We start from the raw sequence: 524,959 nt of genomic DNA, 5'->3' as shown, positions 1-524,959 counted from the left end.
GTGCGACAAATTCGTTTGGCACTCAGAGTGGGTGTATCTCTATGTTTAAGATGGCCGAAAATGCCATTCACTACAGAACTACACTACAGAAGGAGGCTATACAGTATCTGTAATCAAGCTTTTATAAAAATATACCATTTCCATAGTGTACAAAGCCTTTTACCCAGTGGCGTAACTATAGCACCGCAGCCACCGTGGGGGGGCGCTGTGCATATGGGGGCGCCGGGGGCTGCGGTGCTATAGTTACACCTCCCCCAATCCCCCGCAGGCTTACCTATTTCGCTGGTCCCGGCGGCTCTGTTCTTCTGCTGAGGACCACCACAAAATGGCCGCCCCCATATAGCAGACAGAAACTGTCTGCTGTATGGGGGCGGCCATTTTGTGGTGGTCCTCAGCAGAAGAACAGAGCCGCCGGGACCAGCGCAAAAGGTAAGGCTGCGGGGGATAGGGGGGGGGGTTTGCATGGGCGGCGGGGGGCGCCCAAAATGTAGCTACGCCGCTGCTTTTATCTATATTTCTAGATGGTGTTGCTTTTGCCAGCTTTTACAAGAGCTTTCTGGTTTATGACAGCCAACAGAAAGATTGATTTTCTAGTGACCTACTTACTAACTTTCTATGGCAGAAGTCTACACATAAACCTGCATCTCCAATGTTATGGTTATAGGACACTTATTTAAAGTACACTTTATCAAAACTTTTATTTTTATGATGTACAAATGTGCGATTTGATTTGTTGGTGCACCATCATTCAAAAAAAAAAAAAATACTGTATGCATTCAGGTGTTAAGCAAAAAATAAACACACTGTTTTTGGAAAATACAATCTTGTACATAAAAAAGCAAGGTAAAATTTGTGTGAGTACTGTACACAATAATTACTAACATAGATGTTGGAATATGAGAAGTCTATGGCCTGTATTTAATGCGGCCGACGAGGGGGTTAAACGGTGGGGATTGCAGAAAACCAGTGATCCTCGCAGTGTGTTACATTTCCCAACAATGCTGCCTAAGGCTGGGTACATACTAGGCTATATTGTCTCTTGGACCAAAAGATCATGCACCTCAAGCAGTATATATGCCCTACCGCATCCTCCTACCTACCTCCAATAGGGTCGTCCATCTGTTGTGCTGCATAGCTAATGGGACAACCTGACATGAGACACCTTGATGCGGAATGCGGCTAATGAGCAATGTGGTTTATCCTTCAGTGTGTACATCTGACCCACATCTTATCCCATTGCGCATGATGTCAACCAACACACACATCTGTGTACCCAGCCAAAAGTTTAAAAAAAGGGTGGTCAAAAAGGCAGAAAATGAAAGTTTTGACAGTTATGTTGACAAGATTAAAGGGTCGACTGTGTCAACATTCTCAGAACAACAACTGGAAATAGGTCAACATGGTCATAATATCAACTTTTGAATTAGGATGTGGTTGGAAGTGTTAGGTTTAGGTACTAGAGAGAAAGATAGGGGCAGAGGCGTACCTAGATATTTGTGGGCCCCATAGCAAAAGTTTGTAAATGTATGTAAAACATATTACTTAGACCGTAAAAATGGGCCCCCTTAAGCTCTGGGCCCCATAGCAGCTGCACCCCTTGCACCTATGGTAGTTACACCTTTCGATAGGGGTAGGGTTTGGGGCTAGAGAGAGAATTACTTGTAGGAACATTGGAAATAGGCGGTCTTAACTGGAAGTCACACGACCACCAGAGCTCAGAAGATGCTACTGGAGCCCTAGCAGCTGTTGGGAGAATGTAAACCACCACTTGGCCGACAGGGATAATGTATCATTCTAACATGTCAACATTTCATCACTCTCTTCATGGATGTCAACATATTATACCCAACCACTTATACAAGCATGGTCAGAACATAAAATGCAACTTTAATGGCTTCATTCAAAGAATTCAATCTAATTCTTGTTTTAGCTTGCTTAAGGCTACATTTGTTATGTAAGCACAGACCAGTTACCTTTGCAGAGGTTTCAAACCACGAAACAAAACCATTTTCTTTACAGAAGTGGTCCATCTGTGAAGGACTTTGCAGGCTATTCTCCTTTTTTTGATCACATTTGTTGGCAAGAAGAATGGCCGGTATGGGACCACCACTGGGAAGGTAGACTTTGCTATCCAGATCAGATTTCCACTTGGTGATAGCTTCAAAGGTTGACCCTCTTGTCACGTCAAACACCACCATGGCCCCAACAGCTTCTTTGTAATATACTCTTGTCATGTTCCCAAACCGCTCTTGTCCTGTAAAATACATAAAATAAGGTCATATAAGCAGGGTCAGTACAGACTGAGATATTGACATTTTATTTCTAGAAAAACTAAGTATATGTCTGTTCTGAGGGTGGAGGTCAGAGTGGTTCGTACATACATAGGACAGATAAAACTGCTTTCACACAGAACTGGTTTCTGCGATTCTCTCTCCTGGGATATTCTCCGTAAATCATTTTATAAGCTCTAATTAGGCTTGTATTTCTACACTAATTAGGCTGCAGACCAAAAGAGTTTCACTACAATGTCAGGAGATTGCTTGTATGTGTCTCGTTATGAAACTTCGGGGGAAAACCAACCTTGAAAACAAGAAATTTTCTAAAAAATTTTTAAAACAATATTACACTTTGTAACTAGGGAAACAATACTGCGTAACAAGTTTCTGCAAAACACAATTGCAAAAAAAAAAAAAAATTCCTTATATTTGTGTATTGCCTCATAGATATAAAGCATAAACTGGTGCCTTGTGAACATGTCTGATCTGCAAGCTATGAACATTACCAATTTCTATTCTGTCTGGCCAACCAATGACCATTGCACATATGGTGACATTAGGTCAAATTACTGGACCACCAGATAACTACTCACTTACTAGCACATACAGCAGTAACACTGACCGTATTCTATACAGTAGTGGATCACTGTGTGACAGACGACTGATTGTGACTGGTACAACCTCTATACTTCATGTCAGGATGTCTACCAATGGCTGGAATTGTTCAAATGGTGGAAAACACAAGAAAAACCTTGGCACATGGATGTCATCAGGGTCATGCTCATCCAACCACTGAGCAAACCACATGCTCTGTTTATGGGGACATTGCCACCCTAGAGTGGGGGTAATCAACAAGCAGCCCTACAGCTTATGTGTAACTACACATTCCAGCATGCATGCTATGCCAAGGTTTTCCTATTCTAAGATACTGACAGTGCATTCTGTTTTTTTGTAGAATTACAGAAGTGTGGGGTGATGCACAATGACTACCCCTTCCGCGAGGATACCATCCCAACAGGAATGACATGCTGCAATATGAAAATGATGAGAACACCCAATAAGTACTCCTTGTCTTAAAGCAAAGTACAACAATCATCACAAAAAAACATAACCCCTCATTACAGAACCAGCCAGATCTCCCCCCCCCCCCCCCCCCCCCAAAAAAAAATATATATTTTATTGAATCTCCATCAGAACCGTTAATGGTTGAAAACAAGTCATCTAAAAGAGAAATGTAGGCACTCATTTGTCAAAAACCAACCTCCTTCTCTGTTTGTGCACTTTGCATTGCTGGGCTTGAAAGCATCCGGTGCCAATAGATAAATTGTTTATGCTCTGCAACCCAACTGATTTACTGCGCTGTGCAGTTCCATTTCAGAGTACAGTAAACTGACTCCTTGCGCCACAGCTTGCAATTTGTAGTCTTTTGATTACTTGGTTGCCATGCCAAACTGCATGAATCAAACTATTCAATGTAAGGGCACCGTGTTCTTCAAGTATGCACTTTGATGGTTTTTACCCTCATAAATCCAGCTCATATCACCATAGATGTTGCTGCTCGGAACACAATAAAAAAAAAAGTTGAGCTGTCTGGTCACTATCTCAGTACAATTGCAAATTGTTTGTGTACCGGTAGGTCCAGACAGACACTGGTGTATGCGACATCATAGAAGCAGCACTGGGATATACTGGGAACAGCAAGATGGGTGCCGGACACGTCCTAATGCAAGACTGTCAGGGTGGCATAAGTTTTGCAACTATGCAGCAACTCGGACTTGCATATTAGGCAGTGTAACTGGTCACAGAACCCGCAATCTCGAGTAAAGTGTACTCCCACAATCACCTTTAGCAACTGAGGTGTAAAGACATGCTCTTTAAGACCTGTGGACCAAATGCAGTCCTCCCCCTGCTAAGATGTGGCCCTCTTACCAGACCAGTTTGCAGTGTTCGATCTGCTGCTACATCACTGCACCTCCACTTCAGGGAGTGCGGAGAATGCGCATGGTCTGCTTGAGGAACAGGAAGAGAGGACACCGCATCCTTCGAGTGACAGCAGCCTGCACAAATTTCCCACCCCTAGGCTGCACTCCGTGAATCCTACATAGCAGCAGAATCAGAAATGGTAGTGACAAGGACCAGAGAGTACAACATGGAATATGCCATGATGAGGATAAAGCCCTCAACATTGATCAGTGCTATTTTCCATGTATGTAGATTCATAGTCGTTTTGCCAATTACTCAAAATCATTATTCACGGGGAATTTGCATTGCCGAGGGCTATGCTTTTAGCTCTATGGCTTATTGGGGATTTGGTTTCACCTGCCTCATGCAACTGAATCAAAATCCCCAATAAGCCCCGGCTTTTCGGGCCTGTGGCAGTGAATATACACAGGTTTTGCATGAAAAAAAAAATTTAAAGTTTTTTTTTTTTTTTTTAATGGGAGATATAATTATATACTGCAGAAAAAAATATTGGTGAAACATTGGTGTTTCATCACATGTAACCGAGTACCCCAATAATTTACACAACATTTAAGAAAAAAAATTGAATTTATATAACAAAACTGAGTGACGCTGGAATTTTTAGCTGCGAGAGTTACCACTCATATTTTGTGCATCTCTCAGAGATGTTGGCATTTTAGCGGATATTTTTGCGCATCTTTCACAAAGATTTTGGCATTCAAAGGGTTCCCTGTTTTGTTTAAAAAGACCCCCCCCCCCAAAAAAAAATAAAGATAATCATGAAAAAAAAAAAAAAAAACCCATCTAGGAAACATTATGTGTACAAGACCAATGAAGAAAACCTTTAAAAATTCTTTGCTGCAATAAATCAGTAAAAAATTAAAATGTTTTAAAAAAAGGATTGTAATTTCTTCAAATCATTTCTATTTAAGATAAAAAAAATATATGGTTTAATCCAACTGGCGCATGGATTGGGATGGCCGATAGCAGTAGAGGTTAAGGTGGGTCAATTCAACACAATTCTAATCCTTTATTTCAAAATGCTTTATTAAATTTGGTTCACTGATTAACTATGGCTAAGTACAAAACTATAAACACAACTCCAAACTAAATTTAATGGAAAGATGTAACATAAAAGAGCATATATTTAAATTGTAATCATTTACTGTGTAGTTTTAGAGTCCTTAAATTCTTGAGTCCCAGACTAAAGAAAAACTCAATTTGTTACAATTTTCACCTCAATTGCCCGTGAATACATATTTGATGGCCACTTCTAATTAGTGCGTTTGGCTATTTCACACACATTACTAACAATGGGCCTGATGTTGATATGCTGGGTACTGCACAGGCGCAGGCAAATGGCTGTGCAATACTGTAAGAGCAAAATGAAAATGCAGCAAGATGTGCATCTGTGATCAGAGTGCTACATCCGAAGATGCAGCATCAGATCACCATTGCCACCGTCAGTTGTAGCCCTTGTCCGAAGCTTACTCATACCCCTTTCAGACATACGCGAAAATCCCGGGTTTTTTCACATGAACGCGCCCAAACCCGGGACTAGTATATGTCTGAAAGGGTGTACCCGGGATTTCACTCCCGGATACTGAGCACCTGCAATTGACCAGGGTTTTTCCCGGTATTTAACTCCCAGGTATAATACCCGGCTTATGTCTGAATAGGTTTACCCGGGTTTTTCAGTTTTAAACATGTGATGTTGCTTTTTTTTTTGCTGCCGGGGTGTGTCCCATTTTAATGATGAAACACTGAAATGCTTGAAAAGCCTGGTTTATGTGTGAAAGGGGTATACCTGGGTTTTTCCGAGATTTGAGGTGTAGTGTGAAGGGGGTCTGTTACTAAAATCCTGGGAGTGACCTGGGTTGAAAATCCCGGGTAAACCTGGCCAAAATCCCGGGTAGTATGTCTAAAAGGGGTATCATTTACTGTGGGGTCCAGGAAGTTTACATCCAATGGCAGACCTGGGGCTCAACCCTATCCAGGATTGTCCAGATAACCCCCAAACACTGCAGCCTGTCATGGTACTGATAAGGGGAGGGGGCACATATGCAGAACCAGTCTTGTCTATGCACATGCTACCGCTATTGGATTGGTATTTAAACCAACGGGTTTACACACCAACGGGTTTACATCAGCTTGGGTTGCAGTTTTGCAAATCCTGGCAGAACCACAACCCATGGCTGCTTGTAGCAATGCAAATTCAGGCTGGGTACCGATGTAATGTGCCTGCACGAGCATTCAGGAGAATGCCTGCGTTCGCTGGGGCCCACCCAGCGTTTCTATAAGAGCGCCCACTGGTTTTGCAGTGAGTCGACTCCAGAATGCCCCCTGCCTGTCAAATCGGGCTGCGAGCGCCTCGGCAAAGGAAAAATAGCTGAAGGTGCCCGCAGCCAGGGCCTACACATGCGCATTACAGACTATGGGTATTATTCTAGTACACTCTGACAAATTCCTTCTTAGATCGACAAAACCATGTGCACTGCAGGGGGGCAGATGTAACATGTGCCGAGAGAATTAGATTTGGGCGAGTTATTTTGTTTCTGTGCAGGGTAAATACTGACTGCTTTATTTTTACACTTCAATATAGATCTCACTTTAAAGTAAAACCGCACCCAAATCTAATTCTCTCTGCACATGTTACATCTGCCCCACCTGTAGTGCAAATGGTTTTGTCCATCTAAGAAGGATTTTGTCAGAAAGAGCTAAAATAAGGCCCTATGTGAGTGCACGGACCCACAGCATCTGAGGAGGGACCGAATTCAGCCCCACAGCGAGAGGTGTGCTAGGTGCGATCGATTTGAGCCATACAATTTGAACTACACGAGATTTTAACTTCACTACAAGTGTGATCTGAACTAGACACGATGTTAAAGTTAAAACTAAAATGTTCAAATCGCATGCGATAATCGCACCGTGTGTAGAAGTCACCTTTAGAATATGAGCAGGAACAGAAATCCCATTTAAAAGTAGGCCCTCTATCCTTGTTTAATGTGGTCTTTATGTAGTCTGTGGCCCAGCCACTTTCTTGATATTATTTACATTATAAAAAGTAGTGTTTAAAATATTATAAAACAAATATAAATATTATAAAAAAAAAAAAAAACACATTATCACCATGATATAAAACACACAACCATTCACAATGTAACCATAGACCAAAGCTGGACTTTCAACACTTTGTTCACAAGCATGTCACAAGATGCATAGCAAAATGTTAATCCATGTGCAGTGACTTGTATGTCATTAGCTTTAAACAAATCCTTTCACATTACTTCAAATCTCCTTTCATTCCTAAATCAAAGTGTTGTTCCACAATGTAATAAGGCAAGCATATCATTAGGTCACTAGCTTTCAGATGCACAGAATTTTTGCAGCAGTCACTCCCATGGGTGATGAGGTGAGCAGTGCTGTAAAGGTCCATAAACACTAGGAGATTTTGCAGAGTATGAATGAATAACTATGAGGGGGAAAATAGCTGGGATGAAAATCGCTCATGCATAAACAATGGATTCGGTATGAAATCCCGACAGGGTCAAAATCCCGACATATAGAATGTACAGGTGAAACAATCTACATGACTTTTGGTCGACAGGTGCGAGGTCGACATGGGTTTTTTCACTGTTTTTTTTACCCGAATGTCGACATGGACACAGTTGGAAGTGAACCGCAGTCCCTCGCTGCGCTCGGCACACTATTTTATTCTCCCACCACGCCCTAGTGGATGGTAGGGCATGAAATACCACCCACACTATACAGTGAAAAAACCCATGTCGACCTCGCAACTGTCAACTGAAAGTCATGTAGACTGTTTCACCTGTACATTCTATAGGTCGGGATTTTGACCCCGTCTGGATTTTTGACTGCATCCCTACACAATGGGGTGGACGACTTTCCATAGCAGGAAACTATTAAAAGCCAGCAACCCCATCGCTCATCTGCTGGTAATACCAGCAGACAAGCAGCCGGGCCATCGATGATGCAAGAGCGTGTATCCGCAATTACCGCTCATCGCCGAAAACAAGCTATCCTCCGTTTAACTCCGGCACCGGCCCTATTCTACGTTCCGGGGGAATCCTCACTGTCAGAGGACAGAAAGGATTCCCCCAAACAGAGAGGCTCGTGTTTCACCCTCGCTAGGATTTTGTAGCGAGGGGGAAACGGCATGTGCAGGGGGTCAGTTGAATACTGACCCTGTGCGCTGTGACAGCAAGCAGTCAGTCATCACTACTTCCTGTGGAGTCTCCCATCAATTATACCCGGCTCAGATACCATACAGTAGTGTGGCCGGGCAATTCCCCCATTGAGCGTGGTCCTGCACTCCGGACAACCCAGCATGTGCACATCTCCCTGCTACCGCTTATTACGCCAGTCGCCGAGCTGTGGCATTGCTACAAACAAGCGGTGGATCCTGCCATCATATAGGTGCCGCTGTTATAAACTCTGCAAATTAATGCAAAGTGCATGTTTGCCTACATGCTAAAGACCGGCTTTTTATGCCCTCACTCTGCGGACTTTCATGCTATATATTACCTTCTTGCTGCTACCAAATATAACTATACTCAAATGCTTACCCACGACTTATAATTTAGATCTGGAGACCCCATACATAAGTGCTACTTCATATGGAATGAGGAATATTTTAGATACTTTATAGTTGTATTTATTCAGTGCTTGTGTATTTGTTACATTTGTGCAATTGATTTTTAATGTCATAAAATTGAACAGTGTGTTCAGATTCATTTTTGTTCAGCAGATCTACTCAGAATTTATTAACCCAGCGCAAAGCGTCTGTTTTTCTTTTGTTTACAGCAAGCAGTCCGCACTGCTGGCTGCCACAGCTTGCAAAAAATGCACACTCCTATAGGTTATGCAGCACTGCCAATATCATTAAAAATATCAGGGCTGCTCCAAATGATCCGAGATTTAAAAATTGAATGATATTGTCAAGGATATTACGTGACAAATTTATAAAGGGACATAGAAATCTTTGTGATAAATAAAGATTCATCCAATTGTGATTTTTAATTGACATAGATAATATTTTACTTCTGTAATGCTTTTAGATCATGTAGTGTACTTTGAGTCTAATGACATCATCTCCAAGCGCCGGGCTGCCAATCGCCCCACCGGGGGCAAGCCCAGCACCAAGTTAAGCTGCCCCCAGCCACCGTGCACCGCTAGCCCCCCCTGTCTGCGAGGTGAATGGATGCCGCATACAGGCATTCACTCACTTCCTCCCCGGCTCCGCTGCTGTCTGCACAGTACAGCAGCGAAGGCTGTGTGCCACCCCGCCCAACCTCCATACTGACCGCAGGCGGGTTTTTGCCTCTGTGTAAAAGGGGTATGACTAAGGAATATTTCCTAAAGGTTGATTTGTAAATGGTGGGGTGGAGTATTGCTTAAAGTCAATGACATTGTGAAAAACAATCTAAAAATCGAGGTTACACAGTCTAATCACGTTTCCTTTAATGCCACAGTGAACACTTAACACAATTTAACCCAGTGAACTCCCTACTGCAGAAGCTTCACATTTCCTCCATTTCACCCACTATTCATCACATTCCTTTACAGGTCACCCTCTCCCAGTCTTCCACTGCCTCTTCCTGTGACCCTTATCCTGGTGTCACCCACTGGCTCTGTGTCCCATTATCTCTTCTCATCACACACTGCCTTTCCAAGGTTTTGGGCCATGCCCACTCTTTCATGATCCCCTCCTTTCCAGTCATTGTGCACCTCCCCCCCCCCCCCCCCCCCCTCCCCACTTCCTCTCCCCTCCCCCCCCACTCCCTGTTATTTTGTTCTCGATCCTCCCCATGGTATCTGGAGCCATGCTAACTGAAGACCATCACACAGCTGCTGGAGGGGGCATAGCAGGGGTTCCACAGAGCAAATGCGATGATCAAAGTGGCCTCAGAGTGTCTCAATTGGGTTCAAGTCTGGGGATTTAAGGGTCCAGTGAAGGTATAGGAAGTCTTGGATGTGCTCGTACAACTGGCAGACATTTACCCGTGTGACATGTCCTTTTTTTTTCGCTGGAAGTTCCCATCCACCCCAGGGAAGACAGAAAATATGCAAATGTATGGTTTTACACGATCTGCAAGAATGGAATCAGAACCAAGTTAGCTGAAAAAGTGCCGTGATGAGTTGGCCCAGTAAAGCGACCCACCCCCCCACTGCAGCGTGACCACAACCTAACCAACCCCCCACTTTTTTTTTTTTTTTTTTTTTTTTTACACACGCCCGCATGGCTTCCCGCTACTGCACTGGGGGTCAGAAAGGTTAGTGGCACCAGTGCTCATACCAGTTTACTTAATGAACATACCTTGACGACAACTAGCAATGTGAGTTTGCTGAATCAAGGCAGAACTGCACGATCATTATCCCCTGCAGTGCTCTGAGGGTTGAGGCAAATACACAGATGACTGTTGCAGCACAAAACAGTCTGATTGCAGATTGAACTCTAAAGCAGAGAGAATTTAATATAGTGCTACTTTCATTCGAGAAAGATAATAAGTTTCGCTGAATGCGGTGGGGACACCCTCCCACAGCACCACTAAACTGATGCTCTGTGGCTATGGCTATGAGATCTTGAGAGGGTGATCTTACCCCTCCCCCACTCCAGCGGCCAAGCTGATTGGTTGGTACTTTATATCTGTCAAAAGTTTTGATGCATTTCTATGCATCAGACCTGCAATACAAAGTCAACGCAACAATGAACAATGTATTGTTTTGTTTTTTTAAATCTACTTTGTTCACAATGTCAAATTAGGGGGTTATTGGTCATTAATCTACAATAAGGCGCACATTATTATTATTATTGATTAAATGTTTTTCATATTTGACATGCTAGAAGCCCTGTAACATCCATTAAAATAACTAAGGAAATAGTAATACCTGACTAGGTTCCAGCTTCCATTTATTCAAACAAATTCCATGAGAAATGCTGTACAGCATCTTTGTCTATTACTGTGGCGTAACTTAGCAACAATATATATCTTTGTGCAATTTTTCAGAAATGTATTTTCAAATTACACTTTATATAAACCAAGTATTCCTAAACTTCAGATAGAATCACATGTACGTCAAATGTGTATTCAATTTGACAGTTTTCAGCATTAAAGCCCCATACACACCAGCTGACTCGTCCGATGCCAAGTCAGCATCGTTAACTGTATCGGCCGCCCGATATTGTGCGTACACACTGAACAATATCAGCCGCCCATATTTGTCAGCGATGTCATACGGACAACTAAACATGCAGGTAATTTTGCTACTGTATATAGTCAAATTGACCTGCATAGACATCAATCATCGTTAATGATGTATGGGAGTGAAAATAGTTACCATGTTGAGTGCACACACTGGGGGTCCAGAATAATCAAGCTTCAAAAAGTGAAAAAGAACCAGCCAATCAGCTCATAAGTGACATGTTACAGGCTGGGTTTGAAAAATGACAGGTAGGAGCTGGTTGTTTATTATGCTCCATGTTATCACTTTTAAAGTTTTGTACATCTGGCCCTAGATGATATAGCAAGCGATATAGCTCAGAAAACACTTTGAGCAATATCTTTCATTATATCCTCTGGTGTGTATAGGGGGATTAGTATCTGTTTGGTAAAAAAAGCTCATTTCAATAATAAAAGCTTAAGACCAGCAACTTCATCATATGTACTGATAATTTTGTCTCTCTTCTCCCCTCCTGCTGCCCGTTCCCCTACACAGACACCCGCCAGCCCTCTTCCAGCACCCAATGGCATACAACATCGGGTGCTGGAAAAAAGCACTTATGATGCGATCACACAAATGTATGGGCACCATTACTGCTGCAGAAGATTTGTTCCTAACATTGTATGCAGAGGACACTGCTTCAGAAGGTGAATAATTAGACAAATTAAGCTACTTTTGTGCTGCCACGGTACCAGAACAGGTCCCGCTGATTTTTTCCTAAATTTTCAATAAAAAAAAATAAAATAAAAAAAAGGTACTTTTTTCCTAGCACAGCGCCCACGATATTAAGTCGTACAACATACACCAGATGCGATTTAAAATTGTATAAGCCCCTATACGATTTTAAATTGTATAAGCACCCTAATGGGGGCTTACAATGTTAAATGCACTATGAACCCCAACATAACAATGTTAAATGCACTATGAACCCCAACATAAAGCGTGGCGAGCGCAGCGAGCCCGCGTGTGGCGGCAGTACGCGTCCTCCGACCTTTTCATACTATCAGTACGCGTCCTCCGACCTTTTCATACCCTCACAATGCACGTCGGCGTGGAGTTGATTTTATATAGTGTGGCGAGCACAGCATGCCACCGAGCCCAAAGCGTGGCGAGCCTAGAATGGGGACATGTATTACTTTACATGTATTCCGCTGCGCTCGCCACGCTTCGGGCTCGCCACACTATATAAAATCAACTCAACGCCAACGTGCATAGTGAGGGTATGAAAAGGTCCTAGGACGTGTACCGCCGCCCCTCGAAGGCTCGCTGCGCTTGCCACGCTTCGGGTTGGCGTTGATAGTGGGGGTGCTTTTAACATATAGGGGGCGCATTTAACATTGATAAACACCATATAGGGTGCTTATACAATTTTAAATCGCATACCATTGTATATGCAATACAATGGCATACAATGCGATGGTATACAATTTAAAATTGTATACCATCGGCTGCCATCACGTAATATCGCATACCATCGTATGCCTTATGGTCTGCGATGCGATGGGCGCCGTGCTAGGAAACAAGTACCAAAAAAATAATAATCATACTTTCTATGGTGGTGTGAGAAAAAGCCGTGGTGTTATCTATAGAAATCTCTGCGTCCCATAATTGAATTTGGAAAACTGGATGTAGGAAAAAATAAATAAATAAATTATGGTTTTCAAATTTTCCGCCATCAATTGAATTCCCTCTGCTGGTTACACACTATGGGTGGATTTATTAATATACATCGCCGCCCTTCGCCTGCCAGCCGCCGCGATGCTAGCGCATATGTACTAACATATGCGGCTAGCATCGGGATGCGGTGACGGTGACCCCCGCGATACCTGTAATGTGGTCTGCGTGGGTCTCCGTCACATCCCGGCAGCTGTCAGTGTCCCTCTGCGTCTCCTCCTCCCCCCTGCAGCCGGATGTCCTCCCGGCTGTGACACCTGCTTGGGGGGGGGAGAGGTGGAGGCGGAGATCGATGGAGGACGAGAGGGGGTCGGGGTCGCGTGGGCGGCGATAGAAGCCCATAGGCTTCTATAGGGTATTGCCACCCAGAGGGTGGCGACACCCTGCCAGGCGGAGACAGGGCGGACGGCTAATGGTACATAGGAAAATGCGGTAAAACATCCCGCCCTATGTGATGTGTGTGCCAAGCATGACATTGCGGCTTCCCAGCACTGACAAGGGCATACTAACTTGCTGATGCTGGCAGTGACAGAGCGGGGACCATGCTACATTCCGCTGATCTATACCAAAACCCTCAGAAGAGTGGAGGCTGTTACCGTAGCAATGACACCCACTCTATATTAATGCCCATGTTTTTAATAAGATACTCAAGAACATAATGGTGTGATATTGGGAGTCCAAATACTTTGAGCCACAGTGTGTGTATATGCTGATGTATTTTATGGTCTCAAGTTTAAAGGATATCCATCTATAATATTTGCAGACAGTCATACATTTTTGACAGATATTGTAAACTAAGCAAATCATCCATCTAGTTTATGAGTGCCAATATATCAAGGGACCCTTTCATTAAATAGTTATTGTGCTAAATTAAACACTTGTCTTCTATTTAGATTCATTACTTACAATAATGCAAATTTATATTAAATGTCAACTGTTTTCTATGGGTGCTCAGAATGGTGACATTATACAAATATGAAGGTAGTGTCTTTGAAAACCCGTGCAGTTACTCTTCCCTGCCTGGGGGTTTGCGGTCTCCTCTGGTGTTTTTAGCACAGGTCTGGTTTGCATATCAGTGCTGATATACAGGCAACACTGTGCTAGAAGCACTACAGCAGACAGCGACACCCCAGGGAGGGAAGAGGAACAGCATGGGATTTCAAATATAAGTGCTAGAATGAACACTTTGAAGGTTTAAATAAGGAATGTAGAATAAGATTGTACCCAACATACAAATGACCAATAGAATACATGAACTTTCTACCTCTATGCCTGTAGGTTACTACCCAGTTTGCTTTACCAAGGTTTTCAATTGTAAAGCGCAAAGGCATATGCTGCCCTATATAAGAAACTGTAAATAAATAAGAAAACTGGGTGCACAAGAATTTTTCCATTTTAGCTACTTTCATCCTTGGAAAAGGTTTGACTGAGAAACACTATTTCAAAAGGAAATTGTACAGTAGGTTAGGGCTCTAATAAAACCATCTGTCTCAAATTCTACAGAAATAGCTCACAAGTTACTATGCGCTTTCAGTGTGCGGCACCTACCAACAATAGAACTACACTACTATTTCTTTCTCAAAATAAGTACTTATTAAAGTTTCAATGCAAAGGCCTGTTAAGACACACTGTATCCATACAAGGAATACAATGCATCTCAGCATGCCCATGAAAGCCATTTCCTTCGCTGTACTCTACTACTATACTGAAAATGACTGAAACATTCTTGCTTTCTATCCCTAACTACATGGTTCAGTGATGCATAGAAGACATGTTTCTGGCCCTTATCCAGTCAGCAAGCAGCATGTAATTATGCAGAGTATTCTCTCACTGATTAGATAGCAGCTGAAACTATTACATCAAATGACTCATCATTTTGGAGATTCCCCCCTCATCTTCTCCCACTCCAAGTATAGTTAATAACAGAGGTTATTTTAATGAAGTGATAATCTTCTGAAGTTAAAAGTACAAAAAGGTACTATTTCCAGCCTCATTGCCAAGCTTCTATAAAGCGTAGAGGTTATTTATTAGGTCACCATTTTGTGTTCTATTCAGACATCGGCCCTTATTCAGATCTGACTGTAGTACAAATTTGTTCTCAAAATGGACAAAACCATGTGCACTGCAGGTGGGGCAGATGTAACATGTACAGAGCGAGTTAGATTTGTTTGAGTTATTTTGTTTCTGTGCAGGGTGAATACTGGCTGCATTATTTTTACACTGTAATTTAGATTTCAGTTTAAACACACCCCACCCAAATTTAACTCTGCACAGGTTACATCTGCCCCACCTGCAGTGCACATGGTTTTGCCCATTTTGAGAACAAATTTGTACTAGAGTCAGATCTGAATAAGGGCCATTGTCCACCGTCTGTACAACAAAGAACAAATTTGCAAGCTTAAGGTCCATACACACTGGGCGATGATCGCTGCGTTGAAAGCCGCTCAGTGCATACACACTGAGCGGCAGTGGCGTAACTATAGCACCGCAGCCCCCACGGGGGGGGGGCGCTGTGCATATGGGGGTGCCGGGGGCTGCGGTGCTATAGTTACACCTCCCCCCAATCCCCCGCAGGCTTACCTATTTCGCTGGTCCCGGCGGCTCCGTTCTTCTGCTGAGGACCACCACAAAATGGCCGCCCCCATATAGCACACAGTTCTCTGAAACTGTCTGCTGTATGGGGGCGGCCATTTTGTGGTGGTCCTCAGCAGAAGAACGGAGCCGCCGGGACCAGCGTGAAAGGTAAGGCTGCGGGGGATTGGGGGGGTTTGAATGGGCGGCGGGGGGCGCCCAAAACGTAGCTACGCCGCTGCTGAGAGGCTTTCCCCCTGCCCGGCACCGATGGGAGGGGGGGGGTGTTGCTTAGCAGAGCACTATGCAAAGCCGTCCTGAAAGCTGCTCATCTGCTGGTATAACCAGCAGATGAACGGCTTTCCCGGCGATGTTGCAGGAGCACGCATCAGCGCTCACCACCGGGTGGCTTGGAGCTGAAAGCCGCTCAAACCTGCTGTTTTGAGTGACTTTCGGATCAAAGTCGCCCAGTGTGTATGGGCCTTTAGAATATATATTTTAAAATCTTTACAGTACTTGTTTAGTTTCACAGCGGCAGCTCTAAGCTACGTTGTCAGCGTAGCCGGCGCCGTGAAACTAAACAATGTGCAGTGACATGGGGGGAGCCCTGAGAGTTGTCACCTGTCATGACTGCGGTCAGGCTTCAGCTCCCCGCTGACGACCGCCATGCTGTGACTCCCGTGTGATCGGCTCTCCCCGCCGCCGTCAGCTTATCCGGGTCCTCGCTCCGCACTCTGCGCAGCTGCTTGCGTTTCCAGTCTGGTCGGGACTCTCCCTCGCCTCATGGCACTGCGTATCAGGTGGATTTAGAGCAGCTGTGCTGTCAGCGTGACGCAGGCGGCGGAGGGGAGTGACGGGGAAAGCGTTGAGGGTAAGTATAAAGCACTGCAGTACACACACTATCAACACACATTTCACACACTAACACAATCATATTCCCACTATCCATGTCATACCCTCAGTGTCCCCGTGGGCGTGGAGATTATCTTATAAAGTGTGGCGAGCGCACACTTTATAATATCAACTCCACGCCCATGTGGACACTGGGGGTATGACGTGGATAGTGGGGATATTAACCATTGTCTAGTTTCAGGGCTCCAAAGCAGTTACGTAGGCAGAATAGTGCTGTATTGGTATTCTCAATACAGCACTAAGTAAACTACGTAACTGCCGCCCTGAAACGAAACAAGTACCTTCTTTACAATGGTTTTACATATTAAAGGCACAAAAATGCAGAATTTTGTATCTTCCATGTATATTGCAACTGGAAGAATACATTCTTTACATGATTATTGCTACAATGTACTAACAATTTCTCCAGAAAAATAATTTCTGGAACATTGGAAGAATATTTCACAAGGCACATGTGCACAGTGTTAGTTTATGAGACTCCTCATTGGCACGCAGAGGCTGCCAGAGTGCAATCACAAGATATCCATATGGATAAAGTCCTCTGGACCAATCTCCATAAAATTATTCTTTATGGGTTGTAATGGCCATTGATTATAACGGGGACTGTGTTCTGTAGTTAGCCTATTAACCTTGATTACAGAAGGTAGCTGTGATAAATAAAATAATGCAAAAACAAGTTTCTACATAAAGTTATGAAAAAAAAAAAATTTCAGGCTTGATAAATATATCACAATGGGTCTTAATTAAATGTTACCGCCCGCAGCCACTAGAGGGCGCACAGTTCCAATTTAGCTCTGGTTGGGCACCTCCGGCTGCTGGTGTGGGCATTTCAGCTATTGTGGGTGACAAGTGGAAATGAAAAAAAAAAAAAAAATCAATGGTTTAAGTGCTCAAACAGGACTTTTTGATGTGCGCCCATTAGTTTGATTGGGTTTAGCAGTTGTGTGCACCTAAACCCATCCTTAATGTGTGCAAACAAATTAATATTTACCAGCAATCCCCTGTTGCTTTAGATGGGAGATCGGGCTGTATATGATCATTAGGTCGGCACAGTAAAGGTCAACATACATTGTCTAGGTCAGGGCTGGGCAACACCGGCCCTCCAGATGTTGATGAACTACACATCCCAGCATGCCTTGCATCAGTTTCAGCATGGCCACATAGCAAAACTAATGCAAAGCATCCTGGGGTTTGTAGTTCACTAACATCTGGAGGGCCGGTGTTGCCCAGCCCTGGTCTAGGTCGACAGTCAAAAGGTCAACATGGGTTTTTCACTTTTTTTTGAGCCAACATGTGCTGACAGGTGGTATTTCATGCTCTACTATAACCGCTCCTTTAGTGTTCGTTTCTCTGATTCTACCTCCTCTTCGCTACCTCTTTCAGTTGTAGTACCTCAGGGTTCAGTTTTAGGTCCCATGCTTTTCTAAATCTATACCTCATCTCTTGGCAAACTAATCAGCTCCTTTGGATTTCAGTATCATCTGTATGCGGATGATACTCAGCTCTACCTATCCTCCCCGGACCTGTCCCCATCTGTATTGAGCCGTGTCTCTGAATGCCTTTCTGCTGTTTCATCCTGGATGTCATTTCGCCACCTCAAACTTAATATCTCAAAAACAGAATTAATTATATTTCCGCCAATAAATAGTAGTTACCAACCTGATATCTCTATCGCTGTTGAGAAGATGACAATCACTCCTACCTCTCAAGCTCGCTGCCTAGGTGTTATCCTTGACTCAGAACTTTCCTTTGTACCCCACATTCAATCTGTCTCAAAATCATGCCACATGCACCTAAAAAACATATTTAAAATTCGCCCTTACCTTACACAAGACACTGCAAAAACTCTAATCCATGCTCTCATCATCTCACGCATTGATTATTGCAATAGTCTCCTTATTGGCCTTCCCCAATACAGACTCTCACCACTACAGTCCAATATGAATGCAGCTGCAAGACTAATCTTCCTAGCCAGACGTTCATCGTCTGCAAAGCTACTCTGTCAGTCACTTCATTGGTTACCTGTATTCTACCGTATTCAATACAAAATTATTTTACTTACACACAATGCCATAAACCAAACTACACCAACATACATATCTTCTCTTATCTCAAAATATCATCCAACACGACCTCTACGCTCCTCCCAAGATCTGTGTCTCTCATCCACACTCATGACTCGCTCCCATTCCCGACTGCAGGACTTTCTTCGGGCTGCACCCACTCTGTGGAATGCCCTCCCAAGCACAATAAGACTCTCCTCCAGTCTCCAAACCTATAAGCGTTCCCTAAAAACTCATCTCTTCAGGCAAGCTTATCAAATTCCAGAACCAGTCATAGAACCTTGCATTCTGGTGGAATCGATGCAATAAAGAATACAGTATCTATCCTTATGTATCAATTTCCCTATAGATTGTAAGCTTGCGAGCAGGGCCCTCCTACATTTTGACTGTCTGTAAATACCCTGTTTTGTTGTATCACTGTCCCCTATGTAAAGCGCAACGGAATATGCTGCGCTATATAAGAAACTGTTAATAAATAATAAATAATACTATCCACTAGGGTAAGGAGGGAGAATATAATAGTGCCCGAAGCATGGCAAGCTCACAAGCCATGTAAGGGGACGCGAACCACCAATATGTGTCCATGCTGACATTCAGGACAAAAAAAGTGAAAAAACCCCTAGACACTATCAACCTTCCAACAATGTCGACCTGTTTCAGGTGTCTATCTAAACCACGTTGACCTTCAGTGGTCGAACGATGACCCATACCAGATCTTCATGATATATCAATTGAATATGGCCGGATTAGTATAAACACCAGCTTTCTGACAAATGCAGCATACAAGTTCATTATGGTTATACTGTAGTTATATATTGATGCAAATAGGTTAGCAAAAAACATACAAGCACGTATTATATGGCTAAGGGCTTTATTACATCAGGCAGTGGTTCCTACACTCAGTCCTCAAGGCAACCTGACAGTCCAGGAATTTAGGATATCCATGGCTCAACACAGATGGTTATACTAAATTGACTTAAAGACTAGGCCCATACACACTGGAAGATTATCTTTCCAATCTCACTGGTTAGAATGAAAAATCTGGAAATTTCTGGGAACAGAAGCAGTCATCGTCATAAAAGGCGCATACACACTAGGAGATATTGGCATTAATTGACATCTTCTGGACATGCAGGTCAATCTGCTCATGCACCCATCGTTCAGTGTGGATGCACAATATCTTTCATAATAAGCTCAAGGGATAAGCTTGCATGCGATTTATCCTATGCAAAACGTGGCACATCAAGTGCCTAATCGTGTGTCCCCCTCCCGGGGTGCTGCCGGAGAAATCAGGTCCGACTTGTCCATAGGACAAGTCGGACTAATGTATGGGGGCCCTTCGTCATGTGGTTCACATGACCTAGGCATAAAGAATAGCCAGTCCTGGTTTCTTCTGGCATAATGCCATGGGATTTTCAGAAACATATATAGGGACATTAGTAGTAGGATGTATAGGTCAAGAGTTACCAAGGAACAGGACTCCAAAAATACATTTTTGTCCACATCAGACATGGAGTCATGACATTTACTTTATATGAGAAAAGGATGTCCGTAAGTTGATGAATGTCACTACTAACTTACAGTACTTGGCCAGACAGGCATAATCCAGTTCCTCCCAGATTCCGGAGGAATGGGATGGATCACACAGCCCTAATACTGTTTTTGGCATAGTATTATGTGAACACAGAAACATCCAAGTTTTGAGACTGCTGTAGAATGTGCAGTATATCATAGTAAGTATTCCCCTTTTGTAAATGTACAATATCATACAAAAACAATTCAGCGTTATGACAACAGTCAAAGAATCACGGTTGGAATAATTGTTTAAAAAAAGCAATTTAATGAATTGAATAAAATTATTCTATGTTCGGCGACCAAAATGACCCCCATAGGCACTGAGAAGGAAGATTTCAAACTCCACTCTCCTAGAAATTTACTTACAGCATACTTGAAATGCAACCACCCCATATTAGAGCTCGTCACTGTGGGTCTCAATGTCCTAGAAATGTATAGCTTGGGGGCATAACAAGATATTCGTAGGCACCATAGCAAAAATTTTAAGGGCCCCCTAGTTAGCATCTTATGGTTATACATGCATGTAAAACATTAACTTAAGACAGTAAAGATGGCTCCCCTTCAGCACTGGGCCCCATAGCAGCTGCACCCCTTGCACTTATGGTAGTTACGCCCTTGGCTTGTGCAGGGATGTGGGGAAACAGTAAAGGTGCCCACACACTAGAACGATTTTTGGGCCGATTGTCCGATTTTAGATAAATCGGACGATATGTCGTACGATATTTACCGATAATCGGTCGAAAATCAGATGATATCGGTCCGATGCGCGCTCCCGTGGATCTTTAGCTGAATCTTCTGATCTTACATGCTGCACAAAAGATCAGAAGATTTAACAAAAGATTCATAGGAACGCACACGGGATCTTAAGAAAAATCTTTGGTAAAGATGTGCGCTTGCCTGAAATCTTTGGTCCAGGGCAGACCAAAGATTTGAAGGCTAATTTATGCGCACATCTTAAGATCGCAGATCTTTCTAGTGTGTGGGCACCTTTATTCTAGTCAGCAGAATAGTGTACTCATGTGACAAAGAAAACATGTCTAGGAAAAAGGACCAATGAAAAAAAAAAAGTGAAACCTCTAAACATAAACAGGAGAATGAGAGGGAAAAGGGAACTGAAACTGATAACTTCCTTTTTTACTTCTATCCTATATGCCAACAGTGTTTAGTATGCACGCACAAGGTTATACATAATGTGCTACACGCCTGTGCATATTTAACTTGTATTTTCTGTCTAAGCAGTGCTACTAGTGCCTTCAGTGTCTGTATTTTATACATATAGGAAGCAGCGTGTCTGTGTAGGCGGCCAGTTCATTCCTATCCTGTGCTAGAAACCAATGACGAGATGCACGTGACCTCTAGCTTTATAGTCTAATTCACATGACACTGGTTTCATATAAACTACTTTTGCAGTAACAAATAAATAGGATCTAGCTGCTTTACAATTTGGAACCTTCTCAGCCACCACTACAGTTGTTGAATCACATGGGTACATTTACTAAAACTTCTAAAAATGAAAAGAGGCGATGTTGCCCAAAGTAACCAGATTATATCCATCATTTGTCCACTGCATCCTAGAAAATGATATACAGAATCTTATTGGTTGCAATGGCCAACATCACATCTTAATTTTTAGATTTGTTAGTAAATTTACCCCATAGAGTACTTTTATTATATACTAGTTTAAAACCAGTCAAAATGACGGCTTCTGTAATGTACTTTAACTTTGAGCTGTGACAGTTTTTAGCCCACAAGCTCTCCACCCCACCCCCAGTCACTATCTGCTTCTACCGACAATCTCACAAAAGGAGTAATTTGGCCTGTCGAGCAGCCTCTAGTGGTCACTGGCAGTACTTCACCTCAGAGGTGAATACACACACAAAATTCAGTGAGTGCACAGCCCCTGCAATTTCTATTTAAACAGTGTGGTCACAAGCCATAGGGCACCCCAAAACTAGGAAAGGTGAGCGCCGATGTTTAGTGTAGTGTTCATTCTAGCACCCGCTATCTTTCAAAACCCATGCAGTTCCTCTTCCCTGCCTTGGGTGTCGCTGTCTGCTGTGGTGCTTCTAGCACAGTGTGGTCTATATATCAGCACTGATATGCTAACCAGACATGTGCTAGAAGTACCACAGCAGACAGCGACACCCCAGGAAGGGAAGAGGAACTGCATGGGTTTTCAGAGATAGCGGGTGCTAAAATGAACACTATAGTGTATAATATACTGTATGTTAAAATATGCACCCTGAAAGCTGTCGGGGAACTGCTGACATATCACTGCCTGCTTTCCATAGTACAGCACTTAGCACAAGACCTGTCCTTTGCAATAATAGTCACATATGCGATTATCGATGGGGCAGCCGGCAATGTGCGGTGAAGTGGGGCTGTGGATGTTAGTGAATCCCCCCTCTGACCGTGACAGAAGTATTAGACAGAGTGGTTGGTAGGCCAAACAGGTAAAGGCCTATGAGGGTTGGGGGAGTTCGGTACTAATGGAGGGTGGTTAGGGTTAGGCTGCAGGTGGTGGGGGGTATATTTACCTACAAGATGAAGGTTCTCCAACATCGGGTCTTCTGACCGCCGACATACAGAAGCCAACTTCCCACCACACACACAATCAAACTCTGGGGCTAGGCAAGAAAAAGTATCAGGTTACCACACCCAGCTATTTCACATACAGGCTTATGATTCACCTGAGCCCAAGGGGGAAGGACAGGTGTAAATAAACACATCACACCTTAACAAAATTCCTACTCAAACAGGGAAATGAAAGTGCTAAAAGATTAAATCTATCTATATATATTTTTTTTACTAAAGCAAGATTTATAAAACACAATGTGAGTGATACTGATAGCCCATACACAATGGGTGGCTTTGAGCTAAAAGCAGCTCAGTTTTGCTGCTAATTGTGTATGGCCTAGAGATGAGTGGTAAGTGCTGAGGTGTGTTCCTGTATCATCGCCGGCTGCCACTGCACCAGCAGATGAGCGAAGCGGTGGACGGCTTTCTATAGCATCTTGCAATAAAAAGTCGTCCACCCCTGGGAAAATGCTTAAACGGGCAAAAATTGCTCAGGGTGTACGCACTGAAGGATTTTCAGCTCATAAATTTTCCCCATTATCAATCTGCATAACCACTGTGCAAAAACGTCCAGTGTGTGCACGGATTCGGTATGAAATCATGACAAAGGTCAAAATCCAGACATATAGAATGTACAGGTAAAATCGTCAACATGACTTTCGGTCAACAGGTCGACATGGGTTTTTTCACTGTTTTTTTACCCGAATGTCGTTGGAAGTGAACGGCAGCCCCTCGCATCAATCGCCATGCTTTGGGCACGGTGCCTCGCTGCGCTCAGCATACTATTTTATTCTACCACCATGCCCTAGTGCAGGCATTCCCAACCACGGTCCTCAAGGCACACCAACAGTGCAGGTTTTAGTGATATCCAGGCTTCAGCACAGATGGTTTAATCAGAATCCCTCAGTGGTTGGGAATGCCTGCCCTAGCGGATCGTAGGGCATGAAATACCGCCTGTCGGCACATGTCGGGTCAAAAAACAGTGAAAAAACCCATGTCGACCCAAAGTCATGTTAACTGTTTCACCTGTACATTCTATATGTCGGTATTTTGACCTTGTCGGGATTTAAAATGTCGGGATTTTGACCTTGTCGGTATTATGACCCCGTCGGGATTTTGACTGCATCCCGTGTGCACCTTAAATAAATAGTCATCCTTGCAGAACATTTAATGTCTTGCTTAGCCTCTTACATTACCTGCCAACCCAGACATCATAAATAGAAGGCGCTACTTTATCTTATTTTCTTTTTCCAACAATCACTACCTGGGCTAAGTGAATCATCTGTATTAGGGCTCCTGCATACAGACATTAAGATTACCATACTTTCAAACATTAGTCAATGCTATACATTCTAAAAATTGCTCATTTGCCTACTTCAACATTTCCTGCAGCGTTAATGCACAATACAATATGTTTGCGTTTTATCATGAAACACCCATTAAATACACATCGCGCTTTATGGAAGCCTTGAAAACACACTTAGAAGGTTATTAACAATGAGGACAAAGCACAGCAGCCTTAAAGCCATTTGTTAAGAAGTTACTTAATTCTACCCAGGATATTCCCCTCCTCCTAGTTCAGACAGGACTGTTTTCAGGGACCGCCCACCTTGGGTATAATAGACTCCACCCAGTGGCGTAACTAGATTTTTTGCGCCCCCCCGCCGATATCGGCAGCGCCACCCCCCTCCCCCTAGCCCTCCCACCCACGTGAAGTTAAACACACCCCCTTACCCCGCCGCATTCAGAGTCCCACAGCGCAGATCTTCTCCCAGCTCCGTCTCCTCCTGAAGTTCTATAATGACCATCACAAAATGGCTGCCCCCTAACAGAAGACCGTTTTTAAGGATGCTAGAGGAGGCCCGTGCCTCCTCTAGCATCCCAAAAAACTGTCTGCTGTATGGGGGCAGCCATTTTCTGATAGTTATTTTTCATTAGGACAATATCTGCGCTGCGGCCGGGACCCTGAATGCGGCGGTGGCGGCATGCGGAGGGGTAAGCGGTGTGTGTAAGTTTACTTGGGTGGGAGGGCTAGGTAGTAAGTTGTAACTATAGCCCCGCAGATCGGCGCCCACAGTTCCTCAGTGCCTACCCGCCACCACAGGGGCTGCGGGGCTATAGTTACGCCACTGATTCCACCTCCCCCTCCCCTGTGCCTTTCGAGTGTCTCAGTCATGAAGGTCCATGAAAAACACAGATACTTAAGGGAGGGAAAATGATGGCTGCAATGGGATCTCTGGGAAGAAAAAGAATTATCAGTCAGTATAATTCGCAACTTTCTTCTACGATCCCCATGACAGCCATGACACTGGGACACACCCAAACATAGATGAAACGGAAGGGAGACCATAATACATGTAAGTAAAATTAATTCTCTGAGGGGATTACCGTATTTTTCAGACCATAACACACACTTTCTCCCACAAAATGTGGGAGAAAAAACTATGTGCGTCTTATGGACCGAATGTGGACAGCTGGAGCGAATAAGACCTAGTCCGAGCGCCCGGCCAGATATATGCAGGGACGGAGCATTGCTCTTGCACACACACACACGCCACACAAGGAAGACCCAGTCTCCTCCAGTCGGGAGTTGAGCCCACACTGCTGGCGGAGGAAGAAACACCGGGTAGAAGGATCATGTGACCCCGAACACCCGGAAGTCGCCCTCGCTGCCGGCACTGTGGAGCCGGGTTTGAGATTCGCCGTACACCAACCAAACCCTGGCTAGGAGGAGTACAAGGACCAGCATCACCGCGAAGAGGCCTGGAGGGAAGCCGCCGACTACACAGGTTAGAGGTGTACTGCAGCGGGGACGAGACACCAGCCCCCTGCACCACCAACCTGTGACTGCCCGCTAAGCCAGTGACACCGCCTGCGGTAACAAGCCAGTACCCTCCTCCCTCACCCACAAGACTGAGTTTCACCTTCACCCCCACCCCCCTACCCCACTCTCTAACCTGCAGCCCCAGCAGGGTGGACACCACCTCTACCCCACTCCGTATCCCCCAATATACCAACAATTATCCAAGCGCCCCTAATGTGCAGATGTACATATTTATAGGACAGGGCACATTGATAAATAAATGGTATTGTGACACTATTTGTTGTACTGCTGCTGTTCCTCCAGGCCTCCGCAGACACTGTGTATAGGAGGAGCTGCAGCAGCAGCAGCCACACAGTTGCTGCATGTGGTTATTGTGGGGCTTCTCATCTCATGAATCTATGTATACCACACTTGCTATAAAACCACTGATCACTTATTTTATAGTGCTATGCCAGGGTATTGGGTGGCAGCGACTGTACCTGGGCACTGTGGTTCAAAATATTTTTTCCCCCCGTTTTCCTCCCCAAACACGAGGTGCGTCTTATGGTCAGGTGCGTCTTATGGTCCGAAAAATACATGAAAGAGCTTCTTCAAGAACATGATTCCCAAAGTGGGCAGATGACACATTTAGTGCATAGTGATTAGAGAAAGTTGTGGTAAACATAAATAGCCATCCATTACCATTTGCTTTGGCAAACATTTACTGATCAGATCTCCTTCTTCCCCCTTTTTTTTTTTTACTGCAAAATGAAATTGCTTTCTATGTGTGGGTACATTCATGTGCCTCACTTGCATTCATTAAACAAGTTCCCCAGATAAAACCTCAATAAAAAAAAAAAAAAAAAAAACACAAGTTCCCCATTGGATATTACTATTGCAATATTATGGTGACATTTTTATTTTCTTCTAACTTGCTCTGTATTATTACGAATAGGCAAACTAACCTGATAATTCTTTACCCAGTAATTTATTTTTCATTGTTGTCACTTGACATTTTAGTAAGTGAGTTGTTAAAATAATATTTGTGTAGTTAAACAAATTAATCTGGAACCTTTTTATGAATCGTGTCTGAACTGAAAATGTAATTCTGTTGACAATAAATGGGCACAGAGGGTATGGTAAGCAACACAAATTGTGATTCAAGTTTTTATGGTTTATTGCTTCTGATTCCAAGACAATCAGTAATTGCTGGTTTGCTTTCATATTGTGTTCAATTTATTAATTGACCTGAATGCCTGATGTGCATACAACAGAATGTAGTTCGCTTTAATGTCTCTAATATAACATTTAAATGTACAACTTCCTGATATATGAATAGAAAAAGATCCCTTAAATCCAGTACACACACAGCAATTCAATCCCGGTTCGATCATGATCGAATCTCATGGCGCAGTGTACGCATTCGATTTTTACTATATAGTACAGATCTGTACTATATAGTCTTACCTGCACAGTCTATTTTTCTATTCAATTTTGATGCCGCTGGGCTGCACATCAGGACAGCGACATGGTCTACAATTCACACTTTCTTTTACGTCATCTTATTAAAAACGATATATATAATTTTCAATATTGTAGAGAAAAAGTTGATGACACCGAATCAGCCATATCTATACCCAATTTGTTGTATCATTGCCTCCTATTGTAAAGCGCAAAGGAATATGCTGCGCTATATAAGAAACTTAAGGCCCACACACACTGGGCGACTGTGAGCTAAAAGTCGCTCAAATCAGCAGGTTTGAGCGGCTTTCAGCCTTAAAGCCGGCAAGTGTGTATGGCCCGGCGGTGAGCACTGCTGTGCGCTCCCCCAACTTCGCCAAGAAAGCCGTTCATCTGCTGGTTATACCAGCAGATGAGCGGCTTTCAGGACAGCTTTGCATAGCGCTCCGCTATGCAACGCTGCCGCCCCCCCTCCGTCGACGACTATCCTATGGATGCTATCATCGCGGTCCATACACGCTGGGCATAGTCGCCCAGTATGTATGGACCTTTAATAAATAAATCTACCTGGCTGTTCGCTATTTATGAGTAGCCGCCACACCAATGCACTACTGTTGCGGTAATGACACATCTACTAAGCATGAAGCCTGCAATATTTTATGTGTAGTAGCACCTACTTATTTACCAAGAAATCGGTCCACAATATTTTTCTGTTTAGTGGATATTCTAAAAATACATAAGACATAAATAGCAAAAAGCATCACAAAAGTCCCATCTACTACCATCTCAGCTCATTCATTCATTTGGGGCCAGATGCATCAAGCTTCAAAAAAAATTATAAAATGGAGAGTGATAAACAACCAGCTCAAATCCGCGATGTTAAAGGCTGGGGTTGAAAAATGGCATATAGGAGCTGATTGGCTGGTTGTTCATTACTCTCCATTTTATCACTTGAAGCTTTTTATATTTGGCCCTTAAACAGCAACATTTCTTGAGAAAGCTGTAAAAGTTTTTAAGTTAATTTGCGCTATGCAATGCCGTCCACCCTCCTCCTTTGGCGCCAGGCACGAGGAAAGCCACTCCGTGTGTATGCACGGAGCGGCTTTCCTCGCAGCGGTGATTGTCATCATTGCTGTCCATACACGCTGGGAATAGTCGCCCAGTGTGTATGGACCTTTACATTGATCAGGATAGTAAACAGACATCAGGAATCTCTTTACTTTGTGTCACTTTATGTTTGATGATTTTTATTACTATAATGGTAAGAAAACACCAGGAAACACACTGCATAAGCAAAAGGGAGCAAAGTACATCTTATAGCTGCTACATAGCATCTCCCTGCTGCATGTACTGGCTGCCAGCATCTTTATAGTGGTTATGTCAACAAAAGGGATGGATGGACAGCGGGCCAGTGTACGGCAGCAGCGGCCACAGAGGGGAGGCGACAACAGACGGGCAACCAGCAGCACATGAGGTGCTGGCATGGAGGTGGAGCTCCCGAGAAAGGAGGATGGCAGCCTCGTCACAGGGGTCCAGCAGCAGCTTCCCACAGACCTCCAGCTCCTGGTCTCGGCAGCCCCAGCATCTACTTATAATCACTGCACTGCTTCAGTGCGGTGATTATTAGTAGACGCCAGCATTGCAGCTACACAGACAACGAGCCAGATGTCAGATTAACCCCATGGCAATGAGCAGGAAAACCCGATGGCAATGAGCAGGGTAACCCCATGGGAACTAGAATGTAGGTAAGCGGAACTTATGTGGCGTAATATGGTAATATATGTAATAGGTATTTACGGTGTGTGGCATAATGTGTAATGGGCATTATGGTGTGTGACAATGTGTAACAGGCATTATGGCATGTGGTATAATGTGTAATAGGTGTCGGACGTATAATAGGCATTATGGTGTACATTTTTGGTGTGCACTGTCCCTATTTTTAGTTTGTCGTACTCCTAAACTTTCATCTTGGCTCCTAGATTTAAGAAATTTGTCGAGCCCTGATTTAACCTCATACCTTCCCTACCTCCAGCACTGCCTGCCCCCAACCCTCTCCTTGTCCCCCTCCCCAGCACTGATCCTGCTACTATCTAACCTCATCACTAACTTCCCCCTCACGCCCTCCTTTGCCCCCTGCACGGACCCAACAGCTATTTACACATATTTCCCTTTTCCATTCCATCCCCGGGACCCACTATTTTTTTTTCACTAACCACAATCACGGAGGCCCTTAATTTCATACATGCCATACTGATTAGTACTGAGTAACCATGTGCCATTCATTGTTCTGTGGTAAAAAGCTACAGTTTCCAAAAATAACTGGGAACACAGGATTCAGCTGTCTGGGAGAGCAAAATCTGGCAATGTATGGGAGCCAAGGACATAAGCTGGCCACTGGTGGGTTATAGGATGCCTACAGTCAGGATTCAGACATCAGTTCGATGTCGGAATCCCAACTTCCAGGACTCAAACATTAGGGTGAGCGCAACAAAGTCCCCATTCTATTCTCCCACTATGGGGGTCATGGACCCGCACAAGGGAGAAAAGTCCCAGTCAGTCGAGATTTAACAGTCAGGATTCCAACATCAATGTAAAGACTGTTGGAATATCAAGTGTCGGGAGGTCATCCGGCACCCGCTGCCCATACATTAGAATGATTTCAGGCCTGAATGCATGATTTTTGACGGCTTGTACAATGCATTGTGTGGTTGGGAGATAGATCCTATGATGTTATGTGCTGCACACATGATCTGAAGATGCTACTAACATCCAGTATCATAGCAGTTGCAGATCTTCCGATAGATCTTATGTGAAATTACACACACAAGATCTATTGTGTGTCTTGGAAGCTGCTGTGGAGGTCAAGTGAAATAGGGACGCGATCCGGATCAGAAGCTGGTTGTTCTGTTGTATGGCCAGCTATACATTGTAAACAGCGAAAAGCAGACAATAGCCATTCATATAAATGGATTAAAGCCATTTGATTTAACAAATTTATCTAAACAATGGATTTTATCCATTTTCATGTATTTGGGAGCAAATAGTCAACAGTCACATGATCCCATCCATTACCAGATTTTTGTTCCCACCAGACAGATCGAGGGTTAGGTGTGTAACCAGCTTTAGAATAAGTCAGGTAACTATGGCGTTAATTTTAAGGCATTGGTCAATTCTAGCAAAATATCAACCAGATATGGATCTCTTCACTATGGAAATTCAAAGCTCTAAACAAAGCTGCACCTTTTAAAAAGACATATCAATTCCTGCCACCCCGATTAGGATCAAGATATATCTGCATATATTAAATGTGGAATGTTGGCAAATTTAAGAACTGGAGTTTGGAACAAAGTACATTTGCTCTTATATAGTTCTTTACATACTGTTTTCATCCAACTGAATCCCTGGAATTTGTAAACTAATCTTGAAAGTTATTGAACTGACTCCTGTGTATTTTTAAAGGGGATGCAGTTAGAATCCCGGAGGTCAAAATCCCAACACTTTCTCCCTCTATGGGTGTCCATGACACCCATAGAGGGAGAATAAAATTAGTGTGCCGAGCGTAGCGAGGTGCCGGGCCCGCTACGTGGCACGCAAGGGGGGGGGGGGTGGTTCCAAGTCAACCCCCTTGTCGGAATTTCGACTATCCCTTTTTAAACATATTGGGAACTGTGAAAAAATAACTTGAGATAACCCCAATCCCCACCGTGAGACAAAGGAAAATAAATATCTGAAAGTAACCATTTTGTATTTTTTGGTCAGTCAGTGTGTCTGATTTCCAGAAATATACAATGCTCTTTTGTATTGCCTGCTGCCAAGAACTTAGTAAGTGGTTACAGAAGCTCTCAGCACAAAACCAGTAAGGCTGAAAACAGTCAATAGCCAATATAAACATCACCCACCACTTGTGACATAAACAAAGGGGCTGATTATAAAACTTAAAATGAAAGCATTCGCCTTACACAAGTCAATTCTTGTTTCACTAAACAGGTTCTCTAGTCAGTTCCTCAAATGCACAGCCATATGAGCAATGTAATCTCAGCGATACCAATACACCACATGATATTAAGGTGCCCATACAGGTTACAATTATTGTATACAATATCGCATCTCATCGCATCTCGGTTTTGCGATGAGATCTAGCACAAAAAGTATGTGTAGTACTTTTTGTACTAGATCTTATCGCAAAACCGAGATGCGATATTGTATACAATAATTGTAACGTGTATGGGCACCTTTAAACTCGGTCCTCAGGACTCCACACAGTGCATGTTTTGCAGGTCTCCTCACAGAATTAATTAGCTCAACCTGTGTATCTTTTAAAATGTGTCAGTCAGTAATGAGAGCACCTGTCAGGTGACCTGTGTGGGGTCCTGAGGACCAAGTTTTATAACCCCTGCACTATACCATGACCCAGCAGTGGTCTACAGTACAACCGGACATATCCTCCAAACAAATGAAATCACTCTGCACAGGTATAGGAACCGATAATTGTAAGGACAACCAATCTAATACCCCTTTTACACTGCCGAAAAATCCGGGTCAGCGGCGGGTCAGACCCGGATCACCGGCGGTGTAAATAGGGTATATCCGTGTCCATTTACACGGGTCCTCTACCCAGGTCCTGACCTTGGTAGAACCCGGATAGGACCCGTGTAACTGCTGTAAATGGTCCCGCTGCGGGTCCAGGCACCTGCAGCGGGTCCACAGCGTGCAGCGCTGGGAAAGCTGTGCCCAGCTGCTGCGGGAGGGGGGGTCCCTGCGCCCACTAAGGGGAGGGGGGGGGGTACCTGTCAGCCTGAGGTCGATGTGCGGCGCTGCCGCTGTCCCCGGGTGCTGGGAGGAGGGGGGTGTCTGCAGCTGCTGAGGGGAGGTGGGGGTACCGGTCAGCCTGAGGGATAATGTGCGCCGCTGCTGCTGCAACTCCCCCCGGCAGCCGGTCCCTGCGGTGAATGGACAGTCAGTGTCGGCGGTCCCTCCAGCGCATGGGAACTAGTACTAGTTCCCATGCGCTGGAGGGACCCCCTGCACTGACTGTACATTCGCCGCAGGAACTTTGCGGCTGCGGGGGGAACGCGGCGGCGGCGCACATCGAACTCAGTCTGACAGGTACCCCCACCTCCCCTCAGCAGCTGCAGGCCCCCCCCCTCCGACCTCAGGCTGACAGGTACCCCCCCAGCCCCTCAGCAGCCGCAGGGCCCCCCTCCTCCCAGCACCCGGGGACAGCTTCCCCCATCTACCCCCTGTTATTCAAGAGATATATATAGATAGATAGATAGATAGATAGATAGATAGATAGATAGATAGATAGATAGATAGATAGATAGATAGATAGATAGATAGATAGATAGATAGATAGATAGATAGATAGATAGATAGATAGACAGACAGACAGACAGACAGACAGACAGACAGACAGACAGACAGACAGACAGACAGACAGACAGACAGACAGACAGACAGACAGACAGACAGACACACACATCCCCTTGGCAACGAGCAAGCATTTTTAAGGAAAGGCAGGGCTGACCCAGGTTAAGTGTAAATGGTGCAGACCCAGGTCTAAGTGCTGTGTAAATGGGGTATAAAGCAGGGTCAGACCCTGGAAACTACAGCGTTCAAAGACCAGGGTCCGACCAGGGTTTTTGGTATAAAAGGAGTATAATTTACAAATAACCATAAAGAACCCCATACACTAGTGCGAATGCACATGCATTTCACCTCTGATTCTGATCTGAAAGGCGTTCCTGTGCAATTGGAGCCAGAGATCACAAGGGCTGCACTCATGATTTATCAGACCACGCAGTCCTTGGTAGGATTGCAGATGATGCATTCTATGCAAAAACACCGCATACGATGTATTGTATGCAATCCTGCAGCCTAGGAAGCTGCCCGGCGGTTCAAGGTGGAACGTATGCAACTCATCCCCTTGGAGAAGTCACGCAGTCAATGGGATCCCTTTATAAGATTAAGGATATCTTATATCTGGTGGTGCCCTCCTAGAGCAGGGACCGGCAACTGGCGGACCGCAAAGTTTAGAAAAGCGCTGCTAGTTTCAGGAGTTTAGACAGTCTGCTTTTTTACCCGCCTGCAGCGGTCCCAGGGATGCATTGCGGCTGGTGCGCGGGTGATGTCACCGCGCACTCGTGTGCAGATCAGTCGTCGCCATATGCTGAGGCTGCCGAATCACTGGGAGAAGACAGCAGGAAGGCCCAGTGGGAGCAGTGGCGGCATGAGGACCCGACGGGAGCAGCGACGATGATGAAAGCCCCCAGTGAGATTAAATATAGGATGGGACTCATCATGGGAGTATTGTTTTTTTTTAATGGCTTAGCAGCAGTGGGAGGGCAATGGGGAGGGGGTTCTTCAAAGTAGTACTCAGAGATATATATTTTATATTTTTTTGGACCTTGATTAACATACTTTAAAATACTAAGTAGTAGTACTACAAAGTTAAACTACTTTGAAATATACGGACTCCATAAGAAATTACTTGCCTACCCCTGTCCTAGAGTTTGAACCGAATACAGAAGAGAGACATAAACATTTTGTAGGGGCACTTTCAGTAATATACAGCAACAAATAACTTAAATAGACTGCAGGGAAGCTTCTCTGTAGCATGTTTGTGTTTTGGATATTTTAAGAATGGAATTTAATAAAACATTTTTAACGGTTTATTACCAAGCGTTCCCCGACAAAAACAGTGTCTTTCTCTCTTCTGTGTTAATATTCACCAAAAAGATCAGATGCAAAAATCACATGCGAGTCATTCAGCTAGTCACATTCTCTAGTGACAAAGGGAATGTATACAGGCATTATTGTATATGTTATTTAGGATGGAAAAATCATTAGAACTAGTAGTTTTTGTGCAAGAACAATTTAAACCAGAAATAGTATCAGTAATTGTAAACTCCGTTAAATATCACATGACAAAAGAAAATACCTCGGCCCGCTTAAAATCTACTGCACGAAATGTGTATGCTGTTTATTTTCTTAATAAACAGCAGAATAGTTATTCACAGTGCTGTTCAAAAATATGAAAAGCGTACAGGCAGTGTCCACTTTGGCTACAGATTAGGGGTTATTCTGGTTGATTCAAAAGGCTGCAAAATAGCAGCCTTGTGAGTCCACCGAACCCCCCTGGAGAATGTCGGTCCGCCCCCCCCCCCCCCCCTGTAACTTCACCCCACTATCACTGCGGTTTCTAGAGCCCTCCATTTGTGCTAGCACCCTATTCTCTCACTCTCTAACACCTGTATCCCTAACTACTAAAAAGGGGAGATGGGCTGCAGGTGAAAGGAGAATAAAATATTTTTCATGTACCTAAATTCAAAGAAAACTGAAGTATGCCTTTCTTCAGAATTAAATAGACCTGTAAATCTTTAACAATCAACCCAGTCAAACAACAGTTGTCTGGGCCCTCTCCCATGTCATAGATCAACAACACATTTATCAGTGTTGTCTGAGCCATGACTCCAATACCCCTTTCACACTGCACTTGTTAAACGGTATATTGCTGTTTTTTTCCCCATTTCTAAAGGGCCCTACATACGCAGAGATGTGTGCCAGAGATACATAACGGGAGATTCAGCACAAGAGATTTCACTCTTGTGGCTCATTTCAGACAATGAGCCACATACAGAGAGATTTGTGTCAGAGATTCAAATTGGGAGATTCAGCACGGGAGATCTCAAATCTGTCACTACCGTCAATGCCATCAGACTGCACTGTGTATATATACACACATTATATATATATATACATATACACACACACACACACACACACACACACACACACACACACACACACACACACACACACACATATATATACACATACATATATACACATACATACATAGTAGGTCCAGGCACTCGCATCAGACAATCAATTTCAGCAGAAAAAAAACAGAATACAACAGGTATACGGTGGTCAACGTTTCGGGTCCTTGACCCTTTATCAAGTCATACAGAAAATAGTGAAAACATACTTACATTTATAGCATAATCAAAGACAAAATCACCCAGTGCTGAAGAAGCAAACTCCCAGTTTGTGCGCCAATTTCAGGGAGCCCTGTGACGTCATCAGAGGACAGGGCTCCCTGAAATTGGAAACCGTTTCAACATGCTGTTCATCTGGTCCTCAGCCTTGATCGGGTCCGATACGATTCTCCTCACCCTTAAAAATTGAGAGTGAGGAAGACTCCGCACGGTCGACCTAGGATGGCAGCTGTGGTACTCTAATAAATTGTTTTTATCAGATGGTTTAGTGTATAAGCATGTTAAAATGGCTCCATCATTGATCTGAATCAGTACATCTAAGTAGTGTACTTCCTGATTACTGTAATTATATGTAAATTTGATCAGATGATCACTTTTGTTCTGAGTCTCCAACACATCAATCAGGTCCTCAGGGGGACCTCGCCATATAATCAGTAAATAGTCTATATAGCGATTATAGTGTATGATTCTTTCTGCAACTGAGGGCGTGTTAAAAAATAAAGATTGTTCAAATTCAAACATGAAAATGTTAGCGTATGAGGGAGCTACCGCCGCTCCCATCGCCACGCCCCTCAGTTGCAGAAAGAATCTATCACCATATACAAAGAAATTCTTGGTAAGAATAAATGACATTAGCTCAAGTATAAAGTCAATACCCGGTCCCTGGAAATTGGGGTTATTAATTAGAAAGCTGCGCAATGCTGCCAGTCCCATCGGGTGCGGTATAGACGTATATAGTGCACATACATCGATGGAAAAAAGGTAAGTATCGGTACCCAAAGTGGGGACCCATTGTAATTGTATAAGTAATTGAGTAGTATCCATGAGGTACCGGGGATTGGCTCTTATGTATGTCTGCAAAATGCTGTCGACATATATAGATGCAGGTTGTGCCAATGACCCTCTAGCAGCCACAATTGGGCGCCCCGGCGGGTCCACCATGGTCTTATGCACCTTGGGGACACAATAAAATTGTGGCACCAAGGGGAATGCTGGCAATAAGGCACTTTTCAATTTTTCTGAAATATCTCCCATATTTACAGCTCTTTGTAATATAGCATTTAATTCACAAGTATACATCTTGGTAGGGTCAGCATGTAAAATACGATAAACCTCAGCATCATTCAAGTGGGACATAACCTGTATATGGTATTTACTGAGGTCCATGATCACTAGTGCTCCGCCCTTGTCTGCTGGGCGAAACACTAGCGATCTGTCCCCAGTCAAAGATTTCAAGGCCTGGCGTTCCAGGTTGCTGATGTTACTGTATGTCGAAGCATTATTTTTGATGGTGGATTGCGTCTCAAAGTCAGTAATTGTGGAAAACGTCTTAATAGTGTCATTATATGAAGGGGGGTCAAAAGTAGATTTAGGCAAAATCTTACGGAGTTGGGGGGGGGGGGGATGTCCTCTGTATTTACAGAGGGAGTACTCACAGTCTCGGATGGGCTCAGGTGGGGCTTGTTGAAGAACTCTTTAAGACGCAGGGACCTCGATAGTCGTTGATGTTCGATAGTCCATTTTAAATCGTTGTGGCGAGTGGATGGAATAAACGATAGTCCTTTAGATAGGATAGATATTTCAGTATCCGTAAGTTGATACGAGGACAGATTTAGGATGAGGTTTTCTTTCCTCGTGTTCCGGCGGCAATCGGGGTTTACAGCTGCTTCAATGTGAAGCCCGTTGGATAGCGAAATTAGACACCATAGCCCCTAAGGGCCTGAACGAATATTCAGGGATTAATGTCCTATTATAGGACACATATTACTTACAGCGGGGAGCGGCATCCCCCAGGTTCTGGACATGTTGGAAATATCCTGTACACTAGGGGATATTACTTATTACTTTTTATTAGACTATATGATATTCCATCTCACTAGGAGAACACATGGCATACCATTTTAGGTACTTTTCATTATTTATTACTTATTTTTTATTTTTTATTTTTTCTTTATTAATTTTTATTTTTTATATATTGTGGTGATCACTGTTTAGATTATGGGGATTCTCACCCTCATGAGCTTGATAATCCATTGGAGATAGCATTCTCCGCAGGATATATTAATTAGACCACAGAGGCACAAACACTTTGTTGCACAGGAGTAATTAACACGTGACACATTTTGTCTTTGAAAAAATCTCCCGACTTTCTATATGTCCAACTGGGTCTATTTTTATAATATGTATATTTAATGTATAAATGTATTGCATGGTGTTTATTGCAATGCATTTTTTTAAGATAACAAATGTATTGTAATTTATGTATGTTTTGTTAGAGGGGCACACAGGTGGGGGACTGGCCTGCCGCCGACGTCCTCTAATTAATTGGAGAACGGGGGCGACAGGTGAGGTCCACACACGTTGTTGCGGAGGGAGTGGCACGGGTTGCTCCTCCCCACCGCTAGGTACACAGGGTTATTTAAGAGGATTGTTTTAGATGTGAATTTGAGCCTGATGATAATGCAATAGCATTGAAACGTTGCTGTGATTCAAATAAACTCGTTTTTGGACACTAAACAAGGTCTGGAGTGCTTCGTCCACCCCCCTACAAAGTCTACATGATTCATGGGACCAAGGCACCCGACAAGTACCAGCACTAGGAGGAAGTGCCCGGCACATCGACAAAGTATATATATATATATATGGAGATATGAAATGGATGTTATATATAATGAAAAGATAGTACGCTGGTGGCATAGTGTTGCTGCACAGGGCTAAATAATTAAGCTCTGAGACAGATATTCACCCCCCAAACATTGGTGGCACAGTGGAAAAAAAATATATACTTACCTACTCCGGAGTCCAGCATCACGGCCTCTCTGTCCCGCGGCGTCATCAGGAGGGGCGGCGGTCTCCGGCGGTGCCTGATGTCATCGGCGGCGGCGCGTCCTCTCAGGTGCAGCAGCGGTGTCATGCGGGCGGCGTTCAGCGGGGCTTCAGTCGCTCAGAACAGCCCTGCTCATCTGCCCGCGGCCACACATGCGGGAGATGAGCAGGAGCTTTCTCAGCGACTGCTCTGTATTGTACAACCCGTCCGTTCTGAATCTTGGGTAGATTCAGAACGGCGGGTGCGCGCATGTAAATCGCTGTGTGGGCTATATACACAGCGATTTACATGCAATTTCAGGCATTTTCTGAGTGATTTAGTAAAATCGCTCAGAAAATGCCTGAAAATTGTGCTGTGTGTGGGGGGGGAGAGTCCTACACGTTTCAGAGACGTTTTTTATGCAGTGAGAATGGCTCTGAAACAGGGCTGTCCCCTGCATTCTGCCTTGAAACGTGTTCAGGGGATTAAATGGGTTGACTGAAGTGAATGGTACTTAAAACGGTATTTAAAACAGTAATCTACTGCAATGTGAAGGCTCAGACCCGTTTTAAGTACCGTTTTAAAAAATACTGGTTCTTTAAACATTACTAAAAAGGTTACGAAACATAAAACACATAGGTTATATAGATTTATCAAACCGTTCAAAGAGAACAAATTGAAGTATTTCCCATAGCATCCAGATTCTAGTAAAATTTACTGAATCAGTAATAACTAGAATCTGATTGGCTGGCAAGGACAACACCTCCACTTGTCCTCTTTAAAATGTCTTCAAAATCTCCATTAACATTTGTAAAAGTTCATATTGACAGAGTCTGTGACAATGCTGCGTATTTGAGCGCAAGCTACAAACCTTTGCTACAGGGCATTGTTAGCTAGGGAAATCTAGATGCAGAGGCTTAGTAGGATTACGGAGAAGTCTGCTGTGTACATGAAAAAAATCTAATCACATGATCTCAACTTTGAATTTCAGATTCCTTCAAAGATCATAGGGGAAATGCAGAAGGTTGGCGTTGATAGTGGGGTGGCGTTAACAATGGGGGGGGGCGGCATTTAACAGTCATTACCCATCAGGGTGGATATACAATTAAAAATTGGGTCGGGGGGGGGGGGCATTTAACATAGGAATCAGGCATCCAATCGCGTTGCATCGCATGCAACCTGATTTTTTGGTGTACAATGCCCTACGATAGAAAATGTGGGCGCCGTGATAATACACAAGTACCAGGGGTATCATGCAGGTCCTATTTCCTGCCTGGGATGGTGCTCACTTTGGTGAATCTAGCATCTGGTCTGTATTTCAGCACAAAGATACAGACCAGATTTGTTAGAAGCACAAAGAAGCACGCCAGAAAGAGGAATTGCACTGGTTTTGAAAGATGCAGGATGCTAGAATAAACAGAAGGTTGCTCGATATATATAAGTCATTGTGCACCCATCTATAGATTCTAGCACAAACACGTGCACTTATATCTCCGATAACGGGGTTTTTACCACACTTTATTTTTTAGGAGTGGACAAGTTGCCCATAGTAACCAGTTTCCACTTGTTTTATAGAAGGTACCTGATAAATTATACCTCAAAGCTGATTGGTTGCAGTTTGCTTACATAAGAACACTGTCCCATATCCATGCTGATAGTATGTATGAATAAACATAACACACTGCAAATTCATGCAAGATACGATACATAAATGGATGCAAATTTTATTCTACATCAGACCCTTTGTGCACAAAAACAAAAAACATACAGGCATGCTAAACATCAAATCACTATAAGAAAATTTACACACTAGAAGATAGAGTTTGCAAACGATATATGCCCAATACACACTAGATCAGTGTTTTTCAACCACTGTGCCGTGGCACACTAGTGTGCCTTGAGCTGTTCTTAAGTGTGCCCCCAGATCTAGATGCCCAAACCAGTTTACAGCCACCACCAGTTCATCTGTTATTTACTGGTTGCCTGTTTTCATGTAAAGGGCCAATGTATTTTATTTTTGTTACCTGTGGGGACCAGTGTGATTGTTTTTTATATGGGGGCCAATAGGTTTGGTGTTTTGCCCTGTGGGAATCTCATGGTGTGCCTTGGCAATTTTAAAATCTTATTTAGTGTGCCGCAAGGTAAAAAGGTTGAAAATCACTGCACTAGATGATAAAGTAAAATATCTTCCAGAAAGCCCATTCTGATCATTTACTTTCTCTTCTAGTGTGTACGCTTGATTTCCTTAACAAGGCGCATGCCCTTGCGCCATTAACTACCCCCTCTCTCATCCAGGATGTCCGGACATGGGAGGTCCTCGTTAACGACAGCCAAGCCAAGTGTGTATGCTAACGCCGGTACTCTCCACTGGGCCCCTGCCTAGAATGGTGTGGGCGGGGTCGCCTAGTGTGCATGGGGGTATAGTCAAAGATTTCCCATGAACTCCAAGGTGCATACACACTGAACGATATCTTTTAGTGATTTAACACTCCAGTTGTTGTTGAGCTACACATCCCAGCTTGCTCTGCTCCAGTTTTGCTATTTGGCCATGCTAAATCTGATGCAGAGCATGCTGGGATGTGTAGTTCAACAACAGCTAAAGTGTCAAGATTAGTCATCAAGGCTATAGATCAGGGGTGAGCAATAAGCAGCCCTACAGCTGTTGATGAACTATGCATCTGCTGGGATGTGTAGTTCATCAACAGCTGGAGGGCCGCTTATTGCTCACCCCTGCTATAGATTTTAAGCTTGCGAGCAGGGCCCTCCTACCTCTGTCAGTTTGTTACCACCCAGTTTGTTATATCACGGTTTATAAAGCGCAATGGAATATGCTGCACTATATAAGAAACTGTAAATAAAATTGTGTCTTCTTCATACATGCAGTCGTTGACGATAATCAAAATTTAGCTGCAAGTAGATCGGAGGGCATTGTTATAGCATAGTACACACACACAAACTAGTCAACAAAGCAATATCGTTACCATCCATGATATATCGTTAATAAGATTGTAAGCTTGCAGCAGGGCCCTCCTACCTCCATGTCTGTCTGTTGTTACCCAGTTTGTTTTATCACTGTTTACTATTGTAAAGCGCAACGGAATCTGCTGCGCTATATAAGAAACTGCAAATAAATAAATAAATATTCACTAAATTTAGGTTCAGCTGCCAAATCGGTGCTTTCATTAGACTCAGAAGGAATAAGGAAGCTAGAATGTTTTATGTAAGCTTTAACAACCCACCTAGGGGTTGGTTTCATGATAGCAACACAAGCTTTAAATCGCCAATTGCAACCACTAAACAATGTACAACAATAATAGTACTGCGCTGACTTATGGGGAAGTCTAATAACAAGCATTGTACTTGCCTGCAATGTCCCACAGCTGCAGCCTGACTAGAGTCTTGCTGTCCCAGTTAATAACTTTGAGAGCGAAATCCACGCCAATGGTGGCCCTGTAGTGCTGGGAGAACAGCTGATGGACGTAGCGCTTGATGATGCTGGTTTTGCCGACCCCCAGTTCCCCGATGACCAGCACCTTGAAGAGGTATTCCCTGCGCTCCGGGGCTGCTGCGGGGACGCCCGCCTCTATACTCTCCGACTCCCCGGCCATGGAGAAGCTCTGTGCGGCACACGGGGGAGACGGGTCCCCAACCAGCCAGCACCAGACTGCAGTGATCACCTTTTGCACGCAGGCTTATGTATGTGGGCTGGTCACTCCGTTCCCATTACTTCCCCAGTAAATAGAGCAGCATGTCTGTGTGCCTGCCGGCCCTGGGAGAAAGTACAGGACTGTCTTCCAAACTTTTCCTGCTTTCTCCCCTCCCAGCGACTCTGAGAGCCAACCACCTGACTGCCAGTCACAGGACAGGAAACGGCTCCGATGGCTGCCTGCGGCCGGGGAGGAGGGCAGTGGGCGCGGTGCCGACTCCGAGCACAAACGCACGCTATATGGTACAGACAGGGTCATTAGATCTCTATATACATGCATCATCTATGTATGTGTGATATAAAATATGTATAGCTAATTGTGTGTGTGTGTGTGTATTTACATCGCTTCCATTTAAATATTCCGGTTGAAAATAAAATCTGTGGCTACTTGTAAAATACTTTACTTAACAAATCTTCCTACAGATACCTCAGATGAAGTATATTGGAGATTTGGAAACATTGTCACACCATGTGGCTAAAAGTGGTTAACGCTGTGCATTCCCTCAACTCAGGCAGCAGAATCGAATGCGCTCCCAGCCAAGCCCGCCCATCTAGTAAAGGGCCCTACATAAGCAGAGATTCATAATGGGAGATTGTGCACAAGAGATTTCACTCTCTCAGATAATGAGCCACATACAGAGAGATTTGTGTCAGAGATTCATAATAGGAGATTCAGCATGGGAGATTTCAAATCTGTCACATAAAGTGACGTAAAAAACTGCACTTCATCACAAAAATAATGTTATATGGTATAGACAGTAATTTCCTAAATAAACTTATAAATAGATAAAATACATTTCCTTAATAAATAAATGTTGGTGGCATAGTGCCCCCCCCCCCCCCCCTCATCCCACACAAATAAACATTGGTGGCATAGTGTGTCCTCCCTCCCCCAACCAAATAAACATTGGTGGCTAGTGTCATAGAAAAATATATATTTTTTAAAAAATGGTGTGGGGTCCCCCCCCCACAAGCATGACCAGCCCCGGGCTCTTTGAGTGGTCCTGGCCCCCAAAATACGGAGGACAAGGCAAGTGGGGGTCCCCCGCATTTTCCGGACCAGCGCCAAGCTCTTGAGCTGGCCCTGGTCTCCAAAATATGGAGGACAAATATGAATAGGGGTCCCACATATTTTGGGGACCAGCACCAGGCTCCACTAGCAGGGGGTGTAATGCCATAGCCAGGGGACACGCTTGATGGGGTCCCGTGGCCAAAGCATTACCCACCCTAACTAGTCAGCCCAGGCCGGGAGTTTTTGGGGAGGTGGGGACCCCCCAAATAAAGGGGTCCCTCCTCTCTAGGGCACCCCAGGCCTGGGCTGAAGCCCCGGGGCTATCCCCTGCACCCCTGTCCTTTACAGTGGGACTACAGGTCCCAGCAAGCCTGCCCCACATGCTGTTACTTGGGAGAACCACAGGTACCAGCATGTGGAGAATTAAAGGCCCGCCGGTACCTATAGCCCTCCTGTAAAGGAAATATTAAAATAAAATACACAAACACTAGTTTTAAAATATTTTATTAAACTGGTTCTTCTTTCTTCACCCAGGGGAGCTCAGCCCCCCCAGGGCTTCTGTGGCGTCTTCACCTAAGCTCTTTTGCATGGCCGCCGCCTCCCAGGGCTTCAGCCTCTTCATCTGTGTTCTTCACCTGGGGGCATCAGCCTTTTACGCTCTTTTGCATTGGCCGCGCCTCCCAGGACTTCAGGAGCTCTTCTCCTCTGCCGTCAGACTGACTGCCCCTACCCTGTCTTGAGCTGGCTAATATAGCCAGCTCTAGGGGGCGGGGAAATGACGTGGTCATTTTGAAATTAGAATTTGTTTTACATCTCCCGTGGCGATCGGTGCTCCTGCTGGGGGGTCAGGGGTGGCGACGGGCAGGGCCGCCAAGAGAAATCCTGGGCCCCGGTACAACAACTTCCTGGGGCCCCCACGGACGTAGCTTCCCGCACACTCTGCATACCCGTTGTTACGCCACTGCACCCATTAGTTAGAACTGGAGTTTGGACTGGATTTGGACATAAACCGAAACACTGCCATGTTTTATTTTTGCTTTTCCCAAGATACCATCTATCTCAGCCTCTGAGAAAAGCTATGTATTACTCTTTGTTACTGTTTCTTTACCATGATCTTTATCATATACCTCTGCCCCCACTGTATGGAAAGCCTGTATACTGTACATTCACTGGTTGCACACCCTGCCAGCAACAAGCTGGCAGGGTGTGCCAGCTTTGGAAGAAAAGTGCTACATAAATACAAATATTATTACTGCTGCCTCTGAGTAGCATGATCAAGATGGTGCCACTGATGGCTGCCTAGATGCTGTGCAGCTCAGCAAAATATGTTCCCTGTGTGATAACTGTACTGTCTCTGCTTGTTGTTTCGGCGACCAGTGGCGCCGCTGATGGCTGCCTAGGCGCTGTTCAGCTCGGTGGGTATGTGTTCCCTGTGTGATAACTGTACTGTATCTGCTTAATGTTACCTACCTGGCTGTAGCAGTGACCAGTGGCGCCACTGATGGCTGCCTAGGCACTGTGCAACTCGGTGGGCATGTGTTCCCCACATGTTATGTCTTAATGTAATGTATGTAATGCCTCCCCCCCCCCCTTCATCCCTGCTTGATGCTGCACTGTAAATCCACAAAAAATTCCTAGTGTGCGCAAGCATACATGGCCAATAAAGTTGATTCTATTCTATTCTATTCTATTACATATTATACCACATGCCATAATGCTCATTACATATTATGCCACACATCGTAGTGGGAAGTACACATTATGCCATACACCGTAATACCTATTACATATTTTACCACATGCCATAATGCCCATTACACGCTATTCCACACACCGTAATGCTCATTGCAAACTAGTGGATTAACATGCTCATTGCCATGGGATTAACCTGCTCTGCCAAGAGTTACATGCTCTGCCAGGGGTTAACATGCTCTTTGCCATGGATTTACATGCTCTGACATGGGTTACATGCTTTGCCAGGGGTTAACTTGCTCGTTGTCATGGAGTTACAGTACATGCTATGCCAGGGGTTAGATGCTGACTTCCAGAATCGGATGTCAGCCCCAGCAGCATGCAGAGAGGCAGCAGACACAGAGCAACCAGCCACCCACCTTCCACCTTGGAACACAGTGACCTGGACATAGGTGGGGAACCAGGTCTAGGACTGCAGAGCTGGAGATATGGCACTGGCACCTGCTGCTTGTTTCAGTTGGGGTGGGAATGTGGGGAGCGCGGCGGGCTGGATTCTGCAGAGTGGGTGGTACTCCAGCGGGAGGTGGCCTCTCTCTGACCCAGTTCCTCCCGGCACCCAGGGACTACCTACCCTAAGTATCCTCATGTCACTGAGCCACGGTAAACTCCCAAGTTACGCCCTGGAGTCGGAGAGTGGAACGACACTCAGAAGGACCTCTGTGATGCTGCTGCCCCCACGCCTGTCCACGTTCGCCCACATCCACACTCCCAATGCCGCTGCTGAACAGCTGACTCCGGCGCACTCAGATCCGGCGCACTCGCCACCAAAAAAAAAAAAAAAACTGTGTGTCCAGACCAGGGCCCCCCTGACAGGCCCGGGCCCGGGTACCTGCTCCCCCCCCTCTCGGCACCCCTGGTGACGGGTTCCGCGGTGCGGTCTGCGGTGGGTCTGTGGCATCCTCAGTCGCTCGGCCCTGCTGATCTGCCCGCAGCCACACATGCGGGAGATGAGGAGGAGCTTTCTGAGCGACTGCTCTCAATTGTCCGGCGGGTCCTTTCTGAACCTTGGGCAGATTCAGAACGCCGGCGGCGCACATGTAAATTGACGTGTGGGCTATACACACAGCAATTTACAAGCGTTTTTAGGCATTTTCTGAATGATTTGTCAATCTCGCTCAGAAAATACCTGAATATCGCGCTGTATGTGGGGCCCTTAATACAACAGATTGCTTCTGCAGCTGGCAGGCTCCAGTCAGGGGTGTAACTAGAACTATGTGGGCCTCATACAAAAATCTGGAAAGGCACCCCATTGTCATTACATTGCAAAAACAGGGAGGTCTGGGTCTATGAGTAGGAGTGAGCGAGATGTGGCCTCACACCTGTGAGGATGTGCAGTGTGCAGCCCACCATAGGCATGCGCAGGCCATTTCCTTAGGGGGTGCACCATTAGAGGGGCGTGTCCATCATCATCTACTGGGCGTGTCCATCATCATCTACTGGGCGTGTCCATCACAGCCTACTGGGCTGTGCAAACTAAACTAAATAGAAGGTGACTTATTTATGTACATGCATTTTAAATGAATCACTCCCCCCCCCCCCCCCCCACGCGTACTAGAAACAGGGAATGTGCCCGCCAAAGGTGCGGTGCATTTACACTGTCTTGCCCATTACACATAATGCCATGCACAGTAATGGCCATTACACGTAATGCCACACACCATAATGCCCAGATCACACATAATGCTACACATATTAATGGCCATTCTACATAATGCCACGCCCTGTATTTTTGTAAAATAGGGACAATATAGACAGTGCGCGCCAAAAATTTACACCGTAATGCCTATTGCACGTCACACACCCATTGCATAGTATAACACATGCCATAATGCCCATTACACGTTGTGCCGCACACCGTAATGCCCAGTACACATTATACCAAGCACTGTAATGCCCATTACACATTATACCACACAGTGATAGTGAGTGATAGTGACAGTGGCATGTGATTATCAGTGACATGCGCGTGTGGGACAGGGTGTTGGAGACAAATATTACCTACCTTAACTGCGCAAAGCAACAGCATCAGCCATCTGGGAGCTCTAGATAGAGCAATCTCCTTCACCCCGTGTCCTGCTCTTTATCACAATGACACATTCCCTCACCCTGCGGCCTGCACTAAATTACACTGACACACTCCCTTACCCTGCGGCCTGCGCTAAATCACACTGACGTGCTCCATCACCCTGCAGCCTGCGCTCTATCACACTGGTGCACTCCCACACACTGACGCGCTCCCTCACTCAGTGGCCTGCGATCTGTCACACTGCCGTGCTCCCTCACTCTGCGGCATGCGCTCTATTACACTTACGCGCTCCCTCACCCTGTGGCCTGCGCTCTGTCACACTGACACATTCTCTTACCTGCGCTCTATCACACTAGCGCTCTCCCTCACTCTGACGCACTACCTCACCATGTGGCCTGCAGTCTATCACATTGATGCACTAACTTGCCCTGCGGCCTAACTTTCACTTTTTACCACCTAATTCTAAGCCCCCCCCCCCCGCAACCTAACTCTATGTCCCCTCTAGTGTCTAAATCTAAACCTCCCTCCTCCAACCTAATGCTAACCCACCTTACATATTTAATTTCACAAGAAAAACACAAACACACACAGTAGTACTCCCTCTACTCACTCTTGCCTTAGGTACAGAGGGTAATCTTCCTGATGGGCATGACCTGGTCTGGAAGGATGTGGAGCTGCCCCTCCATGACAGCAGCACTGTGAGCAGGCCAGTAGGGACTCCTGTGTAGCCCCGCCCCTGACTCCCATGTAGCCCCGCCCACTGACTCCTGTGTAACACTGCCCTCCTCCGCTCCGACTTCGAGTCCTCCTGCATGGCTAACAATGCCAAAAGTGCAGTAAGCACATCATTATCTCTGCGCTCCCCGCAGCGCAGACTCCGCCGCCACTGCTCCCTCTCCAGACAGTGACAGGCTCTGTAAGAGCCATGTCAGCTGCCATGCAACAGCGGGCACAAGCCATGCAGTTGCACGGCTTGAGCCCCTGTAAAATCGTGTGGGGGATGCCAATCATTAGGAGGTCAAAACAAGCAATAGGTGAAATAATAATTGCGCACATACAATAAAGAGATGGGAAATATAGTTACGTATTCTTGTGTGGTAACTCGAGATGAAAACTAAGATGTAGTACAATCCCAACTCCTCCAATATTTCTCATACAAAAAAAGGAGAAAAAATATACATAGTGTAATACTATTTCAAATGTTCTAAAGTCTTATGTTAAGATCTCCAAATGGAATGAAATCCGTCCAGTATGGGTCTTTGTGGTGATAAATTCTTATAGGGTCACCCTTTGTGCTGAATCAACTATAAGGTGCTTACAATAAGCTTACATTCACAGTATTTCATAAAGCCTATAAAGGTATCTTTTTAAAATTGATGCTCACGTAATCTTACTTCATCTAAACGATATATCCGCCCATAATGGTTTCTTTTCTCCACGTCAAGGAAACAGCACCCAAGCAGATCAAATAATTCAAATAGGGGTTTTATTGATGTAACAATAAAAATGGAAGGCTCTTCTTATAGCATTGGAAAATTTTGCTGCGTGATGATACTCTCAAAAAGGTATTAGAAGACAGACCAAAATTTGTGTATAGAAAAGCCAAAAACATCAAAAATAATGTAGTTAAGAGTGTAATAGATATCCCCAAAAACATAGGGGCAGTAAAATCAAAAGAGTTCTATAGGTGTGGCTCATGCTGTATGTGCAGAACCTGCAAAAGTCCCAGTAGCAAAATAACAGAAGTTATCTCAACAAAATGGGGAAAAGAATACAAAATTGAACAATTCATTACCTGTCACAGTAAAAATATAGTGTATCTGTTACAATGTTCATGTAAGAAACAATATATAGGAAGAAAATCAAGAAAGCTAAAAGATAGAATGGCGGAGCATGTCCGTAATATTAAGAAGGGTGTCGACACACATAGGAGGTTATTCTGATCGGAGCGGCCAAACGTGCGTACGTTCGCTATTAACGTACGCTCTCCGTACGCGGCCGTTGGGGTTAAGTCCACCCACAAATCAGCCGCATACGTACGGCCAGAAACAACGTCGAAGGGTAGTGGCGTACAATTGAGCGTACGCCAACGTACACGGACGGACCAGCCCTTACACTCCGACAACTAGCGTACAACAGAGCGTACGCCACCGTTTACGGACGTCTCTCGTCCGTCTTCCCGCCGACTTCTTGCGGCTATCTGAGCGTACGCCAGCTTGCACGGACGGCTCCCTATTGTTTTCAATAGAAAACTCAGCTTATGTCACCGCTCGTGAGAGTGAGCGTACGTCCGTGCACGCTAGCATACCCTTCACATATATGGACCTGCAAATCTTGCCTTTCAACTACAATTCTGACAATTAATTAATTATTCTAATTGTTATTCAATTATTGTTTTCTATTAACTCAATTGAAGATTGTGTGCAAAATAGTGGGCATGGGCTTAAAACATTGCTGAAACATCCTTTGTAGGTGTTAGATGTGGTTTATGTTATTGTATCATAAATACAAAACCTATGTTTGTATAAGAGTGAACACGTTGACACATGTCGACTTGTGTAGATTGAGTGTGCTACTGTGTAAAGTCTATGAAAGCACGTAGTGAATGTGTATAACTGTTTAACAAATACCTACCTTAGCATATATAAGCAGGTCTTAAAAAGATTCTTACCTTAAATTAAACAAACCTTTAAATGTAGAGAAGTATAGAAAGATAAGCTTCCAATGTGTTTGAGTGCTGTGTGTGGCTTGCAGGTAGTGAAATCATGGTTTGGACTTAATAGACTGCAGCATTGCTTATTACATTCAGGTGTATGTGTTTGAGTAGTAATCTGCGTTAATTAGCAAACTCAGGCGCACGCTGGCATGCGGTATCTGTAGGGGTGGTCTGAGCTGGCGGTTGGCGGCCGCCTGTTTTGTGTCCGAAATGAACGGTGCTTTAGGCGATCGTGCGGTAGTAGCACCGTTCATTTTTGGTGCACACCCCCTGTGTACACCCATATTTACGCCCATTTTTCCTCATTATTTCGGCCGCTCCCCTCAACACGCCCCTATGCCGCCCCCAATGCCCGTACTCTCGCGTACAGGTTTTTTCGCACGGAGAGACCCGTCCGTAAGCGTTGTGGAGTGTTCGCGCCTGCGCATTGGCGATTGTACGCATGCGCAGATCATGAAAAACCCCGGAACGTACGCGTACGGCCCGGCCGCACCAACCAGAATAAGGCCCCTAGTGTGTCGGCACATTTCAAGGAGGTTCATCAAAGTGATCCTAAATATCTCATGTTATTCTGTGGTTTAAAAATGATAAATACTAATTTTAGAAAAAATAATCTTGATGAATTATTAGCAAGAAGTGAAATGAGAACTATTTTTAATTTTGGTACATTGCATCCTGGAGGGCTGAACCTCGATTTTGAGGTAAAATGGTTCTTATAAAAGATATGACATGTTTTTATAAATGTTTTTATAAATATTATATCATAATGGTGTGTAAGTTTCATATTTGTGGAACACATAGAATTCCTGGAATACACACACATAATTTATTTTTAATGTGTTTCTTCCCCTGTGGAACGCACCAGTGTTTACATCTCATTTCTTTTATCCTATGGAATGCACATAGGACCATAATCCCCTTTTAATATGGATGTCCCATTTCCACTACCCCATGGAACGCACATAGGATTACTATCCCCTTTTATTATGGAACGCACGTCCATTTTCTTCATCACTTACGTCTAATAATAACCATGCCCCTTTTGTTTTCGTCACTATGTATGACGTAATTACGCATGAATGGAACGCATAGGTATCCGGCATCCATTTACATGTCCCAGGGGTAGCGTCATCAGAGGCGCCCCGTCCCTTTAATATGACCTTGTGCGTATCAGGGTTACTTCCTATAAACGAAAGATCGCACATAGCCGGCATAACGCTGGCATTTTCTCTGTAAATTACTGGACCCGTGTGCGGACACTAGTCCTATACAAAATGCTATTTTATCTATTAGCGGTTGCATTTTATTTGATTTTTTAAGTTTTAAGATTTAGTACCTCACTTCCGGCGGAAGTCTATACGTTCCACATAGCTGGAACGCATATTACGATCTCTCATCAATTAAGGATTTTAGACATTCAATTTATGTTTGGACTGTATGATATTTAATGCATATATTTATATATTATATCTTTTAATTTATAAGTATGTAATCCATCGAGAAATGTTTATTTTATTAATGCTTTGTTCAATACCTGTTACCACACCCAGGAAGGGGAGGATATCTCCCACTCTGGGTATATAAGTAGCACCTAGCAGACCTAGAATTTAAACCTTGAGGAAGACTTCAGTGTTGAAACGCGTTGGTGTTTTTTTATTTGGATTTCTGTGGAAGGTACTCTTCACTTGTGTAGTGACTGTGTCTGTGGTGAGTCACCAGTGGCGCCCTCGTTGCTCCCCGTGCCCTTTTTTGTCACTCACTTACTGTTTCCATCTGTAAGAAGAGCCTTCCATTTTTATTGTTACATCAATAAAACCCCTATTTGAATTATTTGATCTGCTTGGGTGCTGTTTCCTTGACGTGGAGAAAGAAACCATTATGGGCGGATATATCGTTTAGATGAAGTAAGATTACGTGAGCATCAATTTTAAAAAGATACCTTTATAGGCTTTATGAAATACTGTGAATGTAAGCTTATTGTAAGCACCTTATAGTTGATTCAGCACAAAGGGTGACCCTATAAGAATTTATCACCACAAAGACCCATACTGGACGGATTTCATTCCATTTGGAGATCTTAACATAAGACTTTAGAACATTTGAAATAGTATTACACTATGTATATTTTTTCTCCTTTTTTTGTATGAGAAATATTGGAGGAGTTGGGATTGTACTACATCTTAGTTTTTATCTCGAGTTACCACACAAGAATACGTAACTATATTTCCCATCTCTTTATTGTATGTGCGCAAATATTATTTCACCTATTGCTTGTTTTGAATTGTTATTTTCTGGGGGTTGGAACTTCCTCCTTTTTTTGGTGTTATTACTATTGCTGCACTAGGGCACAGTAGGTACTGTAAAAATCGTCTTTTTGGTTAATCATTAGGAGGTGCCTGTGCACCCCCGGCACCCTCGTGCGCACGCCTATGCAGCCCACAAATCAACTTGGTAAACTTTTAATGTAAAGAGGATTTATATTTTTATTAACAGTGTCCCTTATAGTTTTAGTAGTAAGCAGTGGATGATGGGTGACAAGTAGAGGGTGATTGAGAAGCAGTGGGTGAGAGAGAGGGCTGCAGGGAGAGGGTGACAGGGAGAAGTGGGTAATAGGGAGAGGCCTAGGATAATGTGGAATGTGTGAAAGAGAGAGGTAGAGGATGACTGTTAAATGGTTACAGGCATATGTGTAATACCCATAGTGCCATGTATATAGTAGTTATTGGCATAGGAAGTCATATGGTAGATGCCTCATACGGGCTACTGAAGGATTCGTGTGTAACTCATCCCCATAGGGGACAGTAAAAGGATATGCATCATATAGATACAGTGAATAACGAGCATGTAATGCCATACTGATTAATATAGTGTACTCAAAGTTGTTTTAGATCTGTGTTATCCCCATGGGGGAACAGTGGACATTTGGAGATATATATGTATACCCAGTGCCTTCACAGAAGGCAATAGAAACTTTCGTGGAAAATAAGCTAGGACCCCTCTCAGAGGGCAGCATGGACTTTACTGTAAAGCCACATATGTATCGGTCGCCCAGACTTTCATAGAAAGCATAGGTGCATTTGTTATGGATATGCACTGCTGAATACCCCTTCAGAAAGGAGAGATGGGCTGATACAGCCAGCAGACTCAGTGCAACTGTGGTGTAGGGCTGGCACATTATCCCTGCAGTCAGGGTAGCTCAAACGGATACACTGGTGGGCATGAAGTTAATAAAGTTTTCAAGCTCGCGCTGAGAGCGGGGAGAACGGAGGGAGCACGAGCAGGGAGATATAAAAGGTGACAGCCGTTGTTGGTGTGTCGCAGTTTCCCTCAGGCATACCGTTGAAGCAGAGCTACGCAGCGTGACCGGAGGCGGAGAGCAGTGCTGGGGAAGAAAAAGTGTCTCACCTGGTACAGCACAGGATCCGGTGAGGTCGTCCGTGGCTCCGGTACGTGGAAGGAGAGAATCCGCAGCAGCCGGGGAGAGCCGGACCGTGGGGGTTATTTTAGTCCATTCTTTCTGACAAAATCCTTCTTAGATGGACAAAACCATGTGCACTGCGGGTGGGGCAGATGTAACTTGTGCAGAGAGAATTAGATTTGGGTGGGGTTTTTCTTCAAAGTGAGATCTATATTGCAGTGTAAAATCATGCAGTCAGTATTTTCCCTGCACAGAAACAAAATAACTCACCCAAATCTAATTCTCTCTGCACATGTTACATCTGCCCCCCTGCAGTGCACATGGTTTTGTCCATCTAAGAAGGATTTTGTCAGAAAGAATGAACTAGAATAAACCCCCGTGTGAGACAGTGCTGGGGTGACGCGGCCGAGGAGTGACGGATCCGGGCGTGCCTGAGGTGAAGTGTCACTAGGAGGCCGGGCCGGAGGAGGCGGCATCGTCACGGAGGGGATCGGAGTCAGCATAGACGGAGGGGCGGAGACCTGTCAGCCTTGGGAGAATATGGAAGCGGTGAGTGAAGGAATTGCTGCACCCTACACTCCCACATAGGGAGGAGATATTGTCAAGGAGTTGATTCATTCTAACTCACTCCGCAGTCTCTGCTTAGCACATTTACCAGTCCAGTATAGACACCCTCCAATACCCTGCAGGTCAGCTCATTACCCTCCTGGTATTTCGCATAGTTAATACAAGAATTAGGGGTGTTAAACCCAGCTCAGCAGCCAGGGGACACATTCCTGAGTCAGACTCATACAGAGAGCCTCTGTACTGCAGAACTATAGTTCAAGTCGTTTTAACTTGGAGAAAGGGATAGCCAAACCCGGCTATTTTGGCCTGGGGAAGCTAGACAGAAAAAAGTTAGAATACTTACGACATTGGTGCAGGAGATGGCCCAACAGAGAGAATCCTACAGAGATGGTATGCAAGGAGCCAGCAACTAGAAGCCGTAGCCACGGTAACTAAAAAGCCATAGCATCTCAAGGAAAACAGCTGCTCCTGTCACCGGGCTTGCCCGCTATAGACAGATTGTATTAATAGTAGCCTGTGACTAGTGGAAACCTATAGTCAGGTGGACAGCTGTACAGTGAGGAACTAAGTTACTCTGTATACCAATCTGGAAGAGTGCTAATGGGCTAAACCCGGCTCCAGCCAGGGGACGCCCCGCAGGACCTGCTGTGAATACCGTATCGGTATACCTACAGTACTCTAATCTCTACACCCTACAGTTAAACGTAGCTGGTTTATAACAGAACTACCTATATACTTACCAGTGACAGAAGATAACGGGATTCCTTTCCATCGCATGTAGACTTGTGGGACTCAGGTTATTGGGTGATCACCTAAAGAAAAGGAAAAGCGCTTGTTAATCTTATAGTATATACCTTGGTAGAGATAGAGAGAGTTAAGATATTATTGCGCAATAATAGAGTGGCAATAGACTTGGGTACTTGTGGAGTATCACGGTTCCCACGACCTTCATCGTATGTTGATTGTATGCTAAAAATCGCATTGCATCGCATCGCATACGATCAAATCGCATGCGATGCGATGGCACCCGATTTTGCACTGAAATGCATCAGAATGCATTGAAATGTGTATTAAACTTGTGAAATGCCCCCAAATGCCATTTTTCATAGTGCACCACCCCCACTATCAACGTCAACCTGAAGCGTGGCGAGCGGCTGCGGTACGCGTCCTACGACCTTTTCATACTCCCACTATCCACGTCGGCGTGGAGTTGAGAATAGAAAGTGTGGCGAGCGCAGCGAGCCACCGAGCCCGAAGCGTGGCGAGCGCAGCGAGGGGACGCGGATACCTTCACAGCTATACGCGTCCCCTCGCGGGCTTCACAGGTATCCGTGTCCCCTTGCGGGGCTCGCTGCGCATTACCACTAGGTTTTACATATGGTGACAAGCAGTGGGTGATAGGGAAACAATATGCATAGCAGGGAGTGGCCTAAGGTAACGGAGAGTGTGACAAGCTGAGGTAGAGGCATACAGTGAGAGGCAGAGGGAGATGGGCAGAGGCAGAGAGTATCTGAGGGCACTGTTAAAGGGAGTATAGGGAGTAAATTGAGTTAGAAGGGCTCACTGACACATGAAGGGATGTATAAGTGGGAGATACACCCAGAAATAAAGGCTTTTTACACCAGAGGAGATGAAATTCTAGGTACTTGTGTATTATCACGGCTCCCACGATTTCCATCTTATGGGATCTTATACAATTTAAAATTGTATACTATTGTATATGGCATACAATGGCATACGATTAGATGAGATTTTAAATTGTATAAGCACACTAATGGGTGCTTTCAAGGTCAATTGGCCCCCCTATAAGATTTTTAATTGTATAAGCACCCTAATGGGTGTTTACAATGTTAAATGCACCCCACGCCACCCCCACTATCAACGCCAACCCGAAGCGTGGCGAGCGCAGCGAGCCCGCGAGGGGTGGCGGTACGCGTCCTCCGGCCTTTTCATGCCCCCACTATCCATGTCGGCGTGGAGTTGATTTTATATAGTGTGGCGAGCGCAGCGAGCCCGAAGCATGGCGAGCCGACGCGTAATACTTTACATTGAATGAATTGAATGAATGGAAGACTGTCTTTAACACATGGGATGGTCACTATGAATATCTTGTTATGGCCTTCATCCTATGAAATGCTACAGAGGTATTCCATTTCATTAGTAACATTTTATAAGATCTTCTCTACAAATAGGTTGTAGTATTCTAAGATTCTCATTTTCTCCCAAGGCATGGAGTCCCATTGTTTACAAGTAAGAGAAGTGCAATTATTATGTGTTAATCAACTTTATGGCAAGGTAGAGAAGTGCATCATTTTGGTTCCTTAAATTCCATGTTTAGATACATCTCTGGGTTTTTCCTACGAATTTACCCAGAAAAGTTCCAAGCCATTCTTGATATGTCATCATCAACATCCTTCAGAGCAGTCCAAAAAATGTATTGGATTTGCAATTTATTATCATAAATTCATAAAAGGATGGTAGCATCCATAATATCTCTTACCTGCCAGGCTCTGATCCAACCCAATGGTCCAAGGAAGCCCGCAAGCTTTTTTTATGCACCTGTGTTAAGTCAGCCAGATGTGTCTCAGTGATTCATTCAGTGGGGATAGGGGGTAGCAGTTTTGTCCCAGTGCTCAGAAGATGCGAATCTTCATCCATGCGGGCTCTCCTCATGGACATTTTTAACAGCTTAAAAAACTATAGTACAATGGGGATGATTCTGGTTGACTCTGTAAATTGCATGGATCACAGCTTACCAAGTGCCAGAAAGCCCGCCCTGACAAATACCTGCCCACCCACCACTGAGTCCCACCGCTACCACACGAGGGGATGTGTAACGAAGCGATTTGCATGTGATGCAATGCGAGGGCAGTGCAAAAAGTATGCACAGCTCCTACTTTTTGTACTGTGCGATGAGATGCCGTGGGAGCGTGCATCGCATCACTGGGTGCATACGCACCTTAAGTCCAGCTGTTTGCAACAGTTTGTCAATCACTTAATGGCAATTCATGCATCATTGTTGAATGCTCCTTCTCGATCGAAGACCTTGATAATTGTAAGTATTAGGCAGTACCCAGTATTAACCCTGAAGGTTGGGTATAGCTGTCTACCTGCAATTTGAGACTGAAATTATTTCAATGAAATTTGACCCTCGCTTAATTTGGCTTTTTTCTTTATATAGAAGGATTATTAAGCCAGTGGTTTATAAATTGAAGTTCCCATAATTTCTAAAGATTCACAACTTTTTCCACATTTCCCTGCTGAGACCTTTAGTCTTGAGTAGATTCCAACCACTCCTTCCCAAGGCTCCCAAAGTTCACACGCAACATGTAGGGGAATGGGACTGTCAGGAAATCGTGGACTCTTGTCTACAACCAACATCAGTGTTTAATTGACTGGAGAGGTTATGAGCCACAAGAAAGAGCTTGAACCAATTTCACTGATGTCCATGTTCTTTGCTTAAATTCAGGAGGGGGTTTGATAAGGTCCTGGCTGCTTGCTCCCGGCACTTACCGCTGTGAGGAACCCTGGGTCTCTGCAGCTCTCCAGTAGTTTAAGTGTTGCTACCACTGTCACCATGCTTTTCTTGGCACTGTCGTCTTCTGGGTGCCAGACATCACCATATTGCTCTCAAGCATCTGACTGCCTGTTGATTAAAGGCATGTCAGCTCATGGCCCCATGAGTGCAAGTACCAATCAAGGACCTGTATGCCCTGGAAGGATAGCTTCCTGTAGCACTTCGCAGCCATGTGCACAGAACGGGAACAGCATTAAGCTCTCCTGCAGTAGCACTGCCAGTTTCAGCCAGCAAACAGAATTAATAGTCCCAGCCTAGTTGATCTTGCTGCAGTTGCTCTATTGGTCCCAGACAGATAACCATTCTACCAGTCTCAGCGTAGTTGACCTTCCTGCGGTAGCACTTCCCTGCCAGTATATTAAGTTACCAGTCCAAGCCTGGTTAATATGCCACTGTTGGTTTCAGGTAGTGATATATTTATTTCCAGTACCACCCTTGTTAAATCTCTGCTGCTTCACTGGATCCATCTAGCTTAGTACCCAGCATAACCAGTTCTACCCTGTATGAAGCTTAGCTAGTCCTAGCTTGGCACCCAGCATAATTAGTCCCAGCCCGGTATCCTGATTAGCCGGTCCTAGTCCAGCATCTAGCCTAGACACTGTAAATAGGAAATACTGTCATCAAATCTCCAATTTCTACTTTCTTGTCTGTTATCATTGTGATATCTGCAATGTTTCCAATTCTCACATTATGGATTGAGGTGAATTGATCACATTCCATCTGCATCCAAGATATGCCTCCCCACATTCCAAATTACTGAGTTGGGATTCTTGCTCTCAAAAATGAAACTCCCGCAACCATGAGCCATGCCTCCCATTTGTAAATCATTGTGGGGGCGTTCCTAGTGCTTTGTGAGCTGCTGGCATGGCCCCAGTACCTCGGTCTCCTGTGAATAAATAGATGATGTGAACATGCACACATCTATTCACCACTGCTCTGTTAAGCAGGGTGGATTGGTTTGATTAAGGTGTGTGGTGTAGGAGTTATGGTTAGGCACTAGAGGGGATTGTTAGGCTGTGGAAGGGAGGAGGGTTAGGCTGCTAGAAGGGTGGGCTGGGGGGCATAGGGACGGTAAGTATAATTACCTGATCCCTGTCGAGATTCTCTGCTTTGGGATACCGGCGTCTGTATTCTGACCACCAGTCATCTGTATGTATCCCTGCTACAGTACACCACCTGAATGTCTTCATGTCCCTAGTTTTGTTAGCCTTGATCTAGATCTGGGGTAGCCAACTCCAGTCCTCGAGAGCAACCAACAGTTAATGTTTTCCAGATCTCCTCACAGAATCAGAAGTGAAGTAATTATCTCCACCTGTGGATCTTTTAAAATGTGTCAGTGAGTTATGAGTGCACCTTTGCAGCATCTAGGTTGTCTGGAAAATGTGAACTGTTGGTAGCTCTCGAGGATTGGATCAAATGAGGCTCACACTCTCTTCGGCAAGGTACACCAGGCTGTTTTGGAGTCCCCATGCCAACTGCTTTACATATTGACATGTGAGCCAAAGTTTCTACCTAACTTTATATGAAATAAGATAGCAGCAACACTCAAGGTGACCACACATGGTGCGATTTGTAGTGAAAATAGCATGATGTCTGGTATAAATCTCACGTGTTTATTTTGCCTTGAGATGTGTGCTCCCTTGTAGTCCATAGTACAGAGGTTCCCAAACGCGGTCCTTAAGGCCCCCCAACTGTCCAGGTATTAAGTATATCCATGCTTGGCCACATGTGACTTAATTAGTAACTCAGTCAGTCTGATTTAACCATCTGTGCTGAGCCACGGATATATCTAAAACCTGCACCGTTGGGGTGCCTTGAGGACCGCGTTTTGGAACCTCTGCCATAGTGCATTACAAAATAGTATGTGCAGGCAGGTATTCTTCTACTATATTGCATGGTATCTGTCTATTTCAAATAGCACCCGGTTTAGGGAATCGCATGTGATATGTAATTTATATATATATATATAAATATCACGTTGTAGTATAGTCCAAATCTTATGTAGTCCAAATACTGTAGCACAGTGTAAAAAGTTCAAATTGCTTGGCACGCATTGTCTTGCTCAATTCGGGTATGGGTCATAGGGTTAACTGTATGAAGGTCGACCACAGGGCTTAAGTAAAGGTAGACATGGTCAGAAAGTTGACACAAGGATTAGGTCGACAATAGGAAGGTCGACAGTCAAAAGGTTAACAAGATTTCTTCACATTTTCTTGTCCCGAATGTTGACATGGACACCGTCTGAGTTTACAGCGTCCCCTCGTATGGCTCGCTGCTTTAGACATGCTTCGGTAAAGGTGGTTCGCTGCGCTCGGCTATTATATTCTCCCGCCACACTGTAGTGGATAGTAGGTTATGAAATACCGTCTTTTGGCACAAGTCGGCTTAAAATTTTTTGTAAAAAAACTTGTGTCGATTATTTGACTGTCAACCTTCCCATTGTTGACCTTCCGACCCTGTCGACCTTAGCCATGTCAACCTTCAGTGGTCAACCTAATGTATGTCGATCTAGTGACCATATCCCCCCAAATTGCACCTAGCACACAATCCCCGTGTATGGGCACCTTTAACACGTACTTGCCTACCTGACCCTCTCCATGAGGGAGAAAATGTTCTTTTCCTGGACCTCCCTGGTAGTGTAAGATGCCATCACCTGTGGTGAAACACCTTTCTTATCAATTAACCTGTCCCGTGGTGGGGGGGGGGGGGCAGTTGGGAGTCCCCCCAGCCTGGCAAGAATAGACGCTGTGTCTATTCAGCGCTGCAGAGAGGCGGAAAACAGGGGTGCGGCCGGGGGACGCGTCCCCCTGCGAGGCCACACCCCTTTTTCAGGAGCACGCACGGCTTCACCGCGCGGGAGTCCCGATCTCCCCCTTCAAAAAGTTGGCATTTAGGTGGAGAGGGTCAGGGAGGCAAATATGCTTTAACACAAGTCTTACCGGTACTTGTTTCCTAGCATGGTGCCCGTCAGGTCCCATCGCATACCTTATCTTAAGGTATGCGATGGGACCCGACCGACCCGATTTTCGGGCTTTAAAGACGTTTTTAATACACTTTAAAAATCGGTCGCATCGCATGCCATTATAATGGCATGCGATGCGATGCAACGCAACCGACCCGATTTTTACATTGGACCCAATGTAAAAATGGTCCCTGAGACCCGATTTTACATTGGACCCAATGTTAAATGCCCTACAGACCCGATTTTTAATTGTAAACCCACGCTCATGGTTAATTATGTGAAATGCCCCCCCATTGTTAACGCAACATCACGATCAACGTCAACCCGAAGCGTGGCAAGCGCAGCGAGCCCGCGCGGGGCAGCGGTACGCATCCTCCGACCTTTTCATACCAACACTATCCACGTCGGCGTGGAGTTGATTCTATACAGTGTGGCGTATAGTGTGGCGAGCGCAGCGAGCCACCGAGCCCGAAGCGTGGCGAGCGGACGCGTAATACGTCTGAAGTAATGCGTGTCCGCTCGCCATGCTTTGGGCTCGGTGGCTCGCTGCGCTCGCCACACTATGTAAAGTCAACTCCACGCCGATGTGGATAGTGGGGGTATGAAAAGGTCGGAGGACGTGTACCGCCGCCGCTCGCCACGCTTCAGATTGACGTGAATCGTGGCGTGGCGTTAACAATGGGGTGACATTTCACATAATAATTACCCATCAGGGTGGGTATACAATAAAAAATCTGGTCTGGGGAGCATTTAACATTGGGGCCAATGTAAAATCAGGTCTCAGGGACCATTTAACATTGGTTCCAATGCAAAAATCGGGTCGATCACATCGCATGCGATTTGGTCGCATGTGATGCGATAGACCCGATTTTTGCGACCCGATTTCATACAATTAAAATCGTGGCGCCCTGCTAGGAAACAAGTACTGTCTTACCTGCAATGCCCTACAGCTGCAGTCTGATCAGTGTACCACAGTTCCAGTTGATAATTTTGAGAGCAAAGTCCATGCCTATTGTAGCTCTGCAGTGCTCAGTGAACAGCTGTTGCACATACCAATTGATGATACATGTTTTGCCAACCCGTCTCTCCAATCATAAGTTCCTTGTCCATGATGACAGTATGATATCTCTCTTTCAGAACACAAGAAAGGCCACCTAAAGGCACAGTATTAAATATAAAGTACAGCAATTAGTGACTCTTCCTTTTGATCTCAGTATGTACATACAGTACAGTGCAGTTGTTTGCCACATTCACAATGACATAAACACAAGTCATACTATAAAAACAAAAAACTGTTATAGAGTGAGCAACCACAATCACATGGAAGGAAATTGCACATTGCCTCTTGCTGAAGCATGAGAAACAAAATGAGCAAACCACAGTTATTTTGAGAACATTAAAAAGACAGAGAACTTCAAAGTCCTAACTAGTTGGTAACTCATATCATCTTTTACACCAGTATTGAAGTAGCTGCTTGCATACTGCTATATTCTATATCTAGGTAACTTATATCATCTGTTACACCAGTATTGAAGTAGCTGCTTGCATACTGCTATATTCTATATCTAGGTAACTCATATCATCTGTTACACCAGTATTGAAGTAGCTGCTTGCATACTGCTATATTCTATATCTAGGTAACTCATATCATCTGTTACACCAGTTTTGAAGTAGCTGCTTGCATACCGCTATATTCTATATCTAGGTAATTGTGCAAATATTTTTATAAGATTTGAAAGTGAGTTAGAATTTATTAGTACCTGGGATGGTATGTTACCTCTTACCATTTGTTATCTTAGTTTTATTGCTAGTGGAAGAGGGGCTCTGGCTGGGTGGGGTCTCAATCAATTAACTTAGAAACAGCTTTTAGTATATATTGTGAACACAAGGCTGACCTCAGCCTGGCTGACTATTGTTAGTTTGTCATATTTTAAAGTAGGAAGATTTTTAAGTAGGGCGAAAACAGTTACATAGATTAAAGCTTGGACAGAAACTGCCAAGCAACTTAACATCTTCGTATCAAAGTGACACCAGCAACCCAGAAAACCAAGAGACTGCTTTGAGTGAGCTCACTTCATTCTCACATCATACTACTCCTGGCTGCTTAATCTGCCTATTCAGCTGTGATATCACCATTTCTCCATCTGCTAAAACTTTTTGAATATCACTCTTTATGCTTGTACTTGCACTGTCAGTTTTGAAAATGCCCAGCTGTACCTCTAATGACTTTACCTCTCTTGCTGTTCCATTGAGAGTAGGTGTCCCTAATTATTTTATTCTTGGCCCTCTTCTCTATCTCTACATGTCCTCTCTGGGTGAACTTATTTGTTCACTCGACTTCCACTATGCCGAAAATACTAAAATCTACCCCTCATTTCCTGATCGCTCTCCTTCCATCCTAACTCATATCTCCAACTGTCTCTCTGCTGTCTACTCTTGGATGACCCAGCGCTATTTTAGACTTAAAATATCAAACACTAAGCTGACCTCTTCCGAGCCTCCTGCATAAAACCTGACCATCTCTCATCCTAACCGGTTTATGCTCACCTCTCCCCCTTCTGTGTTACCCCTGTCTGTCTAACCCTCCCCTTTAGAATGTAAGCTCTCACGGGCAGGGCCCTCTCTCCTCATGTGCCTTTCTTAGAATATATAAACCTCTGCCACCCTGATAATTGCTTCAGTGTCCTGTCCCCTGATGCAACTATCCGTATTAACCATGTACTTGTCCTAACCTGTCTTGTAATGTAATTTGTTATGTGTTTGCTCATAACTATGCTCTGTAAAGCGCTGCGGAATTTGTATGCGCTATATAAGAAACTGTTAATAAAGGGATGCAGTTAAAATCCCGGCGGTCGGGATCCCGGCGTTCAGAATCCCGACGCCGGAATCCCGACCGCCGAAATGCCGACACATTCTACCTCCTGGGGTGTCCACGACACCCCTGGAGGGAGAATAAATTAGTGTGCCGAGCGTAGCGAGGCACCGGGCCCGCTGCGTGGCGAGCGCAGCGAGCCCGCAAGGGGGGGGCGATCCACCTCCCCCCCTTGTCGGCATTTCGGCTGTCAGGATTCCGGCGTCGGGATTCTGAACGCAGGGATCCCGACCGCCGGGATTCAATACTGAATCCTTAATAAATAAATAAATAAAGTCCTGTATCAGCAAATATAATAATACTAATAATAATATTGTTTGAAGGAAGCCCTTTACAGTGCAACTCTAAATTGTAATGTAAAATATACATTTACACCATATTTGATTGCTGCATGCAAAACCAGGCATTTTTTCCCACAAAGCAAAAAAAAAAAAAAATTGTATTTGTTCCCCTTGCATTGCAGTAAGGTTAGACCAACGTATTCACCCATTAGCCAGATTTGCTCTAGCTGTAAATGTGTACCTAACTGCGCACCACAATACGACCTGGGTTTGCATGGGAGTGCATGGATAGTCCTGCAAGGTGAATGCCTCTTTGCACTAAAGCAGGGTTGTCGACATTTGAAGTCGCCTCTCCGGGAGAAGCCCGGAGAGGAGACTTTCAGCATGACTCCGGGGGGCGGGGCTTGAGTGTGACATCATTAAGCCCCACCCCCAGGATGGGAAATAACCCGTTTTGCCGATCTCCGTGGAGGAGGCGGGGCTATAATGACACGTTTGCGACATGATAGCCCCGCCCCCTCAGCGGAGATCGGCAGATAGGGTTATTTAAACGATAGGTTTATTTAAACGCTTTAAAAGGGTAGGATGGAGGTAGCGGCAATCCGGGGGCTAAGTGGGGGTGCCCTGGATTCCGGGAGGATTGCCCACCTTTCCAGGGGGCCGGGAGGGGGACCCGATTTTCGGGACCCTCTCGGCCATTTCGGGAGGGTAGGCAATCCTGCACTAAAGCCGTGTACACACAGCAGCGATATGGGCTATAATCGCTGGAAATATGGTTGCTGGCGACCATATTGCCAGTGATGGGAGTATGCGCCGGGTGCGCGCTCCCGTTCTCAGCCCCATTATAATTGCTGGTCGCAGGAGCTTCCTCCTGCGACCAGCTGATTACCTCTGCGGCTGCCCCCAGCAGAGGTTTCTTTTCATCAGCGGTTTCTTTTCATTAGCGACCATCTCTGGTCACTAATGAAATCTGAGATATATCAATCTGAGATATATTGCTGAGCAATATATCTCCCCCGTGTGTACGCACCGTTAAGCCCCATACACACGGGGGAGATATATTGCTGAGCAATATATTGCTAGCAATATATTGCTCAGCAATATATTGCTCAGTTTTTCCTTTCCATCAGCGACCAGAGATGGTCGCTGATGAAAGGGAACCTCTGCTGGCGGTGCCTCAGAGGTAATCAGCTGGTCGCAGGAGCAGCGATTAAGCTGTGTACACACGGGGGCGATAGGGGCTGAAATCGCTGGGAATATGGTCGCTGGCGACCATATTGCCAGTGATCAGAGTGTGCCCCGGCGATAAATCGCCAGGTGCGCGCTCCCGTTTTCAGCCCCATTCTAATCGCTGGTCGCAGGAGCTTGCTCCTGTGACCAGCTGATTACCTCTGCGGCTCCCCCGGCAGAGGTTCCTTCTCATCAGCGACCATTTCTGGTCGCTGATGAAAAGGAGAGACTGAGCAATATATTGCTCAGCAATATATCTCCCTCGTGTGTACGGGGCTATAATGACAAGTGACCATATACCATAGTTTCCTCCTTGAGGGAGAAAATGCTCTGTTCCCGGACTTCCCTGGTAATGTATGATTGCTATCACCTATGCTGAAACACCTTTCTTATCAATTACCTAGCTCTCCACAGGTGATGGCAATCATACATTACCAGGGTGTGGATCATTTGGTCTACAACATGTTGGTCGACATGATGGTTTCAGTGTTTTTTTCAGCAAAACATGGACACTGAAATGTAGAACCTCTACGCTCGCCATGCTTCGGGCACACTATTTTATTCTCCCTCCATGCCTAGTGGATGGTAGGGCATGAAATTCCTCCTGTCGGCACATGTCATGTCGACATGGACACTGAAACGTAGCACTGCGTCCCCTCGCGTGGCTCGCTACGCTCGCCATGCTTCGGGTACGGTGCCTCACTATGCTCGGCACACTATTTTATTCTCCCACCATGCCCTAGTGGATGGTAGGGCATGAAATTCCGCTTGTTGACAGGACACTGACCATAACAACATGTATATAATCCAAGTTTCATTCTAAATTCTCATAGCCTTATAACTTTCTGTACGTTTATTGATATTTTGATTGTTCTCATGCTTTATGCTTTCATTTATAGAATAGCACAAAAACAGCCCCCCTCCCACTCTCCACCCCTTGTGATATACTGTAACACAGATGTGTGCCATATATTTGTATTTCCTGAACCTATAGTGGCTTCTTTCATTACAGTCTTCTCCTATTACCCTTCCTTTCAGTGAGAGCATGTCATCACTTGTTATCTGTATCAATCTGAAAAGTGCCTACATTAATAAGTAAGGTGAAAATAATAATTTGTGACAAAATAGTGATAGAGGAAAAATTCTGAATCATCAATGGCAACATGTCATAATGATTCTTGTGCTGTCAAAGCCTTCTTTAAGGATTACAACATATAAAGTTACAAAGACAAAGAGCTTAAGACAAGAGAGGATGAACTTGAATAAAATAATAGTTACAAGCAGTAAAGTGACATTAATATATAAACAATCAGAACATTATAGCGCAGCACTTGCACACAGAAATCTGGGCAGGTGGGCCGGCTGGGTAATTTGCCTATGGGAACGCCCAGCATTTCATGGGTATTCCCATAAGAACACTGGGCTTTCCCATGATAATTCCCCAATGAAGAAGGGGGGGGGGGGGCAGCTGACGTCAGCGGATGCCAGCTGCCCGCCTGCTTCTCGCATAGGGCTCTCACAAGTCAGAGACACCGGAAAGGTATCGCAGCCCTGTGAGCGCTGAAGAAATCATTCGATGGTCTCTCCCTGCACCCAAGGCTGCGAATGGATGATTATGCAAATCATCCATTCGCATGCCTGCGGGGGTTCGGGGGGGGGAGGACTGCCATGCTGGCGGCATCTGGGCGACTCGCAAGGCTGCAAAATTTGCAGCCTTGCGATTCAATCAGAATGAGGACTTATGTTGTGCCCAGATATACATATGTAGCCACGCTTATTGTTGTTGCATTATCACCATGTGCGATTCCTGTGCTTATTAGTGCAATACCGTCATCATACGCGTGCATCTAATTTGCTCCCGCGGCTCATACAAATGCATTAAGTGGCGATATCACAGTGTGACGATTCGGCGCTGCTGTGAATTTGGTGCACGAAACAAGCACAATCGGTTGGATTGCTGCAACGATGAGTCTGGCTATATTTGTTATAACAGACACATCCATGGCAGAGGCCTCCGTAGAAAGCTATTGTAAGCACAAATGGGGGGATGGAGATGTCTGCTCCAGAACAGTCCCAGAGAGGTGGTTTAACTCCGTGTCATCCTTTCTGCATTTCTCCATAGAACTGCGAAGTTCACATAGCTGCGTGTCTTTTTAAGCCCGCCCACCACTCGCATTGCCGCCCGCCTCCCAACACGGCTGCAAATGGATGTTTTGTACAAACATCCATTTGCAGCTTATAGGGCAACACCTTCATCACTCTCAGGTGTCTTAGGTTTGCGTGTGTCCTGTACGAGGACAGGACGGGCAGCTAACATCCGGTGATGTGTTCCGCGTGGCCGCTCGTACACAGTGCATGCACACGCGCAGAAATGCACATGTGCAAAACAAAAACTTTGCACTCCTGTGCGATTTTGCATGAGAGCTAATGGACCAGAATAAAGTCCTAAGTCCATGAATCAGCAAGGCTCGCTAAACAGCAGTCGTTCCACTCCCCTGTCTCCCATGGGAACGCCCAACATTTTCATAGGGATGCCCCGTTTCTGCCCCCGGCCCTCCCTCCCCGCAATGAACAGGCCATGGAGTGTGTAACTCGCAGAAGCTGTTCGGTGCAGGAGTCTGCGAATGAGCAAATACATGTCCCGCCCCATCCGATCGTTAAAGGATCACCCCCTAAATGTGTTAATCCATACAACACTATATTATTTAATGAATTCGTTAGTTTATCTTCTAATTCTCATAAAATTGCCTGAAAATTAATATGTAGGAATCTTGCATCCTTCACAGTTAATAATAGGCTACATGCAAACATTGGTGCCAGGTGTCATGTGATGCTTTCATATATTCAAATAGGAAGGTTGAAATGATTGAATCCATGGTTGTCACATTATAATAATTTAGCATTTTGAATTTCACAGTTCATGTATTATTTTTCATGGAATGACCCTACAATTTACATTTGTAAACAAGTGTTCTTATCTTGGTGGAGTCAGTCGATACTCCAAACCTCTGAGTGGTGTTTGGCAGCACCGACTGCATCTAATAGGACTGTCAGATCACCATCTGTTGATGTTGTCAAATTATTAAGTATCTCTTTTTTGGTTTAAATTAAGAAAAATAAAACGAGAAAAGAACTTTACCCCCCCCCCCCCCCACAGTACATCAGGACGGGTGATAGCGAACAAGCATTGAATACATTATTCCTCAGCTGTCATCTGCAAGGCCTCCCCCCTCCCCCTAGTCCTGGTGCCCTAGGCTGCAGCCTATTCAACCTGTTGGTTGATCAGGCATGGCAAAGAGCAGATTTTCTATGGCATGGTAATGGACCCCAGGTCTAACATCAGTACTTTTCAAGCTCAATGGTGGATATAAAACACAATAATAATATGCATGTTAGAATACTTATAAGAACAAACTGTACTCACCCCAGCTCCATTGAGTTATAAATGTAAAATGCACATTCAGTTTTGAATTCTCAAAATAAATAGATGATTGTAATTAAATGTTCACAGCAGTGTCTTGTAATTACAAACAAGTTCCAAATATATGCAAATAAATAATTTCCATATATTGTTTTGTAATACAATATTCCCATTATAAATGATAAAAAAAGGATTAATGAAAATAAATGTTTAAATAACATGGAGCCAGATGCTTCAAAAAGTAATAAGTGGAGAGTGCTAAACAACCAGCCAATCCGCACCGAACTGCTATGCGACAGGTTGGGTTTGAAAAAAATGGCTGTTGGATGCTGGCTGACTGTTTTTTTTATCACCATGTACTGTAGCAGTTTAACTGGGATAACTTTATATGCTTTATTATATTCAAATCTCGAATTTCTGCTTTATTTTTATTCAAATGTTGGTTAGTACAAGCTCTGCATCTGGGAACAGAAATCACAAGCCACTTAGGACAATGGGTAATGGACTAAAGTCTCAGCTGTTAAGAAAGGGGTTTTAATTATAGTAACAGCTGCAGACTGAGTGCTACTAGGGACAGTATGGAGAGCTTAAGCTGCCCATATACGTCCCAATCCCGGCGTACGTTCTGGGCTAAAATAGCATCACATTGCATTGCATGCCTTGTGCATGCGTTGTGCATGCAATGCAATAAAAAGCAAGCACAAAAAGTATGTGCAGCACATACTTTTTGTACTGTGCGATGAGATGCCGTGGGAGCGCGCACCTCAAAGCCCACATCGCGGCGCCGGAATGGGGACGTGTATGGACAGCTTAAGTCTTAAGTTATCTCTGTGTGGTAGTCCCTATTGTGCAAATGGACTCTATTATATGATATCCCCTCCTCTGTTTATCCTGGATACATATTATGATATGATGATGATGAATTTGCATGTTCTGGACTTCATAAAGGGTTTCTCATATGTATCAACATATTTATATGTATCAACTAGCGTTAAGTGCATATGTGGGGATTACGTTTTTTTAAATGTATTAATACCGCACCTAATGTGTGCTAGGGACAGCCCGCAAAGTAATGCTCAGTGGGGCTGTCTCCTGCAATATCCCCCAGCAATTAGCTTCACCAGTCCAGGGCTAACGTTGTCCTATCCCCACTGCAGGGAGAACACTAGCCCTACTGCTGGCTCCGGGCTGTGCTAAAGATCTCGCAATAAAAGTGAGATCTTGCGCATGTCCAGGGAGCTGGCCTGGGGGAAGAGGGTGCTGTTTGTTAAAGGCGCATGCGCAGGGCTGCCGGGGGCGCCGATAAGGAGAGTCGTGAATGGCTTTCCTTATCAGCTGGCCTTTGCATAGTACATTAAGGTGATACAGGTGCCCACTTCTCCACTTTATGCAGGAGAAGCGGGACCCGTTATTTTGTAAAACGTAAATGGCTTTTTAATACATCTGCCCCAATCTTCATTGGACATTATGCTTGAACAAAGATGCATATTCTGCAACAAAAAGAACAGATGTTCTAAAGGACTAAAATAAATAGTTTGCCATTTTTTAGACGTGTTTAGAAAATGAAAACATTCGTCTTTCTGGCTGCAAAGGGTTCCTGATCATTTGGGAGCATTATGTAAGGCTGCATAAAAAACGTGATTGCTGACTTCTGACTTTGCTATCGGTTTTGGAATATCAATGACAAAACTCAAATTCCGTTTACATAAGAAAATACTTCACTTAATTCTACTTAACTATACAGATTTATATTCTTTATTTTGCTGAGATCTAAATGCACGTCGAGATATCCACAAGAGATATAGAAAAGAGTGTATAAAAATAACCACCATTGTTGTTTAAATATTGGCAATGGGGCTATGTCTGGCTCAAAGAATTGCTGAAACAAAGCTTTGTTGGCACGAAGGAAACATTACCTTTAATTATGATTCTAATCATTTTACTAATAAAACAATAAACTGTGGAGTGATAGGACTTTAGAGAATATAAAATAATGAAGTCAGCTTTACTCATGATTAATACAAGGATACAGAATCATCATTTTATTGGTTATGTCTGTATGCAAAGGGGGGTAATAAGGTTCTGATTTTACTTATGCTGGCCATTTTTACTGGCATAAATAGATTTTTTTAAATAGCGTGCTAGATTTTTTGTTAAAAATATACACTTATGAGAATTTTATTACAGTACTTTTTTTTCCATAAATTTAAACAACTGATCCAAGTAAAAGGACAAGTAAAACAAATACATGCAATACACTATTCTTATTCAGCCTATTGTGTGTCACCTTAAAAGTAAAATGTATATTATTGTTAGTATTATATAAACTCCAGTAGTTACAATATAATTAGCTATAGAATTCTGACTAGAAAACAAACAGTGTATGTTACACTGTAAAGCCAGCTAATGCTGTGTGTATATCATTTCGGTACTTATATGTTAGTTGGGCGCCCACTAAGCTATTTGTTTCGTTTTCCACGACCCCTCGTTGGGCTCGCTACGCTCGCCACGCTTTGGCTTGGTGGCTCACTGCGCTCGCCACACTATATAAAATCAACTCCATGCCAACATGGATAGTGGGGGTATGAGCGTACTAACTATAGTGGGTGCCCAACTAACATAGAAGTACCATCATTTCTTTTAACCATGCTGTAATTAAAATAATATTTCATTTGATATAAACAATGACCAAATGAAAAGGTTCAGTAATAAAGTTGTAGTCATTTCTATTTTTCAGTGGTTGTTCTTTCATTGAATAGGTGGCAAAAGACTTTCAGCCCATTTTCCCTGTCTTCATAATATTTAGTTTTTACGGTTTTAAATGAAAAAAATAAGGGGTTTATTCAATTATTTGCAAATGACTTTGTGTTCGCCTGTATGCCTCACTTACAGTATCTCCATATGACTGTTTACAAAAGATTCAGCTAAAGGGAGTGAGTTACAGTGCCATGGTGCTTCCACACCTTTACAATTACAAATCACCCTCCCCTTGCCGCCCCTGACTCGCACAGCTGCCATGCCTGGCACACTGCATCACTGGCAAACTACCATTGGAATGCCCAGCATCTTTATGAGAATGCCCATGAAATGCTGGGCATTCTTATGGGTGCGACCCGTGCCCATCGACCCCCCCCCCACCCGCATTGCACTGTGTGAATGGGCCAGCGACTATGCAAGTAGCCGCATCTGCATAAATGCTTAGGCGCATGTGCAGAAGCTACACATCACTCCCCCTGTGTGAACACACAGGGGAGCGATCAAATTAGAATGACCTCCAAAATGTATAGGAATATTATGGATGTTCAACATGACTTAATATTTTAAAAAGTAGAACAATTATAAATATGAAATACTGTAAGTTGACCTTTGTTTTTATTAAGATCTGGATAGGAGCTGTTAGGACACACAGGATGGGGTACCCCCAGAGTGTACAAAAATGCAGGTGCAGCAATGCACTAAGGTGGTAAATAACAAATACAATAACAGAATTCTGCACAAGGAAGGAATGGCATTAGAGGGCAACCAGACCCACATTGTGAGCTGCTGCAACAATACAGAGATGGTACTGTACAAAATAATAATAAAAGAAGCAGATGCAGGGAGAATCCCCTGACTTATCTGGAATGATGGTATTACAGCAGGCAGATCTCAGGAGGCTGCAGCTCAGGACCAGGAACACAGACACTGTAGAACAAGCATGGGACACGGGATACAAGGACTGGAACCACTCTGGAGCAGGAGCCTAGACAAACCAAACTGTACTGAGGAACTCTCTGCAAGCTGACAGGCAGCTAGGGCAGAACTACTGTATAACTGGCAGCGTAGTGCTGGCCAGAATGCCTTATGGAGGGGATTAGGTGATCAACACACCTGTGACAGATCCAGCCCAACTCCCAGCAGGGATAACAAAGTCATTACCTCTCTGGCTTGTGAATAATTAAGTTCACAGAGGATGAGCTGCAATGGCACAGACCCACCACCAGAGGCCACCAGAGAGTAAAATACAAAACACAGACTGAACACAAGACAAAACAGACAAGACTGAAATGAGCCATTTATAATGGCTCCTAACAGTACCACCCTTGAGGAGGGGTCAACAGACCCCAATACCAGGTTCTCCACAACATGGAAACATCTAAAACCCTGGCATGCGGGTACTAAGACCAAAACACACACACACACAAAAAACAAGCTGCGGCTGCAGCTTGTAACAGGAGCGATCTGGACAATACCCCCCACCCCCCTCCTCGATCTGGACTTGATGCTTTCTATATAATAAGGTTTAATTGGCAATTTGGTTCTTAATAGCCACTGAGGAACCACATAAAACATACCTCTTTTTCAAATGAGTGTGCCCCTAAAGAAAAAGAAACATTCGGAATAATGAATTCTGCAGTGCAGGGGTATGATCTGATTATCACATGGTTAGCGAGAATAATTTCCAAGGTTATACATCATTTTAATCTATCGCTGCCCCTAGTCTTTCTCCTCTTTCTTCCCATTCTCTCTACCTGGTAGTGTTTCTCTCCCTGACATGCGTAGTGTATCTCTCTCTCTAATACTCTCTCTCTCTCACTGAAGCCCGAGTTTGTATCCAAAATCAAGCAAGCCAAAATAGGCCAAGCAGTTAAAGGTACATGGACCTTACACTGTATGTGGTGATAGATGGGGAGGAAAGTGTGTGTGTGTGTGTGTGTGGGGGGGGCATTACTGTTTGGGCATTATGTGTACTGGGCATTGCGGTGTGTGGCATAGTGTGTAATAGACATTATGTTATATATGGTATAATGTGTAATGGGCATTACTTTGTGTGGCATTTATTTATTTATTTATTTATTAACAGTTTCTTATATAGCGCATACAGATTCCGCAGCGCTTTACAGAGCATAGTTATTAGCAAAAACACATAACAAATTACAGTACAAGACAGTTTAGGACAAGTACATGGTTAATATGGATAGTTGCGCCAGGGGACAGGACACTGAAGCAAGCATCAGGGTGGCAGAGGTTTATATATTGTAAGAAAGGCACATGAGTAAGAGAGGGCCCTGCCCGTGAGAGCTTACATTCTAAAAAGGGAGGGTTAGACAGACAGGGGTGACACAGAAGGGAAAGAAGTGAGCATAAACAGGTTAGGATGAGAGATGGTCGGGTTTTATGTAGGAGGGTGGGAAGAGGTCAGCTTAGTCCTTGATATTTTAAGTCTAAAAAAGAGCTGGGTCATCCAGGAGTAGACAGCAGAGAGACAGTTGGAGATATGAGTTGGAGATATGGCATTATGTTTAATGGGCATTACGGTGTGTGGCATTATGTGCAATGGGCAATAGAGTGTACATTTTTGCAATGCGCCTTTTGTGTGCACTGGCCCCGAGATACTAGTGTAAAACATGGGGGACCCCTACCTGTGTTGTTGTTTTTTTCCCTTATAGTTTTAAAGCATCGCCCATTATTTAAATTATGACAAGAAGTGACAGGTGAAAAGGCAATTGATTGAGGTGATGTATGGGCACTTTCCAGATGTGAAGATGCAATCTTATGACAGGAAAAATCTGCCGATCACTGAAACAAATCTGTTGGTCCTGGAGGCCCCCAACGCCATACACCGCTGTTGGGGGAAACAAGGAGCACAGGAGACCTGCTGCCAACAGTGACACCCCTGGAGCCCCGCCGCCACCCCCACCCCCATGGACGCCAGTGCATGGTTTAAAATAGGGGCCCCCAGGGGTCCCGCCGCCATGGGGGAAAATGGAGGTCCAAATTGAGGAGGGCCCCTAGCACACAACCCTGCCATGGAGGCAGCATATATAGGGGAACTTCCTCTACTGCCCCACTCCACGCTGCACACCTACTATAAATTAATTAAATGACATTCCTTCACCTCCGGAGGATGCAGAGCCAGGATGAGCAGTGTCCGAGCTGCAAAAAATGGCTTTCCTCCTTCTTGTGAGGCCCCACCCAAATAAAAGTATCATCATATATGGAACAGACAGGAACACCCACACATACAAAAATGAACAGCCGGGCTCGCCAGAAGGGGGAGCCCACACATTAATGATTAATTGTGACATTCATCTCCAGAACGGAGGATTGTCACAATTTATCGCAGATGTATGGGCCCCATAACGCATTTGTTCCAAGCAAGAAAAAAAGTTATCATGTATACATTTGTTTCCCTGTAGAAGGTAATGGCCCCCATACATTAGCAATCACAATTAATTGCTTCTCGGATCCAATGATTTTTTCCCCAGATAAATTGTTTCCCCAATCTATCTGACTTGCCCACACACTACAGATATGTTTCAGTGATCTGCAGATTTTTCCTGTCATAAGATTGCATCTTCAAATCTGGAAAGTGCCCAGACATCACCTCAATTATTTGTCTTTTGATCTGTCACTTCCAGTCATTAAATTTAAATAGTGAGCAATGCTATAAAACTAAAATGGAAAAAAAAGAAACAACTAGGAATCTCCCATATTTTATGAACAATCACTAGGCTCCTGAGCTGGTGCAGGTTCCCAAAATACGGGGGACAAAATGACTAGGGGTCTCCCGTATTTTAGTAACCAGCACCGGGCTCTTGGAGCAGGCGCTGGTTCCCAAAATACAAGGGACAAAATTACTAGGGGTCCCCCATATTTCAGGAACCATCACCAGGCTCCACTAGCCAGGGAGGTAATGTCACAGTCAGGGGACACATTGTTGGTCCCGTGACCGTAGCATTCAACCACCCTAGCTAGTCAGGCCATGCCGGGGATTCCTGGGAAGGTGGGGGCCTCCTCAAATAGAGGGGTCCCCCTCTCCAGTGTACCCTAGTCATGTGCTGAAGCAGTTTAGACCCAGCATGGTGGCATTTGGAGAACCACAAGTGCCACCATGCCAGAACTTCAAAGTCCTGCAGGAACCTGGAAGCCCCCTGTAATGAAAATATTAAAATAATACACACAAAATGTTTTATAAAACAGCAGTCTTCACCTAGCGCTGCCGCATCAATAAGCCCAGCCACCGTAAGGGGTTTACTGCAACTAGGCTTAGTGATGAGGCAGCTCCATTGTTTTATTTAAAGGAAGCTGCGTACGTATGAAACAGATGACCCCAGTACCCCACCGCTGCAAACCCGCACCATGGACTCTGATGATGGGGAAAACAAGGAGCCTGGGAGCCCCGCTTTCACGGACACCGCCGATAGGAGGATCTTGAGGACCCCGGAGCCCCGCCACCGCACGGATGCCGCCATAAGGTGAAATGATGGTCCCCATGAGCTGCGCTGCTGCACACCCCGCCCCCCCTCCCCCCCATGGATGCCGGATGGGGGAAATTGAGAGCTCCGGAGCCGAGGATGCCGCCATTGGTGGGAAATGAAGGACCCCGGAGCTCCACCATAGACACTGCCTATATAGGGAAATGGAGGGCCCCCGGAGCCCTGCCACCACACGCACTCCGCCCTTCCACCCTTCATATCCCCTTCCCATGTGTATCGCAGGTGTATGGGCCCCTTAATAATGCAACAACTCCTTCCCTTTGGTTTCTTTAATCATATGCAATTTGTTCCTTCCAAATCTACCAGCCTAAACTTTACCAGTGGTATAGTTTGTGGTGGGATTAGGTGCCCATGTAGCTCTTTTCTTCTTGTTTTCAAACATAAGGTCAAGATGATGATGATGATGATTGTTGTATCTTTACTGCGGCTAAGGGCCTTATCCTAGTTCACTCTTTCTGACAAAATCCTTCTTAGATGGAACCATGTGCACTGCAGGTGGGGCAGATGTTACTTGTGCAGAGAGAATTCGATTTGGGTGGGGTATTTAATTAATATATATAGATTTGATCTATACTGCAGTGTAAAAATAAAGCAGCCAGTATTTACCCTGCACAGAAACAAAATAACTCACCCAAATCTAATTCTCTCTGCACATTTTACATCTGCCCCCTGCAGTGCACATGGTTTTGTCCATCTAAGAAGGAATTTGTCAGAAAGAGTGAACTAGAATAACCCCAATTGTACACTATTATGCAGCCCTATCCTTTAAAATTGCTGTTAGTTGAAGTGAAAAATAAATAAAAGGTAAAATAATTTGAATCTGTTACCATAACAGCAAAAATGTCTTGTTTCATTCCATTCTACCATAGCAAACACAGTGCAAAAGCTACATGTCACGCTGAGATGAAGGACAAATAGCATCAAACTGAGACACATAATGTTGTATCTGTATATGTAATTATGTACTGAAAGCATGGCTTATTGTAGGTGTAAAATGAAATGACAGTTATTTGGAAAACACTACAGATACTGGTAGATCTTAACTCTGAACCTTATTCAGACCAGGACAGTGTTTCTATTCGGCCACAAGTGGCCAATGGTTTTTGATATGCACAGGAGCCACACTGAGTAAGTGCATACTTGCCAACTCTTCCTGATTATCAAGGAAACTCTGAAATCGCTGCATTCTCCATGATTCCCTGAAGAGTCTAACAATTTTGTTGAAAAACAGAACACTGGGAAAATGTTTTAAATATACATTAATAAAGATATTATTTTCAGAATGTATGCAATATCTGCAAAAAGTACAGTATTATTCAAGAATTTTAACAGTACAAAAATACAAGATCTATATCACTTTTCATCTTTGTTGTATTTATGGTTGAACGTAAATGATAAAGTAGAAAACACTATTCAAAAAATGGCAAAACAGATCTTAGAATTTCATCAGATACTAGATGTAAAAACGAACATTCAAATATAGGGGATTATTCTGATTTACTGGGAAAGGCACAATCACTCTCTAATGGACAAATCCATATGCACTGCAGGTGGGGCTGATGTAACAACAAACATTCAAATATAGGGGGTTATTCTGATTCACTCGGAAAGGCACATTCCTTCTCTAATGGACAAAACCATATGCACTGCAGGTGGGGCTGATGTAAATGTTCAGACGGAATTACATTTGGTGGGGTTTGTACTTCAAACTGATATCTATATTGCAGTGTAAAAAAAAAAGCACTACAATATAGATACTCTGCACAGAAACAATAAAACACCCATATCTACGTAACTCTGCACATGTTACATCAGCCCCACCTGCAGTGCACATGATTTTGTCCATTAGAGAGTGATTGTGCCTTTTCCGAGTGAATCAGAATAAACCCCATATAGTGATAAATTATTAGTTGTGAGTATCTAAATTATTATGTCAACAGTATCTAATACTGAAAATCACCTAAAACACTGGCTGATTGATATTTTGTATTATTTGTATATTTCAAAATTTTCCCCATCTTCTCTATTTTTCATACATATTGACCTTTGCTTATACAGATTGACGTGAGATTGGTTTGGTTCAATTGCACAAGACCATGGGTGAGATTTAATAGGATGAGAGATTCAAAAAGTGAGAGATTTGGTAAGAAATCTCCAGTTTTTTTAAAGCGGCAATCATTTACACTGCAAAATCAGTTTGATTTTGCAGTGTAAATGATTGTCAGTTTAAAAAACTGGAGATTTCTTACCAAATCTCTTACTTTCTGAATCTCTCATCCTTTTAAATCTCACCCTATGTGTTTTTCATAAGGAATTTTAAACAAGGAGGCCCCCTGCATATGGTAATATGGACCATAGAGGTACGGAAATTCAGGGGTGTGCTACCACTGACAAAGTACAAATACAATCAAGGAAGGAGGGAATGAGAAGATTTGTCATGGTGTGGTGCACCTATTAGAAAGAGTTGATATTTTAAAACATACCCTTTATTTATTCAATGGATATGGCAAGCGAAAAAAATAAAAGAAAACACATATAGACAGACAAGTGACTGGCGAAGTGTGTTTAAAATTACACGTGCGGGCGTTCTGTGTGTGTTCGGTATTTATTTAGATAAATATAGAGTAGATAGGCAAAGAGAGTCGAGCAGTAGCCCTTAAAAGGGCTTAAGATATCACAGCGCTGTCACTGACATTCAAAAATGACATAAGGTATAGCACACACATTTAGGAACGCCCGCACGGCTGAGGGTGCCGAATACGCGATTTCTCAATTATTTGAGATCAATTATATTTGTGATAAAGTCAGTTCCTTGCCATATTTATATCAAGGGGTTAACAAGAATCACTTTTTCAACAGGACCCAAAGGGTCAATTTGAGTTAACATAAATTCCTCCAGTAGGAGAAACCCATATACTGCTGTGTACACAGGGGCGGATCCAGGATAAAATGACAGGGGGGGCACCATGATAATAGAGGGTTTAGGTGGGGGAGGGGCGGTGTTAGTAATGCCAGTGTACATGCTAAGAGAGCGGCAGAGAGAGGGTGGGAATGGGATTAAAAATAGGCCCTGGCATTTAAAGTATGCAGGCTCACTATGGCGACAAAAGTGAAGGATGCAGTTGTGCGCGCGCCGAAGGCGCACTCCGGAAAAGGGGGTGTGGCCACTCAACAAGGGGCATGTCCTTGAGTGTAGTGTACAAAACCATATACAACTTCTACACAGTAAAGCAAAATGTAATCAGCTGTGCAACATAACAAACTGTACCTAAATAAGTAAGTAATGAGGCATTACGTCTACGTACCACTGCCTGCCAGCTCCACACCCATTTCAGCCTCCACGTTGCTGGGTGGTGGGTAGTTGGGTAGGGGTAGGGGTGGGTCATCATGACCAGGGTAGATGGGTGGGGAAGGAAGGGAGAATGAAGAGGTTGGTGAGTGGCTAGGGGGAGGGGTGTGTGTAGGGGGAGTGGAGTGGAAGTGTTCCCTCCACCTCCACCTGGCCCGCCTCCTCCTCCTCCACCTCCACCTGGCCCGCCTCCTCCACCTCCTCCTGGGCCTCCTCCTGGACCTCCTCACGGGCCTCCTCCTGGGCCTCCTCACGGGCCTGTCTGGCTCTCTCCAGCGCTGTGGGAAAAATTGACAAAATGGATGAGTGTCATTTTACAGTCAAATTTCTATTACAATTACATATTATGGGCCAGATTCTCTAAGCTTCAAAAGTGATAAAATGGAGAGTAATAAACAGCCAACCAATCAGCTCCTGTCTGACATTTTTCAAACACAGTCTGACATGGCAGGTAGGAGCTGATAGGCTGGCTGTTTATCACTCTCCATTTTATCACTTTTGAAGCTTACAGAATCTGGCCCTAGATCCCCATTACTGCATGTGAAAGAGGAAGTATCACACATATAGTATATGCCATTTCTCAATCATCAACACCCACTTTACCTCATGTTAATACATTTGTTACTATTGCGAAAATGAAAGGATTCACTGTTAATCATGTATGAATAGCGAAAAAACTTACACCGTTCAATACGGCGCCTCAAACGCTGGAGGAGCTCTGGCTGGCGCCTCCGCAGGTCGGACCATCGCCTCTCCAGCTGGGCGACGGTCCTCCGCACGTGTGTGCGGGCGAGTATCCTGCGCCGGGCAGCAACGTACGCCCGGCGCTTGTCTCGATTAGAGATATATGGGCCCGCATGCCCCAGCCTCTGCTCCATTACGGCAACTAGGGCAAGCAGCTCCGCGGTGGAGAAAGGTGCTGCCCGTCCATACGAAGCCATTTTAGCTATGGCGCATGATAAATACTCATGTCCTGTGATTGGTTGTGAAGTGTACTATTTGGTATAAACTTTATTATTCAAATTGACATGAACATTATGCATGCGCCCAACAATCAGCGAAAACATTGCCTCGCCAAGCAACCCTTGCCATAGGTTTGCATCGCTGACCTTGCCTTCGCCACACATACAAAGCAGACAGGGTGAAAGAAGTTGGAGATCCAAAATACTCACCAACCATGGGTGAAAACAACAGGTTAAATAGTGTGCCACAATATACAGTTGCACATATATCAGTACAAGGTACTAAATTAGACAGCCTTATTGGTCTGAAAGCAATACACCACTAACATACAAAATAGTGCTATAACTTTTCCCATTAATAGGCCATGGTGCCATTTATACACTTACCTTATACCGGCCCACACTATAGATGTGGTTTTAAATGTACCTAGCAGCAAGCCAGTATTTATAGGCCTATCACATGTGATTGGGATGCACTCAGTGATTACTAATGCATGAGTTGTGGACTGGATTAACATATGGAATGGGTTAGTGTAATTTGTTGTACATACCAAACAAGTGCACAGTACAAAAGAACATTCACAGATCTAATTTATGTCTGGCTAAAGGTGCAGTTGTTCATTGAGATTAAAATCTGGCATTGAGTTCAAAATCAGACTTAGAATGTACGCCTGGTTTTGTACATTTGATTTTCCGCTGGTATGGGCGTGGCCTATGCGCCGCACAAACACCACGGTGTACGTCGCCGTACAGTACGCTGCAGCACAGAACGCAGGGTGGGGCTGATGTACACCTATTACATCAATGTGTATATAAAGGTGTGCACGAAATACAACTTTGTGCTGCAAACATGTCTGGTTCACAATCAGAGGGAGGACAGGAGCATCAGCACCTCCTAGCTCGCCTGGACTCTATCACCTCCAATGTGGCCCTCACCAGAGACCAGCCATTGGGAGGTGAGCAGGCAACTGGCCCATCTACAGCTGGCCCATCTACAGCTGGCCAATCTACAGCTGCCCAACCTACAGCTGGGCCATCTTCTGCCTCAGCAGAATCATTGGGAACACAGCAGGTGGCTTCACAAGAGAGTAGCCTGGCCAGCACTTCAAGTACAGCGACTGGTAGCCGTGGCCGTGGGCATGGCCGAAAGAGGCCAACAGAGGAACCAAGCACCAGGAACATGGCATTTGAAGCGCAGGAGCTTGCCATACTGGTACCCCATGCACGGGATTGGATAGAGTTGACACAGGACAGGTTGACACACACAAGGAGATGGAAGATTTGGAAGGACAAAACTGTGGAGATTAATACGGTAGCTCCACAAGTTCGTGAGACGGAGCATGTGAAAAAGAGGCAAGTTCAAGTGTGTTACATTTGAGCAGAACAACACCATTAATGTTTTTATTAGATGTTAGATGGATTTGGTAAATGGTTGGTCACGTTGCTAGGAGCAACAGACATGATTGCCATGTCACTTATTCTATATTTATTGTCGGGTGAGTGTGAATGTTTCTTCAAAGTGTTGGTTTTATAGTTTAACATAATGTAAGTTATGTTGAATGAAGCACACGTTGAAATCTGTAGCAGATTTCAATGCATGCTACATCAAACGTCAGGGGTGACATGTAATAATATTTAAACTTTGGTTGCAGGTGGCATGACTTCAAAACCAACCTCAAGAAGAAAATGACTGCACGTTGGACCCACAGCCACACCTCTGGGGCTGGCCCCATGCCAGGCCGCCTGAAGCTCACCCCCCTGGAGGAGTTGGCTCTGCCATGCATTGCTATTGAGGAGGTCCGGGGGGGTGAGCAACATGGATAGTGAGGCCCCAGTGGAAGTGTTTGTGGCTGATTTAGAAGGTAATTTGTTTGCATGGCATAAGTAGTTTGTACTAATTTTATAGGAATGTGTTGTAATTGTAAGTTTCTCTTTCAGCATCATCTCCAACGTGTGGTAGTGAGACTCTTGAGGAGGCGGAGGAGTCAGTGCCACCTGCCACACGTGCCAGCCATGTGCAGCAGCAGCAGCCAACGGCCACACAGGATTTGGACAGGTGGGTGCAGATGCTTGGGCATATTCGCCAGCAGGGAGACTTAGCATCAGAGCGGCTGCGTAGGACTGAGGAGGTCATGCAGGGTATTGCCAGCACCCAGCAGACCATCGCTGCCACCCAGAAGGCCATGGCTGCCACCCAGCAGTCCATAGCTGGCAGCCTGCAGGTTTTGGCAGAGCAAGCCCTGCGCCAAAATGACCTCCTCCTCCGCCATAACGAGCTTGTGGTGGAGCTACTTACCACCAATAGGGCCCTATTGTCAGCCGTTTCTGGTGCATTCCCTACACCAGCACTCCCTGCTGGCAGAAGGGGAATACCATCCCCCCCCTTCCACATCATCTGCTCCACCTGCCCCACCATCCCAACGTGGCCGTGGCCGAGGAGCTGCTGCACGTGACAAGGACCCTAACATTCCCAAAAATGAACTTGGCTCCGCATTAATCTCCACCCTTATGTCTTCCCAAATCTTTCATTTTTCTGTGTGTGTCAGCTTCATGTGTGCAACCCAATCCCGTGCACAGGGTACCCACATTTGCCCTCGTTTCAAATGTTTTGTTTGGTTCCCCGGGTGCCCTCTTTCTGCTACCATTACTGTCTGCTGTACTTGAAGTGTTGGTGGTATACTTATTTTTGTGAAGCCACCTGATGTGTTCCTAATGATTCTGCTGAGGCTATGTATGAAAAGAATACATTTTTGTAAATTTTTTTTTGTTTTGTACATTCCTGTAATGGTCCCTTTATTTTTTGGTATGGGCCACATAACATGCTATTAAAATGTTATGCTTTCCCTAACTGTAATAAATTTTTCATTTGATCCCCAAATGTGTGGTGTTATTGCTGAATGTAAAAGTGACATGTATATTTATATTAGTGATACCAAGTTCTGTCCATTGCTTGCAGTGTAAATGTGTGTAAAAAATGCAGCCGCGCTTTCAGCATATATTTGTGTGTTTAGTAATGGTCCATTTAGGCTGCAATGGTTCCAATTGAAGCAATGAAAAGAGTGTAATTAGTGAGTAATGAGTAGAGGAGTGGATTGTATTGTGTTCAGCTGACTGTGGTTCAGGTGCGGCCGTACTAATTGGGCGATCCGAATGCCTAGCGCATGACCGAGTGGTGTCCGCAAAGTGAACCTTGCTTATGAAGACCGCATATTTCCTGGCTGTTGGTTCGTTTGCAGTCGGTGTTCTGTCCGAATGCACGCCTACCAGAATTAGTGCACTCCCTCGTGTACGCCCATTTTTACGCCCAGTTTAGCCCACTTTGAAACTACGCCCCAGTGTAGTTCCGAATGACGCCCATATTACGCCCATATTTCACGAGTGAATGCGGTGCACATTTCTGTACGGTATTAGTGAGAACGAGTACGGAGACCATGCGTGGCACATGCGCATAGCGTTGCCCATGCATGCGCAGACGGCTAAAAAACGCCATCTGAAAGAATTCGGAAATTTACGCATCGACCAGAATAAGGCCCTTAGTTCTTTACAACAAGCTTAGAGGGCTCTGCTGTGTTGCTTTCCTAATGGATCCTAAAGTATTAAATGTGTTTATGCACAATCATCTTTAAATGAGGGCTTTTCATGTAGAAAGAAGTCTATTGTTGAACCCCTGTGGGCCCACTCACATTTGTACTCCACTTGTAAAAAACAAATATGAAATCAAAGACAGTGCACTCACCGAGTATTGTATTATTTAATTTAATAAAACACCCCTACACAGCCTTCAATCACCCATTTATTGTGCAAAAATGTCGGGACTCACATGCTCTGCGATCCATGTAGCATCCCCCATTTTTGTCAAAACGAAAAAAAAAAAAGATGTTGTTGTTCCTCCAAGCCAAGAGTCCATTCATGAATGAGAGTTCACTTGGTCCCCTGGGGATACTCTGGGGATACAATACATGGGAATGAACTGACTGAACAGTTCATGGTAGTTTCCCCACTCTGACCAATCAGCATGTGGGGACACTCATTCCCCATAGTGATCTGTACAGCCGGTCTTCTTCTAAGGTTTCTACTGCTACCTATATATAATTATCGATAGTCAGTCCAATGTTCTATTGCACCAAGTCTGATTTTTTTTTCTGGGATTTTCAGTCATATTTGTCTTAAGTAAATCACTGCAAATATAGCAGAATCCAATGGAAGAGCACATACAAACCCCAAATGAATGTAAAGTTTAAAAAGTAATTATAGTATAAATATTTCAGAAACAATTGTAATAAATAGATACCATTCAATACCAGCAATCTCCAATGTAATGTAAATAACCTTACTTCATAGGATATTTACGAAGGAAAATATACAGAGTACAGTAGTTTCTTTCCTACAGAGAATACTGAAAAGGTTATAGTGAAAAAGGGAAAACATGTAGTTTATGTAATTATTAAAGTAAGTAAAATGTTGGTCCTAACACATGGTTCAAATGTACTTAAATATATTTTCTTCTACAGCAATAGCAATGGCATTGGACCACAGTTAATAAAGATTAAGAAATCATGTGCTGGTGCCCTCTTTGACATCCCACCCTCGGATCCTCCATATGTCAATATGGGGTAGAAGTATGAAGCAGTGATAAGGGAGGAGAAGTGATAAAGTGCCTGGTACTTTATCCGGCCAATCCGCTCCTCATTGTTAAGTTACAAGCTGGGTTTAAAACGGGACAGGTAGGAGCTGATTGGCTGGTGAAAAAGTACCAGGCACGTTATCACTTCTCCTCCCTTATCTCTGCTTCATACATCTACCTCTATGTTCTTTTGTTTTAATGGTTGCATGTCTCCTCCCATGGTGTTTTCAGTTCTATTACTCGAATAATATACTAAGCTGCTATAAGCTTTCTAGTATTATCGCAACCATTGTATACTTTCTGTTTTCTATTATTCTTATACATGTCCTGACCCTACCCTTCCGCCCCACTCCCCTTTCTTCTTTACCCTTTTTGACCTTACTATTAATATTTCTAAATGTTTGAGCTATTGGCATAAAGCTATTCTTTCTCTAATTTCCAAAATGTTAACCTGGCTCTATATGTCTAAATAAAGAGTTTTAAAAAAATAATCATGTGCTAAAATGTCTTATTATTAAAAATATAAATAATACAGTATAGAATATAAGTACCTTTGTTTGACTTTCATGTACCAGCTCTTCGCAGGAGTGAAATACATACTAGAAACTCCGTGGCCTAGATTTCACATGTACTGTACGACTTAAACAAAGATAGGTTATTAAGGTCACATTATTAATAACAATCAGGTCACCTTCTAAGGGAAGCACAATTGTATCAAAGACAAATTCCCTGTTGGGTGTGCTGTGGGTTTCACTGAATATGAAAAGCAAGCAATCTATTATCTATCTTGTCACACAGAGGAACAGCATAAAGTTCATATATTTCCCAAAGTTCATATATTTTCCAATGTAAGGGGTGATAAAGATATACACAAGAGGTTCTATCCACACAAAGGAAGAACTTAAACCATGGAGAGGAAGAGATTCTAGTCACACAGAGGATGAACATACATCCAATGAATTAAGAGTATGTAGTCACACGCTTGTGGAGGATAGGTCCCACAGTGGAAGTGGGTGTGGTCACACAGAGGAAGAGAAATGTTCCACATACATACAGGATGTATCAGATAGAGGAAGTGACTAAATATGACAGAGGAAGAAGGCATGGTCACACAGATTATAAGAATATGTCCCACAGAGGAGGAGGATGAAGATGAATAGAGGAAGAGAATAAATCCCACAGAGGGTGGAGTCACATATCGAAAAAGATTAAGTTCCACAGAGATATAGGTTTTAGTCAAACAGAGAAAGAAAATACTATAAATCCCACAGAAGAAGATATATTGATACAGAAGGTTTACTAAAATGAGGCTGGGTTGAAAAGTAATGCCTCCATGGTATAAGTTTTTTTATTCTTGAACTCACTTGAACACTTTTTTTGTACATGATAACTCAGTTTATTCTCTATGTAAAGCACTATTAACTTTTCAAGGTAGTCCCCATCCCTTTCTATGCATGTGCGCCAACACTTGACAAGTCAGGCAAACCCATCGGAGAAAAAGCTGGTGGTTGTTGTCAACACCAGGACTGAATGGCAGCTTTCACCTCATCTTCAGAGTTGAAGTGTTGAGATGAAGCTTTTATTACACAGAGGAACTGCTGGTCACAGGCTCATGTCACACAAAGAGGAGGAAGATGATTAAGAGAAGAACCTAAATCACATAGACAGATGGGGCCCAAAGAAGAAAAAGATCAAGACAAACCCAGGAAAAAGCTCCAGTCATGTAAAGAAGCTCTAGACCAGTAGAGTAAGAGGTTGTTATAACACAAACTAAAGGCCCCCATACATTAGTCGGATTTGTCCTAAGGACAAGTCGGACCTGATTCCCCCCTGCAGCTCCCCGGGAGGGGGACAGACGATTTGGCACTTGATGTGCCAAGTTTTGCAAATGATACATCGCATGCGATGTATCATTTGCAACTCCCGGGGAGCTGCAATGTGGAGCGAGCAGGGAGGCCGGGGACATCGAGGTGGCGGGCGGGGGATGCTGCAAGGCGGCTGGGGGAACGGACGCACTCTGCTAGTAGTGCGGACGCTGCGGGGGACACAGGTGGCAGTGACATAGAGCCGGGCGGGGGGAGCCGGGAGCTGTCAGTACTGAAAAAAAAAAAAGCCCATACAATGAATGGGCAGCCTGTGATTGGCTGAGCGCTCTCTCAGCCAATTGCTGACAGGCTGAGAGAGCGCTCAGCCAATCACAGGCTGCCCATTCATTGTATGGGCTTTTTTTTTCAGTGGTGACAGCTCCCGGCTCCCCCCGCCCGGCTCTATGTCACTGCCGCCTGTGTCCCCTGCAGCGTCCGCACTACTAGCAGCGTGTCCCCCCCCCCTACCCGGACGGAGCATGACAGCTCCCTGCTCCGGCTCCCCCTGCAGCCCCCCTCGCCGGCGTCCTCAGAGTCCCAACGGCTGCACATAAGATTTATCTTATGTGCAGCCGGTCCGACGTCCCGACTCTGACCCGATGCACACGGGACCGCGCATCGGGTCGGACCGGGTGTCAAAACCTGCGATTTGGTCCGATTTCACTGCCCGATCCATCTGGATCGGGTGAAATCGGGGCCAAATCGCATAGTGTATGGCGGCCTTAAGAGCTAACATCACAAAGAACTGAAATCTTTTTAAACACAAAAAATAACCGTAGTTACACAGATGAAGAGCATAAGTCACACAGACAAAAACTATTACTCTCTTTGTGGTTCATGTTTACAGTTTATTGTGCTTACATTTCAAACTTTATGAAATATTTGTATTTGTACATACTAAAGCATCGGTGACCACGTCATTCTTCATGTTTCTAGAGACAGCTGCATACCTACCAACATCATAAGGTCTCCAAAGTGGGATGAATGAATGGCTGCATACACTCAGTGCATGGCCACACAAAGGATAGATGTGGCCATGCTCCCTGTGAGTGTTATGTTTTTACCACACACTGTGGAGGCGCCTGCGTCCACAGCATGCATCAGCACAGCACTCCCCACATACCAGGATGATTGTCATGATCATATGTTGTTGGGGTAACCCACAGTCTTGCCAACCTGGAATGTTTGGGAACTATGTAGCCTATATATTTGAAGATATCTCAATGGCAATGTTGATCATGGTAATATCCATATTTTTTTATGTTTTTTTTATTTATTTATTTAACCTTTTTTTTTTACACATTGCAGCCTGCACGGATCTGACTGATCCGTGCAGACTGCCTGTACGAATTCGTATTAGCGGCCGTATGGAATCATTACGCCATCGGAGGGTTACAGAGCAGTCATATTTGACTGCTTTGTAAATTCCCCTCCGGAACACGACTTTGCATACGGTTGAAAGAGCCGCCGTATGCAGTCGTGTTCATTCGTATTAAGAATACGAATATTATTTTTTGTATTCGTATTCTTAGTAAATTTCCCCCCAATGTCTTTTCAGATTTGATGCATTTCTTTCCTTAAACTACTTTCAATGATTTAGAACGTATTATTTATTGAATGTATTACAACTGCAAAAAATGTGCAATTTCACATTTAGTAAACTTAATATAACATAATAATTGTAATTCTGGTACTGCAAATCCCTAATAGACAGTATGTACCAAAGCCTATCTTCAGGTTTATTATACATTATTATATTGACTATTATGCATAATTTCTAAGTGAAACAAATAGGTGAAAAGCAAATAATGACCAAACCCAAACAGCAAAAGAACAAAATAACCAGACACAAGATACTAAAACCAGTTCTGCAAATTGTGTTGCCTTAGGCAAGTTCCTTTTTGACCTACTGTATTTTATAACTATTATAATGACTTTCCTCATGGTTTTGCAACAAACAGCAGTGAATATCTATCCATAACAGCACAGCAGGACATTTAAAGCATCAGTATGTACAATGGGCCTAATTCATACCTGATCGTAGCTGTGCACAGCGTCGATTATCGTTAGATTGTGGCATTTATTTATTAACAGTTTCTTATATCGCGCATACATATTCCGCAGTGCTTTACAGAGCGAATTACAGCACAAGACAGTTTAGGACAAGTACATGGTTAATATGGATAGTTGCATCAGGGGACAGGACACTGAAAGAATCATCAGGGTGACAGAGGTTTATATATTCTAAGAACATAAGGAGAGGGCCCTGCTCGTGAGAGCTTACATTCTAAAGGGGAGGGTTAGACAGACAGGGGTGACACAGAAGGGGAAGAAGTGGGCATAAACAGGTTAGGATGAGAGATGGTCAGGTTTTATGCAAGAGGGTGGGAAGGGGTCAGCTTAGTCTTTGATATTTTAAGTCTAAAAAAGCGCTGGGTCATCCAGGAATAGATAGAAGAGAAACAGTTGGAGATAAGAGTAAGGATAGAGGGAGAGAGTTCAGGAAAGGAGCGGTAGATTTCAGTATTATCAGCATAGATGTGATAGTGCTTCAAAAAAGAGAGAAAGGAATGTCCTATTTCATGGGTGCACCTAAAGATATATAAAATATAACATTTAATAAATACTTTAATGAAAGGCTGTGAAAATTAATAAACATAGATACAAGACAAACAACAATGAAAGTGGGAAATTACATGTAATTAAAATGAAGGTGGCAAGCAGAGCGCACTCTCAAGTACACTTATGTAATCAAAGTTTATTGGTGTGTCCTCCAATCTTTAGGTAGGAAAAGTGTGTGTTTCACATAGGGGATGGACAATCTTATCCTTTTGGAACAGATGTGACTCAGGTACTGGATGTCACCAATCTGCTCTTCACTATCTGCCAGATTAGTGCCGAACCAAGGTTCCCAAATATCTCCACCAAGATCCATCTGTGGGGTATATATTGGGAGCGAGTTCTGGGCACCTTATATTATGGCCAGTAATCACCCACTGCGGGCCCGCCTGTGGGGATTCACTGCAGCCTAAGGTGTCTCTGGCACTATTACTGTCGCTATCAGTGTTTAACGTTACACTGAGCGGTACAGGAAAATGAATGGTCTAATATATCAGAGTAATGCCCCATAAGCAGTCATGCTATCTAGCTTCTCTATACCCTCTGCTATCTTAGTATATCAGCAGTGCTGGCTGGACAGTAGCAGACTGTATACAGCGGGAACAAGTTAAACCATTGCACACGAGTCTAAGAGTACATAGCCACCGTCAGCCTGTAATGGCTGTAAGTTAAAGCTCAGTGGCTGGGCAGTTCAATCTTAGGTATTGCCGGAGACTGTACCCGATATCATGCTTTACTATAACAAGGGCAATAGGATGAGTTGGGGACACAAACAATCAGTAAATACAATTCTGGTATAGAAAATAATAAAAGTGTGAGAGTGCTGAATCTGCTTGCGCGAAGATCAGCTTCTTCAGGGCCGCGGGGAGCGCAGAGCAGCGGGAGAATAGAAACCATCCTATTCAAAAGACTGGGCGGCCGCTGATTGGCTGAGTTCCCAGCCAATCAGCGGCCGCCCAGTCTTTTGAATAGAACTTCTTTCTATTCCCACGCCGCGCCCCAGTCTCTCTGCTCTGCACTGCACCGCGGTCCCTGCTCCCTGCCTGCCACTACATCTCGCGCTGCTCCCCCAGACCGGTCCCCACTCCCAGCCTGCTCCTGCCACTCCCCCAGATGTCTGCACATTATTTATCTTATGTGCAGACCGTCCGACATCCGGATCTGATCCGATGCGCACGGGACCACGCATCGGATCAGATCAGATGTCATACCGTACGCAATTTGGCCAATTTCACCCGATTTCTCGGCCCAATCCTCCAGAATCGGGGCCAAATCGCGTAGTGTATGGGGGCCTTTAAAGTGGCTTACATAAACACCCATGCATTCCAAGATAGCATGTGTCGTTAAGAGTTATAAGATATTCCTCCCTTCACATAGGCAATAGAGATTTGCTTTTTAACTTGCAAAATTAAGTTTGTCAATAACACATTTCTGATATCTAAAGCAGTGTGCAGAATGATCAATTACCAAAGCATTTAAATACATCCAGCACCTGAGGTGGAATAATCTGCAGCCCAGCCCAGACCAAGTATGTAGAATGTTGGTTACCTATGACAATATCAAATCAATCTAGGACAGAGGGTGGAATAATCTGTAGCCCAGACCAAGTATGTAGAATGTTGATTACTAATAGCATGCATCTGGGCTGTAATGCAAGTGTGTGACACTATCCGTCAAAGAAATCCTGCTACTTTTTTGATTGCTAGCCATTCGCAGGGTGTTTTATAAAAGGCAGGCATGCCCAAGTGTTTTAAGAGAGGGTGTGTAATATCAGCTCTGACCTCGGACAGGCTGATTTTATTGCAGCCACCACATATGTCAAGGGCTACTCAGTGCCTGCGAACAGTTGTGACCAGCCGGGAAATCATTCCATGGTGAGTGGCTTATGAATGGTTTTGGAAATATTTGCATGGCTTCTAGACTTCACATCTGTTTGCACAGCATACGCATTGGGGGGGTATTCAAATTTGGGTGTTTGTTCTTGTTTCATTTTATTAAATATTCCTGTGCGCTATTCAAATGAGGGAAGGTTGCTGCGTGCATTCAGCAGGAATCAATGCGGAAGGAGGAGAGCTCCTGCACAGCGCAGCAGCCCTGGACGTTCAGCAGGAGGTGTCTGCAGGGTGGAGGGTGTAGTGCAGGGGTAGGGAACCTCAGGCCCGGGGCCTGTATGTGGCCAAGCAAGCCCGCCCACCCACCAGGCGACTTTGCCGAGACTCAAGTACAGGGGAATTCTAGCGAGAGGTCTGTAGTTCTCGTGAGATTCCTCTTAATAAACAGCAGCCAAAAACTGTCAGAGTGTGGGACGGCTGCAGCAGGACAGTTTGTAAAAGAAATTTTTACATTTGGCCCCCGAAGGATTTTTACCCATACAAACGGCCCTTTGCACAAAAAAGGTTCCCCACCCCTGGTGTAGTGTGATGCAGCATGACTACTGTACCTGAGCAGGGTTGGAACGGGGCGGGGTGGAATCTCCCCTGCTTACGACTTACATCTTCAGCCACACACACCACATTTCTAGCCTGGCAGCCGGGAGGCAGAAGAAGCTGCTCTACACCAGGGTTTTCAGTACCAACCCTCCCAAGCAGCAGTGCATCCCGGCTCCCTGTATTTTGATCAAGTACTGCTGTACTGGGGGCATGGCTTGTGAGTGCTGGAGACGGGCCCATCTTTTCCCATTGGGCTTATAGGGCAGTTGCCCAGGGGCCAAAGGAATGTAGGGGCCCACCCCAATGGGGAAGACGGCACTGGGGAACGGTGATGGGTGGAGGGGATCCGGGCAGTGGCTGTCAGCGGCGACACAACGGTGGCGGCGGTGATCCGGGCAGCAGCTGTCAGCAGTGATGATCCAGGCAGCTGGGGGCTTGATGTAGCAATCCGGATGGCTAGTGTTGGGGATCCGGGCAGCAGCTGTCAGCGGCGACTCAGCAGTGATCCAGGCAGCGGGGGGCTTGATGTAGCAATCCGGGCGGCATGTGTCGGGGATCCAGGCAGCAGCTGTCAGCGGCTGTCTAGGCAGCAGCGACTCAGACCTTGAATTGCTGTAGCACTATTTGCTGAGCGAGAAGTGCTGCTGATTTTGAAAAGTCTGGCCGGACGCTGATTGGCCAGACGCTCAGCCAATCAGTGTCCGGACAGTCTTTTCAAAATCTGCAGCGCTTCCCGCCTGGCAACAAATAGCCTTACATCAAGGTCTGAGCGAGCTGCCTGGATGACCGCTGACAGTGGCTGCACGGATCCCCGCTACACGCCGCTTGGATAGCTAAATCAAGCTCCCAACCCCGACTCAGCTGCCTGGATCACAGCTGAGTCGCCGCTGCCTCTGCCTGGACAGATGCCGCTGACAGTTGTACCCGGATCCCCGCCACAAGCTGCCCAGGTAGCTGCTTCAAGCTCCCATCCCCCCCCCTTGCTACTGCACATAGGTGGGTGGAGGGGGGTTGTGAGGAGGAGAGGGGGGGGGCTAAAATTTATTTTGCCCATGGGCCCACTAGATTGTTAAGACGGCCCTGGCTGGAGGTGTAAACTGAGTTATAAAGCCATCCTGCTCCTGCAACACCCCCTCTGCTCTAGTCTCTGCTGCCCAACTCCGCAGATTCTAGCTCTATATCTCCTGTCCCCGGGTATGGATCATTAGGTCTACAAGATGATGGTCGACTAGCATTGGGTTGACACCATTAGGTCAACATGCAGAAAGGTCGACATTGGTCTAGGTCAACATGGGTCTAGGTCAACAGGTCATTAGGTCGACATGGGCAAGGTCGACAGTCAAAAGGTCGACATGGTGTTTTTCACTGTGTTTTGACCCGAATGTCAACACAGTCAACATGGACAATGAAACGTAGCACCGCGTCCCCTCATATGGCTCGCTCCGCTCGCTATGCTACGGGCACGGTGAATCGCTACTCTTGGCACACTATTTTATTGTCCCAACACGCCATAGTGGATGGTAGGGTACGAAATACCGCCTGTCGGCACATGTCGGCTCAAAAAACAGTCAAAAACTACATGTCGACCTTTTGACTGTCGGCCTTGCCCAGGCCGACCTAATACTTGTGTCGACCAAATGACCTGTCAACCTAAACCCATGTTGACCTAAACCCATGTTGACCTAGACCCATGTCAACCTTTCTGCATGTCGACCTAATGGTGTCAACCCAATGCTTGTCGACCCAATGACCCCCTAATGAATATCCCCTCCCCCCAGTGCCTAGACTACAGCTGTCCTGGGTGTCAGGGGCACCTCCGTGGGACTCTGTATCACTAGTGATTCTCTGCATTGTTGCTGCCACTGTGAAAGGTTATTCCATGTGATATATATGTATAGACACAGTCATGCAGCAGCTGCTGGGAGTGATGCTCACAGCTGGGATAATCTCTTCAACACCCTGCTGCAGCCCCTGCACCATACACAGCTGGGAGACGCTCTCTCACAGCTGCCTTCCTGCTCCGTCTTCCAATCTGCTGTGTCATAATGTCTCCCAACCAGATGTGACCTTCCTTTCATCCATTGGACAGAAAGTCATGGTAAGTTCATGGGGAGGGAGGAGCTGAAGTGATTTAATTTTGTGAGGAATGTTATTTAGTCTAGTAATTTAGTACAGTGTGTAGGGGATGTAGCATAGTAGCATAGTGATGTAGTGCAGCGTGTAGGGGATGTAGCATAGTGATGTAGTGCAGCGTGTAGGGGATGTAGCATAGTGATGTAGTGCAGCATGTAGGAGATGTAGCATAGTGATGTATTGCAGCATGTAGGGGATGTAGCATAGTGATGTAGTGCAGCGTGTAGGGGATGTAGCATAGTGATATAGTGCCGCGTGTAGGGGGATGTAGTGTAGTGCTGTAGTGCTGTAGCGTAGCATGCAGGGAATGTAGCATAGTGATGTACTGTAGTGCAGTGTGTAGGGGGATATAGCGTAGTGATGTAGTGTGACGCGTAGGGGATGTAGCATAGTTATGTAGTGTAGAGGGATGTAGCATAGTTATGCATTACTTACAACCATCAATTTAGATAAGGAAGGTTTATTGTGTGTCCACAGTCTATCATAGAAATACAATATTTGCCTTATAACTAAACAGAAATTCAAATATAGAGATAGGAGAAGGCAGTTTCTTTTCACTTCGTCATGGATGGGACATTCCCGTGTCCCGCCCGGCACCGGCATTGTACCGCGGGGGGGGGGGGGGCAGTTGGGAGTACCCACCGTCACCTGGTGAATAGACGCTGTGCATTCCCATACTAGAGAGGCTGGAGGCTGGCTGACCAGCAGCTTACAGAGCCACTGGTCAAGCCCCCTCAGTTGCAAAAACTGGGGTGTGGCCTCATGGAAATTATGCAATTTACAGGCCACGTCCATCACAGATAAGCCACGCCCATCATAGCTAAGCCAAGCCCCCTAATTTTGGGCACACTCAGGGGTCCTTCTTTACCTGTCTACAAAGTTGGGAGGTATGCTTTGTGAATTACACTTCTGCTTTTTATACATTTTACCTTTTGTTTTTACATTGATAAAACTTATCTTAGAAAATATTATTGCTTGTTTGGCTTTAGTAAAATAAGGTGTTGTATTTGTTTTTATCATGTGCTGACAAAGAAATGAACAGTGAACATTGATTCTGTGACCATGGGAATAGTAAACTCATTCCTCAGCAATCAGTTGCTTCAAATTGCTCTTTACAGTTTCATCAAGGGTCAGGAGCACCCTCAGTGGGGTTTTGTGTTGCTCATAAAACTTGCAGGTTGTTGAAAATGTTTTTATACTGTCATCATGCAGGAACTTCCAAAACTGCAGGAGGCTGTCAACAGAGGGAGGAGGAGAAAAGCCTGTAAATTCCTGACCTGCAGGATGAATAGGGTGAGCGCTGTCAGTGTGTTTGTCTGACCTGTCAGACTGTCTAACTCAACTGTGAGTCTGTCTTCTAATGCTATCATTGTGGCTGTGCCTCAGTCCTGCTTTTGTGTCTGACTGTCCTGGCAGTAAATCTGGGTCCCAGACCGGTATGGTATGTGTGTTCTCCAATGTTTGATTGAGCAGCTCTCACCACTGTTTTTATATGCAAGAGGCATTTGTTGGGACCTGCATTTGGAGGGCATGCTGGTTCCTGTAGTGCCACAAGGAGGATTTAGAGGTAACTCCTGATAGGCTGGCTCTCAACTTAGATATATTCTTAAGTGCTGTTATCATGTAGCCTTAAGTAGACAATTGTCATTCACAGAGGCTGCTGCGTCCATGTTCCTGGCAACAGCCCCAAAACATGACAGATCTTGGGAAGATCTGCATGGAAGAGTGGGACAAAATACCTGCTACAATGTGTGCAAACCTGGCCAAGAACTACAGGAAACATTTCACCACTGTAATTTCCAAACAAGGTTATATTAAGTATTGAGTTAAACTTTTTGATTGTCCAAATATTTATTTTCCATAAGAATATATAAATAAATTGTTTAAAAATCATACAATGTGATTTCCTGGATTTTTTTCCACATGCTGTCTCTCACGGTTCAAGGGTACCTATGATGGAATTTACAGACCTTCTTATTCTGCCCCACTAACAGGGGACAGTTTACATTATTATATTGTGACAAGGATCACAAACATAGGAACTCAGATGAAGACTTAGATGTTTATTTTCAACAGCAGGTCACAGCATTCCAGGTTAATTCCATATGCAATCATAATTACAGGCAGTAGCATACAGGAAACCTCAGCATAGCAGACTCTTGAAGGCCCCAGTGGTCCTTACCATAGTCCAAACACCATGGCCTATTGCTTGGGCGGCTAATTAACCATCAAAAGCATGCTGACTCTGCCCTGGAAATCCTTATATCAGGAAGTCCCAGGTGCTGCTGATTACACATCTGGGTTCTGCTACTGCTGCAAAACCTGGTGGGGAGATATCTCTATTGTCTGTTTGTGTGTCTCTGAAACATTGGCAGTGAGTGAACTACATCTCTTTCTCTCACACAAGCACAAGCACAGAGGCAATCACAAGGTAGCAGACTAGAGATGGAGCACCTCTCAGCCAGCGCTGGGAAGGCGCTCCAGCTGACGGGGACGTGCGAGCATCTCACACGCTTGTGCTTCCCAGTCACTCGGCGGCGGGGAGGGGAATCCCTGCCTGTCTCCGCTTCAGGGAGATGGGCAGGGCTAGAAGGGAGTGCAGGGGGGCTAACGGTGAAGTGGCAGGGAGATGGCGGAGGGCTCCGTCAGAATGGGGTGCGTGAGTGTCTTGTGCACACACGCCCCCTTCCGGCGGATTGCGGATGTTGGCTGGCGATTGGATCTGGAACTTTTAAAGCGTTTGCTTCAGGTGGGCTTACTAGTAACACAGTATATATATATATATATATATATATATATATATATATATATATAATATACACACACACACGCACAAACACACAGTATGTACATATAGAACCCAGTGCTTTTACTTAATTCACATTTATTTGATACTTGTTAGAGATTGCTTTAATGGTTGTTGCTGAACAGGCTCCATAATCTTCACTGCTGCAGCTGTGTTCTCACGTTCTCCTCTACTTTCTTGCAGCCTGTGCGTCGTTCCAGGTAATGAGCTGCAGCAGGCTTTAAAGATTCGATTGAACAACTGACAACTGCCCAGCGCTGCTATGCCGCAGCAGCCTCTGTGAATGACGACTGTCTGTCAGGGGCTGGCTGCAGTGCTTTGGATTGGAACAGTAATGAAGATCTGAAGGCTGGTGTCAGGGGACCCTTTAAGAAAATACATCTGGGGCACTGGCGTAACTACAGCACCGCAGCCCCCGCGGTCGCGGGGAGGCGCTGGGTAAGTGCGGGCGCCGGGGGGCTGCGGTGCTATCGTAATGCCCCATCCCCGCAGCGTTACCTATATTCGCTGCGGCGGTCCCGGCTCCCCTGGCTATTGCGACGGGCTACCATAAAATGTCCGCCCCCATATAGCAGCCAGTTCTTTAAAACTGTCTGCTGTATGGGGGCGGCCATTTTGTGATGGTCCGTGTTTCATATCAGAATGAAGCCAGGATGGGAGCCGGGACCAGCGCAGCGAATACAGGTAAGTATGCGGGGGATGGGGGGTTGGGGGGGCATCGGCGTCCGGAGTGGTGGTGGGGTGAGGGGGGGGGGGAGGGGGGGGGGGGCGCGTGTTTTATTATCGGCGGGGGGGCGCCAAAATTATAGTTACGCTGCTGATCTGGGGTACTTGACCCCAGAGTCCCCTTAATCCGGCTCGGAGAGTGGCTGTTCACCACAGCATGTATGTGTAAAATTGGCAGTGATTTTATTTTTTTAAGTTTACATTACTTGCTTTAATATGTGGAACACATTAGGTAAGCATGAAAACTTAAAAAAAAACTTTGGCCCTTATTCTGATCGGTGCGGCCCGATCAGAATATGCGGCCGCAACCGTGCAGGCGAATCCCCGCCTTCCATACGGATCGCCACCTGCCGTCCGTATGCGGATATGTGGCGATCCGTATGAAATTGTACGGGGATACGCCTCCTCCATGGTGGGAGCAGCCCCTGCATTCGATGGTCGCCGAACATCGAATGCAGGGCCGCACGCTCCACCAGGTCCCGCAACACAAGACCACACGGACACTTGTCCGTGTGAAATCATGTATAGGGGCGGGCAGCTGACATCCGGCGATGTCAGATGCCCGCCCCGTACCCACGCGTCACGGCCTCATTACCATGCATACGCCCCGCGTTTGCATGGGAACGCCCATGAAACGGGGGGCGTATGCATAGGGTAATGAGGCTAAGTAGCCCCTCACGCCCCTCTACGCCCCCTGTGCGGCGTATAAAGAATCCGTGCGGCGAAATCGCCTGCACATGCGCAGAGTGACCTCTGCACATGCGCAGACGATCAACATCGGCGGTCCGTCCGCATGCGGGAATTTCCGCACCGATCAGAATAAGGGCCTTTGTGTTGCAGTTTAGACATTGGAATTGACCACGTACTTATTGTAATATTTAACATACCTGAAACACACATTGTCAGAACGCTGTAACTCAACTGTAACTCAAAGAGAAGTCTTTGTAAATAAAAAACAATGGGACTCAACAAAATCGATATGAAGTAATTAGAGATGTGCAGGTTCTGATTTACTTTGATTTACTCTGATTTCAAAGCAGGATCTTATTGGCTATCCCAAATCACATGACAGTTGTTGACTGTTGATAACCAATAAGATCCTGCTTTGAAATCAGAGTAAATCAGAGCCTGCACATCTCTAGAAGTAATTTACTGTAACTGCAAAAAAGTTATATTATGTTACTTGGTTCCTGCGGTAAATCAAGCATTTGGAAAAACTGAGTTTTTGTATTACTTTCTACTATCCTGTTGCAATGCTTATATACAGTTGCTTATACAGGTTGGAACAGAAAAAATACATGATTTTGGTATCTTAGTTCCCCCTCCAAATGTATCGCGGGAATAACGTGTGATATATTTAAACACACGGCCACTGGGCACACAGAGTAGGGAGAAAAAAGAAGGCCAAAAATCGGGCGCACAGTATCTGGTATAATTATTAGATTTAGAAAAAGTGGCACCTGCTGCTCTCAATTGAGGAATTCTGCAATCCCCAGCGTTATTCAAATGTATACAAAATATGGAGACAATATTTAGAGAGCACACATGTGACACTGTTACTATTCTAATTGAAAAATGTATTGGTACTTGTTTCCTAGCACGGCGCCCGTCAGGTTGATCGCATGCCTTAAGTTTAAGGTACTTAAGGCATGCGATCGACGCGATGGACCCGATTTTCTGTCAATCACCAGTTTATTTGCAGGTAAAAGAGAAAATTGCGTTGATCGCGTCCATCGCGGGCCATTATAATGGGCCGCGATGCGACCAACGCGATCAACGCGATTTTCCCATAGAGAATAATGTGAAATGATTTTTAAAGTTAAAATCGCGTCGGTCTGGCCCGCGATGCGATCGACGCGATCAACGTGATTTTACATAGGGAACAATGGGAAATGGGCCAATATGGCCACTTTCTCATTGTATATTGTTATAAAGTATGGTTAATGCCCCCATTGATAACGCCACCCCACTATTGATGCCAACCCGAAGCGTGGCGAGCCCGCGAGGGGCGGCGTTACGCATCCTTCGACCTTTTCATACCCCCACTATCCATGTCGCCGTGGAGTTGATTATATAAAGTGTGGCGAGCTTAGCGAGCCACCGAGCCCGAAGCGTGGTGAGTGGACGCGCATACCTGTGAAGTTATGTGCGTGCGCTCGTCACGCGTCGGGTTGGCATCAATAGTGGGGTGGCGTTAACAATGGAGGGCCATTTCACCCATCAAGGGGGGGTTTGCTATTAAAATGGGGGGTTTTGGGGCTTTTTACATTGAAATCAATGTAAAATTGGGTCTCAGGAACCATTTTACATTGATTCCAATGTAAAAATCGCGTTGATCGCATCGCATGCGATTTGGTTGGCATGCGATGCGATCTACACGATTTTTCCGACCCGATCAATACAATCAAAATCGCGGGCGCCGTGCTAGGAAACAAGTACCAATGTATTCATATTCTCACACATATAATTGGGCTAATTAGCTTATTAAGTAATGAGAGATGCTGATAATTGTCCACAGCTTTTCATGTTTTTATTAACATCATTTGATGTATATGCAATCTATTTAGTTTTATATATATTTTTTATATTTTTATTGTCTATTATATGTGTGTGAATATGAATACATTTTTCAATTAGAAAAGTAACAGTGTCACATGTGCGCTCTCTAAATATTGTCTCCATATTTTGTACACATTTGCTTATACAGGTTGAGTATCCCAAATCCGAATATCCGTTAGCTAAAATATTCAGAAAACCATAGTTTCCAGAATGTACTTTTATCGGCTAAAAACTTACTGGGGTCATCTGTAATTGGCACTACTGGGGAAATGATATGTAGCTGGCACTAGTGGGGAAATGATATGCAGCTGGCACTACTGGGTAAATGATATGCAGCTGGCACTACTGAGGAAATGATATGTAGCTGGCACTACTGGGGAAATGATATGTAGCTGGCACTACTGGGGAAATGATATGCAGCTGGCACTACTGGGGACATCTGTAACTGGCACTACTGAGGACATGGTATGTAGCTGGCCCTAAATATGTCCAGTAAATGATTGCTTGGCATTCAAATTCAGTGCCTGAAACTGTACACAAACTTTGTTTCATGTTTTAAAACCTTGTTTCATGCACAAATAAAATATATTTGTTTGCACTTCATGTGTTTGATGTGTTTGTACAACATAAACGCAAGATACCTCATTCAAATATAGAAATATCCCAAAATACTGAATAATCCCTTATCCAAAATGCTTCTGGCCCAAAGCTTTTTGGATAAAGGATACTCAACCTGTGTAGAATTGAAGTAAATTACTGTACCTTAAGGTAATATATATAGCACAATCAAACATGCAGTGGTGGATCATACATGCTTTCTTTTTAGCTGCAATTATGGAGATCTCAGAAGGGAGGTCTAAGGGGAAAATGGGTGGTATATGACAACGTAATTTGCCTCATCATGGCATGCCAGTGATGCATTTCGCATCTTCAGCCACTGAGGGGCCAGCTGTATGACACACCATTGAATCCACATACAGCAGAGGCAAGGCCTTATGAAGTGAATAGCAGTATTGGGAGCAGTGATGGCTACAGGAGGGGGGGGGGGGGTTGTGCAGCACAATCCAAAATTCAAGTGGTTCCACATCCACTGTCATGGAGTCAGTTTGGAATGGCAGTTGGTGGCAGCTGTGCCTCCCCTATTTGAATTTTAAACTGTGCTGCAGCCCCCCCCCCCCCCCCCCGCCTTTCCCGTTCTGGAGCTTCCCCTGATTGGGAGGCTTCTGGATTGGATGGTAGGCAAGTGTGAGTTGGATGTGCCTCACTTACTACAAAAGCCACAATTGTGAGATTGCAGTTTCATGATCCTTTCTGCCAGGGCAGCATTAAGGCTTGGGGGGGTGGGTACAGTTTCCCTTGCACCCCACCCCCCTTAATCTGGCTATAATTTCTGCTGTATATCTAAACTAAGCTCTTGCGTAAAGAATCCATTAAAATCTGCAACACACAAAACATAGATCCTGAGAATCTCCCAAATAAAGCGATAAACCAGATAGAAAACATTTACAATTTTTATTGTGTCATCAATGCAAATATTTTACATTCATTGACATGATAAATGAATGGCAGCATTAATATGGTAAACACCATAATATTGTATATGCAGTGTCGGTTTTAGCTTCTTTCATCACTTGCTCATACATCATACAGTACGTTGTGGCCTACTAACAATTAAAATGGACCACGGCAATGCAATAAAAAGTTCTTCACATTTAATGCCACCAGAAACACTGTAATTTCCTTGGCAAAATATAGATAATTATCCTCTGAAATAGAAAAAGGCAGAGGAAACATGCAACATAGAAAACAAAACTATTATGCCAACACTGAGGTAAATATGTTCTGGTTGTTCCAAATTAGAGTTTGTCAACCTGTGGCTCTCCGGCTGTTTTGAATTGCAGCTAGCTGACAATGCATGCTGGGAAATATTGTTCAAAAACAAACTGGGGAACACTAGATGGCCTGCTCTTATTCTACATGTGGGTCACATTAAGCTATAGGGAAACATTCTAATCTGGTACAATAAATATCTATGAAAATAGTTGCAATAAATTGACATCAATGTATGCACATTTTGTTAACAATAAATACTCAATGGTGCAATTTACATTTCTATAGGTTTATTTTAAATGGTATGCACACTTATTGCAAACACTTTCATATTTCTAACATGTAAACCAAAAAATGTGTGACCTTAAAAGCTACTGTATCTCACCCATCACAAGACAAAGGGTGAGATTTAATAGGATGAGAGATTCAGAAAGTGAGAGATTTGGTAAGAAATCTCCAGTTTTTTTTAAAGTGGCAATCGTTTACACAGCAAAATCAGACTGGTTTAGCAGTGTAAATGATTGCCGCTTTAAAAAAACTGGAGATTTCTTACCAAATCTCTCACTTTCTGAATCTCTCATCCTATTAAATCTCACCCCCAGTGTACTAAATTCTGCTTACACATAAGGCGATAGTAGCTGTATCTAAAAGAATAGTGTTCAGTGTTTTTTATTCTTTGTATAATTCATAAACACAGATTGACATAAAATTATCAGTATTATATATTTGTGTAATAATTCATCAGTGGTAACTTATATAGTTCAAATATACAGATAAAACAATGACATACATTTTCATAACCACAGTGATTCAAAATATACAAACAATGATCAAGAACAGTGTAAGAAGAGTGATAAATAGGTTATACCTTCCATACTAGCTATCTGTCATTTTGTATGTCATTAGAAGGTATCCAGATATACTTGAATATTGAGGGAAACAAACATACTTTTGGAGAAATACAAACAACCACCTATTTTAGTGGTCATTGACTACAATTACAATTGGTAGAACACACTGCTCTGCTCTCAATATAACTAGAGCTGTGTTAGTAGTACCTAGTTATGTCATCATCACACCTAAAAGAGGCCATTCAACCCACACGCTCACCATGTGCACTTTAGAAAAAGCATTGTAACATTTATAGTTATATTATATACACTATAGCAAATGTTTTTCTAGCCTGGAAAATAAAATAGATTATTCACATTTTGGTATGGTAGGTACTTCTTATAATTAAGGAACAAATACCTATTATTTTCATTCAGAAAACCTTTGACCTTGTATATTGAAATACCATTTAGATTTTGGTCAGTTAAGCAATGTAGATTAAGAATGATAGTAAAATGATCAGATATCTGTAACATTTTCAAAGCAAGTTCTTCAACTGAGCTGATTATTATTATTATTATTATTAGTAGTAGTAGTAGTAGTAGTAGTAGTAGTAGTAGTATCAATTATCTTCATTTGTCTTTAGTCTTTGTTTTTATATTGACTTTGAGTATTGGTTTTCTTATACTTCAGCCAGTCTAAGACCAGATGCTCTGATTGGCCTTTATGTTTTGTCGCATGTACTTTTGTTGCAGTAAGTAAAGGTGGCCATACACACGCAGATTTATCTGCAGATCTGTCCGGTTGGAACAAAAACCTGGTTATGGATGAGAGCAAATGACAGTTGACCATTTGCTTGGAAAAGCTGGGAAACTGCCAAACTGTCACTCATCCATAACCATGTTTTTGTTCCAACCAGCCAGATCTGAAGATAAATCTTACTAGTGTATGGGCACCTTAAGTGTGACAGAGTATTCAAATGTTGTAGAACAGTGTGGCATATTAAGGTGGCTATACATTTGCCATCTTTGCCATTCATCACCGGGAATCCCCAGAATGCCCCCGCTGCCCTCGTCGGCAGAGAGTTTCTCTGACTGGGACGCGCAAGCGTCTCATGCGCACACGCGTCCCAGGCACTCAGTGGCGGGGATCGAATTCCTGCCCGTATCCGCCCAGTTCTATCGCCAACCACCGGCTGAATGAGTGGCACTCCATCTGTATCAACAACAGGATAAATATTCAATTTGACCACTCAACATGCCAACGTTTCTAATAACTTCCAGGGAAACCTAGTACTGGTGATGTGTTCTACAACACTCCTCCTTTGCCTGTATGTACCAGAATTACCAATAATGATCCTAATAATTATTCATTGGAAATATATTAACTCTGCCTATGTTTTTATTATTTATATGTGCCTATAGTACCTCAGGGCACCATAGAGTTTACATGTGCTTTGGACACCATCTTCACTGCAAATTGTGACAATTGAAATAAAACAAAACAAATATTGTGACATTTTTAGTCATGAAATAAAATAAAAAAGCCTAATTGGCTAATATGAGCAAATAGATTTTCATTTTATTCTTCAATTTCTTCAATTTCTTCATTTTGAAAAATGTGCACTGTGTAAGTTGAGTATATGTAAAAAACAATAGATAAAAAGGAGATGTGCTGTTATTATAAACAAATGGGACAGTGGCAGTTTTGTTTTGTGCCACCCTGTGCCACCCAGATTGAGTTTTTTTTAAACTCAATCTGCACATAGAAAGAAAAGAAAATCTAAATTTTAAAGCATATCCTTTTATACAAACTATCGGTAATATTAGCTTTCCTTTTACACCATTTTAATATACTATCTAGTTTCCTAGCATCAAACTGAATTAAACTGAATTAAAGAGTTTGGTAGAATAAAAAGAGTTTAAAAAAAATCAACCAGAAGATTCATTTTTGAAAAGTCTACATCATGCAATACGCAAAAATGAATTATTAAGACTGATTCACTTTACAGAAATTGTAAACATAAATGTGTGTCACAAGGTGACTTCAGTTGTCAGTTAAGTATCATGATCTGTTTCTACTAAGACCAAGGTAACAGATGTTGATGGCATATACCAACATTTTCAACTATGTATATGAACAGGGTACAGTAATATATATTTCTTTAGATGTAGGTTACAAGTTTGTGCTTAGTTAAATATACTGCATCTAGATAGTAATACAATGAACAAATAAATATGAATGATAAGACTCGGAGCCCTCATAAAGATCAGTTTTAGTGCAGCACACTTATTATTTGCTTTCCTTCTGTTATAACATACTGTATGCTATAAAATGTCTTTCCCATTGCCACTTGGCAAGCCCTGTGGTGCTTCATACATGCAAGAATGCTGTCTACAAGGTGGATGAGGTTTGCTTATAGTCCCTTAACATAACTGAAACATATGCCACACTTGGGGGTGTACAGAGTACTGATTCAGACACAGGCGAACTAGGCACAGAACTGCCCGAAGCTACTGAATCCCGGAAAGGGGATGGAGGAGTCAAAGCAGGTGAGTCCTCCAGTACTAGTTTGCTTGGAACTAGTTCTTCATCAGGAGTATCTGTACTATCATATATGTAATTCCGAATGAGGTTCAATTTTTCACTCTCTACCTCCTCCGTGGAAGAGTCTATACCTTCACTGAAAGCTACCATTTGAAGTGGAAGCACTTGCTGAGTGGGATAGATGGAATCAAGTCCATTCTCTGGACCTGGTATTGGAATAACAGAGTTAAAGTCTGGAATACCAGTAGAGAACTTGTTGATCACTCCGTGAAGCTGATCCAAAATAGACTTTTGCAATGGTAAGCTTTTGGAAACTTGCTCAGACAGGTAGACCGGGCCCTCCTCAAATTCTTGAGATGGCGGAGGAGTTGCATTTAAGCGCCTATGTATCACCATGGATGGACTGCTAGGTAGGGTGAACCTAACTGGCTCGTTCTCTTCTTCCTCTTCCACATTGTATAAGGTGTTAGTGCTAATATCTGAAAACGTGAGGCTCTTGCTTTGAACTGGGTAGCCTTTGGTTATAGGCTTTATCACAGCTGTCTGGTTTGATGATCCTGCCTCCTTGGTCTTCACGTGCACTGATAGTCTGTGCCACATGTGTTGTCCCTTCTGTACTTGTCTTCCACCTGGTTCAGACCATGACACAGACTTTCCATTAGAACTATGAATAAAATAAAGATGGATGCATTTGAATAAACAGCATGCAGATAATCACATCAAAATAAAAGTAGCAAAATATGTAAAGATGAGTGGTTTTGTTATTTCTGAAAACCTTTTCTTATGTTTACTATAATTTAATATGGTTACTTAGATTTTCAGTTATTATTGTGAGTTGTGTGAACAATATCCGTTTTTATTTTATAATTGAATTCTAGATATGTCTTTGTCTAACCTATATTATTAGTAGAGAAAAAAAGATTGCTGTCAAACACTGTAGTTTATGTTTATACTATGCTATTTATGTACTGAGACCACAGTTAATTCTAAAGCATGGGGATTTCATTTAAACTTAAGCATTATTGTTTAATTGTTTTTTTAAACAGAATATAGTGGTTAGATAGATCATTTAAAATGATGACATATTGAGTTTTATTTAATGGAAAAAAAAAAAACAATATGAAAAAATATTTTTAGTATGATGTCCCATTAATTTATTATGATGTAATGTATGGTTAGGTATAACATTTAATGGATAATTAAAAATATATATTTTTTTGTACCACCTTTCAGTTTGGCATCATACATTTTAAAAAAATAAGATAACCTAGCATTATTTTCTTTTATGGTTTTTACCAACAAGTAAAAAAAATATGAATGAAAAAATAACTGAAAATATATTTTCTTGATGTCTTAGTATTCATTTATGATAAAAAATGTTGGTACTTATATGTTAGTTGGGCGCCCAATTAGCATACGTACAGTTACTTAGGGGAAATCGCATCGCACCGAAGCGAGCCCGAAGCGCGGCGAGCGGACGCGGAATACTTTACATGTATTCCCCGTCCCCTCGCGGGGCTCGATCTGCTCGCCACACTTCGGGCTGGGTGGCTCGCTGCGCTCACCACACTATATAAAATCATATCCACGCCGACGTGGATAGTGGGATATGAAAAAGTTGGAGGACGCATTCCGCCGCCGCTTGCCACGCTTCGGGGTGGCGTGGAAAGTGGGGGGTGCCTAAAGCATCATTGTATGTCATACAATGCTATTATGGTATACCTAATGTCATGGCATTGTTCACCCTATAAAATCGCACCGCATGCGATTTTGCGGGAGGTGCGATGCGATCCCCCCAGGGCTAAGAGAGCAGTGAATAAATTACATAGGAAAATCGCATCGCCCTTAAAATGGCCCATGCAATGCGATGCAATGCGATTTCCCTACGCAGAATAGCCCACTTAGCAAATAGCCCAACTAACATATAAGTACCCATTTTTTGTTTGAAATTTTTTATCACTCTATTTGCTAATTATTTTTAATACCTTAGATGCAATATTCAGTATTATGGAAATACTGCATTTATTGTATTATTTCCCCCAACTGTTGCATTAGAAAGGATAGTATCAGTTTAAGGGTTTTTTCCATCCTGATTGGGTAGGACTGTTGAGAAGGGTGAATTTAAAATGTGTTTTAAGGAACAGACGGGGGGGGCAGACATTTTTTTAAAAGCAATGGGCATGGCCTGTGAGTCTGTGACATGTTCATGTCTCCTTTTTCATGCTTGTAATACTAATCCCCCATCAACAATTTGGGAGCTATAATTTTTTTTTATTATTTATAAATGTCTTCATGTAATCTGTAATGATTTCCATGCAAAGTTTCTTTGCAAAAACTGATGAAAGCAAAATAGATGGGCACAAATGCAACAACATAATCTCAGCCCATCAAAGCAGTACAATGGATGCATTTCTTAGCTTACAATTCATGCTCACATAATTTTGACCATAGCTGACATGAAACATGCAATAAATATTAAAAAGAATTTAAAACAGTTTTAAGAAATACACCAAATTAGACAATGGAAGCATGCCAATTGTTAAATTATGAACCAACATATATGCTTATGCATTTCATTGTCAACCTTATGCTGTGTACACACGGTGAGATTCCTTTGCTTTTCGACTAAGATGCGATTGCTATGCAATTTTTGTTAACTCATGTGCTATTTACATGCAATTCATACTATCTACATTCGATTTGCACTGTATAGTCATTGCTGCACTGTATATTTGGCTTTTTGATTTCAGCTGAACGGAAGCGCATATCGGCATCTAATTGGGACAGAAAGCTTAAAACCATGTTCTATCTCCATTCGATGTCTATGTGATCCTGATTAAATGTTGACTATTTCGTCAAAATCGAAGGCTAAATTGCACTGTGTGTACACACCATAAGAAACAGATCTATTCATCAAGAAATAAGAATAAGATAGAACAAAATCACCTTTTATTTTCATTCAGTATATATTACCAATAAAATCAGAACAAATATATAGTAATAAATGTAATTTAAGTTCAACAATGGGTACTTGTGTAGTTTCACGGCGCCAGCATGGCTACGCTGTTCCAGCATGTTCTACGCTGGCCACAAACTATGTTAAAAAAAGTAACTTAACTCCATGCCAACATGGATAGTTCATACCTCCACTATCCATGTTGGCATGGAGTTGATTTTAAATAGCGTGGCGAGCGTAGCGAGCCACCGAGCCCGCAGCGTGAAACTACACAAGTACCCAACAATGTGTAGGAGAGTGTTTATTATATTGTTAGTAGGGCACAAATGCCTAATAAAAGCATAATACAGAAAATGCCCATATTACAGTATTTGAAATATGCCCCATATAAACATCCTGCATGACAGTTTGAAGGTTTGGTTCATGGATGAAAGAGTTGAGATACTGTTATTTTAGCAGACTGATATTACCCGAAACATCACCTTGCTGAGTCAGCAACTGTAAAGAAATCAGTTACTTTTATGACGTCATTAAGACAAGATTACTTTGATGAAGCCATTGAGTCAAAATTAACCATTTTTTTCCTTGTTTACACAATTTTTCTGCTTAGATTTGTTTATTTTATTAAATACAAAAATGTTGAAAAATATATATTTTTTAATTTTAATATATTAATAATAATGTAATTGATATGGAAGTCTATTTCAATATATTAAGAATAATTTCAACTGAGTACCGGCAGTTGGGATTCTGGGGTTGGTATACTGACCACCGGAAACCTGACTGTGGTCCCGGCATACCACACCCCTCGTGTTTCATATCAAATTAATCAACACAGTCTCCTGGTGCATCCTGTTTGCATCACATTGTGAATCGAAACATTTACAGGTTAAAAGGTAAAACAAAAATAAATGTGCAGCATTAATATATGAGGGAACATCTGTATTTAGTACAAAAGCAATATTCCTGAATTTATTATAGCCCAATATACTGTACATGAGCTTAGTAATAGAATATAATCCTTAAAATGTTACAATTTACTAACAATGTTACTTAAAATCCCGTTTTTTCATAATATAAAAATACTGTCATTTTCTAAGTTGATTTTTTGAATATAGGTGAGAGCGACTATGATATAGTTTGGTGGAGACAGGAAGGAAATATTTACATGCTGTATCTGAATAACACATAAAACGGCAATCTACATCCCAAGCTGCAATTTAGTCCTTTCAGCTGATTGAGCTCTTTCCTGAATTACAGAGGCGATGCAGCTGGGGCACTATTCAAAATCTGTTTCCGACCCCAGCACCATAATTTAACATTACTGTAATAAAGGACATCTGTTCTGCTGTGCTGGATTGTTCAATAAAGTCTGACACTTGCATTTTTAAATGACCACTTGCATGGTTCGCAGTCTATTACAGCTAAAAGGAAACTATCTCAGACAGTCAGCTCATGATGTCACACTTTCTATGTCCCAAATATAAGGAAAGTGCTTGGTACAAATGCAATTAAGAATTCATCCAAACAATCCACTCACTCTCCAAATTTGTTCTATTTGTAGTGTCCCATAATTTAATCATTTAATCATTCTTTGTTATTTAGCACTAACCTCTTTTATCACCTGACTCTAGGGCAGGGTTGACTACTCTCCCGGAATGTCTGGGAGGCTCCTGAAAATTGAGTCCACCTTCTTGCCTCCCAGAAGGCGGGGCAAGTCTCTTGTATTGCTGCCAATCTCCCGTGATCCCCCTTGGGTGGGGGGGTCTGTGGGACCAAACAATGCAAATTGCATTATTGTTGCCCCACTCACCACTGTGCAATTCCTAAAATACCAGAATTGTGGGGCGGGGCATGGCCACTGTGATGTGATCATCTTGGTAATGTAAGAGGGTTGCAGTGCCTAGAGTTCAAGGAGGTTCTACCACAACCGTCGAACAGCCCCGACCTTTCATCCCAAAGATGAAAGAGCACCTTAAGGGTCAAGACTTGAATGCTGAAGATGTGGTGAAATCTGCCGTTCGGTCCTGTTGTCAACAAAAACCACAACAACAACAACAACAAAACTCTCAGTTTTGGAGTGGAGAAGGCAACATCACTGTGGTTTTTGCTAACACTGTGATGGATACCCTATTCTAAAGAGAGGGAAACCAGTCTGTGACTTTTTCAGCATTGGTCAAGGTAGTTGATCTACCTCAATAAATCAACGCGTTTCATCTAGAAACTTCATCAGGGGTACGGCAAAAATAATGGTTATCAGAACAAAATCAGAACATTCTTCGATATTCTGATTTTGTTCTGATAACCATTATTATTGCCGTACCCCTGATGAAGTCTCTAGATGAAACGCGTTGTTTTCATATTTTTATGAGTAAAAGTATTTAATGCAAAATGGATCCTGCATCTTGTCTGAATAGATGCTGAAATCGGAAATATGAAGAAATACTAAATATTGAATGTGACATTTTATTATGATATATTAGTGTAATTTTTTTGTAATAATTACTCATTGGTACTTTTAGGATTAGTTTTAGTTTTAAAATTGAGCACACTCTAATCATCTTCTTCTGTACTTCTCCCAGCCCCTCACAAGCAGGAGGGTTATTAGAGGTGCTGCTGTCCCAGTCCCTGTTATTTGGAGTAATAGAGATGCCATGTGCATAGAATAAAAGTATTTAGATGACTTTTACCCCAATTTGTATGGGCAATGTTACTATGAATATAGAAACATTACACATTGGGCTTTATTCTGGTTCACTCCCAGAAGCAAATTCCTTCTCAAATGGACCTTATTTTGGTTCATTCTTTCTGACAAAATCCTTCTTAGATGTGCAAAACCATGTGCACTGCAGGTGGGGCAGATGTAACATGTGCAGAGAGAATTAGATTTGGATGGGGATTTACTTCAAAGTGAGATCTATATTGCAGTGTAAAAATAAAACAGTCACTATTTTCCCTGCACAGAAACAAAATAAGTCACCCAAATCTAACTCTCTCCGCACGTTACATCTGCCCCACCTGCAGTGCACATGGTTTTGTCCATTTAAGAAAGAATTTGCCTCTGAGAGTGAACCAGAATAAGGACCATTGTTATCGAACCCAGTTATTTCCTATTTTAAAGCTTTTTAATACAAAATACATTAGTACATTTGATGCAAAAGCAGACTGACTGTAGGATTGATGCCATACCATACTTAAATTTATAATGACCCATATCACCATGGTAACTAGATACTGCTTCACTAAAGTACAAGAGTTTCTGTTAGAACTAGTAAACAAATGTCTTTGACATCACATAAATGGGAGCGATCTGAGGAATTTCCCATTAGTCCCCTGTGCTTCCATGGGCCTGATTTAAGATAAAAATGAGAGGAGGATATAGTAGAGAAAGGACAGTAGTAATAGGCAAGGATTTTTTATGGGTAATAGTAAAGTAATTGCTTATGATACAGTATGGCATAGTGCCTTGATATGATAAATTGTCTTTGTGTCTCATTAGTCGATGATTTAAGGCTAGGAATCAATATAAGAGCTGCTGGACATTATTTATGTATGACAGGAGCCCAATTCCCTGTACTTGTGTGTTTGGTTAGGTATAAGTTATAGCTAGTGCTATTACTGTACAGCAGGGGTCGGGAACCTTTTTTGTGTAAAGGGCCGTTTGTATGGGGAAAAATCCTTCGGGGGCCAAATGTAAAAATTTCTCTTACAAATTGTCCTGCTGCAGCCGTCCCACACTCTGGCGGCTGCCGCTGAATAGGACTGACAGTCTCCGGCTGCTGTTTATTAAGAGAAATCTCAGGAGAACTACAGACCTCTCGCTAGAATTCCCCTGTACTTGACTCCCGGCAAAGCTGCCGGGTGGGTAGGCGGGCGACTCAGACCGGCTACGGGGGCCACATACGGCCCCCGGGCCTGAGGTTCCCCACTCCTGCTGTACAGATTACAACAGCACAAGGAATGGATAGATTGCAACACAGGAATTCTGTTTGCTGGTTCTGGGTAATAGCCTATTACTAATAGGTCAACAGTAATTAAACTGACATCAACAGGATAACCACTATTGGTCGACAGGCAAAAGGTTGACATGCACTAGGTTGACATTGTGAAAAGGTCGACACAAGCAATAGGTTCACATTGCAATGGTCGACACCTGAAAAGGTCAACATGAATTTTTCATCCACATGACTTGTTCATACTTTATGATCCATGTGGACTACCATTGGGAACAGAAAAGTGGGTACTTGTTTCCTAGCACGGCGCCCACTACTCCATTTATGTAGTGGGCTATTCAGGGTAAGGAAAACGTATCGCATCGCATGCCATAATGGCATGCGATGCGATGCAATTTTTTATTGCATCCTATCTTATTAATGTATTCACTGATTAAGCCCATTAAAAAGATAGGATGCGATAAAAAATCGCATTGCATCGTACCGCATGCCATTAGTGGCATGAGATGCGATGTGATTTTTTATCGCATCCTATCTTTTTAATGGGCTAAGTCAGTGAATACATTAATAAGATAGGATGCGATAAAAAATTGAATCGCATCACATAACGCACCCCCCCCCCCCCCACTATACATGCCACCCTGAAGCTAAGCTACGTTGATTATATATAGTGTGGCGAGCGCAGCGAGCCACCAAGCCCGATGCGTGGCGAGCGGACGCGGAATCCATGTAAAGTAATCCGCGTCCCCTCGCGGGGCTTGCTGCACTCGCCACGCTTCGTGCTCGGTGGCTCGCGGCGCCAGCCACACTATATAAAATCAACTCAATGCCGACATGGATAGTGGGGTAATGAAAAAGTTGGAGGATGCGTTACGCCGCCCCTCACGGGGCTCGCTGCGCTCAGCTTCGGGGTGGCGTGGATAGTGGGGGGGGGGGGCATGCGGTTTTGTGGGACATGCAATGCCATGCCATGCGATATACTGGGGTGCAATGGCAAGAAAAAACAAATCGATCAAATCGCATGCAATGCGATTTCCTTACGGTGCCATACGTAGAATATCTGGCCGCCGTGCTAGGAAACAAGTACCAAAAAGTGTGACAAGCTAGGCACCGTGCGAGGGTACCAGTTACACTAATTGGAGGTCCATGTCCACAGAACTCGTTATAGACAGCAAAAACCATGAAAAACTCATATCGACCTTTCCATGTGCCTCCCATTTCCTTGTCAACCATTTTGTTTGTGTTGACCTTTTGTCCGTGGCGACCTACTGCTTGTCGACCTTTTTCATGTGTCGATCCTTTCACTGTCGACCAATAGTGGTTGACCTAATGACTTTCTACTTACTTACCGTCTATCTAAAAATCCACGCCCCTCTTTGCTTTCTCCAATAGCTGGTAGAAATCTCATGTAGCTTGCATTACCAAGAGCTGGCAGCCAGCAACTGGTAACAAGACCACATGCATGGTAAAGAACTATACTCTGCCAGGCAATACCTAGTGACTTGCAGTGAGGTAAGATAAGTGAGGCAGAACCTTTTCTGCCATACCAGAGGCGTAACTCTGGGAGGCAATGGAGTCAACTGCCGCCGGGCTCCTGCTCCCAAGGGGGCACCTCTTATGCCCTGAAAGTTTGAATTAGTTCATTGAAAGCTGTTGACTCCCCCTCCAAACAACATTTTTCCAAGTGTCACACCCTATTAGACCTTACATCCTATTAGATCTTACTGGTGACAGACACCGTACTGATTGAGGTATTTGGGGGGCACCAATTTTTATCCTGCCTCCAGGCAACTGGGACAAACTTACGCCACTGTGCCATACTAAGGTATACCCCAGATTTATGACTATATAAAGTATATGAAAAGTACAAGAATACATTAGAAATATCGGGTGACTTTCAAATTCGCCCGTTATCGCACTTTTTAAAATTACATATTTTGCCGCGAATTCTCATATTTAATGAGGTGCATATTCCGGTCAAAAAAGTGCAATTAAGTGCCATAATGTGGGATTTTTAGTCATGAAAATGTGCGAATCTGAGGAAATGGGTGAATTTGTGTTAAAAAAAAAATGGCATGAGGTCCCCCCTCCTGAGCATAACCAGCCCCGGGCTCATTGAGCCGGACCTGGTTCCAAAAATACGGGGGACAAAAAGCATAGGGGTCCCCCCGTATTTCTGAAACCAGCCCCGGACTCTTGTACCGGTCCTGGTTCCAAAAATACGGGGGACAAAATTTTTTGGGTCCCCCGTATTTTTAAACCAGCACCGGGCTCCAACAGCCCGTGGTGTCATGCCACAGCTAGGGGACACTTTTTACATAAGGTCCCCCGGCTGAAACATGAGCAGCGTGGCTGGTCAGCCTTGGGCGGGGTACCTGGAGGAGTGGGGACCCCCCCAATAAAGGGGTCCCCCCCTCAGGCTTCACCCGTCCAGGGCTGAAGCTCGGGGCTGTCACCGGCGTTCGTGGGCTGTGGACGCCAGCCTGATAGGGTTAAATCAGTCATTCCTAACATTGCTTCATGCAGGCAAACTACAAGTGCCAGCAGACCTCCCCCGCATGCTGGGACTTGGAGAACCACAAGTCCCAGCATGCGGGGCATGAATGGACTTGTAGTCCACCTGTAAAAAGAATGTTAAAATAAAAGACACACACACAGAAAAGTATAACTTTATTACACCCACAAACACACACCTCACTTTTACACCAACATACTTACCAACCCAGGGTCCAGCGCTGGTCCCGCACTGACAGCGGGGTGAGCCGGCTTTCTCTGGTGCAGATACCAGCTTCTGTAGCGCTGGGACAGTGCTACAGAGGCTGCTAGCGTCTTTGGCTTATGCTTCTCCATGGAGACGCATAGCTCAGCCAACCAGTGCTGAGCTATGCGTATCCATGGAGACGCATCGGCCAACCACGCTAGCAGCCTCTGTAGCGAGTTTTTTGCAGTTTTTCGCATCTCATTATATATGCGAATTTGCAAAAATTACATTTTCACATCTCATTAAATGTCACCCAATATATTTCTATTAATCGTCTTTATAGCCAAAACTCTGGAGTAAAAGGTCTATTATACTTGACAAGGAAAATACTTCAAAGATATGTATAACCCAAAATAAGATGTGATGTGTCTATCTCAAATCTGGCATGGCCATCTGTTCTCAGTCTGTGGAGTACTGCATTTCCTGGCTGGTGGAAATAAATACAGTGATCAGGTTTTTCATTTAGAGGAATTGCAGTCTATTTAAATAGGAACTTGCATTAAAGGTGAGAGATCGCTGGGATGAAAAACTCATACACAGTGAGAGTTTTTCGCCCATTTTGTCAAATTTCGTTTGGGTGGAAGACTTTCCATATCAGGACGCTATGGAAAGTCGTCCACTCCGCTGCTCATCTGCTGGTAATGCCAGTAGATGAGCGACTGGGCCAGCGATGATGCAGGATCTAGCATCAGCGCTCACCGCTCATTGCTGCCCCATACACACTGGGAGGCTTTGTAGCTGAAAGCAGCTCAGAAGAGTAAACTGAGCTGCTTTCAGCTCAGACGCCCAGTGTGTATGGGCCTTAAAGGTCATATTTATTAAATAATATCCCCTCTTTACTTACCAATATTAAGGCATACCATCATTCCACCCAGAAAAGTAGCTCCCATAGGTGTCTATGGGGGTATGCAATCATGTTTGCAAATCATCTGTAGATGGTTTTGGCCTATAGTAATGTAAAGGCTGCTAAATTGCATATTTTACTGGATGTATTCTCCAGATTGAAACAATACCCAATAACTGCATGGAACCCGTCCAGGAAGCAGAATGGTAGCATAAGCCACAGGTTCTCAAACTAGGTCCTCAGGACCCTGCACAGTGCCTGTTTTGAAGGCAGTGGTTGATTCAGGGGGGGGGGTGCACCCGGGCACGTGCCCCACCTGTCATTTCTGACATAGCTCACTTTGTAGCTGAGGACCAGGACTTTCCAACGAGTCTGGCCCTGCGTCGATAGCCCCCGGGAACTGGAGATACCGCCGGACAACGTTTTCCTCAACCCCCAGCAGGTTCCTACAGCTGACAACCCCCCCCCCCCCCCCCTCGGCATCACAGAAGCTTGTGGTTGATCTCATTTGAACCTAAATCGCTAGGTTCTGGAGACATTGCAGGTAAACCGTTTTTTTATTTATGAAATGTAATTTCATGGCTGTTCATGTTCTTTGAGGGCAGATTTCTCTGGAACCAAATAGCCCAGTTTCACAGGACCAAAATCATTTGAAGCCCACTCAACAGTTCTTCAATATGATACTGGTCTCATGTAAATGGGTCAGTTGGTTCCAAAGATATAGCTGGTTAAACAATATAGCTGGTTAAAGGGGGGGGGGGGGATATCTCCTCCGCACACCAGAAAATACAGGGACTAGGCTGGTGTAAGAGGGACCAACCCTGCATTGTCTGGTGTGAATAAGGTATTGTTTTAAATACCCAGGACCTACTGTGCTCTGAATACAGCAGGGCAGCCCCCCGCTCTCTCTGCTTGGCTGTCAATGGCTATCACTTTTGCCCAGCGGCGGCTCTCCCCCAGTTACCATGAGCATGTATTCCCCCTTGGCAATGAGCATGTAATTCCCCTTGGCAATGAATATGGAACCCCAGGCAATGTGCATATAGGTAAGCAGCACTTATATAGCATAATTGTTAATAGGCATTATGGTGTTTGGCATAATAGATAATGGACATTATGGTGTGTGGCTTAACATGTAATGGGCATTATGGTGTACATTTTCCCTGTCCCTGTTTATGAAGCATATTGTGAATTTTGGCTCAATTGTGTGGCATTATGCGAATTTTGGCTCAATCCATGATGCATTATGTGAATTTTGGCTCAATCCGTGTAGCATTTTGTGAATGTTGACTCAATCCATATGGCATTATGTGAATTTTGTCTCAATCCATTTGGCATTATGTGAATTTTGGCTCAATCCGTGTGGCATTAGGTGAGTTTTGGCTCATTCGTTTGGCATTATGTATAAGGGGCAAGTATAAAGGGGTCTAGTATTTTTGTTGCATAATGTGTAGGAGTGGTATATGCGGTGGTACCCTGCACTCATGCCCCCTTTTGAGTGGGCACACCCTGTTCCGTTTTTTATCCCATTCCCACACTCTCTCTGCTCTCCTCCTCTCTCTCGCCGCTCTTTTAGCATGTACACTTGTACCACTAACACCCGCCAACCCTCTCCTGCCATGGTGCCCCCCTGTCATTTTTCCTGGATCTGCCACTGTTTGCAGGTCTCCTCACAGAATCAAAAGTGAAATAATTAGCTCCATTTGTGGATCTTTTAAAATGTGTCAATGAGTAATGAATGCACGTGTGCACCTGCCCGGTGACCTGGAAAGTGTGAACTGCATGGGGTCCTGAGGACCAAGTTTGAGAATCTCTGGCATAAGCTATAACTGTTTCCATGGCTTTGCAAAGACAGGTTCCTATTGTATTGCAAGCACAGTCAAATCGACCACAGTGCGGCAGGGGCGGTCATTCCGGGGACCCCACACATCAGGGGCCCCCAACACTTTAGTCCAGTGGTGGTCCAGTGGTACCTACCCCAGGGGTGATACCGCGGCTAAACATATTGTGCCGCAGCCAGTAACCAGACCATACCGCCATAACAAATGATCTCCAAAGTCACCAATTTCACTCACTGCGCATGCGCGCATAGAGAAGTGGCGGGCGGTGGCCTGCAGGGAAGTCATTACAGCTGGCCACCGTGGGTTTCTGGGTAGCGGTGGCTGAGCTGCACTTCCTGCTGCTGTCACATCACAGAGCTGCAAGCAACCGGGGACGGGGCTCTGCCGCTCTGCTTTAGTGAAGCTGGCCCTGCCCACCACAAGGACACTGACACAGCCAGGCTCCGTGCATGCAGAATCTGTTCCCCAGTCCAGATCCTTCAACTCAATCTCTGCCTGCAGTGAGCAGCGCTGCCTCTATCCTCCTCTCCACCACACTGCCAGGTGAGTGTTCTGGGTGTTATGAGCCACAAAGTGGCTCATTCCTGTAATTTTGTTATGTATTTTTATGTTCTGTGTTTTGTTTGTATGTTCTCTCTGGATTTAGCTTTCCGGGTTTTGCTTTATTCACTTGTCCTTGTATCTGTGGGATTGCAGCCTGGGCAGCACAGCTGCTCCAATTAGACCTAAAGCTTGGGCTGCTCAGGTGTGGCTTGTATGCTCATTAGTGGGCTTAGTGGGTCTGTTCTCACAAACACTGGGGTGCTGGTTATATAGTCTTGTTTCAGTCTTGTTCCTGGTCCACAGTCCTGAGAGATCCTGTCTGTATTGAGTTTTATTCCTGTCCTGCAGCCTGTGTTGTCCTTTCCTGCAGAGTTCTGCTGTAGATCCTATGAGAATTCTCCACCTGAATTAGAAAGAATTTCGACATCGCAGAAAGGAAGTACAACACCATCACCTTTACTCATTTTTTCTGGTGCCCACACAAGGGAAGCGCTTAGTTTGGTTCACTACCCCCTTTTCTTAAACCATATCTGCTGTAGTCCTGTCTGTTGTGGAGCTGCAGCCTGGTGTCCCTGCCGTGCAAAGCCTTGTCACTACAGCCGTCTCATCTGTCCAAGTCTTGTCTGTCTGTCAGGGACCTGCAGTCCACATAGGCCAACTTGGCCACACTCATTTAATCCAGTATCATTTTCTGGCATTGTTGCCTTTGTACTTCTATTCCTCTGTCCTGTCTGTCAGTCCCTGTATTATAGTCTGTTTTGTATGGTTTGTTCTTTTAGTTAGTTTACCTCTTATCACCTCACGGTCTCCACTGGTGCTTTGTCTCCAACATAAGTCCATGCTGCAACAAAGTCTGGGCGGACCTAATTCGCCCTTAAAGCCGGGGTGGTTACTAGCGAAGACTAGCCCGCAGGCACCAGTGGACCACTGCGGGGGATAATAGAGTTAGGGTCCAGACTAGGGACAGCTGTGGCTAAATCACCACTAGTCACAGCTTCAGAGTTTGTTTGTATTAACCACTTCCTAACACTGTGTAAGTGGGGAACTTATTTACTACTGGGGGGAGTGGGCCCGGTGCTGCATTTACTACTGGATGGAGTTGGGACTGGGCGCTGTATTTACTATTGGGGGGAGTGGGGGCTGGCTGTATTTACTACTGGGGGGGTGGGGGAGTGGGGGCTGTATTTACTACTAGAGGGAGTGGGCGCTGTATTTACGTTTGGGGCTAGTGGGGGCAGGCTGTATTTAACATTGAGGGGATTAGGGGCTGTATTTACTACTGGGGGAGTGGGGGCCATTATATCACTTTTATTTATAGGGGCCCCCACAAATTTGTTGTCCAGGGCCCCCACAGACCTTAATCCGGCCCTGATTGGGAGCCATCTCCCAATATTTGAAACTGGCTAATTTGAGTAAAATTTGTCATTTTCATGTTGCAAATGCAGACATAAAATCTTTTTATCACATCATTGAAAATGTAGATTGCGGTAAATAGGGCCCTTAGAAATAAGTAGTGTTAATACAAACGTGCATATAAACAAAACATAGTGCAACTTTTCCCACCAAATGTGTGAACAATAGCAACATCAGCTGTTATTACCAAAGAACACCCTTTCCCTCTACCATTCCCTCCTCTCCTACATATCAGCACATCTCATGCTCTGGTCCAGTAAAAATGCATAGAATGGTGACTTTTTTTTGTGCAAATTTGTACATATACAGGGAGTGGTATATAAACCCTTCTACAGAGTGAAGTTACTCATAATCCGCTTCCACCTATCATTTAAAAGAATATACCTCAGCGCTTCATACATCTGCCCCAGTGTGAGATTATCAAAAAATAGTAATGTTTGCTATATATCCTATTGGCTCATTTTTACAATATGTGCTAAATATTACCTTACACATAGAAAGAAAACGCAAGCAATTAAAAAAAATCTGTTACACCGTGGATAGCATACAGTGCTTTTCCTTGCATAGTATTTATTCAGTTTAGTTAAAGTTACTGGGGGTATATAAATCAGCCATTCTTAAGTAGCTTCTTCTGACTAAGTTATTATTTACATCCAGTACTATTTTTCTGGAAAAATAGGTGCAGGAACTCCAGGTCTGGGGGTGGATCAATTAAATAAAAAAACATATATAATAGAGAGAGGGAGGGAGAGATAGATGTACAGTATATATTGTATTTAGAAACAAAGGCACTCACAGGTGACTTTAAAATAAAACTTATCTTATGAAAAGTACATTTTTCAGTTCCTGATGATGTCATATTTATTAGAGGTTCAGGAACTGAGTTCCTGCTGGTTCCTGCTGAAAAATAGCACTTTTTACATCCATTGTGATATATCATTGTCTTTTTCTACTGTAAATGTTCACTTATATATGACACACTATATTTCCATAATTTATGAAAAGAACGCACCCCAAATTTAAGAAATTATAAATCTATAAGGGGCAACATTGACCTCTATAATTAATGTGGATGGGTATATACCATACCTGCCTACCCTCTCGGCTCCCAATGGAAAAGTGGGCAAGACTCTCGCATCCACAAAGACCTCTCGCACATCCCCTCAATCTCCCACTTGCAGAGCACAAGTGGGCCGACCAAGGCGTGACTTAATGACTTGATTTGTGCTGAATCACGTTATCATAGTCCCGCTCTCACTATAGAATGTCTGGGGAGCAGAGTCACAATGACACGATGGTTGGCCATGCCCCCTATACACCGACCAGGAAAAGTCATAAAATATGGTATATACAGTAGGAAGAATACATTTAAAATTTAGAAGTCTATTACTGTAGCTATTTAAAACTTTTTTTATGACAAATGGTGCTTAGCCAATCAGCTGGAGCATCACGCCTAATTCACTAGGCACCACAGATTTTTAAAGTTAGACGTTGTGTCTGGGCCATTTGGGGTGAACTACAACCCAATAGATGGTGGCCCTTCACCTGGCTTCACAGCTAGGCTAAGCAGCCAGGGGGCTACCGGTATCATTATAGCTATGCAATAACAAAATGATGCGATTGCATCACAAGACAGTACCCAACATGCAGGGAGGCCTTGTCATTTGCTGAGCGGCCCCCAGCATGCTCCTGCTGGTAGTTGTCATTTGGCAAATCTTCGCAAAACTACAACTGAAGCTGAATTAGTCCTATCATCATAAGTAATGAGCTTTACATAGCTAAAACTTGTTGATAAATCAATGATAAATTGATAAATCAATTGAGCATTATCACAATTAACAATAATTTAAAATATTACAGTTCAACAATATACTGTACATCTAGAAAATATGATAAATGGCTGTGGTTTCCATTTAATGCATAATAATGCTTTCTTATATGGTTCGCAGAAGATCTGTTTTGCTAAAGTGAGAATTAGCTCTTATTACTGAAGTAAAAAGTGTGACTTCACACAGGAAAGTCAATTGATTGTGTTGGTTTTTAATTAACTGAGCTCAAGATGAGAAAACAACAAATGTGCTAAAACAACCCTCCGTACATGACAGATCCATACCTATCAATCTGAACACAAACAACCCTTTGTATAAGATTCTTCAGACCTCCCCCAATGACCCTGAATTTAGGAATCAAATCATTTATTTTTGGACTTTACTCATAACAAGATCATCTGCTGCTTATATTGATGATGCTGAAAAAAATATAAAAGTTATTTAATATTATTAATATTACAGTAAGTACACAAATAACAGCTGCTATACCATATGATGCTAGATATAAATGTTTATAATAATTAAAAAAAATCTTAACATTTTCCAGTCTTTACAGGTCCATCAAAGAAGAGTGACCATAGCAGGGTAACAGGAAAACCTCCTATCTACTTACTTTGTATTTCCGGTAGTAGGTTTCTTTCGTCTGAAGATGCTGAGGAAAGTGTTTGATCTGCAAGGCGTTTTTCCGTCCCCGACATGCATACGAACAACATCAGAGGTGGTGAAAGCACTTCGAACGTTCCTCTCAGGTTTGGCAATAATAATATACATCTTGGGAGTGAACATACAACTCAAAGCAACTGTGACACTAAGGCTGACTGCAAATGATGTGGTGATAATCTTGTAGTTACTTCCAAAATAAATTGGGACAAATGCTAACCAGATAATACATGTAGTGTACATTGTAAATGCAATGTATTTTGCTTCATTGAAATTAGCTGGAACATTGCGAGTCTTGAATGCATAGTACGTGCAGCTCATAATAAGGAGTCCATTGTAACCAAGAGGGGCCACTACACCTAAATTACTAGTATTACAGATCAAATAGACTTCTTTGATGCTTGGATAAGACAGGACTGGCTTAGGAGGCTCCATAATTACTAAAGTAACCACCAATGTAAGTTGCATGCTAATCAACATTGAGGCGATGATCACTTGGGCACAGGCACTCATAAAACGGGGTTTACGAGTGCAGATCTTCTTCTTGCTTCCTGCTAGTATCCGAGCAATGCGATTGGTTTTGGTCACCAGAGCTGAGTAGCACATTGCCGAGGAGAGACCAACCAAGAGGCGCTGCAGATAACAGGAGGTGGTGGTGGGCCTGGCGATCAGTGTGAAAGGACATATGTAACCAAGGAAAATCCCTGCCAGTATAATGAAGCAGAGCTCTCGGCTAGAAGATTTAACCACTGGGGTGTCTCTGTAGAGTATGAAAATCAAGGTGACAAACATGGTGATGAGGATGCCCACGCAGGAAAACGCCACAGCAATGATGGATTCAATATCCCTCCATTGTAGATATTTAACAACTATCGGCTCACAACCTGTTAAAAAAAATAAAAATAATAAATAAATAATTTTGCTGCTTACTGGAAAGAAAAAAGGAAATTTAGGTGCAAAAACAAATCAATAAACTAGGATTCTGCACTGGCCACCTCACATTTAAAAATTGCTGCTCCTGAAAAGCAACCTGGATAATTGCTAAACTCCCAAATGAACAGAGAATTTTTGAAAAAACAAACAGGAGTGAATATACTGGTACAAATGAATAAATCATTTTTAAACAATCACACAATTCAATTGGATCCAGATCTCAATGATAGATAAGAGCTGTATTGACCAATAGCAGTGTAAATGTTTCACATAATAACCTTTATTGAGATCTGATTGCAGTACAAATTTGTTTGCAAAATGGGTTAAACCACGTGCACTGCAGGTGGGGCAGATTTAACATGTGCAGAGAGTTAGATTTGTGTGAGTTATTTTGTTTCTGTGCAGGGTAAATACTGGCTGATTTATATTTACACTGCACTTTAGATTTCAGTTTCAGCACACCCACCCAAATGTAACTCTCTCTATACATGTTACATCTGCTCCACCTGCAGTGCACGTGGTTTTGCCCATTTTCCAAACAAATTTGTACTGCAATCAGATCTGAATAAGGGCCTATAATTCTTTATACTTAATATAATGTAATCCGATCAAACAGATTTTGGACATCCGATTCGGACAGATGTCAAAGCCCGATCTGTCGGGATCTGTGAAATCAGCCAAAATCATATTAGTGTATGGGTACCTTAATTTATGTGGTCATTAGGAACCACCAACTCAAATATTACATGAGTCCCCTGGGGCACTTAGCCATGTAATGTTATTAAAAATATTTTTTTCACTTTATAACATTTTTAATTGTACTGTAAAGTCTCACTGCTTGAATAGAAATAGGTTGATCGTTTTAGATGGATAAATTTGGTTAGCTAACCTCTATCCTTCTGTGTTATTGACATTTATTAAGTCATATAGTAATTTATGGCTACATACAGCTGCAAATGGTAATATATAAGATTTCAATTAATATACTCTTTGATGAACAAGCCTTTTTAACTTAAATTTGTGTGTATAATATATTCCACATCATAAAATGCATCTTTTTAACAGTAGGTTAATTTCAGACTGAGGTTCAGCAGGATTGTTAGCTTGGAAACCAACAATACACTTTGCAGCAGATGCCATTGATTGGTTATATCTGAAGCAAATACATTGTTGCACAACAAAATGGAAATGAAAATACCATTACTTTTCAAATTCACTACATAAGTGCACAGTTTGTTTAAGGTACTCTCCATCTGCTTGGCACTTTCTGCAATATCACCTTCTGGTGTTTTTGTGTTATCCTGATGTGAGACATAACAGCACAGCCTTTTCTGTGAATTATATAAAGTTGTTACCAGCAAAACTCTATGCAACTCAAGTGCCAATTTGCTTTATTACAAACTAGTAGTTGGGGATAATTGTCTTACCACCACCATCACAGAAAAATGTTAATTGTGCTACATAAAATATTTATAATGCAATATTGTTCTAGTTACATAAATAATGGGACTCTTTGGCCAGTATTTAATGTTAAATTACACTATGTGCAGCAAATCCTGTTTAGGATTCGCAGGGTTCCGGAGGGCTGGAACATTTAGTTGCCAGCCCTCCCTCTCACCCTATTCAATGCTGCAGGGGCTTGCTGCCCCTGACGGCGATTTTTATGGAAGATGGAAGCCTCCCTGCCTGCGCCGGAATGTGTGGACGGTAATGGGGGGCTCCCGAGGACACAGGCAGCACAATCTGGCCCCCCCCCCCCCGGAGCACTGGCACGGGACGTGGGTAGGGAGCTGCTGCACTGGTCCTGCTTGTGCATATGTAATGAGTGGGACCAGTATGAAGTGAATATCTAATGAGCGGCTCCTCGCCCCCTGCTGGCGAATGTGTGTAAAAATTAAATAAAAAATTAAATATATATTCATATGATACAAGTACATGAATAAAAATAGCATGCCCCTTCACAGAATAAAATTTCTGACTTTGGTACTTATTCCCTAGCACGGCGCCACCGATTTTAATTGTATGCAATCGGGTTGCAAAAATTGGGTCAATCGCATCGCATGCAACCAAATTGTATGCGATGCGATTGACCCGACCGACCCGATTTTTTACATTGGAACCAATGTTAAATGGTCCCTGACACCCGATTTTACATTGGCCCCAATGTTAAATGCCCCCCAGACCCCATTTTTTTCATTGTATGCCCCCATTGTTAACGCCACGCCACAATCAACGTGAACCCGAAGCGTGGCGAGCGGCGGCGGTACGCGTCCTCCGACCTTTTCATACCCCCACTATCCACGTCGGCGTGGAGTTGATTTTATATAGTGTGGCGAGCGCAGCGAGCCACCTAGCCCAAAGCGTGGCAAGCGCAGCGAGCCCCGCACATTACTTCACAGGTATTACACCTTCGCTCGCCACACTTCGGGTTCAGTGGCTCGCTGCGCACTCCACACTATATAAAATCAACTCCGCGCCATTACAATGGCATACAATGGACCAGATTTCACATAGGAATTTAACATTACATACAATGCTTACAATGTAAAATATAATGGCATGTGATGGACCCGATTTTATATTTGTCGGGAAACCTCAAAAAAAAGCCTGAAATCGGGTCGGTCGGGTCCCATCGCATACCTTAAGTTAAGGTATGCGATGGACCCGATGGGCGCTGTGCTAGGAAACAAGTACCCTGATTTTTTTTACACCAAAAAAAAAACACCCTTATTTTAAAAGATCACATAGTTCACCTTAAAAAGATGTCAAAGGCAAAACAGTGAATCATGGCGAAATTCATGCTTAAAGCAGTTCTCCATCCTAGCATTGAATACACTATTGGCGAATCCCAGCTCTCATGCACCCTCACTCCCTCCCAGTGGGAGGAGATGCTCACCCACTGCCGGGAGCTGTATACTGTCCCCCACCCTCCTCCAGTTCTAGAGATGCCCATTGACCATCAATGATTTCAAATCATTGATGGTTTATGGCTGATGTTGAATACTTTTGCCATCGATGTGGGAGGACGAGATGGTTTCCCTACATTGATGGCAAAGGAGAACCGATCAAGTTTCAAATTTTTTTTAAGGTGCCGGGACACGGAGCATACCTCCGCCCCCACACCCGGAAGTCCTGCCACCGAGTTCTGATTGACCCACGGCCTATTCAGTCAGAAATAATGGATGACCATTGATAGCTACAACAATCGATGGTTATGCAATGTAATATTTTGCTACTAGCGATGGCAGGGTGCAAAATCGCCATCAATGCCAACCATCGATGGCATCTGCACCAATGACCATCCCTACTCTGCAACAGCGAAAAACCTTTACTACCACCAAGTAGGATGAGACCCTGACTCAGGGGCACTGTCCAGTACTCCTGCGCTGGCATACTGGATGCTCACCCACTGGCTGGAGCTGCATAGTGTCCCCCACCCTCCTCTGCACCAGCGCAAAAGCTTTTGTCCCCCTCATACCCACACACCCCTATCACTACTCAGCTCCTGCTCTCCTGAACCGTAACTTCCACCACTGGGGAGTCGCTGACGCTGGGTTGCCCACATACCCCTATTATGCCTCATAGCCCAGCCACCTGCTCTCATGCACCCTAACTCCCACGCAGTAGAAGGAGACACTGACTCAGGGCAAGCATTCTGTACTCCTGTGCTGCCACGCTGGACCCTCACCCACTGACCTAAGCTGCACAGTGTCCCCCACCCTCCTCTTTAGTCCCCCTTATGCCCACACACCCCTATCACTACCCAGCCTCCTGTTTTCCTGAGTTGTGACCTCCGCCAGTAGGGAGCCGCTGACTCAAAAACACCCTACTATACTATTGCACACACACACCTAAACAACACACACCCCCCCCCCACACCCACAAATGTTACTGTACCCTCCACACTATCAATGTACATCTTACTCTGTAACCGCTTTTTAATTAAACAAAACAATACACACCCCCTTCCAAATCATATGCTCTCTATTTAACACATTTCACCTATAACTCAAGTTGCAATCCAGGCCATCTTTCATACAATTCTAACCATATTTCACACAATACAAAAGTTCACAAATTAAGGGGGCGCAGCCTCTTACGCCGGTGTGAAGAGCGCCCATAGGGCGTGACGAATCACCTAGTTACTTAAATCATGGTATAAATATTAGTGAGGGATCTATAGAAAACACTACTGCAATGATGTACATACTGTACAGGGGTAACATATTTTTATTATAATTACACGTTTCTATTTTAGATGTTTTTTGGGGGGATATGGGAACATTACAAACAGTATATCAGTGATGCATTTTTTTACTTGTTTCGTTTATATTTAAGGCTTAGCATTTGTAGAGTGGCTGATCAATTTTCAAGTGTTCAAGACAGAACTGTTGCTGGGAACATTGTGTAAGGTACTTTGTATCTTGCATTCTATTCAAATAGATACTGTGATGTATTGCTCTTTGCCATGACTTGCTGGCTCTGTTCTGGCCATAGCAAACAATCAGAAATACCCATTGCAATTCTTCTGGGATTGTGCTAATGGGTAGTGTGTCATGCTCTGAAAAGCTGGATGTGATGTGTTATGTTATTCTTATTGAGATAAGTGATACATAGGCCCCTTACTGATGCTTGTTATCTCCTTGTAATCCCACCAATCCTGCTTCACTGTGTGATTGTGTGCTCTATCCTCAGGCTGCAACTGTTAATAACAATGTCCTTTGTTGTAACGGAATAATCAGGCATTAGCAAGAGAAAATATAACTAATACATTTCTAAGCTTATAAGTACCTGTGAAGATGATTTGGGGATATCAGAGGTTAATGTTGTATCTAACAGAACATGAAGGAATGTTTACAGAGAATTATGAGTGTCTTGCTACAGATACATCCAACGTGTTAGAGAAGGCCTAATGCCAGATGCTGTGCACACAGAGGATAACTTGGGTTTGTCATGGCTTATACTATATACTTATATAGTGAATTGGGTTTCATTCAACATCCTGGCAGTCAATTACCATTGTTCACTATACCCAAATACTGCAGAGAGACCGGCGCCAGACTCCTAACAACAATTTGAATGCCGGAGCCAGAATCTCAAGTTGCCGTTATGTTGAATGGTGAGTAACTAGGGCTGGTTAGCCCTACACCAGGAATGAGGGAGGCAGGGGCTGGCTGGCAACTTTCAGCCTAGGGGGGGGGGGGAGGGGGGGGACGACACAGGGGAGATAGCAGGAGACTGCATTGTAGAGAGAGATAGAGTTACCGTAAGGGAAACAGTGAGAAACTGCAGATGAGATAGTGTGAGAGACCAAAGGGGAGAGGAAGATAGTGAGAGAGGCCGCAGGGGTGATAGCAAGAGAGGCTGCAAGGAAGATAGCGAGAGAGGCCACAAGGTAGTGAGGGAGGCCTGAGAAGATAACACAGTTAAAAATTCAAATAGGGGAGGCACACCAACTGCCATTTCAAACTGACTCACTGGCAGTTGGTTTGTCTCCCCCATTTGAATTTTGGATTGTGCTGCAGCCAGTGTTGAACTGGGGCTTGAAGGGTCCACCAGCAAAAATGCAATGGTAGGGGCTCATGTTCAGGGGTGTGGTTAGAATACTGAGGGGGTGTGGCTAACATTAAAGACTGTATGGTCTGGGCCCATATATATATATATATATATATATATATATATATATATATATATATATATATATATATGTATGTATATATATGTATATATATATATATATATATATATATATATGTATATATGTATATGTATGTGTGTATATATGTGTATATATATATATATATAGACAAAATGTAGATCCAGACTGCGCACAGCCACAAGCTTCAGAATATAGGAGTGCGTCCTTGGGTCAGGATGTAGTGCAGCTCTCTCCAAATAAAGCCAGACCTTAGCTTTAATTGTCCCAATCACATGTAGAAAGAAATTGGAGAAAAAGCGCAGATATGAGCAAAGTGTAAAACAAATTTTACTAAAAGTGCAGGCTCACATACATCATAGATAACAGCAAACAGCTTGCCACAGTGATATCCAACACGGTGCACCAACGACTTGAATAGCCGGGACCAGCCTTTTCGCCGCCGTCAGGGCCTCCGTGGTCAGGAACTCCAAAAGCACAATGTTGTCAGTTTAGGCCACGCCCAACCGGTTTCGTCATCTGGGGACTTCGTCAGGGGGTGTAGCCATCCAAAGTACTGGTGTTATACTTATAGTAGGTCGCACAGCTGATATTGATGTGCTGACGAGCTGCTTTAATCATGCTCCAAGCTCTCACTGATACCTATCAACATCGTTAAAGCTAATTGCCTAGCAGCAGTAATAAACCATTTATAAAGACACAAAGAAAGAAAAAATATATGTGCCTCTCACACACATAAGTAAAATACAATCAATACATAAAAATACAACTATAATACAATACAATTAATATACAACAATTCAAAAATACAAAAAATGCATATACATAGAAAATATAAATCTGCACAATATGCAGGTATGTAAAAATATCATAAAATGTTTAATGATTACTTTTTAAAAAAAATTTATGTAGCGAAGCATAAAGAGATACATATGCTCATTGTAGCAACTCTGCATTATAAGAAACATACCATCATTATTCATGCAAGAAAGAGAAAAATACTTTTATATATAAACAGGATTTGATATACTAACATGTAATCATGTATAAAAAAAGAGAGAAGAAAAGGAGAAAAGAGATAACTATTAGTCACATTATATAAACAGAAAGTCCGTCTATAGCTTTGATTACGGACAACAATATTCTCAACCTTACATATGTCAAAGTAATATACATATCTTTCAATACAAGATGGAAATCAGGCTGTGCAGTCAGCCCATACCAGGATCACTCTATCCAATGCACTGTATGCGATAGCTCTGGGGTCCGCAGACCCAACACAGTGCTATGCCAGCAACATAGATATAAGAGCGCTCACTCAGTATAGGAAAGAATTGACGTCACAGCCTTCATTCATACCACTGGGTGCTAATGTGCCAATATTATATATCCAGTAGGTTTCACGCCTACTTAACTTCTTTAAAATATCACCCCCGCGTTCGTCCAATGAAATTTGTTCTAGGGCTTTAAAGGAAAACTGCTTCAAATCACCATTATTACATGCAAGAAAATGCCTCGAGACACTATGAGTGTTTAATTTATTCCGAATATTCCGTGTGTGTTCGAGCATTCTGATTTTAAGCTGCCGCTTAGTTTTTCCTATATATTTCTTCCCGCAACTGCAGGATAGCATATAAATAACGTGAGTGCTCAAACAGGTCATTTTACTACGGATATTCCAGGATTTTTGAAGGTCAGTGTCCCAGTATTTAAATTTATCTTTATCGACATATTGACACATTTTGCACTTAGTGCATGGAAAAAAACCTTTGGTGGTCTGTAACCAATTTACATCATCTTTTTTCTTTAGATGACTCGGTGCTAAGCAAGTTTTTAGTGTGGCAGCACGTTTAAAAACTACCTGGGGCCTCTTGGGTATTACCATTCTTAGAATCGGGTCCAACAGAAGGACACCCCAATGTCTGTCCAGAATTTGTTTTATTTTCTGGCTGTCTTTATTATATTTGGTCACAAACGGAATAAAATCACCTTTAATTGCATTCTCTTTAGGCCTATATGATAATAGAGTACTTCTGTCCTTTTCAATTGCTCTATTTTTACACTTTTGTACAAGGTTCGGAGGATAATTCTTTTCTGCAAATCGAGTACAGTATATATTAGCCTGCTCATTGAATTTATCTATTGTGGCACAATTACGCCTCAACCTCACAAACTGGGAGTATGGTATATTAGAAACCCATTTGTTGAGGTGACAACTCATATAATTAACATAACTATTACTATCCACACTTTTAATGTGTGTGTAAGTATTAATTTTTTGCTTAATCGGCCACTCTGCAGTATCGAGTACTAGATCCAAAAATTCAATCCGTGTGTGATTGAATTTGGATGTAAATCTCAAATTACAGTCATTAACATTAATTTTTGACATGAACCCATCAAACATATTTTCATCACCCTGCCACACTATAACAATGTCATCGATAAAGCGTTTATAGCATTTTATACATTGTTTATATTCAACATTGATTTCGAGATTATTTTCTTCCCATCTCCCTAGATACATATTTGCTAAGCTTGGAGCATATGGCGTTCCCATTGCAACTCCACAGAGCTGCATAAAGAATTGCTCTTGAAAAAGGAAGTAATTATTTTCCAATACCAGCTTGATGCTATCCAGAATAAACTCACGCAAAGCCACACTCACATTAATATCTTTTTCCAGATAGTAATTGACCGCGTCCAATCCTCCCATATGAGGGATGGAGGTATATAATGCCTCAACGTCGATCGTGCACCAATTAAAATCTGACTGCCACTCAAATTTATCAAACAATTGCAAAACCTGAGTGGAGTCCTTAATGTGTGATTGTAAGGCAACAACATATTTCTGTAAATATATGTCTACGAATTCAGACAGGTGTGAGGTAGCCGAACCGATCCCCGATATAATCGGGCGACCGGGCGGCTTCTCAAGCCGCTTATGTATTTTTGGTAGGTAGTAAAACGTTGCTACCGTTGGATTATCATTTACAATATACCGGGCCTCATTTTTATTGATACATTGCCTCTCCAATCCAGTTTTTACAAGATCTTTGATTCTTTTGGTCACGATTTCAGTTGGGTTAGCATCTAATTTTAGGTACGTTTTTGCATCATTTAGAAGCCTATACGCTTCATTTACATAATCAGCGGTATCTAATACAACAAGGCCACCCCCTTTGTCCGCACATTTGAACATGATATCATTATTTTTTTCCAATTTTTTTAGAGCTGATCGCTCGCTTGGTGACAAATTATCATGTGTCATTTTAGAATCGGCACATAGTTTATCAAAGTCCTTTTGTATCAGACCTTGAAAGGTTTCTATATTACTACCGCGCGACTCAATGGGGTAAAATGTTGATGGGGGTTTTAAAGGTGTACCATCCCTTTTATCTGCTGGATCTGAATCAGATGTTCCAGATTTGTTTTTAGTAAAGTGGCGTTTTAATGTTAAGTTGCGAATGAATTTATTAGAGTCTATAAAAAGGTTGAAACCATCAGGCTTAGCATTTGGGGCATATGACATTCCTTTTGATAACAATTTTATCTCATTAGATTTTAACTCATATTTTGATAGGTTGAAGATGCCATATTCCCTTAAGGATTTTGTCTCCTCATTTTGTTTCCTCTTTCCTCCTCGGGTGCCTCTCCTAGTAGGTTTTGTTTTCTTTTTGTACCCGGGCTCTCTACAGCTGCTCGATTCTGAGTCAGTCTTTCCCTCCATTGGGGCCTGTCTAAAAAAACTTTTTTCTGTCTGGGGGAGGAAGGGTTAAAGACCTCGAACCTGTTCTTTAAAGGTATATCCTCTCTACTCGAGTAATTATTCCTATTTGAATATCTACGTTTATATGGTACTGTCTGCCAGTCCTCATTGTAGCGTCTGGGGGCAAATGTTTTTTTGGGTTTCTCAGCATGGGGCCATGATCTCACATTTCCATTTTTGTAGTCCATTAAATCCCTTTTAAATTTTTTTACTTTAGTCTCTATGACATTATCCTCCATTTTTTTTATTTTAATCTCGCTCTGTTTCTTTAAATCTTTAAATTCCTGCAATTCCTTAATGGGTTCTATTTTAATTTCAAGTGCTGTAATTTCTTTATCTAAGTTGTTAATTTCATGCTTTCTCTCATTTATAATCAATTGCATAAGTTGTAAAGAACATTCATCAACAATTTTGTACCAGGCATCTAGAAAATCTTTTCTTTCGTTACCAAAAGTTGGATTTTTAACAATCCTCAATCCACGAGGGATCCTTTTTGATTGTACATAATTTTCTAGGGTTGTAATTTCCCAGCTTAATTTCATCTCCTTAGTCAGGAGTTTTTCATGTTGTATATTAATGGCATCTAAATCATTAGTCTGTTTGGGCACATTTTCATGCACAATGCCCGTATCAAAGAGGTCATTAAATTTCTTATGGCATTCCTCATACCTTCTGATCCTCCTTTCCATATTACACCAGGTATACTTTTAGATGGTGCCAAAACCACAACAAATATACACAAATGAATACAGGTTATCAAGCAATTAAGTAATTACGACCTGCAGCAGCTGGAGAAATGGTCAGAGACACAGACAAAATGTAGATCCAGACTGCGCACAGCCACAAGCTTCAGAATATAGGAGTGCGTCCTTGGGTCAGGATGTAGTGCAGCTCTCTCCAAATAAAGCCAGACCTTAGCTTTAATTGTCCCAATCACATGTAGAAAGAAATTGGAGAAAAAGCGCAGATATGAGCAAAGTGTAAAACAAATTTTACTAAGAGTGCAGGCTCACATACATCATAGATAACAGCAAACAGCTTGCCACAGTGATATCCAACACGGTGCACCAACGACTTGAATAGCCGGGACCAGCCTTTTCGCCGCCGTCAGGGCCTCCGTGGTCAGGAACTCCAAAAGCACAATGTTGTCAGTTTAGGCCACGCCCAACCGGTTTCGTCATCTGGGGACTTCGTCAGGGGGTGTAGCCATCCAAAGTACTGGTGTTATACTTATAGTAGGTCGCACAGCTGATATTGATGTGCTGACGAGCTGCTTTAATCATGCTCCAAGCTCTCACTGATACCTATCAACATCGTTAAAGCTAATTGCCTAGCAGCAGTAATAAACCATGTATAAAGACACAAAGAAAGAAAAAATATATGTGCCTCTCACACACATAAGTAAAATACAATCAATACATAAAAATACAACTACTATAAGTATAACACCAGTACTTTGGATGGCTACACCCCCTGACGAAGTGGGCGTGGCCTAAACTGACAACATTGTGCTTTTGGAGTTCCTGACCACGGAGGCCCTGACGGCGGCGAAAAGGCTGGTCCCGGCTATTCAAGTCGTTGGTGCACCGTGTTGGATATCACTGTGGCAAGCTGTTTGCTGTTATCTATGATGTATGTGAGCCTGCACTTTTAGTAAAATTTGTTTTACACTTTGCTCATATCTGCGCTTTTTCTCCAATTTCTTTCTACATGTGATTGGGACAATTAAAGCTAAGGTCTGGCTTTATTTGGAGAGAGCTGCACTACATCCTGACCCAAGGACGCACTCCTATATTCTGAAGCTTGTGGCTGTGCGCAGTCTGGATCTACATTTTGTCTGTGTCTCTGACCATTTCTCCAGCTGCTGCAGGTCGTAATTACTTAATTGCTTGATAACCTGTATTCATTTGTGTATATTTGTTGTGGTTTTGGCACCATCTAAAAGTATACCTGGTGTAATATGGAAAGGAGGATCAGAAGGTATGAGGAATGCCATAAGAAATTTAATGACCTCTTTGATACGGGCATTGTGCATGAAAATGTGCCCAAACAGACTAATGATTTAGATGCCATTAATATACAACATGAAAAACTCCTGACTAAGGAGATGAAATTAAGCTGGGAAATTACAACCCTAGAAAATTATGTACAATCAAAAAGGATCCCTCGTGGATTGAGGATTGTTAAAAATCCAACTTTTGGTAACGAAAGAAAAGATTTTCTAGATGCCTGGTACAAAATTGTTGATGAATGTTCTTTACAACTTATGCAATTGATTATAAATGAGAGAAAGCATGAAATTAACAACTTAGATAAAGAAATTACAGCACTTGAAATTAAAATAGAACCCATTAAGGAATTGCAGGAATTTAAAGATTTAAAGAAACAGAGCGAGATTAAAATAAAAAAAATGGAGGATAATGTCATAGAGACTAAAGTAAAAAAATTTAAAAGGGATTTAATGGACTACAAAAATGGAAATGTGAGATCATGGCCCCATGCTGAGAAACCCAAAAAAACATTTGCCCCCAGACGCTACAATGAGGACTGGCAGACAGTACCATATAAACGTAGATATTCAAATAGGAATAATTACTCGAGTAGAGAGGATATACCTTTAAAGAACAGGTTCGAGGTCTTTAACCCTTCCTCCCCCAGACAGAAAAAAGTTTTTTTAGACAGGCCCCAATGGAGGGAAAGACTGACTCAGAATCGAGCAGCTGTAGAGAGCCCGGGTACAAAAAGAAAACAAAACCTACTAGGAGAGGCACCCGAGGAGGAAAGAGGAAACAAAATGAGGAGACAAAATCCTTAAGGGAATATGGCATCTTCAACCTATCAAAATATGAGTTAAAATCTAATGAGATAAAATTGTTATCAAAAGGAATGTCATATGCCCCAAATGCTAAGCCTGATGGTTTCAACCTTTTTATAGACTCTAATAAATTCATTCGCAACTTAACATTAAAACGCCACTTTACTAAAAACAAATCTGGAACATCTGATTCAGATCCAGCAGATAAAAGGGATGGTACACCTTTAAAACCCCCATCAACATTTTACCCCATTGAGTCGCGCGGTAGTAATATAGAAACCTTTCAAGGTCTGATACAAAAGGACTTTGATAAACTATGTGCCGATTCTAAAATGACACATGATAATTTGTCACCAAGCGAGCGATCAGCTCTAAAAAAATTGGAAAAAAATAATGATATCATGTTCAAATGTGCGGACAAAGGGGGTGGCCTTGTTGTATTAGATACCGCTGATTATGTAAATGAAGCGTATAGGCTTCTAAATGATGCAAAAACGTACCTAAAATTAGATGCTAACCCAACTGAAATCGTGACCAAAAGAATCAAAGATCTTGTAAAAACTGGATTGGAGAGGCAATGTATCAATAAAAATGAGGCCCGGTATATTGTAAATGATAATCCAACGGTAGCAACGTTTTACTACCTACCAAAAATACATAAGCGGCTTGAGAAGCCGCCCGGTCGCCCGATTATATCGGGGATCGGTTCGGCTACCTCACACCTGTCTGAATTCGTAGACATATATTTACAGAAATATGTTGTTGCCTTACAATCACACATTAAGGACTCCACTCAGGTTTTGCAATTGTTTGATAAATTTGAGTGGCAGTCAGATTTTAATTGGTGCACGATCGACGTTGAGGCATTATATACCTCCATCCCTCATATGGGAGGATTGGACGCGGTCAATTACTATCTGGAAAAAGATATTAATGTGAGTGTGGCTTTGCGTGAGTTTATTCTGGATAGCATCAAGCTGGTATTGGAAAATAATTACTTCCTTTTTCAAGAGCAATTCTTTATGCAGCTCTGTGGAGTTGCAATGGGAACGCCATATGCTCCAAGCTTAGCAAATATGTATCTAGGGAGATGGGAAGAAAATAATCTCGAAATCAATGTTGAATATAAACAATGTATAAAATGCTATAAACGCTTTATCGATGACATTGTTATAGTGTGGCAGGGTGATGAAAATATGTTTGATGGGTTCATGTCAAAAATTAATGTTAATGACTGTAATTTGAGATTTACATCCAAATTCAATCACACACGGATTGAATTTTTGGATCTAGTACTCGATACTGCAGAGTGGCCGATTAAGCAAAAAATTAATACTTACACACACATTAAAAGTGTGGATAGTAATAGTTATGTTAATTATATGAGTTGTCACCTCAACAAATGGGTTTCTAATATACCATACTCCCAGTTTGTGAGGTTGAGGCGTAATTGTGCCACAATAGATAAATTCAATGAGCAGGCTGATATATACTGTACTCGATTTGCAGAAAAGAATTATCCTCCGAACCTTGTACAAAAGTGTAAAAATAGAGCAATTGAAAAGGACAGAAGTACTCTATTATCATATAGGCCTAAAGAGAATGCAATTAAAGGTGATTTTATTCCGTTTGTGACCAAATATAATAAAGACAGCCAGAAAATAAAACAAATTCTGGACAGACATTGGGGTGTCCTTCTGTTGGACCCGATTCTAAGAATGGTAATACCCAAGAGGCCCCAGGTAGTTTTTAAACGTGCTGCCACACTAAAAACTTGCTTAGCACCGAGTCATCTAAAGAAAAAAGATTATGTAAATTGGTTACAGACCACCAAAGGTTTTTTTCCATGCACTAAGTGCAAAATGTGTCAATATGTCGATAAAGATAAATTTAAATACTGGGACACTGACCTTCAAAAATCCTGGAATATCCGTAGTAAAATGACCTGTTTGAGCACTCACGTTATTTATATGCTATCCTGCAGTTGCGGGAAGAAATATATAGGAAAAACTAAGCGGCAGCTTAAAATCAGAATGCTCGAACACACACGGAATATTCGGAATAAATTAAACACTCATAGTGTCTCGAGGCATTTTCTTGCATGTAATAATGGTGATTTGAAGCAGTTTTCCTTTAAAGCCCTAGAACAAATTTCATTGGACGAACGCGGGGGTGATATTTTAAAGAAGTTAAGTAGGCGTGAAACCTACTGGATATATAATATTGGCACATTAGCACCCAGTGGTATGAATGAAGGCTGTGACGTCAATTCTTTCCTATACTGAGTGAGCGCTCTTATATCTATGTTGCTGGCATAGCACTGTGTTGGGTCTGCGGACCCCAGAGCTATCGCATACAGTGCATTGGATAGAGTGATCCTGGTATGGGCTGACTGCACAGCCTGATTTCCATCTTGTATTGAAAGATATGTATATTACTTTGACATATGTAAGGTTGAGAATATTGTTGTCCGTAATCAAAGCTATAGACGGACTTTCTGTTTATATAATGTGACTAATAGTTATCTCTTTTCTCCTTTTCTTCTCTCTTTTTTTATACATGATTACATGTTAGTATATCAAATCCTGTTTATATATAAAAGTATTTTTCTCTTTCTTGCATGAATAATGATGGTATGTTTCTTATAATGCAGAGTTGCTACAATGAGCATATGTATCTCTTTATGCTTCGCTACATACATTTTTTTTAAAAAGTAATCATTAAACATTTTATGATATTTTTACATACCTGCATATTGTGCAGATTTATATTTTCTATGTATATGCATTTTTTGTATTTTTGAATTGTTGTATATTAATTGTATTGTATTATAGTTGTATTTTTATGTATTGATTGTATTTTACTTATGTGTGTGAGAGGCACATATATTTTTTCTTTCTTTGTGTCTTTATAAATGGTTTATTACTGCTGCTAGGCAATTAGCTTTAACGATGTTGATAGGTATCAGTGAGAGCTTGGAGCATGATTAAAGCAGCTCGTCAGCACATCAATATCAGCTGTGCGACCTACTATAAGTATAACACCAGTACTTTGGATGGCTACACCCCCTGACGAAGTCCCCAGATGACGAAACCGGTTGGGCGTGGCCTAAACTGACAACATTGTGCTTTTGGAGTTCCTGACCACGGAGGCCCTGACGGCGGCGAAAAGGCTGGTCCCGGCTATTCAAGTCGTTGGTGCACCGTGTTGGATATCACTGTGGCAAGCTGTTTGCTGTTATCTATGATGTATGTGAGCCTGCACTTTTAGTAAAATTTGTTTTACACTTTGCTCATATCTGCGCTTTTTCTCCAATTTCTTTCTACATATATATATATATATATATATAATATTGGGATAACGTGATAGATTAATAACAGCAGAGAATACACTATAGTCCTGTGCAATATAAGTTAACATATGAAAAATATGTAATTCAAATGCACAGTCTGGAACCTAATCCTAGGGGGTAGAGTTGGGCCCCTAGGCAGAGGGGCCCACTGGTGGTTTGCCCTGTAGGACAGTCCAACCCTGGTTGCAGCCCCACCCCTGGAGTCGCCACTGCTTAAGACCATTGACTGCACAGGTATCAGCCTGGAGTCTGGTCCCTGAATCAGCTGAATCAGCTGTTGAGCAGAAGCGATTGTGGTTTACTTATATCATATTAAGGATTAATCCTGAACCATTTCAGAACGTCATTCTACTTACTATTCCACACTTGGTATAAGAAATTGGTGTGCTTACACCACAGTAAGGAGTAATCCTGAACTCCTTCAGAACGTTTTTCACCTATTTGTCCTACGCTTGTTATAAGAAATTGATGCTGACAAGCATTATGATTGAGATCTGTTAAAGATCCACTCCTTCATGTTCTTTCAAATGAAAGCTGTATCACACTGTGACTGAAAAAACATTAAGTTACCTGTTGACGGTTACCCCTGAGGAAGTCGTTTTAACGGCGAAACGCGTTGGGTTTTGTGTATACTGACCGTTATAGAAATCCATGACTCCATACAGATGAAAAAAGAATTTTACTGTCATATTTTATCTGTTTTATATTAAATTTGTTGTATCGTGACCACATTGTCACCATTTGTTCTATTGGTGGTGGATACACTATAGGAGGGCGCACTTTGTTCATCTTTTGCCATATATATATATATATATATATATATATATATATATATATATATGTATATATGTATATATATATATATGTATATATGTATATGTATGTGTGTATATATGTGTATATATATATATATATATAATATTGGGATAACGTGATAGATTAATAACAGCAGAGAATACACTATAGTCCTGTGCAATATAAGTTAACATATGAAAAATATGTAATTCAAATGCACAGTCTGGAACCTAATCCTAGGGGGTAGAGTTGGGCCCCTAGGCAGAGGGGCCCACTGGTGGTTTGCCCTGTAGGACAGTCCAACCCTGGTTGCAGCCCCACCCCTGGAGTCGCCACTGCTTAAGACCATTGACTGCACAGGTATCAGCGCTGTCACTGATCCAATTACTTCTACCTCTTCTAAACTCTATTTGTAGTTCCTCTCTCACAGTACTGTCAATGGGCTCAGCATGGACAGCTATACAGGGTTACAAGAGACTGAAGCCACCCCTCTATACTGCTGCATTTGCATCATTGAGAAAGAGTTTGTGTTGCCTGTCTCAACCACCCCACTACTCTCGAAACTCACCACACTCCTTCACTAGTCTGTCCCATGCCTCCTTTCAGACCTTGCCCATCCTGCAGCAATTAGAAAATGCAGTGAGTATACACTGACAACTAACATCTTACCTGTTAGCCCGGCGGTGGGCCACCAGCCCAGATCACAAGCCTTGCACGTGAACTCATCCTGAACAAATTCATTCTCCTTGCATGGGGTACATATCCAACAGCAGCTCACTTCACCCTTCCTGATCACCTGTTGTAAGGAAATGAAAGTAAAAAAGAAAAGTCTAACTACAGGACAAAACACATTACCCAAGAATGAAATATCAATTACCTGGTGAAAAATCCAAGTTTTATATTTTCTATATCTTTACCTGTAAGTATGAGACTGCAAATCTTCTTCATACACACATTTACATTTTCTGCTATTTTCTGTCAACCACTAAATTCAGTAACCAGTGGAAAAGGTGGTCAGCTCATTTGTAATAGTAGTTAAGTAACTATTATTCTATAATATAAAAGTAAGGGGTATAGTTATGAAATTTATTTAGCAGAAAATCCTACTAAAACACCAGTTTTAGCGGGGATCCCCACGAAAGCTAAGTAAGTAAAATGTAGTTGGAAATAAATATTCTCCAGTAATATTTATTAACTGTTTGCTTATGTTAAATAAAGTCCCACTTCATTATTTCATAGAAATTGCAAATGGCTTTTGTAATTTAAAAAGGAAAACATATTAAGGGGGATATCCAATTACCACGGTTCTTTACAGAGTTTAATTTTCCCAGTTAGCCTTCCAACAGGCAGGGAAGCATCAACTAACCGTGTGTTAACAAGCATTAACAGGGGGTTATAATCATGGGTTAACATAGTTAAAAGTTCACGGATTCCTGCGTTAACCGTATGGTTGGTTCTGATAACTCCCGAGATATCAAGTATTTTTTTCACCTGCTGGAAGATGTTAGCTGGCAGTCATTTCCAGATGACTGCCAGCTACCTTGGCTAATTGAATATTCCTCTGTGTGGTTAATTTATTAAAGCTTCTAAAAATAAAAACTGGCGTTGTTACCCATAACCAGAGCCAGATAAAGGGGCTGGGGGTAAGTTAGCCTGGGCCCCCCTTTTCTTAGGGGCCCCAATGCCTGTCCTCATGCTTCACAATAGGAGCACTGCTGCTCCTCACAGATAACTTGAGTCAGTCAACACAGGGCAGACACCAGTAGAAGGCGCTATTGAGCACATGCAGCCCGAGCAGCTTCACTCACATGCACTTAGGCACAGGCAGTGTCTCCTCCTGTGTTCCTCTCTTGTTAAGTGCTGTATGGTGTGTATGTGTGTTTGTTTGTGTATATATATGTATGCAGGGCTATTTTTCATCAGGCTCCAGCAGGAACTGAGGCCCTTATTCTAGTTCACTCTTTCTGACAAAATCTTTCTTAGATGGACAAAACCATGTGCACTGCAGGTGTTACTTGTGCAGGTGTTACTTGTGCAGAGATAATTAGATTTGGGTGGGGTTTTACTTCAAAGTGAGATCTATATTGCAGTGTAAAATTAAGCAGCCAGTATTTACCCTGCACAGAAACAAAATGACCCACCCAAATCAAATTCTCTCTGCACATTTTAAATCTGCCCCCCTGCAGTGCACATGGTTTTGTCCATTTAAGAAAGATTTTGTCAGAGTGAACTAGAATAAGGGCCTCAGTTCCTGCTGGAGCCTGCTGAAAAATAGCCATGTATGTATGTATGTATGTATGTATGTATGTATGCTTTGTGTGTATTGTCTGTGTATCTATTTATGCTGTTTGTGTATGTATGTATGTATGTATGTATGTATGTATGTCTATATGTATTGTGTGTGTATCTATTTATGCCGTTTGTGTATGTATGTATGTATGTATGTATGTATGTCTATATGTATGTATGTATGTATGTATGTATGTATGTCTATATGTATGTATGTATGTATGTATGTATGTACGTACGCAGTGCATATGTATATATGCATTCATTCAGTGTGTGTTGTGTGTGTGTGTGTATATGTATGTATGTACAGTATGTATGTATGTGTGTATGGAGTGTGTGTGTATGTATGCAGTGTGTTGTATGTAATATGTGTGTGTATCAATTTATGCCGTGTGTATATGTATGTATAATGTGTGTATATCTATGCATTGTGGGATTGTGTGTATGTATGTATGTGTGGCACCCCGACGCGAAGGGGGGCGGGAAGGAGCAGGAGAGAAGCGCGGGTGGTGAGCCTGCGGCGATGAGCGGCAGAGAAGGCCTGCGTGGAGACGGCAGGTAGCTGTGGCAGAACAGACAGGGGAGGCCGGCATCCAGCCCACTACCCAGTGGGGACCCGACAGTGTGGAGACACTGAAGTGAGCGGCGCCACTGAGGAGAGGAGCGCTGCACGTGTGCTGGAGAGAGGTGCTCCTACAGTAAGGAGGAAGCAGATGACAGCGGTGGGGACCCATACCAGCGGGGATCTCATTCCTACAGCTAGGAGACTGGAGGCACAGGAGTCGATATCGCAACGGGCAGGAGCCTGCAACATGATCCAGCTGACAGGTACACTCTGCTCACCTGACACCCCCAGGTACATACCCTCCTTTCCAACTCCGGGTACATCCCCTATGAAGAGTGGGTCCCTCATGGCAGTTTGTGCCAGGGGCCGGTAGCCGTCGGCCAGGAGAAGCCCTCAAGTCCAGTTTTCCCCATCCAGGGATCCGTGTTACACCTCCCCAAGTATTAGGGGTTTTGTTTAAACACGTGGGAGCTCACTAGTTTTATTACCTACTGGAAAACATTACCGAGACCTCCATTCAGAGATATACAGTGCCATCTTGTGGCCAAAGAAAATTATGGTTTATCTTCTGCTAGAAAGCAGTAACTCTGTCATGGGCCCTGCCCCGCTGCCCTACTGTTAACGGTTCTATGCCCTAAAGGAGATACGGATTCTACCCAGGTTAGTTATCCGTAGGAAGGCCTGATCTAAGCAGAACCCAGGCTACTGATCCGTAGGAAAGCCTATTTAGAGTGAACCCAGGCTACTGATCCGTAGGAAGGCCTGTCAAAGGTGAGACCCAGGCTACTGATCCGTAGGAAGGCCAGGTTGTCCCTAAGAGACACCCCATTGGGGAGTAGTACATTAATGCCTGTGTCTAGGCCGAGCCTTAGGCTGGGGCTCAAGACAATCCTTGGGTACCGGTACTATTGCCACATGGTACAGGTATAGCATATATGTGTAATAACTGGGCGCCCGATTTTATGATCGGGTCAGAAAAATCGCATTGCATCGTATGCAACCAAATCGCGAGCTGTGCTCGCCACGCTTCGGGCTCCGTTGATATAAAATCAACTCCATGCCCACTTGGATAGTGGGGAAATGAGCAGGACCATTTAACATTGAATCCTTGCAGGGGTGCCACAGGTTGGTGGTCCAGGACCAATTCAAATTATTTATGATCAATTGATTATGGACACAACCAGTGCTGTTGGCTGCTAATCATAAAATATGTGTACAATCAGAAGCAAATCCTGCCCTTTACCACATAACTTTCCAGCAATTGCAGATCTTCGTTAGATGGAGGACTAGGTATAAATTGGATACTTTTCCTGTTTATTAGCAACACAATAACCGGGTCATTAATAACAAATCAGAAAAGTGCCTCAGATATTTTTTTTCCAAGAGCAATTGTCTGATTCAATCATAGTGTTTAATGTAAACATCGACCTGTGGCTGATTACTAAACACTTAATTGCTTTGAATAATTACACAATTTACCTTGAAACTGAGTAGGAGGATTTATTGGCATTACTTGCAGAAGAATGTTTGCTACTAAATTGATGCATGCTATTCCTGTGATATCTGCACCCGTAGTAGTGATAGACAAACAAGGGAAATTAGCATAATGTTTACTAAACATTCCAACTGCTTTGTGTGTAGTAATTTGCCCTGTAGTGCGCCCAGGTGTTCGGCAGCAGAAGAAGACAAGTTTTAAACAACCATAAAATGACAAGATGTGGATAGAAGAAAAGTGAATTATTGTAAATACACGGATTCGATGCAACATCAAAGTGCGATGTCCATTGAATCCGATTGCATCTTATGGTGCAAAAAGTGCCTCCTTTCTGCACCCGATGTAGCATGCCATCTTGCGATGGCACATCGGGTGCTGGAAGAGGGCAGGCAGAGGGCGGCGGAGTAGCAAAGCACTATGATGTAGTACTAGCGGGAGGAGGGGGTCAGCGTGGCAGCAGAATTTTAAAACTATTTAAAGTACTGGGCTCAGCCAATCAAAGGGCAGCCCAGTGTTTTAAACAATTCTGCCGCCACCACTGACCCCCGCCACCTGCTAGTGCTCCTTCACAGCACTAAACTACATGGACGGACACTGGCAGAGGTCCCTCCGGCCCCCTCTCCCCAAACCTGTCACCGACAAAAAGCATTCCCTCCGCCCCCCCCCCCCCTGTGGATTGCTTTTGAGTGATCAATCGTGCAAATTGATAGATCTTATGTATAGCACATACTATCTATCGACGCAACATTAGACGGCGGGCCCACGCATCGCATCAAATGGTCCCTAAAACATGCATACAATCATTCTATTTATCGAACAGATGTGGTCGAAATCGAATGATTGCATGCAATATATCATAAGTGTATGGGCAGTATTAGTTGTCTGGAAGAAATCAGATTTTTTTTTTTTTAAAGACTGAATACAATAAGCATGGAAGCGAATTAAATTCTTGTAACAGACCGTAACTTTAAGTGAGCACTTTTTTCTGGGTGCTGGTTCCTTTTTTATAGGAAAAAAAAAATACACTGGATGTATCTGTTCTGTATAACCTAGTTGGCTCGACTTATGTCTTGGCCATCTCTGCCATGCTCACTTTCTGGCTTCAGGCCTCCTTGCCTGCACCTCATGTCTGTCTCCCCCTTCCTCTAAATTGTAAGCTTCTTGGAGAATGGTTCTCTTCCCTCCTGTTCTCACCACCCTTTTCTCTCTAACTTTAATTAGTTATGTTACATAACATTGCTCATATCAGGCCATTTCTTTCCCAGAGTGCAAACTTATCATATGCTCACTGGTCATCTCACAGCTCGACTACTGCAATTTTCTCCTCACTGGCCTCACTCGCTCCTAAATGGCTCATCTCCAATCTGTCCTTAACTCCGCAGCTTATCTTCCTCTCCTGCTTATCCACTTCTGCCACTCCCCTTCATCAAAATCTGCACTGGCTCCCATTCCCCTACAGAATCCTCTTCAAACACCTCACCCTCACTTATAGGGCCATCTCTAATTCCATTGCTCAATATAACTCCAACTTCATCTCCATTCATACTCCCTTCCACCCTCTACGCTCGGCCGATGACTGACGTCTTTCCTCCACCCTGATCACTGCTTTCCACGCTGGAGTTTAAGACTTTGCATGTGCTGCACCCCTTCAGTGGAACACACTCACTCACTCCATTAGACACTCCCCAACCTTGCAAAGCTTGAAACTGGCACTAAAAATGCACCTATTCATCAAAGCGTCCCCTTCTGCTACATAACCAATTCCTGAGGCTGGTCCTCCGTCCCCTGCCACACGCCTTGACCATCTCTGCCTGCTTACACCCTGCTATCAAGCCTCCTCCCACTTGTTTGCACCTCATGTAATATGTCTGTCTCCCCTTCCTACTAGATTGTAAGCTCTTTAGAGCAGGGCCCTCTTCCCTCCTGTTGTCAAAGCCCTCTTCTCTCTTAATTTCACTTACAGCTTTCCCATACTCAAACACTCAACGACCATCTTTGTCCACATACTCATCTCCATCTTTGGCCACCAGCCCCTAGTAGTACATTGATCACATACTCACTTCTTACATCTAAGCTGTACTGTGTATTGAATTGTGGCACTCTTTTTACCTGTACTCTATTTTTGTTACTTACTGTAATGTTAAGTTTTGTCTCCCTGTACTGTTCCTTGTATGGTGCTGTAAAACACTTGTGGTGCCTTCATAAAATAGTTACTTATGTAGTAGACGGGTGCCCAATTTGCATACGTACGGTAACTTAGGAAAATCGCATCGCATGGGCCATTTTAAGGGCCATGAGATGCGATGCGATTTTCCTATGTAATTTATTCACTGCTCTCTTAGCCCCGGATCGCATTGCATCGCACCTCCCGCAAAATCGCATGCGATTTTATAAGGTGTACATTGCTATAACATTAGCTATACAATAATATCATTGTATGACATACAATGAGGTTTTAGGCACCCCCCCCCCCACTATCCACGCCACCCCGAAGCATGGCAAGCGCAGTGGAACACGTTCTCCGACCTTTTCATACCCCCACTATCCACGTGGGCATGGAGTTGATTTTATATAGTGTGGTGAGCGCAGCGAGCCACCGAGCCCGAAGCGTGGCGAGTGGACGCTGATTACTTTACATGTATTCCGTGTCCCCGCGCTCACTGCTCTTGCCACGCTTTAGGCTCGCTGCACTCGCCACACTATAAAAAATCAACTCCACGCCCACGTGGATAATGGGGGTATGAAAAGGTCGGAGGATGCGTTCCATCTCCCGGGGCCCATGCGATGCGATGCGACTTCCCTACACAGAATAGCCCACTAAGCAAATTGCTTAGTGGGTGCCCGTCTACTACATAAGTACCATAAAATATAATAATAATAATAATAATAATAATTACAACTCTCTCCTACTCAGCTAACATCTATAACTACAGTTCCTATCATGTAATCCTTCATCTCTACCAATGACAACCCACCCCTGGTAGCATGCGGACAACTCGTTTGCTTGTATTGTGTACAAAGCATTGTGGTGATAATTGTCAACTGTGTGCCAAATGTATGGCACTGCCAACCACTTGTGGATATTTATAAATCAAACATAGTACTGTAATAATAATAATAATAATAATAATAATAATAATAATAATCTGTTACCTGCATATTGAAATGTGGTACTTGGTTCAGCTTACCACATGAACCCTTTCAACTGGTAAACTGGGACACTCATGAATTACATGGGTTCTGTGGCTGGCTAAGGCTGCATATTACCTGGTCTTAATTAGCTACAGAACCTGTGTAATTATGGTCACATTGATCCATAGGGGGAAAATATAAATTCCTGGTGGGCCCCCACTGCCTGATGGTCCACCCTTCCTCTAGTTTCAGGTTCACAACTCTGCACTAAAACTATACATTGCCACTCTATTAGTGAGTCAGTTATATGGTCTGTAATAGCTGGCCAAGCCTCTAGGGGGATGGCCAGACTCCATGTGGTAACTGTCCATATCCCTTAATCATGGAACCCTAAATGCCCTCATACACCTGAAAGACATTGTACCCAATCATGCAATCTTGGATTGTATGCAGATTGTGTGCACATAGTGTGCACACAATCATGCAATGCCTGCCCTGGGGATTGGAGGATTGGTCCTCTGATCTGACGTGCTGCATGTCCAATCAGTTGGGAATGAGAGCAGATTGCATATGCTTTTAAGTACATGTAATCTGTCATTAGATGGCTCATACAACCGGGGTCATTTGACACTCCCTCCCTGACTAGCAGAGAAGAGAGGTGCAGTTTCCGGGTGGCCCGCACCAGTGAAATGCTGGGAGCAGTAGAAATTTCCAAGTGGCAGACGGGCGGGCAGCTGAAGAAAGCGGTGGATTTCCTATGCTCAATTCTGTCACTACTCTGAAACAGAGGATTGCTGCATTAGGGCTATTTAATAATGGAGTAGCGCAGCAGATGTGAGCAGAATAAAAATGTAATTTTGATTAATTTTTGGTACTCCTATCCTTTTGATCCTAGTATGCCAGTCCCCTATTTAAATGAAGCTTCAATCATACAAGCATACATGCTCACGGATTGTGAGTACATTGTGTATCCAAAAACCACCAAGGACTACTGAGGAGTTAAAGGGAAAGTTGGACACAATCATGACTTTCAGATCTTTCTGATGTATGGCCACGTTATCACTACATACCACAGTGGGGACTTCATGCCCCAGTCAGACTCTCTGTGTAATTCATAAGTGTCTCAGGTTAAAGGGATAGTATGATAAGTCTATACTGGTGGCAACATTAGCATCATGATGACAAAATTAACCTCTTCAAATAACCCCCCCCAATGCTTACAGTAACTTACAGTAGATCATGAAACCATGTTTGCCTTTTCCTTTCACACATACTGTAGGAAAAGTACTCATAGGCGTGCGCACAGGGGGTGCCGGGTGTGCCCAGGCACCCCCTAATGATCAAGTCTCCCTGCCATAGACTGCGAAGCTGGCAGTGGCAGGGAGTCGGCAGCACAGTCTCTGTACGCGGCGGCCACTCCAAAGATGGCCGCCGCTTTAGAGGAGACAGACACTAGAGGTGTGCATGACCTCTAGTGTCTATTAGAGAAGCGCAGCGCGCACAGCAGCCACGCCATGGAGTAACAGGGAAGCAGCACCTTCCCCTGCAGTCGCACCGTGGAGGAAACAGATCTGTTCCTCCAAGAACTGCTATTCCTGCGCAGGGCTCACTTGTATGCCGGGCTGTGATGTAGTACAGAGCAGAAGCCTCTCGGGGAGGGCTCTGTACAGCAGGGATTCCTCCTGCAGCTGGCCTCCCCTTCTCACTGGCCCTCCCTGGATCCTCTGGCCTCCATGACACTGTGCAGCTGCTCCCACAGATTGGTGAGTGCCCAGGGATCACTGTACCTCTATGTGTGTGTGTGACCCCCTTCCTTTTGAATGTGTGATCTTCTGTACAATACTATCCATGTGGTGTGTGTGTGTGACCCCCTCTACCCCCATCATCCCTGGTGTTTAACCCCTCTGTACCCCCTTCACCTGTGTGTGACACCTTGTACCAAGCTACCCCCTTCCTCTGTGTCAGTGATCCCATCTACCCCAATTTCCAAGGTGTCTGATCCTCTCTTACCCCTATTCCTTTGTGTGACACCTTGTACCAAAATACCCCCCTCCTATCTGTGTTTGTGTGTGTAACACCATGCCCCCATCCTCGTCCCTCTTACCCCCCTAATCCCTACCCCAATGTCTGTGGCAACCTCTGTATAAAACATGGTACATCCCCTACTTCTTTGTGTGTGTGACACTACCCCAGTATTTTTTAGGCAGATTTTATCCACACATGTCTGCATCACCCTGTACTTTATAGAAGGGGACCCTTTTAGAAATTTCGATATGGGGCATACAAACTTCTATGCCCATGAAGGGGCAAGAAGCATGTAGGTCCCCTCAGTATGCCCCCCTGGCAATAAGCATGTAACTTTCCCTAGCAATGAGCATGTTACTTCCCCCATGGCAATGAGCATGTAATCCTGACTGGGCAATGAACATATAATGCCCCTTGGCAACGAGAATGAAACCCATGGCAAGAAGCATGTATACCCTGGCATTGAGCAAGAATCTCTGGCAACAAGCATATAACCCCTGACAATAAGCATGTAGGTAAACGGCACGTATGTGGAAAATTATGTAATTTGCATTACGGTATGTCGTATAATGGGCATCACGGTGTGTGGCATTATGTCTAATGGGCATTACGGTGTTTGGTATAATGTGTAATGGGCATTACGGAGTGTAGCATATTGTGTAATAGGCATCACTGTGAATTTTTTTTCCGTTGCGCACTGAGCCTGTTTCTATTGTGTGTAATTGTGAGGGAAATTATTCCTTCTGAAGCCCATATACATAAATAAGTCCCCACCTATTTAGTTTGCATTGATGCCAGTTGGTGGTGATATACATGCCCAGGAGGCGGAGATAGTTACGCTCCTCCAATGGTGCACCCCCTATTAAAATGGTCTGCGCACGCCTATGAAAGTACTGCATGATGAATGAGATGGAACAGAAAAGAGCAAGAGTTTTTCCTTCAAACCTGGACTGTTGGGGTGCCTTGAGGACTGTGTTTGGGAACCATTGGCCTACAAGCTTACAGTAACTCACAAAGAATATTTATGTAGGGAAACAAGACAGATCCCTGTTCTGTAAAGCAGACAATAAGCCTACCTTTATTTGTCCTTTTGAGCAAGGATCACTGCATACAGATCGGACCATTCCACTTTTGTTCATTTGAATCCTGAAGTCTTCAATATTTAGGTTTCCTTCATGCCATGTTCCTATAAGTACATAGTCATAGCTACTTGGCTCAATGAATTGAAGATTCATGATGTCATATCTAAAGATGAAAAAAAAAAAACATTTAATGTAGAATTTCTTGATTTGCTTCCTCTAAATGGCCCTTTTTCTGATCGGTGCGGCCAGAGCCGAATATGCGGCCAGGACCGTGCGTGCGAAACCCCGCCTTCCATACGGATCACCAACTCCGTCCGTATGCGGTAAGAAGCTGGCCGAACGGACCGCACGTGTATTTTTCACGGAATACGCCTCCTCCATCTAAGGGAACCTCCCCCATCATTCGATGGTCGCAGACCATCGAATGCAGGACCGAGTGCTCCACCAGCACCCGCAACCTCAGACCACACGGACATTTTTCCGTGCAAAAGCAGGGATCTGGGCGGGCAGCTGACATCCGGCGATGTCATATGTCCGCCCCCTACACGTGCGTCACGGCCGCATTACCATACGTACGCCCAGCGTTTTCATGGGAACTCCCATGAAACGCGGGGCGTATGCATATGGTAATGAGCCCAAATAGCCCTTCACGCCCCTCTCCACCCCCTGTTCGGAGTGTTCACATATCATGCGGGATTTGGCCGTACGCCCCGCTCGCACATGCGCAGAGACGCCTCTGCACATGCGCAGACACAAAACATCGGTGGGGCGAACGCACGCGGATATTACCGCACCGATCAGAATAAGGGCCAATGTATTTAATCTATTTACTATGTAATATATTTAAAATTACAAAACCAAAAGATGGAACATTTAATACAATTAGACAGTAGAATCATGGACAATTTGCACGATGTTATTTCTAGTGGATGTTGCACAATAGCAGTAAGTGCTTTGTCGGTACTTGTTTCCTAGCACGGCGCCCATCGGGTCCCATCGCATACCTTAACTTAAGGCTTTTTTTGAGGTTTCCCGACAAATGTAAAATCGGGTCCATCGCATGCCATTATGATGGCATGCGATGCGACCGACGTGACCGACCCGATTTTACATTGTAAGTATTGTATGTAATGTTAAATTCCTATGTAAAATTGGGTCGATTGTATGCCATTATAATGGCATACAATGCGACCAATGCGATGGACCCGATTTTGCATAGGAACCAATGTTAAATGGCCCCCCATACCCAATTTTTGATTGTATACCCACCCTGGTGGGTAATTTCTATGTGAAATGTCCCCCCCTTGTTAACGCCACCCCACGATGAACGCCAACCCGAAGCGTGGCGAGCGGCGGCGGTACGCATCATCCGATCTTTTCATACCCCCACTATCCACGTCGGCGTGGAGTTGATTTTATATAGTGTGGCGAGCGCAATGAGCCAAAAGCGTGGCGAGCGGACGCGTAATACGTCTGAAGTAATGCGCGTCCGCTCGCCACGCTTCGGGCTCGGTGGCTCGCTGTGCTCGCCACACAATATAAAATCAACTCCGCGCCGACGTGGATACTGGGGGTATGAAAAGGTCGGAGGACGCGTACTGCCGCCGCTCACCACGCTTCGGGTTCACGTTGATCGTGGCGTGGCATTAACAATGGGGGTGCATACAATGAAAAATGGGGTCTGGGGGGCATTTAACATTGGGGCCAATGTAAAATCGGGTCTCAGGGACCATTTAACATTGGTTCCAATGTAAAAAATCGGGTCAGTCGGGTCAATCGCATCACATGCAATTTGCATGCTGAGCACAAATGGTTTAGAACACATCACTATGTGGACCTTATTCTGGTCCGTTCGCAGGCCCGATTGCGTTCGCATGGGGCAATGTTTTTTCATTAGGCATGTGCATTTCTTGGTGCGGGTGTCCATGGTGACCAGACTGCTTGCGAATAGAGGATGTGGGTGGGGGGCATTGGGCCGGTCCATTAGCATATGGGAACGCCCAGTGTTTCATGGGCGTTCCCATGAGAACACTGGGCATTCTCATACTAAGTGAGCATTGATGGACATGTGGGGGTGGGCAGATGACATTACCAGAAATTAGCTGCCCGCCCACTCCCCCTTCAGCATGACACCCAAGATGTGGGTGTTACCCCTCAGGCTGCGAATAGATGTTTATGTAAAACATTCATTCGCAGCCAGTGCAACCTTACACACCTTGCAAATGGTGGGCCGGCGTACCAACATTAGCTAGGTGGGATCAGGGTCACTCGCATGGATGCAAATTTGCATCCGAAAAAATTAACCAAACTACCCCCCCTCCCCATGTGTATGGGCCATCTAGGCACCGGGAAGTTGAAAGGAAATTGCGTACCCTAGATCGCTTAGCGCACACCGCTTAGCACACATCTCAATGTGTGTATACCCCTAAATGTCTTCATTACTGGAAATGAAGCACTGTGTATTAATATATGCTCATTTTCCAAATGGTGTCGCTGACAACCTAAACAACACCCGCACTTAGCAAGCTGAACGTGTTAGTTCATGCGGTGATACTTTTACACTGCTTAACACATTCTTATCTTATAAAATGACAAGATGTTATAAGTTCACTTAGGCAAAAATCTTACCGTCCCGGGGCATCGCCTTTATCATCAAACCAAATATCTTCCCCGGAAACTCCCACAAATGAGCTCTTTATAAGGTATTCAAGCAGCTTGCTGCCATCAATGGGCTTCATTGCGTCACACAGGCCAACATGTCCGGGGCACATGACTGTATGCATATCATGTAGACCATGAGCCATTGCATAGATGGCATTAATAACAAAGCCCATTTTACTATCCTGTACATAGTTTTCTTCTAAACTTTCATTGCCTGAAATAAAATACAGAATATACAGTATGTCACAATATATGTAGTTAAACAACGTATACAGCAGTGTAAGAGATCCAATTGCCCATATAATATTACACACCCGCCATTAATTTGGCCACCCGACAGAGGCAGAACTCTGGTCCTGCTTTTCCCGCTCTTTTTTCACATACAATAAGCTTGGCTGCATTTTATTTCCAGCATTTGGAATAAATAATTCTGGTAATTCAGCAACAGAAAATATTATCCATATTTTATGTAATAAAGTGGTTTTATATGATGATTGCGGCAAGTTTTATTGTGTCCCTATGAACAAAAACTATTTATAAGATTCACTTTAGGGAAAAACTATTTTTGTAAGGAAATTCACGAATTATTATATTTGATGCAATGCAACCCTTAAATGAGAATGGTACAAAACATTTTATCATCTCGTGTAACATTATAAGGCTGATCGTGCATTCCCGTAGGTTGTTTGCTTGGTCAGCCCGATGGGCATTCCGCATGATACTAGCAACAATGGCATGCAGGTGAATGCAGCCGCGAATGATATATTGTGCAATTGAACTAGATATCGCTCATTGTGTACAACATGGCCAATATATTGTTATATTTGTAATGCTATTTTCTACCTCCACTTTGGGTCTGCACAGAAATTATAACATTATAGTTTGCGAGGGAGGGGGTGGACCAAAAACCCTTACTACTGGCTCTGTCTAATGGGGGGATAGGAGAGAATGGAAATTAGGTGGCAGGGAAATTACTTCCCCACCTCTCCAGGACCACTTTAAGCCTTGGTTACATGCTTCATGTAACAATACCCTGTCATCTGTGAAATGTCCTATTGGATGTCTAAGACATTGGGTGACATTTTAACATCAATGGAAAAACAGTAAAAATGAGAGAATTTATTACGCATCTCATTACTTATGTTGTTTATGCCATTATAAGTTCCTCTGATCTTGCGTATATAGAAAAAAAAAAACACCAGGTGAAAATTAGATGGCCCGAACATATACGGAACAACGTAAATGGAAACCTTAATCACCATAGGCGTACACAGCACATTTTATTAGGGGGTGGACCGTCAAAGGAGTGTGCATAGCTCCACCTATTAAGCGTGTCTAACACCGCCAATCAGGCGTGTCTTCTAGCATCTATTGGCACTCGCTACAATATAAAAAGTCTCTCAGCCACACCATAATCTCCTGCCTATTTCAGTTGTAATCTTCTAATTACTCTGTGTAACAGTACATGCAAATACAGTCATACACATATATAGATGACACAGGTATTTAGTGATATGACAATGGTCTAGTTCAATTAACCCCTTCATGACAGAGCCAGTTTTTGCCTTCCTGACAGAGCCCTTTTTTTCAAATCTGGCATGTATCACTTAAGTGGGGATAACTTTTTTTTGCTTTTACTTATCCCAGTGATTTTGAGATTGTTTTCTCGTGACACATTGTACTTCAAGTTAGTGGTAAATTTTCGTCGATACAGTCTGTGTTTTTTTGTGAAAAATACCAAAATGTCGTAAAAAAATGGAAAATTTTGCGATTTGCAAAATGTTAAATTTTCTGCTTGTGAGACAAATAATCTTACCACTCAAAATAGTGAATAACTAACATAGACCATATGTCTACTTTATGTTGCCATCATTATTTCAACCTCATTTTCATTTTTTTGGACACTAGGAGGCTTAAAATATGAATAGCAAATTCTCAAATTTTCAAGAAAATTTCAAACTCTGATTTTTTTAGGGACCAGGTCAGTTATGATGTGACTTTGAGTGACTTGTATGTGAGACACCCCCATAAATGATGCCATATCAAAAACTGCACCCCTCACAGTATTCAAAACAGCATTTTGGAAGTTTGTTAACCCTTTAGGTGTTTTACAGAAATTAAAAGAAAGTGTAGGTGAAATTTCAAAATTTCATTTTTTTTGCAGATTTGCAATTTTAATACATTTTTCTAAGGAACACAGTAGATTTTACTAGAGAAATGTGACTAAAAATTGATTCCCCCAATTCTTTGGTTTTCATAAATATCCTATATGTGGCCCTAGTGTGCACGGTGACCAAACCACAGGCTTCATAATAGAAGGAGCACCTACTTGATTTTGGAGCCTCCTTTTTATGAGATTATTTTTTAGGCACAATGTAGGTTTCTAGGCACCATAAGATGCTAAAAGTTAGGTACCCCCCCACAAGTGACCCCATTTTGCAAACTACACCCTTCAGGGAATTCATCTAGGGGTATAGTGTACATTTCAAACCCCCAGGGGTTTCACCAATTGTGGTACAACTGGGCAGTGAAAATGAAAAAAAATTAATTTTTCATTTTCACAGCTCAGTTGTATCAAAATTGGTGAAACCCCGGGGGGTTTGAAATGTACACTATACCCCTTGATGAATTCCCTGAAGGGTGTAGTTTGCAAAATGGGGTCACTTGTGGGGGGGTTCCACTGTATGGGTGTTTCGGGGGTCATTCAACCAGAATCTGTGCTGCAAAATCCAAAAATCACTCCTTCCCTTCTGAGTCCTGCCATGCACCCAACTGGTATTTTTTGGTCACACATGAGGCATTGCCGTACTCGGGAGAAATTGGGGCACAGATTTTGGGGTGCTTTGTCTCCTTCATTCCTTGTGAAAATGAAAAATTTTGAGCCAGATCTGCATTTTTGTGTAAAAAAATGTAATTTTTTACAGAAAAATGCAGTTCTGGCTCAAAATTTTTTATTTTCACAAGGAATGAAGGAGACAAAGCACCCCAAAATCTGTGCCCCAATTTCTCCCGAGTACGGCAATGCCTCACGTGTGACCAAAAAATACCAGTTGGGTGCATGGCAGGACTCAGAAGGGAAGGAGTGATTTTTGGTGGCGGAATGAATGGTGGGTGCTATGTCGCATTAGCAAGACCCCCGAAGCACCAATACAGTGGAACCCCCCCACAAGTGACCCCATTTTAGTCACCAGCTTTGGGAGGGGGGCTGGCGCTGCGGCTGGCGGGGGGGTGGGAGGGGTGCTGGCGCTGCGGCAGCCGGGTGGGTGGGAGGGAGGGGGGCTGCCGGGTGGGAGGGGGGGGGGGGGCTGGCGATCGGTGGGGTATATACACACACACACACATATATATATATATATATATGTGTGTATATATGTATATATATATATATATATTTATATATATACATATATATACACACACACATATATATATATATATATATATATATATATATATGTGTGTGTGTGTATGTATATATATATATATATATATATATATATATATATACATATATTTTCAGTGCATATATTTTATTGTACACCTTTTTCAGCAGCTTGATGCTGCTGCTGCTGCTGCGGGGGGGAGGAGGGCAGCGCTGCGTGCGCTCCAGACGCTCCGGGGGAGCCGTTGGAGCCGCTGCTGCTGCCGGGTGAGTGCCCGGCGGGTGCGAGGGGTGGGCTGCACATCGGTGGTGATCGGTGCTGTACCTGACAGCACCGATCACCACCGATCCCTGTGTTACCGAGCGGCTTAGCCGCCGGTAACACAGGAAACGCTGTGAATGGCTGTTCAGATTTGAACAGCCAATCACAGTGATCGCCGACCGGGGGGGGCACCCCTGCCCCCCCTGGGCGGCGAGGGGGGATGTCTGCTGTCAGGGACAGCAGACATCACCTAACTGTCACTGCGTCTCTAGACGCAGTGACAGTTAGAAGTCATGACGTATATATACGTCATGTGTCGGGAAGTACTTCCCGACCATGACGTATATATACGTCAAATGTCGTGAAGGGGTTAACAATGCAAACACACACATAATTGATTGATGGGCTCTTCTTTAAATGGAATACAGTTCTAAAAAGCAAAAGTTTTTGGTTAAGGGTATTGCTGGTATTGTTAGCGGCAGAGGTGTTCATAAAGGTGGGGAACAGTATTAGGGGGTGCCTGTGCACCCCTAACACTCATTGTGCACACACCTATGTTAATCACCCCTTTTCTCAACATTTTAAGGAGAAACGCGATTGTAAAACAGAGGGCATTAAAATTTTATAAGAATTGGCCAAAATTAGCACATATATTTATATGGTTAGACTATACCAATATGGCGACCACAATACATGTAATCCTTAAATGCATACCCATTGGATAAATATTACCATGTGATCCTTCCTGGGAAGCACTATGGGAAGAAGGTCGCTAGATACATGAATATACGGAGTACAGGAAGCGGAAGTGACGCAATGCCGCTTCTGGAAGTAGCAGCCAAATCTATTTGCCGTGGCCGCTTGCACAATGTGGCTGCACATGCGCATAAATGTTTATGTGCATGCACAGTTGATAACATCACTCCCCTGTGATAACACGCAGGGGAGTGATCCAACTAGAATAACCTCCTAAGTGTAATGTGCTCTGCAAATCCAATGGCGAAATGTAACAGCCTCCACGTTCGGTAGCTGCGCGGGATGCCTGACGAACTCTGAGTCTCTTTCTTTAGAGGGGCAGTCAATTAAAAGGCAAAATCATGCAATGTAAGTGATTGCCCCTTTAAAAAAAAACTCCGAGTTCGGACCGCATGGCTGCCGAACTCGGAGGCTATTAAATTCCGCCACATGTTATTGCCAGATGCAAAAATAGGAAGGTGTAGAAAGTGATGCCATAACAATGGTATGATGGAGATTTAGGAATTACAGAGTCTGGAATCTCCTTTAATGAACATTCCCATCTGGACTGATACTGTAATAGTTACTTAATATTCCAGTATATCTAATTGGGCCAATCTGTGATAATATGTTTAATTGAGTCTGTTTGTTTTATTTGTATAGCTCTTGTTCAAATGTGTGTCAGCAATGTGATATTGATACATGTATTTCACATAGGCCAGATGATTACAGCAGGTCTGGGAACCAGATGTCTATACCTGCAAGCTCTTTTCACATGTTCCACTTCCCTTCTCTCAAACAGGCAGCTGGGTACAGGTGGGAATTGACTGGCATCAACAAACTATAAAAGTCACTACAATATGGGAGGATTTTTTTCATCAAGAAAAACAAACCCCTTTGTTGAAGAAGTGTCCATCTATATAGTGCCTCCACAGACATTCAGGTACAGGAGACTGGAACTGAATGTTGGAGAAGAGGGTTGATTAGGAAATTGTTGGACTCTTTGGGCCTAATTCAGACCTGAAGAAATTTGCTCTCAAAATGGGCACTGCAGGTGGGGCAAATGTCCAAATGTTATTTCAGTTTTAGCACACCCCACATAAATCTAATGCTGGGTACACACCTAAAGATTTATCTGTCCAATCTATCTGATGAGAACAAAAATCTTAAAATGTATGGGAACATATAACAATAAACCATTGGCTCCCAAACTTTTAAAAACCGACAAAGATAATAATAATAATAATAATAATAATAATGATACTTATATAGCGCTTTTCTCCCAATAGGACTCAAAGTGCTTTACCATTGACTTTACAGCTCAAAATACAAAACAAGCTTAACAGTAGATGTCAGTGAAATGCTTGAGTAAATAGGTACGTCATTAGTCTATCTTTAAAGGATTCTACAGTAGGGGCTTCTCGCACTGTGCGAGGAAGAGAGTTCCATAAAGTTGGAGCAGCAAAGTTGAAAGCTCGACCCCTAGATGAATTCAGGGAGATTCTGGGTACTGTTAGTAGTCCTTTTTCAGTGGATCGTAGTAATCGAGTAGGACAGTAAGGGATCATTCCAACAAATTGGTTAAATCCATTTGATTTAATACACTTACTCCAAACAATCGTTTTTGTCTGTTTTCTAGCATTTGAGAGCAAATGATTGATCGTCATATGTTCCCATACATTTCTAGATTATTGTTCTGGTTACACAGATGGGACAGATAGATCATTAGGTGTAAAAATCGCTTCATTCTCTCTGCACATTACATCTGCCTCACCTGCAGTGCAGCATGGTTTTGACCATTTTGAGAACAAATTTGCCCTGCAATCAAGTCTGAATTAGACCATTTTTCTGCTGTTGGATTGGGTAACCTGTGGATGCCGCTATACTGTACTTCTGCGCACTGGTCTACTTTTCTCTACAGTAGACCACTCGATCTGGTGAGAGCCCAGTTGAATTCTATACTTTATGATTTTTATATTCTTTATTTCATTAAAATACTCTTTTACACTATTGGAACTTTTCACTTGTATTTCATGAATCGGGTGGAGTTTGCTGAATGGTGATCGAGGGATTTCCAGCACTGGCCTTATCTGTAGAGGGTGTGACCCGCTCCTGTGGATGTGTAATTGTCTAGTATAATACGTAGACCTTTCACTCTGGTAGGAGATTTAGGGCCTGATTCAAAGGCCAGTGCACACCTCTGCGCAGGCGTGTGTCAGAGCGTGTATGTGGGAGCCCTGGAACTGTGCTTATACCCAGACGCAGTTTCAGAGCCAACGGGGTGGCATTGGGGGAGTGGTACTCAGTATTTTCTGGGAGCTGTCCAGATAATACAAATCTTTCTGGACAGCTCTGGGGGAGGGTCGCAGCTGCTGTGTGATGTCATTACTGGCCTTTTCCTGGCTTTGCAGCTAGGCTGGGCAGCAGTGGGCTTCTTAACATGAGCCAGCTGTGGAGTTAAGCGCTCGCATTTAAGGTGCCCACAAATAAATATATATCACAGGGGCTCTGGATTCACTAAATTACCTAACAATAATAAACAGTAGAGTTTTAGTTCATGTATTGATCATTGAATTTTAAGCCTGAAGTCCATAGCAAGGGACATGACTTTCCTGCAGTTTACTACTCTATTGCTCAAAATATTTACAATAAACATAGCTATCACATTAGTGTAATGCGGCATAATGAAGTTTAAGACTTTAGGCATGCTATCTGGTTTTGCAAACAATGTGGTCACTTACTGTGTTGTACCCCAAAACTAGGAAATTTGAGTGCATATTGCTACAATATTATCTAACTTTTGTTTTTAGATATATTAACCAAAATAGCCCACACATTGGGGTAAATGTAATAGGGTGCTGTAGTTTGTCCAAGAATGGAAATCATTTTAATGCAGCAATTATTTTATGAAATGCTAGCTTGGTTTTGGTTTGTAATTGATTGCCGCTTAAAAAATACTTCCATTCTTGGATAAACTCCTGCATCTCTGGCTACTTGCAGGGCAGCCGAGAGGTATGCCGGGCCCCGGTAAAATTTTTGGGGCGTGGCCTAATCACAGGAGGTGTGGTCACCTCCTGTGATTAGGCCACGCTTCCAAAATGTTTAGGGGTGAAAAAACACTCTAAAGTTGAGGGGGGAGTGTTATGGTCCCCCCTCAGCAGCAGCACACCAGCAGGCTCAGCATGAGCTCTCATGCTGCCAGTGAAATGCTGCTGCTGCCCAGGACAGAGACGGAACTACCATTGGTGCAGCAGGTGCAGTGCACCGGGGCCCCTGAGGACTGAGGGGCCCACTGCTGCACCTGTCACCATTTTCTTGTCTCCCTGTCACCCACTGCCATGTTCCGTATTGTGAACTTGGGTTGAGGTAGAGGGTGGGGGGCAAGTTATATTTCTGCACCTAAGCTCACCACCTACAAGTTCTGCCTCTGTCCCAGGAGGAATGGAGGGGGGATCAGACCAGGGCCCCCGCCGGGCCCCTCCAGCAAGCCCGGGCCCGGGAAATTAGTACCTGCTCCCCCCACTCTCGGCGGCCCTGGCTACTTGCACCCGATTACCTCATTAAGTCATGCATTTACCTCATTAAGTCAATTTTCATTACTTTTTTATGTTTTGCTTTTCAAGTAGTCCTAGGATGTATTTTTTGCTGCTCATTTGACACTTACTCTGGGATCTCCTGTATATAGTATGTGATCTGAAATATATATGTATGTGTGTGTTCTGAAATAAATATATACAGGGTATATGTATACATGCATATATTTATCTAAACATAAGGGTGGAGGGGGGGGGGGGCGCAACAATATTTATCTTCTGGGCAACTGGGACAAACTTATGCAACTGTTGAGTTATAATATGTAATGGTCATTACGGTGTGTGACATATTGTATTAGAGGCATTACTATAAGTAGGAAATGACTGGGGGGAGGGGGTTGCAGAAATGTTGTGTCTAGATCCACTTTTATCCTTTGTCAAGGATGTGACGTTATGTGAGGGCAGAAGTTGTAGTTGCGCTCACAGCGGTTTGTTATTTTATGTCTAATTTCCATAGGTGTAGGTTATTTCATATGATTGCAGCTGGATTGTATCCTCGCGGGCTCGCTTCACTTGCCACACTATTATATTCCCCCTTCAGGTATACGTGGACCCAGGCATGATGGGAAAAGTCAGAAGACAGAAGGGGATTTAGCCTCAACCGTTGCAGAAACATACCCTTGCTCTGGGCACCATGTCACATAGCTACACCTCTCTCTGTAGCACAAGCAGACAGACGTCTGGAAGTGAGTATAGTACAGACTCTCACACTACCCCCAATTGCATATTATTTGTTCACTGCTTTTTCCCAAGCATAGGGATAATAGAAAACTCCTTCTTTTACCTAAAGTATGTGTACAAAGTAGACCCAGCCACTCTATAAACCCCCAATATAACTTAATTGTTATTTTTAGAAATATGTTTTAGGTTTTGAACATTATCTAACCATGTTTTTTGCTGCCAACTGACTACCGCTACTTCTGGCAACCAGGTGCTATTCACCAAGGCATCTCAAACTCACAAAGTTTCCCTAAAAAAGAAACTTCCTGTCAATCATTTAAATGGTATTCTGTCAGTCAGCTGAGTATTGCTGCAAGCCCCCTGGTATTCAGTCTGACAAGTCCAGTGTGCCTCATCATAGGGTTCTTATCATGGGACAAACACATGATTTACAAAGATTTATACCATTTACAGTAATTGTACCATTTTAGAAGTAGTTGTGTGCTCGCACAGCTAAAAATACCCATATAGAAAAATGGATTTATCTGCAAGTCAAAGCCTCAAAGACAGTAAAAAAATATTGGGCGAACCTTTTCTACAAACAGGGGACAATCATTTTTTCCTTTAAATTATAATTTTCACGCAAGCAATTGTCCTTCAGTATCACTAGACAGTGACTGAAAGCATAGCTCATCTTAAGTCAGTAGTCTGTCCTTCTATTCTCTATACTTCTCTGCTGAATTATTCAGATCCTCCATCTACAGTGCCTCAGCTGGTAGAAGTGACATAATTGCCCATCTTTGCCGGCAGGGAACACTGTTCTGTAGTGCTTGATGACTGGAGAGATGGCACGCATGAGGATTGCTTGGAAGGTGTGACGTGACCATCCCTCACACCATCAGGGTGTTTGTAGGTGTCAGTGGTGTGGAATGGAAGAAAGTCCGCACAACGTAACTATACCAATTTGAATTTGATAATTAGAGTAGCCTCATCATACAGTACCTTCATATGGATTCCCCTCATTTCATCACAATGCCACAGCAGTTTGGCAGAGTTTCGGAAACTCAAGAAAACATATTCTTTGAACCCAGATGATAAGTGGTTGATAAAAGTTGTAGTAAATGTAACAAAGGCCCTGCTTCATCTACGGATGCAAGAGTGATGTTCTCGCAATTGTCTGATGATTAAAAAAATGGATCCATCACAGGACCTGTACTGCACATGTGCAGATCAGGGCCTACGTCTTCGCACTGCAGATGTCGGGTGAGTCAGTCTGTAGCTGCTTGGGGCAACATCAGGTGTGCAGGTGTGTTTCTTCTATTTTATGGGAGTGCCGAGTCTACACTGGGTGTGCATCATTATGTCGACAGTCTCGAGCTCAACAGTCAATAGGTTGAACACTATTAATCAACATAGGTTAAAAATGTTGACACAACAAATATGTCTACATGTAATAGGTCGTTATTGACATAAGGTCGGCACAAGCCAAATGTCATGGAGAAGGTCTACCCAGACAAAATGTCGACAGGAATTTTTTTTTTTTGGTGTATATATCAGCAGGATTGGACTGACCCACAGGGAAACAGGGGTAACCCCTGGTGGGCCCCATTGCCTGGGGGCCCTACTTACTTTTCGGGCTGTTGTGTATTTTCTACAGTGCATTGCCATTATTTATTTGGTATATTATCATGCATGCACTAGCAGTATTTACTATACGTACATTAACATTGTACTCTCTAGGACATGGGTCCTCAAACTGAGGCCCTCCAGATGTTGTGAAACTACAAATCCCAGCATGCCTTGCCACAATTTTAACACTCCCTTATAGCAAAACTGTGGCAAGGCATGCTGGGATTTGTAGTTTCACAACATCTGGAGGGCCGCAGTTTGAGGACCCATGCTCTAGGGGTTAGCTAAATCTCTGTGGCAGCCAGCCACACCCCTTCTGGAGATTGGCCACACCCCTAATAAATGGCGCCTATCACTGCATTTCCCGGGGGCTCTCCATGTACCATTCTGACACTGTATATCGGCATATGTCAACCTGAACCCCAATAAATGTAATGCGTCCCCTGGCATGGCTCGCTTCACTCGCCATGCTTCAACCTCAGTGCCTCGCTACGCTTGGCACACTATTATAATCTAACTCTATACCGACATGGATGAAAAATAAGAACAAGTTGGTTTAAAGATAAAAATCATTATCATGCTGACTTTGACACGCTCAACCTTTTGTCAATGTCGACCTTTTGCATGTCAATCTATTTCATGTGCTGATATATTGCCTGTCGACCAATAGTGGACAATCTAGACACTGTCGACCTCTCAACTGGAAACCAGCCTAGAAACTACTTTTTCCGACGCAGACATTCTGTCACAGCAGAGGAGTTACCATGGTCATTCTGCGTAAGCTGGTGAGCGATGGTCCTACAGAGTTATCCGATGTGAATTCCCATCAAATAATATGTTCTATGTGCATGCAGAGGTGGGTATTGGTCATTACTCTCTTTACTTTTCTTAAAGGACATTAGATGGCTTTTCTCCAATTTATTAGTTTCCCATTTAAAATGTTGCCTAATTTTTGTTACTGTCTAATGTTATTTTAAATATATGACGGTACTTGTGTAGTTTCACAGCGCCAGTATGGCGCCGTGCTACTTCCGGTTTCTACGCTCGGCAAACTATCTAAAATAAAGTAACTTAACTCCATGCCAACGTGGATAGTTCATACCCCCACTATCCACGTTGGTATTGAGTGGATTTTAGATAGCGTGACGAGCGTAGGGAGCCACAGAGCCTGCAGCGTGAGCGAGTGAAGCGAGCCCCGCAAGGGGACTCAGACGCATGGCGCCATGCTGGCTCCGTGAAACTACACAAGTACCTATATTACATATGTCATAGCCAGATAGGTTTGTAGGCAAGGTCTGGAAAGTACTGTACTAATTCCTATGAAAGGTAATAGACTTACTGTACTAAAGCTTCTAAAAATGAAGTACTGTAGTAATGTTGCCCATAGCAACCAATATGATTCTATCTATACTTTCTATACTGCATCCTACTAAATAATATATATACAATAAGAATGGTTGATTTGAGAAACATCACACGTTTCAGTTTTATCAGCTTTAGTAACTCTATCAATGTCAAATGAGGTTCAGCAACAGTAACAGTACTGAAATGGATGCAGATGAATTGACCAATCAAAAGAGAACTCAGATTCCAGGCAATATCATAAAACCAGATAAGCCATCTCTAACATTGCACCAAGGAACCTAATAGAAGATACGATTAGCATCAGAAGCGTGTTCCATTGACCTACATATGCACATGTGGCTGCCCCTTATTCATGAGCATGTCCACACATCCCAATATGAAAGGAGGTGCCACCAGTAGCATCCCTGCCAATCTCCTACCTTGACTGCCAGCAAGGCAAGCACAGAATATGCTTAACCAGAACCTAGAAGTGTCTGTTTGCCTGGTTTAATTTTACTTTCATGGGGTAGACTTCATGTGTTCAAATAAACCTCATAAAAGCTTTACGTCAAACTCTCAGGTGAATCGAGTCTATGGAATTATACACTACTGTACACTACTTCACATTGAAGATGGAAAATGGTTTCCATCATATCATTTTGTAAACGTTAACGAGAACACAGTAGCGTAAGAGCTGTTTAAAAGACACAATACCAAACAAGACGGGTGCTAAACTGCTAATTCAAAAGAGATTTGCAATTATTACCATCATACCCTTGAATCAATTGTAGAAATCGAAAACTCTTTAGAATATTTACATTTTCCGTTGCTGTAGTAACACGCCTCTTAAACTATAAGCTGAAGAAACCTTACAGAAATCATAGCTTCAGGTTGAAATAATTACCTTTTATGCCTTTAACTAGGATTTTCCAATTTCTAGCTATTAAATGTGTTAAAAAAACAGAATTGCATACAATTAAAAAAAAAAATTGATGAACAAAATAAAACTGATGCATGCAGAATATTTAGTAAAAATAGGTTGCTATGGATCACTGCAATTCAAACTAATTGGATATTGCTCAGTTCTTATTAAAATATATTTCATATACAGTGTCCGTGTTCACTGCAGCAGTTACTTTTCTATTTAATAGGCTGTTCTACATGGCTTAACAAATGAGCCAAATTTTACATAGTGTTAGTAAAGCCACATTTAAGGGACATAACATTATCTACACAAAGGCCCTTATTCAGATCTGATTGCAGTACAAATCTGTTTTTAAAATGGGCAAAAACATGTGCACTGCAGGTGGGGCAGATGTAACATGTATAGAGAGAGTTAGACTTGTGTGAGTTATTTAGTTTCTGTGCAGGGTAAATACTGGCTGCATTCTTTTTATACTGAAATTTAGATTTCAGTTTCAACACACCCCACCCAAATCTAACTATCTCTGCACATGTTACATCTGCCCCACCTGCAGTGCACATGGTTTTGCCATTGTGAGTGAGATCATAACGGCAACCTCCAGCCTGCATATTGCGTTCACGGCACAGTCTTCTAATAAAGTTTCCATTGTGTGATAATCGCAATTGTGTGCAAACATGTATTAGGCACATATGTCTTTGTAATGGTAGGACAAGTGATTCCAAGATGAAGGTAAAATTGCATTCAGTCCACCTGCTCCTTCTAGTCAATAAACTCATTTATCAATTCCCCCATTACTATTTCAATGTATGCCCCTCAATGCCTATAAATATTGTAACTTTATCTCTCGCCAATATTTGATAAATCTCAATGTCCCTATCCTTCTGTGGTTTGAATCCATTCTCTGTTGGCTTGTTTTACACACAGACCACATTTTTGTTTCTTGCTTTTGGACAATAGAGACCACTTTTGGCAAGTATACAGTAGAAAACATTCATGATAGCAATCATTTGCATGACACAGAGAAGATGTGGTAGGCCACAATTTGATAACGTGGTGCTCTGTATATAATTGATAATAACATGATTTGAATAAATGAAAAATGCCTTACCTTTACATATTTTTTTAAAGTTCTGATTCTCTTGTGGATGTCCTGGAATGCGACACTGGAATCGGTATTGCCAAAATTCACTAAACCATGGGTTGCGGGAATTAGTATCCAAACGTAGACTCAGAAAATAGTCGTCAAAGGACCTCACGTCTGGAGACTGGAGCTTTATAGTGATCCCTCCATTGGCTTCAGCTTCATAGCCATCTATAACTTCATCTCTGTCTGCCCAGCCATCACTAAAAAAGTTAAAAAGACATTGGTTAATTTACCAATATAAGGACAAAGCTTTAAACACTATAAATATATTGATGGCCCAGTTAGGACCAAATCTGCAATATTTCTGCAAAGCATTTCATGGGTGATATGGAAAAACACCACCCTTTCCATGTTTTGTGTTTCGTGTTTTGGATCTGTTTTAAAACAAACAAACATAAAAACCGCTAAAATCGCCAATTTCTTTTTTCTATCCTATGCTATTATTAGCCTCAATAACATTTTCCACTCATTTCCAGTCTATCCTGAACCACCACACCCAATATAATCCTCCACCATTTTTTCAATGGTGACAGCATTGTATGCAGCGACAGTAGAAATGTCAGCAATTGTTGGCAGGTCATTCAGTCCAGACCAGATGTCCAAACTCTCTCCTGCCTGCCCTGTATCACCACCAGAGGGTCGGTAGGAAATTTGAGCTGTTTCATCGCATTTACAGGTGTGGGAGAAAATGAAAGAGGTGCTGTTGCCATGTCATGGTACACTTCAGATGACAATCTCCTGACCGGCAGGTCTTAGCACCGCTGTTGACTTGTGTCCACTGGAAACATATGCTTTAAACCGAGGATCGAGCACGGTGGCCAAAATGTATTCTTCTGACCAGCCTTGTATCCAGGCACATCGTATGAAGGGCTTGACCTACATGCTTTGCGAAATCGCCATGCTTTAGCTCCTCCTTCACTTTCTCCAGCTGATTCTGCAACAGCCTGGTCAGGGGAATGACCTGAATCAAGCTGGCAGTGTTGGAAGTGACTTCACATGTAGCATGTTCAAACGCCTGGAGATCCTTGCACAACATGGAAATCAGTCTCCACTGCACTTGACTCAGGTGCATCCCCTTTGCCTATGTCATAGGGGATGTGTAGGCTTGAATGGACTTTTTCTACTACTCCATCCTCTGCAGCATATAGAGGGTGGAGTTCCACCATGTCACAACCTCTTGTTTGAGGTGATTGCAGGGCCGGTTCAGTAGGGTTTGATGGTGCTCCAGTCTTTGGCAGACAGTGACAGAATGTCAAAAGTACCTCGCAATTTTGCGGGCCCCTGCAAGTATCTCCTGCTTGCCCCTGTCACTTTTTAGCTAATGCTGCACCACCACATTTATTGTGTGGGCAAAACATGGCACATCTTGGAATTTTCCCATATGTAATGCCCGCACAATGTCACTGGCATTGTCTGATACCACAAAGCCCCCTGAGAGTCTAAGTGGGGTAAGCTAATTGCGCTATGATTTCCTTTAGTTTCTCTAAGAGGTTGTCAGCATTGTGCCTCTTAGTGAAAACGGTGATACACAGCATAGTCTGCCTCGGAATGAGCTGGCGTTTCGGAGATGCTGTTGCTGCAGAAGGCGATGCATCTACCCAGTGTGCTGTCACAATCATATAGTCCTTAGTTTGCCCTGTACCACTTTTGCACATGTCCATGGTTAAGTGGACAGTGGGTACAACCACACTTTTTAGGGCACCGAGGACACTTTTTCGGACGTCTCTGTACATCCTGGGAATCGCCTGCCTAGTGAAGTGGAATCTAGATGGGATTTGGTAAGGGGACACAATACCTCCATCAATCATATAAATCCCACTCCACTAATGGCGGATACCGGATGCACGCCTAACACCAACATAGCTGTGTAGGCCTGAATAATCCGCTTTGCCATAGGATGACTGCTGTCATACTTCATCGTCATCGCAAAGGACGGTCAATTGCTTAGTGAAAGAAGTAGTGGTGTTCTGACTGTAAATGGTGAAAGGAGCCACCTCTTCCCGTACAGTGATGGGAAGGTCAGACATCGCAACCACAAACACACTAGGCCTCTCCTTGGGGATTTGTGTTACCATGTTTTTAGAAGGCACAGCTGTGTGCTGTGTTTGTGATGACAGCTTAAATCTCTTAAATTTTCTAGCAGGGGTAGAGGAAGGCTTAGATTGCTGTGTGAAGCTGAACCACTAGTCATGAACATAGGCCAGTATGTGTCATTAATGACAGTTACTTTTTTTTCTTTGTGTTACTGAACTTTAGCATCTTGGATTTACATGCCCTTTATGATGAAATTGGGCATCTGCCTTGGCAGATGATATTGATGGCATGTCATCATCTATGTCATAACTAGTGGCAGCAGCTTCAGCACTAGGAGGAGTGGTTCTTGTTCTTTCATTATTTTATCCTTCAAATTTTGGTTCCCCATCATCTTTCTGGAGTATCACTGGACTGGACTTTAACCCCTTCCCGACATTTGACGTACATTTACGTCATGGCCGGGAGGTACTTCCCGACACATGGCATAAATGTACGTCATGAGTTTAAACTGTCACTGCGTCTCGAGACGCAGTGACAGAGGGACGATGTCTGCTGTCCCTGACAGCAGACATGTCCCTGCATGCCCAGGGGGGGCTGCGATGTCGCCCCCCCGTCGGCGATCGCTGTGATTGGCTGTTCAGTGTGAACAGCCATTCACAGCGTTTTCCTGTGTTACCAGCGAATCGGACGCTCGGTAACACAGGTGTCAATCACCGCCGGGCGTCAGGGGGCATGAGGGGGTCATCGGTGACGATGACACCTCACCCCACCCTCACCCCACCTGCCCCCAAGGCTGTGATTGGTCCGTGGGACCCACGGACCAATCACAGCCAAGGCGCGACATTTAAACTGACGGTGACTGCGCTGCAGACGCCATTCCGGTCTGGAATAGCGTGCAGAACGGTCACCGTGCCTGCCTGCCGTGAATACCGACCTGATCCTTGCTAATACTTACCTGATCCTTGCAAATACCTTACCTGATCACCTTATCACTGCTTGTAGCGTGCTGGACGCTTCCTGGATCTGACTTCCTGAGACTTCCTGCTGCTGCTGCAGTGTGATAGAGAGATAGAGAGATAGAGAGAGAGATAGAGAGAGATAGAGAGAGATAGAGAGATAGTGACAGAGAGAGCTATATTTTGTGTCTGCTACCCCCCCTTTTTGGGGGTGCAGGGGTTTTCTATATATATATAACTGTCAGTGCTGCTGCTGCAGTGTCATACAGTGATAGATAGTGATAGATAGTGATAGATAGTGAGAGGTAGAGAGATAGAGAGATTTGTGTCTGCTACCCCCCCTTTTTGGGGGTGCAGGGGTTTTATTTTATATATATAACTGTCAGTGCTGCTGCTGCAGTGTCATAGAGTGATAGATAGTGATAGATAGTGAGAGATAGAGAGATAGAGAGAGATAGTGACAGAGAGTGATAGAGAGTGTATATTTTGTGTCTGCTACCCCCCCTTTTTGGGGGTGCAGTTTTTTTTTATACATATAACTGTCAGTGCTGCTGCTGCAGTGTCCTAGAGTGATAGATAGTGAGAGATAGTGAGAGATAGAGAGATAGAGAGAGATAGTGACAGAGAGTGATAGAGAGTGTATATTTTGTGTCTGCTACCCCCCCTTTTGTGCTGATCAGTATATCTGTGCTGATCAGCAACTTTTTGGGGGCGCAGAGGTTTTTTTTTTATATATATACCTGTCAGTTGCTGCCAGTTGCACTGTCAGTTGCACCAAAGGTTGTGCACCTGCTGTCCCTCACTGGTAATCAGTGTCGCATCACTGATCACCTTTTTTTTTTTTTGTGAGTGCTGTGGGGTCTTTTTTTAATTTTTTTTTTACACACACTGATTTTGTGGGTGTCCTGTGGCCACTGTGCGCCGATCAGTGACGTACATCACTGATCAGCTTTTTCGGCACAGGGTTGATCAATTTTTTTTTTTTTTTGATCAGATTCCTGTTGCCTTTGAGCGCTGTTCAGTGACAGACGTTACTGACCAACATCTGTGCTCAATTTTTGGCGCAGGACCTTTTTTTTTTTTTTTTAACCCCTTCAATTTTTTATTTTTAACCCCTTCATTTTTTTTTTTTTTATTGGTATAAAGTATTTTTTTTTTCTGCACCACATACACACTACATACCCCCCGGATTGAAATAAAGTTTGTACCCCCCCCTACACTATACACGTGTTGAAACATTTCACTACCAGTAACACAAAAATAAAAATGGCATCCCAAATGTCCTCCCAAATGTCCTCCCAAATGTCCTCCCAGTCATCCAGGAGAATGTATTCAGTGGAGGAGGCATATGCCATGCTTGCCTCTGATTCTGACACAGCCAGTGAGGCAAGCGGGGAATTTGAAGGATTCGTCTTAAGCTCCTCTTCCTCCTCTGGTGATGAGGGACCCCCTCAAAGACGCCCCCGTAGATCAGCTGAGATTCCCCCCCCAATAATTGATCTAGTATGGACCCCACCACCAGACAATTTTGAGCCCCAGGTTCCTGAGTTTTTGGCCATGCCAGGAATCCAATTTGATTCCACAGGTCTCAGAGAAATTGACTTTTTCAAATTATTTTTCTCTGATGATTTTATAAATTTAATGGTGGACCAAACTAATTTATATGCCCAGCAGTTTATTGCTCAAAACCCCACGTCATCATTTGCTAGGTGGACCCCTGTAGATGCAGTAGAGATGATGACGTTTTGGGGTCTGGTGTTTCATATGGGCATAGTAAAAAAGCCAGAAATTAGGCAATATTGGAGTACAGATGTTCTGTACAGTACTCCATTTTACCGTATGGCCATGCCCCGGACTCGATTTGAGACAATTCTTAAATTTATACATTACACCGATAATGCACAGTGCCCACCCAGAGATGATCCCACCTTTGACCGGCTATTCAAAGTCAGGCCGGTCATTGATCATTTCAGTGCCAAATTTGAAGAGGTGTACATCCCTGAAAAATTTATTTGTATCGACGAGTCCCTTATACATTTTAAAGGAAGGGTTAAATTCCGCCAGTACCTTCCCAGTAAGAGGGCAAGGTATGGCATAAAAATGTATAAACTGTGTGAAAGCACCTCAGGGTACACCCACAGGTTTAGGGTTTATGAAGGGAAGGATTCAAGAATTCAACCGCCAGAATGCCCCCCCTCCCTCGTAGGTGTTAGTGGGAAAATTGTCTGGGATTTAGTGCACCCCTTCCTGGATAAAGGTTATCACCTCTATGTGGATAACTTTTACACTAGCATCCCCCTGTTTAAGGCCCTTGGTTCAAGAGGTACAGCAGCTTGCGGTACTGTGCGCAAGAACCAAAGAGGCCTCCCAAAAACGCACATTGCCCAAGTAATGAGAAGGGGTGAAAGCAGGGGAATATGCACCGAAAATATGTTGTTGGTCAAATATAAGGACAAGAGGGATGTCCTTATACTGACAACAATTCACGGAGACAGTACCACCTCCGTCCCTGTACGAGGTACCAGTACCCACACCTCCAAACCTAATTGTATCCTGGATTACAATAGGTACATGGGCGGAGTGGATCTTTCAGATCAGGTACTGAAGCCGTACAGTGCCCTGCGGAAAACAAAAATCTGGTACAAGAAGGTGGCCGTGTATATCATCCAGATGGCACTGTATAACGCTTACGTGCTATTCCGTTCTACCGGCCAGAGGGGGACATTTATGCACTTTCAAGAGGAAGTCATAAAGGGCCTAATATTTGGGAACCAGCAGGCAGAGGGCCCCAGTACTTCTAGTACTGGCCCCCGTATTGTACCAGGGCAGCATTTTCCTGATGAAATCCCCTCCACTGGAAAAAAGGGCAGGACACAAAAAAGGTGCAAAGTTTGCTATAAAAAGGGAATAAGAAAGCAAACTATTTTCCAGTGTGACACTTGCCCCGACAAACCCGGCCTATGTATAAAGGAGTGTTTTAAAATATACCACACATCTATGGAATATTAGGTTCATAATTTCACCGTGCTTCGGGGGTCTTGCTAATGCCACATAGCACCCACCATTCATTCCACCAGAATCTGAGCCGCAAAATCCAAAAATCACTCCTTCCCTTCTGAGTCCTGCCATGCACCCAACTGGTATTTTTTGGTCACATGTGAGGCATTGCCGTACTCGGGAGAAATTGGGGCACAGATTTTGGGGTGCTTTGTCTCCTTCATTCCTTGTGAAAATGAAAAATTTTGAGCCAGAACTGCATTTTTGTGTAAAAAAATGTAATTTTTCATGTTCACTGCCCAGTTTTATCAAAATTGGTGAAACCCCTGGGGGTTTGAAATGTACACTATACCCCTAGATGAATTCCCTGAGGGGTGTAGTTTGCAAAATGGGGTCACTTGTGGGGGGGTTCCACTGTATTGGTGCTTTGGGGGTCTTGCTAATGCGACATAGCACCCACCATCATTCCACCAGAATTTGTGCTGCAAAATCCAAATATCACTCCTTCCCTTCTGAGTCCTGCCACTTTTTGGTCACACATGAGGCATTGCCGTACTCGGGAGAAATTGGGGCACAGATTTTGGGGTGCTTTGTCTCCTTCATTCCTTCTGAAAATGAAAAATTTTGAGCCAGAACTGCATTTTTGTGTAAAAAAATGTAATTTTTCATTTTCACTGCCCACTTGTATCAAAATTGGTGAAACCCCTGGGGGTTTGAAATGTACACTATACCCCTAGATGAATTCCCTGAGGGGTGTAGTTTGCAAAATGGGGTGACTTGTGGGGGGGTTCCACTGTATTGGTGCAACATAGCACCCACCATTCATTCCACCAGAATCTGTGCTGCAAAATCCAAAAATCACTCCTTCCCTTCTGAGTCCTGCCATGCACCCAACTGGTATTTTTTGGTCACATGTGAGGCATTGCCGTACTCGGGAGAAATTGGGGCACAGATTTTGGGGTGCTTTTTCTCCTTCATACCTTCTGAAAATGAAAAATTTTGAGCCAGAACTGCATTTTTGTGTAAAAAATGTAATTTTTCATGTTCACTGCCCACTTGTATCAAAATTGGTGAAACCCCTGGGGGTTTGAAATGTACACTATACCCCTAGATGAATTCCCTGAGGGGTGTAGTTTGCAAAATGGGGTCACTTGTGGGGGGGTTCCACTGTATTGGTGCTTGGGGGGTCTTGCTAATGCGACATAGCACCCACCAAAATTCCACCAGAATCTGAGCTGCAAAATCCAAAAATCACTCCTTCCCTTTTGAGTCCTGCCATGCACCCAACTGGTATTTTTTGGTCACATGTGAGGCATTGCCGTACTCGGGAGAAATTGGGGCACAGATTTTGGGGTGCTTTTTCTCCTTCATACCTTCTGAAAATGAAAAATTTTGAGCCAGAACTGCATTTTTGTGTAAAAAATGTAATTTTTCATGTTCACTGCCCACTTGTATCAAAATTGGTGAAACCCCTGGGGGTTTGAAATGTACACTATACCCCTAGATGAATTCCCTGAGGGGTGTAGTTTGCAAAATGGGGTGACTTGTGGGGGGGTTCCACTGTATTGGTGCTTGGGGGGTCTTGCTAATGCGACATAGCACCCACCAAAATTCCACCAGAATCTGAGCTGCAAAATCCAAAAATCACTCCTTCCCTTCTGAGTCCTGCCATGCACCCAAATGGTATTTTTTGGTCACATGTGAGGCATTGCCGTACTCGGGAGAAATTGGGGCACAGATTTTGGGGTGCTTTGTCTCCTTCATACCTTCTGAAAATGAAAAATTTTGAGCCAGAACTGCATTTTTGTGTAAAAAAATGTAATTTTTCATTTTCACTGCCCACTTGTATCAAAATTGGTGAAACCCCTGGGGGTTTGAAATGTACACTATACCCCTAGATGAATTCCCTGAGGGGTGTACTTTGCAAAATGGGGTGACTTGTGGGGGGGTTCCACTGTATTGGTGCAACATAGCACCCACCATTCATTCCACCAAAATCTGTGCTGCAAAATCCAAAAATCACTCCTTCCGTTCTGAGTCCTGCCATGCACCCAACTGGTATTTTTTGGTCACATGTGAGGCATTTCCGTACTCGGGAGAAATTGGGGCACAGATTTTGGGGTGCTTTTTCTCCTTCATACCTTCTGAAAATGAAAAATTTTGAGCCAGAACTGCATTTTTGTGTAAAAAAATGTAATTTTTCATTTTCACTGCCCACTTGTATCAAAATTGGTGAAACCCCTGGGGGTTTGAAATGTACACTATACCCCTAGATGAATTCCCTGAGGGGTGTAGTTTTCAAAATGGGGTGACTTGTGGGGGGGTTCCACTGTATTGGTGCTTGGGGGGTCTTGCTAATGCGACATAGCACCCACCAAAATTCCACCAGAATCTGAGCTGCAAAATCCAAAAATCACTCCTTCCGTTCTGAGTCCTGCCATGCACCCAACTGGTATTTTTTGGTCACATGTGAGGCATTGCCGTACTCGGGAGAAATTGGGGCACAGATTTTGGGGTGCTTTTTCTCCTTCATACCTTCTGAAAATGAAAAATTTTGAGCCAGAACTGCATTTTTGTGTAAAAAAATGTAATTTTTCATTTTCACTGCCCACTTGTATCAAAATTGGTGAAACCCCTGGGGGTTTGAAATGTACACTATACCCCTAGATGAATTCCCTGAGGGGTGTACTTTGCAAAATGGGGTGACTTGTGGGGGGGTTCCACTGTATTGGTGCAACATAGCACCCACCATTCATTCCACCAGAATCTGTGCTGCAAAATCCAAAAATCACTCCTTCCCTTCTGAGTCCTGCCATGCACCCAACTGGTATTTTTTGGTCACATGTGAGGCATTGCCGTACTCGGGAGAAATTGGGGCACAGATTTTGGGGTGCTTTTTCTCCTTCATACCTTCTGAAAATGAAAAATTTTGAGCCAGAACTGCATTTTTGTGTAAAAAAATGTAATTTTTCATTTTCACTGCCCACTTGTATCAAAATTGGTGAAACCCCTGGGGGTTTGAAATGTACACTATACCCCTAGATGAATTCCCTGAGGGGTGTAGTTTTCAAAATGGGGTGACTTGTGGGGGGGTTCCACTGTATTGGTGCTTTGGGGGTCTTGCTAATGCGACATAGCACCCACCAAAATTCCACCAGAATCTGAGCTGCAAAATCCAAAAATCACTCCTTCCGTTCTGAGTCCTGCCATGCACCCAACTGGTATTTTTTGGTCACATGTGAGGCATTGCCGTACTCGGGAGAAATTGGGGCACAGATTTTGGGGTGCTTTGTCTCCTTCATACCTTCTGAAAATGACAAATTTGGAGCCAGAACTGTATTTTTGTGTAAAAAAAATAATTTTTCATTTTCACTGCCCAGTTGTACCACAATTGGTGAAACCCCTGGGGGTTTGAAATGTACACTATACCCCTAGATGAATTCCCTGAGGGGTGTAGTTTGCAAAATGGGGTCACTTGTGGGGGGGTTCCTAACTTTTAGCATCTTATGGTGCCTAGAAACCTACATGGTGCCTAAAAAATAATCTCATAAAAAGGAGGCTCCAAAATCAAGTAGGTGCTCCTTCTATTATGAAGCCTGTGGTTTGGTCACCGTGCACACTAGGGCCACATATAGGATATTTATGAAAACAAAAGAATTGGGGGAATCAATTTTCAGTCACATTTCTCTAGTAAAATGTACTGTGTTCCTTAGAAAAATGTATTAAAATTGCAAATCTGCAAAAAAAAAGAAATTTTGAAATTTCACCTACACTTTGTTTTAATTCCTGTGAAACACCTAAAGGGTTAACAAACTTCCAAAATGCTGTTTTGAATACTGTGAGGGGTGCAGTTTTTGAAATGGCATCATTTATGGGGGTGTCTCACATACAAGTCCCTCAAAGTCACATCAGAACTGAACTGGTCCCTAAAAAAATCAGTGTTTGAAATTTTCTTGAAAATTTGAGAATTTGCTATTCATATTGTAAGCCTCCTAGTGTCCCAAAAAATTAAAAGGAAGTTGAAATAATGATGTCAACATAAAGTAGACATATGGTCTATGTTAGTTATTCACTATTTTGAGTGGTAAGATTATTTGTCTCACAAGCAGAAAATTTAACATTTTGCAAATCGCTAAATTTTCCATTTTTTCACGATATTTTGGTATTTTTCACAAAAAAACACAGACTGTATCGACCCAAATTTACCACTAATTTGAAGTACAATGTGTCACGAAAAAACAATCTCAAAATCACTGGGATAAGTAAAAGCAAAAAAAAGTTATCCCCACTTAAGTGAGACATGTCAGATTTGAAAAAAATGGCTCTGTCAGGAACGCAAAAACTAGCTCTGTCAGGAAGGGGTTAATGGCAGTACCAATGGACTGTAATTATACAGAAGTATCACTGGACAGGAACTATGCAGCAGTATCACTGGACTGGGATTATACAGCTGTATCACTGGACTTTAACGGCAGTATTACTGGACTTTAACAGCAGTACCACTGGACTGCACATATGCAGCAGTATCAATGAACTGGAATTATACACCAGTATCACTGGACTGGCTGGATTGATAGGAAGAGTAGTCTAAATGGTCAATCACAGTTGCCTACATAGAGAGACTTTCCTGCAGTTACTCATATCTGCATTGTATTGACTTGGTGGAACTGAATACGGATCAGGCACTTAGGGGATGTTTAGGGTTAGGCTGCAGGTAAGGAGTTATGGGTGTGTGGGGGATGGGTTAATGTAGATATCTAAAAGTTTTTGGGATCCTGACCATTGGGATGTCACTGTCGGTCTTCTGACTGCCTGTATCCCAAGCAACAGGATTCTAATACCATCCGGCATGTTCATCTATTACACTACTCATTATTAGTAGTTCAATATTATTTTTGCATTTCAGTTACATTGCTATAATAAATAGCTGATTCGTCCCCTCACAGCATGTGCTGACCCTGTGTTTAAGGTAATGTTAATTACTTGTAACTGAACCTATGTTATTATCTTTAATTAAATAAATGGTACTTACTGTAGATCATTGTTGATGAAAGGAGAAATTATTTAAAACAGTAGGGAGTATATCACTGTGGAGAACTTACAGTGATTACATTGTGTACATTACAATATTTGTTTCCTGACCTTTGTGAAAACAGTAATATACATTACATATAAATTGTTGATTTGTCAATGCTGTTTACATTGAATCTGCAACCATAGCATCAGTACTATGCATGGCCTATTGATAATACTTACAATGACCTTACAATGTATTTGTCAGGGTTCAGTGGTGCTCTTGTTTATAATACTGTATAGGCAGTGGCATATTTATAAAGGGTGCTTACCCCTCCAGACTGAGTCAGCAGCATAAGCATCAGAGTCTGGGCCCTCTAGTGTGCAGACTGTACAGCACTGTACTGCTGCCGGCAGAGAAGATGGGGCCTAGGAAGACTCAGCTGCACATACTGTATGTGACCGCCTACCATGATGACTGTGCACACCCATTCTCCACACCTTCCTTTTAACATTTTAAAGTGACAGTCTTCGCTTTTCTGCTGATTAGTTCATTCCGAGTCGGAAGCAAAGAAAATAAAAGTAACTATGTTCTTGGACTAACCATCTTGCAATGCAATGGGGTGCATATACATTTATTTGTTTTGTATGCAGAATAAATACTATTTGATTTTGAACAAATGCAGCTTTACTTTTATGCAATACGTTAGACATACCTCCCAACGGTCTGCTAATTGGAGACAGTTGGGACTGTCCTGCTGTCCCTCCCACACAATGCAGTGTCTTGGGGGTAGTTGGGGGTGCTGGAGATCACCACTGCTCTACTTAGCAGAGCAGCCGGTGATCACATGCATACGGCATCTCTTCAGTGCAGGAAGGGAGACAGGGGGCTGCCCAGCTGCTTGCGGAGCAGTATGAGGTATATTACTAACCGCCAGGTATGGTCTCATTTAGAAGCAGCTGGAAACTAGCTTTAGTAAGCAGCAGTTTTGGTGATTAAACTGAATCCACAGTTGATCCCCAGCGGTTTCTTAATGACAATCTTCTGTGTCGTGTTCTATTTGGCGGCAGTTTCTATCCATAAACCACTGCAGATTAGATTAGATGCTATTATATGCATATTCATTTAATGGTGCCTATCAACAAACAGCATTCAATTGACATAATGGAAACATAGCACTGTGGAACAGAAGCCATTCTATTCTATTGATTTACTTGTGCTACTCTATTTGTTATAGAAAGCACCACTCAACTGACATCATAGAAACATACCACAGTGTATTTGAACCTTTTCACATTCATTTAATATCACTTACAACATTCAGCTGACATCACTGAAAAAGACAGCTGGTTACTTTCACTTTGTAGGTTTATGAGTTTAAGCGCAGGAGAAAATAAATTAATTACGTTTTTTGAGGGTTTATTTTATAAGTTGTCTTGTCCTGTATTTGTCTATTCAAGGTGTATTTTCAGTCTTTATTATTATTATTTTTTATGAGTCTTGTGTGTAATTATTGTGTGAGTGAAGTGTGAACAGGTCTGGCCAACTGGCACCTCTGGCAAATGACAGAAGGCCAGTCAGGGTGTGGAGAGAGCCCAGATAGCAACGAACAATGCAGCTTCCGGGATCTCTATTTGTGTAACCCCAACCCCGTCGCAGGACACGCATATCTAGGAAAGAAAGAGGCATGGTGCTAGACTTGCATCGCAGCCCAGCCTGCAGTGTCCACGACCCCTTATTGGTGGCATGTGCGTTCCAGTGTGTGCACAAATGACAAGGCCAAATTGGAGCCCCAGTCCGTTGCTGAGTGTGATAGTGTGTTTGTAGTTCCTGTTATATATCTGGTTATAAATTTAATCCTTACAGCATACTTTTTTGATATTCCTGTCAATCAGTTGTTGCCATTCCAGATCAATTATTTTACCTGCTATTTCAACAAACACATCTATCTGAATTTAGTCTTTACTTTTGTCAGATTTGCGCAATAGGGTTACATAGTGACAGTACATAGTAGTTAAAGCTGAAAAAAGAGTGTACGATCAATTTGCTAAAGTACATCCTTAATATAAATTGTGTATTCTGATTTAATTTTAGAAAGATTATGATTGTTGCTTGTACCCCTGGATGTTTTTGATGTTTGTCCAGTCTTATTTTAAACATATATGAATTGTGTCTGCAGATACCACCTCTACTGGAAGAGAGTTCCACAATTTAACTGCCCTGACCGTAAAATGTTTTTCCTTCTAAGGGTATGAAATCTTCTTTCCTCTAGTCTAAACGCATTTCCACATTCTAGAGTCCTTCCTCAAAGGAAAAAGGGTGCCTGACAGATCCTTATATTGGCCCCTGATATATTTGTACATGTTAAGCATGTCTCCCCTCAAACATCTCTTTTCCAGCATTAACAATCCCAATTTGTCCAATCTGTCCTCATAGCTAAATTTCTCCAACCCTTGTATTAGCTTTGTTGCTCTTTTTTGTACTTTTTCCAGTTCTATGATGTCCTTATTGTAGTGTGGGGCCCAGAATTGTACTCCATATTCTAGATGTGGTCTAACCAATGCTTTTTAGAGTGGCATAATTACATTTGAGTCCCAAGTCTCCTGCCCCTTCTTATACAGGCTAGTATCATGTTGGCCTGGTTTTGTTCCTACATGACCAGGACAACCTGATTGTCCTGGACTGCACCCCCAGAAAATTGAAACTATATAGCAAATTCAATTGCTAAATCAGGCCTTAATTATCAGGGACATTATACTAGTATGCAGACCCACCTTTTCTTGTTTCCATGTTGCTACATGACAGTGAGCGCTGCACCCCAATATGTTGTAAATTTGGACTCTTAGATCCTTTTCCAGTTCAGATTTACCCAATGCTACCCCACTTAGGTTATAACTAGACCACTGGTTATGTCTCCCAACATGCATACCTTGCATTTATTAACATTGAAACTCATTTTCCAATTTTTTGCCCAGTTACAGTATGGTGCTTTCCAAAACTGCCACTTCTGGATTTCTCTGGTTTAAAATATTGAAGGTACGTTGATATTCAGTTCTGGTGTTCTACTTTTCTAAAGTCTGCTTTGTGTGCAGTTGTGAGATTGTTTTATCATTAGTAAATAATCAGACTGCAGGACCGCTGCCAAACCACTACACAACAATCAAAGTGTACAATCCACCACTTAATAAATTAGGAATCAATCCCACAATTGAGGAAAATGCACATTTATAAACTTCATAACTACATTTTGACAAACCTGTTTCATAAAAAAATATTCTAGTCATTATAATTCAAAGTAATAATAATCATAATAATATTACTGTTTTCTCTACTACATACTATGCTAATCTATATTATATGTATATATATTTATATATACTCTACTATTGTAAAGCGCAACGGAATCTGCTGCGCTATATAAGAAACTGTAAATAAATAAATAAAATATTTAAATGTAGACTTTTCGACCCTAAACGGGTACACAAGTCATACTGGGAGTGATTTGTCTCTTAGGAATATGGAGAGCCATGTTCACACTGATTAGTGCAGCTGCGGCACAGAGCGAGAAGTGCTGTTCAGAGTTATCTAGTCTTGCGAGACACACTGGGTAACATTTAAAAAGATGTGATTTTTTGTAAGATTCTGAAATCGTACCATATCGAAAAACATAGGGGATCCCCAGGAGTTCTAAAACCAGCACCTGGCTCAAGGGCCGGTCCTAGTTCCCAAAATACGGGGGACAAAATTAGTAGGACATTTTACTTACATGCCCTCCGGTGCCAAACACTCTGTTCCTCCGGCTGCACATACCCCCAGCTGCAAACAAGCTGAGATTGTTTACTATCTCGGCTCCTCCCACATACTGGGGTTAGCTCTGCCCACCAGCCAATCAGGAGTGGCCATTGGCTGGTGGGCAGGCCTAACCCCCGGTATTTGGGAGAAGCCGAGAATGTTTACAATCTCAGCTTGTGTGCAGCCAGAGGAGCAAAGAGTCTGGCACCGGAGGGCATGTGAGTATAGTTTCCTTCAACAGGTACCTGTTTAGACTCTACTTGGACAAGAGGACAGGCCTTCGAGGGAATTCATAGGTAATGTACGTGTGAATGAATGTAGTCTGTAATAAAGTTATACTGTTCCTGTGTGTGTGTTTTATGTCACTATAGGTCATGTTGTGGAACTACAAGACCCAGCGGGCCCTTTCATGCCCCATATGCTGGGACTTGTGGTTCACAAAGTCCCTGCATGCGGTATAGGCTTGCTGGGACTTGTAGTTCCACAACATTACACAATAGTTTTATCTATTTGTAACCATTTATCAGCCCGGTGCCACCTGCCCCAGGGGCACTGGGGACAGCCTTGGACTTCAGCCTAAGCAGGGGTAACTCTAGAGGGTGGGGACACCTTTATTGGAGGGGTCCCCACTCCTCCAGGGTCCCTGCCCAGGCTGACCAGCCACAGGGATGAATGCTTTGGCTGGGAAAACTTGCGTAAAAAGTTTCCTCCAGCTGTGGCTATTTGGACCCTGTACTGGTTTCCAAAGTAAGGGTGACCACATCACATCAGCTGTTGGTGACTACCAGTAATGTTTTTGATTCCAGGACATGCACTGTCTGGGATTTTCTCCTATTTGGACTCTGGACAGTCTGGCAGATTTCCAGGAGAAAAGCATTTTGGGATGAGTCATGTTGGAAGGTCATGGGGTAATGGGTCATGTTGGAAGGTCTGAGTTTGTTGGTGTTGTGTACAGAACTAGCAGAGTCCTTGGGAAAGTTGCAACTTATGCCACACCCAGGGCTCTGGCTGAGGAGATGGATGCATCAGAAAGATCACTGCTTTATTACTTCATTATTTTCCTGTCTTCAATGCACAACTCAATGAAATTAAACATAATCATAATACTGCAAAAAAAGTGTAGGGTTTTCTGCATGGCGGACATTGGGCATAAGTGTCTTAGGCATAGAAGAAACGAGGTCAAGCCAGACGCCTTAAAACCCAGCCTAGGGTACCAAAATGGGCAAAGCTAGCCATGGTTTCTAGGAAATGGAGCCCAATGTTTTATATTACCAGGTATGGTGGGGGAGAAAAATAGGATTATGCTCTTAAATTGGAGGTAAAGGCTTTTTTGGGAGGTTATTTATAGAACCAGACTTTGAAAATGATCAATAAACAAAAACTTTTAAATCTAATCTCTCAGCATTCAGAGATTATGATTTGATGAATAGGTTCGTCAACCTTTGACTCTTTTTTATTATGAATATGATTACCATTATTGTCGTAGTGGCCACCTTTGCTAGAGCTTTGCCATCTCTTTCCTCTCTGAAAATTACTTTGGTACTTGTGTATTATAGCGGCGCCCCCGATGTTGGTCGTACGATGTTTTTATCGCATCGCATGCCATACAACCGATGGCATGCGATGCGACGCGATTTTACACCAGTATTCGATTAAAAATTGTACAAGCTCCCTAATGGGTGATTTTAAGCACCCTAATGGGTGCTTACAATGCAAAATGCACCCCCACTATAAACGTGAACTCGAAGCGTGGCGGTACGCGTCATATGACCTTTTCATACCCCCACTATCCACGTCGGTGTGGGGTTGATTTTATACAGTGTGGCGAGCGCAGCAAGCCACCGTGCCCGAAGCGTGGCGAGCGGACGCGTATACCTGTGAAGTTATGCGCGTCCCCTCGCGGGGCTCGCTGCGCTCGCCACACTTTATAAAATCAACTCCACGCCGAAGTGGATAGTGGGGGTATGAAAAGGTCGTAGGACACATACCGCCGCCCCTCGCGGGGTCGCTGCGCTCGCCACGCTTCGGGTTCACGTTTATAGTGGGGGGTGGCGTGGGGGTGCATTTAACATTGTAAGCACCCATTAGGGTGCATTTAACATTGTAAGCACCCATTAGGGTGCTTATACAATTTATAATCGCATCCCATCGCATTGTATGTCATTGAACAACATTGCGCGATATCGCATCGCATACCATCGTATGCCTTATGGTATACGATGCGATGGGCGCCGCTATAATACACAAGTACCATAACTTTAATTTTAACAGATGACAAACAGCTTTACTAAATATTATATTCATGCTATTTCTTTAGATATCATTTGTAATTACCAGAAGTTTTGTTAACAACTGGTCATGTCTGTAACATTAGCTTCAGCTTATCAACCACAGCTCAACAGCCAGACTGAATGTTGTAAGCAACAGATTGACCAGTATCTATGCTCTTGTGTTTACATATTTCAGGATGAATGGAGTTCATGTCTCCCTTGGGCAGAATATGTTCATAAAATACTCTTCAAAACTTGAATTAGATGCTTTGCATGTAAAGTAACTCATGGTTTGTAACCTCCAACCTTTTTTCATCAAATATGTAGATGCTTCTCTTTCTGCAGCTGAGGCCTTTCAAAATTACACGCTAAAACTTAAAATTAGAATTTTACTGATAGGAAAAGATGATTTTCTCCAAATGTCTTTATTGGATAAAGTTAAGATTTATACTCACAAAATTAATATAATACTATAATAAAACTCCAAAATATTATCAACGGCTTGGGGAATGCTGACACTAGCCTTTGTGTTGTGTTACAATGGCAGATTCTATTGCAGAAACAGCAACATCCACCTCTGAATCGGTCCCTCCGTCTTAATTGGTCATTTTTACATAATTTGCCACTCTGATTTATGGGTATATTTATATGTTCAGGTTTATAGAAGTAAAGATGTTGCGCCTAACAAGGGTGTAACTACCATAGGTGCAAGGGTTGCAGCTGCTATGGGACCCAGAGCTGAAGGGGGCCCATCTTTACAATCTAAGTTATATGTGCTATATAAATATATTACCATCAGTTGCTAAATAGGGGGCCCTTACAAACATTTGCTATTGGGCCTACAAATGTCTAGTTATGCCCCTGCCTCCAAGCAACCTATCTGATTCTACTTTATCTAGCACATTCTAGAAGATATTGACTAAAATCTGATTGGCTGCTACTGTATGTGGTGAAAACCTTGCTCCCAATAGGTACTGTGGATATGAGTTTTTAAGGATTTTCAGTAGAAAAAAAAAAAAAAACCACTGAACACGGCTAGACCCATAGATTAGTAATCTATCATATATAACCTTATGAGTCTCTCATACTTTCTCATAATATTATTTTAGTCCATTGTTATGTAAGCTTTGAAAAAAACACAGGACAGTATAACAGTTTATTTTTTTATTTTTATTTTATTAGGCTTGTCTTTATAGATTTTATGCATGACATATATAATCATAAATAACAACATGCCAGCTACCCTTAATGCTTAATAGTGACTAACAAATTAACAATAGCACATTCAGTTAAATGTCTGTCGAGCTTAATTAGTGAAAAATTGTGACTAATCAAAACTTGCAGATTGTTCTAAACTCACCAGCACCAAATATGATCAAGATGCATAAGAAATGTGATAACATTATTTTATTATTGTGATAACATTATTTTATTATTGTGATAACATTATTTGAGCTTTGAAAGCTTATAGTAATATGTTTTTTTCCAGCACTACATAGGGTATTTTAAAATACCAATTGGATTTGTTAAAAAATATATATCAGTGATACACTATGGCCCTGATTCTGGTTGACTTGGTAGCTATATAGTGCAGGTTTGAATGATCTAGCCTGGTGATAGCGACACGCGAGACGGTGCATCGCCATCCCTGTGGGGAATACACATTGGTCCTTATTCAGATCTGATTGCAGTACAAATTTGTTCTCAAAATGGGCAAAACCATGTGCACTGCAGGTGGGGTAGATGTAGCATGTATAGAGTTAGATTAGCATGAGTTAGTTTGTTTCTGTGCAGGGCAAATACTGGACATTTAGTGCATTAGTTTTACACTAAAATTTAGATTTCAGTTTCAACACACCCCACCCAAATTGAACTCTCTCTCTATACATGTTACATTTGCCCCACCTGCAGTGCACATTTTGAGAACAAATTTGTACTGCGATCAGATCTGAATAAGGGCCACTGTGAATACACATAAGTGATTTGTGCATAATTTCTAAGTGATCTAGCCAGATTGCTTAGAAATCAAGCTCAAATCTCCCAGTGTATGCCATGTTAGGCCAACCTGTCCCTTGATCATTAATGAAATCATGAGATGGCATAGATGTTTTGCAATCTCTGTGCTAACATTCACTTAATAAATCGGCCTGTCGGTAAGAATACAACAGAGATTAGCAAACATAAAACAGTTCCTCTGAAGCTCACAAATTGTGCACATATGCCACCAATGGAATGAATGGGGTTTCAGAGCATATATATTTTCAGTCTACAAACCTTACCATCTAGATTCTCTTACTTTCCTTTTTTATTAAATGTTAGAATTACAGCAATAATGTCTGGATGAGAAATGTTAGCTGTCAGTACATTTTGATAAATTTGTCAAAGACTAGTCTTCGAGAGATCACAAATGGCCTTTTTGTACTGTTATCGGGTTTGTCTGTCTATGGGAATAATATCTGCTGCTGTGTTTTGCTGTAAATTAGCACAATGCTGACACCTGTATCGAATATTCTCTTTGTCTCTTGTTCTCTTACTAAATATTTTAGAAGCTGGTGATTTAATCGAAAAATGGGAATTTATCTTATACAAAGGATGGGGTATGAATTATGTTTAGTAAAACCATTTAATATTTACAGGACAAAATAAAGAAAAAAGCCAAAGAAGAAAAGTAGCTTTCACAACAAGATGCAATAGAGTAGTCAGAATGTGTTATAAGGTTAATTAAGACTTCTCTGCGTATGTAGGGCCCTTAACCCACCCACGACAACCCTCCATTAGCTAGGTGAACCCCCCCCCCCCATGTAACAGTCCATATAATATGTTAGTAAGATGGTCATGACCTCAGTGTATATTTTATATTTTAGGCTATTGACTGCAAATGACTGGTGTAAACCCCCCCCCCCTCTTTTTACTTTTCTCTTCTGCTCCCATCCCCACCCCATCCTTACTTGTTTAAAATGTAAAATTTATTTTTGAATTGTTGTCGTAAACGTGTATATGTTGCTTTGAAATACTCAATAAAAATTGAATTTGAAAAAAAAAAAAAGACTAAACCAAGAGGTTAAAAGACAATAAAATAACCTCTAAAATCCTAAATCAAATTCATAGTAATGCTAAGAGTTAGTTTAACGGGATACATACAGATAAAAAGAGGTGGGGATGCCAGCAGTCATAATACCGATGTTGGCATCCGGAAGTGGGGATTCCTGACAGAGGTCCAGTAAGAATACTTACCTTGCCCCACCCCCCTAACCTCCCTCCCCACAGCCTAACATTAACCCCACTCTCCGCAGAATAACCCTAACCAACATCTCTATCATAAGCATACAGTGTGGGTTATTGATAGGCTTTCATAGTAAAAGAATCGCACCGCTTACAGATGGTACAAAATGCAGCTACCAGGCTATTAACTACCATGCACCAATCCTGCCACATAACTTCCATTTCTACTGTAGCTGGATATAAGATAGTGAATGTGATTCAAGATTGGCTTACTGACTTTCCAAGCCCTGAATCAGTGCCGCAACAGAGCTTTGATGCACCCTGTGCCATTACAGGCAACCTTTAGCTCTGTGTCACTGACCGTGAAACTCACCGCTTTGCACATTTACGAACTGATCTATCTACATATCTAACTAGACCTACAGTCTCTAAAGGTGGCCATACACTACTGCGAGAAGTTGCCATCCTATCCTCCATCCAAGACCTTTGTGGAATTTCATGCTGTAAAGGGGTATGGATCATAGGATAGACAGACCTTAGGTCTACAAGCATTAGGTTGACCACTGAAGGTGGACATGACTGAAGGTCAACATGCATGAAGGTCGACATGGGTTAGATCAACAGGGTCATTAGGTTGACACAAGCATTAGGTCAACAGTCAGAAGGTTGACATGGGGTTTTTTCACTTTCTTTACCCAAATGCCGACACAGTCGACATGGTCTCTATTTTATTGTCCCACTACGCCCTAGTTGATGGTTGCACATGACATACTGCCTGTTGGCACAAGTCAGCTCAAACAAAGTGAAAAACCCATGTCGACCTTTTGACTATCGACCTCCCCAAGTCAGTATAATGCTTGTGTCGACCTAATATCCCTGTCAACCTAACCTATGTCCTTCATGCATGTTGACCTAATGCTTGTTGACCTAGTGACCGTATCCTGCTATAAAGTCCTTCTGCATGTGATGTATGACATGCGACCCCATTTCCCGCTGATGGGAGGAGCTCAGAGTTGGAGGTCAGATGTGCAGGCAGGTCTGACCTCCATCTCTGATCTGATGTGCACCGGACCGCACATCAGATCAGATGGGATGTCAAGCACATGCTATTCGGGACAATTATACACAATTTCTCAGCCCAAGCTGTTGGAATCCAGTGAAATTGGCACATATCGCTTAAGTGTATGGGGGCCTTAATGATTAGCCAAGTGTTTGTATTTGGCTGGTAACACCGCCAAGCTTGGGCCAGTTACAGATAATTGACGGAGGGCCTGGTTTGGAGTTGTACGCTATTGCAATTGCAATTTTCTAGGTAACAGAGCTGCTTATGTCAGCAAATGAGGCTGCTGCCCAGAAAAAATGGAGGCGCCCAACGAAGCCATTAGCAATTGTGTACACATTTGAAGCCTTTTTGCAATAAAGAGGAACCATACCTCCCAACATGACCCTCTCCAGGAGGGACACAATGCTCTGCTCCTGCACTTCTCTCTTGATGTATTATTACCCTCACCTGTGTTAAAGCACCTAGCTCATCAATTAACCTGTCAACACAGGTAATGGTAATCATACACGAGAGGGAAGTCCAGGAGTAGAGCATTGTGTCCCTCCTGGAGAGGGCAATGTTGGGAGGTATGGAGGAACATAAATTGATCCAGTAGCATACCTCCCAACATGACCCTCTCCAGGAGGGACTCATTGCTCTGCTCCTGGACTTTCTTCTTAATGTATGATTACCTTCACCTGTGTTGAACAGGTTACTTGCTAAGAAAGGTGCTTCAACACAGGTGATGGTAATCATACAAGAGGGAAGTGCAGGAGCAGAGCAATGTGTCCCTCCTGGAGAGTATCATGTTGGGAGGTATACAGTAGGTCTATGGATATTTAGACTAGGGCCCTTATTCTGGTTCAGAGAGATTTAGATTTGGGTGAGTTATTTTGGTACTATGCAGGGAAAATACTGACTAATTTATTTTTACACTGCAATATAGATCTCACTTTAAAGTAAAACCCCACCCAAATCGAATTCTCTCTGCACCAGTTATATCTACCCCACCTGCAGTGCACATGGTGTTGCCCATTTGAGAAGGAATTTGCCTTTGCGAGTGAATCAGAATAACATACCCTCCAACTTGACCCATTCCATTAGGTACAAAATGCTCTGCTTCTGGACTTCTTCCTTAATGTAGGATTGCCTTCACCTTTGCAGAAATACCTTTATTATCACTGAACTAGTTCAACACAGGTGACTGCAATTATCAATTAAGAAAGAAGTCCAGAAACAGCGCAATTTGTACCTAGTGGAATGGGTCATGTTGGAGGGTATGGAATAAGCGCCTAGATACAGCAGTGCAATCTCAAAGGAACCATGAGACATGCGCAGTGCGATTGCAGCGTAGTCTGCCAATAATCGCTTAATTGCAAAAACAACTCTGAATTAAGTCCCTAGTCTTTTCTTAAAGCATTATCATACAGTACAATAAATAACATTTCATTTAAAAATATAGAGAAAGAAACCAAGCCCACTATACTATATTATTTTTAACACCAATTTAACAAATTTCTATGCCATCGAAAACAAAGCTTTCGGGGGCAATTGCTTCAAAATCATCTGCAACTTAGTTTCAATTAAATATAATGAAATCTATAAAGCCTGGCAGTCTGGCCATATGCTATTGAGAAAATAAAGATCTGCACTTGTGGTGCTTTGCAAATGTGGTTCGTGGTGAGTTTGTCACTGTACTGAATTTCTATTTTAATAGTTGGTTTTGTCTCCCATCTAATGACTTCGCAATGCACATGCTTTCTATAAAGTATCACCTTCCAGCTTTGCTTTCCATAAGCCTACAAGCAGGTCTGCATGCTGCAATCTTCTTACTAGCATGCCCGATGCGCTATATGGTTTAAATGGTAACATTTTTGTATGAAATGTGTTTGCCTGGGGTGAAATTGTATTATTGTTGAACAGTTAGCGGTTTGTGACAAGGACATGGACTACTAAGCATCTACTAACATTTGTTCTATGAATTTTAAGGGGACAAATTTAACAAATGACATGTAACAATGTACCACAGAAGTGAAGCACCGAGAAATAAGGACCACCCACAGACAGGGTGAAGGCCCAGTCAACTCCCCAGATGACCAACTCCCCAGGTGACCCCCCCCCCTGCCCCCCTCCGCTCTCCTCCACCCGGGGGGGGGGGTCTAGGATGCGGCCGCCACCAACATGCTTCACGGCACGGGGGGGGGGGGGTGGAGATGCGGGATGCAGCACTGGGCAGCTTCTCCTGACATCCCCCCTCCGCCCCGCAGCGCGGCAGTGGAAGCGGACAGCCCTCCTCCCCCCGGCAGCACTGGATGGAAACAGGACATGGACATTGGTACAGCGAGTGTAGAGGAGGGGGGTGGTTAGGGGCCGGTCACATCTGACCCGGTTGGGACAGGGGGTGCGGGCAACGCTCACCTGACTACATGGGGGTCCTGGCTACAAAGTGCCGCCCTTCAGTGGCTGACGCCCCAGGCAAATGCCTAGAGCTGCCTAGTGGTGGTGCCGGCCCTGCCCACAGGGGTTAGCTGTAACGTGAACAACGTAGCTCTACTGTAATACTTGGCAGTGTTCTGGGCCACGCATCACCGGGAAGTGAATTGCCCTCCTCATCAGATATATATTGAAAAACTTAATAGCTACAAATTATCATTCTAAAATATAAAAATCTAGCAATAACATGGGGTAAATTTACTTAAGCTTGTAGAAAGGAAAAGAGGTGATGTTACCCATAGCAACCAATAAGATTGTTAAATTGTCTAGGATGCCATAGAGAAATGATAGATGCGTCTAACTGGTTGCTATGGGCAACATCACGACTTTGCATTTTTACAAGCTTTCATAAATTTACACTTAAGTGTATTATTTTGTTCAGGTTTATAGAACTGAAATTAAAAAGTAGCTCATTTATTTAATATGTATCTGTTGTCCGTCCCCCCCCCCCCCCCCCAAAAAAAAAAAATAAGTCACAGTTCTCAAATTTGTTCCTAGTCAAACACACCCATCTACATATTTAAGATAGTAAAAAAAATCATTCTAAAACTATATATCTCTGGTCTGTCTTCCTACAGGGTAATCCCTAGCGATCATGTCCCAGGGAGTACCTGATACCTCTGGATTTCTGTAGCTGTACATAGCATTCAATAGGAAGACTACATACAGTGATGTAGGATCCAGATTCAGTTTCAGGGGAAATATATATACGATATTTCTTGCAGTCAACTAATCTGACCCACCCGCAGCATGACACTATCCCTCCCAGCCAGTGTTCCCTCTAAGCTGTGCGCACGTGCGCGCGCACACACCTTGACGAGGGTGCGCACAGACATTACAACTGAGCGCACAAAGCAGCAGTGGTCCCTTTTTGCAGTTGTGGACTCAATTAATGTGTGTTTCATCCATTAACTACATTGTGTGCTGTGTTTTGAATGTTTAAATGGTTAATATCATTTTGAAGTAAAGTTAACACAAATGCTGAACGTCATTTTCCAGTTATATAGAAGTGACGCACAAAAATGTAAATTTCATTCCAAAGTTGCACAGCCAAAATCTTTAGCCGCACACAGCTTTCGTGAAATTAGAGGGAACATTGCTCCCAGCTAGTGCCTAAACCTAACCCCCGTCCCCATAGTCTAACCCTAACTTCCCCCTCTAGGGCCTAAACCTTTTTGGTAATTGAAAATAGATTTAGGTGTCTCTTGATGGGATAAAATGTATACATGGTTACATAGTTAGTAAGGTTTAATAAAAAAGATTTTCCTAGCTCTTCCCCATTTAATTTTGTAGGTTTCATGACAATTGTTTTTCCCTAGGTACGTGACCCTACATTTGTCAGTGTGGAATTGCATTTTCCATTCATGAGCCCCATCTCTAGCTTATTTTTTAAATCCCTCTAAAGTAAGGAAGCATCCTCATAACTTAGTGTCATCCGCGAAGATGGACACAATGCTTTGTATTCCATCATCAATATCATGAATTAATAGAGCAAAATCCCCAGGACAGAGCCCTGTTTCACACCACTTAAAACTTGCATCCAATTTGAAAGCGAACTCTCTCTGTTCCCTGTCCTGCAGCCAGTTCCCTACCCAGGTACAAAATGTTTCCACTAGGCCCATCACCTTCAATTTATGGATTGACTTATGTGGCACTTATGTGGCACTGTGTCAAAGGCCTTGGCAAAAGGTAGACCGCAGAGACTGCCTCGCCTTTATCCAGGTTCGCGCTGACTTCCCCGTAGAAACTAATTAGGTTACTTTGGCACAACTGTCCCTTACAAACCCATATTGATGCTGGTTTCCACTAATTATCTTATTATGCACTGAATTATCCTGAATGCCATCCCCTAATATTCCCTCAAATAATTCCCATATATAGATGGAGAGCCTCTCTTCTTTAAAGAATAGAAAACAGAATATTTCTGCGCTCCGGTTAGCAGCTTGAAAAATGATGGACAATACTGTTTGTTCTGAACAAGCGCTTGAAAATGGAGGTTGTGTATTAAAATATAATGTGCATGCCAAAAAAACAAAATAAAAACAAGACAATTCTAAAATAATTAACAGTTGCAATGGCAAATTAATGTTTACAACTCCTTTTGGAGTTTTTTTGGGACGTTCCGTTTGGGGTCCGCTAGCTCTCTTCTTTGGCCAGGGATCACCATCTGACTGGGACGCACGTGCGTCTCATACGCACGCAGGCTAATGACTGTCGGGATCCCGACTGTCGGTACCCTATACCACACCCATGCAGGCAAGTTCACATGAGCATGTTTAAGGAATTGCAGGCTATGGAGAGATGGCTGGAAGTGACTATATGCCAAATTGAGAAATACCTTTTTCTACCAAGCATAGAGAGATGGTACCATGCACACATATGATGAATATGAATGTCAACCAAGGGTGCTGGCTAGACTATTTGCAAAGATATATACAACTCACCATGTGGCTGTGTATATGTCTTTAGTTTCATGCACAAAATGCTGAAGCAACACTTACATTCAACTCTGCAACAGCTCCATGATCTATTAATGCAAAATATTCAAAGGGATTATACAAATTCATATTAGAGAAGCAGAACCACAGAATCAAAACTACATACAGGCAAATTAATATAATCCCCAAAAAGTTCAAAAGATGTTTATTAGCAGTCATGAATAAATTCCTTCACAAATGTCTTCCATACGTAATACCTTGGCCTGCAGTTGGGAGAAACTTACTCCATGCAGCTCCTAGGTCCTAGAGAACTCATATATAAATGGCAAAAGACAAAGTTGTGAGATCGAAGGTGATTGGAAGAGCCAATGAAAATAGCCAGATAATATATGCCCATATACTGTACTTGGGACATTTCTACTCGTGTGCAGCCTCTGCTGCAGGCCCCCTCCTATCTGATGGTGAGTAGACTTCAACTAGGAGCTCTGCTAACACCTGTCATTGGGGAAAAGACAGCACCTGCCTGGTATTGCTCAGCCTGCACTGGACCATGCAGTGGTTTACCCACTGCTGCTGGCATGTGAGATGTGCCCCATGGATGAACGCTGATTCATGCTGCAGACTGAATTTATTGAGTCTGACACTGACCCATCTTCCATTATCGTATGTCTTTCAATAGGAGGGGTCACCAAATTTCACCTTGCCTCCGGGCGACTGGGATGGGCGACTGGGACCGGTGTAAGGCTTCTCAGCACCCTATGCAAAACTTTAACCCACTGCCGCTCCAGCCCCCCCCCCCCCATACTGCCACCAATAACCATTTTCCAACCCCTTAATGCATACTTGCCTAAAATTCTGGCAAGACCCTTACTTTCCCTGGAGGCCCCCAGCACTCTCCCATTTGCCACTCATAACAGAGTACAGGAAGTGAGGGCAGCAACGTAAAGAAGTATGCCTCAAGAGAAAGTATGGAGGTGAGGTCTTAGAAGTTCCACAGCAGCCACCTGCATTAAGTACAACAAGGATCGTCACAGACATCATTGATTTTTTGATAGGCAGACTTGGTGGCGCCCCCTAGAACCTGGCGCCCTAGGCAACTGAGTAAAGCAGCCTAGTGGTAGAGCCGGCCCTGACTGTATGTATTCCAGTGTCATCACCAAACGTGTTCCTAGAAAAGGATCTTGTGAAATGGACATGCCTGCAAAAATGCAAAAGTTGTCCATTAGCCCTGTTCTCTCTTTGTAGAAGCAAGATGCAGGGGGATCATAGATAGTGAGCAGGGCTTAAAGTGGTCCTGGAGAGGTGGTGGAACTAATTTCTCCTGCCACTGACCTCCCCCCCCCCCCCTCATCCTTCCACACCACCACCACACAGAGCCCAGACCAGTACTAGCGTTTTGTCACCACTTTGCAAACTACTTCATTTTTTCCCTAACTCTCACATGTTATAGGACAGTACTCACACAAGGAAGAGGTGTGGTCACACAATAGTACCCCGAATTCCAATTATGTATGTAGTGCCCCTGATTCATATTACACCACAAAGTAGTGCTCCCAATTCAAGTTGTGACACACAGTGGTGCCAGTTATTCAAGGTACGCTACACAGTAGTACTCATTACACATGTTTGCAACACAGTACAGTCATTTACGCATAATGCCCACAGTAGTATTGCTTATACGCATAATGCCCAAAGCAGTAGTACTCCTTACATAAAATGTCAACAGTAAGTGCCCTTTATACACATATCTGTCTCTTCTTCGCTTCAGCAGCGGTGACCGTATGACATCACATACACTGAGCCAGAAAAGGAAGCCGCTGGGACAGGCTTATCTGTTGGCATTACTGTGCAGGGTTGTGGTGGAGGTGGAACTGAGTTCCTCCTACCTTTACAGGTGGTGGAACTCTGTTCCAGCCCAACACCCCATTTTACCCCCTAATAGTGAGTCTCTCTGGAATCTCAAGGGTAGATGCCACAGGAGCTGGCACATGGGAGTAGCTCACAATCACTGTGGTCTCAGGTGAGACAGGAGGGCTGGGTTTGGCTTTTCCGACATGGCAAACCCAACCCTCTTGCTTGTATAAAATTATAAAAGAAGATGCCAAGGAGGATCCTTTCAGTGGCAATGGGGCAGATGTATTAAGCCTTAACAAGAGGTAAATTCAAGTGTGATAAGGAGAGATAAACATCCAGCCAATCAGCTCCTTACTGACTTTTTTCAAACACAGCCTGTAACATGACAGTTGGCAGGTGATTGGCTGGACGTTTATCTCTCATTATCACACTTGCATTTATCTCTTGTTAAGGCTTAATACATCTGCCTCCATGGTACTTATATGTTAGTTGGGCGCCCACTAAGCTATTTGCTTAGTTTTCCGCATCCCCTCTAACCCGCTCACCACGCTTCGGGCTCGGTGGCTTGCTGCTCTCGCCACACTATATAAAATCAACTCCATGCCAACATGGATAGTGGGGGTATGAGCGTAGTAACTATAGTGGGCGACCAAAAGTACCGTGGCCATCTTTATTTCTGCTCCTCAGTGTTTATGCTGCTCTATCCAGTGCTTCACCCTATTGGACCAGTTTCTTTCCTAGGCTTGTAAGTTATTTTACTCACTAATGGTGGGGACTGATTCAGCTGTACTCTTAGCCTGCAATTGAGTCCTGAGAATGCTTAATTTGGCATTTTGTAGTGCTTAACTGGGTTGCTAAGACTAAAATAAATATATCCAACAGTGTTATAAAATAATAAAAAGCATAAATGTGCTGCTAAGCTAAGGTGTGACAAGATGGTTTTATATAGCATAAATATGCTGCTAGGCCACAATGTATTTAAAATAGGGCGTGGCCATGTGGGTGCTACGCCACACCTATTTTTTTTTTTTTTGCAGGGTTCTAGCGCTTTGTCTTACCATAACAATTTTTTGGGCTCATTGCCTCTGATTGGCTGGCCACCCCTGACCAAGGGCTTCTGCACACTGAGATGAATAGTGTATGCAACTGTTAGTTGAAATAGCAAACTGCCCTGTCCCATCATTAAACACAGGGTTGGCAGTGAAAATCAAAATGCAGTGATGGCATGTCATGGTACTGCACAAGGGATGCAGTTAAAATCCCGGTGTCGGGATCCCAGCGTTCAGAATCCCGACACCGGAATCCCGACCGCCGAAATGCCGACACATTCTCCCTCCTGGGGTGTCCACGACACCCCTGGAGGGAGAATAAATTAGTGTGCCGAGCGTAGCGAGGCACCGGGCCCGCTGCGTGGCGAGCGCAGCGAGCCCGCAAGGGGGGGCGATCCACGTCCCCCCCTTGTCGGCATTTTGGCTGTCGGGATTCCGGCGTCGGGATTCTGAACGCCGGGATCCTGACCGCCGGGATTCAATACTGAATCCCTGCACAATATAATGCTATTCCACAATAAGGGAATAACATTGGTAATGTTAAATCATTAAAAATTCCCCATAATCATCCAGTAATCATTTTGAAAAAGAGAGAATACCATTTAGACATCCTTCAAACAGTAAACTATATATTGCTTTACAATAAGTAATTCGTTTATGTGTCTGTATTGCACAACATGTTATTGGAAGATAATTCTGCATAAGATGGGCCTTCACTGAAGGCTCCTGTCATAGGTTGACTGCTGGTGTGTCTGTGCTCCATAGATATGCTAAATGTGATGGACACAACCAGAATGACACACACAGCTCAGTGTACTGTCATGATTGACAAGAAATTCTAGTGACAGAGTAATTGTGCAGTTTATCCTGAATAAGCATACAGCACAGAGGCAGAGCTCGGATCTCCAAAGAGCAATCCTGCCTATTGGTGGTGATTTGTAGGAAAGAACAATTACAGCTCACCCTGCACATTCTCACTAAGCTTACATTTCAATGCACACTGGCCTCAGTATGAGAGAGACAGCTGACAGCAAAGGTCCGCAAGTTAAATATCACTGTTGTAGATTAAAACTGTTAACTAAAAAATAAGATCAGGGTAGACTCTGATTACAAGCACATTTCTTGCTGGGCACGTTAACATTTGGATCTGGTATTTAATGTAACATATTTTTGCTTTGCTTCTTCTTATATGTCAAATAGATTTAGGAGTACACTTTAAACACCGTCCCCAGCAGAGGAGCCTTTATATTAGAGATTTGTGATTTTCTTAGCAAAACGGAAAGATTGCTGGCACCGACATATCCACTGGCTTGTCCTAATTGTTTTATTTTGTTAAAAAATGATAAAACTACTTGTATGTATGTACTTTAAAAGTTGAAAATGTATTTTAGGGTTTTGACATTCTTTGTAAAATTGACAAATTGAAATAAGTACTAGCAAATATTGGTGGTTATCTAGGCGCCGTTGCACCTGCGCTAAGTAAGGTCCATCCTTACTTAATTCAATTTGTTTAAAAAAAATATCAATCACTAATTATTACAATGTAAATGTTATTCAGCATCAGATAAATAAAATACAATGTAACATTCTCTCATATAATACATTATGAATATATATTTCACCTTTATAGGAAGGGAATTGGAATTGTCTAAAGTCACGGACACTCTGAATGATTTCTTTAATGTTTACCCTATGCATTTAGACTCTAAGAGACTTCTTCAGGGGGAAATCTCTGGAAGATGCTTAAAATGTGATTCAGCAATAAGACCAGTAAAAATCAGCTTAGATCAGACCAATAGTTTCCTTGATATTTTACAGCTCATGAAAAGTAAAATATTTCACATTCATTTTGTGTATAATCCACACAGATATTGTACCAACATTAGCTTAGATTGGACTAATGGTTCCACTGAAAAATTCAGGGAAATATATTACTTTAGAATTCTGTCTAATTAGCACAGATAAGTTCAGGTGACAATTGGCTATAGAAGCGTGACGTCACTACTATCTTGACATGTGGTCCTGTGGAAAAAGTTGTGCGGCGACGGTGAATTCTGGACTGAGCCCCCCTTGCTTCCAGATCAAGGGACCCAGACTGAGGGAGGATCCCCAAACATCATTTGCCTGCTGCTTTGCCTGGGACCACATTGTTTATGATTTATTACAAGTCACTATATTGTAAGTGCATTTGACATATTTAAAACCTGTTTGATTTTATTGATTTGCACTATGTTGCTTTCTATTATGTCTCCCCTGTGTGTTGAATAGGGGAGCATTGGAAAAGATTGGATAATCTGGATAATTTATTATATACAATCCACCTGTGACCTCTTGACAAGCTGTAACTGGTTTTGTATATATATATATATATATATATATATATATATATATATATATATATATTTAACTTTGTTCATGCAAGGTCTAATCACTTTGACACATAGGGCCTTATTTTGGTTCATTCTTTCTGACAAAATCCTTCTTAGATGGACAAAACCATGTGCACTGCAGGGGGGGCAGATGTAACATGTGCAGAGAGAATTAGATTTGGGTGAGTAATTTTGTTTCTGTGCAGGGAAAATACTGACTGCTTTATTTGGTACTCTTTACCTAGAACGGCGCCCACGATTGAAATCGCGGGATCGCGGGTAAAATCGCGGCAATCGCGGTAATCGCGGGTAAATCGCGGGTACATCAAAATCGGGTACCCGCGATTACCGCGATTTTCCCATAGGGAACAATGTTAAAAAGGCAGATTGACCGCGATTTTAGCGTTAAATGCCTCAATGCCCGCGATTTTTACATAGGAAACAATGTTAAATGGGCCACAGAGCCCTAATAGTCCCCCTGAATTGTTAAATGGCCCCCACAATTTTTAACGCCACCCCACGATCAACGTGAACCCGAAGCGTGGCGAGCGCAGCGAGCCCGCGAGGGTCGGCGGTACGCGTCCTACGACCTTTTCATGCCCTACTATCCACGTCGGCGTGGAGTTGAGAATAGAATAGTGTGGCGAGCGCAGCGAGCCACCGAGCCCGAAGCGTGGCGAGCGCAGCGAGCCCCGCGAGGGGACGCGGATACCTTCACAGGTAAACGCGTCCCTTCGCGGGCTTCACAGGTGTCCGCGTCGCCACGGACACCTGTGAAGCCCGCGAGGGGACGCGTTTACCTGTGAAGGTATCCGCGTCCCCTCGCGGGGCTCGCTGCGCTCGCCACGCTTCGGGCTCGGTGGCTCGCTGCGCTCGCCACACTATTCTATTCTCAACTCCACGCCGACGTGGATAGTAGGGCATGAAAAGGTCGTAGGACGCGTACCGCCGCCCCTCGCGGGGCTCGCTGCGCTCGCCACGCTTCGGGTTCACGTTGATCGTGGGGTGGCGTTAAAAATTTTGGGGGCCATTTAAGACTTCAGGGGGACTATTTGGGCTCTGTGGCCCATTTAACATTGTTTCCTATGTCAAAATCGCGGTCATTGAGGCATTTAACGGTAAAATCGCGGTCAATCTGCCTTTTAACATTGTTCCCTATGGGAAATCGCGGGCATCGCGTCGCGGGCATCGCGGGTACATTTATGGCCGGCCGCGACGCGACCGACGCGATTTTTCAGGTTTAACATGGTTTTCAATGGGAAAATCGCGGGCATCGCGTCGGTCGCGTCGCGGGTAGCCATAAATGTACCCGCGATGCCCGCGACGGGCGCCGTTCTAGGTAAAGAGTACCCTTTATTTTTACACTCCAATATAGATCTCACTTTGAAGTAAAACCCCACCCAAATCTAATTCTCTCTGCACATGTTACATCTGCCCCACCTGCAGTGCACATGGTTTTGCCCATCTAAGAAGGATTTTGTCAGAAAGAATGAACCAAAATAAGGCCCATAGTTACCACTGAGCGCTATTATTTCCTATTCACCTCCTTTCCACTTGAATTGGCTATAGAAGCCACAGGAAGTATCACTGTTGGACTGATGTGCTTGAAGGGCCACCTGTGGCTAGGAGAGGGTGACAGACTGGTGGTGTATCTGTGTTAGGGGGTGGCATGTTGGTGTGGGTGTGCTTTGGGGTAGAGGGTGGCATGTGGTGTGGCTGTGTTAGGGGGTAGGGGTGGCATGTTGGTGTTAGTGTGTTTGGGGGTAGGAAGGTGCTGGTGTGGGTGTGTAAGTGGGGCCATTTTTGGGGATATTTGTCCTGGGCCACTTTTAACTCCCATGAATAAGTATGAGCTGATGATTACAAAGTAAAGGAACAAGCAACAAGTATATTCTTTGTGTGTGGAAGAAACTGCAAAGTGAATATATGTGCCAATTATACAGTTACTATTACTCTACTGTACATAAGAGTCTCATGGCTAAGTCCATAGAGTTAGTGACATTTATTTGAAATGCTGCTGCATGCAGCGCTGTGTCAGTAAGTGCTAAATATGCTCAGCACCCAGCAAGTATCCTACAGAATATAACCACATATTTTAATTAGTTTAATGAATAGATTATTAGTTTCACATAGATTTGGAAAGTAAACAATACAATGTCAAAACAAAGTCATATTAGCTGGAAGCACTAGCAGTGAATAGTTTTACTAATTGGGTAAGTGAACATAAAAGGTTCTTCATCACTCTTAAAAGTAATGTTTGAAACTACTGCAGTTGTCAACAGAAAGACAATTACAATCTGTTCCGTGCGATGGAACATTTGTACTACCTGCATCAAAGTCACATGAAAGTCAAGGACAAATCTTTTCAAACAATAATAAGCTGAAAGGAAAAATGAGATACAATTGGAGCAAATGTTCTTTATTCTGAGCGCGACAACAGAAATATTAACAATAAAAAGTAATTTTCTAATGAATACTATTTGCATAGAATATCCTGAATGATGTTTACCTGGTCCCACACAGGTGTGATTGAGTCATGGAAATGTCCATTGCATTGCAACTGAAGAGGAGGCATTGGGATGTGATAGGGTATTTTCACCTAGGTTAGGGAGAGTACTAGTAATCCAAGTACATATGCTACAGACACAGATGTTGCTGCATCTTGAGATGAACACAACTCTTTATACCAATATGCTGTGTATAAACTTTATTTTCAAGCATGCTTCTTTTGAGATGTGAGAACAAACCTTCATAAAACTAACATTTTCTCTGATTCGGGCCTGTACATATGGGGCAACATGCAGAGCTTAAAGCGGTCATGCAGAGGTGGGAGAACTCATGCCACCTAATTACCCCCCTCCCATCCCCCCATTAGGCAGAGACAGGGCCAGTGGTAGGGTTTTTGGCATCCCCTTGCAAACTAGTCCAGCTCATGGCCTCCCAGGAATTCAGTGGCAGCACATACCACCACTTGCTTTAGCTCAGAGATTGTTACTCTGAACCTATGTGTCATCACTTAATGGCCCATTACTCATGCTTAAATACAAGTTATGTGGGTACTTGTGAGTTATCCGGGCTGCCGATTTTTTCATCGCGCCCGAAATCGTGGGCATCGCGTCGGTCGTGGCCGTTATAAGGAGCCGCGACGCGATGCCCACGATTTCCCATAGACAGTAATGTTAAAAGACACGATGGACCCGATTTCTGACCCGATTTCCCATAGACAGTAATGTTAAAAGACGCGATGGACCCGATTTCCCATAGACAGCAATGTTAAAATAAAATGACCATGTGAAATTGGCCAATATGTTTTTAAAAAAAATGTTTCATGGCCCCCCACCACCGTTAACGCCACCCCGCTATTGACGCCAACCCGAAGCGTGGCGAGCGCAGCGAGCCCGCGAGGGGCGGCGGTACGCGTCCTCCGACCTTTTCATGCCCTACTATCCACTAGGGCGTGGAGTGAGAATAGAATAGTGTGGCGAGCGCAGCGAGCCACCGAGCCCGAAGCGTGGCGAGCGCAGCGCGCCCCGCGAGGGGACGCGGACACCTTCACAGGTATCCGCGTGCCCTTGCGGGCTTCACAGGTGTCCGCGTCCCCTCGCGGGGCTCGCTGCGCTCGCCACGCTTCGGGCTCGGTGGCTCGCTGCGCTCGCCACACTATTCTATTGTCACTCCACGCCCTAGTGGATAGTAGGGCATGAAAAGGTCGGAGGACGCGTACCGCCGCCCCTCGCGGGCTCGCTGCGCTCGCCACGCTTCGGGTTGGCGTCAATAGCGGGGTGGCGTTAACGGTGGTGGGGGGCCATGAAACATTTTTTTAAAAACATATTGGCCAATTTCACATGGTCATTTTATTTTAACATTGCTGTCTATGGGAAATCGGGTCCATCGCGTCTTTTAACATTACTGTCTATGGGAAATCGGGTCCATCGTGTCTTTTAACATTACTGTCTATGGGAAATCGTGGGCATCGTGTCGCGGCCCCTTATAACGGCCACGACCGACGCGATGCCCCCGATTTGGGGCTAAATCGCGGGCATCGCGTCGGTCGGGTGTCCTTAAGTTAACCAAACTTAAGGACAAAATCGGCAGCCCGGATAACTCACAAGTACCGTTATGTGAAAGGCCATTCATCAATAGGGGTCTGACAGTGCCACATAATAACCATCAACTGTAAAGTTTTTGGAGTTTGCCAGTAAGAACAACTGTCATCTTCAGCTGGTGCTGGTCCTCATAGTGCCACTTGTTCTTATACCAAGGTATTCCATGAATGAAAATAGGGATCTGAGCAGAGCCACAAGTGTTGCAAGTGGCTATTGCCACCTGCAGCCCGTCCGATCGTGCTTTCCGAGTGAACCTAAATCAGGCCAATAATGCTAAATGCCATGGTTGATTTGGTGAATGTTGAAATTCTGGGAACATTATATTAGTTTTTCACATTTGTTGACATCCTTAATATTGTCATTCAATACATGTTGCCATTATGCAGTTGGCATTCATAGTGTTGACTTTCTAAACGCAGCAATAACATACCACACCCCCTGGTACAATACAGCTCTCCAGTTTTAAGGCATACAGCAATATACTGTACATAAAATTGTTCTCACTTTGGGGCCCATTTACTATGTTGATCGCATATATACAATCCCATCTGGGTGGGATCTACTGCCCAACCCAGGATCCCATTACAAAGGCAGAATGTATGTTCCTGCTGAGGCATGGACAGGGGCTCCTAAAGGAGTTTGTCCCTGCAAACTGCTCAGCTGAGTGACAGGGGGTCTGCGTATACAAGGTTAGCGCTGTCCGCACTACCTGACGGAATGAAGGCAGGGCGATATCTGAATGTTTCAGCGGTAGAAAGTGCTGCCTTTAAGAAATGCGACAGGAAACCCTACTTGCAGCTACAGTACACAGTATTAAAACATTTCTTCCTTTTTGGTAAGAATTGTACGGAGACCAGACATACAGAAATAGTTTTTAATGTATTACCAAAGGTATTTAGAAAATCCCAGAAATTGCTTTGTAGCTTTCAGGAGTACAAACTGTCATCAATTTTAAGTGCTTTATCTTTCCTGGGACCATCTGAATGCTAGAGCGAAAGATAAGAAATTCCAGAAATGGAACCTGTCATTGTTAAAACATACACTTCTAGAGTTTTCCCAAATGCCTGTTTCTGTAATATTAATATGTAATATGTAATGTTTCTGATTCCTCTCCCTATGCAATGCTTGGTTGCATAGGGAGAGAAATCAGTAGCAGAAAAAAAGACGTAATAATGCCACTTTATATGTCATTGGTACGGCCTTATCTGGAATACTGTGTCCAGTTCTGGAGACCATATCTTCAGAAGGATATAAATACATTAGAGAGTGTACAAAGAAGGGCAACTAAAATGGTGCATGGCCTACATCACAAAACTTACCTGGATAGACTAAATAATCTTAACATGTAGTTTGGTGCAGAGAAGGGAAAGGGACATGATAGAAATCTTCAAATATATCAAGGGTTTTAACATAGTACAGGAGCAGTGGCGTAACTATGCCTTCGCAGCCCCCGCCGTGGCGGGGAGGCGCTGAGTAACTATGGGCGCCGGGGGGGGCTGCGGTGCTATAATTACCCGCTGCGCTGCTGCCCGGCCGCATCTGCGGTCACTGTCCCGTCACTCGCTCCCGGCGCCGGCTCCTGCTGATAATGAAAACTGACACTTAGAAAATGGCTGCCCCCGTATTGCAGCCATTTTTGGCAGCCATTTTCTAAGAGTCACTTTTCATTATCAGCAGGAGCCGGCGCTGGGAGACTGGATGAGACAGTGACCGCAGATGCGGCTCTGTCAGGTATGGGCATGGGAAGGGGCGCCGAGGGGAGGGAGAGAGAGAGGGGGGAGCGGAAAAAGTTTGGCGGGGGGGGCGCAAAATATATAGTTACGCCACTGTACAGGAGGGACATTTTCAAAGGAAAAGAAGTAATAGAACACGAGGACATGCACTAAAAATCAAGGGAGGTAGGTTCAGGGGAAATGTTAGAAAGAATTACTTCACAGAAAGGGTAGTGGATAAGTGGAATAGCCTCCCATCAGAGGTGGTAGAGGCTAAGACAGTAGAACAATTTAAACATAATTGGGATAGGCATATGAATATCCTTACAAAGAAATAAGGATTAAAAAGGGTTGAGTTTACCTGAAGGATAAAAAAGGGGCAGACTAGATGGGCCAAATGGTTCTTATCTGCCGTCAAATTCTATGTTTCTATGTTTCCATGTTACCTTTTACACCAAATACTGAGTTCAAGTATTTTGGATATTGAACATGGTTTAACCTGTGTTAATTTCCTTTGCCTCTAAGGAAAGGACCAACCCTGACAGGGTCATGGAGCAAGGACAAAAAAGCCAGGTAGACACATTCACACTGACAAACTACCTGGGTATTTCCTGTGCTTGCGCTTTGAGCCAAATGTAATGCGGCAATTAATTACATGGCAAAATCAACCTGATTTTTCAGTTAAATGATTACTGCTTTAAAAAAAAAAAAAAACTCTTCAAAAATCTCTCTTTCTGATGAGAAAGGAATATCTCCTATCTATCTATCTATCTATCTATCTATCTATCTATCTATCTATCTATCTATCTATCTATCTATCTATCTATAGATATATATATATATATATATATAATATATAGTTGAATGCAGTGACATACAGATCTGAAATGAAGATTAGGTCTGGATAATGTTATATAAGTATTGTCTAGGAAAGCAATAGCAAACTAAATAAATATAGATAACCCCAAAAGAGTAGTTAGCAATATATTGATTACCGGTGCACTGTGATTTTGCAAAGTGATTGTAAAGTTTGGAGTAAAAAGGAATTTTTTTAATGGTTGTTTCTATTTAAATCCTAGCATTCAGTAGATTTTATATAATGTTCTTTGTTACAGCCGTACATGGATGATCATGATGACAGTTTTCTAAAAATAAAAGAGTACCTGCTTAAACTGACACAGCCTTGCCCAGGCAATCTCATTAAGCACTTGTAGTAACTCACAGGATCTGGCAGGATTGGTATCATTAAGTCTATAGCAAAATCAAAGAAATATAGTAGTGGTAAATTATTGGTCTTCTGTTTAAAAAATATTTCAAGGAAAATTCAGAACGGAAATGGGGTCAATATCCAGAGACTGGAAAATAGATGGATGGAGTATTTTTTATGTTTTTAAGAAAGTTAAGAAAACGACAACTGGACAAAGATAGGATTGACTACCCGTTGATGATAGGGAGGTGTTGTTGCAGCCATGATTTTGGAATTGCACCAATATGCTGGACGCTGGTTTGTAAAGGGGAACAATACTAAAATAGGAACTAAGGGACTAAGGAATATTTGTATGGCTTCAATGTAACTGGTCTTCCTAGGAAGGAATTTTCCAGCAGACCCCAATTTTAAGACTGTCATGGCATTTACCATATTTCTGAATAAGAACTAAACAATGCAGTATCTTGACCTGCCAACTTGTTCTTGATGTTGTCTGAGAGCTCTTGCCACTTGCCAGGGTTGCCTGCCAATCCTACATTCATTTATTATGTATGTAAAATAAAGACATAGTGATCAGTAGACATGGTGCCATAAACATAACAGAGGATGCCTGACCAAGTTCATATAATTCTATTTCTATAATAGGGAAACAAGCTTGAGAGGAGGAATATGACAAATACTCCTTTACCATACTCTGAGGTTTGAAGGATTATCCCCACAATAGGAAGGTATTCAACTCATAGGATTTCAAAAGGATTATCCCCACTATAGAACTCACAGAATTTCATCAGTCAAAAATGTAAGTTTTCACAATTTTGGGTCGAATTTAAATTTCGACCTATTCAATTAAAGTGCAGATTTTTTGACAGTCAAAAAACATGTTGATCAGCAAATTACTGGTCAATTCACGTGCTTTTTTCAAATTGTAGCAGCTTTATAATGTTTTGTTTTAGACTTCTGAGCTACCTAGTTGTAAATAATATAATTATTTGCAGAGGTCCCTGTGGACACAGCTGCTTTCATTAGTTTCAATGCTGTCTGCTTAACTGCTGCAATTTTAAACAGAGCTAATTATCTTCTCAGTGGTGTTTAGTGGAGATAGCATACTTGTCATTAAATAAGAAAGCTCAATATGTTCATACTATATTGGATTTGCTCCTAACTGGGCAGATTGTAATAGCTCAATCAGGGAGGAACCAGTGATATGTAGTAACTAGTACCATATCAAAAAAGAAACAATGCTGTAATTGCTACAAATAGTTAGTCCCTATGAGATGTTACATGACTTATTTAGCAAGTAGATTTACATTAAACATAGCATATTCAAATCCCAATTTCAGAATATGCCATATCTGGCCTACTCTACCAAAGATGTCCGAGAGACTACTGATTTTTGGGAGGGCTTGACCGGACTGCATACATTAGACCACAGGTTCTCAAAGACGGTGCTTAGGACCCCACACAGTGCATGTGTTGCAGGTCTCCTCACAGAATCAAGTAAAATAATTAGCTCCATTTGTGGATCTTTTAAAATGTCAGTCAGTAATGAATGCATCTGTGCACCTGCCGGTTGACCTGGAAAACATGAACTGTGTGGAGTCCTGAGGACTGAGTTTGAGAATCATTGCATTAGACAAACCTCCCAGATACCTTTAATTTCCTGAGTGATGGAGGACTGTGGGCTTGATAGAATGGATTGCATTATCATACAACTATCCCTTTGACCTAGAAATTATTTTTGCAAAGTAAAATGATAAAACTTCATGCAACTTAGTGATTAGTGCTAGAGAAAAAAGATATTTTTACCTCCTTTATTTGTTGCGATTTTAAACCAATCTGTTTCTCCTTGATCTATTCAAACTATTGCTTCTTGATCTATGGAGATATTCTGTATAAAGATAATCAGATGTTCTAGTATGCCCATCCTTCTTAATGTGTTTTAGAGCTTTTCATGAATGACTTACTATATAGCAGGGGTGGGGGAACCTTTTTTGTGCCAAGGGCCATTTGTATGGGGGGAAAAAATCCTTCTGGGACCATATGTAAAAATTTCTCTTTCAAATTGTCCTGCTGCAGCAGTCCCGCGCTCCGACGGCTGCCACTGAATAGGACTGACAGTCTCCGGCTGCTGTTGATTAAGAGGAATCTCGTGAGAACTACCATCCTCTCATGAGAAATCCCCTGTACTTGACTCCCGGCAAAGCTGCCAGGTGGGTGGGCGGGCCACTCAGACCGGATACAGTAGCTGCATACGGTTCCCCACCCCTGCTATATAGTCAATGAAACACTTGTAGCTATCCTTTTGTTATTTTTGGGTCTTTTCATGCTTCCACCTGACCTTACATCTGCTACGATGTGTATTGTGCCTCTCCCTTGTCTGAATCCTGCTTATATTTTAGGCAATTTACACTTTGCTACTGTAAATCAGTTACAGCTTACGAATTGATTCAAGTTAGATATAAAGTATGTGAAGGGGTGAATTGGAAAACTTAAGTGGTGTTTGAAAAACTTCTAAAAGTGGTCTTACAGTATGTAGGCAGCACCTGATTATCTCTTAATGCAAGCATATAGTAGATTTCCGCTAGCACAAAGAAAAAAATACTGTAAATCACATTTACCAAAACTTTGAGTATCTTATTGACCAACAATAAATACAAGTTCAACCATAAACAATATAAACATTTTGAGAATTTTCAACTACCATACAATAATAAACGTCAGTGACCATCGTACAATGCAGCAATCATCCTAGTTAATAAAATAATACATATAGAGCATCATATTGACTGCCATACAATTCAGAAATCACTTTAGCAACCATTGCACAATACAGAGAATACCCCAATGATTATTATGTAGTACAGACAGAACCACCATACAGTACAGAGAACATCCCAAAGACTACTATACAATACAAAGAGTATCCCAGTGACTGCCATACAATATAGAAAGCATAGTAGTGACTGCCATAAAACACAGTGCAATACATAAATCATCCCAGTGTTTGAAATACCAAACGGAGTGTATCCTAGTGACTACCATAATAGATCATTTGTGTAACTGTACCACAATGTTGTCCCTTCACTATTAAATATCTCCTCATCAATAAAATAATTCCTTCGGGAGCATCTTTAAAAGTTAATTCAAAATAATTACAATTGAATAACCATTAACTCAATCACACCTATTCAATTTTAACACTCACATCAATTAATACAAATCATGTTATTTAACCCCCTAATTTTTTCACCAAGTCTGATCATAAGAACCCCTTCATTTTCATAAACCTCATTAGTATGATTAGTCTATAGACCCAAATAATAAATTTAAATTATAACAAAATCTTATTCTTAATATTAGCTTCACTTATTTATTTATTTAATTCCTAGCTATAGCCCGAGTGCCGACTCATCTGTGTGATTATCCGGCCTTTCTCTATATTGTAGCTACACAGCAGTCCATTGTGGAGGAATCATATCTTGTTGTGGCAAGTGAAGGGCTATGCACTGTAGCAGGAAACTGCATCCCCCCCCCCCCCCCCCAACTTGATATCAATTATTTCAATCTCACATTTACTAATGTCTTGGAGTGGAAGACTTGTTAGAGGTAAACTACTGCCCCAAGTTAAGGGCTTTTGTAATGTTAATGAATGCAAACACAGCATGGCAGTGGTCTTTGTTGACTTGCATTGCAGCTGTCGCATTCAAGTGCATGAAACAATTGTTTCAGTCACCTACATCTTAGCCAGCCCTGACTCGGGGCCAGGTAATTGAGCATGTACAGTAGCACACTATGTATACACTCATAAAAATTAGGTATATAAAGGGCATAATTTAAAAAGCATATTTATTTAACAGTCCTTTATCATTTGGGTTACATTTTATATAGGTTAGACTTAAAAATAAAGCCATCTTTTAAAATAAGTACTTACTTCAGATGCACGCTTATGACTTTTTGTCTGGTTTAGAGGTTGTGTTTTGCATTTATGTTTCCTGTACTTCTCTATTACATTTTAGACATGCGCTATAAAATAATTTAGACTTTTACTTGCTGGAGTAAGAAATGATGGGCCTAATTCATGCAGAATCTCACGGCTGCTAATTAGCAGGCTGGGGGATTATCATTAGACTGTACATTCGTACAGCCTGTAGTACACATGCGTGAGGCTGTCCTGTGATAAAATCCTGCTACTTTTTTATTGCTGGCCATACGCAAGTTGTATGACAAGAAGCCAGCGATTGAGGGTATTAACTAGAGATGTGCACCGGCCACTTTTAGGGTTTTGGGTTTTGGGTTCTGATTACCTTGAGGTTTTGGGTTCTAATGGGTTTTGCCAAAACACCTCCTAAGTGTTTTGTGTTTGGATTTCTTGGGTTTTGGGTTCTGATTTTTTTGTTAAAAAAGCATAAAAACTGCTAAAATCGCAGAATTTTTTTTTTTTTGCTCCTACACTATATTAACCTCAATAACATTCATTTCCACTCATTTACAGTCTATTCTGAACAGCTCACACCTTACAATATTGTTTTTAGGGCAAAAGGTTGCACCGAGGTAGCTGGATAACTATGATAAGCCACACAAGTGTGCGGCACAAACACTAGACTGATATGGCACACTTAGCATACCCTCTAGGCTGATACTGCACACCTAGAATTACCCCTGGACTGATATGGCACAGGTAGCATCACCCCTGGACTGATACGGCACATTTAGCATCACCCCTGGACTGATATGGCACACTTAGCATCCCCATAGTCTGATACGGCACACCTAGCATCACCCCTGGACTGATATGGCACAGGTAGCATCACTCCTGGACTGATACGGCACATTTAGCATCACCCCTGGACTGATATGGCACACTTAGCATCCCCCCTAGTCTGATACGGCACACCTAGCATCACCCCTGGACTGATATGGCACGCTTAGCATCACCCCTGGACTAATACAGCACACTTGGCAGCACCCCATGAATTATACGGCAGACTTGGCTTACCCCAGGAATTATACGGCACAGTTGGTGGCACCCCTGACCTGATACAGCACACATGGAATTATACGGCACAGATGGCGGCACCCCTGGACTGTTACGGCACACATGGCGGCAGGCATGGAATTATACGGCAGACAAATTCCTGCAGTAAAAATAAAAATGTGTATTCTTTTAATTATAAAAAAGAGCAGCACACCTTACTTAGCAACACCCCATGAATTATACAGCACTCTTGGCTCACCCCTGGACTACAGCGCATTTAACAGCCCTTGCAGTAAAAAAAAAAAAAAACACCTTAATTTTATTTTCATTAAAAAAAAGGGCAGCTCCCCTGGTCTGATATGGGACACATGGGGCACCCCTGGAATTATACGGCACACATGCGGGCACCCCAGGACTGATACAGGACACATGGGGGCACCCCTGGACAAATACAGCACACATGTGGGCACCCCTGGATGGATACAGCACACATGTGGGCACCCCTGGACTGATAGTACTGGTAGCCAGTGGAAACGGCAGATTGGAATTATATACTGCAATAAATACTGGTAGCCAGTGGCAACAGACTGGAATTATATACTGCGATAAATACTGGTAGCCAGTGGAAACAGCAGACTGGATTTTTATATACTGTGATAAATAATACTGGTAGCCAGCGGCAACAGCAGACTGGAATTATATACTGCGATAAATACTGGTAGCCAGTGGAAACAGCAGACTGGATTTATATACTGTGATAAATAATACTGGTAGCCAGCGGCAACAGCAGACTGGAATTATATACTGCGATAAATACTGGTAGCCAGTGGCAACAGCAGACTAGAATTATATACTGCAATAAATAAAATACTGGTAGCCACTGCCAGTGGCAACAGCAAACTGGAATTATATACTGTGATAGGTACTGGTAGCCAGGGGCAACAGCACACTGGAATTATATACTGCAATAGGTACTGGTAGGCACTAGCCAGTGACAACAGCAGAGAGCAGACTGCAGCAGACACTAGGCAGTGCAGGGCAGGCAGTGGCACTAGCAGCACCAGTGGACTATCACACTGTGACTGACTATACAGGAGCAGACTCAGCAGAGGCAGGCCCCAGCACAAAGGAGAGACAGAACACAGCACCAGTCATCCTTGCAATGGTGATGTCTTGATCACTGAGCAGAGACACAGTACACAGCAGCACGGGCCCCAGCAGAGACCACACACACAGCAGCAGCACACCCTTCCCTACCCTTCTCCGAGATTGGAGTGAAGATGGCGGCGCGAGGTTGCGGAATTTAAGGGTTCCGTGATCTCGCGAGAATCCGACGCCGGGCGATGACGTTTTGCCTGTGCGCCCGGATTCGAGTAAGGCGGGAAGCGCCGAGCGCTGCTCGTATCCGGGCCCGGATTGATGACGTCCGTGCTGGCTCGGATCTGAGGAATCCGAGCCCGCACATCTCTAGTATTAACTGGCAATTTCTAGGAGTGTCTGTCTATATCCATGAACATTTACAGAAAGGTTTCTTTAGACCATCTTTATCTCCTGCTGATTCAGGATTATTTTTATGAAGTAGAAGAAGGACTTCACTCCTGAATAAACTATGGAGGCCTTAATGCTATTTCTATCAAGAATTGTTCACTGAACTCTTTGAATAATTAAAAGGAGCCACCATCTTCACCAAGCTAGGTCTACAAGGAGCATATAATTTAATCAGGATCCGTGCAAGTGACGAATGTTAGAATTGCTTTCAGTACCCGAGTGTCACGACCACTGGACACAAGCGGCGCTTACCAGTTCAGGTCCAGTGTCGGGGTCTTAGATCCCTTCATGTTGGTACCGGCTGGAGGAGTCCTGCGGGTGTTTCCCAGCAGCCGTGCCTATCATCACCTGCCTAGCATTGTGGGTCTCCATTCCCTGGCGCCATGTTGGCTTGGCCCTGTGTCTCACAGTGCGCCGCCATCTTCCCATGGCCGCCCAATGGCTTTCTCTCTCTCAGTTGTGCTCGTCCAATCAGGAGCTAGCCCGGGGGATTTAATCCCTCACCTGAGACTCAGCAGACGCCAGTGCTTCGCTATCTCTTCCCAGGAGGTAACCTGCGACCTGTGCTTCCCAGTGTGCTGCTGAACCAGCTCCTGCTTCCAAGATCTCCCAGTGTGTACCAGCACCAGCGTTTCCACACCTGTGTGCTTCTGAGCTCCCTGCTTCCAAGTCTCCCTGTGAGTACCTGCACCAGTGTCTCCGCACCTGTGTGCTTCCAAGACTGTGCTCAATCTCCCAGTGTGTACCAGCACCAGCGCTTCCAAGTCTTCCCTGTGAGTACCTGCACCAGAGTCTCCGCACCTGTGTGCTTCCAAGGCTGTGCTCAATCATCTCCCTGTGAGTACCTGTACCAGAGTCTCCACGCCTTGGTGCTTCCAAGACTGTGCTCTATTCGTCTCCCATTTCAGTACCTGCACCAGAGGCCGTATCCGTGTGTCTTCAGCTCTGCTGATCTCCCAGTGTGTACCTGCACCGGCGCTGCCGCATCCGTGTGTCTCCAGCTCTGCTGCTCCGCTGATCTCCCAGTGTGTACCTGTACTGGCGCTGCCGCATCCGTGGGCCCCCAGCTCTGCTGCTCCGCTGATCTCCCAGTGTGTACCTGCACCGGCGCTGCCGCATCCGTGTGTCTTCAGCTCTGCTGCTCTGCTGATCTCCCAGTGTGTACCTGTACCGGCGCTGCCGCATCCGTGTGTCTTCAGCTCTGCTGCTCTGCTGATCTACCAGTGTGTACCTGCACCGGCGCTGCCGCATCCGTGTGTCTCCAGCTCTGCTGCTCCGCTGATCTCCCAGTGTGTGCCAACACCTGCGCTGCCGCATCCGTGAGTCTCCAGCTATATTGTTCCATTTGGTCCCAGTGTATCCTGACACCTGTGATTCCACCTCCGTGTATCCTCTGAACTGATTGCTCAAGTTATCTCCCAGTGTGTACTCCTGTTCCATGAACTGATTGCTCAAGTTATCTCCCAGTGTGTACTCCTGTTCCATGAACTGATTGCTCAAGTTATCTCCCAGTGTGTACTCCTGTTCCATGAACTGATTGCTCAAGTTATCTCCCAGTGTGTACTCCGGTTCCATGAACTTGTTGCTCCAGTGATCTCCCAGTGTGTACTTCGGTTCCTTGGACTTATTCTATACTTCAAGTATTAATACCTGAGACTGGATTCAGTATGAAATCCCGGCGGTCGGGATCCCGGCGTTCAAAATCCCGACCGCCGAAATCCCGACAAGGGGGGGATGTGGATCGTCCCCCCTTGCAGGTTTGCTGCGCTCGCCACGCAGCGGGCCCGGTAGGGACACGGCCCGCGAGGGGACACGGTCTCATAAGAAAAACGGGAGCCCAGATATTACATAAGTACCAAATGTTCCTTTAGGCTAAATTTTGTTACCATTTATTTACCAATATCACGTCTTTCTTTGCAGTCTATGGTCAGTATCCCCAAGTCATAGATTTCCAATCTCTTCTTTCAGTGGGTGCACCAGCAACGAAGCATAGTTTACAGCATTACACAAATTATGAAAGGAGATTCCTCAATCCCTCAAAAAGGCTTCAAGTTATTCTAACATTTTTGCTAATCGCTACATGGAGCAGTTATGTACCTAAAACCAGGTGACCATGTTTGGTTGTCCAGCCGCAATCTCTGACTCAGGATACACTTTATTAAGTTTGCCATCCAGTGTATCAGACTTCTCCTATTTACCAGGTAATAAATCCGGTGGTTTACAAATTGTAGCTATCTCCTTATATCAGAACCCCAAATTCTTTCACATTTCTTTACTATGACCTCTCATCTTGAACAGATTTTATTCAATGCCTTCCAAGACCCCACATATTCAGACCCATCTGGTTATTGAACTAGAAGTGGAAAGACTTCACTTGAGGTACAGTCATTTACAGTATCTCATTGACAGGAAAGGGCATGGTCCAGAATTAAGAGTACGGATGAACTATTTGGCTTTGCAAGAAGAGAAAGTTGCAGTACCTCTAATTATGCACACTTCAGCTGCTATACATACAGCGAAGAAAATGTCACCCAACTTTGAATCACAATAAGAACAAAGAAAAGTTTTCACATATACATTTTATGAGCGCTGTGTGAAATATGTGAAGACTTTTTATGTGTTCCTCTTCTGCTTTGCAGTTAATTCAAGCTTTTCATGCCAGGTTCCCCAAGAAACCAGAAATGTGTCCTAAGGTAACCTTCAAAATTGGGGTTTCTGTCAGGATTTAGTGGGGTTTATTTACTAAGATGGGAGTTGCCCACAGCAACCAATTAAATGTACTTCTTATTTAGCACCCTCTAGAAGATAATAGATAAAATCTGATTGGTTGCCCATAGCAACATCCCATCTTCAATAGACCTCCCATCTTAGTAAATAAACCTCAGTGTGGTAAAAACTTACTAGCCTGTGGGGAAGGTGGCAGAGGCACACATGGGGTGGGGAAGGTGGCAGAGGCATACATGGGGTGGGGAAGGTGGCAGGGGCACACAAGAGGTGGCAGAGGCGCACATGGGGTGAGGGGGGGTGAGCCATAGAAGGGTGGGAGCTGGCTATGAGTAGCCCAGCCAGGGTGATCAAGGGACAATGAAGAAGTTGTGACAGACATGGGGATGGGCAACACATGGAGTCAAGAGGAAGCTGAACTACTACAATTCCGTTCCTTTGGAGGGGGCACACATCCCCTATGCCACTTTCTTAAACCTGAAAGACTGACAGAGGAATCCACTGATGCTAATGATCCCAACCCAAAGCTGTTTTTTCTACTCACACTTGTACAGGCAGACATCTGCCTGTGAGTGAGAATTAGGCTGCAGTCACGATCACCAGCAGCATCAGTGGCCACACTCTGTCGGTGGCACTTCAAATCTGAGTCTTCCCTGCAGGTTAGTCCCCTTTCCTCACCTACTCTTATGCCCACCTCCTCAGTCAGTCCGGCCTCTTAGCAGTCAGCACAGCCTCTCTGACTGAGAAAACACAAAGCTCTGCCTACCATGAGCTGCCTTTGACTGAGCGCTGTTGGCTGTCCCCGCGTGTCCGTTCCTTTATCAGTGCAGCCGCCGCCTGTCAGTGAGAGAGCCGCACAGCACACCAAAGCTAGTGTACAACATGCCAGACTTATTGCCACGAGGAGAGCGTGAGGGAAACGGGGGGGAGCATGGCGGTTGAGGAGAGGAGCTGTGACCTAAGTAGTGCAGACTTTGGTGCGTTTGCAGGAGCAGGCACCTGGAGCATGTGCTCCACCCTTGTCACGCCTCTGACCGGCTGCAGGTCACTGTGGGACTGTCTCATCAGGAAAAGGTTCTGTAGAACCAATAGTACATTAGGTATCGGTTCTGCAGACCGGTGCGAACCGGCTGAATCCCACCATTGTGTATATTGTAAAGAACCCTGAATGACACTGCTGTGTCCCTGATTGCCAGTAACTTTTTCTGTGTGTGATGCTGATGTGTCATAAATTGCTCAGATAATTTTCTATGAACTTTGTTTTTTTCCTTTATAGTATTGTTGTGCAGTGCTATATTACAGAAGGCTTATGCATATTACATCTTATGAGTAGTAGTAGTTTATTTATAAAGCGCCACAAAGTGTCCGCAGCACCGTACATAGCAAACAAAAAACAAGTTACAAGGTAACGTACAGGGTGTGTTGATAAAATACAGCATAGCTGATAGAACTAAAATCAGCATCAGTTCTGAAGTAGGTGTCGAAATTGTCGAGGAGACTGAAAATGAAGTAGAGGAAGGGAAGAACAGGGCAGGAGCACTGGTGAGGTAAAGAGGTAAGGTGAGTACGTGAGGAAGGAGGGCCCTACTCATAAAAGTTAACAGACTAAAAGGAGGTGGGTGGACAAACGAAAAAAAAAATAGGATAAGTAGGAAGGGATGGGAACGGGTGGAGGGGTAGGGTAGGTAGGAGGAGAGGTTAGGAGGAGGAGGGATAGGCTAGTCGGAAGAAGTGGGTTTTGAGGGAGCGCTTGAAGGAGGTAAGGGAATCAGAAAGCCTGATGGGTGGCGGGAGGTTGTTCCAGTGCAGGGGGGCAGCACAAGAGAAGTCTTGGACACGGTAGTGGGAGGAGGTGATTAGGTGAGAGGACAGACATATTACTGCATCTAGTTGCTGTCATATATATATGTGTGTGTGTATGAAATGATCCAGACAAGTTTGAAAGTACTGGGTGTTAATAAATCATAGCAGATGGCATTTCAGCAAATGCCTGGTTGGATTAAGCCTTTCACAGTTGTTTTTCTTTTTTGAAAACGATGGATTTTTAATGTTAACAGTTGTTTTTTTCAAAGATACTGTATGATAAAATATGGTTGGTTAAAGTGTTACTAAATTATGGGTTATTAGGGTTAAATGTTATTTATGTATATGTAAATTCAGGAAATTTAGTTTAATTTAATAATGTGTTTTTTGTTAACTGCTTTCAGTTGTGTGCAGGATACACTGTTAATACATGTTGGTATATATTTTATTGATGTATGCAAATAGGACATACATACTGTACATACAGATGGAGCAGGTCCCATCTTGGCTACCTATGGCGAGAGTTCCGTCAGCTGGCCATGGCTGGCCACGGCGCCCGCCATCGCAATACATTTTAAATGCTTGGCTATTCGCCGTGGCGTCTCCGGATGAGTGCAATACCAGTGATCATCCACCAGATGTCACTTCTGAAAACCTCTTTGCGCATGCGTAAAATTTGTGCTGCAGCGCGTGCATGAAGCGCAGGAACTACAGTAAATAATTTATTGTCCCTGGCAAGCCTAGTCAGCGCCTCTCTCACACCACCAGCACGAGCATGATCCCGTCTCTTTGGAGGAGAGGATCATGCTGACGCGGGCGGAGAGGCGCTGCATTTGTTTGACACGAAGGAGCGTCTCTGACGGACGCTCTTGCGACCCAGTTGCACAGACGTTCCAGTAATGAGATGCTTTTGCGTCTGAGTTGTTATTACGGCAGGGTACTACAGTAAAGTACTTTACTACTATTGTGCTGTGTCCACCAAGCTGTACTGTTCTATAGATAGTGTACACACTAATAAATAAAATTACATTGCATTGCGTACAGAATCATTACATTAAATTATACTGTACTGTATTGTACGTCTCATTGGTTTTGTTGAAAGGTGCTGGCCTTTGGCTAGTACAGTATTGTAGTTTTAACACACCTAAAAAAATTCCGGTTACCAATAAGGCTTTCTTGGCGTCTAAATTTGCATGGGCGCTTGAACGTCTGCACAGGTACTATACTGGTACTATACTGGAGCGGCACGGACGCTAATGCGTCTCAGTATATGTTCTAACGGTCGCCACATTTTGGTGTTATGACATTCACAGTAAGTTACTGATTCGTATAGGGATCATTTTACTTTTACACACAGTACTGTTACAGTCATGTACAGTAAGCTCGTTGAAGTGATACAATGTCTGGTTTTTATCAGTGGTCATCCGCAGCCCCAGTGGCGAAACCCGAGTCGGCCCGCCCCTTGGCGAAACCAACGTCTGAGACCCCTTCATGGATTAGCGCTGCAGGAGATGGTGTAGTGTAATGTCCTGTAATGTATTTCAGGTCAGTTTTACCCCCCTCCACCCCTGGGGGAGGGGAGGAGGCGGTTGACTTCAGCTGCATACACATTACTCCCTGGAAGAGACAATAGTGCAATGGTACTGTACTGTAGCCAAATCAAGTCCTCTTACTCTACAGTACCAACACTTCATGAACACCTACAGTAGCTGGGGCACAGGTGTACTCGTTACTGACTGACACATTATAAATGATCCACAGGTGGAGCTAATAACTTCACTTACAGTATGATTCTGTGAGGAGACCTGTAAAACATTAACTGTTTTATTTGTCTAGTTTTGTTAAAACTGTTACATTTAATGGTCTAGTTTTAAGAAATATCACTCTACAAAATATTTGAATAAAAAAAAAAAAAAATTGACACCGTAATCAAACACGGGTCTCCAGCATGAAGACCCGCGCACCTACCCACTACACTACGTAACACAGTGATGTGTATGGTCGATAGAGTGCTGATATAATAATCTGTGGCATCCGCAGCCCCACTGGCGAAACCCGAGTCCCGGCAGCGTCTGATACGGTCCTTTAATGAATTAGCGCTGTAATGTGATGTAATGTACTGTACTGTATTTCAGGTCAAGTCGACCCCCTCCACCCCTGGAAAGAGAGGAGGCGATTGACTTCAGCTGCATACACATTATGCACAGTACCAACAGTTCAAAATATTCAGCATCGGCTACGTGAACGTGAAGGTAAATGCTTGTATAGGATCATGACACTACACAGCCCTTTTGCGCCCTCCAATGTACACGAGCGACTCATTTGCACGAGCGTCTCATTTTCTATGAGCGGCTCATCGCGCACGAGCGTTTCATACCTTACGGTGAACGGAGCAACCATCAGACTTGGCAAACGCTATCTGTGGGTGAGATAAAACCATTAACCCCCTGTTTTCAATCACTGCATACCATCACTGCTGCATACCTACTGCTTGCTATACGCAAAATCAACCATCTGCTTGCTATAGTGCGTGCCACTTACACGCCAGAGTGACTGTTACCTTTATTCATTTCATCCTACCAAATAATAACTTTTCATCGGACATTTATTCCAATATCCATATTAACTTATTTCTACTAACAGCATTTCTGAGACGCATAAAATCCATCTAACAAATTTCATCATTCTTTATGTGGCTTATTAACAGCGGAGTGCCTCCAATTTAACAAACGTCCATTTTTAGCCCCATCTAAGGACTACTATCTATCAGGCTACAACCACCCAGCCGATATATTTATCCTATGAAAGATTTTTTAATAGAGTGTCATTATTTAATGTGTTTTTTATTTTCCTTATATATGTAATTTTTGTGTTCCTGATTATTTCCCTTAATGTTTTATGTATTATTTGATATAATATATTAAATTTATACTTTTTTAAGCGGTGTGTCCGTGTCATTCACTGCACGTTGGTCATTCCCTCTATTTTAGAGTATATATACAATAAATTGGGTTCAGCAGCGCAATACATACCAATTACCTTTCCTCCTCTTTGTACGATTATACTGTAAGCGCACTCCGTACGGCGAATGGCGGGTTTCCATTGGCACATTGCAGTATACCACTCCAACTCTAGCTTGATGGAGCATTAGCCACCCAGTGGTGGCGGATTGTATTGCATGGCGTGCACCCACGCCCCTTGGCGGATGCAAGAAGAATATCGGAGTGCAAGAACTTCCGCCATGGCGGCCTGGCGGCAAGGATGGGACCTACCCCATCTGTAGTATCATAGCAGTTTAGGCTGAAAAAAAAGCCTTCCATCCATCGTGTTCAACCTTAGAGCAGTGGTTCTCAACCTCGGTCCTCGGGACCCCCACCCAGTTCATGTTTTCCAGGTCACCTGTGCATTTTTAAAATGTGACAGTCGGTGATACAGAGGGCAGCTGCTGTTGACCTGGAAAACGTGCACTGTGTGGGGGTCCTGAGGACCGGGGTTGAGAACCACTGCCTTAGAGGGTGTTGTCTAGATGTTAATTCCCCTTTTGAATGTTTTAGTTCAATTCCACTTTGGGCTAAATTGTGTTTATCAGCTGTACCCCTGAATGATTTTATCCAATAGATATTTGCCCAACCTTAACCCCTTCCCGACATATGACGTAAATGTACGTCATATGCCGGTTGCGGTAGAATCAAGCCAGCTCACGGAGTGAGCTGGCTTGAAAGAGAGCAGGTAATGGCTGTATATTACAGCCAGGTACCTGCTCTCACGGCCACGAGCGGCGAGTTCGCCGATCGTGGCCGTTTAACCCTTTAAGCACCGCGGGCAAAGCGCCCGCAGTGCTTAAATAGCTGATCGGAGGGGGGGCGCCCCCCTCCGGCGCCGATCGGGGCCCCCCGCGGCGAGATCGGAGGGTGCCGATCGGTTGCCATGGTAGCCAGGGGTCTAATGTAGACCCCTGTGCTGGCCATGTCAGCATTCCTATTACATCCTGCCTGAGGCAGGATGTAATAGGAAGTGCTGAAAATCACTATGTTCAGCCATAGAGCTCTATGGCTGAACCTAGTACAGGCGATCGCGCCCCCTAGTGGTCAAGTACACTAGGGGGCCTTGTAGTAAAAGTAAAAAAAAAAAAAAGTTAAAAAAAAATAAATAAATAAATAAATATTAAAAGTTCAAATCACCCCCCTTTCCCTATTTCACAAATAAAAATAAATAAAAAATAAAAAAAATAAACATATTTGGTATCGCCGCGTTCCTAAAAGTCCGATCTATTAAAATATAACATTAGTTATCCCGCACGGTTAAAGGCGTAAACGGAAAATAATTCCCAACGTCAAAACTACGTTTTTTGGTCGCATCGCCTACCCAAAAAAATGTAACTAAAAGAGATCAGAAAGTCGCACATATCCCAAAATGGTATTAATTAAAAAGTACACTTCAGCCCGCAAAAAATGAGCCCTCACCCAGGTCCGTAGGTGGAAAAATAAAAAAGTTATAAGCCGCAGAACATAGCGACGCGACGCAAATTAGAAAAACCGTAACATTTTCTATTTTTTTTTTTAAGTGGTAAAACGTAACGAAAACTATATAAGTTTGGTATCACCGGAATCGTAACGACCCATAGAATAAAGATAACCCATCATTTTAAACGAACTATGAACTCCAAAAAAAACGTAACCAGCGCAAAATTGTGGAATGGCGTTTTTTTTTTTTTTACCCCACATTGAATTATTTCCTGATTCCTCAGAATATTATACGGTATAGTAAATGGTACCATTAAAAAGTACAACTTGTCCCGCAAAAAAAAAGCCCTCATGTGTCTATATAGCCGGAAAATAAAAAAGTTACGCTTATTTGAACGCGAGGAGGAAAAAAAAAAACAAAGTTAACAAAAAAGGCCCCGTCGGGAAGGGGTTAATTTAAATGTATTTGTTGCTTCTGCCAACACCACTTCTTCTGGAAAAGAGTCCCATACTTTTTACTGCCCTGACCATAAAAATGCTGCGAAATCTCCTCTCCTCCAGCCTAAGCGTATATACACGTGTCCTAGTCTCTGACCTCCAAGTAAACAGGGTGTCTTACAGTTCATTATATTGTCACCTGATATATTTGTACATGTTAAGTATGTCCCCCCTTAAATGTCTCTTTTCCAGTGTAAACATTCCTAATTTGGGCTAATCTGTCCTCATAGCTTAATGGTTCCAACCCTTTTATTAGCTTGGTGCCCTTCTCTGGACTTTTTCCAGTTCTATAATGTCCTTTTTGTAGTAAGTAGCCCAGAATTGTACTCAAAATTCTAGATGAGGTCGAACCACTGCATAATGATTTCAGTGTCCTCAGCTTCTATGCCCCTTGTTATGCAGGCTGGCATCTTGTTGTCCTTATTGGCTGCTACATAACACTGAGCACTGCACACCAGTTTGTTGTCAATTTGGACTCCTAGATCCTTTTACTAATCTGATTTACCCAATTCTACACCATTTAGGTTATATATATCCCACTGGTTATGTTTCCCAATTTGCATTTATCAACATTGAGCCTTATATTCTATTTGTCCACCCACTTGTCAAGTTTATTAAATTCCTCAGTAGTGTGGAGACATATTTGTTCTAACCATCCTGCTCAGTTTTGTGTAACCCCCTAAGGACAGGTACCCAACCTGAAAATGCACCATTTACCACCACTGGTAAAGACTCTGTTCTTGTATCATGCAGCCATTTTCTTACCCAGCTACAAATTTCCCCCCCCAGATCCAAATCCTCCATTTTGTTGATCAACCTTTTATGTGGCACAGTATCAAAGGCTTTTGCAAAGTCCAGGTAGATCACTTCTACAGCATATCTAGGTTCTTGCTGACATCCTTATAACACATTATTAGGTTAGTGGTAAGACCATTTTTTTTACAAATCCATGCTGGTTTCTACTGAAATAATTCAGGATACCATACCTTAAAATTCCCTGAAATAATCTCCCCACTATTGATGTTAAGCTCACAGCCCTAAATCTTGCAGGGTCATCTATTTTTCCTTTTTTGAATATTGGTACTTTTTGCGCGATTCTCCAATCCTTTGGCACCATACCAGATGAAAATGATTTATCAAAACTGTAATGCAGAGGATTTGCTTATTCTACCCTCAGCCCACACCCCCAACCCGCTCCCTGCCCTCCCCCACCACAAGTGCCTATTGGCTAGCGGTCCTGTGGGAGACTTTATTGAAAATAGCGGTGGACAGGGCAGCCGCAGCTCAGCTGGGCAGAGCAGGGCAGGGGAGAGAGCGGGGGAGTGGGCTGCATAGTTCTGGCACCCTTTGATCTTGCGGCACCCAGAGCTTGTGCTCCACCCTCCCTACGCCCCTGAGGAGGGCTTCCAGCCCTAAATATTCTGCCTCTGCCCATCACCCCATCTTTCACTCTCTGCCTCTCATTTTCAAAAAACAAATTTTGACTGAAAAAATTTGTTACAGATTTAAAACATAGTTTTTAATCCTTTCCTTCAAAATAGGATTTCAAAGAAACATACTTTTGAGGCACATAAAAAACATTTATCATTTGTGTCTCACACTGCGAGACATTTATCCAATGCATGACACGATACCATATACTTTAGAGATGGCGTTACAGTGCAGTATACCTTTTATTATTATCATTATTATTATTATAATATTTTTATTTGCTCTGGGATGAAGGCACGGATACAGTACTCATTATTAGCAAAGTGGTGATTTCAAGATATTCTTGCAGGGGGAGGACGCTGAAAATGCCAGCTCTTATGTAATACATATAAGTGTGGTTGCTTAAAATGTCATTCCTGAAGAGAAGATTTGAAGAGTAAGCAGAAATATAAAGGCAAATGTTTATGCTGAAGAACACACAAGACATTAGTAATCTACCACTGAAAAATGAAATGGAATTTGATGCATCATGTAATACAGCTATGAAACATGTTTGTGCTTTATTAAGAAATAATAATAATTAAGACAAGTTGCTATAGGATATTGTGCTGTTATATTAATAGGAGAGGCCATTTCTATTTATTTTTCTAGCAATAAAGATTCTTTTAAAGAAATTATACATCACTAGCTTCCTGAAGAACAACCAGTTGCCAAGCAACCTGCAGTTAGATGTGTGATTTGCTCACATCAGTGCATTCAAAATGATAAAACAAGAAGATGGAATAAAATAATTCTGTAGAGGTTTAACAATGAAATTAGGGAAGGATTACAATCACATGATTTAATTACAGTATAGACACTTAGGGAGTCTTTAAAAATGTTCTTGACTTTTTCAAAATCGTCTAAAAAAGGCCCGATTCTACTTATTACGTTGAAGTGCGGAAATCGCTATTTGACAATTTCTGAAGCTGAAACTGAAGCTGTATTAGGCCTAGAGTATAAAACACAAATAATTGTGGATAAAGATTATTTGTGTCCTCAGGCTGCACAAACATCATATGTACATCATGCTGTTCGTCTGGTGCCGCAGCATGTTCATTTGACATCTAGGGCCTAATTAAATGTATTGCTTATTAGAGAATTTGTAAATCAAATGATTATCAAACATCTGCACATGTGCGAGGGGAATTAGTGACTAAATATGCGTATGGATTATACATACAATGGAGCCGCAGTTTGACTGAAAGGAAGCCAGGGTTTGGGGACAGAAAGCTGCCATTTTCTTGGGGTGTTTGAGAAAACAAAGCCATGTCTCTGCGTTTTTAAGGAGGGTCTGTGATGTCCACTGCCAGCCTGTCCCAGTCGCAGATTAATGGAAGCTTATACCTACTCACATTTGCACAGACAGCAGAGTCTGTTCGAAAGCTTTGAGAATCATCGATGAATTTATGAATGGATAGCAGACAGCGTTCCATTTACAATTCATTCGCAATTTTGCAAGGTGCATTTCTTTTCTGTTTGGGTGGTGGCTTTCTCCTGGCAGTCCACTGCAAACTCTCTGATTAGCAATCCATACTGAATTAGGCCCATAGTTGTACATCCTCCTTTCCTGGTTTCGAGTAATTTTCTGCCCCCAATTAATTTTTAGCACACATTAAACCCAAAGCTATGCCCCCACCTCCATGTGGCATATGTTCCTCACCCCATTGACTTGTAGTAACTGGAGAAGCCAATAAAGGAAAAAACAAAAGTAGGCAAATATACAATAGATCAAATGCATGAATGTCAGACATTAGAGTAACCCTGTGGGTACTCAGGATGTCTGGTGAAATCATGCGGCCAGAGCTATTTAAGCTTAATCTAGATTCTTCCAATCATTTTCTAGGATGTAGTAGAGAAATGATATACAGAACCTGATTGGTTGGTATGGGCAAGATCACATTTTTTTATTTTTAGAAGCTTAGAGCGTGGATTAGAGGTTTATGCAAGTATATACAGAAATGCATACTACATTTATACAAGCTTTGCAACATCATTATCTGATTTGTAGTCAGGACACATGCAGACTGACTCACTGACGTCAAGCTTCATAGTGTGTCATTTATACGCTGCCTCTCTATGCCCATATCCAGTGCTGTAAATATCTATCTGTTATCTAAACGGCCTGGTATTTAGTAAAGCTGCTAAGGACACATTTAAATAACTTGACAAAGATCACTAATTCGACAATGGCTGACATTTTATAACCACGACAAGATGTGTCACGTACAGTTTTGATGATTGACCCTTTTTTGCCCGAAGTTTCTAAGTACTTCTATCTGGGCAATGTGGAAGTTGGAACAACAGATCTTTCCTCTAACCATTGGTTCTCATTCTCGGACCCCAAATAGTTCATGCCTTCCAGATCACCCAGCAGGAGCACTGTGTACCAACAACTGTCTCATTTTAAAACTCTACCGGTAAAGCTGGCTACAGATTTATTGTCCGATCTGGCTGGTTGGAACAAAAACCTGGTAATGGATGAGAGCAATTGAGAGTTAACCATTTGCTTTGAAATGTTGGAAAACTGGCAAAAACTAATTCAGATATTACCAGGTTTTTGTTCCAACCAGCCAGATCTGACAATAAATCTGTAGATGTATGGCCAGCTTAACCTGGAAAACATGAACTGTGTGGGTCCCTGAGGACCAAGCTTGAGGACCTGTGCTCTAGCTGTTTGGTATAATGGTAGCCCACATTTCCAATAGTAAATTTTAAAATACTCATGAGTTTATTTTGAAATTGAATATGATTGGACGCCATTCAAGCATATGTAGTAAAAGTGTGGACCTGCTTTCTCATAGTGCTTATTTATCAATAAATCTCAAAGCAATTTTATTTTGTCACAACAATAAACCCTGATAGAGTGTCTTTAACTTACAACAAGGTTGTATAACTACTTTACTATAGCTCTACCGGAAAAAAATAAACAAGGTAGAACTGATCACAACTAAGACATACTGTATTTTAAATACTATACACCATCTTCTCTCATACTGAGTGGAAACAGATGTCACCGCAGTTGATTGAGGTCCCATTCATTAGGTATGCATCACACAGACAGCTCTGCCATTCTATTTCCAGTGAACGGCGTGTGTAATCTCCGTGAGTCAGCACTGTTACAGATAAAGATTAAGTAATAAAGATATATTCAAATTTCTGAGCTTCTGTTCCCCATCAAGGGAATATTATAAGGTTAAAAATGGTGAGCATGACTGTGCATCTATTACTTCAAAGTTGGTGGTATTTCAAATGCATTGTTAGAACATGTTCTAAGTCAAATATTACTCAAGTGTGGAAATAAATATTTATATTTATTTCCTTGTAATTTTGGACATACCTGAATATTTTATGAAATATTCAGTAGGTTAGTATACAGTAGGTTAGAATAAATATACAATTTTAAACTAATAATAGTAATGTATATAATAACTATGGCCCAAAAGCATAACTGTAACAAGCATGTGATTTTGGGGGAGCTAAGGGGAAGGGGGAAAAAGGAAGCAGTCTGAAAGGGGAATATCTCAGTACATGACGATGCCCATATTAACTGTAGACGACATCTGCATTGTGCCCCATGACCCAGTTCTTTGACTGATGCCTCTCAAATATTTTTTTGCCCATAATCTAGAATCAGATTTAGGTTTAGGCACTAGGTGGGACTTAGATTTAGGCTGAGGTAAAGGAGGGTTACGCACTTAGAAGGTATTCTGTATGGACCTATTTAAATATACTGTACAGCTCTTCTGATCTACAGCTATCCTGACAATTACTTACAAGTTTCTGACCCAGTAGTTGAAATGGGGATTTATAAGTGCTGCGGTAATCCCCTGAAAATGGCATTTTAGAGGATTTACAGTAAAAAATGTTTTTATTTCAATACATACAGCGGGATGTATTAAAAATACATTGCTGGCTCTTGCCAGGGCGACACAAAGATGCTAGCACAAATGTATTAGCATATGCGGATAGCATCACAGTGTGGTGATGGAGGCCCCCCACGATACTGGTGATGTACTGTGCGGGGAGGACATCTCCGGCTCAGTGCGACTGTCCTGGTGCTCCCTCACCTGCAGCCGGAAGGACATCCGGCTGTGGCATTTGCTAGGGGGAGGAGGAATTTGATGGTGGACGGGGATGGGGTAGGCGTCTGCGGCGAGGAAAATGTGGCGGCCGGGTATTACCGCATTTTTCTCATAGTACATGCTGCCCATAGTGACACCAAAAAACTATGAAAAACTCATGTAGATCTTTCCCATGTTGACTTTTTGAATGTCGACCGTTTGACCCTGTTGACATTTTGTCTGTCAACCTTTTGAACATGTCAACCCTTTGACTGTCGACATTTTGACCCTGTCGACCAATAGTGGTTGACCTTTTGAATGCAGACCTAGACATTTTAGATCTAATATACCGTAACCATAATTAACATGACATTGTTTCATATATATTATTATTGAAAGGACATTTTACATTTAATCATCCCTTGAGATCAACTTGAAACTCTCACATTAGATAGTCTCATTTAAAATATACAGTATGTAAAAACTATTCATCAAAAAGCTGAGCAATCTAATAGCTAAGCAAAGGTTAATAAGGGGCTTTCATTGTATCTGCAGTGATCCAAAGGCATCAGTATTAAAATATCTCATGGCAATTCAGAGTATTAAAATTATGTTCAGCAGATTTAAGCGCCTATTGAAACTTCAGTTCCAGCTGCTGTAACCAGATCTAAGTAGAAAGGGTACTTGCTTAGTTTCACGGCGGCAGCTCTATGCTACGTTTTCAACGTAGCCTAAGCTACGTTGTCAGCGTAGCCGCCGCCGTGAAACTACACTGGGAGCAGGGGGAGCAAAGTGGTGGGTGGCAGAGGGAACAGGGTGGTGGGTGCTTTTTTTATACTTACCGTCCTCCGGTCGGTGATCCCCGCGGGCGTCGGTCACACCCCAGCGGCAGCTTTCAGTCCCCTCCTCCCGCAGACCCCCCCCGTCGCCAGCAATGTACGTAATTCATCGTATTGCCACTGGGCGAGCATCACATGGTTTCCCTGCTGATTGCATACATTGTCCGCTGACAGTGCCGGAGGAGGAGTAGTGAACGCTGGCGCCGTGGAGTGACTGCCGGAGGAGGCGGCCGTGCTGGAGGAGGGTAAGTATAAAGCACAACACACACATTTCCCCCACTATCTACGTCCTATCCCCAGTATTCACATCATACCCCCATTATCCACGTCGGCGCGGAGTTGATGTCATAAAGGCCCTTATTCTGATTGACGCGGACTTTACCGCGTACTTACGGATCGCGTCTTTATGGCGTCTGCGCATGCGTGGAGAACGCTACGCGCATGTGCCACGCCTTGACTCGGTACCAGTTCGGCCAAATCCCGTCCAAAACTGTTCACCGCTATCAGTCGGGAAATAGGGGCGTATTATGGGCGTCATGCGGAATGACACATGGGCGTAGTTTCAAAGTGGGCAAAACGGGGCGGAAACATGGGCGGACACGGGGGAGTACACTTATGTTGGGGGGCGTACATTCGGAAACCACTCCGAATGCACGCGATCAAAAAGGGCAGAAATGTGCGGTGTCCACAAGTGTACTATTGCTTTGCGGACACCACTCGTTCATGCGGTAGGCGAACGTACGCCTAATGACTACAACCATTAACACCTGAACCCAATAGAATCGACTCCTTTACTCATTACTCACTAATAGGACGCTTGTCAGTGCTTTAATTGAAACCATTGCTGCTTCAAGGAACCCGTACTAAACACCCACATATGCTGTACTTGTCAGACACTTTCAAACTGCTAACAATGGACATGACAGAATATTAATACTAGCAATACACATGTGTATTTGACATGTACTCATGAAACCACACATTTTGGGTAAAGTAAACACATTTATTTATATTCATGTCACAGTCAATGCCAGTGTGATGCAATGACCATAAAATAATACATACAAACAATAAACAACATGGCAGGAATGCCGCAAAATAAATAATAATACAAAACAAATATAATTGCACACAGATGGACTCCAGCACCTCCTATGTGCCACTGCACATGCAGCCAGTGGGAAATGAGGAGGCTGCTGGCCCTTCTACAGCAGGGCAAGCTGCACCTGACCATTCAACAGCAGGGCACCCTACACCTGGCCCTTCTGCAGCAGGCCAACCTGCAGCTGGCTCATATGCACCATCAGCAGAATCATTTGGAACACAACCGGGGACTTCACAAGATAGTACCATGGCCATCACTTCAAGTACAGCTGACAGTAATGGCAGGCAAAAGAGGGCAACAGGGGAACCACAAAGGACATATGAAGCAAGGGCTCAGCTGGTTCCCCTCAGCACGTGATTGGACACAAGAAGCTGACACACACAGCACAATGGAAGATTTGGGAACACATAACGGCAGAGATTAATGCAGCCACAAGTTCATTTCCGACCACGTTTGGCCTTGGTAGGCTCCTTGGCCTGTGCAGCAGCTCTTCGGGGACGGCCAGATGCTGGGGCAGGTGGAGCAGATGATGTGGAGGGGTTGGCTGGTCTACCCCTCCTGCCAGCAGGGAGTGTTGCCGCTGGTAATGCACCAGAAACGGATGCCATTAGGACCCTGTTGCTGGTAACCAGCTCCACCATAAGCTCATTATGGTGGAGGAGGAGATCATTTTGGCGGGTGGCTTGCTCGGCCAGCACCTGAGCACTTGCAGCCATGGCCTGCATGCTCGCAGCCATGGACTGCTGGGTGCTGACCAAGCTCGCCAGGATCTCCTCGGTCCTACGCACCCGTTCTGATGCCAAGTCTCCCTGCTGGTTGATGTCCCCAAGCACCTCGGCCAAGGCGGCCAAATCGGCTTGGCCCGATGCCTGCTGCTGCACAGGCCTACCTCTGGGGCCAGGTGGCACGGACTCCTCCACCTCCTGAACAGAGTCGTCACCAAGCGGTGGGGTGTCTGTGGGAAAAGATAAACACAATTAGGAGACATTCTACGATAATTACTTGCACAAGTTTATGGCATGACCAATATTTACCTTCCAGAAAAGACGCAAACACTTCAGCTGGGGCCTCGCTATCCATCGTGCTCACCCCCCTGATCTCCTCAACTGATATACAGCTCTCGGCCATCACCTCCAGGGGGGTGAGCTCTAGCCCTGATGGCATGGGGCCGGCCCCAGATGTCTGGCTGTGGTCCCACCGCTTGGTCAGCTTCCTCTTCAGGTTGGTTTTGAAGTCCTGCCACCTGCAATGTAAGTTGACATATTAATACATGTCACTCCCAATGTTAGCTGTTGCAGCCATTGCTCTGTGCTACATATTACAACATGTGATTAATGTCCCATATATAATATTACATGCAACTAGGATATCAACCGTTACAATACACATTCACAATCACCCTACTCTAACTCTCCACGAAATAACATGCCAATAATGTATGTGTATCGTAACAACCTCACGGCCCATTTGCTAAATGCAGCTAAGCATCAATTCAATCATTACTTGGCTATTACTGGCCACATGTATCACAAAACAACTTGCCTCTTCTTCACATGGTCCGTCTCACGAACTTGTGGCGCTACTTCATTAATCTCTGCCGTTATCTGTTCCCAAATCTTCCATCTGCGTGTGTGTGTCAGCTTCTCGGATGGACACTCTATCCAATCACGTGCTCGGGGAACCAGGATGGCCAGCTCCTGTGCTTCATATGCCTTATTTTTTTTGGGTGGTTCCGCTGTTGCACTGGCTCGCCCCTTGCCACGTCCCTGGCCACGCCCCCTGGCACCAGTCGCTGCACTTGAAGTGCTGGCCATGGTACTACCTTGTGAAGTCCCCTGTTGTGTTCCAAACAATTCTGCTGATGGTGGATATGAGCCAGCTGCAGGTTGGCCTGCTGCAGAAGGGCCAGGTGTAGGTTGCCCTGCTGTAGAATGGTCAGGTGCAGGTTCCCCTGCTGTAGAAGGGGCAGCAGCCTCCTCATTACCCACTGGCCGCATGTGCAGTGGCACATAGGTGGTGCTGGAGTCCATCTGGTCAAATAGTTGCTGCAGCACTGGGTCCACCTCTGGTTGGGATCCAGCCATGTTAGCAACAACATTGTCACCTTCTAATACACCTTTATATACTGTTTGTGTAATCTGTTTGGCGGACATCAGCGGCAGCTGCGTTCCGTGCGTGAGCGTACGTCGCTGTTTTTTCGCGCCGCATACGGTGGCGGCAATTCCATTGTGTAAAACCTGGCGAAAGTTCTACATGAAATACTGGTCACCAATGCTAACATTGCATAGAATCTTCTGATACACCTGTGACTATTGCACAATACACATGCTATTTGCTAGCATGACATGACATTTCATTCATGACTACTGTGGTATTGTGGCGTTTTAGTGCAAGCTAAAAGTAGCCCAATCCCTTAGAGAATCCAGCCCACAAGTCATGCAATACTCATCTCTACTGTTATAGACCACACATGTGAGAGCCCTATAAATAGTGACTTCCTGCTAGAATCATTTGTCTCCAGATCTGGACTTGTCAGGGTCTAAGGTAAGCTCTTCCATGCTCCTTGTAGATATGATATCCATTAACAATGTAAGTGTATGAATGTATGCACCATTGCCTCACTGACTACAGATTGTTGGGCCAGCAAAGTGGTGTATCATTATTGCAACATGTCACATGTTCACTATTTCACTCACAGGTCTTAAACCTGTGTGGGTTCATCTATTGCAGGACAACATGTCCCAGCAATAGATGAAATGTGTCATAGTACATGATGTCGGCAAAAAATGCTGACACCTTTATCTGTGTGTTTTGGACGGTGTGTATTGAGTTCATATTATTGTGTCATCATTAGAGAGTCAAATGGATCTGCGGGATTTCATGGGGCGGCCATCTATTGTACGTATTGAAGGCTACAAATCTATTTGTAGTGGGATATGGCCATTATGTGCATAGGTGCATCAGTATTTATGTTCATTTCTTTATAGGTTGCTGAAGCTATTATGCGCTACATGGAGAGGAGGCTAAGGGCACTTGCGGCTCTCCCCACTCGTCGGCCAAGGAGGCCAGGACGTGCTAGAATCTATCGCACACGGGTGACTCTGTTTGCTATGCCCGATGATGAGGTACTTACTAGGTACCGGTTACCGCCACATGTCATTCTGGATCTGCTCACCTTAATTCAGAGCGATCTGGAACCTCTACACGGGATCACGACAGCAATTCCGCCTCACACACAGCTGCTGGCGGTGTTGCATTTCTGCGCCTCAGGATCATTCCAACAAGTAGTGGCAGTACTTGCTGGAATATCTCAGCCGGCCTTCTGCCGAATCCTGAGGCGTGTGACGTCGGCCATGTTCAGGCGCAAGGGGCACTTCATGGCCATGACATTTGCCACCGAGACCCTGCGCAGAAGCCAGCAGGCCTTCCATCAAATTGCTGGCTTCCCTAATGTGATAGGGGCTGTGGATGGCACCCATGTACCATTTGTGCCTCCATCTCGAAGTGAGAAGATATATAGGAACCGCAAATTGTTCCACTCACTGAACGTGATGGTGGTATGTGGCCCATCCATGGAGATTCTCGCCTTCAACTCGAAGTTTCCCGGAAGTGCCCATGACTCTCATGTCATCCGACAAACCGGGATATGGCATAGACTCCAAGAGCTGGAAGGCCGTGATGCGTGGGTTCTGGGTGACTCCGGTTACCCATGTACGCCCTGGCTACTTACGCCGTACAGCTACCCAGCACCGGGCCCACAGGAGGCATTCAATCGGGCGCATGTTGCCACCAGGCAAGTGGTGGAGCGCTCAATTGGCCTTTTAAAAGGTCGATTTAGAGTGCTCCACCGCACTGGTGGTGACTTACAATATGCGCCTGAAATGGTGTCGAGGATCGTGGGCCTGTGTATATTTTTCCACAACATTGCTGTGCGGCGTGAGATACCCTTTGATGAGTGGGAGGTACCATCTGAGCCGCAAGATCCGCCCATGCGCCCATCCCGCGCCCCTGAATGCCGGAGGGGATACCAGCTGCGGGACTCTGTGGCGCAAAGATACTTCAGGTACATGTTATCGAGTTGACAGAACACACCAATTATTGTACAAATCACCCCTTCAAATAAGTACAGTGTGTTAGTTGTCAGTGTTACAACACGAAAATTAGCCAGCCTGCCCTCCTAATGGCAAAGAAATAGGAGATATTTATCATATGTGCTTAGTTTTGGGGGAAGATAAATATTGGTGCTAATTATTATACCTTGTTCAAGGGATCTTATGTGTTTGTTATATCTTCATTATTGTAGTTGATACTATCCCTGATGACTGGTGAGTAGATTGATTTATTCTGTAATGTGTTTTGGATTTTTTCATGTGTTGATGTCTGATTTGTTTGCAGATATATATATATATATATATATATATATATATATATATATCTATATATATGATATTAGAATTTATTCACATGTTTCAACATTTCAAGGAGCAGGCAGGCAGGCAGGCAGGCAGGCAGGCAGGGCTGTTGTATAATGCTGGTCTCAGGATACCTGCAAGTGTGTGTATGTGTCTTTTACACATAAATGTACGCATACACATAGATGCATAGAGTAAATAATGCTAAGTACAGCTATGCGTTGCTAAGCTATAGCACGCGTTGCTTGGCGGAGCGAGGCGTCATTGGATTTGCTAAGTGCATACACACTGTGTTTTATATATATCAGATTTGTTCATTGCCATACATCAACACTACTGTTTGGAAGGCAAGCGAATTTGTCACCATTTGTGTTGGCGCAGAGACGCTGTTCATGTAAAGATGAACAATAAAGTTATTAACACAAATAACTGTGATCAACCAATGCCACCAGCTGATTGGTTGATAGATGCCATTGTCAACATGGCGGAGACACGAAGGGCAGAACCCTTCACACATGCGGAGCTGAGGGTTCTTGTCTCCGTCATGGAGACAAGGCTGGGCCGTGCAGGGCCCTTCATAACCAACAGGCATAAGCGGAGGGCCTATGCTGCGGCAGGGCGCCGAATTTACGCCCGCACTCGGGTGCGGAGGTCCCTCGGGCAGCTGGAGAGGCGGTGGTCGGACCTCCGCAGGCGCCAGCCCCAGCTGCTTCAGCAACTCAGGGGCGAAATTGCTGAATGTGAGTATTTTAGCTATGAAATTTCGCACTTACAACATAGCATATATAAACAATAACAGGTGTCTCATGATAAGTGGGTGTCCATGGGTTTAAAAGTCCATAGACTGTTATGTGTGCTTCTTCCTGGTTAACATGCAGTCATGTGGCTTTTATATGTAATGCCATAGCATTGAGGATTATGATGCATACAATGTGCCAGATCTAATATGTGTTACACATTGATAAATGCCTGGGTTGTAATGTGTGAACAAATTACTACCAATCACATACTAATTTAAATGTCACAATTTGGAATCCATTAACAGTAAGGAGCTACTTTCCTGCATCGTTTGCCATCATTATCACCCTTCCATGTATGTCTTGTTATGGATTAATACATGTGCCCCAATGACCCCACATTGACCATGATGTTTTTTTCTAACACACAGCACGAGCCCAAGCACAACAGGCCCGTGAAGAGGCGGAGGCTGCCCTGGCACAGGAGGAGGCCCAAGACCCGGAGGAGGAGGTGGCGGCAATGGTGGAGGAGGAGGAAGTGGAGGAGGAGGAGATGGTGGTGGAGGAGGAGGAGGTGCGTGAGGAGGTGGTGGAGGAGGATGTGGAAGCGGAGTTGGTTGCGGAGGAGGAGGTGTTGGTGGCGGAGGAGGAGGTGGAGGAGGAGGTGGTGGTGGTGGAGGAGGAGGAGGAGGAGGAGGAGGAGGAGGAGGAGGAGGTGTTGGAGGAGGAGGAGGTGTTGGAGGAGGAGGTTGTTGGTGCAGAGGAGCTGGCGGAGGAGGGTTCGGAGGAGGCCACGGTTGCCCCGGAGGACTCGGATGATGAAGGGGAGGAGGCGTGCCAGGCCCCGGAAGATCAGCAGATCGGTATGTTAACATAATGCATCATTCATGAAGTAGTTGTACTGGTATTTGTTATGTAGCACTGGTGTTAAAAATTTTTTTGCCCATACTATTCATATAGACCCCAAAGTGGGTAGCTACAGATACAGGTACGGGTTAGATGGGGTGTCCAAGGCATCCCTTTCATCCAGGACACCTCTGAATTACACCGGTTTGTGGGATGGCTTGGAGCTCCATTTTGACTGCCACATAACCGTTGTAGTTAAACAGGATCCTGGCGTAAAGGGATGAGTGGATCATTTGTGGATTAAATTCACCTGCTGCAAGCGTTGATTATGACCCATCAAATAGTGGAATCTATATTGTTGGTGAATGTTATTTATAAACTCGAGGATGTATGCTATAAATGGAGTATGTCCCGGCCTACCTTGGAATGGAGTCAGAAGTTGCCAGTGTCCCAGGAGCCTCCTCTACCTAAACACCCCCTGTAGTTCTGATTTTTATTTTTCCCTCACAGAATTGTAGGTTGCTTTAGACAGAATTATGATTTTGAGGATGTGTACTGTGCATTCCTGACATTTGCATTACTCCCATGCCACGAACCATCACTGAACTTAGACTGAGCAGATTGTGACAAGTTCTTATTGACGGAGGCCATGACCTGCTTGTCATTGGTTAGTCATGGGTGGGTTGTGACTGAGAAGAAACAATATGACTGTTATGTCTTCTGCAGAGTAAAGGGTATAGGCCAAAAAAGACAGTATGTAGTAAATAAGTTAGCATGTATGTATATATGTATGTGTCATATCTATTTATCTATGTGTGTCTCTATCTCTCTACATCATGGGTCCTCAAACTGCGGCCCTCCAGATGTTGTGAAACTACAAATCCCGGCATGCCTTGCCACAGTTTTAACACTTCCTTATAGCAAAACTGTGGCAAGGCATGCTGGGATTTGTAGTTTCACAACATCTGGAGGGCCGCAGTTTGAGGACCCATGCTCTACATAGATATATATATATATATATATACACACATGTCACCAAGCATTTGTGCAATTTATGTCGCAGTATGTGAAATGTATGCAAGAATAACATGACTAATTGTTGCCCCTTTGACATGCCCACAGATGACACCACACCGGCAGATGAGGGGGTGCGTGGGGCCCTCCTGCGACTGGAGCACCATCTGTGGCTGGCTCAAGCAGACCTGCAGGACCTGAAAGATCTGCTTCTTTAAATTATAATTTTATATTTTTTTTTAGTTATGTTAATTGTGTGGTTGAATAAATTATTTATGCAAGTTCACAGTTGTTGGTTTTATTTGCACTTTAAATAGTATATGTGTAGATTGTTTATAATCTTTTACACAGGGTGTAATACAAACCATTGCACTTACATTGCTGTAAGGGTTAATGTGTGCAATGCATGTGTTAGGCATGCTTGTAAGGATATATTGGAATCTAATTGATTCCAATTCCAAATAAGCTGTTTTTTCTGAGGATAGGTAATTGAATAAGTGGGTCATGTGATGTATTGCAGAAGATACTTCATAGTGGGTTGTTTGGCGTAAATACTCCGCTTACGTGCGGTAGCACCGCTTGGCTCCCGTTCGGATGCGGTATTCCCGAGCATACACTGTAATACTCTGTAATACCGTGCCGAATCGGAGTGTTTCTCCCGCACACGCATGCTTTGTATGTCGTCCGTAAACACGCCCTGTTCTTAAAGAGTGAGTCCGTCCGAATGCGGAGGACACGTGGGCGTTTCTACGGACGATGGCCGCATGCGGCAAAACACCGTGGCGTGCGGACCGCTCCGTAAGAATGCGGGAATTTCCGCACAGATCAGAATAAGGGCCAAAGTGTGGTTAGCCACCGAGCCCGAAGCATGGCGAGCGCAGCCAGCCCTGCAAGGGGACGCGTATCCGCGTCCCTTCGCAAGGTTTGCTGCGCTCGCCATGCTTCAGGCTCGGTGGCTCGCTGCACTTGCCACACTTTATAAAATCAACTCCATGCCAACGTGGATACTGGGGGTATGACGTGGATAGTGAGGATATTAACCATTGTGTAGTTTCAGAGCTCCAGAAGCACTTACGTAGTTTACGTAGGCAGCATAGTGCTGTATTGGTATTCTCAGTACAGCACTACATAAACTACATAACTGCCACCGTGAAACTAAACAAGTACCGTAGAAAGTTTGCTATAGTAAGAGGTAATAAAAAAAAAAAATTTCTACAATTATTGTTTGTGAAATTTTTGTTCAAAACTTTCACAATTTGGAAGAAAACTGCCTTTTAAAATGAGAAATTGATCATTTTAGAATAGTATTCTAAACCTTTAATTTTTATTCTTTAGACATATTTATGACTAACGCAAAGTACACAATTAAAAAATTAATTTAATGTACTTTTTAAGATGGAATTATAAAAAAAAAAACCTGAAAATATAATCTATTTAAAGCTGTACATGCAACCTAAGCTGTGAGCATAAAAATACAATAAAATTTGATTTCGGGGGGCGTGGCTACGGCGGCGAGCAGCTAGGACGCGCTGAATTGGAGCTCCCTGGTCACCCATCCTGTTTCCCAATCCTGAGGTCGGGCAACACAGTGAAATACCCTCCCAAGGCTCCCCCGATACCTGCCGCACCCTAGCCCTCACTTACCCGGTGACGGGCGCCTTCTCCGAGCCGCCTGGACTGAGCGGGGACTCGCGGCCTGGTTGCTGTGCTGCTGCTGGGACTTCCGGCTGGACGCGCCGTCTCTCACACCGTCGGGAGGTTGGGTGAGTGCTGCGGCGCCTGGACTGACTCACCCGGCGCTATATCTACGCTGCGCAGCCGCCTCCTCCACTAACAGGCGGCTCACTTGGCTCCGGCAGGCACGGTGATCTGCCTCTGCCCTGAGATCCCGTGCTCCGGCGGCCATATTGGATGACCCACCGCAGCGCAGAGGAAACACTCTGACGCTTGCTGCAGCTCTCCCTCAGCCCTAAAGTGCCCTACAATATCCTTATTGACTACCGCTGCCTGTCTCAGACGCTCTATTGGGGTCGTGAGTCCTGCACCCCAGCGGCCACACAAATATCAGCTCCAGTGCTCCCCCTCTGCCCTGCTGCCTGGTGCTCCGGCGGCCATATTGGGGGACCAGTGCAGGGGGAACATCCTTAAACCTGCTGCTGTTCTCCCTCTGCCCCCTTCGTCCTCTACAGTACACAGCTTAAAGTGCTTCACAGGCACCTTACAGACTCCTGTTGCCTGTCACAGCCTTCACATTGGGGCCACGAGTCCTACAACCCAGTGGCCATATTGAAATTAGCTTCAGTGCTCTACCTCTGCCCTGCTGCTTTGTGCCCCGGCGGCCATATTGGGAAGCCAGTCACAGTGCAGGGGGAACATCCTCGGACCTGGTGCTGCTCTTCCTCTGCCCTAATATTCTCTGTAGAGCACCCTACTGACTCACCAACTGCCACAGCTATCCCATTGGGAGCCCTGTGCCCAGGCAGCCCGCCTGACGCCACAGTGCCTGGCCACTCATAAAGCCACGGTCAAAACCTACCCTGCCCATTACACTGAGAGTACGGACAGCTGGGCAAACCTGTGCAGATCTGTGCCCCCTAAACATGGTGAAACAGCATCACAACACCCCCGCAGCCAAATTGGCCAAATATGCAAGGGGCACTGAGACACAGGGACAGCAGGCGTCAAATGCGGAAGACACACCGGACTCTGACAACCCGAGTGGCTCCAAGACCTCCCCAAATGAGACACTGCCTGAACCCCTCTCCCTCCAACAAGTCATCGACGCCATTGCTGGCAGCGAAAAAAGGCTCTCAGATAAAATGGAAAAAGTTCAGTGCGACCTGTCCCTGCTTAGGCAGGATGTACAACGCATTAGGGAACGAGTCGGTGAGGTGGAGACGCGGGTCTCTACAGTAGAGGACGCAGTTGATCCCCTAAAAAATGCCGTCACTACCCTGACACAGCAGGTCACAGGTATACAGAATAAACTCATGGACATGGAGGGTCGCTTGAGGAGGAATAATGTCAGATTCGTTGGACTACCAGAGAGGGAGGAGGGCTCGTCACCAGAATCCTTCTTGGAGTCCTGGCTAGTTGAGCTATATGGAAAAGAATCCTTTACCCCTCAATTCGCTGTCGAGAGGGCTCACAGAATCCCCACTCGTCCGCTCCCTCCGGGGGCCCCTCCCAGGACACTCATAGCCAAGTTCCTCCACTACAAAGATCGTGACGCGGTTCTACGGCTAAACCGCACCAAAGGCCCCATGGTCAGGAATGGGGTGGCTGTCTCTACGTTTCCTGATTTTGCCATGGACGTACAGAAGGAGAGGGCCCTATTCACGCCTGTGAAGCGAAGGCTACGTGACCTAAACCTTCCCTACTCTATGTTATTCCCGGCCCGGTTACGGGTGGTGGCGGAGGGAGAAACAAAATTCTTCAGCAATCCTCGTGAGGCGGCGGCATGGCTTGATCGATTTGCACCTGCTGCGAGGCAGCTGGCCCCGGCCTGATTCTTTATGTTTGACAAGTGGCGGCAGTGGACTACATGTTTGTGGACAAGTTACACCATTTTCCACCTTCTTTCTGGAGACCATCCTGGGCCTAGATGCTCAGGAAAGGCAACGCTCAGGCAGCGTAAATATGAACATAGATATGTCATAGTTACTATGCTTATATTGCATTCTGGGGGGAGGGCTTATACTGTTTACACTATATTTCCTACTATAGATGTGGTATAACTGTTATGTTATTTTTCATGCTTTCTGCGGGGGGGGGGGGGGGGATATATTACTATGCACTATATTTCCTTACACATGTGTTGCTTTAGACAAGTTATAGGCCTAATATATGGCCGGGGGGCCCCGATGCTTGCATTGGTAGTTATTAGTTTATTGCCCTCAAGTTACCTAGGTAGTCATTGACCCTTTTGGTCCAAATAGTTACTAGGTTAGGGATATAAGTATGCCACAGTTAGGGGAGGTATACAGGGAGGGGGTATATTTTGTTGGGATTGTTTTTTCTATGTCTCTCTATTTTCTCTTTTTTCTTCTTTCTTCTACTTGTCATGCAGTGTCTAGTGGTTCACTACCCCTCAAACGGAAGGGTATGGCGATATTTGATGCAATGATTGTGGTACTTGCAGTCCTACGAAGTGGCAGTACAGGTATTACAGCTCCTGGTATCTCACACGCTCTAACCCAAATATGACGCAACTTAATGTCCTTTACCTGGAATGTCCGGGGGATAAACGATAGAGTTAAACGCTCCTTAGTTCTCAAAATGGTTAAGCAATACGGCTCGGACATTACCTGCCTGGTCGAGACCCACCTGGAGGGCAATAGATTAATGTCCCTACGCAGACCCTGGGTGGGCTGGGCATATCATGCCTCCCACACTACTCACTCTAGGGGGGTCTCGATAATGATTAATAAATCGGTACAATTTGTATTGCTTGATGTTAAGACGGACCCACTTGGTAGATACGTCTTCCTACATTGTAGGTTGTATTCCCAGCCCTTCTTTATACTGGCGGTATATATTCCCCCCCCCTTTAATTATGATGTCCTAAAACACGCGGCCACCTATGTGGCCCAATCCCCCGACACACCAGTCATATGCCTCGGGGATTTTAATAAGCTAATGAATCACGCTCTGGACAAGTGGTGGCCCCCTGGCTCCACACCCACTGATGACCGTCCCACGGGTTTTGCAAATTATATAGACTCAATTGGTTTAAAGGACGCCTGGCGACAGAGGCACCCGGCTGATACTCAGTACTCCTGCTTCTCTAGGACCCACCACTCCTTTTCACGTATCGATCTGGCCCTGGTCTCTCCCTCGCTACTGCCTAGGCTCCAAACCGTTTGTTACAAATCAAGGGGTATCTCAGACCACTCTCCCCTACTGCTGGCAGTGGATATGGAGTGTCAGAGGGGTCAGTCCTTTTGGAAACTACACCCCTCCTGGTTACTGCAACTTGGTGACTCCTCAGGCCTACAGGCTCTATGGGATGGATATTTTGGTGATAACATAGGTACGGCCTCCACCCCGGTAGTATGGGACGCATTCAAGGCATATCTGAGGGGCACTCTCATATCTAAAATTGCTTCTATTAAACGAACACACAGGGCTAGGGGAGCGGAATTGGAAGATGAGTGTCGGCAAACAGAGATTTTACACCTGGAGGATGGCTCGGAGGAGTCCGGGGCGAGGTGGGAGTTGGCGCGGGCCGCCTGGGTTTCCCATTTGGAGGAGCGCAACGCTCGCAACCTGTTATTTAAGTCCCATAAATTATACATGAACGCTGATAAGACAGGCAGTCTGCTGGCCCACCTGGTGCACTCAGATCGCCCAACTAATTCTGTGGCCCAGATATATGGCACTGATGGGGTACTGAGGACATCCACTAGGGAAATAGCAGATGTGTTTCTTACATTTTACCAGGAGCTTTACCGCTCACGCCTGGGATGCGCACAGGGAGAACTTTCTGACTACCTAGACAACATTGACTTACCCGTACTGTCTGAGGAGGCTAGGTCCTCCCTTGAAGCACCTGTCACAATTGCCGAGATAGAGACTGCAATCAGGTCCTTTCCCGGGGGAAAGGCTCCGGGCATAGACGGGGTTCCAGTTGAGTTGTACAGATCGAATTTGGATTTGTTCGCCCCCAAATTATTGAATTTATTTAACGACCTCCTCGAACTTGGTGTCCTACCGGACTCTATGTCCGAGGCCATCATAGTGGTCATACCCAAACCTGGGAAAGACCCCAACTACCCTGACTCATACAGACCTATCTCCTTAATCACCACTGATGTTAAGATATTAGCGAAGGTCCTGGCTATTCGACTGAATAGTGTGATACTGTCCATTATCCACCCGGACCAAACTGGTTTTATGCCAGGTTTGTCAACTAGTACGAATCTAAGGCGGCTGTTTACACATATCCAGGCTACTCATATGGAGGAGACCCACTCTGCCATCGTGTCGTTCGACGCCAATAAGGCCTTCGACTCTGTCGAGTGGCCTTATCTGTGGCAGGTAATGCGACGTATGGGCTTCGGCCCACAATACTTAAAATGGGTGCAGCTACTATACCTCCATCCGGTGGCCAGGGTCTCTGTCAACAACCATGTTTCGCTCCCTTTTGCTCTGGGAAGGGGTACTAGACAGGGGTGCCCCCTCTCCCCTGGACTCTTTGCGGTGGCTATTGAACCGCTGGCCTGTATTCTTAGAAATCACCAGGACATTGTTGGGCTCCAGGTGGGTCAGAGAACAGACACAGTGGCACTCTATGCTGACGACCTACTCCTCTTCCTAAAGGACTATAGACTTTCTATGCCTATTGCGTTGCAGCTAATGGAGGAGTTTGGTGGTTTCTCTGGACTCACTGTGAACTGGTCTAAATCCTCCATAATGCCCTTGCGTGGTCCCCCACCATTGACCCCTGACACCCCCCTCCCACTTAGTTGGGTATCCCAATTTAAATATCTGGGGATAACAATAACTAATGACAGTCGGGACTTTCTTCCCGGGAATCTACATCCACTGTTATCCGTTGTCAAAGACAAATTGTCGGTGTGGACCAAATTACCCCTAAATGTCATTGGCAGGGTTAACCTAATAAAAATGATTCTACAGCCCAAAATACTATATGTTCTAAACCAGTCCCCGGTGTATGTGCCGGCCTCGTTCTTCAGGCATCTAAACAGCCTACTTTCCTCACTGATATGGGCGAACAAGCGTCCCAGAATCAGTGTAGCCACCCTCACTAGACCACGGGCAGATGGGGGTTTGGCTTTACCGCAGTTCAGATTATATTATTATGCTAGCCAACTCACACATCTCAGGCACTGGCTACAAGACACTGACCAAGCTCCGCTCCCGGTCGCATTCCTACACCAAATGTATCCCGATACCTCACCCCTGTAGTTGCTCCTGGGCGGGAAGATTCCTGGGGGGGCCCCCCCACTGGTGGTTCAAGCCATTAGTATATTGCAGGAGACCCAATCCCTGATGGGTTATACGGCTATAGATCCTGAGGCTCCCCTCTGGCACTCCACTAGGTTATCCGAACTTGCTTGTTTGTCGGGTAGGAGACTGTGGTCAGCTGGGGGAGTGGTGACGATTGGACAGGTATATGAGGCAGCTGTGCTAAAATCCTTTCAGCAGCTAAAGGAGGAGTACGGACTATCCCAGGTATATTTCTTCAGGTACCTGCAGCTACGGCACGCCCTAAACACTCAGTTCAGCGGCGCTCCCCCGGTCCTGTTACCCTCCCCGGCGAAAATATTTCTGACTAACTTGGGACAGGTTAAAACTATCTCTCTAGCTTACTCATTTCTCCTATCCTTTCTGCACAGGGATTCACTGCCCGCTCTAAAAGCTAGGTGGGAGGCTGATGTGGGTGGATTTGAGGAGGAGGAGTGGGAGGAGGCCCTGGCATCACCAGGACACGCCACGGTCTCCGCAAGATTCCAACAAGTCCAGCTATTTATTTTACATAGAACATATTTAACACCGTGTACTATGGTTAAATTTGGTGGACGAGCCTCTTCGGACTGCCCAAAGTGTAACTCCCCACGGGGAAACCTCTGGCATCTCCTCTGGGACTGTCCCCTGATTAGTGCTTTTTGGGTGGCGGTCAAATCGACAATATCGTCAACTGGGATTCCTGAGCGGGTCCTGACGCCTAAACTGTGTATATTGGGAAGCAAGGAAAATGCCCCTCTGAATAATTCTGAGGGACAATATGTGATTAACTTATGCTCCCTAGCTAAAGTCGTCGTAGCTCGGCATTGGATGGCTAGCTCGGGACCTCCGCTGGCGGAGTGGAGGGCTTTAGTCAACACCACTGTACAACATGAAAGATATGTCTATATGTCTCGTGGCACCCTGCCTAAATTTGAAAAGATCTGGGGTAGGTGGCTGGAGTCTCCACACTCCTCGCACCCTTGACGCTGCAGAATTGGATGACGATTTTATATATGGATACTGATAGCCACAATGTAAATACAATAACTGTTCAACCTAAGATATTGCATAGATACGTCGCCCTAAATGGGATGGAATTTCCTACTACGCACACCAATGCATGACTAATGCTCTCTTTCTCTCTCTCTTGTTTCCTTCTTTTTTGTTTTTTTGTACTCTAATATATAATGTAGAAAATTAAAATACTGTTAATCAGCTAGAACAAAGCAGGGACACCACTATTCTTTACTAAATTGGTACTTTATTTCACTTTAAATAAATATGTAACTTGACAACACTATACGAAAACACAATGTACAGTCTGGCATGTACTACTGAACTCTTAAGTGATTCTTATATATGTACACTATTTGAGATAATGTCCTGCTTTGTACTTATGTCCTGTATAATAAAAATACTCTATTTAAAAAAAAAATTTGATTTCGGACCTTTGTATAAAGACAACAATTTAGGTGTAAAGTAGTTGTGTCACTTTTGAAATATTGCATTTTTCCATTGTGCCTAGTACACTATGTAAGTGTAAAAAAAACATGTTTTTCTTTTAGCTGAGGAAAACAGGACACTCTATATGCAAATGTACTGACTTGCTAAGAAAGCTGCAAATTCTTTACACTTATACAGACTGCTCCATCATTCAGCTTGCCTGACTTGAGACAGATGTGACATAGGTGGGTCAAATGGCCCTTAGTGTATATGAAGCAATATCAACAAACAGTGTTCTTTTTTCTCAAGCGGAGAGATAGAAAAGTGCTTAATTTCATGCCCACCTATCTCTTATATATAGGAAGATAACCAGTGTGAAAGGGGCGCTGAATTCCTGTTGACCCAATAAGGTGGCTGTCCAATGGCTCACATGTGTTTATAAGGAAAACAAATAAAACAAAAAGACAGCAATCAGTAAGGGGTCTGTATATAAATAATAGACAGAGAGTTTGGGGGGATCAATGGAAAAGATTCCCAAGAGGATATCGTACCCTCACTCACACGAAACAGTGCGTGTACATCCACATCAAGGTATCTTTGGGATTTTCAGAAAACACCTCCGTGCATAGGGATGGATTTTTAATTAGGTTCGTACCGTACTCACATATACACAAGTGGTGATACTCCTATCAAGGTATCTTTAGGTCCCAGTATGTTTATTGGGATTTCAATGGTTACCTCCAATGTTCCCGGTGTCACATGAAAGGAAACAAGGTTCTCTCTCAGTACAGATATTATTTTATTGGGATATAACAGGAGTAGTGTGCATAAAAACAAACTGCACCAAATGGATATACAAAAAAGGGGAACAATACCTGAACAGGCAATGTATCCACTGCTAAGTCAGGCTGTTTAACAATATTTGCAGAGTCAGTCAGGCTGTCTTAGAATAAGTCAGGCAGCAGGAGAAGGGTTAATGGCAGTCCAGGTGATGCAGGTTTCAGCCACCTTATTGGGTCAACAGGAATTCAGCGCCCCTTTCACACTGGTTATCTTCCTACATTTCGACTACTAGAGATCGTCGGGGATTCTCTTCTTCCAGTGTAAGGCTGCAGGATTCGGGCTTAGCGCCTTGGGACTGATTCACTTTTGTCGTATTGCCTGTATCTCTTATATATTTAGCCAGATCTGTCAATCTGTGACTGTATGTATAACCCTGGGCGGAGTCACGGGTGGAGTCATACACACACTCACAGACTGATCACACACACTATTGCTGCTGTGGGCCACCGACAATGTGCACACACGCATTATAGGTGCCCTACCCCTGCCATACAACTGCACTGGAACAACCTCCCGCCACCCATAAGTCTTTCTGATTCCTTTACCTCCTTCAAGCGCTCCCTCAAAACCCACTTCTTCCGACTAGCCTATCCCTCCTCTTCCTAACCTCTTTCGCTCCTCCTATCCTGCCTACCCTACCCCTCCATCCGTTCCCATCCTCTCCTACTTATCCTATTCTTTTTCGTTCGTCCACCCACCTCCTTTTAGTCTGTTAACTATTATGAGTAGGGCCCTCCTTCCTCATGTACTCACCCTACCTCTTTACCTCACCAACGCTCATGCCCTGTTCTTCCCTTCCTCTACTTCATCTTCAGTCTCCTCAACAATTTCGACACCTACTTCAGAACTGATGCTGATTTTAGTTCTACCAGCTATATCCCTATTTATGCTGTATTTTATCAACACACCCTGTAAGTTACCTTGTAATTAGTTTTTTTGTTTGCTATGTACGGCGCTGCGGACACTTTGTGGCGCCGTATAAATAAAAAAAACTACTTTATACATAAAATACATACATAAGTGGCCGGGGACCATGCATCAAGGTCCAGTGATGTCAACATCGGAGGCGTGGCCTTGCGCCGATCAAGGTCCAGCCTCCAGCTCCAGCTCACTCCCATATGCTGCAGCCGCTACAGCAATTACATTGATAACACCTCTTACTCCCACTCACATCACTCCCAACCTGCCCTATAAGCAGCACAATGTCCCCTTCACACTGTGCTGCTGCTGCCCCCCTCATCCTCCTGCTTCCTCAATGGAGCACAAAGGCTCATGGGAATTGTAGTCTCCTGGGCATCCTGCTGCTGGAGCTCATGTTTACCTAGGACTACATATCCCAGCAAGCCGTGTGGCGCGTGTCACTGGCAGCTGAGGAGGCAGCGAGGTGCCGGGTCCGGAAGACGCTGAAACCCACCCGCCTCCCCCTCCACGCTGGTTGCTGCTGCTGTGTGGAAGGTGCCGCCGTGTAACAGCAGGTAACACACAGCGTCTGCACCCCTCACCCTCCCACCACTCACCCCCACAAGCCTGCAGTGACCCACAAGCCTGCAGCCCCATTAGCAGAGCGCACAACCCCGACCTAGGCCCTGCACAACGGAGGCTGGTAGGGGGGCATTGTTACATATGAGGGGGCATACATGGCCATATACTCTTGTGTCTGCAGCTACGAATACACCTATTTTTTACGAATCCATATTAGTAAATTTCCCCCATAATGTCAGATAGGTGAAATGAGGGAGATTGCTGCTATTTCAGGGAGTCTCCTGCAGAATGCAGGAGGGTAGGTAACTATGGGTTAAAATGTGCATTTCAAACATACAGAATCGATATCTGACATGTCAATATACAGTAGCGTTAGAGTGACAGTAGGTATTAAATTATGTATTGTGAAAAAGTCGACATTATGGCATGTCAACATGTACTCTATCAACATGACATTAAAACCAGTAGCATGTGAAGTGAATAACATTGATCATCTTGATACAAGGAATGGGCTATATGAAGCAGCAAATGAACAGTCAGTAATTGAAGATGATATGCTGAAAACAGGAAAATGGAGTAGCATAAGGGTCTGACTGACTGAGTGACTGAGTGAACAAATAGTGATTATTAAACATCTGAGTCAGAGGATCTTCAAACTGTAGGTCTTATGGGTGTCCTTTTGCAAATGGTACAACCCTCCGACAGTTGGAATCACGACTGTCAGGAACCCAACAGGGAGACGAGTGCAGTCAAGCCCCTTGCAGGCTTGGCACTGCGCTCGCCACCTATTCAAGTCTCACTCTATGGAGGTTGTTGGCCCCCATAAGGGAAAATAGCCAGTGTATGTTGGGATTCCGACTGTCAGGCTGCTGTCAGTTGAGATTCTGACTGTCGGTAGTCATCCAGCACCCATCCCTTTTAATTGGATAAAATAAGACACCATTCCAGCAAAATACTGGAAGAAAAAATATTAGCAAAAGATAAACATGAATTATAAATATAAAAAAACTATTCTACAGCACATATAACAGTTACATGCATAATTTATACCATCTATTTTTAATGAGAATTCTACAAAACGGACATATTAACAGTGACTTCAATTTTGAAAAAGCTGTATCAGAAGACACGCGTGAGCTTTCTAGTAAGCATCAATGTTTCTAGATAGAGTACTACAGGCAAACAAGAAAAAGCTTTGATGTACAAAAGTGTAAGCTAAAAGAATCTGCCCCCTGTGTACAACCACAACATCAATATTTAATGAAAAGCATAACTATTCATTGTGGGAAATACAACACTGCTGTAATGTCACTAAATGTTTTCATGCTCAAATGAAAAAATAAATGATTTTGATACGTTCCATAAATAACTTCTATAACAACCAATTCGATTTCACCTATCATTTATCATGTTCGTTGTATACAATCATAGATAAAGGCTGATTGGTTACTATGGACAATTTATCCACTTTTATTTTCTCCATTTAGATGGTTGGATACATCTCCCCAAAAAAACTCAAAGGTGTCAAGAGTCCAGCCTGTGTGCCATCCACTTCTTTCAAGTACTCGAGTGAAATGCATTAGGATGCGGAACTAGTTGGATTCTTGACATTTACAGTAACAAGTTTATCAAGGTTACATTAGTACATTTTTATTTTATGTTGCCCTTTTCATTATGATTTTATGAGTGAATAAGTGATCAGCCCATTGAAATCAATGAGCTGACCATTATCTTCAAGGGAACTTGTTAAATTGTCACCTGAACCTGTGAGATCTGAAAGCAGAGGCCACTTTCTAATAGAAAATCAACTGCAAACACATAATAACAACAACTCATAACCAGATATGTGTGTGGACCCCTTTATTTTGGTTCTAATTCATTATCTGACTGATCCGTGCAGGTTAAAGCCAAATACGCCAGGAAATTGAGGTCTATTTTCCTGGCATATTTGGCCGCCAATTATCGGCAGTTTGCCGATAATTAGCAGCCGTATTTGAATACGGACGCTTAGTAAATTAGAAACCACCATTCTTTTGAATGGTGATTCCTATTCGTATTTCCCAATGGCGTATACATTCGTATTTGTAAATACAAATACGAATGTGCCATAAATACGAATACGCATATTTTTGGCATAGTAAATGCCAAAAATACGAATACGCCTAAAAAAATTGTATTTTACTATGAAAATAAAAAATTTTTAAGCGTATTTGCCTAAATTTCCACCTATATGTCAGTATTTTCCTATTTCCCTATATGACCCTTACTTTAAACATTCTGATACTATTTTTAACCTTTTAAATGTACATCTTATTATTTTGCCTCTCCTGACTAAAAAAAGAGAAATCACATACAGTATATGCTATTTATTGCAGCTTACAATAATAAAAAGCAAACATTTATACTGAATACAGCAGCTATGCTGAGGGGATGCTGTTAGAATCCTGGCGTTCGGAATCCCGGCGGCCAAAATCCCGACACTTTCTCCTTCTATGAGTGTCCACGACACCCATAGACGGAGAATAAATGAGTGTGCTGAGTGTAGCGAGGCACCGCGCCCGCTGTGTGGCGAGCGCAGCGAGCCCGCAAGGAGGGGCGATCCACGTCGGGATTCCGGCGTCTGGATTTTGACCGCCGGGATTCAGACTGCAGGGATTTCGTACCAATCCCATGCTGAGCTTGTTGAGGGCTTTCAATCATTACATTACTCTCATACTGAACAGTAGGTGGCAATATGTTATTACCAAATGTCTTTATGTAGATTGTAGCATTTAAGTCGATAGACAAAAATGCTCATAGTCTTAAACTCTTGATTTTTTTACTTTAATGTTTTTTTTTTTCTTTTAACAAGATATAAATGTATGCAGTGTCTCTGCGTGCAGCTAAGGTGAGAATCTAGAAGGAGTCACCTAAGTGGTGTCAAGTTTCTTCTCTTCTCACCAGAAATGTGTTGGTGAATCAGATGCTCAGCATTTACTGGCCACTGTAACATATGCTACATATTATTTCAGATATAACTTTTTTGCACCTCTGGCAAATTTTATGCATTATTAGAATTCTTGTTCCACTGTGTAATAAATAGGAGTAGCATGCCTATGCACTTTATATATTTAGGGCAGAATAGTATAATGCGTGTGTCGGTTTCTAATATTCAATTGTACTGGAAAGCATGTTGCCATGCAAACAGTGTGAGTTATGTCAGGAGCTTCATAACAGCTTGGGAACACATTGATAATGGAACACTTTGGAAATAAAGCAAATCCAAACCATTGTTCTTAGAAATAGATGGACAATAATTTGTGAAATAATGTAAATGTTGATACTGTTTTCTGTACCAAAATATGCAGAGCAGATTTTTTGCTCCTACATAAGCATCCTCTGTTTTACTAATGCATTTGTAATGCTTCTCCTATGAGTTATACACAGGGCCGCCATCAGGGGGGGGGGGGGGGGGGGGGGGAGTCTGTGGGGACGGAGTCCTGGGCCTGGGCAGACAAGGTTGCCCGGAGGTCAGCCGTGTGCATAGGGGCTGATTCTATGGGTGCTCCTGGACCTGAGCACCCACGGAAAATGCTCCGCACCCACGGGCTGCCCAAACCCCGCCCATGCACTTACTTTGCTCCTGTGCGGCTGCGGCAGCACAGATGCAGGCGCAGTGGTTTTCTCCGCATCGTGGGCCTGCCACTGTCCTCCACTAATGGTCGACAGTGACTAGGTCGACACCTACGAATGGTTGACAGCCACAAGGTCAACATTGACAGAAGGTTGACAAAAGCTGTAGGTCGACATGTTTATCGTCGACACAAAATCTTTATTTTTAGTGTATATGACGACATATCATATACCTAGACATGGGCACCATATGTCGCGCAGCAGTGTATGGCCATCCAATCCCTCTTGAGCTGCTTGGGACCTTCCTGGGCTGCAGGACCACGTGATACATCACATGCCGTTCTCTAGTATGTGATGTGTCACATGTGACCCCATTCCCCGTCGCTGGAAGGGGGGCCGAGGCCGGCAGGTACAGTACGACCTCCAGATCTGCTCCAGTGCGCACAGGACCGCACATAAGATTGGATCGGATGTGATACCTATGGGATTTGGGACGAATTCACCTGATTTCTCAGAATCGGGCATAGTGTATTTGCCATAAGACTTTGCAACATTTGATACTGAAACAATCTCCATAACAGCATATTTATATTCTGTGAAAGCTGCTTGTTGCTCTTCTCTTGATAGCAACTTTCCACAAACCAAATAATTGCACAAAATGTTGGTTTGTTTAGTACTGAAATAATGTTTCCAACAGTAAATATATTCTAAATGAAAATAAAATGAGAACTGTATGTTGCTCCCCCCCCCCCCCCCCCCCGCCCTTTCCTACTCTCCATGGGGCAAAGAATATTATATGATTTTCAAGCTGTTTATTTATGACTCTCCGGCATCCATGCTGTGTATTCTTTGTGTACATGTGGATTTGCTTTTGACATAATTTCTGGAAAAATTTCTGTACAAGTCTGTTATCCATATCATATACAATAAAGGGCTAACACTCCTCTGTGGGGGGAATTCAAGTGCTCTTTATGCTGGTGGGCAACAGATGGCATCCAAAGGAGCAATTCAAGTGTTTCTCCACTTGTTGCTACACACCCGCCAGCGCTGAAACTGCTGTTTTATTGTATTGTCATTTTGACTGGCTGGTAACTAGTATGACTATACTAAAAATATAGGTTGTGTTGCAATTGATCTTTAAAGGATTTTACTTGCTTACACTGAGATATATTGAATCTGGGTCTCACTAACGTTATCATGATTTTAATTAATATATATACTGTACACTACTGTTCTTTCCATGAGTTACCAGTGGCGTGCGGTGGGGTGAGAGAGGTGAGGCACATCCTTTCCTGTCATACTAACGTATATGCTGGAGTTTGGAGTTTATAAAGCAGGGCTGCCTACTTTTGAAAAATCATTTCAGGGAGAAAAGTGACAGCCAGGGGGTGGGCCTTGCGACGCTGGGGGTGGGCCTTGTGATACCAGGGGGCGGGCCTTGCAATGCCAGGGGGTGGGCCTTGTGATGCATCAAACATGCACATCATATCACAGGATTTCCAGCAATAAGGAACAGAAAGTCAGGTCATTGGATAGTGCTGATACGATTACTTACTACGCAAGCTGCAGTCATAGAAAATCCTTCTTCCCCTGAAACAGCAATTACAGAGTAGCTGATGGCCTCTATACAAAGTTCTATTGATGTAACCTTGGATTATATTTATAAAGCATATAGCAACATTGCAAACTGCAGGTAACTGCTACTCCCTATTGTATATGTCATTAATTTATTAATAAATCCCAAACCCCAATTTCGACTGCAGTAAGTGATTTGCACCTGCAAGGTCTCTGCAAGCAGGCAGAAGCCAGGTTCCTGCAATCCATCAGGTCTGTGAGGGTTCAAATCATTTGTATCTGACAGGTTGTATCTCCCCTACACCAAAACTTACATTATCAAAGCATGAAGTAATACTCAGATGGGGAGGAGGAGGGAGGAAGGTAGACTAATACAAGGAGGTAGAGGAGGATGAGAGTGAGGAGAGGGGTGAGGGAAGCATGGGCTGTCTACATGGAACGTAGCATAGAGGAGACCCAGTGAAGAGACCCAGTAAGGAGAGCCAATGAATACTACTTACACGCAGTTCACTTCTCTCCGCAGTCTGGCAGCGTCTTCACTCCCGGCTGATGACCCGGTTCTAGTGCCGCAGTCTGGCAGCGTCTTCACTCCCGGCTGATGACCCCTTTTTTAGCGCCGCAGTCTGGCAACGTCTTCATTATGCTGCCGCTGTGCGTCCTCTGCGCTTCCGCGATGTGTACTGCGCATGCGAGATGACGGCACATCATCATTGCACATGCACAGTACACATCACGGACACCTGCGCGGTGACGCCGCGCCGTCATCGCACATGCGCAATACACACCGCGGAAGCAAAGAGGCAGCTCCGGGAGAAGGGGGCCCTCTTCCGGGTGTCCGTGAGATGCCCCAAGATTCCGGGAGTCTCACGGACATTCCGGGAAAATCGGCAACCCTGTTATAAAGTATGTCAAAAATACAAAGAATATGTGTAAAGAATCTTATTTTTATTATTCTAATACATTTTTAGTCAAAACTCTGAAGTAAAAAGTCTATGGCAGATGAGGCAGTGCTTCACCTGACTACCTTTTCTGGTTGGGGATGCAGGCAGACGCGCTGCTCCAGTGCGGGGGGTGCGGGCAGTTACGCTGCTCCAGGGGGGGTGGGGGGGTTGGGGGCGTGCAGACCTTCTGCTCCAGTGCTGGGGGGGGCAGACCTGCTGCTTCAGTGCGAAGGGGGGGGGGGGGTTGCGGGCAGACACTGGATAATACTGTGTGACTGCAATACTGTGTGGCATAATTAGATTTGCAGGTTCTAATTTGTGGCCACACTTCTTTCTAGCAAGACCTGTCAGTACACACTGTCCCTATTTAAATTATGGGGAGTGCCAATGCTCTTGCTGGAACTAGGCATATGTATTTGCTGCTTTTAGAATAAAGTCTGCTATTGGCGAAGGATGTTGTTGGCTTCTGTTATGATCTGTGCTGCTGGGTGATGGGTGCTGTATTAAAGGCAGAAATAACATTGGTGATAGGGGACACCAGCAAACCAGAATTTTGCATAGAGCATCAAATTGATTCGGGCTGAGGAAAAATTACCAGTACTTTATTTGGAACCCCTTTGACACCTTTTCTAATAACTAATTAAGCAATTGGAAGTTTCAGATAAGCATAATTAGTCCAATAGTTACCTTCAGTGTTGACCTTCTCCTCCCCTTCTGTGACATGCTGATAGATGTTTCTTCTCCACAGCAATGCAGGTAGCAGGACACACACTGCTTTCCTACAATATAGTTCACCCTGCACCACCTCCCTACACATACTGCTGTCCTACAATACCGCGCACTCTGCACCACCTCCCCACACATACTGCTGTCCTACAATACTGTTCACCCTGCACCACCTCCCCACACATACTGCTATCCTACAATACCGCTCACTCTGTACCACCTCCCCACACATACTGCTGTCCTACAATACTGTTCACCCTGCACCACCTCCCCACACATACTGCTATCCTACAATACCGCTCACTCTGCACCACCTCCCCACACATACTGCTGTCCTACAATACTGTTCACCCTGCACCACCTCCCTACACACACTGCTGTCCTACAATACCACTCACTCTGCACCACCTCCTCACACACACTGCTGTCCTACAATACCGTTCACCCTGCACCACCACCCCACACACACTGCTGTCCTACAATACCGCTCACTCTGCACCACCTCCCCACACACACACACTACTGTCCTACAATACCGTTCACCCTGCACCACCTCCCACACACACTGCTGTCCTACAATACCGCTCACTCTGCACCACCTCCCCACACACACTGCTGTCCTACAATACCGCTCATCCTGCACCACCTCCCCACACACACTGCTGTCCTACAATACCGTTTACTCTGAACCACCTCCCCACACATACTGCTGTCCTACAATACCGTTCACCCTGCACCAACTCCCCACACACACTGCTGTCCTACAATACCGCTCACTCTGCACCACCTCCCCACACACACTGCTGTCCTACAATACCACACACTCTGCACCACCTCCCCACACACACTGCTGTCCTACAATACCGCACACTCTGCACCACCTCCCCACACACAATGCTGTCCTACAATACCGTTCACCCTGCACCACCTCCCACACACACTGCTGTCCTACAATACCGCTCACTCTGCACCACCTCCCCACACACACTGCTGTCCTACAATACCGCTCATCCTGCACCACCTCCCCACACACACTGCTGTCCTACAATACCGCTCATCCTGCACCAGCTCCCCACACACACTGCTGTCCTACAATACCGTTCACCCTTCACCACCTCCCACACACACTGCTGTCCTACAATGCTGCTCACCCTGCACTACCTCTCCACACACACTGCTGTCCTACAATACCATTCACCATGCACCACCTTCCCACACACACACTGCTGTCCTACAATACCGATCACTCTGCACCATCTCCCCACAGAAAATGCTGCCCTACAATACCGTTCACCCTGCACCACCTCCCCACATACATTGGCTTTGAAGTCCACGATCATTTTTACATGTGAAGTGATTCCTCAGCATACTGAACAGGTCTAGATTTTGAAATCAGATTAATAAATTCAATGCACGGTAGACACTGCACCACCTCCCCACACACACACTGCTGTCCTACAATACCATTTACACTGCACCACCTCCCCACACACACTGCTGTCCTACAATACCGTTTACACTGCACCACCTCCCCACACACTGCTGTCCTACAATACCGCTAATCCTACATATCTCTATCATGGTTTTTGGAGTAAAAATCCTGCTACTAATTTTCTTCAATTGCATACTACAGCTATTGGGAGCACACATACCTGCAGTAATGAAAAACTGGCTTTGAAGTCCACGATAATGTTTACATGATAAGTGACTCCTCAGCATGCTGAACAGGTCTAGATTTTGAAATCAGATTAATAAATTCAATGCACGGTAGACAATGCACCATACTTCTGTGCACTATAATGTCATAATTTCTAAGTGCACATTAAGGAATCTGATCCCTAAAGGAGGGGGTTGGGCCCCAGGCAGTGTGCCATCTGTGTGCCTTTGGGCCAGTCTGAACTTGATAAGGAAATTGGTGTTTTGGGCAAATTTTGGTTACATGAATTATGTTAAGGAAGTTCTCCAGGTAGGTATATATTTTCAGCTTGATATATATGGGGCTGGATGTATTAGCATACATCGCCACCCCTTGCCACGCCTCCACCGTGATGCCAGCACATATATACTAACATATGCGGCTGGCATCGCGGTGCAGTGACGGAGGCCCCCACGATACCTGTAATGTGGTGTGCGGGGGGGTCTCCTTCACCTCCTGGGCTCTGCGGCGTCCCCAGCATCTCCTTCTCCCCCCTGCAGCTGGAAGGACATCCCTGGCTGTGACATGCTGCTGGGAGAGGAGGAGCAGCACAGAGGACAGGGGAGGGGGATGCGGATGGTGGGCAGCGGGTGGCAATAGAAGCCCATAGGCTTCTATAGGGTATCACCACCCAAAGGTGGCGATACCCTGCCCGCCGAAGACAGTACGGCCGGGTTTTAGTAGATTTGAAAATGCGGCAAAACAGGGGTTTACCGCATTTTCGTCATAGTACATCCCACCCATGGAATGTTAACTTGAAACACCAACTGACTTCACCACGGATTGCTTAACCCCTTGAATTACACAGGCAAGATGAGACGGTTAGCTCTATTTGGAGTAGATGATTACTTGACAGGTACTATGGGTTATCTTGTGTCGCAACATTGTCCAACACTTCTGTCACATTTTTTACACCTTGCAATCACAAGTTTAGGCTTTTGAGTAAATTCTGAATACCCTAATTTCAATGACGGCGTAATGTGTAAATACTAGAAGAAAAGTAATCATAAAATTTGTTGAAAGCGAACACTGCCTAATACATACTTTGTAATAACCATTTATCTCTTCTAAATATTTAACTACATGCCTTACAATGAGAAGCTCAATTCCTACAGTACGGGATACTAACTGCTCAATATTTGTCCAGTGTGTACATTGTTGTGCCTCAATAAAAAAAATTGTGACAGTTGTTCTATTAGTACTGTACATTACCATACACTACATCCCCACTGTCCTGTCTTTCAAACAACGGTGCCCCAGGTTAGACTGCCCCTGAATGGGAAAGATAAGGCACAACCAGGTCTTAAAGGGGTCCTGGAGAGGTTGTGGAACTCATTTCCCCTACCACGACCCCTCCTCCACCCAAAAATAATAAATAATAAAAAATATTAGATGGAGCCAGGGCCAGGTTTATCAGCAACCCCTGCAAACTACAACATTTGTGCCCTAACTCCAATATTAATTAATTACCATAAAGGGACAGTGGCCTCACAAGGAGGGGTCATGGTCATACAATAATAAACCCAATTCAAATTATGCTACACTTTAGCACAATTATATTTACTTTACACCACATGTAGTGCCCATGATTCAGAGATAGAGAGTACCAGTCGCCTTTCAATCCTCAGTAATATACATAATAAGACTCTCCACTAGCCTCCAAACTTTCAAGCGTTCCCTGAAAACTCACCTCTTCAGGCAAGCCTATCATGTTTAAGTACCACACGTATAACCCTCTGAGGCACTTATGTATTATATAGCTTCTCTTCTGGACTTGAAACTAGGTGGGACTGCTATGCTATTACTGGTGCCTGTCCTTGTGTTTCCCTTTTATATCCCTATAGATTGTAAGCTTGCAGCAGGGCCCTCCTACCTCCAAGCCTGTCTGTTGTTACCCAGTTTGTTTTATCACTGTCTACTATTGTAAAGCGCAACGGAATCTGCTTCGCTATATAAGAAACTGTAAATAATAAATAATAAATAAATAATAATAAACATTGATTACAGGTAAATGTATGGTTGGTCTGTATATTTACATTGAAAATCACATTTTATTCTAAAATCTTTGTAGAATAATAGCAAATTCAGGATCACATGACTAAATTACATAATATTTATTTTAAATTAATTGAACAAACATTAAACAAATTCATACTAAGATGGGAGTTCTATTGAAGATGGGATGTTGCCCATTGCAACGTATTAGATTCTATCTAATATCTTCTAGAAGGCCCTAAAAATCGGGCTGCAATGGACAACATCCCATCTTCATCTCAGTAAATTTACCATATAGTTATTCTATACAGTTTTTTTGGTGTTCCGTAAATTGGTTGATTATGGAAAGAGCAGTGGCGGCTCCTGCCTTTAGACTTAAGGGGGGCTGCAATTTCCTGGGTACTGCTCGTTGCAAACAGTCATTCATTATTTGCAGGTTATTAGTTTGATTTGCGCTGTACAAGTGTTTGTATGCAATTACTGTAAATAGATGATGTACTCGTATGCACATAAACACAGGTACAGAGCAAAATACACAATTTAATAAACTTCCATGCACCTCTCTGGTGCAATGCATACCTTCCTTCAGCTGCATCACACTGACTCACTGAAGTCTGGGCATGCTCACTGGAGAGAATTTGCTTCTGCTGGGCTGCACAGACACTGTAGCTCTGGAGATTTGCACAGAATGACTTCCCGCTGGAAAGCTATTGCTGTCATCGCTCCGTGTACTGACAGCCCAAGAAGGGGAGGAGCAGGGCCGGCGCTAGCCGCTCAGCAGCTCCTGCAAAGCAGGGAGGCGCTGTGCTGGAGACAGGGCCGGTGCTACCACTAGGCAGCATTAGGCAGCTGCCTAGGGCGCTGGCCACTAGAGGGCGCCCATTGCTCAGCCCAACATTTCAAGGAAACAGCAGGTCACATGAGTGGCTATAACATTTCTCCCAGCACCATGCTTTAAAGAAAAATGATTTCTGCGGTGCCTGGGAGATGTGAGAGGGGAGATGTGGAAGAAATTAAGCAGACGCCCACTAGCTGCTAGCAGCAACCCCACCAGCGGCGCTCAAATACCCTTTGACGCTACAGTACAGTCCCCGTCTACATCATTAAGCTTCCCAGCCCCCGTATCTTAGGCTTCCTCAGAGGCAAGGCGCTCCTGGCAGATCTTCCATGCTGCAGGACGTGCTGCTGTGGTGAGTGTGTGTTTTTTTTTACAAGAGACACTGTGCAGAGCAGGGACGCTGCGTGCCCCCGCCCCTCAGTGGTGAACTGTGCTGGGGCAGCGGGGTCTATGCCTTCAGGTGACAGGTCCATAGAAAACAACAAGTGTCTGTCCAGGGCCGACTACAGAGCCCTGTATATAGAGCTGTAGTCTGACAGGGTGTGCTCATAACTAGTGTCACCGACTGTGTGTGCACTGCAATTAGGTGAGGGGGGAGGAGACAGAAGGGGGTGCACTATCTGTAATAGCATAAAACACTCACAGTAAGTACAGCAGCACCTCCTTGTCCCTCTGTCACTGAGAAATGTATAAGCCCCGCCCCCTGGAGGCGGAGTTCCCGAGGCCATGGGATGGGACTACCTTATTGCCAGAAACAGAGTGCAGCATGGACAACACTGCTGGAGGTGCCCACCCTGAATCTTGCATCAGACTGTGAGCCAGCCCACTAGCCCAGTGCCTGATCCCTCCCTCTGACACCATGGTGAGTTGTTGCACGTGTGTATGTGTACAGGGACTTGTGTGATGATGGAGCTGTCAGTGGGGACAGGGGGAAGGGAGGATTTGTGTGAAAGAACTGGGCAGGTGGGAGTCAGAGGTGTGATAGGTGTGTGCTGTGCACTACATTTGTGAGGGTAATACATATGCTTGTGAAAGCTTTATTTGCAGGGGCACTGTGCATGCAGTAATTGTTTTAACATGGAGAACTACATCTCCCAGCAATTACATTGTGCTGTATCGTTCATTATTTTATTTAAAAAGTTTAGGCAACATTGCTTTGGAGATGAATGGGAGCACTGTACATCATTTTACCAGTTAATGATATGTTTATAGTTTTAGCTGTACATTTTACCGCGCACCTTTTAGGTAATGACTGGCACAGGGAGAAAGAAATTAAAGGTTTTACATCAATAGTGGGTTGTACAATGTTGTTCAGCAATCACTATGTCCACACAGCAACAGTGATTGGTGATGTCGTCGGGGGGGGGGAGGGGGGGGGGGGGGGGCACTAGGCAAATGTTTTGCCTAGGGTGCCAAAAAACCTTGCACCGGCCCTGGCTGGAGAGGCGCTGTCTCCCTGCTCTGCAACTCCGCTGCTGTTCTCTGTCCCTGCCGACAGCTAGGTATTGTAACTGGCCAACTCTATGACGAGATACAGCAGCGTCTGTAGTGTGTTCCTGAAGTGCGACTCTCACACTTTGCAGGAGCTATCTGCTGCTTTCTCAAGCAAAAGAGAAGCTCCGGAGACTGGCCACTACAGGGCAGAAGCTAGGATTTAGCAGCTATTCAACCCGGAGATCTGCCTCACAGAAGATAACATTAATTGGACACTGACACTATTCTCCGGCAGCAGACGGAAAGGTCAGCAGCCAGGTCAGAAACAGGAGTGTAGTCAGAGGGCATGCTGTCGTTACTGTACCTCCACTGAAAGCAACAGTATTATATCTGCCTCAGCCTCGCACCCTTAAAGTTCCAGTCCACAGGGAAAAGTAAGTTTTTGACCATGAAAATGTAAAAAAAAGGGAGCACTATATTTTATTTGTTCCACTTTACATTGAGCCTGGAAACTATTATATATATGTAACGCTGTCTTCCTCCAGGAGTAGGATTATAGCTTGCTATAGTGCCTCCACCCCAAGCAAGTTATCGAGTAACTATATTGAATTCAATATATCTATCTCTCGCGTGGGTGAGAGATCCAGGTGAGCTTGGGGAATCACCTGTAATAATAGTCTATCACCTTACCACAGTAAATAATTTATTCGTAACATCAATATCTATAGTACTCAGAATAATGCAATATACACTCACTCTATAGGTGTGTCACAACAGGCATATAACATTGGAATTTATAACCACTTAACAAGTTTAGTCGACTGGATCCAGATGATAAATACATACTCAGTGGTAGACAATTATATTACAAACGATTCATTACATTCCACATACTCAAATTATCTTTAACTTTCTAACCCCGAACATGTCATTTCGGGTTACTTTACACAACACCAATTTTATCAACAGTTTCCTAATAAATATTATTGCGCAATAATCTATATATCTACTTGTGCACAATAAGTCCATAGATGAATAGTCACTGTTTGAAGCGCTTATATGAGGTGCTTGGCACGGGTGTTATGCTCCTCTTTCAACAACAGTTCTGACCGGAGTCCTGTACGGTAAGTGTGTTGGGGAGCACGGTGCTTAAGTTGATAATTGGTCCGGGAGAAATATTTATAATCCACTCTAGGTATGGGAAAAGTCTAGATTATACAGTTCCAGTAGCTAATCAATGGGACTAACAGACGGCTTCCCTAGTGTCACCCTTTGTAGAACATAAATCTGCTGCACTTTACTCCATTAGACTTCATAGTTTGCTGCGGGTATTAACCGTGCGGTGGCTGATGAAGGGATGACCTTTTGGTCACCCTCGAACTCAGGTTTAGTAAGTGTTCTGATTTTCTACCGACAGGAATAATATTTGCAGTCCCTAGTTATTAACTAATAAGGGAGAGATTTGTATCCAGACAGCGAGCGGTATAATAACAAGGGGTTAAGTTGCTCCTATTCCTTCCATAACCATTCCTCAGATGGCAAACAGGGAGAGGTGTATTACTAACTACTGTAATATACAGTTATGCCAATGGTTGACTACTTGTTATCCTCTGCACCAAGCAACTCACTGACAACCTGCATTTGCAATACTCTCAGTAATCTCCTACAGTCCAAAACGGGATCTCCTGCTTCCTCTCTATTTATGATATCAGTACAGGAGCTTAGAGATATATATATCTTCTTTTCCGTATGCCTTGAAGGCTCTGATAGCGGCCAGCGCTACCGCCTTTGATGTTATAGGTAACTTTGTTACTTCACACGGGGAGTATGCTTATTGTCCCTCAATACCAAAGCCGCTCCTCTGATTTCCCTTTTTGGGAGATTAGGGGCTGTCCCGGGTGGGGGCTGGACTCACCATACCTCAGCAGCTGAGGTAACGCTCCGGACTCTTCCGCCCACTCCCCGCCTCTCTGACGATGAGCCGGCCTATTCCGCTCCGCCTAGGGATGACGCAGTTATGGAAGGTTTCCCCGCCGTGGTCGCAGTTACTTTCTTCACAACACCCGACACCGCCGGACAGCCTCCGAGTCCTGCCGCTTCTGTCACTGCACTCCGACACTCAGGTGAGAAGCCTCATCTTATCGTAATGAAGTCTGTCGTCCTCTCACTGCTGTGCCCAACGCTACCATCAACAGCTGGGTCTCCTCGTTAACCCCTTCCGCGCGCTCTCTCTCGAATATTCCCTCCTCTCCCTCTATATTAGCTCAGGTTCAACTGTCTCCACCGCAATATCCACGCGCACTCCAACTTTATTTAACCTTAGGCATACAAAGATCAGCTACAGTCTCCCCATTTGCAGGGATATTGGTACATTCCTCCACACTCGGTATTGCGGCATATTACTGAGAACAGTCTATGTTGCCCTTATTAAGTGAGATTCCCTTCAACATTTAACAACTTTAGTTTATAATACATAAGTCGGGGTATATATACATCAATATGTGAAAGGGTATTACATTTCTCCCCCTGGAGATCAAGTGGGCCATTTCCATCACAATGGCAACTTGACCTCCATTCACAAGTAATCACACATTATGACTCAGTACATCGTATCACCTTTGCCAATTTTAACTGTAACACCAATTTACAGGTATACCTCCAAAATATGGCCATGAATATACAACGTGCGGGTGTAATACTCTATCTACTACTGTAGGACACCCTAATTGATCATAAGTTAACATTCTTGGAGGTCTACGCTCTCTGACTGTTAACGGAGGTTCAATTGGGTAATCACTGTCCGAAGTTTCACTCCCCCAACTCTCTTCCGTGACTACATTGTGATCAAGGAATTCCGGCTCTGGGGTTATTTCCCTAGGATTTCCGGCCTCTGTCATTAGATTAAGGTCCATTTCCCATTTGGCAGTTGGTTGGGTACTTCCTTCTCGGTAAAAATACCCCATTTCGGTTTCGATCTCATCCTCTTTGGCATCTTTAATGTCCGGACAATCAGACGATTTGAGTTTCTTTTTTTTTACAGTAATAGGGGCCTGATTTGTTGCAGATTCAACATTCAATGGTTTATCCATTGAAGGAAATACAATGTCCTGCGTAATGGGTAATAAATGTTGGCGATGATATGTAAGTAAAGGTCCTTCATCACCTTCAGGGACAATCTGGTACACTGGGATACCGGGCAACTGTTTTAACACTACATAAGGGACGTCTTTCCATCTATTCGCAATTTTCTGCTTGCGAGGGCAACCCAGTCTCTTAAGAAGGACACGATCTCCTGGTAGTAATACTTGTTCCCTAACTTTTCGATTATACAGTGCTTTATTTTTATCATTCTGTTTCCGTGCGGAGTCTTGGGCCAACGTATAAGCATTATTGAGTTCCTTTCTCAAATTGGCAACATACTTCGAATGCGAAGGGGCCTTTACAGTCGTAGGAGAGGTGCCCAAACTGATATCAATGGGGAGTCTTGCCTCTCGACCAAACATTAGTAAATATGGGGAAAAACCTGTTGCTTCATTTTGGGTACAGTTGTATGCATGTACTAGGTGACAAATGTACTTGTTCCAGTGAATTTTCTGTTTTTGCTCCAGTGTTCCCAACATGTTTAGTAGAGTTCGGTTGAACCGCTCCGGCTGAGGGTCTCCTTGTGGATGATAGGGAGTGGTGCGGGACTTTCTTATGCCACAAAGTTCGCATAGCTCTTTGATGAGATGACTCTCGAAATCTGTTCCTCTATCGGAGTGAATGCGAGCGGGTAAGCCATAATGTACAAAGAATTTCTCCCACAGGGTCCTAGCCACGGTAATTGACCTTTGATCTGTTGTCACGAATGCTTGGGCATATCTAGTAAAATGGTCTGTTACTACCAGAATGTTAGTATCTTTCCCATTAGGACTCTCGAAGGAAAGGAAATCTATACATACTAAATCCATAGGCCCTGAACTTTGGAGACTAACTAGATTTGCAGCATGCTGGGGTAAGGTCTTCCTAAGAATGCAATTTCGGCACTTTCGACAATACTCTTCAATGTCTCTATTCATCAATGGCCAATACACTCGTTCAGCTATTAAATGCTGTGTTTTGTCATATCCGAGGTGTCCATGTTGATCATGAAGAGCACTCAACACTACAGGCCTGAGATCAGCAGGGAGTACCAACTGTTCTTTGATTACTCCATTTGGAGGTTTTGTTCTTCGATACAACAGTCCATGTTTTACCACCAAATTCTTTCTTTGACGACACAATATCTTATACTTTAAAGTCACTGGATCGGGTATTACAGCCTTGGCCGGATGTTGAAATTGCTGCAGCATACCTCCTATCTCAAGGTCATCTTTTTGTGCTTTACGTAACTGTCCCTTGGACCATTTAGGTACATTTCTCATTTCATCATTTGTAATCCAACAATACATCAAAGGTAATGAGGTTCCAGATGCTCCCAGTGCACTAACCCTTTCTGGCATTTGATGCTGCATGACATTCAATTGATGACACAACCCCTGCAGATCCGGGGCTGGTACCTCTATCCAATCATCACTTTTACTGCTAGTGCTGGAATGAGGTATGCGGGATAAGGCATCGGCGTCAGTATTGTTGATTCCTGGCTTATATCTCAAGGTAAAGTTGTAGTTGGATAGAGCCGCCAGCCATCGGTGTCCAGTAGCATCCAGTTTTGCAGTAGAATTGATGTAAGTTAGGGGATTGTTGTCAGTATGAACTGTGAAACTAACTCCATATAGATAATCATGGAACTTATCCACTACCGCCCACTTGAGAGCCAGAAATTCCAATTTATGGACTGCATAGTTCTTTTCACTCTTAGACAGGCTTCTACTGATATAGGCAATAGGGCGCAGAGTCTTCTCTTGCCATTGATAAAGAACCCCTCCTATACCCTCCATGGACGCATCGATATGAACTTCATAGGGTAATTCTGGGTTGGCATAGGCTAACACAGGGGAGTGAGTCAGATGATGCTTCAATTGTTGCAATGCTTCGTCACACTCATCAGTCCAACGTGGCCCAAATTCTTCTTGTGGTTTATAATACATTCCAAGAGTAGATCGAGGTGTCCCCGCAGGGGGATACCCTTTAGTAAGTTCCGTGAGGGGTCGAGCGATTTGGGAATATTGCGGTACAAATCGTCTGTAGTAACCACTGAATCCTAAAAATGACCGTAAGTCTTTCAATTTCATGGGTTTAGGCCAATCTTTCACTGCAGATATGTTATCAGGGTCAGTAGATACCCCCCTACCTACTGACTACATGTCCCAAGTATTTTACGGTGTTCTGACATAGCCGGCATTTATCAATGGACAGCTTCAATCCTTTGTTATGTAATCGGTCCAGTACTTTCATTAACCTAGTATTATGTTCTTCTAATGTCTTTCCAAACACTATGATATCGTCAAGGTATACTAGGACTTCTCGGTAGCACATGTCCCCAACTACTTTCTCCATCGTTCGCTGAAAAGTTGCAGGTGCCCCTTTGATACCCTGTGGCATTTTGAGAAACTCAAAAAACCCGATCGGACAAATAAATGCTGTCTTAGCACAATCATCTGGATGCATCGGGATTTGATAGTATCCTGATCTTAAGTCTAGTATGGAGAACCATTTGCTCCCCTGAAGACAGTCCAGAGCTTCTTCCACTTTAGGTACGGTATATTGGTCTTCAAGAGTTCGATTATTGAGAGTTCGGTAATCTATACACAATCTTATGTCTCCGTTCTTTTTACGGGCTACTACGATGGGTGAGGCATAGGGACTTTGAGATTCAGCTATGACTCGATTCTCAAGTAGGAATTTTAAATGGAGGCGGACATCGTCAAAATCGGCTGGGGCCAACCTTCTTGATCTCTCTCTGAACGGCGTGTCATCCGTCATTCTAATTCGATGTTCCACCCCAGTGGCCGTTCCTAAATCCCAATCACTTAATGAATATACTGCTTCAATTCTTTTCATATCCAGGATTAGTTTCTCTCGTTCGTCCTCGGAGATGTCGCTGCCTTTAAAACATTCAAGTATCCGTGTGCTGAAAGAGGGATGTTCAACCGCATCATTTCTAGGGAGTGCCATATTCCTCGGGGATGCAAAGGAGTTTAGAGACTTTGTCTCTTGGTCAGAATACTGGGACATTATGTGATCTTGGTTTTGGCACCATTCAGACAAGATTTTGAATAAATTGGAATTAGTCCCCACAATTACAGAGACGACTTCTTGTCCAGAAGGAGGATCAGGACATACCAGGGCTAAAAAGGGCAACGGGGTTGGATAAGCTGCTGTATGGTCCATGAACTGCAGGTGAGTAGTCACATATCCCAGATAGGGGTACTTTTGATGACTCAATCCCCAGATCACCAGTCCATCAATGGGGTTCAACGGTACATCCGCCATATGTTGTTGATACCAGTTCTCAAAAATGATTGAAACTTGTGACCCACTGTCCAACAGCACCTTACAATACTGGCCATTTATTAACGCGGGAACCATTGGTGCGTCTCCAACTATACCATGGTGCATTAAACTAGACCAGGGGGTGCTCCCCATTGAATTTACATCGATGAGTTGGGAGTCGATGCGGGGTTCATCGGCGTCCCTTGTGAGTTTCCCGACAGTGCAGTATCCCTAGAGTCAGGTTGATTTACTCTTCTGCTGTATCCTCCACGTTGAGGGCATTCAAAACTGCGATGGCCCAGTTGACCACAACTATAACAGGTATAGTTCCCTCCATCATCAGATCGTCGATTATACCCTCTCCCCCGACTCATAGGTGGAACTCTGGGCATTTCTTGGGGCCGAGGAGCTTGTATGGCAATAAGCTGATCTAATTTTCTATTCTGTTCTTCCATTAACTTGTATAGCTTATCAGCTGGAAGTGGTACTTCAGGGGCTGGTAATATAACTTTTACTCTCTTTAAACTTTTGTCTCGATTCTCAATTTGAACTTCTTCCAGCTTTACCTCTTTGATCAATTCACCAAGAGTTGGGGCTGGCACCTTGGACATACTGCACCTGAGCCGCTGTGCCACGGGATTAGTGGTCAATGCTCCCCTCAGTACGTACTTCATTCGTTTTTCATCTACCTCTGCTCCTTGAATTCCCCCTTTTTCCAACAACTTGTACAGAATTTTGTCAATGCGATATATATAGGTGGTCAAAGTTTCGCTTGGTTCCTGATAAGTATGATTTAACCGGGATAGTATGTCTCCCACATCTTCCAATGTTCCAAAGGAGTAGTCCAATGCATCGAAATAGTCTTTTAGAGTTGCATTACTGTTGCTTCTCCTGGTAGCTTGAATGATGCCCATAGCCGGCCCCCGAAGACTTTCAACAATGCGTTGTTTCTTCACATGCTCAGGACATCTCCATTCTTCCGAATGCTGTGATGCCGCTTCTCTCCAGGCCTCATAACTCTCTTCTCCGGAAGGTACAGGAATTATACCAGAAAAGATGCGCAACCTTCTGTAACCCCCCTCATAATGCCACCTCTCGAATTGACTGACCACCCGATCCATTACATTATCCATCGAGGGATCCGCCACCGGCTCACGATTAGTATCAGTTCCAGAAGAATGGAAGGAGCTTGGATCACGATCAGTTGTCCCATCCCCAGCGTGGGTTCGTTGTGGTTCTATGGGGTTTACTCCCTGATCCTCGGGAGGACATTCCGGCCAGACTAGTTTCCATCTTTGAGTGGGTAACTGTGAAGTTATAATCTGAGCGGGAATTAGGTTAGAATCTAATTTACTCAAATTGGTGATTAACACCGCACACACTTCTTCGCCCCCTGCTCGGGTCCTCTTGTCAATTAACTTGGGTCTATCGACTCCATATAATTTGTCCACTTCCTCCATAATTTCATCATCGGACAAGTGGTCGAACTTTCCTTCAATCCCAAAGCTGCAGTCTAGATCAAGCCCGTACTTCTGAATCCACTCCAGTATATCCTGTTTATTTAAACTTTCCATCTTGTGTTGATTGGATCTCAGCAGTGCCTCCTCCATATTCTTCTCCCGTCTAAGGTTGTCCTCAGCCTCTCTCTTGTCTTTGGCCTCGTTCTTCATCTGCTCCCGGTTCCAGAGCTTCTTGACGTTCTTCAGCTGGGTCTTTGAGATCACATCCCACCTCTCATTCTCCTTCTGGGAATCCACATAGAAGACGGGGAAGGGCTCTTTTCCTACAGTCAGCATAGCCTTTAGGACAGTTTTTAATGGTTTTTCCTTGGTCCCATCCCCAGTGACGACATCGCCTTCCCGATCAGACACGTACATTTCTGCGATCCCCAGCTGCGCTGTCCCCGCATTGATCTCCTCCATGTCTCACACTCCGATGCAGCTGCTGATGGCAGCCGGTTGCATCAGATCGGCTTCCTCTGGTGGAGTGCGCATGCGCGGCTGGATGGGCTCGGCCCCTCTGACGGGACTCTCCCACACTCTCCCCGCCTCTCTGACGATGAGCCGGCCTATTCCGCTCCGCCTAGGGATGACGCAGTTATGGAAGGTTTCCCCGCCGTGGTCGCAGTTACTTTCTCCACAACACCCGACACCGCCGGACAGCCTCCGAGTCCTGCCGCTTCTGTCACTGCACTCCGACACTCAGGTGAGAAGCCTCATCTTATCGTAATGAAGTCTGTCGTCCTCTCACTGCTGTGCCCAACGCTACCATCAACAGCTGGGTCTCCTCGTTAACCCCTTCCGCGCGCTCTCTCTCGAATATTCCCTCCTCTCCCTCTATATTAGCTCAGGTTCAACTGTCTCCACCGCAATATCCACGCGCACTCCAACTTTATTTAACCTTAGGCATACAAAGATCAGCTACAGTCTCCCCATTTGCAGGGATATTGGTACATTCCTCCACACTCGGTATTGCGGCATATTACTGAGAACAGTCTATGTTGCCCTTATTAAGTGAGATTCCCTTCAACATTTAACAACTTTAGTTTATAATACATAAGTCGGGGTATATATACATCAATATGTGAAAGGGTATTACATATATATATATATATATATATATATATATATACACTGTGTATATATGTGTGTATATATATATATATATATATATACACACTGTGTGTGTGTATATATATCTATATATATATAGATATATATACACACACATCACCTTACCGCTGTGCCTCTCTGTGTTACTAAAGGACCTGTTATTGTGAAGACATGTTCTAGCTGGGGGTCTGGAGGTGGGGCAATGGGGCCTCCCCTTTCATCATGCCATGGCTCCTCTTTTCTGTCTAGCCACCCCACAGCCCATTAAAGCCAGACTAATCTGCACACAGTCCCAGAAGTATGTAAATGTATAAAGGTCTCTGGATGTAGCCAATTCATGGCAGATACCCTTATCCCTGGCACCAGTCTCCCATCACCCATTATTTCCCTGTCACCTCTGCATCCTCAGTCACCCACTATCCTTATCCCTGTCTCACCCCTGTCACTAATTATCCTTATCACTTACACCGGTCTCCCATCACCCATTATATCTCTGTTATCCCTGCCTCCTCAGTCACCCACTATTTCCCTATAACCCCTGACTTACTTTTCACCCACTGTGACCCATTGACCACTATCTGTTGTTCACCCTCTCAATCACCCTCTATGCTCCCTACGGCAGAAATGCAGTAAAATACCCATTTTCAGGGATTATACCCTATTTTAAAATTTACTAAAGCCCTACCACCAGTAGCCTAATGCAGCGGTAATACCAGCTATACATGGCATTACCCTGTAGAGGCACATTGGCTTCTTTACGCAACACTGGGAGCATTCATAGAGGGACTCCCGGATCACAGACCCGGAAGTCCAGGCACCAGAGTGCATCACAAAGGGCATCTCTTTTTGGGAGAGCTGTCCTTTGCATTACAAATCGCATATGTTAGTGTCTATGCGAAAAGTATTGGCACAATGGATGGCGGGATGTACCGCAAGAGGTTGGTACATCCTGCTCCCTGTCTCCCTCTGCCTTGTGTCACACTTTTACCTGTCCTTAGGTCTCCTCTATTGTATCACCTCACCAGTTTCTTTCTCCAGTGACTCCTGCTGCCTGTATGCTGACAAGTGTGTGTCCAGACTGACGCTTGATGTTATGGGCATGGAGAAGAAGCAGTGAGGTACCTGTAACATTACCACCAGCTGTACAACACTCAGGGACACTGGTCATCACAGGAGCAGGTGAGCAGAACATAGTGACTGGGGAATATGTCCCCCTCTCTTTCCCATATCTCTCCCCCACTCACTGACCCTGGTAAGAAAATGTATGAATGTTTCTGGATGCACCCACCTCATAGCGGTTATCCACTGCCTCCTTTGTCATCCTCTGATTTCTCTTTCCACCAATATCTCCCTGTCACCTCTGTCTGCCCTGACACCCACTAGTGACCTGGGAACATGCCCCCCTTTCTCTCCCCATGTCTGCCTTGCTCTCTGCCCCTGGTCTCTCCCTCTGTCCCTGGTGTCTCTCTGCCCTTGGTATCTCTTCTCCTCCCATGTCTACCTCTCTCTTTCTCTCTCTGCCCTTGTTCTCTCTCTCTATCTCTCACTATGCCTGATCTCTCTCTCCCACACTCTGCCCCTGGTCTCTTTCTCTAATTTCTCTCTCTCTCTATGCCTCTGGTCTCTCTTTATGCCCCTGGTCTCTCTCTCTCTCTGCCACTGGTCTCGACTCTCTCTCCATTTCTCTCTCTGTGTCCCTGGTCTCTCTCTCTTTTTCTTTGCCTCTCTGGTCTCTCTTTCTGCCCCTGGTCTCTCTTTCTCTGCCTCTCTTCCCCTGGTCTCTCTCTCTTTCTCTGCCTCTCTGCCCTGGTCTCTCTCTCTTTCTCTGCCTCTGGTCTCTTTCTTTCTGCCCTGGTCTCTCTTACCTACATAAATGCACAACAGGGTATGGCACTGGACTGGATAGGTGCTTTCCATGTTCTGCTGCTCTGCTGCTGTCCACTGTTGCGACCCGTCAACAGTGAACTGAATTACAGGCAGCCAGGCTGGCAGTATAAAGCACGTTACCAGCAGCAGGCCCAGAAGTGTCCCAGGTTTGGAGGGCAATCCCCGGGAGGACCTGTACTAATGCGGTGCAGTCACAAACACCAGTCGCACCAGGAGAGACAGCAACTACAGCCATGCTTCTTTACTGCCCAGTAAGTGTACAAGCCAGACACCCTTCAAAATGCCATCCCAAAATGGCTCAGGTGTGGGGGGGGGGTAGTGAACACCCACTGAGAGGAAAGGGGTTGGGGTGAGGGGTGTTTGCTGCACATGCACTTGAGTCCTGTTGGAGAAAGTGTGCTATATAAATAAAACTTACTTACATGCACTACCAATGTGGACTGTAATGTGGATAAGGGATACTACTAAGTGTTGTAATATGAATCAGGGCCATTATGTGTGGTGCAATATGAATAATATTGTGTGTGGAGTAAATTAAATTTGGGGGTTGTAAGACCACCCTCTTTTATGGTGTGCTAGCCCTTTATTAAATATGGGAGGGAGGGCGCAAATTTATAGTTTGCAGGGAGGCGCCGAACACCCTAGCCCCGGCCCTGGGGAGGAGTTTCCAGCTCTGTGGCTCTGTGTATGATGCGCAGTAGCAGCTTCCAATTGTAGGAATCTACTACATGCTGAACTTCTCCCCACAGGGTTGGGCTGTTGCTGTGTCTGCACTGCTGCTTCATGGAGCCTGGTGAGAGGAGGTTACCAGCAGAGCCGGCCTTAGGCATAGGCAAACTAGGCAATTGCCTAGGACATTTAGAATGCATAGGGGCATCAGCAGCATCTGCTGATTAAAATGATATGCAGCATGCCTATATTCTGTGTGTAAGTGAGGCTGTATCTGCATATGAAATAGTGTATTCATGGAAATCACTGTAACATAGCATTCTGTATGCAGGTACAGGCACACAGAATATATTCATGCCACATATAATTTTAATCATCGGAAGCTCCTTGTGTGTGCTGGTCATAACAATGCAAATAAGATTCATTTTCAGAGAAAAAGGCACCCAACTGGCCAGGAGCTGCATGGTCTACTGAGGCAAGATGTATGAGGACACATCTGTATCCAAGCAGAGGCAGAGGTCACAGTGTTAGCGGCTGTGTGAGTGCTGTCTGCGGGTGGGTTGGTTGTGCAATAGTTTTCGGCATATGTGCAAGGGGCATTATGTGTGTCATGTATAAATGCATTAATAATCTGTGACATATGTGTAACAGGCATTATGTGTGTCATGTGTATAAGGGCATTAATAATGTGCAACATATGTATAATGGGCATTATGTGTGTCATGTGTATAAGGGCATTAATAATGTGCAACATATGTGTAAGGGGCATTATGTGTGTCATTATGTGTATGAAGGGCATTAATAAAGGTTAGCATAATGTGTAAGGAGCATTATGGTTATAAGGACATTAATAATGTGTGTCATGTATAAGGGGCATTACTGTGTGGTATTATCAGGGGTGCCGAGAGAAAGGGGTAGGGGGTACAAATTACCCAGGCCAAAGTCTGATGGAAGGGCAGAGTGGGGGCCCCGGGCCCCCTCCCCTTAAGTGACAGCAGCAGCTGCAGCTCTTCTCCTCTGCCCAGCACACACTGCTTTGTGCTGGGTTGCAGTGTGGCCATGGAGGTGCTTAAAATAAAATATTTTCTCAGGATTTTTTTCTAAGGGTATAATGTGAATAATGTGAGGAGTAATGTATATAAGGTTAAAGTAGTACTACTGTGTGATGTAACGTGAATAAGGGACACAATCGCATGATATAATGTGAATAAATTTGCACTACTGTGTGGCATAATTTGAATTGGGGGTACTATTGTGTGGCCATGCCCCTTCCCAGCAAGAACACACCCCTGTTTGGGCCGCGCACCGAATGTGTGCACTGTTTCTATTTAAATATTGCGGGTAGGAGCACCAAAATGATGACTGCTATGATGAGGGTTGATGGTGCTGGGAAAGGGGAGCAGGGTCAGAGGCGGAACTAGTGGCGGTGCTAGGGGGCACCAGCCAAAATCTTGCCTAGGGCGTCATTTAGGCTAGGGCCAGCTCTGGTTACCTGCGTGCCAGAAACACAGCCAGCAAGCACCAGAGCTCTGGAGGTGGGGGGGAAGGGGGTGCCCGCAGGGGGAAGCACCGGAGCTCTGGTGCTCTCTGTCTGTGTCTCTGGTGTTGGGATTTTGACTGGAGGGGCTGCAGCCCTGCAGCCCTATAGCAGGAGCCTCCTCTGGGAAAGAGTATAAATTATGATGTGTGTAAATCGATCGAATAACATAGGAAGAGATGGGTTTTCTGGGACTGCTTGAAGGGAATGTCCAAATCTTAGAGAGTGGATGTAGCATTTAAGGGGGTAGGTGTAAGAATCAGTGATTCTCTTATCACTGCTGGAATGACAACTGGAATCTGATGACATACTGTATGATAAGTATTTGTGCTGCAATATTCAGGTGTTGCCTATGAAGCTGGTATATATTAAATTTGAAAAAATAAAGTGTTGGATGCTTCTGGGAAGGACAGTGCTACTGTATATTTACTATTTTACTAAACATTGCAATGCAATGTGGTTTGTTAAGAAATGTATGTTTTATGCCATCAAAATGTTGCCTTCAAAAAATAGTCTATGGGTAAAAACCTGGTTAGAGGATACCTAGTAAGAAGACAAATGCAATAGTCAATCCAGGTGATTATAGAGTAAATGTATGGGTTACAGTTTTGGGTGTGGTATGGGGCTCCAACAGTGGAGATCCGGACAGTCAGTATCCTAATGTCAGGATTCCAACTGCCGGTGCTCCAACAGGGTGGCAAGCGCAAAGAAGCCCATTGCGGGCTCACTGCGCTCGCCACGCTGCGGGCCCGGTGGCTCGCCACAGGATCTGTTCTCCCTCTATGGGGGTCTTAGACCCCCACAAGGGAGAATAGCCCTGTGAGTTGGGATACCCTTTGTTGGAGCACCGGCAGTCGGGATTCCGATGTCGGGATTCTGACTTTGGTATCCCCACAGTCGGAGCTTTATCCGGCACCCACAGTTTTTGCAGGGTTATGTGTGAGATACATAGGAATTCTGCTAATGTTTTATAGATACATGCAAAAGAATTTGAAGAGAAATTGTATATGATAAGACAGTTCTGAGCATTGAGCTTCATGGACAGAATAGAAACCCCCGGTTTAATGGTGGTTTAGAAAGTGACCATAAAAATGCTGGAACAAATAATTAGCTGGCCCGCGAAAATTCCGGCATACACCTAATCAATGTAGCCGGGGATCGTTTGTGCTAAATTGTGAAATTCGTGCCCGTTTTTCGACGATCCTCGAGCAATACGAACGTCGGAAATTTGAATAGGTCAAATGTTAATTTTACCTATTATCAGCAAAAAGTGCATTGAATACCCCCACTATATGGAATACACACACGCACATGGCGCTTTAACGTGTGATGTTTTGCATGCGTCCCATCTCTCCACTTCTGTGAGAGGTCTGAGTCGTTGGGGCAGACATGCAACATATCCAACCTTTGACTCTGACATCCGATCCGATGCCCGGTCCTGTCAAACACTTCCGATTTGGCCACTTTTCACCCCATTTGTCCAAAACAGACTAGTATATGAGGGCCTTTAGACTGTGGTAAAATCTGCAGGGCATATGAAGTTAGTCCCCATATAACAGTTAGCAATCACTTCAAATCTTTCTCCTTATACTTCCTACAACTATTTCCTCCAATGAACTCCTATGCCTATAAAGTGTTATAATGTAACCAGATGTCTGTGTCTGTGATGCTGCGATGTACAGGGGAATGTTTTTCTGTAAAAGCACCATTAAATAAAAGTAAATAGAATAGCTTTAATCCACTGTGGTCTGTTTCTATTACAGTATAACAAATGAATAGTGCTTCATATAACAAATAGAGTAGCACACGTAAATGATTAGAATAACAAATAGAGTACAGCAAGTACAGTAACTGAATAGAATAGCTTTTATTCCACAGTGGCCTGTTTCTATTATGTGAACTGAATACTGTTTCTATAAAGCAATGAAATTAATATGAAAAGAATCGTGTCTAATCTGCAGTGTTTCTGTAGCTGTTTATTAGACACTAGCTGACCCGCCCGGAGTTGCCCGGGAAAACCTTGGGGTTTCTTTATTTCCAAAAATGCTGAAAAATGTCATCTTACAGTATTCTGTGACAATGACCTAAGATTGTAATTTGTTATAGATTCCACCATAATGTTAGAATGTGTTTGCATTGATACTCAATGATGGCAATGAAATCAGGTGTGGTGTTGTTGTTTGAAACACAACGCTCCTGAGTTGAAAACTTGTATGTGTTGATAAATTCCACATCCACTCCTGAGGTTTAGGACCTACTGTATGACATATCCTCCAACATCTGAGGGTCAGAAATCGGTACAAAATCAGAAAGGGACATGTCCAAACCTCAATTTCTATACTTTCAATGGTACAGTTTCTAGGGTGTGTAATTACAGGCGCTGAGTGCGTGGGGTCCGGGGTGGGCGTTACTTACCGCGCCATCATTAATTAAAAATTCACTGCTCTCTGCAACTGCCACTCCCCTCACCGAACCTGCCTGCAGCAGTCTCTGAGGTCTGGGGATCTGTAAAGCACATGCACCGAGCATCTCTACCAAATAGTGGGGCAGCCCCTGAGTGTGGGAGCAGGTCCGCGGGCCTGGCCACATGATGTCATGACGCGACGCACACTATCCGCACCACTGTAATGCACCACTGGGAATGGGTGCAATGGGCCAAATTCTTCCCTACACCCGCCGGGCCAATCCACTGATCCAGCCATCACAATCATCAATGGATGCATTGATAAGGTTTGGAGTTTAAGAAGTTGAAGAATAAGACTGAGAAAAAGAATTGCCATGTTACAAAGTGTACAATTTACTCAATAAATCGTGAAAAAAATGTAAGTGTACATATAAGTACAATGCAGCAGGGGGCGCCGGAGCCGAGCCGAGCAGCCAGCAGGGGGCGCCGGAGCCGAGCCGCTCATTACATATTCATATATTCACTGCACCCGATGTTACGATCGGGTATAGTGAATATACGCGGCCCCCTGCTGGCACCCCCGGGGGGCAGCCTGTGCTGCCTGGCACCCGGGGAGCCCACCTGCCCCCCACAAACGTTCAGGGACAGGCAGAGAGACTTCCATCTCTCTGCCTGGCACCCTCCTCAGGCTCCCTGCGGCATTCGCCGAAGGAGCTCATATTCGCCTGTCAGGGGCAGCGAGCCCCTGACACGTTGAATACCGGAGCCCGCTGGCTCCGGAACGTGGCGAATGTGCAGCGAATCCTAAAAAGGATTCGCTGCACCTCGCAGGTATTCTCATTGAATACCGCCCTTGGTGTTTTTTAAATTTCTAAGTGAAATTTCCCAAAAACGGCTTCGAGGTGCACACCACCGGGTCCAGAGGTATCTTGTTGCTGAATTTGGTGTCTCTGAGTGCCACGGTGTGTCCGCAATGTGACGGACACGCACGCACACACGCACACACACGCGCACACAGACTCTTCAACTTATTATATAGAAGATGTGTTCTGTGTGTTTGTGTGTGTTGTACTGTTTTTGTGTGTGTGTTGTAGTGTATGTGGTTGTGTGTGTTGTATTGTATGTATCTGTCCAATGTGTAAGTGTGTGAGGTGTGCTACGTATATTCAGTATGTGTGTGTTGTGTCTTTGTGTATCTGTGCAATGTTTAAGTGTGTGTTTTGTGTGTGTCGTACTGTTTTTTGGGTGTGTGTGTGGTGAATGTGGGTGTGTGTTGTGCTGTTAGAGGTATGTTATGTGTGTGTGTGTTGTGTGTATCTGCCCTATGTGTAAGTGCGTAAGGTGTGCTATGTATAAATCTGTGTGTGTGTAGTGTGCTGTGTGTATCTGTGCAATGTTTAAGTGTGTGTTTTGTGTATTGTACTGTTTTTGGGTGTGTGTTGTAGTGAATGTGGGTGTGTGTTGTACTGTGAGTGTTGTGTTGTGTGTATCTGCCGAATGTGTAAGTTTGTGATGTGTGCTACGTATATATGTGTGTGTAGTGTGCTTTGCGTATCGTGGCAATGTTTAAGTGTGTGTGTTCTGTGTGTTTGTTGTACTGTTTTTGGGTGTGTGTTGTAGTGTGTATGGATTTGTATTGTACTGCATGTGGTGTGTTGTGTATCTGTCCAATGTGTAAGTGTGTGAGGTGCACTACGTATAAATGTGTGTGTTGTGTGCTATGTGTGCGTATGTGGTGTACTGTGTGTGTGTGTGCGTTAGGGTGACCAACTCATCCCTTTAATCCGGGACACATATTAATTACACAGGTTCTGTGGCTGGCTTTCACCTGGTTATAAACTGCCACACCTCAAGACTCCATTTCACCTGGTTTTAAACTGCCACAGAACCTGTGTAATTAATATGTGTCCCGGATTAAAGGGATGAGTTGGTCACCCTAGTGTGCGTGTACAATGTGTATGTGTGTGTGTGTGTGTGTTGTGTGGTCTATGTATATCCTCAATTATTTCCTAATTGTTTAAAGCCTTCACCATAATGTTAGAATGTGTCATTCATACTCAATGACAGCAATGAAATCAGGTGTGGAGTTGTTCCGTTGCAAACGGTTTCCCAGATCATCGATCTTTTCCCCAGAACATCAATGAAGGTAAATTACAACTTGGTGTTTTTAAAATTTCTAAGTGAAATTTCCCAAAAACGGCTTCGAGGTGTATACCACCGGGTCCAGAGGTATCTTGTTGCTGAATTTGGTGTCTCTGAGTGCCACGGTGTGTCCGCAATGCGACGGACACGCACACACACACGCACACACACACGCACACAGACTCTTCAACTTATTATATAGATACAGTCAGGGCCGGCGCCACCACTAGGCAGGCCACTGGAGACTCGGCGGGTGATGTCCGCCACATTCCCTAAACCACCCCCGGGGTCGGTGGTGGCCGCATCACCCCCCCCACGGGACTCGGCGGCGGTGGCCGCATCATCCACCTCCCCCCGGGACTCTGCAGTTGTGGCCGCCGCATTCCCTAACCCCCCCACTCCCCGGGGTCGGCGGAGGCCGCAGCACCGACCAGATTCGGCCTCCGGCGACGGCCGCTTTAAGCTCCCACCCCCCGGTGCTTCACTCCCCCCCCCCCGTGCGCAGGTGAGCAGGGGGGAGGGGGGATGGGCGCCGGCCCTGCATACAGTAGAAACTGTTATTAATTGACAGGTTTCTACATGACACAAAACTCAGTAAATTTAGCCCTTTCTCTTCTCTAACTTTCCAGTTATTCTGGCTAATGATACTGTGCAGTATATACAGTACCTGAGAGGCATCTTACTTAAACAGTGTGCCTGAAGCGAATCAAACTGTTACTGTATGCATGGTGGCTCTCACTCTAAGGGCCAGATGTATCAAGCTTCAAAAGTGATAAGATGGAGAGTGATAAACAAGCAGCCAATCATCTCCTACCTGTTATTTTTTCAAACCAAGCCTGTGACATGTCAGGTAGGAGCTGATTGGCTGGCTGTTTATCACTCTCCATCTTATCACTTTTTGAAGCTTGATACATCTGGCCCTAAAGGTATTCCATTTTATTCACAGATCATTAAACTTCTGATTCCAGCTCCAGCATCCTCTCTCCTATTCTGTTGTGTTCTACAACAATGTTATTTTCACATAAAAGCATTTGGTAATTAACTTACAGGATATTTGCCAAGTAACTAGCTTTTTTAAAATGAATTGTATCAAGCCGAATCTTTGCTACCTTTGATTTGATAAAAACTATAAATTATTCAGTTTCATTATAAACACTAATCAAAGAGCATCGCAAGGAACCTCTTGAATTTTAATTCTAATTCCTGATGGTAAAGGGAAGGTTGCAAGTGTCAGTAGCACACGCAGGGGGGTTCTGAGTACCCAGAAACCCCTCCAGGAGTCTAAGGACCCTAGGTTGAAAGCTGAGGGTCCCCTCTTTCCATTGGTACAAGAAATTTAAAAATCGGCCCTTGGGAACCGGAGCTATCTGACTTCAAACTAGTGGTCCCCATCCAAGCCTGTTAATTGCTTTTCCAAGGCAGATATTTCAGGTTCTGTCTGACTTAGAGTTTTTCTGAGGGTGTATATTCCAAAAGCTGGGACTCTCCCCCTTTGGGAGACACTAGTAACTTGTCTCTACTGTTCCCAGAACCAGAGATATCAGCCTTCCAGCAGCTGGTTACTGCTCCAGCTTCACACACCTGGTATGTAGTTTTATTTACTCATTGGCAGATTGCTCTGCCTCCTGAACTCTGATCCCCTAGTCCCCAATAGCATTTGGTAGGTGGGATTCTCTAGTTTTTAATTCCATTAAAATCTAAGAAATATATTTTTGGGAACTGGAGATATGTGCAGTTAAGCAAGCTGTACTCCCACCAGAAAATAATGAATAATAAGCCCACTCCACTATACTGTATATATTTATTATTATTAATATACATTTGGTCTATCTGACGCGGCATTGCTCCGCCCGTCTGGAAACCCCCTTCTGAAAATCCTGCGTTTGCCACTGAGTGTTAGGATTCACAGGTAAAATGGCAGAGACTGATGAAATTCCTTAAATTTTAGAAAGCTATACTCCGGTCCCTTCCTGGCCCCCCAGAAAGGTTAGTAACCCTCCCGGATACTGCCGGACACCCCCGCCCCGCCCCCCCCCCCCCCCCCCCCACACACACACACATCTCCCCGGCGGCAGTGTTAAATTACCACAATTCATGGATTTTGGGGGGTAAGGGGCGGAGCTAAATATGCATATTGTGCCCTTTTATCCACGCCTATCTCAGGCCCTGTCCCCAAAAGTGCTGCTTACAGTCTCTTTAAAAGTAGGCAAGTATGAGAGAGAGTTAGATTTGGGTGGGGTTTGTACTTCAAATCAAAACTTTCATCAGCTTTGCTTGAGACATCAGGTTACAATCACTATTGGAGTATGCTTTATATTCTGGCTGTCTTTTTTAATTTAAGAGTATATACAGTAGCATAAGTCTTCATAGTCACTATAACTCTGTGATCACTAAACTGGGATGTACATTCTTAGGTCGGTATCCAATTAGCTGCATTATTTTACCTGCAGCAATTTCATTTAGCTAATGGATTTGCCCGGTGCTATCCAATTAGCCTTGATATGTTGCATTTATGGGGGATTATACTTCAGGTGCCTCAGGTTACCCAAAGCATAATCTGTGTTATAAAGCCACCCGGAGCTGTGATAACTCATGGAATCAGGATATTAATCCAGGTCCCATGTGTTATCACATGATTTTTTTTGTCCGAAACAATTAGATACTGTATCATAATTAGATACTGTGATAATGATTAAAATTGTACTATCAAGCTGTTTATATCAGCTGAAAAAGAATTGCACCTAATAGGATACTGGCCTGGCCTTAAGGTGCCCATGCACTTGTCCATTTTGGGCTAATTAGGACAAAAAATTGGGCCAAATTGGATGCGTTTCTTGGTCCTGTGTGCATTGGACCTGATCAACTCGGAGCCCCTCCCGTTGATAGGGAACGGGTCGCATGCGATACATCACATGTGAAAGGACCGTTTGCAATGTATTGCACATGATCCTGCTACCCGAGAAGGCCTCAGGCAGCTCAGGGGGGTCGGGAGCAGGGGTTAAAGTGGGGGGGGGGGGATTAGGTGGAACTGAGTTCCCCCACCTCTGATGGTGAAGTGGAAAAAGTTTAACTTCCACTTTGGCCCTGTACAGTAAAAGCATTACAGTTTGCAGGTGGATGCCAAAAACTTCCAAAATAGGGGGAGGGAAAGGGGAAGAATTTGAGTGATATGAGTTCCACCACCTCTCCAGGACCACTTTAAGCTCTGGTCGGGAGGCATACACTGCTTCAATGCATCGCAGTAGTGTTTTTGTAGACCTCCGGTAATTACAGTATGAAATAGATTGTTGGAATATCCTATGCTTTCTTTGAGTATACAATTCACAAAGAGCAAAATAATCTAATTCTAAACAATTTAATTATATTGGTGGGTACTGCACAGTAGACAAGAGTTTTGTTTTGGCTAACGAATATTACAGTAGATGCAGTAATTTTCTAAACAACTGTAAAAATTAGCAAATAGAGTTTTCCGGCAAATTTAACCATGCCAGTGTTCAGTAACAAGCAATAGAAATGACCAGAAGCTGGTGGTTGCTATGGGAACTCAGTGAAGTTAAAGCTTTTTCTAGCCTGCAATGTTACCTTTGTCCATTTGCTGTAGATGGACAGTACTCATGTAAAGAACAGATGTAAAACAAGAATAACAACAAGACATATGTAACCGTGAAGCATAATCCAACATCTGGGTATTTATGACCAGTTGCTTTACCTGAGGTTTTAGAGAATGGCTAAACAAATATCTTTCAACCCAGTACTGAGGCCCTACCTAGTAACAGTAGTAGTAAGGTAACCCCATTCTTTTGAAGGAAGGCTTCTTCTTAAGGTGCATACACACTGAGCGATTTTTACCAGGGGGCAGATTTATTAAGCTTGGAGAAGAGATAAACTGGAGATAAAGCGGAGAAAAGGTAAAAGTAGATAAAGCACCAGCCAATCAACTCTCAACTGTCTTTTTCAAACACAGCTGATTGGCTGGTGCTTTATCTCTTTTTACCTTTTCTCCGCTTTATCTCCAGTTTATCTCTTCTCCAAGCTTAATAAATCTGCCCCTAAGTGATTTTCCCAGGGGTGGACAGCTTTACATAGCAGATGCTATTGAAAGCCGTCCACAGCATCGCTCATCTGCTGGTAATACCAGCAGATGACTGTTATTGGCCGTTATTGGCCGTTTCTGTCCTCCCTGAGCTCCCCTTAGGACACCTGTTTTCGATTTTCACTGTGCCAGTGTTCACCGCTCAATTCCGGGCCGTACATACTGGGCATATTTTGAGCTGAAAGCAGCTCAAATGGCAAAACTGAGCTGATTTCAGCTCAAAATTGCCCAGTGTGTATGGGCCTTTGGAATCTCATTTTGCAATGTGGTTTTGAGTAATATCAATTTTTCCATACCCACTGAAACATCTCAACCACCATTGAGGGACATGAAATAGTTATGGCGTACAATATAGTACTGGAGATCCTGCTTGTCACTTGCAGGTAAGTGAAACTTTCATTGACTAAACCCTGAAAAAGCAACTCCTTTACCCACAAACGCCAATGCCAGAAGAAAACACCAACTTCAAAAAGCATGTAGACAGTTTCAAGTAATAAGTTGGGTTGTCCTAAAATTCTTGGAAACATATTTATTTTATACAGTACCCTGTGTTTAAAACGGGTGTGGTATGACTGCCCAACAATCGGGATTTCAACAGTCAGTATACTGACATCTTAATTCCGACTGCCGATGCCCCGATGGGGGGGGGGGGCGAGCTCAAAGAAGCCCCTTGTGGGCTCGCTACACTTGCCACAGGTTCTATTCTCCCTCTTTGAGGGTCGTGGCGCCCCAGAAGGGAGAATAGCCCCTGTCAGTCAGAATCCCCCCTGTCGGAGCACCAGCTGTTGGGATTCTGGTGTTGGTTTACTGACTGTTTTGTGAGGCACCTGTTCAAAACACTCCCTTTGTTAATTTACCGCTTGCCCAAATATACAATTAAGGGGTTGAACACACACACACACACAAACACACACACACACACACACAGTTATATATTTTCAGACCTAGATTATAAAGCCAAGACTATTTAATTTACTGTACATCTGAAAAAAAGTACCAATATTTTGTGTTATTATTTTTGGGTATGATACATTATTGTGAAAGTCTGAATGCAGATTAACGATAAAGACCTTCATACAAACTTCACTTCCCTGACCTTCCAGACCAAGAAAAACATCCACTAGGCACTTTCATCTCAGATTTTTTCTTTAGAGGTTTCAGCAGTTTATTCCTGATTTAAATGAATGTACTAGTTGCTGTTCTCTGCATGCTTTTACCATGGTAACAGTGTGATGTACAAAGTGTACACGAAGATTCTCACAGCACAGTACTTAATACTGAAAGAGCTTCTCTTACATTAATGCAAGATCCAATTATACAGATCACTGTTACAGGACAAAGCTAAAGTGTAGTTATCAATATTAACAATATATGAGGAAAGTAAATATTTACTATCCTTGATTATCCCAGAGATAAAAAAAAATTGTTATTGCTAAAATATTCTGGTTCGCTAAAGTCACAGCACTCTAAAGGTCTGACTTATCAAAGCTCGTAGAGAAATAAAGTACCAACCATTCATGTGGTAGGGAATATGGATTGCAAATTCCACTGGGGCAGGTCTGATGTGAATGTTCAAATATTTTTGCTGTGGAATATGTGTGCACTATATAAATTACTGTTAATAAATAAACCTTCATATTCTGTTATATTATAAACCAGCCTGTAAATTGAAATTTAGGAGCTGATTGGTTGGATCATCTCTCTCTCACTCTCATGCACTAAGCTTCAAATGTAATAAAATGGAGAGTGATAAACCACCAGCCGATCAGCTCCTACCTGCCATGTCACAGACTGTTTAAAAAATGTCAGACAGGAGCTGATTGGCTGGTGGTTTATCACTCTCCATTTTATCACTTTTGAAGCTTAGTGCATCTGGCACACTCTCTGTTATCACTTTCCTCAGTGATATAAGTTTTTCCCAGTTGTCCCGAGGCAAGATAAATATTGGTCCCCCCCCCCACACACACACACACACACATACACATACACACCACCTTATAGTTCAGAAGTAGAAGAGTTCAGGCAGATATCTTGCATTACTGCATGGTATAATGGGCACATTACTGTGTGGCATAATGTGTTATATGGGGTACTAATTCAAAGGGACACTACTACTGGGCTCTGTGTGTCATAATGTGAATGGGATCAGCTGTGTGATGTGAATTAATGGGAATAAAGGGCACTACAGTGTGACATAACATGAATAAGGGACACTCCTGTGCAGTATAAATCTGACGTCATTTGAATTTAGGGTACAGTTGTGTGGTCACTACCCTTCCCAACAAGACCACACTTTTTTTTTACATACACTCTCTCTGCTTCAATTAGAAAGGGGGCACCAATTTGCTCTGTATGTACAAAGGACACCAATTTGTATAGTTACAGCTTTGCTTTATTGTACCCCTGCCCTAAAAAAAATCTTACAGTAAACATTGTTTAATCCTCTACAGCTGCTAAGCTAGGGCTTAAGCCCCATACACACAAATCAATATTGTTAACAATTTCGCTCAGAATCGGCTTCTGAGCAATATTATTCAAAATATCATCTAATGTGGACACTCAATATCGTTATTGACGCATGCTCCCTGTGTTGTTAATGATGAGTCATATCTACTGAACATGCAGGTCAATATGGCAATATAGCCAAATGACCTGCATGTTCAGCTGGGCCCGGTGACATCACTGAACGGTATTGGTGGGTGTGTATGGAGCTTTAGTCAATATAATAGCATAGGCTAACCAGTAGAGAATATTTTTGCTGGATTTGGCTCCTTTTTTATCTTCCGGTTTTGAATTTGCTAAACCACCATAAAATCACAGAAATTGGGCTTTTATTTTGTTCAAAATTTTTTTACTTATGCCCAGTGAATTTTGACCACCACACATCTTACAAAATTGTATTCAACTTTTCACCTATATTGGCCTAAGGCTGCAGTGTGTTGGCTGGTGAAACTAATGCCATGTTCACACTGCCAGTGTGAACAACACGGCTTTTACCTGGCATTTTAATGCCCGGGACTGCAGCGGCGGACCCCATTCTCACTGCTAAGGCAAATTCTCGGGTGAAGCAGTTCTACCAGGTAATTTGCCTTTGAACAAAGTTTTTTTTGCAGTGTGAATGGGTCAACCCATGTCTGCATGCCCAGGTGTCTAACCCAGGTAAAAAGCAGGGTTTGGAGACCTGGGAATTTCATCACAATACACCGAAACTATTCTGCTATTCTAGCCCACCCACAATGTTTGGGTTCAAAATGTACTTTTCTCAATGAGATGCAAATGTTGGCCAAAATACTAGCCATCTCTCTACTTGTAAGACTAGACCTATACATATATATATATATATATATATATATATATATATATATATATATATATATATATATATATATATATATATATATATATATATATATATATACACACACACATATATATTATTATGGGGGATAATCCTGACTTGTTACCATTTAATAAGATAAGTAGTATTTTCAACTCTACTAATGACCAGATGGTTTTAATTAAAATAATTAATTTGAAGTAGCTTTTTCTGTATATTACTAAATGTCAAATCAGTCAGGTTCTTAGAAAATGTACTGTATCATTGCATTTCTATGAGTGAATCTTTATTTAAATATGTTTTTAAATATGTTTAATGTGTTATCCACATATACTATGATGTCAGATCCTTTAGCCTTATTTCTGACATACAGATGGAGCCGGCCTAGTCTTTGCAGGGGCTGGCGAAAGTATCGCCAGGGGCGCGCGCGCACAAGCTGCTTGTGCTCCCAGCAGCCTCCCCCGCCGTTGCCGCCGGTCCCCCTCGTTGCCTGACCCCCACCCGAACCCTGGCCGTCTCCCTGAAGCGGATATGAGCAGGGAGACGCTGCCCAGCTGCTGTGATACTGGGACGCGCGTGAGATGGACGCGCGTCCCAGTCCCTATCGCCGGCACTCGCCAGAGGAGAGGATCTGGCGGGCGTCGGCATTGAATGAGGCCGGCTCCATCTGTAGAATAATAGAAGTGTAACAAGTGTCACTCAAGAAAACCGCTGAGGCCAAATAGTGGGGCATACTGTATGTAACAGGGTCCAAGTTTGCTGGCGTTGCAGTATGCGTGACGTCCTCAGACGTTTTTTAAAGCAGGACTCATTTACAAGGCAAAACCAGGTTGTCAATTACAGTATGCTGCAGCTTGGGGAACCAGCATGCAGATAGATGGTAGGCTGCACATGCACAGTCCTCCAGTGGCGGAACTCCCGGAGGCAATGGAGACATTGGCCTCCGGGCGCCAGCTATAAAAGGGGCACATGCCAGTGGCGGAACTCCCGGAGGCAATGGAGACATTGGCCTCCGGGCGCCAGCTATAAAAGGGGCACATGCCAGTGGCGGAACTCCCGGAGGCAATGGAGACATTGGCCTCCGGGCGCCAGCTATAAAAGGGGCACATGCTGTAGGGCTGACTCAAGGACCATTCATTACTTATAACTCGCCGCACGAACCCTGGACAATCAAGTCTGGCATTGCTAGCGTCTAACCACAGCGCCAGCTGCTCCATCAGTTCTGCAGTAGTTTGAGACAGAGCAGCGCTGGCTTTGTAAACTTAGCTCCGATGCGGCCTGGCTGTGACCTCAGGCGACGTGGCGGCACAGCATCCTGCGCAGACAGTGCCCCCAATACAGCACTGAAGCTGCGGGTACTGTAGGACTGCCGGGTAAGGAGGGACTGGGAGCTCTACTTCTTCTTCAGATCCCGCATGGTTAGGTAAATATTTTGTGTTGGGCTGGACAATTATGTGTGTAGTGTGTGCCGTATCCTTTTCTGTTTCACATTATTCATTGTGGGACAATGTATATTTTTTGGGGGTGAATAAGGTGTATTTGGATTTAAAAAAAAAAATTGGGGGGTGTATTTTTTGATAAATGTGTTTTGTGTTTGGAACAGTGCATTTTTGGGGGGTGGATGTGTTTTTATTTTGTGGGAATAATGTGATTGTTTTGTATGGGAATAATCTGTGTTTTTTGTGTGGAATAATGTTTTTTTGTGTGGAATGTTTTTTTTTGTGGGATACTGTAATGTGGGGTTTTGTGTGGGAACAATTTTTTTGTGTTGGAATAATGTGTTTTTTTTTGTGTGGAATAGTGGGGTTTTTCTATGGAATAATGTGTTTTTATTTTGTATGGAATAATGTTGTATTTTTTTCTGTGGTGGATAATGTTTTTCTTTGGTGGGCGTTAATGTGAATTTTTTTCAGTAGGGGATAATGTGTTTTTTTTTATTCTCTGTGGGCCATTTATTTGTGGCCCATGCCCACAGTTTGTCATATATTTGAGCTATTCAATTGCTTCTGCAATCAGATGCCCATTAGCGGCTTACATCATATTTTTTCTTGCAGCCTCCGGAGGTGCAAGAAAAATGTGAAAGTCTGTAGTTTAGGTGCACCCAAATCATAACTATAGACATCCAGTCAAGATCTTTAGATGGGTGTGTATGGCTATCTGATCTGAGACAATTATTGATACATCAGGTCTCTTGTATATGAGACTTTTTTAGAAGATATATATTAAAGGTTAATTTTTATAATAGTTATTATTTGGTCCTCAGTGCACCCACAGGAATACTTTCTTTTTCTTGTGGGTGTTTATGTTTATATCTAAGTAGTGGGTAGCACCCCTCAGACCTTGTTTGGGTAAAATACTGGTTTCCATCCCATTGAGGAAATTTTCTGAGGGTAGAGGACTTTCTACCAACAGACTGGTGCGGGAATTTTTCTTTTTGTGTGTAATTATTGATACACATCTATTTGTATAGATGCCCAGCAGTTGGCGTGCACCACAATACAATTGGATATGGGTGAAATAACTAAGAAAATTTACTTTTAGGGCTCTTTATCAGAGCTTAACGACAATCACTAAGCTCATAAGAAGTTATGTGACTGATCACATTGCAATTACATCACTTCCTCCAATGGAGATTGGGTGTAGGGGGCACCACCATCTTTTTTGCCTCCGGGCACCTGGTAGGAACTTACGCCACTGCAGTCCTCCCACCATCGGTGATAACCATCCCTGACTGTTGTTGCAGAGTGTAGTTCATTTTATTCAGTGATTATTAATATTCAATGATACATTTCATTGTCACAGGCTGGGTTTGAAAAATTACTGCCGCTGATTGGTTGGTGGTTTATCTGAATTTTAGCATTTTTAAAGGCTTAGTACGTCTCACCCTATAGGTGACATTTAATAGAATGAGATATTTTGAGAATTGAGCTTTTTAGTAAAAAAACATCAGAATTTGAACGTGAATATTGCACATTTAATGGGATGCGAATTGTGGAAAAAAATCCCACTTTTTGCTGCGAAAATCACACATTTTGACCTGTTGATTTTTCATCTCACTCTATTCGCATCCAGATGTTTTCCCATTATAAAGTATACAACTCAGGACCAGGTTCTTTGAGCCCAGGGCTGGTTATGCTCAGGAGGGGGGACCTCATGCTGTTATTTTTTTTTTACAAAAAACGCACATTAACATGTCTAAAAAGTGGCACATGTACATTAATTTGCACGTTTTCGTGACTAAAATTCACACATTTTTTTATGCCACAATTTGCATTTGCATTAAATTGATGATTTCTTCAAAAAATTGTGACTTTACTAAAAATCGCAATCTATTAAATGTCTCTTTACTATCATAACTGGTGTATAACTGGCGATGTGAGAAGACTACACCAACCTTGTACATTGTTTGTTATTCCAAAACATTTCCTACTAGTATTTCAAACTATTGGAGATTCCTCATAGCAAGAATTGGACCCCAGTCGGCTGCTACCAATGCTACCCCACCCGACCGTCCCTACCCACACACACTGACTGTGAAGGTGGATGTTGTCAACCTGCCATGCAGCACTGGCAGACACCTCTTCTCCTATAACCAACCCACAGACACCCCCATCCCTCCACACTGATTAGGGAGATCCATCCCTTCAAACTATAAGTGTCGCCGCCCCCTCCATAACGGCATCAGTGCATTGTGAGGTTAGGTACACCCCCCCCCCCCTTCTCTCCTGTAAGCATTGTGCCATCACTTAAGGCCCCCAATACATTAAGCTGAATTTTCTACATGTGATAAATCATATGCGGGCAGGGGGGAGGGAATGGGAGCGAGCCAGGCTGCAGGACTATTTGACTAGCAGTAAATCCACTTCTGCTAACCTATAGTGAACTAAGTCGCCTTAATACACAAATAATTAAATAAATAATGTTTTTAGTTCATGGATTGATCAATGCACTTAAGCTTGCAGCCCATCGCCAAGGGACCCCATTTCACTAGAAGTCCTACTGTAACAACCAGACTACTTTTTAGGATCTATTATTCAGGTAGGATCATGGTACAGTACCTTAAGATGGGGGCATAGACAAGGAGATTCCATTTGTGCAATTTACCCGTGTTAGTTCTTCTGCAGAATAGTGCACAAGATGTTGTACTGTATATCAAATTATCCATTGCCGTTATAGGAAGCATTCTGTTACTATGGTGGAGGGGAGCACGGGTTAGAGGTCACACAGCAGCACAATGACATCCTTTTTTTTCAAAACAGTTTTGAAATGAACTGAAACATTGTTAGTCATGTTATCCGAGTGCTGCACCACAGCTCTTGTATATTCCAATACCTAGTAAGGGCACCGGGCAACAAGCATCAGGACCGTTTGGAGTGCCGGACCCATGTTGTATGTGTATATACAGTGTACTGTGTATATATATATATATATATATATATATATATATTGTCCAGCACTCCCAAAATTGAATCAACTTACTCTGGTGCCCTTCCTGGTAGGATATAAATGGGCATTCAGTTGGATGGCACTCAAGACATCAGAGACCAATGGGCTAAACTGTTGGCATAGGACTGCGTTTGTTTTATCCTTTGAGTGCCGTCCATCTGGTACGGTGCATCTAAGGGGCTCTAGCTGGCGCAATGTGTATAAGTGGCACTACTGTGTATTGTAATGTGAATTGGTACTATTATGTTGCCAAGCCCTACATTTTCGATGTGTGCGTCTGGTGCACGCTGTCCCTGTTTTTAAGTGTCAATAAATACTCCAACCACAATATAGCTCCACCCACAATATTCACACAAGGGGCGCTAAAATCTATGTTTGCTTACCAAACAAATTAGGCTTAAGCCGGCCCTGGCCACACCTCTTGGTGAGACCACACCACTTTTTGGGGAGGGGAAAATGTTTACAGCATCGGGTGTCCCTGGTGTCACCTCTGCATTATATTATGCAGAATATTATTACTTTATTTAGTTAAATGACACAGGGGGAGATTCTCTAAGGATCTCCGCCCCCCTTCGCCTCTCTTCGCAATTTTAATTATCGCATATGTTCTAACATATGCGATAATTCTAGCAAAGGACAGCTCTTGCGTTAAGTGCATCCCAAAATGCGGTAAAAACCCAGATAACGGGGTTTTTACCGCATTTGTAGCTTAGAGAATCTCCCCCACATACAGTAACCACACATGTAAATGATAAAATAAAGTGAAAAAATAAATTGACCAAAAACAGAGTATACAAACTAGTATTTAGAGAAATATTTTTGGTTTGCTTTATTCGTGACATTTTACTTTTTACTGATCTAATATGGAGTTATATTGTAGTGTCATTAGTCTTTTTTCTGAGGTATCTTTATTCCAGAGAGCCTGTTATGCGTTAAAAACATTCATCTGCAGTAAAGTCTGAAAAATGCCCTAGATATGTCAGAGTGCTTTGAAAGAGAATTACAGTACCTGCGCATCAGTGGATGAAACAGCCTAAGTTGGCAGGTTTGTGGTTTTTTTTAATCATATGTACATACTGAAGTAACTCAGAGCTATAGTGTGCAAACCTACCTACCTACAAACCTTTCCCTGTAGCATAGCTAGTGCAATCATTATTTTAAAACAAATACTGTATACTGGTCTTCTAAAACATAAATATATGCTTTATGTTTGCAAATGATAAATCTCCTCTGAGATTTTGGACAAAAAGAAAATATCTCAATCATAAGAATATGGGCGCTTATATAAAAGGAAAATTTGTACTCCCCCGTATATGTCACTGTCCCTTGGTGTCCTCCGTCTTCTCTCTCGATGGCAATGTTATGAAAAGACAAGAGGGAAGATAGAGAGCACGTCTCCTCGTGTGATATAGTTACAGTAGGTGTGTATATTCAAAATAAATTATTTCGTTTACACGATTCTGGAGTATTTGCGTGATATTTTATATGTATAGCGGGGTATGCCCCCTTTTCCATACACTCACAATATTAATCAATCAAACAGGCTTATCACCCCACTCTGAAGTATTGTGGAATCCTCGAATGAATAAGATATGATGGGGTGGACCACCCCTAAACCAATTACTCACGTGGAGCTATACGATCAAAGGCATGTCAGGCAAATCTTTATCCTCCCGTCCTGTCTCCAATTCCAAACGCTCCTAATTATGGATACGCAAAAAGGCAGGCGGATACTGTGCTTAATAAAAACAGATATCCTTTATTGATACAAAAGATGAAGTAAAAAAAGAACAATTTGCTGGGACCTCATTCATGGAATGTGTCAGTTCAGAATGCTGAGATGGTTTCCTGAGACTCTATTTGGGGCCCCTTCTAGAGTCAAAGTTATAGTGCAGCCTCTGCTGGCATTCCAGTCCTGTGGTCTCCCAGTCAAATTTGAAGAGAGAGCTCCCACCAACGCGTTTCGATCTCTTTGGATCTTTTTCAAGGTGTAATTTTCTCTCTCAACTGACCAGATTATATAGGGTGTCCTAATGATCCTATCCTTAACAGGTGTGATGCGTTAATTCCCGCATATACCTGTATGTTGTATAAAGCGCTTTCTTCTGGTGTGTTTCTATGTAAGGTTATTCACAATTCATGTTCCCAGCCGCCGGGAGTGTTGGCTGCCGGCTCGTGACATCATTTCCGGTTGGTTCTTATGTCTAAAGATGTCCCCTCAAAACTGAGCCTCTCAGCTCCGTTCCGGATTGCGGCCGCGACGTCACTTCCGGTCGTACGTCTCTGCCGCGACTTCCGGATTTGTCCTGTTCTTTCTGATTGAATTCTTTCTGCCGGATGTTGTGATGTGCACCTGTCTGCTTGTCGGAAGGTGAATGGTACATGGTGTTCGTATAAATGTCTTCCCCGCAATCCTTAATGAAAAGATCCTGGAAAAAGATTTTTTCTTTTTTATAGCAGCGCATATTTCAGCAGCAAATTCATTAAAGGAATATGGATGGGGAATGTGGGACATAACGTTGTTTACTTAAAAATAGATTATATAAGAACAATATATGGAAATAATATCTAAAGACTTAAAATGGAAGCATAGGTTTCAGGACAAGAAGGGAAGGGAACATAATTTATGGTGAAGTTCATTAAAAGATGTGAGCATTATTTTAAAATTATGGGCATAAATATAAAAGACACAACCATTATTACGATGAAGTGTAAACAAAGGGGGGGTATATAAAAAGAGGGGGGAGGATAATATTTTTATAAAAACCATTTATTTATAAAAACCATTTCAGCTCAAAGTCTTGATTAATGCCCATTGGGGCTAATGTTTTATAATCATAGATGAATTTCATTTCCGCCTGAGCTAAAAGTTTTTTTATGTTTTTATTTCTCTCCGTGGTTTTAATTAATTTTATTCCCCAAAATCCTTTTATATCCTTCACTTGGCACTGATGGTATTTTTTAAAATGTGCAGATAGAGAATGCGTTTCTACTCCTTTTCTGATGTTTCTCAAGTGCTCGCCAATTCGAGTCTTGAGAGGCCTCGATGTCCGTCCAACATAAAATTTTTTACAAGAGCATTCTATGGCATATATGATATTGGCAGTATTGCATGTAATAAATTCCTTGATTTTTACATTTTTATCGTTTATGGAAATGGATTCGATTTTTGTAAGTTGGGGATTTTTTTTTTTTTTTTTTATGTTTCTACATCCCAGGCATAGGCCACACCGGTAGAAACCGGTGGACCTATTGTAGCTCTGTCGAGATGTTTCTGCCGGACACAGGCTTTTTACTAATCTACTTTTAACATTGTCGGATCTTCTGTAGATATGGACTGGTTTTTCTGGTAATAGTTTACCCAGCACTGGGTCCTGTTTTAAAATGGGCCAGTTCTTTTTGAACGCCTTCTCTATTTCCTGATGTTGTGCATTGAACTTCGTTATGAATGCCCATTTAACTCTATCGTTATTGGTATTGTTAGTTTTTTTATGAGGTTCCAATAGAGCCTTTCTTTCTGTAGTTCTTGCTTTTTCTAAACCGGCCTCTATATTTTTCTGTTTGTATCCACACGATTCGAATGCTTTCTTCATTTTCTCTGACTGTTCTTCGAACGTATTCTCTTCCGTACAGTTTCTTCGGATTCTTTTAAACTGACCCCCTGGGATTCCATTCAGCCAGTTGCTGTGATGGCAGCTGTCAGCTTGTAGATATGCCATTGAGTCAGTAGGTTTCTGAAAAGTTTTCGTGCAGATATTTCCATCTTTAATGTAGATGGTTAGATCTAAAAAATTAATGGTGGTCCGGTCTATATTAAAAGTTAATTTAATATTAAAAGGATTCTGATTTAAAAACTCACAAAATGATTTAAGACTCTCCATATCTCCACTCCAAATAAAAAGAATATCATCTATATAACGGAACCAGGACACCAGGTTTGCCCCATATGGGTTATTGGTCCAGACGTATTGATCCTCCCAATAACCCATGAATAGATTTGCATAACTTGGGGCAAACCTGGTGCCCATAGCGGTTCCTCTGAGCTGAAGATAAAAATTTCCTTTGAAGATAAAATAATTATGTTCTAAAATATATGGTATTGCTTCTAAAATGAGCTCCTGTACAGCTGGGCTCAAAGTGGAGGTCTTCAAAGATTCCTTTACAGCCATAACTCCATGCATATGTTCAATTATTGTATATAATGAACTGACGTCTGCACTTACTAGAATGTAGTCTGTATTCCATGTAATATTTTCTAGTTTATTTAAAACGTCTCGGGTGTCCTTAAGGTGCGATTTGTTGTTGAGGACCAGGGGCTGGAGGTGAAAATCTATATATTCCGAAAGATTCGCTGTGAGGGAGTCCACTCCCGAAACGATAGGACGACCTGGGGGGTGGATCGGGTCCTTGTGTACCTTTGGGAGTATATAGAGGGCTGGAATTTGGGGATTTTCAATGATGAGAAATTTGGATTCCTGCGAATTTATAACCTTTGCATTTTCATATCTTTTTATTAAGTTTTCTAGGCTTTTCATAAATTCTGGTGTGGGGTCTTTTTTGAGTTTCTTGTACGTATTTTGATCACCCAGTTGTTTGTATACTTCTTCTTCATAACTGCTTGTGTTCATTAAGACCACCCCCCCCCCTTTGTCCGCTGGCTTGATCGTTATCTGGTCATTTTTCTTCAAGGTGTCCATTGCCAACATTTCCTTGTGTGTGAGGTTGAATTTAATTTTCTTTTTCCTGACGTCCTTTAATTCCTCTAGAACTTGGGCTGCAAATACATCAATAAAACTTCCTTTGATGTGTGCAGGGAAGAAGGTTGATCTGGGTTTGAATCTGGTGTATTCAATTATCTCATTGTCTGTACTTTCTTCCTCTATTCTTTCTGTTTCTTTTATGGCGAAGAACTTTTTGACAGTTAATTTCCTGACGTATTTTTGAATATCAACGTACAATTCAAATTCATTAATTTTTGTAGCCGGTGCGTATTTTAGGCCTTTCTCAAGAACAGACCTTTCTTGTTCATTAAGGAGGTGCGAACTAATATTAAAAATCTTCACTTTCCCATCAAGTTGGTCAGTAGTTGTTTTTTTCGGTGCGTTTAATCTCCTTCTGCTTTTATTTTTCTTTTTCCGCATTTTCGATTGATTCTTCCCCCCACCTCTCTTTCCTCGTTTATGGTGATGTGTTATTTTCTGGTTTCGGTGTCTCTCCCCTGTCCTAAAAAAACCCGTTCTGGGGTTTTGAATTGACGGTCCATTAGAGGTTCATATCTGTTATAGGTTTGAATGTCTTCTCTTGGTTCTTCTCTCCACCTATTTTCATGTCTCTGATACTTCGTTTGTTCTCTTCCTCTCCTCCAGTCTGGAGATATGTTCCGTTGGTATAATCCGTCAGTCGATCTTCTTCTTTGGTTCTGATGTTCTACTTGTCTATATCTCCAGTTTCTTCGGTGGTTTATCCTCTCGATTGATCTTCTCCTGTAATTTTGATGTTCTTCTGGTCTTCGTCTAGAGTGGTTTCTAGATGATCTGTCATCTCTATAGTCATCCCGTTGATCTTGATTTCGTGGTATGAAGTCTTTATGATTTCTAAATTTCTTTTTCCTAGTGATCCTTTGTGTTGGAGGAATTAGTACTTCTTCCATGTCATCACATTCTGTTGCTTTTTTATCCCTTATGTATTTTCTAATTTTCCTTTCTTTTATGGCCTTCTCAATTTTTGCTATATTGGTTTCTATTTCCTCCTCCATTTCCTTAAATTCGGGTAGATGTTTAAGAGGTGTGATGTCATTTTTTGTTTTTTCTATTTTTCCTTCTAATTCCTTTAATTCTCTTTTTCTTTCCTTGATAATGAGTTCCATTAAAGTAAATGAACATTGTTGGGTGACCTTTTCCCAGTCTTTCTTGAAATCTTCTGATGAGTGAGTGAATGATGCTTTTTTATCTATGATTAAACCTTTTGGAATTAATTTACTTGACAAATATTTCTCCAGCGTGGCTATTTCCCACCACAGCCGGCACTCTTTGGTGAGATCTTTTTCTAAATTCTCCATGATATTTTCCAAATTCTCATCTAAAGAGTCATAATTGTCCTCTATAAGTGTAAAGAGATTCTCTAGTTTAGATTTTCTTGTTTCTCTGAAACCGAACATGATGCAGCAGACTGAAAATTCCCTTGGTGGTTAGGCGAGAATATCAGATAAAAGTGTGGGTATTGACTGTCTGCGCAAATGAAGCAGCCTGTATTCAAATTGAGATGAGGGTACCACCTAGTATCCCTATGTGGTCATGGACAAAAAGAAAATATCTCAATCATAAGAATATGGGCGCTTATATAAAAGGAAAATTTGTACTCCCCCGTATATGTCACTGTCCCTTGGTGTCCTCCGTCTTCTCTCTCGATGGCAATGTTATGAAAAGACAAGAGGGAAGATAGAGAGCACGTCTCCTCGTGTGATATAGTTACAGTAGGTGTGTATATTCAAAATAAATTATTTCGTTTACACGATTCTGGAGTATTTGCGTGATATTTTATATGTATAGCGGGGTATGCCCCCTTTTCCATACACTCACAATATTAATCAATCAAACAGGCTTATCACCCCACTCTGAAGTATTGTGGAATCCTCGAATGAATAAGATATGATGGGGTGGACCACCCCTAAACCAATTACTCACGTGGAGCTATACGATCAAAGGCATGTCAGGCAAATCTTTATCCTCCCGTCCTGTCTCCAATTCCAAACGCTCCTAATTATGGATACGCAAAAAGGCAGGCGGATACTGTGCTTAATAAAAACAGATATCCTTTATTGATACAAAAGATGAAGTAAAAAAAGAACAATTTGCTGGGACCTCATTCATGGAATGTGTCAGTTCAGAATGCTGAGATGGTTTCCTGAGACTCTATTTGGGGCCCCTTCTAGAGTCAAAGTTATAGTGCAGCCTCTGCTGGCATTCCAGTCCTGTGGTCTCCCAGTCAAATTTGAAGAGAGAGCTCCCACCAACGCGTTTCGATCTCTTTGGATCTTTTTCAAGGTGTAATTTTCTCTCTTAACTGACCAGATTATATAGGGTGTCCTAATGATCCTATCCTTAACAGGTGTGATGCGTTAATTCCCGCATATACCTGTATGTTGTATAAAGCGCTTTCTTCTGGTGTGTTTCTATGTAAGGTTATTCACAATTCATGTTCCCAGCCGCCGGGAGTGTTGGCTGCCGGCTCGTGACATCATTTCCGGTTGGTTCTTATGTCTAAAGATGTCCCCTCAAAACTGAGCCTCTCAGCTCCGTTCCGGATTGCGGCCGCGACGTCACTTCCGGTCGTACGTCATTCCCCATCCATATTCCTTTAATGAATTTGCTGCTGAAATATGCGCTGCTATAAAAAAGAAAAAATCTTTTTCCAGGATCTTTTCATTAAGGATTGCGGGGAAGACATTTATACGAACACCATGTACCATTCACCTTCCGACAAGCAGACAGGTGCACATCACAACATCCGGCAGAAAGAATTCAATCAGAAAGAACAGGACAAATCCGGAAGTCGCGGCAGAGACGTACGACCGGAAGTGACGTCGCGGCCGCAATCCGGAACGGAGCTGAGAGGCTCAGTTTTGAGGGGACATCTTTAGACATAAGAACCAACCGGAAATGATGTCACGAGCCGGCAGCCAACACTCCCGGCGGCTGGGAACATGAATTGTGAATAACCTTACATAGAAACACACCAGAAGAAAGCGCTTTATACAACATACAGGTATATGCGGGAATTAACGCATCACACCTGTTAAGGATAGGATCATTAGGACACCCTATATAATCTGGTCAGTTGAGAGAGAAAATTACACCTTGAAAAAGATCCAAAGAGATCGAAACGCGTTGGTGGGAGCTCTCTCTTCAAATTTGACTGGGAGACCACAGGACTGGAATGCCAGCAGAGGCTGCACTATAACTTTGACTCTAGAAGGGGCCCCAAATAGAGTCTCAGGAAACCATCTCAGCATTCTGAACTGACACATTCCATGAATGAGGTCCCAGCAAATTGTTCTTTTTTTACTTCATCTTTTGTATCAATAAAGGATATCTGTTTTTATTAAGCACAGTATCCGCCTGCCTTTTTGCGTATCCATAATTAGGAGCGTTTGGAATTGGAGACAGGACGGGAGGATAAAGATTTGCCTGACATGCCTTTGATCGTATAGCTCCACGTGAGTAATTGGTTTAGGGGTGGTCCACCCCATCATATCTTATTCATTCGAGGATTCCACAATACTTCAGAGTGGGGTGATAAGCCTGTTTGATTGATTAATATTGTGAGTGTATGGAAAAGGGGGCATACCCCGCTATACATATAAAATATCACGCAAATACTCCAGAATCGTGTAAACGAAATAATTTATTTTGAATATACACACCTACTGTAACTATATCACACGAGGAGACGTGCTCTCTATCTTCCCTCTTGTCTTTTCATAACATTGCCATCGAGAGAGAAGACGGAGGACACCAAGGGACAGTGACATATACGGGGGAGTACAAATTTTCCTTTTATATAAGCGCCCATATTCTTATGATTGAGATATTTTCTTTTTGTCCATGACCACATAGGGATACTAGGTGGTACCCTCATCTCAATTTGAATACAGGCTGCTTCATTTGCGCAGACAGTCAATACCCACACTTTTATCTGATCTCCTCTGAGATTTCCCTATAATACATATAAAACTTTATTTTTACCAGTTTTATTTTTACATATTCTTTTAGAATAAGCAAACATACTGTATTGAGTTTTTACACAAAATATTGTGATAAAACCTGATCTAAAAAGGGAATAGTTTGCGATTCTTGTGATCTACAAATATCTGTCGGAAATTCAACAACTTTATGCCAGTACTTGAGCTGTTCTATGGTTTCTATTATACCCCTTTTACACCAAAAATCCCGGATCCGACCCGGCATTTGGAAGAATGATCCAAGCCGAGTCAGATCCAGGATTTACACTGTTTACACTGCTGTACCCACCTGCAGTGTAGAGGGAGGCGGCGCTTGGAGATGACATCATCTCCAAGCACCGGGACTGGGGGTAGCCCAGCACCAAGGTAAGCACCCGTGCACCCCCCCATCTCCCAGCCCCCGTGCACCCCCCCATCTGTCGTCCGGGAGGTGAATGGATGCCGCACACAGGCATCCATTCACCTCCTCCGCTGCCACCGCTGCTGTCTGAAGAGTATAGCAGACAGCAGCTCAGGCTGTCTGTGCCCCCCTGTCCAACCTGCGGACGCTGTGGTCCACAGGTTGCACGTCCCTCATTGATGTAAATGGGAGCCGGGTCGGATAACCCAGCGTACCCATTTACACCGCCCTCTACCCAGGTCCTTGCTGTGTTCTACCCAGGTCAGGACCTGGGTATAAGTCCTGTGTAAAGGGACATGGCGTGTCCCATTTACACCACCGCTGACCCGGGTCTGACCCAGGGTTTTGCGGCGGTGTAAAAGGGGTATTAGTAAAAACTGTTTTCCATCAAAACAGGTTGTTAGACTGTAAACACTTCTACTATCTCAATTTTATTGACCTTCGACCTTGATCTTATTGACTCAATTTAAAAAATATTGGGGGCATGGGGCCATGAGCTACATTCCAGGACACCTTCTGTGCAGAGTTTATATGTGCACCCCACATTTTTTTATTAGGATTGCTTCAGGCAACTTGGCTTCCTCTCACAATCCAAAAAGATAATGTTAGGCTCATCTTAGTTTGTGAATGTTTTTTTTGGCAGAATTAGACTTTAACTGAGGTAGGGGATTAGAGCCAATTGTTTAACACATGCTATGAATAACACAGCATAAAATGTTGGGACTACGGTATAATAAAGGTTAAGAAACAAACTCAAAGGTGATGTTTCATTTGAGAAAGTATTTGGTAACTAGGCAAGTGATTCATTATAATGAGCAGTCTCTATAGCTGTTAACGTGTGATCCAACATTTTAATGTGGCAGATCCTTCTTCTAATACAACTATATGTAAATAAGCTGAAAATTTTATATTTTAAGACATTTGCATTTATGTTTCACTAAACATTTGGAAAGCAATAAAAATGAAATAAATTCTGCTTACAAATGGGAAACAGTATATACTGTAGTCCCTATAAGAAACATGGCTAGAAAATAAAAAAAAATGTAGATGGAATTTACAAATTATGTAAGGAATACTGCCTTGGCTGGTATGTGAACAGCTGTGCTGGGACCCGTTAAACGAGGGGGCATTGCCAAGCTCCTGAAAATAAAAAAAAATACTTTAAAGGGGGCAGCGGTGGGATCACTCAGCTACAGCTGCCTTTCTCCCACATCTTAGCACACAGTACTGAGCAGTGTGTGCTAAGCTGGAGAGAGAGGCTGGGTTGCTGCTGAGGGGATAGCGGGATCTGGGCCCCTCCATCAGAACCGGGCCTGGGTCAAAGCTCAGAATTTGTACGCATGGGGGACCGAAATAATTGGAATAGCCCCCATTGTGCGGATATATGCTATTCTTGCTGCCACTTGGTAATGTATTGAAATGCACACTGGCAATCTTACAAATCTCAGTGGCATCTATACAGATAATTTGGTTATCAGATCACAGTCAAAAGACTAAAACATACATAAAAGATGGCAATGACATGCCTGTGTTTGAGATGCCACATTCTTGTTGCTTCCTATAAACAGTCGGTACTGGTCAAACAATTTGAAAATAAATCCTACAGTAACGGTATGCATTTTTGTAACATCACCACAACACAGTGCCATTTACTGTAGATCTAGAATGTCCTTGGCTACTTTCTGCTAAGACTCACTGATTAAAGGCATAGATAATAATGAGTTTTGTTGGGGGCTCTACCAAGTTTGACAAAAGCTCTGTAATAAATGGGTTTTCTTATACCCTAGGTGCCTAGCTACTGGGATGTTATGAGCCAGTGCTATAACTGGGTAATGTACCATTGGGGTACCAGTAACTGCTTATGAGCCTCACCTACCACTGACTCATTGACTAGCCACTACCAGAACTCTTTCTCCCACGAAAAATGTGCTTGTTGCCCTTCACTAAGGGGTTAGAAGTTCAGCTAAAGAAGGGTATGGCCATTGGGCACATTTTAATTCTAACCAGTCCACCTCCCCAAGTCCCCTTCCATCAAAGTCCCCTACCAACATGAACCATTCCAGGGGGGACAAAATACTATCTACCTGGACATCCCTCTTGGTTTCTTTTTGCCATTACCTTTTTGAAATACCCTTCTTATCAATTAAATAGTTCAACACAGGTGATGCCAATCATGTATTAAGAGGGAAGTCCAAGAAGAGAGCATTTTGTCCTGCCTGAAAACGTGATGTTGGTAAGTATACACAATTTAGTTTGCACCCCTCTTCCTCAAAGCCCCCCAGCCTAAACTGTCCAAGGCTGCCCAAGGCATAATCCAGGCATGGGCAGGGAAGTAGCTGCCTTAGCAACATATGCAAACAACTTCTCACAACATGCCACCATTGCGGCCATAGGCTTAGGACCAAGAGCCGGGCTACAACTGCTAGGATAGACCCACTAATGTGACCCAAGCAACAAAAGAGATAACATTTCCTTGGTAGCTGTAATTTGACTGGATAGGACCGGACTGCTCCCCTCAGCATATGCGGTTGGGACAGTTGGGGTTGATTCTGCAATCTGTGGGTTTTATTTTTCCTTGGCCAAAAAAATGTTTCGGGAGGTGAATGGATGCCGCACACATGTAAACGGGAGCCAGGTCGGATGACCCGGCGTACCCATTTACACCGCCCTCAACCCAGGTCCTAGCCCTGTTCTACCCAGGTCAGGACCTGTGTAGAAGTCCTGTGTAAAGGGACACGGCGTGACCCATTTACACCGCCGCTGACCTAGGTCTGACCCGCCGATGACCCGGGTTTTTGCAGCGGTGTAAAAGGGTTATAAATGGGGTATGATGCAGGGTCCAACCCTGGAAATACCCGTGTTCAAATGCCAGGGTCCGACCAGGGTTTTTGGGGTAAAAGATGAAAAAGTCACCCACAAATATAGAAACTACCTTCATAAAATGGAGTACGTCTGCCCTGGTTCTGCTCTGTGGAACATAAGGATACATGTGATCGTAGTAATAGTCTGTGGCAGGGATAGATTTTGACATGAGACATGACAACACAATGGCCCTTGACACTTATTCTAGTTGATTCGGGCAGATGCGTATTTCGGACAGGATGCGTATTTCGGACAGGTGTTCTTTGCCCCGCCTAATGTATAGATCGTTCACACCGTCCGAACGCTGTAAGACGCCGATCGAATGGACCGCGAGTGGATGTTTCATGTGAACACCTCCTCCATCTGTGGGAACCTACCCCATCCTCCGATGGTCGCCGACCATCGAATGATGGACTGAGCGGTCAGGCAGCACCGAGTGCTCCAGACCACTCGGACATGTATCCGTATGAAAGCAGGGATATGGGCGGCCAGCTGACATGTCAGCTGTCTGCCCCCCACAAATGCGTCATGGCCGCATTACCATACGTACGCCCAGCATTTTCATGGGAACGCCGATGAAACGCGGGGTGTATGCATATGGTAATGAGCCCAAACAACCCTTCATGCCCCTCTCCACCCCCTGCTCGGACGGTTCCAACCGATCATTTTCTGCACGGAACTCACCACGTGTTCGGATGTGCGAGCCGTTCGTACATGCGCAGAAACGCCTCTGCACATGCGCAAACACCAAACATCGGCCATCTGACCGCACATGCAGCGGTCTGAATCAATCAGAATAACGCCCTTATTCAGATCTGATCGCAGTGCAAATTTGTTCAGAAAATGGGCAAAACCATGTGCACTGCAGGGGGGGGGGGGGGCAGATGCAACATGTGCAGAGAGAGTTAGATTTGGGTGGGGTGTGTTGAAACTGAAATCTAAATTGCAGTTTAAAAATAATGCAGCCAGTATTTATCCTGCACAGAAACAAAATAACTCACACAAATCTAACTCTCTCTGCACATGTTACATCTGCCCCACCTGCAGTGCACATGGTTTTGCCCATTTTGAGAAAAAATTTGTACTGCGATCAGATCTGAATAAGGGCCAATGACCATGTCAACATGTAGGGGTAAATTTACAAAGAAGGGAGTTCTATTGAAGATGAGATATGACATATCGTAACCAGATTATATTTATTATCTGGTTGCAACATCCCATCTTCAATAGAACTCCCATCTTAGTAAATTTACCCTGTAGTCTGTCGATATGCAGTGACTGTCAACATTATTTATTCAGCATTATAAATGACAATATAACATGTATCTCCAAATGATAGCTTTATTTTTACACTGCAGTTTAAAATTCATCTAGGACATGCCCCTTAAATGTACCACACCTCTAGTTCTACATAGTTTTGACAATATGCAATTATACTATTTTAGGGGTTGCTCCTTATCGTGCATGCTAACCTTCAGATCAAGCTGTAAAATTAGAGGTCAGAATTATTGTTAGAAATGTATATATTTAAATTTGTTAGATCATCTTTGACAGCAATGACTGTTTGAGCCGACAGTACACATACAGATGGGCATAAAGTCATTTACATTTCAAATTTGTCTCATTCTGGCCAATGTTCAAGCTTCTTCTGTCAATATTCCAGTGGATAATAATCTGGTGCAAGTCCAAGAGGCTAACTCATGCATGCAACCATCCTTTTCTGTCCATAAATGATCATGTTATGTTGGGCCTCTTTTTTCAAAGAATGAATGCACCACTAAGATCAAAATATATAATCAAAATATATATGTCTTCCATGGAAGGTAGCATGTACATTTTCTGGTATTTCATAGCACCACTTTTTATCCCATATATTTTTCTACAAATCCAATGAATAACACTTATAATAAGCTTTTCTTGACAATATGGAAACAATAATCAAGTTAAGTAATGTCAGTGTGTTGTGAACAAATCATCTATTTTTTTGATGTTTTGAGTATGCCAGAGTCAGACACCGTGGCAAGCATAGGCAAACTGTCATAGGCAAACGCAAGGGGGGTTTCTGGTTGCCCAGATTTTGAGCACACATGCCCACCTCTTTGTGACCTCCATTTATGATACTGTGGCACACTGATTATGACACACGCACCATAATGCCCATTACATATACGGGTACTTATATGTTAGCTGGGCGCCCACTATAGTTAGTACGCTCATACACCCACTATCCATGTCCGCGTGGAGTTGATTTTATATAGTGTGACGAGCGTAGCGAGCCACCGAGCCCGAAGCATGGCAAGCCCCACGAGGGGACGCGTAAAACTAAGCAAATAGCTTAGTCGGTGCCCAACTAACATATAAGTACCCATATAAGGCTAAACACCGTAATCCCCATGACACATTATGCATAAAAAAAAGAAGAGGACACCACGGGCTGCTCTCCTCCATAAATAAAGAATAGGACACTACAGGCTGCCCCCCTGCATAAATAAGGAACAGGACACCACATGTTGCTCACTTGCGTAAAGAACAGGACACCAAAGGCTGCTCACTTGCATAAAGAACAGGACACCACAGGCTGCTCACTTGCATATAGAACAGGACACAACAGGCTGCTCCCCCTGCACATTAACAGGAGGACACTACAGAAAACAGCAGAACTATTTTTTTCTTTTGTGAGTTAGATCCTCACCTGCTTGATGTTTCTCCCTCCGTGTCCTGCTGAGGCTCCCTGCATCTCTGCCCTGCTTGCTGCTTCCTTGTGCCACTGCCACAGTCCCTGTCCTCCACCTGCTGTCCTACATCCTCCACAGACGCATGGGCGGGCGGCGTCATCGTCATGACGTCCCACTCCCCACGCAGCGCCTGTCACTGCCAGGCATTAGGAGGAACAGGCGGCCGGGCCCTCCTCCACATAGCCCTGGAGGCCGGCAGCCATGTTCCAAAGCCGCAGCCATGTTTTGAAAGCCGGCGCCGCAGGCTACAGGAACATGGCGGCCGGTGGTGGAGGAGGAGGCAGTGGCAGAACTCTGGGAGGCAATGGAGTCATCTGCCGCCGGGCTCCTGCTCCCAAGGGGGCACCTCTCATACCCTGCTAAATCAGTTAATTGAAAACCGTCAATATGGCTTTTGTAGCTGAGTTCTGAAATATATGTGTTCTCTCTCTCTCTAAATATATATAGCTACACATATATAGAAAATATGTATTTCATATATTATTTAAGGTTGGGTTTGTGTGTTTGTGTGTGTGTGTGTGTGTGTGTGGGAAGGGGGGGGGGCACCAATATATATCTTGCCTCCGGGCAACCGGGACAAACTTACGCCGCTGGGAGGAGGTATGGAAATTCGGCCCATCTGCCCATTGGCCCTTCTGAAATTTGCCAGACGTGCCAGATGGCCAGTCCGGCCCTGGCTTAGAACCTTAGTTTGTACCTTGGTAAGTTTTCCTACTTTGTTTTTGAATCACGGTGACAGAACGCCTCATTCAGCTTGAGTTGTAGTATTGCATATAATTACACAATGACAACTCCTGGTGGCAGCATGCAGGGGGCTGCATCGCATTGTGATTACAATCACTATTATGTAAGCACTTCTCTATACCATAAAGTGCTTACATGCTTAAGGTACTCTGGCTGCACAAACTAGTTGCAAAGCCAGTCCCCGGGCCTCTATGTTTTGAGTGGCAGCAGCTGCGTGTGATGTAATGCAGCCAACGCTGCACTCCCCGGCCTTTAAATGGTCCGGACACGCCTGTGTTGCCCAGACTGCACCCCCACAATGCTGCATCACTGCCCTAAATTATTGCCCCATCACCTTGCATGCTGGGTCCTCCCTGCGATTGCAAACTTTGCAATTGCTCTGCTAATAAATGAAAACTTCGCTGAACAGTGAAGCACTCGCATCTTTAGGCAGTCGCTGAGATGCCATTTTTCCCATTGTCTGATGTCACAAAGACGGCATGAACTGCCACATGAACGGTTTGGAAAAGGCATGGTTTTGCCTTGAAAAAGATTGCCTTTTTAAAAAATCTCAGAGTTCAGCCAGCATCTAACACAGTCTGTAGGACATTTCCCATTTTTTTTCAACTTTTTTTTTTTTCAACTTTTTTTTTTTTCAACTTTTATCCTGTGTAGTTCAGTTTTGGGGGAAAGACTGGGTATGTGACATATTATACCAATAATTTTTTTTATAAGGGCCCACATTGGACTTGAAAATGTCACTTTATGTTGCACAAATACACAATTTCATAATAGGTTTTTCTTATAATACAGTACAATTAATTTTTTTCCATGTTTTCCATTTATGAAATCTCTAAGGGCCCATTTTGGCATAGGCCACCTGACAGTAAAATTTATGGCCTTGACAAACTTAGAAAAATTGTACAGCAAGTTATTCATACAAACACAATTACATAACTTGTGGCACAAATGCTTAATAATAAGAAGACACTGTTAATCTGGGATGCAGTTGAAATCCCGACGCCGGAATCCCGAACGCTGAAATCCCGGCACTTTGTCCCTCTGTGGGTGTCCACGAGAGGGAGAATAAATTAGTGTGCCGAGCGTAGCGAGGCACCGGGCTCGCTGCGTGGTGAGTGCAGTGAGCCCACAAGGGGGGGGGGGGGGGGGGCGATCCACGTCCCCCCCCTGATGGGATTCTGGCAGTCGGGATTCCGGCGTCGGGATTTTGACCGCCGGGATTCCGACCACCGGGATTTCAAACCAATCCTGTTAATTTTTTAGGACAGTGATGGCTAACCTTGACACTCCAGCTGTTGTTGAACTACAAATCCCAGCATGCCCTGCATCAGTTTTAGCATGGTCAAATAGTAAAACTGATGCAGGGCATGCTGGGATCTGTAGTTAAACAACAGCTGGAGTTTCAAGGTTCCTCATCACTGGTTTAGGACATTAAAATGCCTGTTTTTGCATTCAATACATAAATACATCAAAACTTTTCCATTACAATTGTTATCAATCCAGTCCTCAAAAATATTTAGTATTTTTAAAACAGTTAAATTTTTCATTATAACCAAATAAATAATGTACCCTGTGGCTAATTCTTGATGTTTTTTTTTCATAGGTACATCTAGCACTTGTTATTCAACGAATGCCCTTGATCAATAATCCCAGCAAGACAAATCATGTTGCATTGGCACTTCATTATTACTTATATCCCTTTCACATAGCACAAATAACCCGGGTCTGACCCAAGTTGTTGCTGGGTCGACTCGGGTCTCTGTGCAGTAGGAAAGGGCCTTTTCAAATTACCTATGTCCAGCAACCCAACCCAGGTTGAAGGGTTTCACCTGGGTCAAACCTAGGTTGTTGCGCAGTGTGAACGAATAACACCGGTTGAGGGGCCCAAGCCTCGTTTACACTATAGGGAGGATCTATACACTGCCTCCTTCCCAGCCCCTCGGATGAGGCTCCACTGCACCGCAATGCACTGCACTCCTTTCTGACATAAGCAACCCAGCTTATTGCCGGGTCTCTGAGGAGGACAATCAACGCAGGATGAGTGTTTTGCTGTAATGTAACAGCTTGAAAAAGCTGTTACACTACAGAGAAATGCGATAGATAGAAAGGCGTTACTGCACCCACACAGCTGAAAGCAACTCACTCTATTAGGCGTGTTACACGATAACTTGTAATCATATGTCCTGTGTCCAAATCCTGGAAGCCCTAGGCATAGGAAAACTAGGCAAATGCCTAGGGCATTTGCTATGCCTAGGGGTGGCTCTGGTCTATAGTGTGCACTGGCTGGGGCATATTGACTTCTTCCATACTTCCCTCCCCGATGCACAGAGCATCAGAAGCATGAGATTCTGTTCCTATGGTCAGGACACCATGCCCCTGCTCTCTGCTGGCTCGCAGTGCCTGCTCAAGTCCTGGCATCCTATCTATTGAAGGCAAGCATGAGATAGATTGGTGTGTGTTGTCATGTCTTAAGGAGTCGTGACCACGGGCCTGTGATTAGCACTTGTATGGCCATTTCTGCTGGCCAACTAATGACATTGATGAGCTAAAGATGGTGGAAGCTGCGGGGGTCAAATATCCTGCCCCAGATCTGGAAGAGAAGCAGTCAGGCTCTCTCAATATAAGTTAATAGGTCGGTGACTTGTACATAACACCAACTGGTTTTTTTTTAAGGCGTGGGAGCTGGATTCTTAGGGCTGTCTCTTATTAGCTGCAGTAAATTACTGACCTAATGGATCCACAGAGGGCTATCCAATTAGTTCTGTAAGATGGCATTTATTGGGGATTCTGCAGCACGTGAAGAAGAATCCCTGGTAAGCAGCTCCAGAAGACCCATGTTTCAGAAGATAATGTATAGGTCAGGGAACTTATACTGGATCCCATGGATAATGGATATTTACTGCACTGTAAAAAAACAGGCTATAATTGGATAGTACTACTGGGCTAAAATCCCAGTTTCTACCGTGCGGTAAATTACTGCATGTAATAGGATACCGGTCTTATCTGCCTAAGATGTGGGTGATGTGCGGCACAGAGATACTTAATGTTGTTGATATTAATGTATGTAATGATACTTTGTTTATTTATGTGAGAGAGAAAGTTTCACTTTTACCTTCTTGGTCTGCTCACCATAAATCATTAGGTTAACTGCTGAGTGTTTATTGGGGAATCTTTTTGATTTTCACTGTAGATTTCCTTTTTTTATTATTTTGATTTAATTTTTAGCTCTTGTCACTTTAATTTTTATAGTTATTTGTATTTAATGTTTTTTTTATAGCTATATGTGTTATACTCATCAACAAAGTTTATTAATAAGGCAACAAACATTTTACATCCCTGTACAAACTAATACAGATACCAACGCCGGCATCCCAAAGAAGGAAATGCTGACAGTAGTCTAATAAGTATACTTACATCCCCTGCCCCTCCCTAACCCTATTACACCTCGGCAGCTTAACCCTAACCTACCTACCCCCATGCACAATTGAGCAATTCAGCTGGTGGTCACAGTGATGACTTAAATGCAGAGTGATTAATAAACAGTGGCGTAATGTAAATAAAAGACACTACCATGTGATGTAATGTGAATATGGGGCACAATCATAGATGCTTCTTACAGGTATACACCACAAGATTGGAACTAGTAAGGGTGAGCGTTTCCGGGTTCACTTATCACCTTTGGTTCCTTTCTATTTATTCCATCTAGTTGTGGTACCTGTTTTTACAATTATTTTAAATTGACATTTTACATTTTATTAACTAATAAATTGACTTTGAAATCATTAACTACTTTGGAGAATTATTTGGACCAAGAATAAGAGCTCCTATGAAAGAAACCGAGATATGAGGATACACAACTGGATCGTGTAAGCAGACGTGTGAGCAATATATTTGGATTGCCTGAGTGGTGTGTAGTTCAGGGTAAAAGATACCTTTATATGTCTGGTATAACACGTATGAATGTAAGCTTCGTGTAAGAGAAATATTTTCTCCTCATCACTGTGGTGCCCTAATAAAGAAAGAACTTTCCACTACCCATAGCGGAGGAAGGGTGGACCCCATTGGGATATAATAGACATCTTCTGTGAAATTGGTCACATAATGGTCTTTTCCTTTTGTTTTCTCTACATGTAATAAACTTTTTGGGAAGGAAAAGAAAGAAAAAAAAACTGGAAATGGACTGTACCCTGACCACTAATTAGTCCTGGTGGTAAGAGCGCAACTTAGTGACTATCTACATTTGTGTGTTATATTCATTGATCAAGTGGTTTGGCGACCTCTTTTTGATAGTTATCTGGGTAGCTGCTCGTAGCGCGACAGTAGTCTGTCATTTTCTTGTTTATATGATGTAATGTGAATAAGGTTGTACTATTGTGTGCCATAATCTGAAGTGGAAGTACTATTGTGACACCACGCCCCTTCCCATCAAGAGTTTTTTTCAGTGCACAGCATGTACTGTCCTTACTTATAGTATGGGGAATGTGGGCATTAATGCTCTTGCTGGCACAGGTCACCAAAATAAGGATTGCTTTGGGTGAGTGATGGCGGGTGTTGCTGGCTGCTGCTGTTATCTGTTCTGCTGGGCAATGGGTGCTGTGCTTGGAGAAGGGTGCTGGATCAGAGGCAGTGGCAGTTTTAGAGGGCACCAGCCAAAATTTTGCCTAGGGCATCAAACTAGCTAGGGTCAGCTCTGCTGGGAGCGACCCGGCATTCGCCATGTGAAAGGGGTATTAGTGACATATAAATATATACTGTATGTTTATTACATATATTTACTATGTTCTGGAATGGCAACACATATTTCATGCATATTAAGCAGTCTCGCCTACCACCGCCATATATTTGTTCTTGGCTCAAATGATTGGTGAATTTTGATTTTGAATCCTGCCCTACATTGACAGTAATTAGCTTTTTAGCCCTCCTAATCAATAAGTATTAATTTATGTGGTTTGATGCCTAAACCCAATGTGATTTCAGTAGCTGCTCTCGGCGATGCCCCCCCCCCCCCCTCAGGTGCCGCTGCCACCGCCAACGCTGCATTCCTGGTCCCCTTCAGGGACTAGGCCGCAAGTTTTGGTCCCTTCATGTGGCCGGCGCAAGTGCAGTAGCTTCTTCGGAACTGCGCATTCGCTGGCACCAAGCCTTTATAAGGCTGCTTTTGCAGCAGACCCCGGTGGCATTTTTTTTACGGTCCAGGGTCCGGCGCATGCGCGGGACCCAGTTTGATGGGCAGCCCATGTATAGAAGTCTCAGAGGGAGGGAACACCTCTAAATGGGACTGCCTTGTGTGACTGGCAGGTCAGACTTCCAATAGGAAGTCACTGCCAGTCACAGTGAAGCCAGTGCAGTCTCACAGACTGCATCTGGCTTCACTTAGTCAGAGACAGAGGTGGATTTTACCTGAGGTGGCTACAGCCCTGCAGCCCATAGGTAAAAACCACCACTGGTGATTTTTAACAAGCTTGAACTGCCACTCCATTACAAAATAACCAAATCATCTTGTGAAGTAAAAAAAAACTACAGGGGTTAAGGTTGGCGGAATCAGGAGCTGAATTCCCGGTGAGCAGTAGCTGGATGTATTTTTGTAATTGAGGAAGTTGCTAGGATATTATTATTATAGGTTATTTACATAGCACATGCTTTATAGAGAATATCAGTCCCTGCACCAGTGGAGCTTACAATCTATATTCCCTACCACATGTACTGTACATATATACATGTCAGAAGCCAATTAAACTACCAGTTTAATTTGGATTGTGGGAGAAACTGGAGTACCCAGGGTAAACCCCATGCAAGCCCAGGGAGAATATAAAAACTCTGCACAGTTAGGTCCAAGTGCTAATCGAACCCATGACCTCAGTGCTGTGAGGTAGTAATGATAACTATCACACTATTTCACTGTAAATGCTGCCCATTGGAGACAGACGGATGTTTGGGGGAATACTGTATTTTGAATGGACTTCTGAAACACAGATATACAGTATTTAAGCACAAATATAACATCTTTACTAAAATGATAACATTTTTCGTATTATGCTTGTTCATTGATTTGTTTGATGCAGAACATGAAATAATTCCACAATGTGAATCAATTGGTTTCTTTTCTGACCTCTATACAATATGAACAATTGTATAATTCTTGGATTCAAGTCAAATAACATTAATGGTTTTCACATGCCAATAGCCAAGGCTTATTTTAATTTTAACAGATTTATAGAGTAACTAACTTCCATGAAAATGTTCCAAGATCCGTATTGTGTTCTCTCATGAATTCACAGAAATAAATACATTTTCTGGTGTATCTTTCTGTATAGATAAATAGGGATATTATACCTGCGCACTGAGTGTCTGACTTAGACTACAGGTAGCTGCAAATAAGGAGACGCTTTGACCGAAACCGTTATGGATACTTAGCTTTCAATATTGGGTTTGTGTTGTGCTCTGTCCTTATGTGTCTGGCTTGTAGGCCCAAACCTGTATATCTAATACACTGTATAGGTGATAAAGTTGGTGTAGAACCCTTCCAATGAAGTGGGTAATCTTCAGGAGTGCATGTTCTATGATGGAAGTAACATAATGTGGTTTTATCAGATTTTTACTTAAAAAAACATTCCTGCAAATACTTAATGCTTCAAAATACAAGTAGAACAGAAGAGTCTTTGGGGGGGCGTGGCTTGGCCAGGCATGTGAGCAGACGCTGACTCAGTGAGCTCCCCGATAATCCTGCCAAATATCCTATTTCCTGCACCCCATATTCGCCTGGGTTACCCTTAAAGCGAACATAAAGCCACACCGCTACCTGCTGACAGCACCTTCTCCAGCCTGAAGCCCTCAGAAACCGTCTGCTCCTGTTTTTACGGCAGCCCAGGGCATCCTCCTCGAGGTAGGATCCGCCATCTTGAGGTCGGAAACGCTGTGTGCCTGTGCCTGTTACGGGACCCTCTCCCCCTTCTGCCGTCTACAAACATCAGAGGCAGGGTGAGCCCAACTCCCTCTCCCCGCCTGCTATATTTCCGAGGATCCCGGCGCGCGAGTGTGACGCGCGCCCGCAGCTCCGTCCCCCCGCTCGGCTGACACTGCCTGGAGCGGCCGGCTGGACGTGGGAGCTAGCTGCCTTCCACCTTACCACCCAGCGGGAGGCGGCGGCCCCCCCGAGGGGATCAACAGAGGGGCGGGCAGGCGAGGGTGCCTGAGACACCGGGCGGGAGCACAGCGCTGCAGGAGACAGCGGGGTAAGATAGGGAGACAGCATCCTCCCCTTCCCCTTTACAACAGATCCCTTCCTCTGGCTGGGACTTGCCTGGTGCCCTACCCTAACATCTGACATTAGCACCTCTCCTGAGCTCTGCCCTGGACACTTCCCCCTCACTAGAAGCCCTTTACACCCTCCAAGACCTAAACTCTGTTCACCTGAGACTCTGTCTGCCTCTTGAGTGTATTATTCATTAAGAGGAGCCATTTTGGAAGCACGGTGTGCTGGACATTGAATATACAGATTGCTCCCTCTGCTGGCTCTTCAAGAAATTACATCCTACCTTGCTGACATCCCAGCAGCAATGGGGAAATCTAGTGCTGCAGCAGCTGCGGCTAAACTAGAAAAATATGCCCGTCCTTCCCAAACCTCATCCTCAGCACAGCCCTCCCAGGCCCCTAACCCTCCTCCACCTCCGCAGGCGGAAGATGAACCACTGCCTCCTGAAAGCCCTGCTCAATCCACGCAACAGATTTTACTGGCCATATCTGCGTCTGAACAGAGAGTCACGGATAAGATCGGCCAGGTGCAGTCAGACATCTCCCTCATTCGTCATGATATGCAAAAAAGAAAGGGTGGGAGAGGCGGAGCACCGTATATCCGACTTGGAAGATACAACTAATCCCATTAAGGCTGCGGTCGCTGACTTGACCTCACAGATGTCAGCCGTCAAATCCAAACTCTCAGATATGGAGGGGCGGCTGCGTCGCAACAATGTCCGCTTTGTGGGCCTCCCTGAGAGAGCGGAGGGCTCAGCCCCTGAGAAGTTCCTTGAGAGGTGGCTACGGGACCTGTTTCCGGACGGAGACTTCAGTCAACACTTCGCGGTTGAAAGGGCCCACCGTCTCCCCGCCAGAGCCCCACCCCCGGGTGCACCCCCACGTACATTTATCGCCCGCTTCCTGCACTACAGAGACAGGGATGCCGTTCTCCGCCTTGCCCGTGTGCAGGGTCCCCTAAAGTTTGACAACCAAGTCGTGGCAGCATATCCAGATTTCGCTGCAGACATCCAGAAAACAAGAGCTCAGTTTCTTCAGGTCAAGAGAAAACTCAGAGACCGCCAAATCCAATACTCTATGCTCTTCCCGGCACGTCTGCGGGTCATACTGGACGGAGACTCTCACTTCTTTAACACTCCACAGGAGGCTGAACACTGGCTTGATCGTAGGCCATAACAATTTGCCTGACCTTCCATATGTGAGCATAAATGTTCAGTTTTTTGTTTTTTTTCTCTAAGGTGTGGACTTTCCTCTTACTAGAGCCCTTTTCTAGTCTACAAATGTTTAACTGTGCTTTATGAAAGTAACCCAGGTTATCTCATTACTCTTCTTTCATAATCCAATCCTTATACAGGAAATGTGTTCCCAAATGGAGCTTAATGCTAGGAAATAGTTAACATATAGGTGACCGCTGGTCTCTATACCCCTGAGGTTTTTTTCTTTTTTTTTTTTTTCTTCTACCTTTAATTATTTGTTAGCTAGGTTATCTGTTTAGGTTATTAGGGATCCAAAGTATATCTAATGTTCAATAGGTATACCGGGTGGGTTGGGATGATGTTGGGTTTTTTTTTCCTCTCTGTACTCTTTTCCTTTTCTCCTTTTTTTTTCTTATTATTCACTTCAAAGTGTAAAATGGTAATTAATATAATACTATCTAGATGTGCTTACAAAAATGTCCATGTGTACAGGTATAGTCGATGGGTGTTGATAACCCCCACAAGGGAAATGTTAACATCATTTTACTTTAATGTAAAGGGGCCTAGATTATGTGTCCATTCCTCCCCCTATATCTCTTCGCCCCTCAAAAACTCACCTTCTTTTCCTGCTAATATCTGTGCTCTTCTTCATCCTCGTACTCCATCTAATCTACACTACAAATGTCTCAGTCTCAACCTATAGCGGGGCTCCGCATACTTGGCTGGAACGTCCGAGGGCTTAATGACCGCATCAAACGTTCCCTGGTCCTCTCAGAGATTAAAAGACACGGGGCAGACATAGTGTGCCTATCGGAGACTCACCTGGTAGGAACTTAATCCATGTCTCTTAAAAAACCTTGGGTGGGCCACATGTTCCACTCTACCTTCTCGCCCAACGCTAGGGGCGTATCTATTTTGGTTAAGAAAACCATTAATTTCCATCTCACTCACCACCAAATAGACCAATACGGTAGATACATTTTCTTGAGGGCACACATCAACCATACCCTTATGAATATTCTAGCTATATATATTCCCCCCCCCCTACAGTAATGAGGTTCTCAGGAAGGCGGTAACGTTTCTGGCCTCTTTCCCAACAGCTCCAATTGTTTGCATAGGGGACTTTAATAATATTTTAGATAAACACCTGGATAAATTGTCAGGTTCAGAGCGTCCTACACGCCCCTCTGCTCCTTCCCCTACCCCATTTGCAAAACTCCTTAATGAACTTAATCTGGTTGATGCTTGGAGATACAGGCACCCAAAACAAATACAGTTCTCGTGTTATTCCACGGGACATCAGGCATTCTCCAGAATAGACCTGGCACTAGTCTCTCCAGACCTAACGCACAAAACAATGGCAGTTGAATACCTACAGAGGGGGATATCAGACCACTCCCCTATAGTGATCACCCTTGATCTCATGCCACCCAGGGGAGCTGCCACTTGGAGACTGAACCCCTTCTGGCTTACCCTTATGGCCGATGATGGGAGGGTGGCTGAGGAGTGGAGGGACTTCCAGGAAAATAACGCCTCCTGCACAAACTCTGGCCTGCGACACGATACGTTTAAGGCCTTTATGCGAGGATCTCTTATAAAAAATATAGCAGCCATCAAAAAAGCTAGTAGAATGGAGGAGTTGAAACTAGAGAAAACTTGCTCCCAGAGAGAGACCATGTACTTGGAGTCGGGGCTACCTGGGGATAGAGAGAGGTGGGACGAGGCACGCAAGGCCTGGACTGACTATTTACTAGACAAATCCAAACGCGGGCTTCTATTCTCCTCACATGCTAAATACTCGCAGTCAGATGTAAGTGGCACCTACTTGGCGTATCTCGCCCGAGACGACAGGGCAATGAATTCCGTTCAAAAAATCTGTGACCCTAGGGGCGTGGAATACTTCACTACCCCTGAAATCGCTCAGACCTTTTTGTCATTCTACTCTTCCTTGTACTCGTCTCGAGCGACATACACTCCGATTCAACTGACTCAATACCTCTCACGGATCCCAATCCCTACCCTCACCCAGAATTCCGTTGAGCTCTTAGAGGCCGATATCACAGCCTCGGAGATTGAGGCAGCTATTGCCTCTTTTCCAAACAAGAAATCCCCTGGTAGTGATGGCATTCCGATAGAGGTGTACAAGAAACATAAGGAATACTTTGTCCCCTATCTCCTTCAGCTATATAACGATCTCATACGGGATGGCGGTCTTCCCCCTTCCATGTCAGAGGCAATAATAGTGGTGATCCCAAAACCTGGAAAAGACCCTACCCTCCCAGATTCCTACCGTCCTATCTCACTCCTCCAGACAGACGTGAAGATATTAGCAAAAATTTTAGCAATTAGGCTAAATGCGGTGATCACCACGGTGATACACGAAGACCAATCGGGCTTTATGCCAGGGCGGTCTACAACCCGAAACCTTAGACGGCTATTCTGTCATCTACAGGGCGGTACGAATTGTGGGTCGGGGGCGGTGGTGGTGTCACTTGATGCTGCCAAAGCCTTCGACTCCGTTGAGTGGGGTTACCTGTGGGAGGTGCTGCGCTGTTTTGCATTTGGTCCTGTATTTATTAACTGGGTTCGCCTCCTCTATTCCTCCCCGAGAGCCCGTATGTTGGTCAATGGGTTCGTGACATCTGCATTTGCGCTTCACAGGGGGACCAGACAGGGATGCCCTCTGTCCCCCACCCTCTTTGCTCTAGCTATAGAGCCCCTGGCTATCCTGCTACGTACATCCCCACTGATTAGAGGTATCCCTCTGGGAGGACAAACTGATGTAGTCGCCTTATATGCAGACGATACTCTCCTCTTTCTTAATGATGCTGAGACTTCCCTCCAGACTATGCTGGAAATTGTTGAGACATTTGGGACGTTCTCGGGCCTCCTGGTAAACTGGGGGAAGTCTAGCATCCTCCCCATCTCAGGTATAATCCCAAATGAACTCATCTCCTCCTCACCTCTCCAATGGGTCCTAAAATTCAAATATCTGGGAGTCTGGATCACCCCCAAGGTGACTGAGTTCAGATCGCTTAATATTGACCCGGTTACTACTGAGCTAAAGAGGCGTATTCACCAATGGAAGAAGCTCCCCCTCATAGTGACGGGCCGAGTCAATCTTATCAAAATGACAATACTCCCCAAATATTTATACTTGCTACAACATTCCCCAGTCTATATACCCAAGCACACCTTTATGAGTATAAATAGCTTAATCTCGTCCTTTATTTGGGGGAATAGGCCACCAAGAATCGCATTCAGAACACTAACTAAATCAAGAGTGGATGGGGGCCTGGGTCTCCCAAATATTCAAGCCTACTACATAGCAGCCCAACTAGCGCATATCTCGGACTGGATTCTGGGACGATGTGGGTCCACCTTTGAGAGCGCCTATGCCGAGTGTGTGGGGCCCCGTCTCTCTCCAATTCAATTTCTTCTCTCCTTCCCCTTCACTTCTACTAGCTCTCCTCTCTTTCGACAGGCGGTAATGGTATGGCGCCAGGCACATAAGATGTGTGGCTGGGGTGGCGTTGAGGAAGAGACCCCTCTATGGTATAATAGAACTTACCCTGAATTTAGACGACTCTCATCTGATGGCTTTTGGATGGGGGTGGGCCTAAAATCCGTTTCCCAGCTATTCCTGGAAGGATCTATTAAAACATTTCAACAGTTGTCTGAAGAATTCCAGCTGTCAAACAGGCTCTTCTTCCGATACCTACAACTGCGACATGCCGCTCGGGCTCAGTTTAATGACCCCCCCCCCCCTACCTCCACATCCCCAATTTAAACCCTCCTCAATAACTTATCTACAAAGGGCCAGGTGTCTACTATATATAGCTACCTCATTAGTCAAATAGATTCTGGCAGTTTGGATTCCCTGAAAGCTAAGTGGGAACCTAATATAGGGACCTTAGATGATGAACAATGGCTGCAGATCCTCAGCTCAGTCAAATACACTACCCCATGTATGAGATATCAACAAATCTCATTTTATGTTCTGCATAGAGCCTACCACTCCCCCGCGTCCATGTTTAGGGCGGGGCTTAGACCAGATGACGTGTGCCCTAGATGTGCCTCACCAGCTGCGGATTTCTGGCACATGCTTTGGTCTTGCCCACAGATTTATGCATTTTGGGAAGCGGTTTGGGCGGATATAGTTATTACTGAGCCCTCTATCCCTCCCATCGATCCCAAATATTGTATGTTTGCCCTTGATTTTGAAGAAAATCTTTCGCCCGCGATATATAAATATGTCCTTTGCCTAACAACTCTGGCTAAGGTCCTTATTGCCAGGAAGTGGTTTGATGTTACGTACCCAAATATCTATAACTGGAGAGCCCTGGTGAATGAGGTGTCTGGACATGAGAGATACACTTATAGATCCAGAGGTTCGCTCACCCCATATATGAACAAGTGGAGTAGATGGACCTCCTCTAGATTCGCCACAGCCATTGACATCCAACACAATCTCAATAACGGTTGAAGTAACTGACAAAGAAGGTAACTAACGCAATACGTAAAATGGCGACTTAACCTACCCATATTTCCTCGTTAGTGCACATTTCTTAATCATCGCAGTACACAATTACCAAATACATGTCATTTACCTTTGATTATCCCTTAATCTTTCTCCTTTTTTGTTTTTTTTTTGTCTCCCCCTCTTCTTCTTTTCTCCTCCTTAAGGGAGGTAGTAAGCTCTTAAAGCAGTTTAGTTATATAGATGTAAAAGTTGAAAAATAAGTAACACTTGTTCTCATATGAAAAGCACTAGGTGTACAAATGTACTGTATTGTGTTGAATTAACTATGCAAGAAATACGCGAACACTGTTTATGGAAAATGAGTTGTTTATTATTAAGGATCTGAACAGATGTCAATGTATTACTGTCAAAAGTGTATGCTTGTGCTTTATGTACATTTTGATACGCAATAAAAATTACACAATTTAAAAAAAGAACAGAAGACTCTTTTTTGGGGGCAATAGTAGATTAAGTCCTAGGATATGTTTGACTTGCACTTATATGAATACTCCAGAATAAAGTAAAATATAACTTTTGTTAATTTTTCATAAAATATATATATATATATATATATATATATCAATTAGAAGAAAGAGCGGCACTCTTTAGGACTTTATATAGAAGAAAAACACTTAATCCAGTGTGAATTCTATGTTTCGGTTTATTAGACTAAACCGTCATCAGGATTCCTGATGACGGTTTAGTCTAATAAACCGAAACATAGAATTCACACTGGATTAAGTGTTTTTCTTCTATATAAAGTCCTAAAGAGTGCCGCTCTTTCTTCTAATTGATATCTACATCAGCATTGAAGGCACCGGACGAATGAACATAACACAAGAAGGCAAGAGTGCCAGTCCTCTGGAGGTGATATATATATATATATATATATATATATATATATATAAATTTGCGGGAGGTCCGGCACTCCCTCCTCCAGTACTTGCTGCACCCGGTGCCTCCACGAATATCGAGATAAATAGAGGACACGGTGTGCGGCACTCGGTGCAAATAAATCACGTTCAGTCAAGTGGCTTGATATAGCAACGTTTCATTCAATGTAGAATTTCGTCAGGATATAACGTTATATCCTGACGAAATTCTACATTGAATGAAACGTTGCTTTATCAAGCCACTTGACTGAACGTGATTTATTTGCACCGTGTGCCGCACACCGTGTCCTCTACATATATATATATATATATACTGTATATGTAAGTTATTCTTTTTTTTTTTTAAACAATACTTTTACTGATCATTATGAAAGTATTAGGAAAAACAATGGGCCAAATGTAGAAGGGTGTGAGAATCAAAAAGTGAGAGATTTTAGGATAGTTTTCCCATTTTGTTTTAAAGCGGCAATCAATAACACTGAAAAAAAAACAGGTTGATTGCCGTTTTTTTTAAAAAATGGGAAAACTCTCCCAAAATCTCTAACTTTCTAATTCTCACACCCTATTACTTTTGGCCTATTATATTTCTCTGCCCTAATTAAAATCAGTGTGATTACCTTATTATGCTTCTACAACTCTCCATTTTTTAACTTACAAAGTAACATAAAAAATGCAAGGTCCCCATGTGTACAATAGACCTGTATTATTAAACAGTGGTTCCAGTCCTTTAAGCCGTAAATTCCTAAATGAATCCTTATCTGTTCCCTCATTCCTGGCTTGATCCCACATTGTTCAATGGGATTTGCAAACATCAACAAAACACCTGCTCCAAGGAGTGCCAGCCGTGCAATGAATAAAAATTAGGCAGTGAGATTATGTAATATCTGGACAGCTAGTCTAGGGCTTTGTTTTATTTATAAGATAAGACACAGCCAAACAGCTCCTAATTGGCTATGTTTTATCTTAAAAAAAAGATAAAGCCCACAATTGGCTGCATGGTTATTAACTCAAGGATCTTACAGGATCAACTAAAATAATACAGTTCCTGGAAAATTCACTTTGAGCAGTGATGTAAGTGTAGAACATAGTTCCAGGACTATTCCAATCTCAAACTATATTATTGCGCTGAAAGGGTATTGAGGGGGGAAAAAAATCAATAGTCATGTGAAACAGTGAAACTGGATTTACATACATCCAGGGCCAGACTAATAATGAGCATTTATGTATGTAATGGTATTGCCACATTATTACATATGCCAGCAAATTGAACAAAAAAAAAATTGATTCAAACTTAATCAACAAATTGAAACAACAAATTGAGTAGCATCATGTAGTTGTCAATATGCAAAGAATAAACTTATCCCAAATATGGACTTCTCTTAAGTTGGGTCATCCTTGCCTACATGACCCTCTCCATGATGGAGAAAAGGATTGTCGTCACCTGTGGTGAGCTAGCCAATTGATAAGAAAGGCGTTTCACAACAGGTGGTGGCAATCATACGTTACCAGGGAAGTCCAGGAGCAGAGCATTTTCTCCCTCATGGAGAGGGTCAGGTAGGCAAGTATGAGATGGGTACACACCTACAGATATGTCTGTCCAATGTGTGTGGTAGGAACATACATCTGGTAATTTATAGGCAATAAATTAACAATTAACAATTAACTATTCTCTCTCAAGTGCTAGAAAATGGGCTAAAAAGGTTTGCTCAGATAAATTTGTTAAATGAAATGGCTTTAACTAATTTGTCTTAACGATCATTAAGTTTAGAAATACAATGTCACAATCTAATCAAAGTTTAGTTTTTTTTCTGTGTGTGTTATTATTGTTCCTCTCAGCAGAGGAGGTTATTTATCTATTTGCACATGCGCTGAAATACTAATATCTCTTCCTGATTTTGACGCCACAAAAATGTCAATGGCTTACAGAGTCATAAACAAATAATTCTCTCTAAATCTCTGTCTGCATACATAATATCTAGAAAGCCTGTTCATCGAGTGAGCCAAAAATTGCAGAAACAGCATCTTTACTGATTGAACCAGAATGACACATATTTAGTGATTTGGAAAGGGCAGTAATAGTCAGAATGACATACTGTAGAAATAAAATACTGTCATCAAGTTTTCCGAACTCTTGGCTCTCTGCATGGATTCATCACATGATTATTATATTTTAGCAGCTCATCATTTCTTAAGTGCTATTTGTCTTTTCAGTATAATATTACGAGCAACAAACTTTTCTGTATGTACAGTTATTATCACTCTATGAATTCCTGCATGGGCAACAAAAAAAAAATCTTTTACTGGGCTAGACAGCTAGGCTGAGAGACAGAGCCAAAGTAGTAGCATTTACATTAAAGGGGGGCGATTCAGTCTGGGATTACGACTGTCGGAACTTCATGACAGTCGGAATTCCAAGCTGTTTTCGTTTCTCTCGATTGCAACTTGACAGTGGGAATTCAATGTTTCGAGTGTCAGAAAGTCAGAGGATTGGTGAAAACATTGGCAGATTCATGAAAAATGGGCATGAATTCGACAATCCGCGGCCGTTTCCGACAAAACAGATCTGACTTGTTTTAAAGTTAAGTCTGTTTTGTAGGAAACTGCCTTTAATCCTTCAGAAACGGCAGCATTGAATAGGTGAGGGCTGCTATTTCTGGAAATATTGAATACCCCCCTGATACTGCTATGGCATTCACTTGCTGTAGTCTGTTACACTACTATAAAAAAAAAAAAAAAAAAACTAATCCAGTTCTGATGTGAAAATTCTTGATTTAGATATATCAGGCCATATCTAGTGGTGGCGCTCTTTTGCAGCAATATTGCGGCCCCACGGCTCTTGCTTCTGGCTGGCAGGGATGACTGGTAACCTGTAGACGGGTGTGGGTTATTAGGTCAACAGTGTCTAGGTTGACAGTCAAAAGGTCGACCACTATTGGTCGACAGTCAAAAGGTTGGCACGTGAAAAATGTTGACATGCATTAGGTCGACATGTTCAAAATGTCGACACAAGCAAAAAAAGTCTACTTGAAGAAGGTCGACATGGTCAACAGCTTCGACATGTGTTTTTCATGTTTTTGGTGTCAATGCCGACATAGGCCAACATGGACACCATATAAGTGTACCATGTCCCCTCACATGGGTTGCTGCACTCGCCATGCTCTGGACACAGTGCCTCACTGCACTCGGCACACTATTATAGTCTCCCTCTGTGCCCACTAGGATGGTAAAGTATGAACAAGTCGGTTTAAAAAGAAATCACGACAAACTAATGTCGACCTTTTTCATGTGTCGACCTTTTGACTGTTGACTTTAGCAGAGCTTCTCTGATGTTTGCAGGGCTGTTCGTTCCAGCATCATGCAAAGAAAAACTTTGCATACACTGCTCAAAAAAATAAATTGAACAATAACATAACACATCCTAGAGCCGAATGAATTAAATATTCTTATTATATACTTTGTTCTTTACATAGCTGAATGTGCTGACAACAAAATCACACAAAAATTATCAATGGAAATCAAATTTATTAACCCATGGAGGTCTGGATTTGGAGTCCCACTCAAAATTAAAGTGGAAAAACACACTACAGGCTGATCCAACTTTGATGTAATGTCCTTAAATCAAGTCAAAATGAGGCTCAGTAGTGTGTGTGTCCTCAACGTGCCCCCAAGCATGCCTGGGTATGCGTCTGATGAGGTGGTGGATGGTCTCCTGAGGGATCTCCTCCCAGACCTGGACTAAAGCATCCGCCAACTCCTGGACAGTCTGTGGTGCAATGTGGCGTTGGTGGATGGAGGGAGACATGATGTTCCAGATGTGCTCAATTGGATTCACGTCTGGAGAACGGGCGGGCCAGTCCATAGCATCAATGCCTTCATCTTGCAAGAACTGCTGAAACACTCCAGCCACATGAGGTCTAGCACTGTCTTGCATTTGGAGGAACCCAGGGCCAACCGCACCAGCATATGGTCTCACAAGGGGTCTGAGGATCTCAGCTCGGTACCTAATCGCAATCAGGCTACCTCTGGCGAGCACATGGAGGGCTGTGCGGCCCCCCAAACAAATGCCACCCCACACCATTACTGACCCACTGCCAAACTGGTCATGCTGGAGGATGTTGCAGGCAGCAGAACATTCTCCTTGGCATCTCCAGACTGTCATGTGCTCAGTGTGAACCTGCTTTCATCTGTGAAGAGCACATGACACCAGTGCCGAATTTGCCAATCTTAATGTTCTCCTGCAAATGTCAAACGTCCTGTAAGGTGTTGGGCTGTAAGCACAACCCCCACCTGTGGATGTCGGGCCCTCATACCACCCTCATGGAGTCTGTTTCTGACCGTTTGAGTAGACACATGCACATTTGTGGTCTGCTGGAGGTCATTTTGCAAGGCTCTGGCAATGCTCCTCCTGTTCCTCCTTGCACAAAGGCAGAGGTAGCGGTCCTGCTTCTGGGTTGTTGCCCTCTTACGGCCTCCTCCACATCTCCTGATGTACTGGCCTGTCTCCTGGTAATGCCTCCATGCTCTGGCCACTACGCTGACAGACACAGCGTAGTGGGTTGTAGACTCCGCCTCCTGCTACCACTAGAGTGAAAGCACCGCCAGCTTTCAAAAGTGACCAATACATCAGCCAGAAAGCATAGGAGCTGAGAAGTGGTCTGTGGTCACCACCTGCAAAACAACTCCTTTATTGGGGGTGTCTTGCTAATTGCCTATAATTTCCACCTGTTTTCTATTCCATTTGCACAACAGCATGTGAAATTGATTGTCAATCAGTGTTTCTTCCTAAGTGGACAGTTTGATTTCACAGAAGTGTGATTGACTTGGAGTTACATTGTGTTGTTTAAGTGTTCACTTTATTTTTTTGAGCAGTGTACAATACACAAATCAGCACTTCCCTGCTAAATATTATGTCAACTGTGCCCAATGCCCTCCTTTACCTTGGTAGCTTGCAAGGGGTGTGGTATGCGGTTCCGACAGTCGAGATCCCGACAGTCATTAGCCCGACGTCGGGATCCCGACTGGCCGGACTCAGACAGCGTGGCCAGCGCAACAAAGCCCCTTGTGGGCACGGTGGCTCGCTGCGCTCACCACCTCTTCTATTCTCCCTCTATGGGGGTCATGGACCCCCATGAGGGAAAATAGCCGACGGCCGTCGGGAACCTGGTCGTTGGTGTTTTAACAGTCAGGATACTGAAGCCAGGTTAATGACTGTCGGGATCCCGACTGTCGGGACCCCGTCCGGCACCCGCTTGCAAGGAAATACAAACACATGCTGGCGGCACTTGCAGGCGACTTGTCAAAGAAGACATGGAATCCGCTAACTGGTTTCAACATTTCAAAGCTGTATTGACTTTTTATCACTTTTACCTACATTGGGGCAGATTTATTAAGCCTGGTGAAGAGCTAAAGCTAAGAAAAAGTGGAAATAAAGTAGAAGGAAATAACGCATAAGCCAATCAACTGTGTTTGAAAATTTACATTTAGGTGATTGGCTGGTGCATTATCTCCTTCCATTTTATCTACACATTTTCTCCAATTTATCTTCACCTGGCCTACATCTTCCCCAATGTACTGTAGGTATTTTCTCAGGATAATAAATCTTTACTTTTAGTTCTATTCATTCTGGGGACACATAATTGTCATTTTTGAAATCTACAGAAGCACCACAGACTGAAATACATACATTGATTATAAATGGATTGCAACCTATTTGAATCTACTTATGATGCAAAGTCACCTCCTGCGGAAGCATTTAACAACAAAATTCATCACCCATGTAATTAGTTATAATTAATATATTTCTCGAAATGCTCTCTCAATGCATACTGTCTCCATAACTATTATGTACTATTACTAATTATAACATAATTGAACTCACTGTTCATAGCATATTTGTTTCTATTTGGAGTCAAGTCTCGTAGAAAAAAAGATACCGCATGTAAATACTATTAATATAAACAAGCACACAAAACCAGACCAGCAATGTCAATAAGTCAATTTATAACCCTTTAATGATTAATTGACAAAAATTATTACTTTTTATTTTATTGTAAATTGACATTGCATAGATATGCATTCTCACATAAAAAATAAATATAATTAAAAAGGCAAGATGCTATACTGGATAAAAACTATATTGGTTCAACCTGTAATATCTCTTGTCAGTAGCTCACAGGAAGAATGTCTAAACATTGTTCATGCATTAAATGGGCTCTGCAGGGACAAATCTCATTTTTAGAAATTCACATTTTTTAGAATCCAGTAATGTCAAGTGAATGCTCATTGAATTTATACCGTCCCTATAGTACAGGTCTTGAATGTACTGTATTTACTTGAATCAATACTCTACTAAGGTTGGATTTCAGGGTTGCTACACCAGGTTTTATAATGAGATATTATGATTGAGATATATATATATATATATATATATATATATATATATATATATATATACATACACACACACACAAATACCCTCCAACATGAAAACGGGTCAGACCAGGTGAATGTACAGTAAGTCACCTGGTCTGAGCCGTTTTGATTTCAAGTGCCATCCGTACTGTCTGCTATTATTGGACTACATGCAAGAAGATACCTAGGAGGGGCACCGAGGCAGCTGATCATTGAAAGGAGTGCTATCCTATCTACAACTAATATATATATATATATATATATATATATACGAAAGGATGAACCCGTCACTCAGGGCTTAGGTGAGCTGCGGTGCAGAGTAGCTTGCTCTGTTGCCGTGAGTCGATGGTCTGTGTCAACACACAGTCATTCATGCACAAGTATGAAAGGGACAAAGGCACTCAGAGGCTTGAAGATGGTGAAAAAACTGGAGGAATTTTATTCCATAGCCAGGCTATGGAATAAAATTCCTCCAGTTTTTTCACCATCTTCAAGCCTCTGAGTGCCTTTGTCCCTTTCATACTTGTATATATATATATATATATATATATATATATATATATATATATATATATATAGCTTAGCGTTTCACATGGCACTCGAAGACTTAAGTACAAAATAATAATCCACACAAAAGGTTATCAATGTTTAATTTCTGTACGAAATGTCATCAGGATACAACCAATAGATAGCAAAGACACTCACCTTATACCCCCACCTTACACGGGCATAATACTGAAGTGGATTTCCACAAATGAGAATCACCTAGGGAAGGGATCTTGCATTCCACTTATATATATCAAGAAACACAATATATTTCATGACGATAGCAGGGAACTAAAACAAAAGCACATTTCTTTTGAATTAATATAGGTGATGTGGAGATCGGCAAGCCAAGCTAATTATTTATAGCAAGCACAAGAGATTTTACAAAACCAAATTCCTATGTTTTCTGCAGAGACATTTTAATTGGTTTCCACATGTTTCCATCTTATCTTCTGATTGCAAAGAGATACACAGTGTGCTTAATCACCTAATAAATTAGCACAACCATGAAGTTAGAGATGAGCTTTCAAATCAAGTTTGATACCACCTTCAATGTGACTGCATGCAATTATCGCCTGATGAGCTCATTGTATCCATCTTACACAAAATCTTTGTGTGTCAGTGCGTGGGAAGAATACAGACTCCTAGGTCATTACTTGCACTGGTGTCCTTCATATTAACAGAACATATCATGTTAAATCTTCTATTCAGACCAAGGGGGAGAGAACAAGTGAAGAGAGATAAAGTACTAACTAATTATCAACTAATTGTCAGGTTACTTTATCTTAATCCACATAATCTCTCTGAAAGCTTTAATAATCTCTCCCCAATTTAATGATGCTTTTACGATTTGCATTTCCATAATATAATTTTTACCATAATTACCTACTTTGTAAGTCACTGCAGGGCACTTCAGTAGGTGGTTTGTCATTAGGCCGTGCCCTTAAAACAGGGAAACACTCATGATTTGCCGGTTCGAGGTGAGAGGGCAGAGCTAATTTATGCGATCCAGTCATTTAGCCCTGCCCCCTTCCTGTGGCTCATCATTGTCCATTGAGTAACATTCAATCCTACCGCAAAAATAGCGAGCGTTCCGCAGCTTCCGGTAGTGTGGAAAAGTCTGATTTGTAGACCTCTTGTGTAATTGGCTTTTCCTGCAAGCTCTATGCTTATCTTCCATGCTGTATTACAAAACATTTTAATACTGGAAATAGCTTTTTTAGACACCCTCTTATTAAGATACAATATATTCTTCCTAAATGTGATTTTTTTTTTGGAAGCCAGTTTCAATTGCTAATTGACTTAGTTTGCTAATACGCATTTTAATCAGTAAAGCAGTACAAATAGAGCAATAATTGTCATTATAACAAGCAGTTATGAAATGAAAATACATATAAAGAGCTTAGCTTTTCAGTAATTTGATAGCATGGCTATTATAAAACACTGTATGTTAAAAACTCAATGATGGAATATGTGTATCTGGCACTGTGGGGGCATATGGTTAATGGACATCACATTGTGCGGTGTAATGGGCATCATTGTATGGGGCGTAATGGGCATTATGATGTGGGGAGCATTGGGTAATTGCCATCACAGTGTGGGGTGTAATGGGTATCAAGGTGTGCGGCATAATGTGTAATTAGCATCACAGAGTGCGGTGTATCGTGTAATTAGCATTGCGGTGTGGGGCGTAATGTGTAACTGGCATCACGTGTGCGGCATTATGTGTAATTGGCAATGTGTAATGGGTATAGTTCGCTAAAATGTGCAATCTGCAGGTACACAATACAATCATGGTACAGACGCCCCCTTCTGATAGACCACACCCCCAATTTTTCGGCGCGCACAAGCATCCACTCTCTGTCTTCCTGAAAGTTGGCGGGGGGGGGGAGGGGTGACACCATGAGTTCCTACACCGGGTGATGCCAACCATAGTGCCGCCACTGGTTCTGCATATTACACAATTTGGGCCAGATGTACTAAGCTTGAGAAGTAATAAAATAGAGAGCGATGTACCAGCCAATCAGCTTCTAAGGGGTGTATTCAATCTGCGGTCACGGCTGTCGAGCTGGCCTGACAGCCGTGACCCTGTCCCGTTCTCGGTCTGCTCGACCGAGAACAAGCAGGTGGGATTCAATGTCCCGCCTGCAGCGGGATGAGAAGGGGGCGTGGCTGTGAGCTGCGGCAGGGAAGAGGCTAGCTGCGGCCGGGAGCTCGTCACTTGCTAGCCGTTCTCGGCAGAATGAGCCTGACTGCTTGTGAAGTCGGGCTCGTTCTGCCGAGATACCCTGTTCAATGCTGAAAAAGTATACAATACATATCTAAAGGTGCTGTCTTTAGCTGCTGCTCAGGAGGGAATTGTGGGAGCCCTCTGTGAATAACAAAAGTAGAAGAAAAAGGGGGATTTGTGCAGCGCTGGGCTTCACTGAAAAAAACACTAATGTCCAAAAAAATCAACAGTTTATAGGGCTGCAAATATTAATAACATATGTAAAAATGTAAATAAAAAAGATTAAAAATATTTTTGAAGACACTGGTCACACATGGATTCTGTTGTGAACCACACAGGTGCCCCTTCAGGATTTGGAGCATGGAGGCAGGCAACAACATTGCCTCTGGGAGTTGCAACCCTGGGCCCATAGATTTAGCTGCTTCAACATAGACAGGCACTTTCCAGGATACATATGTCTAAAATTTTCCATGCCATGCCTGTCCTCCCACAAGAGTAGGCTCTCTTGCATCCTACCCGATTTCTAGTTAAGTAAACAGAATTGTACGTTACTCACGGGCAATCGCAGGAGTCACGGGAAGGTGGTTGTGCCAAATTACTGGATTGTGTAATGTAGCCCCACCTTCTCACCGCAGGCACACATATACAGGGGCTGGCTGGCAACTTTCAGCCTGGGGGGCAACACAAGCAAGTGGCCCACCATCATCACCATCGTTTCACCGCCCTACCCTCTCCCCTCTATCTAGTATGCAGCAATTATTAAACAATCATTCCCCCCCTCCCCCCACAAACACACACATCCGAAATAGGGACAGCGCATGCCGCAGGCGCGCTGTAAAATTTTACACTGTAATGCCTATTCCACATAAAGCCAACACCGTAATGCCCATTACACATATTGCCACACACCGTAATGCCAATTAAACATAATGCCACAACGTAATGCCAATTAAACAATGCCCATTACACATAATGCCAATTACACATATTGCCACACCGTAATGCCAAATAAACAGAATGCCACACACCATAATGCCAAATAAACATAATGCCACACACACCATAATGCCAACACCGTAATGCCCATCACACATATTGCCAGCAACGTAATGCCCATTACACATAATGCCACACACACCGTAATGCCAATTAAACAATGCCCATTACACATAATGCCAATTACACATATTGCCAAATAAACAGAATGCCACACACCGTAATGCCAATTAAACAATGCCCATTAAACATAATGTCACACACCGTAATGCCAAATAAACAATGCCCATTACACATATTGCCACACACCGTAATGCCTATCACACATAATGCCAGCAACGTAATGCCCATTTTACATATTGCCACACACTGTAATGAGAATTAAACAATGCCCATTACACATAATGCAAATTACACATATTGCCACACCGTAATGCCAATTAAACATAATGCCACACACCGTAATGCCAATTAAACAATGCCACACACCGTAATGCCAATTACACATAATGCCAACACCGCAATGCCCATTACACATATTGCCACACACCGTAATGCCCATCACACAATGCCAGCAACGTAATGTAACGTACCTCTAGTGTCTGTCTCCTCCAAGGCGGCGGCCATTTTTGAAGGGGCCGCCGCCATACATGGAGACTGTCACTTGTGTGTGGCAGCGCCGCAGCAGGACCTGGAGACAGCAGCAGCCGGGCAATCCACACGGCCCAGCCCAGCCACTACATACCGGCCCGGGGGGCATGTGGCACCCTGCCCCCCCCCGGCCCAGCCCGCCCCTGCACATATAGCAGGTGTTTTCCTGTTTTGGGTACAGGACCTAGAGGTGAGACCATTCAGCCCTGCCCCCTGAATCAACGTGCATTATCTCCGAGACTTACAAAGTAGGTAAGTATGATGGACAGTATGTGCACACTAGTTAAATCTATTGTTTTCTGTCATATTTCAAGTGTAGCTCACTGTGGTCTTTGGCAACAGATTTACAACACACTTTTGTAATGGATTTTAGTCATATTTTGAAATAGGTCAGCAGGTTTTAGGCCACTGTGGTCAGAATTGCCCACTTATGTGTCATATAGGGAGAGATGCCTGGTGCACATTAGATGCTCCGCCATGCATAATATAGCAAATCCCAAACGTTTATATGTTTTACTGAATTTAGCATTTTAGTCACAGTGTAGCTATATACAAAAGTCATTAATAGATGCAATTATAATTAGATGAAACGATCTAGTTTGTCCGTTAAATTCCCCCCATTCCCCCCATTGTCTGTAGTAGTAGTAGTACGTTTATTTATGAGGCGTCGCAAAGTGTCCGCAGCGCCGTACATAGCAAACAAAAAACAATTTACAAGGTAACGTACAGGGTGTGTTGAAAAATACAGTATAAATAGGGGTATAGCTGGTAGAACTAAAATCAGCATCAGTTCAGAAGTAGGTGTCAAAATTGTCGAGGAGACTGAAGATGAAGTAGAGGAAGGGAAGAACAGGGCAGGAGCACTGGTGAGGTAAAGAGGTAGGGTGAGTACGTGAGGCAGGAGGACCCTACTCATAAGAGTTAACATACTAAAAATAGGTGGGTGGACGAACGAAAAACAACAGGATAAGTAGGAGCGGAGAGGAACGGAGGCAGGATAGGAGGATCAAAAGAGGTCTGTACATGCAGCTCACTGTTTACTATCTAGTCAACGATGGGTACTTGTGTAGTTTCACGGCGCCCACGCTGCGGGCTCGGTGGCTCGCTTCGCTCGCCCACGCTGCGGGCTCGGTGGCTCGCTACGCTCGCCACGCTATTTAAAATCAACTCCATGCCAACATGGATAGTGGAGGTATGAACTATCCATGTTGGCATGGAGTTAAGTTTCTTTTTTCAACATAGTTTGTGGCGAGCGTAGAACCCGGAAGTAGCACAGCGCCATGGTGGCGCCGTGAAACTACACAAGTACCCAACGATGTATATATGAAGTGGGTTTCTGGTGGTGTCAATGACCGATATTGTTAACAATATCGGACAGTGTGTATGTGCATATATCATTTGCCCGCAGCACCACAATTAACAATATCGGCGATCCCAGAAATGGCCCATACTTTGTAAAAAAAAGTGTGAGGCAGAATGTATGGTGCAACTTAGGTGCAAAACAGGATAGATGTATTAATGGCCGTATCTGAAAAAGGTGCAATCATATTTGCAATTGTATGTGCTGCAATGCAGGAGATTTTTTTTTTTTTTATTGGAGTGGTTCGCGTGCTGGTCTGTACAGATAAAAACACCTTCCTGTCTTGCCATAGACTCTATCTTCAGAAACGTGGAATGAATCCACTTAAAAGCAACTGCGCATCAAATGGCTGTCACACTCACACATTCATGCATGTTTCTATGCATTGGTGCTTACACAATAACAAAATAAGATAAAATAAAACTATTTTAGTGGAAAGAAAATTCATTCTTCCTATTTTATTAGCACTCAGTATCCATATTTCGTAGGAAAATAGGATTTCGTTCCATCAGCTTGTTACAAAGGAAAAACATGCAATGTGTGATAAACCTAACTCACTTATTTATATGTGAAGTCCTTCAGTAACTGTCGGCAATGCCCCTTGGGACACTGTGCAGAAACAAGAAGGATAAAATGTGAAATGCTTTTATATATTGTTGGAAGTGACTGTAATGATCACATCCCTGACAAAGCATGCAATAGTAATATAAGGAGGACAAAGGTGCCTTTGGAATAATGGATCTGCCTGACAGAAGGAAATGTTTCTATCACAAAGTGTCATTTTATTATAGTTTTGACCACGATACTGGGACATACATACAGAATAGAGCTGCAAGTACAATAAAATATTTATTGTCTAAAAAGCACAGTGACCCCTCCATGAGGCAGTGGTGCAAATCGGGCGGGGGGGGGGGGGGGGGTTGTGCCTGAGTACCCAGAACCCTCCATGAGCCCACAGCAGCTTCACAGATTGCAGGAATTATGTAGACACTCGTAGCAGGGGTCACAGATACTCTTCTAACTGACCCTCCGAGTAACCCTACGATTGCACAGAGTGGCCGAGGGAACTGAGACGCTGACACCATGTTTTCTGTGTACACTACAGCATCAGAGCTGAAGGCTGAGACACGCCCTATTTTTCTCAGCTGTGTTTTTGAGAGTCTATTTGCATATAACTCTAGATAAACCATTTACTCTATGTGTATATCTAAAGGCAACAGCTCAATATGCAAACATATAATCATACTTTTATGTCAGTTTGCAGATATTATTTGCATTGTAGTGTGCATTAAGCATGGAAACATGTATTTGTAAACCTATATTTTTACTGACAATCAGACCACTTTATAGGCCTAAAAAGGGGTAGAGCTACAAACAGACAGCAAAGGAACTACTATACATGCTCTCTGCTATTGGACCATGCAGTTGACCATCTCTGCTGTGTTTATTTATGGAGGCATCGGGAATAGTTTCACATTACCAATAATCCAACAAAGTTAAGTTCTCAGTGCAGTCCCAATCCCTGCCTCCATCCTCCATTCATGCCTTTGGATAGCTGCCCTTATTCTGTATCAATAGTGCTTTGCCTTATTACCCCAGCTCCCTCTAATCCCTGCACACGAGTTTACCTGATTACAGTTTCTGGGCCAGATGCACTAAGCTTCAAAAGTGATAAAATGGAGGGTGATAAATCTCCAGCCAATCAGCTCGTAACTGCCATGTCACAAGCTGGGTTTGAAAAATGTCAGGCAGGAGATGATTGGTTGTTTTTTTATCACTTTCCATTTTATCACTTTTTGAAGCTTAGTGCATCATGCCCTCTATCTCATGTTCAATTGCCTCTGATAGGCACTAGCATACATCACAATGGCAATTAACTATAGCTAATAACCTAATTTGCATCGTAGTCGGTTTGATGAGATTCTGCCTTACAAATTACATTGTTTTTTGGGCCCCCCTCCTCCACCTTAACTTAAGTTCACAATATGCAACATTGCAGTGGGTGACAGGGAGGCAAAGGGTGACACGGAGAGGCAGGGGGAGGCAGAGTGTGAGATGGAAAAACAGTGGTTAACAGGAAGAGGGTGACAGGGGCAGCAGTGGGCCCCTTATTTATCGCCCCTTAGTTATCAGGGGCCCCGGTACATGGCACCTGTTGCACCAATGCAGTGACGTGCGGTGAGAACATTGCCTGGGGAGGCACTCACCTCACCGCGGGCACCGGCAGCAGGGGGTACTTGCGTCAGCCTTCCCCCCCCCCCCTGCACTGCCGCGGTCGGGCACAGGCAGCAGGGGGTACATGCAGGGAGCCTACTCCCCCCCCCTCCTGCACTGCCGCGGTTGGGGACAGGCAGCAGGGGGTACATGCGGGAGCCCACTCCCCCCCGTACTGCAGCGGTCGGGCATGGCACAGCACAGGCCTCTTCCCCCCCCACCCTCTCCCCTCCCCTCCCTGGCGGACTCACCTGTCCTCTCGGCTGTGGCTTTCTCCCAGCAGCGCCGGACTCAGTCCCCGCTGCCCGCGCTGCTGCATCCTCTGCCCTGCATGTGTGTGATAGGACAGCGGATCCAGCACTGGATCCGCTGGCCCAATCACATCTGGGGGCATGCATTCATACTGGTGCCCCTGTCACTGCGGCACCAGTATGAATGCCGCTTCACCATTCATTTTCAATGGGCTTTTACAGCCCATTGCTGCACCCTGCCCCCTGCCCTCCCCTACCCGCCCCCCGCTGCCCGTAGTTTTAATGTTAACAGCGGGAGGCACCTCTCCCGCTGCCTCCCACCCTCACATGCAGCAGTGTAAGAGGGTGGGAGGCAGCCGGAAAAGGATAAATGATGAAAATAATAAAAGAAGATATTTAAATATATCTTCTTTTTATTATTTTCATCATTATGACAGGGGAGGCTCTGCCTCCCCTGACTGCACGTCCCTGCACCAATGGTAGTTCCACTACTGTCCTGCACTGATACCCAAGTGTTTAGTGGATTTTTGTTTCCTTGGTTAGATTTGAAATAAAATCTAAATCTGCCAAATCATTTTGCTCAGCTTTTGGTGCATGGACACTGCATGATTCATTTACTACACTGATTATGGTTTTCTTCAACTAAAGTAAATAATAAATATTAATCAAATAACTGGACATGATGATACAATATATTATTTCTAACCCAAACTCATGTTTTCTTGTTTATATGTATTTATAGTGTGACATAATTTATAAAGCCCCAAGCAAGGCAGCTGCTAATTTAGCAATTCAGGAAGAAACTCTATTTTTGACCTCATATACTGTATTGGAAGTAGTCTCATTTTCTGGACTTGATCCATAATAAGAGGATAAAGAGGGGTGTCTATTCCCTCAATATATATTCATTCAATGCCAAAGATCACTTTTATGTTATTTTTAACATTCTTTAATATGTGGTAGTAATATATGTTAGTTGGGTACTTGTGAGTTATCCGGGCGTCCGATTTTGTATTTACGATTTGCATGCGATTTGCATGCGATATCGCATACGATATCGCATACGATATCGGATCCGATTTGCGATTTACATGCGATTTACATGCGATTTAGCATGCGATTTGCATCAGATTTGCTATTCATTTCATTACCCCACTATCCCCAAAGTGTGTCTATCAACGTGAACCCGAAGCGTGGCGAGCGCAGCGAGCCCGCGAGGGGCGGCGGTACGCGTCCTCCGACCTTTTCATGCCCTACTATCCACTAGGGCGTGGAGTGAGAATAGAATAGTGTGGCGAGCGCAGCGAGCCACCGAGCCCGAAGCGTGGCGAGCGCAGCGAGCCCCGCGAGGGGACGCGGACACCTGTGAAGCCCGCAAGGGCACGCGGATACCTGTGAAGGTGTCCGCGTCCCCTCGCGGGGCTCGCTGCGCTCGCCACGCTTCGGGCTCGGTGGCTCGCTGCGCTCGCCACACTATTCTATTCTCACTCCACGCCCTAGTGGATAGTAGGGCATGAAAAGGTCGGAGGACGCGTACCGCCGCCCCTCGCGGGCTCGCTGCGCTCGCCACGCTTCGGGTTCACGTTGATAGACACACTTTGGGGATAGTGGGGTAATGAAATGAATAGCAAATCGGTACTTGTGAGGCTCCCGATTTTGTATTTACGATTTGCATGCGATTTGCATGCGATATCGCATACGATATCGCATACGATATCGGATCCAAAATCGGACGCCCAGATAACTCACAAGTACCGTTAGTTGTTGTCATTAAATGTTTATATTTTAATTACACGTTGTGTGACATTTTATCTATCCTCAAAAGCACAGTTTTCCTTATTTCTTTTTTCTATAATCATAAGAGACTGACTATCCCTATAACCAAAACTGCTGCTGTTTGAAAAGAAGCCCGAAACAGCGCCTGGGGATTTATCCCTAGAGTTAAATCATCCTTTTTCTTATCATTTTCTGGACTTGTCATTGCAATGGGGTGATTTATTAGTTTGAAAGAGTGAAAAAAGAACATTCAGTCTAGCAAGAAAACCTTCCAACACCACCCAATTTGATGGGGAATCCCAAAACCAGGTTATTGACAAAAAAAATAATGGTACTTATATGTTAGTTGGGCACCCACTAAGCAATTTGCTTAGTGGGCTATTCTGCGTAGGGAAATCGCATTGCATCGCATCGCATGGGCCATGCAATGTGCAATGCGAGGCGATGCGATATTCTATGTAATTTATTCACTGCTCTCTCAGCCCCAGGGCATCGCATCGCATCTGCCGCAAAACCGCATGCGATCGCATGCGATTTTATAGGGTGTGTGATACCATGACATTAGGTATACAATAATATGATTGTATGTCCCATAACTAGGTTTAACGCACCCCCCCCCACACACACACACTATGCATGCCACCCCGAAGCGTGGCGAGCACAGCAATACCCGCGAGGAGCGGCGGAAAGCGTCCTCCAAATTTTTCACTGCGCTCGCCACACTTCGGGGGGGTGCGTAAAAGCTAATTTAAAGGACATACAATCATATTATTGTATACCTCATGTAATAGCATCGCACACCCAATAAAATCGCATGCAAATGCATGCGATCGCATGCGATTTTGCGGGAGGTGCGATGCTATGCGATATTGTGGTGTAAAAAAAAAATTACATTAAAAAATTGTATCGCACCGCATGAGATGCGATTCAATTTTCCTACTTTACCATCCGTATGCTAATTAGGCGCCCAACTAACATATAAGTACCAAAATAATTTCTACAGTACATTATGTCGGTGGCATGAACCACTTTTCCCCAGTATAGTGGTTGTGTCCTTGTCAGTTGCTTCTGCTCAAACTATTGACCACTAGTATCCCAAATGATTCAACATATACATTTCATCATATTTTATATAATGAGTAAAGCCACTATCCTGACATGAGAAATTTGAAAAAGGCACACAAAGGAACTTTATTGCCGTAATATGTGAGGACAAGAAATTATCATTTACAGGACCCCACTGTTACCAATAATGAGTAAGCCCTAACACCATTATGTCTCCTCTTTTGGTCCATTACTTACCAATATACATAAGTAAATCTATACTGAGCATAGTTTAGCGGTACAGGTGGTGTTTAGCATTATTACCTCACAGCAAATAGGTCATTAGTTTGGTTCCCACCACAGCCCTAACTGTGCAGAGTTTGTATATTCTCCCTGTACTTGTGTTTGTTAGCTCTGGGTATTCCAGTTTCCTCACACAATCTAAAAATATACTGGTAGGTTAATTGGCTCCCTTAAAAAAATAACCCTAGAGTAAATGTGTGGTAAGGATTGTAGGTCCACTGAGGGGTTTGTAGCTCCACTGGGGGCAGAGACTGATGTGATTGGACAAATACACTCTAAAGCTCTGAAGTACATGTGAGCGCTATATAAATAACAGGTTATATTTAATTGCTAAAGCAGAAAAAAATCATACTTTAAATTGGCTAAATTATTGATCCTATTTCATTTAAAGAGAAAAGAAGAAGCAGCTCACATCTCCGCCGACAGTACCTCCGACTGCACCTAAGCGCCCCGGGTCTTTTAGAGGTAGGGAAAGATTGACAGGCAAGAGACTATTCAATCACTCTAGTAAAAGTGTAAACATTATTTTTACCACCTTTATACCATTTGTTTTTTCCGTTTATTTGTTTGTTTGTTTATTTAATTATTATTTGTAGGTGCTCACCATCCTCCCCTTTCCTTTTCTTTACTTCTGGCATATTTTAAACCTTTATATTTAGCGCTCAATTTCTCTTATCCTATTTCATTTGAAATTGAATTATTCAAGATAGTCCCAAAAAAATCAGTGACTTAAGAAAATTCTGGAAAACAAATTGGGCCAAAATCTTTCACCCAAGGGTTATCAATAGTTCCAGAAAACATCTACCTATAACCATTTTGCCAAAGAAAGAAGTAATAAATCCATTGGATCCTATTTACCAAACTTAAATGTTTAAAGTAATAATGACGGCATTCATTAATACAAATTTAGATAAGTTAGTTACTGAATACCAGGTGGTAAAATCACATATACGTAGACTTCAGATTGCTAAACAGAATGTAGTTTAAGAAGCTAACTCTGTCATGCAAAAAGATAGTTCACTACAGATTGCCTTTGCCATTTGTTATGCATGAGTGCCAAATGCATTCAAAGGAAGCCAAGAGATTTCTGGAAAAGGACAAGGATGCAGTTCTGTATATTACATCATAAAATCAATGTCAATGCATGTTTAATGAAACACCACCCTAAAGCACCCTAAAGGAACGGTTCTCAACAAACTTATGTATTAATATGTTACAGTATGTTAACATTTGTCTTCACATTTATTTCCATGGCCATCTGCTTAAATGTAGTTTTTGTTACAGTATACCATGAAAGGGAAAGGTGATTTTTATTACAATATGTGCAATATTTTGTAATGACATCGAATTCTGAAAAACTGATGTCATCACTTTGGAATGTAATGACAGTAAGCCTGAAATCTGATACTTGTGAGCGCCGGGACTAAGACAGGGCAGTCGGCTGGCGTCCAGTGACAGACTTGGCAGGCCTCGTCCTGCATGCGTATCCATGGGAACACTCAGCATTTTCATGGGGAATGCTGGGCGTTCACATGGGCAATCCCCTTCGTCCACCACGCAACCATCCTGCCCCAATGTATGCAAATGGCTCCACGACTACGCAAGTCCCCGAAGCCATTCACAAAAGAGGCCTGCTCATGCGCATAATAGGCCATGCGCATGTACAGTCCCAATAACATCAGGACGGGGCCAAACTCGCAGTACTGCAAGTCAATCAGCATCACCCCCAAAATGCTGAGGTAGTGAAGAGAGAAAGAAGGGGGGGAGAGGATAGAAAGGGCCAGATGTATCAAGCTTTAAAAAGTGATAAAGTGGAGAGTGATAAACAAGCATCGAATCAACTCTTACCTGTCACTTACTTTTCAACCCCATTCTGTAACATGGCAGTTAGGAGCTGATTGGCTGGCTGTTTATCACTCTCCGTTTTATCACATTTTGAATTATGATACATCTGGCCCAAAGTGAGAAAGGGACAAAGCATTGAGGAGAGAGAGAGACCGGAGGAGATATATAAAAGCTTGGAAAGAGATAAAGTGGAGAGATAAACTACTAACCAATTAGCTTTTAACTCTTTTTACAGGCAGTGTTTGGAATTTTTTCCAGCAAAACACTTGAATTCACCCCATAGAGGTGAGGCGCAGCATTGGCTTTATATTATATTCTATATTTACTGATATAACCAAAACCAAACTATTAAAGCCAAAAGAAAAATATGGTTCAGCCAATGGATCAGATGTGTAATAATCAAATATGACAAGCTTTAATTTCAATAATCTCATCTGTTGCCAAGGTCCATTGGCAAATCAATCCTTTAGCGCAGCAGTCTGAGATGTGTTCAGTAATTTATTTATAGAAGAAAAGGAGATTTTATTATATTAACTGGTAATTAATGGTGTATTAGATTATTGAACAATGTTGTAGGTTATAATGCAGATTTGCCATCAGAAAATGGAGGCAGTTGTAGTCAATGTGCAATTAGTGAAGCTGTGATAACTGTTTTCTCTATCAATTAACAGGTTTATCAAGAAGAGTACATGTGTAGGGATCCATGAGTAATATGGAAATAGAGCAAGTGCCTTAGTTCAAACAAATAAAAAATGGTTGTGGTATGTGAAAATAATATATTCAGGTATTCTAACCTAGAAACATTAATTATATAAGTATGCTGCGTATATATATATATATATATATATATATATATATATATATATAAATATATATATATAGTGGTGTAACTGTAACTATAATACATGCCCCCCACCCCAGCGGTGACACTGCGGAGGGAGGTTAGAGAAAACAGAATACAGAAATGCGGTAAAAACCCCGATAACGGGGTTTTTACCGCATTTCTGTAATAGCGAATCTCGCCCTGTGTCTGTCGTGGGGCCTTTCACACCCGGAGCAATGTCATGTGCTTGTGAAGAGGGGTGGCACAGAGTGTGGTGGTTAAGAAACTAATCAGTACGCATATAACTATATAATGTGCATCGGGCAGTAGTTTGAATCGGTCAAATGTTCTGCAGCATTGTATGCATAGAATAAAATAAGGATATTTTCCCATATGCAGAGTTGAAGGTATATATTGAAGTTTGCCAATTCCCCTATCTGTACATTTGGTCTGCTACTGCTAATTAGTACTGTCAGTGAGTTATAGCTGTTTGTTAGTATATTCACTGAAATACAGAGGTTAACTGATGCACATTTATCAAGTTATACACCTTTCAGACCACACTTTCAACCCGAGTTATTGCCGGGTCATTACGTCACCAGCCCGGGTCGAGGTGCAGTCTGAAAGGTTCACCCCAGGTCGAGCAACCAGGATTGATCACGGCTCTGACCCGAGTCAGGTACAGTGTGAACAGGTAACCCGGGACGCTCTGTTCACAATATGGAGGAGGCATCGCTGTGAGCTCCAAGGGCTGCCTCCGCCACTGTGACAGCCACCGCTCCACCCCACCTCAATGGGACATCAACGACCCGGCAATAAGCAGGGTCGAACGCAGAGCTTTCAGACCACAAATGCTGGGTTGTTCCTGGGATGGACCCGTGTCCTAATAAAGGGTGCAACCCAGGATATGTTATCTGAAAGCAGTATTATTAAGCAGCACATGATATTATGTGGTCACATGCCATAAGTAGATAGTGACAGATGATTGTTTAATACAAACTTCTCCAAGAAGCAGCAGCTTCTATCACTCTCCTGGGTGGTGGTGCCAATTGCGGTATGTCTCTATATCCTGAGAGTCCACTCATACCCAATATATGTACATTAGTAGTTTAAACTATTCATATATATCTTATTGTCTCTCAGCCACTAAAAATTATGATTGAGACGCAAGACCTGAAAAAAATCTGCAAAGTATGTTATAGGTGCAAATGTGTGAGGTCAGATGTGTTTCTGGTTTCATTTTTTTAATCCACATACAGATTAAACTTTTTTCAACTAGCTTTCTCTGGAGAACCATGGTAGTAGTAGTAGTAGTAGTACGTTTATTTATAAGGCGCCACAAAGTGTCCGCAGCGCCGTACATAGCAAACAAAAAAAAAATCACAAGGTAACGTACAGGGTGTGTTGATAAAATACAACATAAATAGGGGTATAGCTGGTAGAACTAAAATCAGCATCAGTTCAGAAGTAGGTGTCGAAATTGTTGAGGAGACTGAAGATGAATTAGAGGAAGGGAAAAACAGGGCAGGAGCACAGGTGAGGTAAAGAGGTAGGGTGAGTACGTGAGGAAGGAGGGCCCTGCTCATAAGAGTTAACATACTAAAAGGAGGTGGGTGGACGAATGAAAAACAATAGGATAAGTAGGAACGGATAGGAATGGAGGCAGGATAGGAGGATCAAAAGAGGTTAGGAGGAGGGATAGGCTAGTCGAAAAAAGTGGGTTTTGAGGAAGCGCTTGAAGAAGGTAAGGGAATCAGAAAGCCTGATGGGTGGCGGGAGGTTGTTCCAGTGCAGGGGGGCAGCGCGAGAGAAGTCTTGGACACGGGAGTGGGAGGAGGTGATTAGGTGAGAGGTCAGTCAGCGGTCAGCAATGGAGCGAAGAGGACGGGAGGGAGTGTGGATAGAGATCAGTGAAGAGAGGTAAGGAGCGGTGGAAGAGGAGAAAGCCTTGTAGGTGGTGGTGAGGAGTTTAAAGAGAACTCGGAAAGAAATGGGGAGCCAGTGAAGAGATAGACAGAGGGGGGAGGAGGAGGTAGAGCGGCGGGAGAGGAAGATGAGCCTAGCAGCAGCGTTAAGAATGGATTGGAGAGGTGCGAGGCGGGTGAGAGGTAGCCCAGAGAGAAGGATGCTGCAGTAGTCAAGGCGGGAGATGACGAGAGTGAATGAGAATTTTGGTCGCGTCAGTGGAGAGGAATGGTCTGATGCGTGAGATGTTGCGTAGGTAAAAGCGGCAAGACTGTGAGAGAGCACGAATGTGGGGGGTGAAAGAGAGGGAGGAGTCAATGATGACACCGAGGCAGCGCGTTTGGTCGGTGGAGGTGATCTCGGTTTCACCAATGCTGATGGAGATAGAAGGAGAAGAGGGGATGTTCGGGCTCACCAAGGTCTATTGTTCTCAGCTGCAATACAATACATAGAACAATACAGTAGGGGATTAGCAGAGGATTAAATCCGACAGCTCTGGATCACTTAATCCTATTAAAGGGCTAGATGGGGATGGCTCTATCTGTACGTATCTTTAATTACACACATCATTTAGTGTTAGCATCTCATTCCTTCCTTTTGTGACACAATTTGGCATTGTAGCATCATATATGAAAGAACATACGCAGATAAATATTCTTATAAAATCAGAATCATTTTTATTAGAATATTTTTTTCTCATCTAGAAAATAAAAATCATCTCGTTCGTGACCTTGGTTGATGTTAGTGAGGATAATTAACCAGGATTTTCTCATTTCAGTTAAGAGTAGCTCTCTAAAACGAAACATTTAAAGTGACATATTGCATAGGAAAGTTAACAAATAAAGCCACAATATAAAAAAAGAGAACACATTGTATAAAAAATGGCAAAGATTAAGTTATTGTAGCAGAAGGTTTAGACTAATTGGATCTGTACTAGTGATATGCTTGGGTGACTCTCAAATAACTGTAAGCTAAACATGTGTTATACTGGCTTCAGATTCAGAAAATGTGATTATCATTTGAATCTTTTTCACCCATTTGGAAGGTCACTCAATAAACACTCATTTCATCCAATACATTATTTTGGTTTATTTCAAATGCATCATACATTTTTTAGCATCAATGTTCTAATGTTCAGTAAATTAAAATAAAATCTTTACTATTGCCTATACTATTTTCTTGGAATTGTGTCTATTATACAAATGTCATATTATATACACATGTACGTACGTACACACACACACACACACAAACACACAGAGACAAGCTTAAAATACTCATGCAAGAATATGTGTAGATATGATGGTATTCTTAAAATAAATTTCTGGCAAATAACCCATAGGGCGGGATGTATCAATACTCGCATTTCTGCAGTGAAGTGGAGTCCTTTTTTTCGTGGTCTTTTCGCAGGCTTTTTGCAGAGTTTTCCGCATTATGTATAATTTTTTCCCTCTGTTCCTAGGTCTGCGGTAATGCAGACCTCCGTCGGAATCTTTTCGTTGTTTTTTTTTTTTTTGCGCATGCGCAATGAAGTGTATTTTTCCTCTCATGCGCAGATCTGTTTAATTTTTTTTTTTCTATGCACTGGACATGGGGCAGCAGACATTATAGGAACTTTCCAAACACACAGCCAGCATAGCACTATTTAGCATGATGATAACATGATTACCTGAATGCTATACATAGCGCTATATAGCGCTATGCTGGCTGTGTATATGGGTGATGTGTTTGTGAAGTTCCTCTAATGCCCGCTGGCCAAAAGTCCCTGCTGCTGATGCGTTTTTTATATGTTTATCGCCTGCAAAACTAGGCGAATATTTCCGAGGCATAGCTGAGCGCTGCGAATGTTAATACATTACACAGCGCGTCAGCTTACATACAAATGAATGACAGTAACTACCGCGCCGGAAACGCCGCGATAGTACAAGCCGGCGGAGTTTTTTTACTAACAGCAATGCGAAACTTTATTGATACATCATGAGAAGACACTGCGGATGCGTAAAGGGGATGTCAGCGCTGCGGTAAGCGTTAGTACATCCCGCCCATAGTAACATAATAGTTTAGGTTGAAAGCAGACTTACGTCCATCAAGTTCAACCTTTTACATGACCCGTTAGAAAGTGTTGTTTAGATGTTAAATCCCCGTTTAAATTTTTTACTTTGATTCCACTTTGGGCTAAATTATGTTTGTGAGTTGTACCGCTGGATGTTTTTATCCAATAAATGCTTGTCCAACCTTAATTTAAATGTATTTATCGTAAATGCGTGTTTCGACCAGTACTCCGGTCTTTTTCAAGGATGTAGGTGAGACAGTTCCATAATAGGGTTTAATAGGGCTATTGCCCTATCCGGTGTAGATGTCCATTGGCGCCAAAACAAGCCGGGGTCCCGTCCGCGTGGTATGCCGCATACTGTTTCTGCCGGAAGTTTGGCAATAGCCCTATAAACCCCTATTATGGAACTGTCTTACCTCCATCCTTGAAAAATAGTACAGGTTGAAATGCGTCAGGCCTTTTACCTGCTGGACGCCACTGGGGGAGCCATTTTACCGAGATATCTGCAGCCTTCTTGTAGCCTTCTTCTTTGCCCACATAGCTCGGATGCCCTTCTCTGGACATGTTCCAGTTCTTTAATGTCCTTTTTGTAGCTATCAGCCCAGAATTGTGCTTCAAATTCTAGATGAGGTCTAACTCATAGCATTACAGTGATTAATACAAAATGTACCACCACATTTAATTAGTTGTAAATGATCTTGTAGTTTACTACAGAACTATACGTGACCATGAAATATTTATTTCAATAAGAAGACTCTTTATTTTTATGGGTAGAAAATGTTGAATAATATAATAATAATAATATATCTTCTATTTTGCCCACAGTTCAGCTTCACGGTGAACTCACAGCATGTGTTCATTTTAATAGTCAGATCTGAAAGTATTAGTCTAAATCGCTTATCTGTTTGTCCCAAATGGCCAAATGTTAAAGCTGCCCAATCTGATATTCTAAATGTTCACTGCAGCCCTATGTATTTTAGGAATTATTTGTGTTAATTTTGTTGGAGCCAATGACCTGTCCACTCATGTAATTATGATAGCATGGGCAGGACTGTGTTATATTATATACAGTATTATATGCTGTGCATTGTGCTCTGCCCCATATGGTAAATAGGGACAATGTGCACCAAAGGTTTTTACACAAAAATGGACATGGTCCCATGGGGAAGGGGGCCATACAATAGTGTCACATTACCCATAATGTTACATCACACATTAGTGCCCCTTATTCATGTTACATCACACAGCAGTGTCCCTTATTCAAATTACACCACACAGTAGTGATTTCTTATACACTTTGTTTTTGGTTTTGGCAGAAAATCCCTTCAAAAGAAGGAAAAAAAAAAGAGGATGGATTATGATTACTGCACCTGGGCCCTTATTCTGATTGATGCGGACTTTACCGCGTTCTTACGGATTGCGTCTTTACGGCGTCTGCGCATGCGTGTAGAACGCTACGCGCATGTGCCACGCCTTGACTCGGTACCAGTTCGGACAAAGACCGTCCAAAACTGGTCACCGCAATCAGTCGGGAAATAGGGGCGTATTATGGGCGTCATGCGGAATGACACATGGGCGTAGTTTCAAAGTGGGCAAAACGGGGCGGAAACATGGGCGGACACGGGGGAGTACACTTATGTTGGGGGGCGTACATTCGGAAACCACTCCGAATGCACGCGAGCAAAAAGGGCTGAAATGTGCGGTGTCCACAAGTGTACTATTGCTTTGCGGACACCACTCGTTCATGCGGTAGGCGAACGTACGCCTAATGACTACAACCATTAACACCTGAACCCAATACAATCTACTCCTTTACTCATTACTCACTAATAGGACGCTTGTCAGTGCTTTAATTGAAACCATTGCTGCTTCAAGGAAACCTTACTAGTCCCCCACATATGCTGTACTTGTCAGACACTTTCAAACTGCTAACAATGGACATGACAGAATATTAATACTAGCAATACACATGTGTATTTGACATGTACTCATGAAACCACACATTTTGGGTAAAGTAAACACATTTATTTATATTCATGTCACAGTCAATGCCAGTGTGATGCATTGCAGAATTGACATAATAGTGGGTTGTTTGGCGTAAATACTCCGCTTACGTGCGGTAGCACCGCTTGGCTCCCGTTCGGATGCGGTATTCCCGAGCAAACTCTGTAATACTCTGTGATACCGTGCCGAATCGGAGTGTTTCTCCCGCACACGCATGCTTTGTATGTCGTCCGTAAACACGCCCTGTTCTTAACGAGTGAGTCCGTCCGAATGCGGAGTACACGTGGGCGTTTCTACGGACGATGGCCGCATGCGGCAAAACACCGTGGCGTGCGGACCGCTCCGTAAGAATGCGGGAATATCCGCACCGATCTGAATAAGGGCCATGGGGAGGTAAATTAATAAATAAATATCTATATATAAAGATATATTCCAATAAGAGGGAATTGCTTGCTCTCAAAAAATGAAACAGTATGCGATCCTTCAAAATATAATTTATTTAAACATTATCAAGATAATAATATAATTTTATATTAAATATAGGTGTACACATAAATAAACCAGTTTACAATTAAAATAAAATGAAAAAAATGATACAAAGCACGAATCTTTGAACTCGGTCCGTCAGAGTTTTAAATTGTAACCAGATACACAGCTTCTTTTTAAAAGGTAGTTACATAACTGCTTCAAAAAGTATAATTGAAAGGTTGCATGTCAGTCCTTTTAAGTTGTTTCAAATACAAGGCCTGGTTCACAACAGAACGATCCTGATTGTTAGTAGATCGTTAGCAGATTGTGTGATGGTCGCACGATCTGTTGGAGCATACAATCTGCTAACAATCTGCTAACGATCTGCATCCAATCTGATCCCAATCCGATCTGAGTCTGTATCCAGTTGAATGGATCTTTTACACATCCTACCTGCAGCAGGTAGGATCTGTAAAACGACCAAACGATAGCGGGGACGTGCATCAGATTGGAATCGGTTCGGAATTGGATCTAAACATGCAAAAACATGCCCAATCTAAATACAATCTGCATCCAATCGGTCAGAATTGTATCCAGATGGATGGAATTGAGCCCTAATCGTTCTGGTGTGTACCCACCCTAAGACTCAATTTTCCATTTATAGGCTAATACCAACTCTTTTACTTAGGGGATTATTCTGGTTCACTTGGAAAGGCACAATCACTCTATAATGGACAAAACCATATGCACTGCAGGTGGGGCTGATGTCACATGTGCAGAGAGCGTTAGATTTGGGTGTTTTATTGTTTCTGTGCAGGGTAAATACTGGCTGCTTTATTTTTACAGTGTAATATAGATATCAGTGTGAAGTACACTCTCCACCCAAATCTAACTCTCTCTGCACATGTTACATCTGCCCCACCTGCAGCGCATATTGTTTTGTCCATTAGAGAGTGATTGTGCCTTTTCGAGTGAATCAGAATAACCCCCTTAATGTATGGGGCCGGCATCCCGGCTAAAAGCTAGGGATAGGCCTGTAGTATCTTGAAAAAAGTCCTCCGTATAGAGAACAAATGCATTAAAGCCATCACCTCCTCACCGATATCACTAACCAACACTTTGAACACTGGAAGCCTCCCACATGGTCATTGGCGCACTAATGATCCCAGCTGCACTTTTCCCTGTGAGATGTTATATAACCTGCGGTATTTCACATCCTGCCCGCAGAAAAATCTGACAGGACTCAAAAAGGAATCCTTGGAAAGATTGCACTGATACAGGTATGATGTTCAAAAATTCACTGGAAAGATGGTGGCTCAAGCAGAATGTATATGGTAATGGACCTGCTTCACCTCTGTGTCTCTCTAGTTTTGGCCTAATGCTCTTTTGAAATACACTGCATATGGTCATGCTTTGCTGATACTTCATGCTTCCTGCAAGTTTCAACATTTCATCGCACTGGATTTGACAGGAGAATCTTGAAGAGAGCAAAGGATTAAGAGCTATATAAGGCGGTATTGGGTTGTCGTCAGTTTTTGAACTGACCACAGTTAAAATTCAAAGCGGTTATTTCTAAAGCAACCAGGGCTTCCAACTGGGTTTAAGGTTAAATGCAAAAACTATAGCTAGTAAACGCATGTTCGGTATAGGCATGATCAGAAGAGCCAGGTTTTACAACTCAAAGCCTCTTAGCTTTACTTAGTTCCTCTTGTTAGCACTAACAGTCTGTAATAAATACCCTATGGATTGTTTCATACTTTGTGTAAGCGAAACAAGCCTGCAAGAATAACATATTTGAAAAATAAAATCCACCTGCAGAAAAAGGTATAATTACGGAGAAGCATAGTGCTCCTTCATTGAAGTCAATCTCTCAAGGGAATACAAAAAATCCTCCTTTCTTGCTGCACAAGCGAGCAGAAGTGATTTTGGAAGGCTCTGAACAGTAGATTATTGCTGAGGAATGGAAATAACTTAATTTTGACTGATTTGCTACTTTGCATTGCAAATAGAAAGGGCACCTTGAAAAGTTATCCAAATTTGAGCGGCTGTCATAAATTAAATGATATCCATTTCACAGAATGGAAATTCTAAGGTAGAAAACTTACTAATTTAGTTAATTAACATACTGGTAAGTGATGAATGTAACTAAGCTGACAACCATATGGGAGAATATATCAATCTATCATTCTTTTACAGTACCTGCCTTCTAGTACATACTACACCTCCATTTCCCTGTTTCTCCCTTGGAGTCTGTTTGTGATTGATTAAACATTTTTGGTTACTTTCTATGGGGTCTTATCATTTGATAAACTGTCTTCCACTGCTGTGTGGCAATGCTTCGTAAGATGTTCTACTGTGTGTTTGTGCCGTAACTGTATAGCCCCCCCCCCCAGCTTGCTAGCAGCTTTTGGCCAATTTTGGTGAAAACAATATTGTGAGCAGTGAAGTGGACGACAATGACTGAAGATGACTATAGAATAATGTATTGAGGTTAATAATACTGTAAGAACACAACAGGCCCAAATTACAGTACATCGTTTTAGCTGTTTTTAGAATTTTTTTTAAAAAAACACAGTTCCAAAAACTAAAACACGTGAGGGTGATTTTGCAAAACCAGAACCAAAACACACTAATTTATCCAAATCCATAAACAAAGCACAAGAGTCAGTGCACATCTATTATAATATATGTTTATACTGTACAGTATATGTTTTAAAGGAAAGAAGACCTGTTATCTTGCATTAGTGTATATATAAATATATATTCACAAGTGCACCTCATAGACCTTCTGTGAGGAAGGGTCAAGAAATTCAAATACAAATGAAAGTCCAGAGGGTGATATACCTTGGGCCTGATTCTGGTTCACTTGAAAAAGCAAAATCTCTCTCTAATGGCAGTAGCGGCTCTTACCCTTGGGGAGGAGGGGGCTGCTGCGAAGCGGGCCTCCTTTGCTGCTGCCGGTGTGCTCCCCGCTGCTGTCGGTCCGAGACGCAGTTCCCCTGCATGGAGCCAGCGCATTCACAGTAACTTCATACATACTGTGCATGACCTGGCTCAGGCATCCATGGGGAGGCTTAATCAGGTTCCCCAGTCCGGCATGCGCAGAACCCATTTTTGGGGCTGCCCAGCATTTGCGCATAGAGAGGCATCCCGGAGGGAGGGAACACCTCCCAATTGGACTGTCTTGAGTGACTGGCAGGTCGGACTACCAATAGGAAGTCACTGCCATTCACATTGAAGCCAGAGCAGTTTCATAGACTGCATCTGGCTTCATAGGCAGAGAACAGTGGCAGATTTTACCTGGGAGGGCTGCAGCCCTGCAGCCCATAGGTAAAACCGCCAATGTCTAATGGACAAAACCATGTGCACTGCAGGTGGGGAAGATAGAATAGGTGCAGAGAGAGTTAGATTTGAGTGTTATTTTGTTTCTGTGTAGAGTAAACACTGGCTGCTTTATTTTTACACTGCAATATAGATATCAGTTTAAAGTACATACCCTACCCAAATCTAACTCTATCTCATCTGCCCCACCTGCACTGCATATGGTTTTGTCTATTAGAGAGATTATTTGCTTTTGCAAGTGAACCAGAATCAGGCCCCATATGCAATGTCATAAATGCACTTATTGCAGAGGATTCAGAGGATGAATGAAAGTGTCCCTTTGAAACAGTGTCTTATTATAAGTGCTAAAAATAGGTTCATTCGGCTTAAGTCCTCTTTCATGTCCCAATAATGGGGCTTGGTGCATTCCATACACTCTAGACAGGTACCCTTTTTTTCTGAGTACCACAAAAATAAAAGCTAAAGCTTCTTAAATTGTAAAAATCGATTTCAAAATGGTAGCACAAAATTCCTCTAATAATTCATGCATATACTCGTATAGGGGGGATCGAGATAAATTGTTGCTCCAAAGGAAAGCCTGTGGGATACACCAGCTGAATACTGTGTCACCGTTCGGACTGAACGAGAGTTACAATTTGTCCTGTTTCCTAAAAGAAACACTTCTGCACACATTTATGGAGCAGTTATATGTGTGTACAAACTGTACTAATGAATTAATTAACTTTTTAAAGTGCCACCTAATAATTGTATTCTTTGTATTATTGCACGCTGCACTTGTTAAACTACAGTACTGTTTTTTGTTGTGGTTGCCAGGCAACACACCGTCTGTGCATGGCATGCGCTGCGTGTCACCATTGTGTGACATCATCTGGACTGGACAGTGGGCGTATGACCGGGATCGAATCATGGTGAAGATGATGATATATAGGTCAACTTTTTATGTATGTGTGTGTTGTTCAACCTGAAGAAGGTCAATAAAGCCCAAAATGTTGTTGTTGAGTGGACATTATTGGATTAAGTCCCGTGAGTGACGCCAATATACAGTACCTCTCCTCTATACTCGTATCAACAGATCCCAGCTGAATCTGCTGCACTATATCTACAACATTTTTAATGATCACTTAATGTATTTTTTTTACTGAAAAACAAATATTGAAATATTGAATTTGCACTTTTTAAAATGAACATGTCCTTATGACTTAACTAACTGTCCCTGTTTCACACCTGACATTCCATCCTATAAGACTTCCCTGGTGTCACTACCCAGTACCCATCTCTACTAAATCTCATCTTACTCTCTACTAGCAGTTAATTCATTAAGGTCATGAGGTACCGTTCTGATGTCACAAATGGGTAGATTCATGAAGCAGTGAAAGAGAGGAGAAGTGAGCCAGTGACTTCTGTCTAGTCACTTGAGACTAAACACTTTTGTTCATCATTGGAATTTTCACAAGTGCACTTATGATATTTAGGGCCAGATGTATCAAGCTTCAAAAAGTAATACATTGGAGAGTGATAAAAAAAAACCCAGCCAATCAGCTCCTACCTGTCATTTTTCAAATTCAACCTGTAACATGGCAGGTAGGAGCTGATTGGCTGGCTGTTTATCCTTCTGCAGTTTATCACTTTTGAAGATTGATACATATGGCCCTTCAGTTTTACAGTAGTGTGCATACTCTGGACTAGTATTCTGATGCGTGTATTTTCCATTTAAAAACTAGCTCTAAACATTAAAGATGATGGAGAGGCTGTGTCATGCCGTGTAAAGAGTTGACAAGTTGCCCATAGCAACCAGTCCATTCAAGGTTGTAATTATTAGGCACATTCTATAAAATGACTGGTAAAAGCTAATTGGATGCCCTGGACAAATTCTTTACTCTTTTTACCTTTGCGGAGGATGGGGGCTGCTGCAATGCGGGCCTCCCTCCGCTGACGCTGCCTCTGTGCTCATACCCACCACTGCTGCCGCCAATCACAGTCCCTGTCCCAGCCGTCGGTCCCGGTCCCCGCCGACGTATGTGCAGTAGCTTCTTTGGTACTGCACATGCACCGGCTCCCAGCCTCTATGGGCTGCTTTGGAAGCAGCCCCCAGAAGCATATTCCGGGTCCTGGGTCCTGCATATGCGCAGTATCATCCTCGTACTGTGCATGCGCAGATTTCAGTTCTTATGGGCTGCCGATCAACAGCCCATGTAGAGCCAACCTGGACGGAGGGAACACCTCCCAATGGGACTGCCTTGGGTGACTGGCAGGTCAGCCTTCCAATAGGAAGTCACTGCCACTCACAGTGAAGCCAGTGCAGTCTCACAGACTACATCTGGCTTTATTACAGTGGCGGATTTTACCTGCCATAGGTAAAAACCACCACTGCTTTTTACTATTTGATACATCTCCCCCTATATACATATAGAATGCCAGTACCATCGAAAATGCACTGATTATTATCCATGCAAATCCGTCTCCCAAACAAACTTAGCTGTAAACCCTAAAATATATTTACAAAACATACATTGCTGCCAAAATACACCAAGTATGGGAAATGGAAGCCTGCTCCACATGTAGAACAGTATGTAATAGTACATAGATTTCTTTCGTTTTTATCTTATGGAAAATAAACCAATGTTTTATGGTATTGATTTCTATAACAAGCAGCAACTGCTGTGCAGAATTATTCATTCCCATGGTGGACACATTTTTGTGTATAATTTCCACAGCATAAAATACTTAGCAACATGTTGAAAGCGATCAGCACAAACTCTATGTTATATCCAGTAATGCTCTTCCTCAACAGTGTATATCAGTCACGCGTGGTGGCACACTCTTTATGAATTGGATTGGCTTTAGGCAATGCTCTGCAATATCATTGGTTAACAGTTTTTCTTGTAAGAAAAAAATAATAATTTTGTGATTAATTAAATGTTGATGGAATAAATATAAATGAATTCAATTTTCTATACTCACTTTGTTATGCAAACAGCTAATATGTTCAAAGGCTTGATAGTGTACCACAACCGCCTTCAATAAATATTGGAAGTACTGTATCTTGCTCAGTTATGTTCTTTAGATGAAACCAGATATACACGAGGTGACTGCTGCCTCTGTGCTGTGTGACGGCTTAAGCACCATCGCTCAGCACATTGCGCAGCACTAGCGATGCACCCCGCGATGCTGTGTGCTGAACAATCGCACTGAGCAGGGTTTGCCTATTGTTTATAGGCAAAACCCAGCGATCTAGCTGGAAAGACTGTGAAAGCGCTGTATTTCCCTGCATGAGATAGCGATGTGCGCGACCGTGCATGGCCATCACTGCAGGGCGATCAGTGCTTCATTTCTAAGAAATCTTACAAATGGGGCTGAAATTGCCCCATGTGTATACTCCTTTAGAATGGTATTTTTTAAGGGCCAGTATTCAAGTATTTGCCACCATCATTTGGCCCAGGGGAAAAAGAAAAGAAAAAAGCATCATATTCCATTACATAATATTTTTTTATATGTTTGAGTAACAAATGTTAATCACACTTTGCAAATACTTCAAAATAAAGCATTCATATTGTTTAAAAAATCTGATTAAATTTAACAATCTAGATTAGTTTATCGCCAGTAGGCGCAGTGTTAAGGTGGCCATACACAACCCCAGAGCTGCATGCGTTCCTTTCACATGCGATGTATCACATGTGACCACATTCTCTACTGCTGGGAGGGGGGTCCACTCGGAGGCAGCACATCAAACCCAAGGGGGACGTCAAACACATCCGATTTTGGCCGATTTCTCGGGATCAGGTGAAATCGTCCCAAACCGGGCTAGTGTATAGGCACCATATGGCAAAGATGATGGGTAGATACAAGCATATCTGAGCTGTGGTGGAACAGACTGAATATTAGACTGAATATTACAAAAGCAGGAGGCAGATTGTATTCATAGTATATGCAGTCACTCATGCGTCCTCCACCTTGCACAGGATTAATCAAGATGGGAGTGAGTTCATTAAAGAATAGCAGAGCTTGAAAAGTCCTTCTGATTCTCACCACCATATCAGCCAATAAGAGTCTAGTTATCATTTTATACAAAGTATTAGATAAATGGTAGTTAGGTGATTGGTTGCTAAGGACAACACCTCTATACAGTATGTTCTTTTTAGACGGTTTGATGTACAGTATCTCCTTCTATGGATCATTTGAAAGGATCCTAAAGCAAGTATTGATAAAACAATGATCTTACCTTCCAATAAGCAGAAATTCACCGACCACACCTAATCTCCTCATAGCCATCAGGAGCCCTCTCACAGTCATTCCCTCGCAGAAACAAACCACCACCCTCGCTTTTGGCAGTCTCTCGCGAAGTTTCCTGAGAAGCCGATCAAAGCTTTTCTCCCCAGCATTGCTGTAGATTTTGTCTGTGTGGGCAATGCACAGTCCTTCTTGTGCTGCAAGTTCTTTAAAGGCCTCCATTCCACTTTCTCCATAGTTTCCTTTAAAAAATAAATTACATGTTGTTATATTACTAATAATTTCTAGCATATTGTCTTCCAGCATTTAGAATGTATGCCCTTTTAAATGACATGATATGAGCATTTATAGCTTTGAGCTTACATTGGCACAACCTACTGACCTATTCACTGCATCAAGCCATAACATGGATATAAAAATAACCTAAAACCTATCAGATGGGAAATCCTTGCCGGAGGCAAAACATTAAAAATACACAGTAAGGACACTTTGAGCACAAACCCTACTCCTCTTATTTATAACTAAATATAAGTCAACTAAACACGCTTATACAGGCCTGAAATTTGTTTTCAAGGCAATAAATAAAATAAATAAAAAAAAAATGTATTTTATACCATGATTTATGTTAATAAATATTGGCTGGCACATGTACAGCTGTTAGGAAAAGTTTAAATATCTCGTAATAAAACTATATACATAATATAAACAGTAGAAGACAGAAATGAGATTTATAAGCATATAATATATTCTCCCACCTAATCTTAAGATGCCAGTCTCTTCTTGCTGGCAACTGTTCTCAGGTCTGGCACACTCAGATCTGTGCATGCAGCCGACTTTGAGGCTTTTTAATAGCTTTCAAGCTGCAGGCTGTGTGGAAATTATGGCGATTCTGCCTGTAGTTTTAAAGGTTCTTTTTAATAAGGGTTACATCAGCCCCTTAGTAGGAGAGGCCACTGAACATTTATAGCAGCTGGATTGTGTCAAGGGTTGTCACCTCTCCTGGATTTCTGGGATTTTCCAGGATTTGGTGGCTACCCTCCAGGAGGCTTTTCTTGTCACCCGGATTCTGGGATTCTCCTGCTGCAGCGCTACCTGGCCTGCTGCGTCGTGACAGTCAGTGTACATTCACTCACTGGCTGCCACTGCAGAGCTAAAAACGATCTTGCAAGTCATTGTCTGCAGCCAGACCGGGCCAGGGATGGATGGAGGGAGCAGAAAGGCTGATAATGGCTGAGCGCTCTGAATTGGGTGGACGTGCAAGCATCAGAGGAAAGATGCGGGTACAGGGGCCAGCGTGGTCTTCTTGCTGGGAATGGATCTGAATGTACAGGTAAGTCGACAGTCTATGACTGTGGTGCTGCATATATGATATGTATATTCTGGTTCACTCGAACTGAAATTGGCCCCTGCCTCGGTGGTTGGGGTTTGCACATAGGCATTTCTGCACAGACACAAACCCCAACTGTGAACCGTTGCAGCGATTTGCAAAGTCGCTGGGGCGTTCAGACGGAGCCGCGTGGGCCGGAGGCTGCGGACTCCATGGGCGTCCCCATAAAAGCGCTGGGTGTTCCCATGGGATTGAGGGCGGCTGATGTCACATGATGTCAGCCGCCCACCCGGCCTTCGTCCAGCTGCCTGCCGACCATCGAATGATTTCACCTGCTGCGGGCACATGCCTGGTTGCTAGTTTTTTTTTTTTCTGAGACAAGTGTTTTCTTAGACATATATGGTAAACATTTAATTGAAAGTTAAAAAATAAACTACACAATCTTCTTTGAAGAACAGTAGATAAAAAGGAAGATCATTTAATATTTTATTGTTTGCGGCCAGTGAGGGGGTAAAATGTCGGCGATCGCCAAAAACAAGCGATCCTCGCCGTTTAACCCCCAAGCTGGCCGCTCACCCTGTTCAACGTTCCGGGGGAATCCTTGCTGTCAGGGGACGGCAATGATTCCCCCAAACAACGAGGCTCACGGCTAATGCTGGGAGCCCGCTGCATTTAGCCGCAAGTCTCTGTTTTAGCGGCCACATATGCCATTTCCCCCTCGCACCAGGGGGTCATTGAATACTGCCCAATGTTATAAATGTCTTGTTAGGCACATCAGTAAAAACTGGTCTGGTCTGATACCTGCTGTATTACATATTTTAATTTATATTTGACTTACGCGAAGTTGCTATAATCACTAATGTGTCAAAGAAACTGGGAAATATAAAGTAAAAAAATGACCTTGCTAAGAAAAATCCATTATGCAGAGATGCACTCAACATCCAAAAGTATCAAACAAACATACAGTATAGTGCCAATAATAAAACTTATAAAAAAATCTGTTGTTAGCTATTGATAAACCATTCTATTCTAATATTAAAATATGTGTTGGCACCACTATGATGGTGCTTATATTAAAGATTGAATCTCTTGTTAAAGAATACTTCATTCTAATACTGTCTGCTTTTGATTAATACCCCTTTCCCACTGCAGGCTTTACACGTGTAAATGCCGTTTTTTTAGCCTTTTTAAACGGCTAGAGCTGCAGTGGGAAAGCTCCAGGTTGCTTTACACGGGTAACAAATACCGGTTTTTGTTACCCGTGTAAAAAGCAGTGTTTTTACCGTGTTATAGCCGTTTTTTCGGCAGTGGGAAAGGGGTAGCCCTTTACCCGTTAAAAAAAAAACCGGCATGGGGTCCCCCCCCACTGCCGAAACCAGCACCAGGCTGAAGGAGCCGGGGCTGGTAATAAAAAATCAGGAAACCCGACAAATAGGGGTTCCCTGATTTTTTACAACCAGCCCCAGGCTCCAGGTCCGGGGCTGGTTCCCAAAATACGGGGGACAAAATGACTAGGGGTCCCCCGTATTTTAAGAACCAGCCCCAGGCACAACCAGCCAGCAGGGTAATGCCACAGCCGGGGGACACTTATGATATAAGTTCCCGCGGCCAAAGCATTAACCCTACCGACCAGTCAGCCTGGCCAGGGGCCCTGGGGGAGTGGGGACCCCCCCAATAAAGGGGTCCCCCCCCTCCAGGACTTACCTGACCAGGCTGAAGCCTGGTGCTGTCCCCGGTGACCCTGGAGCGGTGGTCACCGGGCTGATGGTATTGTGTAAAAAATAGAATAAAAACCATTGTCTTTTACTGGTGAACTATGAGTCCCAGCAAGCCTCCCCCGCAAGCTGGGACTTGGAGAACCACAAGTCCCAGCCTGCGGGGCATTAAAGGGCCCGCTGGGTCTTGTAGTTCCACAGTAAAAGAAAGAGTTAAATAAACACACTGACACACGTGAAAAATAAAAGTTTAATACATACATAACACATACATACTGATACTTACCTATCTTGAGCCCGTAGGTAGCCCTGGTCCTGATGTCCTGGTCCGTGTCGGCGTCTGTATCCAGTCGGCATCCCTGTCGGCGACGGCGTCGGCGGTCCGGAGTCCGAAGAAATCCATTTGGGAAGCTGTGGAAGGAAATCCTACTCACCTGTCCCAGCGCGACGTAGTCCAGGTAAGGTCTTTGCAAAAAAAACAAACCGACACCCGAACCAGACCGGACTGACGGAGACACACGTGTGTTTGTTTACATCGTGCGGCTCCGCCTCCCGAATGCCGCTATTGGCCGCCTTGCGGCCTAGCGGCTCCTGATTGGCCGCTAGGCCGCAAGGCGGCCAATAGCGGCATTCGGGGGCGGAGCCGCACGATGTAAACACACCGTGTGTCTCCGTCAGTCCGGTCTGGTTCGGGTGTCGGTTTGTTTTTTTTGCAAAGACCCTTACCTGGACTACGTCGCGCTGGGACAGGTGAGTAGGATTTCCTTCCACAGCTTCCCAAATGGATTTCTTCGGACTCCGGACCGCCGACGCCGTCGCCGACAGGGATGCCGACTGGATACAGACGCCGACACGGACCAGGACATCAGGACCAGGGCTACCTACGGGCTCAAGATAGGTAAGTATCAGTATGTATGTGTTATGTATGTATTAAACTTTTATTTTTCACGTGTGTCAGTGTGTTTATTTAACTCTTTCTTTTACTGTGGAACTACAAGACCCAGCGGGCCCTTTAATGCCCCGCAGGCTGGGACTTGTGGTTCTCCAAGTCCCAGCTTGCGGGGGAGGCTTGCTGGGACTCATAGTTCACCAGTAAAAGACAATGGTTTTTATTCTATTTTTTTACACAATACCATCAGCCCGGTGACCACCGCTCCAGGGTCACCGGGGACAGCACCAGGCTTCAGCCTGGTCAGGTAAGTCCTGGAGGGGGGGGACCCCTTTATTGGGGGGGTCCCCACTCCCCCAGGGCCCCTGGCCAGGCTGACTGGTCGGTAGGGTTAATGCTTTGGCCGCGGGAACTTATATCATAAGTGTCCCCCGGCTGTGGCATTACCCTGCTGGCTGGTTGTGCCTGGGGCTGGTTCTTAAAATACGGGGGACCCCTAGTCATTTTGTCCCCCGTATTTTGGGAACCAGCCCCGGACCTGGAGCCTGGGGCTGGTTGTAAAAAATCAGGGAACCCCTATTTGTCGGGTTTCCTGATTTTTTATTACCAGCCCCGGCTCTTTCAGCCTGGTGCTGGTTACGGCAGTGGGGGGGACCCCACGCCGTTTTTTTTTTTTAAATTCTCCCCCCCCCCCCCCTATCTTTACACTGCTTAAACGGGTTTTTAAACGGGTAAGTGTGAATGTGACAAAAACAGCTTTTAAACGGTAATTTACCGTTTAAAAGCTGCAGTGGGAAAGAGTCTTATGGCTCTTACCCGTTTAAAGACCCGTTTAAAAAAAACGGGTCTTTACCCGTGTAGGCAGTGGGAAAGCAGCATAAGTGAGCAAATGTTGAAAGTGACAGGGTCATAGTTTTCTGTCTTTTGTACAGGACTTGGACACAAGGAGAATTATGATGGCTAAATAGAGAGAATATATAGTCTATTGAAGAAAAGAAAAGGATCAACAGAGCAAGGATACCATGTACTTGCTTACAAAATGTAACTTTGTAAGATAATAGCTTGTTCGACCATTTCATTGCACAGAGCTTATAGATTTTCAAAGATAAATAGTTTTCAATACAATAATAAATGGAATATGTTAATTATTCATTCTGGAATTGTAACTTGGAGCAACGCAACAGGAACAACGGTAACACCGTCCTGTCTATCTTTCTTTTTTACTCGCTGCAAAATCTCATCCCGTGAGTTGGGATTGGAGCAATCCCTGATCTGCTAAGTAACATCAGGGTGCCCTCCTTACATTGGAGATAGTAGATACCAGCCTACAATTAGCACGGACGGTGTAATGGTTAGCATTACTGCCTCACAGCGCTGAGGTCATGGGTTTGATCCCCACCATGGCTCTAACCGTGCAGAGTTTGTATATTCTCCCCGTGCTTGCGTGGGTTTACTCTGGGTACTCCAGTTTCCTCCCACAATCCAAAAATATACAGATAGGTTAATTGGCTTCCAACAAAATTAACCCTAGAATGTCTGTGTGTGCGTGTACATGCGGTAGGGAATATAGGCCCTTATTCTGATTGATGCGGACTTTACCGCGTTCTTACGGATTGCGTCTTTACGGCGTCTGCGCATGCGTGGAGAACGCTACGCGCATGTGCCACGCCTTGACTCGGTACCAGTTCGGACAAAGACCGTCCAGAACTGTTCACCGCTATCATTCGGGAAATAGGGGCGTATTATGGGCGTCATGCGGAATGACACATGGGCGTAGTTTCAAAGTGGGCAAAACGGGGCGGAAACATGGGCGGACACGGGGGAGTACACTTATGTTGGGGGGCGTACATTCGGAAACCACTCCGAATGCACGCGATCAAAAAGGGCAGAAATGTGCGGTGTCCACAAGTGTACTATTGCTTTGCGGACACCACTCGTTCATGCGGTAGGCGAACGTACGCCTAATGACTACAACCATTAACACCTGAACCCAATAGAATCTACTCCTTTACTCATTACTCACTAATAGGCCGCTTGTCAGTGCTTTAATAGAAACCATTGCACTTACATTGCTGTAAGGGTTAATGTGTGCTATGCATGTGTTAGGCATGCTTGTAAGGATATATTGGAATCTAATTGATTCCAATTCCAAATAAGCTGTTTTTTATGAGGGTAGGTAATTGAATAAGTGGGTCATGTGATGTATTGCAGAAGATACTTCATAGTGGGTTGTTTGGCGGAAATCCTCCGCTTACGTGCGGTAGCACCGCTTGGCTCCCGTTCGGATGCGGTATTCCCGAGCATACTCTGTAATACTCTGTAATACCGTGCCGAATCGGAGTGTTTCTCCCGCACACGCATGGTTTGTATGTCGTCCGTAAACACGCCCTGTTCTTAAAGAGTGAGTCCGTCCGAATGCGGAGGACACGTGGGCGTTTCTACGGACGATGGCCGCATGCGGAAAAACACCGTGGCGTGCGGACCGCTCCGTAAGAATGCGGGAATTTCCGCACAGATCAGAATAAGGGCCATAGATTGTAAGCTCCACTGGGGCAGGGACTGATGTGAATGTTCACATATTCTCTGTAAAGCGCTGCGTAATATGTGTGCGCTATATAAGAAACTGTTAATAAATAATAAATAAATAATAATTATCCCTAATCTGTTATCTCCTTAAATCAGATTTGCTTGCTCACAATACCTACCAGCCCATACCCACATGATGGAACTGGCAGTGGATGGTTTAGGTCAGTAAATGAAAAGGCGACTTTTCCACGACCCCCTAATGACTTTCAGGTATATAACGTAGAGTAACAGCAGTCTGGGTAGAGTGACATAACCGGGAGACTCTAATTCTATACCTTAAAATCTCATCTCTACTCAGGGGTGACGGTTACCTGAAAATTGACCCTTATATACGAGGGGCTTAATTCTGCATACCTTTATTGATAGTTAATTTATTATATCCATTTGTTCCTTAAATACTACGGATCTATACGAATATCATTAATGTTTATTTAACTTGATATTGGCATTAACCTGATTATTACTCTCGCAGGCCACCTATACCCTAATGCTGCTTTCAGACCGCATAACTGGCTTTGACCCTGTATTTGGAAACGTTTCCAAAAACGGGTCTGCCAGATAAAACCCCTTTCACACCGCAGCACTTAAACGGTATATTACCGTTTAAGTGCCGATTTTTTGACACTGGCAGACCCGTTTTTGGAAACTTTCCAAATACAGGGTCAAAGCCAGTGCAGCCTTCAGCCCTCCCCTCCGTGCAGCTCCCCCCCCCTCGCGCGTGTCGACCGAGAGCATGTCGACGCCCCCCACGCATGTCGACGCCCCCCGCGCGTGTCGGCGCCCCCCACCCCTCCTCGCGTGTCGGCGCCCCCCCCCCCCGTGTCGACTTACCCCGTGCCGGTACCTCCGTTGTGGATCCCGGCACTGCAGCTCAGTATGCTCGGAAAGCACTTATGAAAAAAGTGTCTTCCAGAAAATGGCTGCCCCATAGGAAACCCTGTTTAAAAAAACTGTCTTTCGTATGGGGGCAGCCATTTTCTGAAAGACACTTTTTTCATAAGTGCTTTCCGAGCATACTGAGCTGCAGTGCCGGGAACCACAACGGAGATACCGGCACGGGGTAAGTCGACACGGGGGGGGGCGTCGACACGCGCGGGGGCGTCGACACGCGCGGGGGGCGTCGACACGCGCGGGGGGGCCTCCAGTGCTGTGAATACTTAATGAGCGCTCATTAAGTATTCACTGTGCTGAATTTAGGACCCAGCTCATTGGCTGGGTCCTAAATACCGTTTCAGAACCGATTTTGAGCCTAAAATACCGGTTCTGAAACTGGTAGGACCCTGCATTTTAACCGGTTAGAAAAAACGTTTTTTTCTAACCGGTTAAGTGGTCCTGCACCTTTCAGACCGCACACATTACCGTTTTAAAACGGTAAAAAAACGGCAATATACCGTTTTTAAAGTGCGGTCTGAAAGGGGCATAAGTGATAAAAATTGTGTTTTTACCATTTTGGAGTTTTGATACCTCTATCCGACTTTGACAGGATTTATTTGGATTCAGAATCTTCCTGACATTAAGAAAGATTGTGCAACAGGTTGATCTGCCAAATTACCTGCAATCGGCTCATAGAGGCTGATAACCTTGATTGACAATAACTGTTTAGCATATGTGATATTTATATTACTCTGGCATACAACAAAGTTATAAGTATTTATTGTCTAAACTCTTGTGCTGCCAACTGTGGAGATCAACCTCTAAAAACAATTAATGTGATAATTGAGTAATCACATATATTTAACAAAATAAATTGTCAGGAAAGGTGTTGGTACCATACAAGTCTCCAGTAGACAATCTGGATACAAAGTATCACCAGACACATAACAAAATTGCTATATGTCTTACAGTGTCAGAAATATCTGCTGTAGAAATCAATACACTTTCCTATATGACTCAATTTGACAATTATCCCTGTACACCTTCTCTTAGTTAAGAAAGGGGACAGAGGTTTATACCTGGTGAGGTATTCTCCAATATTGTACATATATTATATGTTTTGTGTGTCTTTATGTGTGTGTGTGTAATGTCTAGACAAACCTATTTTACAATTAATTAATAAAAGTTAAGCTTTATTAAAAAAAAAAATTATTGGGAATTACCCCAATTACACCTCAATAAACATAAAATTATAAGTTACATTTCAGCACTTATACAACCCTTTAATAAACTAAACGCCAATACAGCAAAAAAGTTTATATAAGAGTGCCCCAACAAAAAGAGAGTCTTTCCTTCCTTTTTTCTTGTGTTATCTTACTCTCAAGGGAGCACCTCCACCTTTATTATTTACATATTTCCATCATTTTATTACCAATACTCGAGGATCTAAATATACGCATTACCTACTTTCAGATTCCCTACGCTTGTGCACTTGCTTTCCCAAATACCTTTCCCCTATAAAAAAGACTATATTTTGTGTTAGGCCATAAAACCTAAAAACATGTTGGATGAAAAATGTTCCCAAGTCTTTAACACTGGGAATATTGGACAGTGGAATCAAATTAGCTATTTTACTGATATGGTATGTCACCACCCAGATAGTATTATACTTAGAAGACAAAAGAAGATCCATGATAAAATCCTTGGAAATATGTGACCAAGGCCTTGATGGCACAGTAGAAGTAGGAAAAGTCCCATAGGAGACACTCAAGGAATGTTCTTGAAACACAGGCTTGAACTAACTTCCAGCCACCAGACTGAGGGGACAATATTTCAAGAGTTCTGGAGACACCTGGATGCCCTAAGGCTTTGCAAGTATGGAAATTGGACAATACTGCTCCGCTGAGTTTCTCAGGAACAAACAGAAGTCCTGGAGACAAAGTATGGGAGGCAAGATCTTGAGCAAGAATGTCATGAATATAAGCAACTGAAACAATAGGTATTAAAGGACTGGAGGCATCTTGGACTGGAAGAATAAACTTTGTGATAAGGCATCTCCTTTATGTAGAATTGTTTAGGGGTGATGATATAGCCTGAGTATGATGTATTCACTTTAAAACCACATTTCTTTAACTTGACATAACATGTTTACAAAGATTTTGGAGAACCAGCTTAATGTGATGGCGATGGTAATAAATCAAGAGGACATCAAGGTATACCATTGCACATTTTCCATTCTACTGTACTCATTAAGGACATCTTTAATTAAGTCTTGAAATACCACAGGAGCATTAGATAAACAAAAGGGCATGGCTAGGTACTCATAATGCACTGAGTAGGTATTCATATATTCAAATTAAAATGGTAAAAATTACTGTCTCATGGAGCTGTTCAAACAGAACAGGACTGATGTGTAGTGGACAAGAATACTTAACCATAACTTAATCAATACAAAGCCTTAGGGGCAGATTTATTAAGCTTGGAGAAGAGATAAACTGGAGATAAAGCGGAGAAAAGGTAAAAGGAGATAAAGCACCAGCCAATCAACTCCCAACTGTCTTTTTCAAACACAGCTGATTGGCTGGTGCTTTATCTCCTTTTACCTTTTCTCCGCTTTATCTCCAGTTTATCTCTTCTCCAAGCTTAATAAATCTGCCCCTCAGTGAGACATCATTTGTGACTTAGATGGACAAATGAAGCCTTAACTGAGATTCTCCTGGATATAATACTCTATTGCCTTATTTCCAGTATAGAAAGAACATATATTCTGCCTTTAGAAAGCTTGGCACCTCCCAGAAAGTTAAAAGAACAAGAATATGGATGATGGAGGTGAAGAGAGTCTTCCTGTTTCTTTGAGAATACATCAACATATGCATGATAAGGGGATGGCTGCCCCTTTGGAACCGGTTAAATAAGACATCCGTCTTCCAATTCAAGACTATGGCTTTTAACCAATAGGAGATCAATAACTATAGGGACCAAATGGCAATGAACAAAAAATAAGAACAGTACAGTAAGGTGCCTATTATCAATTCATAAAGACAGACTCATCTATTAAAAACTTCAGTCAAGTCCACGGACACAAATTTTTCCTTGTTATTTCACAGATACTGAGCAAAGATAATGTCATGAAATTTTCAGCATTTCCCGTATCCAAGAAAGGCTCAGCCTCTTTATCACTATAAATAATTTGTGCCACTATTATTGCACTTACAAACATTAATAAATCTTTTCCCTACATCATTGTGTGGCAGTTTCACTCCCACTATTATACAGTTACAATAAACCAGGAAGACGCTATAATTTAAATACTGAATGGTATTTTAACATTGTAAGGTTCTGGCATAATATATGTGCAACATTTTATTATGATCTTGTACAGCTTAAAGGTAACTCTGTGACCTAGTATTGTATAGTGGCCAGATACCAGTGACATCTGGTTGTCACAAAACATAACTCTCTAATGTCTCTGCTAGCGTAATTAGCAATTAAAAGCCTGCCAATCGTGGCTGGACCAGCAATTTTAGAAATTCTCTCTTCAACTTATCCCTGAAACAATCCCTGAAACAGTTAGTTTTACTAATTACTTATACAGTATTTTACGAATGTTATTGAATCCTGATCATTTCCTAATCATACTGTAGATGTTAATATCTACTACAAATTTCAGCAAATGAAAATCTAATACAGTATATATATATATATATATATATATATATATATATATATATATATCCATCTCCAGAAGAGCCGCACACTTCACAGTTAAATTTATGGGTGCTGTGTCCCATAAAAATTATACAGCACTGATCCTATCAACAAGAAGCATCCAGGAATGAGAGACCAGCACACCACCAGTTAAACATCCATTTGTATTGAAAGGGTAGTCAATCCAAAAAACAATGCATTTCAATGCAGTAACAGAAAAAGCAATTCAGAGCTTGTACTCATCATTTTCTGCAAACAAGGGGCAGCCCTATGTTGATAAGCCCCATTTGGCCCGACAGCTGTTTCGGTGTGGGTACACCTTCCTCATGGGCACAAAGATGACAGATATGCACTGGATATATATAGGGATAGGGTTCCCGCCACACTTACCCAAATTGGTTACACCTGCGATCCCCGCCACTTGTACTCTATTGTGTATCAGCTCCGTCTATCTGCAGTTACTTCCGTTATTAGTTACAGGTCCCGGCAGCGGAAGTGCCCGGTGGAACGCACCCGTCACTTCCGGGCAGCGTCCCTATAGTAACCAAGGTCTCCCTGTTTGAATACTGACGGTGCTATGCACCCTGGGCTTCCGCCCACCGCCGGAGCTTCACGCGGAAGTGACCAGTGGAACGCACTCGTCACTTCCGGTTAGCGTCTTCGGCGAATCGGGCACAGCAACTAGAGAGCGTCACCCGCTGGCGTCAGGCTCCCCTGTCACGCCTACCGGGACGCTCGATCATAGTGCAGCCATCAATGTTTACAGGTTGCCCTGGAAACCGGCAAAGATCCTTTTATAACAAAAAACGGGCATCTGTGTGTGTACACACCTTCTATCAACTAATTAGTGGCATCACAGCAATCAGAGTAACCATTTGGATCGAGTAGCGGTCCCCCCATTCCTATCTGTGTATAAGACATATAATACAAATGACAATGAATAACAAGACACCCAGACTGACTATCTGGATGAGCGAGAAACAGCAATCAGTGAACCAGTATCAAAAAGTATTTTTGAATAGTCATTACCTCATAAGATAACCAAGAAGACATATATCAATAACAATTACCAAACAAACAAACCACCTATTGAAAAAATAATATCCAAAAATGGCACACACTATAAGAATATATTCATATTGAGCTCTTCATTTAAACCCTTTGGGGTCATTGATTCAAAGTTATATATTAATTGACTCTCCTTTTGGAGTAACTTGAGATGTCTATCTCCACCCCTCTTCAGGGGTTTAATGCAGTCCACGGGCATAAATTTAAAGTCTCTAATTGTGTGACCGGCCTCAAAAAAGTGTCTTGCGACTGGTGGTGTGCTTTGGTCACGTATGGTAAAAGCTTTTTTAATTGAAGATCGGTGCATTGAAATGCGTTCCTTCAGCATACGGATTGTCTTGCCCACGTAAATCAACTTACAAGGGCATTGCACAATATAAACCACGTACTTGCTGTCGCAATTCAGTCGATGTTTGAGTATGTATTTTTGTCCCGTTATGGGATTGGTAAAGCTTGCACCTGTCATCATAAATTGGCAATTTGCACACCCACTGCAACGATATGTGCCATTATTAAGTGATAGCCATGTTGTTGGTTTAGCTGTCGGGCAAATATCTGATGTAGTAACACAGTCCTTTAAATTACTACTCCTTTTAAAAGCAAACATCGGTTCGCTCTGACAGAATTTCCCCATCGTCGAGTCGGTTGCCAAAATATGCCAGTGTCTGGACATAGCTTGTCTGAGTCTCCCTGAGGTCGTCGAGTATGTCGTGGGAAAAATCAGTCGATCAATAGTTTTGTCTTGTTTCACACCCTTCAACAAACTGTCACGGTCCAAAGTTAAACATCTCTTGATGGACTCATTGATTTCATCCTGGTCGTAACCTCTTTGTACAAAGTCTTTACCCATGTCCTCAAGTGCTTTAGGCAACTTTGATATATCAGAGGTTATGCGTACAGTTCGTAATAGCTGTGAGAACGGTAGTCCCCTCTTGAGGGGTTGGGGGTGAAAACTCTCCGCTAATAATACAGTGTTTTTATCTGTCGTTTTTTTATATATTGATGTTTTAAACCAACCATCTACCGTTTCAACCCTGACGTCCAAAAAGTTGATGGTATTTGAACTACTGTCACATGTAAGTTTAATGGTTCCTGGCAAATTATTCAAGTAATTGATGAAACATGCAAGCCTTTCACTCCCCCCGGTCCACACAAAAAAGATGTCATCAATAAATCTGACATACATGGCTATATCCCCGGCATATGTCCTGTTGTCAAAAATGTGTTTAGACTCGTATTGATGCATAAATAAATTAGCATAGGCCGGGGCCATGTTGGACCCCATGGCCGTGCCCTGGAGCTGCAAGTAGAAGGAGTATTCAAAAAGAAAGTAATTTTTATGAAGAATAAAGTCGATCAATAATAGAAAATATTCACTGGGTGGGCCTGTATATTTGGTGTTATTACTGATGGATTTTTTAATGGCTTCTATTCCCTCCTGATGGTTGATGTTTGTGTATAAACTAGTTATATCACAAGTGACCAGTAGGCTGCCCTCTGGTATTTTACCAAACTCCTTTAATCGATTCAAAAAATCGGTGGTGTCTCTAAGAATAGTTGGAATTTCCATGACAATTTTTTGTAGGAAAAAATCGATATATTGGGAGATGCTTTGACAGAGAGATCCCCGCGAGGAAATAATGGGCCTCCCTGGTGGTCTATGGAGGGTTTTGTGGATCTTAGGTAGAATGTATAGTAATGGAGTGACTGGATGGTCCTGCGTTAAAAATTCCGCTGTGACCTCATCCAGCCATCCATTACTAAGACCCATTCTTAACAAGGTGTCACACTCTTTTTTGTAGGAGGAAGTTGGGTCAAAGCGCAATGCTTTGTAGCAGATTGAATCCGCTAATTGTCTGTGGACCTCATCAACATAATCTTGTCTATTTAAGACCACCACCCCGCCCCCTTTGTCTGCAGCTCTTACCACTATTTTATTATTCTCTTTAAGGTTTTTTATTGCCAATCTTTCTTCTTTATTGGTATTGGAGAATGATATTTTTTGTTTTTTCATGTGGGGTATGATATCCTGTCTGACTAGCCGCATAAATGTGGCAATGGAGGGGTTGGTGCAAGGTGGGTCGAAATCACTTTTTTTCTTAAATTGATGTTGTACGGCAGTATTGGGGGGTTGTCTTGAAAAGAAATCTTTTAATTTCAATGTTCGGTGGAATTTATGTAACTCCACCTCACATTGAAAGGCACTTTGTTGGTGGGTTTGGACGAATGAAAGCCCCTTAGAAAGCACACCCCTTTCAGCCATAGATAACTCATGTTCTGAAAGGTTGAAGACAGTTATTTCCTCCATCGTGTGCTTCTTGGCTCTGTTTCCATTCTTCCTCCCTCCACGTCTACAGGGCCTTTTTTGTTTTTGACCTTGTTTTTCCCACCCTCTTTTAAAAAAGATCTACCTGTACTAGAGGATGCCTGGTCTGAATCAGAAGTTTGGGATTCTATATCTGTGTAAGGTTTAGCAAATCTACGCCTACCCCCTGTTCTGGGTTTCCATCCTCGGGTGTTGCCCTGAAAGAAGATCCATGGATAAACCCTAAGTTCTTTATAATCTTCTCTCACTTTCTTATATTTAATTTTTTTGAAACTGAGTAGTTCCTCTTTAAATGTATTAATGTTGCTTTCCAGTTTAGTTAGCCATTCACTGGTAGTGTCATTCCTCAAGGACTCTAACCCAGCTCTCTCACAGTCCGCTATTTCCTTCTCCAGAATAGAAATGTCTAGGTTGACTTGTTGGACTACAAGCACCATAAGATCAAAGCTACATTGATTAAGTATGTGACACCACTGCCTGCAGAAATCTTTGCTGCTTCTGCCCAATGTGGGTTGGTTTTTAATGCGAAACCCTCGCGGAATTATTTTCTCTCTATGGTACTGCGAAAGCGTCAGTCCATGCAGGTTTAATTCTACCAGTCTCTTTTTCATTTTAAGCAAGTCAGCAAAGATCTCTGTAGGCGTGTCCAAATCAAATTGTAAGCTATCAGTATTTGCAAATAAGATCTTATTGACATCTTTGTCAAGAAACCTCTTGGTGCCAGCCAGGTCATTGGCATCCAGATCCATATCTTATACACACTTACAACAAACAACAATAAACATATAAAAAAGCATGTATATTTCTTTCCAATTTGATCACTATTGTGATATAAAGATTAGGTGCAGGATCCACATACGTTGTATTTCATATATCCATCTCCAGAAGAGCCGCACACTTCACAGTTAAATTTATGGGTGCTGTGTCCCATAAAAATTATACAGCACTGATCCTATCAACAAGAAGCATCCAGGAATGAGAGACCAGCACACCACCAGTTAAACATCCATTTGTATTGAAAGGGTAGTCAATCCAAAAAACAATGCATTTCAATGCAGTAACAGAAAAAGCAATTCAGAGCTTGTACTTATCATTTTCTGCAAACAAGGGGCAGCCCTATGTTGATAAGCCCCATTTGGCCCGACAGCTGTTTCGGTGTGGGTACACCTTCCTCATGGGCACAAAGATGACAGATATGCACTGGATATATATAGGGATAGGGTTCCCGCCACACTTACCCAAATTGGTTACACCTGCGATCCCCGCCACTTGTACTCTATTGTGTATCAGCTCCGTCTATCTGCAGTTACTTCCGTTATTAGTTACAGGTCCCGGCAGCGGAAGTGCCCGGTGGAACGCACCCGTCACTTCCGGGCAGCGTCCCTATAGTAACCAAGGTCTCCCTGTTTGAATACTGACGGTGCTATGCACCCTGGGCTTCCGCCCACCGCCGGAGCTTCACGCGGAAGTGACCAGTGGAACGCACTCGTCACTTCCGGTTAGCGTCTTCGGCGAATCGGGCACAGCAACTAGAGAGCGTCACCCGCTGGCGTCAGGCTCCCCTGTCACGCCCACCGGGACGCTCGATCATAGTGCAGCCATCAATGTTTACAGGTTGCCCTGGAAACCGGCAAAGATCCTTTTATAACAAAAAACGGGCATCTGTGTGTGTACACACCTTCTAACAACTAATTAGTGGCATCACAGCAATCAGAGTAACCATTTGGATCGAGTAGCGGTCCCCCCATTCCTATCTGTGTATAAGACATATAATACAAATGACAATGAATAACAAGACACCCAGACTGACTATCTGGATGAGCGAGAAACAGCAATCAGTGAACCAGTATCAAAAAGTATTTTTGAATAGTCATTACCTCATAAGATAACCGAGAAGACATATATCAATAACAATTACCAAACAAACAAACCACCTATTGAAAAAATAATATCCAAAAATGGCACACACTATAAGAATATATTCATATTGAGCTCTTCATTTAAACCCTTTGGGGTCATTGATTCAAAGTTATATATTAATTGACTCTCCTTTTGGTGTAACTTGAGATGTCTATCTCCACCCCTCTTCAGGGGTTTAATGCAGTCCACGGGCATAAATTTAAAGTCTCTAATTGTGTGACCGGCCTCAAAAAAGTGTCTTGCGACTGGTGGTGTGCTTTGGTCACGTATGGTAAAAGCTTTTTTAATTGAAGATCGGTGCATTGAAATGCGTTCCTTCAGCATACGGATTGTCTTGCCCACGTAAATCAACTTACAAGGGCATTGCACAATATAAACCACGTACTTGCTGTCGCAATTCAGTCGATGTTTGAGTATGTATTATTGTCCCGTTATGGGATTGGTAAAGCTTGCACCTGTCATCATAAATTGGCAATTTGCACACCCACTGCAACGATATGCGCCATTATTAAGTGATAGCCATGTTGTTGGTTTAGCTGTCGGGCAAATATCTGATGTAGTAACACAGTCCTTTAAATTACTACTCCTTTTAAAAGCAAACATCGGTTCGCTCTGACAGAATTTCCCCATCGTCGAGTCGGTTGCCAAAATATGCCAGTGTCTGGACATAGCTTGTCTGAGTCTCCCTGAGGTCGTCGAGCATGTCGTGGGAAAAATCAGTCGATCAATAGTTTTGTCTTGTTTCACACCCTTCAACAAACTGTCACGGTCCAAAGTTAAACATCTCTTGATGGACTCATTGATTTCATCCTGGTCGTAACCTCTTTGTACAAAGTCTTTACCCATGTCCTCAAGTGCTTTAGGCAACTTTGATATATCAGAGGTTATGCGTACAGTTCGTAATAGCTGTGAGAACGGTAGTCCCCTCTTGAGGGGTTGGGGGTGAAAACTCTCCGCTAATAATACAGTGTTTTTATCTGTCGGTTTTTTATATATTGATGTTTTAAACCAACCATCTACCGTTTCAACCCTGACGTCCAAAAAGTTGATGGTATTTGAACTACTGTCACATGTAAGTTTAATGGTTCCTGGCAAATTATTCAAGTAATTGATGAAACATGCAAGCCTTTCACTCCCCCCGGTCCACACAAAAAAGATGTCATCAATAAATCTGACATACATGGCTATATCCCCGGCATATGTCCTGTTGTCAAAAATGTGTTTAGACTCGTATTGATGCATAAATAAATTAGCATATATATATACATGCAGCTCTTCACAAAACATCCTTGCTAGCTCAGATGTGACATATGAACAGAACGTTGCTTCAGCTTAATATGACTGAATGATCTAGTGGTGAAAATAATTAATGAATCATTGTGACTGTGTATAAAAGGAATCTGTCTCCATGAATTAACATTTCTGAACATCATAGTACATCAGAAAAAGACTTTATCATTGTGCTAGTCATTTAAGAAGTGCTTTGTTCTTTGAACTAATTTGATTCTGTCACCTTTGCCACTGACGTTGTATGTAAACATGACAGATGAGAGACATTAGTTAAGCATTATTATTGTACAGTGCTTTATTTATAAAGTGTTGACACCTTTAAACAGCAATGCAAGACACAAGTATATATTGTTAATGAGAAAGGGACATATTTTGCAATACACGTGTCCTCATACCCTGTTCCTCAGGTTAAAACATACAGATGTTAGGCTTGATGACTTCTATTTTATATATGTACTATGTGTGTGTGTGTATATATATATATATATATATATATATATATATGGCTGTGTGGCAGCGGCACTCGACTTGTAATGTGTAAATGCCCTGAGGTCCTCTCAGGTTTCTTTACGGAGGGCACCGCTTTATTCAGACTGAGACACAGCTAATTTGTTGGAGTGCCGCCCCACCATTCTCCTATATATATATATATATATATATATATATATATATATATATATATATATATACACACACTCCAAAGGTTTAATAACAGCAGCCCTGGTACCCTCCAAAAGGAAGTATGCAGATAGGTACATGGTGCTGGCGGCACTCAAACAGGGACTTCATACATACAATGATGAGCTGAGACCGTGATCAGCTAGTGCTAACCGTTTCGGAACTTTAATTCCTTCGTAGAGATATATCTATATACCGTATATATATATATATATATATATATATATATATATATATATATATATATATCACATAGTTGATTGCCTCTGGCACTAACAGTGTGTAGATAGGTTAATATCCCGATGCCCTCTCCGGAGGGTGTAGATATTAAGATATCTGAGCAGCACTCAAGGGTTTTGAAGAAATAAATACACTTATGCAAGTGCAGAAATCTACGTTTTGGTTTATATTTAACCATAAAAATAAACCGAAACGTAGATTTCAGCACTTGCATAAATGTATTTATTTCTTCAAAACTTAGAGTGCAGCTCAAATCTCTCTCTCTCTCTCTCTCACTCTCTCTCTCTCTCTCTCTCTGTGGGCGGGATGTTCTAACATCCGCAGCACCCCTCCGACGCCCTTCGTCGTACTTCGCTGACATAATTATCACATATGCTTTAACATATGCGATAATTATGGCAAAGGATAGCTCTTCCGTTAAGAGCTGTCCTTTGCGGTCAGTCCGCGGGTCCCAGTGGCTCCCTCCTCCCCGCTTTTGCTGGCGATACCTTCCGTTGGGCTAACCCGGCGTTTTTTTTTTTAGAGAATCCCACAATGCGGTAAAAACCCAGATAACAGGGTTTTTACAGCATTTTTCCTTTTGAGAATCTCTCTCTCTCTCTCTCTCTCTCTCTCTCTCTCTCTCTCTCTCTCTCTCTCTCTCTATATATATATATATATACTTATATAGTATAAAGCAAAGCCCCTGAAGCACGTCTGTCTGTCTGTCTGAATACAATAATTCTGAAAACCACTGGGTGAATTTTTGTTGCAAACCAAATGCCCTAAACCTTTGGGTAGTTAGCCTATTCCTAGGGCTCTGCAGATACTTTATGAGTAGCTTATAATGCATGTTGTGTTCATTTCAGAATGACTTGCTCAGCTTGCAAACAACAATGGTATATTATTAGAATGGCCATTAAAGACAGTACACTATGCTAAATGGAAGTACATGTTTTAAACACTTATATCAGGTGTTGGTCTTCAACAACAATGTAAACAAGCCCTAATTCTTATTGACAGGCTGAAATGTAGTGCCTATTCATCATGGTATCTGTTTCTGACTGTTTGTACTATACAGCAGGTCAAGAGACATCAGACAAAGATGCTTGGAAAGCAATCTCATTACAATCCACTGCTTGCCAAATTTCCACAGGGTGACTTACATACATAAGAACAGATAACCTTGAAAACTTTAAGCAATGTTTATACTTCTACTTTTCTGTGCTACATCCAGAAAGTTATAAATAATGTTAATAATACTTAGCAGTTATCTCTTATCCTTTAAAACACAAAATTGTAATTTAATGGCATAAGACCACAATAAAACAGTAACAGTATAACAAATTGGCTGGAGTAAAAATGAGCTTCCATCTTAATGTGGAGCAGACAATATAAATAAATCTTACATTGAAAAGGTACACATATAGTCCCTCATTTTGGTTTCAGCAAAGGTGCAACTCCTCACCATAATTCACAGTACTGTACTGGGAGTGAGATGTACTAAGTCTTGAAAGCTTATAAAATTGAAAGTGAGAAACCACCAACCTATCAGCTCCTAAATATCAAACCCAACCCGCAACATGGCAGCTAGGAGCTGACTGGCTGGTTGTTTATCATTCTCCATTTTTTTTTATTATTGCTTTTCAAGCTTAGTACATCTGGCTAAGTGATTTCAAATGCTAATCTAATGTTTCTGTTCAGTTCTCTGCTACTACAGTTTAAAGACAAAACCTTCATCCTCTAATCACAGAACCAGCAAGAGTCACGGGACCCCCACATAGCAATGGTTATAAAAAATATGGGCAGCTTTATTTTTTACGTTGTACAGTAATTCAGAATGGACGCAGGATAACACCCACTCGCAGCTCCATTCACCACCCAGAAAAAAACACAAACAAATCCACAATCCACACATATTTTGAGAGTCACAGAGGAAAGTAATGTACAGTGCTACTCACTATTATAACCTGTGTTAGGCCTATTATGAAATAAAATATGTCTGTATTTGTATATCTACTTTAGTGTACTGTAGCCAAAAGGGACACACAACCAAATTTGCTCGTTCTCCCTGAAGTGTTTGGGCACTGCTTTGCAGCATTCTAGATGTTGCGGTTGTAGATAGTTTAACAGTGGGTATTGTTGGCAAAGTAAACTAAGATTAGGATGCCAGATTCCCCACAGTTGCTGCAAACCAATTTCCATGCAAAACATTTTATAAGCCTTTGGCTTGGTTCCGTCTTCGAAGTGATCTGCCTTGGTACTCATTTAGTTCACTAGCAAATATAATTAATAAATGACCCTCAGGACTGTTTCCATTAAAAAGAGTAAAATGAAGTATCATAAGTATAATTAAAAAAATAAAAGTTTAGATAATTGAATAAACAAGTTGTAGAATCCTTCCTTATCACCATGAACCAGTGAAAGAAAAAACTTTTCTGCCAGAGATAAAGGAATTTGTATGCCCAGACTTCTCAATTATAATTTTATTTTCCCAAACATTTCCGCAAAAGACAAAGCAGATACATGATTTCTGATCTATCTCTATGTGATTATTCTATGCAATACTTAATAGCTCCAGACCTTTGCTTCCCCAGACTCACTGCTCTTCCCTACTGTTCTTACCAACTTCAAGGTCATCCATGTCAGGAATCTCTGTATATTTTGTAGCCATTTACCTGTTCAATATGCAACTTTTACCCAGCATTTGTCTGGATCTTTTTAAGAACAGATCTGGTGCTGCTGTATCTGTTACCATTGCTTCCTGTATCTCCAGGCATGTGTCTTGCGGACTTCCTGCCATATATGGTGCTATATGCTGCCATGACACTCTGTGCAGCTGTTATCCCACCAATGTGAATTCCCTTATTCCTGTCACCGATAGCCTGCCAAATTTGTATCCCCCAACCGTTGTCCTTGCAGTATGTGCATGAATCAGGTCACCAATCAGCATGACAAGGGGGATAAAAACACTGCTTTTGCTTTGCTTTGAGCAAAATTGCTCACTAAGCTTAGTTCCTGACTCCAGCCTCCAGGTCTTGGACTCCTTGTGTCTTGTACCTTGCTTGTGCCTTCAGGACAGCAGATTTTCTACCTTGATAATCTAGTACACTTCCTGAGTAAAGTGGGCATTCCAGGTGGCTGATGGCAGGATTCACATTGCATAGCAGGGCCAAGATGACCTGAGAAGACTAGTTTGGTGCACTGTGTCCCAGGTTACCTCCTATTCATCCTTAGCAAATATATTTGTGTGATTTCACTTCTTTAAAATAAATTATGGCAACATGAATAAATATTTCCAATCTTTCTTACCTTGGAGACACTCCATATTTATCAACATCTGGCACTGACCATTCTGAAGAACAGACACAATCTCTTCAAGACTACCAAAGTATTTAGAAATAACATTCATTCACGTGACATTGCAATTGGGTGCAAATTCCTAGTAGGTATGCAAGTTACATTTACAGTTCAGCTACCTGTAACCAACCAACACACTTTGATTTATAGATGTATACTGCAGAGGTCTAGTTATGGATATTTTCTTCCAGTATACTGTATATTTGGCATTCTCCTTATGCACAGCAAAACATCTACATTGTGTCCATATGGTGAAACATTGATATAAAGTAGTGATGAGCGGGTTTGGATTCTGGGAATCCGGACACAGCCAAGCCCGGTCCCGAGCACTGCTCAGGTATTCCTGTCCAGACTCAAAGTTCAGAACGAGGCAGAATGTCATCATCCCGTGTCAGATCTCAGGAGATCTGGACAGAGTTTATAAAGTCTGGGTGGTTCGCCGCCATCTTCACTCCAGCATTGAAGAGGGAACTGGGAGGAAGGGTTTGTGGTACTCTTGGTCTGGTGTTAAGCATGTGGGGTGGTGACCTGGTGCTGTTCTGTGGTGGTGTCCTGTGCTGCTATGCTGCCTAGTGCTGGTGTCCTGTCACTGTGCTGCCATAAGTCCAGTCCTGTGGTCCTGTGCTGCCTAGTGCTTGTGTCCTGTGGTGCTGTGCTGACTAGTGCTGGTGTCCTGTGCTGCCATAAGTCCAGTCCTGTGTGCTGTGCTGTCTATTGCTGGTGTCCTGTGCTGCCTGGTACTGCCATAAGTCCATTGGTGCTGCTGTGTAAGTGCAGTCCAGTGATACTGCTGCATAATTCCAGTCCAGTGATACTGCTGCATAATTCCAGTCCAGTGATACTGCTGCATCAGTCCAGTCCAGTGATACTGCTGCATAATTCCAGTCCAGTGATACTGCTGCATAATTCCAGTCCAGTGATACTGCTGCATTAGTCCAGTCCAGTGATACTGCTGCATAATTCCAGTCCAGTGACACTGCTGCATAAGTCTAGTCCAGTGATACTGCTGCATCAGTCCAGTCCAGTGGTACTGCTGCATCAGTCCAGTCCAGTGGTACTGTCGTTAATGTCCAGTGATTCTGCTGCATAAGTGCAGTCCAGTGATACTGCCGTTAACTGGTTGGTGAGCGACCATTGAATGATTTTTCCTCAGTCCAGCCGTATACGACCGAATGTGTAAAAGTACACATCCACTCGCATGGTAGCACAAGGATTTGCTCGGCGAGTGGGGCGTGCATTCGGCGGGCGGCGTTTACCTGCTCGCTAGGCAGCAAATAAACGCAGCCTAGCATGCAGGTTTGAATCAGGCCCCATGTACAGTCACATGCTATAATAGATACAAGTGTCTGAAAATGATATTAATCACATGTTATACTGTATACAATGCCAATGCCTTTTGGCATCAAATTTGCATAAAGTTTAAAGACGAGTGAAAACAAATGCTTGTGGTTGAAAAGAGATAATTAAAACCATTTTAATTTGTTCTTGTTATGGCCATCTGTATTAAACCTATTGAATGTATCAATATGTATTTAGAAACCAAACAATAATGCTAAAATACAGCAACAAACAAATATTCAACTGTTAAATCATCAGTAAATGCATTCAATTTAACATGAGTGATCTGTTGCCTGATCTGATGAAACAACTATTACCCTTGTATCAAGTGGTACTGTAATATCAGCTCCTCATTGAGCGCACGCTGCTGTGGCAGCTACTTTTAAATCAATATTAGCAAAGTGTGTTCAATGGCAGACATGCTGTTTCCTTTCCGTGTATATTTAAATAACATGTAATTAAATGCTTGTCCCAAAATACGCTAACACTGATAACAAGGAAAAAGGATCAGTAACATCTATAAATAGGAAACCCAAGTCCCAGACACTTAAGTGAGATAGATTTTCTCAGAGCTCTGTGCACAGAATGCACTGCATAGCAACACTATAGGAAACCTCAGGGGTTTTCAGACTACACCGAGCTGCTGTCCTAGTAGCTAAGGAAAGTCATTTCGTTCTCCATTCTGCACCTTTTCTTCTAAAAAAGCAGCAGATAATACATATCATTAAGTTATTTGTGATCAGACTCACCATTTAATACCTTTCCCTCAGTGTACAGTATGACATTGACAGTCTCTTGGAACTTTTGTCCTTTATGCATACTTGCCTACTTTTGAAAACTACTGTAGTTTCAGGGAGATTATAGTTGGTAGTAGAATTTAGCAAAGTGCCCCATTGAGGGGGCGTGTCATGCTCCACTCAAAGGGCGTGTCTTGTTCCATATATGGAGAGATTGTGAAAAAAGATTGTAAATGTGGCACCTAGAAGCGTGTCTGTGTAATTTAATATGACTTATATCCAAGTGTAGATGAGCCCCAAAGCAGTTATTAAGAGTTACTATACTTGATAAAGTGCTGGGAAATGGCGCTGATCATTCAATGTAAATTGATCTATCTCTCATTCCTTTTTTCCCCAAAAATGTAACAGTGTAATGTGTGCTAGGTGAAATAAGGGAGATTGCTTTTATTTCAGGGAGTTGCCTGCAGAATGCAGGAGGGGAGGTAACTATGCCGTTATGTGCGAATATGACTTAATAAGTGTAACTTCTACAGTAGACCAACATTAATGAGCTACAGCGGTGTTTTTCAACCACGGTGCCGTGGCACACTAGTGTGCCTTGAGCTGCTCTCAAGTGTGCCCCCAGATCTAGAGATGCCCAAACCAGTTTACAGCCACCACCAGTTCAATTGTTATTGGTCTCTTCTTTTCATGTAAAGGGGCAATGTATTTTAGTTTTGTTACTTGTGGGAACCAGTGTGATTGTTTTTTATATGGAGGCCAATAGGTTTGGTTTTTTTTCCTGTGGGGGCCAATGTGTTTTTCTCTATGGGGATCTCATGGTGTGCCTTGGTAATTTTAAAATCTTATTTAGTGTGCCACAAGGTAAAAAGGTTGAAAATCACTGAGCTACAGTATACCAATAAAAATCAAACTAAATTAAACCAATATTAATTAAGTGTGTGTACTTTATCCCAATAAGAAAATATGTACAATATTATTCAAAGTACAAATATGTACATTGAATAAGAGAATGATTCCTCTGTAACTTTAAATAAACTTGGTTACATGTACAGGGGGCCCCTTGTTCATGACTAAATCATAAATTCGCTTATGTTAAATGTGTCAAAATAAAAAAGCTTTTTGTGTCAGATGCATCTTAAATTACACCCAGCTCTTTGCCGCTAGCTTTTGTGCCAGATTTAGGCTAGGCAACCTCAAAACACACTTCCATCCTACAATACGGATGTATCGGGTCTCATCTTTGCCGCCAGGCCGCCATGGCGGAGGTTCTGGCACATCGATATTCTCCTGGCGCTGGCGTCCGCCAAGGGGCGTGGAAGCATGCCATGTAATACAATCCGCCACCACTGGGTGGCTAATGTTCCATCAAGCTACAGTCGGAGTGATGTGCCAGTGGTATCCCGCTATTCGCCGTAAAGAGCGCGCTTACAGTATGAGACGCTCGTGCACAATGAGCTGCTCGTAAGAAATGAGCCGCTCGTAGGAAATGAGATGCTCGTGGCCGTAGGAGTGAGCAAAAGGGCTACAATACCTTCACGTTCACATAGCTGATGCTGAATATTTTGAACTGTTGGTACTGTGCATACAGTAATGTGTATGCAGCTGAAGGCAACCGCCTCCTCCCCTTCCAGACTTGACCTACAGTACACAAAAGTACAATACATTGTATTACAGCGCTAATCCATGTAAGGACCGTCTCAGACGCTGCCGGGATTCGGGTTTTGCTGCTAGGGCTGCGGATGCCACTGATTGTATCAGAACTCCACAGCCTGTACATATTGAAGTGCTGCGTAGGTTAGTGGTTAGCTGGGCGGCTCTTCATGCTTGGAGACCCGGGTTCGATTACAGTGACATCCTTTTTTTTTTCTTCTATTACAATATTTTGTAGAGTGATATTTAATAAAACCAGACCATTAAATGTAAAAGTGTTAACAAAACTAGACAAATAAAACAGTTAATGTTTTAGTACTGCAATTACAGTAGCTCCACCTGTGGATCAATTATAGTGTGTCAGTCAGTAACGAGTACACCAGTGTCCCAGCTACTGTGAGTGTTCATGAAGTGTTGGTACTGTACAGTAAGAGGACTTGATTTGGCTACAGTACCATTGCACTAGTGTTGTCTCTTGCAAGGAGTGATGTGATGAATGTATATTTAGGACTAGGGTTGGCTGTACACTATCTACAGAATACTGTAGTACAGCTTGCTGGACGCAGCACTATTGCATAAAAGTCTTATACTGAATATTGTAATAGAATTACAGTATACTGTTTATTAGTGATCTCAGTGGCTGTTTATTAGGAGCGTCAGAGACGCTCCTGTGAGGCAAATAAAATGCAGCTCCTCTCAGTCTCCGCCAAAGAGACGCTGCAGCACAAATTTTACGCATGCGCAAATGAGGTTTTCAAAAGTGACATCTGGTGGTTAATCTGTGGTATTGCACGCCACGGCGAATCGCCAAGCTTGTAAAAGATATTGCGAATGCCGAGCGCCACGGCCGCCATGGCGGCCATGGCTGAAAAATCGCCATAGGCTGCAAAGACGAGACCCAATACATCTGTAGGCACAATTTTTTTTTTTATTGGTTTTGAGAAAAATCACATTTGCTATTAGATTTTATTTATAGCAGGAATAATCTTTCATCTTTTTTTAAAAATGAAATGGAAAAAAATTCTCAAATAATTGCACAATATAATAAAGGCATGATTAAAGAAGCAAGCATTATATGAATCTGAGATCAATCCAAAACCTGCCAATCAGACGTGGCTAACTAGTGCTGATTGTTAGGAGGGAGCATCCAGCGCTGAGTTGTAATAGGACCACAGACAGTATATTTAGGAGAGAGGGATGGTAATCGCACAGGGGAAATATAATAAATCAAAAGAAATGAACCCTCAATAAATGTTTTGCGATATAGATTTATATGACAGGTGAGGGTGTGCTACCACGGGACATGGGTGATTGCATACATGATTTAGGACAGGAAAGAAATGTCACTGTGTGGTGCACCTATAGAAGATTTATTAAAATGTAACCTTTATTTATATTTGGTTAAAAGTATAGCGAAATAAAATGACACATAACATGAAAGACATACAAAATTTCGTTAAAAAAGGATATAAGTTATCCTTGCGACGTGGGGTCCCACACTCCTAATTCCCAATTTCCACTTAAATTGGATTCCGTACACTGTCTAGCAAATATATTTTCTATTGTACATATAGATATGTGGCAGGCAATGAACACACAGGTCTAAGTTGGGAGAAAGAATCGTCCCAATTATAGGGGGAAGGTCGGCGCACTTCCAAGCAAAATGTCAATTAGGGTATATAGTATATATGGCAGCGTCAATATATAATTCAGGTAACCAGTGCTGGTATTGGGGGAGCACCGGTGGCTGATTAAATGTAGTACTGGTGCGCTGATTGTACTAATTTCATAATAGCGCTAATTATAGTATTTGACAGATAACGTGTCGGCCGTGTGATTTAACAGTATGGACTGGCCGGTGTTCTTATATAGGAACACTGGCAGCCGCTCCAAACGCAGTGTTCACACGCTAACCAAACGTGTTGGTAGCAGCGTTTAAACCCTCAGTCCCTGGAGTGCGGCGTGTTCTATCGTGACACGCCGTCTCTCAATTAGCAGGACTGGGTGACAGTATATAGGAGTACACCCTCAGTCAAATGACTGTATGTTCATGTGCTCGTTCAAATTGTCACAGTTCTTAAGTTAAACAGATCAAAGGCTTGTAGATACGTGGCAGACAATGAACATATAAGTCTCGGTTGAGAAAAAATCACCCCAATTATAGGGGAAAGGTCGGGGCACCTCCAAACAAACTGTCAGTTAGGGTATATAATGTATACGGCAGCGTCAATGTATAGTTCAAGTAACCAGTGCTGATATTAGGGGGCACCGGTGGCCTCTTAAAAATAATATTGATGCGCTGATTGTGCTAATTCAATACTAGCGCTAATCACAATATCTGACAGGTATCGTGTCAGCAGCGTAAATCTACAGTGTGAACTTTGACAGCCGCTCTAAATGTAGTGTTCACACGCTGACCAACCGTGTCGGTAGCAGTGGTGATCACTATACGCTGACTGAGCGTATCAGTAGCAGCGTTGACCCCTCAGTCCCTGGAGTGCGGCGTGCTCTTTTGTGACACGCCGTCTCCCAATCAGCAGGACTGGGTGATAGTAAATAGGAGTGCACCCTCAGCCAACGGGCTGTATGTTCATGCGCCCGCTCAATGCCACAATTTTTAAGCTAAACAGATCAAAATTTTTTACATTTCAATAGGGGTGGGGGAGTGGGGATAGCCCACGAAGTGTACGGTCGGCGTACGCTTCGCTAATGAGCTTCGTTCGTCAGGACCATCTTATTTCGCTATACTTTTAACCAAATATAAATAAAGGTTACATTTTAATAAATCTTCTATAGGTGCACCACACAGTGACATTTCTTTCCTGTCTTAAATCATGTATAGGACCACAGACAGCCAGAGGTGTGACCTCGGACCTTGTGCACTACTGAGCATGCGCGGCCATACCACGTGCCAGATTTGCACACAATATATGAGCCATGGGGTACATACCAGCATTATACACATGTGCAGCAGTATACACTGCTGGAGATTCGCTGAGTTTTGATAAGAGATGTGCAGAAAAGGTAGCCAGGTGAGGCACTGACTCACCTGCCATAGATTTTTTGACTATAAAAATGATTACAATAATACAAATAAGAATTTTTTATATATTCTTTGTATTTTTGACATACTTTATAAATTCAAAACTCAAATAAATTCATATATACTAGTATGACAGGAAAGGCTCTGCCTCACCTGCCTCACCCGACCGCATGCCACTGCTAACCACCCCCACCCCCCCACCCGCAGCATAACCTTAGCCCTTTCTAAATATTGATGCCAGCATCCTGACAACTGCAAAGAGACAGCACTGAACTCCAGACTGCACAGATACTCTAAGTCCAGCATCCGAGCAGTCTGGAGTCCAGTGCTATCTCTTTGCAGTTGTCAGGATGTCGGCATCAATATTATGAATGCCTTTATCCAGACCACCGGGTTGCTGAACGCATCCCGTACTGTATATGCACATATTCCACAGTCTCCACTTTGTCTGCACACCACCTGTGCTTCTTTATACATTTCCTTAAGATCCCATGTGCGTTCCTATGGATCTTTTGGTAAATCTTCTGATCTTTCATGGAGCATGTAAGATCAGAAGATTTACCAAAAGATCTGCAGGAGCGCGCATCCGATTGAGATCGCTTGATCTGAAAAAATAATAATTCTAGTGTGTGGGCACCTTAAGGCTGAATATATTGAAATTCAACTTATCCTAAGGTCTTGACATCATAACACAGACTTCCTCAATATTAGTTTATAGATATATTATAGGATATTCACAGTTATACAATATGGACACTTTGGGCCTTATGTATTACAGCTTGAGTATCCCTTATCCAAAATGCTCAGGACCAGAAGCATTTTGGATAATGGATTAGTCTGTATTTCAAAGTATTTTTATATTTCAATGAGTTTTCTTGAGGTATCTTGCATTTATGTTGTATAAACAAATCAAACACATGAAATACACACAAATATATTTTAATTGTGCATAAAAAAGGCAGCAGTTCACAGAAAAGCCTCATTACCTTTTCACTAGTAATGTCCTACCAACCTTCTATATAACAGGACAATAGCACATATGGAGTAAAGCTGATTATATTTTTTGCAACCTTATATCAATTTAGGAATGTTTTGTGATAGTAATGCCAATCAAGTATAAAAAAAAACCGGCATTGTTTTTGAAATCTATCAATTTAAAAAAAAAACATAGTATTTAGCATTTTTTGGAGCACTGTGAGTGCGGTATGTTTGTCTTATCAATAACAGTGTCTGGTTGTTAGATCATGCTAATTCCATCCCAGTGAGGAGGTAATTGGATTTATGCTGTGCTCTTTGCAGTGAATATGCAAATATAGACAATCCTGTGTACATAAATAAGAAATAACTGTAGCAGTCTGTTATTGAAAAACAGTAACTGTTACAATAAGTATTACAAGTAACAGTGTAAACTGTCTAATGTATCATTTTACAGATCACCTCTGTTTATTGACAGAAAAACAGTTTTGCATCCCCTATGCTGGGAACATGAATGGGCTGCATTACATCATATAATTTTGCGAAAGATAAGCCAATATATTAACAGTAAAATACATTGAAGTATATTATGATGTAATAAACATCTAATGTTTAGAAAAATAAAATCAATTGATTCAATAATAACCGGTTTCAAAGATGTTGCACATACAGTATTGTCTTCTTATTTTTTTATGTTGTGTTTTGAGTTGTTTTATACAAACCAATTGTGATTGATGTCCGCTATAAGTAGACTGTTAAATTGGGCCAATAAGCATATAAAAAGGAAATAAAGTATTGCTGATCAATCCTGCCTAGTAATTAACACAGTGATTGGCATATATGTACTGCTGGACACAACTCATAGAATGATTAACCTGTTATTTTTTAATCAATGTTCTTAATTTTATTTTTCTAAACATTAGATGTATTTGTTTATTACATCATAATACACTTCAATGTATTTAACTGTTAGTATATTGGCTTATCTTTGGTATAATTGTAATGCAGCCCAATCATGTTCCCAGCATAGGGGATGCAAAACTGTTTTTCAGACCAATTCATGTTTAAAATAAACTACTACAAGTAAAGACAATAAACAGAAGTGTTTTAAATACTGCACATAAAGAACAGAGTGTAATACATTGTTTACTGAACTTACTGGAGCATTCAGTAAAGAGTTTATTGGAGATTAGAAGACACAGGTGTGCATTATTCTATTAAGGGCAAACAAAAGTTATTTACGCTGAGTTTATGCCCCAAGTTTTTTTTCTTGGTCAGTTCAGGAGATAACACAATATTCACAATTGTGACCATGAAAATGGGTCAATTATCAGGGATTTTTTCTACCGCCAAAGTCAGTCACTTTGCACTAGGACAATATTGTACTCTTTTTTTTACTATGCTAAAGTATATTAATGAACCATTCTAAGACGTCCTGACATAATTTTAACTAGATCGGAGCATCTTTATAGGTTTCGTTATTTTCACTTAAAAAGTGAAACTTTAGGCCTCTTGCCAGAACAGAAGATGTTGACTCAGATCAAAATCATGCACATTTCTTATTCAGGTCAAGTCACAACTTTTCCACACTAGCCGATTTTGAATTTCTCAATTTCAATTTTTTCATTCCGCCCTAGTCGGCACCTTTAGACAAACTCCTCAGGAGCTGCTATGTTAGACCTAGTAGGGAATCAGTCTTTTGCATTTCTGTATATATCTATAATTACATTAGAAGCAACATTTTATACTTAAGTAACACCTAGACTAAATCCCAGTAACGTACTTGACAGATCGGTATGATAAGTGAAGTGCTAAATCAGTGGTGTAAGTAGAGAATGAATCACATGAGAAAACATGATAAGATAAAATCTAAAAATATAACTGCTACAAGCGTGCTCTGGATGGACCGTACGGGAAAATGAAAGGACTAGTGCAGCAGGAAATCAGCTGTATATCAAAACTATTGTCAATCATAGAGTATGCTCAAGTCATGTGACCTAAACTATATGGGTGACATGCTTTCTATTACTTCTGGTGCCAGACAATACTGTTTATGAAAAACTACTTTACAATTTTTATTAGGGCATGAGCAATAGCCTCACCTCTAATATATTACTGTACACATGTCTTATGCTTCAGTTGTGTTCATTAACCTGTAAGAAGATTTCCCAAAATGTATAATATATATATATATATATATATATATATATAGTTGCAGCAGAGGAAGAGGAGGAGGGACCTGCTTCCTGGAACATAGTAAGATGCTGGGGGGGGGGGGGGCAATACACACAGGCCATCTCATGCTGTAATACGCCCCTAGTTTGCATGTAATCTATGTTAGGCTCAGTGGCGTGCTGGGCTGCGGGGCAGGGTGCCATGTGCCCCCCGGGCCACTCTGCCATCTAGTGTACAGGACCAGGAACAGGAGACAGGAGGGAGATGCACGCACAGCTGGGAGAGAGACAGCTTGACGAGCAGGTCCGCGGCTATTTCAAATATCGTGCATGCTCATGGTCCGGCATCCAATTGGGATTGGTAGCTCCTGATTGGCTGCTGCTCCTCAAGCTGGCACGAGATTTCAAATAGCACCACAGACCTGCTCTTTTTAGCTGGCTTTCTACCGGCGACGGTGCACATCTCTCTCCTGATATTTGATACAGCGGTACTAGGCTGAGCAGCAAAGTGCTCTGTCCAGCTCTGGCTGCCTGCCGCTGTCTGAGACTGTCATTAAACTCCCCCTTGGTAATGAGCATTTGCACTCCCCTTTGGCAACAAGCATTTGCACTCCCCCTTGGCAATGAGCATTTGCACTCCCCCATGGCAACAGGAATTGCACCCCCCAATGACAATGAGCATGAAGGCCCTGACAAGCATGAAGGCCCTGGCATTGAGAAAGAAACTCCTAGCATGTAGGTAAGCGGCACTTATGTGGCATAATATTTAATATCCATTACGGTATGTGGTATATGTAATGGGCATTACAGTTTTTGGGAGAACGTGTAATGGTCATTGCATTGTGCGGCATAACATGTAATGGCCTTTTTTGCATGTGGTATACTATGTAATGGGTGAGTGACATGTTAGTTAGTGTTCATTCTGGCACCTGCTATCTTTGAAAACCCATGCAGTTCCTCTTCCCTGACTGGGGTGTCACTGTCTGCAGTAGTGCCTCAAACACATTGTGGTCTGTATATCTGCACTGATATGCAAACCAGACCTGTGCTAGAAACACCTCAGCAGACAGCGATACCCCAGGCAGGGAAGAGGAACTGCATGGATTTTGAAAGATAGCGGGTGCTAGAATGAACACTACATGTAATAGACATTAATGCAAGTTTTTGGCACGTGCCTTCGGCACACGCTGTTCCTTGTTGTACCTGTTTGAAAAAAAATTTGTTGAGCCCTGGCATAACGTGTAATGGGCATTACGGTGTGTGGCATAATGTACAATGGGCATTATGGCATGTGGTATACTATAATGGGTTTGTGACGTGTAATAAACTTTGCAGTGTTAGTTTTTGGTGCGACATGAATCCCTCCCAGGAAGCCCCATGGCTGCCTGGGTCTCGGTGCAGGAGGACTTCGAGGTAAGAAACCCAGAAGTCCAGGTAGTGTCGGGGATCGCAAAGGGCAGCACTTATCGGGAGAGCTACCCTTTGTGTTGCTCATTGCATATGTCAGTACATATGCAATGAGCATTGTGACTATGAACGGTGTGAGGAAACCACCCTTAGCTGGGAAGGTGCTTACCCTTGGTGGGATTAAAATCACTCGGGAAGACAAGATTGTATCAAAAATAAATCTTTATTATGACATCAGAACAAAAAAAGATGCTCACATGCTACAGGATCATTGGTAGCATAGATTCTCCAGCAGCCTCTTGTAGTCAGAACCCTGAAATAGCAATCTCAGTAATCTGCAGCCTTACCACTACCGTTAGCTAGACAGTCCTGTGTCCCCCAGCCTGGGGTACTGGCTCACACAGACCCTGCCCTGGTAGGTTTCCTCTGATGTCTGGTATACAGGATAGAATCTCTCCACTGACAAACTGTCCTCCATATATACCTGGCTGGCAGATCCCCCTGGTGCCACAAAGTCTACTCAGGGGTAGGGTCAGATATCCCAATGCTAGGTCAGCCAGTATAGTGAAGTAGAGACCCAGTGGCGTAACTATAGCACGGCAGCCTCCGCGGTCGCGGGTGGGGGGGCACTGTGCATGTGGGAGCGCCGGGGGGCTGCGGTGCTATAGTAATGCCCCCGCCCCCCATCCCCCACAGGCTTACCTGTCTGCGTGTCCCGGCTCCCCTCCTGGCTTCAATCAATTCTATGGAGACAGACCACGATAAAATGGCCGCCCCATAAAGCAGACAGTTCTCTGAAACTGTCTGCGGAATAACCGAGTTAGGGAATAACTAGCGCTGTGCGCGCGACGGCGCGGGAAGCGCTTCTGGGTTTGAAACCACTTGCCGCACGCTGATTGGCTGAAATTCAGCCAAACAGCATGCGGCAAGTGTTTTCAAAATCAGAAGCGCTTCCCGTGCCGTCGCGCGCATAGCGCTAGTTATTCTCTATTCACTGCAGGGACCCCGCTGCCGCCAGCAGCTTTATACAGTGACAGTGCCGCAGGTACCCCCGCACCACGGACACCCCTGCCCGCTCCAGCACTACAGGGACGCCGACAGCATCCACCACAGGGCACCGGGGCGCCCCCACCCCGACTCGCCTGGGGCGCTCCGGTGCCTTGCACCGGCCCTGTATATATATATATATATATATATCTATATATATATAGATATATATATATATATCAGTCCAATAAACAGAGGCACACAAACGTTTTGCAACAGATTCAAACTCTATTTGGCATAATCGAGCGCTTTTGGGGAAATGTACCCCCGTCCTCAGGATACCAGGATTTCACCGAAAGCGCTCGATTATGCCAAATACAGTTTGAACCTGTTGCAAAACGTTTGTGTGCCTCTGTTTATTGGACTGATATTTGAAAACTTCTGGAGTGCACCGGACTGGATGTCTATTCATAGTAGGAGTGCCGGCAAAAAAGAACTGTATGTATATATACAGTATATGTATATATATATATATATATATATATATATATATATATATATATATAGACAATATACCAATCTGCGCAAAGTCCCAAATAATTTCAATAGGTTCCGTCCACGGAGAGGTGATAAGGGCAGCTCGACTTCAGTGGAGGTTAGCTTGTACCTCACAAAGCAGAGGACATAGAAGAAAAATAGAAGGAGCGCACCAATGAGTATAACAGTTTGACTTTTACTGGTAAAAGGTAATAAGAGTACATACATATAAGTAAAAGATAATCAGCATATCAACCGTGTCGTATTGCACAAGCCACGTCTGGACAGGGGCAGCAGAGTCCACAGCACTGGCGGGGTGGTCACAATGGATCCCACAGATGAAGGTCAGCCAGGCGGTGGGACGGTATCAAGCGTGTCAAACAAGAAGATCAAGACCGGACGGAACAGCTGATGGAGCAGTAGACTCGTCGGGAAACCACGCCCCAACGCGTTTCGTCACTAAGGACTTCGTCAGGAGGCGATATATATATATACTATTCTGTATTATAAAAAAAATTATTGAAGAAATTCAATCACTGGCGTAACTATAGCACCGCAGGGGGGGCGCTGTGCATATGGGGGCGCCGGGGGCTGCGGTGCTATAGTTACACCTCCCCCCAATCCCCCGCAGGCTTACCTATTTCGCTGGTCCCGGCGGCTCCGTTCTTCTGCTGAGGACTACCACAAAATGGCCGCCCCCATATAGCACACAGTTCTCTGAAACTGTCTGCTGTATGGGGGCGGCCATTTTGTGGTGGTCCTCAGCAGAAGAACGGAGCCGCCGGGTCCAGCACGAAAGGTAAGGCTGCGGGGGATTGGGGGGGTTTTGAATGGGCGGCGGGGGCGCCCCCCCTAACGGCGGGGGGGGGCGCCCAAAACTTAGCTGAATTCAATTCAAACAGAATACATAATCACTGGTCTGACTGCAAAATAATCAGGACTGTGGCCAAGTTTGGACAACATGGGTACAGGGGAGGGTGGGGGAGAACCCTGGTGGGCTCCACTGCCTAAGTTCAACTGTGACTTCTTCTCATGTCAGCTTTCAGTCAATGTACTTGAATTATGCATTATATCTTACCTCCCAACATTGGCCGATTGTGAAGAGGTACACTGCGTACGCCGAAGGCATGCGTCCAGAATTTTGCGGATGTGGCCTAGCAGCAAGGGGGCATGGCCTACACTCATGGCGTTCCCATAAGGCCATGCCCCTGTCTTCACCACTGTGGGGCCCTGGCCAATGATGCCATGCCCTGGCCATGCCCACAGCCCCTCTGGCTGCAGGAATAGGCGCTGTGCACATGCGCACAGCATCTATTTACAAGTGACAGTGTGGTCTCCCAGCTACCCCTCCCCCCCTGCTGCAGGACACTGCTGGGACAGTTGGGAGGTATGCTATATTACAGAGTTATTTACCTCGTATAGCAGGAACCTGTATGAGCACATCACTGTAGTTTCCATGTTGTGCGAAAGCTACGTCCTCTATAATGAGTACCCAAGCCTATATGGTTGGCCACACTCCTCTAGCATGGCCCCCCCCACTGCCTTCATGAAACAGTTTGATACTAGGTGTGGCTTGGCATATTGATAGGCAAAATATTCTATAATGATGATTATTACAAAGCTCGAGTCCCTTCAGTTGACCATACAAATTAAAGGAACATGGGCTAATAATGGAACAATGTACAGATGTAGCAGGATTCATCTTTTCAGGGGATGGCGATGGCGTCACCATCGCCATCCCCTGCCCCGCCGCCATCTGTATGCCGGAAGGGGACGCGCGCGCACAAGGTGCGTGCGCGTCCCCTTCCGAAGGTGCTGCCCTCGGTCGCCCGGTGCCCACACCGGGCGACCGCACCCCCCCCGCAGCCTCCTTGGGTCCCCCCCTACCCCCTCGAGCGGGAGGCGGACAGTAATGCGTCCGCCTCACCGCTCCGCCGCCCGGATACTGAGACGCGCGTGCGTAGGGGACGCACGCGCGTCTCAGTCAGATAACGGCGCCGTGTTGCTGGCGATCCGCCAGCAGCATGCTGCTGGCGGATCGCCAGCAAGGATAAGACCTGATTCATCTGTAGTCCCTCTTCTGTTTACAGAAGATCACAAACAGGCCAGAGCCCCAGGTGGGACAACGCTCTATGGGACTGAGTCAGACCAGATTGCACAGCACAAAAACACAAGAAGAATTTAAACAGTGCATATGTTTTGAGAATCTATGAATAAAAAAATATTTATAAAACGATTGGATGGTCTCTTACAAAATGTATTCAATATCCAGTAAAACAATATTAATAAACCAAACTGGTAAAAATGGATTATGTTTAAAAGCAATCAAAGGGGATCCCCCTTTAAAATAGCAGGTATGTCGGATCGTCCGTTCCTATAATACCCCTAGAGAAACATATGGTATGAAATAGTTACCACCCTTAATAGGGTATGTGAGTACTCCACTGAATGTCCACAGGTCGGCCCAGGATTGGCTCAAATCACTGACTTATTGCTTTGTGTGGTACTTGAATGATCTCCAAGGTAGCTCATAGATGGTATGTCACCCAAGGCTTTTCCCAGGATGGAGATGCAGGGCAAGTGGAGTCTTTGGTAAAGGCAATAAATTTGTAGAACCAGGGGTTAGTTTGGACAGCAATCCGGATATAAAAGGCATAAAAGGGGGGTTTCCAAGCAGCTCCTTGATGCGTTTCGCCACTCCTGGTGGCATTATTCATAGATTCTCAAAACATATGCGCTGTTCAAATCCTTCTTGTGTTTTTGTGTATTGATACGGGATTATCTATCCCTTGAACTGAACGGCTGCTGGTTAAACAACTCCTAACAGGCGCCACCAAGTTCTGCCCCTATGGGACAGTCCTATTCCATTTCCTCAGATTCCACAGCAGCAAATATTCAGCAGCCAGTGATCAGGTAGATGCTACTCCGCTATAGTGAAATCCTGCCTTTCGAATTAATGTGCACGCTGTGTAAATAAATGTTTATGGCTAGCGAAGAATTCACAGCCAAGCAAATCGGAACTGATGTCCCAAATCCAGCCCTAAAACATTTGGGCATGCCAACTTTTCCTAGGTACCCCTGTGTTTTTTTTCATCATGCCTGCCTTTTTCTTGGCACTCCCATGAAACAGCTGGCTGCCACCCCCAGGCTGTACAGAGTGGAAATCAGCAGCCAGTCTCTCAGCAGTAGCGTGCGGTGGGGTGAGGCAGGTGAGGCACAGCCTTTCCTGTCATACTAACATATACACCAGAGTTTGGAGTTTATAAAGTAAGTAAAAAATACAAAGAATATATAAAAAATTCTTATTTTTATTATTATAATCATTTTTATAGTCAATACTCTGGAGTAAAAAGTCTATGGCAGGTGAGGCAGTGAATCACCTGGCTACCTTTTCTGCACATCTCTTATCAAAACTCAGCGAATCTCCAGCAGTGTATACTGCTGCACATGTGTATAATGCTGGAATTTACCCCGTGCATATCTGGCTCTGGTACTTGCCAGGACTCCTCCGCTATTTACCTCACTGCATGTCCCTGTCTCTCAGCATAGTAGAGGGTGTGTGGGGCTATAACCTGGGTATGTGAATATACTGACAGGCATCTTAACTGCCAGTATCCCAACAGCTTGTGTCAAATACCAAACCTGTACTAAAAATACCTTAATGTTTATTATCGAGTTATACCTGATTACTGCACACACATTTCAGTCTTAAGAAGCTTTTTAAATGTAGATAAATACCTGTAGCCAGAGATAATCAATTGATACATGCACAGTTTATCAGTAGGAATTTGTATACATATATATATATATATATATATATATATATATATATATATACACAGTATATATATTTACAGTATGTATACAAATTTGAATTTTTACATTTCCAATTAAAAAAGGCTTACAATTTATGAGTAAGTAATTAAGTAATTAATATATATATATATATATACATATATATATTATATATATATATATATATATATTAATTACTTGTCATACATTCATAAATTGTAAGCCTTTTTTTAATTGGAAATTTTTCGAACATTTAAAAAATGGTGCAATTTTTGACTGCAGTTTAATACACTGATCAAAAATTGCTAAAAATTTGCTAGAATTGGCAGGATGAAAAAGATAAAGATAGAAAAGCAGAATTTTACAAGAGCACCTCCTTTCCTTCCATGGTCTCAGTATAGGGCCCTGTCCTTCCGACCACCCGTTCCTCCTGGCGGCGAGGCGGGCGGTAAGAAGGGATGCATGCGATCCATCACAATGGATCGCATGCGTCCCTGCTGCCGGGAAGGTCCCGGCGGCTCGCAGGGTATCGGGTGTCTGTACACTGCTGCGACACGTCGCAGGTAGTGTATGGGCACCTTAAGTCTGGTGGTTTGACAGACACAGTGGAAGTCAGCAGCAACAGCAAACAGCAGCAGAATAGCATGCTAGGAGAGCGCCACTCCAGCCTGGTGCCTTTCTGCGCTGCATACTCTGCTGAGTGGGTAGTGCCAACAATTGGCCAGTTAAAGAAAGAAAGAAAGAAAGAAATAATATTGCCATTGTATGCATATTTCAATACATGTAGGCCCATTTTTTCTGTAGTAGAGTGGCCTTTAGAAATACTTACCCATAATGTTCTTCTGTTCTTGATTAAAAATTACAGGGGCTAAAGTAATTAGCCAAAAATTGATTAGCGTGATTAAAAAAAACCCAGAGAGTGTGACTTTTTGTTAGTCAATTAGAAAATCTGTGTTAACATTGGTCTCAGCGGTAGTTTACACACATTTTAGTTTGCCTTTTTTGTCAGTGAAAAGTACAGAAAAATAAATAATTTAAAGTAAACATGCAGAACCTTGGGTACACCCTTTCTAATGAATAAACATGCATTAGAGGCATTTAACATGCTTAGTAATGACATGTCACTTCTCTGTAAAAGCTCTCCAAAATGAGTGTAATTATGCTGGACTTGCATTTCGCAGTGTTGTGTAGATGGCAAATTCGTTTTTTAACTTGCAGGTGAGAGTTACAAGTCTTTTTCTCTCTGTATGTATTATGCTTGCTTAAAAACTGTTTAAAATCACTTTACAGATATTTTTCTGTACCCCAAAATAATCTTGAGGCTTCAATTTAGTATTGGGTAAAAACACTTATTTACTATCATTTTACATTTGTGTTAAAAGATTACAAAATCCTCCATTGGACACATTTTAAGAACCTTAATTACTTTGCTTATGACTATTAATAGCCTAGTGAGCGCCTCTCACACAGCACCGGTAACCGCTAGATCCCCTGCACTGGCGGACGCCAGCGGAGAGGCGCTCCATCTGTCTGAGACAAACGAGCATCTCAGATGCTTATGCATCTCAGTAATGATTGCGGCAGGTACGGCAACCCTGCGGACAGGGTTAGGGGTTCGGTATAATGTAAGAAGCGATGACTGACTACGCTAACTGCGTAATGCTGACTGACTACTCTAACTATGTAAGCTCCGGCTAGCCGCCAACGGGCGGGAACACGACACTGATACTGACAGGGACGCGTGACTGACTACGCTAACTACTTAACCGGCCGTGGGAACACTGCGCTGATTCTGACAGGGACACTGACTACGCTGGCCACGGGAACACTGCGCTGATTCTGACAGGGACACTGACTACGCTGCCCGCAGGAACACTGTGCTGATTCTGACAGGGACGCTAGGGAGGGTAACTACGTAACTGCCGCCGTGAAACTACACAAGTACCAAAATAATTTGATGCTCGGCAATCATCAAATGATTTCTCCGGCGCTCGCAGATCTGAGGAACCTCTGTGATCTGCAAGCGCCCTGTACAGGAAGCGGGCAGGCAGCTGACATCTGCTGACATCAGCTGCTAGCCTCCAGCAACCGCGTCACCGGCCCATCTTAATGGCAACGCCCAGCGTTTTCATGGGAACACCCATGAAATGCTGGGCATTACCATGGACTATGCCCCACTCCGTCATCCTACACTGCTAGGTGCGAGCTGGATAGCGAACACGTAGTTTGCCATGCCTGCTTGCACCCAGCATCTGCACATGCGCAGATACATAAAAATGGTCCCCCGTGCGAACGTGCGCAGGACCAATTAAATTAGAATAACCCCCATTATCCAATATCTTATTTGCTGATACTTATAGATTCTGGTCGATGGTTAACTGTAAGCTGTCAGGTTCTAACCCTGCTTCTACATTTTGCACAATATGGGGCAATCTTCTATTTACCCCTGGATTGATTATTCTCCTTTCAGGTTTTCCATCATCATTTTCAGATCTCCAATATTCAAATACAGTATGGGGGAAATTTACTAAGGTAAAATCATATTAAAAAAATTGTATTTTGCTGGGACTCATAGTTCCACAGTATTAGACTATCTTTTACAATTTATCAGCTCGATGCCCACCGCCCACAGGCATCGAGGACAGCACCAGGCTTCAGCCTGGCCAGGCTAGTCCTGGAGGGGTGGGGACCCTTTATTGGGGGGTCCCCAATCCCCCTGTACCCCTGGCCAGGCTGACTGGTCAGAGGGCTGAATGCTTTGGCCAGGGGGACTTGTATAAAAAGTCTCCCCCCGGCTGTGGCATTACCCTGCTGGATGGTTGGGCCTGGGGCTGGTCCTAAAAATGCGGGGGACCCCTAGTCATTTTGTCCCCCGTATTTTGTGAACCAGCCCTATCTCAATGGTTTCCTTATTTTTTAAAACCAACCTCGGCTCTTTGAGCCTGGTGCTGGTTATAGCCATTGGGGGGGGGGGGGGGGACTCGACATTTTTTAAATGTATTTATTTATTTTTCTATTTTTTTTACACACTGCAGCCTGCACGAATCTGACTGATCCGTGCAGACTGCCTATACAAAATTTGTAATAGCAACCGTATATACGGCCGCTAATGTGAATTGATACGCCATCGGGGATTACAAAGCCTATGGCTAAAACAGCCATATGCAGTCGTATTCATTCGTATTAAGAATACGGATACGAAAAATCGTATTCTTATTCTTAGTAAATTTCCCCCTATGGGTCTTCAAATTAGGCATTACACTCTATTTCACATTCTATCTCCAATACAATCCCCCCACCCCCCCCCCATAGGCTACTTACACAATTTCAAACCTTCTTAATTAAAACTAGGTTTACATATTACTCTGAATTGGTGGATATGACTGTTACTAAGGCGTGGACGTCTTCAGTGGAATGATAGAAGATTGCTGTTCCTGGAATTGCAGACTGTGTTATTTTCCTGTGTCATTATTATAAGATCATGCATTGTCTTAGAACTTTATTATTGTAGGCTTTTTATATTAAGGTTATACATAGGTCCCTCATTTCTCAAAGTCAACAACATTGTATAGAGTGTACAAAATATCTGCTTCTTCACCTGTTCTTGGGTCCTTTCTGCTGCTATTACTATAAATCATCTCACGCATTGATTATTGCAATAGTCTCTCCTTATTGGCCTTCCCCAATACAGACTCTCACCACTACAGTCCATTATGAATGCAGCTGTGAGGCTAATCTCCCTAGCTACTCTGTCAGTCACTTCACTGGTTACCTGTATTCTACCGTATTCCATACAAAATTATTTTACTTACACACAAAGCCATAAACCAAACTACACCAACATACATCTCTTCTCTTATCTCAAAATATCATCCAGCCCGACCTCTACGCTCCTCCCAAGATCTGCGTCTCTCATCCACACTCATTACTTGCTCCCATTCCCGATTGCAGGACTTTCTTCGGGCTGCACCCACTCTGTGGAATGTACTGTGTGGGGTCCCAAGGACTGACTTTGAGAACCTGTGGCCTATAGCAACATCCCATCTTCAATAAAAATTCCATCTTAGTAAATTTATCCCTTTGTGTCAATTTTGACTATTGACTGTCCTAGTGTTTTTTTATGCCTTTATTTACCTTGACATATTTTGGATATCTGCATTCCTGTGTACTACTGATGAATGTAATATTTGTCTGACCTTATTATTATTATTATTATTATTATTATTATTATTATTATTATTAATAATAATAATAATAATAATAATGAGGTTTAAAAGGCTATCAAAACTCCAGTTACAGAATGATGCACCTTATTGCAAAGGATTGTTTTAAATGTTCAAAGCAATTGCATGTAATAGATCTACAGTATGTAGCTTCAATATGTATTCCGTTACGGCCATTGTAGGCTCCGATAGAGCCATATAAAACCCATATTTGCTTTGAGCAAAATAATGTGCTATAGTTTTTTCACCCATGCCAGACTGCAGCACTACTGTTATAGCGCTCCAGTGGTTAGCCATTACTCTCATGCAAATTGGCACAAAACAATGAACTTTTATCGAGTCTTTTTTGGATGCATAAGGGTTCAAAAATGAATCTCCTGTCAAAAAATAATTGCAGGAACTCTAGGAATTGCATCTAAAACTGACAGATGTGATCTTTTCCCTGGAGAATATATAAGTCATGGCATTGTTGACAAGGTCTACTGAATTGTGGCTCATCAAAGGTGTATGGTTGAGCAGACCTGGTACTTCATGATCCAATTGAAACCATTTCCAAATATTTTAAACAATCTCTTATGCATGTGGAAGCAGCTTGCTCAAATATAATTTCTGGAAAATTATGTTTTGCATTGTTCAAATGAATCTCTGCCCACTGACATTGCATTAGCAAAATAACCTCACAATGATTGTTTGTAACTTATTTCAGCGACGAGCAAATATGACATTTAAGTCTCTCAGTCCTCAGTTCCAAGATATAGCACATCTACAGTATGATGATGATATACAGTAGCGGATTTTGCATCTAGAGAATATATGGGTTTGTGAATGAATACAGGAATGCTGACTCATTGTAGAACATATTTTGTTTATTGTCTTGCCTCAAGTGAAAGATACGAGTGATCTTGTTCCTTATATACAAAGACCACCAATGGCAGATCTGTGGTGACCTAAAGGTGACTGCAGTACTGCTGGACATGCAGCTGGGGTAAATCAAGTCTCCAGCATGAGTGGGGCAGTTGGGCTAGATCAGGGATGGGGAACCTTCGGCCCTCCAGCTGTTGTTGAACTACTCATCCCCAAAATGCATTGCTACAGTTATAGCATGGCCAAATAGCAAAACTGTAGCAGTGCATGCTGGAATGTGTAGTTCAGCAACAGCTGGAGGGCCAAAGGTTCCCCATTCCTGGGTAAGATCTTCACACTACAACAGAAAAGTCTGGCAAATTCGTAAACTTCTTAAAGATGAAAACTTCAACAGAGTCCTTCAGGTTAATGAGAAAGTGGCTTGGGAAGCCTTTAAAGGAGTTGTGCATGGCTTGTTCTACAAAGAAGCTACAAACTATGGGCCTAATTCAGGCGCAATAGGCCTCATCCAGCAGACCACCTGTGAGAATCGCACTGTGTGTACCCACTATAAATGTTCCGGGGTTGAGCATTTTTCAATTCCAAGATTGAAGAAAAAGCCCCATGATTGGTTTATATAAAACATATGATATTTGAAATATTCCAAAATATAACATTTTCAGCAACACTGTGTTATAAGAAATAATAGCTACAGGACAGCGGAAGTTGAAAGTAAATGAAAAATAATAATGGCACATATAGCGCTGTTTGCTTACTTAAGTAACAACATTTTCCCATGTTTCCTCTTATAACTAGTGTATATTGTATTTGCTATCCAGACAAGTTTCTCAGGTGCATAAAGATAACAAGTATTTCCTGACAGCTGCAGAGATAGTGGCACGTGATTCCCAGCTGCAAGCAAAATAAAACACAACTACAAATAGCACCGATAAACTGAATTTCCATTAAAAAAATAAATTTTGGTAATGGCAACAAAATATTATATATACGCATTATGTTGACAAATAAAATGTTATTTATACAAGCACATTGCTTTAAACCCCTTACAGTGAGACAACAGCATAGCTCACTTACCAATGCACAGTCCCCTTGCACAGTAAACTCCAATCAAATGAATGACTACTCTGTAAAGCAGAACAGACCTGGAGCTTTTCTGCTGATGGTACTAAGCACCATGCAGTACTGGAACTTTATTATGGCATTAGTTTTCATTCTAGTTCCGGGAGCAGGATCAGTGAATTCATTTCCAAAATTAACAAAAACAGTCATCTGAAGACTTACACAGAGTATTGGAGCTGCTTTTATCAAGTTAGATGTGTTTGTAAGTATTGGTAACTTATTTCATATAATAAAAGTTCTCGATAAGAAGCATTTGGCCTAGGGGTGCCTTGAAAATATTTTGATTCTCAAGGGTGCCGTGATTCAAAAAAGTTTGGGAACCACTGCTGTAGCGTATTGTGTACAAAGCTGAGCACATCACAGTGAGTACAAAATAATCATGAGCCAGGTCTGGCGGCTTTCATCAAAAGCAGAATTCAATGTGTGGGATTTTATATAAAGTCTTGTGGACAATATATAGTACATATTACAGAAAAATCTAGAATTAATGCTATTTAATGGTGAGCCTGTAATCCTGGCCAGTAGTATACTGTATATAAAGTGTTTGTGTGGATAGTATAAAAACTTGAACCAGTGTGACCAAAGGAATGGCTAGTACACAGGGAAACCAGTTATTAGCAACAATAAAAACAGACAACAATCTGGGATTGGTATGTAATCAGGGCCGGCGCCACCACTAGGCAGCTCTAGGCATTTGCCTAGGGCGCCGGCACCTGGAGGGCGGCAGTTCGCCCCTCACCCCCAGCACTGTGGTACCTGTGTAAAAAAAACTTGCGTCCCCGGCGTCCCTGCTGAGTGCTGGTGCGTGCAGGGGTGTCCGTGCCACTGGGGGAGCCTGCGGCGCTGTTATTGTGTATAAGCTTGTCGTGGCCGGCGGGGTCCCTACAGTGAATAGAAAATAACTAGCGCTATGCGCGCGGCGGCGCGGGAAGCGTTAGTTATTTTCTATTCACTGTAGGGACCCCGCCGGCCGCGACAAGCTTATACACAATAACAGCGCCGCAGGCTCCCCCCGGCGGCACGGACACTCCTGCACGCACCAGCACTCAGCAGGGACGCCGGGGATGCAAGTTTTTTTACACAGGTACCAACCTTCCCCCCCCGGCACCGGGGCGCCCCCACCCTGACTCGCCTGGGGCGCTCCGGTGCCTTGCACCGGCCCTGTATGTAATCCCGGCGGTCAAAATCCCGACGCTGGAATCCCAATCACCGAAATCCCGACAAGGGTGGGATGTGGATCGCCCCCTCTTGCGGGCTCGCTGCGCTCCCAAAGCGGCGGGCCCGGTGCCTCACTACGCTCGGCACACTAATTAATTCTCCCTCTGTGGGTGTTTATTCTCCATCTATGGGTGTTGTGGACACCCACAGAGGGACAAAGTGTCGGGATTTCAGCGGTCGGGATTCCGGCATTGGGTTTTTGACCGACGGGATTCCGACTGCCAGGATTGTGACTGCATCCCAACATTCTAACTGATGCACAGCCCTGTGGTTCCTGTGATAATCTCTGCATCCTATCCAATTCACTAGGAAGCAGATGGGATGTGGGAAATCAGGCTAATCTACCGGGTGTGCGGGAGACTTACTGAAAATTCGGGAGTCTCAAACTTCCAGGAGAGCAGGTCAGTATGATCCCCACTCTCCAATTTGGCTTCTCTCTTTGCTTTATTCATCCCCTACCCCATTTCCCTTGGCACTAAACTATAAAGAAGATGTATCAAGCCATAGGGGTTACATTTACTGTGATGGAAGTTCTATTGAAGATCGGATGTTTCCCATAGCAACCAATTCGATTCTACTTCTTATATATTTATACATAGCAATATCCCATCTTCACTAGAACTCTCATCTTAATAAATATAGGCCATGGATAGAAAATAAAATAGAGAGAGGTAAGTACCAAACAATAATCTCCTCCTGTAACTGTAATTTTTGAGGGCTATCTCATTTGAAAAATGTTTTACCCCAAAAACACAGGTTCAGTGAAACCTGTGTGTTTAAGCTAGAAACAGCTAAAACGGGACTGGCTTAGGGTTTTTTGCTTTGCTTGCCAGAGGTTGATAAAACAAAATCCCCAATAATCAGGCCTAACTAATTAGCTCACCGGCGAGACAATAACCTCCGATCAATAAGCCCCCTGATCAATTATCCCTTCAGGGGTAATTGTCTCACCAGCCACAGCCTTAGAAAATGGCAATTAGGAGCTGATTGGTTGGTACGCCACCTCTTCCCATTTTATATCTCTCCAAGATTTGATACATATCCCCATTCATCTTTCATATTGTGTATAAATGGTAGAAAAACACTGATTTTATTTTAAAATGCTAGCAATATTCCAAAAATATTGAATACAATTCAGGCCCTGGCATTTTGAGCACACAGGCCCACCTGCAGGAGGCGGGACCATAGCGCGGCAAAGCCGCATGGCAAAAAAATGGGTGTGGCCTCATGAAAAGGAGGCGGGGTATCAGAAAAAGGAGGCATTGCACATTATGGAAAACAATGTAATGCCCATTACACACTATGGAACACACCGTTATGCCCATTACACATTATGACACACACACCGTAACGCCCATTAAAGAATATGACACAATCTTTATGCTCATTACACATTATTATGGACCATGCCCAGTACGGGTTGCAGCAGCTGCAGGCAGTACCAGTACACATAAGTCAGAGGTTCTTAGGGTAGGGTAGTAGTAGGAATAAGGACTATTAGTCAGTCATGTACATAAAACAAGCAGGACACTAGTCTTGGCTTGCACTGTGGGCGGCACTGGCACTGAGGTCGGATCTGACTACAGTCACCATGTGACTGGCTCTGCCTGGCCCCCTGCTTGACTAGCACCACCACCCCGCCGTCGTGGCCTGCTGCAGATTCTCCCGCCGGCCATGATTGATAAGTCTGACACTCTGACAGTGACTCACGTGGTGGGACTACCCCTCAGCTCCCCCCCTCAGGACTGTGCCTGGATGGCGGTGCTGCAGCATCAGGAAGAGAACACGCTAATGCTAGGCGGGGAGGCGAGCGCTCAGGACTGCAGGCAGCGCAGCCGGCTCAGGAGCGGCTGCCGCGTCATGATATGCAATATGCAAATGACGCGGCGAGACGCACATTGATTGACAGGGAGCCAGATTACGTTATTACGCTGCGGTGATATTTCTGAAAAAAATCGGCCCACAAGGCCAGCAGCCCTTCTGGCTGATGCCAGAAGTGCCAGATGGCCAGTCCGGCCCTGGACACTCGGTTGGGGATGGCGGATTGCAGCACTGACCTGCACATTACAGTTCAGGCTGCTGCTGCTTGGAGACTGGTGTCACTTCTGACTCTCCTGCCCTCCTTGTTAGCGTGGTGCAGCTCGATGGGGAGAAGAGACTCATCTTGCTGGATGCGACTTGTCTCTCCTCAGTCTTTGGCTCCCGATCAGCGTGCGGGGGTGGGCACCGGTGCGGTGGTGGGGGATGCGGGACACAAGCATCTCCACTCTGGCAGTGCCGGGGGGTGGGCAGACAGCAGTTCAGTTTACCGCCGCCAGCAGCGCAGGGGGTGTGCGGTCTGTCTTTCTACCGCCAGCAGCCAGGACTGGAGGCAGCGGCGTGGCCTGCGGGCTCAGGAGCAGCGCCACATCTTGATGTCATGAAGCTGTGGCATCACTATGCAAATTACATGGCGGCGGCCACAGTGATGTACAGGAAGTAAGCGGGGCGGGCTCAGGGACTGGATGACTGCATCCTGCAAAAAATCGGCCCACAAGGCCATTGGCCCTTCTGGCATTTGCCAGAACTGCCAGATGGCCAGTCCGGCCCTGGCTGCAACCGCTGTACCCTAGGTAATTATGCCACTGATTGTCAATGTATCATCCAGATCCCAACTTTATACATTTTGATGAATGTCTCCTATCCCCTTTTCTATTAAAGCACACAAGTCTGCATCTTCCACTATTAGATGACTACTGTCTAACTTAACAATTTTTCACTTTCATTCTCTGCAAAAGCTGGATGGAAACCCAGAACTAGTGAATATAATATCCCTTATTTGATTTTTAAAATATAACTTGACTTGAAATATTTCTTATTCTAAATATACAGTCCCTGGGATCATACACATGTTTAAACAAGTGTATAAAGATCAAACCAGTAGCTTTTGATGCATAATTCATGTAGGGATTAAGAAAATACAGCTGAGGAAAGTTTTAACAACAGTCTGATGATAATAAATATATTATAAATTCCTATTTTCACAGGATGTTGAGCACTCTTGATGCCAAGAAAGTGAACCATCCGCAAACATGTTTCATATAATTCCAAAGTAAACTGTCAAAATGTCTTTAAGTATCATGCAAGGAAAAGCGATTCATGCTGGGCTTAGTGATCGTCTGGTGTCTATGGCGGGAAAAGCATGCAATCTACAGTACTTTGCTACATCTAGACATAATTATATCCAAGTAATACTGTATGTCATATTGCAGTAGACTAAACTGTACAGTATATCACACCTACATGACTATACTGTATATTACATGGCGCCCACATCAAATAAACAGCAATACTGTACATTGCTATGTATATATATATATATACACACAGAGACAGACAGACAGACAGACAGAGAATAGAGGTGCGCTACAGATTCTATCACCAATATCCACTTTTTAGTGGTTTTATTATATATACAAAAATATACATCAATCATAAAAACAAATACAATTATTCAGTAAAACAGCATATTGATTTCTTCAAGTGTATTTTTCCATTATTCATGCAACATGTAGAAACACTCAGTAGCCGTATGCGTTTCGTCCTTCAGGACTTCATCAGAGGCAGAAATACATCTACTTAGAAAGTTTAGGCAGATCCTCTATTGAACGCAGTGATATACTGCAATAGCATAGATAGAGTAGGTATTTGCTATCACCTAGTTCACAAAGGGTCTAGATAACAGCTGGTCTCTAAAATATTTGTTAGTGAGCGGATTTCATTCAGATGGTGAATGCATATATATCACTTCACAGCCAAAGAGATGTAGATTCTGTCACAAATCAGAATACTGTGTATCACAGGAATCAAAGTAGCTTTGGCCACCACACTGCACAGTTGTCTGCTGCTGTTGTCTTGACAAAGGACCGATTCTTGTCCGAAATGTCAACTAATGTACCTTCATATGTGGTGCTGTATTATAATTTGCCCTTTGTCTAGACTGTGATGCACTGACTTCTTGGATATATATATATATATATATATATATATATATATATATATATATGAGCATATATGCTAATTGGGTGATTACTGGTGAATTATAAGTGAGATTTAGTATAGTGCCGCTTAAATGAGAATTGTTGGTTGCTAGTGCACAAGAAAAAAAGTTGAAAGTTGCACTACTAGTGTGACACAGTGTGATAATTCTTGCTGGGAATCTTATATTATATATATATATATATATACGCACAGTGTCTAATATATGGATAAATAGTGAATTGGTTAAAGGTGCTGGAAAAAAGGCAAGAGAGTGCTAAAGTGCTGGAGTGCTACTGATGTCTGTTAGATGAACCATATATCTATCCCGTGTGTATCAAGCTTCCTAGTTGGTACTACAGCACCTGGGTTTCCCAAGAGGTCTCCCATCTTGGTACTGGCCTGGCCCAACACTAGTACCACCCAAACCAGAAGTGATCCTTAGGAAATCCAAAAATCTGAAAATCTAGCACTATATATAGTCTTTTTTATATATATACATTTATACTACAATATCCCCTTTTTTATACAATTCTCTTATCTTGTACTATATGTCCATTTGTATACATCTGTACTTTTTACCAGTCATATTTGTATTGTCATCGTATTAAATTTTTTATATAATCTTTTATATAAATCTAACTTATTCTATATACAATAATTAGTCGCCATAGTCTTTTAACATCGCTGTCTATATATATATATATATATATATATATATATATATATATATATATATATATATATATATAGACGGAAAGCGATGTGGCACTCCAGAGAATTTGCAAATACACTCTTTAATAGCAAGATACTCCAACGTTTCAATGCCTACTTGGGCATTTTTATAATAATAATAATAATAATAATAATGATATTTATATAGCACTTTTCTCCCAATAGGACTCAAAGTGCTTCACACATTGTCTTTACAGCTCAAAATACAAAACAAGTTTAACAGTAGATGTCAGTGAAATGCTTGAGTAAATAAGTATGTCTTTAGTCTATTTTTAAAGGATTCTATAGTGGGCGCTTCTCGCACTGTGCGAGGAAGAGAGTTCCACAGAGTTGGAGCAGCAAAGTTGAAAGCTCGACCCCCAGATGAATTCAGGGAGATTCTGGGTACTGTTAGTAGTCCTTCTTCAGTGGATCGTAGTAATCGAGTAGGACAGTAAGGGATCAGCAGCTGTTGCAGGTACCTTGGGCCCTGGTCATGTAGGGCCTTGAAAGTGAGTAAGCCAATCTTGAAAACGATTCGCCATTTTACAGGTAGCCAGTGAAGGGCGTAGAGAATGGGAGTTATGTGGCAGGAGCGGGGCTGGTTAGTTAATAGTCTGGCGGCTGCATTTTGTACCAGCTGCAAGCGGTGCAATTCTTTTGCTGGAAGACCCAGGTAGAGAGCATTGCAGTAGTCTAGTCGTGATGATATAAATGCATGTATGACTTTAGGAAGGTCTTCTGGGGGAATTAAATGCTTGATTCTGGCTATGTTTCTCAGATGAAAGAATGAGGATTTGATTGTGGCTGACACCTGATGTTTAAGTGTCAGGCCATTATCCAGGACAACACCAAGATTCCGCACATGATCAGAGTTTATTAGTGCTGTGCCCCCCAGCTTAAGACCTGTCAGTTGGCTATGCTGCCGTCTTGTCCTGTGATTTATCATCAGGACTTCTGTTTTATCTGGGTTCAGTCTCAGCCAACTGGCACTCATCCACTCCTGGAGCTCAGCTAGGCAGCCATTTAAGGTTGTTATTGTGTTATCGGTGCCTGGAGCAAAGGACAGGTACAGTTGGGTATCATCTGCATAGCAGTGGTAGACCAGGCCGTGACGTCTGATTATGTCACCAAGTGGAAGCATGTATACTGCAAAAAGCATGGGAGATAGTATAGAGCCCTGTGGGACACCACAAGACAACGGCACTGGTGGTGAAGAGTATACTCCCGATGCAACTCTCTGTGACCTGCCAGCGAGAAATGATTTGAACCAGCTAAGGACTGTGCCACCCAGGCCACAGAAATTCTTCAGGCGCTCAATTAGAATCCCATGGTCAATGGTGTCAAATGCTGCAGAGAGGTCCAGAAGGATTAGGATTGAACAGTCTCCTCTATCCCTTGCATTTAGAAGATCATTGAGCACACATACCAGAGCTGTTTCTGTGCTATGTCTTCTCCTGAATCCTGACTGGAATGGATCATAAATGTCATGGGTTAACAGGTGGGTCTCTAGTTGAGTTGCAACCACTTTCTCAATAACCTTTCCTAGAAAAGGAAGATTTGATACTGGCCTGTAGTTTTATCAAGGCTAAAATCACATACACACCGTGTCCTACCTTATACACACCCCAAACAACACTGTGCCGCGAACGGGACCACGCACCTGTGCGGCGGCGCAGAGACAGTGACGTCATTCCGCTGACGCCTCTCCAAACGTCAGCGGCGCATGTCGCCATAACAACCTGTGTAAACAAAGAGAACATACATTTAAAAACAAATACTTCAGACAAGGCTAAATCAAATGTTATGCATAACATTTGATTTAGCCTTGTCTGAAGTATTTGTTTGTTTTTAAATGTATGTTCTCTTTGTTGGTTGTTGGTAGGTTGTTTGGGGTGTGTATAAGGTAGGACACGGTGTGTATGTGATTTTAGCCTTGATAAAAAGGCCCAAGTAGGCATTGAAACATTGCAGTATCTTGCTATTAAAGAGTGTATTTGCAAATTCTCTGGAGTGCCACATCGCTTTCCGTCTATCTACTTCCCTGTTGGAGGCACCCGAGTGATTTTTGTCATATAGGAGGCTGTGCCGGACCCTGCTTTGATATATATATATATATGTTTTGTTCTACCTACACCTTGACAAAGGGGCTAGTCCCCGAAACGTTGGTTTTTGGTCACGTTTAATACAAGCTTTTGGAAAATCCTGTGAGTGCCGCTGTATTTTCTTACTTCATTTTATATATATATATATATAAGCTATGTGTGCCACAGATACATTTTTGGATTGCTACTATTTGTGTAAAGCAACAATGTATGGGCAAACATTGCCTTATACACTGTTGCACCTAACCCATTCTGATAGCGATTGCTATGTTTGTTACAGACACATTTTGGATTGTCATTATTTGTGTAAGGCTACAATATATGGGCACATTTGTATGGACATTGTCTTGTGTATGTATATGTATATATATGTGTGTGTATATATATATGTATATATATATATATATATATATATATATATGTATGTATATGTGTATGTATATGTATGTATATATGAAAAAAAGTGTATGGGACTTACAACTGTTCAAATGCACTCTTGTTAAAACCACACACCCTGTTTTGCATAAGTAACTATCAGCCTGATTCATTGTGGTTATTACACTGATCCTGGAAAAGACAAGTGGTTTATTCACACCTGTCCTTAGCAGTAACATTCTGTATGTCAGCTTTTTAAAGGGCCAATTAGCCTGTGGAGTACTTAAATATGCATTAGGGATTGACAGAGCCATGTTCCCCTTAATGAGACTGGCCATTTAACATTTACCCTAACCTAATTTGGTACTATCTAAAATTATCCACAGAAACTGGATTTTCTGTTCTGCCTCTTCGTGTTTTATTTTCCATTGGAAGAGTAGGTATGTATACGTCTCAATATTTACCATTGTTATATGAGTACAGGCACATACACTAAGGCCGTCATATATTCATTGCCCATTGTTTCAGATTTTGTGGGGCTGAATCGCTGGACCGGGCCTAACACTGTGTCTAACAGGTGGTTAACCGCGTATTATATGATGGTCCCACTCACATTAATTTGAATACCGCCCATCATTTTAAGACCTATAAAATCATTGTGGACGCTCCGTGATCACTTTGTCCCTTCAAAGAGACATTCCTGGTACGTGAACCATTTCAATTATAACTTTAATTGCATCTAGCCTAAAATAGGTTTAAATATTACTAACGACTTGATTCTCCCACAATTATTAGGTAATCATCTGTTTGATGTTAAAGCTATTACAGCCATTAGACCACTAAAGAAAACATACGTTAATATGCCTATTTGAAATAACCCTTTTTTAGGTAGGTTCTTTTATAACCTTCTCTATGCATTTATAGATTACAAAATATATTCTTTTATGCCAAAAAGATCTGTTGTCCCCCAGATACCTGAATTTTACCCTTGTGAGGGAGGTCATCACAACCTTTGTAACATTGAAGCAAAACCAGCTGGTATTAACGCTGCTAAATCACTTCGGGTACGTCCGATATTTTCCAACTTACTTCATGAAACATGTAATGCATAAAAGTCTTTACAATACTTGGTTCTTCTACAGATTCTGAAGTCAGCCCCTTTGAGGGAGGTATATACTGTATACGCATATCTGAAGAAATACACGCGGGTATAAGCGTTGTTATATCATCATGGTATGTTCTATACCTTTCTATTTATCCTCCATCACATTTTCCATCTAGTGCTCTCCTTACATAATTATGCAATTTTTTTTAGTCTCTTTGTGCTCGTTCTTTTAAGTTACATTTATGTTTAAGGACCCACAAGTCCACTTGTTTTTTTTTTAAAAAAGATTTTTTAAACAAATATTAATTCCATAAAATGTGTATGTATTAAATGTGTTGATTTTTGTATATGAATTATCAGTATGTAATGTACCACCACTATTATTTTTTACAATCTGCAGTACTAAACCCCTGATGAAGTCTTTTTCAAGACGAAACGCGTCGGGTTACTTGCATTTCCGAAAAGGACATCATTTCCAGATGTGACTCTGAAATCAATCAATAAAAAGCACACTGGTTTTATAAATATTTGTACTGTTTTGTATTTTGACTAACTATTGTTAGAATCCATATTCGGTGGTTGAAAGCGCTCTCTATATCTCTATTCCTCCTATTTTCTAACACCACCTCCCACTAACAGGGGGGGTCATAGAGTAGCGGCTTACAATATTCTAAGGGCGCACGTGGGGTCATCCTTTTGATATATATATATATATATATATATATATATATATCAGGAATCCGGCACTCATGGTTTGAAAGAAATAGATACAGCTTACTGGTAGCTTGGCAAAGGCTGCGGTGCCCTCCAATTGAAGTCCACAAGGGGCAGCAAATACAGGGGCAGGAAGAAGGCGGCACTCGTCAGGCTGAAAAAGGTCCTTTTATTACCGACCGTTTCGGGGTTACCCCCCGTCGTCAGGGTATCTGCTGTCCTACCCTGACGAAGGGGGGTAACCCCGAAACGGTCGGTAATAAAAGGACCCTTTTCTTCAGCCTGACGAGTGCCGCCTTCTTCCTGCCTATATATATATATATATATATATATATATAGGGGTCCACTTAGGCGGCACTCACGGCAATAAATCAGACTGAAGGCAACGTAGATTCCAACGTTTCGAAAAACCTTTAATTTTTCGTCATCAGGGTACAAAGACATAACATACAATTTCACCTTATAAACCCTCTAATACCAGTGCCCCCGCCTCTTACCTGCTGCAGCCGTGACCGGAAGTGCACGCCTCCACCCCTCTGCGTCACACAATCAGGTGCACGTTGCCAGGCAATCAAATACAACCATAATACAAATATTAAAAACATACAAAACGCTCCAGATTACAGACAGATAGATTAACAACTGTGACCACCATAGCTGTACAAGAACAATATGGAAAAATATGCATGATCAATATGTTATCTAAGGGCATCATCATACACGTAATAGCATAATAGCAAAAAACATTAAAGGGGAAGCCATGGATAAGTATCCAAACATCGATGTTTTTAAAGCATCCTAAATAATCTCAGTGACAATGATCTATCAAAACAACACATAATTATCAAAAATACACATAGAAAGATAAAGAAGCACTCAAAAAAGTTGCAGCTTATATAATCGACATGTGTGTCGACAATTATCAAAATCTTCAAAATGATGCAAATGATGCGATAAATTCAACTCTACAAATATTATAAAAAAGCTCCCAGACCTCTCTGCTCGTTAAGTCCCACTGGGGCAAGTGTACCCAGTCTTTGGATCCAATTAGCCTCACATTGCAATAAGAGTCTGGAGCGATCTCCTCCTCGCTTCAAAGGTGCAACGTGATCAATGATCACATAGCGCATAGAGGCCAACGTATGTCTGTGCTCAAGGAAATGTCGGGCAACAGGCTGCTCGCTTAATCCAGTTTCCAGTGCAGCCCGAATAGCTGTCCTGTGTCCAGCCATCCTCTCCCGAAGCGTGCAGTCTGTCTTCCCGACATAACCACGACCACAGGGACACAAAATCAAATACACAATGTACTTAGTCTGACACGAGACTCTATGTCGAATCATGAATTTTTTCCCACTAGAGGGATGCAGAAAATGTGGACCCGTCATCAATGATCGACATGTAATACAATTGACACATCTATAACATCCCGGCTTGGGGTTCAGAAAACAAGGAGTAGCTTTTTCTCCCATCCCTGTAACATCGGTCTTAACTACCCAGCTCCGAATATTTTTACCCCTACTGTAGCAGGGCATAATGTCGACATTATTTAATGCAAGCTGAGGGTCAGTTTTTACAATGGGCCAGTGTTTTTTAGTAATCGCATTAATTTTACCGCTCTGTGTATTAAATAAATTCACCCATGGGAATTTGTTATCACTAGATTTTTTATTAGATCTTTTTAATAAATCAGCCCTAGGCATAGCAAGAGCTTTCTCACGGGCTTGTAGAAGAGGACCCTTTAAATAGCCTCTCTGTAAAAAATTTTTTAACATACGGTCAATATGAATAGTCGCTTGTGTAATATCACTACAGATACGCTTCGCCCTAATAAACTGGGAATAGGGCAACCCGTACTTAAGGGATTTGGGATGAAAGCTCCCAGCATGTAAGATAGTATTCCTATCAGTTGGTTTACAATAAAGGGTGGTTTCTAAGCCCTTGTCACTCAGTGACACCTGAACATCCAAAAAACTAACGGTATGTGGATCAATACAATAAGTAAATTTTATGGGGCTCAGTGAGTTGTTATGCGCTTCAATGACCTGTACAAAGGACTCCCTAGACCCAGACCAAATAATGAATACGTCATCGATATAACGAGCATAAAATTCGATGTTAGCATTAATCGATGGTTGGTTCAAAAAAATTTCTTGCTCAGCTACAAACATATAAGCGTTGGCGTACGATGGGGCCACACTGGACCCCATCGCACACCCCGCTGACTGGAGATAATGATCACCATCGAACATGAAAAAATTCTTTGTAAGTATCAATTCAAGTAAATCGGTGACAAGGTCAACGGAAGGTCCCACGTACATGTCATTATCGGCTACAAGATCCCTGACTGCCCTTATACCATCACAATTAGGGATAATAGTGTATAATGAAGAAACATCGACACTACAAAGATGACAGTTAGGAGGCAATGATGTTTTACAAGACTCAAGACGGGTTAGGAAAGCAGTGGTATCCAGAATGTATCTGGGATGTCCCACAATACAAGGTTGAAGTAAAGAATCCAAATACACAGAGGATGGCTGAAAAAGCGACCCCCGCGCCGCGATGATGGGGCGCCCAGGGGGATCAACCATCCTCTTGTGTATTTTTGGTAATGTATATATAAGTGGAACAATAGGATTTTTAGGGACCAATGCATCAGCAAGTGTCCGTGTGATTTCACCAGCAACCACATATCGATCCAATGTATTTTTCAATAATTTAGAAAACGCACAAGTAGGGTTACCACTGAGTTTAGCATACACACTGGTATCAGACAACTGATTGTCAATCTCAAGTTTATATTTGTCCAAATCCTGTATTACCACCGGTGTTTTCTTGTACACTGTGTGGTGTGGTGCAAACGCTATGATGGCTACTGACGGAGCTGAGGTTGATGACGGTACCGGCCAGTTCAATATGGCTAAATCTACACAAGGTAGCATGTTGTCCTTCAGCGTGAATGAAGCCACAGCAATGTTGTTCTCTGAACAGTTTGCTGATGATATGGAAGCACAGACACCTGAACAATTGTACCGTGATTTATATAAAATGAAGCAACGTGAATTGGACTATTTTTACCATGGGGTGACATTGAGTGACTATTATAAAGAAAAGCTGATTCCCCGCGGCTTTAGGGTTAAGAATTGCCCGACGATCGGCCGCTACAATAATACCTTTTGTAAGAGATGGATAGCAGTGCTTAACAAGTGCAGCTTCGATTTAATGCTGCTTGTTGTTGAAGAAGCTGGACGTGAATTAACATTGATTAAAGAGAAAATCAGTGACTTTGAGAAATCTTATAATGCAGTACTTGTGGCAGATGAGAGTACTAATTGGCTGGAAAAGCTTAAAGGTCAATTGGCGAACTATAAACGTAATCTCATACAGTTCAAAAAGACTAAATTTGCCAAGGTTAAAACTGATTATGACCAGAACCACGTATACCACTGGATTGGGAGTGGCCAAAGAGACTTTAATGGTGGCCAAAGGAAACGCTTTTTTCGTTATAAACCTGACTCTGAGGCTTCTGAGTATACCAGCAATAGCGATTCTGATGGTCTACTACCACGAGGTGTTAATAATGGAGCGGGTACCCCTTTAGGGGTGCGTACCAGACACCAAGTGGGAGGTGGAAAAAGCGCAGGTCGAGGCGCGGTGGGCAGAACAGGAGGTCCTGCTCGCAGAGGGCGCCCCCCGAAATCGAGCAACAGACGGTAGTCAATCTATCTACTTATGATCTTTCTCCCCTTGAATTAAAAGTTCTCAGTCGTGGACTTTCTTATGTACCTACGGTTAGGTTCAATCGCATGAAATGGGACATTGAAAAATTCTGTTTGAACCGTAAATTAAAATTGCATGAATATTATAGAGGCGCTAATCAAGTTGAACCTGTACCTACAGTATCTTTTATCCCCACAGGTGTGCGTAAGCTGTTGCCCAAATCCCGGTTTGAGCCTTTATCGAATAATGCCTCATTAAAAACTTTTATGCGCATGGTTGATACAGATGTTGATGAGATTATTAAACGTGAGGAGTCACGAGATATTGGCCAACAGGTTAATAATCTGTCTAGTGGTGAGGTATTGGCTCTAAAAAGTTTGTCTGATAATTCCAGTATTATCATCCGCCCCGCTGATAAAGGCGGGGTGGTGGTAATACAGGATTTGGACAAATATAAACTTGAGATTGACAATCAGTTGTCTGATACCAGTGTGTATGCTAAACTCAGTGGTAACCCTACTTGTGCGTTTTCTAAATTATTGAAAAATACATTGGATCGATATGTGGTTGCTGGTGAAATCACACGGACACTTGCTGATGCATTGGTCCCTAAAAATCCTATTGTTCCACTTATATATACATTACCAAAAATACACAAGAGGATGGTTGATCCCCCTGGGCGCCCCATCATCGCGGCGCGGGGGTCGCTTTTTCAGCCATCCTCTGTGTATTTGGATTCTTTACTTCAACCTTGTATTGTGGGACATCCCAGATACATTCTGGATACCACTGCTTTCCTAACCCGTCTTGAGTCTTGTAAAACATCATTGCCTCCTAACTGTCATCTTTGTAGTGTCGATGTTTCTTCATTATACACTATTATCCCTAATTGTGATGGTATAAGGGCAGTCAGGGATCTTGTAGCCGATAATGACATGTACGTGGGACCTTCCGTTGACCTTGTCACCGATTTACTTGAATTGATACTTACAAAGAATTTTTTCATGTTCGATGGTGATCATTATCTCCAGTCAGCGGGGTGTGCGATGGGGTCCAGTGTGGCCCCATCGTACGCCAACGCTTATATGTTTGTAGCTGAGCAAGAAATTTTTTTGAACCAACCATCGATTAATGCTAACATCGAATTTTATGCTCGTTATATCGATGACGTATTCATTATTTGGTCTGGGTCTAGGGAGTCCTTTGTACAGGTCATTGAAGCGCATAACAACTCACTGAGCCCCATAAAATTTACTTATTGTATTGATCCACATACCGTTAGTTTTTTGGATGTTCAGGTGTCACTGAGTGACAAGGGCTTAGAAACCACCCTTTATTGTAAACCAACTGATAGGAATACTATCTTACATGCTGGGAGCTTTCATCCCAAATCCCTTAAGTACGGGTTGCCCTATTCCCAGTTTATTAGGGCGAAGCGTATCTGTAGTGATATTACACAAGCGACTATTCATATTGACCGTATGTTAAAAAATTTTTTACAGAGAGGCTATTTAAAGGGTCCTCTTCTACAAGCCCGTGAGAAAGCTCTTGCTATGCCTAGGGCTGATTTATTAAAAAGATCTAATAAAAAATCTAGTGATAACAAATTCCCATGGGTGAATTTATTTAATACACAGAGCGGTAAAATTAATGCGATTACTAAAAAACACTGGCCCATTGTAAAAACTGACCCTCAGCTTGCATTAAATAATGTCGACATTATGCCCTGCTACAGTAGGGGTAAAAATATTCGGAGCTGGGTAGTTAAGACCGATGTTACAGGGATGGGAGAAAAAGCTACTCCTTGTTTTCTGAACCCCAAGCCGGGATGTTATAGATGTGTCAATTGTATTACATGTCGATCATTGATGACGGGTCCACATTTTCTGCATCCCTCTAGTGGGAAAAAATTCATGATTCGACATAGAGTCTCGTGTCAGACTAAGTACATTGTGTATTTGATTTTGTGTCCCTGTGGTCGTGGTTATGTCGGGAAGACAGACTGCACGCTTCGGGAGAGGATGGCTGGACACAGGACAGCTATTCGGGCTGCACTGGAAACTGGATTAAGCGAGCAGCCTGTTGCCCGACATTTCCTTGAGCACAGACATACGTTGGCCTCTATGCGCTATGTGATCATTGATCACGTTGCACCTTTGAAGCGAGGAGGAGATCGCTCCAGACTCTTATTGCAATGTGAGGCTAATTGGATCCAAAGACTGGGTACACTTGCCCCAGTGGGACTTAACGAGCAGAGAGGTCTGGGAGCTTTTTTATAATATTTGTAGAGTTGAATTTATCGCATCATTTGCATCATTTTGAAGATTTTGATAATTGTCGACACACATGTCGATTATATAAGCTGCAACTTTTTTGAGTGCTTCTTTATCTTTCTATGTGTATTTTTGATAATTATGTGTTGTTTTGATAGATCATTGTCACTGAGATTATTTAGGATGCTTTAAAAACATCGATGTTTGGATACTTATCCATGGCTTCCCCTTTAATGTTTTTTGCTATTATGCTATTACGTGTATGATGATGCCCTTAGATAACATATTGATCATGCATATTTTTCCATATTGTTCTTGTACAGCTATGGTGGTCACAGTTGTTAATCTATCTGTCTGTAATCTGGAGCGTTTTGTATGTTTTTAATATTTGTATTATGGTTGTATTTGATTGCCTGGCAACGTGCACCTGATTGTGTGACGCAGAGGGGTGGAGGCGTGCACTTCCGGTCACGGCTGCAGCAGGTAAGAGGCGGGGGCACTGGTATTAGAGGGTTTATAAGGTGAAATTGTATGTTATGTCTTTGTACCCTGATGACGAAAAATTAAAGGTTTTTCGAAACGTTGGAATCTACGTTGCCTTCAGTCTGATTTATTGCCGTGAGTGCCGCCTAAGTGGACCCCTATACAAGTTACTCCCGGTGCGGAGATAGCATGGAGGGCACCGGCCTGATGATTTAAAGTTGATACAGAGTGCCATCCACTACAGATCTCTATATATATATATATATATATACACATTCTGTTCGCCGGGTGCACGCACCCAACATAGCATGCGGGGGGGGGGGGCGCGGAGAGGGGCGTGGGGCGCAGAGCAGCCCCATTACCACATGGTAATGAGGCCATGACACGGGTGTGGGGGGCGGGCAGCTGACGTCACCGGATGTCAGCTGCCCCCCCACTTCCATCCAAGCCTGCACGCATATTTCGCCCCCCGCATGCACCTTCCCCATCTTTCGATGGTCGGCGACCATCGAAAGATGTGGGTGTTCCCCACAGCATGCGAATGGATGCTTATGTTAAACATCCATTCTCAGCCAGTGTGGGCGAACCCGTGCTGCAAGGGAGGGGAGGGGGGCGGGTTTGGTAGACTTGCAAGGCTGCAAATTTGAAGCCTTGCAAGTCAACCAGAATAAGGGCCATAATGTCAAACATCTACAGTATAACATAACTTACAGTGGTCCCTTCACATTCTGTTTATAACGCACTTAAAGTTAAAGATTATTCTTTCTTGTAAACATCTACATATAATTTAACCACTGAATGCATGAGGAGTTCCAGTCGCCCAGAACCCTCTCTTTCCCAAACTACTGGGTCAAATCATGACATCAAGAAAAGTAGTATTTTATATGATTTTACTATAGAAGGAACACAGCTGCTGTCCATGCCCAGTGGCAGCATCTTCTCCTACCAAGTCTGCTTTGTGTGTGGATATGAGTGCACTGGACCAGAAAGATCAGAGTGCATCTGGCAGCAAGAAGTGACAGACATCATAAAATGAGGTGGGAGAATGTACAGTATGCTTAGAAATGTATTTATGTGAGATAAATATACTTGATACAGAAACTTAGTTTTTAGACTATGGGGCAGATTTATTAAGCTCGGCGAAATGATAAAGTGTCTGGTTTTTATCACCAGCCAATCAGCTCTGTGAAGTTCCAGGCTTGGTTTGAAAAATGACAGGTAGGAGCTGATTGGCCAGTGATAAAAACCAGACACTTTATCACTTCACCGAGTATAATAAATCTACCCCTATGTCCTTATAGCCTATACTATACTATGTAAAAAAAAAGTGATTGGACACTCACAGCAAATAGATCAGTGAGATTTTATTGACATAAGTACTTTGTAGGTCCACCACGTGACGTTAGTACTGCAGACACCGTTTCTGCCCACAAGTTACTGGACAACAATAGGCGGTATATTTTGTAACTCCACCTTAAGTACCGTGACAAACTTTGATACTTAAGAACGTCAAGTTGACCTGGAATGTACATGTTGCTCCAATTTGTCTCAGATGTTCTCAATGGGGGATAAGATCTGGACTCTGAGCTGTCCAGTCTATCTGGTTTACCAAATTGTCCAACATCTCCCTGGAAACATTATGTGTGGCATTGTTGTCCTGATAAAAACAATAATTGGTTCCATAGAACTGCCACATTGTAGGCAGCACGGAGTTGTCAAGAATATCTTTATACTTTTCAGAGTGAATGTCAGTATGCACTACAACTAGAGGTCCGATGCCAAACCAGCTGAAACAACCCCACAGCATAACACCACTACCTCCATTCTTTATGGTAGCTACTGTACACTGTGGTACCTGACTGTCTCCTGTCAGCTGCCAAACCCAAAAGCACCCATCTGATCTGAAAAGTGTAACTCAGATTGCGCCACTTCTTAATACTCGCCAAGACTTCAATTGTTCCGTTTTTTGCACTTTTTACAATATCGCTGGAATGCATTCTTCTCCATGATTAGATATTTATGAGCAGCTGTGTTCCCATAATATCCAAGTGCATGTGCCTCCCTAAAAAGTGCTTTTTTCTAAACCGACATTTTTGTGGTCATTTAGAACTTGTGTGCAATGATACAGTATGCATAGTTAGTTCGCTGGTTAGCACTCTCCCTGGGTTGCAGCTTCAGGGGTCTTTAAAGGCAGGGTGCATTCCTGTAATGACCTTTCTTCTTCCATGCATTTTCAAACTCGATGAGTTCCTTAGAGCTGTTCGGCTTCCATTGTGCTGGTCCCAAATCTTGCTATGTGAACGTAATGTCAGTGCACCTCCTCTCAGCAGCCTGTAATGAGCTACACTGACTCATGCCTGCAGCAGGTCCCGGTCATTGCTAGACCACCGGCTTTCATGAGGTTGCTTGGCAATCAGGATTCTGAGCAGCAGCTGAGGTGTTGTGCAGTGGCCCAGCTGTATTACATTTGTAGTTTAGGAGGCTTGTCTGAAAAAAGTGGTATATCAACAAAGCCACTAGGCTGTAAGAAGGCTGGTGCTATTTTTAATACATACAGGATAGGCGTAAATGTAACAGCCTGCAAACTGCAAATGGCTTTGCCTTTCAAATGATTGCTCCTTTAAATCATTGTTCAGACTCATCAAGTTATCAGCAGTGCCTGCAGTTTAAAGGTCATTACATGTACCCCATAATGTATAACAGCTGTTATGCATCTGTTGAAGGCTTAAGGAAGTGGTCCTCAAGTGGGGTCACGAAATGTTTCAGACATCCATGGAGAAATAACAGAGGCTCGGTGTTGTTTTTGGCATGAGTCCTCAGAATATATAACTGCTTTTCCATCCAACAGATGTTTTAGTCAAAGTAAGAAGAGGCATAAAGGGCAGGCCATAAGTATAAACAATAAGGGTCAAAACACCACTATGAGTGAAAAGGATGGTGCCATGGATTGAGCAACAGATGAGAAAGTTTCACTCTGGGATTCATGTGTCTGGTTGGAGAACCAAATAGCAGTCAGAGAGGAACATGCAATCAAATGGAGTACATTGAAGTGGTGCAATGTGTAACTGCCAAAACTGGTTGTGGGATTTGTGAAGCGTGCCTTTAAGAGGAGTTTCACTGAAAGCACTAGGGGGCACTTATAACGATTAACCACCGAAAAGTGAGGAACCAAAGACATCTCTGTGTGTAGTGTTGTCAATTAGGCAGGTAGTTGGTATTCCTCTTTGTTCATCTATCATGTCAGTAGTTTATGGGTGCAGTCATCTTGATTGCTGTCAGCTGACACTCTGGGTCTGATTCTGATTCACTCGCAGTGGCAAATTCTCTCTCTAATGGACAAAGCCATGTGCACTGCAGGGGGGCAGATGTTACATGTGCAGAGAGAGATACATCTGGGGCGAAATGTAATAGGGTGCGATTTTTGGACGAGTTCCAAACTCGCCAGAAATCGCACCTTTAAAAATCGCGTTTTTTGCCGCGAATTCGCATATGTAATGAGATGCGAATTAGCGGCAAAAAATGCGATTTGCCGCGATTTGCCGCGATTTTTAGTCATGAAAATGTGCGCATTTTCAGTCATGAAAATGTGCGCATTTTCATAAATGCGATTTTGTTCCAAAAAAAAAAAGTTAAAAAAAAAACGGCGTGGGGTCCCCCCTCCTAAGCATAACCAGCCCCGGGCTCATTGAGCCGGACCTGGTTCCAAAAATACGGGGGGACAAAAAGCATAGGGGTCCCCCGTATTTCTGAAACCAGCCCCGGACTCTTGGACCGGTCCTGGTTCCAAAAATACGGGGGACAAAAAATCTGGGGGTCCCCCATATTTTGAAACCAGCACCGGGCTCCAACAGCCCGCGGTGTCATGCCACAGCCGGGGGACACTTTTTATACAAGGTCCCCCGGCCAAAACATGAGCACCGTGGCTGGTCAGCCTTGGACGGGGTACCTGGAGGAGTGGGGACCCCCCCAATAAAGGGGTCCCCCCCCCCCAGGCTTCACCCGTCCAGGGCTGAAGCCCGGGGCTGTCACCGGCGTCCGTGGCCAGTGGACGCCGGCCTGATAGGGTTAAATCCATCATACATATCATTACATTGCTTTTTACCGGCGAACTACAAGTGCCAGCAGACCTCCCCCGCATGCTGGGACTTGGAGAACCACAAGTCCCAGCATGCGGGGCATTAATGGGCCCGCTGGGACTTGTAGTCCACCTGTAAAAAGAATGTTTATAAAAAACACACACACAGAGAAGTACAAGTTTATTACACACACACACCTCAATTTTACACCAGCATACTTACCATTCCTGGATCCAGCGCTGGTCTGGCTGCTTCACAGCCGGCTCCCCCCGCACTGACAGGCAGCGGGGAGAACCGGCTTTCTCCGTTGCTTCTAACAGCTTCTGTAGCGCTGTCCGAGTGCTACAGAGGCTGAGAGCGTGATTGGCTGAGCTACAGTATGCGTCTCCATGGAGACGCATAGCTCAGTCCTGATTGGCTGAGCTATGCGTCTCCCAGCGGGCCCATTAATGCCCCGCATGCTGGGACTTGTGGTTCTCCAAGTCCCAGCATGCGGGGGAGGTCTGCTGGCACTTGTAGTTCGCCGGTATAAAGCAATGTAATGATATGTATGATGGATTTAACCCTATCAGGCCGGCGTCCACTGGCCACGGACGCCGGTGACAGCCCCGGGCTTCAGCCCTGGATGGGTGAAGCCTGGGGGGGGGACCCCTTTATTGGGGGGGTCCCCACTCCTCCAGGTACCCCGTCCAAGGCTGACCAGCCACGGTGCTCATGTTTTGGCCGGGGGACCTTGTATAAAAAGTGTCCCCCGGCTGTGGCATGACACCGCGGGCTGTTGGAGCCCGGTGCTGGTTTCAAAATACGGGGGACCCCCAGATTTTTTGTCCCCCGTATTTTTGGAACCAGGACCGGTCCAAGAGTCCGGGGCTGGTTTCAGAAATACGGGGGACCCCTATGCTTTTTGTCCCCCCAAATTTTTGGAACCAGGTCCGGCTCAATGAGCCCGGGGCTGGTTATGCTTAGGAGGGGGGACCCCACGCCGTTTTTTTTTTTATAAAAACACTTTTACACATTTTTATTAACAGAACCATGCACAGATCTCAATGATCTGTGCATGGTTCTGTCAAATTCGCCTGTCAGAACCTGGTCTATTTTTTTTGCGATTTTTGGTAACATTGACCAAAAATCGCACCCTATTACATTTGCGAGTTGTATACTTTATAATGGGAAAACATCTGGATGCGAATTGAAATGTGACTAAAAATCGCACTTCGAAAAGTGCGATTTCGCGGTAAAAAGTGCGATTTTTTACCGCGATTTTCAACCTATTAAATGTGCGATTTTCGGAAAATGTGCGATTTCGGCCGTTTTTGACCAAAAATCGCACATGTCTAAAAAATCACACCCTATTACATTTCGCCCTTGGGTGGGGTTTGTACTTCAAACTGATATCTATATTGCAGTAAAAAACTAAAGCAGCCATTATTTGCTCTGCACAGAAACAAAATAACTCCCCCAAATCTATCTCTCTATGTACATTTTACATCTGCCCCACCTGCAGTGCACATGGTTTTGTCCATTAGGGAGAGAATTTGCTTTTGCAAGTAAACCAAAATCAGGCCCACTGTTTTCCAATCACAAGCTGCTTTGGGATCAGCTGACTCCCGAAGCCTATCAGGCAAGATGGCACCTCAGTCTGCATTCATCAGTATCCATTCTACATAGTGGATTTCAGTCTACAATCAACAGAATCCTTTCTATGCAGTTCACTCCCCTTTGCAAACTCCAGTATCCATTCCATACAGTGTATTACAGTCTGATAGAACCAATATCCATTGCTCAAGGTGCACCTTAGCCTGTGACTGTCAATAGCCCATTCATACTGTGCATTCACTTTTTACCAGTCTCAATCCTACTTCCTCTAAAGAAATACTCAATCCAATCATTGGGTTCCTGCAGTGCTCACAAAATCTCAGACACCTGACAGTCTGCTCATTCTTAGAAATTAATCTTCAAATGTGAATAAGGTGATAAGGGCCAGATGTATCAAGCTCAAAAAGTGATACAATGGAGAGTGATAAACAAACAGCCAGTCAGCTCCTACCTGCTATGTCACAGGCTGGGCTTGAAAAATGACAGGTAGGAGATGATTGTTTATCATTCTCCATTTTATCCCTTTTGAAGATTGATACATCTGGCCCTAAGGGTGTGTGCCATTACTTGTATAAATTTCACTTAACAGTCCTTTTTGTGGGGATATAGTAGCATGCTTTAATACATTGGATTGTCATTAGCACCCGAGAGATTTACAGGCCAATGACTGGTATTTTGAGGTATAAGAATTAAGAATACTGCATCTATTTTGTTAATCGGAGCACAAGATACAATTTGCAGCAAGTTGGTAAATGGTTAGGCCAACATTTCATAAGACTAACAAGGAAATCAAGAAGGGAGGGTATAGAAGAACATGGCTACACATTTGGGAGATAAGACTATTCATAGATGCAGTTGGGACTGAATAAATAACAAAATATTAGTTGCATTGTCTAGATTCATTTGTACTAAATTTGCTAACTCCACAGGGAAATTAAGACACTAATACATACTCTGTACACTTCTTTGAATTAGCAAAAATACTGTAGTAGTGTAAAATCGATTCAGGCCACCCTTGCTTAATACAATGTAGGCTGTATTCTGTAGCCAATAGGGGGGGTGCAGTTTAAATCCCGGCGGTCGGGATCCTGGCATTCAAAATCCCGACGCCGGAATCCCAAACGCCGAAATCCCGACACTTTCTCCCCCCGTGGGTGTCCACGACACCCTCGGAGGGAGAATAAATTTAGGTGCCGAGCGTAGCGAGGCACCGGGCCCGCTGCGTGGCGAGCGTCGCGAGCCCGCAAGGGGGCGCGATCCACATATCCCCGTTGTCGGGATTTCGGCGTTCGGGATTCCGGCGTCGGGATTTTGAACGCCGGGATCCCGACCGCCGGCTTTTCATGCCGAATCCAATGGGGGATATTGTTAACTTGCATGCAGTCAAGGGGTTGTAGCCCTAGGATAGCACCTTGACTACTGCTAACCTGCTTGAGTCGAGTGTCTGTAGTGGAAAAGCAATAGTACAAAGCAAACTCAGCAAAAATTGTTGGTAAGTTACATAGATACATAGTAGTTAAGGCTGAATAAAGAGTTCAACCTTGGTTAGTGTGAATGATCTATTAGTTTCATACCTTATTATACGCATTGTATTCTGATATCTTTAAAGACAGATTATGGTGGTTGTTTGTACCCATGGATGTTTTTAAACAATATGTGTTTGTCCAACCTTATTTTAAACGTATTTATTGTGTCTGCCAACACCACATTTCCAGGAACAGAGTTACATAATTTAACTGCCCTGACAATAAAAAAAGTTTTTCCTAAGGGAACAAAATCTTCTTTCCTCTAATCTAAACTCAGGCCCACATGTACTAGAATCCTTCCTTACAAACAAAAGGGGCACCTGACAGTTCCTTGTAATGGCCCTGACATATTTGTACATGTTAAGCATGTCCCCCCTTAAACGTCTCTTCTATAGCGTAAACAATCCCAATTTGTTTAATATGTCTTCATAGCTTAATTTCTCCATTCCCTGTATTAGCTTTGTTGCTCTTCTTTGGACATTTTACAGTTCTATGATGTCCTTTTTATAGTGCGGGCCCATTATTGTACTCTATTATAGATGCGGTCTAACCAATGCTTTGTAAAGAGGCATAATTACATTTGAGTCCCTAGTCTCCATGCCCCTTTGTATACACGCTAGCATCCTGTTGGCCTTATTTGTTGAAATATGACATTGAGCACTACACCACAGTTTGTTATCAATTTGGACGTCCAAGTTCTGAGTTACCCAGTGCCTTTCCACTTAGGTTATAACTAGCACACTGGTTATGTCTCCCAAGATGCATAACCTTGCATTTATCCACATTAAACCTAATTTTAAACTTTTTTGTCCACTCGTCTAGTTTATTAAGATCGCTCTGAAGCGCGGAGACATCCTCGATTTGTTTCAATTACGCTGCTCAGTTTTTTGTCATCAGAAAAGATGGAAGCTTTGCTGAGTATTCCCTCCCCAATATCATTAATAACTATGTTAAATAAAAGGGGCCCTAGCAAGGACTCTCTGTTACACAGCCAGTCCCCTACCCATCTACAAATTCTTAACCCTAGTCCCAAATCCTCCATTTTATTTATCAACCTCTTGTGTGGCACCGTATCAAAAGCCTTAGCAAAATCCAGGACTGACATCATCATCATAAAAGCCTAATAAATTTGTTTGGCACGAGTGATTTTTCACAAACCCATGTTGGTTAATACCGATTAAACTATGAAGCTCTTAATATTTTTGGATACCATCCCTCAAAAATCCCTCAAATAATTTACCCACTATTGATGTTAAGCTCAAAGGTTTGTAATTAGCTGGGTCATCCCCTTTTCCTTCTTCCTCTGCTATTCTCCAGTCTTTCGGTACCTTACCAGATGAAAATGAGTTCTCAAAAATAGAATACAGAGGGGTTGCTAATTCCTCCCTTAATTCCATTAGGACCATAGGATAAATCCCATCCCGATGTGGGGATTTGTTTGTTTTGATTTTGCTGAGCCTCAATTTTATCTCATCTGTCATGAAAACATTATTAAGAATTAGCTGGCTCATCCCATTTGTGGTAGCTGTATGCTCCACTGTCTGCCCTTCCCTGATGAGAAAAACGCATTTAACAGTTCTGCTTTTCCCTTATTCTCTGTAAAGCTATCACTGTTGATATTGGTTAATGGGCCTATGTTCTCTTTTATTATTCGTTTGCTATTGATGTATTTGAAAAATTATTGGGATTGGTTTTGCTCAGTGGCTATGCACTCTTCATTTTCCCTTTTAGCTACTTTGATTACCCCTTTACAAATTCTTACTGAACGCTTCCTCGTTCACATTACTCTTGTAAAATTCAAACGCTCGTGTCTTATTGTTATTGCTGTCCTTACTTTTTTGTCCAATAATGATGCCTTTTTCTTATTGATTTTACCCTTATTACCTTTTATTTAATAGTTAATGATTTGAGCACATTTTTTAGGGTTTCATACAATTCCTCTGCATTCTTCCCCTCAAATAACACTTCCCACTCAATTTCTTTTAAAGCTTGTTCTTCAAAAATGTAATAGTTTAGTCGGTCCAGTATGTTGTTGTTTACAGAAGTTGATTTCCAGTAAGACCATGTTGTGGTCACTTTTTCTATTATGTTGGTATGTGAAACTAAATCTAAATTGTTTGTGAATACTAAATCCAATAATGCCCCATTAAGAGTTGGTGTTTCAATCGATTGTGTGATAAACTGATCCTTGAGTGTCTAGGAACACACTGCTTTTTTGCTCACTTGTCTCATTTGTCCAGTCAATGTCTGGAAAGTTAAAATCCTCCATAATTAATACCTGCCCCTGATCTTCCGATTTTTTTGATTTGGTCTAAAAATAGCGCATCATCCCTTTCATTAATGTTTGATGGTCTGTAACATACCCCTATTAAAATATTATTCGATTTTTTGTTATTTTCAGTTATCTCTGCCCACATTGCCTCAGTGGTATCTTCAGCTATTCCCAAGCTCATTTCCTTCTCACACGGTTTGTAAGTCAGCAATGTCCTAAGGAGGACATTGCTGACTCCCCCAACTAAGTGTCCCTGGATTGCAGACCTGATCACACCCATTTGGACCCCTTTCTACATTTTCCAACGGTTCTCCATCTGAACTATCGTTTGGGGACTCTTGCCATTTCTTGCCATTGGGGACCTATAAAATCAGGGCTCTCCAGGACACCAGATTTGTATGGTTGGTGGGGACCTTGAAAATCTTACTTCAATATATAATTGATTTTTATATTTTTCATTCATTAATATTACCAATGTTTTTATGCATGCTGGCATTCCACATATTTTAGTACATTATCAATAAACTATTGTATTAGACCAACCAATTTGTTTTAGTTTTAGCGATCAGCGCTGCTCATTTTTTACTATTTTCTTGTTGCAGCACACAGGACTGACCATCCTGTCCTAGAGCAGCAGCTAGGTAAAGACCACTCCTGTCAAGCGCCCCTGGTCCAAACTCACTAAGTGAGAATTGGTCCCTATTGCACTTTCTTTGATTTCTTACTAAATCTAGTTTATTTCCCGACCCCTCTTCTCCAACCTCCAATCTCTCATTTACCCGTTCCTCACTACTCTGCCTTTCACACCCATATTTTCTATCTGTATCCCCCTCCCCCTATGTCTATTTTAAAGACTCCTCCAACCTTCTAACAATCCTGCCTCCCAGCACTGCCGCCCCCTTTCCATTCAGGTGCCATTCATCTGTGCTGCATAGATGGTGCCTGTTTGAAAAGTCTGACCAGTGCTCTAGTAACCCGAACCCCTATTTCCTACACCATCCCTTTAGCCACATATTAAGCTCCATACGTTCACTTTGTCTTGCTAGACTATTGCGTGGCATAGGTAATATTTCTTAGAAAATTACCTTGGATGTCATTGACTTTAGATTATGTCCTAGATCCCTGAAATCATATTTAAGGACACCCCACCTGCCACTAACTTGGTCATTTGTGCCAACATGCACCATGACTGATGCGTCTTTCCCAGCCCCACCCATCAATCTGTCCACCCGATCTGCGATGTGCCGTACCCGGAAGACAACTGACTGTATGGTGATCGCGTTCCCGGTAGCAGATTGCCCTGTCTATTTTATGGATTATAGAATCCCTACTACCACAATCTGCCTTGTTGTCTCTGAAAGCCTGATGTTCCAATTTCCTGGTTACTAGAGGACTTGTGTACATTTGGCCCCTTCATTACTCGCATAATGTGCAAAGTAGTTTCATCCAGTGTGGGTAATCTACTGGGATTGGTCAGGTATGCACTGGCCTGCCTCTTCCTCCCCCTACTGGTTGTGACCCAGCTAGCTGGCTCGTCCACCTCCTCTTGTGGTAATATCCCCTGATCCTCCAAAGTTTCCACCGTGAGATGAAAGCTTTCTTCTAATTTGGCAATGTCCCTCAGAGTTTCGATGGGCCGCTTTGGATCAAAAATCTGGACTTCCAAAGCAACCATCTCTACGCATTTCACACAGATGTATTCACCCGGGATCTTGTGATCCAACTGTGCATAAATCTGGCAAGATACGCACTGAGTGAGATTGCCCACCCCGCTCATGGTCATTTAAGGGTGAACCTTTTTTAAGGGAAATTAAGGGGGTAAAGAATCTACCACAGCTGCTAAATTCTACATTATGGAGAGAAAAAAACACACACACAGTGATGAACCCCTAAATCAATCAAAGAGTTACCACGACACTAGGAAGGAAGAAGGAAGAAAGAAAAAGAACAAACCTACAGAAATACAAATACAATACAATACACTTAAAATACAGCTGTAAAAGTTACAATACAGCATTGGTACTCCTGTGCTCTGTGTCTCTGCACTTTGTTCACAATTCACACTATTTCCTTACTAACTAATTCAGCCCCAGTCTCCCCTGCACTCTGTTCACAGATGCTGGAGCCTCAAAGCCACACACTAATACCCACCTACTACCAGCTTGAGGTATAACTCTCAGAGCACACCCTGACAGTGCTCACCATCCTCCTCACACCTTCAAGGCCCATTGCACCACTCTTACCCTTACCCTTTTCCATTTGCTCCTCCTTTTGGCCCCCTAGCTTGGCACGGCGCCCACTCGCTCTGTGCTCTCAAACACACACCCAGAGCTGCTCCCACACCCTCTCTCTGCCCCCAGATCCTGTCCTGGCTCCCACGCATGCCCACACACTCAATTGCAGTTACCTAGCGCCTACCTCAGATAGGCGCCCGCACACCCGCTGACAATTAGCCAGCATCCACCCATGCATTCATGCCTGGCTCCTGGCACCCAGCAGCTTGTGTGGAATTCCCCACGTACATGCACCCACTTGCACGCACTTCTGGCCTCCTAATACCCTCCAACATGACCCATTCCATTAGGTACAAAATGCTCTGTTCCTGGACTTCCCTGCCAGTAGCAGTTACAGAGGTTGGACTCCAGCACAGTCCAGAATTCAAAGAGGGGGTCACATCAACTGCCAGTGAGCTCAGGACAGTGATGTTTGGAGTGTCATTACGTGTGGCTCCCCTTTTTGAATATTGGACTGTGCTGCAGCCCCAACTCTGCAACTGCCACTGGCAGGGAAGTCCAGGAAGAGAGCATGTTGTACCTAATGGAATGGGTCATGTTGGAGTGTATGCTTTCTCTGTTCATTTATGCTGTTCACTAATGATCTTCAATTGCACTGGAGTATTATTAAACTGACCGGATGTGAATAGGAGATTTATTTGAAGGAGATTGGTGAAGAGGTAATAAAAAGGCAGCCATGGTCAGTAGGCAACTATTGTAGAGGAGATAATTCAATAAATAAATAAATTCTAAAAATAAACTTTAATCGGTTGCCTCGAGTGTTTTCTTGCTCTCCCGCTATTTATTCATGAAGATTTGAACACATTCCATCTCTCTTTCTGTCCTTTTTCATTGACATGGATGATATTGGACTTGTAATTAAAGCATTTGTGGCACTTATGCACGTTACGAAGAACTGGCAGCCATGGCACTTTCGTTTATTTATTTATTGCAGTGTCGCTTTCAATTACTGTCTGAAATGTTATATTTTTCCTCAGTGTTCATTTTTTCCCCTTTTTCCATGTTTTAGTGATCAATTATACAAGTATAGCGAAGGCATTTTTTACACAGTTTCTGACATTGTATGAATTGTACTTATGTCAATGTGCTTTATAAGTATTGTGGCACAGTATATCATTAGTAATATTTATTCATATACTGAAGCACCAGTAACAAACATAATACAGGTTGAGTATACCTTATCCACACGGCTGCCATCAGAAATTGTGGGGCCCGGGACTGACAAAATAGGAAGGGCCCAGGCTCCTCCTCCCCCTTATTGTTCATCCCCAGTTGCCTGTGATAATATATATATATGTATTACATATACACTGTGTGTGTGTGTGTGTGTGTGTGTGTGTGTGTGTGTGTGTGTGTGTGTGTGTGTTTATATATACCAACAATAGTGTCTACAGCACCCTTAACATGTAATGTCCATACAACAATTTAAACATGAATAAAAAATTCACTCGTAGTTTTTCAATTTTGAAGAAAGTTTTCTTTTTATTTTCAAAGCCTTGACCAGTACCCCAAGTGTCAACAGCGACCATTTGTATATATCATTTTAATAGCGCAATTTGTTGTTTGTACCCCTGGATGTTATTACCCTATAGATGTTTGTCCAACCTTATTTTAAATGTATTTATTGTGTCTGCCAAGACCACCTTTTTAGGAAGAGAGATCCACATGTTTAGTATGTCTCACCTTAAACCTCTCTTTTCTAGCGTAAATAATCCCAATTTTTTAAATCTGTCTTCATATTTTAAATTCTACAATCCCTTTATTAGCTTTGTTGGTCTTCTTTGGACTTTTTCCAGTTTTATGATTTCCTTTTTATAGTGCGGGGCCCAGAATTCTACTCCGTATTCTAGATGTGGTCTAACCAATGCTTTGTAGAGTGGCATGATTACATTTGAGTCCCTAGTCTCCATACCCCATCTTATACAGGCTAGTATCCTGTTGGCCTTATTTGTTTCTACATGACACTGAGCACTACACAGTTTGTTATCAATTTGGTCTCCTAGATCTTTTTCCAGGTCTGATATACCCAAAGCAACCCCTCTTAGGTTATAACTAGCACACTGGTTATGTCTCCCAAAATGCATAACCTTACATTTATCCACATTGAACCTCATTTTACACTTTTTGCCCACTCTTCTAGTTTATTAAGATCACTCTGAAGCGTGGAGACATCCTTGATTGTTCTAAATACTCTACTCATTTTTGTGTCATCAGCAAAGATGGGAACTTTGCTGAGTATACCCACCCTTATATTGTTAATAAATATGTTAAATAAAACGCCCTAAAAGGGGCCTCTGTGGCAATCCACTTAGTACTGGTATAATACTTGATACTGAACCACTTACTTCCACACTCTGTTCTCTATTCCGCAGCCGTTTTCCTCCCCATCCTCAAATTTTTACCCCTAGTCCAGTGGTTCCCAAACTGTTTGCTGTGGTTCCCTGGGGTGCCTCGGGACATTTGCAGGGGTGCCACGGGTTGGTGGTCCAGGGCCTATTCAAATTATTTATGGTCAATTATTTATGGTCAAAATCAGTGTCGGTGGTTGCCAATCACAAAATGTGTGTACAAATTGGAAAATAATTCTGCCCTTTGCTACATAACTGAACCAAAGAATCACATATAAACGCAATCTACTTAATTTTATACATTAAATACGTAATTTATATTTTTTATACATTATAATTTTGGCCATGGGGTGCCGCAAAAAAAATTCTGATACTCCAGGGTGCCGGGGTGAAATGACTCAAATAAGATTGGGAACCACTGCCCTAGTCTCAAATCCTCCATTTTATTTATCAACCTCTTGGCATGGTATTAAAAGCCTTAGCAAAATCCAGGAAGACCACATCTACAGAATTTCCATTGTCTAGGTTGTTGCTGACTTCCTCATAAAAGCTTAATAAATTTGTTTGGTACAAGCAATTTTTTTACAAACCCATGTTGGTTAATACTGATTATACTATAGAGCTGTAAATGGTTTAATCCCTTAAAATTCCCTCAGATAATTTACCCACAATTGATGTTAAACTCACAGGTCTATAATTTGCTTGGTCTTCCCTTTTTTTTATCCAATAATCTTTATTGTTTTTCTAAAAAAAAAAAAAAAAAAATAATAAGAATTACACCCCAAAATGAGTAAACATGGAGTGCAAGACAACAATGGTGTGTATCAAATACAATGATACGGTATGTCAGCATAGCAGGAAGTATAAAAAGAATATTTAACAAAGTCTTGAAGGTGTATTATTCGCAAAATAAAAAAAATAACCTCTCAGAATACCGTAGGCGCCATATGGGTACGACTGCACAGTAAGGATGAGAAGGATATAACATCGGACATATACATTTACCGCTATAGCCACCTGATGCCTTACAAACCTAAAATATTAGCCAGGATAAGGATAAAATATATGGAAAACAAATAATAATAATAATAATAATAATAATAATAAACCCAAAAAGAACCTCCTTGTGTAACCCAGCCCCAACTAAGGTATACTTGGAACTCACTAATCTTATATCCTCTAAATACTACTCGATGCTATATTAAACTAAACAGAACAAACCCCCCCCCCCCCCCCCCAGCATATTGAGATAAGGATATGTCAAGGGCTATAAACTTATGGCTAGGCTGAGCTAGATCCAACTCTCCCACCTGTATATGCGAATATATTACACATGATAACAAGGATATATAGTGACATACAGTGTAGGGCTGTATAGGAAAAGCTAGCTAAACTGGCAGTTGCAGAATCATAAGCTAACAAATATAAGGGATAACGACATATTTAAGAAAAATTTAAAAAAAGGCATAGGGCATGTAATAAAAGAAAGGGATATCTCAAATTTCAAATTTCAGTGCGATACAGAGTATTAGTCCGGCCATTCTTCAAATCCAGTAAAAGAAGGGGATATACAACAGGCTCTTCTCCATCAGCAAGAGAAAATGCAGGATCATTTCCACAATAAGAATACCAACAATTTCAAATTGGTGCAGAGTTTATTGAGTAAAAAAGTGAGGCAGTCCTGAGCAGACGTCAGCAGTTACAGAGCACCAAACCAGGGTTTTCAAAGAATTCTCAACTGCTGAGACAAGTCCCTGAGAGCATATGTTCCAGATATGTAGATATAGGAGCTATAGGGGTTGCGGTAACATGGTAGACTGTCCTCAGGCACTTCAGCAAGTGTATCATGAAGGAGAAATAATGTCCTGTTGCATGTCAGTAAATTTGTTTAAAAGCCTTTCTGAAGAGGAGGTAATAGCCTGCAGGATCTGGGGTAGTGAGGCTTCCATCATAGGCTTAGTAAATGGAGGGGACAAAGATGCAGTACCGAACTCACACCCACAGGTGAGCTACAGTGAAGGATGGGGACAGCTAGCCCAGGGATCCAATTATGCAAAAGTGTCAGATAGTCTGAATGCATGCAGCAAACCTCGGCCACCAGTGTCCTATTCAGACATCCAAGTAAGAAGAATGACCACAGGATATGCAGTGCAGCAAATATAGCAATGTCCAGTCCCACAGGGTATATAGCGACTATCCACCAGAATAAGTAAGCACTGATATAGTCGAGGAGTAAATGTAGAAACAGGTGCGCTGATGTTAAGATATAGTATTTGGTATATAGGATAGGACAAAGCGCCTTCACACCAATATAGAGGCAATGTTATATGCAGGGCTATTTTTGTGCCGGAACACCGTTCCTGAAGCTGACCTGAAAAATCAGGTCACCAGGAACGGCGTTCCGGAACCTCCTGGACTAGCCCTCGCAGGCCCCGCAGCCCCCGTGGTGGTACGGCGTACCGCCATAAGAAAAACCTGAGCGCTTCCACTGCGCATGCCGGGGACTGGAGCTCCTATCGCCTTTTGTACTTATGCACTAAGCATGGATTTCTGTCCGGCACTGATACAGCTGCTGTGTGATGCTGCCACCCCTACCTGTATCACGGGCACCATGTTGGTGTGATGAATGGGATGCGTCACGGGGAGTGTAGCAGGCGGCGTCGCCTGCCCGGGAGAGTGCGTGGTGTGGGAAGGAAGCCGGAGACGCCGCTGTACAATGTTGCTGCTCTTCCAGGTCAGTGCCAGCTCATCGTGCTATTTCTGCGCCCTCATGCTAGTAGCAGCAGCCGCAGCTTCCACACACCTCTTCCGCTCCCTGCTGCTCGTATGTGCATTTATGTCTGTCCTAGGATTAACAACTAGCTGGGTACTGCAGTGCTTTAAAATGGGGTTCAATCTTTAATGCTTCTATACAGTATTTGTTAATGCATGGGCATGGCCTAACGTCACGATAGCCAGACACTGTATCTTCACTGTGGGGGGCATTTGTATATCTGCACTGTGGGGGGTATGTGTGTATCTGCACTGTGGGGGTCATTTGTGTATCTGCACTGTGGGAGTAATTTGTGTATCTGCACTGTGGGGGGGCATTTGTGTATCTGCACTGTGGGGGGGCATTTGTGTATCTGCACTGTGGGGGGCATTTGTGTATCTGCACTGTGGGGGGCATTTGTGTATCTGCACTGTGGGGGGCATTTGTGTATCTGCACTGTGGGGGGCATTTGTGTATCTGCAATGTGTGGCATAACATGTAATGGACTTTACGAGGTGTGGCAGAACATATAATGGACATTACGGTGTTTGGCATCATGTATAATGGGCACTACTATGAGGAGGAAAAATGACATAATGTAATGGGCATGAATCAAGGTTTTTCTTGTGGTGGCCAATTCTCGGCATGCAGGTTGCAAAACTGCGGTATAAGGTAGTCTTTTCTTGCAATGCTGTGCCCCTTGCAGTGAGGCTACACCCCTGTTTTTTGGCAATTCTCCACTTTTCTGCTGGGGATTGTTATGTAACTGGCACTGCTTGGAGGCATTGTATGTTTAAAAAAAAATGTAATGCACCGATTGATGCCCCGCCCCTTTTATAGCTCCTCTCACATCACCGCCCACTTTCTGTCCTCGCCCACAGTTCCTGAACCTATTTTCCTACAAAAATAGAACTGGTTATATGTAAGAGCAGAAGAGCTGCCGTGAAGATGGAGGAAAATGTATTTCTGAAAATACAATGCGTCACTCCCCTTGGGAGTATATGAGGCAGTAATAAATGGGTTGTAGTGTTCAAAATATATAGAAGCCCATATTAGAGATACAATAAAATATAGTCATATATCGTCACCCCAGTTTTGGGAAGCAGAATCTGTGAGCAGAGTATAGAGTAGATCGCCTGTACAGAGCACGCTGACTGTTCACGCTGAGGGAAGATGGCAGGAACTTCCATGCCTCGCATGAATAAAGGAGAAGATTCCAAGTGCTCAGCAGGGCTTCACTGCAGCATATAGGGTACAGGACTCAGATCCAGCCGAAGCTACGGACACAGGCGCTGCAGAAGGAGAAGGTCTTCAAAGCACGTGGTGCAGCCTATCCTGGCTCTGTACCACGCACCACAGGGCTGAAAAGCTGGTCTCCAAAGAGCCAAAACATTGCAGTCATCAACTCAAAGGGTGCACCCTGCTATCCCAAGGTGGCAGGTAGGATATCGACTCCCCAAGGAGGAGGCCAGCAGGATATTTATAAGGTTGACTTTGAGGAGATCAGCACCTTCCGTGCTAATCCATTGACATCATAGCCACGCCCCCCCCCCCCCCATTCCTTTTTTGATTATTGGTACTCCTTCTGCTACTCTCGAGTGGGTTCCACTGTCTGCATCTCCCTAGTAAACACAGATGAGAAAATTTTATTTACCAGTTCTGCTTTTTCCTTATCCTCAGTAAAGCTATTTCCATTGATAATGGTTAATGGGCCTATGTTCTCTTTTATTATTCTTTTGATATTTATATATTTGAAAAACTTCTTGGAATTAGTTTTGCACTCTATGGCTATACGCTATTCATTTTCCATTTTAGCTACTTTGATTACCTCTTTACTTCTTACTGTACTTATAGAATGCCTCCTCATACCCATTAGCCAAATGTCGACATTTTGACTGATGATCTTCCCCATGTCGACCTAATGACCATGCCAACCTAATGACCATGTCGACCCATCCCCATGTTGACCTTCATACATGTCAACCAAGTGGTGTCGACCTAATGCTCGTCAGCCTAGTTTTTTGTAGACCTAGTGACCATATACCAGCTCATTTCCTTCACACAAGGTTTTAAGTTTGTTCTTACATAAAGGCACACCCCCCTTCTATTTTCCCTGTCTTTTCTGAAAAGGGTGTATCATCCATGTTTATAGCCCAATCGTTTGACTCTTTGCACCATGTTTCTGATATACCGATTATATCATAATCATCCCTTGTGGCCAGGGTTTCTAGTTCCCCAATTTTGCCTGGCAATCTTCTTGCATTGGCCAGCAAGCATTTCAGTTAACTTTCTAACATTTTCTCTTTCAAGGTTTGTTTATGCTACTGATTTCTACCTCGATTATCTCACCTTCACACTCCTCATTACTCTATTTTTTTAACCCATAGTTCCCCGCTCCTCACTACTCTACTACTATGTTTTTATACAGCATAAATGCAAGATACCTCATTGAAATAGAAAAATATTCTGAAATACGGAATTATACATTATCCAAAATGCTTCTGGTCCCGAGCATTTTGGATAAGGGATACTCAATCTGTAGTATAGCAATGCATTTGCATTTGAGAAACATGTGTGGTTTGTGAATATTCATTGTGAAATGTCAATTCATCTTCTGAAGCACTGCCAACAATGAGGTCATTTGTAAAATGCGAACTTTGCTATTACACTTTAAACAATAGCTCAATATTTTACAACAAGACTACTGTATTAATTCAGCAGGAAATATAGATGGTTACACCACAAACTATTTTCTGTCACAACATTGCAATACTTACAGTATCCCTGTGGTTATATGTTTAACGAAGACCAATTGGAAGTTTTAAAATTTCCCATAGAAACATAGAATTTGTCAGCAGATAAGAACCACTTGGCCCATCAAGAACCACTTGACCCAATAGCTGCAATGCCTGATATAAGGCAAAATATATGATATAATATGCACAGTGTTCTATTGCAGATATAAGACAGTAATATTACACATATTAGAATAACTCATCCTATTGCTTGATAAATAAAATAATGAAATTCAGTTTGACCATTTTAACTGCACATAAAGTAGTGTTGCATAGACATATGATACTTTAATTGAATTTTGGTCATGTTATGTTGCCATTGACTGATTGTTTAAACTTTTGACTAATCCTAAATGGAACATTTTAGCTGGATTTTGCTAAAAGTAGACACAAAATCTCAAATTGATCCAGTTTATATACATTTAAATATTTTGCATCAATAACAACTTTGATCGTGTTGATATTAATAAATATTAATTCTGAAAAATGATCCTATCTTTGTAAATAAAGCTTAATAACTTGGGCTTCATCTGAATACTTATATCATTTCATGTGAGTCATTGTGCAGATTTAGATTTATATACATTATACTGTATCATACATTTTGAAAACTGTAGATTTGCTTAATTATCACTAGTGTAATATCTCACAACTTTATGTTAAAGAATGCCACAGGCAAAATAAATACTTGAAATACCTGGATAATTATAGAAAAGTATTTTTTTCGACTACCTAAAACATATTAAGTTATCTTAAAAGCGTGCAAAACAGGTTCACTCGCTTCGTGTTGCTTAGATTTTCCTACGGAATCAAATATCACATAATGGGGTAAATTTACTAAGATGTGTATTCTACTTCACATGTGATGTTGCTTTGGGCAACCAATTAGAATCTAATTTTTATTTATTTTGCACCCTCTAGAAGATAAAAGACAGGATCTGATTGGTTGCCCATAGCTACTTCACATGTGAAGTAGATTACACATCTTAGTAAATTTCCCCCATTGTTTTATAAAATAACAAACTTCCTGTGTTTGGGGGGAAGATTGACAACCTATGTAAAAATCCCAAAAATGTATTGTAGATAATGTTTTAAACTTGAAATCCTTCTTAAATGTAAAAAAACTGGGCTTTGTAGCGTGTAGATACAGTACATAGAAAATATAGAAACCAAAAGGAGGCATTGCAAACACTGTAACTATATAAATAAAATAAAGTATTTCCAACATTGGTCACTGATTCAATGACTCTGCTTGAGTTTAGTTTCAGTAAAAGCCCAACAGCATGAACTTGTCTTACTTCATTTATGATAACAAGCCGGAACCACCTTGACTGGTAGCTCAAAATCTGGTAATTCAATATCAAACATTATATATTAGACAAACTCATACAACTAAATATAATTTTTAGCAGGGAGATCATAGCTAAAGTTGTAACCAAAGGGATTGGTGATCCCTATAGCAATCTACATTTTAAAGGGCTTACACAGAACTTTATTGTGGTTTAAAACAGCACTGTGACGACTGCAAAGCCTACTATAATCCTAAATAGGAATCTCCTTTGTGTTTTACTTCTCTACAACTAAGAAATAAAATATTAGTGCGTACGTTTATTGATAATGGCTAGAACAATGACAAGCTAAATTGGATGAGAATTTCTGAAATATGATAACGATATTGGGAAATAAAAAGCTACAGTATTGGAATAAAAAAGGGAATATAAAGGAAATGTTCTCATTTTAACGAGAAAAAAAAATTACTATTCATAGACCCAATAATAAAAATGAAGCGTTACAATTCATATTATAGGACTAGCTATTATTTATATGTCAACATAAACCCTCACACGTACATATTTTATAGTGTGTACAATAGATAATATGTATATTTTACATATTGTAAGTGAGACAAAATGTAATGTTTGTACAATAAGGGCATGTATCATAACTTAGCTCACGTAACATTAAATGAAGATAAATGCAAGTCATGTCACACACACTGACCTTTACCTCTGGCTAGACTATCTGTGACAGGTAGAAGCAAAAGAAAAATGATGCATACGTCTTAATACTGTGAATGACCGAAATGTATGTTGCTCATTTTAGTGACCAGGGGCCAGATGTACTAAGCTTAAAATGTGATAAAATTGAGAGTGATAAACTACCAGCAAATCAGCTCCGAACCGCGATGTCACAGGCTGTGTCTTAAAAATGAGCTGATTGGTTGGTGGTTTATCACTCTCCACTTCACTATCACTTGTCATGGCTTAGTACATCTTGCCCCAGATCATATTGGACCAGGTAACTGAAAACTTAACTAGAATAAGTCTGAGCTGCCATGATGTTACTGCCCTAAATGTAGCTTTATTTTACACTTCACAAAAATAAGTAAGCCCCTTATGTCTTAAATATCCCTTTCAGACATAAGGCAAAAACCTGGGCTTGTTCCTGTGCATGTGCATAGTCCCAGGTTCTGCTTATGTATGAAAAGGTCTGATCCAGGGTAATCCAACATACAACACGATCAGTGCCTCGCTTATGTGCAAAAGGTTTGACCCAAGTCTTGATGACCCATGCCATGCCTAAATAAAATGCATAGGCAGGGACAGTAGCCAGGGCCGGCGCCACCACTAGGCAGCCTGGGGGCGCCGGCCACTGGAGGGAGGCACTTTGGAGAAGGTCAGTGGTGGTGCCAGGAGCCAGGTGAGCGGCACCCGTGGAGCCAGGTGAATGGCAGATGCAAATCCCCCCTCCACCGGAGCAGGTCGGTGGCGGCACCCCCACCCGCGTGACTTGGTGGCTCCGCCGCCACATCCGCCTCTCCCCCCAGAGCAGGTCGGCGGCGGCCCACTCAGGCAACTTGGCGGTGGCTGCATCCACCCCCTCCCTACCCGGAGCAGGTCAATGACACCCCCCGTGCCACTCGGCGGCCGCCGCATCCACCCCCCCGGGCAGGTCGGCAGTGCCCCCCAGCGGGTGAGTGGCCATGACAGTAGTACTTGGACATGACAACATCTACAAGCATCCACTATAAGCCAGAAGACCTGGGTCACTGGATGACCTGGGGCCAGCATTTAGGATGAAATGTAACCCGGGTTATCACACATGAAAGTAACCCGGGTTATCACACATGTGTAAGTACAGAAAACCACAGCTTCAACACATGCTCAGTGTCCCATGCCCAAGAGAGGATAAACTCTGATTAACCTCCAAGTTAATGTTTGGATATTATACACATGCTTTTTATATGAACTGTTTGAAAATAATATCAGCTGATTAAAATATTTTTTCACATTCACCTCCCTCCCTTTAGTTAAAACCTCCCTGTAACATCAATTCAGCAGTATTTCCCTAATCAGACTAACTACTGACCTCTGCTGGCAGAGCTACAATTGACAGCCAGATCCTGACTGGAATAGGTCAAAAGCAGTGGTACAGTAGGTATCCTGTGATACGCCAGCTTTACTGTAGAACTATACATTCCAGCATGCCTTGCCACAGTTTTAGTGTGTCTTAATAGCAAAACTATGGCAAATCATGCTGGGCGGTCTAGCTCTATAGCAGATGCAGGGGGGGATGTACTAAGCCCTGAAAAGTGATAAAATGGAGAGTGATAAACCACCAACCAATCAGCTCCTACTTGTCATTTTTCAAACCCATTCTGTGACATGGCAGGTAGGAGCTTATTGGCTGGTGATTTATCACTCTCCATTTTATCACTTTTAAAGCTTAGTACATCTAGCCCATAATGTCTCAGATTACCTACCATTGGACTAATTATGAAGTAAGCTAGTAGATAAATAGTACTATAAGGAAATCTATACATTTTAACATTACTTAAACCCCACTTTCATTGAATCACTGTAAATATTGATAGAAAATATCTTAATGTATATAATTTTGAAACTACTACTTAGGCTTAAATGTATACAATTTGTTACCTGAGATATATGGATATCTCATTATAGTACAGTTCAGAAAAGAGAATAAGGTTATACTCTATGTGATGATGTTTTCAAATATGCATATGCCGATATGGACAGAATGATTATGCCTTACATAATATGTTACAGTACATTTGTAATGGTAGCAGGATTACTGTCAAATAATTCCCAATTCTAAATAGTAGATATGACCACATTAAAAAGCACACAGGTGGCAATTCACCTGTTCTAGTGTGAAAAAAACTGCCTACCCTGGCTTTTAAATTACTGCAAGCTAGTGTGTTGCATTTTGGAGAAAACAACATGTTATAGAAGAAAGGAACTTATTTAACACTAGCAGCTGAATGCATGAATCCTCTCAGAAAATTTACAGTATCCTCTGTTGTAATGCTTGCCATCCCAGTGAAACTCACATATATATAAGCTTCCTCTACTCTATATGTGTGTTATAAGTTCCTAGCTTTTTTTATTTTTTCAAAAGCTGGGATACCCAGGTGAACTGCAATATGCTCGGCCCATAAAAACCCACTTTATTGGATGGCAAATAAAATAAAACAATTTTTATTCTAGATGCATAAATAGTCTGAATTTAAATAAAATAATGTGACATTTCAGTTCTGAAAAAGGCGGACTGTCTTAAAAAAATCAGGACAGTCAAAGACCTTATAAGTATCCATTGTATATAACTTGCAGCTGCACAGTTACATTTGCTCAAAACTCACACTGGGTGAGATTTAACAGGATGAGAGATTTGGTAAATAATCTCCAGTTTTTTTAAAGCGACAATCAAAAAACTGGAGATTTATTACCAAATCTCTCACTTTCTGAATCTCTCATCCTATTAAATCTCACCCTCTGTCTCTACACAGAATACTTGATACTATGCGCAAGTTGAATGTGAATGGGTAGGAATTGTTCTTCACCGGGACAATATTTGCAGGGATGGACTTCCTTTTAAAATAGCACGCAGTATGTTCAGGGGAAAAGTAGATACAAATAAAGATAATCCAGTTATTTATATGCTCTCCATAATATATTCATATTGAATATCCTACTGTATATCTGCGTTATAACTTCATATGTTCAGTTCCTGTAAGATACAAACTCTCCTTGAAGCTATTATTTTTGAAACACATATAAAGGATGAAATGCTAACTAACACTTTACGCTTTACACTTTACGCAGTAACAATACAAGTAAATCTCTTAAAAATGGTATGTAAAAAAATCAAAATCCTTTCTCTACACTTACACTTAGTAAAACTGATAGTTATTTACATATGGTATCCATATAATATATACAGTATGAAGATGTCTAGACTGACTCATTCAGAGAACACTGTACTTGTTGGATGAATTAAGGCAATTGGTAACATCAATACCAGTGTTGTTTGAACCGCTTACTAGCCTGAACACATTACAGATAGGCTTATGACTACAAATTATTAGTAGGCTGAATGTGTAGGGTCTTAGGTTTTCAATAAAAGCACAGATTCCATCATAAATCACTATGTCAACTTTTAGGCCAGTATTCAATGCCCCTGATTCTCCTCTGTTTTCTGCGAATCTGCCTGTTTTCACTTAAATTGCGATTCGCTGTATTCAACGCTGACTGTTCGCTGAAAGCGAACAGCGAATGTCAGCCAATTTGCCGTTTGATACTCGCCGCAATTCGCTGGTGTATTTCAATGGGGTTTTTACTCTAATTTGCCGAAAGTGTATTCAATGCTCAAACGGAGAACTGCTTTCACCGAGTTTCACCGTTTTACATTCGTCATCTTTTTATGGTGAACTGAACAACTGTAAAATAAATGTGATTTTTTGCTATCTTCCAACTTTATTCTTTAATTTTTGGATGGCCCATGATTATTTAATTCCTGTACAAGTGCCATAATGATATATATTTATTTTTTAAAGCTATTATTTTTTTTCACCCAGAATGCATTATTCTGACCTGATTCACCTCATTTACCCATGATTCTCCGCTCCTTCCTCACTCCTCTGTTTGGCCTTTAAGGGGATAACAACACAGCTTTTGCAGTCTGCTGATTGGAGTCCCCCTGCTGTGTTGTGCTTGAAGACTGATTTGTGCCTTCATCCTACCTGGGACTTGGAGCATTTCACAGGTGAGTGTCGCTCCACTTGGGGTGGGGATGGGCCATATTCAATGTGTCTGGCATGGGGGTTAACGATCCTCGTTGAATAACCACTGAGCCGGCCACTCTATTCATCGTTCCTGGTTAATCCATGCTGTCAGAGGACAGTGAGGCTGGCGGCAAATGTAGAGAGCGTGCTGCACTTAACCGCAAGTCTCACTGTTTTTCCAGTAACATATGCCATTTCCTCCTTGTACATAAAACGGATCAAGCGGGAATCTGTGAATGTAGTGAAATATTGACCCTGCGAGCTGTGGCTGCGAGCATGCACCGCTGCTTGAAGTCACAGCTCGTCTGCAGATTATAATACATCATAGCCCTAACAATACTTCACTTATACCTTTTCTTTTCTTTCAGCCTCTTCAACAGAAAATCAACTGGGACTTACACTTGCCCAGGACTTACACCTTATACTGTAAACTATTAAAGAACAAAAAATATATATTTTGAAACTTCCTTTTATTGAATTTTTTTTACAAAATGTTAAAAGGTCAACATTTCTTTCTTCCACCCCGGTATTGCCCCTGCACCCCCAAAAAACAGGCAGCATCAGTAAATACATTGCACCTTGCATAAAAACATGAACAACTGCACAAACACAAAAATAGACACAAAATCAAAATGCAATGAAATAAAAACACACCCAGTCCTATGGGGGGGCGGGGGGGACATGGGAGGGGGGCTCCCATCCTCCCCAACCCCCACCTCCATAAGCCATGCTGCACCTTTGAGGGGGGGGGGGGGAACACCATTTAAAAAAAACTGCACTATTTAAAAAACAATGCCCCATTTTAAAATGGCAACCCAGGGCCACACCCAAAGCATGGTGGGCCACCCTGACCTCGCCCCAGCACCCCCAAAAACCATGCTGCCGCCCAAAATACATTGCCCCCTTACATTAAAAAAATCATGAAAAACTGCACAAACACAAAAATATCTACAAAATAAAAAAGCAGTAGAAATAAACACACCCAGGACATGTGGGGGCCAAAAACCCACTCCCCACCTCAAACCCCCACCCCCAAAAGCCATGCTGCACATACAGTATGGAGAAAAAAAAGCACCTTTAAAAAAAATGTACCATTTAAAAAAGGACCCATTTTAAAATGGCAACCCAGGGCCACACCCACAGCATGGTGGGCCACCCGACCTCACCCCAGCACCCCCAAAAACCATTCTGCCTTACGAAATACATTTCCCCAGTACAAAAAAAACATGAAAAACTGCACAAACACAATAATATCTACAAAACCAAACTGCAGTGAAAATAAACACACCCAGGACATGTGGGTGCGGCAGGAAATTCGCTTTTAAGAGCGTACAAGGGTGGGAAAGCAGACTCCAGCCCTCCACTCTGTCTCCTCCAACCCCAGATTGGCTATAATTCACTGGCAGGGGCGTCAAACCCCGACTCACTGAATAGGGTGGGCGGGCAGGTGGGGAATCGTGCACAGGATTCGCTGGCGTGCGCGAGCCGCAGCATTGAATACTGGCCTTAATGTCAAGCTGTTCAAAATGCAGCTATGGTGCTTCCTAGTCTGAATCCATAGTCAAATCACAATACTAATAGGGAATACAATAGCACTTTGGGTAGAATTCAAGTTTAATATTAACAGGTCATTGAAAAAACATTATGTTTTGGTAACTGTAGCATATACACTTTACTGGTATTTGCTGTACTAATAATTAAATATTGGTTTCTAATAAAACATAATAACAAAACATCAATGACTGACAAGAAGTCTTACCTTCTGTATGGACAGCTGACACATAAGTCCAATTATATCTTTTCACTATGTCCAGCATAGCCTTGGCCTGAAGGATGTCAGAAGGAACTACTCTCAGGAAGTATTTATATAGGGTTTTGTCACTAAGGTCTATACTTGTTGCAGAGTAAGCAATCTGTGGGATGTCAAAAAGTTGCAGTAGGTTTTGGACTTGGATAGCCACTGAGCTTGACCCTGGTCCAATAACACCAGCAATAGGCCTTTTTATTCTGCCTTGAGGTGTTGGGGTGGCATCTAAGCACTTACTGATCCCATCTTTGTCATCTCTCATTGAAATAAGAGAATCTCGTATGAATTCAATACTCTGCTCCAGGGCTACAGAAGAGTGCCAGCAGGAGTCTCGTATCTCTGTCCCCAGTGTAATATTAGGCAGCAAGGTCTGATCCATGTTGATTTGATCCAAAGTGTGAAACATGGCTTCCACTCTCTGAATGCCATATTGTTCCCTGATCTCTCCACACTTCCTCTCTGGTACCCTTTCAGCTGGTGGCTGGTGGTGGACAGAGAATAGGGCTCCTATAATTATATCTCCATCCATTCTGGCCACTGATCGTGGGGAAGAAGCACCTGAGAGAAGAGTACCCTTACTGACACTTCTGTACAGGACATCTAAAGTCACCATCATAAGCACAACCAGCAAATGATCAAACATCTTACAGAAGGACGCCATGCAGATCCACACAAGTTCAGAGTTGTCTAGAAAGTGTTAGTCCACACGGTAATGTTTCTTAGTCACAGTCCAGTGTTTCTAGATCCTGACCCAACAACCCTAAATGAAATGGATTGAGCTTATACCTAAGGACATTCTTCTGGACACTTATGACCTGTAAAAGAGACATGGGGAAATGAATGGTTATTGAACAGCATAATTTCAGATGATGTGAATGTACAATTTTCATATATATATATATATATATATATATATATATATATATATATATATATATATATATATTATATATATATATATATATATATATATCTTCTGTGGTTGTTTAGCCTTTCTGTAATACTTATACATTAATACTGCCCAGTATATACTGTATAACAACATTGGCTATATGTGACTGTGGGTCTGCATTTTGTTGCATGTCAACTTCAGTTTTCATCATGAGAGGTTGTCATCTGGCTGCTCTAGGGAGATGATATGGTAGAAAATAGTCCTACATCATCCTTCACAATTTATGTTAAAAAATGCTACTTATTTATCTTGCTCTTTTGGCAAGGTCAGAACTAGTGCATGCTGAGCAGCTACTAAATAAAGAAACATTGCCAGAGACAGAATCTATTATGTCTTAAATAAAAACTTCAGTGGAACGAAACATGTCACAATTGTGTAAACTAGATATATTTCTATCATTGCAGCTTACAACTATATGTCCCCACAGCATACATAACATATCAACCACAGTAGCTAAAAAAATAAAAAGTAGTTATTTTTTTCCTCTCCCAAAAGACAGCTATTGTGTATTGTGTATGTATATTACAGTTATCGAAGCAGATCAGCCATAAGCTTATGCACCCTTTATGTATTGAAAAATATTAATATGCAAGAAATGTTACAGAAATGTTACTAAAGGAATTCTAGCAAGAGTACAAGGAAATTGGTGAATGCCTGCACTTTCTAATGTGCCTACATGCATAGACTATTAGGTATCTGGAAAAGAATATATCGTCTAGCCTTATATGCATGAGAGGATTATAGGTGTGCGTCCTAGACCTGTTTCAGAACCACGGACAGCACTCCAGCTGAGCGCAGCTGTAACACACTCACCCAGACAGTGCAGGGAAAGAATGGTCCACTCCCGTCCATAGCCACAGTTGCCTGTGATTTGCACAGCGCTTGCTTTCTTATCTCGCTCTGCATATATCTCTCTCCCACAGACACCAAGCCCCCACACACATTCAGCAACCCACACACATAAGCAAATCCAACCACCAGTTCATTTTTCTGCTGTGGGCGCAGTGACTTGTCTCCACAACTGTTACCTGGACTAGATCTCCTACTGACCAGTGACACAGGGAATCACTAAGGAATAGGAATTAGATTAGATCACTGATCCTATATACAGTACTGTGTTTATGCGCTTTTAATATGAACAATACAATGAGTGACAGAATGTATGGTGACAGATAAAATCCTGCAGTAAATGTGGGTTTGTGTATTATAGCTAAAATATTGACTTAAAGATTAAAGTTAAGACTTACCTGGATGGGAGACACAGAAATGTTCCTGGATCATATCGTTACTCTGAGCACAATCTACTGCACTGACACAATACGATGCAGACACAGTATTTTGTCTGTACTCTAGTGCCCTCTTTCTTCAACACTGTTTCACCACAAGGAAAGAAAGTTTAGTTCAACATGTACTGCCAAGTCACTGCTCTGTGGCGTCTGTCAGTGTTCACGTCTCATACCGCACTCATACAATTGTATAGCAACAGAATTGCCTATACTACAGAATGATAGCATTTTAATATACAGTATATGGGCTGTACAAACTACATTTCCATATCTCACTAATATCATCAGTTTTTCATTGCTTTTGTTTTATTATTAAAATGATCTTAATAGTATTTTTTTTTATTAATAGTGTTTGCCAAATATTCTATACGCCATATACAAATAGAATAAAGCCTGATGTAGAGATAATTGTTTTGCTACATGAAGCAAATACAAATTTTGCTACCAGCTTATTTAATAACTAGAAAAGCTCAGTAATGAGTTGAGTAGACCTGCAATATGGTTTAAATATAGATTTGTATTAACATATTTTGATTGTGGCTAAGTACAAGTATTAGTGAATTGCATATGAATAAAAGTTTACCAATGCATTTCAAATATGTTCAATATTAATGTCAAAAGTTGACTGAGGGATTAAGTAAAAACCGGACAGGACCCTGGAATGCCGGACCGGACAATACAAGCTCCAGAATGCAGAGTTTGATCTCCAGGCCGGCGTTCCCGGGGTCCTGTCCCTCGGGGGGTGTCCCATCTGGGGGTTGTCTTGTCCAGGGGGAATGTCTGTGATAGCTTTCACCAGGGACATGGGAAAGGGGAGATTACAGCCACCCCATGTGGCCAGAACCATTCCGGATCATACAGGCAGGCTTTATTAGGTGGGGGACCAGCTCCTCTCCCTGGTGACAGGTCTCACAGGCAGCCCCCCAGACAGGACACTCCCGGACAGGCAACCCCCCCCCCCCACCGGACCGGACACTACAAGTTCCGGAATGACAGAAGTTAAGCCTGTCCGGTCCAGTATTTGGGGTTCTGTCCAGTCTGGTTTTTACCCATACCCGTTGACTGACACCTGGTTCTTGTGTCATTACAGTTTGTCGATGCAATGTAATATAAATACTTAGTAAAAGCCTGCAAAATGACAGCTTCTTCCATGTACTTTCACTTTGAGCTGTGATGGATTTTAGCCGACAAACAAAATTCCTAACTCCACTCTCTATCTATCAGCTCCCTCTCTCTATACCCACTTACATGTGCACATCCTCACCATACACTACATGAGTCCTGGTTTGTCTCTTCCAGCGTGAGTGACCCCAAGTGCAAGCACATGCTTCCTAGTATTGGACTTCCAATCAATTAGCTCCAAAGATGGTGCTATAATTCTTGATTTAGCTGAATCAGGAAAGCGATGGAATAGACGGACCACTCAAACTAGTGAAATACTGGACTCCAATATGACAAATTGGTACAATATATTTTTAACACACTGTAGATTACATCGAGACATTCCTCACTTAACGACCATGTTCCATTCCTACGACCCGGTCGTTAAGCAAATTGGTTGTTAAACAAACCTATATAAAACCCCTTAATACTTCTGAGACGCGGGTCGCTAAACAGTCTGGACGGGTTGTTACTGTGAGAGGGTAGGCGGGCAGGTCGTAAAGCAGAGCAGGCGGAGTCTTAAGTCTGAGAGTCATAGCACAGACGCTAAAGGAAGGCCCGGGTCGTAAGTCTGGGTGGTCGGTAAACAGGTCGGAATGTCTGTATTAATTTCTGGATATGGTCATTTGTTCAACAGCATGATGGTCGACAAGTATTGGGTCGACACACCATTAGGTTGACATGGGGATAGGTCTACATGGTTCTAGATCGACATGGGTCAAGGTCGACAGGTCATTAGGTCGACACAAGCATTAGGTCAACAGTGTCTAGGTCAACGTGGGTTTTTTCACTGTTTTTTAAGCCAACTAGTGCCAGCAGGTGGTATTTCATACCCTACCATCCACTAGGGCAGTGGTTCCCAACCCTGGTCCTCAAGTACCCCCAACAGTGCACGTTTTCCAGGTCTCCACACAGAATCACAAGTGACATAATTAACTCCACCTGAGGATCTTATAAAATGTGTCTGAATAATGAGTGCACCTGCTGGGTGACCTGGAAAACGTGCACTGTTTGGGGTACTTGAGGACCAGGGTTGGGAACCACTGCACTAGGGCATGGTGGGCGAATAAAGTAGTGTGTAAGAAGCATTGCGGTGCGAGGGGATGCGGTTCACTTCAAACTGTATCCATGTCGACTTCGTCGACTTTTGGGTAAAAAAAACTGTGAAAAATCCCATGTCGACCTTTTGACTGTCGACCTAGATACTGTCAACCTAATGCTTGTGTCGACCTAATGACCTGTCGACCTAAACCCACGTTGACCTGGACCCATGTCGACCTTGTCCCATGTCAACCTAGAACCATGTCGACCCTTCCCCATGTCGACCTAGTGGTGTAGACCTAATGCTTGTCGACCAACATGCGGTAGACCAAACGATCCCAACCCATTAATTTCATATAGAGGGTGCATTACACACATGCCTCTCTATGATAAGGAGTGAGGTGAGGAAGGGGAGGAAGGCATCATGCTCATTCATGTGTACAGCAACAAATAATTGAATTCAGTGGAAGCCTGCTGTATTCACACTGCCGACTCCATGCTGAAAGCATCAAACCTGCATGGTCACTGCTCACACAGAGTAAGAAATGAGGGCAGAATGGAAATAACCATCTCCATATAAAAACTAGTCGGCATTGACATCACATAATATGATGCACCAGAAATGGTATTCTCTATGGACACAAAAGCTTTTATGTTTTTTATTTAAATACTAAGAACAAATCCTATACACATCTGAATGAACCATTGAAGACAATAGAAGATCTGACTAAAGGGTGACTGGCAAGATAATATCATGTTGAGCAAAAATATGAATCCATAGAAATCGCATAGTATACTTTTTGTAATGATAAAGTTGGCATATGCGGCTTGGTACTGTTCCCAGAAAAGGGGATTTGCTTCAGAAATTATGTTCACAACTATCATGGGCTCCTGCCATGGGTCTCTTCTGTTGTTCCTTGGATCAATTCCAGAAACAAATTTTACTGCTGTTCTCCAAGCATAAAAACATTATCTGGCATGGGGAGACCATTACTAAAAGCTGATGTGAACCGGAAAAACAAAGCTACGCGTATTGTAGGCATTCTGCAACACAACATGTGGCAGCATGGAAGAGATGGAGTCCTGCCAACATACTAAGATGTATCAAACCTTCCATAGATAATGTGTAGAAGTTTCCCAAACAACCAATAAGATAATAGTTATCATTTATCTAGCACAGTTTAAAAAATATCAGAAGCTTATTGGTTACTATGGGCAGCTACTCTACTTTATTTCTGTTATATTTTGGCACATATCCTACTAAATGTCCTCAAGAACAGGGGTGGTCAACTACAATTCTTCAGACCACTGATGGACAACAGGGGACCACTTGTTCTGTAACCTGTTGAGTACTTTAACTGTGGCCCCAACTCCCTAGAATGTCATGATGCCAATATGACTATCATAGCATAATTAGTCGGAGGTGAAGTTTCTAACATGAATGAAGCATTTGGATCATGTGACAAGTGACATCACATGACATCTAAATGCATGGGTGGAACCAGGAGAAAATGACAAGGGGGGCACCATGATAGGGGATGGGAGTGGAAGAGTGTTAGTGGTGCCAGTGTGCAAAGAGAGAGAGGAGGAGAGCAGAGAGAGGGCAGGAATGGGATTAAAAATAGGCCATGTATTTGAGAGATGATAGAAACAATAGTATTGGTTGCTATGGGCAACATCAAGTCATTTCAGTTTTACAAGATTTAGTAAATGCACACCATCGTATTTTCAGGTTTTGACAAATAACACAAAACTAACATTTGCCTTTTTAGATTAGAGCACTTTCACACAGAATCACTGTGCACCCCCCATAGCCTCTGAAGGCGTTTGGTCCTGTGGCTGTTGAGGTGTTTCTTTATTGGTCTTGGATGACCTCCTTTTTGTGGAATGGATTAGTGTTGATGTTGGTGTTGTGGCCCCTGGGCTGCTGCTTGTTCCAGCTGTATGGAATGCCACCAGGATACGTAAGTATTTTGTTATAGTGGTGGCTAGAAACTGTGATTCTATCATGAGGAGAATGCTTTGCTAGTTAGCAAGATTAGCCTCCGTTATCTGCTGGTATCTATCTGAAAATTGTTGAAGTCCTTTTGTATGTCTTGCAAGGTACTGTTCAATTTCCTTGGCTGGTACACTTTGTTTGTTTGATGGGCCAAACTGGACATATTCTGCAGTTGCTGCCTCAGCAGCTCCTGGTTATCAAGTTGCTGGGATGCCCAGCTGGCCCAGAAATGCTGCTTCTGGCTTGGTTGTGGAGCTGTAAAACTGTACAGAGGAGCTGGAGTGCTCTGTGTTGGTGGTGTCTGCAGAGGGACGGGAATGGTTCAGAGCAAAGGTCTCCTCCTCTGCACCTGTTTTTTTCAATGTGGCAGCAGCCTGATGAATATTCTCCACTATAAACAAAAACACTTGTTAGTAACTTTTAAAAACACAATTTCAATGCTCCTGTGTATTAATCATGTGTGCCCTACATTGTTTGAAGGATACAAACATGTATAGTGTTGTTGCTCTCCATACCACCACAATAAAATCTGAGTAGAATGTACAGTATGTTGTCCTTTATTAAAGTATGCAGTGCGTTGTGGTTTAACATAAAAATCATTATTTGTTTTTAGGTGCCCACACACTAAACATTATTTTACATTGATCCTAATGAATACATTGTATAGGCAAATCCAGCCCAATTTCAGAATTCTACTGCAGAATATCACAGCTGCTTGCACTGATTTAAACTGGGTCATAATTTTTAGAATTCTACTGCAGAATATCGCTTGAAAACTGTAAAAAGCTGTTATTGTGGTTTTATCTGTGCTATGTCAAGAACTTAGAAATATTGGGATAGTGTTACTGACATTACATTTGTTAGGTCTGAGAATCACCTTTTGCTGGTTAGGGAGCAGTGGCGTAACTATAAATTTTACTCCCCGCTGCCAAAAAACTTTCTGGCGCCCCCCATAATGCACTTTACACTATATGCCACTCACCGTAGGACCCCTTTCACATATATACACACACAGACACATATATATTTACAATCTATATAAATGTAATCACATTGGGATTTGATGGTTGGCCAGAAAGATTTTATTTTTAATATCTTTCAATACAGGGTACTGTTATTGATAGCAAAATTCTCTTAATGGTCCTGTTTAACAAGTTTCACTAGATTAAATATTCAGTCCTATTATATAGAACTGTTAGACTCCAAGGCTTATGTAATATTGCCTGGAAGTCAATACTTTAAAGTAGCATTCTCATACAATGTCGCTACAATCTGGGTACATTGAAATAGTTACTTTTCTATCCACTACTGTGATATCTATCTACAGGTACACCATATATTGTATTTTTGCATAAATGCTGGATAGTTGTAAGCACCTTGTTCAAGAAAGGATTATTTTTTTTGTATTTTTTAATCTAGTGCATTGCCTCGATTAGTAGTATTATACTGAATGATACTCGTTGTTCTATTATGTATTGATTGACAGTCATTAATATAGTCAATAGGCTCTGACAGCATCAAAAATAAAATGACTGTTAATATGTGTGACTGATAGTTACTGAACAGAGTATGGGCTTGGCACCAGTGTTCCCTCTAAGCTGTGCGCGTGTGCGCGCGCACACAACTCGACAAACGTGCGCACAGACATTACAACAGAGCGCACAAAGCAGCAGTGGTCCCTTTTTGCAGTTGTGGACTCAATTAATGTGTGTTTCACCCATTAACTACATTGTGTGCTGTGGTTTGAATGTTCAATTTCATTTTGAAGTAAAGTTAACACAAATGCTGAACGTAATTTTCCAGTTATATATAAGTGACACACAAAAATTTAAATTTCCTTCCAAAGTTGCACAGCCAAAATCTTTTGCCGCACACAGCCTCCGTAAAATTAGAGGGAACATTGCTTGGCACTACTGTCTACTCTATACCATTAGCAGTTACATATATATTGGTGAATGATGAGCGCTTATTGGTTAATAATAGTGCGCACTACAATGAGCTGCGCTATCAGATCATTCCAATTCAATATCAGCTACAGCATAACACCCTTCCTCACAGGTTCAAGGCAAGAGCCGACCTAGGTGCACATAATCCACACTGTCTACACTTAAGTAGGCTTTATGCACTATGCTGTGCCATTAACCACAGGAGATATATAGTCTGGCTTTGTTGATGTTCTGTTTGCACTGCAATATGCTGCCGCTCTCACCAGTCAAAAATAATGACAGGCCTTGACAAAGATTTTTAATCGAAACGCGTTGGTGGCTTTCTGGACCTGCACAACTTCTTCTTCTTTTTTTTTGGACTATCTTGTTGCCACCACTGGACATTAAACTAAGGTACTGGGTGTTCACTCACCAACATTCCTGACTTATCCGGAAGGTCTTGTTTGTTGTTAAAGTGAGTCCCATAACACCATCCACCCACGCTTGGATTTATTCTTCTGTACACTTGTGGTCCTATTTTAAAGTTACATTTTAAAAAAATTTTTGGGGGGGGGGGGGGGCAATTAAAGTTTTTTCATGTTGAAATTTTCACCGTTGCCTATTTTCCAAGTAAAAGAAACCCAGATGTGCTTTAAAATCTCCCACGAATTGTGAGTCATTGGTACGCTTACTTAGAAATAAACCATTATATGTTACACCATCTGAATCTGAGTGAGTGGAGATGTACGTTTAAACATATTACTCGGACACCTTGGTGGATTCTGGTGAAGGCTATCAAAATCACCATAAAAGATACCTTTATGAGCTTCTGACACACACACTTTTTGTGAGTATGGTATGTCCAAGCCTTGTCTCACTTTTATGTTCTTCAAACAAAATTTATAATCCTACACATTTAATCCTTCTCTTTGTTTCACATTTTTACCATCTGTGAGAACGGGAGAAGAAGAAAATTCAGACACAGACAGCGCTTGGGATATATACTGATTTATTTCTGTATTTCATTGTTTCACTTGTTTTTTTGGTTGAACAAGTTTTTGGGTATATTGAGCTGCTCCTTTTTTTGCACCTTGGAAACCTCCAGTGTTTTATACTATAGAAATAATGGCTATTATTGTTCTTTGTAATCAGTTAGAGCAAATATTTACTGTTGCATTTCATTGGTTAGTGCTTATGTTTAACTGAGCCACCATAAATCATGTATTTAGCTCCACAGCCTTGCAGCAGATAAGCGGCATATCCCGGCTGCACCATCAGTTAGATCATGTAGGGAAACAGTGTGTTTTGTTCTTAATAATATGTGCCAATGGATTTATCAGGAAGGCTGGTCCAGCTGTGAAATTATTGTTATAATGTGCGCTGCAATGTGCTACTGCGCTTATAAGCCAAAATCATGGAGTTTGCTGTGGGAGGGGAGAAAGGTCCCGGGCCGAGGAGGGGGAAGAGATAGCCACCGGAGGGGACACAAATACTCACGGGCTACAGACCTCACAGAGTGGATGTGAGAGGTGGAGTGGAGGGGTCGTAGAGTTCCTGCTGCCGGCGCCATTGACTGACAGCTTGGGACAGCGCATCCCGAGTCCCTGCACTGTATTTTTTTGCCTTACGGCGTGCTCCCTGCAGACCCCATGGGGTATGCGGTTGCAGGCCCCCTCACTGCCGCCCGCTCCCCCAAGCGGCAGCGGGGGCTGCCTTACGCTAACTACGCCACTGTGAGGGAGGTGTATTGGGAGGGGCAGTTAATTCAGGATGGACACATGTTTATGAAGGCTGATATATTGAGTATAGGTTGGGATGTCAGTCCTTCAGGACGTTAGGGACCTAGTATATGAAAGGTCTAGTTATAAAGGGTCAGCTTTAAATTAATAGCAGTGTTATACCGGACTGCATTATAACCAAAAAACTCAGGAACATCATGTGGCCTCAACTCACCTTTGCCATGAGAACACCTGGACCAGGCCCACCACCTCTACGGCTGAAAACACCAGGACTACCCCCAGGCCTACCCCTCATGGTGAGCATGGAGCTGTGAGGGGAAGCACCAGGGCCAACACATCCCCCATACTTGAATGTGTCCCTTACCTCTACTGCTCTCACGAGACCAGGACATTGATGATTCAATGAAAATGATTTCTGAATATTTCCCTGTCGTCAGTCTTTTTTCTTTTCGCCCCCCTCCCCCGCAGCATATATCTACACCACCATGTGCTATTCCTGTAATGTGTACCTCCGCAGATTGCACACCGTGCCAGCGCTGACCTATGCAGTGCACCCAAATGGTTGCCTCAGATGGTTTCTCTGTGGGCAGGATGTGAGTCACGTGGATGTTTCTGTGCAGGGTTTATTATACTACTACACAAGTATTTGCTTTCCATTGGGTCCTTGTATGGCTCGCCTCCTACAGTGTAACACTCGTAGAGCGCCCACCATGGCTGCCTCTTCTGGTGCACTTGTGGATGGGATGAAAAACACATGGACCTGAGTATACACTGAAATCACCCATTTTGGGCAATTTAATTTATGGGTAATCTATTCCACCCAGGGTGATCCTACGCAGAGCACTTCATAATGGCTGCCACACCTGGTACCTTGTCAGGGTGGAGTACACAACCCATGGAAGTTATTATCCAAAATGCTGCACCAACCCTGCATTATGCTTACTGCATTATGCTCAAAGGTTCCTTTTGTCTGTGACTTGCCTGTTATTGTACTACCAACATCCTCTGTATTATGTGCATTGTTTTTAATGTCTGCAAAGCGCCTTGAGTCCTGTTGGAGAAAGTGCGTTATATAAATTAAACTTACTGTATTTGCTGACGTATAAGACTACTTTTTTCCCCTGCAAAACATGCCTCCAAGTGGGAGGGTCGTCTTATACCCCGTACAATGGTGACAATGACAGGTACTGTAATGGCACTTATACTAATGGCACTCATGTAATACCGGTATAATATAAATTAACATGTTGAAATCAAATCTGATCTTTTACATTTTATTTGGTGTGTGGAAGGTGTGCGGAAGAGGGGGTAGTTTTATACGGCGAGTATATAACAAGCTCTATATTTTGAGTGGAAATGTTGGGGGGGGGGGGTTGTCTTATACGCCCAGTCGTCTTATATGCCAGCAAATACGGTACTTACTTACTTACTAAGAATATTTATAATGGACAACTATGGTGACTTTTTTAAAAATGTGTGGGATTGGCATTTCCCTCATTATGAAGTAATATTTAAACAATTGTTGTGTAATATGTATGTTGTGTTTCCTTTATAGGAATATTTCTTAGCTTCCAACTGTGGAGAAGGAGTAATTGGCTGTAGCAGAGTACAGTACTTAGCAGCTGCTGATGGGTCAATGGTGACACAACTGAAACCTCTGTGGATTAAGGCCCTTATATATAAAAAAAAAAACATAATTTAGATGTTTGTTTTGGAATATCCCTTCAACAGCCACACAGTGACATTTTTCTTACCTGTCACTTCTTCACCACATGCAGTCCAGCCATGGGACATTTTTTCTTTTTCAAAATCCACCTCTAGAAGTTAATTTATTTACAGTTTCTTATATAGTGCAGCTTGTTTTGTTGCACTTTACAATTGGAAACAGTGATAAAACAAACGGGTAGTAACAAACCGACATAGAGGTAGGAGGGCCCTTTTCGCAAGCTTACAATCTTATATATACATTTATTATGTTTTTTTGTTTTGTTAAGGACTTATATCAATTGTGTGTGCACACTAAATTTTAGAATCATTACATGTTTATGAGAAAAAATAAATTGATGGATTTGTCTATATCAGCCCTGTTTTAAAAGCTCTAAATAGCGCAGATGTTGTGTTTTACAATTATTGTGTATCATAGTTATAGACAGGGCTATTTTTCAGCAGGCTCCAGCAGGAACTGAGGCCCTTATGAAAGGTTCACTCTTTCTGACAAAATATTTCTTAGATGGCCAAAACCATGTGCACTGCAGGTGGGGCAGGTGTTACTTGTGCAAAGAGAATTAGATTTGGGTGGGGCTTTACTTCAAAGTGAGATCTATATTGCAGTGTAAAAATAAAGCAGCCAGTATATACCCTGCACAGATACAAAATGACTCACCCAAATCTAATTATCTCTGCACATGTTACATCTGCCCCCCTGCAGTGCACATGGTTTTGTCCATTTAAGAAGGATTTTGTCAGAAAGAGTGAACTAGAATAAGGGCCTCAGTTCCTGCTGGAGATTGCTGAAAAATAGCACTGGTTATGGATATCACATCAAAGCAAAGTAATTATGTTAAAGCTAGGTGATTCATCACGCCCTATGGGCGCACTTCACACCGTTGTAAGGGTCTCCGCCCCCAGCGTGAAATATGGTTTGTATTACAGTATATGGAGGATTCCCTGCCATGGGTGTGGTATGGGTGGGGGAGGGATGGGTGTGTGGGTACTATGGGTGGGAGATAGGCAGGTGCGGTGTTGCCGCAGCTGGGTGCAGGGGTTCTGTGGGCTGAGGAAGTCTGGGTGTGGGGGTGATGTGTGTAGGTGCATTAGTACCATGGGTGAAGAAGTGGCAGGTGCGGGGTTGCTGGAGATGGGGGAGGGTGTCCGGTGGTGCTGTTGTTGTGGGAGGGGTGGGTACGGGTGTGCTGTGGGAGATGGAGTTGCAGGTGCGGGGGTGCCCTGTGTGGGTGGTGTGGGAGGGGTGGGGCGGGGGTGCTGCCAGTGTTTGAGGGGAGGGCGCATGTTTGGCATGGGTGAGGGACAGGGTTCTGGGCGTGCTGTGGATGAGGGAGAGGCAGGTGTGCTGTGGGTGGGGCAGGGGTGGGTGTGGGTGTACTGCGGATGAGGGAGGGGCGGTTGTGGTGTTTCCGCAAGTGGATGCGGGGGTGCTGCGGGTGGTGTTGCAGTTGGGTGTGGCGATGGCGTGGGTGAGGGTCGGTGCGAGGGTGCTGTGGGTGGGCGAGGGTGCTTGAGGGTGGTGTGGGTTGGGCAGTGACAGGTGAGGGGATACTGTGGGTGGTGGAGTTACACGTGCGGGGGTTCCCCGTGTGAGTTGGTCAGCTGCAAGTCTCTGAGTGATGCTTTTTTTCTGATCAGAGATTGGGGAGAGGCAATCTCAGAAAGTGCTATGCTGATTGGCTACCCAATCTATCACTCTATGACTCCGCCCAGCGTTATACACATAGGCCCTTATTCAGATCTGATCGCCGTACAAATTTGTTCTCAAAATGGGCAAAACCATGTGCACTGCAGGGGTATAGATCATTGGGTCGACAAGCATTGGGTTGACACCATTAGGTCGACATGCAGAAAGTTCGACATGGGTCTAGGTCCACAGGTCTTTAGGTCGACCTAGACTCATGATACTGATTAAAATTCAGTATCATCTACAGATAAAGACTTTTTTGGTCCTGCACAGCCAACTATTATAGCAGATATGTCAAGGTTTTCTGGTGCTCTGACAAATCTCTATCATCAAAGCAAAAATTAACCGGAAAAGCAGAAAAGAATGCCGTGTTGTGTATCTGAAAAAATGAACATTAGAATCAATGCTGTGAAATTAACAAAAAGAGTACCTATGAGGAAAGGGTCAATCATACCCATGCCTGCCAGATATTGGTGCATATACGGCTATACACATCTAAAGTGTTTTTCTGTATCCAAGGCAACCATCAGAATAGGTTATTTATGTTGATCAGAAACCTTGGCATTGACAAGGTTTAAATCTGCAAGCTTTTAAGTTATGAATAGCTGTATTTAACTGTCACTGTCAGCATTGTAAAAATATTGATCAGCTAAGCAGCTCTTCCAAGTTCCAACACACCCATGAGGTGGCTGTCCAGTTTTTTTTTTTTTTTGGGGTGTTGCAAACAACCCTAATTTCCAGCTTTCCTTTCTGCTCAGTTTTATAATCACGTTTATATAGTGGAGTGGGTTTAAAGTTTTCCTTCTGTTATCAGTGTTAAAACTCCAAGGCAAGGGGACACGGTACACTTATATGGTGTCCATGTCAACCTATGTCGACATACACACCCCAAAAAAACGTCAACTTTTTTTCTTGTCGGCTTAATGAATGCATTTTGAACTTGTTGGTATTTTGCCTGTCTGCCAATGCTTATTTTAATCATCTGTATTTTGAATGTTGGGAAATCATACTGAACCCATTTCAAGTCATTGAATTGTTGTTATTTCTGTTGGGTATTACAGTTCATTAAAGGTATTACAGATCAATAAACCAAATTCATCCAGTGGCAGACCCAGAACTGGTCCATGTACACTAATTAAAGGTTCGACTTGGACCTCAATCCCTGGGCAGGGACCCTGCGGGAGTGGGGACCCCCAGTGAAGGGCAGGGTCAAGGGGGAAACCCCTTCATTATCTTGCCCAGTGAATTATTATTTTTCCCCGTGAATTTCTTAAACTAGGACCAACTCTTTGATCCTGGGGCTCAATTGGGCGGAGGGGGGGCACAAAGTTTTTATTATAATTATTTATTTTTACCATCCTTTTACCCTTAATCCACGCAGGCTTCAACCAAATATGCTGCAATTACCTGCCATATATTACATATGACTGGTTAGTAAATTAGGAGTCACCATTTGAATGAATGGTGATTCCTAGTCGTATTCTTTCTATGGCCTATGCATTTGTAGTCCTGAATAGGAATATGAACATGCCTGTCAAAAGAATACGAACAGGCCTAAATGCCCAAAATACGGGTAGGCAGTTGTATTTCCATATGACTGCCTACAAATATGCCTATTTTTTTTTTAAACACAATTTATTGGTTCAGAAAAACAATAGGATATCTCTTCTCAAAACAGCGCTCTTACCACCTCTAAAAATGTTCTTTAGGGGGATGATATAGAAAGTTCTCAGTTTCCTGTTCTTTTCAAATTTTCTTCCCGCATCAAAGTCATAGAAAAAAATGAAAAGAATAATGGTGTAGCAAGTCTAAATAATAGGATTTTTCGAACGGGGTCCCAAAATATTCCGCTCTGGGGTGTGACGAAAATATTTTCTTATGGGATCACCGTGGTGTTAGAGATGTTAATTCCTGCTTACACTTGCTTACATAAAGTGAGACGTCGCCACATACATAAAGGTTTCTTTTCACCGTTTTCTCATTTTCACCTTCTTCTCTTATTTCTTCCTCTCAAATGAGTTTATGAAATATAAACACGGAGGAATGATATCAGTGGGTGCTAATGAGAAAGGATTCTGAATAGATATTACCCAACGGTCAGACTACATACCCAGTAGGTCTAAGGGGTGTGTAGATAACTTTTAGAAAAGGGATCACCCTTGTGTTCTAAAGGTAAGAGTTGCTTACACTATGCTTACATATAAAAAAACATCACCATATACATAAAGGTATCTTTTTCCTTAAGTTTTCAAGCAGATGCTCACGTTTTGCTTACTTGTAATTTCTGTTACTCCTCATATCAAGGTATCTTTGGTAATTCTTTGGTCCAAAGAAGGAGAGATGCTTCCAAGTAATTGGCAAACTCAATTTATTTTAAAATGGATTATTAAAAAGGCAAAAACATCGGAGTTGGAAAACAGGACCATACAGAGGATAAGGTGACCGGAACACACTCACCCAAACAGATCCTGACCAATGTAGTTACCCCAATAAAAGCCACCAACGCGTTTCGACTACTGTCTTTATCAAGGTGTGCTTAGCATCACTCCTAAAACTTCTTTTATACCTGAGGGGAGGAAGGACATCCCATCCGGGCTGTGTCCATCCCCTCAGACCGGAAGTAAACAGAAGACATAATTTTCTAGCTTAACAGTGTAATTTCTACATGCTGCGCTGCTATCCTAAATGTATTCCAGCCCATGAGAGGGGAAAGAGTGGACTTACAAGTTCCTAGCGGCTGATATAAGCGGTGTTCGTCTGTTTTGCGTTCCACGCTCGTGGAACGCACGCACTTCCGCCCTCGTCTCATCGGAATATGACTACTTCCGGCGTCTGAGACATACTGAATGTTGTGATGCGTGCGCTCCATCTAAATGGAACGCAAACGCCGCTGCTACACTTCCTGGTTGCGAGGGGAGCTTCAATCCATGCGTTCCATCTTAATGGAACGCAAACGCTACTTCAGCACTTCCTTATTCTGTTTATAATTATAGACAGCAAGTACGATTGCATATAGATACATAATGAAAAATACACAATATAAAAATGTACAAAAATTACACCATATAAAAAATACAATGAATATAAAAATGCTGAAATATGGTTCACAATCAAAACAATACATATTATAAAAATCATAAAAACCATTTTATCTCGAAATCGAGATTTAACCCACCAGGATGTAAGGTGCCAAAATTGAATATAGTGCGCATTTCTGTTTGTGCTAAAACCTCTTCTACATTATTTTTTCGCCATGTGCCATTGACAAGCTGTATGCCACAAAATAGGACAAGGTGTTTAGGGTCACTATTGTGGCAATCCTTAAAATGTGCAGATACATTGTGAGTGATCAGACCTTTTTTAATGTTTCGTACATGTTCTGCCATTCTATCTTTTAAACGTCTGGAAGTCCGCCCTATATACTGCTTATTGCAAGAACACTGTAGTAAATAGACAATATTTTTACTATGACAGGTAATAAACTGTTTGATAGAGAACTCTTTTCCAGTTTTTACTGCAGTGACTTTGATTATTTTTGTTTGGTCACAGTTTTTACACATGGTGCACGTACCACACCTGTGGAACCCCTCCGTTTTGATGGTACCCTTTTTCTCAGGTTGGTTTAGTGCACTACTGACAAGTTTGTTTTTAATGTTCTTAGCCCTGCGATATACGAATTTGGGTTTTATGTCAAGAAATTCACTCAGGGTGGGATCATGAAGTAGAATATCCCAATGTTTTTTAATTACAAACTCTAATTTCTTATATTGACTATTATACTTAGTAATGAATGGAATATTTTTCGATGAGAAATTCTTAGTTGGAGTATCTATTGTCGACAGTATGCCCTCCTGACTATCTGTCTGTTTTTTTAACATACGTTTCCTGTCGTAGGTTTTGTATTTTTCAAAGGGGATTTTTACTTCTTCCAATGGATATCCTTTGTCGATAAATTGCTGTTTTAAAGTATCTCCTTGAGTTATATAGTCTTCATGTTTAGAGCAATTTTTTCGGATTCTATAGAATTGGCTATTGGGTACTGACGATAGCCAATTTCTATGATGATTGCTGTTATGGGGGATAAAAGAATTGCAATCGGTAGGTTTCACATATGTACGAGTATTGATCTTATTCTCTTCTATAAAGATTGAGAGGTCCAAGAAGTGTACCAATTCTTGGCTAATATTATAGGTTAATACAATGTTTTTAGTGTTGTTATTTTGTATTTTTTGTATTGATCATTTCTATCTCTTCGTTATAAATCAGTTGGAAAATGTGGAATGGGGATCTGGTTTCACCTTAATAACAGCAGATGTATCATCGCTATATACCGTAATAGAACATAAAGACGGTATAGAAGCAGTATCTCATTTTATGGAAGAAGAAGAATCCACCAGACCCAAAACTGAATTTGTGAAAGCAGAAATAAAATGTATTCTGGAAAATAACTTCTTCTGGTACGACCAGTCCTTCTATTTGCAGACCAATGGGACTGCTATGGGGACCAGGTTTGCCCCGGGGTATGCAAACCTATTCATGGCACACTGGGAGCAACAGTGTGTCTGGGGTGGGCATGACCTCGGGGACAACCTGGTCCTCTGGGTACGATATATAGACGATATATTGTTTATATGGAGGGGAAATTCAACATCATTAGAAGAATTTTGTACACATTTGAATAACAACACTAAAAACATTGTATTAACCTATAATATTAGCCAAGAATTGGTACACTTCTTGGACCTCTCAATCTTTATAGAAGAGAATAAGATCAATACTCGTACATATGTGAAACCTACCGATTGCAATTCTTTTATCCCCCATAACAGCAATCATCATAGAAATTGGCTATCGTCAGTACCCAATAGCCAATTCTATAGAATCCGAAAAAATTGCTCTAAACATGAAGACTATATAACTCAAGGAGATACTTTAAAACAGCAATTTATCGACAAAGGATATCCATTGGAAGAAGTAATAATCCCCTTTGAAAAATACAAAACCTACGACAGGAAACGTATGTTAAAAAAACAGACAGATAGTCAGGAGGGCATACTGTCGACAATAGATACTCCAACTAAGAATTTCTCATCGAAAAATATTCCATTCATTACTAAGTATAATAGTCAATATAAGAAATTAGAGTTTGTAATTAAAAAACATTGGGATATTCTACTTCATGATCCCACCCTGAGTGAATTTCTTGACATAAAACCCAAATTCGTATATCGCAGGGCTAAGAACATTAAAAACAAACTTGTCAGTAGTGCACTAAACCAACCTGAGAAAAAGGGTACCATCAAAACGGAGGGGTTCCACAGGTGTGGTACGTGCACCATGTGTAAAAACTGTAAAAGTGACCAAACAAAAATAATCAAAGTCACTGCAGTAAAAACTGGAAAAGAGTTCTCTATCAAACAGTTTATTACCTGTCATAGTAAAAATATTGTCTATTTACTACAGTGTTCTTGCAATAAGCAGTATATAGGGCGGACTTCCAGACGTTTAAAAGATAGAATGGCAGAACATGTACGAAACATTAAAAAAGGTCTGATCACTCACAATGTATCTGCACATTTTAAGGATTGCCACAATAGTGACCCTAAACACCTTGTCCTATTTTGTGGCATACAGCTTGTCAATGGCACATGGCGAAAAAATAATGTAGAAGAGGTTTTAGCACAAACAGAAATGCGCACTATATTCAATTTTGGCACCTTACATCCTGGTGGGTTAAATCTCGATTTCGAGATAAAATGGTTTTTATGATTTTTATAATATGTATTGTTTTGATTGTGAACCATATTTCAGCATTTTTATATTCATTGTATTTTTTATATGGTGTAATTTTTGTACATTTTTATATTGTGTATTTTTCATTATGTATCTATATGCAATCGTACTTGCTGTCTATAATTATAAACAGAATAAGGAAGTGCTGAAGTAGCGTTTGCGTTCCATTAAGATGGAACGCATGGATTGAAGCTCCCCTCGCAACCAGGAAGTGTAGCAGCGGCGTTTGCGTTCCATTTAGATGGAGCGCACGCGTCACAACATTCAGTATGTCTCAGACGCCGGAAGTAGTCATATTCCGATGAGACGAGGGCGGAAGTGCGTGCGTTCCACGAGCGTGGAACGCAAAACAGACGAACACCGCTTATATCAGCTGCTAGGAACTTGTAAGTCCACTCTTTCCCCTCTCATGGGCTGGAATACATTTAGGATAGCAGCGCAGCATGTAGAAATTACACTGTTAAGCTAGAAAATTATGTCTTCTGTTTACTTCCGGTCTGAGGGGATGGACACACCCCGGATGGGATGTCCTTCCTCCCCTCAGGTATAAAAGAAGTTTTAGGAGTGATGCTAAGCACACCTTGATAAAGACAGTAGTCGAAACGCGTTGGTGGCTTTTATTGGGGTAACTACATTGGTCAGGATCTGTTTGGGTGAGTGTGTTCCGGTCACCTTATCCTCTGTATGGTCCTGTTTTCCAACTCCGATGTTTTTGCCTTTTTAATAATCCATTTTAAAATAAATTGAGTTTGCCAATTACTTGGAAGCATCTCTCCTTCTTTGGACCAAAGAATTACCAAAGATACCTTGATATGAGGAGTAACAGAAATTACAAGTAAGCAAAACGTGAGCATCTGCTTGAAAACTTAAGGAAAAAGATACCTTTATGTATATGGTGATGTTTTTTTATATGTAAGCATAGTGTAAGCAACTCTTACCTTTAGAACACAAGGGTGATCCCTTTTCTAAAAGTTATCTACACACCCCTTAGACCTACTGGGTATGTAGTCTGACCGTTGGGTAATATCTATTCAGAATCCTTTCTCATTAGCACCCACTGATATCATTCCTCCGTGTTTATATTTCATAAACTCATTTGAGAGGAAGAAATAAGAGAAGAAGGTGAAAATGAGAAAACGGTGAAAAGAAACCTTTATGTATGTGGCGACGTCTCACTTTATGTAAGCAAGTGTAAGCAGGAATTAACATCTCTAACACCACGGTGATCCCATAAGAAAATATTTTCGGCACACCCCAGAGCGGAATATTTTGGGACCCCGTTCGAAAAATCCTATTATTTAGACTTGCTACACCATTATTCTTTTCATTTTTTTCTATGACTTTGATGCGGGAAGAAAATTTGAAAAGAACAGGAAACTGAGAACTTTCTATATCATCCCCCTAAAGAAAATTTTTAGAGGTGGTAAGAGCGCTGTTTTGAGAAGAGATATCCTATTGTTTTTCTGTATTTGTTCTAGAGGGTTTGGCGACCCACTATCCCTGATATCTCCACTTGATAGCTGCTCTGAACGCAGTCCCAATTGTCATCCATTCTACAATTTATTGGTTGAATCACAGATAAATACAATCTCGTTACAGTACCAGAACAACAATAGGTATGCAAATCATTATTGTTAAACATCGATGTGATCCAAACATTTTATATAAGGAATGAGAGAGAGAGAGGAGCCTCGCATTGGCAGTGTGGCTGGCTGCCAGCAGTAGAGTCTTAGCGAGGCGAGTAAGAGAGTAGGGAGAGCGATAGAGTGAGGGGGGGGTGTAGTGAGAGGGGGGGGTTTAGGAGGGGGTGAGAGCAGAGGGGGAGAGGGAGATGACTGAGACATCAGGGAAGGGAACGGTGGGGGTGGGGGGGTGACCTCCAATCCTAAAAATCAGAAATCAAATGGGGGGGGGGGGGGGAGTTTTGAGAAGAGAGCCAGGGGGACCAAACCTTATGGAATTTCTTAGTGGAATGGCGTATGATGGACGTCATGTATTCCATTTTATGGATATACCAGATGCGGGAGATAACTGCTTGAAGGGGGGCTGGGGTGGATTTTTTCCAGTCGATTGCTATTTGACATGTCATGGCAGCGGATATGTGGCGGAGTCATTTGTTCTGATGGTGTGTAAGCATGGGGAGGTTTAAAGGAAGAAGAAAGTATCTGGGGTCGAGGGGGACAGCAACATCTAACAAGCTTGAAAGTAAAGTTGTTACTTCTTTCCAAATGTTGGCAATTTTCGGGCAGGACCACCAGATGTGCATAAAAGTTCCCTCAGCCTGGCATCCTCTCCAGCACCTATCTGAGGAATCCGGGAACATCTTTTGTAATCGGGAGGGAACGTAATACCATCGATATAGGAGTTTATATATGTTTTCTTTGGTCTTCACGCAGATCGAGCTGGAGGCGGCATTATCCCATATTTCCTCCCATTCTTCAGAGTCTAAAGGGTGACCTAAGTCTCGTTCCCAGGCCAGCTCATGTGAGGCCCTTGTGGGGTCGGAATTTGTCCCCAGAAGCGAGTGGATTGCGGAGATTAGACCTCTGGTGAAAGAGCGCTTCCAGCAGATATATTCAAAAGATGTTAGGGGTCTGGCAGTGAGGGTTGACAGGATTATTGAGTGAAAGTGCCGGACTTGCAAGTAACGAAAGAAGTCTATGTTTGGGATTGCCGTGCCCCCACGAATGTCTGAGAACTGGGGAAAACTAGTATCGATGGCGATATCGTTGAGGTAGTAGATCTTCTCTTTTATCCAACTATTAAAGGAGGATTGGCCGAGTCCGGGGGGAAAATCTGGATTGTGAAATAGGGGGATTAATGGGGAGGGGGATGGTGCTAATTTAAATCTTTTGTTTACGAAGTCCCAAACAGTTAAAGACCGGGAGACCACTGGGTGGGCGAGAGTGGTGCGAGGGCGTCTGGCTCTGGGGAGCCACAGCAGGGATGCCATTGTGGCCAACCCCAGTGCTTCTGTTTCAATCTTTACCCATACCTTTTCCGCTCCCCAAGGATTACACCATTGAGCGCTTTGTGACAGTTGGGAGGCATAGTAATACTTCCGAAAATCTGGAAGTCCCAGACCACCCTGTCTTGAGGGACGTTGAAGTAGCTTTAGTCTAATTCGGGGGACGTTTTTTATCCCATATGAACTGGGAGGTTTGATGTTGTAAGGTTTTAAAAACGTAATGGGGGATATATATTGGGAGGGTTTGGAAAAAGTTAAAGGAGACGAGGGAGTATTGTCATTTTAACAGAGTTAATTCTACCTATCCATGAGATAAAGTAAGATGACCATGAGGTTAGATCTTTTTTAATCGTATCTAAGAGTCGGGGGAAATTAGTCTGAAACAGTTGGTGGTAATGTTGTGTAAGGTAAATTCCGAGATACTTGATCCTCTTTTTATTCCAATTACAAGGAAGCAGGGTCTTTAAATCGGATTTGAGAGTTTCTGGGATATGAAAATCAAGTACCTCGGTCTTCTCTACATTTATTTTATAGCCAGAGTATTGAGAGTAGTGTGGTATCTCGGAGAGAAGAGATGGGAGGGATCCGGCTGGGTCTGAGAGAGTTATTAAAACATCGTCAGCATACAATGCAATTTTGTGTTCGGAAGGGCCAGTGCGGATACCGCGGATATTAGCGTTGTTACGTATTCTCGCCGCCAGGGGCTCCATAATAAGAGCAAATATGAGCGGGGAGAGGGGGCAACCCTGGCGTGTACCTTCGCTATCTTGAATCTGTCAGATGTAGCTCCATTGACCGAGACCCGGGCTGTCGGAGTGCGGTATAATGCTCTAATGCCTTCTAAAAAAGTTCCTGTGAAACCCATCCTGCCTAGGACCGCAAAGGCAAAAGGCCAGGATATGCGGTCGAAGGCCTTTTCTGCATCGAGTGCTAGGACCAGGGATGGAGTTTTCTGCTTTTGGATGGTGTGGATTAGGTCTACACCCCGCCTCGTATTGTCTGACAAATATGCCTATTTAAGGTGTATTCACCTTAGTAAATTTCCCCATATATCCTCTGTGTATTATTTTCCTGTACAATGTGAAACCACCTGCCATCTGTAACTATCTTTGTATATCTACAACTAATTTATATATTTATTTAGTTTCTAAATTAGCGCAGAAACTCTGTCTTAACTCCCCTTAGCTTTAATGCTGCAAAGTTAAATGCCAGCATCTTTTATTTGATGGAACTGTTCAATTTCCTGAAGAAAGATGAAATATACCAATTGCATACACTGTGTGGCAGAAACATTAATATATAATTAAGTGCTTTTTACACAACCATGTAGAGGGTAATACTCACTTCATTTCAATAAAAAAATTGGTACTTGTTTCCTAGCACGGCCACAATCGCGGGCATCGTGTACCTTAAAGTTAAGGTACACGATGCCTGCGATGGACCCGATTTCCTTTGAAATCAGGTCCATTTTGCCGGCAAAGGAAAAATCGCGGGAATCGTGTCGGTCGCGGCCATTAACATTGCCCCCGACGCGGCCAACGCGATGGCCGCGATTTTGCCATAGGCTTCAATGTTAAAATAATTTTTAACATTGAAATCGGGAGCATCGCGTCAGGCTTGTGCCATTATAATGGCACAAGATGAGATGGACTTGATTAAGTCTATCTCACATAGGAAACAATGTGAAATGGGCCAATATGACCCATTTCACATTGTATATGGCCCCGTTGTTACCCCACGATTGACGCGAACCCGAAGCGTGGTGAGCGCAGCGAGCGCAGCGAGCCCGCGAGGGGCGGCGGTGCGCGTCCTCCGACCTTTTCATTCCCCTACTATCCACGTCGACGTGGAGTTGAGAATATAAAGTGTGGCGAGCGCAGCGAGCCACCGAGCCCAAAGCGTGGCGAGCGCATGCGTATACCTGTGAAGTAATACGCGTCCCCTCGTGGGGCTCGCTGCGCACGCCACGCTTTGGGCTCGGTGGCTCGCCACACTTTATATTCTCAACTCCACGCCGACGTGGATAGTAGGGGAATGAAAAGGTCGGACGACGCGCACCGCCGCCCCTCGCAGGCTCGCTGCGCTCGCCACGCTTCGGGTTCGCGCCAATCGTGGGGTGGCGTTCAGGGTGTCAAATTGGGGGTGTAGGGAATATTTTACATTGAATCTAATGTAAAATCGGGTCCCAGGGACCCTGTTCACATTTGATTCAATTAAAAAATCGGGTCGGTCGCGTCGGTCGCATCGCATGCGATTTGGTCGCATACGATGCAACCGACGTGATTTTTCTGACACAACCACCCCGATGGAAATCGGTGTGGCCGTGCTAGGAAACAAGTACCAAAAAAATTTTTGCCCTCCATGTCTCAATTCTTTATTTAAAGAAATGGACCTCAAAATTAATAAAAATCATAAAAACATCACAAACACCTTTTAAATGACTATAAAGAGTGTGGAATAAGAAAAAAAAAGAACTATAAAAAGAACAGACTATGGGGGGTAATTCAATCACCGCGGCTATATGCGACAGGGGAAATAGTGACGGGTGCCTATTCAATGCTGTATTTCCTGACAGCATTATAGAGGCAAATCAATAAAATGGGCCCGACTTTAAAAGCTGTCGGCCCGTTTTGTCTATAACGGCCATGAATTGTCGCAATCACGGACGAATCTCGACACTCCACGGCCGTTTACATAGACAAGCCCACTTTTCACCGATCGCCAAGTTGGGACGGATCGTCGTGACCCGGGATTGAACACCTCCCCTAAGATACTTCTCCAATCAACGCATAGAGCGGGTGATTCTGGTTGGTTTGCAGAAGCAAACTCCTTTAATGGACAAAACCATGTGCACTGCAGGTGGGGCAGATGTAACATGTGCAGAGAGAGTTATTAGATTTGGGTGGTATTTTGTTTCTGTGTAAGTTAAATACGGCAATTTAGATTTCAGTTTGAACACACCCCACCCAAATGTAACTCTCTCTGCACATGTTACATCAGCCCCACCTGCAGTGCACATGGTTTTGTCCATTAAAGGAGTTTGCTTTTGCAAACCAACCAGAATCACCACCATCATAGTACAACCTGTTTGTTTTCTTACTGTACTTACAGGGGATAAATATGATATCCTGGCAGTAGGGATGCCGGCAGTCAATAGACCAACCCTGGAATCCTGATCAGGAGGCTCCATAAGTAACCTAGCCCTAATACCCTTATCCTGCTGACTATGTCGATCCCCACCCCCACCCACACCCCTGCCATCCCACTCCAAAGCAGTCGATCCCCACCCCTGCCATCCTAACCCCTCCATCTAAGTGCATAAACCTAACTCTCCCTTCTTCCCGGAGACTAACCTTAGCCCTTTCACAGCCTGACCCTAACTCGCCTGATGTACTTACATTCAGGATGCCATTTGTCAGGATTTTGGAGTCGGCATCCCTTATCCATGTTGAAGTTCCAGGGTTCTGTCACAATTGGGAGTCTGGCGCTTGGATTCTGCATCCCACATACAGAGGACTGAGAAACTTGTCAACTGAGTTAATGCCACCCCACTATCAACGCCAACCCAAAGCGTGGCAAGCGCAACGAGCCCGCGAGGGGCGGCGGTACACGTCCTCTGACCTTTTCATACCCCCAGTATCCACGTCGGTGTGGAGATGATTTTATATAGTGTGGCGAGCGCGAAGCGTGGCGAGAGCAGCTTGTGAAGTAATGCGCGTCCCCTCGCGGGGCTCACCATGCTTTGGGCTCGGTGGCTCGTTGCACTCGCCACACTATATAAAATCAACTCCACGCCGACGTGGATAGTGGGGGTATGAAAAGGTCGGAGGACGCGTACCGCCACCCCTCGCAGGCTCGCTGTGCTCCCCACGCTTCGGGTTTGCGTTGATAGTGGGGTGGCGTTAACAATGGGGGGGGCATTTAACATTGTCATTACCCATCAGGGTGGAGATATAATTCAAAATCGGGTCTGGGTGGGCATTTAACATTGAAATCGCATTGCATCGCATTGCATGCCATTATAATGGCATGCTATGCGAAGCTATATTAAAATTGTACACTTATCCCGGGAAAAGCCTCAAATCGGGTCCATCGCATGCCATTGCATTCCTTAATTAGTGGTATGCGATGCGACGCGACGGGCGCCGTGATAATACACAAGTACCATATTTTTTCTTATCCTAAACTTTGCATTGTCATTATTTGAGAAAACCTAGGAACCTACAGTCATCTGGAGACATAGGGGCCAATTTATCATGATCCGCAAATGAGGCAATGGCATATCTGTAATCAGTGCAAGGTGTAGGTCCAGCAGCGCAGTAGGGCCAGTGCTGCGGTGCATCCTCCATCACATGCTGTACATAGTGACACAAAGTCTGACAGCGAACAGGCATGACCATACACTAGTACCCCCATCTAACAATCTTACACCACACACAGTGCCCGAATAATATTACAGCCCACATGCTGTTGGCATTGGAAATCATGTAAGCACTTGCCTATGCTGGGTCTCTGATGCATCCCTTTCAGCAACAATGCTATTCACATCATCTGGGTGTCGGATGATGGGTCAGTATACTGACGTCAAAATTCCGACTCTTCAACTGTCCGACAGTTGGGATCCCGACCAACACAGGCTATTCTCCCCTGTGGGAGTCCACAACCCCCATAGAGTTAGTATAGAACCTGCGGGTAGTGCAGCAAGCCTGGAAGGGGCTTTTTTGAGCTCGTCCCCCTTTCGGAGTACTGGTGGTCGGAATTCTGATGTTGGTATACTGACCGACCTTCATCCAGTCATACCACACCCCATCATCTAGTGTGAAGCCAGCTTAAGCCTGATTGAGCAGCACTACAGTGTATTTTTTGTCTGTACTCAAATCGCCACCCCCACCACCCCCCCATAAGGTGTATTAAACATAGAAACATAGAAAAATAGAATTTGACGGCAGATAAGAACCACTTGGCCCATCTAGTCTGCCCCTTTTTTAAACATGTTACCTCAAACCATATTTGATCATTATTTCTTTGTAAGGATATCAATATGCTTATCCCAAGCATGTTTAAATTGTACTACTGCACCTCTGATGGTAGGCTATTCCACTTATCTACTACTCTTTCTGTGAAGTAATTCTTCCTCACATTTCCCCTGAATCTTCCTCCCTCTAGTTTCAGTGCATGTCCTTGTGTTCTGTTGCTCCTCTTCCTGTGAAGAATGTCTCCCACCTGTACCTTGTTAAAACCCTTGATATATTTGAAAGTTTCTATCATGTCCCCCCTTTCCCTTCTGTGCTCTAAAGTATACATATTAAGATATTTTAGTCTTTCCTGGAACATTTTGTGATGTAGGCCATGCACCATTTTAGTTGCCCTTCTTTGTACAGTCTCTAATGTATTTATATCCTTCTGGAGATATGGCCTCCAGAACTGAACACAATACTCTAGGTGAGGTTGTACCAATGACCCAGTGTTGCAAGTAAGGGGGTACGGCGTGGTACGGAGTACCTGTAAGAAATATGTTGCAGGTACGCAGTACCACTTATTCCCTGACCCACTGTCAATTCTATTTTTATTGTAAGTCTAAATATAATGCATCCGCAGCCCGCCCACCCAGTGTTATGATTGGTGCTGTATGCAGCTACTGGCTACTGCTGATTTAGCCTGTCACACGGTGCCGACAGCATGAAGAGCAGGCTCCACAATTGTAAGTACAAGCTGCCCGGCTCTCCCCAAGAAAGAGCCAACCCACCCCCAGTCATTCCCTGTTTCTCATTCCCTGTCTCCCAATGCCATGCTACTATTGTCATTAATACCCCTTTTACACCAAGTGAGAAACCCAGGTTGGACACAGGTCAGTGTTGGTGTAAAAGGGGCCACCCTGGTCCAGTAACACTGGTTTCCTACCCAGGTCCTGACCGAAGTTAAACACTGGTTGGACCTGGGTCGTGGGTGGTGTAAATGGTCCCAACCCAGGTTCCACAGGGGAGCTCACATGGTTGATGCTGTACTTTTATACCGCTATGTGTCCTTGAGCACTGAATAAAACTTTTTGAAAAAATATTTAACAAAATAAACAAACCGACATTTTTCAATGCTAACTTTTCATGTCTTTTTTATTTTATTTTTTTAATCAATGACGGAAGGTTGACTGGAAGTTTATCAGTCCTAAAATGGAAATTTTTTAATGTCATCCAAAGGGAAAAGCAGGGCTGACCCAGGTTCAGTATAAATGGCGCAGACCTGGGTCCGACCTGGGACATAGTGCTGTGTAAATGGGGTATAAAGCTGGGTTAAACCCTGGAAACTCCTGTGTACAAAGATCAGGTCCAACCAAGGATTTTGGTTTAAAAGGGGTATAAGTCACTCCCCTAGCTTTGTGTGACCATGCCCCCTCATGACACATGGCCACGCCCATTTTTGGTGGAAGCTATCAGTACCACCAAGAAAAAAATTCTACTTGCACCACTGCGAATGACCTATACAGTGGCATTATTACTTCTTTCTTTCTACTGCTGATACCTCTCCCTATGCAACCAAGCATCTGACTTGCCTTCTTCATTGCTTTGTTACATTGCCTACCTGCTTTTAAGTCCCCTGAAATAGTGACACCTAGATCCCTCTCTTCCTCAGTAGTTTCTATTATAGTGCCATTTATTCTATATTTAGTCTTTGGATTTCTGAGACCCAAGTGCATGATTTTGCATTTTTTTTGCATTAAACTGTAGTTGCCATGCTCTTGACCATTCCTCTAATCTACCTAGATCCTCAATCATTTGTTTTACCCCTCCTGGTGTGTGTACCCTGTTGCATACCTTTGTGTCATCTGCAAAAAGGCACATTTTACCCTCAATTCCATTTGCAATATCACCAATAAAGATATTAATAACTAAGTACAGATCCCTGGGGTACTCCACTTGTAACCTTTCCCTCCTTTGACTGTACTCCGTTTACTACAACTCTCTGTTTTCTGTCCTGCAACCACGCTCTTATCCATTCAACTATCTTAGAATCCAATCCCAAGCTTTCAAGTTTATTTAACAGTCTGCGATGTGGGACAGTGTCAAAAGCTTTACTAAAGTCTAGATGTGCTACATCTACAGCCCTACCTTGATCTATTACTTTAGTCACCCAGTCAAAAAAGTCAATAAGATTTGTTTGACATGATCTTCCCCCAGTAAACCCATGCTGTTTTGGATCCTGTAAATTGCTGGTTTTGAGATATTCTACAACTCTTTGTTTTAAGAGTGTTTCCATCAATTTCCCTACTACTGATGTAAGGCTCACTGGTCAATAGTTGCTTACCTCTGCCTTGCTTCCACTTTTGTGCAGTGGGACTACATTTGCTGTTTTCCAGTCCTCTGGGATTACTCCAGTAGCTAGTGACTGGTTGAATAATTCTGTTATTGGTTTTACCAGCTGCCCTTTAAGCTCTTTTAGTATCCTTGGATGTTTCCCATCTGGCCCCATTGATTTATCCACTTTCAGTTTTGAGAGTTCTGTGAGGACTTTTTCCTTTGTAAATGTACTTGTCTCTCCCTCAGTTTTCTGACTATACTTGCAACTTAACTGTGGCCCCTTCCCCTCTCTTTTAGCAGTGAATACTGAGCAGAAATAATTATTAATATTATCTGCTATTACATTGTCCCCCTCAAGAAAACTTCCACTCTCTGTCTTCAGTCTAATTATTCCACTTTTTGTTTTTCTCCTTTGACTTATATACCTAAAAAAGTTTTTCCCCCTTTACCCACTGACTGGGCCATTTTCTCTTCAGCCTGTGCTTTTGCACATCTGATTACCTTCTTAGCCTCCTTCTGTCTAACAAGATACACCTCTTTGTCCTTATTCTTCTGCATCTGCTTAAATTTCTTAAATGCCAACTTTTTTGCTTTCACAATACTTGCTACTTCTTTTGCAAACCACAATGGCTTTCTTTTTCTTGTGTTTTTCCTAACTCTTTTGACACAAAGTTCTGTTGCTTTTAGAATTGCACTTTTTAATTTTTCCCACTTATCCTGCACTCCTTCCAAGTTCTTCCACTCTGCCAAGGAATCCCTTACAGAGTTTCCCATCTCTACAAAATCAGCCTTCCTAAAATCTAACACCTTTGTTTTTGTGTGCGATGAGTCGGTCTCTGTCTTTATTTTGAACCACACTGCTTGATGGTCACTGGATCCCAGATTTTCACCCACTTTTATGTCAGATATTCTGTCTGTATTATGGTGTATACGTACTGTATATATAACCTATATGATGGGCCCTGTAGTCCCCTATCCTGCATATTTGTTTAGCAAGTATAGGAGCCCAGGGTAGCACTGGCAAAGGGCATATACAGTGACAACAGTGTGTGGCATTCTTGACCCTCAGATCAGCAAGGCAGGGAAGGCTGAGTACCCAGCACAGGCCCATTAAACTCACTTGTCGTAAACATGGCAGGACCCTGCCTCCTCTGTCCTGATCAGCTCATCAACCAGCACGCAGCTGTCAGCAATAAGCTTGTGTTCTGGTCAGCAGCCTCTGCTGGCTGGATGGACCTCTGTGCTTCAACATAGAAAGCCAGGCCAGCCCAGCTGATGCTGCTTGTGCTGAGCAGCATCAGCTGGGCTGGCCTGGCTTTCTGACTGCCTACTCATGCTGCTGTATGCTGCTCTATAAAAATGACAGATGCAGCCAGCAGCAATATTGGAAATCAGCCTCCCTGCTGTCAATACTGATTTATTATGATCAAAGAACAATAAGTGAAAAGCGTAGGTTACGTATTATGTCCGTAACCTGTGTACCCTTTATTCCTAGCTACGTGCGAACAAAACGTAGCGCAGCGTAGCGTACCTTTATCGTGTATTATACACGGAAGAACCAATGCATTAATAGGAGATCCCTTCGCAGTACTTTGTCTCTAATCTGCGAATACACCTTATAAGGACAATGTCCGTAATACACCTTATCGCTAGATGCGAATAATAGACAGGACCACAGTATAAAGGTGAGGAGATAGGAACTCCGTAAATAGTGTATTTAGTCCCTAATGGACAAAAGGGGATTACAGAAATAGGAAAAAAACACAGAGTAACACGTGATGCGATTCTCTAACAATAATAAGTACTTTAAAAACACTTACAAAGATGCAGAAACAGATACAATCATAATCAGCCACATTACATAAAAGGGGAATACAAATGTTTACCTTCAGGGGAAATAGCGCAGCGCAGTCCGGTCGGAGCTCGCTATGTTCAGGTTTGAACTATAGCCCGGTCAATGGTCAGGGAAAAGAAGATGTGCCGAAGTGACCGAGGCCGCCCTGGGTCACCTATCTTATAGGGTCAGAAGGGGGAGGTCAAAGGCCATTCCTATTGGTCAGGGTTCATATGTCAAGTCCTCTGTGATTGGGGCAAAATAATGCACCTGGTTTGGATAGGTGCAGGGGGAGTGAACTTTGGAGTCCTTTGTCTGTTGGCATCGTCGTCAGGGGTTGTAAATAGCAGTAAGAACCGGTTATAACTGGATTCTTTTGTCACACACATTTAAACAGAAATAGTCCTTGAATTATGGATTTTGTCCATAATTATCGGACCGTATGACTTGCGATTTATTCGTAATGACCGGACTATTGCGCAGGGGAAACGGAACGTAATGGTACCAAACATTATACAGACAGAAGTAAGTAATGCTGACTAAACTATGTGTAGTGCTCTAAGCCTTTAATGGTACTTATGTAGTATCTGGGCTGCCGATTTCTAAATCGGGTCGGATCGGGAGATCGCATCGCTTCGCATGCGACCATGCGATTCGATGCGATGACCCGATTTTTCCATAGGAATCAATGTTAAAATGGACTGAGTCCATTTTAACATGGAATTCAATGGGAAAAATGGGTCCTTTTCATACCCCTACTATCCAAGTGGGCATGGAGTTGGATATAAACCTGTGGCGAGCGTAGCGAGCCACCGAGCCCGAAGCGTGGCGAGCGAAGCGCGCCCCGCGAGGGGACGAATACCGTCCCCTCGCGGGGCTCGCTTCGCTCGCCACGCTTCGGGCTCGGTGGCTCGCTACGCTCGCCACAGGTTTATATCCAACTCCATGCCCACTTGGATAGTAGGGGTATGAAAAGGACCCATTTTTCCATAGGAATCATTTTAACATTGATTCCTATGGAAAAATCGGGTCATCGCATCCGATATCGGATGCGATGCGATGCGATGCGATATCGCATCGCATCGCATCTGATTGTATGCCTTAACTTAAGGCATACAATCAAAAAATCGGCAGCCCAGATACTACATAAGTACCCCTTTAATTAACTATATTATATTTGGTGTAAATATGGTATTGTGAATTTATGTGTAATAGTATGGCTGCGCTTCTGGTCCACTTTGTCACACAGACTCGGGTATGTATACTTTATTTGCGCAACTCTGCGAACCAAAATGGCGGCCATACTATCCTAAAATGGCGTGTATAAAACTCGACATTGACACTGCTTTGCATGCTCTGCTGAGCAGCAGGGCCCGTGCAAGGGTTTTCAGCTCCTCCCTGCAAACTATAAAATTTGCGCCCTCCCATTCTTTGCAAAGACAGCGTGTGCCCAAGGCACGCACTAAAAATAAGTGTGTATATTGCCAGTAATAGTAGTGCTGCTTATACACATAATGTGCCCAGTAGCAACAGTACTGTAACTAAAATTACATAGTGCGTGTCTCAGGCGCGCGCAAAAAATTTAGGGTATAGCCTTGTAGGGAAGGGACGTGGCCACATAGTAGTAACAATTCACATTACACCACACAGTAGGGCCACTTTTGAACATTGTGCAAGCTAGAGCTCCTTAGGCACAATGCTCCATGCTCCAACTAGAGCCCTTTAGACACACTGCGCCAGGTAGAGCCCTTTAGACACAGCACTAGGTAGAGCTCCTTAGACACACTGCACCAGGAATACGCACACCGTAATGCCCGTTACACATTATGTCGCACACCGTAATGCTTATTACACATTATGCTGCACACCGTAACGCTTATTACACATTATGCCACACACTGTATTGCCTATTGCACATTATACCACACACCATAATGCCTATCATATATTATGCCACACACCATAATGCCTATTACATATTATGCCACATACTGCAATGCTATTCCATATTATACCACACATTGTAATGCCTAAGTGTCAGGGGGAGTACATGCTCATTTCCAAGGGGAGAATACATACTTGTTGCTACGAGGTATTACATGATCATTGCCATGAGGAGTTACATGCTTATTGTCCAGGACTGCAGGCACACAGCATGTCAGCGCTCCTGGAAACCCACTTCCGGGTAGACCTAGGTGCTCCTATGTCAAACGTTAGGTGCTAGTGTCTGTCTCCTCTAGACCACAAACGCCAGGCAGGGGATCCAGCAGGGGGGTGGATAGCTGACGGAAGGGAGCAATTAACTCACTTACTGAGTTCTGTTGGCTCTGGGGGTGATAGAACAGAGCCAATGTTAAATGTCAGAAAGAAGACAGGGGGGGTGACAGAACACAGAGGAGTGGGGGGGGTGACAAGTCAGAAAGAAGACAGGGGTGCGTGTGACAGAACACAGAGGGGTGGGAGTGACAAAACAAAGGAAGGGAGTGTGACATAGCCTTCCCTGCCCAGTGCCACATACTGCAATGCTATTCCATATTATACCACACACTGTAATGCCTAAGTGTCAGGGGGAGTTACATGCTCATTTCCAAGGGGAGAATACATACTTGTTGCTACGAGGTATTACATGATCATTGCCATGAGGAGTTACATGCTTATTGTCCAGGACTGCAGGCACACAGCATGTCAGCGCTCCTGGAAACCCACTTCCGGGTAGACCTAGGTGCTCCTATGTCAAACGTTAGGTGCTAGTGTCTGTCTCCTCTAGACCACAAACGCCAGGCAGGGGATCCAGCAGGGGGGTGGATAGCCGACGGAAGGGAGCAATTAACTCACTTACTGAGTTCCGTTGGCTCTGGGGGTGATAGAACAGAGCCAATGTTAAATGTCAGAAAGAAGACAGGGGGGGTGACAGAACACAGAGGAGTGGGGAGGGGGGGGTGACAAGTCAGAAAGAAGACAGGGGTGCGTGTGACAGAATACAGAGGGGTGGGAGTGACAAAACAAAGGAAGGGAGTGTGACATAGCCTTCCCTGCCCAGTGACCTGAACTGCAAAATTAAAAGCACCGATCTCCCGCTCAGGATGCTTGTTTTCTGGCTCCTGTGCTGCCTGTTTCTGCCTATGGCAGCCGCAATGCTGCCTTGCATAGCTGGCAGCTGGGGGACAGGAGAGCGTATTTCCACCAGCCGCGGAGGAGTACAGACAGCGTGTTCAGTGACAGCTGCAATATAAGGATCTGCCGCTCTGCGTAAGGGGGTGGGGCGTGCTGCTATCTCATCGGGTAAGGGAGGTTGTCGCGTTGAGCTTAATGAAGCTTGGCCCTGTTGTACTATACACAGCTACTGGCAGCACCTCTGTATGAGTGCCGCAGCGGCAGCATCAGTTGTGTACAATAGCAGAGTCACACAGCAGGGAGAGCGCCTCTACAGCCAGGCGCCTCCCTGCTTTGCAGGCTCTGCTGAGCGGGAAGCGCCGGCCCTGCTGAGCAGTTAGCACCAGTTCTGTGCGCAGTAACATAGAAACAAAGAATTTAATGGCATATGAGGACTATTGGTCCATCTAGTCTGACCCTTTTTACCATATACTCTACCACTTCTAATGGGAGGCTATTCCACTTGTCCACTACCCTTTCTGTGAAGTAATTTTCCCCTGAACCTACCTTCCGCAAGGTTTAATGCATGTTCTCATGTCCTAATAGCTTTCTTCATTTGAACAATGTTTCCCTCGTGGGCCTTTTTAAAATCCTGGATATATTTCCAAGTTCTACCATGTCCCATCATTCCGTTCTCTGCTCTAAACAATAGATATTGAGATTTTTTAGTCTTTCCAGATAAGTTTTGTGATGTAGGGCATGTATTTATATCACAGTACTCTAGATGAGGTTGTACTAATGACCTATATAACGGCATTATTACTTTGTGCTGCTGATTCCTCTCCCTATGCAGCCAAGCATCTGACTTGCCTTCTTCATTGCTTTGTTACAATGCTTAACTGTTGTTAAGTCACCTGAAATAAACCCCTTCAACATTCACCTCAAACCACGTTTATTGCCCAGTTGGTGACGTACTGTATGGACCCGGGTTGAAGTGCAGTGTGAAAGCACCCCAGTTTATAATCTGGACCAACCAACTCAACAATTTAACCCAGGTTATAATAAGGGTTAAACCTGGGGCACCCTCTGTATAATTGGTGACCTATGTTTAATGTGAATGAGATCCCAGGTCTGAACCAGCTTTGCAATGTAAAATGGGCAATAGTTAATCTTAGATCCATTTCTAATATAGTACAATTAATACTATATTTAGCCGTTGGATGTCCAAAGTGCATGATTTTTCATTTTTTTTTGGCATTAACATGTAATGGCCATGCTCTCAGACATTCCTCTAGACCAGGGCTGGGCAACACCGGCAATCCAGATGTTGATGAACTTCACATCCCATCATGCCTTGCATCAGTTTCAGCATGGCCACATAGCAAATCTAATGCAAAGCATCTTGGGATGTGTAGTTCACTAACATCTGGAGGGCCGGTGTTGCCCAGCCCTGCTCTAGACTAACTAGATCATCAATCATTTGTTTTACCCCTCTTGGTGTGTATACTGTGTTACATACCCCTGTATCATCTGCAACAAGGAATATTTTTGCTTCAAAACCATTTGCATTGTCACCCATACAGATAAATAAAAGCACAGATCCCTGGGGTACCCCACTGGTAACCTTTCCCTCCCGTGACGGCACTCCATTTTCTACAACTCTCTATTGCTATCCTGCAACCAAGCTCTTATCCATTCAACCATTTTAGTATCCAATCCCAAACTTTCAAGCTAATATAAATTACTTTGAAGTAAAACCCCACCCAAATCTAATCTCTCTGCACAAGTTACATCTACCCCACCTGCAGTGCACATGGTTTTGTCCATCTAAGAAGGATTTTGTCAGAATGAGTGAACTAGAATAAGGCCCATGGTGTGATTCTTCTAAGCGAGTTTGACAACATAGTCAAAAACGCTTAGAAGGTTTGCCTGAATTGCCCCATGTGCAGAGAGGGCGACAGCGATGCGCGGCTGTGCAGCATCGATATCGCCCGTCTGAATTGACAGTGCAGGCAAGAATATTTTTGCTACACTGTGTATTTTGCCGTGGCTCCCGGGGCTGACAGGATGTAGTTACCCGTCTCTCTGACAGTGGACCTTATTCTGGTTCGGCCGGCCAAACGTACGTACGTTCCGCATCACCGTACGTTTCCGTACGCGAACGGTAAGCGAAAGTCCACCCACAAAACATCCGCATACGGACGGCCACAAAGACCGACAAAGGGGAGTGGCATACACTTGAGCGTACGCCACCATATACGGACGGATCTTCTCAGACACCGCTAACTGGCGTACAATAGAGCATACGCCAACGTTTACGGACGGTTCTCCTCCGCTAACACACCAACAGCTTACGGCTGTCTGAGCGTAAAGCCACCGTGCACGGACGGGTCTCGCCTGTTTTCAATGGAAAACTCAGCGTATGTCAACCATCGTGAGAGTGAGCGTACGTCCGTGCACGCTGGCATACCCTTCACATATATGGCCCTGCTAATCTAGCCTTTCAACTATGATTAAGGCAATTAAATGAATTATTCTAATTGTTATTCAATTATTGTTTTCTATTACCTCAATTGTCTACCTTACTGAACACCCTAATAACAATACATTTTAACTTAATAGTGGCCATGGCCTTAAAACATTGCTGAAACATCCTTGTAGCTGTTAGATGTGGTTTATGTATTTTTATCATAATTAAAAAAACGATGTTTGTATAAGAGTGAAAAGGTTGACACATGTCGACTTGTGTAGATTGAGTGTGCTGCTGTTTAAAGTATATGAAAACACTTACTGAATGTGTGTAAATGGTTACAAAATAACTACCTTGGCATATATAAGCAGGTCTTAAAATTAATCTTAGCTAAAATGAAAGCAACCTTTACATGTAGAGAAGTGTAGAAAGATAAGCTTCCAATGTGTTTGAGTGCTGTGTGTGGCTTGCAGGTAGTGAAATAATGGTTTGGACATAATAGGCTGCAGCATTGCTTATTACATTCAGGTGTATGTGTTTGACCAGTAATCAGCGTTAATTAGCAGACCCAGGCGTCCGCTCTCATGCGGTATCTGTAGGGGTGGTCTGGAGGTGTCGGTGGCGGCCGCCTGTTTTGTTTCCGAAATGCACGGTGCTTTCGCCAATCGAGCGGTAGTAGCACCGTACATTTTTTGTGCACACCCCCGTGTACGCCCATGTTTACGCCCAGTTTCCCTCATTATTTCAGCCGCTCCCCTCAACACGCCCCTATGCTGCCCACAATGACCGTACTCTTGCGGACAGGGTTTTTTCGCAAGGAAAGACCCGTCTTTGAGCTTTGTGAAGTCGCCGCGCCTGCACATTGCGGAAGGTACACATGCGCAGATAAAAAAAAACAGATCCGCCGGCGTACGTTAATAACGTACGAACCAGAATAACCCTCAGTATAACTACATCTTGATACACAGGGTGCTCAGCCGAAATCCTGGGTGTACACGTCTTCAAACAGATACCTCTTGTAATCAGTTGCAAGAATCAGGTGTGGAAAGTGCCGGCGGGCAGAAATGAAATCATCAGGTATGAAAGATGGAATTGCTGTAACTATAGAGAGATGAGAGTTGGTTGGAACTCCTGTTTCCACTAGAAATGACATGCTTAAGATGCAAACTTAATATTGTACACATTACAAAGACTAGGTTTGTAAGTTACAAAACCGGTTATTTCCAGGGCCATTGGCATAAATATAACTCATTTACACCTTGTCAGTTACCCAATTCTTCTTTAGTTCTTAGTAAATTGCTCAACATAAAAAATGCAGTATTTTTGCCTCCCTCCTAGTTCAGGTATCCATATATTGGAGTTTGGTTATGCAAACTTTACATACTTAACATGTGTCTGTTTACTCCCTTGTTTTCCTGAGATACGCAGTACAGGTTGAGTATCTCTTATCCGAAATGCTCGGGACCACGAGCATTCCGGATAAGGGAATATTCCGTTTTTTGGAATAATTTTTTTTTAGTCATACTTACCTGCCCCTGGTGGGTCCCCGATGGTCCCTCGGCGTCCATGGAGTCCTCCCGCGTCCACGGCAGGCCACCAGCACCGTCTCCGGCGTCTCCAGCGGTCCCAGGAGTGCTTTGCGCAAGTTCCCAGGCGCGCCGATGACGTCACCGGCGCGCGCGCACTCGCGCAAAGCACTCCTGGGACCGTGGGAGACGCCGGAGAGGATGCTGAAGGCCTGCCGTGGACGCCAGAGGACTTGTTAAGTATTAAAAGAGGGTTAGGGGGGGGGGGGGACAAAAAAAAATTGAATTATTCCAAAAAACCACGGTTTTTGGAATAATTCGGATACGGGATGCCCGGATACAGGATACCCGACCTGTAGTACCACAAATATATATTTTTTTACTTCTATTGTGGATCTGCACTATATATTGTAAATTGTGCCCCTCTAGCATGCCGTGAGATGCGAGTCCCGATGCGATCTGATCGCGTCAGGACTCGCATCTTACGGTAGGATCTGCCGTGTGTACACACCTTAACTGCAGCAAAGGATTTACTATTTCTTTACATAATTTTTTTTTGCTAAAAGAACGACTGGGATATCTGTAACAGGAACTACGGGGACATGATATGTTACTGGCACTAAATATGTGCAAGAAAGTGATTGCTTGGCATTTAAGGTAGTGCCTGAGATAATACACACACTTTGTTTCATGTTTAAAACCCTTCTTTCATGCACAAATAAAATATATTCCTGTGTATGTCAAGTGTTTGATGTGTTTATACAACATAAATAAAAGATACCTCAAGTAACCTTATTGAAAATATTCCGAAATTGGGAATAATCCATTATCTAAAAATGCTTCAGATCTGGCTCTCCCTGATAGGAAATGACCTGGGTGCCTGCTCCAGGTAACCGCAGTGACCCAATACAGTGCCCAAATGTAACAGCACTCCAGAGGTCTTAATGATACAGGGCAAATAATGGCTTTAACTCAGCAACATTGAGTCAATAACATTTACAGGGCTTAGAGATTAATCAGAGAATCATAGAATTTGACGGCAGATAAGAACCATTTGGCCCATCTAGTCTGCCCCTTTTTTTACCCTTCAGGTAATCTCAACCCAAGCATGTTTAAATTGTTCTACTGTCTTAGCCTCTACAACCTCTGATGGGAGGCTATTCCACTTATCCACTACCCTTTCTGTGAAGTAATTCTTTCTAACATTTCCCCTGAACCTACCTCCCTCCAGTTTCAGTGCATGTCCTCGTGTTTTATTCCTTCCTTTCCTTTGAAGAAAATTTCCCTCCTCTACTATGTTAAAACCCTTGATATATTTGAAGATTTCTATCATGTCCCCCCATTCCCTTCTCTGCTCCAAACTATACATGCTAAGATCTTTTAATCTATCCAGGTAAGTTTTGTTATGTAGACCATGCACCATTTTAGTTGCCCTTCTTTGTACACTCTCCAATGTATTTATATCCTTCTGAAGATATGGTCTCCAGAACTGGACACAGTATTCCAGATGAGGCCGTACCAATGACCTATAAAGTGGCATTATTATGTCTTTTTTTCTGCTACTGATTCCTCTCCCTATGCAACCAAGCATCTGACTAGCCTTCCTCATTGCTTTGCTACATTGCTTTCCTGCCTTTAAGTCACTTGAAATAGTGACTCCTAGATCTCTTTCCTCCTCAGTAGTTTCCATTATAGTACCCTTGATACTATATTGAGCCTTTGGGTTTTTGAGTCCCAAGTGCATAATTTTGCATTTTTTAGCATTAAACTGTAGTTGCCATGCTCTTGACCAATTCTCAAGTTTACTTAGATCATCAGTCATTTGATTTACCCCTCCTGGTGTGTCTACTCTGTTGCATATCTATGTGTCATCTGCAAAAAGGCATACTTTCCCTTCAATACCATTTGCAATGTCACTAACAAAGATATTAAAGAGCACTGGTCCAAGTACAGATCCCTGGGGTACTCCACTGGTAACATGTCCCACCATAGAATGAACTACATTTACTACAACTGTCTGTTTCCTATCCTGCAACCAGGTTCTTATCCATTTAATTGTTTTATAATCCAATCCCACACTTTCAAGTTTATTTAGCAGTCTGCGATGTGGGACAGTGTCAAATGCCTTACTAAAGTCTAGATATGCCACATCTACAGCCCCCCCTTCATCTAGAATTTTGGTCACAGAGTCAAAAAAGTCAATGAGACTTGTTTGGCATGATCTCCCTGCAGTAAAACCATGCTGTTTTGGATCCTGTAAATTGTTTAATTTAAGATATTCCACTATTCTTTCCTTTAACAGTGTTTCCATTAATTTCCCTACTACTGATGTAAGGCGCACTGGTCTGTAGTTACTTGCTTCTTCTTTGCTTCCGCTTTTGTGCAGTGGAACTACATTTGCTCTTCTCCAGTCCTCTGGAACTGCACCTGTATCTAGTGACTGGTTGAATAAATCTGTTAATGGTGCTACCAACACATATTTTAGTTATTTTAGTATCCTTGGATGCACTCCGTCTGGCCCCATTGATTTATCCACTTTCAGTCTTGAAAGTTCTGTTAGGACTTTCTCCCTAGTAAATGCAGTTCCATCTACCTTATTTTTATGACTGTCCTTGCAACTTAACTGTGGTCCCTTCCCTTCTCCTTCTATAGTGAATACGGAGCAAAAGTAATGATTTAGATGATCTGCAATTGCCTTGTCTCCCTCCACTAAATTCTCAGTGTCTGTCCGCAGTCTTATTATTCCATCATTTGATTTTCTCCTTTCACTTATATACTTTAAAAAAAAGTTTTGTTTCCTTTATCTACCGACTGAGCCATTTTCTCCTCAGCTTGTGCCTTGGCACGCCTGATCACTTTCTTAGCCTCTTTGCGTCTGGCAAGATACACTTCTTTGTCATTATTATTTTGAGTCTGCTTGTATGTCCTAAAGGCCATCTTTTTTGCTTTTACACTAGTTGATACCTCTTTAGTAAACCACACTGGCTTCCTTTTCCTGGTACTTTTCTTAACCCTTTTGATACAAAGGTCTGTTGCCTTTGGTATTGCACTTTTTAATTTTTTTCCACCTCTCCTGCACTCCTTTCAAGTTAATACCTAATCAAAGGAAATTATGCATAAAGGCAATAAAGCAGGTAAGTTACTAGGCATTGATTAAATCATGTATGATCATGTCAACCATAGGGGTGCTACAGTACAGGCAGTGTATTAGGCCAAGATGTTCACTCAAGCATCGAGGCGCAAGTGTGCCTAATCTGTAAATTCATTGTGTCTCGAATTTAAGTAAATGTGCCCCTCTGTTGCCACCCCGTAGGGACATGGTTACATGATCAATCATCCTGTACAATTCTGAACGTGTGCTCGGTTTTCCCTAAAGGAACGTCCACACAGGCAAATTAACTGATATATTACAAATCATGATTTACACGTCAGCCTGTGTCTAACTGACATAACCTTTCCGGTAAGAGGATGATAAAATGTTTCTCCCGCTATTAGACTTTGGCAGGGGCGGATCCAGGAGAAAATTACAGGGGGTGCACCATGATAGGAGAGGCTTTGGGAGGGGGAGGGGGGTGTTAGTGGTGCCAGTGTACATGGTAAGAAAGCATTGAGAGAGGGGATGAGAATGGGATTAAAAATAGGCCCTGGTGTTTAAAGTACACAGGCCCACCTTGGTGTCAAAAGTGAAGGATGAAGTTGTGCGTGCGCCGAAGGCAAGCTCCGGGAAAAGAGGGTGTGGCCACTCAAAAGGGGGCATGTCCTTGAGTGTAGTGTACCACACCATAAACCACTTCTACATATTATGCAACAAAATACTAGACTCCATAATAATTGCCCCACACACATGATACCAAATGGAATGAGCCACAATTCACATAATGCCACACGGATTGGGACAAAATTCACATAATCCCACATGGGTTGTGCCAAAAATTCACATAATGCCACACGGATTGAGCCAAAATTCACATAATAATACACAGATTAAGCCAAAATTCACAATATGCTTCATAAAGAGTAACATTGCGCGTCAAAGGCACGCATTAAAAATTTACACCATAATACCCATTACACATTAAGCCACACACCATAATGTTCACTACGTATTATGCCAAACACCATAATGCTTATTAAAAATTATGCTACATAAGTGCTGCTTACCTACATGCTCATTGCCAGGAGTTCCATACTCGTTGCCATGTGGGATTACATGCTCATTGCCAAGGAGAATACATGCTTGTGGTTACGGGGACAGCAACCGCCGGGCAGAAGTGACAGCCATTGACAGCCAGGCAGAGAGAAGAGAGCTGCCCAGCTGTACTCAGAGCACTGCAGGTCATGGCTATTTAAAATAATACCCCTTTCACACCAGAAAATTCAGAGACTTACTCGGGAATATGGTCCCAGGATCATGCAGGGACATTCCCGGGTTGACCCCTTTCACACCAGCCTAGACCCTGCATTTTCTGGTGTTAGGGGGAGAGAAAACTACCCCCTCTACCACCACCCCCCCCCCCCCCCCCATCCTTAACCAGCTATATCGTTTATCCAGCTATATCTTTGGAACCAACTGTATCATTTACATGAGACCAGTATCATATTGAAGAACTTTTGAGTGGGCTTCGAATGAAACTGGGTCATTTGGTTCCAGAGTAATCTGCCCTCAAAGAACAGAGCAGCCATGAAACATTTCAGAATTAAAAAAATATCTCCGGAACCAAATGACCCATATGGACCAGTTTGTTATCAGATTGAAGGCCCAGTGATATGAGTTTGAATGAAACCACAAGCTTCTGGAGCTGGGGTGGGGTGGGGGGGGGACTGGCAGGCATCGGAAACCAGGTGGGTGTCAAGATTAGCGGGTCCTATGTTATCCTATGGGGAAAATGTTCCAACTTTGCCCGGTGGTATCTCCGGTTCCCAGGGGCTAGGGACGCGTCAACCTACCACAGGATCTACCACAGGATAATGGCATTTGGTATGTCCTCCTCACCGAATACAACCCATGTTGGATGACAATTTGGAGGGATTACCTGAGTTTTAGGGATTATATCGGTTATCACTAAATTGTCCTGTATGCTCTTTCCTCTAGTATAGCACGATAATAGGTTGGTATTATAATACTGGGTCACATTGGATGATTGGCCAGAGTTTTTTTTTTTTTTTAAATAAGATTAGTACCCTGACTGATATCATTGTATTGACATACCCTTGGGATCATACATTTTTCATTAGTTTTTTGTTTGGGCAACAAAATAGCTGAGCTTTTAATCCGCAAAGCTTTAGTTTTAGTCTGACCTAGCAATGTTGGACTGTAACCTCTTTGCAAAAATTTGTTGTACATGTTGTCTGCAGTAACTTCCTGAAAATTAGCAGTAATTCTCATAACTCTCAAAATTGAGAGTATGGCAAGCCATGTTCAAGCTGCGTTGGGTGAAATCTTTTAAAGTGCAACAAATTATTGCAATCATTAGATTGCATTAGTGCAATTACTAGAAAATAGCATCTACCAAATACAAAGTGTAGCTCCAGCAACCGATGTTGGGGACCTGGAACGGAAGCATGTGAAAGGAGGAGGAGAGCAGAGAGTCCTCGGGCAGCTAGGAACATGGCAAAGATGGTAAGTGTCATGGATAGCCACATAGTGAGCAAAAACGCCACACCCTCTCATGTCCATGTGGCAGTGCGCCTCCGGCTATACATGGAGAAGGACAAGGAGAAGGACAAGGAGAAGGACTGCGTGAGAGGCCTCGACTTGCAGTCACTAGAAATCGTCAACGTGGGGAACCAGCTTAAAACCATGCAGTACCAATTTGATGCATTTTATGGAGATGATGCCACACAGTGTGATCTCTACACTGGTTCTGTGTATCCAATTTTACCCCACCTGCTAATTGGGCAAAACGCCAGCGTGTTTGCTTATGGTCCCACAGGAGCAGGCACAACTCACACAATGCGTGGGAACTCCATCCAGCCTGGCGTGATTCCTCAGGCCATTAGAGACTTGCTACAGATGACCAGGAAAGCAGACTGTTCCCCCGAGGAGAAGAAATAGACCTAGAATCACACCATGTCCTATGTGGAGATTTACCAGGAGAAGGTGATCTACCTTCTGGAGCCAAAGGACCTTCCAATATCAGAGGATAAACCACAACAATAATCAGACCACAACGTCCTCATCCCAGGTGTGACGAAGAAGCCCATTAACACATTTTCAGACTTTGACAAACAGAACAGTCCTATTACTTTGACACGTTTACTGCCCTCAACTTCACTGCCAAGTCCAAACAGATCATTAATAAATCTTTCAGTCTGGAGACTACGCAGGCCCCAGGCAAAACAAACCATACAGAATACATTAAACACAGTATTTCATGTATATGTTATTATATATATTTATTAGAGATGTGCAGGTTCTGATTTACTCTGATTTCAAAGCAGGATCTTATTGGCGATCTCAAATCACATGACAGTTGTTGACAGTTGATAGCCAATAACATCCTGCTTTGAAATCAGAGTAAATCAGAGTAAATCAGAGCCTGCACATCTCTAATATTTATATATATATATATATATATATATATATATATATATATATATATATATATATATATATATATACTCAGATCTATCTATCAACCCCAGAGTTGTCACCAGTGGTTTTGGGCCGAGCCTTTGAATGCCTCTCTGCCATCTCATCTTGGATGTCTTCTCACCACCTCAAACTCAATATTTTCAAAACAGAATTACTTAAATTCCCATCAGCTAAGTTACCATCCTAATATCTCCATCACTGTTGACATCTCGACAATCTACCCTACCTCACAAGCTCATTGCCTAGGGGTCATCCTCAACTCTGAACTGTCCTTTGTTCCCCACATTCAATCTGTCACCAAATCATGTTACATGCATCTAAAAAACATATCGAAAATACGACCCTATCTCACACAAGACACCACTAAATCTCTTATCCGTGCACTCATTATATCCTGCATTGATTATTGCAATAGTCTCCTAACTGGTTTTCCCTAAAACAGACTCTCGTCACTGCAATCCATTCTAAATGCTGCTACTAGGCTGATCTTCCTAGCAAGACGGTTATTGTCTGCTGATCCACTCTGCCAGTCCCTCCATTGGTTACCTGTGTTTTACCGTATTAAAAATAAAACCCTTCTGCTACCATATAAAGCTATTAACCATACTGCACCAGCTTATATCTCTTTACTTATCTCAAAATATCTCCCATCTCGACCACTCTGCTCTGCACAAGATATGTGTCTCTCTTCTGCACGGATCACCAGGTCCCATTCACTATTACAGGACTTTCATCAGGCTGCTCCCACCCTATGGAATGCCCTTCCATGCACAATAAGACTCTCCACTAGCCTCCAAACTTCCAAGCGTTCAGTGAAAATTCACCTCTTCAGGCAAGCCTATCATATTTAGTTCCATACGCATAACCCTCTGAGGAACTTATGTATTAGATAGCTTCCCTTCTGGACCTACAAGCTATGATATTACTGGTGCCTTTCCTTGTGTTTCCCTCCTATATCCCTATAGATTGTAATCTTGCAGCAGGGCCCTCCTACCTCCAAGTCTGTCTGTTGTTACCCAGTTTGTTTTAGCTCTGTTTACAATTGTAAAGCGCAATGGAATCTGCTGCACTTTATAAGAAACTGTACATACATAAATACATTTATTGTAGAAGGATGTAACAATATTAAAAAAGTACCCTTTGTAATTGAAAATTTTTACATCCAAATAGTATATACTGTCTTTACTAATGGAGTAAGCTAATTTTGACAGGCTATTGTGATGTTCTAAAGGCCCCCATACACTATGCGATTTTGGGACGATTTCATCCGATTTCGACACTTTGGGTGCCGATAACCGGGTGAAATCGGCCCAAAATCGCAGGAGTGTGACATCTGATCCGATCCGATGCGCGGTCCCGTGCGCATCGGATCGGGGAGGTCGGACGGTCAGCACATAAGATCACGTCCGACCTCCCTGTTAGCTGGCGGCGCCGGTGAGTGCTGACCTGGGCAGGCGGTGTGGTCAGCAGCAGCGCTCATCAGGGCGACGCCGGAGCGGGCAGCGGGTCCTGACGGTTTAACTAGCTAGCGGCGCCGGTGTGTGATGACCTGGCCGGGCACTGTGATCATTCACAGATATCATTCAGCAGCGCTGCGGGACGGACGGGGCCGGGCAGTACAGTCACCGCCGGCCCCATGCCCCTCACTGCCCGCCCCCTGCTCCTCACCGCCTGCCCCTTGCTCCCCGTTACATGTGATAAATCGCAAGCGATTTATCACATGTAAAATTTGGCTCATCAAGTGCCAAATTGTAGGTGAGCCTCCCGGGGAGCTGCCGGGCGGCTCACAGGAGAATTGGGTCTGACTTGTCCTAAGGACAAGTCGGCCTAATGTATGGGGGCCTTAAGACTGCTATTATCGCTTCGTGACTCCCTTGCCATAAGATAAGTAGATTGTCTATATGTCAACAGTAGAAGACAACATTCTTTGACACTTCAACATTATCAAAGAAAATTGCCTGTTCTACCTCAAATCAAATTTTTTTTTTTATTGTCACTACAACATTAAAAAGGCATAAGTGATATTCCAAGGAAGAAGAAGAAAGGGAAAGAAGCATCCATAATTCACACACTACAAATTCAAACTTAAAACAACAGATGGGAAAAAACTATTCCACAACAGACTAATACAGCAACCTAAGCACCTATAACATTTCCAAGAGGGCAACAGTAAGAAAAGAGAAAAACAAGGATGGCTAGGATCTAAAATCATTTTATTAGCATTCACTTTTCCATTTCCCCTTTTTACAAAAAATATCTGCCATCTTAGGCAAGGGTTGGCCAATTACTTTTTCTACGGCCTTGACTATCCTATCTAGGGATCTCCTATCAGAGTACTTAGAATTCCCATACCATACCGCAATGGCATAAGTCAACAGACTCTCAATTACACAGCAATAGAAATTCATAAGTATTGGCCTAGATAACCCTGCTACTCGCAATCTCCGCAGAAAAAAAAGGAATTGCTGAGCCTTTCCAACTGCTAAAGCGGTATGTGAGGATTAGTACAGATCCTCAGTAAACGTAACACCCAAGTATATCTAATTGCTCTTTATATTTTTCATATATATTTAATATTATAACAGACAAATATCAGGGTTCACTGTTACATGCTGTAAATCAGCTTTTATATGTAGGTTGTGAGTGACTAGGTTTCTTAAATTATTCTGTTTGGTGGGCACACTGCCACCAATTAGGTTTGGATGTGTAAGCCCCAATTCATCTCTTCCCTGCTTTTTCCCAGCTGCCTCTGCCATCCATAAGATATCCAACAGGACTCATTGACAAAGAGTGGGCACAAGCCTGCTAGACCAGTGTGTAAAGCACACCAAGCAGTGCTGCTTACTATTCCTCACCCCCTACCCAGAGGCATATGTTTTCAGGTGCTCAGGGGAATGGCTTAATCCTGCCATGAACATAATGCAAAAATAAAGTGTGAGGAGTGCAGTGCCCTCAGTGTGCCTCCTGCTATATATACAATTGTGTTTTTTTTTGTTTTTTTTTTATTGTCTTTGTCTAAGAAAGAAATATTTTGTTATATATAGGTGAGAATAAATTTATGGTTTATGCTGATACATTTTATATAGCAATATTTTAGTAATAAGTAATTAGATCTACCTCTATATCTACTCCTATTTGATTTGTGCCTTCAAGCCTATGATTGCTGTACCTGGTCCATTTGACTTTTGATTTGATATTCAAATAGTTTACATTGTAAATATGGCCTTAAACTAATATAGTTTTTGCTTATGCGCAGTCCATCTGTCATGTGACACACTCAGTGACGACTTCCGGCAATGGGCTAAATAATAGAAAATAGAAGACTTTTGAAGGACCTTACAATGGCCCTCTCACTGAGGAGGTTATTCTGATCGGAGCGGCCAAACGTGCGTACGTTCACTATTAACGTACGCTAGCCGTACGCGGCCGTTAGGGTTAGGTCCACCCACAAATCTGCCGCTTACGTACGGGCAGAAATACCGTAGAAGGGGAGTGGCGTACAAATAAGCGTACGGCAACGTACGCGGACGGGCCAGCCCTTGCACTCCGACAACAGGCGTACAACTGAGCGTACGGCGCCGTTTATGGACGTCTTTCGTCCGTCTTCCCACCGACTTCTTGCGTAGATCTGAGCGTACGCCAGCTTGCACGGACGGGTCCCTATTGTTTTCAATGGAAAACACAGGTTATGTCACCGCTCGTGAGAGTGAGCGTACGTCCGTGTACGCTGCCATACCCTTCACATATATGGACCTGCAAATCTTGCCTCTCAACTACTAATCTGACAATTGATTAATTAATCTATTTGTTATTCAATTATTGTTTTCTATTAACTCAATTGTCTACCTTAATAAAGACCTAATAAAACTACATTTGAACTCTCATTACATGTATATTTGTTATGTTCTAATGTGGCATTTTAATCACTATCTATGTGTCCCCATATTGCTGTTACTTTTACATCAAGTTATGTTGGTGTTTCTGTATATGTACTAAATTATGTCCATAATTACTTTGTCCACAATGTGTAACATGTATACCTACCCTGATGTTATGTGTGATGTTTTAATCTAACAACATTAAACATGCATGCATTTTCACTATGTGTTATTTTACTCAAAAACACACACATTCACACATCAATCATTACCCCTCACCTCAAATTACAAGTATAACGTACAGTACACATCTGTATGTACCTACCCTTACAAGCCCTCTAACATATTTATTAGTAAAAACACAGGCAATTTCGAACTGTACATAAACGTTTATTTTGGGCAAAAATAATAAGGGGGGGGGGGGGGGATAAAAAAAAATTAAATCCGGGCCTCCAACAGTCCAAACAGTATCTGGAGGTACAGGAGGGTCAGTACTATCTCCCTCATTAGGGCTGCCACCTCCTCCTGCTGCTGTTCAGTGTCTGTAGTGAAGGGATAAAAAAAAAAAATTAATATATAACATACACAAATGTTTGTTGTATTTGTACATAATAAAAAGTTCAGAGTTATGTGTGAAGGCCACATACATTTTTAAACTACATTGAAGATGGGTCTGCTGTCAACACAGTACTAAAAAATAATATGTTAACACACACATACTGTACATAGTAAATAACATTAATTCAATTACTCCTTCATGGATGAATGTATGCTGTATCCCAATTGGTACTTTGGTTTTGGGGGACTGTCCTCTAACCTCACAATTAGCCTGTGCTATTTAAGGGTTATGAGATTGTTGTGGCTTAAGCACTCCTTACTATTTTAAATTTAGGACATTGCTGTACAAATTATAGGCCTACAGCTATGTTTGTAAAGCATGCATCCGCATGGCCTCACACACTATTACCAAAACAATCTCTACATTTATGTTGCACCAGTGCCAGATTAAGCCTTTGGGGGGCCCGGGGTACTTTAGACCGGGGGGCCCCCTTGCACTTGTCATTACTGGCCGCACACTGCATGGGAGAAAATTATACTGTCAAAACACAGAGTAAACTTGGTTAATGGTTAACTGCAGGGGATATATATATATATATATATATATATATACATACACACACACACACACACACACCACATGAAAAGCCTGTGTTTGTCCCTCTGCCCCTTACTCTGGAGGAGACCTCACAGTCCTATTGCTGCCTCTGATTAAAAACCCTCCCATGACTAAGCTGCTGCTGCTGTTCTCCATGGACCTGAGAAGCATGTAATGAGCTCCACCAATCAGAGCTCAGCACAAACTTCTCAGCCTCTGTCCTCTGGTGCAAAGTGTCAGGGGACTTAGTCAAGTCCCAGAAATGCACTGCACACTTGTGCAATCAGTGTGCCTTGGCTCCCGATGTTCAGCACCATAAATCATTGTCACATTGGCAGATAGGTGAAGCTGCAGCACTACCCCACCCATGGACAAAACCTTTAGCTAAAAACAAAAAATACAAAAAAAAACTATTTTTTTTTTTTAAAATACATGCCAACCACAGGGGGCCCCTAACTAGAGGGGGGCCCCTAACTAGAGGGGGGCCCAGGGGCACTGACCCCTTGTGCCTCCATTATAATCCGGCCCTGTGTTGCACATCATGCTGGGAACTGGAGTTACCCAACACCTGGAGCCACATAACTACCACACCACTAATGTCGGATATCTCATTGGATGTACTGTTATGTCAATTATTCAAGGGGTGAGGCATGGCCACACTCAAAAATATCACCAAGGGGACCCTTGTTCCTGGAGAAGGACAGGACACACCTCATGGTCGGCCTGCAGTGATATGTTGCAACTAATGTTGATGTTGGATACACATATGTGGTTGTTGTGATTGTTGATGTGTAGAAATGTGTAGGTCAACATTATACACATTATTTACTTACGGCTACTTGAGCCATCCTGGTCCCCGCTGGTTGGCTGTGCGGTGTTTGGGGTGGTCATGAGCAAGGGGGAGGGGGTGGGGGTTGAGGAGGGGGTGGGGGTGGGGGTTGGGGAGGGGGTGGGGGTTGGGGAGGGGGTGGGGGTTGGGGAGGGGGAAGGGGATGGAGAAATAGTGTGGGACCCAGCTACAGCCAGTGTCTCCAGTGTTGGGGAGGGGGAGGGGGTGGGGGTTGAGGAGGGGGTGGGGGTTGGGGTGGGGGTTGGGGAGGGGGTGGGGGTTGGGGAGGGGGATGGAGAAATAGTGTGGGACCCAGCTACAGCCAGTGTCTCCAGTGTTGGGGAGGGGGAGGGGGTGGGGGTTGAGGAGGGGGTGGGGGTTGGGGAGGGGGTGGGGGTTGGGGAGGGGGTGGGGGTTGGGGAGGGGGAAGGGGATGGAGAAATAGTGTGGGACCCAGCTACAGCCAGTGTCTCCAGTGTTGGGGAGGGGGAGGGGTGGGGGTTGAGGAGGGGGTGGGGGTGGGGGTTGGGGAGGGGGTGGGGGTTGGGGAGGGGGAAGGGGATGGAGAAATAGTGTGGGCCCCAGCTACAGCCAGTGTCTCCTCTTCTTCCTCCTCCTCTTCTTCCTCCTGCTCTTCCTCCTCCTCTTTCTTCTCCTCTTCCTCCTCCTCTTCCTCCTCCTCTTCCTCCTCCTCTTCCTTCTCCTCTTCCTCCTCCTCTTCCGGCTGCTCCTGGGCTGCCTGGTCCCGGCGTGCCTGCTCCCGGGCTTCTCTGCGGGCTGTTGCCCGTGCTGAAATGTTCATGTTGATGGCATAGAAATCGAAGATTGGGTTTCATAAAAAAGGGGGAAAGAAAAAATCACATTAGTCATGCTCATAACCTTCAAAATTATCATTGCTGTGATATTTCAGACATTTATCATGCAAACTAATTGATATCCTACACCCAAAAACTGAGCAACTACTTAAACCCCCCCCTATACACCCCCTATACACCCCATATAACCCCAATATACCCCCCATATACCCCCATATACCCCCCATATACCCCCATATACCCCCCATATACCCCCCATATACCCCCCCATATACCCCCATACACCCCCATATACACCCTCATACTCAGGAACATATTTATAAAAAGTACACAAAACATTGCTAAAAAACGCTGACATACTGAATACAGTACACATCTGTATGTACCTACCCTTACAAGCCCTCTAACATATTTATTAGTAAAAACACAGGCAATTTCGAACTGTACATAAACGTTTATTTTGGGCAAAAATAATAAGGGGGGGGGGGGGGGATAAAAAAAAATTAAATCCGGGCCTCCAACAGTCCAAACAGTATCTGGAGGTACAGGAGGGTCAGTACTATCTCCCTCATTAGGGCTGCCACCTCCTCCTGCTGCTGTTCAGTGTCTGTAGTGAAGGGATAAAAAAAAAAAATTAATATATAACATACACAAATGTTTGTTGTATTTGTACATAATAAAAAGTTCAGAGTTATGTGTGAAGGCCACATACATTTTTAAACTACATTGAAGATGGGTCTGCTGTCAACACAGTACTAAAAAATAATATGTTAACACACACATACTGTACATAGTAAATAACATTAATTCAATTACTCCTTCATGGATGAATGTATGCTGTATCCCAATTGGTACTTTGGTTTTGGGGGACTGTCCTCTAACCTCACAATTAGCCTGTGCTATTTAAGGGTTATGAGATTGTTGTGGCTTAAGCACTCCTTACTATTTTAAATTTAGGACATTGCTGTACAAATTATAGGCCTACAGCTATGTTTGTAAAGCATGCATCCGCATGGCCTCACACACTATTACCAAAACAATCTCTACATTTATGTTGCACCAGTGCCAGATTAAGCCTTTGGGGGGCCCGGGGTACTTTAGACCGGGGGGCCCCCTTGCACTTGTCATTACTGGCCGCACACTGCATGGGAGAAAATTATACTGTCAAAACACAGAGTAAACTTGGTTAATGGTTAACTGCAGGGGATATATATATATATATATATATATATACATACACACACACACACACACACACCACATGAAAAGCCTGTGTTTGTCCCTCTGCCCCTTACTCTGGAGGAGACCTCACAGTCCTATTGCTGCCTCTGATTAAAAACCCTCCCATGACTAAGCTGCTGCTGCTGTTCTCCATGGACCTGAGAAGCATGTAATGAGCTCCACCAATCAGAGCTCAGCACAAACTTCTCAGCCTCTGTCCTCTGGTGCAAAGTGTCAGGGGACTTAGTCAAGTCCCAGAAATGCACTGCACACTTGTGCAATCAGTGTGCCTTGGCTCCCGATGTTCAGCACCATAAATCATTGTCACATTGGCAGATAGGTGAAGCTGCAGCACTACCCCACCCATGGACAAAACCTTTAGCTAAAAACAAAAAATACAAAAAAAAACTATTTTTTTTTTTTAAAATACATGCCAACCACAGGGGGCCCCTAACTAGAGGGGGGCCCCTAACTAGAGGGGGGCCCAGGGGCACTGACCCCTTGTGCCTCCATTATAATCCGGCCCTGTGTTGCACATCATGCTGGGAACTGGAGTTACCCAACACCTGGAGCCACATAACTACCACACCACTAATGTCGGATATCTCATTGGATGTACTGTTATGTCAATTATTCAAGGGGTGAGGCATGGCCACACTCAAAAATATCACCAAGGGGACCCTTGTTCCTGGAGAAGGACAGGACACACCTCATGGTCGGCCTGCAGTGATATGTTGCAACTAATGTTGATGTTGGATACACATATGTGGTTGTTGTGATTGTTGATGTGTAGAAATGTGTAGGTCAACATTATACACATTATTTACTTACGGCTACTTGAGCCATCCTGGTCCCCGCTGGTTGGCTGTGCGGTGTTTGGGGTGGTCATGAGCAAGGGGGAGGGGGTGGGGGTTGAGGAGGGGGTGGGGGTGGGGGTTGGGGAGGGGGTGGGGGTTGGGGAGGGGGTGGGGGTTGGGGAGGGGGAAGGGGATGGAGAAATAGTGTGGGACCCAGCTACAGCCAGTGTCTCCAGTGTTGGGGAGGGGGAGGGGGTGGGGGTTGAGGAGGGGGTGGGGGTTGGGGTGGGGGTTGGGGAGGGGGTGGGGGTTGGGGAGGGGGATGGAGAAATAGTGTGGGACCCAGCTACAGCCAGTGTCTCCAGTGTTGGGGAGGGGGAGGGGGTGGGGGTTGAGGAGGGGGTGGGGGTTGGGGAGGGGGTGGGGGTTGGGGAGGGGGTGGGGGTTGGGGAGGGGGAAGGGGGATGGAGAAATAGTGTGGGACCCAGCTACAGCCAGTGTCTCCAGTGTTGGGGAGGGGGAGGGGTGGGGGTTGAGGAGGGGGTGGGGGTGGGGGTTGGGGAGGGGGTGGGGGTTGGGGAGGGGGAAGGGGATGGAGAAATAGTGTGGGCCCCAGCTACAGCCAGTGTCTCCTCTTCTTCCTCCTCCTCTTCTTCCTCCTGCTCTTCCTCCTCCTCTTTCTTCTCCTCTTCCTCCTCTCTTCCTCCTCCTCTTCCTCCTCCTCTTCCTTCTCCTCTTCCTCCTCCTCTTCCGGCTGCTCCTGGGCTGCCTGGTCCCGGCGTGCCTGCTCCCGGGCTTCTCTGCGGGCTGTTGCCCGTGCTGAAATGTTCATGTTGATGGCATAGAAATCGAAGATTGGGTTTCATAAAAAAGGGGGAAAGAAAAAATCACATTAGTCATGCTCATAACCTTCAAAATTATCATTGCTGTGATATTTCAGACATTTATCATGCAAACTAATTGATATCCTACACCCAAAAACTGAGCAACTACTTAAACCCCCCCCTATACACCCCCTATACACCCCATATAACCCCAATATACCCCCCATATACCCCCATATACCCCCCATATACCCCCATATACCCCCCATATACCCCCCATATACCCCCCCATATACCCCCATACACCCCCATATACACCCTCATACTCAGGAACATATTTATAAAAAGTACACAAAACATTGCTAAAAAACGCTGACATACTAGTAATCAAAACTTACATCGGGCAATATGGCGGCGAAGGGTGCTGAGGAAAACTGGCTGCCGCCGGCGCAGGTCTGACCAGCGCCGCTCAACCTGCCCCAGGCTTCTGCGGACGCCGGTCGTCGAGAATATCAGGCGGCGGGCAGCAGTATACGCCCGCCGCTTGTCCGCATTGCTTACATATGGGCCCCTGGGCCCCAGGTGACGGTCCATAACGTCAACCAGGGCCAACAGCTCAGAGGTGGAAAACGGCCTAGCTCTGTTACAAGTCATATTGGCTATGGCGCAGTTAATAATTGCAGGTACATATATCAATTTTGGTGCTTGCTGATTGGTCGAAAAAATTGTTTGTTTGGTATTAACTTTATTAATCCCTTACATTAACAAACTGGATGCGAATAGAAACTTACGCGGACCGTGCCGATATACACACACCACAACCAACAGCATGCATTCAATGTATAGAGAGGAACTGTATATACAGTAGGCGGAAAATAATACACGCAACCATCAACTTATAACTACGCTGCTTAAAGGGGGCTCAATACACCGATTTCCATGAAGAGAGAAGTACTGTATATACAGTAGGCGGAAAATAATACACGCAACCATCAACTTATAACTACGCTGCTTAAAGGGGGCTCAATACACCGATTTCCATGAAGAGAGAAGTACTGTATATACAGTAGGCGGAAAATAATACACGCAACCATCAACTTTTAACTACGCTGCCTAAAGGGCCACAATGCAACATGTTGCTGTATGACAATTTCATACACATTACATATGTAAGGAAAGCATTATAACGTGATGTTTTGAAATGTGACTCACAAAGCATACACGAACTCCAACAGATACCAGCTGACAACACTCGTCATTGGAATGACAGGTGCCCACATTTCACGATGTAGCACAATGCTCCACAACCTGTGTATGTGCATATACAGGTGTTTGATCAGGTGCGTTGAGACCTGCGTAATTTAAGCGGGAATTATCGGCGGGAAATATCGGCGTAAATTTGCATCTACATTGCGTGGAAAAATATACGCCCCCTTGTTCATGGCGGGAGATTAACATATAAATATTCAGTCAGATGCAGCCCACAATTGCTGCAAACATGTCTGACTCAGACGATTCCGCAGCTGAGGACGCTCTGCAGAGAGCTACAGCACAATCCCTGCTTGATGCACTGAACAAGAGGGAACAGGAGCGGAGAAGGAGGGCCCAAGAGAGGAGTAGCCTGCAAGACCAAGCGGGCCCCTCAGTAACAGGCCCTGTTGAACCTCCACCAGCTCCACAAGGGCCAAGCAACCAGCCAGAACAAGAGGTTGCATCTCTCCAAACAGGTGTGACCCAGCAGGTGCATGGTGAGAGAACTGGGGCCACCAGAAAACGAGCTGCAACATCGAGGGTGAGGACTGAGCAGGATACCACCACCAAAAAGAGAAACCCTGCATTTGTAGAGGCCGAAATGCGAATTCTAGTGCCCAGGGCACGCGAATGGATAGAATTGGCAACCAGGAAGCCTAGTGCCAGTGCAAGGAGAAACCTTTGGGAGAAGATCACAGAGGAAGTGAACCAGGTGGCACCAGTGGTCAGAAAATGGGACGCGGTGAAGAAAAGGTTAGTGTGTTTGTCAGGGCTATTTTTCAGCAGGCTCCAGCAGGAACTGAGGCCCTTATTCTAGTTCACTCTTTCTGGCCAAATATTTCTTAGATGGACAAAACCATGTGCACTGCAGGTGAGGCAGGTGTTACTTGTGCAGAGATAATCAGATTTGGGTGGGGTTTTACACCTGCCTCACCTGCAGTGCACATGGTTTTGTCCATCAAATAAATATTTGGGCAGAAACAGTGAACTAGAATAAGGGCCTCAGTTCCTGCTGGAGACTGCTGAAAAATTGCCCTGGTCTTTGTCCCCCTGATGTCATATGTGTGTACATATGTTACATGTATGTTTTGAGACTAATAGAAAGGTGTGTTTGTAGATAGTGCTACACTTCAATGTCACATGTGAACACAACCATGTCTAATAACCCACATTGATATATGAAACATGCACCATTGGTGTGATGTGAGGTTATGGGCACAGTTCTGCTCATGTGAAGTATGTGATGGGATAAGAGAAAGTGTGTTTTTGAAAGAGTTGTTGTAACATGTTCCATATGATGCTACTGAAACAACAATGACCAAACTGTGCACATGTAGCTGGTGAGAAACTACACATCCCAGTATGCCATTCCATAGTTAAATTACTCCATAATAACCACATTGTCAAGCTATGGTGGAATGTGTAGTTTCACACCAGGTGGAGGTGCATAATTTGGCCATGGATGATGTCATTTCTGCATAGTGATGTATGTATGTGCATTTAGTGGCCTAATGAATGAGATGAGACACTGAAATGCCTCCTAATTAAGACATGAATGTGTGTGTGGGACACATATGGCAAAAAAACATTAGATCACCCACACTAGGAAATGTCACGTAGCTAGGGGTACCACATAGTCCCTTTAATTCCGGACACATATTAATTACACAGGTTCTGTGGCTGGCTGACTTCAAGACTCCACTTCACCTAATTTTAAACTGCCACAGAACCTGTGTAATTAACATGTGTCCGGAATTTAAGGGACTAGGTGGTAACCCTACACGTAGCACAGTGGTGCACATATCTCATGGTGATATTTGTATTTTTAAACTTGTAGGTGGACTGACTTCAAAACGGCAATGAACAGGAAGATGACTGACCGGTACAACCACAGCATGTCCACCGGGAGAGGTCCTATGGCCGACCATTTGGAGTATACCCCCCTGGAGCAGGACTCCTTGGACGTGATTGATGTGGGGGAGGTCAGGGGGATCTCCAATATGGACAGTGAGCTCCCGGCGGAGGTCTTTGCTGCTGATTTTGATGGTAAGTCACAGTAATGCATTGTATTTAGAAAGATATTTTTTATTGCGTATGTGATGGTGACATTGTTTTCAATTCTTATACTAGAAGAAGCAGAAACACAGTATGTACTGGCAGCATCTTCCTCTGCAGAGCCACAGGTGGAGCAAGTGGTCCAGCCTCCACCAACACGTCGCACCCAGCACCAGGAGACATGGGATGAGAGCATGTTGGTGATACTGGAGAGGATAGAGCAGCAAGGGTTGGATGCTGCGATCCGTCAGCAGCAGGTGGGGGAATTTCTGGCGGAGTGGAAGGCCACAAACAGGCTGCAGTGTGAGGCCTTGAACCGCATTAACGACACTCTGGCGGCTGGCATAGTAAGCATTGGCCAACACCTCAGCCGCCAGAATGAACTTCTTGCGGAGCAGCTGTCCACCGCCAGGTCCCTAAGGGACAATCCCCCATCTGCTGCCCCACCCCAAGCTGCTCCCCAACCTTCCACCTCTGCTGACCCTCCTGTGTCGACTAGTGGAAGACGCCGCAAGGCAGCTGAGCCAAAGGCCCCTGTCCCCAAGGCCCCATCTAAAAGGGGGAAAAAAGGGCCCAAATAATGAGACCTGGTTCACTTCCTCTGTGGTTGGACCCCAAATGTTTAAATTGCACTGGACATCCGCTTCCTGAGTTGGCCATCTATCCATTTGCGTGCCATGGGCATGAAAGTTCTTATTTTGACCTCTACAAATGCAGGATAAATTTGTGGTGGTGTGTATCTTGCTTAGTATTCACCCTGGTTGTTGCAGTACGTATTCTGGTGTCCCCATTTCTTTCACCATTGCATTTGCAGGGTTACACATGTTTGGAGATATGCAACCTCTTGTTCTGGCTGTTTTATTATTTGTGTGTCTATTTTATTTGTTTATTTGATTTCTCACATTAAAGTGTGAAATAAGCTGTGATGCTGAACAGCAAATACATTTATTTTACAAATTAAATCAAAATTGTGCTATGTGTCATTTCTTGTGTGAAACAAATACTAGATTTATGTGTACTTACTGACCAGGGTATTTTTGAACATTTGTTGAAGTGTGGTAGAAGTTTCCCATGTGTAACCCTCTCCATGGCCATTCCCATGTTCCTATCCAACTTTTCCCTGCTAATTAGTTTGTGTCAGCACATGTGCAGAGCAACTTAATAGGTGAGAAAGCAGTTTGTGTGCAGGTGAGGTAGCTCCTACAGTAGTAGGTAAAAGCAGGTCCAGAACAATGCTTTCCTCATGGAGTGGGTGAGGCAGACAAACAAGGGTGAAAAGCTACATTTGTGTAGGAATGCATATGTGTCCTCCCTAAAAAAAGATGTGTGAATGGGCCAAACATGATAAAATAGCTTGTGAACAAACATGCATAACTTTTTAAATATATATGATTTGACAGTGTCATAAGCAGATGTAGGAATCCTTTGTTAGAGAGATGAGTGCAATAATGTGATTGGTGGCATCTTACATCCAGAGTGTAGTCAAATCCAAATCATAGCAGATGAGATAGTGGTACAGGTCATTATTTTGGGTACTATACAAAGATTGTGTGCAAAATAGTGGACATGGGCTTAAAACATTGCTGAAACATCCTTTGTAGGTGTTAGATGTGGTTTATGTTATTGTATCCTAAATACAAAACCTATGTTAGTATTAGAGTGAACACGTTGACACATGTCGACTTGTGTAGATTGAGTGTGCTACTGTGTAAAGTCTATGAAAGCACGTAGTGAATGTGTCTAACTGTTTAGCAAATACCTACCTTAGCGTATATAAGCAGGTCTTAAAAAGATTCTTACCTTAAATTAAACAAACCTTTAAATGTGGAGAAGTATAGAAGATAAGCTTCCAATGTGTTTGCGTGCTGTGTGTGGCTTGCAGGCAGTGAAATAATGGTTTGGACTTAATAGACTGCAGCATTGCTTATTTCATTCAGGTGTATGTGTTTGAGTAGTAATCAGCGTTAATTAGCAAACTCAGGCGCACGCCGGCATGCGGTATCTGTAGGGGTGGTCTGAGCTGGCGGTTGGCGGGCGCTTGTCTGGTGTCCGAAATGAACGGTGCTTTAGTAGATCGTGCGGTAGTAGCACCGCTCATTTTTTGTGCACACCCCCGTGTACGACCATATTTACGCCCATTTTCCCTCATTATTTCGGCCGCTCCCCTCAACACGCCCTTATGCCGCCCCCAATACCGTACACTCGCGTACAGGTTTTTTCGCACGTTGAGACCCCGTCCGAAAGCGTTGTTCAGTGGTCGCGCCTGCGCATTAGCGAATCTGCACATGCGCAGATCAAGAAAAATCCCGGAACGTACACGTACAGCCCGGCCGCACCAACAAGAATAAGGCCCTGAGTGTATAACAGAACTTCTTAGACTGGTGCTAGAGTGCAAACACTTTTTATTCCAAGCAGAATATTGTGTAGAGGTAGCTGGCACCATGATGGGGTCAAATTTGGTGAAATTTTTATATTTTTAAGCATTGGTATAAACTGGAGAATATTTTGACCAAATATAAGGAGCAGATCTTTTATTATCAAAGGTTTATAGATAAAAAAAATTTATTTAGGCATGATCCTCTCAGTTGTTCCACACCATGGTAGAAAGTCTCAATAAAGTCCCCAGTCCTTTTAGGTTTACATCCACAATAAATAAAGACAGGAAGAATTTTCTGGATGTTTCTATCTTTAAGTGTTCTGTAGGTCTAGATTTACATTATATCGAAAAGAGATTGGCTACAACATTATTCCGTGGGCGACAAGCCACTATCTTGATTATCTAAAATCAAATATATCTATTTGCAGTTTTTGCGTATACTGAGGAACGATTTCAACATCAACGTATGGTACTAAATACTAGTTGTGACTCCAGTATGAAAACAGTACCTAGCTTTATCAGAAATAAATTGGCATATAATGTCATCTGATGTGGCCTTTGAGAAAGCGAAAGATCTTCCATTGTTGAGCATAAGCCGTGGACGCATTCTCAAAGATTACTTATTAAGACCAAATACTCAATTGAATACAGGAAGTGAGCAAGCCTAGTTAAGACAACACAATGGATGCTTTAAGTGCCTTGGATGCACCATCTGTTGAGCATTGGTTACTGGGATGTACTTTTGCCACTTGCACAATGGAAAAAAAGATCTACGAACGATATTGTATTACTTGTCAGATGGATCACATCATCGACTATCTTGTGTGTCCTTGTGGATTGATGTATATTGGCAAGACTTCAAGAGTGCATAACATAGCATCGGTCTTCGATAACACTTCTATACTAGTGGCTCTGACAAATCTGTAGTTTTCCTGAAATTTTTAAACCAGGTCTCTTCACTAAGATAAATGATCATCGCCTGGATCCCGATGTCCAGTAGAGGTGGTGATCGGGATCTCTTACTCCTGAGGAAAGAAGCTAAATGGATACATCATTTGAGTACTGTTTCACCTTGGCTAACCCTTTATCGATGTTCCTGTAAAGGGAATTAGATGAGTATCTAGAGGCTCCCATGGTGTGGTTCAACTCGGCACTCAAAGAGTGGGTTTTTGGGTGCCTCCTGCCCTTTATATAATTGTGTCTTTTTTAAAATTGTTTTTGTCTAAGAATTATTTTTCTTTTGTTGTATGTAGGTGGTTTACGGGGAGTTCTGGTTTACGGGACGCACATCCAGTTTTGTCACTTTCAGTGACATCACTTTCTGGCTTCGGTGTAGTGCCTGCATTCCAATGACCAAGTGAACGAGCTGTGAGGCACTACTGGTATACAGAGAGCCATTCTAGTGCTAATGGACACACTCCTTAATGTGTGGAGATGTATCATATTAAAAAAGTAAGGGTTTATTTGTCTATTCTGAATATAATGTTTGTGGATTAAGAGGATTATATGGAAGAAAATGACTTCCGGCGACGTCATTTCCATGGGTCTCACATGGGTCCAGGTTCTCAGTGGACATCCGGTATAAATAGAGTGAATGGCGGGAGCAGATATAAATAGGGTGATGTACATGTAGCCATTTTATGGATGTACTTGTGGTTGTGATGATGATTCCTTAGAAAGCAGAAACATCACCTGTTTTCTGATGCCTATGAGTTTGGATTAAAGCCTTAATGACTTACTGCTGCTAATTAAACTAGAGCGAGCTCTATATTATTCCCATATATATGCATTGGTGGTTGATAGTAGGTGGCAGCTATAGTATGTCCTCCATCGTGCTAGAAATATCCCACGGTGCTCACCACACTCTCTATATAGATGAAACCCCCATTTCAGTAGTCACATCCTCACAGTGCTGGTCACACCACCTACGTTAGCACACAATAGGCTTTTCATACATATCAGCTCCAGGCCTATGTGGATCTGGATGGTAGCATATTATAGTGCGTACACACGGTTTGATTCCGTTTTCAATTCGATTTCTATGCAATATGGACTATTCGCCCTGTTCTGAAGGGTTTTTTTACTCCTTTTCGATTTCCACTATTTTCTATTCGATTTTCCATTAGATGTGCATTCAATGTGCTATAAGATTTGCTATAAAATTTGCTATTAGATCAACACTGGCTTCAGGCAGGAGATGGACATCGAATCGAATGCTGCAATTAACACATTAGATTTTCACTCTCTACTATTAGATTTCCACGATATAGTCTTGGCTGCAAAGACTATTTTTGTATTTGATTTACACTACATGGGAGCGCGCATTGGGATCGAATCTGCATCGAATGTAGAAACACTATTCGATGCCCATTCAGTTTTCTTTTCGATTTTGCTTCTATAAGCAAAATCGAATAGAAAAATAATGCATATCTCACCGTGTGTATGCTCTTTTAGGTGCAGACAGTTCATCTTCATTTAACTGTGACTCAGCTAGAATTGCGTACACAGATAAGTCTGAAAGTACCCCACTTGTGGGTGTTGGGGTATTGGTGTAATTGTATACAATAATGATGTCTGAAGTACTACCTTTTGGTTGCGACATACTGACCCCGTGAGCTGGGGGCTCCCAGTTTCTTGTTACGCCATTGATACCTCTTGTCATCAGTTGTAAGAATCAGGCGTAGAAACTGCCGGTGGGCAGAAATAAAAGCATCAGATATAAAAGATGGAATTACTGTAACTATAGAGAGATGGTAGATAATTTGAACTCCTGTTTCCAAATGAAATATGCTTAAGATGCAGGCTTGAAATGATACACATTACAAAAAGTAGGTTTGCAAGTCACAAAACTTTTTTTTTCCAGGGCAATAGTGATAAATGTATGCCTTTGTCATAAATATGAATCCTTTATACCTAGTCAGTTAACAAATTCTTCTTTAGTGCTTAGTAAATTACTCAACATAGAAAAATGCAGAATATTTGTGTTTCTCAGAATTCAGGTATCCATATAGTATACAGTAGTTTCTAACTATCACAAAATGAAGGATGACTCTGAGGCATTCTTGTTGAACTTAATGCTAATGGCATGTGTTGATCTTCTAAGAGGCCACCTCCACACTTTCACCTGAGGTCCTGGAATGATAATATTGGCGTGTGGGTGGTGGGAACAGTAAGCTCAATATTGCCTGGGGTACCAAAAAACCTTGCAAAGGCCCTGGATGGGAGCATACTTAAGTACAAACAGTCACTTAACTATAACTCAGCTAGAAATGTGTATACAGATAAATCTGGAAGCACACCGCTTGCGAGCGCTGGAGTACTGGTGTAATTATATATTCAATAATGATGTCTGAAGTACTACCCTTCAGTTATGACAGTGAACCCATTAGCTGTTAGTACTTATTATATGAAATTGCCATTTATTTGCATTCATTTTTAATTTGTACTACTGCAGGAAAGATTACCCTCTGAGCGCATATGCATCAACCTCTAAACGAGCCAATAGCTGCTTCTTCCAACACGCCTGACTGGTGCTCAGATTATTTACATATATTTTGTATGTTGGGATTGGTGTGCCAAGAGAGTATATCAGGCGAAGCAATTCTGTCTTTCTCACCTTTATGTTCTGTGACCACAGAAAAACAGCATGAAATTATGTCATAATCTCAGTGCAATACAAAATATTATATGAACTAAATTTAAAAGGAAGAGACTAATGATGTTACAGTAACATGGAATTGCGACCCCATGTTACTGACCATGGGGTCCCGACCATGAAGGTCAGGACCCACTTTGGGGTCAGGACCCACAGTTTGAGAATCGCTGGTCTAATCATCAGTCACATTAGCCATTAGATTTAGATCTTACTCATTTACAATAATGGTAATCCCACATTGATCCTCTATCTATAAAAAATTGTTGGGCCCTTGAGCAACTTGCCGGCCCTCCATTAACATAATTGTATTAAATCAAATGCAGACCATGGAAGGTGAGTGGTGGCAGTTTGCTTGGAAGGTCTCCTGAGCCTGGAACAGCTTGCAGCCAACAGCATTGACTCCCCATCATCAACAGCGCAAGAGTCAAAGAAGCTGGTGGTAACAGGTGTCATCTGCCTTCTGCTTGCTGCCCGTCACATTTCTGCTACTGGGGATGGGGCAACCAGTAACAGCTGAGCTGCAGAGAGGCCAAGCGAAGGCACCAAAATGCTGTCATGTCATACATTAATGTACTATTTGCGGTGAGCCTCTGTCTCGCCCACTTTACTCAGTAAGTAGACGACTGAGTGCTGGCGTGCAGGTGGGTCTAGGAGACTTGTCCACTTTCCTAGGCGGAAGTGGCAGAATGCCATCCAATATTTAGAGGCCTCCTGGCAGTTTTGGGAGAGCAGGCAGGCATTACTTAACTAACAATTATTTTCCAACAAAACTAATCTGTGTTTTGCAACCACCACCCCATGTCCAAAGGCACCTATTATAAAATATCTTCTCATCCCCTTTGTCAATGCCCCATCCAGTGGATGTGCGAGTTCGGATTGGGGTAATTCGGACACCCCCAGACACCCCCCAATATGAACTACTTTCCAAACCTGTTCATCTAGTTAATGATGACAGACTGGGGTAGTGACCTGGTAGTCAAAAATAAGAAATGTTTGGGTTGGAAACTCATGTTGTAATATGCTTTTTGCTTGATAGAGGAATCCAGTGACCTGGTAGTCAAAAATAAGAAATGTTTGGGTTGGAAACTCATGTTGTAATATGCTTTTTGCTTGATAGAGGAATCCAGAGAAAACGTTTCCAGGGGTAACTGAAGCATGCAGTTACAGCAATATCATTACAATACAGTATATTGTCAAGATCTGGGATTGTTTTAAAAATCTCTGTAAAAATACATAGGCCTTATTTAAAAGCGGCTCACTATACTAATAACATTTCTGTAAAGCAGGTGTGGTTGTATATAATACATTTGACAAAAATGTAAATGATAGTATAATTTTATGCAGCAACTTTCTAAATCATACACTTTCCAGTAAAATCAGTGGCAGCTATGCATTAGGGGGCTGCTTCAGAGGTGGACACAGCTCCGATTTATATTAAGTTGGTCAATATTTAGAGGACTGCTCATGTGTCGGAGATGCAGTGCGCATGTGTCTCCATACAGCTGTGATGGCAGCCACAGTGTCCTAAGGACAAGTCGGACCCAGTGTATGGGGGCCTTCAGATCTGCTGTAATTGAAGACGCAGCACCGATGCACACTGGGCCCACAAGTCGCTAAGTTACTGATCTCCTGCCTCTGATATCAATGTTTTCTCTGTTTTCTCTGAGGATAACACTTAAATGAATCAGGTGATACAGTTGTTTTTAAATGGTGATCAAGATGTGAGATGTGTGAAATATTTACCCTCGAATACTTCACAGAGATTGTCAGCTTTTATGTAGAGAGTGCAAAAGGTCTCTGAAGGGGTTTGTAACATTTGAAGAGAAGAAACTGCAGTAATGCAGAGAGATCTCCATGGTAACACACACTGAAAATATTGTACATTTTCTTGTTTACTTTGCAGTAAGGCTGATGAATTGATTTTTTCAGTTGCCAATAAATCAGAGTTGACGACAAGTCTAGTTAACATTAAATATGTCAAACAGATTGCTGTTTTCAGGGAAAGTAGATTTACTCATTTAAAGAAATATATTCTGCGGTAGATAGGTCACTTATGTATTGCCTCTGAATGTGAAACGGTGTGAAAATAGACAACAAATATATAACTTGACTGCAAAGAATAATTACCTTTACTGTGTTACACTAATGATAACACAGTAATAAAAAATGTCATGCTGTAGAAATATTGTACAGCACCATATTTTCCCTATCGGTGACTTTTTGCAGAGTCCTGCTTCCCATGTTAGTTTTAATTAGCGTTCCTTCGATATTTGGTGACATTCTGTTTGTTAGATGAAGGTATAGTCGAATCGGCTCTCAATATGGGTAGTTTGATTATGACCATCCTCATGTACGAGGTGTGCCTATTGAATAATTAGACTGATATCATTTACAATTAATTATATTAAGTACATTTTCTTAATTCTCCTTCAATGCACTCAGGTTCTGCATCCACACACCACTGATTGTGTATTTTTCATTAGTCAAGGCAATGCTGTAGTTGTCTCAACAGCTCAATCTTTTTCTTCTTTATCTCAGTAACTGATGCAAAATGGGTTCCCTTGAGTGCAGATTAGAATTTAGAAAGACACCTCAGCCGTGCCATGTTAAAATAAGGGGGAGTGGCCTGCAAATAAGGCATGGCCAATGTGAAAAGGCATGGCCAGGCCTCCTCCCTAAAAAAAAAAAAAGAGAAAAAATTACTTATTTTGTGCCCAAGGTGGGCCCAGGTGTCTGATCCATTGGACGGTGGGGTAAAACTCGTATGCAGGGAGAAGAAAAGGACAGACTGCTGCTGCAACTCCCCAACTCCACACACAGCCCTGAGCAACATGTGCTGGGATTGAGAGTGAGACTGCTGCAGCGGCTCTCTCTCGCGCTCCATGCAACCCCTCCAACAGACTCAGGCCCAGGTAAAAAGTAACCCCCCACCACCACCACCACCACCACCACCACCACCATCATTATTGGTGCCACTGGTTCTAGCACAGCAATCTGTTTTTTTTACTGTGTTTATTGAAGAAGAAGAAGAATAACAACAATTGCAATCTGTTTCTTGACCAGAAACTGTTTCACAGAGAGAACTGTGTGGGATGGTGCATTTTCCCGATGAACTCTTAAACCATTTTTCCACAACTTTGGCCTTCCTTCTGATTCTTTTATGTAAAGCTTCTAGAATATTTTTGTAATGTCGATTCACTGTTACACCTTCTAGTACCCAGTCTGCCAAAATAATAAGCTTGTGATACATTTATTTAGTATACATCCATAGCATTTATGGTTTTGTACCTGCTTTGTTGGGACCACTTTTAGGGTCTAAACAGTCCAGTGTTGCCTGGGTGCTTCTCCTCAAACACATCCCAGCTGCTGGTGCCTCGCAAAGGTGCAGCCTTATCTGGAAGTAGTTAGGGATGAAGTCAGGTTTTCGGTTAAATCGATGCATTTCCCCACCTACAGGTAGTCTCAGTGGCTTCCTCAGAATAAATGGTGAGGTTTTTAGCTGCCGGGTTTAGATCCCGTTACTCGTGCTGTTGCTTGGCAACGTCCCCGAACTTCCGCCCGGCAAGCATCCACAGTGCGGCTGATGTCAGCAGCCGTGGAGGGCGGTAATTTTGAATAGCCAGCATCTGCTGGGAACAGACGCCGGTTATACCTTCTTTGACCCTGCGACAGTAGTCAAGTAGTGTTCCTGGTTCCTGTTACCTTAGCCTGTTTGCTCCGGAGTTCCAGTCCCTGCTTCAGCTAAGTTGCCTGCTTCATTCCTGCCGTCCTCTTGCCTTCACCTGTATCCTTGTGGGTACCTGTGTTTGGGGCTTGCCCCTTGCAGTGTTGGGAATTGAGGGAAGAGGTTGTTGGATTTTTGGTACCATCATCTGAGCATTGTTGCCTACATTATTTACCTTTATTCCATCATTTGTGCATTGTTGCAATTGTCATTATTAGTATACCATCATTTGTGCATTGTTGCCATTTGCCATTTATTTATATATCACCATCTTTGCATTGTTGCATTTATCAGGCTTGACACAGTAACCACCACTGTGCGTCATTGCCTATTGTGTCCAGTGAGGGGTCCCCTGGCCTGCCAATTCAGGGAGTAGTTAGACTTCCTCTTGTGGTCTGGCCGTCTCCGTGGTTCCGTTGTCCCTCCTCAAGACCTGGCAGCATCGGGGTTGGAGCTGGCCTAACCGGCTCCTTTGAACGTGGCTGTTATAGGTGAAGCCTAGTTTCTGCACGGACCCACAGACCTTGGTTCAGAGGCAACAGAGTTAGGGGGCAGGTTCGTGGATCTTCCTCGGGGTCTAACACTGAGAACTATTTTCCAACTAGTTCTCCATCTGATCTGGTAATTTATCCCCCATTGCGGATCCATCATATTAACACCCTTTTTAAAAACACCCAAACCCACCGCCATGTACCAAGACCTAGCTGATGAGCTGAACAATCTCTATTGCAATTTTTAAACCAAACCATACCCTCTGTGCTGCCCCAAATGTCGACAGCCACATCCAGTCACTCCAGGTCACCCAAGTAGAGGTAGAGGAGATGTTCAAGAGAGCCAAACCAAGGAAAGCACCAGGTCCTGACTGGGTGTCACCATCTGCCCTGAGAGTATGCGCGGGTCAACTTGCCCCCATATTCACCAGGATCTTCAACAAATCACTGGAGCTACGCAAGGTTCCCTCTTGCCTCAAAAGCTCCACTATTGTTCCGGTCCCGATGAAATCAACTATTACAAATCTGAATGACTACCGTCCGATAGCTCTGATGTCTGTGATCATGAAAACATATAAGCGCCTGGCACTGAACCACCTGAAAGCTGTGACTGGCCACCAGCTAGACCCCCTCCAGTTCGCCTACCGATCTAATCGATGCGTTGAGGACGCAGTCAACCTGGGCCTGCACTACATTCTGCAGCACCTATGCAAGGGTCCTGTTTGTCGACTTCAGCTTGGCTTTCAACACAATCATCCCCAACATCCTCCACCCCAACTACTCCGCCTAGGAGTCCCTGTAGCTACGTGTTCTTGGATTGCAGACTTTCTGACTGATAGAAAACAAGCTGTGAAAGCAGGGGAAACCACCTCCCAAGTGCGGTCCAGGAGTCCCCCAGGGCTGTGTACTCTCACCCCTGCTCTTCTCCCTGTACAGCAACGACTGCACCTCAGAGGCACAATCAGTAAAGATAATCAAATTCGCAGATGACACTACGGTCATTGGCCTTATCAAGGACGGGGACGAATCAGCCTACAAACAAGAAGTGGACTGATTGGCCCGGTGGTGCAGCAGCAACCATCTAGAGCTCAACCCACTTGAGATGGTATTGGACTTTAGGAAGAAGGCTGTTGGTGTTCCTTTGCTAACAATTGCTGACAGTGTGGTGTCGCTAGTGGACTCCTTCAAGTTCCTAGGAACCACAATCTCCCGGGACCTTAAATGGGGGCCCAACACTGATACTATTGTTGGAAAAGTGCAGCAGAGGCTATTCTTCCTTAGGTAACTGAGGAAGTTCAACATCCCACAGAAGCTTCTGCTCCTCTTCTACTCAGCAATTGTGGAGTCTGTTCTGTGCTCCTCAATACTGGTCTTGTACGGCTCCACCAGTGAGAGAGACAAATGCAGACTCCAAAAGGAGAAGATATATATATATATATATTATATATGTCTGGCATCTCCCCGGACTCACTGGCTCTGGTGCCTTCAAGGGGGGCTCAAACAGCCCAAATGCAAACACCTCCAATCCGAACAAGCGGCACTCAGAGACTTGTAGTGAAGTGAACTTTAGTGCTTTATTACGCAATTACAACGTTTCGGGGCTCGCGTCCCCTTCGTCAGGATAACCTTGCAGAAGTAAAACATCGCTTTAAATAGCATAAAACTTACCCCTCCCCGCCTGCTCCCTGCGTCCGCTCCGGTCACCGGGCATCACGACACCGCCTCATCACCGCCTCGTATTTAGATGCCGTAGCGTCTTAATTCAGACGCTAACAAATTTTGCATCTAAATTTAGTTGGGTATAGGGGTACATAGGGGGGCAGTGTGCAAAACACTATTAAACCTGTTAACAATGACACTGGTTGACGTAACAGCTGTTGACTTTGTTTATTCCACTATCCACGCCAGCCCGAAGCGTGGCGAGTGCAGGCGGAATACATGTGAAGTTATCCACGTCCCCTCGCGGGGCTTGCTGCGCTCACCACGCTTCAGGCTCAGTGGCCCGCTGTGCTCGCCACACTATATAACATCAACTCCATGCCGACGTGGATAGTGGGGGTATGAAAAGGTTGGTAGGTCACGTACCCCATCCACTCGCCACGCTTCGGGCTGGTGTGGATAGTGGGGTTGTTTCAGGAACACATTCACACCTGCCATATCATACACCTGAGACAATAATGACGACATGTGTTAACTGGAAACTGGTTTTTAGTGAATAATAAAGAAGATGAATGAAGAAAAAATGATTAAATAACAATACAATTAATTTGAAGAAGAAAAAAAGACACAAAATTTTTTAGAAAGAAGTCATTGTTCAGAAACTGCAGTGCCATAATCAGCAGTAGAAGACGACGCAGCAGCTGAAGTTCGACGCTGTTGCCTCTGCGGCGTCAACTTTGTCTGCCTGGGGGAGCAGGGTCAGCGCGTGCAGGATTCTGCACCAAGTGTCTTTCTCCAAGTCTTTCTCCGAGTCTGCCTTGAAAAAACTGTCACAAGTGAAACGCGCATCGGCGTTTCAGTGTCCATATGCTATGTTTAAACTGTGATGCTTTAATCTAATATGACTGTATATAGTTTACTTCCATAGCAGTGTGATAAGAACTGACTGCACTTGCTCTGCCGGCTGTATAAACATAGCCGGAGAAGCGGCTGCAGGAACATAACTAATCCCCATAAAAAGTGTGATAATATATACATGCACCTACTTGGCTGATTACAATGATATAGTTGAATAAATGGCTTAAGGGATATCAGTGACCCTTTACAAACGGGGCAATAACATACAAATGCACCTGCTATATAGCCAGCAGCAATAAGCTAAAAATGCGGTGGTAAAATCATAAAATCAATCGAATCCGCATGAATACGAGATTGTGAAACCAACTGAAATAGCAGAGTACTGTTAATTGTGTCAACTCAATCTATCTGACTCGGAACACATAGCCAGTGAGACATTCATAAACATATGTCGACAAATATGCGAAAACAGACAGGTGGTGGAGCGCTAACACAAAATTAGAATTTGACCAATTGGGTATAACAATTATTTTATTTGCTAAAAAGGTATATTAAAATGGTATAGACTCATTTAAAAAGCAATTGCAATTCATAACACAATATGATAAAGTGCACAGCCTATTGGGGAACATATAATAGCATGTTTGCAGTTGGAAATATCTCACTTGTTCCAATTTATCATATTGTGTTATGAATTGCAATTGCTTTTTAAATGAGTCTATACCATTTTAATATACCTTTTTAGCAAATAAAATAATTGTTATACCCAATTGGTCAAATTCTAATTTTGTGTTAGCGCTCCACCACCTGTCTGTTTTCGCATATCTTCCTTCTTATTGGGGGCTGACCTCCCCATGGTGTGAGCAGCTTGCCAAATAACCCACCTCAAAGCGCCTGTATACCCCGCCCCACCGAGGTGGTACGGTGTATATTCTTTATGTCGACAAATATGCCTGCCTTAGCAACACAGAATCTAGCAGTCACAATAGTCGGCAATTCCAGCCGCTTACTACACACAAAGTTACTGCATACTCTATAAATGTAATAGTTGTGAATACCCAGCAGTCATATCAAACAGTCTGCAAGATAAATTGTTGCGCATGAAGTCCAACAGATTTGCAGATGGGACAATCTGAGTAGCAATAACAAATCGACAGGCTTATCTGCCAATTCCAGCCCCAAATTCTTGTGTACTCTCTAACGCTGAAAAAGCGGTGATACGCACTTTTTGCAGCTAATCCACTGATGAGATTGTGAATACCCAGTAGATATATTCAAACAGTCTGCAAGATGAATTGTTACATATTCGCAGATGGGACAATCTGAGTAGCTACAATAAATTGACAGTTTTGTCTGCCAATCACAGCCATAAATCCTTGTGTATTCTCTAAACGCTGAAAAAGCGGTAATATGCAGGCTTTGTTGACAAATCTGCTGTTGAGATTGTGAATACATAGTAGACACATTAAACAGTCTGCAAGATATATTGTTACGTATTAAGTCTAACATATTCACAGACGGGACAATCTGAGTAGCAACAATAAACCGACAGCACTGTCTACCAATCCCAGCCATAAATTCTTGCGTATTCTCTAACGCTGAAAAGCGGCAATACACATTTTCTGCAGATAATCGGCTGATGAGATAATATCAGTAGATACAATAAATTGGCAACATTGTCTGCCAACCCCAGCTATAAAACCTTTGTGCATGTGCAAACTCTGAAAAGCGGCGATATATAACACTGGTAATTAATTCCTGCCTGGATAACACTGACAGCAATAATAAATCGGTAAAAAGTGTGATACATTTATGAAATCCTGCATGCCAGCCAATACTGAATGGCAGCAGCACACAGTGCAATTACTGTACTTGATCGCGCAAACTGGAGATTATGCAACCAAATCACCTACTATAATTATAAAAAATGTGTGATATGTGAATTAAAACACATGATACAAATCGAATGATCACACATTTGTTTATTTAGCATCACAGTGGGAGAAAATTCCTAAGGGAAATAAAAAGAGTGACCTACGAAAGAGTGTCTTAAAAAAGCACTCAACGGTAATATTGGAACAACTCTTCTATAGAAACATAGACAAAATCTCCCTAGTAAACAAGAATTGAATAAAGACACATAAAGGACACTGACAACCATAAAAGCAAACATTATTAAAAAATTAAAAAGATAAAAAATTAAAAACTTTTTTCACACATTTGAGATATTTCACTCATTGGACAGTATCTATGGTACTTATGTAGTATCTGGGCTGCCGATTTCTAAATCGGGTCGGATCGGGAGATCGCATCGCATCGCATGCGACCATGCGATTCGATGCGATGCGATGACCCGATTTTTCCATAGGAATCAATGTTAAAATGGACTGAGTCCATTTTAACATGGAATTCAATGGGAAAAATGGGTCCTTTTCATACCCCTACTATCCAAGTGGGCATGGAGTTGGATATAAACCTGTGGCGAGCGTAGCGAGCCACCGAGCCCGAAGCGTGGCGAGCGAAGCGAGCCCCGCGAGGGGACGAATACCGTCCCCTCGCGGGGCTCGCTTCGCTCGCCACGCTTTGGGCTCGGTGGCTCGCTACGCTCGCCACAGGTTTATATCCAACTCCATGCCCACTTGGATAGTAGGGGTATGAAAAGGACCCATTTTTCCATAGGAATCATTTTAACATTGATTCCTATGGAAAAATCGGGTCATCGCATCCGATATCGGATGCGATGCGATGCGATATCGCATCGCATCGCATCTGATTGTATGCCTTAACTTAAGGCATACAATCAAAAAATCGGCAGCCCAGATACTACATAAGTACCGTATCTATTTTAAATACTACTAATAAAAAATATTGAAATTTTAAATATATACAATTCTCTCAATTTATCTTTGTGCGTCAACAAAAAAGACGGTACTCTTTACCTAGAACGGCGCCCATCGCGACCATCGTATGCACTAAAAAACGGGTGCGATGCGATGCCCGCAATTTCCCATAGGGATCAATGGTAAAAGTGAGATTGGACGCGATTTTAGTGTTCAATGCCTCAATGCCCGCGATTTTTCCATAGGAAACAATGTTAAATGGGCCACAGAGCCCAAATAGTCACCCTAAAGTCTGAAATGGCCCCCACAATTGTTAACGCCACCCCACGATCAACGTCAACCCAAAGCGTGGCGAGCGCAGCGAGCCCGCGAGGGGCGGCGGTACGCGTCCTCCGACCTTTTCATACCCCCACTATCCACGTCGGCGTGGAGTTGAGAATAGAATAGAGTGGCGAGCGCAGTGAGCCACCGAGCCCGAAGCGTGGCGAGCCCCGCGAGGGGACGCGGATACCTTCACAGGTAAACGCGTCCCTTCGCGGGCTTCACAGGTATCCGCGTCCCCTCGCCACACTATTCTATTCTCAACTCCACGCCGACGTGGATAGTGGGGGTATGAAAAGGTCGGAGGACGCGTACCGCTGCGCTCGCCACACTTCGGGTTCATGTTGATCGTGGGGTGGCGTTAAAAATTGTGGGGGCCATTTAAGACTTCAGGGGGACTATTAGGGCTCTGTGGCCCATTTAACATTGTTTCCTATGTAAAAATCGCGGGCATTGAGGCATTTAACACTAAAATCGCGTCCAATCTCACTTTTAACATTGATCCCTATGGGAAAATCGTGGGCATCGCGTCGCACCCGTTTTTTATGTGCATGCGATGGCCGCGATTTTTTACCCCCGACGGCCGCGATGCCAATCGCGGGCGCCGTTCTAGGTAAAGAGTACCAAAAAGACATTCTTCTCTGTCCCTTTTTTTCTTCCTCCAAGTAAACTCCTGCAGGTAGGAGTCCAGTTGGTGTCGCGCAGTGCCCCTTTGGCGCTTATTGCACCACTTACAGGATCCCCACAACCTTTCTATATTTTGAGTGTGAACCCCGCTGTCCGGATCCAAGAAGTGGTACCGGTGGTTCACTCTGGCATGGTGGTACCCAGCCTGCTCCAGCTGCTCTGTCTGTTGCCCTCCAGCAGTCGGAATATATGGTGGTCCCGGGCTTCACGTGCCTTTCAATGGCAGCCATGAGGGTGCTGGCATCACACCTCTCAACAGCCGTCAGAATACACTTTCCGGTCTCTCTGGATATGCCTCGAAAACCCACTGCTGGGGCAGCATGCGGCCAATGTTGCTCTTGCACTTGACAAAGAGGCTATCGTCCACCTCAACTATGGTGCCAGGCCCGCCAATTTGCTGGTGAGGCTGTGACAGGAGGTCGATGGTGCAGGCCTCCCGCATTAAATTACTGTACTAGACAGTGGTTGCCTGGGATATGGAGAAATGGCGCTGGCAAAACTTGATGCTGGTCATCTCCTCTGCCCAGCAGAATACAAATCGTATGAGGCTGACGAAGGTCAGGTGGCACCCTCTGAACCACTGTGCTGCCCTCAGACTGACCTTTTTGGCACAGCTGCGGATATGGCAGCGCCACATCCACTCCCTCACACTGAGCCTCATTGGGTGTCCATTGGGGCAGGTCTGGGTCTCGGGTAGGACATTGTGGCCCTGCAAATAAGCCACCACCTCCTCCTCAGACTGAGGCAGATTGAGGATGGTCAGCTTCTCCATGACTGTAATATACGTGTGTCTCTCATGGAATTAAACAGCTGACTGACTAGGCTACCTGCGTAGCGCTCAATCTACCAGATGACTGACTTCGCAACAGCTGACTGACTACGCTAACTGCGTACCGCTCAATCTACCAGCTCACTGACTTAGCCGCGAGAACTAGATGCTGTACAGTACTGCCTATGCTGACTACACTACGCTACTTCTGACTGATTATGCGGTACTTGTTTAAGGACGCTGATAATGTAGATTACAGAAGTAAGGCAGCTGGCGAGCTGCCAGGATTCAAACAGGCGCTACGCTGATAACGTAGCTTAGAGAAGTAAGGCAGTTTGGCAAGCTGCCAAGATTCAAACACAGAGTGGCGCGCGCTGCCGCCGTGAAACTAAACAAGTACCGTTGATCCTTTTGACCTATTGCACATCAACCTTTTGGGGTAGACCTATTGACTGTCCATCTAGATACTGTCTATCCAATAATCCACACCCATCTATCCACCTCAGCTGTATTACATTAAGGGCCATTAACTAACTTTTTAAAGGCATCCCTAAACATGCACACAGCTATCAGCTGCATATGAACTGTATTGTGTGGGGAGTTTAATAATTGTTTTATTGAATATTGTAACAGCTTATGAATTTTGTGATTGTAATTAATTTACCCATAACATGCAATTTATTGTATGTAAAAAGGACTTCCGTGGGAGCTGTTGGGGAGTTTAAAGGAATGCACCTCCAAGACCCCCTACTTGTCCTCCACCAGCCATATTGAGAGGCTGGTGGGGAACAGGCTGCGGTCAAAACTCTGATTCAAATCAATGATTTGAATGGCTGATTGGCTGAGAGAGCTCTTTCAGCCAATTAGCAGCCGCTCCTTGATTTTAATGGGAGTTATGCTTATTTCATTGCCATGGCCACTGATGCAGCAATGTCTATATAGTATGTACTTGTTGTACAAGTACAGGGGGGGCGGCGGTACGCGTCCTCCAACCTTTTCATACCCCCACTATCCACGTCGGCGTGGAGTTGATTTTAGATAGACAATTAATAATCTTATAGGGGGGCCATTTAACATTAAAAACACCCATTAGGGTGTATATGGCATACAATGCGATGGTATATGATTTTAAATTGTATAACATTGGGTGCCATCGCGCAACATTGCATCGCATCGCATACCATTGTAAGGCTTATGGTATGCGATGCGATGGGTGCCGTGCTAGGAAACAAGTACCAGCATGTCGCTTAGCATCGGCTCCCCCTTTGCCCCATGTTTTCGGCGCTTTAGGCTCTGTGGAACCCTTGTGGTGCTATAAAAATAAAATATAATATAAAAGAAGTAATAGTAATGCTCATGTGAGGTAATGTCTCGGATACATGGTGGTGTAAAATAGTCAATAAAGTAGACAGTAGTGATATGTGCGGTCACAATGTAGCGGTGGGGGATCAGGACCCACCTGGATGTCATTCATCATGGGGGGTTAGGCTCCAAGGCATGAGTGTTTGGTTTAGGCAGCGGGGCAGGAGGTTAGTGTTAGGCACTAGTGAGGAGGGTTAGAGTCAGGACACAGGGGGTTAGGCTGCTATAAGGGAGGGTAGGGCCTGATTAAGGGTTCCAGTCTCCCTAGGTTAATACAGAAGTGGACACTCAGGCAGTTAGAGGATGAGGTCAGGGATGCTGAGGTGAGAGTAGAGATGTTGAGAGGTGAATGTGATGGTGGGGACGCTGAGGGGGAAGTTGGAGGAAGGATAAGGGCAGTGTTGCTGTGGGTGGAGTTAGAGGGAGCATGATGATGTGTGCATGTAACACATACTTCTGGTATACACCTTTTGCAGAATTTCATTTAAAATTAGGTGTAAATATGTGTGTATAAAAAAATGCTTTGTTACAATAAAGGGGGTGATTCTGAACTTATTCGGACAGAGCTAAATTCGGCCCCGTTCCGATGTTAGGGGGTCTGTGCTTGTGCATGGTCTTTTACGCACATGTGCAGCTACTCATTCTAAACGGCTTGGGCGACTTGCATAGTTGCTGAACTGTTCGCAGGGATTGGGGTGGGCATTGCCCATAGGAACGCCCAGCGTTTTATAGGTGTCCCCATGAAAATGCTGGGCTTTCCCATGCCTACGCAGGTGGTCAGCCACCTGTCCCATCTTTATTTCCACTGACTTTTATTTGCAAAGGCTGGAGAAATCATTTGATGGTCGGCGACCATCAAATGATTATTCCTTCTGCAGGTACATGCAAGGGGATGTGTTTTTGTTCAGACGCTCGGTGCTTGGTAAGCTCACAGAGTCAATCAGAATGACCCCCAAAGTGAGGAGTTCCTGATTTTATGTGCATACTATTTGCTATGAAGAGAATATTCACTGTCCTGATATTTGCTTAAGGAGTGCCTTCGTTCTACTTCTGGGCGAGGCAGCTGTCACAATTGGTTTCTGTATTGTTGAGACTGAGTCTTTTAAGTAGATGAGTATGCCTCTTAGGGACTGTGTGCCATGGCTATCCTTTTTATTATGAGCAGCCCACAGGGGAGGCGGAGCTCTGGAGCTCCTACTGTAGCCTTCCTAGTTTTTCCTGCAAAGGGATGCAAAGAGCCAGCGAGTAGGAGACCCCACTCTTCATGCTACTGGTGCTGCTGTTTCCTGTCATATAGTGGGACAGGCTGCTGCAGCTGGCAGTGATAGTGTGTGGTACCCAGGGGTGGCAGGTATGCAGAAGTAATGCAAAGCAATTGAAATGTAAACATCATGGTCTTTTCTCTTCCCAAATAGTTAATCGCAGAATAATGTTCACTTCATGTTCTTCTTCACAAACACTATTCAAACAGGGTTCTCATGAACACATCTCTTGATCCCTCCAGCACAATCTTTTTTATTGTAGGTTTGAGTTTTATCATTTTCCTACATTGCAATGCTCATGGTTGCCTACCTGACCATCTCCCTCAGGGAGAAAATGCTCTGTTCCTGGACTTCCCTGGTAATGTATGATTGCCAGCACTTGGGGTAATTGATAAGAAATGTGTCACCACAGGTGATGGCAATCCTATATCATACCTCCCAACTTTGTGAATCAGAGAATAGGGACACGCGAGCGCCCGAAAAGGGGGTGTGACGTATGCAAATGAGGCCACGGCTAATGCAAATTAAGCCGCATCCCCGTTTTCTGTTGCGAATAGATGCTGTGCATCACAGCATCTATTCTGTCAGATTGGGGAGGGGGACTCCCAACTGCCCCCCCCCTCCCCCGCAGCGGGACACTGCCGGCCGCGGGAGGGACGTGGGAACGTCCCAAAAAATCAGGACGTTCCTGCGTTTAGCGGGACAGTCGGAAAATATGCTATATTACCAGGGAAGGCTAGGAACAGAGCATTTTCTCCCTGAAGGAGAGGGTCAGGTAGGCAACCCTGGCAATGCTGTGATGTTCAGTATGTCAGTATTGACTATCAATTTACTATAGATCTGTATAATCTATTAATTCCACAGGTTCTTTGGCTGACTGACCTAAAACTTGCACTTCACCTGGTTTTAATTAGCCACAAGTGTAGTATTGTAAGTCTTATGCCGCTTATATGCGATGCCCTGCACCTAGTTCAAAATGCATGCGATGTGCTAAAGCATTGCGCTTTTTGAACTAGATGCGATGCAATCTAGTTAAAAATGTACGGGCAGTATATACTTCATGTGCTGTGTGATTGGACCATGTATGCACGGCATAAGTGTTTGAAGTGGAGCTTGTCAAATATAAACAATAAAAGTTGCAGGTGCCAGGATGGGGGTAAGGATGCCTACTGGGAAGGAACATAACAGGTGATCTCAATTGCCACAGGGGGGTATTGCATGGAAACCGTGGGTACTGGTGGCTGTTATTTGGGTGCATAGTGATGATAGATGCTCCTGGTGATTACAGTGGGAGAGATGAGCAGCATCTCTGGGTCTCCTGTTATTGCTATGGTATAACTCACCGACAGTTTGGATTCCGACAGTCGTTTCTCTGACATCTGAATCCCAACTGTCAAAATCCTGATAGGGACCAGCACATTCAAGCCCCTTGTGAGCTCGGTGGCAAGCTGCACATACCACATATTCTATTCTCACTCTATTGGGGGAAATAGCCCTTGTAAGTCAGGGGTGCCGGACGGGGTCCGGACAGTCGGGATCCCGACAGTCATTATCCCGACGTCGGGATCCTGACCTTTAAAACACAGACGGCTGGGTTCCCAATGGCTGTCGGTGATTCTCTGTGGGGGTCCACGACCCCCATAGAGGGAGAATAGAATAGGTGGTGAGCGCAGCAAGCCACCGTGCCCGCAAGGGGCTTTGTTGCTCTGGCCACGCTGTCTGAGTCCTGCCAGTCGGGATCCTGACTGTCGGAATGGCATACCACACCCGTAAGTTAGAATTCCAACTGTCGGGCACCTGGCAGTCGGGAATCCAATGTCAGGGAAATGACTGTCGGAATCCCTGCTATCGGTAAGTCATCCGGCACCCCTGTTACTGAGGAGGAAGAGAGGAGGGCAGCCACTCTGGGACTCCTTCCTGGTACTGAGAGTGTGGCATGCCACTAGGACATATAGCTCATCCACTGCCACTTGCTACTGCACATTCGGTTTGGGGGGAAAACTATTATTATTTGGAAAATCAAACATGTTTGAGTTTTACCTGTTAGTTTAACCTGCTATTTGTAACAGTTTTTAGCCATATGGGAGGGGACTATGTAAAAACCGGACCGGACTAGACTCCGGACCGCCGGACAGGACATCAAAATCTGCAGTACGGAGCTTATAGGGTCCGGTCCGTGTCCTGTTCGGGGGTGTCTTGTCCGGGGGGGTCCCTGTGATAGCTATCATCAGGGACATGGGGAAGGGGAGATTACAGCCTCCCTCTGTGGTCCGGACCGTCCGGTTTTTGCTACATGCCCGGACCATACAGGGAGACTTTATTCTACCCCTCCTCCTCTACCTGGTGACAGGTGTCACAGGCAGAACCCCCAGACAGGACACCCCCGGACAGGACACCCCCCGGACCGGACATTACAAGCTCCAAAAATGCAGGGTACTTATGAGTTATCTGGGCGCCCGATTTTTTGATTGTATGCCTTAAGTTAAGGCATACAATCAGATGCGATGCGATGCGATATCGCATCGCATGCGACCATCGGATGCGATGACCCGATTTTTCCATAGGAATCAATGTTAAAATTGACAGAGTCCATTTTAACATGGAATTCAATGGGAAAAAGGGGTCCTCTTCATACCCCTACTATCCAAGTGGGCATGGAGTTGGATATAAACCTGTGGCGAGCGTAGCGAGCCACCGAGCCCGAAGCGTGGCGAGCGAAGCGAGCCCCGCGAGGGGACGGTATTCTGTGTCCCCTCGCGGGGCTCGCTACGCTCGCCACGCTTCGGGCTCGGTGGCTCGCTACGCTCGCCACAGGTTTATATCCAACTCCATGCCCACTTGGATAGTAGGGGTATGAAAAGGACCCCTTTTTCCCATTGAATTCCATGTTAAAATGGACTCAGTCCATTTTAACATTGATTCCTATGGAAAAATCGGGTCATCGCATCGCATCCGATGGTCGCATGCGATGCGATGTGCCCGATCCGACCCGATTTAGAAATCGGGCGCCTGGATAACTCATAAGTACCAAATGCAGAGTTTGATGTCTGGGGGTTTTGTCCTGGTCCGATTTTTACCCATACCCATATGGGAGTTTTTGGTTGTTTTTTAGCTGGCTGATTATCGTTTGCTACCACACACTTTACTCACCATTGAATTAACCGGTACTTGTTTCCTAGCACGGCGCCCAGATTTTCTACGTACAGCACCGTAGGAAAATCGCATTGCATGGGCCATTATAGCGGCATGCAATGTGATTTTTTCATGTATTTTTTTTCTTACTTTACACCACTATATCGCATTGCATGTCCCTCAAAATCACATGCGATTTTATAGGGTGTGCAATGCCATGACATTAGGTATACAAAGCGTGGCGAGCGGCGGCGGAACGTGTCCTGCGACGTTTTCATTACCCCACTATCCACGTCGGCGTGGAGTTGAATTTATATAGTGCGGCGAGCCACCGAGCCCGAAGCGTGGCGAGCGGACGCGGATTACTTGTATTCCGCGTCCCCTCGCAGGGATCGCCACGCTTCGGGCTCGGTGACTCGCTGCGCTTGCCACACTATATAAAATCAACTCCACGCCAACGTGGCTAGTGGGGTAATGAAAAAGTCGGAGGACGCGTTCTGCCACCGCTTGCCACGCTTCAGGGTGGAGTGGATAGTGGGGGGGGGGGGGGGGGTGTTAAACCTATTTTTGGGACACACAATCATATTATTGTATACCTAATGTCATGGCATCACACACACCCTATAAAATCAAATGCGATCGCATGCGATTTTGCAGCTGATGCGATGGCCCGGGGCAGAGAGAGCAGTGAATAAATTACATCGCACAGCCCTAAAATGGCCCATGTGATTCGATTTCTCTACACAGAATAGCCCACTAAGCAAATAGCTTAGTGGGCGCCATGCCAGGAAACAAGTATCAATTAACCTTTTGCTTTCAGCATCCAGTCTGGTGGTCTGCAGCCTTCTTTACACCAGTGTGCCTGAAACATGCATTTCCTGCAATTGTACACTAACACTACAGTTTACTAACGTTCTGTGTCTTAAGTTGTTTCCAGTTTGCATGCATTGTTGCACAGTTCCGTTACTGACTGCTTTTACTAGCATGCAATACCTATCACAGTATTAGGGTTACCACCCGTCCGGGATTACTCCGGACAGTCCGGTAATTCATACCGGCGTCCGGAGTCCGGAAGGGTGGCTGTCCCGGACTATACATTGTCCGGTAATTGGTCCCCCCGTGGCAGCCCGCCCGGCCGGCACCACCTATACTGATGCGAGAGGCTGCAGTGCGCCGGCTGGCCATCAGTGACAACATCATTTACATACCCGGCCGGGCAGGGTCCCACCCCGTCGTGAGGAAGCCGGCGCCGGGAGGAGGGCAGCGGGGCGGTGATGATGACGTCAGACGGACCGTCCTCCTAATCTCCCCCTATGTCTGTTGTTGCTGAGTGACACTCCGCTGCTTCTGCGCTGGCTTGCAGGGAGGAGGTGGGACACAGAGCTCCGGCTCCTCCTGCGGGCTGCGACCATGTGACCTAGGATGGGGAATCCTGATGACTACTAAAACGGTAATGGTACTTATCCCTCCTTCTGACCCATGTTATGGGTTCCATGCTTTTATCTTCTTTTACCATGTGAGTGTGCCTAATAAATATTTGTATTTGTGACTGTGAAAACGGTATTTGCACCATATTTGCTTCTATCGAGTCCCATTTAGGGCACAAAGAGGAAGAATATATCTTTGAGAAGTAGACATATATGCTTGATATGCAATTTTAATACAAACCTTTGTGAGTGGAATATTAAAATAAAATAAATCCACCCTTTCTGTATAGTGTTGCACTATGTCTTTTCTTGTTTGAGTTTCAGAGGAAAAGAATTACAAGCTGCACGGACCTGGCTTGCTCACTGGCTATTTCAAATCTCACGGTTCATCAGCCAATCAGGAGTGGTGGCTCCTGATTGGCTGTCGGACCGCGAGACGGCGCGAGATGTGAAATAGCTAGTGAGCAAGCCAGGTCCGTGCAGCGCCTAGCTCCCCGTGTCCCGGCCGGCGCTCTGTTATAGCCTGCCTGCCTGCCAATAACACTACTGGTACACCGGATGCAGTGGCACCAAAGATCAGCCCACCCACAGTCTCCCCCCGCACTTAGGAATCACAGCCGGCAAGTGAGAGCGCTCCCCGGAAGCGCTCTATCGCATTACCGTCTGCCTAGAAGTTGCACCTCGTATAGCAGGTGGTCTATAGTGCCGGCGTGCAGGACCACTGGCAGCTCAGCACCTGGATGCAGACGGGGACTGATCATGTGGCAAGCGATCGAGTCCAGCCCAGCAAACCGTGTGAGAGAGCATTAAGGTACCGACTCCTATATTGGGGCAACTGGGACGCCAGACCCCCTTCCCAGGGCTCACCCCAGCTTTACAAGCAAACTAATTATTTGAAAAGCACAGGCTCAGCCCATTGAGATGGAGACATTATTATCCTTTTGCACCAGTGAAAGTTACCACACTCTGTAAGTATAGCAGCGCCACAACACATGATAGCATCACAGGTAAGCGCGGTGTTAGACTACAATCCTGTTACCTGCCTGTTTAAACTCCCCCTTGGCAATGAGCATTATTAATATTCCCCCCTTGGCAACGAGCATTAATAATATCCCCCCCCCCCCGGCAACGAGCATTAATAATATCCCCACCTTGGCAATGAGCATTAATTAAATTCCCCCTTGGCAACAAGCATTAATTAATCTTGGCAATAGGCATTTGTTCTCCCCCTTGGCAAAAGGCATTTGCACTCCCCAGTGGCATTGAGCATGAAGGCCCTGGCATCCAGCACAAAACCACTATCAATTAACATGTAGGTAAGCAACACTTATATCTAATAGGCATTACGGTATATGTAATGGGCATCACAGTGTGTGGCATAATGTGTAATGGGCATTAAGGTGTTTGGGATAATGTGTAATGGGCATTACGGTGTTTGACATAACATGTAAAGGGCATTACAGTGTGGAATCATGTGTAATGGGCCTTATGGTGTTTGGTATAACGTGTAATGGGCATTACAGCATGGGGTATAATATGTAATTGGTGTGACGTGCAATAGGCATTACGGTGTAAATTTTTGGCATAACATGTAATGGGCATTATGGCATGTGGTATACTATGGCATTTTGTACACTATGTAATGGGTGTGTGACGTGTAATCGGCATTATGTTGAAAATTTTTGACGCGCGCCTACGGCGCGCACTGTCTGTGTTATTCCGACTTTCCAAAATACCTTTTCAGTCCTAGCATATCGTGTAATGGGCATTGTGGTGTATGGCGTAACATGTAATGGGCATCTTGCTGTGTGGCATAACGTGTAATGGGCATTATGGCATGTGGCATACTATGGCATTTTGTATGCTATGTAATGGGTGTGTGACGTGTAATCGGCATTATGTTAAAAAAATTTGACGCGCGCCTACGGCGCGCACTATCTGTGTTATTCCTCCTTTCCTAAAAACTTTCTCAGTCCTGGCATATTGTGTAATGGGCATTGCGGTGTATGTCGTAACATGTAATGGGCATCACGGTGTGGGGCATAACATGTAATGGGTATTACTGTGTATGATGTGTAACATGTAACTGTTATGGTATGCAAAATCAAGAATGAAATTGAAGCAAAGGTTAAAAAAATTCAACATAAGGGGGTAAAAGGGCGGAGCTGGGGGCGGGACATGGGTGGGGCAGTGGGTGTGTCAAGGGGTGGGCCAATGTCCGGGAATCTCTCAACAAAAAGGTGGTAACCCTACACAGTATACATATGAAATACCAATGGTCGTCAAAATACCGGCGACCTTAAGGTTGAGACTTTAGTATGAAGAATCCTGACATGGGCTTTCCTCCTCC

At 43.4% G+C, this 524,959-nt stretch overlaps 3 protein-coding genes and 1 long non-coding RNA gene across 8 annotated transcripts in view; 1 reads left to right on the top strand and 3 right to left on the bottom strand.

Moving 5' to 3' along the window:
- RAB32 (RAB32, member RAS oncogene family) overlaps positions 1 to 41,810 on the bottom strand; it is a 44,214-nt gene extending 2,404 nt beyond the window's left edge. Inside the window, exons 1-2 of the mRNA XM_083176186.1 lie at positions 41,287 to 41,810; positions 1,974 to 2,254 (exon numbers count right to left, since the gene is read on the bottom strand). Of these exons, the coding sequence (XP_083032312.1) occupies positions 1,974 to 2,254; positions 41,287 to 41,530 (525 nt within the window). The 5' untranslated portion in view covers positions 41,531 to 41,810. The remainder of the gene's footprint in view (positions 1 to 1,973; positions 2,255 to 41,286) is intronic.
- Positions 41,811 to 100,291: 58,481 nt separating this feature from the next.
- Positions 100,292 to 442,461, bottom strand: GRM1 (glutamate metabotropic receptor 1). Of its 3 annotated transcripts, none has more exons than XM_083176182.1 (9): positions 442,333 to 442,461; positions 440,086 to 440,948; positions 351,040 to 351,289; positions 165,009 to 165,244; positions 151,338 to 151,584; positions 148,704 to 148,872; positions 138,791 to 138,917; positions 120,755 to 121,685; positions 100,292 to 104,665 (listed from the first exon to the last, which is right to left on the bottom strand). In XM_083176182.1, exons 2-9 carry the CDS (start codon positions 440,792 to 440,794, stop codon positions 103,849 to 103,851), a joined length of 3,486 nt encoding a protein of 1,161 aa, XP_083032308.1. In that variant the 5' UTR covers positions 440,795 to 440,948; positions 442,333 to 442,461; the 3' UTR covers positions 100,292 to 103,848. The 3 variants fall into 3 exon arrangements, with proteins under 3 accessions (XP_083032308.1, XP_083032307.1, XP_083032310.1); XM_083176181.1 differs by lacking the exon at positions 442,333 to 442,461 and adding an exon at positions 441,899 to 442,099; XM_083176184.1 differs by lacking the exon at positions 442,333 to 442,461 and adding an exon at positions 441,899 to 442,099 and having other exon boundaries at positions 104,332 to 104,630.
- On the bottom strand, positions 127,552 to 132,501 carry LOC146063623 (uncharacterized). Of its 3 annotated transcripts, none has more exons than XR_014471625.1 (2): positions 128,361 to 132,143; positions 127,552 to 127,646 (listed from the first exon to the last, which is right to left on the bottom strand). XR_014471625.1 is itself a non-coding variant. In XM_083176185.1 (2 exons), the coding sequence occupies exon 2, from the start codon at positions 131,118 to 131,120 to the stop codon at positions 128,709 to 128,711; it is 2,412 nt and encodes an 803-aa protein (XP_083032311.1). In that variant the 5' UTR covers positions 131,121 to 132,077; positions 132,177 to 132,501; the 3' UTR covers positions 127,558 to 128,708. The 3 variants fall into 3 exon arrangements, 1 of the variants encoding a protein (XP_083032311.1); XM_083176185.1 differs by adding an exon at positions 132,177 to 132,501 and having other exon boundaries at positions 127,558 to 132,077; XR_014471626.1 differs by having other exon boundaries at positions 127,568 to 127,646; positions 127,746 to 132,143.
- LOC146063624 (uncharacterized) lies at positions 232,982 to 234,383 on the top strand. Its single transcript, XR_014471627.1, has 2 exons — positions 232,982 to 233,100; positions 234,206 to 234,383. It is a non-coding gene; the product is annotated as an uncharacterized LOC146063624 (long non-coding RNA).
- Positions 442,462 to 524,959: the final 82,498 nt, after the last annotated feature.

This window comes from Crinia signifera, chromosome 3 (genome assembly GCF_055691185.1).
Source record: "Crinia signifera chromosome 3, ASM5569118v1, whole genome shotgun sequence".
NCBI lineage: Eukaryota > Metazoa > Chordata > Amphibia > Anura > Myobatrachidae > Crinia > Crinia signifera.
Note: the sequence above shows the minus strand (reverse complement) of the source record. Positions and strands in the feature narration are given on the sequence as shown.

Coding starts and splice junctions, on each gene's coding strand:
- LOC146063623 (XM_083176185.1), bottom strand. CDS start 131,120: ATGGAGGGAAAGACTGACTCAGAATCGAGCAGCTGTAGAGAGCCCGGG.
- GRM1 (XM_083176182.1), bottom strand. CDS start 440,794: ATGGCGTCCTTCTGTAAGATGTTTGATCATTTGCTGGTTGTGCTTATG. Junction 351,290..440,085: donor GTCAGCTGTCCATACAGAAG/GTAAGACTTCTT, acceptor TATTTTTTAAAG/GAAACTATGGAGAAAGTGGA. Junction 148,873..151,337: donor AAAGGCGATGCCCCGGGACG/GTAAGATTTTTG, acceptor TTTCATCTTTAG/ATATGACATCATGAATCTTC.